Here is a 483,576-nt window from a genome sequence, read left to right as displayed (position 1 = left end):
GACATTTCAAAATCATTGATAGAACGTGAGGAGATATTTACCACAATGGCTTCTGTTGTTTTGTCACAGTCCTTTGCGGTTGAGTGCGGCTACTTATTAGTTTCATTCTTCCTCCTTCGGTGCCAGTGTTGTCCGCCCCGCCGGGATCTTTTGCATTGGTCCGGTCCTGGCCTAAAAAAGAGTCTCCAGAGTTCATATTTGCTCCATCGGTATCAGTGTCTGCAGAGGTCGTATTTCTTGTGGAAGCCCGTCTTTTCTTCCTAGGGTTTTCCTTCTTGGAAGCGGCTGTTGTATTAGACTGCCAATTGTAGATCCTGCCCGTCCTGTAGTCCTCTTCATCCCTAGACCATTTAGATCTCTTTGTTTGTTCCTGCTCCAATTTCAGGCGTGTCAATCTGTCTGTGGTAGTTTCCAAAAAATTTTTTAGATCGGTTGGATTAAGTGATTCCTTAAGCGAATTCTCCAACGTGGATGTCTTGTCTTGCAGCTTTTTAATCTCTTGTTGTAAAAATTCTATATTTAATAAGATTAAGTCCATCGAGTACTTGTTAGCAATGTGCATGAACTTGGTACAAAAGTTGGGGTCCTGTGAGAAAAGGTTAGGGCGTACGTTGGATCTCATCCCTCTGGGGATTCTTTTGCTTTTAAAGTATTCCCCCAGGGTGACCATATGTAATTGTAAAGACATAGTCCGTTTGGATGAAAATTCATATTTACGTTTTACTTCTTCCACAGTTGGGACATTGAGGAATGCTGTATCGCCTTGGACCTCTTGTAAAATTCGTTCCTGGTCCTCGCTTGTATATGTGAAAGTATGGAATAAATCACCCGGTGACGTATCCATTGTAGATCTTGTAGGGAAAAAGAGAAGTTTATAAAGAATCCAGAACAACAGCGTGCAGGTCTCTGATGCCGGTTAGATAAAAAGTAGAAGATCCAGAGCAGCACAGCTAGCCGTGGGTGCAGAAGCCGGTGATCCCTTGGCCAGGGTCTCCAATATAGGTTCAGTAAAGAGGCAGCACTCCTTGTAGTAGTGAAAGGGGTGAAGCTTTATTCCATAAAAAGCGACGTTTCGGTGTACTGTTACACCTTTATCAAGCATAGTGTGAGTAACAAACAGCCAACTATTTAAGGACCAACAGACCTGCTGATTGGTCAATGGTAAGTGACAGTAATTCAGTGTACATCATACAGAAAAGTGACAAACTGTATGATGTACACTGAATTACTGTCACTTACCATTGACCAATCAGCAGGTCTGTTGGTCCTTAAATAGTTGGCTGTTTGTTACTCACACTATGCTTGATAAAGGTGTAACAGTACACCGAAACGCCGCTTTTTATGGAATAAAGCTTCACCCCTTTCACTACTACAAGGAGTGCTGCCTCTTTACTGAACCTATATTGGAGACCCTGGCCAAGGGATCACCGGCTTCTGCACCCACCGCTAGCTGTGCTGCTCTGGATCTTCTACTTTTTATGTATGTATCTATCTATGTATCTATCTATGTATCTATCTATCTATCTAAAGATAGGAGAAAGTAGGCAGCACTCCAAAACGTCCAATTGGTGGTATTAAAGGTGAGTTCTTTATTCCATGTTGACAGGTACAATAAAGTGCAACGTTTCGGCTCAACTTGGAGCCTTTTTCAAGCCAAGTAACAAGGGTGAACATTACATATATATAGCAAACATAAGTGATCACATGATACAAATAGTCCCTCCCCCTCATTAACATGTTGTTTGTCAAAGTGACATAATCGAGTGTATTACAAGTAAAATAATGACATTCAATGCATCAATATATCTCAGAGTAAAGTGCAAGTGCATATACAGTACAAACAGTAAGTATTAATCGACATTGAAAGTGCTTGTGGCGATAAAGTGCTGTGTGTAGGTGATTATCATAAGCAACGTGAGGTAGCATTACATTAAGTACATCTTCAAGTATCTATCTATCTATGTATCTTTCTCATATCTATCTATCTATCTATCTATCTATCTATCTATCTATCTCATACCTATCTCATATCTATCTATCTATCTATCTATCTATGTATCTATCTATCTATCTATCTAAAAAAAAAAAGGAAAAAAAGCAGCACAGTCTTTGAGAGAAAAAAAAGAGTTGATGGGTGCTATCCTCACTCTCACCAGTAAGAGTGTAGTAGATATCTAGCGAAATGAAAACAGGCAGCACTCCAAAATAGTGAAAAAACAAGGGTGTTTATTCCACCTCCCGCAACGTTTCGGCTGTAGTCTCAGCCTTTGTCAAGCAGTGAGTGTCAGGAAGTTCACAGATATATATAGTCACCGTGTGATGACATCATACAAAAAGGTAAACAGTGCATATACATAGAATATATACAATTGTGTGCATCAACAGTCAAATATACAATGTACAATAGTGTGTAGATGATACATGGATACAGCATCAAGTAAAGCATTTACAACTTAGTGTAAAAAAAGTGCAAAAGTGTATAGATAAGCATATGAGTAAGATTCACCTGTAAAGGATCCACCTCCTGGCTCAAAACAAAACAAAACGGCGTCTCCTGGAGGCTACTGCGCATGTCTGTAGGTTGTAACGGTAAGCAGATCCACATGTGTGCATATTGCGCGTGCGCCTAAATTGGCGCATGCGCCTAAATTGGCACATCGCGCGTGCGCATAAATTATGCGCGTGCGCATAAATTATCGATGCGACTCGCGCATGCTCCTGAGTTATTTGGCGCATCGCGCGTGCGCCTAAATAATCGGCGCTTGATCACGCGCCAATTGAAAGAGGGGGGTTACCTGGAAAGTAGTATAGTGCGCATCTAGCGCCTGCGTGTAGAGAATGGCTGCTCTGCTAAATGAAATAAGCTATCGTATATTCATTTGAATAGATCCTATGGCAGTATAAACTGGTGTGGACAGAGGTCTATAGAGACATAGTGCAGACGACAAGTTTAGTCTCCATTTCTAACACCCTGGATAGTCAATGCAAAACGTGACTGGTACAACAGTGTAGGTACCAAGCTTACTTTATAGCCAAGCTTTGTAGTTAGCCACACATCATGGGCTAACTACATCAAAGAGTCTAGTGTCACACAATATGTGGGTAACGTCACATGATATGCTCCTTACGGTGCAATTCATGTACGTAAGGAAAGTCCCCAAGACCCTGCAGGGAAAATGTAAACATCTCCCCCACCAGGTCGGGTGTATCCCCCCACTGGTAGACAAATATCAAACACAGCCCTAGTGGTAAGTATGTAGCCAAAAACAGCCAATGGCGGCCAGGGAAAGACTATGAATTGCGTAAAGCAACTTAAGGACCCATACACTACACCAGTCTAGAATGCACAGTGAAGTATCGCAGCTAGATGAAAGAGTAGATACAATGTGTCCAGGGACAGCCTAAGATCTGCTACACCAATACATGACATACCAAAAAATGAATAAAGTTGCAGTTTTTATTTAATGTGTCAAGACATCCAAATCAAAAAAGACAATTCCTAGAGCCAAAGAAGGGGTCCACAGGTGATGTCCACTAGAGTGTAGTGGTGACTGGGTGCAATGGTGCTAGTGATCTAAAAGAGAAGAGAAGAATACAATTAGTATCATAGGTATACACCATAACCCACACGAAGAATTATAATCACTGAGGAACAGAGCAGCGAATAAGGCAAGACAGCATTCAAAAGAGCCCACTCGTCTTAAAATCAACATTTAGCCCATTCGGTTTGAGGGTATTAAGCTTGAAAATCCATTCAAGTTCACATTTTTTTAGGAGTTTCATCCTATCACCGCCTCTCCTCAGAGGCGGGATTCTATCGATCAGGCGGAATCTAAGTTGGCCCTCTCTGTGTTGGCATTCATGAAAATGCTTAGGGACTGGGAGATCTTTTCTTCCAGCCCTGATCGTATACCTGTGCTGATTCATCCGAGTTTTGAAGTCCAGAGTGGTCTCTCCAATATACCATAGGTCACAGGGACATTGTAGCAAATAAATGACATGGTCAGAGTCACACGTGAGGTAGTGCTTGATGTCATAGGTAGTGTGGGACACTGGATGTGTAAATTTGTCACCTTTGATCATCAGTTTACAGTTTATACAACGTCTACAAGGGAAGCTACCCTTCTTTTGGGGGGCAAGAAAAGTCTGTCTCTCCTTTTTCTTAGAGCCAACATCAGCCCTAACCAGTTTATCCTTCAAACTTGGAGTACGTCTAAAGGACATGAGGGGTGGGACATTGAATTCTGCGATGGTAGGGAAAGCATCAGTGAGGATGTGCCAGTTTCTCCTAATAGTTTTACCTATCTCAGGACTGGCTTCTGTGTATGTGGAAACAAAAGGTATACGTTTATGTTCCAAACGCTTGGTTTTAGGTCGTAGGAGCTCCTGTCTTTGTGTATTTAGGACTCGGTCCCTATGTTCGGCTATGAGGGGTCTAGGATAACCTCGATCCCTAAATTTGCCTGATAAGATATCAAAATTCTTTTGAAGGTGGAGTTCACTAGAGACAATCCGACGAACCCTTAAGAATTGGCTGTAAGGGAGTGACCTCAACATTTGTTTTGGGTGATTGCTTTTAAAATACAACAGATTGTTTTTGTCAGTGGGTTTGACAAATAAATCAGTTTGTAAAGTATCATTATCCAGCAAAACCTGTACATCCAGAAATTGGACCGACTCGGTGGACCACACTAGTGTGAACTGCACGTTATTGTCTGCTCCATTTAGGAAATCCTTAAAGAGAAACAGTTCATCAGGTGTACCTTTCCATATGAGGAAGATGTCGTCTATGTATCTCCACCACCTCAGTACATTCCTGAAGTGGTGGGACACATAGACCGACATCTCCTCAAAGTCACACATAAAAATGTTGGTATATGTGGGGGCTACATTTGCCCCCATTGCCGTACCCCTCAATTGTACATAAAACGTGTCCTGGAAGAGAAAGTAGTTACAGGTAAGTACCAACTCTAAAAGCTCCATGATAAATGTAGTCACAGTATCACTGTAATCAGAGTTAAGCAATTTTCTCCTAACGGCTGCCAGGCCCTTTTCATGACATATGAAAGTGTAAAGACTCACCACATCGAATGAGGCTAGAATGACATTACCAACCAATATGTCCGTTGTCTCCAGCTTTTGTAAAAAGCCCGACGTGTCTCTAATATAAGACTGGGTATTGATAGCGAAAGGTCTTAAAATTTTATCCAAAAAGATGGCAATAGTGTTGAGGATTGAACCCATACCTGCCACTATGGGTCTCCCCGGTGGATTAGTGAGGCATTTGTGGATCTTGGGCAATAAATACAGCACCGGTGTAACCGGATGATCCACAGTCAAATAATTATATAATGCTTCATCAATGAGGTTGCATTCACGGGCTCTATCAAGAACACATTTGATTTTTCTCCCAAATTCAAACTTAGGGTCACTATTTACTTTTTTATACACTGTGACATCCATTAATTGCCTGTCCACTTCTTGTAAATACATCTGTGTGTCCATGACGACGACCGCACCCCCCTTATCAGCGGGTTTAATTGTGAGGTCGCCGTCATGGACAAGATCTTGCAGTGCACGCCACTCCTGGCTAGTGATGTTAGGATTTTTTAACAGACCTGAGACTTTATCCGCCCTCAATTTCTTAATACCCATATTAACACTTTGTATAAAGGAATCAACCGCAGTGTTTGAGACATTAGGGGTAAAATTGCTTTTAACATATAAATCAAAATCTTTCAATTTTAGTACAGGTGACACAGGTACAGTACTCACATTCGAAGGTGCCGGTCTTTCAGCAAACCAAACTTTCAGTTTGATAGATCTGAAAAAGTTCTGTAAGTCCTTTTTTTTTTTGTATATCATACCATTGATAGCTGTGCACGTCAATATGGCTGATAACCCAGTTGTTCCACCCCATACTTTTTCCTTCACGGAGGAGGAAATCACGAGGATCATGAGCGGCGTTGGAGGAGATGCCGGCTTCTTAAAGAAACCATCAGGAAACAAGCTCAAAAGAAGGTTTGAAAATTACTCTAAAAGAGCGTTGAACTTGAAGCTACATCTGATCACAATGAATGAATATTACAAAGCTGGCCGTATACCTAAGGGGATGCGCTCTAATATAAGACCAAATTTGTTTCTGATGAATGCATCCTTCTGCCAACGTTTTGAGGACTTATCAAATAAATATGCATCAGATTTTTTACTTTTAAACTTGGAATTTCTACAACTGGAATTAAAAGAAATTTCTATAAAAATTCAGGAGACTGAAAATGAACTCAAAACTACCTTGACAGATGAGGACTTTACTAAATTCAAGGAAAAAGTGAATATCTATTTATCTAAACTACAGGCTGAACTGGAAACCACCAAAAGGCAGAAATGGAACCGAGATGCTGAAGACTACCAGAGAGGAGCCATCTACCCTTGGCAAAATGACCCGTTTAACCAAGGTCCATCACGACAGAGGGAATATCCACGTCGTCATAAGGGTAAAGCGACTGCCCCAAAGGAGCAAGAAGTTGCACACACCACTTCGGATTCTTTTTTAGATGTAGGAGGCAATACAGAGCCCCTAGGGACAAACCCACAAGGAGAGGGGGGATCAGACACTGGCGATGGAGGAAAAGCAAAGCAGCAGAGGGAGAAACCAGCCCCAACCAAGGTGATGACCAGACGGAAGGACAAACACTTGTTGTAAACATTTCGTCCAAAATTCTCTCCCCAGCACAGACCACTCTACTGAATAAGGGACTGTCGTTCTGTCCATCGGCTCCGATGGATTGGTTTAATGTTGAAGTTGATTTACAGAACTTTTTCAGATCTATCAAACTGAAAGTTTGGTTTGCTGAAAGACCGGCACCTTCGAATGTGAGTACTGTACCTGTGTCACCTGTACTAAAATTGAAAGATTTTGATTTATATGTTAAAAGCAATTTTACTCCTAATGTCTCAAACACTGCGGTTGATTCCTTTATACAAAGTGTTAATATGGGTATTAAGAAATTGAGGGCGGATAAAGTCTCAGGTCTGTTAAAAAATCCTAACATCACTAGCCAGGAGTGGCGTGCACTGCAAGATCTTGTCCATGACGGCGACCTCACAATTAAACCCGCTAATAAGGGGGGTGCGGTCGTCGTCATGGACACACAGATGTATTTACAAGAAGTGGACAGGCAATTAATGGATGTCACAGTGTATAAAAAAGTAAATAGTGACCCTAAGTTTGAATTTGGGAGAAAAATCAAATGTGTTCTTGATAGAGCCCGTGAATGCAACCTCATTGATGAAGCATTATATAATTATTTGACTGTGGATCATCCGGTTACACCGGTGCTGTATTTATTGCCCAAGATCCACAAATGCCTCACTAATCCACCGGGGAGACCCATAGTGGCAGGTATGGGTTCAATCCTCAACACTATTGCCATCTTTTTGGATAAAATTTTAAGACCTTTCGCTATCAATACCCAGTCTTATATTAGAGACACGTCGGACTTTTTATAAAAGCTGGAGACAACGGACATATTGGTTGGTAATGTCATCCTAGCCTCATTCGATGTGGTGAGTCTTTACACTTCCATATGTCATGAAAAGGGCCTGGCAGCCGTTAGGAGAAAATTGCTTAACTCTGATTACAGTGATACTGTGACTACATTTATCATGGAGCTTTTAGAGTTGGTACTTACCTGTAACTACTTTCTCTTCCAGGACACGTTTTACGTACAATTGAGGGGTACGGCAATGGGGGCAAATGTAGCCCCCACATATGCCAACATTTTTATGTGTGACTTTGAGGAGATGTCGGTCTATGTGTCCCACCACTTCAGGAATGTACTGAGGTGGTGGAGATACATAGACGACATCTTCCTCATATGGAAAGGTACACCTGATGAACTGTTTCTCTTTAAGGATTTCCTGAATGGAGCAGACAATAACGTGCAGTTCACACTAGTGTGGTCCACCGAGTCGGTCCAATTTCTGGATGTACAGGTTTTGCTGGATAATGATACTTTACAAACTGATTTATTCGTCAAACCCACTGACAAAAACAATCTGTTGTATTTTAAAAGCAATCACCCAAAACAAATGTTGAGGTCACTCCCTTACAGCCAATTCTTAAGGGTTCGTCGGATTGTCTCTAGTGAACTCCACCTTCAAAAGAATTTTGATATCTTATCAGGCAAATTTAGGGATCGAGGTTATCCTAGACCCCTCATAGCTGAACTTAGGGACCGAGTCCTAAATACACAAAGACAGGAGCTCCTACGACCTAAAACCAAGCGTTTGGAACATAAACGTATACCTTTTGTTTCCACATACACAGAAGCCAGTCCTGAGATAGGTAAAACTATTAGGAGAAACTGGCACATCCTCACTGATGCTTTCCCTACCATCGCAGAATTCAATGTCCCACCCCTCATGTCCTTTAGACGTACTCCAAGTTTGAAGGATAAACTGGTTAGGGCTGATGTTGACTCTAAGAAAAAGGAGAGACAGACTTTTCTTGCCCCCCAAAAGAAGGGTAGCTTCCCTTGTAGACGTTGTATAAACTGTAAACTGATGATCAAAGGTGACAAATTTACACATCCAGTGTCCCACACTACCTATGACATCAAGCACTACCTCACGTGTGACTCTGACCATGTCATTTATTTGCTACAATGTCCCTGTGACCTATGGTATATTGGAGAGACCACTCTGGACTTCAAAACTCGGATGAATCAGCACAGGTATACGATAAGGGCTGGAAGAAAAGATCTCCCAGTCCCTAAGCATTTTCATGAATGCCAACACAGAGAGGGCCAACTTAGATTCCGCCTGATCGATAGAATCCCGCCTCTGAGGAGAGGCGGTGATAGGATGAAACTCCTAAAAAAACGTGAACTTGAATGGATTTTCAAGCTTAATACCCTCAAACTGAATGGGCTAAATGTTGATTTTAAGACGAGTGGGCTCTTTTGAATGCTGTCTTGCCTTATTCGCTGCTCTGTTCCTCAGTGATTATAATTCGTCGTGTGGGTTATGGTGTATACCTATGATACTAATTGTATTCTTCTCTTTTAGATCACTAGCACCATTGCACCCAGTCACCACTACACTCTAGTGGACATCACCTGTGGATCCCTTCTTTGGCTCTAGGAATTGTCTTTTTTGATTTGGATGTCTTGACACATTAAATAAAAACTGCAACTTTATTCATTTTTTGGTATGTCATGTATTGGTGTAGCAGATCTTAGGCTGTCCCTGGACACATTGTATCTACTCTTTCATCTAGCTGCGATACTTCACTCTGCATTCTAGACTGGTGTAGTGTATGGGTCCTTAAGTTGCTTTACGCAATTCATAGTCTCTCCCTGGCCGCCATTGGCTGTTTTTGGCTACATACTTACCACTAGGGCTGTGTTTGATATTTGTCTACCAGTGGGGCGATACACCCGACCTGGTGGGGGAGATGTTTACATTTTCACCGCAGGGTCTTGGGGACTTTCCTTACGTACATGAATTGCACCGTAAGGAGCATATCATGTGACGTTACCCACATATTGTGTGACACTAGACTCTTTGATGTAGTTAGCCCATGATGTGTGGTGATATTATAGTAAGATTGGTACCTATACTGTTGTACCAGTCACGTTTTGCATTGACTATCCAGGGTGTTAGAAATGGAGACTAAACTTGTCGTCTGCACTATGTCTCTATAGACCTCTGTCCACACCAGTTTATACTGCCATAGGATCTATTCAAATGAATATACGATAGCTTATTTCATTTAGCAGAGCAGCCATTCTCTACACGCAGGCGCTAGATGCGCACTATACTACTTTCCAGGTAACCCCCCTCTTTCAATTGGCGCGTGATCAAGCGCCGATTATTTAGGCGCACGCACGATGCGCCAAATAACTCAGGAGCATGCGCGAGTCACATCGATAATTTATGTGCACGCGCATAATTTATGCGCACGAGCGATGCGCCAATTTAGGCGCACGCGCAATATGCACACATGTGGATCTGCTTACCATTACAACCTACAGACATGCGCAGTAGCGTCCAGGAGACGCCGTTTTGTTTTGTTTTGAGCCAGGAGGTGGATCCTTTACAGGTGAATCTTACTCATATGCTTATCTATACACTTTTGCACTTTTTTTACACTAAGTTGTAAATGCTTTACTTGATGCTGTATCCATGTATCATCTACACACTATTGTACATTGTATATTTGACTGTTGATGCACACAATTGTATATATTCTATGTATATGCACTGTTTACCTTTTTGTATGATGTCATCACACGGTGACTATATATATCTGTGAACTTCCTGACACTCACTGCTTGACAAAGGCTGAGACTACAGCCGAAACGTTGCGGGAGGTGGAATAAACACCCTTGTTTTTTCACTATTTTGGAGTGCTGCCTGTTTTCATTTCGCTGGATATCTATCTATCTATCTATCTATCTATCTATCTATCTATCTATCTATCTATCTATCTCTCTCATATCTATCTATCTCATATCTATCTCCTATCTATCTATCTATCTATCTATCTATCTATCTATCTATCTATCTCATATCTATCTCTCTTTCTCTCTCATATCTATGTATCTAGAAAAATGATATAGAAAAATGATATATCTATCTATCTCAAATCTATCACATATCTATCTATCTATCTATCTATCAGGGCCCACTGGTGTCTTGTTACGCCACTGGGATTGGGGTCACGTATAAAGGTCAGCAGACCCCACTGGGATTGGAGTCACGTATAAAGGTCAGCAGACCCCATATGACATCGCTATAAATAAAATACATCAATATTAAAATGGGGCAATTCTATCTATAATGCTAGTTATCAGCTGCAGGTGTACTTGAGCTCTGCCCCCAATCCTTCCCCTGAACAGTATACAACAGTTTTAGGCGAGCAGCGGACAGCAGCAGTACACTGCCAGGATTTTCTAACGTTTATTACAGAAGTCCCTATATTAAACACCTATGTTTTGGCACTTTGCTATAAGTAAGTTGGGTTTGAGTTGCATTTTGGGCACTCGGCCTCAAAAAGGTTCGCCATCACTGCTATAGAGAAATACTGTGCTCACAGTTGGCTGCTGCCTATGTGTCCATCCAATGTCAGGTTTGACCGGGGATTCCTGGCAGTCATCGCTGACGTTCTACTGCCACGGCTGCTGTGGGGAACTGGGGGCGTAGGAGCAGTAGCTGCTTCATCAGCAGCAGCTTAAGTCTGGATTCCTTATTGAGCAACTTCCTTAACCCGCCTAATAAGGAGGGTAGCCGCCACCAGCAGCAGCAGGACATGGAGCAGACCCTGCACCAGAAGTTGGTGGCCTACTTGGACAGCACTTTAGCACCTCAAGTAGAGGATCCCATGGACTACTGGGCAGCCAAACTTGATGTGTGGCCGCAACTTGCGGAGAAGCTGTCCTGCCCGGCCAGTAGTGTGGCAGCAGAGTGGGTGTTCAGTGCGGCGGGGGCCATCGTTACCGGAGAAACCGCTTGTCCACCTGTAATGTGGAGAGACTGACCTTTGTTACGATGAATCAGGCTTGGATCGTCCAGGATTTCAACTCACCAATGCCTTATGCATCAGATTAGATCAGCCATGGCGCCTCCCCCAAACTTTGAGAAATATGTCTGGGTTATAATTACCTGCCACTATTCTGATGCTGGCACCCGCCTGATGCCACACATCTGCTGCCAGTTGCTCCATCTGTCTCCTACCATCTTTACCAGGTACTGGAATTGTCCGCCACCTCTACAATATATCATTGTGCCACTCTGTGGGCTCCTGCTGATGCCAACTTCACACTATATCAATGTGCCACTCAGTAGGCTCCTGCTGGTGCTGACACGACTGCCACATTGTATCATTGTGCCACTCTGTGGGCTCCTGCTGCTCCTGCTGTTGACGCCACCTCCACACTATATCATTGTGCCACTCTGTGTGCTCCTGCTCCTGTTGCTGTTGAAGCCACCTCAACACTATATCATTGTGCCTCTCTGTGGGCTCCTGCTGCTGCTGACGCCAATTCCATACTATATTATTGTGCCATTCTGTGGGTTCCTGCAGCTGCAGTCGCCACCTCCACGCTGTAACATTGTGCCACTACCATGTTGCTGCCACCGCCGCACCTCTGACCTCATGCTGATGCTGCTGGTGTCATCTTTGCAGTTCTTTTTTGTCAAAGACCTGATATTTTCAGAAAAACTGTAATGTATTATGGATGTGCCACCTTTGCGGTTCTTTTTTGGCAAAGACCTGATATTTTCAGGAAAACTGTAATGTGGCGTGTCTCTAATCTTCAAATTTAAATGGAAAATTTGAACTTCAAATTCATTTCAATTCATTTGTCATTGTGCCACAATGTGGCCTCCTCTGCTGTGGGCTCCTGCTACTGCTGCTGCCGCCACCTCCATACTCTATCATTGTGCCACTCTGTGGCTTTCCCTGTTTCTGCCACCATGTTGCTGCCACCTGTGGGCTCCTGCTGCTGCTTCGGCTGCCGCCACAGCCACACACTGTTATCATTGGGCCACTTTGTTGCCTCCTGCTGCTGCTGCCACCTCCACGCTCTGTCATTGTGCCATTCTGTGGCCTATCATGTTTCCGCCACCTCCATAATTTGTCATTGTGCCACTCTGTGGCCTACTCATGCTGCTGCCAACTGTCTCCCTGGAACACCCTGTGATTTTCATAATGCTGTTTTCACCTTCTATCGCTCTATGACATTGCCACTATGTTTAGTATCCCCCTTCATTTCATCTGTCAGAAGGAATGAAAAGCCTCAGGATTGATAGCCAAAAGCATGAGTGGATACAGAAACCAGAGGAAATGCAAATATCCCATTTACTGGTCATCTCTGTTTTGAATCCACTCCTGTTTGTTTTTGGCTTTAGCAATACTGATGATGGATTATTAACCGAATGAAAGCGTACACTGACGGACGAAATGAAGGACAAAATGATCAGTGACGTCAATGCAGAATTACTGCCGACACCTTCTGCACTCTATTGGGGGGCTTTCTACATTTCTATGGAATCATCTGATATCAGTGTAAAAAGAGTGCACTCTTTAATGTTATAGTGGGATCTTGGCCCTCATCTCAGTCCTTTTGAGCTGGTACAGACGTTACCTTGTCAGGCTGCGTTCCCGCTTCGCTTATTTGGTGAAGTTGGCCTCTGTAAGTACACATGGAATTGAAAAGTGAAGCATTTCTAAGAGCGGCGGCTGTCATGTGCGTGTCATACACAGCATTGTTTGAGGACCAAAGCACGCTCCCTAAGCATGGCACAACATTCTCCAGCACCCTAAAGGCTCTCTGTAGTCAGGAAATACCTGTTTTTTAACATGATATGTCACAAATTTTAACAAATTCGCCGATCTCTAGTGGTTACTGTTACAGTCGAAGAGGTTTGATCCTATATTCTTTATTTTGATGCAAAAAAATGTCACCCTTAATTATGTGGTAACAGTTAATACGTGTTCTGCAAGGGAAACTCCCAGTGCGTTTCCCAACTGAATACTATATATCTTTATGGTCTGTCTGACATGACAATGTTGGCATATTGGGGGCCATATTGGGCCATTGCCACACCTCTCAATTGTATAAGGAAATCACTGCCAAAGAGGAAGTAGTTGGTAAAGAGTATGAGTTTTAATCCATCACTAATTGTCACTCTTTTGGGATGGTAATCTGATCCATCTAATTTTCTCTCTATAGTTGGTATGATGGTCAATCAATGTATCAATTGAGGCCAGCCAGAGGGAGCTCTGTGTCTCCAATTTTATTTCACCCAGCTTCATCAGAAAATCTGAAGTGTCTTGGATATAGGAGTCTTTAACAACAACTTCCTCTTTGGTAGTGATTTCTTTATACAATTGAGAGGTGTGGCGATGGGGGCCAATATGGCCCTCACATATGCCAACATTGTCATGTCAGACTTGGAGGAGAGGTTCATCTCTGTGTCCCACCACTTCCATCATGTATGGAGGTTCTGGCGATACATAGATGATACCATGCTCCTCAGAACCTTGCAAGATGAGGAACTATGCGATTCCCATACATACCTCAACACGATTGACCAGGACATCAAGTTCAAAATGGTGAAATCACAAGAGAGTATATAATTCCTGGATGTTACAGTGAGGGTGACTGAAGAAGAAGACCTCTCTGTATACAAAATCCATAGACAAAAACAATATCTTCAGCTTTAAGGGTCAAGAGGATCTCGAGCAATGAAAGACCAGGGACCTAAATAATATGGAGAACAATTTTAAAAATGGAAAATTGCTAAGAGAATTCCATTTGTTACCACATTTAACGACATGAGTCAAGAAGTCAATAAAATTTTAAAGAAACATTGGTCGATTTTGAAAATCCAGGATTATTCCGATCCCAGAATTTGATAATCCTCCACTCATTTCATATAGACGGGCTAGAAACATTAAAGATATGGTGGTCAAAGCAGATGTGAGTCCTCTCAAGACACATACTCAGTTGGAACTGTGGGGCAGGAAACGCACTGGGAGTTTCCCTTGCAAAACATGTATTAACTGTTCCCACATGTTTATGGGTGAAATTTTTTCGCATCAAAGATCAAACACCTCCCTGACTCTAAGAGTAATCACGTAATATATATGTTGCCAGGTCCATGTAATCTGGCATATATAGGTGAAACTAAATGTGATTTTTACCCCTTACTGACGCGCACCCTAATAGTACAGCGCATGTAGGTAACACCCGTGATATCGGTGCTAGGCGGCGGCTTAAAAGAAATGACGGCACATTGGCCACCATCTTGCCGAGGATCGTCGCTCCCCTGATGTCATCAGGGAGCAGCGATCCGTCTCCATGATATCCTTGGGTCTTCCGAAGATTGCACATTGTAATGAATGAGGAGGAGAATCCCCATATACTACCATACTGTAGCATGGCAGTATATGGTAGGATCAATCAGACAATCTAAAGTTAAAGTACCCTAGGGAGTCTGAAAAATAGTAAAAAAAAAACATAAAATGGTGAATTAGTACTCACCGGTAATTTGAGAGGTTAAAGGCCTCCCACCCACATCCTCTCGCCAGTGTCTACACTGGTGGAAGATACAACACAATTTATTTAGTATGTTCAAGTCACATACATATTATAGAAAACAACAACAAAACAAGGGATGGAATATATATATATACACCTGTCCAACTGCTCGTTAACACTTAATTTCTAATCAGCCAATCACATGGCGGCAACTCAGTGCATTTAGGCATGTAGACATCAAGATAATCTCCTGCAGTTCAAACCGAGCATCAGTATGGGGAAGAAAGGTGATTTGAGTGCCTTTGAACGTGGCATAGTTGTTGGTGCCAGAAGGGCTGGTCTGAGTATTTCAGAAACTGCTGATCTACTGGGATTTTCACGCACAACATCTCTAAGGTTTACAGAGAATGGTCAGAAAAAGAAAAAACATTCAGTGAGCGGCAGTTCTGTGGGCGGAAATGCCTTGTTGATGCCAGAGGTCAGAGGAGAATGGGCAGACTGGTTTGAGCTGATAGAAGGGCAACAGTGACTCAAATCGCCACCCGTTACAACCAAGGTAGACAGAAGAGAATCTCTGAACGCACAGTACGTCGAACTTAGAGGCAGAGGGGCTACAGCAGCAGAAGACCACACCGGGTGCCACTCCTTTCAGCTAAGAACAGGAAACTGAGGCTACAATTTGCACAAGCTCATCGAAATTGGACAGTAGAAGATTGGAAAAACGTTGCCTGGTCTGATGAGTCTCGATTTCTGCTGCGACATTCGGATGGTAGGGTCAGAATTTGGCGTCAACAACATGAAAGCATGGATCCATCCTGCCTTGTATCAACGGTTCAGGCTGGTGGTGGTGGTGTCATGGTGTGGGGAATATTTTCTTGGCACTCTTTGGGCCCCTTGGTACCAATTGAGCATCGTTGCAACGCCACAGCCTACCTGAGTATTGTTGCTGACCATGTCCATCCCTTTATGACCACAATGTACCCAACATCTGAATGCTACTTTTAGCAGGATAATGCGCCATGTCATAAAGCTGGAATCATCTCAGACTGGTTTCTTGAACATGACAATGAGTTCACTGTACTCAAATGGCCTCCACAGTCACCAGATCTCAATCCAATAGAGCATCTTTGGGATGTGGTGGAACGGGAGATTCGCATCATGGATGTGCAGCCGACAAATCTGCGGCAACTGTGTGATGCCATCATGTCAATATGGACCAAAATCTCTGAGGAATGCTTCCAGCACCTTGTTGAATCTATGCCACGAAGAATTGAGTCAGTTCTGAAGGCAAAAGGGGGTCCAACCCGTTACTAGCATGGTGTACCTAATAAAGTGGCTGGTGAGTGTATATATATATATATATATACCTACATACCTACATTGGAGTGCTGCCCGCTTTCTTCACATTATATATATATATATATATATATATATATATATAATGTGAAGAAAGCGGGCAGCACTCCAATGTAGGTAAAAATTGCAAAGGTGTCTTTATTCCATAGTGAGTAACAATTACAGCGACGTTTCGGCTCTGCAAGAGCCTTTTTCAAGCCATTCAAACAGTGAAATGGTGGCCATATATATATATACAACAAGTGATCACATGACTGATTGGGATACTCCCACCATTTTTGTATAACTGTGATATAATACATATTACATAATAAAAATGCATATAGTGAATAATAGGTATGGTGCACATTAAACAATACTTTTATACATGTGTAATCGACTTTAAAAATATGTAGCAATCCTCTTTATTGATGACACAGTTCGATCTGCCCACCGACCTCGTCTGTGTAAAAGTGCTCAAGTGCTTCTGTGCTGGAAGTCTAAGCTCCCGACAATGCTTCCCAGTTGTTTCCACGTGTCGACCATCCCTGATCGGTTGAAATTATCTCCGATGTAGACTGAAAGAAAACACTGTGGTGAAACGCACGGTGGAACGCACGCTCTGCGCATGATTGTGCGCATGCGCGGTATAACCCGGCAGTCACGTCTGATGCTATGGCAACCAAAGGACAACCAAAGGACAAATACAATTAGCGATAGAACATTGGTAAGTATCATTCCGATACAAGAGTAGCAAAAACTGAGACTGCTAATAACGTGTCACGATACAGATAGAAGATCCACGGAGTGTCAGCCATAAATCAGGACCAATTGGCTGTGATGACAGCCGTATTAAACACAAGGTGATCTCGAATTAACCACCCATTAGAAGACACGCGGATATAAGGGACGACCTTGCTGAATATACCCCTAGTAATAAACAGGGCAAACGGCATAGTCAATCCCCTCCATATTTGTCTGTACATATATAAATGACAGCATGGTCTCTGGCTAGACACTCCATCTGTAGATTATTATTTGATAACGATGCACATAATGTGGGTAGAAAAAACAAAAACAATGATGGTTGAAGAAATAATGAAATAAAAAATGATAATAAGGTTGCCATAACACTCGACGATTATATGGAGCGGCACACCGAAATACGTTCATAAAAAACTCTATTAAGCAGGAAATGTTTTGTCTGTAGGGGGAGGCTTCCACGGGGAGACATCTGGGATAGGCTCATGTTCTGAAAAAAACAAAAGACATATAATGTCAAAATTATTAGGGGGGCGTACCCGGAAGCTGATGTGAGCGGACGTGCAGAGAGTGAGCTCCGCATCACCATAGCTGCTTAAGCGCTAAATAAGCGGACCCGACTCACCTCGCAATGTGGAACCGGAGGGGATCTTCGACGGGGAGGTCCAGGAGTGACGAGAGGCCGCCGCCAACCCAGCCAGCGGGAAAAAAAAGAAGCGCGGAAGTGCCAGTGGGGAATGGCAAGATGGCGCTGGCCCGAGCCAGCCACGAGGCGCCACTTGCCTGTGGAACAGCGCACACAAGGAGCCGCAGAGCCTGTGTGATGTGCCCGAGCCTCTACCCCAGCACCGGAGTGATGACGGGAAGATAAGGGAAAAATCCAGCCCCCTTACTGGACCCGGAGAAGGGTCAGAGGTAGCTCCCCGGCACCCTAGCTACATATGTAGTCAACAGAAGGCCTCCCCTCCACAGCCTGGCTCCCCAGCTGCATCATTAACCCCTCCAACACCGGGGTACCAGCTTCCATTGAGTGATGGAGACAGCCATTCACCGGCCCCTGACCTGGGACCACAAATCCTGCACCCCTCACTGCCTCCCTCCCCTGCCCTACAGCAAACACTGTGTTCCCCAGATGTCTCAAGTATCATATGCTGCTGCACTGCGAAAAAGCACATTTTATGCCACTCAAGCTCAATTGCGCTCTCCAGTTGGAGATAGATGTATACAGCAAGCACAGGAATCCCTGACCTCTCCACCGGCCTCCCCGCATCTGTATTCTTCGGTCCCTTCACAAATCTCTCCACCCTTGCATGACCCGTTATGGCTTTATATCCAACAAATGCCCACCAAGCAAGATTTCAGGGAGCTGATAGAGGAAGTGAAGAAGACTTGCCGGCAAGAAATTGCAACAGTCCATAAAGAAGTTCAACAAGTGGCGCAGAGAGTGGATGTACTTGAAGACGATCACAACCTGGCTAGAACAGCGGTTTCCACTCTACAACAGCAGGTGTCAGCGCAAGACTCCATTATTAGAGACCTAAGAAGGCACATAGAAGACTTAAATAATAGAGGTCGCCGACACAACATTAGAGTCCGCTGTATTCCAGAACAACAGGGAGAGGAGAATGTTCAAGGCTACTTACAACATCTCTTCAACACTATCCTTGACAGACCGCTAGACACCCCCATTAAGATGGACAGAGCTCACAGGGCATTGCGCCTTAAGACGGCAGGTCCTCCCCGGGATGTTATTTGCCATTTGACTTTATGTCAAAAGAGGAAATAATGAAGCGGTCCCACTTGATGAAATCCATCTCTTTTTTTGGGGCTAAGCTCCAACTATACCAAGATCTCTCCTGGATTACGCTACAACAGCGCAGAGCCCTGAAACCGCTCTTGGACCTTCTAAGAGAACAAGGCATATTTTACCACTGGGGCTTTCCATTTAGCCTGACAGCAAGGAAGGTCTTGCGATACTCAGAAGATCTCAAAAATTTTTGTGACACTTTCCAGCTCACCCCTCCGGATCTCCCGGACTGGCCTCAACATCCATCCCCAGTGGATCTCCCTCGTACGTGGCAACAGGTCCGACCGTCAAAGAAGAGACAGAGGGCTCTGGACAATGGGAGTGGACAGTCCACTGGACGATAAGTATCGACAAAATATTGTCATTCTCCTCCTGATGTATATTGATATATGCTCGGGTTAATCGTAATCCTTATATGTTAAATCTATTCGGCTTTACCTCTCTAGTTCTTGTACCTATAGTCTTTACTAATGCATAGGTTAATTACCATAAAGGTTACCATAGCTTAACTACACGTCGGTGTCCTGCATAAGGGCTCAGAGATGCGGGTTCATTCAGATGTTATTGTTCCGTTATCTGGCATTCCGGTGTACGTTTTCCTCCCCTAGGGTAAATCTTCCCAGAGAGGTTTGCTCCCGGTGACTGACAATGTCAGCCCCGGAGAAACGCGGGACTACACTTTGGAAGATTTACGTCGAGACCTGCCGTAGGCTACCCTCGCCTTTGCAATTTGTATATGTTGATGTTGTTTTATTTTGTTTTTGGTTTTACTTCATGTGTTGGTCCATAAGTCTCTATGCAAGTTGTCTCCCGATCCACCCAACCGTGTGACGGAAACAGAACCCGGCCGAGCTCCCCCAACCCGCGATTCCGTCACCTACAAAAATTTTCCGTATAGCTGACAGGCTAACTTACACAGATTATGGTTAAAATACTTTCCCTAAACACTAAAGGCCTCAATTCAGATGTGAAGAGGCGGCTTCTTCTGAAAGAATTACGGCAGGCCAAATTCCTCAAAGAAACACATTTCACATCCATGAGTTCCTTTCATTTTGCCAACCACTGGTATCCCGTGTCTTTCATGGCTAATGCTCCCACTAAGAAGCCAGGTGTAGCTATCCTTATTTCTAGGCATTGCTCTTTTCAGCTAACGGAAACCGTAGCAGATCCCCATGGCAGATACATCATAATTAAGGGATCATTCATGAACATATTTTTGCTCCAAACTCCAGCCAGCTCCCCTTTCTCAATAAGGTCCTTTCTGGATTAGCATCTGATCAACACAAGCTTTTATTGGTGGGTGGTGATTTCAACGTTGTGTTCTCGGACAGTGTGGATCGCCTATCAGTCCCAGCCCGCCCGACACCTCAGGGGACGAAAACGTTAGCTACAGGGTTCTGCCGTTTGATCCGTAAAAGCTCTCTGTATGACCTATGGAGAGTGAACAATCCGACGGCCAGGAACTTTACATTTTACTCCCCCCCACATAGGACTCATACGCGAATAGACTATTTTTTTGGCAACTACCCGACATTATGAGTCCTAGGGGATGCTAAAATTGGCCAAATAACATGGTCGGACCATGCACCGATCTCCCTGGACCTGAGGTTAGAAGACACCCCACTTAGATCCCCCCCATTGGCGTCTTAATGAAACCCTCCTTTCTTCCCCACTCTCCAGAGAATCCCTGAGGACGGTTTTGACTAATTATTTTAAAGAAAACACCCTGACGGCGCCATTCGTCCCAATTCTATGGGAGGCCCACAAAACAGTTTTTAGAGGTGAGGCTATATCCATAGCCACTAAGATAAAAAGAGATAGATTAATTAATTACTCTAGATATAAACAGAATCTTAGACAGGCTGAAAGGGATCTAGCCACCTCCCCTACACCTTCCCTACTACGATGAATCCAGGTTCTACGTTCCAAACTTAGGGAGCTAGACCTTTTAGATGTGGAGCGCATGATAAAATACTCTAAACTAAAATTCTACGAATTCGGTAATTAGGCTCACACACTACTGGCCCGTCAGCTTAGACATAAATCATCCTCTCAAGCCCCCTTCGCCATAAGAGATAAAAAGGGTATTATGCACTACCATCCCTCCAAAATAGCCGAACTATTCCACACCTATTACTCCGCTCTTTACTCTCTAGACTCCCCTTCGCCATCTTCATCTTTAGAGCAAAACGCTACACTAGACCACTACCTGTCTCAATGCCCTCTTCCCCAGCTGTCGTCTGAGGCGCTGACTCACCCGAATCAAGCCATCACGGCAGAGGAAATAGAGGATACAATAAAGAATTTGCCCGGGTGTAAGGCCCCTGGCCCAGACGGATTTACATACCTATATTATAAGACGTTCCTCCCTCTCTTGCTCCCTAATATGACTGAACTCTTCAATGGTTTTCTCCAGGGCGAGCCAGTCCCTCAGACGATGCTTTCCTCACATATCACAGTAATCCCCAAACAGGGAAAAGACCCATCTGAGTGCTCTAGCTATAGGCCCATTAGTTTGCTCAATGCCGACCTCAAAATTTTCACCAAACTACTGGCTAACAGACGATTGGCTCCCGAATTTGGTGCATAAAGACCAAGTCGGGTTCGTTAAATTAAGACAAGCAGGGGATAACACCCGTTGCACTATCGATTTGATAGATGTGGTCCAAAAAACAAAATCTGAGGCTTTGCTCCTTAGTCTAGACGCAGAAAAAGCCTCTGATCGTTTAAATTGGCAGTTCATGTTCAGAACCCTTGCTCGTTTTGGTTTCCGAGGACCATTCCTAAAGGCGCTACATGGTTTGTATGCCTCACCTACGGCGCAAGTTAGGCTTACTCATGCCCATTCTCCTCCCCTACCTATTCGAAACGGGACACGCCAGGGCTGCCCCTTATCCCCCTTGTTGTATGTCCTGAGTATTGAACCCTTAGCAGCACTTATTCGTAACTGCCCCGATATTAAGGGTATTCAAGTAAGGGATAAGCAGTTTAAAATTGCTCTGTTCGCAGACGACATTTTGCTTACCATCACAGATCCCCTGATATCACTACCAAATTTGCACTCTATTATTACAGAATATAGTGTGATGTCAGGATATAAAATAAACCATGTGAAGTCTGAAGCCCTGCCTCTGAACTTGTCTGCCTCACTACTGCAGTCCCTACAGGATAATCTTCACTACTCCTGGTGTAGCTCTTCTCTTAAATACTTGGGGACAAAACTTGCGCCATCAGTATCCTCCCTGTATAAAGAAAATTTTCCCCCTTTAATAATTCCCCCTTTAGGATGTTAGGAAACAACTTCAGAGCTGGCGCCCCTTATACTTATCCTTGCTAGGTAAAATAGCGGCGATTAAGATGTCTGTCCTGCCCAGGTTTCTCTATTTATTTGAGACCCTTCCAGTTAGGGTTCCAGTAGCTGCCTTACGCACAATCCAAACACTGTTTTTGGACTTCTTGTGGAACTCCAAGAGGCATAGAATTCCTAAAACAGTGCTGGTAGCGCCGAAGTCTAAAGGTGGATTAGGTCTATCGGACATAACCTTGTACTACTATGCAACCCATCTACGCCATATTTCCTCTTGGACTTCCCTGCATGCCTTTAACAGGTGAACAGAGATTGAGAAGCTTTGGATAGCCCCAAAACATCCTAGCGCCTTAGTTTGGGGACCACCTATAGAGATTTCATCTAAATCTCTGCTGGCCCCAATGACCTTTACTAGAGAGATATGGCGTAGATGTCGCATTAGATACTCCTTGGCTACATCTAAGTCACCTTTGACCCCCTTTCTATATACGCCAAACCTACCTCAGAGCCTAAGGTCCGATTTCGTAGAATTCGGGAAACCCATGCAGGCCTTTCGCATTAAAGATGTAGCCCACCCGACGACAAAACAGCTACTTACCCTCACAGATCTTTGCGCGGCGTCCAACCAGTTTAGCCAAGTAACAGACTCCTACCCTCTAATTTACCGATTTTGCTCCCGGACATTAGGCTCCACTATAGTACCACCCCTTACAGACTTTGAGAGGATTTGTCTTAGGAGCTCCTCATCTAAGGGTTTGATTTCTGATCTTTATGCCCTACTACTGACCCAGACGTACTCAGAACCGATTCAACATGCCTATATGCAGAGGTGGGAAGACTGGCTGGGGAGACGGTTACCGGAGCCCATTTGGAAAGCTATATGGGACAGGGCCCCTAAAGGTTACTTGTCAGCATTATACAAGGAAAACCAGTATAAAATCCTTATGCAGTGGTATCACACCCCAGCACTGCTTCATAAGCTAAATCCACAAATACCAGATGTTTGTTGGAGGTGTGATGCACATGGAGCCTTCATGTTCCATATTTTCTGGGACTGCTCCCATATACAACCCTTTTGGAGCGAGGTCCAAAATGTGTTGGAAAAAACTCTTGGAGTCACAATTGAGAAAGACCCTGTCGCTTTCCTTTTAGGCCTCCCTCCTAACAATCTGGGAAAATCTCACTCTAAATTGTTTCTACATATACTTAGTGCCGCGAAGACCCTGATCTCTGCTTACTGGAAGCGAGTCGCTCCTCCTTCACAAATGGATCTATGTGCCCGCATGCGCCATATGCGGACATTGGAAACCTCACCCTACAGGAAAGGTCGGATCACTTTCTTAAAGTCTGGTCCCCTTGGGATGCGATTGGTGACAACTTCCCCTATTAAACTACATTTTTAACCACTTAGAGGCTCATGGACCCATGGAAAAGTTATTTTTAAAATTTTTCTTTCCTAAGGTCTGTGTTTATCTCTGTGCTATTTATGTTTGTAATATTGTATGTAAACTTGATTAACAGGCACTACTGCAAGTAGCGGGCTCTTGTTCTCCTGTCATAGATCACGATCTCTGAGTGGTGGCAAGACCCCCCTTCTTTCTTCTTTTTCTCAGAACAGATGTATCTGATCTACGATCCTTTAGCTTAAAGAATCTTGATGGGTCCTGCGCGACCCGGAAGTGATTACTTGCTTTATATTACTAGATATGTCTTTGTTCCCCCCACAATGTTTTTATTATTCTTGGTTAAATAATAACCAAGAATGACAATCACAAAAAAGGATCACAAATGGACTAACAGGATTAAAGAGTCCAAAGTTTAAAATCTACATTGAGTCCCTTGGGTCTCAGTGTCCAATGTAACTCACGCTTTTTTAAAGCACCCACCCTATCACCACCTCGTCTGAGGGGTGGCACGTGGTCAATAAGACGAAAGTTGAGATGTTTCTCTGAGTGTCCAGCTTCTGAGAAATGTTTTGGTACGGGGAGATCTTTACGGTTAGAGCGTATGGTGTATCTGTGTTGGTTTAGGCGCGTTTTAAATTTGAGTGTTTTTTCACCCACATATATTAACCCACACGGGCAGCTTAATATATAGATAACAAAAGCGCTGTCACATGTCAGGTAATGTTTGATATCATATTGTTTGCTATTGTGTTCAAAGGAAGAACCTTTGATCATGTATTTACAATTGATGCATTTACAACACGGAAAACATCCTTTTTTAAGTTGACCCAATATGCCTGGTTGTCTACTGCTTCTACGCGGACCAATGTCCGCTCTTACTATTCTGTCTTTGACTTTTTGAGAATTTCTATAGGACATCAGTGGTGGAACCTGAAATTCAGGCGCAATCTTACTGCAGCCCGTTAATTTAGACCAATGTTTGTGGATTATTTTGGCAATGTTATGACTCTGGGAATTGAATGTGGTGACAAAGGGTATTCTGTCCTGTCGTTTTTGTGTATTACTTGTGGAGAGTAGCTCACCCCTGCTCCTGGCATTTGCTTTGTGTAAATTCATCTCAATGATGTGCCTGGGATAACCACGTTTCCTGAACTTATCCGTCATTGTCCGTAAATTCGTCTGGAGTTTTTGTGGTTCACTGGTGATTCTTTTTACCCTTAATAGTTGACTGTAAGGTAACGAATTAATAGTCGTACGAGGATGGCTGCTTTCGTAGCGGACAAGGGTGTTCCTGTCTGTTGGCTTTGAAAATATGTCAGTCTCGAATTTACTGTTGTCGATAGATACTGTGACATCTAAAAACTGTAATTGAGTTTCTGAAGAAACCACAGTGAATTTAATTGAATCATCAATTGTATTCAAAAAATCATGAAACAATGCAAGTTGCTGTCTAGTGCCAGTCCATAAGAGGAAGATGTCGTCTATAAACCTCCACCACCTTAAACAAAATTTGAAAAGTGGGGAGGGATAGACGACATCTTCCTCCAACACCCTCATAACAATATTTGCATAGCTGGGCGCCATGTTAGCGCCCATGGCAACCCCCATGCGTTGTACAAAAAAATCATCGCCAAAAAGGAAATAATTATTTGTAAGAACAAATTCCAACAATCTGAGGACAAAGCTTTGTGCATTAGAAGAAAACATCTTAGTTTTAAGCATTTTACTGACTGCATTCAAACCTCTCTGGTGGTCAATAGAAGTATATAAAGATACCCGGTGGATATAATAATTCCTTATGTATTTTAGGTAAAATATACAGCACAGGCGTGACAAGGTTTTCCATCAACAAAAATCTGTACATGTCCTCATCGATAATCTGGTGTGCTAGAGCTTCATCAAGGATAAGCTTAAGTTTCTTCAAAAGAGTAAATTTAGGGTCACACGGAATTTTGTTATATACATTGAAATCAGCTAATTGTCGGTTGATCTCCGCCACGTATGCACTGGTGTCCATGATGACGACAGCACCGCCCTTATCCGCCGACTTGATGGTGATGTCGCCGTCACGGGCCAGTCCACACAAAGCAGAGACCTCCCCACTGGTTAAATTGGGATGACTAAGTGGCATGTCTTTAGTGGTGTCACGTAATGCCGCTATATCCATTTTGACTGCAGAGGCAAAAACCTCGATGTGTGGCATTTCAATATCTGGGATAAATGTACTCTTATTGCGTAACTGGAACTGTCTCAGCTTGATAGTACGAATGAATTTCTGTATGTCAACCTCGATCTGAAACCAATCAGGGTACGATGTTATACAATATGACAATCCCTTAGATAGTACACTCATTTGATCATTAGTTAAGGTTTTAGAAGAAATATTTACCACCAGTTCAGTTAAGTCCTTTTGCGTGGTAAATATTTCTTCTAAAACCTTAACTAATGATCAAATGAGTGTACTATCTAAGGCAGTGATGGCGAACCTATGACACGCGTGTCAGCACTGACACGCGTAGTCATTTTTGGTGACGCGCGGCCGCCCAGCGCCCGCTGTCCCCCCCCTCCCTGTGTAATGTGCTACCCCTATGTTAATGTCCCGCCCCCGTCCTTGTGTTTCTGTCCCTGTGCAATGTGCTCCCCCTGTGTTAATGTCCCTGTGTAATGTGCTGCCCCTGTGGTAATGTCCCGCCCCTGTCCCTGTGTTTCTGCCCCCTGCTTACCTGTCCGGCACCGCGTTGGTCCACCCACCTTCTGCAACTCCTCCAGCTCCTCCAGGCTGCAATGCGCGCTGCTCGTCACGTGACTGAGGCGACCTGACGTCAGGTCACGTCAGTCACGTGACCCGAGGCGCGCGGTGCAACCTGGAGGAGCCGAGCCGCCTGCAGTAAAGCTACAGGGAAGAAGACATCACTGGGTAAGTATGTAAGTTTATTATTATATTATATTTAAAGGGAGGGCGCTAGGGGTATTTTAGTAGTAAAGGGAGGGTGCTAGGGGTAATTTAGTAGTAAAGGGAGGGTGCTAGGGGTATTTTAGTAGTAAAGGGAGGCCGCTAGGGGTATTTAATAGTAAAGGGAGGCCGCTAGGGGTATTTTAGTAGTAAAGGGAGGCCGCTAGGGGTATTTTAGTAGTAAAGGAAGGCTGCTAGGGGTATTTTAGTAGTAAAGGGAGGCCGCTAGGGGTATTTTAGTAGTAAAGGGAGGCCGCTAGGGGTATTTTAGTAGTAAAAGGAGGCCGCTAGGGGTATTTTAGTAGTAAAGGGAGGCTGCTAGGGGTATTTTAGTAGTAAAGGGAGGACGCTAGGGGTATTGTAGTAGTAAAGGGAGGCCGCTAGGGGTATTTTAGTAGTAAAGGGAGGCCGCTAGGGGTATTTTAGTAGTAAAGGGAGGCCGCTAGGGGTATTTTAGTAGTAAAGGGGTATTTTAGTAGTAAAGGGAGGCTGCTAGGGGTATTTTAGTAGTAAAGGGAGGCCGCTAGGGGTATTTTAGTAGTAAAAGGAAGCCGCTAGGGGTATTTTAGTAGTAAAGGGAAGCCGCTAGGGGTATTTTAGTAGTAAAGGGAGGCCGCTAGGGGTATTGTAGTAGTAAAGGGAGGCCGCTAGGGGTATTTTAGTAGTAAAGGGAGGCAGCTAGGGGTATTTTAGTAGTAAAGGGAGGCCGCTAGGGGTATTTTAGTAGTAAAGGGAGGCCGCTAGGGGTATTTTAGTAGTAAAGGGAGGCTGCTAGGGGTATTTTAGTAGTAAAGGGAGGCCGCTAGGGGTATTTTAGTAGTAAAGGGAGGCTGCTAGGAGTATTTTAGTAGTAAAGGGAGGCCGCTGCTGGACATGTTATTAATAAGGGGAGGCCGCTGCTGGACATGTTATTACAAAATTAGGTTTTTCCTAAAGGTGACACAGCACCCGAGTTATGCTCGTTTTTTTTGGCGAATTTTGACACACCTAGCTCAAAAGGTTGCCCATCACTGATCTAAGGGATTGTCATATTGTATAACATCGTACCCTGATTGGTTTCAGATCGAGGTTGACATACAGAAATTCATTCGTACTATCAAGCTGAAACACTTTTTCCATACACAAACTTTTACACCGGGGCGGAGCTTGTCTGAATTTAACCTGAGACAGTTTCAGTTATGCAATAAGAGTACATTTATCCCGGATATTGAAATGCCACACATCGAGGCTTTTGCCTCTGCAGTCAAAATGGATATAGCGGCATTACGTGACACCACTAAAGACATGCCACTTAGTCATCCCAATTTAACCAGTGGGGAGTACTCTGCTTTGTGTGGACTGGCCCGTGACGGCAACATCACCATCAAGTCGGCGGATAAGGGCGGTGCTGTCGTCGTCATGGACACCAGTGCATACGTGGCGGAGATCAACCGACAATTAGCTGATTTCAATGTATATAACAAAATTCCGTGTGACCCTAAATTTACTCTTTTGAAGAAACTTAAGCTTATCCTTGATGAAGCTCTAGCACACCAGATTATCGATGAGGACATGTACAGATTTTTGTTGATGGAAAACCCTGTCACGCCTGTGCTGTATATTTTACCAAAAATGCATAAGGATTTATTACATCCACCGGGTAGACCGATTGTTTCCGGCACCAATTCCATTTTCTCTAATATAGCTACATTTCTTGACAGGACACTCAATGATCTATCAACTTCAGGGACTTCCTATATATGTGATACAACCGGTTTTATTAACAAACTTAATAATGTCAATGTTACTTCTATCCTTCGATGTAGTATCTTTATATACTTCTATTGACCACCAGAGAGGTTTGAATGCAGTCAGTAAAATGATTAAAACTAAGATGTTTTCTTCTAATGCACAAAGCTTTGTCCTCAGATTGTTGGAATTTGTTCTTACAAATAATTATTTCCTTTTTGGCGATGATTTTTTTGTACAACGCATGGGGGTTGCCATGGGCGCTAACATGGCGCCCACCTATGCAAATATTGTTATGAGGGTGTTGGAGGAAGATGTCGTCTATCCCTCCCCACTTTTCAAATTTTGTTTAAGGTGGTGGAGGTTTATAGACGACATCTTCCTCTGGCATCTTCGACTGGCACTAGACAGCAACTTGCATTGATTCATAATTTTTTGAATACAATTGATGATTCAATTAAATTCACTGTGGTTTCTTCAGAAACTCAATTACAGTGTTTAGATGTCACAGTATCTATCGACAACAGTAAATTCGAGACTGACATATTTTCGAAGCCAACAGACAGGAACACCCTTGTCCGCTACGAAAGCAGCCATCCTCGTACGACTATTAACTCGTTACCTTACAGTCAACTATTAAGGGTAAAAAGAATCACCAGTGAACCACAAAAACTCCAGACGAATTTACGGACAATGATGGATAAGTTCAGGAAACGTGGTTATCCCAGGCACATCATTGAGATGAATTTACACAAAGCAAATGCCAGGAGCAGGGGTGAGCTACTCTCCACAAGTAATACACAAAAACGACAGGACAGAATACCCTTTGTCACCACATTCAATTCCCAGAGTCATAACATTGCCAAAATAATCCACAAATATTGGTCTAAATTAACAGGCTGCAGTAAGATTGCGCCTGAATTTCAGGTTCCATCACTGATGTCCTATAGAAATTCTCAAAAAGTCAAAGACAGAATAGTAAGAGCAGACATTGGTCCGCGTAGAAGCAGTAGACAACCAGGCATATTGGGTCAACTTAAAAAAGGATGTTTTCTGTGTTGTAAATGCATCAATTGTAAATACATGATCAAAGGTTCTTCCTTTGAACACAATAGCAAAAGATATGATATCAAACATTACCTGACATGTGACAGCGCTTTTGTTATCTATATACAGGCAGTCCCCGGGTTACATACAAGATAGGGTCTGGAGGTTTGTTCTTAAGTTGAATTTGTATGTAAGTCGAAACTGTATATTTTATAATGGAAGTTCTAGACAATTTTTTTTCTTTTGCCCCAGTGACAATTGGAGTTTCAAAATTTTTGGTGTAATTGGACCAAGAATTATCCATAAAGCTTCATTACAGACACCTTACAGCTGATCATTGCAGTCTGGGACTATAGTAAAGTATCCAGAGAGCTTCACCAGAGGTCACATGGGGCAGAGGGGTCCGTCTGTAACTATGGGTTGTCTGTAAGTCGGGTGTCCTTAAGTAGGGGACCGCCTGTATTAAGCTGCCCGTGTGAGTTAATATATGTGGGTGAAACAACACTCGAATTTAAAACGTGCCTAAACCAACACAGATACACCATACACTCTAACCGTAAAGATCTGCTCCATATAATCATCGAGTGTTATGGTAACCTTATTATCATTTTTTATTTCATTATTTCTTCAACCATCATTGTTTTTGTTTTTTCTACCCACATTATGTGCATCGTTATCAAATAATAATCTACAGATGAAGTGTCTAGCCAGGGACCATGCTGTCATTTATATATGTGCAGACAAATATGGAGGGGATTGACTATGCCGATTGCCCCATTTATTACTAGGGGTATATTCAGCAAGGTCGTCCCTTATATCCGTGTGTCTTCTAATGGGTGGTTAATTCGAGATCACCTTGTGTTTAATACGGCTGTCATCACAGCCAATTGGTCCTGATATATGGCTGACACTCCGTGGATCTTCTATCTGTATCGTGACACGTTATTGGCAGTCTCAGTTTTTGCTACTCTTGTATCGTAATGATACTTACCAATGTTCTATCGCTAATTGTATTTGTCCTTTGGTTGTCCTTTGTTGTCCTTTGGTTGCCATAGCATCAGACGTGACTGGCGGGTTATACCGCGCATGCGCACAATCATGCGCAGAGCATGCGTTCCACCGTGCGTTCCACCACAGTGTTTTCTTTCAGTCTACATCGGAGATAATTTCAACCGATCAGGGATGGTCGACACGTGGAAACAACTGGGAAGCATTGTCGGAAGCTTAGACTTCCAGCACAGAAGCACTTGAGCACTTTTACACAGACGAGGTCAGTGGGCAGATCGAACTGTGTCACCAACAAAGAGGATTACACATGTATAAAAGTATTGTTTAGAGTGCACCATACCTATTATTCACTATATGCAATTTTATTATGTAATATGTATTATATATCAGCTCGCTCAGTTTTGGCTTGTGATTCCAAGTGGCTAGTGAGTTTAAGTGGAGTTGAAAAAAGCGGAGTTTTGTGTGTGATAAGAGTGAATCTGTTGTTTGGGTGATTGTGGACTGAGTATATAAGTAATAGCAAGGCACTTTTCTTAGTGTCACAATTTTAATAGATTTTTTTTTCCTTTCTTTGCCTGGTCTGCTAATTGGGAGGAGGGATTAGTGTTCACACCTGATAAATTAAGGTCTAGCAACTCACTTTTGAGCTCGCTCAGTTTTGGCTTGTGATTCCAAGTGGCTAGTGAGTTTAAGTGGAGTTGAAAAAAGCGGAGTTTTGTGTGTGATAAGAGTGAATCTGTTGTTTGGGTGATTGTGGACTGAGTATATAAGTAATAGCAAGGCACTTTTCTTAGTGTCACAATTTAAATAGATTTTTTTTTCCTTTCTTTGCCTGGTCTGCTAATTGGGAGGAGGGATTAGTGTTCACACCTGATAAATTAAGGTCTAGCAACTCACTTTTGAGCTCGCTCAGTTTTGGCTTGTGATTCCAAGTGGCTAGTGAGTTTAAGTGGAGTTGAAAAAAAGCAGAGTTTTGTGTGTGATAAGAGTTAATCTGTTGTTTGGGTGATTGTGGACTGAGTATATAAGTAATAGCAAGGCACTTTTCTTAGTGTCACAATTTAAATAGATTTTTTTTTCCTTTCTTTGCCTGGTCTGCTAATTGGGAGGAGGGATTAGTGTTCACATCTGATAAATTAAGGTCTAGCAACTCACTTTTGAGCTCACTCAGTTTTGGCTTGTGATTCCAAGTGGCTAGTGAGTTTAACCCCTTCCCGACATTTGACGTACTATTACTGCATGGCGGGAGGTGCGTTTCCGCAAAATGCAGTAATAGTATGTCATGCTTCTGGCGCCGGCTCCAGAACGGAGCCCGTGCCTACACCCGCCTCTAACACCCGCGATCGGAAATTTCTAGCGGCGTGCTAGGGGCATTTGAGAAGAATCGGATCCCCCCGCGGCGCTTACCGGGGGGGGGGTCCGCTGCTCCGATCGCAGCCCCGGGACTGCCGGTGCCCGGGGCTGCGTGATCCTCTTCTGTGAGCCGGGTCCGTGCCTTCTGGCAGGACCCGGCTGTAACACTCTGAGCATGCGCAGCATGCTCAGTGTGTTACATTACACAGTGTAATACATCTGTATTACACTGTGTAATGTGAAGAAGAGCTTGAACAAGTGATCAGTGGATCACTTGTTCAAGCTAACCTGTAAAAGTTAATAAAAAATTTTAAAAACATTAAATAAAATCATTTTTTAATAAAAAGAATTAATTAAATAAAGTTAAAGTCCTCTAAACACAAATATTCCCTATACGCATGCAATAAAGTGAAAAAAACACAAATTCGCCAAAAAAACCCACATATTTGGTATCGCCGCATCCGTAACAATCCGTACAATAACTCAGAAACATTATTGGACCCGCTCGGTGAACGCCGTAAAAACAAAACCCGTAAAACACGCCAAAAATGTTCATTTTTCATAAAATCTCTACACAAAAATGTTCTAAAAAGTGATCAAGAAAAGTTATGTGCGCCAAAATGGTATCACTGAAAATAACAACTCAACTCGTAAAAAATAAGCCCAAAACTAGCTCTGTCAACCAAAAAGTATTAAAGTTAAGTCTCGGAAAAGATGGCGATGCAAAAACAAATGAGATTTCCTCTATATTAGTTTTTATCCAGTAAAATTGTAAATATAAATGAAAAACTGTATAAATGAGGTATCACCATAATCGTAATCACCTATAGAATAAAGATAATATAGTATTTTTAGTGAATGGTGTACGACCCCCAAAAAATACGAAAAGAAAGTAAACCAAAATTGACAATTTTCTTTTCACCCATACATTCAAGAGTTAATAAAATCTCATCAATACGCTAATGACCTACAAAAATGAATTATTTGTAAAGTGCATCTCATGTCGCAAAAAATAAGCCCTTATATGTCCAAATTGCCAAAAAAATAAAAATTGTATAGCCAATAAAAAGTGATAATGCACAATCTGCTCTGAATGGCGCAGCTCCCTTTGATGCCCTGGCGTGTGCCCATACAGCAGGTTACCACCACATATAGGGTATTGTTATACATGGGAGAAGTCCACAGAACTGTAAGTAATCTACATATCTCTTGATTTATATACTTATCACTGTTTTGTTACTAGGATATGGCTAGCAAGATTGGTGGTATGCTCCAGTGCACATTCTGTCGCATGTATTCACTGCTGGAGCAGGAGTTCCAGGGTGAATACCGCTGTGACAGATGTGCCCATATTTTTCTACTGGAAGCTCGTGTTAGAGATCTGGAGGAAGATATTGCACGGCTGCGAGCAATTGACAATCTTGAGAGGAGTATGCTGCTCACTGAGCAAGCAATAAGCGGGGTAGAAGTGGAGGATGGAGAGGTAAGCCAGCAGGACCAGGTGGGTAGCTGGGTTACTGTAAATAGAGGGGGTAGGAAGGGGTCAAAGAAAAGGAAGGCCAACTCTGACTCTGAACATCCAAGCAAAATTGCAAAATTGTGCAATGATGTAAGGACGCCAGTGTCAGAAATGGCAGCCCTAGCGGATCCTGCTCTCCCTCACAGCCGGGGGAGCAGACCAGCTAGTAGTAGGGTGGATGGGAGTGCAGGTAAGCCAAGACAGCTAGTGGTTGTAGGGGACTCTATAATCAGGAAGACGGATAGAATAATTTGTCGCCAAGACCGCCTCAATCGAATGGTTTGCTGTCTCCCTGGTGCCAGGGTTTGGCATGTGGTGGAAAGGGTGGATAAATTACTGGGAGGGGCTGGGGATGACCCAGCTGTCGTGGTCCATGTTGGTACCAATGACAGAATAGATGGTAGGTGGAGGAGCCTGAAGAATAATTTTAAAGAACTAGGTTCAAAGCTTAAGGAAAGGACCTCCAAGGTAGTATTCTCCGGAATTCTACCTGTGCCATGCGCTACACAGAGCAGACAGCGGGAGCTCAGGGAGTTAAATGCATGGCTCAGATCCTGGTGTAGAGCAGAGGGATTTGGATTCCTAGAGCACTGGGCTGACTTTTCATTGGGGTACAAGCTGTTTTCCGCAGATAACTTGCACCTAAATGGAAGGGGGCTGCTGTGCTGGGGGAGAAGATCCTAGCAGGGGTGGCGGAGTATTTAAACTAGGATCGGGGGAGGATGAAAATGAAGACACTAAAGAGGTAGACAGGTCAGAGAGGGGGCAGGTTATGTTGGTGGGTGGTGAGGTGGGCGGTGTATGGGGGCCTAAGGCAGTGGATAAGGAGATCCACAAGTTACAGAACGGTGGTGAGGATATGTGTACCAGTAAATAACTGTGGAAAATTAAATTGTATGTTCACAAATGCCAGAAGTATCACAGGCAAAATGGGTGAGCTTGAGGCTCCATAACTTTTTCATTTTTACGTGTACAGACCTGTGTGAGGGCTTATTTTGTGCGTAACAAATTTTACTTTCCCATAATGTTATTTATTTTAACATGCCGTGTAAATGTGGAAAAATTGAAAAAAAACGCACGTGCGTCACGTTCTTGTGGGCTCAGTTTTTACGACTTTCACTCTTCTCTCCAAATAACACAATACCAAATTTATATAGGTTTTTTTAAATTTGATACCAAATTTATATAGGTTTTATTGTGTTTTAATACATTTTCAAAAATTAAACGAATGTGTACAAAAAAGAAAAAAAATTTTTTGCCATCTTCTGACGCTAATAACTTTTTCATACTTTGGCGCACGGAGATGTGTGAGGGGTCATTTTTTGCTAAATGAGGCAACGTTTTCATTGCTACCATTTTGAGGTCTGTGCGACATTTTGATCATTTTTTATTTCATTTTTTATGTTATGTAAAAAGGTGTAAAAGTCGCATTTCAGACATTTGGGCGCCATTTCCCGCCTCGAGGTCACCGCCTCTCGTAACCGTTTTTATATTTTGATAGATCGGGCATTTTGGGACGCGGCGATACCTAATATGTTTGTGATTTTTACTGTTTATTATGTTTTATATCCGTTCTAGGGAAAGGGGGGTGATTTGAACTTTTAATATTTTTTTTTTTTTTTTTTTTTTTTCACTATTTTTTAGACCATCTAGGGTACATTAACCCTAGATAGTCAGATCGCTCCTACCATATACTGCAATACTTCTGTATTGCAATATATGGCATTTTTGCAGCACATTCATTACAATGAGCTACTGGCTCATTGTAACGAATCTGCAGATGCCAGATAGTCTCGGGTCAAACGTTCGGGGGCGCGGCGATCGTAAAAAGGGTTAATAGCTGCGATCGGTGCAAGCACCGACCGCGGTTATTAGCGGTGGGGGTTTGCTGCAATATGCAACAACTCCCACCTCTGTATGAATAGGACTCAGCCCATGAGCCCTCTTCATACATCCCTTATACCTCTGCGCCGTAGAGCTACGGCGCAGAGCGTTAAAGGGTTAATGTATTTATTAATGATATAGAGGTAGGAATTAATAGCACTGTGTCTATTTTTGCAGATGACACCAAACTGTGTAGTGCAATACAGTCTTTGGAGGATGTTCATAGGCTGCAGGGTGACTTGGACAAACTGAATGTTTGGTCATCCACTTGGCAAATGAGGTTTAATGTGGATAAATGTAAGGTTATGCACCTGGGGGCCAATAATCCAAAGGCAAAATATGTACTTGGGGGAGTAAATCTGGGAGAGTCCCTTGTTGAGAAGGACCTGGGGGTACTAGTAGATCAAAAATTGAATAACAGCATGCAATGTCAAGCAGCTGCCTCTAAAGCTAGTAGGATCTTGTCATGTATCAAAAGTGGTATGGACTCTCGTGATAGGGATATAATATTACCACTATACACGGCATTGGTTTGGCCTCACCTGGAATATGCTGTCCAGTTGTGGGCACCGGTTCATAAAAAGGATGCCCTGGAGCTGGAGAGGGTTCAACGTAGAGCCACAAAAATGATAAGGGGTATGGAGAGTCTTAGTTATGAGGAAAGCTTAAAACAACTTGTCTGGTACAGAGCCACATCTCCTGTTCAATATGCAGCCTGGTTGGTATATATAGCTATTTTGCACAATGCACTTTATTTTGTCTTGTTTGGTTTATATGACCTCCTACCAGGTTCCATGTTATTTAGATTAGGTTTATGTTATAACCTCTTGTTTTACACTTATATTATATTGACTGACTTGTGTGTTACATTGAAACCTTATGTTTACACTTGTAATGTATTGACTGACTGTGGTTTACAATGTGATTGTACAGGATTGGCGGTGTACTTTTAGTCCACCAGGGATTGATTTTATGGGTTGTTTTTATTGCAGTGATCATATGTGTATTATTATTTTGTTCAATAAAATTCGGTGTCTTCCATATTATGGTATTCATGCATATATTTTGTATACTTTGTTGTACAAGGCCTGTATATAGGTACATATAACTAGATTTATTTAGTCTGGAAAAGAGACAACTACGAGGGGACATGATTAATTTATTTAAATATATGAATGGTCCATACAAAAAATATGTTGGTAAGTTGTTTCAGATTAAATCAAATCAAAAGACGAGGGGGCACTGTCTCCGTTTGGAGAAATCAAGGTTTAATCACCGGGGACGACAGGGCTTTTTTACTATGAGAACGGTCAATCTGTGGAATAGCCTGCCTCAGGAGCTGGTCACAGCAGGGACAGTAGAGAGCTTCAAGAAGGGTCTAGATGCCTTTTTAAACCTAAATAACATTGATGGTTATGTTATATAGAATTGTTTCCCCTAAATCCCTTCCTCATCCAATCCCTTCCCTTCCTTGGTTGAACTTGATGGACAAGTGTCTTTTTTCAACCATATAAACTATATCACAGTTATACAAAAATGGTGGGAGTATCCCAATCAGTCATGTGATCACTTGTTGTATATATATATATGGCCACCATTTCACTGTTTGAATGGCTTGAAAAAGGCTCTTGCAGAGCCGAAACATCGCTGTCATTGTTACTCACTATGGAATAAAGACACCTTTGCAATTTTTACCTACATTGGAGTGCTGCCCGCTCTCTTCACATTATAACTAGAGGACTTATGGCCCAGTCCTGGGATGCCTGCACCCATTTCCCTCTCCTAAGGTTTGTGCTGCTTGGACTTTCCTTTTAGTATATATATATAGGCCGTCATGAGGACAAGATGGAAACCGAATTACCGGTGAGTACTAATTCACCATTTCCATGACGTATGCCATGACAGCCCACTTGGAGATCTACAAAATAAGTAGAGTGTTAGGGTGGGACCACAGCCTGAAGGACTTTCCTTCCGAAGGAAAGGTTCTGAGAACCGGATAAGTCCAAATGATAATGCTTGGTGAATGTAGAAGGGGAAGCCCATGTACAGTATTTTTCGGACTATAAGGCTCACCGGATTATAAGGCACAGCATCAATAAATGTCTGCTAAAACATCTAGGTTCATATATAAGGCGCACCATATTATAAGGGGCACCTGATTATACGGAGGAATGACCAACAGGTGGCAAACCTGTGCACAGTTGAAGTTGTAAGTACGGCTCATATATAAGGTGCACTGGACTATAAGGTGCGCCTTTGATTTCTGAGAAAATCAAAGGATTTTTTGTGCTCCTTATAGTCCGAAAAATACGGTAGCTGCTTTGCATATTTGTTCCAGGGAGGTGCCTCTTTTTTATGCCCAAGAAGCTGATATGGCCCGAGTCGAATGGGCCTTCAGATTTGTAGGAACCTCTTTCCCTTGCTCCAGTGGCCATAGCAGTTATTGCTGTTGATGTTTTGGACGCCTTCTGCCCTTTATTCTTCCCCTGAAACTGAATAAATAGATTATGCTCTATACGCCAAGAGTCTGTGGCCTGTAGATAGGCTAAGACAGCACGCCTTACATCTAGAGAATGCTACGAGGATTCCTTGTCTGAAGAGGGGTTCTCCCAGAAGGACGGAAGGGTGATCTCCTGGTCCTTGTGGAACTTGGGCACCACTTTGGGGGTGAAACTTGGATCTAAGGTGAGAATGATCTGATCAGGCAGTATTCACATGTAGGGTTCTCTAATGCAGATAGCTTGAAGCTCCCCCAATCTTCTAGCTCAAGTCACAGCTATCAGGAGTGAAGTCTTTAGAGTTAGATTTTTAATACTAGCGGGTTCAAAGGGAGACTTGGAGAGGCCGTCTAGTACTAAGGTGAAACTCCAGGATGGAACCCGCTTGAGGATCTGAAGTCGGATCCTAGATGCGGCCACGATAAACCTTTTGACCCACCTGTGATCCGCGAGACGATGCTCGAAAAAGGCGCTTAGTGCAACAACCTGGACCTTCAGGGTGCTGGTAGATAATCTGAGTTCCAGGCCTTTCTGTAGGAAGTCCAGAACCTGAAAGATATTGGGGTTAGCCTGAGATGGGGGGTTAGCCCCACAAAAGGTCACAAACCTTTTCCATATCTTATGGTATATGGCAAAGGTAACCTTTTTCCTACTTGCCTTTAGAGTAGAGACTACTGCGCTGGATAGACCCTGAGATTTCAGGAATTCGGACTCAGGATCCACTCTGACAGTCGAACTTTCCCCAGGTCTGGATGAAGGATGGGACCCTGGTACAGTAGGTCCGTCAGGAAGGGGAGAATTATTGTCTGCTGCAGAGACAAAGATGTTAGCAGGGGATACCAGCTCTTCTTTTGCCAGTTTGGACAGATTAGAATCACTCTTTCCCGATCAAGAAGGATCTTCTTAAGGACCCTCCTGATCAAGGGAATAGGGGGAAAAGCTCTTTCCATGGGTGACTGAAAGCATCCAGGTGTTCTCTGGTCTCAAGGAGGAATCTAACACAAGTCTGGGCTTTTTCTGAGAGGGTATCTCTTTGCGTGGCAGAGGCGACAGAAGAGACCACCTTTTCCTCAATAAAGGACTTTAGCTCGTCCATAAAGGATGTCTTCTCCTCCTGCATGAAGTTCTCGAAACAAGACCTGCAGATAGGTTTCTTATACGAGTGCGGCATGGAATGGAGATAGCAGTGGCCTTCTTTTCAGACTTGCTAGATTTCATGGATCTATCTTCTATACCTTTCCCTTTAGATTCTTGTTCCTTCTCCTAGGGGGGGTGGGGGATGGTAAAGGAGATACTAACTTGGGGGGGACAGAAACAACAGGAGGAGTCACAGGAGCCTGCTGCTGGGAGGCAATAATCCGCAGGGTGGCAGCGAGTTTGTCCAAGAGTTCTTTTTGCGCAGCAATCTCTTGGGACTGCTGGGCAATAGTGCTGGGAAGGTCACCCAGAAGCTGGTACGGATCCTTGACATTGTCTATGGCTTTGGTAGAGATCATGACCTTGGCGGAGTCCATGGCCAGATCTTACTGTCTCAATCTCAGGGGAATAGACAGTCGTCTCCCTGGACCACCACAGCCGTGGCAAGCTGCGTAGTCTGGGGAGCCACTGGAGCAGCCGTGGCAAGCTGCGGAGTCAGGGGCGCCACTGGAGAAGCCGTGGCAAGCTGCAAAGTCAGGGGCGCCACTGGAGCAGCTGCGGGAAGCTGCAGAGCCACTGGAGCAGATGCGAGAAGCTGTGGAGCCACTGGAGCAGCTCCGGGAAGCTGCGGAGCCACGGGAGGAGGCTTGGGCACCGCAGGGACAGCTCTGGGAAGCTGTGGAGGCTGAGGCGCCGCTGGAGCAGCTCTGGGAAGCTGCGGAGGCTGAGGCACCGCTGGAGCAGCTCTGGGAAGCTGCTGAAAAACATGGCTGGGGGATAGAAACAATAGGAGGAGTCCCAGGAGCCTGCTGCTGGGAGGCAATAATCCGCAGGGTGGCAGCGAGTTTGTCCAAGAGTTCTTTTTGCGCAGCAATCTCTTAGGACTGCTGGGCAATAGTGCTGGGAAGGTCACCCAGAAGCTGGTACGGATCCTTGACACTGTCCATGGCTTTGGCAGAGATCATGACCTTGGCGGAGTCCATGGCCGGAACTTACTGTCACAGTCTTAGGGGAATAGACGGTGGACTCCCTTGACCACTGCAGGGAATAACAACCTTAGCCGCAACCCAGGAGCGGAGTCTAAGTGAACTCCTGGTCTTCGCAGGCAGGACCTCAGGATGGCAGGCAGGACCTCGGGATGGCAGGCAGGACCTCGGATGGCAGGCAGGACCGCCACAGGACACCAGGACCGCCACAGGACACCAGGACCACCACAGGACACCAGGACCACCACATGACACCAGGAACACGAGAACACCACGGAACATCACAGAGCAGGGAATCATCATAGGAACACGGAAACACAGGGGCGTCTGGAAATGCTCAGGAAGGCTTTCTCTCCAGTAGAATCACCTGAAGATCCGGCAGGGGATGCTGGGAGTGGCCAGGCTATATAGCTGAGCCAGGAATGCCAGAGCCAATAAGGAGGACGCTGGTCCTTTAAGGCTGGGAGAAGTCCGCACGCGCCCCCCCCCCCTAGTGGCAGGAGCGCATGACTGCAGGGAAAAAGCATGCGGCCTACATGCTGGGAGCCAGAGTGCAGGCCGGAGCCAGGAGAGGTAAGTGAGGGCTGGGGGAGCCGGGACCGCGGCAGCAGGCACGGGTACACCCTCAATCGGTACCGAGGATCGTGGGTGTGACAGTACTAAAAATAAAAGAACTGAAAACGTCACCAAAAGTCTCCGAAAATGACACCACCCACAGCTCCATGCAATGAAGTATGAAAAAGTTATTGGTGCCAGAAGATGGCAACATCAAAAAAAAAATGTTTTTGTACAGTAGGTTTTAATTTTTTTTAAATGCATGAAAACATTATAAAACCTGTACAAATTTGGTATCCCTGTGATCAAATGCATTTTTCCACCACTTTCACTGCATTTGGAATTTTTCTCCCACCTCCCTGTACACGGTATAAACAAAAAGAAAACCAAAAAGACAACAAGGGACGACGGCGCCTCGTTTAATATGTTTATGTAAAGGGTCAGGTGAGTGGCAGAAAGATGCTCACCTGGTACACACTTGTGTAGTTGCAACAAACAACGGGGTGATGTTTCTTCGATGGTCCAGTATATGTCATTGGTAGAGAAAGCAGCTCCCAAGCACTCCAAGACCGGTGTCCAATGGAACCGTAAAGATAGAAGACAAAATGGGGCTTAATGGGTGCGCTAATAACTATCTCATAGGACAGACTAGCTATAGGAAAAGATAGATAACCTGATCTGCTTCTATGAAGAGGTGAGCAGGTGCCTGGATGGAGGAGCAGCTGTGGATATTGTGTTCTTGGACTTTGCAAAGGCAATGGTCACCAGTTAGGAGTGGTGTACCCCAGGCTTCTGTGCTTGGCCCATTACTATTTAATATATTTATTAATAATATAGAGGTAAGAATTAATAGCACTGTGTCTATTTTTGCAGAGGACACCAAATTGTGTAGTGTAATACAGTCTAAGGAGGATGTTCATAGGCTGCAGGGTGACTTGGACATACTGAATGTTTGGTCATCCACTTGGCAAATGAGGTTTAATGTGGATAAATGTAAGGTTATGCACCTGGGGGCCAATAATCCAAAGGCAAAATATGTCTTTAGGGGAGTAAATCTGGGAGAGTCCCTTGTTGAGAAGGACCTAGGGGTACTAGTAGATCAAAAATTGAATAACAGCATGCAATGTCAATCAGTTGCCTCTAAAGCCAGTAAGATCTTGTCATGTATGAAAAGTGGTATGGACTCATGATAGGGATGTAATATTACCACTATACAAGGCATTGGTTCGGCCTCAGCTGGAATATGCTGTCCAGTTCTGGGCACCGGTCCATAAATAGGATGCCCTGGAGCTGGAGAGGGTTAAACATAGAGCCACAAAAATGATAAGGGTTATGGAGGGTCTGAGTTATGAGGAAAGATTAAAACAACTAGATTTATTAAGCCTGGAAAAGAGACGACTACGAGGGGACATGATTAATTTATTTAAATATATGAATGGTCCATACAAAAAATATGGGGGTAAGTTGTTTCAGATTAAATCAAATCAAAATATGAGGGGGCACTGTCTCTGTTTGGAGAAATCAAGGTTTCATCACCGGAGGCGACAGGGCTTTTTTACTATGAGAACTGTCAATCTGTGGAATAGCCTGCCTCAGGCGCTGGACAGCAGAGAGCTTCAAGAAGGGTCTAGATGCCTTTTTACATCTAAATAACATTGATGGTTATGTTATATAGAATTGTTTCCCCTAAATCCCTTCCTCATCCAATCCCTTCCCTTCCTTGGTTGAACTTGAAGGACAAGTGTCTTTTTTCAACCATATAAACTATGATACTATGATATTTATTTAGTTTAAACAACAAAGGTCACCCAATCGGTAACGCGTTTCAGGTATAGTACCCTTCGTCAGACTGAACTATAACATGATAATTAGAGATGAGCGAGCACTAAAATGCTCGGGTACTCGTTATTCGAGACAAACTTTTCCCGATGCTCGAGTGCTCGTCTCGAATAACGAACCCCATTGAAGTCAATGGGAGACTCGAGCATTTTTCAAGGGGACCAAGGGTCTGCACAGGGAAGCTTGGCCAAACACCCGGGAACCTCAGAAAAGGATCGAAACACCACGGAAATGGACAGGAAACAGCAGGGGCAGCATGCATGGATGCCTCTGAGACTGCTTAATCGCACCATTATGCCAAAATAATGGGCAACACGTTGGCCATGACAGAGTGAACGAATGAGGCTAGATAGCATCTAAAACATCCAATAATTGACCCTGACACTATAGGGGACGGCATGCAGAGGCAGCGGCAGCAGGCTAGAGAGTGTCATGGCGACATACCCTAAATGGACTCAGGTTTCACCAAAGGAGGTGAAATGATTTCCTATGTGAACAAAAGGTTGACGGTATATTTAGTCGATAACACAGCATGGTGGCGACATAGTGACCAAGTTTCATAACGTATCTGGTGAAACACCCGAAAAATGAGCCTGACACAGCTCTTTTGATAAGGGGGCGACATGTGGAGGCAGCCATGGAGACGACTTCCATGATTAAGAGCGACAGTATGGGGCATTCATATTGCGCTGCTATGATTGCAACTTCAGGTCTCCAGCATGGCGGCGACAGATGGGCCGAGTTCCACTATGTATCTGGTGAAACACCTGAAAATTCTGCCTGACACAGCTCGTTTGATAAGGGGACCATGTATGGAGGCAGTGAACTAGTAGTAGATTAAAGGTGCTGCAGTTAAAACTATGTTAGTTGGATCTTGGGATGGAGCTGGCGCTCTGCTGCCAGGCGAGCTTTCGCCAATCCAAGCCCCTGTCTCTAGGCTACTCCCCAAACAGCACTTCTAAGAACCTTTTGTATAAGATCAAGTGTAGTAGCGTTCTTATAAGTTTGGGATATGGCGGGTGTGGGGAATGTAAACAGATGCGCAAGAAGCGCTGAAATAATATCGGTAAATGATAAAAGTTTGCCAGTATATTTTGTGGATTACACAGCAGGGTGGCGACAAAGTTAACAAGTTTGATGTGGAATCCATGAAAACAACCCAAAATTCTGCCTGACACAGCTTGTTTGATAAGGGGACCATGTATGGAGGCAGTGAACTAGTAGTAGTTTAAAGGTGCTGCAGTTAAAACTATGTTAGTTGGATCTTGGGATGGAGCTGGCGCTCCGCTGCCAGGCGAGCTTTCGCCAATCCAAGCCCCTGTCTCTAGGCTACTCCCCAAACAGCACTTCTAAGAAACTTTTGTATAAGATCAAGTGTAGTAGCGTTCTTATAAGTTTGGGATATGGCTTGAGGAAACGCTGAACTATGAGATTTAACACATGGGCCAGGCATGGCACATGTGTCAGTCTGCCGAGTTGCAGAGCCGCCACCAGGTTACGGCCGTTGTCACACACAACCATGCCTGGCTTCAGGTTCAGCGGTGCCAGCCACAGATCGGTCTGCGCCGTGATGCCCTGTAATAGCTCTTGGGCGGTGTGCCTTTTATCGCCTAGGCTCAGCAGTTTGAGCACCGCCTGCTGTCGCTTAGCGACGGCACTGCTGCTGTGCCTAGAGCTACCGACTGATGGCGCCATGCCCACGGATGGTAATTCGGAGGATCTTGGGATGGAGCTGGCGCTCCGCTGCCAGGCGAGCTTTCGCCAATCCAAGCCCCTGTCTCTAGGCTACTCCCCAAACAGCACTTCTAAGAACCTTTTGTATAAGATCAAGTGTAGTAGCGTTCTTATAAGTTTGGGATATGGCGGGTGAGGGGAATGTAAACAGATGCGCAAGAAGCGCTGAAATAATATCGGTAAATGATAAAAGTTTGCCAGTATATTTTGTGGATTACACAGCAGGGTGGCGACAAAGTTAACAAGTTTGTTGTGGAATCCATGAAAACAACCCAAAATTCTGCCTGACACAGCTCGTTTGATAAGGGGACCATGTATGCAGGCAACTATATGGACGACTTTGGCAGTCCAAAAAAGTTTTCAAACCAGAGCAGCAGGTAGGTGGTCCGCCAGAAAAATTAAATAGATGGAGTGCCTGTATGTGGCAGTCGAAAAAAGTTTTCAAACCAGAGGAGCAGGTAGGTGGTCCTCCAGAAAAATTAAATAAATTGAGTGCCTGTATGTGGCAGTCCAAAAAAGTTTTCAAACCAGAGGAGCAGGTAGGTGGTCCTCCAGAAAAATTAAATAGATTGAGTGCCTGTATGTGGCACTCCCAAAAATTGCTTAAAACAGAGGACCGGGTAGGTGGCCCTCCAGAAAAATTAAATACATAGAGTACTATAGCTAGAGCCAGTTGGCCCTGGCAAAAAATAGCCAGTTTCCTATGCTTTAGTGTACAAAGAGGAGGAGAAGGAGGACAATGAGGAGGAGGAGTGCATACATTATTCAGGTTGAGCTTCTTTCACCTGGTGGAGAATGAAAATCCTGAGAAATCCAGGCTTTATTCATCTTGATAAGCGTCAGCCTGTCAGCGCTGTCAGTCGACAGGCGTGTACGCTTATCGGTGATGATGCCACCAGCTGCACTGAAAACCCGCTCGGACAACACGCTAGCGGCAGGGCAGGAAAGAACCTCCAAGGCGTACAGCGCCAGTTCGTGCCACATGTCCAGCTTTGAAACCCAGTAGTTGTAGGGAGCTGTGTGATCATTTAGGACGATGGTATGGTCAGCTACGTACTCCCTCACCATCTTTCTGTAAAGATCAGCCCTACTCTGCCGAGACTGGGGACAGGTGACAGTGTCTTGCTGGGGTGACATAAAACTGGCAAAGGCCTTGTAAAGCGTACCCCTGCCAGTGCTGGACAAGCTGCCTGGTCGCCTACTCTCCCTCGCTACTTGTCCCGCAGAAGTATGCCCTCTGCCGCTAGCGCTGTCAGAAGGGAAATACTGTTTCAGCTTGTGCACCAGGGCCTGCTGGTATTCATGCATTCTCACACTCCTTTCCTCTCCAGGGATGAGAGTGGAAAGATTTTGCTTGTACCGTGGGTCCAGGAGAGTGAATACCCAGTAATCGGTGCTGGAATAAATTCTTTGAACGCGAGGGTCACGGGATAGGCAGCTTAGCATGAAATCTGCCATATGCGCCAGAGTCCCAACGCGCAAGAATTCACTCCCCTCACTGGCCTGACTGTCCATTTCCTCCTCCTCCAACTCCTCTTCTTCTGCCCATACACGCTGAACAGTGAAGGACTGAACAATGGTCCCCTCTTCTGTCTCGCCAACATTCTCCTCCTCATCCTCCTCCACCTCCTCCGATATGCGCTGAGAAACAGACCTAAGGGTGCTTTGGCTATCAACAAGGGAATCTTCTTCCCCCGTCTCTTGTGACGAGCGCAAAGCTTCCGACTTCATGCTGACCAGAGAGTTTTTCAACAGGCCAAGCAGCGGGATGGTGGGGCTGATGATGGCGGCATCACCACTGACCATCTGTGTTGACTCCTCAAAGTTACTCAGCACCTGACAGATATCAGACATCCACGTCCACTCCTCATTGTAGACTTGAGGAAGCTGACTGACCTGACTACCAGTTCTGGTGGAAGTTGACATCTGGCAGTCTACAATCGCTCTGCGCTGCTGGTAAACTCTGGATAACATGGTTAGTGTTGAATTCCACCTCGTGGGCACGTTGCACAACAGTCGGTGAGCGGGCAGTTGGAGGCGGCGCTGCGCTGCCTTGAGAGTGGCAGCATCTGTGCTGGACTTCCTGAAATGCGCACAGATGCGGCGCACCTTCGTGAGCAAATCAGACAGATTGGGGTATATCTTGAGGAAACGCTGAACTATGAGATTTAACACATGGGCCAGGCATGGCACATGTGTCAGTCTGCCGAGTTGCAGAGCTGCCACCAGGTTACGGCCGTTGTCACACACAACCATGCCTGGCTTCAGGTTCAGCTGTGCCAGCCACAGATCAGTCTGCGCCGTGATGCCCTGTAATAACTCTTGGGCGGTGTGCCTTTTATCGCCTAGGCTCAGCAGTTTGAGCACCGCCTGCTGTCGCTTAGCGATGGCACTGCTGCTGTGCCTAGAGCTACCGACTGATGGCGTCATGCACACGGATGATAATTCAGAGGAGGAGGTGGAGGAGGGGTGGGAGGAGGCATAGTAGGCCTTTGAGACCCAGGTCTCAAAGGCCTACTATGCCTCCTCCCACCCCTCCTCCACCTCCTCCTCTGAATAGGCCCCGAGGTAGGCCCCGCAATCCTCGGCGTCGGCAGTATATGACCAGCCCCAGGGTCAGACTCGGTCCCAGCCTCCACCAAGTTAACCCAATGCGCCGTGAGCGATATATAGTGGCCCTGCCCAGCAGCACTCGTCCACGTGTCCGTGGTCAGGTGGACCTTGTCAGAAACGGCGTTGGTCAGGGCACGGAGGATGTTCTCTGACACGTGCTTGTGCAGGGCTGGGACAGCACATTGGGAAAAGTAGTGGCGGCTGGGGACCGAATACCGAGGGGCGGTCGCCGCCATGAGGTTTCGAAAGGCCTCGGTCTCTACCAGCCTATAGGGCAGCATCTCCAGGCTAAGCAACTTGGAGATGTGGACGTTGAGGGCTTGGGCGTGTGGGTGGGTTGCGCTATACCTCCTTTTGCGCTCCAGCGTCTGGGGTATGGAGACCTGAACGCTGGTGGATGCTGTGGAGGATCGCGGAGGCGAAGATGGGGTTTTCGCACGGGAGCTGTTTGGGCCGGGGTCCTGGGCAGGGGGCTGACTAGCAGATGACACAGGGGAAGGAGCAGTGGTGTGCCCGGCCGGAGGTGAACGGGCTTGGTGCCATTGAGTGGGGTGTTTAGCATTCAGATGCCTGCGCATACTGGTGGTAGTTAAGCTAGTAGTGGTTGAACCCCTGCTGATCCTGGTTTGGCAAAGGTTGCACACCACAGTCCGTCGGTCATCCGGTGTTTCTTTAAAGAACCTCCAGACTTCTGAAAATCTAGCCCTCGCCACGGGAGCTTGACTACGGGCAACATTTGGCGCTGATGCACCAGCTCTGGCCCTGCCTCTCCGTCTGGCCCCACCACTGCCTCTTCCAACCTGTTCTGCTATAGGACTCGCCTCCGTCTCAGAAGCACTGTGTTCACCCGGCCTATCAACCCAGCTTGGGTCTGTCACCTCATCATCCTCCGATCCCTCAGTCTGCTCCCCCCTCGGACTTCCTGCCCTGACAACAACTTCACCACTGTCTGACAACCGTGTCTCCTCATCGTCCGACACCTCTTTACACACTTCTTCCACTACGTGAATAATGTCATCATCACCCACAGACTGCGACTGTTGGAAAACCTGGGCATCGGAAAATAGCTCAGCAGCAGCAGGACAAGTGGTTTGTGACTGTGGGAAGGGTCCAGAAAACAGTTCCTCAGAGTATGCCGGTTCAAATGCCAAATTTTGGTGGGAGGGGGCAGACTGGGGGGAAGGAGGCTGAGGTGGAGGAGCTGGAGGAGTGCCGATTTCGGTGACATGGGTGGACTGCGTGGAAGACTGACTGGTGGACAAATGGCTAGAAGCATTGTCCGCAATCCACGACATCACCTCTTCGCACTGTTCTGGCCTCAACAGTGCTCTACCACGAGTCCCAGTAACTTGAGACATGATGAACCTAGGGAGTGTACCTCTGCGGCGTTCCCTTGCTCCCACATCAGCAGGTGGTGTCTCACCCCGCCCAGGACCACGGCCTCTGACCCCTGCAGTAGTTGGACGCCCACGTCCACGCCCTCGTCCTCTACTCCTAGCCCTCGGGTTAAACATTTTCCAAATTAAAGTGTAAACTTGGCTAGTTTCTAACCTACACTGACAGCACACAACTGGATTTTGTGCTTTGCAAGATGAGTTTGAGCTATAAAATGAAATACAGCTAAAAAAAAAAAAATCAGCAGACTCTGCCTAATTCTACTCAAACCCCTAATAAATTGTCCCACTTCGGTAATTGAGGTGGATATGCGTGTCACTAAGAGCTAAACACAACAGTCGCAGGTCTCCCAGCAAATTCCTCACAGTATGGTACTAGCTGCACTACTAGTGCCAGCAAGCCCAGCCACAAGCAAACAAAAAAAAGGAAAATATAACGCTATTGTAGGCCTAAGTAAGCCGTTGGGGTTCTCCTATGGTTATTTTGTAGCCTACAATGAGTGAACACTGCTTTGCAAGATGAGTTTGAGCTATAAAATGAAATACAGCTAAAAAAAAAAAAACTGCAGACTCTGCCTAATTCTACTCAAACCCCTAATAAATTGTCCCACTTCGGTGTTTGAGGTGGATATGCGTGTCACTAAGAGCTAAACACAACGGTAGCAAGTCCCCCTGCAAATTCCTCACAATATGGTACTAGCTGCACTACTAGTGCCAGCAAGCCCAGCCACAAGCAAATAAAAAAAAGGAAAATATAACGCTATTGTAGGCCTAAGTAAGCCGTTGGGGTTCTCCTATGGCTATTTTGTAGCCTACAATGAGAGCACACTGCTTTGCAAGATGAGTTTGAGCTATAAAATGAAATACAGTTAAAAAAAAAAAAAATCAGCAGACTCTGCCTAATTCTACTCAAACCCCTAATAAATTGTCCCACTTCGGTGTTTGAGGTGGATATGCGTGTCACTAAGAGCTAAACACAACGGTCGCAGGTCTCCCAGCAAATTCCTCACAGTATGGTACTAGCTGCACTACTAGTGCCAGCAAGCCCAGCCACAAGCAAACAAAAAAAAGGAAAATATAACGCTATTGTAGGCCTAAGTAAGCCGTTGGGGTTCTCCTATGGCTATTTTGTAGCCTACAATGAGAGCACACTGCTTTGCAAGATGAGTTTGAGCTATAAAATGAAATACAGCTAAAAAAAAATAAACAGCAGACTCTGCCTAATTCTACTCAAACCCCTAATAAATTGTCCCACTTTGGTGTTTGAGGTGGATATGCGTGTCACTAAGAGCTAAACACAACGGTCGCAGGTCTCCCAGCAAATTCCTCACAGTATGGTACTAGCTGCACTACTAGTGCCAGCAAGCCCAGCCACAAGCAAACAAAAAAAAGGAAAATATAACGCTATTGTAGGTCTAAGTAAGCCGTTGGGGTTCTCCTATGGCTATTTTGTAGCCTACAATGAGAGCACACTGCTTTGCAAGATGAGTTTGAGCTATAAAATGAAATACAGCTAAAAAAAAAAAAAATCAGCAGACTCTGCCTAATTCTACTCAAACCCCTAATAAATTGTCCCACTTTGGTGTTTGAGGTGGATATGTGTGTCACTAAGAGCTAAACACAACGGTAGCAAGTCCCCCTGCAAATTCCTCACAATATGGTACTAGCTGCACTACTAGTGCCAGCAAGCCCAGCACAAAAAAGAAAAAAAGTATAACGTTATTGTAGCCCTAAGAAGGGCTGTTGGGTTCTTGTAGAATCACTCCTGCCTAACACTATTCTAATAGAACACCCTAACGCTTTCCCTGACCAGCAGCAGCTCTCTCCCTAGCGGCATCCAGACACAGAATGATCCGAGCAGCGCGGGCAGGGGCTAGTCTATTCCAGGGTCACCTGATCTGGCCAGCCAACCACTGCTATCGACGTGTAAGGGTACCACGTCATGCTGGGTGGAGTGCAGAGTCTTCTGGCTTGTGATTGGCTCTGTTTCTGGCCGCCAAAAAGCAAAACGGCGGGAGCTGCCATTTTCTCGAGCGGGCGAAGTATTCGTCCGAGCAACGAGCAGTTTCGAGTACGCTAATGCTCGAACGAGCATGAAGCTCGGACGAGTATGTTCGCTCATCTCTAATGATAATCATACAAGAGGAAGCATAATTAGGTAACACTCAGTTACAATTAAAATAGAAATTAAATTAAAACGTAGTATAGTGATAGTACAATTGGGAGTGTATATATACAAGACGGAATCTATATGGTCAGAATAAAGTGTTATGCGATATCATCGACTAGATATATAGTTCTTAATCTTAGAAATGTGATACATTAAACCCATAGATGCATAGATAAAATGGTAATACCAGTATTTAAATAAATGGCTTGTATGTATATAAATAAATAATTAAATGCATAGGGCAAAAATGAATTAAATAAACCAATAAATCTGACAAGTTTTGTCCTTGTTCACACAACCTCAGATTCTCTAATAACTGATAACAGTCACAGGTGAGTTCAGGAGAAGAATTCAGACCAAACAATGTATGGTATAATATCTTAACCTCTGCGAACTGCTAGGCAGATGTGTCTACTTTATTCACGTCACAAAGGTTTTTACAAAAACCCTCAGTGGGCTGGACCTGGGGTGGTTAGCCAAAGATAAGAAGTAATGTCCATAGTTCATTGGTTAGTAAATTATAATATGATAATCGCAGAAACTAAGGCTGTTTCTTCGTGTAGTAGGCAGTATCGTTAATCAGCCGAGGCCACATTCTTTTACTGCACAGTTATCAATCTTCATCCAAAGTCTGGCCTCATCTTAGTTTTCAGCATTTAGCAAGTATATGAAAAATAAAAACATTTTCATTAATCATATAACAATACTTCACAGTCCGCTCTAAAATGTTTTTTTTTATCTCTCCCTCACTTAAGTTAATCCCTTAGGAGTTAGTCAGCAGTGGGGAAGGGGATAGGATTTCTTCACCAGTTTGAGACGGGCTGAGCCTTAGACTCCTCCTATTCTTTCCCTTTCGAGATATCCTTATAAACCACTTGGGTTTTAAGTCAGGGGACTGAGATTCCAATGTCCCCACTGGTTTCCCTTCTCCGACAGGGCTCACGACTTCAATGGCCTTAGACATTAACCTCTTCACACAACCGCCCAACATGACCAAAATGCAATAGAAAACAGAATAATAGAAGGGCTAATAAGGACACACAAAGAAATAATCCTAGTTGTTTTAAGGGCTGACAACCAATCACTTACCCCATGAAATTTAAGAGTCCCATGGGTGATCAATACTAGAGTTTATTTGCTTCCCTAAGAAGTTTATTAGTCCCTATCAATACTTTTATGAGGCATAAAAGTAACAAACTTGACTTCAGTGAATCCACTTAGGACTTCCTTTTGGCTGTACTGGAGCACTTGTCTGCAGAACCTGGAAGGCATCATCATCTCCAGGCTCATCTCTCATCCTCACATGGCTCTTAATCACCAACCGATCTCCAGGTTGAAGCTAATTAAAGAGAAAACTCAAAAACATACTTTAGTACAGAGTATGTGTGAGCAACTGTGAATAATAATATCCTAATCTAGGAACCAAACCAAATTAAATCTCGTAGGGACTCAATCCTGTCTTTTTGCTTGCCTATATCTTTCTGAAAGGGCTAATGGTAGACCCTCGGTCCGTTGTTCCTGGTCTCCACCATTGCCTTTTGGATCTTTAGTTTTAGAGTCCCCAATCAATCTCTCAACCTTCCTGCTACTTTGTGGATGGGGTTGGATGCAACTACCTAATCAATCCCTAAATCTTCCCTTCAGAAGTGGGTACCTTTGAGCAGAGCCGGATTAAGATTGGTGGGGGCCCCTGGGCGCAAAACCCGGTGGGGGCCCCTCTACAGAATATTGCCCAGACAGGGTACACAGACAGGGTAAACGGGGAGGCAAAAAAAGAAAGAACAAACTAAACAAAAATAACAAGAAAGAGACTACAGTAAAAATTTTTAACCTAACAGATTATACCTAGAGATGAGCGAACATACTCGTCCGAGCTTGATGCTCGTTCGAGCATTAGCGTACTCGAAACTGCTTGTTGCTCGGACGAATACTTCGCCCACTCGAGAAAATGGCAGCTCCCGCCGTTTTGCTTTTTGGCGGCCAGAAACAGAGCCAATCACAAGCCAGGAGACTCTGCACTCCACCCAGCATGACGTGGTACCCTTACACGTCGATAGCAGTGGTTGGCTGGCCAGATCAGGTGACCCTGGGATAGACTAGCCGCTGCCCGCGCTGCTCGGATCATTCTGTGTCTGGATGCCGCTAGGGAGAGAGCTGCTGCTGGTCAGGGAAAGCGTTAGGGTGTTCTATTAGAATAGTGTTAGGCAGGAGTGATTCAACAAGAACCCAACAGCCCTTCTTAGGGCTACAATAACGTTATACTTTTTTTTTTTGTTTGCTTGTGGCTGGGCTTGCTGGCACTAGTAGTGCAGCTAGTACCATATTGTGAGGAATTTGCAGGGGGACTTGCTACCGTTGTGTTTAGCTCTTAGTGACACACATATCCACCTCAAACACCAAAGTGGGAAAATTTATTAGGGGTTTGATTTCAATTAGGCACAGTCTGCCATTTACTTTTTATTTTACGTTTATTTTTTTAATAACTCAGCGTCATCTCATCAGTGTGCTTTCATACTTGGCTAGAAAATAGCCATAGGAGAATCCAAACGGCTTACTTACGCCTACAGTAGCGTTATATATATTTGATTTCTGGTTGATCTGCTGGTGGCTGTCCTTGCTGCAGTGCATCTACTAGCAAATTGTGAGCAATTTGTAGTGAGAGTTGCGACCGCTGTGTTTTGCGCTTAGTGACGCACATATCCATCGCAAAGACCGAAGTGGGAAAATTTATTAGGGGTTGGATTTCAATTAGGCACAGTCTGCCATTTCCTTTTTTATTTTACGTTTATTTTTTTAATAACTCAGCGTCATCTCATCTGGCATAGCAGTGTGCTTTCATACTTGGCTAGAAAATAGCCATAGGAGAATCCAAACGGCTTACTTACGCCTACAGTAGCGTTATATATATTTGATTTCTGGTTGATCTGCTGGTGGCTGTCCTTGCTGCAGTGCATCTACTAGCAAATTGTGAGCAATTTGTAGTGAGAGTTGCGACCGCTGTGTTTTGCGCTTAGTGACGCACATATCCATCGCAAAGACCGAAGTGGGAAAATTTATTAGGGGTTTGATTTCAATTAGGCACAGTCTGCCATTTACTTTTTATTTTACGTTTATTTTTTCATAACTCAGCGTCATCTCATCTGGCATAGCAGTGTGCTTTCATACTTGGCTAGAAAATAGCCATAGGAGAATCCAAACGGCTTACTTACGCCTACAGTAGCGTTATATATATTTGATTTCTGGTTGATCTGCTGGTGGCTGTCCTTGCTGCAGTGCATCTACTAGCAAATTGTGAGCAATTTGTAGTGAGACTTGCGACCGCTGTGTTTTGCGCTTAGTGACGCACATATCCATCGCAAAGACCGAAGTGGGAAAATTTATTAGGGGTTGGATTTCAATTAGGCACAGTCTGCCATTTCCTTTTTTATTTTACGTTTATTTTTTTAATAACTCAGCGTCATCTCATCTGGCATAGCAGTGTGCTTTCATACTTGGCTAGAAAATAGCCATAGCAATAGGATAGCATCGTTTGGTTTTAAAAACTAAAAAACACAAAAAAAAACAAAAAACACAAAAAAAAGTTAAAAAAAAATTAAAATTATAACTCTCATTTTCAAAATGTTTAACCCGAGGGCTAGGGGTAGAGGACGAGGGCGGGGACGTGGGCGTCCAACTACTGCAGGGGTCAGAGGCCGTGGTCCTGGGCGGGGTGAGACACCACCTGCTTATGAGGGAGCAGGGGAACGTCGCAGAGCTACACTCCCTAGGTTCATGTCTGAAGTTACTGGGACTCGTGGTAGAGCACTGTTGAGGCCAGAACAGTGCGAACAGGTGATGTCGTGGATTGCCGACAATGCTTCGAGCAATTTGTCCACCAGTCAGTCTTCCACGCAGTCCACCCATGTCACCGAAATCGGCACTCCTCCAGCTCCTGCACCTCAGCCTCCTCCCCCCTAGTCTGCCCCCTCCCAGGAAAATTTGGCATTTGAACCGGCATACTCTGAGGAACTGTTTTCTGGACCCTTCCCACAGTCACAAACCACTTGTCCTGCTGCTGCTGAGCTATTTTCCGATGCCCAGGTTTTCCAACAGTCGCAGTCTGTGGGTGATGATGACATTATTCACGTAGTGGAAGAAGTGTGTAAAGAGGTGTCGGACGATGAGGAGACACGGTTGTCAGACAGTGGTGAAGTTGTTGTCAGGGCAGGAAGTCCGAGGGGGGAGCAGACTGAGGGATCGGAGGATGATGAGGTGACAGACCCAAGCTGGGTTGATAGGCCGGGTGAACACAGTGGGGGTCATTTACTAAGGGCCCGATTCGCGTTTTCCCGACGTGTTACCCGAATATTTCCGATTTGCGACGATTGTACCTGAATTGCCCCGGGTTTTTGGCGCACGCGATCGGATTGTGGCGCATCGGCGCCGGCTTGCGCGCGACGGAAATCGGGGGGCGTGGCCGAACGAAAACCCGACGTATTCGGAAAAACCGCCGCATTTAAAAACCGAAAAAGTGTCGCTCGGGAACCGCTTACCTTCACCTGGTCCGAGGTGGTGCATTCCGGTGCGTTGAGATGATTTTCAGCGCAGCAGCGCCACCTGGTGGACGGCGGAGGAACTACCTTCACAAATCCCGGCCGGACCCGAATCCTGTGCAGAGAATGCGCCGCTGGATCGCGAACGGACCGGGTAAGTAAATGTGCCCCAGTGCTTCTGAGACGGAGGAGAGTCCTCGACCAGAACAGGTTGGAAGAGGCAGTGGTGGGGCCAGACGGAGAGGCAGGGCCAGACCTGGTGCATCAGCGCCAAATGTGTCAACTAGTGAAGCTCCCGTGGCGAGGGCTCCTGCGGCGAGGGCTAGATTTTCAGAAGTCTGGAGGTTCTTTAAAGAAACACCGGATGACCGACGGACTGTGGTGTGCAACATTTGCCAAACCAGGATCAGCAGGGGTTCCACCACTAATAGCTTAACTACCACCAGTATGCGCAGGCATATGAATGCTAAACACCCCACTCAGTGGCAACAAGCCCGTTCACCTCCGGCCGTGCACACCACTGCTCCTTCCCCTGTGTCAGCTGATAGTCAGCCCCCTGCCCAGGACCCTGCCACAAAAACCCCATTGTCGCCTCCACGATCCTCCACAGCATCCACCAGCGTTCAGCTCTCCATACCCCAGACGCTGGAGCGGAAACGCAAATATAGTGCAACCCATCCGCACGCCCAAGCCCTTAATGTCCACATCTCCAGATTGCTCAGCCTGGAGATGCTGCCCTATAGGCTAGTAGAGACCGAGGCCTTTCGCAACCTCATGGCAGCGGCCGCCCCTCGGTATTCGGTCCCCAGCCGCCACTACTTTTCCCGATGTGCCGTCCCAGCCCTGCACCAGCACGTGTCAGACAACATCATCCGTGCCCTGACCAACGCCGTTTCTGACAAGGTCCACCTGACCACGGACACATGGACGAGTGCTGCCTGGCAGGGCCACTATATATCGCTGACGGCACATTGGGTTAACTTGGTGGAGGCTGGGACCGAGTCTGACCCTGTGGCTGGTCATATACTGCCGACGCCAAGGATTGCGGGGTCTACCTCGGTCCAGGTGTTTCAGGCCTACTATGCCTCCTCCTCCTCCCACCCCTCCTCCACCTCCTCCTCCGAACTACCATCCGTGGGCATGGCGCCATCAGTCGGTAGCTCTAGGCACAGCAGCAGTGCCGTCGCTAAGCGACAGCAGGCGGTGCTCAAACTGCTGAGCCTAGGCGATAAAAGGCACACCGCCCAAGAACTATTACAGGGCATCACGGCGCAGACTGATCTGTGGCTGGCACCGCTGAACCTGAAGCCAGGCATGGTTGTGTGTGACAACGGCCGTAACCTGGTGGCGGCTCTGCAACTCGGCAGACTGACACATGCCTGGCCCATGTGTTAAATCAGATAGTTCAGCATTTCCTCAAGACATACCACAATCTGTGCACATTTCAGGAAGTCCAGCACAGATGCTGCTACTCTCAGGGCAGCGCAGCGCCGCCTCCAACTGCCCGCTCACTGACTGTTGTGCGACGTGCCCACGAGGTGGAATTCGACACTGACCATGTTATCCAGAGTTTACCAGCAGCGCCGAGCGATTGTAGACTGCCAGATGTCAACTTCCACCAGAACTGGTAGTCAGGTCAGTCAGCTTCCTCAAGTCTACAATGAGGAGTGGACGTGGATGTCTGATATCTGTCAGGTGCTGAGTAACTTTGAGGAGTCAACACAGATGGTCAGTGGCGATGCCGCCATCATCAGCCTCACCATCCCGCTGCTTGGCCTGTTGAAAAAATCTCTGATCAGCATGAAGTCGGAAGCTTTGCGCTCGTCACAAGAGACGGGGGAAGAAGATTCCCTTGTTGATAGCCAAAGCACCCTTAGGTCTGTTTCTCAGCGCATATCGGAGGAGGTGGAGGTGGAGGAGGATGAGGAGGAAGAGGAGGAGAATGTTGGCGAGACACAAGAGGGGACCATTGTTGAGTCCTTCACTGTTCAGCGTGTATGGGCAGAAGAAGAGGAGTTGGAGGAGTTGGAGGAGGAGGAAATGGACAGTCAGGCCAGTGAGGGGAGTGAATTCTTACGCGTTGGTACTCTGGCGCATATGGCAGATTTCATGCTAGGCTGCCTATCCCGTGACCCTCGCGTTCAAAGAATTTATTCCAGCACCGATTACTGGGTGTTCACTCTCCTGGACCCACGGTACAAGCAAAATCTTTCCACTCTCATCCCTGGAGAGGAAAGGAGTGTGAGAATGCATGAATACCAGCAGGCCCTGGTGCACAAGCTGAAACAGTATTTCCCTTCTGACAGCGCTAGCGGCAGAGTGCGTAGTTCTGCGGGACAAGTAGCGAGGGAGAGTAGGCGAGCAGGCAGCTTGTCCAGCACTGGCAAGGGTACGCTTTACAAGGCTTTTGCCAGCTTTATGTCACCCCAGCAAGACACTGTCACCTGTCCCCAGTCTCGGGAGAGTAGGGCTGATCTTTACAGAAAGATGGTGAGGGAGTACGTAGCTGACCATACCATCGTCCTAAATGATCACACAGCTCCCTACAATTACTGGGTTTCAAAGCTGGACATGTGGCACGAACTGGCGCTGTACGCCTTGGAGGTTCTTGCCTGCCCTGCCGCTAGCGGCTTGTCCGAGCGGGTTTTCAGTGCAGCTGGTGGCATCATCACCGATAAGCGTACACGCCTGTCGACTGACAGCGCTGACAGGCTGACGCTTATTAAGATGAATAAAGCCTGAATTTCTCATAATTTCCAATCTCCACCAGGTGAAGGAAGCTCAACCTGAATAATTTATCCACTCCTCCTCCTCCTCATTTTCCTCCTTCTCCTCCTCTTTGTACAGTAAAGCAGAGGAAACTGGCTATTTTTTGACAGGGCCCACTGGCTCTAGCTATAGTACTTTATGCATTTAATTTTTCTGGAGGGCCACCGACCCGGTCCTCTGTTTTAAACAATTTTTGGGAGTGCCACATACAGGCACTCAATCTATTCAATTTTTCTGGAGGGCCACCTACCTGCTCCTCTGGTTTGAAAACTTTTTTGGACTGCCACATACAGGCACTCAATCTATTCCATTTTTCTGGAGGGCCACCTACCTGCTCCTCTGGTTTGAAAACTTTTTTGGACTGCCACATACAGGCACTCAATCTATTCCATTTTTCTGGAGGGCCACCTACCTGCTCCTCTGGTTTGAAAACTTTTTTGGACTGCCACATACAGGCACTCAATCTATTCCATTTTTCTGGAGGGCCACCTACCTGCTCCTCTGGTTTGAAAACTTTTTTGGACTGCCACATACAGGCACTCAATCTATTCCATTTTTCTGGAGGGCCACCTACCTGCTCCTCTGGTTTGAAAACTTTTTTGGACTGCCACATACAGGCACTCAATCTATTCCATTTTTCTGGAGGGCCACCTACCTGCTCCTCTGGTTTGAAAACTTTTTTGGACTGCCACATACAGGCACTATCCAAATTAAATTGTCTCCATAGCAGCCTCCACACGTTGTCTCCATTGCTACCTCCAAAAGTCGTCCATATAGCTGCCTCCATACATCGTCCCTTTATCAAACGAGGTGTGTCAGGCAGAAATTTGGGTTGTTTTCATGGATTCCACATGAAAGTTGTTAACTTTGTCGCCACCCAGCTGTGTTATCCACAAAATATACTGGCAAACTTTTATCATTTACCAATATTATTTCAGCGCTTCTTGCGCTTCTGTTTACATTCCCCTCACCCGCCATATCCTAAACTTATAAGAACGCTACTACACTTGATCTTATACAAAAGGTTCTTAGAAGTGCTGTTTGGGGAGTAGCCTAGAGACACGGGCTTGGATTGGCGAAAGCTCGCCTGGCAGCGGAGCGCCAGCTCCATGCCAAGATCCAACTAACATAGTTTTAACTGCAGCACCTTTAATCTACTACTAGTTCACTGCCTCCATACATGGTCCCCTTATCAAACGAGCTTTGTCAGGCAGAATTTTGGGTTGTTTTCATGGCTTCCACAACAAACTTGTTAACTTTGTCGCCAACCTGCTGTGTTATCCACAAAATATACTGGCAAACTTTTATCATTTACCAATATTATTTCAGCGCTTCTTGCGCATCTGTTTACATTCCCCTCACCCGCCATATCCCAAACTTATAAGAACGCTACTACACTTAACTTGGTGCACGCTGGGACCGAGTCTGACCCTGGGGCTGGTGATATACTGCTGACGCAGAGGATTGCGGGGCCTACCTCGGTCCAGGTCTCAAAGGCCTACTATACCTCCTCCTCCTCCCACCCCTCCTCCACCTCCTCCTCCTCCGAATTACCATCCGTGGCCATGGCGCCATCAGTCGGTAGCTCTAGGCACAGCAGCAGTGCCGTCGCTAAGCGACAGCAGGCGGTGCTCAAACTGCTGAGCCTAGGCGATAAAAGGCACACCGCCCAAGAGCTATTACAGGGCATTCCACATCAAACTTGTTAACTTTCTCGCCACCCTGCTGTGTAATCCACAAAAGATACTGGCAAACTTTTATCATTTACCGATATTATTTCAGCGCTTCTTGCGCATCTGTTTACATTCCCCTCTCTCGCCATATCCCAAACTTATAAGAGCGCTACTACACTTGATCTTATACAAAAGGTTCTTAGAAGTGCTGTTTGGGGAGTAGCCTAGAGACAGGGGCTTGGATTGGCGAAAGCTCGCCTGGAAGCGGAGCGCCAGCTCCATCCCAAGATACAACTAACATAGTTTTAAGTGCAGCACCTTTAATCTACTACTAGTTCACTGCCTCCATAATAATAATAATAATAATCTTTATTTATATAGCGCCATCATATTCCGTAGCGCTTTACAAATCATAGGAAACAAATACAAATGTAATGTAACAGAGCACAACATTTGTATGGAACAACAGGAGTGAGGTCCCTGCTCGCCAGAGCTTACGGTTTATGAAGATGATGGGGTAACACGAGGTAAAAGAATTTTTAATGGTCAAGCCATTCTTCTTAGGGAATAGAACAAAATATAATAAATGGAATTGCTGTCGCTTGAACCACTCAGCCGTCACCAGGTCCAGGGTGAATGGGACTGCATAGAAGTCTGGTGCCTGTTGGTTGCTGGATAACAGATGGGAGGACGGCACAGGACGGGTTAGTAGAAGAGTTAAAACTTCATGCAGTTAATGAGTGTTATAGGCTTGCCTAAAGAAATGGGTTTTAAGAGCACGTTTGAAACTTTGGAGGTTAGGTATTAGTCTGATAGTCCGGGGCAGAGCATTCCATAGAATTGGTGCAGCTCTAGAGAAGTCTTGGAGACGCGAGTGGGAGGTCCGCACTAGGGTAGAGGTTGATCTAAGATCACTGGCGGATCTAAGAGCACGGGTTGGGCGATAGACTGAGATAAGAGAGGAGAGGTAGGGGGGTGCAGCATTATACAGAGCTTTATGGATGAGGGTTATTATTTTAAACTGTATTCGAAAGGAGACTGGCAGCCAGAGCAGCGACTGGCATGAACTGTAGGCATACATGGTCCCCTTATCAAACGAGCTGTGTCAGGCAGAATTTTGGGTTGTTTTCATGGCTTCCACAACAAACTTGTTAACTTTGTCGCCACCCTGCTGTGTAATCCACAAAATATACTGGCAAACTTTTATCATTTACCAATATTATTTCAGCGCTTCTTGCGCATCTGTTTCCATTCCCCTCACCCGCCATATCATAAACTTATAAGAACGCTATTACACTTGATCTTATACAAAAGGTTCTTAGAAGTGCTGTTTGGGGAGTAGCCTAGAGACAGGGGCTTGGATTGGCGAAAGCTCGCCTGGCAGCGGAGCGCCAGCTCCATGCCAAGATCCAACTAACATAGTTTTAACTGCAGCACCTTTAATCTACTACTAGTTCACTGCCTCCATACATGGTCCCCTTATCAAACGAGCTGTGTCAGGCAGAATTTTGGGTTGTTTTCATGGCTTCCATGTTAACTTTGTCGCCACCCTGCTGTGTAATCCACAAAATATACTGGCAAACTTTTTTTTTTTTTTTTTTTTTTTTTTTAAATTTTTTTGGCAAACTTTTATCATGTACCGATATTATTTGAGCGCTTCTTGCTCACCTCCTTTGGTTCCTCTCTGCCACCCATTGGTTTGAAGCCTGAGTCCATTTAGGGTATGTCGCCATGCCACTCTCTAGCCTGCCGCTGCTGCCGCTGCCTCTGCATGCCGTCCCCTATAGTGTCAGGGTCAATTATTGGATGTTTTAGATGCTATCTAGCTTCATTCTGTCACTCTGTCATGGCCATGCTGTTGCCCATAATTTTGGCATAATGGTGCGATTAAGCAGCCTCAGAGGCATCCATGCATGCTGCCCCTGCTGTTTCCTGTCCATTTCCGTGGTGTTTCCATCCTTTTCTGAGGTTCCCAGGTGTTTGGCCAAGCTTCCCTGTGCAGAGCCTTGGTCCCCTTGAAAAATGCTCGAGTCTCCCATTGACTTCAATGGGGCTCATTATTCGAGACGAGCACTCGAGCATCGGGAAAAGTTCGTCTCGAATAACGAGTACCCGAGCATTTTAGTGCTCGCTCATCTCTAATTATACCCTAAAACCTGAAGAAAAATCACTGTTAGAAAAAGGACTGTCATTTTGTCCTGACTCCAAACCGGATGATTTTGGATTATTCCTAGATTTAAACCAATATGTCAGAAAATTAACACTAAAGAGATATTTTACAAAAAAAGAAAAAGACAGTACCTCAATAAAACTGGAAAAACATGAAACACAGAATATAAGTATAGTAAAGAACAAATCAAAATTCTATCCAATCAGAGAACAGAGTCATAACATCAAAACATTCTATCAATTAGTTTTAGAAGATTTCAATAAACTCACAAGAACCTCGAAAAACAATAAAGGTCACAAAAAACAAAAAAACAATCTCACAAAAAAAGAAAGGGAAGCTCTAAAGCGACTACAAGAAAATGAGAATCTGGTAATCCGAGGAGCAGACAACGGAGGTGGAATAGTTATCCTCACATATGAAGCTTATCATCAAGAAGTCCTCCGTATCCTAGATGATAGAAAATATTACAAAAAAATTGCAGACGATCCCACTGTAAAAATACAAAAGAAACTAAAGGAATTTCTCAATAATGCATATGAAAAGGGCCTCATTACAAAAGAGGAAAAATCATTTTTATATACAGGCGGTCCCCTACTTAAGGACACCCGACTTACAGACAACCCATAGTTACAGACAGCCCCTCTGACCTCTGGTGATGCTCTCTGGATGCTTTATTATAGTCCAAGGCTGCAATATTCAGCTGTAAGGTGTCTGTAATGAAGCTTTATTGATAATCCTTGGTCCCATTACAGCAAAAAATGTTTAAACTCCAATTGTTACTGGGGCAAAATTTTTTTTGTCTGAATCTACAATTATAAAATATACAGTTTCGACTTACATACAAATTCAACTTGAGAACAAACCTCCAGACCCTATCTTGTACGTAACCCGGGGACTGCCTGTATTCTGTTTCCATCCACAGCGTATTTCTATTTTCTCCCCAAAGTCCATAAAGATGCCTCTAACCCCCCAGGGAGACCAATCATCTCGGGCATCGGGTCCATCACCAGCAATATATCACAATACCTGGACATTATCCTACAAGCATTTGTCACAAATCTCCCCAGTTATCTTAAAGACTCTGATCAGCTCATCCGAGAGCTACATGAAATTAAATGGGATAAGAACATTCACCTTATCACCTTAGACGTCAACTCCCTATATTCTAATATAGATCACTTAAAAGGGATAGAAAGTGTCAAACTGTTCTTGGATAGAGATGTCAATCTCTCCAAAGAAAAGAAAACATTCCTACTTGACTGTTTACGTATTGTTCTACAGAACAATTATTTCTTACATGACACCAATACATACCACCAAGAATTAGGAACGGCAATGGGCACACGGGTAGCCCCCACCTTTGCTAATTTATTTATGGGGGCTTTTGAAGAAGAATTCATACAAAATAGCAATAACCCCTTTTTACCACATATCATAAAATATAAAAGATACATAGATCATCTGTTCCTTCTATGGTCAGGACCAAAAAATCTGATAAAAGAATTTCATGATTATCTCAATAAAAACCATTGGGCATCTCTTTCACCCTCGAAACCAGCAACGAGAATATCGCATTCCTCGACTTACAAATATACCATGAAGAAGGTCTTTTCAGAACCAAAACACACTTCAAAAAAGTTGATTCAAACAACTATTTGGAATACTCCAGCTCACATTACAAGAAATGGATAAAGAACGTGCCTTACTCCCAATATAAAAGAATAAGGAAAAACTGCACAAATACACATTCCTTTGATGAACAGGCAAAAACGCTACAAAAACTATTCACAGAAAAAGGATACCCACAATATCTCCTAAAAAATGCATACCAACGAGTAAGACCCTTGAAACAGATAGAATGTGTAACAAACAAAGATGTGACTGTGAAGGAAAACAACTCCTGTCACGAAATGAATTTCATTACAAGATTTAACGATAAATCAAACGATATTAAAAGCATTATGCAAAAACATTGGCATATATTACAGAGTGATACGTATCTAAGGGATCTACTTCCCAAACAGCCGAATATAACATATAGAAAATCCGCCAACATCAAAAATATACTAGCCCCCAGTATCCTAAGACAACACAGAAGAAAAAAGACACATAAAGAAAGAGGATACGTAAACAAATGTGGAAAATCTAAATGTTTATGCTGCCAGTCCATCAGAACAGGCTCTGTTTTCACATGCACCAACACAGGAGAAGAATTCCCTATTAAAAACAAAATGTCTTGTAACAGTAGATATGTAATTTACCTGATAAAATGCAACATATGCCAACTACAATATGTGGGCAGAACAGTCCAAACCCTACGGAACCGTCTAAACAAACACCGTGAAAACATTAAGAAAAACTTCCTCCTACAAGGAGTATCCAAACACTGTGCTCTACACCACCCTAAAGCATCATTTCCCATCACCATTATGCCAATAGATCACGTCCCTAACACAATTCCTAACCGCTTTCAGATGCTATGCAAACGAGAAGTATATTGGATTTTTAAACTAAACACATTAATGCCCGATGGGCTCAACGAAGTAAGTAAAACCATCTTATAACAAGACAGGCATTACCACTTTCTCACTTTCTCACTATCTAATTTAATCTACCTTATTCCTCTACCTTTAAAACATTCATCAGACACTATATACAATCAGTGCCCATCCTCGAAAAGAACTATCTACGGTGGTTTTTTCGATACAAATTAAATACATAGTGAGACAATACAATACAAAACTTTGCACACAAAACAAGCCTAAGAGCTCTTACAACAAAACAAGGCACAACTCTGAACAGCCTTATAGATCTTCTCTTAAACCATTAGTTCCCCAGATCGCCGCGGACCTTCCATTCATCTCTTGAACACATTACCTTTTTGACACTTATCGGCATCCGTACTTGTAGTTCCGAGCATCAAGCCTCCTTTTTGTCCCTCCACCACTTCCTTACTTGTAGTTCCAAACCTGTCAAAAACAAGCTACTACCTAAAACACCGTTATGGTAAATTATTACATCATATTCCCTTACACATTCCCTACATTGTATCCATTTCCAAGGACTACTTATCAATAATAATATTCTTCAAGTATTTTGAAATGAACAAAATGACAGGTGATCGCACTACACCTGACAACCGGAAGTGGTCACCTGTGAAGATGATCATCTACCAGACACTATAAATCTGACACTCATCCCATACACAATTTATAAACCAGAGGAAGCGCTCAGTTCGAGCGCGAAACGAGTAGTTCTATTTATTTATTTATTTTATTCTATTCTATTTAATTTTTAAATTGTTACAACTATGTACCAATAAATTATATATATCTTTTAAACTGAGCAATTATAGCTTCCTAGCGCCTACAAACGCTCATTATGCATCATAGATGCACAAACCGCAACATTTTCTGAACCTTGGAGTTTTTCCCATGGAAAAAGAATAAACCCCAGGAGCGTGGCTGCAAGGAGACGCTAACGGAAAAAAACACTAAACGCTGTTCAGAGTTGTGCCTGTCAGCACAACTCGACAAGGTTAGTAGCCTTACCATTATCTATTTTGAAACCAACCTGAGGATACTACACCATAGGAGCGCCCCTTCTTCCTTACTATTGTTTCAGGGTACACATTTAGCATGTAATAGGTAGGGTCCCCCCTTAGTCAGTAATCCATGTAAGACAGGTTTCCCTCTTAGGCATCATGCACAAAAATGTAAATGGGTCCATGATCGCACAATTTGACATAGATGTCTACAGCCCCCAGTAATTCATACATTTACAGCCCCCATTTGTAATTCATAAATGTACATTCCATAGTAATTATTAAATACATTCCCCCAGTAATTAATAGATATACAGTCCCTGGTAATAATATATACATCCCCCAGTAATAGATATAAAGCCCCCAGTAATTAATAGATACAACCCAGAGTAATTCATAAACATACATCACTCAGTACTTATATACCGTCCCGCAGTTATATATATAGCCCGCTGTTATTTATACAGCCCTCTGGTGATATATAAAGCCCCCACAGTTATAATTACAGCCACCCAGTTATACATACACATCCCCCAGATGTATATACAGCTCCCCAGTAATATACAGTAGCCCCCCATGAATATACAGCCCCCCATTTATACATACACCCCCCAATAATATACAGCAGCCTCCCATGAATATACAGCATCACCCAATGAATATACAGCCCCCCAGTTATACATACAGACCTCCAATAGTATACAGCAGCCCCCTATGAATATACAGCCCCCAGTTATACCTACAGCCCCCCAGTAATATACAGCAGCCCCCCATGAACATAGAGCCCCTCAGTTATACATAAACCCCCAATAATATACAGCAGCCCCCATGAATGTACAGACCCCCATTATCAATATAGCCCAACCATCAATATACAGTAACCTCCAATGAATATACAGCATCCCCCTTTGAATAAACAGCCCTACAGTTACACATACAACCCCCGAATAATATACAGCAGCCCCCTATGAATATACAGTAGCCTCCCATGAATATACAGCCCCCCAGTTATACATACAGCCCCCCCAATAATATACAGCAGCCCCCTATGAATAAACAGTAGCCACCTATGACTATACAGCAACCCCCCATGAATATACAGCCCCCCCCCAGGAATATACAGCCCCCCTACAGTTACACATACAACCCCCGAATAATATACAGCAGCCCCCTATGAATATGCAGTAGCCTCCCATGAATATACAGCCCCCCAGTTATACATACAGCCACCCCAATAATATACAGCAGCCCCCTATGAATAAACAGTAGCCACCTATGACTATACAGCAACCCCCCATGAATATACAGCCCCCCCCAGGAATATACAGCCCCCCCCTGTTATACATATAGCCCCCCCATGAATATACAGTAGCCTCCCATGAATATACAGCCCACCAGTTATACATACAGCACCCCCAGGTGTGTATACAGCCCCCCATAATTCATAACATGTCCCCAGTAAAATAATAAATATGTACTCACCTCCCGTTCCCACCATGCACGGCGACCCCGTGTGCCCTGTCTTTAATTCGGTTCTGCCTTTGAACACTTCTGGTCACCCATACCTGTAGACCATTTTGAACATAATCAATACGCTTCTCTCTAGGAAAAATACAAAAAATATTGGGTGTGTCCTGGGTTGCACTTTCACAGTCTGTAGCACAGAGGCCACTACACCAATTACTGGAACACCTGAATGTTTTAAACTGGTGGATATAATTGTAAGTCACCTGGGTCACAATAGGTTGTAAAGAGTCCATTGTCCACAGATCAGACTGGCACCTTCTTCTTAATGCATCTTCTGTTCTTCTTTCGCCACTTGTCTCTGCAGGACCTGTAGCATGTTAGGACTTACCAAGGTAGTGGTTTCCTCAGCTGGCAAAACAGTCATGGTGGCGACTAAGGGTACAGACGTCTATCTGCTGAGTCATTCCCTTGTGTTTATGTACACATTAAACTGTGCCTTACTCTTAGCAGTAGCTACTATTGTAAGCTCTAGTAGCCTCTCCATAAGTATCTTAATCAGGTCTGCACTTTTCACTAGGCGCCTGCTGGTGGTGTGATGAACACTCTGGCTTTCCACATAGGGCTGTTAACATGAGCTGTTCCAGACATACATTGAATCTGTGTACATGCTATCTGTCTTACCCTAAGCTAAGGGACATATTTTTATCCATACTTTCAGTTCTGTTCCACTTCTAGAGCTAATATATGTTGGCAGTGCTTCTGTTTCTTATACCTGGTTCCTTGTTGGGTTGTGCAATGACAGCATATAACATGTTAATAACATTTACCTTCATAATAATACCTAGAACCATCCACAAAGAGTACAAGGTCTGGGTACTGAATCTTTGACGTGAGAAAATCCCACCGTCTCTTGGGCCATATGGGCAACCCCTCATGGTCTTCCGTGAGAGGAAGAAAGTTAATTAAATCTAGCTAAATACCTGGTTCTTCTCCCCCTTGCTCCAAAGGCAGTATGTCAACTGGATGCATATAAAAGTACACCACCTGCTCAGAAATAAAAAGAAAACATATTGTAAACATAAGTACCAGGCTGATCAAGTGTTTGGGCTTCACTCATGAACACACAGATAAAATATTATAATATAACTGTAAACTGTAATTTGCTAACAATCAGAGAGGTTCTAACCAAGAAATAAAAATTTTAATAATGAACAAACTGCTACTATCTGCTCAAACACTAGAGGGTCCCATCTAACTAAATAATGAACCATGAGTCGATATCTATTTTCCTCTGTTGTCCTTGGCTTCGAGCCAGTACTTCTCAATGCTAGTGAAGGTGACTGGTCTTTTTGGAATTACCCATATGGAGTTCTATGGGCATTGCTGATCAAGTAGATATACATTGCTTAAGGGAAAAATCACTGGTTATACATAAATTTAGAGCCTTGATCTTGAAGTTGTACAACCGCTCTCTGGGCTAAAAAACACAAAAGGGAGAATACAAGTTCAGAATGAGATAAACGTGATAAAGGTCATAAACATATTAAAAAAACATAACATCTAGAGCTCTGTGAAAACAAATAAAAATCTAGAGGCAAGAATACAAAAATGTACAGAATTTGAGCCAACAAGTGTGTGTGACACTGGCTGCTTGCTCTATAATAATGGGACCAAGTCTGGTGTCTTCACAAAAAGAATATTCATCAAGTATTTGGATCATGTCTAACTAACTTAAGTCTGTTAACTTAGCCCAAAAACATGACCATCAAGCGTACCACTTGTAGTGGCAGGTTTCTGATGGAAATACCGGGCACCAGCTCAGGGTGAGCTGGTGCCGGAGCTTATTTTCGTTAGTGTTTTAAACCGCGGTATCGCGGTTTAAAACACTTTTTAAACTTTATAGCCGGCGCAGGCAGGTACGCGCTTGGCGCTTACCATGCGCGCGGCTCTCATTCCCTTCCTATGTAGCCGCGCGCACTAACGAAAATAAGCTCCGGCACCAGCTCACCCTGAGCTGGTGCCCGGTATTTCCATCAGAAACCTGCCACTACAAGTGGTAGGTTTCCTTTAAGCAGTCTATATATGTTGAAACGGGTATTAATCACTAACTGTTAAAGCAAAGGTATTAAAAGTTGATCATTGAACATTGGATATAGTGTCAAGAGATACGGACAGAATTGGATCAGTTATAAGCAAATATTACGTTAATTGGCAAGTTATACAGGCGTGTAATGAATTAATACAGTTATTCCTGTTGACTGTTAGCGTCTGTATGTGTAAGGGGTATAATTTGGTTTATTTTGCAATACTAAGCGTTTAGTTTAAAAAGGCCTTACACTCTCTGCCCAGGGTCAGGGGGCTGTTTTATATATTATACGGTAAGCAAACTAATTTTATGTGGATTATTACTAAGAAAATTGGCTCACAGATCATCTGGACAAACTAACTAGCAAAAAGCCCAATAATGCTTCCTTAGTTAGCCCCCATATGGTAATTAACCTTATAACTATTGGAAAAGTCGTTTATATATATACTAACTATAAGGTTCAAACCGAAAGCTCCCTCCGGGTAGAGGTAAACTGATGAATTAGAGTAACAGATAAAAGGGGGGATTTCCTTTAGGTACACACCTACGTTAATAAATACCGGACTTAAAATATAGAAACGGAGACTGTGGATGGGATGTATGGCCAGGGAAGGACTACCAGGATTAGGAAATCACAGATAAAAAAAGCAACACCCCCCAAAATTAAAGATTTCATGGCACGTAGACCAGGAATGCAACAAAAAAACATTCCAGATAAATCTGAAATAATGGAAGAAACAAAAGCGACAGAAATAACACAGAAAGAAATTGTAGAGGAGGTAGTTAAAAACTAAAAAAATAGGAAATATACAGCCCCAAACATTTACACAAAAGACACACGGCCCCGGAGCAGAAAAAGACGGGGAGATGGTGGAGGAAGAAAGGGTAGAAATGAAAGAAAGGGAGAGTAATAACACTCAATTAACAAAGGAAACATAGGAACACAAACTGATGATTACATAACGAAAAACATGAAGGAAATGTTTGAGACATACCATAAGTCTCTGGTAGCAGAATTTAGGTCAACCTTTGGGGTACTAAGGAAAGAAGTAGATGACCTGGGGACCAGAACAGACGTGCTTGAAAAAAAAGCAGAAGAAAGTGCCAAAGCACACAACAGCTTAGTAGAGGCACACCACAGACTGGAGAGTGAAATGTCCATGATGAAAGATAAACTGGGGGATATTGAAGATAGATCCCGTATAAATAACATTAGAATTAGAGGTATACCCAAAACGGTAGTTGATAAAGAGTTGGAGGGATTTGTAAATAAGATGTTGGCGGCAGTAATCCCAGAGGAAGTAAATATGGACAAGACAATTGATAGAATACACAGACTACCTAAACCCAAAACTGTAAAACCTGAGCTGCCCAGGGATACAATTGTGAGATTCCATATGTATAAAATGAAAGAAAAACTGATGCAGGCAGGAAAACAAATGCCTAAATTCCCATAGCCATTTCAAAATGTTGAAATCTTTGGAGATCTATCAGTAAATACCTTAAGAAGAAGAAGAGAGTTTGGAGAAAATACAAAAGTGTTAAGGAAAAATAATATAGATTACAAATGGGGATTTCCAATTAAATTACTGGTTTGGGTCAGCAATATACCTGTAATAAGCAAAAGGAACTGGAGTCTCTCCTTGAAATTGGGGCCTGAAACAAAGTGCAGGGACAGGACAAAACCAGTTGGAAAAAATGCAGACAGATTGGACACGAGTGGCGAAGAAATAGTAGGAAAGGGGTATGAGAGTAACACATCTAATAGAAGCAGACGGCCAAAATTAAAATGGGCATAGGGGAAAAAAAAAAAAAGAGTACTTCCAATGACCTATACAACCCAGAGATGGTTGGAGGTGCTTCCCCCAATAACAATTGGTGTTGAAACCGAAAAGGAGTATATGTGGGATAACTTGTTCCATGTTTATATATGTCTATGTTTATGGTTATGTGTGGTGTGGAATTGGCACCGGCAGTGTCAATCTTGGAAAAGGAATAAATCCCTGTTTCATTGCAATAAATGTCGTTGAAAATGTTATCTATAAATGCGCGAGGTTTGAACTCCCCTTACAAAAGAAAGGCCCTGTGGACAGAAGTAGAGGAATCTAGGTGTGATATCGCATGTATCCAAGAATCACATTTATTAACCAAAGATTTATTTAGATTATCACATAAGGAGTTTAAAACAGGGTTTCATTCAAATTCCCCAAGTAAAAAAGAAGGAGTTAGTTCGAAATTCACAGAAGACTTTATAAAAATACTAACAGAGTGGGTGAAAGATACAGAAAGGCGTTATGTGATTGGTGGGATAAATGGTATTCAATATACACTGGCCACACTGTATGCACCAAACACAGTTCAATGTGGGTTCTTGTGGTTAATACTAAAAAAAATTAATAAAGTTAAACAAGGAAGATTAGTGATCTGTGGAGATTTTAATGCACCCCAATAAGAGGTACAGGATTGCACTACAATGGGTGGCAGAAAGGAAACAGGGAGTAATATCCGGGAGTGGGACCTGCACTATATTTGGAGATATCAGCATGTAAACAAAAAGGATTACACATACTTTTCGCCTAGACATGGATCCTACTCTAGGATAGATTACTTCTTGATAGATAGAGAAACCCTCCCATATTGCACTAGCACATCGATCGGAGACATAACATGGTCAGACCACGCCACCACAGTACTAAAACTACAGAACGGCCCAAAACGAAACATTAATATAGGATGGAGACTACAAACACATCTGTTAAGATCCCCGGACTACCAATCCCGGGTGAAACAGGAGACAAATGAATTCTTTAAAATAAATGACAATCTGGAAGTAAGTGAGGAAATATTATGGTCCACTTCCAAAATGTTCATAAGAGAGTTATACAAGAAAATTGGGGCAGAAGCCAAAAGACAGAGAAAAAGCAACTTAGATAAGTTAGTTTCAGATTTAAAAAAGATAGAGGAGAGAAATAAAGCTGCCCCTTGTCCAGAAGGCACAAAAGAGTTGACAGAAATCAGGTTGCAGCTACGCACACTACTTCTTCAAACATATTCCCAAGATATGCGGAAATGTAAAATAAAGTTTTATTCAATGGGGGATAATGCGAGTAAATTATTGGCAAAAAGAGTTAAAATGAACTATGCTAGGAATAAAATAGAAACCCTACAATACCCTGCGAATAAATTTAGTAAAAATCCAATTGAGATGGTGGAAGCTTTCCAAACATATTACGCCAAATTATACAATCTAAAAGAGGAAAAGACAGAGACCCAACAACTGCAACGACGGTGAAAAATTTTTTAAAAACCAGAGACCCCCTCGCGCGGGATCTCCTCTCCCGCGGCATATCTCGGTGCTCGAACGCCATCTCTGCAGAGTTGGCGTCCGAAGATGGCTCGCTCGGGTAGCGGTGAGGCCCTTTGACTCGCTGCTGAAGGCAGCAGTCGGCACTTTCAGCAGTGGGCATAGTAGGAGGTCGGAGGCGCGTGTAGGCAGCCGCTGTGGATGCTGCGCTGCTCTTGTTGGCAGCGCTGGAGACGGGCAGAGACCAGAGCTGCCCACATGGAAGGGAGACGCCGGGTGGCAGGCGGCGGATCCCGCTGCATCGACAGCCCAGGATAAACGAGCAACAAAGCGGTGTGGAACCGAGTCTGGAACACCAGCAGCCATACATGGATTGGGTGAGAAGCAGTCAATCTGCATGCTGTGTGACAGCCAGTTGCTTCATTCCCATAATTTTCTCCATACTGCTGCATATTGTTGCTACGCTGCTACTGCTATATGATTATGATTATGATGATTATATGATTATAACTGACTAACACAAGATCTGTGCTTTGGCTACCTCTGGAACATTGATCTCCCTATTGCCCACCATTACTGATGATGCCATCTTCAGCTGTCCAGTGCTCTTTACTTAACCTACACCTATAATCTACCGGTTGTTTACGGCACTGAAGGCAGGCAGAGATCTGAGCCGCTCATGTGGAGAGGAGACACTGAGTGGCAGTCGGCGAAACCCGCTACAGTGCCAGCCTAAGTAGAGTGGTAAAAGTGGTGTGGATCTGAAACTCGAACACTGGTGGACATATATGAAGTGGGTGAGAAGCAGTTAACCCACATACTATGGGACAGCCAGCTGCTTTATTTCCATTTTTTTTCTTTTTTCCCTTTTTTTCTTGCTGCTTAATGCCGTTATGCTGCTATATTTCACCGCTACTCTACATGACTACAGCTGACTAATACAAGTACTGTGTTCTATTATAACTGACTAACACAAGAACTGTGCTTTGGCTACCTCTGCTACCGCTGGCAACCCCTTTTACTGCTGGCTCCCTACCTATTTATGGGTAAATAGTTGGTATATGTGGAACATTGATTTTCCTATTTGCCCACCGTCACTGATGATGCCATTTTCAGCCGTCCAGTACTCTTTACCTAACATACACCTATAATCTACCGTTTGTTTTCGGCACTGAAGGCAGGCAGAGATTTGAGCCGTTCATGTGGAGAGAAGACGCTGAGTGGCAGTCGGTGAACCCCGCTACAGTGCCAGCCTAAGTAGAGTGGCAAAAGTGGTGTGGATCTGAAACTTGAATATTGGTGGACATATATGAAGTGGGTGAGAAGCAGTTAACCCACATACTATGGGACAGCCAGCTTCTTTATTTCCATATTTTTTCTTTTTTTCTTTTTTACTTGCTGCTTAATGCCGTTATGCTGCTATATTTCACCGCTACTCTACATGACTACAGCCGACTAATACAAGTACTGTGTTTTGCCTATCCTTGCTGTTGCTTGCAACTTTTTGCTATTGTTGGCTCCTTATCCATTTTTTTGGACAATAGTCGGCCTATGTGGAATATTAATTTACCCACTGCTCATCGCTATCATGGACGCTGTTTTCAGTAATTTATTGCTTTCAATTTAATTTATACTAAATCAGTGGGCCCCTAAACTTCCAACTGATTACGCTGCTGCTTACTTTATATATACCAACTTTCCCTACCTCAACTTGAAGAATTTCAGTATATTAACAATTAACCATTCAGTGCTCGGCCTGGATAGGGAATTCAAAATCCCGGCTGAGTTTTTCTTTACATGTTGATAGTAGGATATGATGCTGATTTACTTTATATGATACCAGCGGAAGGAAATTCGGCCAACGATTTATGCCACCTCATATTGGTCTATTTCTAGCCGTTGTCCCCGCTAAATTGCGTATTCATGTATTTCTTGTGATATTATTTTTTGGTATTTGATTATTATTTTTACATCTTTTTGGTACTGTTTTTGCTAACTCATTTAACACCTATTTGTACTTGATTATTATTCCTGTTTATTGGTGTGTTATCGCCTTTGTAGGATACCCTAGTCTTTGAGTCTACTTTCGGGAAACTGAGGGTATGGAGATATAGACCTGTATGTTAAGCCAAAGCAAGAATTGGTGAATTTAAAACTGAGAGTTCTTCCTATTGTATTCTTGCTTGGTATTAAGAAAGGGAGGGTGATACTGTTAAGATCCTAAACAGGTAGCAAGTTTACATCTCGGTACGGAGATAGGTCTCCACTTACTAGGTATGCCTCCTAAAAATTCTTCCCGCAAATCCACTGGCTTGGATAAAATGTGGAAGACCTTGCCAGTTAAATCACAGAGTACAGGTAAAGATCCCCCCATGGAATCTCGGGAAGGAGAAACAGCTCAATCTGAATCTGGGTCTAGATATGTTGCCCTACAGGTAGACGATATAACGCAGGAACAGCGTACAATGCTGGCGGAAATACTAGCGACAGTGCAGGACACTATGTCTACAGTGGACTCACTGAACTCTCAAATGGAGGGGGTCCGCTTAGATATAGCGTCAATTAGAGAAGAAGTGGGTAAATTAAAGGATAGATATAAAGATGCAGAAAAAAAACATGAGATACTGGAGAAAGAAGTAAAACAGATTAAAAGTGAGCTAAGGAAAATTAAAAAAGATAATACCCAACTGAAGGACTTGGAGAACCGCTCAAGAAGAGCAAATATTAGGATTATAGGCTTTCCTGAAGGAGACAAGGCTGGGGACATCTCCAGTAAAGTTCAGGATTGGTTGATGGAGGTATGCGGTAAGGAGAAGCTTTCCCCTTTTTACAAGATAGAAAAGGCACATAGGGTACCTTTTAAAAAAACCCCTCCAGGCGCACCTCCAAGAGCCATACTGGCAAAGCTGCTTTGCACACAGGATAGAGATGTAATCTTGCAAAGTTGTAGAGAAAAAGCCCCTATTATGCATAATGGGTCTCGAATATCTGTATTCCCTGATTTTTCCAGAGAGACGCAGAAAATAAGAGCAAACTTTAAGGAAGTAAAGAAGCGATTAAGAGAAGCGGACCTCCCATATTCTACGCTCTTTCCATCCAGGCTTAGGATTATTTACAAGGATAATTCAAAAGAAGCCTCGGCCTGGCTGGAAGGGAAGGGAATTAAATAGGGGGGCTTAGGAACGACCTACAGGGCGAAACATATAATGTAATGCATAATATAATTGAGAGAATAAGAGGCCCACGCATGGAAAGAAAGGTGGGCCAGATTCGAGGGGGGAACCTCCACTGGGGACTCAATTTTTTTTTTTTTTTGTGTGTGTGTGTCTTTTGCCCCTGTTAGAGAATGACAGCAAGAATTGTTACCTGGAATATCCGGGGCTTAAGTGATAAAGTTAAAAGATGTGCTATCTTTAACTTGATAAATAGACATCTTCCAGCTATTATCTGTTTGTTAGAAACCTATTTAATAAAAGAAACCCTGGGTAGAGTTAAGAGACGATGGGTCGGAGAGGAGTATCACTCTTGTGGGAGTTTATACTCCAGAGGAGTTTCAGTTTTGATACACAGAGCGATAAACTACTCCACAATTAGCCATAAAGTAGATCAGAAAGGCCGATTTGTGTTCCTGTTTGGCAAACTAGACAGGGAATTGGTAGTGTTAGAATTTATATATAATCCGCAATCCCTTTTCTTCAGCTATTATTGGGCAATTACTGTCCTTTCTAAAAAACAAAGATCACTGTCCTATTCTAGTAATGGGAGATTTTAACAGTACTATGGAGCCAGGGATGGACAGAATGAGTCTGGAAGGCAAGAAGTATGAGACCACTAGCAGGAGGGTTTACTCTTGTATGAGTCGAACATATAAATCCCTGTCTAGGATAGACTTATGTTTTTCTAACTTGGCTATGCTACCCAGAGTCCTAAAAATGATCTATGAACCGATAGTTCTGTCTGATCATGCACCGGTGGTAGTCACTATAGGAGTCAGAGAAAAGATTAAAAGACCATTTAGGCTTAATCCACACTGGCTGTCTATCCTTGAACCAACATTGAATATGAAAAAAGAAATTGAGTCTTACTGGCTAGCGAATAAGAACACAGCTAGTCCTCTGGTAGTTTGGGACTCTCTGAAGGGTCACATTAGAGGAGTATTATACAAAATGCCAAATCTAAGTATTTTCAACGCGAAGATTATCTTAAAAAGAAATTAGCAGAGGCGGAACGTTGCCTAAGTAGTAATCCGACTGAGGAAAAAAGGATGCTAGCAGTAGAGGCACAAAAAGAGTATAGAGAGTACTTGGATACAAAAATCCAACATAAGACTTTTTTTCAGGGGTACCGTTCTTTTGTGGAAGGCGGTAGGATGGGGAAAAATTTAGCCAATAAGATTCAGAACCCACAAAGGAATTGCAGCAATTAGAGGTAAGGATGGACAGGTTAAAAAGGAACAAGTACAGATGGAACAACAATTTGCAACCTTCTATGAGGAACTATATAGATCTTCAATGAAGGGGTCGGATCCAGATCTGTGGGAATATCTTTCAAAGATCCACTTCCCTAAACTTAAAATAGACCAGATAGAGTATCTTGAAAGTCCCATCCTGATAGAAGAATTAAAAGAGACGATACTCGCCTGCAATAAAGATACTTCCCCAGGCCCGGATGGCCTACCATTTGCCTTTTATAGGGAGAATTTAGAGGCAATCCTTCCTTATATGTATGAAACAATCAATGAAATCTTTATGTTAGGCAAAGTATCTGACTCTATGGCAGAGGCCAATATTTGCCTTATCCTTAAAAAGGACAAGGACCCAATGGATATGGGTTCATATAGGCCCATCTCTCTTTTAAATACCGATATTAAAATTTTGGCAAAATTATTAGTTAATCGCTTGCAAAGAGTAATATTAGATATAATACATACGGACCAAAATGTTTTTTTACTAGGAAGGAAAGCAAGTGATTGTATGCAGCGTTTGTACGCAGCAATAGAGATGGGTGAAGGAGGGCTCCGCTCCATCCTGTCACTGGATACTGTTAAGGCATTCGACAGGGTGGAGTGGAGGTTCCTCTGGGGAACATTGAGGAGATTTGGTCCTCGGTTTATACATTGGGTACAATGCCTATACAGCGCTCCTAAGGCAAGGGTCATAGTCAATAACCGGGCATCTACCCAGTTCAATCTTTTTAGAGGGACTAGGCAGGGTTGTCCGCTGTCTCCATTGCTCTTCGCACTATTTATCGTGCCTCTGGCGATATTAATACGAGAAGATCCAAGAATTGAGAGATGTGGGTGTGGAGGTATAGGAGACAAACTTTGCCTATACGCAGATGATTTGATCCTTTACTTACGGGAAACACTGAGGTCAGTGCGTGGGGTGATGGAGACGGTGGAGAAATTTGGCCATTGGTCAGGATTAAGCATCAATTGGAGTAAATCTCAGCTTTTGCCTCTAGAAACGGTAACGGATTGGGACTTGGGGGGGGGTTAATATAGACATTTGTAAAACTCAATTTAAATACTTAGGGATCTTAGTATCGGCCAGAACTGAATAATATATTAATTTAAACCTATCCCCTTTAATTACCAGGATAAGACATAAGACGAGAAGTTGGTGCAAACTACCGTTGACTCGATCAGACAGGATCGGATTGGTGAAAATGGTGGATTCCTGATTCCTTTTTTAAATTAATAGAGGCAATAATGAACGATCTTATATGGGGTCGCAAAAAAGTAAGGATGAAAATCTCACATATGTATAAAAAGACTGGAGAAGGAGGGTTGGGACTACCATTTTTTTTGGTTATTTTGTTAGCTCACAAGTGAGTAGATTAATTATGTGGATGCGAAATATAGTTCTAAACACATTAGTAGGACATACGAATACGAACACAATTTTTGCGTGTTTGGAAGGGGGAGTTTTTTTGGAAAATAGATTCAAGGGGATGGTAGTGTGTAAAGCTATTCACATCAAGAATCAGAGAAAAAAGTAGTGTGTCACTGACATGATTTGATTCAAAAAACATAACAAATTTTATTAATATTCAACACTGAACACAAACATGCATATAAAATCAATTAAAACTGTACCAAAGTACATACAATTGTCTACCATGTAATGCACTATGGTCGGTGCAAAAACAAGACACCGCCTGAATGGGTGGTATCCACCCAAAACCACCCCTAAACAAAACTACCCCTGAGGAAGTCTCCAGTTGGAGACGTAACGCGTGGGGAGCCCTCCACCTCCTGATCATTCCACCACCCCGCCTGCATGTGCTACTTCTCTGGTTTGTTTGCCAGGTCACTTGTTATATGTACTAGGGTTTGCCTCCATTACCTTTATCGACTTTTTACCATGTTTACATTGTAGGCATTAATTCACTTAACCCTTACTTCCATGGCAGCTTGACAGATGCACTTGCACTTTATATGTGTCTTTTCATTGTTTAGGGGTGGTTTTGGGTGGATACCACCCATTCAGGAGGTGTCTTGTTTTTGCACCGACCATAGTGCATTACATGGTAGACAATAGTATGTACTTTGGTACAGTTTTAATTGATTTTATATGCATGTTTGTGTTCAGTGTTGAATATTAATAAAATTTGTTATGTTTTTTTAATCAAATCATGTCAGTGACACACTACTTTTTTCTCTGATTCTTGATTTGCTCGTTTTGAGTGTGTCGACTATTACCTCTACTTGGTGCAGTATTCTGCTGTGCAAGGTTCCATTTTCTATTGACTAAAGCTATTCACATGGCATGGTGGAAATTGAAACAGTTACTGCACATAGGAGGGATGTTATATGATACCCCACTTTGGGATAATTTTTGCCTCCCAGAGCTACTGTCCATCCCTGATGTCCCCTTTTGGCGGGCCCAGGGTATAGAGTACATGTCACAAGTTTTAGAGGAAGGTAAAATGTTAAGTTTTGATGTAATGAAAAGTAAATATGGATTAAGAGCGGGAGATTTTTTAAGATACTTGCAACTTTCACACGCGATTAAAATAAGTAAAAAGAAGAATAATTTTTCAATAAGTTCACATGAATGTATTGAGTTTCTGCACAACTGCACAAACACTGGTAAAGTAATAGCAAAAGTATATAAGTTTGTGTTGGCTGGACATATGGCCAACTGGAAACACGGGTCATGAATGAAATGGGAAAATGAGGTTGGAACAATATCGGACCACACATGGCTGCGGGTATATAAAAACATTAAAAATTGTTCCTTTAATTGGAACCATAGAGTTATTCAACACAATTTTATTTTTAGACTTCAGTAGATCTTATAAAAATGGGATTTCGAGGTAACATTGGATGCAAAAAATGTGGAGTAGTGACAGCTGGCTATCTCCATATGATATGGGAATGCCCCAAGATAGCAGAATTTTGGGAAAGTGTGTATGGTGAAACGTCAAGAATACTAAATATAGGACTGAGACCTTCTGTTCTACTTTTAATATTTGGGCTGACAGAGGATCAACATCTGGACCCAAAATATGACATCCTGCTTATCAAAATCATGCATCTAGCTTGCGTCTGTATTCTTTATAACAGACATTGTTAGTAATATAAGATGAATTTAAGCATGTGTAATTAGACGAGATACTGATAATTCTATATGTAATTATTATATAACATGTCTTTAAAAACTTTTTTTTACTGTCTTAAGTGAAAATTTTACGGTTGTGAAACTGGTTTACCAAAGAATTATTTTTTATGTAAATCTGAAGGTACGAAATAAAGAGATTTTGGGGAAAAAAAAAGAACTAAATCTGGAGGGGCCCACTGTATCAGAAGGAGGAAAAAAATGGAAGGGTCAACTACGTGTAAAATTCAAATTGCCTGTTTTGGTGGAGTGCATTATATTTGAATAAATAACTTTTTTTGTGGGACTCTAAAAAAAAAAAAAAAACATTAACCTACCAAGTCTCTCAGAAGAACAAATAGAGAATTTAAACAGCCCACTTACAAGAGGAGAAATTGAGGGAATAGTTAAGACACTAAAACTAAATAGGTCCCCGGGTCCAGACGGGTTACCGAATGAACACTATAAACAGTTTGCAACGCAAATCTCACCATACTTAGAAAGACTATATAAGTTTTAGCAAGAAAAGGGAAAGATCTCATCTGAAAACTTAGCAGCAACAATAATCACATTACCAAAACCAGGGAAACCGGCTAATAAACCAGAGAATTTTCGACCAATATCATTACTGAACAGTGACATGAAAATATACTCCAAAATCCTGGCCATTAGATTGAATAAGGTACTACCAACGGTTATATCAACAGATCAGGTGGGATTCGTGTCTGGAAGACAAGCTAGGGATGGCACAAGAAGAGTAATAGACTTATTGCAGGTAGCTGAAAAGTCCCTGACCCCCAGTGTGTTCTTATCCTTAGATGCTGAAAAAGCATTTGATAGAATACACTGGGGGTACATGGAGGCCACCTTACAGAAATTTGGTCTGAGAGGAGCAATCCTAAGTGCAATAATGGCCCTATACTCAAATCCCAATGGGAGGGTCTCCCTGTCGGGTTTTTTGTCAACCGGGTTTAAAATATCTAACGGTACCAGACAGGGATGTCCCCTATCAGTAATATTGAGTCATGATTAAGAGCACTTGTATGTGCTAGAAACGCGTTGACGATTATACCATGCCACCTGTATTTTATCTGATGGATGCCCTGAAAATCGAATAAAGGCGATTTTAATCTGCACCTAGCTGGATCCGGAAATTTCTTTTTTGTGGACTACATTGCCCAGCAGCGGGGTGGATCCGTGCTAGCGGACTAAGTTGCCGCATGATCCAGGTGAGCTGGAGGACTTTTTGTCCGGACAGACTAGCGCAGACTAGCGCATAATGCAGAAGGAAACTCTCACTTGTGCTGGAAAGGATGTCAAGAAAAAGGTACAGCGATCCATGTGTGGTGGGAGTGCCCAAGGCTTCAGACGTTTTGGTCAGAGGTTTTTGGATTAATCTCCACCATGACAGGTGAAGCTGCAGAATTATCCCCCTTACAAGCAGTTTTACATATAGGGGTTAATAAATTCCCCCCGCAATACAGAGGAGAAATAACACATATATTAATAGCAGCGAGACTGTGTATAGCTAGGAAATGGAAATCTATAGAAATTCCAAATATCATAGAAGTTAAGGAAAGAGTCAATGCGCAGATGCACTATGTAGCTAGGGCTACTAGCTAACAGATCAAAACAATGGAATACTAGGAAAAAGATCTGGTCCCCATGGGAAACGAGGACAGATGCTACTCTTATTATTGAGTAAACAGGGGGGAAGGGAAGTAAAGCAATGATCAAGGATTAAGGAATTCCAGGATTAGACATGATACGCTGCCGGTTCTACACCACGAGTGAGTGTACCTGTTATATGTAAATGTATTGTTGTATATTTGAAAGTCATGTTAGATGTAAGTTTTTCTAAGTTAGTATAAATAAATAAATAATAATTAAAAAAAAAAAATAATTATATATATATATATATATATATATATATATATATATATATAATGGGACACCACTTCTGCAAACAGAAAATCCTCAATGTTATTGGATAAACTTTTTTGGGGCAATGAATTTTTTACTTCTGCAGATAAATCTGGAATTGTCCTACATTTGTAGATAAGACATAACTCTACAGAACCTTATATTAGGAAAGAATAAACCACAAGCTATTGATACTCAACACTTCCTCACAAAGTAAACCAAATGAACTTTTCACAAGTCAACTGAAATAGTTTATAAAGTCCTTGGTTACCAATTCTAATTATTATTAACTTGAGAAAAATGTAAAGAGATTTTCTCTCAGTTTTCTCTTCACTGCTGTTAGGGAAAAAAGGGGGGGGGAGTCTTCCCCTTTTGACTTTGTATCCGACAACACAATACAACACTGTGCTATGAGCTGAAATGTTGGCGTTCTTGTGTTATCTCTGCAGGTGTTTCTAGTGTCTCCCACTGTTGGACATCAAGTCTCAGAAGCAATACAAAGTAATATATTTTTTTTAAATTACTTCTTCTACCGCCCACTGCCGTGTCTGAATAATTTTACCAACCACAGGGGGTTTCCATAATCATCAGAATCAAATGCTTTAACTGGACCATAAACAAAACAGCTCTATCCATTCCCAGAATTCTCTCCATTACACCTGAACACAGTTCTTTCTATGCAACTGCTTTCACACCAAATTGCTACCAGCCTTCATATTCCATCATGTCATCTTTGCACTTCATCATTCTACATATATCTTACATCAACATCACTGACATTTCCTACTCTTGAATTTCAACAACATACAGAAGGAGTCTCTACCAGCATGGCAGTGAACATATAAAACTCATAAACTTTAATTCATTTGGTTAAAAATGTCATCCATCCGCGAGTGATGAATCAAACAACCTGGAAAAAATACATATTCAGACACCTATGTATAATGGTGTCCTGTATCCGTGATAAATGCACAGAGGAAAAGAAAAAACACACAAACCAGGTAGACTAAGATCCACCAACAGGAAAGGTCATGTGGTCTATACACTGGCAATATGAAACGTGCTATGGTCTTACCCACTCAGCCGCTTTGTACCAGTTGATGGAAATGTTTCCCGCTGGTCCGACCATTATGCTGTGTGGTCACCTGTACGTAGAAGGCCGGGAGCCCCAGGATAGGTCCAAGCACATACCTGAGTGTAGCAGGAGGAACAGTAGGATGATGAACAACACCTACCACTGTCCCTCTCACCCCAGGCGTGCAAGCTCCCGCCCTTACAAGGGCAGTACCAAACTGTACCCTGTTCAGATCACCCAGCATCCCCCCTCCTGACGCGCTTGCACCTTACTAGGATTCATCAGAGGGATTTCTGGCAGAAATGCTTTTTTGGATATAATAACAACAGGACAAGCTCTAGTGACAAGATGTCCCTTGCGTGTAATACAGTGGGTATACCCAAGTGTAGGGTAACCCTCCCGGTGTCCAGTACGGAGACCCGTACTAATGATCCCTAGCTGGTCTAATGGGGATACAGACCGCTGTGCCGTGCCAGGATTTAAACAAATGGGTAATACACACCCCCTATCGTCACCTACCAATGAAGGACCTGGTACCGGGTTGCCCGATAACGAGAACAGCTGCGTCTCATTAGAACCATGCGCGCGGCAACCAGAAGCCGACGGCGCTTCCGGTCACGTGATTAAGTCATGTGGCAGCACTTCCGGTCATGTGATCAGGTCATGTGCCAGCACTTCCGGTCATGTGATCAGGACATGTGACAGCACTTCCGGTCACGTGATCGGTTCATGTGACAGTTTAGGGGAGGGTGTAATGTGGCTAATTGTCATGGAAACATGACACTATCAGTGCGGATAACAGTGGTCAGCCGCTTAACCCATTCACGACCCGTGACGTAATAGCACGTCACGGGTCGGCCGCTGGTGCATGGAGAGGGCTCACGCACTGAGCCCTCTCCATAGCCGGTAAGTCTTTGCTGCATATTGCAGCAAAGGCTTACCGGTAACACCCGCAATCGGTGCTAGCACTGATCGCGGGTGTTTTCACCTTGATCGCCGCCAGCAATGCTGTGACGTCATCGGGGAGCGGCGATCTGTCGCCATGGTAACCTGGGGTCTCACGAAGACCCGAGGCTACTTCGGGTTAACCCATGCATTACAATGTGCACAATGTAATGTATGACTAGTAAAATCCTGTAGTATGGCAGTATATGATAGGATCGTGCAGACACCCTAGGGTTAAAGTACCCTAGGGAGTCTGAAAAGTACTAAATATAAAAATTAAAAAAAGTTAAAAAAAAAAATTATAATAAAAAACCCTAAAAACTCAAATCACCCCCCTTTCCCTAGAACTGATATAAATATAAATAAACAGTACAAATCATAAACACATTAGGTATCGCCGCGTCCGAAAATGCCCGATCTATCAAAATATGATAACGGTATTTCACTGCATTTAATCCTGTAACGGAAAATCGCGCCCAAAGTCGAAAATGGCACTTTTTTTGTCATTTAAAAAAATAAAAAAATTCTATAAAAAGTGATCACAAGGTCGAACAGTCCTAAAATTGATAACTTTGTAAACTTCATCAAAATCCGCAAAAAACGACACCACCCACAGCTCAGTACACCAAAGTGTAAAAAAGTTATTAGCGCCAGAAGATGGCAAAATCCCCCAAAAAATTTTTGTACAGGAGGTTTTAATTTTTTTAAATGTATGAAAACATTATAAAACCTATACAAATTTGGTATTCCCGTAATCGCACAGACCCAAAGAATAAATTAGACATGTCATTTGGGGCGCACAGTGAAATCCGTAAGATCCAAGCCCACAAGAATACGGCACAAATGCGTTTTTTTACCAATTTCACTGCATTTGGAATTTTTTTCCCGCTTCCTGGTACACGGCATGGAATATTCAACACCATCTCTATGAAGTGCAATTTGTTACGCAGAAAATAAGCCATCACACAGCTCTGTACATGGAAAAATAAAAAAGTTATGGATTTTTGATCATGGGGAGTAAAAAATGAAAAAACAAAAAAGGGCCAGGTCCTGAAAGGGTTAAGGTAGCCGGCGGCTTGTATGAATGGCCAAAACAACGGCCCGCAATGGGGTAAACAGCAGTTTAAACAAATGGACCATATCGTTGCTTAATCATACAGTAACAATTATTTGTCAGAGAAAGCCTAGTGCCGATTGGTCTGATTGAAAGTGCCTTGTTGCGAGAGCAGGGGTTTGGGAAAAACAGAGTATGATGATAGCAGGATTGCATAGTCTTCTAGTATCGAGATGATATAGGTGCATTAGAATACCCCAACAAAACCGCCTATAGCGAGACAGATGTGGTTAAATCTATATCCGTATACAGTGGCGTAACTACCCCCGTAGCAGCCGTAGCGGTTGCTACGGGGCCCGTGAGGTTCAGGGGCCCGGGGATGCACGCTCCCTGCAGTGCTTTGCCACGGCCTGGGGTAAGTGGTCCGGGGCTGCAGTGCCGGATCGTGCCCCCGGGCCCCTCCCTCTCTGTGTATCTACACGTCTCCTGAGCCCGCCCGCCTCTTTCCGGGATCCCTGCCTGCTCATATCCTTGACCCGCCCCCCAGCCACCTCTCTGACCCGCCCCCCTCATCTCCCTGACCTGCCCGCTCATCAGCCTGCAGGGCGGCACAGTTGATTCTCCGCCCCCCCCTTCCCCCGCTCGGCCCCCCCCTTCCCCCGCTCGCCCCCCCCCGCTCGCGCCCCCCCCTCCGCTCGGCCCCCCCTTCCCCCGCTCGCCCCCCCCCGCTCGCGCCCCCCCCTTCCCCCGCTCGCGCCCCCCCTTCCCCCGCTCGGCCCCCCCCCCCGCGCCGTCTGAATGCATCTGGACACCTGCCTGAACACCCATACAGCCCCCAAACTTCCTAAAAGGTAAGTATATACAGATGTATTTATCTGTATGTATATATGTATTTATCTGTATGTATATATGTATTTATATGCATATACTGTGTACATAGTAGTGTGTATATGTGTATATATTGTATATATACTGTGTATGTGTGTATATACTGTGTATATGTGTATATATTGTATATATACTGTGTATATGTGTGTATATACTGTGTATGTGTGTATATACTGTGTATGTGTGTATATACTGTGTATATGTGTATATATTGTATATATACTGTGTATATGTGTATATATTGTCTATATACTGTGTATATGTGTATATACTGTGTATGTGTGTATATACTGTGTATATGTGTATATATTGTATATATACTGTGTATATGTGTGTATATACTGTGTATGTGTGTATATACTGTGTATATGTGTATATATTGTATATATACTGTGTATATGTGTATATATTGTATATATACTGTGTATATGTGTATATATTGTATATATACTGTGTATATGTGTATATATTGTATATATACTGTGTATATGTGTATATATTGCATATATACTGTGTATATGTGTGTATATGTGTATATATTGTATATATACTGTGTATATGTGTGTATATGTGTATATATTGTATATATACTGTGTATATGTGTGTATATACTGTGTATATGTGTGTATATACTGTGTATGTGTGTATATATTGTATATATACTGTGTATATGTGTGTATATACTGTGTATATACTGTGTATATGTGTGTATATACTGTGTATATGTGTATATATTGTATATATACTGTGTATATGTGTGTATATACTGTGTATATGTGTATATATTGTATATATACTGTGAATATGTGTGTATATACTGTGTATATGTGTATATATTGTATATATACTGTGTATACATAAATATATATATATATATATATATATATATATATATATATATATATATAAATCCTATGTATATGTATATATGCATCTACTATGTATACATGTATATACTGTGTATAAATGCATTGAAGCAAATACTGTATTTTTACATGCATGTATTTATATTAGCATATATATATATGATGTGTGTTTTTGTATGTGGTAAGTATGTATGCTGTATATACTGAATGTATGTTTATATTCTGTATGTATAGCAGCATGTGTGTATATGGTGTTTTTATCCTGCATGTATGTGTATATATGGTCAGTGTATACTGTATTTGTGTATGTATGTATATATATATATATTTGTGTGTGTATTGTAAATGTATTATATGTATATAATGTGTATATTGTATGAGTTTGTATATACTCTGTGTATTAGTGTATAAATGTATATGAGTGTATAAATGTGTGTATAAGTGAATGCTTGTATGTATAAGGGTGTGAGTATACGAGAGTAGAACTTTATGTGTGTATATAAAGGTGTGTATATATCAGTGTATAAATGTGTGTAATTGTATAAACATGTCTGTATAGGGGTACCTTTCCAAGAACATATGGGGGACGTATATCTGGCCGCAGATTTGCTGCCGGATATACTTCCCCCATAAGCTTCTATACGCCAGGGCTCGGCACGGTGAGCACAACGAGTACTCACTGTTTTGAGCAAAAGAGATAGAGCGTGCTCTATCTATGGCCGTAAGAACGGCCATGCGGCTCTATTCTCTATGGAGAGGGGAGGGGTGAGCCGCGCTCACCTCTCCTCCTCTCCAGCGCGCCCGACGTGTGCCTGCCATATATATATATTTTAAGGGGTAGGGGGGCCCCATGCAGAAATCTGCTATGGGGCCCAGCCTCTCCTAGTTACGCCCCTGTCCGTATATGTAAAGAATGTATCAACAGTAAATAAGGCAGTGTGTACTATAGGTTAGGAAGGGACCCTGTCATGAAAGACAACCGTAAGCCCCACCTGGTGTGCACTCGGACTATAAAAAGCAGGTAAATTGCAGTTGTTCATTTAGTCCGCCAGGTGACACAGTACCCAGCCTATATATCCATTTCGTTTCAGCCTGCAGGATTCTTTGATTCCAGTCCCCGTCTCTCATTGGATATGGTATCATGTCAATACCTACAAAACGTAGCTGTTTGTAATTACCCCCATGATGCTGTTGGATATGTCTCGCCAATGGTGTATCCCTTGCGTGTCTGATATCCCCTAGATGATTCCCCACCTATCTTTGAAATTCTCTATATGTTTTACCTACATATTCCAATCCACACTCACATGTGGCTTTGTAGATGACCCCTGCTGTCCGACAGTTAATAAAGCCATGGATCTTAAAGACTTTGCCTGTTACATTACTGCATACCAATTTCGTGTTAGAAATGTCCCTACAGGCGACACAATTCTTCCCACATTTAAAACAGCCAATGGGGCTGCGATCCAACCAGGTGCCTTCTGGTTTGTCTGGGATAAAGTGGCTGTGGACCACCCTGTCCCTGATAGATCGTCCCCTCCTATAGGTGACCAGAGGTCTAGGGCCAACCATCTCCCTTATATCATCATCCAACATCAGCACCGGCCAATGACGTTCTAGTATTGATTTGACTCTTTCCGCACAATTATCATATATGTCATCATCATCACTTTTTGCAGTACTTTCAAAGAGCTCAGTCTAAAGAAAGCGTGAGGCATGCTGGAATGCTGTACGGAGGACCCTATCAGGGTGCCCTCTTTCCTTAAATCTTCTCCTCAGCTCATCTGCCTGATGTTTGAACTCTCTGTCAGTACTACAATTTCTCCTCATGCGTAGGTACTGCCCCTTAGGTATCCCCCTACAAAGGGGAAGAGGGTGGTGGCTCTCCCAAGAGGGAATTAGTTGCCGTTGTTTTGCGAAAAATCGAAGTCTCTAATGTCCCCTCTACAGTTCGTGATAGGAGTACATCCAGAAAGGGTAGACTATCCTTACTAGTCTCATACGTGAAACATAGTCCGATTTCATTACTATTGAGACTCTCCACAAAATCGACAAAGCTTGTTTTATCCCCTCTCCACATATCGTCGAGGTAACGAAGAAAGATCTCTGCCTTCTCTATACCTGGATAGGGGATATCACCAAACAGGACTGTGTTCTCCCACCAACCCAGGAGCAAGTTGGCATACGTGGGGGCACTTGGGCTCCCCATTGTCGTGCCCCTGAGTTGGTGGTAGATCCTGTCATTAAACAAGAAGAAATTGTGTCTAAGGGAGAAATCGAGTAAACTGATTATGATTGCAATACTGTATCCTTCGACTTGATAAGAAGAAGGAGACCACTTCAGTGCCTTTATCGTGGGGTATCGATGAGTATAGGGCCTCCACATCTATACTCGCTAGTAGACAATCATCATACACAGTAATGTCCTCTACATGTTTGAGGAGGTCCGTGGTATCCCTTATATATGTCGGGAGTGAGAGCACAAAAGGTCTCAAGACCTTGTCAACATAAACGCCAATGTTCTGGCAAAGTGATCCCACTCCCGACACTATGGGACGACCTTTGAGTGGACTGAGGCCCTTATGCACCTTGGGTAGAGCATAAAAGGTGCTACACACTGGGAACTTAGGGTACAGAAAGTCAAATTCGGCATCCAAGATGAGTTCATCCCTTCTAGCCGCAGATAAAATTTGTTTTAACTCTAACAAAAAACGTTCAGTGGGGTTCTTTATCAAGATATCGTAACATGTTCTGTCCTCCAGCAGATCTAAACACATCTTTTTGTATTGGTGGGTATCCAATACCACTATGTTGCCCCCTTTGTCTGAAGGCTTTATAGTCAGATTCTTATCACTCTCAAGATACCGTAGTGCCCCTATCTCTGCTTCAGACATATTAAAGTCTCTATTTGGGCGTGTTTTAGCTGGGTTCTCAATGTCCTTGGAGACCAAGTCGACAAAGACATCCGCACATGACACTTCCCCTTTTGGTGGCATTTTAGTGCTGTTCAACCTTCGGTCGGTAAATGGCCCCTTACCCTCAATGTTATTTGTATCACCCAGTTGGAACAGTAACCTCACATCCTCTAGCATTTCCAGAGGAATACCTAGATCCCGGCTCTCCTTGGTATCTACACGTTTAAAGTGTTTACGCCAATGAATGCGTCTCGCAAAGAGGTGTAGGTCCTTAATCCATTCAAAGGCATTAAAGTCTGATGTTGGTACAAAGGACAGGCCCTTCTCCAGCACCCCTTGCTCAACCTGGGAGAGTGTCTTATTTGAGAGATTTATGATCTGGGGGGGTGTGCTTTTTGTGTTGGGTTTCGACTTCTCAAGGGGTAATTGTACTCTAAAAAAGGCTGTGGTGGGGTTGATGTTGAAGATCCACTACCCCTCCCTCTGCCTCTTGTACCACCTCATCCCCTTGTCCCACGTAACACGAAATTGTTTTGCAGTAATGTAACAGGCAAAGTCTTTAAGATCAATGGCTTTATTAACTGTCGGACAGCAGGGGTCATCTACAAAGCCACATGTGAGTGTGGATTGGAATATGTAGGTAAAACCTATAGAGAGTTTCAAAGACGGGTGGGGGATCATCTAGGTGATATCAGACACGCAAGGGATATACCATTGGCGAGACATATCCAACAGCATCATGGGGGTAAATACAAACAGCTACGTTTTGTAGGTATTGACATGATACCATATCCAATGAGAGGCGGGGACTGGAATCAAAGAATCCTGCAGGCTGAAACTAAATGGATATATAGGCTGGGTACTGTGTCACCTGGCGGACTAAATGAACAACTGCAATTTACCTGCTTTTTATAGTCCGAGTGCACACCAGGTGGGGCTTACGGTTGTCTTTCAGGACAGGGTCCCTTCCTAACCTATAGTACACACTGCCTTCTTTACTGTTGATACATTCTTTACATATACGGATATAAATTTAACCACATCTGTCTCGTTATAGGCGGTTTTGTTGGGGTATTCTAATGCACCTATATCATCTTGATACTAGGAGACTATGCAATCCTGCTATCATCATACTCTGTTTTTCCCAAACCCCTGCTCTCGCAACAAGGCACTTTCAATCAGACCAATCGGCACTAGGCTTTCTCTGACAAATAATTGTTACTGTATGATTAAGCAACGATATGGTCCATTTGTTTAAACTGCTGTTTACCCCATTGCGGGCCGTTGTTTTGGCCATCCACACAAGCCGACGGCTACCTTAAGCGGCTGACCACTGTTATCCACACTGGTAGTGTCATGTTTCCTAGCCACATTACACCCTCCCCTAAACCGTCACATGACCCGATCACGTGACCGGAAGTGCTGTCACATGACCTGATCACATGACCGGAAGTGCTGGCACATGACCTGATCACATGACCGGAAGTGCTGTCACATGACTTAATCACATGACCGGAAGCGCTGTCGGCTTCTGGTTGCCGCGCGCATGGTTCTAATGAGACGCAGCTGTTCTCGTTGACGGGCAAACCGGTACCGGGTCCTTCATTGGTAGGTGACAATAGGGGGTGTATATTACCCATTTGTTTAAATCCTGGCACGGCAGGTCTGTATCCCCATTAGACCAGCTAGGGATCATTAGTACGGGTCTCCGTACTGGACACCGGGAGGGTTACCCTACACTTGGGTATACCCACTGTATTACACATCTTGTCACTAGAGCTTGTTGTTATTATTTCCAAAAAAGCATTTCTGCCAGAAATCCCTCTGATGAATCCTAGTAAGGAGGAAACGCGTCAGGAGGGGGGATGCTGGGTGATTTGAACAGGGTACAGTTTGGTACTGCCCTTGTAAGGGCGGGAGCTTGCACGACTGGGGTGAGAGGGACAGTGGTAGGTGTTGTTCATCATCCTACTGTTCCTCCTGCTACACTCAGGTATGTGCTCGGACCTATCCTGGGGCTACCGGCCTTCTACGTACAGGTGACCACACAACATAACGGTTGGACCAGCGGGAAACATTTCCATCAACTGGTACAAAGTGGGTAAGACCATAGCACGTTTCATATTGCCAGTGTATAGACCACATGACCTTTCCTGCTGGTGGATCTTTAGTCTACCTGGTTTGTGTGTTTTTTCTTTTCCTCTGTGCATTTATCAAGGATACAGGACACCATTATACATATGTGTCTGAATATGTATTTTTTCCAGGTTGTTTGATTCGTCACTAGCGGATGGTTGACATTTTTAACCAAATTAATTAAAGTTTATGAGTTTTATATGTTCACTGCCATGCTGGTAGAGATTTTGAATTTTCAGTGAACCTTGGATACACATCCTTGAGTTGGTTTAAAAATGTTCTTGCTTTTCTCTTTTTAACATACAGAAGGAGGTCCCAGTGTTTTTTAAGAATATTCCTGATCCGACTGCCATCATTGAGTATGTGGTGATGAAGTTAATATTAAAATCATTTTTGGGAATTATGTTTTGTTCAGTTTTTGGTTTGAGGCAGTCGGCTTCACTAATGTCTCCTGCTCTAGTGTCCTCCTGCATGACCCCTATCTTAAGAACACTGTCCGCATTCCCCCCTGGTTACTTTCAAGAGGTCCCATACCCTGAAGAATGTACTAGCCCCAAGTCGTTTACGTGCCCCCAAGCCCGACACACAAAGCATATCTTTTTTCCCAAAAATACTAGGTAGTTTTAAATGTGGACACAACCTATGTAAGTGTTGTGAATAGAGATGAGCGAACATACTCGTCCGAGCTTGATGCTCGTTCGAGCATTAGCGTACTCGAAACTGCTCGTTGCTCGGACGAATACTTCGCCCGCTCGAGAAAATGGCAGCTCCCGCCGTTTTGCTTTTTGGCGGCCAGAAACAGAGCCAATCACAAGCCAGGAGACTCTGCACTCCACCCAGCATGACGTGGTACCCTTACACGTCGATAGCAGTGGTTGGCTGGCCAGATCAGGTGACCCTGGGATAGACTAGCCGCTGCCCGCGCTGCTCGGATCATTCTGTGTCTGGATGTCGCTAGGGAGAGAGCTGCTGCTGGTCAGGGAAAGCGTTAGGGTGTTCTATTAGAATAGTGTTAGGCAGGAGTGATTCAACAAGAACCCAACAGCCCTTCTTAGGGCTACAATAACGTTATACTTTTTTTTTTTTATTTGCAGCTAGTACCATATTGTGAGGAATTTGCAGGGGGACTTGCTACCGTTGTGTTTAGCTCTTAGTGACACACATATCCACCTCAAACACCAAAGTGGGAAAATTTATTAGGGGTTTGATTTCAATTAGGCACAGTCTGGCAGTTTCTTTTTATTTTACGTTTATTTTTTCATAGCTCAGCGTCATCTCATCAGTGTGCTTTCATACTTGGCTAGAAAATAGCCAAAGGAGAATCCAAACGGCTTACTTACGCCTACAATAGCGTTATATATATTTTATTTCTGGTTGATCTGCTGGTGGCTGTCCTTGCTGCAGTGCATATACTAGCCAATTGTCAGGAATTTGGAGTGAGACTTGCGACCGCTGTGTTTAGCGCTTAGTGACGCACATATCCATCGCAAAGACCGAAGTGGGAAAATTTATTAGGGGTTGGATTTCAATTAGGCACAGTCTGGCAGTTTCTTTTTATTTTACGTTTATTTTTTCATAACTCAGCGTCATCTCATCAGTGTGCTTTCCTACTTGGCTAGAAAATAGCCAAAGGAGAATCCAAACGGCTTACTTACGCCTACAATAGCGTTATATATATTTTATTTCTGGTTGATCTGCTGGTGGCTGTCCTTGCTGCAGTGCATATACTAGCCAATTGTCAGGAATTTGGAGTGAGACTTGCGACCGCTGTGTTTAGCGCTTAGTGACGCACATATCCATCGCAAAGACCGAAGTGGGAAAATTTATTAGGGGTTGGATTTCAATTAGGCACAGTCTGCCATTTCCTTTTTATTTTACGTTTATTTTTTCATAACTCAGCGTCATCTCATCTGGCATAGCAGTGTGCTTTCATACTTGGCTAGAAAATAGCCAAAGCAATAGGATAGCATTGTTTGGCTTTAAAAACTAAAAAACACAAAAAAAACCTAAAAAACACAAAAAAACACAAAAAAAAGTTAAAAAAAAATTAAAGTTATAACTTTCATTTTCAAAATGTTTAACCCGAGGGCTAGGGGTAGAGGACGAGGGCGGGGACGTGGGCGTCCAACTACTGCAGGGGTCAGAGGCCGTGGTCCTGGGCGGGGTGAGACACCACCTGCTGATGAGGGAGCAGGGGAACGCCGCAGAGCTACACTCCCTAGGTTCATGTCTGAAGTTACTGGGACTCGTGGTAGAGCACTGTTGAGGCCAGGACAGTGCGAACAGGTGATGTCGTGGATTGCCGACAATGCTTCGAGCAATTTGTCCACCAGTCAGTCTTCCACGCAGTCCACCCATGTCACCGAAATCGGCACTCCTCCAGCTCCTGCACCTCAGCCTCCTCCCCCCCAGTCTGCCCCCTCCAAGGAAAATTTGGCATTTGAACCGGCATACTCTGAGGAACTGTTTTCTGGACCCTTCCCACAGTCACAAACCACTTGTCCGGTTGCTGCTGAGCAATTTTCCGATGCCCAGGTTTTCCACCAGTCGCAGTCTGTGGGTGATGATGACCTTCTTGACGTAGTGGAAGAAGTGTGTAAAGAGGTGTCGGACGATGAGGAGACACGGTTGTCAGACAGTGGTGAAGTTGTTGTCAGGGCAGGAAGTCCGAGGGGGGAGCAGACTGAGGGATCGGAGGATGATGAGGTGACAGACCCAAGCTGGGTTGAGAGGCCGGGTGAACACAGTGCTTCTGAGACGGAGGAGAGTCCTCAACCAGAACAGGTTGGAAGAGGCAGTGGTGGGGCCAGACGGAGAGGCAGGGCCAGAGCAGGTGCATCAGCGCCAAATGTGTCACGTAGTGAAGCTCCCGTGGCGAGGGCTCCCGCGGCGAGGGCTAGATTTTCAGAAGTCTGGAGGTTCTTTAAGGAAACACCGGATGACCGACGGACTGTGGTGTGCAACCTTTGCCAAACCAGGATCAGCAGGGGTTCCACCACTACTAGCTTAACTACCACCAGTATGCGCAGGCATATGAATGCTAAACACCCCACTCAGTGGCACTAAGCCCATTCACCTCCGGCCGTGCACACCACTGCTCCTTCCCCTGTTTCAGCTGATAGTCAGCCCCCTTCCCAGGACCCTGGCACAAAAACCCCATCGTCGCCTCCACGATCCTCCACAGCATCCACCAGCATTCAGCTCTCCATACCCCAGACGCTGGAGCGGAAACGGAAATATAGTGCAACCCACCCGCACGCCCAAGCCCTTAATGTCCACATCTCCAGATTGCTTAGCCTGGAGATGCTGCCCTATAGGCTAGTAGAGACCGAGGCCTTTCGCAACCTCATGGCGGCGGCCGCCCCTCGGTATTCGGTCCCCAGCCGCCACTACTTTTCCCGATGTGCCGTCCCAGCCCTGCACCAGCATGTGTCAGACAACATCATCCGTGCCCTGACCAACGCCGTTTCTGACAAGGTCCACCTGACCACAGACACGTGGATGAGTGCTGCCGGGCAGGGCCACTATATATCGCTGACGGCACATTGGGTTAACTTGGTGGAGGCTGGGACCGAGTCTGACCCTGCGGCTGGTCATATACTGCCGACGCCGAGGATTGCGGGGCCTACCTCGGTCCAGGTCTTTCAGGCCTACTATGCCTCCTCCTCCTCCCACCCCTCCACCTCCTCCTCCGAACTACCATCCGTGGGCATGCCGCCATCAGTCGGTAGCTCTAGGCACAGCAGCAGTGCCGTCGCTAAGCGACAGCAGGCGGTGCTCAAACTGCTGAGCCTAGGTGATAAAAGGCACACCGCCCAAGAGCTATTACAGGGCATCACGGCGCAGACTGATCTGTGGCTGGCACCGCTGAACCTGAAGCCAGGCATGGTTGTGTGTGACAACGGCCGTAACCTGGTGGCGGCTCTGCAACTCGGCAGACTGACACATGTGCCATGCCTGGCCCATGTGTTAAATCTCATACTTCAGCGTTTCCTCAAGACATACCCCAATCTGTCTGATTTGCTCACGAAGGTGCGCCGCATCTGTGCGCATTTCAGGAAGTCCAGCATAGATGCTGCCACTCTCAGGGCAGCGCAGCGCCGCCTCCAACTGCCCGCTAATAGACTGTTGTGCGACGTGCCCACGAGGTGGAATTCAACATTAACCATGTTATCCAGAGTTTACCAGCAGCGCAGAGCAATTGTAGACTGCCAGATGTCAACTTCCACCAGAACTGGTAGTCAGGTCAGTCAGCTTCCTCAAGTCTACAATGAGGAGTGGACGTGGATGTCTGATATCTGTCAGGTGCTGAGTAACTTCGAGGAGTCAACACAGATGGTCAGTGGCGATGCCGCCATCATCAGCCTCACCATCCCGCTGCTTGGCCTGTTGAAAAACTCTCTGATCAGCATGAAGTCGGAAGCTTTGCGCTCGTCACAAGAGACGGGGGAAGAAGATTCCCTTGTTGATAGCCAAAGCACCCTTAGGTCTGTTTCTCAGCGCATATCGGAGGAGGTGGAGGTGGAGGTGGAGGAGGATGAGGAGGAAGAGGAGGAGAATGTTGGCGAGACACAAGAGGGGACCATTGTTGAGTCCTCCACTGTTCAGCGTGTATGGGCAGAAGAAGAGGAGTTGGAGGAGGAGAAAATGGACAGTCAGGCCAGTGAGGGGAGTGAATTCTTACGCGTTGGTACTCTGGCGCATATGGCAGATTTCATGCTAGGCTGCCTATCCCGTGACCCTCGCGTTCAAAGAATTTATTCCAGCACCGATTACTGGGTATTCACTCTCCTGGACCCACGGTACAAGCAAAATCTTTCCACTCTCATCCCTGGAAAGGAAAGGAGTGTGAGAATGCATGAATACCAGCAGGCCCTGGTGCACAAGCTGAAACAGTATTTCCCTTCTGACAGCGCTAGCGGCAGAGGGCGTAGTTCTGCGGGACAAGTAGCGAGGGAGAGTAGGCGAGCAGGCAGCTTGTCCAGCACTGGTAAGGGTACGCTTTACAAGGCTTTTGCCAGCTTTATGTCACCCCAGCAAGACACTGTCACCTGTCCCCAGTCTCGGCAGAGTAGGGCTGATCTTTACAGAAAGATGGTGAGGGAGTACATAGCTGACCATACCATCGTCCTAAATGATCACACAGCTCCCTACAACTACTGGGTTTCAAAGCTGGACATGTGGCACGAACTGGCGCTGTACGCCTTGGAGGTTCTTGCCTGCCCTGCCGCTAGCGTCTTGTCCGAGCGGGTTTTCAGTGCAGCTGGTGGCATCATCACCGATAAGCGTACACGCCTGTCGACTGACAGCGCTGACAGGCTGACGCTTATTAAGATGAATAAAGCCTGGATTTCTCATAATTTCCAATCTCCACCAGGTGAAGGATGCTCAACCTGAATAATTTATCCACTCCTCCTCATTTTCCTCCTTCTCCTCCTCTTTGTACACTAAAGCAGAGGAAACAGGCTATTTTTTGACTGGGCCCACTGGCTCTAGCTATAGTACTTTATGCATTTAATTTTTCTGGAGGGCCACCTACCCGGTCCTCTGTTTTAAACAATTTTTGGGAGTGCCACATACAGGCACTCAATCTATTTCATTTTTCTGGAGGGCCACCTACCTGCTCCTCTGGTTTGAAGACTTTTTTGGACTGCCACATACAGGCACTATCCAAATTAAATTGTCTCCATAGCAGCCTCCACACGTTGTCTCCATTGCTACCTCCAAAAGTCGTCCATATAGCTGCCTCCATACATCGTCCCCTTATCAAACGAGGTGTGTCAGGCAGAAATTTGGGTTGTTTTCATGGATTCCACATCAAAGTTGTTAACTTTGTCGCCACCCTGCTGTGTTATCCACAAAATATACTGGCAAACTTTTATCATTTACCAATATTATTTCAGCGCTTCTTGCGCAGTTGTTTACATTCCCCTCACCCGCCATATCCTAAACTTATAAGAACGCTACTACACTTGATCTTATACAAAAGGTTCTCTTAGAAGTGCTGTTTGGGGAGTAGCCTAGAGACAGGGGCTTGGATTGGCGAAAGCTCGCCTGGCAGCGGAGCGCCAGCTCCATGCGCATCATGCGCTTCTTGCGCATCTGTTTACATTCCCCTCACCCGCCATATCCCAAACTTATAAGAACGCTACTACACTTGATCTTATACAAAAGGTTCTTAGAAGTGCTGTTTGGGGAGTAGCCTAGAGACAGGGGCTTGGATTGGCGAAAGCTCGCCTGGCAGCGGAGCGCCAGCTCCATGCGCATCATGCGCTTCTTGCGCATCTGTTTACATTCCCCTCACCCGCCATATCCCAAACTTATAAGAACGCTACTACACTTGATCTTATACAAAAGGTTCTTAGAAGTGCTGTTTGGGGAGTAGCCTAGAGACAGGGACTTGGATTGGCGAAAGCTCGCCTGGCAGCGGAGCGCCAGCTCCATGCCAAGATCCAACTAACATAGTTTTAACTGCAGCACCTTTAATCTACTACTAGTTCACTGCCTCCATACATGGTCCCCTTATCAAACGAGCTGTGTCAGGCAGAATTTTGGGTTGTTTTCATGGCTTCCATGTTAACTTTGTCGCCACCCTGCTGTGTAATCCACAAAATATACTGGCAAACTTTTATCATGTACCGATATTATTTGAGCGCTTCTTGCTCACCTCCTTTGGTTCCTCTCTGCCACCCATTGGTTTGAAGCCTGAGTCCATTTAGGGTATGTCGCCATGCCACTCTCTAGCCTGCTGCCGCTGCCGCTGCCTCTGCATGCCGTCCCCTATAGTGTCAGGGTCAATTATTGGATGTTTTAGATGCTATCTAGCCTCATTCTGTCACTCTGTCATGCTGTTGCCCATAATTTTGGCATAATGGTGTGATTAAGCAGCCTCAGAGGCATCCATGCATGCTGCCCCTGCTGTTTCCTGTCCATTTCCGTGGTGTTTCCATCCTTTTCTGAGGTTCCCAGGTGTTTGGCCAAGCTTCCCTGTGCAGAGCCTTGGTCCCCTTGAAAAATGCTCGAGTCTCCCATTGACTTCAATGGGGCTCGTTATTCGAGACGAGCACTCGAGCATCGGGAAAAGTTCGTCTCGAATAACGAGTATCCGAGCATTTTAGTGCTCGCTCATCTCTAGTTGTGAATCAATCTCTCACAGGAAATCTAACTTTAAATCTAATACTGCAGGAGAAACTTTGAAATAAAAAGTTTCCTTAACTGCAGCTCCAGCTACGTTATTTATGTGGTTGAATATAGCTGCAGTTTGCAATAGGGTGGTAGAACAATACAGCCCCTCAGCGAGATGTATTGGATTGATAAATTACACTGGGGGTCATTTACTAAGGGCCCGATTCGCGTTTTCCCGACGTGTTACCCAAATATTTCCGATTTGCGCCGATTTTTCCTGAATTGCCCAGGGATTTTGGTACACTCGATCGGATTGTGGCGCATCGGCGCCGGCATGCACGCGACGGAAATCGGGGCAAACCGACGCATTTTTTTAAAAAAAGGTCTCTCAACACGGGCCTACCTTCACCCACGATAGGGCGGTGAACCTCAGTGCACTCCGACGGTCTTCAGTGCAGCAGCGACACCTGGTGGACGTCGGAGGAACTGCCTTAGTGAATCCCGGCCGGACCTGAATCCACCGCAGAGAACGTGCCGCTGTATCGCGAACGGACCGGGTAAGTAAATATGCCCCACTGTTTGATACCAGCTGGTCTTAATGAATCTTTAGAAATTTTTTTATTTTATCCTATTGCATCCTCTATATTCACTTTTATTCCCGCTATTTTATGATCTTATTACACTCATTATGCTATTTTTATATTATATATTTCATTTATCAAGTACTCCACACCTTTAATTTTTACTGAATTTTTACAGAAGTTTTAGTTATCTTTACATCTCTTAATCCCCATAAACATTATTATACATGTGTTATCGTTACCGTGCTCATTTTTATGCATCAAACATTGGTTTATTCATGTATTCATTTATTTAATTATTTATTTAATTTTCTATTCATCTATTTAACTAATAATTTAATTGTTTATTTGTTTATATATTTATTCATTTTTATTTATACTCTTTTTACACTCCATTATGTAAATCATGATCATTTCAGTATTTGATTGTTATGCTATCCGTATTTATCATCTAATTATGCCCATTAATTCACCCATCTATTCTTCAAGCATTCATAATTCATCTAACTCCTTCAATTCATCCCATATTGTCCACTTAATCATTATTTAGTCTTCTACCAGCTTTAATTCTACTTATCCTTTCATGTGCCATAACATCACAGCGCTATACCCCTCATACTGAGAATTTACAAGTGGCGCTTTGCTGTATAAGGCTCTCCTGGCATATGCCTTGTTACACAGTTATTGCCGGCATCGGCGCGTACTCCGTACTGCGCAGGCGCCGTCAACCCAGTCACTCTGCGCAGGCCCCTGCGTCCGCGCCTTTAACTGCAGCCGGCTTACCGGGCGCAAGCATAGCAACAGTGTCTACTGCACCTGCTGTGCTCGTGCCCACCTCATCCTTGGAGTAAGTATCTCCCTCCCATCCCCTTACCTGGGAACCTTTATATTTTATATTAATCCATGGTTATACACCATAGTAATTTACTATAGTAATCCATGGTGATACACTATAATAATTAATTAATTAATTATCTGTATTGATCTATGCAATTCATTATTTATTTATCTATATACACCACTTTATGATATATAAGTTATTCATTTATCTATTAATATTTGTTTAATTGATTTATTGGTTTATTTAATTCATTTTTGTCCTATGCATTTAATTATTTATTTATATACATACAAGCCATTTATTTATTTATTGGTATTACCTTTTTATCTATGCATCTATGGGTTTAATGTATCACATTTCTAAGATTAAGAACTATATATCAAAAGTCCATCCATATCCCATAACACTTTATTCTGACCATATAGATTCCATCTTGTATACAGTATATACACTCCCAATTGTACTATCACTATACCACGTTTTAATTTAATTTCTATTTTAATTGTAACTGAGTGTTACCTAATTATGCTTCCTCTTATATGATTATCAGTTAATCCATCTTTTCTTACGAGTTGGTTATTAACGCACCCGTTAAGCCCCATTTTGTCTTCTACCTATACAGTACATGGCATGGAAGTGTATGAAGTGCAATTTGTTCCACAGAAAACAAGCCATGACAGAGCTCCTTATGTGTAAAAATAAAAAAGTTATAGATTTTTGAAGGTGGGGAGTGAAAAATGAAAAAAACTTTTTAGTTTTTTTTCATTTTTCACTCCCCACCTTCAAAGGGCCAGGTCGTTAAGGGGTTAAAACCCGGGTTTTTTTTTTATATCGGACGCAGCGCTGATGCTGATTCAGCTCAAGATATGAGCTGAACCGGGATCGGAATACACGGAGTGCCGGCTGTAACTAATAGCCGACACCCCAGTGTAACACCCGCGGTCGGAGTGGGCTCCGATCGTGGGTGTTTAACCCGTTAAATGCCACAGTCAGCATTTGGAGGGTGGGAAACTTTCCCCCATGAGCGTCAACTTCCGGCCACCCCCGCCCCAACCCCCACCCCCGCGCACCGCCTTCGGGGGCTATGGCAGACCTGAAGTTTGATCAGGACCCTAGGGCTACGTGGAAGCAGTGCCTGAAAGAAGGTGTCAGTGATGTTGTCTTAAAGGCACAGTGTCAGCCTATGCATGTGCATAGGCTGACACCGCTAATACCCTGCAATACATCAGTATTGCAGGATTTTATCATGAACAAGCAATCAGATGATTGCATGTTCATGTCCCATGGTGGAAAATGTAAAAAAGTAAAAAAAAAATGTTATTCAATAAAAAATAAAATCAATAAAAATGCCCATAATCCCCATAACAAGCTCCATAGCCAAAAAAGTAAAAATGTTATGCCACTTGAAAGACGGCAATGCAAAAATATCAGGGGCCTTAAAGACCCTCATTCCATACAGTTGTTGTTACACCAAAGTAAATATTTATTGTGCTTTCATATGTAATTATGAACTGTGTTGTGAGAGAATATTGCACTTTTATACATCAAAGCATTGTTGTCAGAGAATTATTTGCTTTGAAATATACTTCATAACAGTATTTTCAGCGAATACGGCACGCTCATTTCATATGTACTTCAGAACATTGTTGTCAGCAAATATTTCGCTTTTATACAAATTTCAGCACAGTGTTTTAAGGTAACAAAGCACATTCCACTTTCATACATGCTTCTTAACAGTGTTATCAGAAAATATTTTGCTTTCATATGTACTTCATAATGGTGTTGGCTGAGAATATTAGTTTTTTACACATAATTCAGTTGTCATGGAAAATAGTTTTTTTCATACTACTTTAGAAGAGAGTTGTGAGAGAATAGTGCTGCCATTCGTAATTCAATTGTCAGAAATTATTGCGCTTTAAAAAATAATTCGGAACCATGTTGTCAGATAATTTTGCCCTTTCATTCATATTTCAGAATAGAATATTAAGATATATTACAAAATTCAGAGTACTGGTTGGTAGTATTAATAAAAAAACGATAAATGTCAGAAAATATTGTGTTACCTACGTACTTTAGAACAGTGTTAACCAATATTGCCCTTTAATACTAAACTCAGAACAGTGTTGTCAGAGATTATTGTGCTCTCATACTTAATTCAGTTGTCAGAAAATATTGCACTTTCACAGGTTCTTCAGAAGAGGGTTCAAAGAGTGCATTGTGGTTTTATACATAATTCAGATATCAAAAGATATTGAACTTTCAATCATGTTGTCAGAGATTATATCGCTTTCATATATACTTTAGAGCAGTGTTGTCATAGATTATTGCACTTTCGAATGTACTTTCGAAGAGTTTTCGTAGAGAATACTGTGCTTTTCATACATACTTCAAAACAGTGTTGTCAGAGAATTTAACGTTTCATACGTTCTTCAGAACAGTGTTGTCAACGAATGTTTTGCTTTCATACGTAATTCAGAACTGTGTTGTTAGAGAATATTGCACTTTTATTCTTACTTCACAACAGTGTTGTCAAAGAATATTGTACATCTAAACATACTTCAGATAGTGCTATCAGAAAATTTTGCGTTTCTTATGTACTTCAGTCAGAACAGTGTTATCAAATTGTAAGAAGAGTGGCAATGGGTACAGAAGGACAGTGAACCTCCTTGTCTCGGGTCGTGGGTTCACCCGTTCCCCTCTCAATGCTCCTGCCTGACTCCCGGTGGTCTGACTCACCTGTCCTCAGTGTGGCGCAACCTTTTAGTGTCACGCCGCAGCAAGTCCAACATGCTTTGCGGCGGGCTCTGGTGAAAACCAGATACCACTTAGACTCCAAAACAAGGTTTCGGCTTACATCATCCACCACAGTGGTCCAGTGGTTCCACCGGTGCCTGTTGTCTAACAGTAAGATCCTACCAAGGTCACACTACCTGACCTGGCTGATCTTACCACAATTGTGGTCCAGCAGTTCCAGCAGATTGCAACGCAAGGTCAGCAACTTGGACAAGTCACAAACATGTTGCAGTAATTGATGGCTACTCAGCTGCAGCTTCAAGTTCGCTCCTCCTGCTACTCTGGTTCGTCTATCATCTGCAGAACCCAAGCTGAGACTCTCTATGCCATCTAAGTATGATGGGGACCCCAAGTTGTGCAGAGGCTTTATCACTCAGTGCTCCCTCCATGTTGAACTTATGCCAACACAGTTCATCACGGAAAAAGTCAAAGTGGCTTCCATCATCAGCCTCCTCTCCGGGAAGACCATGGCATGGGCTACCCCCCTCAGGGACAGAAAAGACCTGATCACAGCTGAAATTTCCTACTTCTTTGCCAAATTACGGTCTTTCTTTAAGGAACCTGCACGGAAGTCTTCCGCTGCTGAAACTGCGTCAAGGGGACTCATCTGTCTGTGAGTATGCGATTTGGTTCCGTACCCTGGCTTCAGAGTTAACCTGGAATGAAGCAGCTCTGCTCGCAACCTTTAAAAAGGGACTTTCAGAACAGGTTAAATACGCACTGTCTGCACGTGACCTGCGTCTACTCTGAGTGGTCTCATCTCTCTGGCCATTCAGATTAACATCCAGTTTATGGAGCACTCTGAGAAGCAACATCTTAAACAAGTGCAAGTCATGGCCCGACGATTGCCCCGCCTGGCGCCTGCCTTCCAAAGACCGCTTCAGCCACCTGCCGTGACAGCTGCAGAGGCACCGATGCAGGTGGATAGAGCTCGGCTGTTTCCCCAGGAGCTTCCTTCAAACCTGTTCCATCCGTCCTCAGTGTCTGGGAAATGCACGCACCTATGGTTCTTGGGAGAAGAGTCCCTAGGTGAGAACAAAGAACAAAGCTTCTCCATGTCTAAATATACCTGTCTTACTCAGCTTTGGGACGGTAATCAATTTTAAGCTTCTGCCTTTCTGGATTCTGGTTCTACAGGAAACTTCATAGATGCCGCCCTGGTTTCTCAGTATCGTCTTCCTGTGGTCCAGGCGCTGTTCATTTCGTCAGTCAGTGGGCAGATTTTCCATGATCCGATCCAGTACGGCAATGAACCCGTATGCCTGCAAGTGGGGGTCTTGCACAAGGAGAGACTTTTAAGTGCTAACGTGGTCCACGTCTTCAATTCTCCTAGACCTTCCGAATCATCCAAATCCGCAAAGGCAATGAGTGGAAGACCGCCTTCAATACTCATAATGGACACTTTGAGTATCTTGTCATGCCGTTTGGTCTCTGTAATGCTCCAGCAGTCTTTCAGGAGTTTGTCAGCAATATTTTCAGAGACTTGCTATATACCTGTGTCGTGATCTACCTCAATGACATCCTGGTGTTCTCTACGGACCATGTACAGCAAGTCCTCAGATGTTTAAGGGCCAATCGGCAGTACGCCACATTAGAGAAGTACAAATTGCACCAGAAGAGCCTTCCGTTCCTTGGGTACATCATCTCTGACAAGGGCCTACAAATGGATTCCAACTAAGTTGTCAGTGGTTCTCCAGTGGCCTCGCCCAGTACGACTTTGTGCTATACAGAGTTTCCTCTTCTTCTCTTGTTTCAATTTCCTGACCAATTCCATCCAGCAGAAAAGAACTTCAATGCTGATGCCCTCTCTCGGGCCTCTGATGTTATTGGGGAAGCGACTGGATGTTGCCACTCCAGTGGACCTTCAGCAACTTCCTTCTGGCAAGACCTACGTCCGACCTGCGATTCGGAGGAGGATGCTCACTTGGGGACATTACTCACGTGTGGCTGGACACCCAAGGTGCAACACTCCATCGCCCTCATTTCCTGTTTCTATTGGTGGCTTGACCTGGTCCAAGATGTACGGGACTTTGTGGTTTCCTGCGCTTCTTGTGCCCATAATAAGCCATCTCATCTCAAACCTGCTGTTTATCTTCTGCCGATACCCAGCTGCCGTGGATGTGGCTATGGATTTTATCATGGACCCCTCGCCTTCCTTTGGCAATACCATCATCTGGGTGGTAACTGACCAGTTTTCCAAAATGTCCCACTTTGGTCCTCTGCTAGGTCTGCCGTCTGCTCCACACCTTCCCAGTCTGTTCTTTCTTCATATTTTCCAGCTTCATGGACTTCCTCAGCACTTTGTTGTTGTGGACTGAGTGACAAAGTGTGGCTATTCTCCAAGTATGTCTCTAGCTACAAACTTGCAAAATACAACAAAAACAAATAGCGTCCAGTTCACCCACAAAGCTCTTGGTTTCGTCTGGATTTTTATGTGGATGAAGTAAAGCTACTATTTTATACAGATTCCCATCCATGTGCTGTAGTTTTTTTCCTTTTGTAGCTACAAATTTGGTCCACGTTTTCTGGGTCCTTTCGAGGTGCTGAGGTGCATCAATCCTGTGGCCAATGAGCTGCGCCTTCCTCCCACCAAGCGAATCCCGAACACCTTCCACGTATATATATCTCCTTAAGCCAGTGATCCTGAACCACTTCTTCAGGCAAGTTCCTCTTCCTGCTCCTGAAGCTGACTCCACCGAAATCTTTGAGGTAAAGGAGGTTCTGGACATGAAAACGGTGAGAGGTAAGCGGTTCTTTCTGTTTGACTGGAAGGTGTTTGGGCCTGAGGAGAGGTCCTTGGACCCCAAGGACAATATCTTGGATCATGGTTTCCTCCAGATCAAGAATAAGGGGAGGCCGAAGGGAGTGGGGGTGGGGTATTGTCTCGGGTAGCGGGCTCACCCGTGCCCCTCTTCGTACTCCTGGCTCTCAGCAATCCAACTCACGTCATCGTCTGCGGTGGTCCAGTGGGTCCACTACCCCTAGTGCCTGACACTCCTAAGCTGTCACCGGTCTACTTACTGGCCTCCCTAAGGCACAGAGGAGAAACTAAACAAAACTGACAAAAAAAACAACACAAAAAGAGAGGTCAGGGGTCCGGATCACAACGAGATAGCAAGTACAGTGCAGAATTGGAGTCCAAAGGGGGTAGTTGATAGTACAAAGCTGAGATCAGAAAACCAGAGTAAGCAATAGAATACAATAGCACCAATGAGAAACAAATCCGAGAGAGATATAGTATATATAGTACAGAGGGTCTGATGGGACTGAGCAGGCATGTAAAGCACATCAAGGAAACACCTGCAGCAGCTGCTGTCCAGCAGGTCAGTATCCCTTGCTGGACAGAGGTAAATTGCAGAGAGTAGGGTGTAGCTCAATAAACCCAAAGTACAACAAGGCTAAGTCGCAGTTCACACACAGGAAACACTATGGGAATTAACGCTGCCTAAATCAGCCAACTGCTGATAGAGGGACTATTTAGCATGAACCTTACACAAATATAGCACTTTCATGTACACTTCAGAACAGTGTTTTCAAGGAATATTGCACTTTTATAAGTAACTTAGTTTTCAGTTAACATGGCACTTTCAAAAGTACTTCAGAAAAGTTGTGTCAAAGAGTTTTGCACTGCCATTTGTAATTCAGTTGTGAGAAAATATTGTGCTTTTATACATACAGAACAGTGTAATCAAAGAATATGGCAGTTTCATACATAGTTCAGAACAGCCTTATCAAGAATATTGTGCTCTCATACGTAATTTAGATCCTTGTTATCAGAAAATATTGTACTTTCATATGTACCATATATACTCGAGTATAAAAAATGTGCTGAAAAACTTTAACTCGACTTATACTTGAGACAAGGAAAAAACAAAAAGTGAACTCGCCTACTGACGCTCCACGGCATCCATCGCTGCTCCGTCATTGGGTCCTGGTCCGTCACAGTCTTCGTGACGTCAGCCGCATCGGCACACACTATGATGTCAGCTTGCGGCTGACATCATGGTGCCTGCGACGGTCCGGGAGGGGCTGGCAGGTTATATACTCGAGGGGCCAGGCAGGCAAGCTATATACTCAAGGGGGCAGGCAGGCAGGCTATATACTTGAGGGGGCAGGCAGGCAGCCTATATACTCCATGGGGCTGGCAGGCTATATACTTGATGGGGCTGGCTGGCTATATACTACAGGGGCTGGCCGGCTAAATACTCCAGGGAGCTGGCTGACTATATACTCCAGGGGGCTGGCTATATACTGGGGGGGCTGTGACCAATGCATTTCCCACCCTCGGCTTATACTCACGTTAATAGGTTTTTCCCGTTTTTTGTGTCAAAATTTGCTTTTGCTCGGGTCGGCTAATACTCGAGTATATACGGTAATTCAGTTATCAGGAAATATTGCTCTTTCATACATGGATCATAATAGTCTAGTTATCATGAATACCTTGATTGTAAAGGTGCTATCACAGTATTGTGCTATCACAGGTCTTTTAAAATGAGGAAGGTAAGAATTAAGAAACATGGCCGTGGAGATGATGTGTTCCATGCTCCAATTTCCTCTGGAGCAAGAAGGCGCCTGGGTGTGTGGCATGTACTGGTACGACATTATAGGCCACATAAAGTTAAGGAATTGGTCATTTATATGGCAGGCATTGCATAAACATTATCATCCTCAATTGGTAGTTCAGAGCTCTCCAACCCCACATCTTCAAAGTGGCAAAGCCGTTTCAGCCACAAGTCTTGGAGCAGTCGATAACTCTGTATGATGACTCTCCTAGCTGGGAATCGTGGCCCATCCACCTACACCTGTCCCAGACATAGAGTTGCAAGATTCCTAGGAACTTTTATTGGAGGATGAGGGTATGGGCAGTGGACCATCAAAAAAGACATGATGATGATGAAATAAAACAGCCAATGGCTTTGGCTTCCTACAATGTGCAGAGAAGGTGGGCAGCGATGAGGTCTTGGAGATGAAAGAAGCAAGGGGTAATGATGAGGTCCTAAAAATTACAGACCTCTCAATTATTTTTGGTAGGAAACACTTCCAAAAATCTGCCATGTATCAAATACTTATTATTACCGCTTATATAGGGAGAAACATCATTCTTTGTTCCTTTCATACACATCCTATCCCTTTCCCTGAATTTACACGTTTAGGCCTCATTCACATGACCGTGAGGGGGACAGTGATCTGATCGCATGATTTGCAACCAGAACACAGACCCCCATAGACTTATATTACTCCTGGTAGTGATGCGGTGAGCAAACAGTGTCTCACCACATCTTGACCAGACCAGATGGCCGCATCGCAAAATATAGAACATGTCCTATTTATGGACACACCCTTTCACACCCTTTATGGATCTTTTCACACCCTTGCTCTCACTTTCACACCCTTTATACATCTTTGCACACACTTGCAAACTCTTTCACAGCCTTTTCACACCCCATGCACACTCTTTCATACACTTGCACACCCTTTGAACTTACGTTTCACAGGCTCTGGCTCGGCACACTCTTCAGACACTCTGCTGACAGCTGAGAGCACTGCTGAGGTCACGTTCTGCAGCGGTCACGTGATCGCGGCAACCCACAGCATAGCGAACGGCCGCATGCGGTGGATATCTTCTGGCACCGTAAGCAGACCCGATATTTTACAACGAACATGTCTCCCTCCCCATTGGCAATGAGCATGCCCCCTTGGCATCAAGCCCTTTTTTTGTGTGTATGTTATTTTTTTTTGTCTTCCAGGACCGTGTATGCTGTGGACTACTTCAGATTTGTAGGATTGCATTGATGACTGCCATTATTTTTACAAATAAAATGGTCAACGAGGTTGTGTCCGCATTTTTGTTTTCAATAAAACTTTCTTTTCGTTATTAAAAGTGTGGGGGTTTTTTCTTCGCAAGACTGTATAATTTGCCATAGTAGTGGTGCTGTCTAGTTGATGGCGCTCATTACTAAGGGCTAGCCATTTTTTTTAGCAAATTTTCACTAATGCCGATACCATTACCCTGGTACCCACCGCCACCAGGGGTGCCGGGAAGAGCCAGGTACAAACCAGTACCTGACCATCTATAGATGGTCAGGTAGTGGGTCGGCTGCAGGCTGTTATTGTTGCGCTGGAATAGCCCCCTAACAGAGGGCTATCCCAGTTCAGTAATGACAGGTTCTGCTGTTTTTTTGTAGCTGGCTGATTTGGACAATACTGAGCTGGGATAACCCACTGTTAGGGGGCTATTCCAGCTCAACAATAACAGCCTGCAGCCGCCCCACTACCTGACCATCTATAGACGGTCAGGTACTGGTTTGTACCCAGCTCTACCCGGCACGCTGGGTGGCGGTGGGTACCAGGGTAATGGTATGAGCGTTAGTGTGAATTTGCAAAAAAAAAAAAAAGATGGCAAACACTAAGGCCAGCCCTTAATAATTAACACTATCAACTAGACAGAACCACTATTATGGCTGATTATAGAGTCTCGTGAAAAAAATAAAAAACACTTTTAATTACAAAAAGAAAGTTTTATTGAAAGAAAATGCGGACACACCCTCGTTGACCAATTTATTTTTTTTAAAATGCCAGTCATCGATGGAATCCTACGAATCCAAAGTAGTCCACAGCATGCACGGTCCTGGAAGACAAAAAATACAAACACACACACAAAAAAGGGCTTGATGCCAAGGGGGGAGGCGGACATGCTCGTTGCCAAGGGGGGACATGCTCATTGTCTAGGGGGGACACGCTCGTTGCCAAGGGGAGTGGGGACATGCTCATTGCCAAGGGGGGACATGCTCATTGTCTAGGGGGGACACGCTCGTCAAGGGGAGTGAGGACCATGCTCGTTGCCAAGGGTGGACATGCTCGTTGCCAAGGGGAGTGGGGACCATGCTTGTTGCCAAGGGGGGACATGCTCATTGTCAAGGGGGGACATGCTCATTGTCTAGGGGGGACACGCTCGTTGCCAAGGGGAGTGAGGACCATGCTCATTGCCAAGGGGGGACATGCTCGTTGTCTAGGGGGGAATGGGGACATGCCGTTGCCAAGGGGGGACATGCTCGTTGTCTAGGGGGAATGGGTACATGCCCGTTGCCAAGTGAGATGGGGACACAGTACTACTACTCCTATCCCATATATATGGGGTGGTAGTACGGTGTGTACTACCACTCCAATCCTGTATATATGGGGGCCCACAGTACTACTACTCCTATGCTGTATAACTGCAAATATGCATGTATAGATGATACAAGCATGTACATCTATATATCCAGTTATATATTCCACAATAGAATCTAACCTCACTCTCAGTAAAGAGAAAATGGAGTCTGGGCTTGTCAGGTGATCAAATTTGGGCTTGGCCAAATTAGTGACATCATTTACAAGCCCACTGTATTTTTTACAGAATACTGTGAAAATACGGGTTACATACAGATGTCATAAAGCCTGAATTTGCGACCAGAATACAGCTGTAAATACAGGACAGAAAATGCATACGACCGTGTAAAATACAAAATAAAAAACAAGCCCCTCTTCTGGTCATACGGAACCTGTGTTTTCTAAAACTTCACATGAATACAAGGTCAACTCTTAGAAAATTATAAACTGGGTCTGAAACCAAAGTTTCAATATTTCTTTATTAAGGAGACCTGTTACAAAATAACAAAGACAAAACAATATTTTCACACAAACATTAAACATTTTGAGATGAGTAGGAAAGCATAGCTACCTTCCAATAATCTCACCACAGTTATTTTCAAAAAACACTGAGACAAAGACAATACACATGCATATTTGAGTGTACCCTGCTGGGTACATTTTTCTTGAAAGTTATGGCTTTTATATCATAACAAATTATTATACAGACAGCACAAGACACAAAAAGATTCAACCTTAGGGTGAGGGTAAAGGACAAAATATATTGCACGGATCCAAAAACAGCTGTTGTTTACATGACAACACTCAGACAAATACGAAGTTGAAAAAAAAATTGACCCATCCATTTTCAATGTGTCATATACGTGTGTATATATATATATATATATATATATATATATATATATATATATATATACACACACACACACACATATATTATTATTTGTTCTTTAATTTCCTCTTGTCATGCATATATTCAAAAATATAAACTAAAAATTATAAATTCCTACATGAATCCAAAAACTAATTTTTAGAACCTTTATGCTCATCAAACTTATCCTATGAGATCAAAAGGCTATTTGCACACTTGTCAACAGTGGCTCTGTTTTTTAAGACCATAAACATATAACATAAGATATAGCAAGTGGCTGGGTGGCACATAATTATAATTCATTAATTCATACAAATTACTTTTTGCAGACTTGAATGAAGCAGTAGATGTAATTAGTAACAAGGAAATGTGTAAATAGCCTTATTGTTAACCTGTTTACACCACCACAAATCCATTCTCAGCCTATAAATGTTCAGCATATACAATAAGGTTACATGTTTTTCTATACTCTATAAGATCATAATTAATACCTTATGGCAGTAAAACAGGTGAAAAAAAAATCAGTAAATATTTGGTCTCAATAGCACACACCTATGTCCCATGCATTTGTGTTTAAAGTGTTACATGCATACTATGTACAATATATCAAACATACACCAACTCCTAAAACTTCTGAACATAAAGGATGTAATGAATGTGTCAGCATTCAACATGCATATTATAGGTGCTTTCTGTCTTGCCTTCTTTCTTTTCTACCCTGTAGTACTAAAGGATCTTTCATTTAATTTTTTATATACAGTAATCTTTCATTTGCATTACATAAACATTACGTATGTTTAATTTTTATTAAACTCTTGAGATTATTTACTATAGTGTGTGTAATCATTTAATTTAAGTTCCTTAAATAACTGACTCAAACACTTAAAATGCACTAGTACATAAATGTTATTTAAACTGAAAAACATCATTTGATTCCATAAGTTTGCACATACAAAAATATTGTTAGCATTGAATAAAGGAATCATTAAAGCTGTTTTTTTTTTACTAATGAAAAACTTGTAACATTTATTACTTATATGCAAGGCAGCAATATTGCAAGCAATCCTTAATATATGTGCTAACAAAACTAAACTTGTCAGCTTAAAGAAAAATATCCGCAAAAAAAGGATTGTAACAGAGGCTTAATTTATTAATTGCCTTTCAAATATCAGTCAAATAGTGTCAATACTACCACCCAAATCTCCATCAGAAATGCACTGTGGTTCCCAATACATGTTTATTATTTCTGTACCTTATGCCTTTTATGAAAAAAATCATATCATATGCTAATATTGCCTCATATTTCCCACAAGATCAATCTCCTCATTTAACTGACTTGAGGAAAGAGATCCAGGCAGGAATACCTGAGCTCAGGGAGTTAATATAGGTTATAGCTATGCAAATTCTACCTTACTGCTTGCAATTTATATTTGTTAACCCCTCAAGGACACAGCCAGTTTGCACTAAGGCTCAGCCTGTTTTTTTTAAGTCGTAATAACTTGTAATTGTTTTCTCATGACACATTGAAGTTTATATTCGTAGAGTAATTTTGCTGATTAGTTGGGATTTTGGGGGGTAAAAAAAAATAATTTTTTAGGAAAAAATGGGGAAAAAATTCCTAACTTTTAAATTTTTGACAAAAAATCAAACCACTAATTTTATTTTAGTCTTCTGGGTGTGGTGAGTTACCATCTTGCGTGCTGCTGGATGTTGAGAGCTCACCAAGAATGAACCAAGCACAAGCATACACTCCATTATCAGGCTGTAATCTGTTATATTTAGTCTTGCAAGCACCATCTTCATTTACTTAGCCAGCCAGGAGTAACTGTATCTATACATGCTTTTGTGGTCTAGATTATCTAGCTTCTTTTTACTGGAAGGAGGGATTTTCAGCAACACACCAGCGAGGGTACCAAACACTACTGCCCATGTCAGCGCTTCGTGGATTGTTTCACAATATTATTTGGTGACAAATATTTTTATTTTAAAAGGCAGTGACACTTTAAAGCCATAACTAATGTACTCAACTTTTTTTTGTCATATGGCTACGAGGGCACAGAGTGAATATGCTTCAGAAATGCAGATTTGAGGCATTACATTGAAAGTATTGAAATCTGAAAGTCAGATATGTAGCAGAAAAGCTCTTTCCCACGAACGTAATGTGAACCGATATCCGGCCACACCATTTGCAGTGGGATATCTGTCCCCATCAGGGCCGCATCTGCCCTGAGGTGGGAGGGCAGATTACGGTCCCCTTTGGGGTCAGTGGAACGTCGCTGGTAGTAAGGACTTGCCAAACGCTGGAAAGTCTGTTTACCTGAAAAATCTATTACATTAGCGCCTTTAAGGCGCCGATGTAATTGATAGGCAGAGCAGTAAAGCACTCTGCAGGATTCAGGCTGGCATGCGTGATGTCATCATCACGCACTCCAGCCTGTGTCACAACACACAATGTTTCAGCCACCTGGAGAAGAAGATGTGGAGCAGCAGGGGAGCACTGGGGCTGGAGGTAAGTACTATTGGGGGGGGGGGCTGTGTATACTGGGGGAGCAGGCTGAGAGGGGAAGGCTGCATATTCTGAGGGGTGGGGGTCAGTATACTGTGGGACAGGCCGTATAATAATGTGGCGGCAGGATGTATAATAGTGGGGGGGGGATGTGTATACTAGGGGATTGTTTAGTACTTGGCTTGGTGCAGCTCGATATACTGTCTATAGCAGTGGTTCTCAACCTGTGGGTCGGGACCCCAGCGGGGGTCGAACGACCAAAACCGGGGGTCGCCTAAAGCCATCGGAGCCGAAATTTTACTGTGTTTTTACTGCAAGTTGCATGGTTTGGGGTCACCACAGCATGAGGAACTGTATTGCGGGGTCACAGCAGTAGAAAGGTTGAGAACCACTGGTCTATAGGGATGTGTACATAGGGAATAGATTTTAATTAATATAAATCGGGTCTGTATATAAATTAGCTGGGTGCTGTAGGTCAGGGGGCCTGTTGTATATAATAAATTTAAGTGCTGTAGATACTATAAATTATTTGTGGAAATATATAAAGGATGTTTTATGTGGGGAATAGTGTGTTCAGTTGTGTATTTAGGAGCACGCTCGATTATAATTTAAGTGACAGTGTTGCATGGAGTTGAAGACATTTGACTGTGATAAACCATGGCCTAGGAGAAATTTTCCTTTACCTATACTAGATGTCACTAATGTTTCTCCTACTAGTGTGTGAGGTAGCATCATTGGGCAATGTGGGGTGGGGGCAGCATTTTCAATTTTCACCTCAGGCGGCAAAAATGCTACGATCGGCCCTCGTCCCCATTGAGCACACGTTGTCTGTGACTGACTGTGCAAGGTAAAATATAGGACATGTCCTATATTTTGCTGTGTTACAGCTCCAGCCCCACGCTCTTCAATGGACAGGATAGGGGAGAGCAGTGCAGAGAGCAGCGTTCCGATGTATGCCTGCAGGGCCATAAATAAATCTAAATGCAGCACGTTAAATGCATTTAAAATCTAAGTTCTAGACTGGTAAGTTCTAGACTGGACTTTGGGGGAGGCTGTAATGTTTTTTTATCTAGACTTTTTAAGGTTTTTGATACAGTATAATGCAAAATGCGCAATTACATATAATGGATAAACAATCAGCTTAAAGACATAAAACAGAGGGTCATCATCGAAGAAAATCTACGATCAAAAAGCATGATAAAGCAGGGGTATTAAAATCAACTTTATAATCAATGCTACTGAGGCAGAAGGGCTCTGGGGGTGTTTCCAGAGTCCATTCATGCTGCAGTTTAACAGGCTGCAGTGAACAGTGTAATCACTGTTGAGAAAAACTTTCCTCTCACTATACTTGATGTAATCTTACATAGCAGGAAGGGGGAAGTGCTCCTGCACTGTTTAATGGCCTTAAGTAAGGGCATTGTTACTTGGGCCAAGGGGAAGATATTGCACTCTTGTTAAGAGTCACTGAGCAAACAATGAGCAGGATAGAAGTGGATGGTGGAGAAGAAAGCCTGGAGGACCGGGTAGATAGTTGGGTTTCCATAGATAGAGGGGGTAGAAAGGTGTCAAAGAAAAGGAAGGCCAATTCTGACTCCTACTCTGAACTGAATTTTGCAATGATGTTAGGATGTCAATGTCAGAAATGGAAGCCCTAGTGAATCCTGCTCTCCCTAACAGCTTGGGAAACAACCCAGCTAGTAGTAGGGAGAATGGTAGTACAGGTACAAGACAAGAGAGCTATTGGTTGTAGGGGACTCTGTAATCAGGAAGACAGACAAAATAATTTGTTGCCAAGACCACCTCAACCAAATGGTTTGCCGTCTCCAGGGTTCGGCATTTGGCTGAAAGGGTGGATAAATTACTGGGCGGGGCTGGGGATGACCCAGCTTTCATGGTCCGTGTTGGAACCAATTAAAATATAGATGGTAGGTGGAGGAGCTTTAATGAATTAGGTTCAATGCATAAGAGAAGGACGTCCAAGGTATTATTCTCTGGAATGCTACCTGTGCTATGCGCTACACAGAGAAAACAGGGAGTTAAATGCATGGCTCAGATCCTGGTGTAGAGACGAGGGATATGGGACCCTAGAGCACTGGGCTAACTCTTCATTGGGGTACAAGCCATTGAACCTAAATGGAAGGGAGGCTGCTGTGCTGGGGGAAAAGATCCTAGCAGGGGTGGTGAAGTATTTAAACTAGGATTGGGGAAAGAGGAAAAGGAAGAAGCTAGGTCAAAGAGTAGACAGGTCAAAGAGGGGGCAGACTATTTTTTATGGGTGTTGAAGTGGGCAGTGAATGGTGGAGTAAAGCAGTGGATAGGGAGATGTGGATGTGGATATCCTCAAAACAATAGTGAACAATATATGTGCCAGTAAAATTATTATAAATCACATAAATAACTGGAAAATTAAAGTGTATGTTCACAAATGCAAGAAGAATTGCAAGGAAAATGGGGGAGCTTGAGGCTTTGGTCTTAGAGGAACAGTTGGATGTAGTTTGTGTAGCGGAGACATGGCTAGATGCATCACACGATTGGAGTGTTAATATTCAAGGTTTTACACTCTTTCAGAATGTCAAGGAAAATAAGAGAGGATGTGGTATATGTCTATATGTCAGAAGAGAATTAAAAGCGATTGTGAATGAGACAGTGGTCAATGAAGAGTGTGAGGCGGCTGAAGCTTTGTGGGTTGAAATTCAAAGTCAGGAGAGCTTTGAGAAAATTATTTTTGGTTTAATTTATCCCCCCCCCCAATATCTCTAAGGAAATAGAGTGTCACCTATACAAACAAATGGAGCGGGCTGCACAGGAGGGCACAATAGTGATCATGGGAGACTTTAACTTTCCAAATATAAATTGTGGTCAGGGCTCTTCTTCATCTGTGAAGGAGAGACATTTTTTGAACATTCTGTAGAATCATATTATGGTACAACTTGTAGAAGGTGCCACAAGAGGTGATGCTTTGTTGGACCTTGTTATTTCAAACAATACGGAAATTGTCCAAAATGTCACTGTTTGGGAAAAGCAACCATATTATGTTCCTCTTATTTTCCTCTTAAACTATAAAAAGCGGAAGCAAGTAGGAAAATCGAAAACATTGAATTTCAAGAAGTCTAATTTCCCGAAATTCAGCACTGCACTACAGGATATAGACTGGGATCGGATACTGTCACATGATGATACTGATGTTCAATGGGCGACATTCAAATCTATACCGGGTCAGATACTTATAAATTTATTCCTATAGGTAACAAGTACTATTACATTGCTGGCTAGATTACACCCTACGTGGCTTACAGCTATAAGGGCAATTAATGATAAAAAGAGGGCATTCAATAATTACAAAACACTTACCAAAATCTGTAAGGAGGAAATAAAATCAGCCAAAATACAAAATGAAAGACAGGTGGGTAGCATGATACCTCCGGTAACGCTATCAAACACTGCGGCGGCGTACAATGTAATTGTCGGACAGCTAGGGGCGGGGTTGGGGCGTGGCTAGGGGCGGTGACTGCCGCCTAGCGCGCAGCAGTGACTGCCGGCCTATGGGGCGAGCAGGGCGGTCCGGGGAAGAGGCAGCGCCTCGGACCGCCCCCTCATGAATACATACATGCAAGCTGTCCGATGATTACACTGTACCCCGCCGCAGTGTTTGATAGCGTTACTGGAGGTTTCCGGTAACGCTATCACTCTAACACTGCGGCGTTTGATCAAGCACTAGGAGCTCCTTACTTTAGTAAGCAGCTCCTAGTGCCGAAAATTTAGGTGACAGGTCCTCTTTAATTATCATACTGATTCATCTGTGATATTGCATATTAGCTCTAGCAGATTTAGAACCAGATACATTCTGTGGGTATTACAGGAGAGAGGGACAAATGAACCATTGTGTTATTTGCACAAAGCTATATGGCTGCTTATATAACCACTGCTTATATTGCACAGATATTTATGGTTACTCTGTAAATGAATTTGCACATGTTGGTGCTTTTAAATGTTTTTAACCTGTCTGTTTGTATTGTAGTGTGTATTTAATAAAGATATATGACATTTTTTCCACACTACTTGATATTAAGTCAGTACCTATAACATGTCACACTGTTTGTTTGTATAACATACTGTATGTCTTTTCTGACATGTGGTACTTATATCGGCCATTTTCAGCATATATAATACATACAGGAGTATGTGACATTAAAGGGGTATTCCGGGAATATGAACGTCTGACACAAAAACCCATGATGATATAAATAAATGAATACAACAATACTCAATGTCATTAGTCACAAAACGGAGCTAAAATAATATGATTTTATGATTTACAAAATTTATGGCCTCTCTAAAGTAGGTGGAGTTATCACTAAGATGGCCGCCACTGGAAACTACAAGTTCCATGATCCTTTAGTTCTCAGTAACTCCTCCTACCTCTTATGCTCTGCTCCCAGTGATGATCTTACAGGTTTTCTTGCTCTGTTACCATAGTAATGATGTGTAACTGCCCTCACCACAACACTGGCCATACTGGATGCACTGCAACCAACTGACTACAGCCAAATGTAGTGGTGATCACATGACCCTGCCCAGGCAGGTACAGGACATGTGATGTGGACATGTGACCAGCGGCCATCTTCTTTTCTGCGACGGACCGCGCGGAGGAAATTAACGGACTGATTAAAGGGCCGGTAGCATTTTAATTCTTCATTACAGTCTATGTCATCAGCATTTTCTGCTAAGGGGAGCAACATTTTAAATAACAACTAATTACACATTAGCTTATATTTTGAGTGCCCACTTGTATATGAATTATGCTGATTCCTGGAATACCCCTTTAAATATGTGACATTAAGTATGTGACATTAAATTAAGTGATAGCCAACATGGGTTTAGTAAGGATATAAGTTGTCAGACTAACTTCATCTGCTTCTATGGAGAGGTGAGCAGATGCCTGGACAGAGGAGCTGCTGTGGATATTGTGTTCTTGGACTTGGCAAAGGCATTTGACACTGTCCCTCATAGACTCCTGATGGGTAAAATAAGGTCTTGTGGTTTGGAAGAAATCATTTGCAATTGGATTGAAAACTGGCTGAAGGATCATATCCAGACAGTTTTTCTACTCAGAATGATCACCAGTTATACGTGGTGTACCCCAGAATTCTGTGCTTGACCCACTACTATTAATTTTTTTATGAATGATACAGAGGTAGGAATTAATGTGTAAGGTAATATAGTCTATGGAAGATGTTCATAGACTGCAGGCAGATCCACTTGGCAAATGAGGTTCAATGTGGTCCCTTGTTGAGAAGGACCTGGGTGTACTATATTACTATACTATACTGTATTATAAATTAAATAACACAGTGCAATGCCAATCAGCTGCCTCTAAAGCCAGCAACATCTTGTCATGTATCAAAAGTGGTATGGAGTCTTGGGATAGGGATGTAATATTACCACTGTACAAGGCATTGGTTTGGCTTCACCTGGTATATGCTGTCAAGTTCTGGGTATAACCAAGAGAGGGTATAACAAAGAGCCATAAAAATCATAAGGGGTATGGAGGGTCTCATTTATGATAAAAGATTAAAACAACTAGATTTATATAGTCTGAAAAAGAGACAGCATTACATTCATAAATTTATATAAATTAATAATGTCCCCTCTTAGACATTATTAATTTATATAAATTTATGAATGGTCCATGGAAAAATATGGTGGAAAGTTGTTCCAGATTAAATCAAATCAAAAGACGGCACGGTCTCTGTTTGGAGAAATCAAGGTTTAATCACCAGAGGCGACATGGCTTTACAATGACAACTGTCATAGCCTGCCTCAGGCGCTGGTCACAGTTAGGATAGCAGAGAGCTTCAAGAAGGCGTTAGATGCATTTTTACACCTAAATAACATTGATGGTTAAGTTGTATAGAATTGTTTCCCCTAAATCCCTTCCTCATCCAATCCCTTCCCTTCCTTGGTTGAACTTGATGGACATTTTTTTCAACCGTTTAAACTATGATACTATGTTATAATGTACAAATCCTTGAATGTCAAGGGGCATGATGTAACCCTAGGGAAAAAAGTTTCGCCATTGTAATAAAAAGGGATTATTTACTGGAAGAGCAGTGGGATTATGTAACTTACATGTTGTGAAGGTTTAAGTCATGTTATCCCCTATCTAGTTTATAAAACATAACAATCTGATTGTGAGGCCCCCACCAATAACATGAACTGTGGGACACCTCTCACTAATGAATAGATTGGCAGATCAAGCAACTGTCCTGTCTCTCTATTCACTTCAGTTATCTCCATCAACGAATACATGTGTGCCAGAGATACCCGAGTGCAGTGTTCTGCAATTTCTGATTTATGGAGAGGCTGGAAACATGCTTGTATAGGCTAAATCCAACAAAGATGGTAATCTTTTTTATTTGCCATCTAATCCCTTCTATTTCCCCATATATATATATATGGGATTAGATGGCAAATAAAATCTAACTTTTATTGTTACTTGTTAAAATATACACAAATTAAAAATTATCAATATAGACCTATAGGGCAAAAAATGGAGGTATAATCCTCCTTCATGCAGATGTAGACCCCTGTTTATTATTCTGCATGTGTCCCCTTAAATTGAGGGGATGTTGGAGGGTAGGATATGTAGGTTTCAACCATTAAGCTGCAACTATGTCTCTTTTGTTGGATCAGATTTTGGTTATTTTTCCGTTTGTGCGATGTGTTGAATACAGATTTTCATTTATTAATGCTTTATTTACACATTCTGCATCTGTTGAAACATTACTAAAAATAGTTCCACATTGCTTTTAATTTGTGTGTGCACACTGTCCTAATGCAGCTCTCGCCAGGGGAAATAGTTGTATTCAGTGTTTTAGCTGAAATCTGCAGGGCTGTGTCCCAGTTTCTAAGTTATGAATCAGACACAGTTCTTAGATTAATATGCTACTACACACAGGCTGTGTTCCGGTTTCTTAAGGTAAACCAGACACAGTCAATAGATAGAACTGGCTGCTGTACACAGGCTGCGTTCTAGACATCGCAAGCCTCTGTAGGAAGCGTGTAAGTCACCATAATCGGTGTTTCGTTACGTTGCTTATTTTCTGTATTCATACATCAAATCACAAGGCTACTGGTGGTCTGATCTCCATCTTTCCCTCCTAGCATTGGTTATGGTCTTCCCCAATGTACCCCTATGGCCGTTTCGCCGCCATAACACAGCTTCCTCTGCGGGTTTAATGGCTGAAACCTAAATTTCCTACCCTCCCACATCCCCTCAATTTAAGGGAACACATGCAGAAAAATAAATAAGGGGTCTACATCTGTATAAAGAAGGATTATACCTCCAGTATTTGCCCTATAAGTTTATATTCATAATTTTTAATAACATGTGTATATTTTAACATGTAACAATAAAAGTTAGATGATATCTGCCACTATCCCTTCTACTACATCTTTTCCTATTTATAAAGGACCAGAAACATGCTTGACCTGCATTCCTTCAATGAGTTAGAACAAGAACTGTTATAGCAGATGATCTCCTATCCCTATCTCTACAATGAAACTTCTTACGTTGCAACAATATTCTCAAGTTAAGACACTGATCTGGGGTTTTATCTGCTGTAATAAAGAAGCACCAGTATGATTTCAAGGTATTAACACTGTAGTATTATGGGTTGAACTTTATTTATTCATCTTTATTCAACATAATCTACTATGATCATGTCTCTAGTTATTGTATTTGGTTGCATATCATAGCTGCTTAATACTTATGTATATAAAAAAAATTAAAAACATTTTAGCTACACTAAGCAAGCCTTAAAACACATCTTAGATGCTAAAATGCTTGTAGTTCCATTTACGGAAGTTCCATTAAGGAAAAATAATTAGATATTGCTAACCAAAGCAAAAGGTAGGTAATCAATATCAATAACCAATATTAATAACCCTTTGATAATGTGCAGCCAGTGGACCACATCATTTAGACCGATTTCAGACAATATATATGAGAATATATAGAACAGTGGTTCTCAACCTGTGGTATCCGGTAATTTAACCATGCTTTTTCCATGCTAATATAGACAATATACACTTTGTCCTCAATATGTTCATTTACTATACACACTGCTGACATGGCATGAATAAAGAAAGTAACTGAACATCAGTCTGCTGCAAGCTTTAAAGGGGTATTCCCATCTGGGAATTTACATTTATTTTAATTCATATGTCATTTGTAAACATTTCTTCAATAGGATGTTATTAAAAAAAGTGTTCCTGTGTGAAAATAATTTCTCATACATGTAGCCATGTTGTCCCTTAGAAACAAGATAGCTTCCTCGGATACGATCACCTCACATTTTGGCAGCAGTAGCTAGACATGACCTATTGAGTCCTACCGGACCACCTGGGTTCAGCAATCATTACCACAGGACGGCTGTAGGACGTGCAGTAACTCCCAGAAAATTCATATACAAACCCCATTTGTGTCTTTATGCAATCACCCCAGCAGAGGTGGCCGAATCCAAGGGGTCAGTCTTGTTTCTAAGGGACCATATCACTACATTTATGAGAAATTATCTTCACTCAGGTAATTTTTTTTTAATAACATCTAATTGAAGAAATGTATATATTTGGCAGATTAATGAAATTGAATGTAAATGCCAAGCCGAGAATACCCCTTTAACTATTAGCTTCAGAGAAACTGAAAGAGTTTCATGCAGCATAATGCAGCATTGCTAAGCTGTTCTTGACAGTAGTGTCATGTTGCAAAAGTTTACAATACAATTTGCTACAAAAATGTGTTGCAAACGTGCCCTCATAACATCAAGTGCCAGCCACAGGTACTTCTATTAGATCACAATCGAAGATCCAAAAGCTACCCTTATAAGAGTGTTCCAGCCACAGGTATTCTGTAGCAATATTTGCTAGCCACAGTTGCTCATATATATGTGTGGAATCCACAACTGTCCCTATAGGAGTATATGTCAACTATAGATTTTCCTAATACATTATTTCCCCAATAATGTTCTGTATCTGTGCAACTTTTGCCTTCACAATAACTATTAAAACAAGGCATTTAGAGGTTTACAACACATACATGGCTCCTATTTTATCATCTTCAGGACCAGCAGGTGCCAACAGTAACTAACCAGTTTTTCATGAAAATCCATTAGCTAGAAATTTTTTCCCCTCTTATTGGCCAGAAAAATGGGTAGCAAATATTGGCTTTCCCTGTCTGGAGTGTAGTCCATATTTCATTAACTGAATAAATAAAAAAAAATGTTACCATACATTGTTATAGACTGAGAATATATACTGTGCTCAGTCTTTATTTTGTTCTGTGTGAAAACAGGAAAAATAGAAGCAAAACTGAGGAAACGGTTATGTACAGTTATTCTTTCCTGAGCAGTTGCCTAATAAATACTGAAAAACTACTACAATTAAATTAATCATTACCTTAAATATTGACAAATAATACATGCAATAAACTCTTCTTCTAGTTTTCATACACACAGCTCACAACAGAAACATAAAAGAACTATGTCTGCCCAGATATTCTGTTTATGCTAACCGAAGATCATTTAAAAAAAAATATTTAGCATAGAAAACATTGTGTGAGTAAACTATAAAATCATTGTTCTACATTAATAATTCTTCTTTACTTTTGGTGTTACTTTTTTGGATGATAAAATGGACAGACTTTCAAGTAATTACCTGGGCGTATGAAACCCAATATTTGCATGAAAATAAGTCTAGTCGAAAGCCTACATAGCTGTATTACTGCTATACTCTGCCCATTTAAGAAATAATGTTATTTCTGAGTTCATCAAAAAAATCTCATTAAACTGTAATAATGGTGAAATAGAAAAAATAATTTTATATAAATAAATACATATTAAAGTAAAGCAATAAACAATATTTGCAACATATTTCTTTTTCTCCTTTTTATCTTTCTACAAAAACTCACACTTACAAGAAAGTGTGGCTATGATTTTAATTATAAATTCTCAAAACCCAATTTCATTTTCTCTACAAGTTTGCTCTGCTTTTGCCACATCCATTGACTACAACTAACTGTTTTCGTCAAATTTTCAAAAAGCATCTGTTGCCTGGTAATATGAATTGTTATTTTTTCACCATTATAATTACTTTTTCTACCAAGTATTGTGATTTAATGGCAATGCTGATCTCCATTAGCAATATTATATAAATGAGCATTCACTGTACTTAAATATGTCTTTGAAAAGACATTAGCTTTATAAAATATGGAAGACTTTTCAATGCAGCTAGCAGGATTAAATGATCATGGATATTCAGCAAAATATAGAACAATTATATTTTGAGGTTAATTTTGTTGTAGTGACCTCTTGGTTACAGAGAATGACATGTACACATACTTCAATAAATATGAGCAGAAATATGAATCTCACATCTAACATAAGGCATAAGAAAATGTCTCATCTGTTAAGCTAAACACATATGAACTGTTTCTCAATCCTAGCCAAATTCTTATAAAAAGATATTAAATATATTTATATATTTTTAAAATATTTATTAATGCAGATGTTATTTATTTTAGAGTATTTACTGTGTCAATGGTGAAATGATTGTACTATTTCAACACTTATTATTGGAAGACTAATACATGACACAGTTTTTCTTCATCTACCTTATGAGAATAATATAAAATTCCCTAGAACACATAAAATGGTGAATTGTAACCAAAGTACTTTTCTGTATGCCTTTGAACTTAAAGAAACTTCAAAACATAAACATGGAAACTGCCAAACTGCCTTCTTTACTGTTGACACTTCTTTATGTGTTCATTAAGTCTTAGTTGCGGTGTTGTAGGGAAAGCCTGTGGGTTAACAGAAGGTGCTTGTAGTCTGCATAGCAGAGTGTAAGGGTCAAATGTAAGGAATAAGACGCGTATGAAAGACTTATTACTTTTTGGACCCCAGAGCAAGGTCCACCTCTTCTTCTGGCTTGAGTGGATGCCACTGAGCAATGGGACGTCTTGGATTGGCCAGCATATCAGACCAATGACGAAGCTCAGTTCCTGTGGCACTGCATCCAACAAAAATCTTGCCAATTGCTTCATTCTTTCCCAGCTTGTCATAGTCCAAAACTGTAATTACCACTTGCACTTTCTGTGGAAATATAATAAGTAAAATTATGATGTAAAGGAAAACTGTATACAAAAAAAGTGGAAACAGAAAACGGTGCTTCTTTTTTGCACTATGATTCTATTATTTTTTTACTTTTAGCACAAAGCCGTATGACCGTAAAGATTACCTATCATCAAAATCTACTATGGTATTGTATTGTATTCTATTTGTAAGTGTCCTGTTTTACCATGCCTGATTTTGATGGTAAAAAATAATAGAATTCTATTGAATAGTAATACAATTACTGTCATAATATTCTCTTATTTGTTATCCGTGGCCTTTCCCCCCCCCTAAAAATCAGCATTTAATGCAAATTATTATGCAAATTAACCAAAAAAGTTATTTGGTTATATCGTGTATCTATCTGTAAACAGTCTGTCTGTCATTAATTGAAAATGGTTCATGACCAAGTTCTGTATTTTCTATGATGCCTGTGTGCCTACAAAACAGGAGACTTCAATCATGGCATAATTCTAAATGTCTGCAGTTCCAGTGTCTGCAGACACTAGCCGCTAGGGAGAAGGAGAAGCGGTTTATTACTGCTTCTTCCTTGCATGCTCCCCACAGCATCAGGCTGATGCATAGAGTGGGTGGCAGTCACGTGACCACCAAGTCTAAAGGGGTTGATCAGAGCAGCTAGGTCTAATCAGCATCAGCCCTCACAGGGGGTCGTTTTCCTCTGTAACTAAGGCTCTTATAGATGCCCCAGTTACAGGGGAATACTTATAAAAAAAAAAAATGAAAAAAAAAATTTAAATGTTCCCCAGGGGTCTTTTATCACCTATTGTGGGACATATAAAGTAAAAACACACATACACAAAAAATATGAATAAATAGTCAAAAATATATTCACATTTTCCCCATATAATAAAAAAAAATCCCCAGCTACACTGCCATATACTGCCGATATACGTCACCGTACCGCTCTGTACTCCATGAAAAAATAGGACATGTCCTATTTTTTCACGGCGTACGGCGCCTTGCGCCATGTATCCCTATGGAGAGGGAGCAGTGCTCTCCCCCCTTTCCTCTCCCCGCGCGCTGCAACGGGGGCAACGTTAGTGTGAATGCAGCCTAAGGCCGGAAAAAGATGCAAGTCCATCAAGTCCAATCTTTAAGAATTAAATAAACTTTTTATCCCAATAACCCATGATTTTTTTTCTCTCCAGAAAGTCATCCAGGCCTCTCTTGAACACGTACATGGAGTCCGCCATAACAACCTCCTGCGGCAGAGAGGTCCATAGTCTCACTGCTCTTACAGTATAGAACCTTTGTCTATGTTGATGGTAAAATCGCCTCTCCTCTAGGCGTAGAGGATGCCCCCTTGTCATGGTCACAGGTCTAGGTAAAAAAAGATCTTTGGATAGATCCTTGTACTGTCCATTCAGGTATTTGTACATTGTAATGAGGCCTCCATGTCTTTTTTCTAAAATCAATAATCCCACATTTTGTAATCTGTCATTGTATTCTAGTCCCCCCATTCCCCTAATAATCTTGGTTGCTCTTCTCTGCACCCGTTCCAGCTTAACTATGTCCTTTTTATACACTGGTTCCCAAAACTGTACACAATATTCCATGTGTGGTCTGACCAGGGATTTGTATAAGGGCAAAACTATGTCTTTATAATGAGAATCTATTCCTCTCTTGATACACCTCATATTTTTATTTTGTTTAGCAGCAGCGGTCTGGCTCTGTCACTGAAATTAAGTTTACCATCCACCAATACCCCCAAGTCCTTTTCAGCTCCAGTTTTACCAAGTAATTGACTGTTTAGAACATAATTATACTTTTTGTTTTCATGGCCCAGGTGCATAACTTTACATTTATCTACATTAAACCTCATCAACCATTTCTCTGCCCACTCCTAAAGCTTCCTCAGTATTTATTACTTTACACAGCTTAGTATCATCTGCAAAAATTGAAACTTGACTGTACTGTCGTCCTGTTTGCCCAAGACTATACATATTATATATTAAAACGACTGAAGCAAAATAGAGAATTCATTAATAATTCTCATTTTGAGTTAATTTGAAAATAAAAAATATGTACTATAAATTACAAAAATTTTAAGGTAGCAGGCAAAAAAAAAGTTCACTATAGCCTTTTCAGGCTGCGTCACTATGGGGTTAAACCCTTAATGACTTCCCTATTAACTTTCTACATCAGCGCATCAGAAGAAGACTGCAGGACATCGAATCTCGCTGGTGATGGTGTTGGGCTGTGACATCAAATCCCAGACCTGGTACTAACACCCAGGATCGGAAAAACACTGATCATGGGTGCTCAACATGTGTCCCTCATGGATCGGACCCGTATTCGATCCATCCTGCAGCAGCCCCTGGTACGGCGTATTCTCCGAGGCTGCCGGCTTCTCTTCAGACCAGGTTCCACCTCCTTGCAGGACACGGCTGTAAGTGTCTGAGCAGCTCAGAAGGATTCCATCCCAGCATTTATCTAGTCAGTTCATACATTAATCATTGTAAAATCATCTTTTCTTTATTATGTAAATGAGGCTAGTCACATGGTCAGAGGCAGTGATGTCACCCCTGTTACCCCTCCTCTCTCCTCCCCCTGCTCATGTCTGTCTGTAATGTATAGTAAAACATTGCTAGTGTCTGAGCTTTATCTGCTGACATGCTCCCTCCTAATACACATGTGTGAGACACAGGCATCAGCTACATATGTACCTGACATGTTCTGCCATAACATGGCTGCCTGGAGCTGTTGTATCTCTCCTATATACAAACAGGCTGAAGGGGGTGTGGCTGCCAGCACCAGGAAGCACATGGAGGAGCCATTACACCATTATACCTCACACCAATATACAGGCTGTCAGTCAAGCACTGGATGTGTGTGGCTGTGCCTCCCACTCCTGAATAAGCTGGACAGCTTGAATATGATAATAACTCATTGGACATCTCACAGCTCATTTGCATACAACTTTAAGTTTACAGGCATGTAGAGGGACAATGAATGGATAGAGGCATTGCTTTCTAATGGCAGTTTATGGAAATATATTTAGTTTAGAGGGTTATTTTGCCTGACAGGGTCTCTTTGAAAAAAAAAAAAATTAAAACACAACAAACTTCCCATAATGTACAATTTTTAATCAAATACCCTCAAAAAATGTTCTAAAAAGAACATTTATATAGTTTTTCTACTAAAAACTATATAATTTAGGTATCACCGTAATTGTAGTGAACCACAAAATAAAGATAAAATATTATTTTTATATTATGTATATTATCTATACATTGTATCTCACTCTGCAAATAAGCACTCATTTGATTACATTATAAAAAATTTGAATTTTATAGCCTGTACATTGTGACAATACAAATCTGCTGTTGCGCTGCTTCCATTCCATGCCCAGCCATATACCCACTCGGGAGAAATTGGGCATCAAACTTTGCAGAGCATTTCATCATTTTATTAATTATGATTTTATTTATTATTTTCCAAAAAAATTCTAAAGTTTCTAAATCGCACTGCCATTTTGTTTTAACCCATGTGAAACACTTAAAGGGATTATTGACTTAATATAACTTGTTTTACATACTTTTAGGGGTGTAGTTTCTATAGTGGGGTAATTTATGGGGTTTTGCTATTCTTTAGGCCTTTCAAAGTCACTTGAAAGCCGAGTTGTCCCTCAAAATGTGGGTTTTGGCGATTTTCATGAAAATTTGAAAAATCGCACCTAAAGTTCTAAGCCTCAAAACATCCTAGAAAAAGGATCCTAGAAAAAAGATAATTACAACATAAAGCAGACATCCCGTAAATGTTAGTTAAACTACCTAAATTACCTAACTGGAAAGCAGCCTGGAAAGCAGAACATTTCAAACTTTAAAAAGAAAGAATTTAAATTTTTTTTCATAATAAAACGCAAAAGTTATCAGTTAAATTTCACAACTAACATGAAGTACACTGTGTCTCAAGAAAACAATCTCAAAATCACCTGAATATGTTGAAGTATTCCGAAGCTCTAATTATTTATCGTGACACATGTCAGATTAGAAAAATCAAATTCAGTTAACATAAAGGCCAACGCCATGTGGATACAAACACCATGCAGATGTGAACTCAAATGCAACGTAAATGCCACTTAAACGCAAATGTTACATGAACATGAAGCAAAGGCCACATAAGTGCAAATACAACATATTTTACGCCACGCCATTTTAGGCCATGTAAAATGCAAATGTGATGTAAATGCAGAGTAAGGCACAAACTTATGTAAACGCAAATGTTTGACGAAGATGCCACATAAATAATGAAAAGCGATGCAAATGAGACACAAACCCAAATGCCTTATAAATGTAAACATAAACATGATGCAAACATTACATAAACACAAACATCACTTTAACGTAACTGTAAACTAGACATAAACGCAAGCACCACATAAGCCTAATCGCAAAGCAAACAAAAATAAATGCAAATGACATGTAAATTAAGTGCACATGCAAAATAAACATCACATGTGTAAATGCGATGCAAATGCAACATAAATGTGAATGCCATGTAAACGTAAGTGTAAATGTGACAAAAAATGTGACTGTAAGAGATATATTCCTCTACAGATGCCATTTTAGACCAAGCGGACGCTATCTTAGTCTTAGCCAGGGGTCATGATGACCACTGTCCAGCCTTGAAAATGGAGAGGTAGGACAGCAATCCTTCTTTTATGTAGATAAATTTGTGGTGGTGCCCGCAGCCAAAGTTTCTGATGCCGGAAACCAGGAGTCAACAATCTTGAAGGAGGGAGCCACAGCACCAAAGGTCAAAATCCAAAAGGTTTATTTACATGTGCATACAAACATGATGAGCGCGACGTTTCGATTCACAATGAATCTTTATCAAGCATAAAAAATGGCCACGCCAGTACATATACAAAACATACTCAGTGATGTCATTTCCTTTGTGACGTGATACGTGGTTAATTAGGTATACAATTCATACACAATACGTTAAAACAGGGGAGTACTGTACTCCATATGTGGATATTAATAGCAGTAAATGTTGTGGATTTCACAATCAATAAAAAACAACAATAGGGAACAATCCTTAATATCCATTAGTGATTAAATACAGGTGTATATCCCCGTCATGTGTGCGTTGATGATAGTTGGTGAGGTTGTCATGGTGATTCTAGTCACCTGATCAGTGCCGATATCCACAGCATTTGTTCCGATCATGTGATGTATCCTGTTCATGGAGCGCACAGGAGGTAAATGTAGTAAAAGAAATACTCATAATAATAAGAACAGTATCGGTATCACATAATCATTAGTTTAAGCACTAAGCGGCAAAGCAAGCATTATACGGCAACAGTATACTAAAGAGATATCTAGGAAGACACCCTATAAAAAAGAATCAAGTTATATTCGAGGGTCATGCATTAATCTAAAGCATCCATAATAAGCCTCCAGAGGTACATGGGGTTGGCTAAGACGAGTCATCAAGTGTCCACACGGGACCAAGTCACGACCAGCACAGAAAAGCCCCAATTTTAGTACCTATACATGGGCCATATAGGACTAGACGTAAAGGGTTGTATCTGGAGGCATCCGTCCGTATACACAGACTGGCTCTACACATCAGTAATTATACCCACGTATTTGTCCCATTAGTGCTATAGATATAGCTGGTTAATCTAGGATCCCGATAACGGGAAACATCATAAGCGTATAAGTAACAAATCTCATCATGCAACTACATACATACACCCCCAAGCTACAGAAAAAAAGGGGTATCCAGATAGATATATCATAACCATACCTGCCAAAACGGGAAGGGAATAGATCCTCATGATCGAAAAGGAGACATGCATCCGCGGGGGATAAAGCTTATACACAGTGAAGTGACAAAATCACAATCTGTGAAAAAATGAATGGGACTCAAAATGAGTACCGTATGAACTTATCTCCAAATAGGGGATCACAGTAAACCTAAGTCACTGGGTACAAAACTTAGAAATCATAGTACAGTACAGACAGTGAATGCAGTCATATCAGTTGGAAACCTAGATGACACCACCCATCTTGAACTCTCTGTTTAGCCCATGCGGTTCCAGAGTATTAAGTTCATATATCCATTGGAGTTCAAGGTGTTTTAATGCCCTTTCCCTATCACCTCCCCTACGATGTCTCTGGACCCCATCTAAAATGATCTGGAAGGGGTAAGTCAGTTTTGCATGCAAAACTGACTTACCCCTTCCAGATCATTTTACGAGAAACCAACACCATATCTCACAACTCCGATTTCGTATCATAGATGGGGTCCAGAGACATCGTAGGGGAGGTGATAGGGAAAGGGCATTAAAACGCCTTGAACTCCAATGGATATATGAACTTAATACTCTAGAACCGCATGGGCTAAACAGAGAGTTCAAGATGGGTGGTGTCATCTAGGTTTCCAACTGATATGACTGCATTCACTGCATTCACTGTACTATGATTTCTAAGTTTTGTACCCAGTGACTTAGGTTTACTGTGATCCCCTATTTGGGGATAAGTTCATACGGTACTCATTTTGAGTCCCATTCAATAACTTTTTATTAACAAGACTGTCCTAAGACAGAATGGAGCCTTATTGGTCAGGCCTAAAACATAACTTTTATTTTATCTATAAAAGATTAAATCATAAAGTTTTGACACACTTTGTTAAAAACCACAAGTGTGAGGCTGTAAACTGTCCTACTCTAATAAGTAATGCTGGGTGTGAACTCAGCCTATAGGTATATATCTGGGTCCCTGCAGCGACCCGTTAATTAGACAGCCTCAGACTAAGCACGTTAAAAGCCAGACAATAGCCCCCCCGACATGTTTCGCCGGAGAACCAGCGTCATCAGGGGATCGGGGCTAGTGAGTTGTGGGAGGAGCTAGGGTAGGTATTTATAAATTTTAGGGCGGTTCCTATCAAGTATGGACACCAATGCCAGCAATTTGTTGTTGATGTTACTTAGCAACGTTTGACTGACCCCATGGTTGGCCAATCGTCTCTTAGCCTTATATTGGGAGTAACAACCCCTCTGTGGAGCTATAACGCCATTGGTTCCAGTCATTGGTGATTAGTGCAGGCTAATTGGTCCATTTTGTGGCGGAATCTATTGGATGCCGCCAATTATGAGGCCATCAGTAGGTGACGTCCGATATTGATGATGTCACTAGGTCTTGCGCGCATGCGCCACAATTCTGTCGCAACCCTTCAGGAAACTCGCGCATGCACGGGAACTTAGTGTGTTGCGCGACAGACCTAACATTGTGGCGCACGGCACATCAGATGTTGCGCTAATGCGCCAAAAGTTGCCGCAATGGTTCCAAAAGTTCGCGCGGGGACTTAGTGCAGTGCGTGTTATAGAACCTTCGCGCATGTGCAAGGAGATAGAAAGATTCTTGCCATGCGATCATCGTTTACAGATGGAGTATGTGTCGTGATGGCTTGGTCAGGTAGGGGAACCGTATAAAGCAACATGCTATGTCACTCAATCCAGCAGGAATACATACTTGCAACATTAATGAGTGTTGCAGTCTTTGATAAACAACTGCAGATATGCGTTGCAATTTTTAATAATGTGTCAACTCATTAAGTGACACTTCTGGGTTGCATTAGATGTATCCTCAATACCAATTGCTGGGTCATTCAGGTGACAAGGGCAAAGCGTGGTCGAACATTGTCCTGTCATTGGTGTACAAGTGACCAACCTACCGTTAGCTCTGATTGTGTGTAGTCGATTATTATTGGTGTATTGAAGTATACAGATTTGTCCAACAGAATATGAATTATATTTCTTAAAGAAATGCAGAATAGGAAAAACCCTCATTTAATCCTTGCGGGCTCAAAGAGTTGAGTTGGTATATCCATCTAGCTTCGACTTGAAGAAGTTTCCGATCTAGATCGCCACCTCTTGGGCCCAATGTCACTTTGCAGAGGCCCCAAAATCTCAATAGGCTAGGGTCGCCATGATGGTGCTCGTGCATATGCCTGGCGATTGGGACCTCTGCGTTAGTTCGTATGGAACTCAGGTGTTGCGAGATCCGACGTCTGAATTGTTGTGTAGTTTTCCCTACATATAGTTTGGGACACGGGCATGAAGCAATATATATGATGTTACTACTCTTGCAGTTTATGAACTGTCTGATAGTATATTCACGGCCGTCACATGGATTCCGAAAGGCCTTGACCTTTGGTACTTGAGAACAAAAGCTACAGTTTCCACATGGGAAGGATCCCTTTATATAAGATTGGAGCCAGGTGGATTGTGCAGCATCAGTGGGTAAGTGACTCTTGACCAGATAGTCCCTTAAATTCTGGCTGCGTCGATATGTGACGCTCGGATTCTTAGTCAATACCTGACAGAGATCTGGATCGGATCTTAGTATCTGCCAATGTTTTTTAAGAATGCGTGTGACTTTGGACGCATATCCATCATACGTGCCTATAAATCGGATAACTCTCTGAGAAGGTTCTTTTGGGTAAGTATCCCTTAGTAGACTTTCACGAGAGGTGTGTGTAGCTCTAAGGTAAGCCTTTTGTAGGGGTTTCTTTGGGTATCCTCGTCTCCGAAATTTAAGATAGAGGTTATCGCACTCCCTCTGAAAACGGGCTTCGGTGGAACAATTCCGTCTGGCCCTTAGATATTGCCCTATGGGTATACTCCTCTTTAATGGCATTGGGTGCCAGGTGTCCCAATAAAGCAAGCTGTTCGTTGCTGTAGGTTTTCTGTATATTTCTGTGTTTACACGGCCATCAGGGTCCAGGGAGTTGGTCAGATCTAAAAAGTGTAGACGATTAGGGTGTATTTCGTGAGTGAATTTCATGCCCACCTCATTGTGATTGAGGTGGGCTACAAATTCTTCAAATAAGGCAACATCACCCTCCCAGAAGATCAATATATCGTCGATATATCGCCCCCAGAAGGGGATGTGCTTGGTGTACCGGTCATTGTTGTCGGTGAAAACATATTGTGCTTCCCACCACCCTAAAAATAAATTAGCATAATTTGGTGCACAGGATGTGCCCATCGCTGTGCCCTTGGTCTGTAAATAATAAGTCCCATCAAACAAAAAATAATTGTGCATCAAAACAAACCTCAAAAGTGTCAAAACAAAGTCGTTGTGTGCGTGAAACTGATTGCTCTTGGTAGAGAGAAAATATTGGACTGCCTTGAGCCCTAACGTGTGCTCTATGTTTGTGTATAACGCCTCTACGTCGAGGCTAGCAATCATAGTAATTGCTGAGAAGACCATATCCTGGACCCTGGTGACCGTGTCTTTCGTGTCACGCAGGTAAGAGGGCAGGGCTTCTACAAAGGGGGCCAGTATAGTATCTACATAGATACTTGGGTTCTGTGTCAAGTTATTGTTCCCCGATATGATGGGTCTACCGGGTATGGGGGACACTTTCTTGTGTACCTTGGGTAAGGCATACATCGTGGCTACTGTGGGGGTCTTGTTCAAGAGAAACTTTTTCTCATCTACTGAGACGAGATCATGAGCTAAGGCTCTAGCTAGTATATCTTCAAGTTCCTTAAGGTATACTTTTGTGGGATTGTCTTGGAGTATTCTATATGTTTTTTTTATCATTGAGTAATCTCAAAACCATGTTTTTATAGTCATCCCTGTTCATCACAACGGTGTTGCCACCTTTGTCAGATGGTTTAATTATGGTCTGACTGTAGTTACGTAATGCATCCAGTGCCTCTGTTTCCTCACTGGTGAGGTTAGAGCTGATTCGATGTTTAGATGGATGAATCTTCCTTATATCCTGAGTGACCATCTCAACAAAGGTTCCTATGGCGTGATATTGTGTAAGTGATGGTGTCATTTGAGATTTGGGTCTCAATGATGTGAACGGGGCTGATTGTAGGAGTGTAATGCCCTCATTCTCTAACAATAACTCCTCTAAAATGTTTTCCACAGACGATTGGCCAACCATGGGGTCAGTCAACCGTTGCTAAGTAATGTGAGGGAACATAATCCATTTTCTATTGTGTTCTCCCTCTATATGTCTTTTTCTTTGGCTCTATTGATAGAAAAGACCCCTATGCACCATCCCCCGTGTACACAGATCATCTTTCAGTTACATTCTCTTGAAGGCTATTGGAATGTGGGTATGGTCAGTAGGCTCCTTTGTCTCAAGAACCTATAAAAACTGTCTGCAACCTAAATAAATTGGAATTCTCTCAAACATGTGAAGGTCTGAGTGATTCACCGAGCAGCTCGTACTATACAATGATTTGGAACCACACATCACATCGAGATAAAGGGATATTTTCCTGACAAAACATGGCGCCCGAACAGGGACATGGGTTTGCATGACGCCTACCGGACAACTCAGGGATCATCCTTTCAGGACAGACAGACCATGCAGCTGCACAAAAAGGTAAGAAGTTTTTTTCTTACAAATTGCTCTGTCTCTCCTTGATTAGATTGTTCCACGTCCGGTGAGTTGCATGCCTATATTGCCCAGTCCAAAGAATTTTGTTAGTTTATTTGAAAACTCCATGTGATGTGTGGTAGTGTATATGGGTATTGTGTAAGTTTGAAAATGTGTGTTTGATAGCGCTATTGTGATACTGTACTGTACTGGTTTTAAGAACGGAACATTCTAGGAATTGCCCCCTACCTAAAGAGTCTCCTAGACTAGCTACTTTTTGGAACGTAATTCGCTTGAGACAAAGTTTATAAATTTATTTTGTGTGGTAGGTTCCAGAGCTGCTTCAAGGAAGGGGACTGCAGTCATTTCTTGACGGGCAAACGGTTTAAAAAAGAAAAAAAAATATTTTAGAATTAGAAGTGGTTAAAACTGCCCTATGGAAGAGTGAGTGACTGCGAGTGTGTGCCGGCACTAGAGATATATATAGAAAATTATGGGAAAAATTTGCTAGGTAGGATGAGAGGCAATTCAGAGGGAAAACCAGACGTACGGATCTTGAATGAGAGAAGGGCTGTAAAAGGATGTCAGAGAATGTGGAAAAGGACAAGTATATCAAAAGATGGTTGTTTGTTTGTTGGTAAATGGAAAGGTTCTTAAAAAGAACAAAGGCTGGTTGCATGATAATGATATGATGGAAATTGCAAGTGGATAGAAGAAAGTTACAGAGGAAGTGACCAGAGGAGGTTATAAAGAAACAGCCATAGGAAATTGTGTGTTGTATGAGTGTTATGATGATGACGGACAAAAACGTTGGACAGACATAGACAACATTCAGAAAAGGTTTGGCCTCCACCCTAAAATGGTGGATGAATTGATGTATGGAAACAAAGAAAAAGACATATAGAGGGAGAACACAATAGAAAATGGATTATGTTCCCTCACAATTCCTCCCTTTTTGTGAATAATTTCAGGTACTGCTCAGGTGGTACATTGACATGTGCTAGTCACACATCCAGGACTTATCTAACCCTTCACCTGCTTCCCTCCTGAGCATCCTGAACATTATATCACAACACAATTCATGTAAATCCACTGTAAAGGGTAGAATCTCTACATCCTATTGGTGTATATCCTTATACATGTCACCCTACCAACCCCTGAGTACTATTAGACATGGCATGCGGCGCACACACTGTAGTAGGAGTGGTAGGAGTGGTAATGTCCATAGCAGCATCAAGCTATACAGATTCATGTTCAACAGTCTCTGGGTCCTGCTCTCTTCTTCAGCTGTCGCTGTCTCGTTGTAGTTTCTATACGTTGATGTGTCAGTACTTGGGATGACCCTTCAAAAGACTCTCAGGTGTCACATCAGGACCATCTCATCACCTGGGTGCAGGTCCTCTGCTCTAGCTACTTTAGGTTCTGGAACTGAAACAGATACTTGGTTATGCACCTAAGAAAAAATGTTTCTGCAGGTTTTGGACACCCCACCAGTTCATAACTAGAAACCTCGGTTATAATGTGCCCTCTTTATTACATTGAATCCAGCTCCACTACTTTCGCTAGATTCAAAGGTAATTTCGCTAGATTCAAAGGTAATTTCGCTAGATTCAAAGGTGACTAGCACATGTCAATGTACCACCTGAGCAGTACGTGAAATTATTCACAAAAAAGGAGGAATTGTGAGGGAACATAATCCATTTTCTATTGTGTTCTCCCTCTATATGTCTTTTTCTTTGGCTCTATTGATAGAAAAGACCCCTATGCACCATCCCCCGTGTACACAGATCATCTTTCAGTTACATCCTTTTGAAGGCTATTGGAATGTGGGTATGGTCAGTAGGCTCCTTTGTCTCAAGAACCTATAAAAACTGTCTGCAACCTTAATAAATTGGAATTCTCTCAAACATGTGAAGGTCTGAGTGATTCACCGAGCAGCTCGTACTATACAATGATTTGGAACCACACATCACATTGAGATAAAGGGATATTTTCCTGACAGTAACATCAACAACAAATTGCTGGCATTGGTGTCCATACTTGATAGGAACCGCCCTAAAATTTATAAATACCTACCCTAGCTCCTCCCACAACTCACTAGCCCCGATCCCCTGATGACGCTGGTTCTCCGGCGAAACATGTCGGGGGGGCTATTGTCTGGCTTTTAACGTGCTTAGTCTGAGGCTGTCTAATTAACGGGTCGCTGCAGGGACCCAGATATATACCTATAGGCTGAGTTCACACCCAGCATTACTTATTAGAGTAGGACAGTTTACAGCCTCACACTTGCGGTTTTTAACAAAGTGTGTCAAAACTTTATGATTTAATCTTTTATAGATAAAATAAAAGTTATGTTTTAGGCCTGACCAATAAGGCTCCATTCTGTCTTAGGACAGTCTTGTTAATAAATTATTATTGCCTTGGCAGTCCTAAAATGGCTCCTTTTTGTAAATAGTTTAATTTGAGGTTATTGCCTTGCTGTAATTAGCCCTATTCCCACAAATAGGGGCCAGCCTCCCTCTGCCACAACCAAACAGAGTGATGGCTGTTTTTTTGTCCAACACATACAATTTCGAACAATTTTCATCTGAAATTAATCAGGTCTTTTCTAAAAACGATATCCCATTCCACCAAGTGGATATCGATACAGCATTTAAGGAATTGCAGAAGACATACAAACAGCAGATTAGAGCCTGGTGGGAAATAGCCAGCCTAGAAACATACTTGCAAAAAAAGCTTATTTTTAGAGGACTTAGGATCAACTCGCATCAGGAGAACCCCGAATTTATAAGAGGGTGGGAAATCATTCTGACAGACTGTTCCCTTCGTATGATCAACTATCTCCTCGAATACAAGCAAAAACACTTTGAGATAGTTAGTCGCAAACTTGAGAAAGAGATCGCAGATGTACAACATTTTTCAAAAACCACAGGTTTTACTGAGTGGGAGACTAAGCTACAACGGAACATTGAGTCTTTGGCTAGGGATATCAAAGATAAAAAACATAGAAAATACATCAGAGATTCCAAGGATTTTGAGTCTGGCCAAATCTACAACTGGAAAAATCATAGACCCATCAATACGAGGTATACTGACATCTCCGAATCAGAACAATCAGAGTCCGACAGTAGTAGCACTGTACACAGTCAAAGAGCTGGTACCAAAAGGAAAAATCCGTATCGCAAACCATACCAAAAGAGCAAGACTGCAAATATACACAAATCTGATCCAATAAGGGATCAAACCCTAAGGAAGATCACTACTGATACGAAATCCACAAATACTCGTTCTTATTCTCCCTCATCTTCCACTGGTTATGCAGCTATGCTGACGGCACCAACGCAACTCAGTACTGTAACCAATACGATCAATACTTTGAACACGCACATACCCAGTCTGACCCCAATAAATGCCACCACCACAATAGGGGCAAATGTCTATTCCACCAACCCGATTTCTCTATACCCGCCTTTTTTAGGCCTACAGGGCCAGACACCTCGGGGCCCCAAAATGTAACACATAAACCTTTACCGCAAACTGAGGATGACTCCAATAGTGATATGCAAATCATTAATTTGTCCAACTGTACACTAACCGAAGCACAGACAAATCTTCTGAAAAAAGGTCTCTCGTTCTCCCCAGTACCTCCATTCAACGCATTTGAATGGACTAAAGACGTAAATCTGTTCGCACGAAAATTAGCCTTACACAAATATCACCTTAAAAGGGAGTCTGATACCAACACTAATATGATCAGAGACCAGACTGTGGAAAACATTTTAGAGGAGTTATTGTTAGAGAATGAGGGCATTACACTCCTACAATCAGCCCCGTTCACATCATTGAGACCCAAATCTCAAATGACACCATCACTTACACAATATCACGCCATAGGAACCTTTGTTGAGATGGTCACTCAGGGTATAAGGAAGATTCATCCATCTAAACATCGAATCAGCTCTAACCTCACCAGTGAGGAAACAGAGGCACTGGATGCATTACGTAACAACAGTCAGACCATAATTAAACCATCTGACAAAGGTGGCAACACCGTTGTGATGAACAGGGATGACTATAAAAACATGGTTTTGAGATTACGCAATGATAAAAAAAACATATAGAATACTCCAAGACAATCCCACAAAAGTATACCTTAAGGAACTTGAAGATATACTAGCTAGAGCCTTAGCTCATGATCTCGTCTCAGTAGATGAGAAAAAGTTTCTCTTGAACAAGACCCCCACAGTAGCCACGATGTATGCCTTACCCAAGGTACACAAGAAAGTGTCCCCCATACCCGGTAGACCCATCATATCGGGGAACAATAACTTGACACAGAACCCAAGTATCTATGTAGATACTATACTGGCCCCCTTTGTAGAAGCCCTGCCCTCTTACCTGCGTGACACCAAAGACACGGTCACCAGGGTCCAGGATATGGTCTTCTCAGCAAATACTATGATTGCTAGCCTCGACGTAGAGGCGTTATACACAAACATAGAGCACACGTTAGGGCTCAAGGCAGTCCAATATTTTCTCTCTACCAAGAGCAATCAGTTTCATGCACACAATGACTTTGTTTTGACACTTTTGAGGTTTGTTTTGATGCACAATTATTTTTTGTTTGATGGGACTTATTATTTACAGACCAAGGGCACAGCGATGGGCACATCCTGTGCACCAAATTATGCTAATTTATTTTTAGGGTGGTGGGAAGCACAATATGTTTTCACCGACAACAATGACCGGTACACCAAGCACATCCCCTTCTGGGGGCGATATATCGACGATATATTGATCTTCTGGGAGGGTGATGTTGCCTTATTTGAAGAATTTGTAGCCCACCTCAATCACAATGAGGTGGGCATGAAATTCACTCACGAAATACACCCTAATCGTCTACACTTTTTAGATCTGACCATCTCCCTGGACCTTGATGGCCGTGTAAACACAGAAATATACAGAAAACCTACAGCAACGAACAGCTTGCTTCATTGGGACACCTGGCACCCAATGCCATTAAAGAGGAGTATACCCATAGGGCAATATCTAAGGGCCAGACGGAATTGTTCCACCGAAGCCCGTTTTCAGAGGGAGTGCGATAACCTCTATCTTAAATTTCGGAGACGAGGATACCCAAAGAAACCCCTACAAAAGGCTTACCGTAGAGCTACACACACCTCTCGTGAAAGTCTACTAAGGGATACTTACCCAAAAGAACCTTCTCAGAGAGTTATCCGATGTATAGGCACCTATGATGGATATGCGTCCGAAGTCACACGCATTCTTAAAAAACATTGGCAGATACTAAGATCCGATTCAGATCTCTGTCCTGATGCTGCACAATCCACCTGGCTCCAATCTGATATAAAGGGATCCTTCCCATGTGGAAACTGTAGCTTTTGTTTTCAAGTACCAAAGGTCAAGGCCTTTCGGAATCCATGTGACGGCCGTGAATATACGATCAGACAGTTCATAAACTGCAAGAGTAGTAACATCATGTATATTGCTTCATGCCCGTGTCCCAAACTATATGTAGGGAAAACTACACAACAATTCAGACGTCGGATCTCGCAACACCTGAGTTCCATACGAACTAACGCAGAGGTCCCAATCGCCAGGCATATGCACGAGCACCATCATGGCGACCCTAGCCTATTGAGATTTTGGGGCCTCTGCAAAGTGACATTGGGCCCAAGAGGTGGCGATCTAGATCGGAAACTTCTTCAAGTCGAAGCTAGATGGATATACCAACTCAACTCTTTGAGCCCGCAAGGATTAAATGAGGGTTTTTCCTATTCTGCATTTCTTTAAGAAATATAATTCATATTCTGTTGGACAAATCTGTATACTTCAATACACCAATAATAATCGACTACACACAGAGCTAACGGTAGGTTGGTCACTTGTACACCAATGACAGGACAATGTTCGACCACGCTTTGCCCTTGTCACCTGAATGACCCAGCAATTGGTATCGAGGATACATCTAATGCAACCCAGAAGTGTCACTTAATGAGTTGACACATTATTAATAATTGCAACGCATATCTGCAGTTGTTTATCAAAGACTGCAACACTCATTAATGTTGCAAGTATGTATTCCTGCTGGATTGAGTGACATAGCATGTTGCTTTATACGGTTCCCCTACCTGACCAAGCCATCACGACACATACTCCATCTGTAAACGATGATCGCATGGCAAGAATCTTTCTATCTCCTTGCACATGCGCGAAGGTTCTATAACACGCACTGCACTAAGTCCGCGCATGCACGAACTTTTGGAACCATTGCGGCAACTTTTGGCGCATTAGCGCAACATCTGATGTGCCGTGCGCCACAATGCTAGGTCTGTCGCGCAACACACTAAGTTCCTGCGCATGCGCGAGTTTCCTGAAGGGTTGCGACAGAATTGTTGCGCATGCGCGCAAGACCTAGTGACATCATCAATATCGGACGTCCCCTACTGATGGCCTCATAATTGGCGGCATCCAATAGAATTCGCCGCAAAATGGACCAATTAGCCTGCACTAATCACCAATGACTGGAACCAATGGCATTATAGCTCCACAGAGGGGTTGTTACTCCCAATATAAGGCTAAGAGACGACTGGCCAACCATGGGGTCAGTCAAACGTTGTTAAGTAACATCAACAACAAATTGCTGGCATTGGTGTCCATACTTGATAGGAACCGCCCTAAAATTTATAAATACCTACCCTAGCTCCTCCCACAACTCACTAGCCCCGATCCACTGATGACACCGGTTCGCCGGCGAAACATGTCGGGGGGGCTATTGTCTGGCTTTTAACGTGCTTAGTCTGAGGCTGTCTAATTAACGGGTCGCTGCAGGGACCCAGATATATACCTATAGGCTAAGTTCACACCCACCATTACTTATTAGAGTAGCACAGTTTACAGCCTCACACTTGCGGTTTTTAACAAAGTGTTTCAAAACTTTATGATTTAATCTTTTATAGATAAAATAAAAGTTATGTTTTAGGCCTGACCAATAAGGCTCCATTCTGTCTTAGGACAGTCTTGTTAATAAATTGTTATTGCCTTGGCAGTCCTAAAAGGGCTCCTTTTTGTAAATAGTACTATTCAATAACTTCTTTTATTTTTTCACAGATTGTGATTTTGTCACTTCACTATGTATAAGCTTTATCCCCCGCGGATGCATGTCTCCTTTTCGATCATGAGGATCTATTCCCTTCCCGTTTTGGCAGGTATGGTTATGATATATCTATCTGGATACCCCTTTTTTTCTGTAGCTTGGGGGTGTATGTATGTAGTTGCATGATGAGATTTGTTACTTATACGCTTTATGATGTTTCCCGTTATCGGGATCCTAGATTAACCAGCTATATCTATAGCACTAATGGGACAAATACGTGGGTATAATTACTGATGTGCAGAGCCAGTCTGTGTATACGGACGGATGCCACCAGATACAACCCTTTACGTCTAGTCCTATATGGCCCATGTATAGGTACTAAAATTGGGGCTTTTCTGTGCTGGTCGTGACTTTTTCCCGTGTGGACACTTGATGACTCGTCCTAGCCAACCCCATGTACCTCTGGAGGCTTATTATGGATGCTTTAGATGAATGCATGACCCTCGAATATAACTTGATTCTTTTTTATAGGGTGTCCTCCTAGATATCTCTTTAGTATACTGTTGCCGTATAATTGAAGGCACTTGCTTTGCCGCTTAGTGCTTAAACTAATGATTATGTGATACCGATACTGTTCATATTATTATTATGAGTACTTCTTTTACTACATTTACCTCCTGTGCGCTCCATGAACAGGATACATCATATGATCGGAACAAATGCTGTGGATATCGGCACTGATCAGGTGACTAGAATCACCATGACAACCTCACCAACTACGTATGCGCGGTTGCAGCGCGCTCGGACTAGTCCCATGGAGACGCATCCTATCAACGCACACATGACGGGCATATACACCTGTATTTAATCACTAATGGATATTAAGGATTGTTCCCTATTGTTGCTTTTTATTGATTGTGAAATCCACAACATTTACTGCTATTAATATCCACATATGGAGTACAGTACTCCCCTGTTTTAACGTATTGTGTATGAATTGTATACCTAATTAACCACGTATCACGTCACAAAGGAAATGACATCACTGAGTATGTTTTGTATATATATGTACTGGCGTTGGCCATTTTTTATGCTTGATAAAGATGCACATGTAAATAAACCTTTTGGATTTTGACCTTTGGTGCTGTGGCTCCCTCCTTCAACACTGTCCAGCCTTGTCACGATTCAAACTGCATTTTGTGTGAACTGTTTAGAAATTACTGTGTCATCGCTATTGCTACCTTATCTTTTCTGCAGCTTCTCTGTTGTGACTTATACAAAGCTAACACAAGGACTTTTAGTAAAAACATCCTTTTTCCCTGGAGATAGTGCTCTGTTTGAGAAATAATATGTAATAACATCTGCATGTTTTGGGAAAGTGAATTTATGGGGAGATGTTCGATATGGCCAATAGCATTGCAGTATTCTATCACCTTTTCACGCCCCTATGAAGCTGATTTGAACGTTTTATATATGTGGCAGGGCGCTAATAAACATTGGAATTCTGCATTTTCTAAGAGACTGGAGTGCCTTACTGTGTGCGCTCATCCCGATACCGGAAGCCATGAAAGGGTTAATATGAAAGTCACCTTGCAACTGCAGAGGGGTTTGAGCCCCAGATAAAAATCTCTTACAGTGACGCAAAGGGAAATGCCATGTAAGCGTAAACACAACGCAAACGCCATTTAAGCAAAATTGTGATTGTGACTCAAATACAACGCAAATGGAACACAATGTAAATGAGACACAAACTTCTGTAGGGGTTAAACTTTACAGAAGCGCCAGACAGCAGTCTTTCAGGTGAACAGAACAGGTGTTTTTATTTTGGACAAAAAAATTAAAAAGGAAAAAAGGTCTTGCTCCATCCGGCAAAACAAAATGCATAGTCCATATGACAAATCTCAGTCCATAATGCTTTTGGTTGTGGTTGTCACAGGTGCTCCCACGAACAATCTCCCGGGTCGCGGGTGGAACCGTGCTCCTCTCCACTGCCCGCTGATCTGGCCATGGATCCCACCGAAGTTCCGCCTCCCAGTTGGCAGCAAGTCACTGCCATGCTGCAACAGCTGCTAGCCACCAAGCATCAGCAACAGGTTCCTGAGGCTGCTCCTGTGACTCCTGCTACCCTGGCTTGTCTTCCTGCCGCTGAACCCAGGCTACGTCTATCAATGCCGGACAAGTATGACTGGGATCTCAAGCTGTGCCTGGGTGTTATAACCCAGTGCTCTTAGAACCCATGGAACATAGAACCCATGCCGTTGCCATCTGTCTCGGAGCGATTCAAGGTGGCATTTATCCTCAGCCTCCTCTCTGGGAAAGCCCTGGCCGGGGACAGAGACGACCCGGTCACGGTTACTCTAACGGCATTTCTGGCGGAGTTCCGGTCTATCTTTGAAGAACCTGCACGGGCCTCCTCTGCTGAGACTGCATTGTTGAACCTGCGCCAAAGCAACTTGTCTGTGGGAGAGAATGCCGTTCAGTTCCGTAGCCTGGCCTCGGAGCTCTCCTGGAATGAGGTGGCCCTGTCCGCAGCTTTCAAAAAAGGACTCTCATGTTAAGGCCGCTCTGGCCGCTCGTGATTTGCCGTCTACTCTGAATGGTCTAATCACCCGGGCCATCCGGATTGACGTGCGGTTTAAAGAGCGTGTCGAAGAGTCGAGCAACCCCAAGTCAGTCCAAGCTGCCTTCTTCGTCTGGCTCCTGCTTTCCAAAGGCCACTCCAGTCTCCGGTCGTACCATCTGCAGAAGAGCCTATGGAGGTGGACAGAGCCAGACTCTCTTCACAGGAATGCAACAGAAGATGTCAACGAGACCTCTACTTTTATTGTGCCAGTCCAGAGCACTTCATCGGGAAGTGTCCTGTTCGTCCCCAACGTTCGGGAAACGCCAGCACCTAGGCTTCTTGGGAGAAGCGTCCCTAGGTGTGTGCAAAGCTTCTCCATGTCTGGTCATTCCCATGCTCCTCAGTGTTGTTCCAGTTGTTCCAGAGCCAGTTCCAAGTTTGTGGCTTCCTGGTCTGCAGGAAACTTTCTAGATGCTGCCCTGGTCTCGCAGCATCACATCCCAGTGATCCACCTCTAGAAGCCCCTTGTCATCTCTTCAGTCAGTGGCCAGATTCTCTCTGATCCAGCCCAGTATCGCACTGAACCACTGTGTTTACAAGTTGGTGCCTTGCATAATCCAACGCCCCCCATTGGACTTCCCCGCCCCACTTCCTACGTCCTATTGGGACTTCCATGGTTGCAGCAACATGCACCTCTTCTAAACTGGCAGACTGGGGAGTTTCTCCAATGGGTTCCTGAATGCCAGTCTTGCTGTCTCATGGCTCTCCATCCAGTCTCTACTATGCCCTCCTCCTCGTCTCTCAAGTCTCTCGAGGGTCTTACCTGGACTATGCTGATGTCTTCTCTGAAAAGCAAGCGGAGACCTACCACAAGTTTACCCATTGTCCGTACCTGAAACTGTGGCCCTTTCGGCCTACATCAAGGAGAATGTGCAGAAGGGGCTCATCCGCAAATCCTCTTCTCCCGACGGTGCCGGTTTCTTCTTTGTGGCCAAGAAAGGTGTATCTCTCCGCCCCTGCATTGACTAGAGGGGACTCAATAAGGTGACGGTGAAGAACCGATATCCGCTGCCCTTGATCACAGAACTCTTTGACCGCCTCCATGGTGCTAAGGTCTTCTCTTAATTGGACCTTCGAGGGGCATATAATCTTATCCTCATCCAAGAGGGCGATGAGTGGAAGACCGCCTTTAACACCCGAGAAGGGCACTTTGAGTACCTGGTCATGCCCTTTGGTCTATGCAATGCGCCTGCAATCTTTCAGGAATTTGTTAATGATATCTTCAGAGACCTGCTATACACCTGCTGATCTGGAGTCTCATCAAGTCCACGTACGGCAAGTTCTTAGGCGCCTAAGAGGCAATCATCTCTATGCCAGTTCCATCAGAAGAGCCTTCCGTTTCTCGGATTCATGATCTCTGATAAAGGCCTACAGATGGATCCAACCAAGTTGTCTGCTGTACTTCAGTGGCCTCGCCCAGTAGGACTTTGTGCCATACAGAGATTCCTGGGCTTTGCAAATTATTACTGGCAATTCATTACTCAATTCTCTTCCCTCGTATCTCCAATTGGAAGCATTCTCAAAACTGAAGTCTGCCTTTGCCTCTGCTCCTGTACTGATGCAGCCAGATTTAGAGAAACCATTCCAACTTGAGGTGGACACCTCCTCGGTAGGTGTTTGAGCTGTGCTAACTCTGAAAGGGCCCAAAGGCTGAATGCTTCTTTTCCAAAACCTTCACTGCGGCTGAGAGGAATTACTCCATAGGAGATCGGGAACTCCTGGCTATTAAACCTGTCTTGGAAAAGTGGCACTATTTTCTGGAAGGAGCTCATCACCCGGTCAGTGTACATTCTGACCACAAGAATCTCCTGTACCTCCAGACTGCTTAGTGTCTCAATCCATGACAAGCCCACTGGTCCCTTTTCTTTTCATGTTTTAATTTATTGATCCATTTTCGTCCAGCTGAGAAGAAAGTTAAGGCAGATGCTCTCTCTCATGCCTCTGATGTTATTGGGGAAGAACCTGCTCCTTGGCATATCATCCCTCCGGCTGGTTGTGGCTGCTCCAGTGGACCTCCAGCAGCTCCACCTGGCAAGACTTATGTCCAACCTTCCCTTGGGAAGAAGATTTTGACTTGTGGACATAGCTCTCGTGTGGCTGGGCATCCTTGGGTGCAGCCCTCATTTCCCGCTACTATTGGTGGCCGGATCTGGTCCAAGATGTGCAGGATTTTGTGAGTTCCTGCACCTCCTGTGCTCGTAATAAGTCATTACTCAAATCCGCTGGTCTCCTGATGCCATTGCCGATACCCAGCTGCCCGTGGACTCACGTGGCCATGGACTTTGTCAAGGATCTTCCCTGTTCCTCTGGGAATACTGTCATCTGGGTAACTGACCGGTTATCCAAAATTTTGTATCTGCTCCTCACCTTGCCAGCCTGTTCTTCACTCACATCTTCCGGCTTCATGGTCTCCCCCTGCATATAGTATCTGACCGTAGGGTCCAGTTTGTTTTCCCGGTACTTCATCCATTCTTACAAATCCAAGAATGGCCTCCCCCAACATAGCCTGATATGCGATGTTTCCACCCATTGGAATTCCAGCCTCCATATGTTAGACCACCTGTATGAACAGAGAAAAGCCATTAATGATTTTGTGATGATGCAAGCCGACAGGAGTAATCCCCTGTGTAACTTTGATGTCAGCCACTGGCAGCTCATGCGTGACACCTGACGTTTGCTCAGGCCCTTTGAAGAGGCCACTTTATTTGTCAGTCGCCAGCACTACTGGATGAATAATGTCATTCCACTGCTTCATGTTCTGGAACAGATGCTGCAAATCTGTCAGGGCACTGGAGAAGTGTCGACTACATCTCATTACCACATGAGTCCAGTGGGGGCTAAACTAGAGGAGGACATTGGACCACAAGCAGAGTCTGGTGAAATTAGTGTCTTTTCTACCCAGGTGACAGGAGAGAAGGACCAGGAGCATCCGGAGGTAGAGGTAAAAGACGAGGCAGATGACACAGAAGCACTGTAGCAGTATACAGTGGTGATGGAGGCCGGGAGTCGCTTAGAGTCACTTGCGCAGATGGCCCGCCGCATGCTGCTTTGCATGCGGCTAACTAGTGACAGCCGAAAAGTCAAAATCCGGCATAGGGATGACTTTTGGCCCTCCACCCTCTTGGATCCTCACTACTGGTCCAAAATGGGTACCTTTTTTCCAGCTGCCGAGAGGGAGGAACAACTGAAATACTATAGAGAAATACTCTGCAACAGTTGGCCGCTGCCTATGTGTGCCATTGTCCATCCTCTGTTAGGTCTGACCAGAGGATTCCTGGCAGTCATCGCTCACGTAGTACTGCCACGGCTGCTGTGGGGAGATGGAGGGGTAGGAGCAGTAGCAGCTCCATAAGCAGCAGCTTAAGTATGGAGTCCTTAATGAACAGCTTTCTTCACCCACCTAGTGAGGAAGGTAGCCGCCACCAGCAGCAGGACATGGAGAAGATCCTGCACTAGCAAGTGGTGGCCTACTTTGACAGCCCTCTACCACCACAGGTAGAGTATCCCCTGGACTACGGGGCAAGCTCTCCTGCCCAGCCAGTAGTGTGGCATCAGAGCGGGTGTTCAGTACGGCGGTACCATCGTTACCCCAAGGAGAACCCGCTTGTCCATCCGTAATGTGGAGAGACTGACCTTTGTGAAGATGAATCAGGCCTGGATCAGCCAGGATTTCAACCAAACAATTCTTATGCATCAGATTAGATCAGCCATGACAACTTCACCAAATGTTGAGAAATGAGTCTGGATTCTAACTACCTGCCTCAGCCACTATTCTGATTTTGCCAACTGCCGATGCCACACATCTGCTACCAGTTTCTCCATCTGCCTCCCACCATCTTTACCAGGGACTGGAATTGTCACCCACCTCCACACTTGTGCCCCTTTCTGACCTCCTGCTGCTGCCGCCACCACCACGCTCATTGTCATTGTGTCCCTCTGTGGCCTACCATGTTGCTGCTGCCACCAGAATTTGTCGTTGTGTCACTCAGCGGCCTATTCATGCTGCTTACAACTGACCGCTGTCTCCCTGGAACACCCTGTTATTTCCATAATACTGTTTTCACCCTCCACCACTCTAAGAAGTTGCCACTATGTTTGGTTTTCCCCTTCATTTCATCTGTCAGAAGGAACGAAAAGCTTCCGGATTGATAGGCAAAAGCAGGAGTGGATAGAGAACACAGAGGACATGCAAATATCCCATTTACTGGTCATCTCTGTTTTGGATCAACTCATGTTTGTTTTTGGCTTTAGCACTACTGATGGATTATTGACCATTTGAAAGCGGACGGATGAAAAGAAAGGCAAAATGATCAGTGACGTCAATGTGAAATTACTGCCGACGCCCTCTCCACTCTTTTGGAGGGATTATACATGTATCAACATGGATTCGCCAAGAAAATGGGTCCTGGGAAAATAATGCTACCAACATCTGAAACCATGAATCAAAATAATACAGATAGAAAGACAGATGTTATGCCAAAGAAATAAATTTTATTTAATGAAATAACACATAGAGGTAAAAACAATTAAAATTCCCAAAACTAGGGAAGTACAAATGATCCCCCAGTTACCAGCCCCAATATAGGATACAATAATAGCGTGACTAAGGATAAACCATAGGTATAAAGCGTAGATGTAAAGTGCTTGACAAACAGTGCTGAATAGAGATAAATGAAGTCACATTACCAAAGGTAGAGTGCCGGGCTGGAGAAACCGGGGGGGTCACAGGTGCCCCACGCGTATCGCCCGTCAAGCGGGCTTCCTCAGGGGATAATAGGTGAGAATGACTCCCCTCCTTAAATACAAAACGGCTCTGTCGGAGCACGGAACGCTGGTTTGAAAACACACCCACTTCCGGGTACGTAACCGGAAGTGAGGTCAGTGGAATGCACTATGCACTGCGTGAAACGCAGCATGCGTTCCAATTGATCATGTGTGCGTGTCACACTTGATAGGGATCTATTCGCCTGATAAAAGAGGTAAGATGTACAAGAGTAGCTTGCCGCTGCTCAAAACGAATGTGCCAGCACATGTATAAATAAAGAAAGGAAAATGTATTACTGAAGCATTTTGGACTTGTCTGTTCATAAAAGTCAATAGTAGATGACGGTCACATATTCAATATATCGAACCGGTGTAAATATTCAGAAATTGATGCAATGTATTCATACACAAACATCAATCATAAATACAAAATAATAGAGTTGTGCAAAAAGTGCAAGTGCATATGTCAAACATTGGCGAAGTTATTTATAAGTGTAGTGAAAATCAATCATGAAAATGGCCCTATGCTGGTATATGTAATACACCAGCAAACATATATACCAAGAGAGAAACAATTGCCTGGATGCTCATCATATATATGTCAAGGATGAATGCGGCGCATAAAAAGTATGGATCGAGTTGCATTGATCCGTAAAAAACTGAGGGTGCAATATATCATGCAAGGTCAAAAAAAGGGGAAAAATCATATTGAGTCCCAGAAAAGACTAGACTGAACGCAGTGTACAAAGGACGGATATTGACAAATTCATGCAATAAATAGTTTTGATGAAGCAAGGAGGACGACGAAAACTGTAAAAGGACACATAGACAACATTCTCCTCCCACCATCCTAAAAACAGGTTCGCATAGGACGGGGCACATTTAGCGCCCATGGCTGTTTGTAGTATGTGCGGTCGAACACAAAATAATTCTTGCATCAGAATTATTTTGTGTTCGACCGCACATACTACAAACAGGTCTCAGGGACAGCCATGGGCGCTAAATGTGCATTCTCCTCCTGGACTGGTTCAAGGAAAGAATGTGAGGATTTTATCCTTCACCTCAACACCAACCCTTGGCACATCAGACTCACCTCCAATATCTCAGAAACTGCAGTTGATTTCTTGGACATCACTATTTCTTACGACCACCCCACTCTCTCCACTTCATTATTTTGGAAAACAACTGCCACTAACACTCTCCTACATTTTTCCAGTTTTCACCCACAACATTTGAAGAATGGAATTCCAACAGGACAATTTCTGATATTGAAACGCAACTGCAGCGCTGAGTCTGACTTTAAACTCCATGCCAGAGACTTGACTTCCCGTTTCAGAGACTGAGGATATCCGAAAAAAATCATCTCAGGAGCCTTTACACGTGCAAAAAATAGCAACCGCAATGATCTACTCCAACCTAAGATCCGTCAGGCCGATTCCAAACCAAGGTTAGTTACCATTTTCAACAACCAGTGGAGCGATCTATACAACATTTTACAGCGTAATTGGGGAATTCTAAAAAGTGATGAAAGACTCATCCCTTTTCTTTCAGAGAAACCACAACTCACTGCACGGCGTGCAAGAAATGTAAAAGATGTCCTGACTAACAGCCATTTCCAACGTCCCCCGGTTTCCTTGGGCAGAGGAACTCGTTTACTTGGTTCTTCCCCTTGCGGCAACTGCTCTATCTGTCCTAACATGATCCGGGCTACAGAATTTGATGATCCAACCCTCCATGGCAGGTTTAGAATCAGAGAGTACATTCATTGTAGAACAAAGGTAGTAATTTACGTTTTCCTTTGCCCTTGTCCAAAGTTATATGTGGGTCAAACCACTCAAGAGCTACGTAGAAGATGCCAAAAGCACCTATCGACTATCAATACCGCGGCTGCCGACTTGCAAAAGGGCAAAACTATCACATCAGTAGCTTCCCACTTCTTACGACACCATAAAAGTCGCACCCAGGACCTTCGTATCATTGGTCTGGAGAAGGTACGACAAAATTTTCGAGGTGGTAACATCATCCCCCAACTCCTGAGGAACGAATCAAGGTGGATCTATACTTTTTGGACACGGTGGCCCCAAAAGGCCTGAATGAGGAACTACTATTCACAGGTCATTATAAAAAATAAGTAATATGCACATCTTCCCATTCACATATACATCTGTGGGCACTTCTTGCGTCTTCACCCACACTATCTGCACGTCATTAGAAGCACTATGTGTTCTTGATTTCATCCTGTATCCCTTCACCACCAGACTCTCTTTGTTGTTCTTATATCTGGGCGTTCCAATACATTCACTCAATTTTGTGAGCTCACAATACTCCAGCCCCTGTCTTTCCTCACTACACCTGGTCCTCATAGATATTTCATCACCTATGGACCCCCTACGGTGCATTTCTACTGGGTCCCTTATTACATTTTTGTGTGTTTTTCACATTAACTAACATGCTTTGTTTTCCCCTCTTTTTCCTTTTTTTATTTTTCACTTAGGATCTAGGTGCTATGCCACATCTATTCACTAACCTGTTGTTCTTCTTGAAGATGCCTTTTCCTCATGTGCTGAATCGATCCAGTGGACTATCGCTTGACCTGGACTTCGTACTTACCAATTATCCAAGTGTACCCTATGGTTTTCTCTATATTTCCACCCATGTTTGCAATAGGCATGTATTCCTCCCTCTTTCCCCCCCTCCCTTCCCCCCAATCTCCCCTCTTTTCCCTCCTGCTTTGCCTCATGTGCCTCTACTTCCTAATTCCAAGTTCCCCCTTTGTTTGGATTTTCCATCAGACGATACCTCTTTCCTGATATCCAGTCTGGGTTCTGCCACTGTCTTTAAACAATTGCATATTTTTATATTATGAAATGTATTTATAGACCATTAATTCAAGATCCTTTTTGATATACGTAGACATATTTATTGCAGTATTTTATTTATTCATCACTTTATAGGTTCGTTTCACTTATTCGGCTCTGTCGGGGCACGTTCGCCTTCTTTTCGCCAGCCCTTTACAATTCTGACTTGTCTGCAGCTACATCAGCGTTGGTCTGTTACATTGTCACATTGTTACTCACTTATTAGCTTGCGCATTATATGCCTTGTCCTGGAAAATATTAGTTCTGGGGGCTTCGGCCCACACTTATTGCATCCTTTTACAGTTTTCGTCGTCCTCCTTGCTTCATCAAAGAGGCATTAACTATTTATTGCATGAATTTGTCAATATCCGTCCTTTGTACACTGCGTTCAGTCTAGTCTTTTCTGGGACTCAATATGATTTTTCCCCTTTTTTTGACCTTGCATGATATATTGCACCCTCAGTTTTTTACGGATCAATGCAACTCGATCCATACTTTTTATGCGCCGCATTCATCCTTGACATATGACATATTGACATATTCATTGACATATTCATGCAATATGATGAGCATCCAGGCAATTGTTTCTCTCTTGGTATATATGTTTGCTGGTGTATTACATATACCAGTATAGGGCCATTTTCATGATTGATTTTCACTACACTTCTAAATAACGTCGCCAATGTTTGACATATGCACTTGCACTTTTTGCACAACTCTATTATTTTGTATTTATGATTGATGTTTGTGTATGAATACATTGCTTCAATTTCTGAATATTTGTCCTTTGTTCTGTGTTTACTGGGTCTAGATCAGTCTTCTCTGGGATTTAATATGACGTCAGAACGACTTACTGTATTTATCACTCGGCATTGTAACTTGTCTCACATTGTATATCATGCGTCGTTTTTATGCTTGATATTTATGTATCTCCGATACCTATAATTCTTTGTGATTGACTTCCATCACTCTTATAAGTGACACTGTTTGTGTCCGACACATGCACCTGTACGTTTTGTACTACTCTAATCCTATAGTCTGTTGTTTGATATATTAAATATGTGTCCGTCATCTACTGTTGACTTTTATGAACAGACAAGTCCAAAATGCTTCAGTAATACATTTTCCTTTCTTTATTTATACATGTGCTGGCACATTCGTTTTGAGCAGCGGCAAGCTACTCTTGTACATCTTACCTCTTTTATCAGGCGAATCGATCCCTATCAAGTGTGACATGCACACATGATCAATTGGAACGCATGCTGCGTTTCACGCAGTGCATAGTGCGTTCCACTGACCTCACTTCCGGTTACGTACCCGGAAGTGGGTGTGTTTTCAAACCAGCGTTCCGTGCTCCGACAGAGCCGTTTTGTATTTAAGGAGGAGAGTCATTCTCACCTATTATCCCCTGAGGAAGCCCGCTTGACGGGCGATACGCGTGGGGCACCTGGTTTCTCCAGCCCGGCACTCTACCTTTGGTAATGTGACTTCACTTATCTCTATTCAGCACTGTTTGTCAAGCACTTTACATCTACGCTTTATACCTGTGGTTTATCCTTAGTCACGCTATTATTGTATCCTATAGAACAGGAACAGGTTCCGTCGTAATCCATGGAATTATCTGATGTTAGTGTAAAAAGAGTGCACTCTTTGATGTCATAGTGGGATCTTGACCCTCAGCTCAGTCCTTTTGAGCTGGCACAGACATTACCTTGTCAGGCTGCGTTCCCGCTTCACTTATTTGGTCAAGTTGGCCCCTGTAAGTGCTCATAGAATTGAAGAGTGAAGTGATTCTAAGACACAGTCATGCTCACAGTTTGAGCCCTCTTCATACTTACTGGGTGCATGCTTTGGTGAGCACCGATCGCGGGTGTTAACCCTTTGATCACAGCCGCCAAAGCTGCGGGCGACATTAACGAGCCGGTGGTGTGTGGGCGCCACCATATTGGCTTCGATCGTTGCTCATGACGTCATAAGGGAGGGGCGATCCGTTGCCATGACAGCCTCGGGTCACACAAAGATCCGAGGCTATCATGTTTTAGGCTATCTATTACATAGTATGGCAGTATATGGTAGGATCAATCAGACAACCTAAAGTTAAAGTACCCTAGGGAGGCTGAAAAATAGGAAAAATAAATAAAAGTAGAAAAAAAAATAATATTAAAAAAACCTAAAAATTTAAATCATCCCCCCTTTTCCTAGAAGTCATATAAATATAAATAAATAGTAAAAATCATAAACACATTAGATATCGCTGCATCCCAAAACGCCCGATGTATTAAAATATAATAACGGCTTTTCACTGCGTTTTTTGCCATTTTGAAAAATATAAAAAAAATTTTAAAAAATTGATCAAAAGGCCGTACAGTCCTAAAAATAGAAGCATTGAAAACGTAATTAAAAGATGAAAAAAAAATGACACCACCCACAGCTCCGTACAAGTATGAAAAGGTTTTTAGCGCCTGAATACGGCAAAACAAGATTTTTTTTTTGTATAGGAGGTTTTATTTTTTGTAAATGTATGAAAACATTATAAAACCTATACAAATTTGGTATCCCCATGATCGTACCGAACCAAAGAATAAAGTAGACATGTCATTTGGGGTGCACAGTGAAAGCCATAAAATCCAAGCCCACAAGAAATGGCGCAAATGTGTTTTTTCATAATTTTCACTGCATTCATAATTTTTTTCCCACTTCCCAGTATACATAGAATATGAAATACCTCCACTGTGAAGTGCAATTTGTTACGCAGAAAACAAGCCCATACACAGCTCTTTACATGGAAAAACAAAAAAGTTAATAGATTTTTGAAGGTGGCGAGTGAAAAATAAAGACGCTAAAAACAAAATAGGGCATGGTCCTTAAGGGGTTAAACATATAGGTGTGCTTGTACACACACACACACACATCCTGCTGTGCTGGGGATCAGTAAGTACAGGGACTATTTGAACACAGCAGGTAGAAAAAGACTCTAAATGCAGTGATGTAGTATTGAGGTGAGGCCAATGAGTTGTGGAATAACTGCCTCTGTCAGTACTGTGCATGTGCCCAGCTAGGCCCCTCCCACATCTGCTTCTGTGTGGAACAGCACAGAAGATTAACAAGCAACACAATAACAAATAAAAATGTATTTTTAATTCCAAGTAACTATTACAAATACGATTAAACCATCTAGTGTTAAAGTACCCCAGAGGGTCTAAAAAATAGTAAAAAAAGAATATTTAAAAAATAATTTAAAAAAATTCAAATCAACTCCATTTCCCTAGAACTTATAAAAAACATAATAAACAGTAAAAATGTCCAATCAGAATATAAAAATGGTTATTGCCGGCGGTGAACCCCATAAAGGTAAATACGCCAAATATTTGAAACACTACATTTTACATCACATAAATGTAATAAAAAGTGATCATGGTTCTCAAAATAGTAGCAATGAAAATGTCAGCTTATTTTGCAAAATATGACACCTCATACTGCTCCCTACAGTTTATATAAAAATGTTATTGGTGTCAGAAGATGGCAAAACAATCAGAATCTAGCCCGCATTTCCTCACAGAGGTGAGATCCAAGATGGCGACGAAAGTCTCGGAGCAGTTGGAAGTAGCGGGAGATAGGGAGACAGAGAGCCACGCTCACCTAATCAGTTCTCAATAGCATCATCACTGTCTCTGTCAGTACTGTGCATGTGCCTAGCTAGGCCTCTCCCACATCTTCTTCTGTGTGGAACAGCATAGAAGATGAACAAGCATTACAATAACAAATAATAATGTTTTTTTAATTCCAAGCAACCATTACAAATACGATTAGACCATCTAGTGTTAAGGCTCTGGAAGGAAAAAGGAAGAGAGGACAGCAATCCAAAGTTTCAAATGTGATTAGGTGGTGCTCGCAGCTGGAGATCCGGTGCTCAGAATCCCAAAAACAGCATAAGAGATGAAGACAGCCACAGCACCAGGTACGTTAAGGCTGCATTCACAGGACTGGTGCCCGCCGTACCGTAGCACGGCGGGCACACGGCAGCGTGCGGGGAGAGGAGGAGGGGGAGAGCGCTGCTCACCCCCGCCCCTCTCCATAGGGATATATGGCGCACAGCGCCGTATGCCCTGAAAAAATAGGACATGTCCTATTTTTTCACGGGGCACGGAGCAGTACGGTGCCGCACGCCCATTGCCGTCTATGAGGGACGTATATCGGCCGTATATGGGCTGCGGACTCACTGCCAGCAGTCATTACCCAGGTATTTACCACCTTACTAGGAGTGTACAGCGTTATAGCAGTAGTAATTGAGATAGTACACTGTGCTTTCAAGCCAAAACCATCAGCAATTGAACCCCCCAGAGAAGTGGTTTGCAGCCTGCTAAGTTTCAGGGAGACTGCTGTGATCTTATCCAATAGAAAGGGGCGTAAAGATGGTGTTGTTAAAAATAATTGAGAAATTAGATGTTTACTGTTATTCATCATGCATTGAACAGGACGCTAAAATGCTGAAGCAATAATTATTTGCAATAATAAAAATTATTTGCAATAATAATTCAATACATAAAATTATTCCATATCATTCCTCTCTCTGTGTACAATATGTGATTATCGTAATTACGTAATATCAGTATTATCTCTTAATAGGCCCCTTAGGCATTTGCAGAAACATCCTCACTGTGATCATCCAATACATTGAGGACATGCAGGAGCAGCAGCCCTGCATGGCCACGTCTTGATCCATTTTATAGGTCTCAGAAATAAATAATAAAATATCCGGGAAAGATGGAAAATGTAACATACAAAATATGGAGGAGCCACTAATACGGCATACTCCCGTATACGCCATGAAGTCACAGAGTCAAAGATATAAAATTAGTGCTCTACTCCTTATACTGTTTGCCAAATGGCGAGAGCCTCTCACCACCTCTTCATGGACTGGAAATAAAAGATATGCCCGACTCCTTGCATCGCCAATCGTCCTCCTTTAGTGGGTTGAAACACAATCCTCGTCTCGTTACCGTGTCCGCGATCCTACATCAGGAGGTATGCAAAAGGATAGTGCAGATTGCCAGGTTCAAAAGGGTATTTATTGTATATACTCACACATTCCAATATAAAAGGTGCACATATAGTAAAACCATAAGACGCCTAAACCACCTTGCCCGACCCAGGTGTCACCTATTCAGGCTTCTTCCAGGGCATGGTGTTTGGCATCATCTCCAGTGTTTTTATACAAAACTCACATACACCGACACAAAACCACTTCCCCCCCTAACTCAGGGAGACAAAGACCTTCCATCCGCATAAACATGATGTCATGTATTGCCATACAAACCGATGTTAATTTGCATATAAAAATACAAAAATGCACAAAAGCTTACTTACATGTAAACAAATTTAAAAAAACTAATTTAAAAAACGTTAAATGTTCGTTCAATATTCGTGCTTTACATATTAAGATCGCCTCCTTCATTCCTATATCAGCATTGAATCATTATACAGTCTCGCTGGTTGATAGTAGTAACTATTACCAAGCCGGGACTGCATGGTCCAATCAGCTTTTGCGTTCGATACACACCCTTCACCCACCTCTCCTCATAAACAGAAACACAGATGCAAAAATTATAACAAACATCATTGCAAAAAAAGGGTATATGTAGATGGAGGAGGGGGATATATTTTTATAATAAAAGGTATTATTATTTGGGTGATTACTAAAATAATTATACAAGAAAACTTTTTAGTTCAAAATCTATATTAAGGCCATATGGTTGGAGGGTGTTCAGGTGGTAAATCCAAAAACCTTCCCTGACATTCAATTTCTTGTTTAGGTCTTCTCCCCTTCAGTGTGCCTCAACCCTTTCCAGACCAAAAAAAAATTAATCTTTAGGGTTCTGGTTATGCTTCTCCCGAAAGTGGGCAGACAAACTGTGTGTCTTTAAACCCTTTTTTATGTTTCTAACATGCTCGCCGATTCTAATTTTTAGCTTTCTCCCCGTCCTCCCAACATACTTGCGTCCACATGGGCAAACAATCAAATAAATAATGGCGCAAGTATCGCAATTTATAAAATCTTTTATCTTGTATGTGGGTGAGTTCCTGTCTGTATTGAATTCCTTTACTACCCCTTTATCCACCCAACTTCTATACTTGCATCCCTGACATTTTTTGCAACTATAGAATCCTTGCATCCCTTGATCCTTTGTGGTTCCCTCTCTCACAAATATTATGTGCTCTTTTAAAGACAGTCTTAGGTCTAGTGGTGACCACTTCACTTAACACCGGATCCCTTGTTATGAGATGCCAATGTTTCTCTATTATTTTTTTGACATCCAATGCCTCCCTGCAATAGTTCGTAACACTTTTATCTTTCTTTTCCTCAAAAATTCTTTGTCTGTTGTTAGATACCTCTTCATATGCCCTCCCCAGAATATCGCTGGTGTAGTTCCTTTCCTTTAACCTATTTAAGATGATTTCAGCCTGTGCGGAAAAATCCTCCTGTTTACTACAATTCCTTTGAATCCTTTTTAGTTGGCCTTTTGGTATGTTGTTTATCCAGGGGCGATGATGGCAACTATTAAATTCAATGAAACTATTTACATCAGTGGCTTTAAAATGATTTCTAGTTAGAATCTTATGATTTTCTATGTATATTTCTAGGTCCAAAAAATAGATTTTTTTGGGATCAATTTCGTAGGTAAAATTTAGATTAAAATTGTTTGTATTGAGGTACTTAATAAATCTTTCAAACTCAATAGAAGTACCCAGCCACACAATGATGCAATCATCAATATACCTCCTGTACACTTGTATACAGTATATTGTTCAAAAGGGTTCGTAGTGGAGTAAATAAACTCCTCCTCAAATATCTCAATATACAAATTCACGAAACTGGGTGCGAATTTCGCACCCATAGCCGTTCCGGTTGTTTGGTTAAAAAAATTTCCCCCATACCAAAAGTAATTTCTTTTCAAGCAGTAAACAATAGCTTTTATGATCAATTTCTTATGTTCCAATGTTAATTCCTTATCATTTTCAAGGCATTTTTTAATTGCCTCTACCCCCAGATCTTGTGGGATAGAGGTATATAGGGATGTAACATCACAGCTACACAAGAAAGGTGTACCACCGCCCAGTTCTATATTTAAAAAAAAAAAATATATAGCTTGCTGGGAGTCTTTTAGAAATGATTTAATTTTAGTGAAATGTCTCTGCAAGTAAAAATCAATATATTCGGAGAGCCAGCTGGTAAGGGAATTTATACCCGAGACGATAGGTCGTCCCGGGGGTTTCTCTACATTCTTATGCACTTTTGGAAGATAATATATCACTGGAATCCTAGGGAATTTGATTGATAGATAATTATATTATTTTTGATTAATAATATTATTTTTTCGAGCTTCCTGTAATAGCGGATATAATTCTTTTTTGTATCTCTCAGTAGGGTTGTAGGTGAGTTTTTGGTATGTGTTTAAATCCCCCAATAGTCTATTCATCTCCAAATCATAATCATCCTTATTAAGTATAACCACCCCCCCCCCCCCCATTTATCCGCTAGGTTTTAAAATAATAACATCCTTAGTTAACCCCTAGGGGACACAGCCTATTTTGGCCTTAAGGACGCGGCCCCATTCTTCAAATCTGACCTGTGTCACTATAAGTGGTTATAGTTTTGGAACGCTATGAGATATCCAGGGGATTTTGAGATTGTTTTCTCGTGACACATTGTACTTCAAATTAGTTTAAAAATTTGGATGATATCTTTTGTGTTTAGTTATGAAAAAAAACTAAATTTGGCAAAAATTTGGAAAAATTCTTTATTTTCAACGTTCTAAATTCTCTACTTTTGATGCAGATAGTCATAGCTCCCAAATAAATTCATAACTTACATTTCCCAAATGTCTGCTTTATGTTGGCATGGTTTTTTAAGATTCCACATATTTTACTAGAATGTTATGAGGCTCAGAATTTAGGTATCATTTTTCAAATTTTTTGTAAAATCACCAAAACCTGTATTTAGATGGACCTGCTCAACTTCTAATTGACACTGAGAGGCCTAAATAATAGTGGGACTCGTAAAATACCCCATTGTGGAAACTACACACCTCAACGTATGAAAAACCACTTTTAAGAAGTTTGTTAACGCTTTACGTGTTTTATAGGGGTTAAAACAAAATGGAGGTGCAGTCTGCAAATTGTAATATTTTTTCACAATACACTCATTTTGGGTGGAAAATTAAACATTTACAATGGATTAAATGAATAAAGGCTCCACAAAGTTTGTTACCCAATTTCTCCCGAGTACACGGATACTCTATATGTGGTGGTAACCTGCTGTATGGGCGCACGGCCGGGCATAGAAGGGAAGGAGGCGCCATCCAGATCAGATTTGCTATGTCACATTGTACAGGCTATAATTTTTTTCTTTTTTTAATGTGGACCTATAGGGGCTTATTTCTTTTGCCACATGAGATGCACTTTTCTGGTACGTAATTTGGGGGAATCTATAGGCTAATTGGTGAGATTTTATTAACTCTTTGTTGGTGGAGGAAATGAAAATCATCACTTTTCAGGAAGATTTTTATGGGGTTTTTTTTTTTGGCTGTTTACCATACCATAAAAATAGTATATTACTTTTATTCTATGGGTCGCCACGATTACAAAAAGACCTCATTTATATAGATTTTTTATTTTTTTCCCATTTTTAGTGCATAAAAAGTAATTTGGCAAAAATGTTGTTACTTTTAGCATCACCGTCCTTCATATGCATAACTTTTTTATTTTTCGCCTCACAAATCTGTTTAGGGGCTTATTTTTTGCGAGAAGGATTGTTCTTTTTAGTGGTCTTATTTTAGCGTGCATAACATTTTTTAAATCCCTTTTTAGAGCATTTTTATAGGGTATTAATTGAAAATGATCTTTTTTCTGGAGCTTTTTTTTGTTTTGTTTTTTACGGGGTTAACTTTGCGGATCTAATAACGATTCTGTTTTATTATGCAGATTGTTACGGACGCAGGGATACCAAATATGTGGGGGTTTTGTGTATTTTATTCAATTGTACTGAATAAAAACCGATTTGGAGAAAATCTTGTTCATTTTAGCATCATCATCTTTTCATATGCATAACTTTTTTATTTTTCGGCTGACAAATCTAGTTAGGGGCTTATTTTTTGCGAGAAGAGTTGTTCTTTTTAGTGGGCTTATTTTGGAGTGCATAACATTTTTTAAATTACTTTTTAGAGCATTTTTTATAGGGTATTAATTAAAAATTATCTTTTTTCGGAACATTTTTGCGTTTTTTTTTCTACGGCGTGTACCGTGCGGGTCCAGTAACGATTCTGTTTTATTATACAGATTGTTACGGACGCGTCAATACCAAATATGCAGGGTTTTTTGTGTTTTTGTGTTTTTTATACTTTATTAAGTGTTTTTATGGGAAAGTGACATTTTAGGGGCTTATATTTTTATGTATTTATTTTTTATTTATTATAATGTGTAGTGTTAAGTGTTTTTGCATATTTTTACTTATACATACTTGAACTTGAACCAGTGATGCTCTGATCACTGGTTTAAGTTCAATACACTGCTCTACATATACTATTTTATTGTAGAGCAGTGTAAACTGTCTGAGCAAGCTTGCGCATGCTCAGACAGTTTACAGTCAGACCCGGAAGGGGTCTGACTGCCATGGAGACCGGGCAGCTCCGGGGCACATGCCAGTCCTCGGAGCTGCCCAGAAGTGGATCGGATCCCCCGGTAAGCGGCACGGGGGATCCGATCCACAGCGCAAACACCCTTACACGCCGCGGTCATGTTTGACCGCGGCGTGTAAGGGGTTAACACCCGCGATCGGAGCCGACTTGTACTAGACAGCTGACAGCCGCTGCTTCTGGTACCGGCTCCGTTCGTGAGCCGGTGCCAGAAGCAGGACGTTATAGAACGTCCCCGTGCGCTAAGCATCTAGCCCCGGGGACGTACTATAACGTCCTGGTGTGCCTAGGGGTTAAATTGTCACCAGTGCGGTAAACCTTCATTTTGTTTAAATCCTTGAGTACTACTCTTTTAAACGCATCTATGCACTCATTGGCAGGATTTTTCTTTTAATCCGGAATCTAGAGTTTGGTTACTTTCAGTGCTAGGTAGCAGTGAAGTGGTTGTTTTCAAACGGATTGGTTGTGAAGTGGTTGTTTAGTTAAGAAATTTTTTTTTAAATTAATGTTTCTAACAAACTTGTGAATATCAATATACGTTTGAAATGTATTAAATTTTGGTTTGGGTGCAAACTTAAAACCTTTATTCAAAACACTAATCTGTGCATCACTTAACTCAGTATTGCTTAGATTGTGTTTCTGAGGAGAGGTGGATGAGGGGTGTGTACCGAGCTCAAAAGCTGATTGGACAATGCAGTCCCGGCTTGGTAATAGTTACTACTATCAACCAGCGAGACTGTATAATGCTGATATAGGAATGAAGAAGGTGATCTTAATATGTAAAGCACGAATATTGAACGAACATTTAAAGTTTTTTAAATTCGTTTTTTAAAATTTGTTTACATGTAAGTAAGCTTTTGTGTATTTTTGTATTTTTATATGCAAATTAACATCCGTTTGTATGGCAATACATGATATCATGTTTATGCGGATGGAAGGTCTTTGTCTCCCTGAATTAGGGGGGAAGTGGTTTTGTGTCGGTGTATGTGATTTTTGTATAAAAACACGGGAGATGATGACAAATACCATGCCCTGGAAGAAGCCTGAATATGCGAAAACGGGGTCGGGAGAGGTGGTTTAGGCGTCTTATGGTTTTACCATATGCACGCTTTTATATTGGAATGTGTGAGTATATACAATAAATACTATTTCCCTTTTGCATACCTCCTGATGTAGGATCGGGAACACACCGCGGACGAGACGAGGATTGTGTTTCAACCCACTAAAGGAGGATGATTGGCGATGCAAGGAGTCGGGGATATCTTTTATTTCCAGTCCATGAAGAGGTGGTGAGAGGCTCTCGCCATTTGACAGACAGTATAAGGAGTAGAGCACTAATTTTATAGTTCTGACTATAAGCTAAAGCACTATACAGATCAAACAAATCTTCAAGAATAAATGCCCTACTCCAATGATCCATTCTCAAATACCTTGAAAACCAACCTTATATAATCAATTTTTTTTTCTTGTCTACAAAATCTGGGATATGGCTTCCTGAACATGTACCCCGCATCAACATAGTTAAATTAGGCCGGTTCATCATTTGACACAAGGATTGGCCCGCCGTGATATAATCTAGATCAGTGATGGCGAACCTTTTAGCGGCCGAGTGCCCAAACTGCAACTCAAACCCCACTTATTTATCGCGAGGTGCCAACCAAAAATTAAAGCAGTAACTTATTGCTCCCTGTTCTTCAACAACTTTCAATCATATTGGCCTCCTGGGGACAGCAATGTAGTAGAAAGCTGGAAATTTTTCATCATTTCAGCTTCTTTCTAGTGTCCCTCTGTACACAGAGAATTGTGGGGCCAGCAGGAGGTCCTCCAAAGAGAATTCGGCCCTGTCTACTCATTCTCCCTCTTCCTACTGTCCCTAGTAACGAAGTAAGTATCAAAATATGACTGAAAGCAGCATCTTTTAAGTTGCTTGGAACTGCAGGAAGATCCTTGTGTGCTGGGGCGATGGCCCGGGTGCCCACAGAAAGGGCTCTGAGTGCCGCCTCTGGCACCCGTGCCATAGGTTCGCCACCACTGATCTAGATCATTCTTATTTTGGTCTAAGACTTTAAAATCTGATTTGATTGTTCTGTATGCTATTCAAATATCCAAATATCATTAGTGACATATTAAACAGTTCTGACAGAGCTGAGAAAGTGTACTAGATGAAAATACAATGGGGCTTATGTACTAAGGGTCCGCGGTTGCACTTTCGTCTGACTTTCTGATGTTTTCGGGTTTTGCACGCCTGTGACAGGATTGTGTCACACTCGATCAAATTTTGGCGCAGCTGCGCTGGTTTTATGCGAAATTGGGGAGCATGCCATATGACGATCTGACTGATTCGGACTGAGCGCGGGATTTAACTTTCAAATTGTGTTGCAAGATCAAGCACTTATATGCACCAGGAAGGAGAAGGTGAACTCTGTCAGACCTGAGTGGGGAAGAGACAGATGCAGGATATCAAGCGCACAAATGTGCCTCAATGTGTGCACTCTGTAGGGATTGGTAAAAATAATTTATTTATATAGCGCCAATAGATTACATAGCGCTGCACAAAGCATACCAAATTGGTCCCGGCTTGTTGTCAGAACTAGCACAGTTGCAACATATAACAGTGAACCCAGAAGCTATAGTAGATTGTATAACTATAGAAATATCTTGTGTGACTACCAGGGCGGATTCTAGCCTTTCTGCTGCCTGAGGCGAAAATTCAAATGCTTCCCCCCTCCCCAACGCTGTATACACATGCCTATGTTAATTTAATTTAAATGTTAATTTCCACACTCTTTGTATACAGAGTGCAGCACAGCCACCATCACCCTACAACCCCATCTTCTCTGACCTGACCCGCAGTAATCTCCTGCATTAATATGGAGGGGGAGAAAGGCTCTGAAAAGAGTATGAACAGGGACAGAATAAGTTGCAGCTATTTTTCCTCACTTTTCCCCAGTGGCCTGATCTGTAGAGTATAAAGGAGCCTTCTCATCTGTCTTTACCCAGGAAAATCCCCTTGTGAATGACACAATGCGGAATGATGTAAATTCTCTTTGGAATGTCAGTAGTTTAACCCAGGAAGAGGTACGGCACAGCCTTACAACCACTAAGATAGACAAATCACTGGGCCCAGATGGCATACACCCCCGGGTTCTGTATGAACTATGTACCATGATAGACAGACTGTTATTTTTAATATTTGAAGTTCTCTGAGGACTGGTTATGTTCCACAGGACTGGTGCATAGCAAATGTGGTACCAATATACAACAAAGGATCAAAAAGCGATCCTGGAAACTAGAGACCTAACTTCTGTTGTGGGGAAAATATTTGAGGGGCATGTTAGAGATGTTATCCTGAAGTATCTTACTGTACATAACCTTATTGCCGGGCATCAGCATGGGTTTATGAGAGATCAGTCCTGTCAGACTAATCTGATTGGCTTCTATGAGGAATTAGTTCCAGACTGGATCTGGGGGATGCTGTGGATGTTGTATATCTGGACTTTTCAAAGGCATTTGACACAGTGCCGCATAGAAGGTTGGTACATAAAATGAGACTGCTGGGACCAGCGGAAAATCTGTGTATTTGGGTAGTAATCAATAACAGTATTTAATAATAATAGTAGTAGTAGTAATTGGTACTAAGTAATTGGCATAGTGACAGAAAACATAGGTTTGTTATTAACATTCTCAGATTGGGTTGATGTTACCAGGGGAGTGCCACCATGGTCAGTATTGGGGCCACTTCTTTTTAATAATGACCTTGTTTATCTAGAGGATATCGACTGCAAAATGTTAAACTTTTTTGGACATGGAGGAGTAGAAAAGCATAAATTATATCATTGATTTTTTTTAATTTTTTTTAACCGTATAGCCTAATAAACATCTTATTATTCCATGGGTCAATACAATTACATGAATACCCTAATTTAGATATTTTTTCTTACGTTTTACTAAATTTCTCAAAATAAAACCTTATATGGGGAAAAATCTATAGTTTTTGACTACAGACCTGGTTGATGGCTTATTTTTACAGGGCATGTAGTACTGTGCACCAATATCATTCTGGAATAGTTATTTTTTCTGATAATTTTTTATTGTATTTTTTGTAGGATGAAATAGGTAAAAATCATAATTTTTGGCAGGTTTTTAAAAGTTTTGTTTTACAGCTTTCATTGTGCAGGTTCAATAATTAATATTTTTGGGGCGTGGCCTGCCTGTGTTCCAAGAAGGATGCTTGCTGCTAAGCTCTGTCTGAGAACCTCTCCAGCTTTAAATCTTAGCGCATCCAGCAAGTCAGTTCACCTTCTGAACTGCTCCTAAACATAGAAGGATGGTCTCTAAACTCATGGACTTCTAGAGGTCCCAAGATGGTGGCTCCCTGCACTGCACAGGATATACATCCTCTTATGCAGCGGACCGCAGGAATGATGATAACTTACCTTCAAAAGCCTTGGGCGATGCTCCGGACAGAGAAGCGGCGTAGCTGATGACAGGAAGCAAGAGGCTGGGGAGAACCCTGGTATAGACCCAGACCACAGCCTCAGCAAGTCCGGAGAAACAGAGGACCCATCTGGATTCCAGCAGAGTGAGTCCCCAGAGTGCGGCAAATATACCCATTTCTGGGCAACCTGCCCCCGAAATCTTTGTAAAAGAAATGCTGATAGCGCTAAAAAGCTTGATACATAAGGACATGGCGTACTTAGCAAATAAAAGATATGGATCTGTAGAAGAGCTGGGGGGCAGAGTAGACACTCTTGAACCCAAAATGGGAAAAATCACGCAATCTCATAATGAACTCATAGACTCACATTATCACTTAGAGGAAGAAGTATGAGCAATTACAAACGAGCTGGCTAACTAAGAGGACAGAAAAAGAAGGAACAATGTGAAATTCCGCGGAATCTCTGAAAATGTTCCTCAGTCAGAGTTAAAATCATATATTACCGCCATTATCAAGTCTCTCCTGCCAGACACCTCTCCTCGAGAGCTCATTATCGACAGGGTCCACAGATTGCCTAGACCAAAGAACTTACTGGAAGAAGTTACAAGAGATGCCAATATAAGAATATGTACATATGAGGATGTACAGATCTACGCAGACCTTTCACAGGCCACACTACAGGCAAGGCAATGATTCTCACAGGTAACATCTGCCTTGAGGAATGCAGGGATAGACTATAAATGGGGCTTTCCCATGAAGCTTCTCATTCAGAAAGATGGCAGTACCGATATCGTCTGCAGGCCAGAAGAAGGCCCAACTCTCCTGCAAACATTTGGGATCAAGATTCCTATGGACATAATTGCCACTGTGGTGAAAGGTCCTCAGACAGAGGATGAAGGTTAGTGATCTGACCCTTTGATGCTCCTCCACTGACGATGTGAGGTCAAGGAGAACATCCAGGTAAACTTTACCCTGTGATAAATCAGGTAGCTAGACTCTACAGGTTAACGTTAGTAGTCTACCATCCTTTGTGAAGGGCCTTTCCCCTTACCCTATTTGGTTTGTGTTTCCTTTGTACCCCACATTGCTGTAGAGGTTTGGTTTTTGTTTACCCTTTGTTCATTGTTAGGTAACCGGACACTCTCCATAATCATCTGCTTCCCTGAACTGTCCATAGCAGTGCAACCGCACACTCCATCGACAGCCAAGATATAGGCACAGGGGAAGTCAAACTCACCGCCTGTATAGGGGATTGAAGTAACAGTGTATATAGCCCCAGATGGTGTCTTGGATGTCAGCAGTGTCACAATAGATCCCAGACCAACGCTCAATGCTCGGATAGATTCTGAGCATCTATTTGACGTGTTCAGATGCATGAATGCATCGTCTAGGGATATACTCGAGTATAAGCCGAGACCCCTAATTTTACCACCAAAAACTGGGAAAACCTATTTACTCGAGTATAAGCTGTGGGTGGGAAATGCATTGGTCACAGACCCCCCCCAGTATAAAGCCAGCAAGCCCCCAGTAGTATACAGCCAGCCCAGCCTGCCCCCTGTAATATACAGCCAGCCCAGCCTGCACCCAGTAGTATACAGGCAGCCCAGCCTGCCCCCTGTAGTATACAGCCAGCCCAGCCTGCCCCCTGTAGTATACAGCCAGCCCAGCCTGCCCCCTGTAGTATACAGCCAGCCCAGCCTGCCCCCTGTAGTATACAGCCAGCCCAGCCTGCCCCCTGTAGTATACAGCCAGCCCAGCCTGCCCCCTGTAGTATACAGCCAGCCCAGCCTGCCCCCTGTAGTATACAGCCAGCCCAGCCTGCCCCCAGTAGTATACAGCCAGCCCAGCCTGCCCCCAGTAGTATACAGCCAACCCAGCCTGCCCCCTGTAGTATACAGCCACCCCAGCACGTCCCCAGTAGTATACAGCCAGCCCAGCCTGCCCCCTGTAGTATACAGCCAGCCCAACACTAAAAAAATAAACTTATATACTCACCCTCCGGTGGCCCCGATGCACAGCGCAGCTCCCCGATGTCAGAGAGGCTAATCTACTGGCTTCCAGGTCGGTCTTCTTTTGTCGGTAATATCCTGCAGGGCGCGGCCATATTTTCTCCCAGCAGGCGCATAGTATGACATCAGTAGCTCCTGCCGGTCGAGAGGAAACATGGCCGCGCCCTGCAGGCTGTTACCGAAGAAATAAGACAGGCGCGAAAGCCAGAAGAGGAGCCACGCTGACATCGGGGAGCCACGCTGTGCATCGGGGCCGCCAGAGGGTGAGTATAAAAGTAAATTTTTTTTAAAGTGCTGTATTGCTGTATTGACTCGTGTATAAGCCGAGGTGAGGATTTTCAGCACATTTTTTGTGCTGAAAAACTCGGCTTATACACGAGTATATACGGTAAGTCCTTTTCTAGGATAGATCTTTTCCTAGCAGAGAATCACTATATAGGACCAGAGCCTCTTCAGTGGGGACGGCAATGCAGTCTGATCATGTGCCGATCACACTGGATCGGAAACTGACACACCAAGATGCCCCGCCTAGGATAAGACGTAACAATGAATCTCTCTTCTTACAAGTCTGCTGTTGCTAAAGCTGTACAAGAATATTTCAAACTTAATGATATGATATGGCACAGAAGCATTTAATCTTTGGTTAGCACACAAGGCAGTAATTAGGGGGGTTATGATAGAACTTAATTCCAGACACCATAAAAATAGGGAACTTAAGACCAACTAAATATTTTCTAAAATTGCAGACACTGAGAAAGATATGGGAGGGACATTCCCAGTCAGCACATGACCAACTCTTCTAGCTGAGACATCAGCTAAGGGCATTACTGATAGAAGACTTTGATATATATTTCACTTCCCTCAAAACCACCCAGTGCATATCTCACAACAAGCCATCAAAGCTTATAGCTAACAAGGTGAGAAATCCCCTGCCTACTCTCCCAAGGGGAAATACAGTCCAAAATAATGTACCCGACTAAGATAGCAAACAAGATTGGCTCCTTTTACTCTAAATTATATAATTTGCAGGAGGACAGGAACACCCAGGTCCCGAATCAAAAATTAATAGACCACTACCCAAAAAAATTACACCTGTCGACTCTCACAGAGGAGCAGATTACATTACTCAATTCTCCCTTCAAGAGGTAATTAAATCCTCAAAGAAAGAAAAAAAACCCAGGCCCTGATGGCTGAATACTATCAAATATTTGCCAAACTGCTGGTACCATGTTTGGTCCACACATTCACAAAGGCCGCTGAGGAGCGAAATCTCCCTGAAGAGATGCTACAGGCGACGGCGGTCACCATACCCAAACCGGGCAAATTAAATTATAACCCAGCCAATTTTTGCACAATCTCTTTATTAAATTGTAATAGCAAACTCTTCGCCAAACTTCTAGCACAACGCCTCCTCACAATTCTACCCACATTAGTTCACAATGACCAGGTTGGCTTCACTAAAGGCAGGCAATCCTCAGATGGCACACGTAAAATGGTTTTGTTGATGTCTGCCATCGATTAGTAGCGATTAGGTCTAGCCCAAACATCTCGAGAGTAAGTGCAGGGCTACGACAACATAAAAGTGGTTTATATGTGGATGACACTATCCTCCTGATAACTAAGCCCCCGCAGTCACTAAGAGAAATTAATCACCAGATAAAAGCTTTTGGGGAGGTTTCATACTATAAAATAAATGAGAGTAAATCATCAATCCTGGGCTTTAATATGTCTGCTTCACTGAAAGCTGACATAGCTTGAGAGTTCCCCTTCCTATGGAAAGATTCTTTAATCCCATACTTGGGCATTAAATTGGTATCTCCAATTCACAAAATGGCTGAGGTAAACATCACATCGCTAATAGCAACAGTTCAAGAGGACTTTGAGAAAATAGTCAAAATAGAACTTTCTTGGGTGGGAAGAATAATGATGTACAAGATGTTCGTGCTACCAAAGGTAATATACCGGTTTTGGACATTGGCGGTCCCAATATCCTTTTCCTTACTCAATAAACTACAAAATTAAATGTTACATTTCATCTGGAAAGGATCTAAGCCCAGGAATGCTGCCTCAATACTGTACCAGCCAAAAGACAAAAGAGGGATGGGGGTCCCAAACTTAATTTGGTACTACCACTTTTCATATCTCCCAGATCAAAGCATGGTGACAGTACTCCCCAGCCTTCAGTTAGCCAGAAATTACCCCTTATACATATGCTTTTGGCTCACTCCATACCCAAGAACCCTTCCCTTTCACAGACCCCGACCATCAAGGCAGGAATTGCTAGTTGGAGGTTCCTACTCTCTAGACCTAGGCAGAAAGCAAACATTACCCCCTTAAACCTCCCGATCCAGACCTTGGCACATTTCTCATCCATTCTCTCCATACAAAAAGTGAGGGACAAATGTATCATGGTTGTAGGCAACCTGGCAGTAGCCGGACAGGTCAAGAGCTCTGCAGACATCATGAAAGAGTATGACAACCGCCCCCCCCCCCCCACAATGATCATTCAAATAGCACAATTAAGAGAGTTAGTTGCAACCCACAACATGCAAAATACCACCATCCCAACAGATATGTCTTCACATCTTTTTGACGAGAAGTTTAGGGGCTTTAATAGCAAAAGAGAAATCTATGTAGTATTGTCTGGGGAGAAGGAGATCTCCAAAGGAGCTCATATGTTGAATTGTTGAAGACCTCCAGATGTGCAAATTTGACTGAAGTCCAGTCCAAAGTCCCCACCCGATGGTATTAATTCCCTCCTTTCTAGCAAGAATTTCCCCAGGGTCATCAGATTTGTTTTCTGACTTTTTATTCTACGAGTTGTTACGGATGCAGTGATACTATATGTGTGGGATTATGTAATGATTTTAACTTTAGTTCACATTAAGGGGCATATTTACTTACCATATTTTTGGACTATACTATAGGATGCACCCCAGATTTAGACTTCCAAAAAGGGAAAATATATTAAATTAAAATATCCCTGTTGGTCACACTAAAGCACAGCACACACAGCTCTGCTTCATCCATACAGGTACACACACAGCTCTGCTTCATTCATACAGGTAAACACACAGCTCTGCTTCATTCATACAGTTACACACACAGCTTTACATCATCCATACATTTACACACACAGATCAGCTTTACACAAATAAGCATACCTCCTAACTTTTTCAGATGAGAAAGAGGGACAAGAAGCGCGCCGCGGCGATTTTTCCCTGTAAGCCACACCCTAATCACGCCCCTAACCTCACCCTGGCCACGCCCCAAATCTGCTGGGGTTCAGTCGGCAGTCAGGGAGTCCTTACACAGCACCTCAGGATGAGGAGGTCAGTAATAAGCACCTACCATCAATAATTCTGATGGTAGATGTCCTCTAACCCCTTACTGCAGCATAACATTCCCCAACGTCATGGTACAGCAGCCAGTGTATGATGCATAATGCAGCAAACACCTATGATCAGTATTGGCACCGATTGCAGGTGTTAACCCTTTACAAGCCACAGCCAAAGCTGCTGGTGGCATGTAACAGCTGGGGTGCATGATGTCATCATGGAGCAATGGGGGTCTTTAGACTGAAGAGCTGTAATTTCTGAAGATCTGTTACAATGAGCCAGTTGCCACTGTAGTATAGCAGAATGTGGTAGGATCAACCAGTCAACCTAAAGTTTAAGTGCCACAGGGGTCTAGAAAATTGATATAAATCAGAAAACATGTTAGGTATCGCCACCTCTTAGTAGTCCCGATCTATCAATATTAAGAGCGCCCAAATGTTTCAAACACCATCTGTTTTCCCCGGTCTCAGGCGAACTTCAGTGAGGAGCAGGAGGAGGTGGGGGCAGGGAGCTGCTGCTGCTTCTGCACGGAGGGGATGATGTAGCAGAGCTGGAGAGCTCCTGCCTGCACCGAGGCTGATGATCCCCTGGGGCTGCTGTGCAGGGGCAGTGCAGAGCATATCACACTCTGCACTGCTTCTTCATCCATCCACGTGGGGAGACACTGGAGCTCGGCACAGGATGCAGCCACATGGTAGCACTGACCTGTGGGGGCCATGTCAGCCTGAGGAGAGGAAGGGCTCTGCCTCCCAGGGGAGGGGATGGGGGAGGTGCGGGCCCTGCAGCAGACAGCCCAGGAGCTGGAGAGGAGGAGAACGCTGCACCCCGCCCCCTGGCTTCACTGTATCCCAACCAGGACGGAGGCGGGACTCGGGGGTGGGACAAGCCAGAACAATCCGTGACACTGCAGTCATAACCGGGACAATCTCTTACCAGCCCGTGGGGGCGGGGCAGGGGTTAAAAAAAACGGGACTGTCCCGCCCTAAACAGGACGGTTGGGAGGTATGAAATAAGGAACACTCTGGGAACTACTGTACACATGAATACATACACAGCTCTACTATACACAAATAAGGAACACACTGGGAACTACTCTACACACAGAACCAAGCCCCACCCCATTCCCCCTGTTCGCCCCTTTTCTCTTCTTCTTAACCTGTCCCAGCGCAGCATGTCCCCATTCTCTGCAGCATCAGGACCTGTGGTGATGTAGGAAGCATGTGATCAGTCATATGATTATGACATCACTGCAGGTCCTGTTGGCAGAGGGAGAGAGCAGTGCGGAGGCTTTCCTCTCTTGGAGATCGGATGAAACGCTATATCAGGACATCATCCGATCTCCATTACAGCAGTCAGGAGGGTCTTGCAGTGCTGGATCCTCCTGACCTTTGGTCTTTATCAAAATATGTTGGACTATAGATCTGCATAGGCATTTACTTTCTGAAATGGGTAGAAAAGAGAAGGAAATTAATATAAAACTGTTAAAAACAGTTAAAGACAACTTTATAATACTATTCAATATGCTTTGAAGCATCTGTTACCATACCTGGATTTGTTCAAAAGGGATTTCAAAACTAAAAGACTCATTGAAGTAAGGGTTCAGGGTCTTCTTCTTCACTGTAGTTTTCTTCTTTTTGAGTCTTTTCCCATTTTGCATGAGGTGAATCTTTACATATGGATCTAAAATTTAAAAAGAGAAACATGGTTAGGGGTAAGGGGTATGGGGTCCAGAGCTCATTTCTGCCTGCTCTTGGCCAAGGTTCAGCAAAATACATTTTATATACATATTGCTGGGTTATAACTACACACCATATTTATATTGCATTACTATTAACATGCAGTTACTGTTTTTTCTTATGTTAGAGGTATAGCAGCTATACAGCAGATATATTTTTTTCTTGCATTCTAAAAGCTTTGATGCTTTCCCTCCCTTCGTCCACCTCTTGATGAAATACTGAATGCTTGTGAATACTGAGCGCTACCTATGCTGGATTAAAAAGGCTACTCAACTGTTACCCACTGCAATCTCCCACCTGTGAGAGAGGGGAGCTCTTGAGATTGTAGGGCTGCTTGTTACTGGAGCGTCGGCGTGTCAGAAGAAGTACCCTTAAAGGGGTATTCCCATCTGGGCATTCACATTTAATTTAATTAATTTGCCATATGTAAACATGTTTAAAATGTCCCTGTGTGATTTCTCATAAATGTAGAAATGTGGTCCCTTAGAAATTAGATTCCTCGGATACGACCCCCTAACATTTTAGCAGTGGGGGCCAGACTTGTGCTATTGAGCCCTGCCTGACCACCAGGATTCAAGGTGCATTAGCCCAGGACGGCTGTGGGACATGAAGTAACTCCAGGACATTTCATATCCAAACATCAGATCACAACCATATTTAATCACAAGCCTTTGTGTCTTTGTGCAATCACTCCAGCAGAGGTGGCCGTATCCAAGGACACATATGACTATATTTATGGGAAATTATCTTCACACAGGAACATTTATTTTAATAACATCTAATTGAAGAAATGTATGGCAGATTAATAAAATTGAATGTGAATAGCCAGATGAGAATACCCCTTTAATGGTCGCTGTAAAAACCTGATACGGCGGTCATTAAGGGGTTAATATATTTACAATGATCAATACAAAAAGATAGAACCTTTTGTGCTATGATTACTGGACGCTAGATGTCGCTGTTGCCTTGTATGGTGTGAAAGAGTCTGTTACAAACACTAATCATGGTGCTTATAAAAGACTCTTTCACACGATACAAGGCAACAACGACATCTAGCGTCCAGTAGTGGTATGGTGTACAGACCACACTAGAGAGGCAATAATGTGATGGTGAAACACATAGTAGCAATTTTGAGATTGCAAAGTACACTGATAGAGTTCACTTGATCTGCACTATGGTATAAAATCCCTGAAAAACACATAGGTGTCTTAATTATAATACAAGGTGGAATAATTACAGGATACAGAACACTACTATATCAAGGTGTCACCACAATGCCAAATGAGAAACTTTGATACGAAATTGACATTCCTATGGAGTTGCATGATTTTTAATGTAGATACGTAAATAACAATGCCACACAAAATATAAAAGAATTGTTTTAATAAAATTAATAAAAGTGATGTTTAATGACCAATGTGTTCCAGCGAGGTCATAAAAAACCTTTATTGAAAATAATTGATCCCCAGAATTGTTTAGACTTCTAATCCCTACATGATCCTCAGGTCAGAAGAAGATCGTGGGACAATACCCGGCACTAACATCCAGGGTGTTTAACCCCTTACACGCCACGGTTAAGCATGACTGCATACTGGAAGGATCCGTGGCTGCCGGCTCTTCTTCACGCTGGGTTCTGCCTCCTGGCAGGACCAGCTGTGACTAACTGAGCATGCGTCGTACATTGTACATTGCAATGCAAGTGTATTGCAATGTAAGGGCTTGAACAAGCAATCGCATAAAAAATGTAAAAAAAAACCCAGTAAAAATTATTTTTTACATTTTATAATTAAATAGATTAAATAAAAGTATCACCCTAGTTACATATAAAATCCAAATAAATGCATATAAAACACAAAATCACGTATATATTTGGTATCATAGCGCCCATATAAATCTGTACAATAAATCTAATTCAATATCGAACCTGTTCAGTGAATGACGAAAAACACGAAAAATTTCTCGTAATAAAAATTTTTAATCAAATACCCACACAAAAATTTTTCTAAAAAGTGATCAAAAAAGTTACGCATCCTAATATCATATTACTGAAAAGAACAACTCTTTTCACAAAAAATAAGCCCTCAAGCAGAAGATATGCCCATGAAAAGTTGTCGATAGTAAAAACAATGTGATTTTCTAAAATATTGGTTTTGCTCAGTAGAAGTAACAAAGATAAGAAAAACGATATAAATGAGGTATCGCTGTAATCGTAGTGAACCAGAGAATAAAGATAAAATATTATTTGTATGTTATGGTGAGCGGGGAAAAAAGGGCTTAAATAAAAATTGATGGTTTTGTTTGTGCCCCCATTGAAATAGTTATTAAAATTTTGTGAATAAGCTATAGACCCCCCAAATTAATTATTTAGACATTGTATCTCACCCTGCAAGTCGATGCAAGGCAGAGGGGTTGTTGCGAATACGTCCCAATATGTAGCTTGCAACCTGTGTGGAGTCTGATCAGCCCCACAGCAGGTCACTGCACAACACGGGGAACACTGCAGCGGTAGATCCTGCCTGGTAAGTTGTTTAATGTGATGTTAATTGTTTAATGTGATGTCATTCCATCGGCCAATCACATCTGTTAACTTATTGTATTGTAAGCTGGGATGCCATTGGAGGAGTAACCACCACCTGACCAGTGGGAGTAATAAAACCTCTGGTCAGGAAAGTTCTAGAGAGCAGTCAGTCTGAGCAGTTAATCAGACCAGTCTGACAAGAGTCAGTCTAGTGAGGAGAGTCAGTGAGACCAGGCAGTCAGAGAGTGCAGTCAGACAAAGTAGAGAGCTCAGCTCACTGCCTGAGCAGCTCTGAGGAGTTAGTGAGAGTAAAGGGGTTTCATCCTACCTTCAAGGGTGATATCTGAAGTAACCCAGAACAAGCTGAAGCATCCTACTAGGACACAGCTATCTCCCAGCCTGCCCTTGCATCCAGGCTGGTGATCAATTCCGGTGGTTCCCTCTCCAAGTGCACCCCCAGCCTGCTACCATTGTCAAGATTCGTTTGGCACGTTATCCACTGTTCCTGTTGGTTCCAATAAAGAACTGTAAGTTACTTTTGTATAAAGTCTGCCTCCGTCTGATCCCTGCTACTACGGCTGTCACCATCACAGGTACCCTATCCACAACACAGGGACTCATACTCCAGACCCAAAAGGGTTGCCCCAGGGAGAACTACTATACCAGCCTCTCCCTCATCATTTCTTGCCAACACCACCTTCTGGAGACCTGCCAGGCTGTAGGACAGCTCTTCGGTCCCCATACCAAGCACCGTGACACTAGTGTGCCTAGGCCGCAACCCCCAGCCACTCCGGTATTCCGGGCCCCGACTGTCTCCAGGCCCCAAGAGAAAAAGGCTAGGCCCCGGTGGGGGTTGTTGCACATGACACATGTCAGATTCTCAAAATCAAGTGTGGTCACTAAACTGAAAACAAGCATTGTAAAAGGGGTTAATCTCTATTAGTATTTGGATCACACATGTATTTGGTAGTTCATATAATAATAATTGGCTAATTTTACCCAGAATCTCTCAGGTATAGCAAATCACACTTCCTTACCCTGACTACATCTGTGTCGCTTAACTTAATAGACTACTGTGGTATCTCTCTCACATTCCCAAGGATTCCTCACTAAAAAGTATATTCACACACTACAACCCCCAACATGTTTTGCCCCCTCAGCAAAGTCCTCCCTGGTGCCGGGGCTAAAGTGTGAAATTTCCTGTCCGAACATAGGCTAATAAGACCTCCGTATGTGATGTCATCACCACCAATCGCCTTGTTTGTAACATATAGCCAATCGTCGTATGTAAGGATTGGTCAGTTGTTATTGGTCACTCAAAACAAGGAGATCACTCAAAACAAAGGTGCCGTACAAGACTCCTTACACATCATTAGTGATGTAGTGTCTGTTATGGTCAATCACCCCATTTACACTGGCATAATCGAGCGTAGCTGCGCACGTACCGAGCTGGCCGTGCATATGTGTGAAACTTAGTATTCCTGTGGAGGAATACTACCTAATACAATCTACTACCTTCCTAGTTAGTTTAAAATACCCATGCAACACCCTTGCAGATGCAAAGGTTTAGGTAGGTGTTGCGAAAAAGAGAAGAGCGAGAGAGAGCCAAGGGGCGCTCCAGTTACTCCAGTACCAGAATACGAATCTGCTGTTAACATTTTAGGCCTGTTGCCTGCTACCTGTTGTTCAATAAAGAACTGTGAGTTGATTTGCACAACGTTGCCTCTGTCTGATGGATACGGCTGTCTACTACCACGGGCTTCCCCATCCATTACTCAAGTACCTATCTTACAGACACTCAGAGGGAGTAACAGGGGGAAACAAGTACTTCAGCCTCTCCCAACTTATTTCTTGCACACACCACCTGCTGGAGACCTGCCATGCTTTAGGACATACCAAGCCAAGCACCATGACATCAGCGAGCCCTAGGTTGCAATCGCCAGCCACTTCGCTATTCTGGGCTCTGGCTGCCTCTAGACCCCAAAAAAAGGCTAGGCCGCGGTGGGGGGTGTGCACCTATAATCAACATCCCTTACAAGTGGTAGGTAATAGTACATTATAATGTATTTATAAGGGCACCTGTGTGCATACATTGTCCTATCATAAAGCCTCATTAGCATATACATTTTATAAAAGAATGCAAGGAAATAGATCAACAAAGGGCTGCAATAAATGGGCGGGTAGAGTGAATTTGAGTGTTTCAACTCATACCGTCTATTTTTTATTTTTCCATGTGTTTCTTTAGGACAGTAAATTTAATTAAAAAAAAAATGCATCCTGGGAGATAACAAATTCTTTACCACTTGTAATACCTTAATTTTAATATTAATATTCTAAAGTCAATTCAGATTCCACTAATTTTACCCATAGGTGGTTTTTTTGATAGGTCAACACTCAATATTTTTATATTTATTAATGTGATCCATAATCATAGTATGTGGATGAGTACATAGGGCATATTTAAGAGAGGCTGAAAAAGTAAAAGCGGTCAATCCAGTGGGCTTCCAATTGAAGGAGACGTTTGAGGGCATAACCCTTTCGGGGGCCTAATTTGATCTGGTCTATTGCCCAGAATTGAAGAGGGTTCTTATTTCCATTTCCACCATGTCTAAATTTCACATGTTTGGCCAGAGATGTGTCTTTATCGGCATGGACAGTACTTAGATAAGATGAGATTCGTCTCCTTAGTTCCTCAACTCTTTTCCCTGCATAATTTTTCGCGCATTCGCATTGTGTGATGTAGATGACACATGTGCTTTTACAGTTTTACAGGAAATTTCGAATGGTGCATGTTTTTACATTTAATGTGTATTGTTTCGCTTTTGGCATTTATTTGCAGAAGCTACAATGCCCTACATGGGAATGATACTATTATTGGTGAAGACAGCCGGTTTTCTTTCTTGTGACTCAGCCTGTAACAAAGGCCATTATTTTCTGACAATATTAAGTACATCATTCGCTTGGGAATCATATGTCCAATACACTTTACAGATTTATTTGTTTCCCTTCTTTTCACTGAATCTGTAATTAGAGTGTCTTGATTGGCAAATTTTGTATTTTTTATGCACACTTCAACTTTTTTTTTGGGTGACTTTTTCCAAAAAGTGATTGTTCATTAACTTGCATTCCTTTTCAAAAGCCTCTTATGTTGAGCAGTTGCATTCTGCACCAGGATTCCTCTCCTAAGGGCCTGCGGGTTCCAACTGTTCCAATTTAACAAACTGTTGGTGGATGTAGTTTTTCGGTATACTGTAGTGCCCACATCACCTGATTCTCCTATATTTATTGTTAGATCTAGGAAATTAATCTGAGGTGGGTGGATCTCTGAAGTAAATTTCATTCTTCCAAAATCATTTCTGTTCAAAATATTTACCAGCTGAAAGAAGACATCCTCATCCGCCTCCCAGAGGATGAGGATTTCGTGAATATATCTTCCCCAGAATAATATGTGATCAGTGTAGTATGTGTTCTCTTTCGTAGTATCATAGTGTTGAATATTAGAGTACAAAACTCTCAACACCCAGACTTGCCTAAAAAGTCTTGGGGGGTACTCTGATATCCTGTAGCTTATTGATCAAGTCTTTCTTATCCCTCAAATCCGAGGTATTGACAAACTGACGTAGAATTAAATCTACATGTTCGCTTTTTCCTAGTGTCAAGTTATTTGTCCTCAATAGTATTGAGCATCCAGGAATCAGAGTAACCTCCTTGTGAACTTTAGGAAGGGCATAAAATGTGGAGATGGAAGGTTTTTTATTCAGGATGTACTTTTACTCACTTTTGGTGATGAGATTATTTCAAGACCGTCATCTAGAATTTCCAAGACAAACCCTTATAGGTATCTCTACCACTCAATAGACGCTTGACCATCTCCACATATTGGTCAAAGTCAAGTATTACTATATTTCCCACTTTGTCTAAAGGTTTTAATACTACATTGTTGTTCTCTTATGAGTTAAGAAGGCCAAGTTGAGTCAACAAAGAGAAGCATAGAGAGACCTGCATAGATAATACCAATAGCCTGAGACAGTGGTGGCAAACCTATGGCACGGGTGCCAAAGTTGGCACTCGGAGATCTATTTATGGGCACCCAAGCCATCAACATAGCACTCGACATAGAACTCAAAGAATCATCCAGCAATCCAAAACGACTCAAGAAAAGCTGCTCTCAGTGCTATTTTAAAGCAACACTTTCTTGCTTGGGGCTGCAGGAAGAAGTAGAACATGTGGATTATCTTTAGAGCTCCTGTAGGCCCCACATTTGTTCCTGTACAGAGGGATCACGGTGAGATGCTACAACAGTTGTCCAAATTTGCCCTTCTTTCAACTGTTTTATTGTCCTCAAGAGGCCGATATAATTGAAAGTTGTGGTAGAACAGGTATCAATAAATTACTACTTAAATTGCCGTGCTGGCACTTTGCTATAAATAAGTATGTTTTGGTTGTAGTTTGGGCACCCGGTCTCTAAAAGGTTTGCCAACACTGGCCTAAGACATAGTTAGGGCAGTCAGTTGATCTACCATTAATTATGATTATTCTGGGCATCTTTTCTTGATATTGGGAGGACATACATTGTTTTTAATGAATGTTCCTGTTTGTTGCTACATGAGTAGCATTGTGATTAATAAAGTCTGTCATGTTCCATTTACATGGTGTACATTTGTTTTTTCTTGAGTCCAAGATTTTGGTATATTGTACTTTAGCTTGGTTGGGGATTAAGTTTGTTTTCAGCTTAGTGCCCATATGCCCAGCTGTCCATCTTTTTTATGGTTACTTTACTGCATATTGCAGCAAAGGCTAACCGGTAACACCAGCAATCGGTTCTAGCACAGATCGTGGGTGTTAACTTGCTGATCTCGGCTGGTAAATTCTTTTTTTAAAAAAAAGGATTGTTGCTCCCGGTGGCGTGGCATCATCGGGGAGCGGAAATCGGTCGCCATGACAGCCTCGGTTCTTCTGAAGACCTGAGCTGTCTTGTTTTAACACTTTCGATCAGCACATTGTAATAAATGAGGAGGAAAATCCCCATTAACTGCCATCCTGTAGTGTGGCATTATATGATAGGATCGATCAGACAACCTGGAGTTAGAGTACCCTAGAAAGTCTGAAAAATAGTACAAATAAAAAAAAAAATTAAATAAAAATTATAATAACCCCCCCCCCTAAAAATGCAAACCCCCCCTCTTTCCCTAGAACTGATATACACAGTAAAAATCATAAACACGTTAGGTATTGCTGCGTCCGAAAATGCCCGATCTATCAAAATATAATAAAGTTTTTTCACTGCGTTTAAACTCATAACGGAAAATAGCACTCAAAGTCGAAAATTGCACTTTTTTGCAATTTAAAAAATATAAAAAAATTCAATACAAAGTGATTAAAAGGTTGTAAGTCCTAAAAATGGTAGCACTAAAAACTCAGTCAAAAGTTGCAAAAAATAACCCCATCCACAGCTTCATACACTGAAAAATAAAAATGTAATTAGTGCCAGACAATGGCAATTTTTTTTTTTTTTTTTGAACAGGAGGTTTTAATTCTTATAAAAGTATGAGAAAATTCAGTGTCCCCAATATCGTACAGACCCAAAGAATAAAGTAGACATGTCATTTGGGGCGCAGATTGAAATACGTAAAAAACAAACCCCACAAGAAAATGGCGCAAATGCATTTTTTCAACAATTTCACTGCATTTGGAATTTCTTTCCTGCTTCCCAGTACACGGCATGGAATATTAAATACCATCACTAGGAAGTGCATTTTGTTTTGCAGAAAACACACAGCTCTGTACATGGACAAATAAAAAAGTGATAGATTTTTAACCCCTTAACGCTCTGCGCCGTAACTCTACGGCGCAGAGGTATAAGGAGTGTATGAAGAGGGCTCACGGGCTGAGTCCTCTTCATACAAAGGTGGGGGTTTTTGCATATTGCATATTTCGGCTATTAACCCCTCCATTGCCGCTGGCAAAGTCGCCGGCGGCATTTAAAAGACGGCAGTGCGCGGGCGACGCCATCTTTGTTACGATCGCTGCGCCCCCGAATGTCATCGGGGGGCAGCGATCGGTTGCCATGGTAGCCTCGGGTCTTCGTTTGACCCGAAGCTATCTGGCTTCTGCAGATTCGTTACAATGAGCCAGTGGCTCATTGTAATGAATGTGCTGCAAAAATGCCATATATTGCAATACAGAAGTATTGCAGTATATGGTAGCAGCGATCTGACCATCTAAGGTTAATGTACCCTAGATGGTCTAAAAAAATAGTGAAAAAAAAAAGTTTAAAAAATAAAAAAAAATTATAAAATATAAAAAATTCAAATCACCCCCCTTTCCGTAGAACTGATATAAAACATAATAAACAGTAAAAATCACAGACACATTAAGTATCGCCATGTCCCAAAATGCCCGATCTATCAAAATATAAAAAACGGTTACGGCCGGCGGTGTCGCACAGACTTCAAAATGGTAGCAATAAAAACGTCGGCTCATTTCGCAAAAAATGACCCCTCACACAGCTCCGTGCGCCAAAGTATGAAAAAGTTATTAGCTTCAGAAGATTGCAAAAAATGTTTTTTTCTTTTTTGTACACATTCGTTTAATTTTTGAAAATGTATTAAAACACAATAAAACCTATATAAATTTGGTATCACCGCGATCGCACCGAACCAAAGAATAAAGCTGAAGTGTTATTTTGAGTGCACAGTCAAAGTCGTAAAAACTGAGCCCACAAGAACGTGACGTTCGTTTTTTTTTAAATTTTTCCACATTTGGAATTTTTTTCCAGCTTCGCAGTACACGGCATGTTAAAATAAATAACATTGCGGGAAAGTAAAATTTGTTACGGATTTTTGAAGGTGGAGACCGAGAAATGAGCGAAAAAATTCTGCGTCCTTAAGGGGTTAAAGGTGGGGGAAAAAAAAATAAAAACACAAAAACGAAAAAGGGTCCCCTGCGGGAAGGTCCCCTGCGAGTGTCGACAGGAAGAAATGTATGTAGCTAATGATTGTAACATAGTGCAGCCCTGAACTGCAGACAGAGGCTGTAGTACCACAACTAGCATTAGAACACATAATTCTCAATGATTACCCTAAGAGGTTACAGTGCATCGGGAAATCAGTGGATTACCACTTTACTGCCTGTTTTACATCTCAGCAAGTGAACACTATGAGGCACATTTACTTACCCGTCCCGTCACGATCCCCCGAAGTGCGTTGTCCGACGAGGATTAGGAGCTGCCGTTATTCACTAAGATCGTGCTTCCAATTTCCTGCATGTGTTGGTTCCCCGCTCAGGTCCCCCCGGAGTTCACCATCTTCTTCCTGGTGTATGTAAGTGCATGGCTTGCAACACAATTTTGAATGTGAAATCCCGCAAGGAGCCGTCGAATCGTCTGCCAGCCCGCCCCCCCCTATTTCTGTTGCATGAAAGTCGACGCCAAAATCCAATTGTGTGCGCCATAAACCCCTTCTAAATGCGGCGCACATCGGAAATCGCAGGATATTCTGACAATAGTGCGGACCGCGGTCCCTTAGTAAATGAGCCCCTTTGTGAAGTGATAGTTTTAGGCCCCTTGCGTTGCCCCTTGCGTTGCAGATGACAACAGAGTTTGATCAGGGTACGATCAAGGTTTGGTCAGTGAAAAACTGACAATTTGCATCAGAGTTCAATCAGTTTTCAGCCAGAGTTTGTTCAGTGACTCAGGACTGAGGTCTGTCTTTTCTATTGCAATTGATGGATGAAAAACGCATTGCACTTGCATTGAGCTTGCATGTGTCTCAGAGTGTAATGCGTTTTTGATGCATCTCCATAGACTTGTATGGTGCGTTTGCTGAGATTTAAACGTGCATTAAAAAAAAAGCGCATGTGTGCGTGAAATAATATGCAAGTCTGAAAAAGCCCATTGACTACAATGGGCCACAGTGTAATGCAAGTTCTGCACGTCAAAAGCATGCGCAGAACACGCATGTGAAAAACGCAAGTGTAGAAGGGGCCTTATAGACAACTCTTTATTTAGTTGTTTTTGGAAAGCATTTATTTGCAGTAATATTGCTTCTGTAAACACCAACAGGAAAGGAGGGGATGTGATCAGTGGGCCGCTGATCACAAATCACCCAGAGAAACAACTCACATACTGAAATGGCCAGAAAGAAGAAATTTTTGAGAGACAACCTTGTGGTAAAAAATTCATTACATTTTATTATTATTATACACATATATTAAATGACAAACAGAAATAGGGCAACACACAGAAAAGAAGATTGCACAAAACCCAGTAGTAAACTATAGTATATAGCAGCAAGGGTTCCCTAACATGCCAGAATAAGGCAGATACTGATAATACAAAGGTGCTTAGTAAAAATTACAAAGGTATATATTGCACTAAGTAAGGGGAAAACCCACATAGTATGCATACAGGTAAATGAATCACATACAGACCGTTTGGCAGTGTGCAAAGACCCCGACACGTGTTTCGCCCGGAAACGGCTTCGTCTGGGGGAATACTAGGCAAGGGGAAGGTGGAGCTTAAAAACCTAAGCCGTCCTATCAAAGATTAGACTTAAAATTGTGTAGTGGCCAACACCTGTGTTGTAAAGGAATGCCTGAGAAAAGCACTCAGCACATCGCTGGTGCAACTAATGATGAAATGATATCGCGAGATTTGGCCGGGTAATCACGTGTGATCACGTGACACGTGACATCACCGAAATACCGGATCACGTTAATATTGCTTCTGTGTCAAAAGCTGCCACTGGCAATTATAGTTTGCAAGGAATGAGATGTTAAACACTGAAAATATTCAGCCTATTAGTAGCAACATTGGGGCAGATTTACATACCCGGTCCGTTCGCGATCCAGCGGCGCGTTCTCTGCGGTGGATTCGGGTCCGGCCGGGATTCATCAAGGTAGTTCCTCCGCCGTCCACCAGGTGGCACTGCTGTGCTGAAAAGCATCTGAACGCACTGGAATACACCGAGCCGGACCAAGTGAAGGTAAGCGCGTCCCAAGCGACACTTTTATTGTTTTAAATGCGGCGGTTTTTCCGAATCCGTCGGGTTTTCGCTCGGCCACGCCCCCCCGATTTCCGTCGAGTGCATGCCGGTGCCAATGCGACACAATCCGATCGCGTGCGCCAAAATCCCGGGGCAATACAGGGAAAATCGGCGCAAATCGGAAATATTCGGGTAACACGTCGGGAAAACACGAATCGGGCCCTTAGTAAATGACCCCCAGTGTCTTTGTTGCACAAGTAATATGCAGCTAAATTAGTAACAATTAAGAGTGTTTGATATATTCAATTTGTATTTACACATGGAGTCTTTATTTAAAGTTTGAACCTTTATATATAGATCCTTAAGTGGTTGCGAAACAACATTACTTTTGACATCTCTGACACTTGTAATTTTTTTTTTAAAATCAGATTGATCTTTATTGATTTTCCATTTTTAAAGGCCATACAAACAATCCCCCTTTAGGGAGAAACATCATTTCTCACCCAGCCTCCCAGACTCACTAATGTACATAGACGGGATCGCCTCCAGTATATCCTCTTATTGGTCATCCGTAATAGCATCTGCGTCCCTGACCCTAAGGGGTTGATCGCCCAAAGATTTGTCTAGTTGGTACATCAACTTAATCAGTCCAGGTAGATGGGTCACATTGGATACACACCTCATATGTGGTTCTGTTTTGGTTTCTAAAGGAGTCAGTCGTTTTTGTGCATCAAATGCATGACACACTTGCAAGTATCTGTAGAAGCTACTGTGTGGCAGCGATAGCTTCTCCTGCAGCTGTTGAAATGATTTTGTACTCCCTTTATCGCTTAGCTTCGCCAGTTTAACCAAGCTCACAGAATTCCAATACGCACTATCCTTTATCTTTGCAAATACCCCAAGAGCCACGTTGTAAATCCCACAATCCCCCGGAACTGCTACATAGGGTATGAATAATTTTCCTCGTTGGGAGCTAGTCAGATTCCCGGTGGAAGCCCCCCCCCCTCATCCAAGGTCATAAGTAGCTTAGTGGTACCTAAATAGTAGCTAACCATTCCTGCTGACTTCACTACCATTCTGTCAGCCACCCATCCCCGTTGATGTTGGAGCTGTGCTGCAAAGTTATAGCGCCACGGATTGGGGAGTGCCAGTCCCCCATTCATCTTTGAGTGTTGTTATGTTTCCAGCTTGATGCGGGGGTGTTTCCGACCCCACACCAAGTCCCTGAAGAGGGCATTGATCCTGTAGAATCTCTTTAGGGGCAAACAGGTTGGGGCATGATGTAGTGCATAAATGCATAGAATGCTATTTTGTTATATAACTGGCCATATCGGAACCCTTCAATATCCGGAGAGAGCATCCTGACTCAGGAGATGAATCTTGGGCCGAAGCAGATCGCCTACATGACTTTCCAGAGGTATGACGATCAAATGGCTTAGTGGCAACTAGCGATAAAACTGCTCTCTGGCCAGCATTATCCACGAGAATCTGTAAACTGAGGAATATTATGGAGGTTGTTTTCGCGGGCATGAAGCCTGTCTGGTCTGAATGAATAATGGATGAAATGGCATGCGTTAATCAAGGACAGGGCCTTTGCTAATATCTTCACGTCAGTGGACAGTAAAGAATTGGGCCTATATGACTCAGGCATCTGGGGGTTCTTCCCTTCCTTGGGTAATACCACAATAATGGCTTCTTGCATCGACCTGGGTAGGTTCCCCTTCACAAAGGACTCCTCAAAGAACTTTAGTAACTTAAGTAAATGTCACGGGTGGTCCCGCGACCCATATCACTCACCCGTCCTTACCTGTCCCGGCTCCTGTCTCGGCTTCCTTTGCCGTGCGCGCATTCCTGACTCCTATGGCAAGCACCCGCCGGCTTCTCTAGATTTAAAGTGCCAGTGCTGCTCCAGTTAGCTTGTTTGCCGCTGAACCTATGCTACGGCTATCTATATATATCTATATATGTATGATGGGGCCCCCAAGCTATGCAGGGACTTTATTACCCAGTGCGCCCTGCACATTGAACTCATGCTACGTCTCAAATTTGTCACGGAGCGATCCAAGGTGGCATTTATCATCAGCCTCCTCTCAGGGAAGGCCCTGGCCTGGTCTAACACTCTTTGGGACAGAGACGATCCTGTCATGGCTACTCACACAGCATTCCTGGCGGAATTTCAGTTCGTGTTGCTGAATCTGAGCCAGGGGAACTCGTCTGTGGGAGAATATGCTGTCCAGTTCAGTACCCTGGCTTCGGAACTCTCCTGGAACGATGCGGCCCTTTCCGCAACATTCAAACTTTTCCTCTCACATTAAGGCCTCCTCCGTGATTTCCAAGTCTTTGGAAGGCTTTCCATCGTGTTACTGGGACTTTGCTGCCGTGTACTCCAAGAAGCAGGCACAGACCTCGCTGCCACATCGTCTGTACGACTGCCCTATAGAGCTGATGCCGGGTACCTCTCCTCCCTGGGGTCAGGTGTACCCTCTCTCCGTACCTGAGACCGCTGCCATGTTGGAGTATGTTAAGGAGAACCTGCAGAGAGTGTTTATAAGTAAGTCCTCCTCTCCAGCTGGTGCAGGGTTCTTTTTCGTGACAAAGAAGGATGGCTCCCTTTGTCCTTGCATTGATTATCACGGACTGAGATCATGGTTAAGAACCGCTACCCTCTGCTGTTGATCACAGAGCTGTTTGACCACCTGCACAGCTCTAATATTTTCTCCAAGCTGAACCTACGTGGGGCCTATAACCTCATCCAGATCCGCGAGGGTGACGAATGGAAGACAGCATTTAACACCCGAGATGAACATTTTGAGTACCTTGTGATGCAATTTGGACTTTGTAATGCTCCAGCTGTCTTCCAGGAATTCGTCAATGACATCTTCAGAGATCTGCTGTATATGTGTGGCGTGGTCTATCTAGATGACATTTTGGTGTTCTCCCCAAATGAGACCCACCAGTTTCACGTAAGGCAAGTTCTTGTCCACCTACGGCTAATAGTCTCTACGCCAAGTTCGAGAAGTGTCTGTTCCAACAACAAAGCATTCCTTTCCTAGGTTACATAATCTCTGACAAAGGTCTCCAGATGGATCCTGCTAAACTGTCTGCAGTTCTGCAGTGGCCGCATACAGAAGGTCTACGAGCCATTCAGAGGTTCCTCAGCTTCACAAACTATTACCGGCAGTGAACCAGACTCTGGGTGCTATCATCGTCATTTTTTTCTCCCCGTCAAGACGACTAGTCCACTCTGTTGCCATTGGTGGAGTTTTCCTATATATATATATATAACGATAGAAACTTGGTCCACGTTTCCTGGGTCCTTTCGAGGTGCTGACTCGCATCAATGCGGTGTCCTGCAAGCTGCGCCTTCCACCCACCATGTGCATCCCGAAGTCCTTCCATGTCTCCTTGCTCAAACCTGTCATCTTGAACCGTTTCTCCTGGCAAGTACCCCCTGGTACCCTTGCGGCTGACTCCTTCTACATTTATGAGGTAAAGGAGATCCTTGATATGAAGACGGTGAGGGATAAGCGGTTCTCCTTGGTTGACTGGAAGGGGTTTGGGCCGGAGGAGAGATCTTGGAAGCCCGAGGACAATATCCGCGGTGGTTCAGAGGATCCACTACCCCCAATCCTGACAGTAATAGGATTCCCCCAAATGACACTCGTTATTTTAAGTCTTTTTCTCTTTTTTTGCAAAAGAAACATAGCGTTTAATTTAATTATTACTAATAAAATGTAAGTCTTAATACAAGTACGGAAATGAGCCTCTACTTGTTTGCCTTTGGCAATTTATGAACATTATTTTCAGACAAAAGTCTCCCTTTAGCAACAGACTCAACTGTCTCATTTACAGTGGGTACAGAAAGTATTCAGCATCAGCATTCAGCAAGTAGTTTACATTTTTCACTCTTTGTTTCATTGCAGCCAATTGGTGAGATTAAAAGATTTTCAATTTTTCAATTCAATGTACTCCCTGCCCCATCTTGACAGAAAAAACAGCTTATTTATCACAATGGTCATAAGTATTTAGACCCTTTGCTGTGACAATTATATTTACTGCTGTCCATTTCCTTCTGATCCTCCTTGAGATGGTTCCTGCTTGGGCGCGCAAGTTTAAATACTATTAGTTCTATTGTACCACCCATGCGTGCCAATTCTGCACATGTGCCCTAGGGGGTGAGTATATTAAAGGAGCTGTGTACAATATGCACAGTGTCCAGTTTGTCACGTTCTGAGGGAAAGAAATGTGAGATGGAGATGAATCACATGCCAAGATATTTTCCAATATTCAAGGGATAAATATGGAATTACTCGGTCTTAGTGGTAGCTGGGTGGGCGTCAACAGGAATACAAAATAAGGAACGATAGATATATTAAACATATGAAGCAGGTGGATAATGAAAAGGTGGATATCAATCAAGTAGTAATATAGGAAAACCATATTATACCTTTCATTCAAGCTGTAAGGTCACATTGGGGCAGATTTATCAAGCAGTCTGAAAGTCAGAATATTTCCAATTGACCATGGCAACCAATCACAGCTCCCCTTTAAAATATTCATGAGCACTGGTGAAATGAAAGCTGAGCTGTGATTGGTTGCCATGGGCAACTGGAAATATTCTGACTTTCAGACTGCTTGATAAATCTGCCCCATTGTGTTTAACTTAAATATCCAGAAATTTTCCCTCTTGATGAGCTGGGTTAATCTATCTGGATGATGTTTGGGAATCTGTTCAATGGAAATTAGAGATAACTTATCTTTGTTATTATGAGAATAATAATGAAGTTAGAAGCCATTCTTGATTTTTACATCGCTGTGTATTTATTCTCTCCCTTAAGGTTTGAGCACCCGCCGGTTTCTCTAGATTTAAAGGGCCAGTGCTGCTCCAGTTAGCTTGTTTGCCGCTGAACCTATGCTATGGCTATCTATATATATCTATATATGTATGATGGGGCCCCCAAGCTATGCAGGGACTTTATTACCCAGTGCTCCCTGCACATTGAACTCATGCTACGTCTCAAATTTGTCACGGAGCGATACAAGGTGGCATTAATCATCAGCCTCCTCTCAGGGAAGGCCCTGGCCTGGTCTAACACTCTTTGGGACAGAGACGATCCTGTCATGGCTACTCACACAGCATTCCTGGCGGAATTTCAGTTCGTGTTGCTGAATCTGCGCCAGGGGAACTCGTCTGTGGGAGAATATGCTGTCCAGTTCAGTACCCTGGCTTCGGAACTCTCCTGGAACGATGCGGCCCTTTCCGCAACATTCAAACTTCTCCTCTCACATTAAGGCCTCCTCCGTGATTTCCAAGTCTTTGGAAGGCTTTCCATCGTGTTACTGGGACTTTGCTGCCGTGTACTCCAAGAAGCAGGCACAGACCTTGCTGCCACATCGTCTGTACGACTGCCCTATAGAGGTCCTTTCTACATACTGTAGGGGATATGGGCATTGGAATAGGTATATCACTTAATCTGATGCACAGTTAATGAATGAGTTAATGTTTAATTGTTCACCTGTACCAATTGATTGAAACTGTTGTGTCCTATGTATGATCATTTTAACACATTAGGCACCTTGCTCTATTACATCTAAAGCTACCTGTAAGATTGGGAAAGAGGGAGACCCTAGTAATATTTGAACTTTAAGCATTTTGTTGGACTTTAGTGGGAGGCAACAGGGTTTTTAATGTAGGGGCTCTTCAAAATGTAATGCTTGCTTTAGCTGGTTGTACTCTTTTAAAGTAGTGGTCTTTGAGTGGGACAGACCAGTACTTCGACAAGATGCACTTAATGGTCCTGTGGTTTGACCTGTAGGTTGTGATAAAATTCAGGCCCATGCTTGTCGTTGGTTCTGTTTCCTTCTTATGTGCTAGATCCTCTTTCTGGGAAAGTTGTTTTGCTCTTTTGGTATGCATCCTTCAGGATATTCTCCGGGTAGCCTTTTTTACAGAAGCGTTTATGTAGGACCTGTGATTTTTTTATGAAAGGTATGTTTTTTTTTCTTGCTCTTTTGAATTGGCTATAAGGTACTTTGGTTAGCCAGATTTTAGAGTGTTCACTTTTAAAATCCAGGAAGCTATTTACATCTATGGATTTAAAGAAAGTGCGTGAAGATGAGCCATTATTGGAGTTGACTATGATGAGGAGATCTAAAAATATGATCTGTGTTGATGAAAGGTTCAAGGTTGGATTATGCCCCAGGTGTTTGTATTGATCTTCTGGACAAAATCCATGGCCTCCGTCTTGGTGTCATTCCAGATGAGGAAGAGGTCATTAATGTACCTCTTAACCCCTTACCAACAAAGCCACTTTTCACCTTTCTGACACTACCCATTTTTTCAAATCTGACATGTGTCACTATAAATGGTTATAACTTTTGAACACTTCAATACAGGGCCGGATTATAGGCGGGGCTCCCGTGGCTCGAGCCCCGAGACCCCCACCATCTTGCCCCCCAGGGGGCCCCCACCTGATCGCACCCCCCCGCGCCTCCCCTCCTGAGCCGCCCGCCCCTCGACACAGGTGACTGATACCCGCCCCCTGACACAGGTGACTGATACCCGCCCCCTGACACAGGTGACTGATAACCTCCCCCCACGAGCCTAACAACCCTGCATGCCCGAGCCACCAACCCCCCACCCGAGCAAGCAACCCTGCTCGTACTCCGCCGCCCCCCACGCGAACAAGCACCCTCCCTCCGCAACTCCCCCCAGCCGGGAAAAGGATCCGCCCGAACATCGGCTCCCAGACCTCCCCCCCTCCCCAGCCTTACAAGCAACCCAGCTTGTACTCCCACTGCCTGCCCCCCGAAAAAGCAGCCGCCCACCGCAACTCCCCCACAGCTGAAAAACGCACCCGTCCGATCACTGCCCCCCCTACACCCCCCCCACCTCCCCGGCCGAACAAGTGCCCCCCCCCCCGCCCGTGCAAGCAACTGACCGAAAAAGCACCCGCAAGACCCCCCACCCGCCCAAACACCTGCCAGATGCCACGGCTGGTCACCCTAAAAGGTAAGTATATAAATGTGTATTTGTGTGTATATATGATGTATATTCTGGGTATATGTATATACAGTGTATATACAGTGTATATGTGTGTATATACAGTGTATATGTGTGTATATAACTTTAATCCGGCCCTGCTTCAACATATCAAAGTGATTGTCAGGATTCAGGGTCAGTGGATCCGGTAGACCACCACGGGAGGTGATACTAGCCGACACCTGGGACCGGAATCTAAGTGGCACCTGGTCTTCACCAGAGCCCTTCTCAAGGCAGGATGGTCTTGCTGTGGCAGGGTACCACCAGGTCGTTCCTCAGGTGCGACTTGCCCGCGGTGGCAGCTTAGATCGAGGTACCTTAGCGGAAGACAATCTCGTGGTCAGGTTCAGAGACAGGGTCAGGCAGGTGGCAGAGATTCTAGGTCAAGTCCAATGCAGCAACGGGAGCAACGGTCAGCAATGTAAGGTCCAGGCAGATGAGCACATAAAAACACATAAAAAACACAAACTAACTCTATTGAGGGACTTGCTCAGGTCTCAAGTCACTTTGAGAGGCCTAAATAATCGTAAAACCCCATAAATTACTCCATTATACAAACTACACCCTTCAGAGTATGTAAAACAACTTTTATGAAGTCTGTTAACCCTTTAATTGTTTTACAGGGGTTAAAACAAAATCGTGTGCAATTTTGAAATTTCTATTCTTTTTGCTAAATGAATTTACACACCTCCCCAGTATAACAATACCCCATATGTGATGTAACAGCTGTATGGGCACATGCCAGGGCATCAAAGGGAAGCTGAGACATTCAGAGCAGATTTGCATTGACACTTTTTAAGGGATACACAATCTTTATTTTTTGGGCAATTTGGACATATAAGGGCTTGTTTTCTGTAACATGAGATTCACAATTACTTGATTTTAGTATGAGATTTTATTAACTCTTGAATGTATGGAGGAAAAGAAAAGCGTCAATTTTGGTCTCCTTTCTTTTTCTACTTTTTGGGGGCATATACCGTACACTAAAAATTCTATATTAACTTTATTCTATAGATTACTATGATTATGGTGATACCTCATTTATATATTTTTACTGAAGAAAAAACTAAAAAAGAGAAAATCTCATTAATTTTCGTATTGCCATCTTTTTGGAGACATAACTTATATTTTTCTTTGACAGAGCTGTTTTAGGGCTTATTTTTTATGTGTTGAGTTGTCCTTTTGAGTGGTACCATTTTGGCACACAACTTTTTTTGTTCACCCATTGGAAAATTTTTGTGAAGGGATTTTATAAAAAATTTTTAGTTTTTAGAGTATTGTTTTTACGGCGTTCTTCGAGCAAGTCCACTAAGGTTACTAATTTATTGTACAGATTGTTACGGAAGCGGTAATACCAAATATGTGGGTTTTTTTCATAATTTGTGTTTTTTGTACTTCATTAGGTATGTATAGGGAATGTTGGTGTTTAGCGGGACTTTCACTTTATTTAATTAATTCTTTTTATTAAAAAATGTTTTTACTAAGTGTTTTAAACTTTTTTTTATCTTTTTACCTTTACAAGATGTCTTGAACAATCAATGCTCTGATCGCTTTTTCAAGCTCTTGTTCCTATAACACATTGTAATACAGATGTATTACACTGTGTTATGTAACACACTGAGCATGTGCAGCCTGTTACAGATGGGTCTTCCTAGGAGGCAGCCCCGAGTCACTGGCAGACCCTTGGGCTGCCGTCTGTGGTAAGCGCAGCGGGTGGGGGGTCCAAACTGGTACACATTGCCCTTACATGCCGTGGCCTGTAAAAGGGTTAACACACACGATTGGAGGAATGTCCAATCGTGGGTGTATGCTATTATATACAGCCGACATCCACTGTCGAAATCCGACAAGCAGGACGTAGTACTACATCACTGTGATGTAGAACTATGTCCAATGTCGGTAAGGGGTTAAATATCATAATTTTGTCCCAAGAATGGTAACTTGCATTCTGACTGGAAATGTAATGGAGATCTTTTCTTGGCAATTTAATAAATTTTGATATTTTGACTTCAGTACAGTGTTTTTACCTTATCACTTCTTCATTCAACTGCCATGTGATTTATTTTGTGTATCTGTTTATTTTGCTCTATTTCCCTCATTTCAAGCAATGGTTACATTGGACATACTGGGGCTCATTTACTAAGGGTTCCCCAACGATTTCCGTTTTACACCGAATTGCCCCGGGATTTTGGCGCACGCGATCGGATTTTGGTGCATCGGCGCCGGCTTGCAGGCGACAGAAATCGTGGGGCGGGCCATCGGACAACGCGCAGGATTTAACATTTAGAATTGTGTCGCATGACACACACTTATAAGCACCGGGAAGAAGCAGGTGAACTCCGGCGGACCTCGGCGCAGAAGCAACGGATGCAGGAACTTGGGCGCACGAGCTTATTGGTGCATGCTTTGATGGGGAGCATTTGATAGTCTAAAAAGTCTAGAACTGGACTTTCTAGTTCCAGACTTTTTAGACTATAGAAAGCTCCCCATCAAAGCATGCACCAATAAGAGTTTTGAAAAATGAGGCAACAATTTAACACTTAACATCTTAAAATTACAAGTCCAGAGCCAGAGGTAAACTTACTGACTTGTTTTTGAGACACTTGTCAGTGCCAGTAAACAAAAGGAAGTAAAATGGAAGCAAGGATCAAGAAAAAGATCTCAAAACTCACCTGACAAACCACCCACATCCATCTTTTTCAGATTTTTGGCTTCTAAAATGCACACAGTCAGTTTTCCAGCAGTTGGAACATATCGTAGGGAAATGCAGATATCTCCAAGTTTTTCAGGCTGGAGGAAAAAATGAAAAAATATTTCATAAGGCACATAACACAAGTAGTGGTTTTCCATATAATACATTTTATGTTGCCTCTACATTTGTTTTGAATTACTTATATTTTTATTCATAAGTTGTCTGTTTTCAGGTGTTTAAAAATGTACATTAGAATCACATTGCACTGTGCAATGCAGATTGTTAAAGGGCATCTATCTTTACAATTTGCCCACAATGCCCACACATCAACCATACATTTGTTTTTATTTACCAGCTACTTCTTCCATACTAAAACTTAATTATGAGAATTGCAGAAGTGCCATTGTTAATCAATCACATTACTCCAGTGTCAGGAAGATTTGTAAAGTTTTACCTGCAGATAAAGAGAGACACTGGTCTCTGAAATTTTTATTGTGCATGGTCAACAGATTTAATTTATTTTTGATGCTAAAAAGGTTATTGCTGGGTTGTAGAAACTAGTGTCAAATATATCAGCACACTTGGTCTGAAGTCTGAAAGAATTTATGTGCCTGCATTATTTTTTTAATATTTGTCCATTTTCAACTCTACCATTCATATAACTATATTGTAAATGATTTCTTGGAAAACAAAAAAAGGTATAAAGAGTAATTTTCCTAAGCCTTGATCATGAACCCACTTAAATTAACAGTCTGGTTGTTCATTATCAACTAGGTATTGAAAGTGCTCAGGGTGCGGTCACACATCATGTTTAATGCATGTGTTTAAAAACGCATTGCAACAGCTGCAGAGAGTTTTGCATAATTAAACAGCTGTTGTTAACACGTGTGTTTACAAAACGCAACTGTTAACACATGCATTCGTTAACACAATGTATGTAAATGCATGAGTATTGCAGAGTATTATCATGAACAAGCAATCAGTTCCTTGTTCATGTCCCATGGTGAAATAAGTAAAAAAGTTATAAAAAACTATGTTTTTCAATAAAAAATACGTTTATAAATCACTAAAAATGCCCATAAGCCCCAAAACACATAAAGAGACATATAACGCTCAAAAAAGTCTAAATCATAACACAAACCCCACATATATAGTATCACTGCGTCTGTAAAAATCCATAGAATAAAATTAAATAAGTATTGAACGCCGTAAAAAAAAAACTTTAAAGACCCGCCAAAAATTACGGTTTTTACCTATTGAACCCTACAAAAAATGCAATAAAAAGTGATCAACAAAAAATATGTACTCCAGAATGATACTGTTGCAAAGTACAACATGTCCCGCAAAAAACAAACCATCAAACAGCTCCGTAGCCAAAAAGTAAAAATGTTATGGCACTTGGAAGACAGCGATGCAAAAACAATAGATTTCCCCCCACATTAGGGTTTTAATAGGCCCATAGAATAAAGATAACATGATTATTGGGCTATACGATGAACACGAAAAAAAAAAAAGTTAAAAATCCAGTACAGAATTGATGCTTTTTTACTCGTGACCTCAAAAAAAAAAATCCTAAATTTTCAACAATAGAGGATACCAACCCCAAAATGGTAACAATGGAAAAAGCATCTCTTCCTGCAAAAAAAATTCCGTCACATGGCCCCAATAACAAAAACCTAAAATTTTATAGCCTACAAATGGGGCCAATGAGGAAACTAAAATCCTGACAGCTGCAAGTCCCTCCTTCCTTTCTGCGCCTCTCCGTGCGCCCATAAAACAATTAACGGCCATATGTCTGAAATCGGGAGACATTTCATAACAAATTGTATGGTGGGTTTTCTCTTTTTATCTTTTGGAAATGTGTAAATTTTAGGGCTAAATGAACGTATAACCAACAAAATTTGCCCTTTCTAAATTTGAAAATGGGTTGATTATATAGGGGGTTTTAATGCTAAATATGCTAATTTTTTTTATTCATTTAAAACTGTATTTATCCCCAAAATAGTAAATTCTGAAAATACAGAAAATCGATAATCTATTTGTAAGCAGCGTGACATCAAAATAAATTATCCAGACATTTCAAAACTGATGAAAATGTAAAGTAAACATATGGGAAATGTTATTCAGAAAGTTATTTAGGTGGTGAATCTATCTGCCTGAAAAGGCGATGATTTCGAATTTCAACAATGGCAAATTTTTCAAAAAGTTCATCATTTTTCTTTTTTTTTTGTAAATAAACGCAAAACTTATCAGCCAAAATTTACCACTAAAATGAAGTACAACATGTGGGGAAAAAACAATCTCAGAATCATTTAGATAAGTAACAGTGTTCAAAAGTTATAACCATATAAAGCGACGCAAGTCAGAATCCAAAAAATGGGACTGAGCCTTAAGCTACAAAATGGCTGCGTCCTTAAGGGGTTAAATGCATGCATTAAGCGTGATGTGTGGCTGCACCCTCTTGGGTATAAAGCTGACATCTCTGAGCGTATTACTGAGTGAGTACATCTCTGGTGTATCTTGTTAGCTCATTGGGGCTCACTTACTAAGGGCCCCGCGGACTGCACTTTCGTCGGACATCCGGGCAATTTCCATTTAAATAAGGATTTAAAAGCCTTTTTTGTTGCATCCGATCGGATTTTGGCGCAATCAAGTCGGCTTTCATGTGACACAAACCAGTTGGCGGGCCGTCAGACAAGCCGACGGATTCGGACAAACCGCAGGATTTAACTTCAAAATTGTGTCGCAAGCCAAGCACTTACATGCACCGAGAGGTAGATGGTTAACTCCGGCGGACCTGAGCGGGGAAGCGACACATGCAGGAAATCGGGCGCACGATCTAAGTGCATTCCAGACGGACAATGCACTTTCGGGAACTCCGAGGGAATGAGTAAGTAAATGTGTCCCATTATCTCTGTGTGTAACTGTGTGATTCTGTGTGTGCTGCTGCTCCTGAGCTCCAGGAAAGAACCACCTCCACCTGGGGCCTGCTCTCTCCTCTCCAGGGGAAGGAGTGAGTTTCCAAGCAAAGGCCTGGGCAGCAAGTCCCAGTCTCATGCTTCACGAACTAGGCAGCAGGGGTAGCCATTTGCCGGCTAGCACTGTGGAAGTCTTGGGGGAGAGAAGATCCACCAGGAACAACAGCAATGCTGCTGGAGGAGGAAAGGTCGGTACCATACCCCCCTGCAGGACAAGCGGCCATGTCATCTAGCTGTGGTTCTGCCGACCTGGGTGAGGACAGTGACAGCGCAGAGGGAGGGGTGCTGATGGCCGAGATCAGACGGCTCGAGTTCCCCGTGCACCTCCAGAACTTTTCCTTTGGTGCTGATCTGCCAGAGGTTGCGCCTGGGGCAGCAAATCACAAAAGAAGAAGACCAAATCCGGGGAAGTGGTGAGTCTTGTGTAACACCCGGGTCAGCCGCAGTGTCAACTCACTCTGCAAGCCCCGTTACCCAGTCCAGCACAGGTCCTGCTGTGGATCAATGAGATTACAGGTGTGAAATCTAATGTGGCAATGGGTTTCGTATGTGGTGACAGTGGGGGACCAAGGGAGGCACCGGCTGAAAGGATGGACAGTGAGGGCAGCCCTGCGGAGGCTATTCCTTCAAAATCCAGTGCTGTGTGTCCCAGTGGGCGCCTCTTCATGCCGTTGCCGCTGATCATTTAGGTGGGGGACAGAGGCAGTGTGGAGGGGATGCTGACACTTCGGGCCCCCAATCTCCCACATTGATAAATGCGGACATTAAAACCAAAGTACTCTTTTGTGTCGGTGTTGGCGATGACCTAAATGAAAATAGTGAAGTTCAGCGGCACCGAATTCCAGCCAAAGGATCAACGGTTATTATTAACTAATCCCAAGAAAAGTATGTTAACATCTACTACTGATGATGCAGAGGGCACAAGTGTGACAAGAGTTGGGTTACCTTCTGGTCAATGCCGTAAACGGGGACCCTCGTCCATTGTTCCTGAAGATGCGGAGGTGGTCATGTCTGCTATGTAAAGCCATTACCAGCTATGGGAGTGAGTGATGTCAGTAATGTTCTGGTTGTTAGTGAGACTGTTGCAAAATGATTACCAGCTATAAGAGTGAGTGAATGAAGGAGTGACTGGTGGTATGGGTGGCGAGGTTAACATGTATGTGGGTAATGTTAATGTGGTGGTTACAGGGTTTGGTCCGGTTGCTCCCCCAGTAGCGGCCCCAGTTAAGAGCTATGCCAGTGTTGCTGCTGGGGAAGTGGCAATCCTACCATTCATTGATCCTGCATGCTTGTCTTTGTAGTGTTTCGATATGCCTGATAAATTACATGTACTTGTGATTGTATTAGGATTAGCACCCGTAATATGTCCGCTAATCCGATCTTTTAGCTTGCGGACAGTGTCCCCCCCCCATATTGCAGAGAGCATTTAGAACATTGTATTAGATACACTACATAAATTGATTTGCAACTGATATATGTTCTAATGCTATATATTGTGTTGGTGACTAGAGAGGAAAAAGAAGGGGATTTTTTGTGCATATATTAACATATGTTGCAGCAGGCGCCCCCGTAGTAATAGCTACCTTTAATTTACAGCCACGTTTTTTTGGGCTTATTGTTCATAAATGTTCATAAAATGTCTCCAAGAGTTCTGGCTCTAGTGGATAGGAGACCCCATTGGATAAAATGTTTTTTAAGGTAGGTTCGTGATTCAGTATCGGTAAGTGTTTCATTATTGAGTGCTAAATGTCAGCTTGGGTCTTTCCTGTGCGGCTCCATTTTTGGGTAACAGGTAAGCCGTGCAGGGTTTGCTGTTAACTATGTTAACAGCCCTTCTGCATGAATTTTTTGTACAACCTCTAGATTTCAGTCTCTGAGTGATGGTGAAACATTCCTGTTTAAATTTTGTATCTGATGTACCTAAATAACATTGATGGTTATGTTATATAGAATTGTTTCCCCCAAATCCCTTCCTCAAGCAATCCCTTCCCTTTCTTGTTTGAAATTGATGGACAAGTATCTTTTTTCAACCATATAAACTATGATACTAAACTATGATCCTGAACTATGATACTATGATGATGTGCAGGCTCTTTTGGCCCTTACAAACTCCCTGATAGGGAGATTTTTGATGGTGTGTGAAGCATGGCAGCTAGAAGAGTGTAATAAGGCAGTGATTTTCAACCTTTTTTGAGCCGCGGCACACTTTTTATACTTAGAAAATCCTGGGGCACACCGCCAACCAAAATAGCACAAAATGTCACTAAAACAGTAATATTATACATATAGCTAATGATATACACTCACCGGCCACTTTATTAGGTACACCATGCTAGTAACGGGTTGGACCCCCTTTTGCCTTCAGAACTGCCTCAATTCTTCGTGGCATAGATTCAACAAGGTGCTGGAAGCATTCCTCAGAGATTTTGGTCCATATTGACATGATGGCATCACACAGTTGCCGCAGATTTGTCGGCTGCACATCCGTTCCACCACATCCCAAAGATGCTCTATTGGATTGAGATCTGGTGACTGTGGAGGCCATTTGAGTACAGTGAAGTCATTGTCATGTTCAAGAAACCAGTCTGAGATGATTCCAGCTTTATGACATGGCGCATTATCCTGCTGAAAGTAGCCATCAGATGTTGGGTACATTGTGGTCATAAAGGGATGGACATGGTCAGCAACAATACTCAGGTAGGCTGTGGCGTTGCAACGATGCTCAATTGGTACCAAGGGAACCAAAGAGTGCCAATAAAATATTCCCCACACCATGACACCACCACCACCAGCCTGAACTGTTGATACAAGGCAGGATGGATCTATGCTTTCATGTTGTTGATGCCAAATTCTGACCCTACCATCCGAATGTCGCAGCAGAAATCGAGACTCATCAGACCAGGCAACGTTTTTCCAATCTTCTACTGTCCAATTTCGATGAGCTTGTGAAAATTGTAGCCTCAGTTTCCTGTTCTTAGCTGAAAGGAGTGGCACCCGGTGTGGTCTTCTGCTGCTGTAGCCCATCTGCCTCAAAGTTCGACGTACTGTGCGTTCAGAGATGCTCTTCTGCCTACCTTGGTTGTAACGGGTGGCGATTTGAGTCACTGTTGCCTTTCTATCAGCTCGAACCAGTCTGCCCATTCTCCTCTGACCTCTGGCATCAACAAGGCATTTCCGCCCACAGAACTGCCGCTCACTGGATGTTTTTTCTTTTTCGGACCATTCTCTGTAAATGCTAGAGATGGTTGTGTGTGAAAATCCCAGTAGATCAGCAGTTTCTGAAATACTCAGATCAGCCCTTCTGGCACCAACAACCATGCCACGTACAAAGGCACTCAAATCACCTTTCTTCCCCATACTGATGCTCGGTTTGAGTTGCCGCCATGTGATTGGCTGATTAGAAATTAAGTGTTAACGAGCAGTTGGACAGGTGTACCTAATAAAGTGGCCGGTGAGTGTAGATTCTAAATTCTTTTTACTTACTCAGTGTGAAACCTGGGCCTGTTTCGATAAACACAAAAGGGATATCCTGGCAGAAATGGTGGAAAGACACACACGAAGCTCTTCAACAGTTCTCAGTTTCTCCCTGTTTTTAGTATATGGTGCTGATTATTATGTGGCTCATATACTGCAAAATAAAGGGGTACAATGAGAAGTACTATGGCCATGAGGCCAGAGTACAAGTGCCAGCTCATATACTCAGCATATGAGCTGGTACTTGTAGTACTCCAGCCTTATGACTATAGTATTTCTCATTTTACATTTCTCATGGTTATATGCAGTATACTGCTGGAGTACTAAAAGTACCAGCTCATATGCTGAGTATTCTGCCAACAGTTCATATACTCAGGCAAAAGCTCATAGAGTCAGCATTATTGGTGGGCATTACCTTGGCGGTGGGCAAATGCAAGAGTCTCTCCGCTCTCAGGATGATGCGCCGGCCTCGGTGACGTCATTTTGTCGCGCGAGGTTCAAAGCTTGCGCATGTGTTATTGTACACGTCTCCTACATTGTAAGAAGCCGTGACTGTGCATCGCTGCGCATTGCCGGGAAACAAAACACAGGAGGCACCATAGTTTGGGGAACTTTCCCCGCGGCACACCCAACCATATGTTGCGGCACACTAGGGTGTCACGGCACACTGGTTGAAAATCACTGTAATAAGGTATAACCAGAGGTTTTTTTTTTTCGGAAAAGAAAAGTTTGTACTTTATTATTGTCAGTATCACCAACTAGTGCGATGTCCAAGAAACAAATCTCTTTTTTTTATACTTGTAAGTGAATTTAAGATTGAATGGGTTGGTATTTATGTAATCAACAAAGTGACCGTCTCCTGGCCTGAAACCCATACAGTCGTCTGTGTACCTTCAATACCATGCTATGTTCTGTATGTAAGTATTCCGTGGAGTGTAGAGGTACTGTTCTTCCCATAGGGCCATGTAGAGGTTGGCCAGAGACGGAAAAGCTGGCCTCCATCGGAAATCCTAACTCCTGAATATAGAATTTAGAGTAAAACCTAACCTGTTAGATAACAAAAAAGTGAGAACCATAATGATATAGTCCTGGCAGATTTCTGGCCGTGTTTAAACCTAAAAGGGAATGGAAACATGGATCTTCATATTGGTCTCTTGAGGCCAAGCCGTATAGCAGAGTGGCGGTCCTGTTTACCGCATCGGTAGAATTCTGACAGGTTATTGAGTTAGAAATGGAAAGGTGACTGATCCCAGGTGTCCTCATGAAGGGCCAAGAACTTCACCCTGTTGACATCAATGGTCCCCAGTCCAAGTGGGACTGGAAGTGTCTCTTTATGAGAACCAAGCCCAACCTGTTTTTCTTTTTAAACTACGTTTATATTGAGTTTTTCAAATATAAAGTATTACAAATACAAATTTAAGGTATTACAAGTACAAATTGTTAGACTCTCTCAATTGTAAATCTCTCAAATGTTAGTCAATGTCCATGCTTATTATGCTACACATCTTACCATGGTTGAATTCCATATTATATTTGCTTAACTTTCGCCAAGCCACAAATACATTATAGCATGAGAAGTAAGTAAAATAACAGAAGAACAAACAAAAACCAATAGAACCAGTCACAGGATTTCGGGTCATCTAGGCCTAGGGTCTGTGTTTAATATTGTTGTCATCTCGAAGAGTCTCCACTATTAATATTTTCGCACTGAGATAGTTCTTGAATGGCTATGGGTGGGGAGGTAAATCATAGTATAACTGGTTTTAAGAAACCAGATGATAATGCTTTTTTAAAGTTATGCGTCTTGGATATCGTCTCTTCTATTTCCTTTATTGTGGGGCATTTGGGAGTCTTCCAGTGTCTAGCTATTAATTCTGAGTTATAGTGCAAATCTTTACTATCAGTAATATCTGACTATGGGGTATACCTTCTAGGACAAGACTCAACAGGGCTTGCGCTGGGCCCTTGTTGGGAATGGGTCCCGTCATTTTCCCCATTAGATCATATACTTTATCCCAGATGTGTTCTATCACTGGACACTCCCATAGGGTATGAATCAGATTTCCCCTTGTCCCACAGCCTCCCCAGCACAGGGGGGAAGATGAGGGATAGGCTCTATCCAGGGGTGTAATACCATCTTGGCAGTACCTTAAGTGCATTTTCTATATGAGCTGTGCATTTTAGGGCCTTACATGTTGTGTTTGACGCTTTTCCCCATTCCGCTGGAGATATGGATCTTTCTCCTAATTCTTTATTGTGTGAATCTTTTGAAATTGCATACAATAAGTCATTTTATAATATATATATATATATATATATATATATATATATATACACAGAGGTCGCATTAACGCCTCACCATGCGTCTTAGACGCGTGATGAGGCGCCATTACCCTCCAAAATAATTGCCATGCGTAAAGATACGCTTGGCAATTATTCCGTGTAGCGCTCAAGCTGAGCGGCCCGGCGCGCACTGCATAGGAGGGGAATGGCAGTAGCGTGATCGCATCGTGCGCGGGACCACTCAGCAGGATGCAGCGATCTCTGGAATCTGTGAACGCCGGCTCCGGGGGAGACATGTGAGCCGCGATGCTGCTGCTCCTTGTCCTGCTCCAATTCTCTCTGCCCGCAGCAGCGGCCAGCAGTTATGTGATCCCGGGTGAGTGTGATCCGCGGCCGGGGGACACTGCACTCTGCGAGTGTGTGCTGTGCGAGTGTGTGCTGTGCGAGTGTGTGCTGTGCCGCCAGTGTGTGCTGTGCCACCAGTGTATGCTGTGCCACCAGTGTGTGCTGTGCCAGTGTGTGCTGTGCCGTGCGTGAGTGTGTGCTGTGCCGTGCGTGAGTGTGTGCTGTGCCAGTGCGTGAGTGTGTGCTGTGCCAGTGCGTGAGTGTGTGCTGTGCCAGTGCGTGAGTGTGTGCCGTGCCAGTGCGTGAGTGTGGCACGTGCCAGTGTGGGCCGTGCCGTGCCAGTGTGGGCCGTGCCAGTGCATGCTGTGCGAGTGTGTGCTGTGTACTGTGCGCAGTGAGCAGACAGATGATTTTTTTTGGTATAAATAGGGTGTGTTAACATTATAAACGGCTAAAAATACTCCTCAAAAATAGTAAGAGAAGTATTATTACCCTTCGGTAATAATAAAGGATCAGTTTTGAATTACGATCATGCCTGCGGCGCCCTGCCAGAGGTACTGCGCTTGTCACATTCAAAACTGATCCTTGGGTAAGCGATCGATCGCTACTATATATGTACATATTTAGCACTGTTGCACTTTATGATATCACTTTATTGTATGAATTAAACCTATATTTAATTGGAATTGTGTATACTTACTGAGATTTTGTGAATCACATGATTTGTTCACTATGATGTCATTTCCTATGTATTTGATATAAATTGTCACTTTGTTATGTACACCTCACTTGAAGAAGACTCCAGGTCTGAGGAGCCGAAACGTAGTGTTTGGACACGTGTGAATAAACTAGTACGCTTTTTTCACATTGAAGACTCGGTGTGCTGCCATTTTTCTTTTACTTATATCATATATAACATATATATATAACAAATTTAGTCCCTTTTTTTGGAGTACACCAATCTTTTTAACTGAGTATCGTGTCTCTGTGGGTTTCTCAGTTTCTCCTCTAAAAAATGTTTCAGACGCAAATATGTGAATTTTTCTGAACTGGAGATCTGATATTTACTCCTGATGTCTGTGAAGGGGAGCACAGTATTCCCTGACATTATCTGAGACAAAATCTTAATTCCCGCTTCCTCCCATTTCTTCAATTTAAATCAGTTGTGATGCACTCAATCGGGTCTAGATGCAATTCAGAAATTTGCGATTTTATTGTGTGACTATTCTCATTTTTGTGAGCGGCTGTCCATACTCCTATAAGATTGTGTGTCAATGGTAACATATGCTTGTTTTGTATATGTCCGTATAGACTAGATTCAAGTAAGGAAAAAAAGGATCGACTAAAAAGATGCATATAAACAATAAATCTTTATTAATAACATATAATGCTCAGAGTTAAAAATGCGTAGGATTACAAGTGATGAAACACAACAAGGAAGGAAGACGGGCCCAACCCGGACAGGGCAAAGTTATGAAAAATACCTGATGATATGGTAAGAGGCTGGACCAGTGAAGGCTAAACACCTTTGCTATTGGTCTGCAGTAATTAAAGTTTTTGTCCACAGAGTGGTGATGGTATTAACCTCTGTGATGCATGTAAGCTATAATAAATGCTCTGCCCTATGCCCAAGTGTGTTAACCTGTGGCTATTAGGGAAGGAGATGTAAGCTCTTACCCGAGGGTGGAGTTGTAAAATTTTGCTGCTGTCCGGGAGGGTCCGCGTCCCCGACGTACGTTTCGGCTCCAAATGACGAAGACGAAGGCTCATTTGGAGCCGAAACGTACGTCGGGGACGCGGACCCTCCCGGACAGCAGCAAAATTTTACAACTCCACCCTCGGGTAAGAGTTTACACCTCCTTCCCTAATAGCCACAGGCACACTTGGGCATAGGGCAGAGCATTTATTATAGCTTACATGCATCACAGAGGTTAATACCATCACCACTCTGTGGACAAAAACTTTAATTACTGCAGACTAATAGAAAAGGTGTTTAGCCTTCACTGGTCCAGCCTCTTACCATATCATCAGGTATTTTTCATAACTTTGCCCTGTCCGGGTTGGGTCCGTCTTCCTTCCTTGTTGTGTTTCATCACTTGTAATCCTATGCATTTTTAACTCTGAGCATTATATGTTATTAATAAAGATTTATTGTTTATATGCATCTTTTTAGTCGATCCTTTTTTTCCTCTCAGTTGAGAGGTAACCTTTGTATATATTATTGTGGATCAATAGTTGACTAAATGTGATACTTTTCAGGGGGGGCCGAATATTGAGCCATATACCAGGCTCCGGTTTACTCTTTGAGGTTATGGTTTTAAACCTCCTCATTACCCCATTACCTGTATCCATCTGCTTGTTTAAACTAGCTTCAAGTAAGGTAGCTTTTGAGGAGATGGATTCTACTCTCTCCTCCATTTCCATCCATGGGAGTTTGGTAGTGGTGTTAAAGAGGACATGTCACCCTGGAAAACCCACCCACCAAATGTGCCCCCCATAATCCTCCCCCCAGCCCCTTTCTCCCTAGCCATTTTTTAAAAAATTTATGTGCAGTAAATTCATTTAAACCAATCCAACCTCTTACCAAATAAGAGGTCGGATCGTGTATCTGGTGTGCTGGCAGTCAGCAGTATTCATTAGGGGATGTGCCGACACACCCCCAGCACACCCCTGCCAGTGGTCACATTGTAGGAGAAGCCGGCAGCATCGCATCGCTGTTAGTGCGGTGCGGCCGCACCGCGGAGAGCCGGCATCGATGCGATGCTGCCAGCTTCTCCTACAATGTGACCGCTGGCAGGCGCGTCCTGGGGGTATGTATGAATAAGGCCGACTGCCAGCACACCAGATGCAAGATCCGACCTCTTATTTAGTAAGAGGTTGGATCGGTTTAAATGAATTTACTGCACATAATTTTTTTAAAAAAATGGCTAGGGAGAAAGGGGCTGGAGGGAGGATTATGGGGGGCACATTTGGTGGGTGGGTTTTCCGGGGTGACAGTTCCGCTTTAAGCCAATGTGATGCTTCTTGTAGGACAATGGCCTGATAATACTCCTTTAAAGGACACCTGTCATCAGGTCTGTGTCACTTGTCCTGTCACTACCTGTTGGAGCAGCTCACAAGGATCCCATCCCAGCCTTTATCTAGTTATTTCAAACATTATTCATTGTAAAATCATCTATTTTTTATCATGTAAATGAGGCTAGTCACATGGTCAGAGGCAGTGATGTCACCGCTGTTACCCCTCCCCTCTCCTCCCCCTGCTCATGTCTGTGTGTAATGTATAGTAAAGCATGGCTAGTGTGTGTGCTGCATCTGCTGACATGTGAGAGACACAGACATCAGCTACACATGAATCTGACATGTTCTGCTGTAACATGGCTGCCTGGAGCTGCTGTATCTCTCCTAAACACACACACATGCACACACAGGCTGCAGGGGGCGTGACCACCAGCACCAGGAAGCACATCATTATACAGCCTCACATCATTATACAGGCTGTCAGTCATGCATTGGGGGTGTGGATGTGCCTCCCACTCATGAATAAGGTGGACACCTTGAATATGCTAATGACTCATTGGACATTTCACAGGTCATTTGCATACAGCTTTAGGACCTCATTGCTTATATATTGCTTATATATATTGAGTATATTTTTGTATCTATGTTTAAGAGCGAAATTGGTCTAAATTTTAAGGCTCATTATCTGGTTTGGGCAGAGTGATTATCAAGGCCTCCTGGTTTTCTTCTGGCATTGTTCCTTTAACTATAGCTTGGTTAAGCATGGTGGTTAAATGTGGCAATAATACTTCTAGATGGGCTTTGTAAGTCCATCTGGACCTGGTGCTTTGTGGGGGAGGGGAGAGGGGACCATCCACCGTGGGGTCTGGGGTGATATTTAAATCTCCCCCTATTATATTACCTTGTGCATGCTTCTTAACTATTAGTATTTTGCTAGCAAAGTGTATTTGTCTCTTGTTAGGGGCATATATCGTGCCCAGAGTATAGGTTTCATTATTAATCGTACATATCAGTAGCACATAATGGCCCATGGGATCTTGTATTACTTTAGTCTCCTGAAATGCCCAGGTTCCTTTAATTTCCAATAGCACCCCTCTGCTTTTTGTTTTATAGTGCACTTGATATACTTTAGGATAAGCGGGGTGTCGCATGCATGGTGCATCTACTTCTTTAAAGTGTGTTTCTTGCACATATAATATGTCGCAAGACATGTAGCAAGATGCCAAGCATGCATCCTGACACACTTGAGCCCTCTTGTATGGGCTGTTTAGCCCTTTGGCATTAATAGAGAGTAGTCTTACAATCACATTATCCCAATTTAACTGTAATGCTTACTTGAATCCTCTTTTTCCTAACTTTTGCCCTCAAGGATGACCATGAACAGTTGCCATGAGACATCTTTGTGCCAAACCTGTGACAGTAAATACAGAAACTTATAACAAACAATAAACATATTTGATGCAGCCTAGGCTGCATGCAGTGAAAATTTGTAGTGAGTCAACTCAACTGCCTAATGGGGGTAAATTAACAGTTCCGGCAAAGGATACCAGAATTTTAAGGTATCTGAGACCTCCATTCGGACCCGCTGATTGCCTCAGCTCTCATCTGTGGTGTGTACCCTTGGATCCAACGATTTTCCAGTCCGATTCCATTCTAGACAGGCTCTTGTTGCTTGTCGGCTGTAACTGCGGTAGCGGGATACCCCATCTTTTTAACATCTGCATGCCTTCCTCCGGATTTCTAATCAATATTTTAACACCGTTTCTTGCTACTATCAATTTAGTGAGAAAACCCCATTTGTATGGGATCTGCTTTTCTTGCAAGCATGATGTTATCGGAATGAGTTGCCCCCTTAGCCTTAAAGGGGTATTCCCATCTGGCATTTAAATTTAATTAAATTCATTTGCCATCTGTAAACATTTCTTCAATTGGATGTTATTAAAAAAATGTTCCTGTGTGAAGATAATTTCTCATAAATGTAGTCATGTTGTCCCTTAGAAACAAGATGGCTTCCTCGGATACGACCACCCCACACTATGGCAGCTGTGGCCAGACATGCGCTATTGATACCTGCTTCAGCAATCATTACCACAGGACGGCTGTGGTAACTCCAGTAACTCCCAGACATGGGCTTGATTAACCCTTTACTATAACTTATCATCACCCAGTGATTTCTCTTGGCATAACTCCACCCACCTTCAGGCAATCTCCAATCGGAGCATGCGTTCCACCTACATCAAGTGGAACGCAAACGATGATGCACTTCCAGATCAGACCGGAACTTACGTGTTCAAACCGGGAGTCACGTGTATGGACGTGTCCATTTTATCATTTAAATCCCTCCAATGCTCACCAGCACTAGCGCTTCTGATCAAAATAGAGCGGTTAAGCCGCCAATTCTCCAGCGCTGAACCTGCATAGCAGCCATGCATCTTCTGTACTTTTGCAAACTGGTAAGCCTTATTTTTTGCTTTTTCCACAGGACTATCATTCCGTACAGCTTTTACTGCAATACACCTCGCCTACTCCGTGTAGCTGTTCTACAAACTTAACCTCTGTGATCTGTATCCATCAATCCATGGGATTGGGTCCCTATCCAGAGCACCTGAATACACAAAGCCACTGGTGTGCGGTACGACTCCTGGACATTACATATACAAAAACCTTTTGTTTCTTTATGCAATCCCTCCAGCAGAGGTGGCCTCCAGCATCTATGGACACAAGTCTTGTTTCTAAGGGACCATATCACTACATTTATGAGAAATTATCTTCTCACAGGAACATTTTTTTAATGACATCTTTTTGAAGAAATGTTTATATATGGCAGATTAATTAATCTGGATGTGAATGCCCAGACGAGAATACCCCTTTAAGGTAGTCGCTGACAGGTCTGCGTATATGGAAACATCTTCATATGGAGCAGAAAGAGTCGCTTTTTTCCTGGATATTTCCATTATTTTCTCTTTGGTGGTGTAAAAGTGTATCCTAGCCAGGACTTCTCTTGGTAGTGATTCTTCTAGGTGTTTTGGTCTCGGTAGCCGGTGCGCCCGACCTATAATTAGATCCTGGTCTGTGCAAGCCAGTAGCAAGACCCAAATCCTCCACAGTGAACGTGCCACTGGATCGCGAATGAACCGGGTAAGTAAATCTGCCCCATTGTGGGAAGGGAACATCTCCCCCATTTTGTGCTCCACATGATGTACATGCTCTCCCAGGGATTGTAGTTCTATCTTCACTGGCTTAAGCATATTAGAAATATCACTTCGAAAAAATTGGCGCCAGACTGCCATCATGCGTTTCATAGTTGCTTCTGTTAGTCCCTTATCAGTAGTGGGAAGCAGATCAAATGGGTCCCTAAGTGTGGGTTCTGCTTCACTTGTGTAGCCATTCTCCATGGAAGGCCCGCTGTTTTCTATAGACAGTCTTGGTCTCTGCTTAGCTGGACTCTGTGACTGAGTTAGCGGCGGCCATGTTGAGGAATTACTACGCCTCATGGCTGCCTCGTGTGTGGCTGGTGCAAGCCCCGGGGATCGCTCACCTGAACCATGACGGCTGTCAGAGTTTGGAGAGGATGGCACCGAACAGGATCTCTGACTGGCAGGTGAGCTTATATTACAGCTGATGGCTGAGCAGGCTCACAATGCGACTGTTCCACTCGGCCACGCCCCCCCCCAAGCACCACCTTTTAACAAGTTGGTAGGTGGTCTTTGGAGGCCCCAAGATAGGGGAGGTTCCATAGACAAGCTGACTTATGAAAGCGTTACCCTTAACGCTCGCCTGGTGGATGTTCACATCCGGCACACCGCAGACCATGCAGGGTTCACCTATTATAGGGGTAGCTTTAGGTCTAGAATAGACAGGTTTTATTTAAAGGAAGACGCCATTTCTTCACCAGTTTCTGTTGTTGAGGTGGAGTTCTCTGGCTACTGTCTAATTTTGCTTTCTTTGGATGTTACAGAGACCCCCGGATAGGAAGAGGCTACTGGAAGCCCAATTCAACTCTTCTAGAAGAAGCAGAGGTAAGACAATCCTTTGAGGACTTTCTTCAGAGCCAGGTATCATTGCTGGGCCTTCGTAGCAGTAATTCAGAGTGGAGGGAGATGTTCAAGAAAAGGGTGTTGAGATTCTTCTGCCAGCTCTCGAGCCTCAGGAGCCTAGACAGGTACCGCCTGTATCAGGGCCTGATGAGGAAACTCAAGCATCTCTCCTCGACTGGAGGTAGCCGCGAGGACATCTCCAGAGTGAAATCTTTTCTTAAGAGGTGACAGTATGATAGACACGCATCTTTGGTTTTTGAGAGGGATTACAGGAAATACTGCTCGTCGACTCTACCACTCACTGACATCTTGCAGTTTCTGTAAAAGTTGACAGTACGGGAATCCTGAAAAGGTCCAGATCAAGGATCCTGGAAGTCGTCAGATCCTTCTACTCACACCACTTGGGCAGAAGGATCTAGATCGGGATGTGATGTCGGCTTTCCTGGCTGAAACTGTTCTTGAGCCAAGAGTAGACCCTTCTCTTAATGTTTTGACTGAAACGATCAGGGAAGAGGAAGTCAGCCTGGCACTTGATGGGATTACCCTTAAGAAATCGCCAAGACCCCTTGGTTCCCCTCTTGATTGAGGTATTTGCCTTTCCTTGGGTGCTCTGCCAAAGTCAATGAGGAGGTAAGCCATGAACATCCTGGCAAACAGGTAAGGACCAATCTTGTATGGAGAACTGGTGGCCCATATCATTTCTCAATGCGGACAGAAAGGTTTTGGCAAAGGCAGTTTTGCCGCAGCTTCTTTCAGGGGCCCAGCACTGCTCTATTCCAGGTCGCAGTACATTTAGAGCTGTGCTTTGTGTCCTCGAGGCAGTAGAGCAGGGTAGGGCTGGTAACTGGAAGGGGTACATGCTGTGCAGGATATGCGGCTATGCCGCTGGATGCAGGTGAACTAATGGGCGCATTCACTATAGCGATGGTATCCACTTTTCCTCTCCTGCCTGCATCCAGCGGCACAGCTGCATATACTTTGCAAACACTGTTCCTCATGCAATCTGTGTCTGAAGAAGATCCATGTCGCCTATATCCTTGGAGATCTCCGCTTGCCATCACCACCATCAGGAGCTCTGTGAAGAACAAGGGGATTGCTGGGCCATTGCCTTCTGAGGAGGTGAGTCTCTTGACAGGGGCAGTTCTACTTACCCGATCCATTCGCGATCCAGCGGCGTTTTTTTTTTCGGTGGATAGGGGTTCGGCCGGGATTCATTAAGGCAGTTCCTCCGACGTCCACCAGGTGGCGCTGCTGCGCTGAAGAGCATCGGAACGCACTCAAGTTCACCGGCCTATTCCTAGTGAAGGTAAGTGCAAGCTCCGCGACACCTTTTTTTTAAAAATGCGGCGGTTTTTCCGAATCCGTTGGGTTTTCGTTCGGCCACGCCCCCGATTTCCGTTGCGTGCATGCCAGCGCGATGCGCCACAATCCGATCGCGTGCGCCAAAATCCCAGGGCAATTCAGGGGAAATCGCCGAAAATCGGAAATATTCGGGTAACACGGCGGGAAAACGCAAACCGGGCCCTTAGTAAATGACCCCCATAGAGTTCACATCACTTCGCATCGTGACAGTACCCTCAGGCCATGGACCCCGCTAGTCAAATTGGCCCTGCCGTACATGATGTACTAGGGAAGTGATGGCGAATCTTTAAGAGAAAGAGTGCCCCAACTGCAAACCAAAGCTGACGTTTCTATTGCAAGGTGCCAACACAGCAATAGTGCCACAATACCACTATACAAGAGACAAATAACACTTTGACTTCATGACGCCACCATTACAACCACATAAATAGCATAATTCTGGTTTTAAAGACCACTATAGAAAGGCCAACATTACCAATAATAACACTATACTAGAAACTAATATAGTGATGAATACTGTATTACCGTCATATACTGATTAATATTACCCCCATACAGTGACAGAAGTCCTGAGTAGAGGAAGGGACGGGAGGACTATAAGTTAGCCTGCTTATGGACCAAATATTGCCATCTTAACCCCTTTTTTGTTTTTGCATTTTAATTTTTCACTCCCCACTTTCAAAAATCTAACTTTATTTTTCTATATAAAGAGCTTTGTGAGAGCTTGTTTTCTGCATAATGAAGCAAAATTGGTGAAAAAGGCTTGGATTTTACAGTTTTCACTGTGCACCACAAATGACATGTCTCATATATTCTTTAGGTCAGTGCAATCACGGGGATACTAAACTTATATATGTTTGAAACCACCTGTACAAAAAGAAAATAATTTATTTTGCCATTTTTGGCGCCAAGTTCTTCATACTTCAGTGTACGGAGCTGTGTGTAGTTTAATTATTTCCAAGATGACCTGATGTTTTTAATGCTACCATTTTGAGGACCGTACAGACTTTTGATCACTTTTTTTTACATGCTAAAAAGTGGTATTTTGATCTTTTGGCGCTATTTTTAGTTATGGGGTTAAGGTATAGGGAATCCAATTTGGCAGGGGATCTGTAGGGCAAAGTGGTGGTTGTTGTGGGGTGGAAGGTGTGGGCACAGGTGGATTTGGGATCACACGTATGACAGCTGTCTGTGGCCACATACATACTTGCCTCATCACATGCACCGTGCGGCCAGTGATGCAGCATAGCACCCGGTTATATTGTGCATGCGCTGCCTGCTGTGAAGCTATGCTGGCTTCATTGGCCGCCTGATGCAAGTGATAAGCGCTTCAGACACAGACCAGTACATATGTGCCAACAGACAGCTGTGATACTGGGCGATTTGGGACACTAAATCACAATTATCTATAGTTGGTTTAATGTCCCAAAGACAGAACCTCTGAAGGCATTTGCAGCTCTAAAACTGAACTGCTGATGTGAAAAGCACACACAGCAGCCCCAGCAGCACCTGACCTCTTATCTTCTTCTCTGATGCTGCATGCTTTCTTCTGTGGACTCTCACTCCTCGTTCTGTACTTGTCTTCCTGGGCTGAAGAGGAGGAGGGGCGGGCACTGAGCGGCTGCTACTGTCTCACTAAGGCATCACTAGTGAGAGCAGAGCCGACCAGCTTCAGGCTGCAATGGATAGATCCTGGCCGGAGCTCCGACTTTGATGAGACTGGGGAGATGGTACGCGTGCCTGCAGAGAGGGCTATGCGAGCCCTCTCTGGCACGCGTGCCATAGGTTCGCCACCACTGTACTAGGGGAACTAAAACGTCAGAGTGAACGTCAGGATGTATTGATCCAACACATGCATTCTATTTCTGACCGGAGGCCCTCTCCCCATCTGCACCTGCAAGTGCCCACTCCTACACCTGCAGACTTTGCTGCTGTAAATCCTGAGTCAACTACTGCTGGTGTGGTGCTTCTGCTACCCCCGCGCTATATTGGTGATCCAAAAGGTTGTCATGGTTTCCTTAATCAATGCCTAATCCATTTTGAGCTACATGGGATGAAAGGAGGATTGCCTTCATTGTGTCTTTCCTGTCTGCAGAGGCCCTTGCGTGGGCTAATCCTATCTGGAAACGTCAAAGTCCAGAGACCTCTAACATACAGCCTTTCCTGTCTTTGAAGAACCAGGTTGCACAGCTTTAGCATCCTCCTCACTGCTACGCTTACGTCAAGGTCCCATGACAGTGGGTTAGTAAGCTATCCAATTTCGTACCTTGGCTGCGGAGCTTCTTTGGAATGATGATGTGTAATTGGCTGTGTTCCGGGAGGGACTCTCTGACCAGATCAAAGATTAATTGGCTGGTCATGATCGCCCTTCCACACTAAATGACCTGATATCTTTAGCCACAAGAATTGATATGCACTTCAGGGAGCGGTCTGAAGAGGTTGTCCGCAATAGAAGACTGACTCGCTTTATGGCACAGAGGTTTCACATACCTTGCATCGTGACAGAGAGTATCCGGAAGGAAATCAGTGTAGATATTAAAAGAACAGAAGATGAGGTTGCTCTGTAAACATGTTACGGAATGTTGTAGAAGCCAGATATGTTTTGGATGTTGAGAAATGGGAAGTTCTAATGAGAACAAAGAAGCTGATTGCACTGAAATGATTTATTAACCCCTTAAGGATGCAGCCCGTTAAGGCTCAGTCTTTTATTTTAAATTTGACCAGTGTCTCTTCCTGTGGTAGTAAACTTTTCAATGCTTTTAGATATCCCTGTGATTTTGAGACAATATTTTTTGTAGAAACCTTTTTCCATTGGTCTTCTTTTTGTTTCCATAATTTGTTTTACGTTTCCTTTTTTTTTTTTTTTTGGCATGTGAGAAGGTTTCAAGTCTTAGTAGCCATAGGTGGCAATAATCTGCAGGATGGCGACATGGCAGGGCTCAAAAGGGAATAACTTGCATTTGGATCACAGGCATTGTACAATTTTTTTTCTTTTTGGCATTATGAAGCATTTGTAGATGCCAATAGGGACCAATACAGTAGAAACTCCTAAGAACTGACCCTATTTTATAAACTACACCACTCCATGAATTAAACTAGGGGTATAGTTAGAATTTTTTTTTTTTAGAAATATTTTTATTGGTTTTTCACATAACATAACAACACGTAGGCGAGTTAGCCTACAATATTTAGAACATAGTAGGTTACATAGTACATATCACAGATAGACATTCTATACCTTTCGGAGTTCGTAGTACATATAAGATTTACTTTATATAAGCATGCTTGCATACTGTATATTTGATAAGTCCAACCTTGATGCAGGAGGGGGCATAGAATCTCCAATCGGTTTATATCTTCTCTTTGATGTAGCAGTCTAGTGTGTAGCCAAAGAACGTTGTATGTTGATAAGTAACCGTATATAACAGTTTTAGCATATATAACAATATACATAGCATTTTAACAATATACATAACCTTCTAACAGTTTGTCTGGTTTGGATAGTAGCAACTTATCTTAGCTATTTCGCTCATCATATGCCCAATTTTTCTGAAATGCAGCGACCCTGTGGGAGTTCATATGCATAAGTAGTATTCATAATGTTGATTACTTCAGAAAATGAGGGGCATTTGGCCTGCTTCCAATGTCGGGTGATTACTAGCTTGGTGGCAATCAATAAGTGGCCTATCACTGCCCTTTGGTTTGGTTTAAGTGATCTTAATCCCATCAGTAAAAGAGCTGATTTAGGCGCCAAAACGTATGGTCTGAGAAGTACGGAGGAGATCAGTGACCCTGTTTGAGCCCACAGGGGGGAGATACTTTTACATTTCTACTATATATCGAGGAGTGAACGCAGATGATTGCATTCTCTCCAAAATTTAGGTGATGAGGATGGGAATACTAGATGCAAACGGGATGGGGTGTAATACCAAATCAGAATGGTTTTAATAGCAGCCTCTTGGAGTTGAGTGCATCGAAAGATGTCGTATATGTCTTTAAGGGCGTTCCTCCACTTTATGTCTGAAATTTGTGTGTTGAGATCCCTGCTCCGGCTGTTGCCGGTGATTCTTACATGTCCCTAACTGAAAGGGGCATTGAGGGGTTGTGTCGGCCGGCCCTCTCATGAATACAGCCGACTGCTAGGGGACCTGTACGTCGATCCGACCTCTTAAGGTCGGATCGATTAAAACTAAGTTTGCAGACACACATTTTAATAAACATTTAATAAATATAATGTGGCTGTGGACATGATTAGGGGGAACATATTTGGTAGTGGTATTTTTCAGGGGGTGAAAGGTCCTCTTTAAGCTGTTGTATTTCTATCTTGCGATAGTCTGGTTTTATGTCATAGAGGATATTCCTTTAGCTTTCCACTGTTTTAGATTTAGATCACTGATGTGTTCTTCAAGAAAGACTTTTGGACTTATACACCGCCCAGCTTTTGTCTGAGGCCTGTAACAAGTGTAAGTCTGTTTGAAGTGGTTTCAGGTTCCACAGACCCGATATTAGTCTATGCTTTAATGATGTGGTATTGGAAAGGGAAAGTTCCAGCCGGACCCAAGCCTTGTCTGTGTTTGCGTTCCACGAATGTGATAATTGATCTATTATGCAAGCAGTGTGATAGTCCTCTAGGCTGGGGACTCCCAGACCTCCCCCCAATCTGTGTTTTGTCAAAATACATGCAGCTGTTCTCAGCTTCCTTCCCTGCCACAAAAATTTAGATAGTTGTTTATTGGTTTGAGTGAAAAAAGGTAAGATGATTGGCAGAGTGCAAAGAGGTACAGGTATTTAGGTAAGAGCATCATTTTATATAATGTGAGGTAATGTGGTCAGAGGTCGCACTAACATTTTTCCAGAAGGGTAAAAATACTCCTCTCACCATTTTTGAGGAGTATTTTTACCCGAGGAGGAGTATGAAATTTTCGGTAATACACTGCACACATAGCACACTCACACAGCACACACACTACACTCACACAGAACACAGCGTGCACACAATCACACAGCACACACACTACACTCACACAGAACACAGCGTGCACACAATCACACAGCACACACACTACACTCACACAGAACACAGCGTGCACACAATCACACAGCACACACACTACACTCACACAGAACACAGCGTGCACACAATCACACAGCACACACACTACACTCACACAGAACACAGCGTGCACACAATCACACAGCACACACACTACACTCACACAGAACACAGCGTGCACACAATCACACAGCACACACACACACTACACTCACACAGAACACAGCGTGCACACAATCACACAGCACACACACTACACTCACACAGAACACAGCGTGCACACAATCACACAGTACACACACTACACTCACACAGAACACAGCGTGCACACAATCACACAGCACACACACTACACTCACACAGAACACAGCGTGCACACAATCACACAGCACACACACTACACTCACACAGAACACAGCGTGCACACAATCACACAGCACACACACTACACTCACACAGAACACAGCGTGCACACAATCACACAGCACACACACTACACTCACACAGAACACAGCGTGCACACAATCACACAGCACACACACACTACACTCACACAGAACACAGCGTGCACACAATCACACAGCACACACACACTACACTCACACAGAACACAGCGTGCACACAATCACACAGCACACACACACACTACACTCACACAGAACACAGCGTGCACACAATCACACAGCACACACACACTACACTCACACAGAACACAGCGTGCACACAATCACACAGCACACACACTACACTCACACAGAACACAGCGTGCACACAATCACACAGCACACACACTACACTCACACAGAACACAGCGTGCACACAATCACACAGCACACACACTACACTCACACAGAACACAGCGTGCACACAATCACACAGCATACACACACTACACTCACACAGAACACAGCGTGCACACAATCACACAGGACACACACACTACACTCACACAGAACACAGCGTGCACACAATCACACAGCACACACACACACTACACTCACACAGAACACAGCGTGCACACAATCACACAGCACACACACACACTACACTCACACAGAACACAGCGTGCACACAATCACACAGGACACACACTACACTCACACAGAACACAGCGTGCACACAATCACACAGGACACACACTACACTCACACAGAACACAGCGTGCACACAATCACACAGGACACACACTACACTCACACAGAACACAGCGTGCACACAATCACACAGCACACACACTACACTCACACAGAACACAGCGTGCACACAATCACACAGCACACACTACACTCACAGAACACAGCGTGCACACAATCACACAGGACACACACTACACTCACACAGAACACAGCGTGCACACAATCACACAGCACACACACTACACTCACAGAACACAGCGTGCACACAATCACACAGGACACACACTACACTCACAGAACACAGCACACACTACACTCACTACACTCCTCCGGCCGGGATCACATAAACGCAGGCAGCTGCGGGCAGGTAGAGATGGAGCAGGACAGGGAGCAGCAGCCCCGCTGTCCACAGGTCTCCCAGGGCCGGCGCTCTCACTCCGGGTCTCTCCCCCTGACACTGATCACTGTGTCACGTGTCCCGCTGAGCGGCCCGGCGCGCGCTGCGATCGCGCTACTGACATTTACCTCTTTTGCAGCGCGCGCTGAACCGCTCAGCCTGCGCGCTACAGGGAATAATTGCCAAGCGTAACTTTACGCATGGCAATTATTTTGGGGGGTAATGGCGCCTCATCACGCGTCTATGACGCGTGGTGAGGCGTTAATGCGACCTCTGAATGTGGTAATGTTGCATATTTGTCTATCTCTTTAGCTGTTTTTGTTAGGAGTTCTTGGAAGTTGTGTTTAAAAAGATTTGTAGTGGGATATGCCAATTTGACACCTAGATAGTCTATAGTGTTAGTCCGCCAGTCTAAGTCAAATTTTAGTTGTAGCAAGGTATTGTCTGCCATCGGCATGGAAATGGGAAGAACCTGCATTTTTGAAGAGTTGAGTTTATAAAAGGAGATTGCTCCGAATTTTTTTAGAAGATTTAGTGAGTGTGTCAGGGATGACGTGGAGTTTGTGTGGATTAAGATCACGTCATCTGCAAATAGGGCAAGTTTGTGTTTTTCCTTTCCTACCTCTATGCCCTCTATGTTCACTAGCCCTTGAACATTAGGATTTGAATAAAGCGCCTTTATAGCCGAGTAGATTTACTGGCAAAACCAAATTTGCCAAGGGTCGAGAAGGTGTAGGACCAGTTCACTCAGTCAAACGCCTTCTCTGCATCAATCGTTACAAACACTGATGGTATCTGCTTCATTTCACAATGTTGCATCAAGGAGATCACTCTCAAGTGTTGTCGGGGGGCTTGTCTCCCCTGTCTGATCGTCTTTAATGATATCTGGGGTGACCTTCATCAGTTTAATATCTCCATTTAAGAGCGAAATGGGTCTATAATTAGAAATTCCCTCAGGATTTTTACCTGGTTTGGGGATGGTCGTGATTGTGGCTCTTAGCATATCTAATGAAAAACTACCTTCCCTGATAGCCTTATTAAAAATGGTCTCCAAGTGTGGGGCCAGAATATTTGCATATTTTTGGTAGTACTTGTTGGTAAAACCGTCAGGCTCTGGTGCCTTATGCTTAGGCAGTTTTTTGATCGTCAGGATGATTTCTGAAACCTTAATGGGGTCATTTAACCCCATTAATCTGTAGTTGTGAAGGAGACAACTTAGGTAAGTCAACTCCACTAAGGAAGGCCTCAATGTCTTCCTAGGAGGGAACTGGTGTATCAGGATTCTTCTCCAGATTATACAAGGAGCTATAGAAGACTTGAAAGGCATTTGCTATCCCTCTTGGTGAGAGGATTTTTTCTCTTGTTGTGGGGTGAGATATACATTGGATTTTGCTTTTTTGTACTATCTTTTTCACTCTAGAGGCTAATAATTTTCCCGCCTTATTGTCTTCAGAGTAGTATTGTAGTTTTTTAAGATTTCTCTCGTATTTATACAGCAATAGATTGCGAAGATGATCCCTTTCTCTTTTTAAACGTTCCGCTGTGGCTGAGTTAAATGTTTTCTTGTTTTTCAAATGTACGGATGGTTTCCATAGTCTTATCTATTTGTCGTTTTATCCTACCACTTAGGTCTGAGATGAGGCCTCTGACATACACTTTGTGGGCTGACCACAGAGTAAAGTCATCCAGTTCCTTTGTCGAATTGAGAAGACAGTAGTCGTTTATATACTGTTAAATGGTGTTAGCGTGTTGTTCGTTGGCCAAGAGGGATGTATCAAGTCTCGCTATGTTTGGGATATTTGTTGGTTATAGTTATGGACGTCGGAGCATGGTCAGACCATGTAATCTCACCTATGGATGCGTCCTCTATTCTGTCCAGTAAGTCCTTGTCAGTCATAAACAGATCGATTCTGTGATTGGTGGCGGTATAGGAAGTCTTTCTCATTCGCGTGATACACTCTCCAGACATCAAACATTGAATTTTCTGAGATGATCTGAGCTAACCTGATATTTGTGTTAGGATTCTGTGATGTTGTGTCAGGTGTTGTGGGGGCATTAAAATCTCTGCATACTAGTAGATTACATCTTTGCGCTTTCCTCGCTACTTTCATCACTTTCCGGATAAATCTCAGCTGATGTTTGTTAGGAGCATAGATATTAACTAGAGTAAGATCCGTGTTATTGATTGTGCATGTTACAATAATAAATCTACTGTAGATCTTTTATTTGGGAGTGGATTCTAAGGTATCTCTAAAGGCTATCAGTACCCCTCTTTTCTTCTAAATAAAGGTAGATGTGATAATCATTGGGAAGTGTTTATGGTATATTTGCGTCTTTTTTTCGATGTTATGTGCGTCTCTTGGGCGCATAACACATCATATTTCTGCGTGATTGCGTAATGTGGGCTATTTAAGCCTCATACATTCAAGGACACTAATTTGTATCCCACGGTGAAGCTTATGAAGTCTGGTTGTAGCTTCTGGGGATTATGTGTTATCTCCTAAGCTTTAAACTGTTGGGGTGCCCTACACTGTTACACCTGGGTATTGAATACTTCTTTATTATATAGTAAGTTCACCAGACAAACAAGTAAACAACAATAGAACTGAGTTAGTCAGTTTTTAAGTACAATATACGTACTCTAATAGTGTGGGCTTGAGTGGTAATAACATCAACCAGCCCTTTTGTCACTGAGCAGCAATTATTACATAGCTAATGTATGACCAACCTATCAATGAAGGTTTTAGTATAATCAAGCAATATTAGAGTTTAAAACAGCAGTACAAATAATACCGCAACTGTAACGTATTGAATATAAAAACCAGTCGCTGGTTAGAGAACGATGTGAAACATAAGTTCCAGGCGTTTAGCAACTGGAGACCATCTTCTGGGGAATGCACCACATGGATTTTATTTCGATAGTTGATCAGTAGCTTGATCGAGAATCCCCATCTGTAAGGGATCGCAAACTTGCGCAGGAGCGTGGTCAGTGGTTGAAATCCTCTTCTGGCTTGTAATGTGGCTGCTGATAACACGGTCAAGCTCTATGCAGACCTTGACCATGTTATATGGAGTTGGGAGATTTGGATGTTTCCTTGAGAATGCCAGCAGTTCCTCTTCGGTACAATAGAAGCAGTAACGTGCCATCACGTCTCTGGGTGTTGTAACCGGCACATTCTTTGGCTTGGGGACTCTGTGAGCCCTGTCGATATAGTCATATAGTTCATAGTCCAGCAGTTTAGGTAGACAGCTTTTTGTTAGTTGTGTCACATATTCTCTCAGTTGAGGACCCATGACAGATTCAGGGATCCCTCTAAATTTAATATTATTCCGTCTATTACGGTCCTCATAATTCATTAACTTCGCTTGCATTTGGGATACCTTTCCTTCTAGTGCTTGGTGCCCGTCAGCTAGGATGTTGAACTTAGAAGCATGTGCTTGTGGCTTTAGCTGCAGCCTCTGGCACTGCTTTGCTGGCCTCCCTGTTGGTGTCTGGGAAGAAGACAGGCCTACCTCAGCCCCTCTTGAGGTCTTGGAGCCCTTTGAGGGTCGCTTTCGCAGGGCGGGAGTTCTTGCCATGTTTCAGAGTTCCGGACACCATTTTACCGCTGTGGGAGATGGTGTGTCCGACCACCTAGTAGGTACCTCAAAATCAGAGTCTCTGGGCACCATAGGGACCTCTCCTACCTTGGTCGGTGTCTGAATGTTCTTTTGTGCATTGTTGTCTCTACGAAGTCAGGTCTGCCTTCCGGCTTGTCTGCTCCCTTCACTATTTTGCACCGGTGCCATATTTGCTGTGGCTGGCGGTAGCTGGAAAATATAGCTGGATGCGTCTGGTGGACAGGTTGGTGCCTTCACCCCTCTTTCCCATATTCTCAAGAGGTTAAGCGGAAAACTTACGGGGTGCTTTGAGTCGCTGCCAAGTGGTGAGAGGGGTAAAATGCTGCTCAGCTAACGGAGCTAATGCTTCACGCAGCCATCATTACTGGCACCTATAGTTAGAATTTTAACCCCACAGATAACCCCCCAAAAAATGCATAAAGGATAGGCATAGTAAAAAAATATCCATTATGTCATCTTGTGCCCAGCTCCTGTCACAGGAGAGACAAACACCCTAAAAATCATGATGTGTGTTTTCCCGGGTACAGCAATACCCCATATGGGGCAGTAATCTACAGGCTGGGCACATGGCAGGGCTTAGAAGGGAAGGTGTGGCATGCGGCATGATGTATAAGCTGTGCATAGTACATTAGGGTACATTAGATTATAGCACAGATAGAAATATTTATTTTGTCTATATCATGCATAGTGGTACCAGATGAGTGAAAAGTCCAGCAGACAGTTGAGGAGATTGTCCTTTGCAGTCATGTACCTGGGAAAACTTGTGACGTAGGTTTAAGAACATCAGCTATGTACAAGTAACATAGAGGAATGCAAAAAGTTATAAATACACTTTGTATGGTGTGTTAAAATGCTTTAGCAATCCATGTAGGATGATGGATTGACCTTGGATGTTACAATGGTGTCTTATTTTCCTTTGTTATCCTGGCATGCTGAGAGACTTAGTACTACAAGCAGTATAGGCAGAAGGGATCCGTCCCCCCTTGTTAAGGACTTAGTAAACATAGGAAGGGGGAGATGACAAAAGATGCAATAAAAAAAGGGACAATGGAAAAGTGTGTTCATTAGTTAAAAGAACCGATAATACTGCTGGCCCAAATTAAAGCAGATTTTGGGTTGATTACCTGCATCTGTATCCAAAATTGTTTAACCAGGAACAAAAACTTCCCAGGATCATACACTATTAGACCTGTACAGCTGGCTGTGATTGACATAATTATTAGGAGCTTTTAAAGTGTAACCGTCATTCTGAGCAAAAAAAAACTAAAATACATAATTCTGCTCCAGGTGTCCCTGGGAATCATTCCTCAAAGTATTTTGCCTCTCGGTCCTCATTTAGTACCTCTTTTGGCCCATAGCAACCATGGTTTCCAGCTCTCAAAAAACCTACAATCAGCAAGATGGAGGGGCGGGACCTGCCTCCTGTCACCTCATCACAAGCCGTGCTGCTGACCAATGACACCGTATGCATCCATCTCATATCTATCTACTTAGCCCATATCTATCTATGTATCTCATATTTATCATCTATCCGTCTATCTATCCATCTATCCATTTCATATATCTATCTATCTCATATCTATCTCTTTATGTATGTGTCTATATCTATCTATCTCCTATCCATATATCTATCTATCTCATATCTATCTGTGTATATCCTATCTCTCATATTTATCTATGTATCTATATCTATGTATCTATCATCTATGTATCTATCTAGTTACCTACCTATCTATGTAACACTCCAGCACAGCACATGAGAGCACAGCACATGAGGACACAGCTTGCAGACTTGGAGATTGTCTCCTGCCACTTCCTTGTGTGAGGTGATGGGCGGAGGGGGGCTGCAGTTTCTGTCTGTGTGGATTAAGTGTTTATACACAAGTGTAGGGAAAGCTGAGGAGAGATAGGTTTAGGTGTTTGGTCACTACATTAGTGAGGGATTCTCCCTGCACATGACTGAGTGCTGGGGCAGTGAGACATGAGGTAATCAGCTGACTGGAGGGAAAGAGATGGGGGCGTGTCTCTCCCTCTGTAGTCTCAGCTTCTTTCTGAAGATGGGATGAGCTTAGCAACAGACATATGTGAGATTGCTGACATCTAGGGGAAGTCAGCAGAATACAAGAGAAAGGAGCAAGATTCGGGTAACTAATCCAATTGCAAAAGGGCTTAAAATTACCTGTCCTACAACATATCAAAAGTTTTTTGAAATGACGGTTACACTTTAAAGCAGAAGCTATAAATTCCCCAGTAGCCATCTATTCCACTGGTTTAAGAGATGCTTCTGCTCAGCAGTGCACCACCCTATGAGAATAATAATAATAATCTTTATTTAACTGAAAATTTTATTCTTTGAGTGTACTGCATTTTTTATGTAAACGAAATTGTTCCTTTAATAAGTCTTTGCTTGTAGCCTTAAAGAATCTGAGTCTCTGAAGGGAATTACATTACCAGAGGTCATTTTTAGCATAGTCCATGTAGTAAGCGATTGCATGTTCTGTTTGAATGTATCATTGTAAAATTGTATAAGTAGTGAGTGCATGTGCTGTGTAATCATCAGGGTGCATTGTCCGTGTGGCTGAGGTGCCTACGGTCTTCTTGACGTAAGTAACTCGTGGGTGGTGGCAGTGTGGACTGGGTGCCGAGATTGCATGGAGTAAATTTAGCGCTAGGACGCCATTTTGTGGAAGTGGGCGGAGCTTAAGGGCTAAATTCTGGGACTCCATAGAGTAGGTATCCCCGCGTGATAACTCCAGTGAGTTGGGTTCTTGACAGATTGGTGGCATAGCTGTGGGATAGTGAATAATTTTTTTTTTATTACACTGTTAAGGCTTTAAGTGTTTGGTTTAAGCAATTAACCCTTTCACTTAAGGGCTGGAGTATTCATAATGCTACAGTACTTATGTACTGTAGCATTATGAATACTCCAGCCCTTAAGTAAGAGACTCAGTTCACTTAAAACTTGTCAGTCAATATACATATGTGCAAAATAGTTCCCCTCCCCCTCTTTTCTTTTCTAACTTGTGTTTTCTTAGTGAAACCACCGCTACGATGGCAGAGGTGTGCAGAAACAGATCCAAGGCTGGTCTGCTGGCTCTCTGTGCGGAGAGAGGGCTAATAACAACGGGCCAGAACAAGGTGGAGATAATTCAAACACTGGTGGCGTTTGATGGGCAGTCCCATCCTTCTGCGGAACCTAACCAGGGACCTCCAGCCTCAGAGGAACCGACAGGAGATGTCTCTCAGATGTCTCTCCAGTAGATCAGTGACGGTGATTCTAGCCTTAGGATACAGCTGTATATGCAAGAACAGGAGAGACAGGCAGCCCGAGAAGCTGCCAAAGCGGAGCGTGAGTTTGCTGAACAACAACACAAAGCAGAGCGAGAGCATGAGCAACATATGGCCCAGATACAGCTCCTACAACAGCAAAGAGCTTCTCCATCAGCAAAGAGTGAGTCCATGGACAGTGTTTCTTTTAGGCCCTGCCTGGATCGTTTATCTGTCCTGGAGAATGATGGGGACCTGGATATCTTTTTGCAAGGATTTGAGAGGGTCTGCAGGCAATTTCAACTGCCGCCTGTTGAATGGGCCCGATACCTTACCCCTGGTCTTGAAGGCAAAGCACTGGAGGCGTTTGTAGCCTTACCTGCCTCTGTGGAGCACGATTATGAGGCTATCAAAAGGGCTCTGATACAGCGTTTTAACCTCACTCCAGAGGTATACAGAGAGTGTTTCCGTACTGTCAGGCGGACAGATACGGATAGTCATGCAGAGTTTGCTGGGAAATTGCTAAAGCTGGTGAAACAGTGGTCCAGAGTATGGGGTGTGACTACTCTAGAGGAGATGGATGACCTGATCGCCATGGACCAATTTATTCACACCTCTACTGCGGAGGTACGACAGTTCATACGAGGAAAGGGAGCAAAAATCCTTGGAAAAGGCTGCCTAGATGGCAGATGTGTTTACTGCCAGCAGAGTGCCTGAGGCATGGAAGCCTGCAGCTGCAGGATGGAAGGGGGGTAAGCCCCCTGTCAACTCTTCTACTGTTGTTCACAAAGCTTCTGAGGTGACACCTTCTACCTCACACAAGCCAGCGGGAGATCAGCGCAGATGTTTTGTGTGCAATCAAGTGGGGCATATCAGCATTACATGCCCAGAAAAGAGGAAGACCACCCCTTTGCCCACACCAACGGTTTCTTCACCTTCTGTTTTGTTTGTGGGTGGGAATAAGAGGGTAGCTGGTGACAACCTACAGGAGGTTACTGTGGGTGACAATGTCCCAGTGGGTTTGAGGGATAGCGGTGCACAGATGACCCTCGTGCACCCGTCACCCAATCCACGTTTGTACCTGGATTGGGCGGCGGGAAGAGGGATGATGGACGTGGGAGTAACGGATAACCTTCCCACCAAAGTTTTGTTGCGGACTGATTTGTGCCCATGGATGCCAAGGAGGACCCCGGCACACTTGGTGCCACACGTGAGTTGGGTACTGTGGTACCTGACATGGAGACTATGCCTACCAACATGGACTGTGATAGTTATAGGTCCAATGATGTAAAAGAACTGTCTACCGATTATCTGCATAATCCTAGCGTAAATGTATTACATGCTGTGTTAGATGATGTTTGCATGCATAGTCTGTCTGTCTGTCTAGCAGTAATGTGGGAGCCAGTGACTGTCTAGCATCAGAAAATTTAATTAATGAATACCAGGATTGTGGTACATGCACACCCACAGCTCTGCCCCCCGATGGAGAGTGTGGGTTGTCCATTTCCTCTGTAACCAACAGCCAGACTGTCCCTGAACCCACCCGGTCTGTGAGGCTGGAGCCTTCTGCTGCTGTGGTACAGATGAAAAAGAGGGGACTGACAGCTGGTCACCAGAGGTCAGTCCTGATGTATTGTCATTAACCACTGTAGAGTCAGGACATCGCCTCAGGAGCCCTGCACTCTGGGGATAACTTGACAGTCATGGTCCCGGGAGAAATGACACACAAACCAGCAGACCTGCAGGGGTGGTCGGATCACATGGTCAGGGATAGATAAGGGGAGGCCGTGTCTAATGTTGTGGTGTCAGCAAAGGAGTAGGTGGCCTATGCCACAACAATGACAGTATGTCTGGCCATTCTGTGAGCCTTGCTGAAACTGCAGCTGCTGAGATGTGCTGGATGATTTCAACATCCAGCACAAGGATAGCTTGGGATATTAATTATAATACCAAAATCCCATGCCATATCTCTGGAGGGAGGTGTGATAATATTACCACTCTACATTTGTTAGTTTTTTTTTTTTGTTTTTTTTTTCTTTCTTTTGTGTTGCTTCAATCATGTCCTGAGGCTCCATTTGCTTTTTACAACTAGCCAGGAAGAGAAGCCTGGCAGTGTGTCTGTAACACCAAAGGGAGTCTCTGTTTGATCAATGCTCTTCCCTAAGTGTGGAAATCAACACCTTAGGCCAGATAGGTTCAGGAAGGGGGGGGGGGGGGTGAAAGAACCAGCAGACTTTGGTTTTCCCTCCAAAACTTAGACAATGGGAATGTCTTAGCTGTCCGTAACTGGGGCACAATTCATAATTATGGGTCCCCAGTTACACAGGACAGTTATTGGGTCTAGACACACTCCTGGAGCGAGAATCGAAATGTTATCTACAGGGGAAGTCAGCCAATAGCAGAACACCCCTGATATTAGGCTAAGACACCCTGAGTTTGGTATGGGAATAACGTACCCGTTTGGTTGTGCCATCTTCCAATCAAAAGTTAATGGGTTTTAATAAAACTCCAGACCCAGAAAGTACCTCACCAATGGGAGGGGGATAGAAAAACTCCCCCACACAATGACATCACAGCCTGGGTTGTGGGTCAAAATTCCCCTGGGTTTAAATTGGTACAGCAGCCACATGGCTTTGTTCAGTTTGGGGGACTCTATCACACTATAAGACTGGATCGCTGTCTATGCCCTGTCCTCGGGCCAAAGAATTTCTTACTATTTCACTAGCAAGAGTTTTTTGTTTCCTTTTCCTAACTGTTTGTAAGTACCGAATGTGTATTGTTTTTATCTTTTTCATTTTATCTGACAATTTTATTCTTTGAGTGTACTGCATTTTTTATGTAAATTAAATTGTTCCTTTAATAAGTCTCTGCTTATAGCCTTAAAGAATCTGAGTCTGTGAAGGGAATTACGTTACCAGAGGTCATTTTTAGCATAGTCCATGAAGTAAGCGATTGCATGTTCTGTTTGAATGTATCATTGTAAAATTGTATAAGTAATGAGTGCATGTGCTGTGTAATCATCATCATCAATCATCAATGTGCCTACGGCCTTCTTTGCGTAACTAGTGGGTGGTGGCAGTGTGGACTGGGTGCCAAGATTGCGTGGAGTAAATTTAGCTCTAGGATGCCATTTTGTGGAAGTGGATGGAGCTTAAGGGCTAAATTCTGGGACTCCATAGAGCAGGTTTCCACGTGTGTGAATTCCGGTGAGTCGTGTTTGTGCCAGATGGGTTTTAAGAGCATGTTTGAAACTCTGGAGGGAGTTGGTGCAGCTCAGGAAAAGTCCTGAAGACGTGCATGAGAGATTCGAATTAAGGTAGAGATTAATCTAATATCACTGGCAGATCGAAGAGCACGGGTTGGGCGATAGACTGAGATAAGAGAAGAGAGGTAGGGAGGTTCAGCATTATGCAGAGCTTTGGGGATGAGGGTAATTATTTTAAACTGAATTTGGAAAGAAGGACACAGGCAGCCAGTATAGTGACTGGCACAGACTGGAGTCTTCTATTCTGTGGCCTGCAAGCCCATCTATGGACTGTGATTATGTGAGGTAAAACCCACAACTTTATCGGAGTAGTCTGGGAAGACTATGTATAGTTAGCGCTCAGCCAAGCAGGTATTATTTTGTTTTAGCCTGAAGTTTAAGGCTTTGTGTTGTATTTTAAGATTTTTCTTGCAATTAAGGAAACAAGACAAAGCCTGTATACAACTAAAGCCTTTGTATCACTCTCTCCTACTGCATCATAGTCTAGTTTTTGCTGCGGCTACCAAGCTACCCCCTCACTAATTACTGACAGGTGTCCGTTAACCAGAGCACCTATTAAATAATAATAATTCTTTTATTTATATAGCACAGATTACCCAGCGCTGCACAAAGCTTGCCAAATCGGTCATACTTAGCCTTTCTTTCAAAGAGTACCTCGATATTGGGCAGAGGTACCAATGGACTTTGAAAGTGTACCATGGGAGCAAGCAATTGACCTTCAGGGTGCCAAGGTCAGGGGTAGTACACCCACTGAACCACCATGAGCCCACACCTGGGAGTGGAGTCTAAGTGGCAACCGATTCTCACCAGAGCCTGCCCCAAAGCGGGTCAGACTTGCTGCAGCAGGATACCACCAGGTCACTTCACAGGCGTGACTTTACTCGCGGTGGTGGCCAATGCAAGGTAAATGATCGTAAGGCAGAGACACAGTTGTGGTCAGGCAGGAGATCAGGACAGGCAACATGGGATCAAGGAATGACCAGAAGCAATCAGCGGTGCGCTGGCCAATTAAGTTGAAGGGAGACATTGCTGGACGCTACCGTGTCCCGGCAGGGGGACATAGAGTTGTGCACGGGAGCGCCTACGACCCGGGACACGGGTCGCAGGAGCAGCCTTGACACAGGGCAGGTTTCACAAAATGTATTTACCTTGTGGTACACACCTGGCCATTTGAGATGCTACAGGACGCGTTCCAGCATTTTTGTGATGTCCTCCTATAACACGCTTATGTGCTAATTACAGGAACATTTAGCAAGAAGGCTGGGATACCATTAATTGTTCATAGCTCTTACTGTGTGCCCTATCAGCTTGGTACAATAACTCCTGGTTAACAACAATGTAGGGAAATAACTTATCAGGGCCTGGATGCTGAGGTACCCCATTCATATATACCACATTTTCCCTGCCCTGTCCTCTAGGTGTGACAACAGTGGTCCTATCACTACCTCCTCAGCTTCCCCTGCCATTACATCTAGGTGAAATGACAAACTACCAATCTCTTCTATGGTGATCACCCTTATGACAGGAACTTGGGCTCAGATTCTGGGACCTGACAAGGTGACATGGAGATTACTTGTGGAGAATGAATCCCCATCCCTTGCTTTCCTTGCGGAAGCATGGGGAAATCCTGACCCAAGATAGGGTCATGGAGCAAGTTTATGACAACCTAGCTCATGTTGCGTCTCTCCACAAGGAAACTGAAGGTTAACGATTTTGGTTGTGTAGTCCTTATGTCCCCATGGATGCACAGGACTCCAATTGTGTGCCCTGTGTCTCGGGGACTGTGAGGCACCCATTAGGGCCAGTAGCCGCATAGGCCGCAGCAGCATAGAGGAACACCCTTTGGGCAGAATTGCATTCCATGGGCTCCAAGGGAATGGGCCACAATATGACCTGGCTCTTGGCAGGACAAACAGGTGGGAGCCTTCCACGACCTCCTTCCCTGGGGTACCTCCCGAATATGGGGAGTTGCACTGCCCAGAAAAGTTATGGGTGCCATGGCACTCTGTTCCTTAGGAGCTACCCTGGTATGAGGGGTGTCCTTTTTGGGGACTAGGTAGCAGAGTATCTAGCCACCAAGCCCACCAGTGCATTGGAATCAAATGGGACCTTGGAATCAAATGGGCCCTCGCCCTCAGGAACCGATCCAGAACAATTTCTGGGATGGGGTTGATGTTTCTGGCTGGAGCAATTGCGGACTAGATGGACAAGTTGGTGCATCTGTGGAAACACCTTCAAGTAATTCTAGCTATGCACTCTTTGATCAAGTAGATGCAGATCAACTCCTAGTCAGGCCGAGATCTCTGCCTTTATGATGGAGTAGTCTTGGGGACCCTGTGTCAGGCCTCTGGGGTAGTGAAACCCCTGGACCACCAAGGAAGATGACACAAGCAGACACCTGGAACCGGAATCTAAGTGGCAACTGGTTGTCACCAAAGCCCGCTGCAAAGCGGTCTGCTAATTGGGAGAAGGGATTAGTGCTCTCACTTGATAAATTAGGTGAGAGTCACTTAGATTTGAGCTTGCTGAATTTTGGCTTCTGGTACTAAGTGGCTTGTGAGCATAAGTGGAGTTGAAAAAAGCTGAGTATGAAAAAGAGAAGTCCACAGATCTGTAAGTAATCTACATTTTATATGTCTTGATTTATATACTCATCATAGTTTTGTAACTAGGATATGGCTAGCAAGATTGGTATTATGCTCCAGTGCACACTCTGCTGTATGTATACACTGCTGGAGCAGGAGTTCCAGGGTAAATACCACTGCGACAGATGTGCCTATATTTTTCTAGTGTAAGCTTGTGTTAGAGATCTGGAGGAAGATAATGCACGGCTGCGAGCAATCGACAATCTTGAGTGGAGTATGCTGCTCACTGAGCAAGCAATAAGCGGGGTAGAAGTAGAGGGTGGAGAGGTAAGCCAGCAGGGCCAGGTGGGTAGCAGAGTTACTGTTAATAGAGGGGGTAAAAAGGGGTCAAAGAAAAGGAAGGCCTATTCCGACTCTGAACATCTAAGCAAAATTGCTAAATTGTGCAATGATGTAAGGATGTCAATGTCAGAAGTGGCAGCCCTAGCGGATCCTGCTCTCCCTAACAGCCGGGGGAGCAACCCAGCTAGTAGTAGGGTGGATGGGAATGCAGAAATGCCAAGGCAGCTTGTGGTTGTAGGGGACTCTATATAATCAGGAAGATGGATAGAATAACTTGTCGCCAAGACCGCCTCAACCGAATAGTTTGTTGTCTCCCTGCATGTGGTGGATAAAGGTGGATAAATCACCGGGGGGGGGCTGGGGATGACCCAACTATCGTGGTCCATGTTGGTACCAATGACAGAATAGACGGTAGTTGGAGGACCCTGAAGAAAAATTTTAAAGAATTAGGTTCAAAGCTTAAGGAAAGGAACTCCAGGGAAGTTTTCTCCGGAATTCTACCTGTGCCATGCGCTACATAGAGCAGACAGCGGGAGCTCAGGGAGTTAAATGCATGGCTCAGATCCTGGTGTAGAGCAGAGGGATTTGGGTTCCTAGAGCACTGGGCTGACTTTTCATTGGGGTACAAGCTGTTTTCTGCAGATAACTTGCACCTAAATGGAAGGGGGGCTGCTGTGCTTGGGGAGAAGATCCTAGCAGGGGTGGCAGAGTATTTAAACTAGGATCGGGGGAGGAGGAAAAGGAATACAATAAATGGGTAGACAGGTCAGAGAGGGGACAGGTTATGTTGGTGGGTGGTGAGGTGGGCGGTGTATGGGGGACTAAGTAGTGGATAAGGAGTTCCACAAGTAGAAAAACAATAGTGAGGATATATGTGCTGGTAAAATTACTTTAAATCAGATAAATAACTGTGGTAAATTAAAGTGTATGTTCACAAATGCCAGAAGTGTCATAGGTAAAATGGGTGAGCATGAGGCTTTGGTATTAGAGGAACAGTTAGATGTTGTTGGTGTAGGGAAGACATGGCTCGATGCATCACAAGATTGGGGTGTTAATATTCAAAGTTTTACACTCTTTCGGAAAGACAGGGCAAATAGGAGGGGAGGTGGTGTATGTCTTTATGTCAGAATAGACTTAAAAGCGATTGTGAATGAGACAGTGGTCTCAGAAGAGTGTGAGGAGGCTGAAACCTTGTGGGTTGAAATTCAAAGTCAGAAGAACTTTGAGAAAATAATTTTTGGTGTAATTTATAGACCCCCTAACACCTCTGAGGAAATATAGGGTCACCTATAAAAACAGATGGAGCGGGCTACACAGGAGGGGACCGTAGTGACAATGGGAGACTTTAACTTTCCAAATATAAATTAGGGTCAGGGCTCTTCTTCATCTGTGAAGGGGAGACATTTTATCAACTTTCTGCAGGATAATTTTATGTTGCAGCTTGTAGAAGATCCCACAAGAGGTGATGCATTGTTGGACCTCGTGATTTCTAACAATGCAGAGATTGTCCAAAATGTCAGTGTCCGGGAAACCCTTGGGAACAGCGGTCATAATATAATTATTTTCCTCTTAAACTGTAAAAAGCTGAAATAGGCAGGAAAATCTAAAACTTAGAATTTTAAGAGGGCTAATTTCCAGACATTCAGGGCTGCACTACAGGATATAGACTGGGATCAAATACTGGGATCAAATGATACTAATGTTAAATGGGAGCAATTCAAATCTATCCTGGGTCATCATACTTCTAAATTTATTCCAATAGGTAACAAGTATAGACGGGCTAGATTACACCCCGTGTGGCTTACAGCTACAGTTAAAAGGGGAATTAATGAGAAAAAGAGGCAATTCAAAAAACTTTCAATGCTTACAAAAAACTTTCCAAAATCTGTAAAAAGGAAATCAAATCAGCCAAAATACAAAATGAAAGACAGGTGGCTAAAGAAAGCAAAACAAATCCCAAGAAATTTTTTAAGTATATCAATGCAAAAAAATGGGTCAGAACAGGTTTACACCTTTATTCTGAAAATAGGGCATCGGTGACTAGAGACCAAGAGACTTGGCGATACTTAATGGGTTTTTTAGCTCCATTTATACGATAGAAGAAAGAACTTCTGATATACTAGACTGGCTGAATGTAGACATGATTCAATCTAATCTCAATAAAATTAATGTGTACAAGGCTCCTGGACCAGATGGGTTCCACCCAAAAGTTATTAAAGAACTCAGTTCTGTTATTGCTATACTGCTGTGTAAAATCTTCAGGGATTCCGTAATGTCTGGTGTGGTGCCAAGTGACATGCGCAAGGCAATTGTGGTGCCAAAATATAAAAAAGGCTCTAGAAATTTGCCAGGCAATTACAGGCCTGTAAGCTTATCTTCTATTGTTTAGTAAAAGACTATAAACTGGAGTGTGTGACATCAAATAGTATAATTGTCAGGCTTGCAGGTAGTGGATCCACTGGACCACTGCAGACGATGACTCAAGCCACTACCTGGGACCGGAGTCTAAGTGGTACCCGGTTTTCACTAGAGCCCGCCGCAAAGCGGAATAGACAAGCTGCGGCGTGGTACCACCAGGTCGTTCCTCAGGCGTGACTTGTCTGCAGTGGCGGCCAAGGTTGAGGTACAAGAACGGCAATCAATCTCGTGGTCAAAGTCCAGGCACAGGGTCAGGGCAGGCGGCAGAGATGCAATGTCAGAATCCAAACCGGGGTCAGCAACAGGAGGTCCAAGCAGAAGGGTACGGGAACACAGAACTCACGACAGCAATACGGAGGGACACTGGTACACGGGAACACGGAGGTAGTCTGGCACGCAGGAGACACAGGAACGCAGGAGACACTGGAACGCAGGCAAATCGCATCAGAGCTTTCTCTAAGGCTGTGAGGCACAAAGATCCGGCAAGAGTGTGAGGAAGGTGCAGGGTTTTTAAAGGGGAAGTGATCAGCCAGTGCACCAATTAGCGGTGCACTGGCCCTTTAAATTTCCTGAAGATACCGCGCGCGCGCCCCCTAGGAGGCGGGAACGCGCGCGGCCGGAACCTGGCAGCGATTCCGGAGCGGGGAGAGGTGAGTTGCGTCGGCACTGCGCCTGCGAGGCTCGGGGGGCACGGGTGAGCCCGGGACCTGCGATATGGGTCGCGGGACCACCCGTGACAATAATAAGTGACAGCCAGCATGGGTTTACTAAGAATAGAAGTTGTCAAACTAACCTGATCTGCTTCTATGAAGAGGTGAGCAGATGCCTGGATGTAGGAGCTGCTGTGTATATTGTGTTCTTGGACTTTGTAAAGGCATTTGACACTGTCCCTCATAGACGCCTGATGGGTAAAATAAGGTCTATGGTTTGGCAGAAATCATTCGCAATTGGACTGAGAACTGGCTGAAGGATCATATCCAGAGAGTTGTGGTCAATGATTCCTAATTGGAATGGTCACCAGTTATGAGTGGTGTAACCTATTGTTCTGTGCTTGGCCCACTACTATTTAATATATTTCTTAATGGTATAGCGGTAGGAATTAATAGCACTGTGTCTATTTTTGCAGATGACACCAAAATGTGTAGTCTATGGAGGATGTTCACAGGCTGCAGGGTGACTTGGAAAAACTGAATGTTTGGTCATTCACTTGGCAAATGAGGTTCATTGTGGATAAATTTAAGGTTATGCAACTGGGAGCTAATAATCCAAAGGTAGAATATGTCCTTGAGGGAGTAAATCTGGGAGGGTCCCTTGTTGAGCTGGACCTGGGGGTACTAGTAGATCATAAATTGAATAACAGCATGCAATGTCAATCAGCTGCCTCTAAAGCCAGTAAGATCTAGTCATTTATCAAAAGTGGTATGAACTCTCGTGATAGGGATGTAATATTACCACTGAACAAGGCATTGGTTCACCTCACCTGACATATGCTGTCCAGTTCTGGGCACTGGCCCATAAAAAAGATGCCCTGGAGCTCGAGAGGGTTCAACGTAGAGCCACAAAAATGATAAGGGGTATGGAAGATCTTAGTTATGAGGAAAGATTAAAACAACTAGATTTATTTAGTCAGGAAAAGAGACGACTACGAGGGGACATGATTAACTTATATAAATATATGAATGGTCCATACAAAAAATATGGTGGTAAGTTGTTTAAGATTACATCAAATCAAAAGGCGAGGGGGCACTGTCTCCGTCTGGAGAAATCAAGGTTTAATCACCAGAGGCGACAGGGCTTTTTTACAAAGAGAACTGTCAATCTGTGGAATAGCCTGTCTCAGGCGCTGGTCACAGCAGGGACAGCAGAGAGCTTCAAGAAGGGTCTAGATTAGAGATGAGCGAACATACTCGTCCGAGCTTGATGCTCGATCGAGCATTAGCGTACTCGTAACTGCTCGTTGCTCGGACGAGTATTTCGCCCGCTCGAGAAAATGGCAGCTCCCGCCGTTTTGCTTTTTGGCGGCCAGAAACAGAGCCAATCACAAGCCAGGAGACTCTGCACTCCACCCAGCATGACGTGGTACCCTTACACGTCGATAGCAGTGGTTGGCTGGCCAGATCAGGTGACCCTGGGATAGACTAGCCGCTGCCCGCGCTGCTCGGATCATTCTCTGTCTGGATGCCGCTAGGGAGAGAGCTGCTGCTGCTCAGGGAAAGCGTTAGGGTGTTCTATTAGCTTACTGTTAGGCAGGAGTGATTCTAAAAGAACCCAACAGCCCTTCTTAGGGCTACAATAACGTTATAATTTTTTTTTTTTTTTATTTGCAGCTAGTACCATATTGTGAGGAATTAGCAGGGGGACTTGCTACCGTTGTGTTTAGCTCTTAGTGACACACATATCCACCTCAAACACCAAAGTGGGAAAATTTATTAGGGGTTTGAGTAGAATTAGGCACAGTCTGCCAGTTTCTTTTTATTTTACGTTTATTTTTTTCATAACTCAGCGTCATCTCATCTGGCATAGTAGTGTGCTGTAATACTTGGCTAGAAAATAGCCATAGGAGAATACAAACGTCTTAATTACGCCTACAGTAGCGTTATATATATTTGATTTCTGGTTGATCTGCTGGTGGCTGTACTTGCTGCAGTGCATCTACTATCAAATTGGGAGCAATTTGGAGTCAGACTTGCGACCACTGTGTTTTAGTGACGCACATATCCATCGCAAAGACCGAAGTGGGAAAATTTATTAGGGCCCGGGGTTGTATTTCAATTAGGCACAGTCTGCCAGTTTCTTTTTATTTTACGTTTATTTTTTTCATAACTCAGCGTCATCTCATCTGGCATAGTAGTGTGCTGTAATACTTGGCTAGAAAATAGCCATAGGAGAATACAAACGTCTTAATTACGCCTACAGTAGCGTTATATATATTTGATTTCTGGTTGATCTGCTGGTGGCTGTACTTGCTGCAGTGCATCTACTATCAAATTGGGAGCAATTTGGAGTCAGACTTGCGACCACTGTGTTTTAGTGACGCACATATCCATCGCAAAGACCGAAGTGGGAAAATTTATTAGGGCCCGGGGTTGTATTTCAATTAGGCACAGTCTGCCATTTCCTTTTTTATTTTACGTTTATTTTTTTCATAACTCAGCGTCATCTCATCTGGCATAGTAGTGTGCTGTAATACTTGGCTAGAAAATAGCCATAGCAATAGGATAGCATCGTTTGGTTTTAAAAACTAAAAAACACAAAAAAAAAACAAAAAAAAAAAAAAGTTAAAAAAAAAATACAAGTTATAACTCTCATTTTCAAAATGTTTAACCCGAGGGCTAGGGGTAGAGGACGAGGGCGGGGACGTGGGCGTCCAACTACTGCAGGGGTCAGAGGCCGTGGTCCTGGGCGGGGTGAGACACCACCTGCTTATGAGGGAGCAGGGGAACGCCGCAGAGCTACACTCCCTAGGTTCATGTCTGAAGTTACTGGGAATCGTGGTAGAGCACTGTTGAGGCCAGAACAGTGCGAACAGGTGATGTCGTGGATTGCCGACAATGCTTCGAGCAATTTGTCCACCAGTCAGTCTTCCACGCAGTCCACCCATGTCACCGAAATCGGCACTCCTCCAGCTCCTGCACCTCAGCCTCCTCCCCCCCAGTCTGCCCCCTCCCAGCAAAATTTGCCATTTGAACCGGCATACTCTGAGGAACTGTTTTCTGGACCCTTCCCACAGTCACAAACCACTTGTCCGGTTGCTGATGAGCAATTTTCCGATGCCCAGGTTTTCCACCAGTCGCAGTCTGTGGGTGATGATGACCTTGTTGACGTACTGGAAGAAGTGTGTAAAGAGGTGTCCGACGATGAGGAGACACGGTTGTCAGACAGTGGGGAAGTTGTTGTCAGGGCAGGAAGTCCGAGGGGGGAGCAGACTGAGGGATCGGAGGATGATGAGGTGACAGACCCAAGCTGGGTTGAGAGGCCGGGTGAACACAGTGCTTCTGAGACGGAGGAGAGTCCTCGACCAGAACAGGTTGGAAGAGGCAGTGGTGGGGCCAGACGGAGAGGCAGGGCCAGAGCTGGTGCATCAGCGCCAAATGTGTCAACTAGTGAAGCTCCCGTGGCGAGGGCTCCTGCGGCGAGGGCTAGATTTTCAGAAGTCTGGAGGTTCTTTAAGGAAACACCGGATGACCGACGGACTGTGGTGTGCCACATTTGCCAAACCAGGATCAGCAGGGGTTCCACCACTACTAGCTTAACTACCACCAGTATGCGCAGGCATATGAATGCTAAACACCCCACTCAGTGGCAACAAGCGCGTTCACCTCCGGCCGTGCACACCACTGCTCCTTCCCCTGTGTCAGCTGATAGTCAGCCCCCTGCCCAGGACCCTGCCACAAAAACCCCATCGTCACCTCCACGATCCTCCACAGCATCCACCAGCGTTCAGCTCTCCATACCCCAGACGCTGGAGCGGAAACGCAAATATAGTGCAACCCACCCGCACGCCCAAGCCCTTAATGTGCACATCTCCAGATTGCTAAGCCTGGAGATGCTGCCCTATAGGCTAGTAGAGACCGAGGCCTTTCGCAGCCTCATGGCGGCGGCCGCCCCTCGGTATTCGGTCCCCAGCCGCCACTACTTTTCCCGATGTGCCGTCCCAGCCCTGCACCAGCACGTGTCAGACAACATAATCCGTGCCCTGACCAACGCCGTTTCTGACAAGGTCCACCTGACCACGGACACGTGGACGAGTGCTGCCGGGCAGGGCCACTATATATCTCTGACGGCACATTGGGTTAACTTGGTGGAGGCTGGGACCGAGTGTGACCCTGCGGCTGGTCATATACTGCCGACGCCGAGGATTGCGGGGCCTACCTCGGTCCAGGTGTTTGAGGCCTACTATGCCTCCTCCTCCTCCCACCCCTCCTCCACCTCCTCCTCCGAACGACCATCCGTGGGCATGGCGCCATCAGTCGGTAGCTCTAGGCACAGCAGCAGTGCCGTCGCTAAGCGACAGCAGGCGGTGCTCAAACTGCTGAGCCTAGGCGATAAAAGGCACACCGCCCAAGAACTATTACAGGGCATCACGTCGCAGACTGATCTGTGGCTGGCACCGCTGAACCTGAAGCCAGGCATGGTTGTGTGTGACAACGGCCGTAACCTGGTGGCGGCTCTGCAACTCGGCAGACTGACACATGTGCCATGCCTGGCCCATGTGTTAAATCTGATAGTTCAGCGTTTCCTCAAGACATACCCCAATCTGTCTGATTTGCTCACGAAGGTGCGCCACATCTGTGCGCATTTCAGGAAGTCCAGCACAGATGCTGCCACTCTCAGGGCAGCGCAGCGCCGCCTCCAACTGCCCGCTCACCGACTGTTGTGCGACGTGCCCACGAGGTGGAATTCAACACTGACCATGTTATCCAGAGTTTACCAGCAGCGCCGAGCGATTGTAGACTGCCAGATGTCAACTTCCACCAGAACTGGTAGTCAGGTCAGTCAGCTTCCTCAAGTCTACAATGAGGAGTGGACGTGGATGTCTGATATCTGTCAGGTGCTGAGTAACTTTGAGGAGTCAACACAGATGGTCAGTGGCGATGCCGCCATCATCAGCCTCACCATCCCGCTGCTTGGCCTGTTGAAAAACTCTCTGGTCAGCATGAAGTCGGAAGCTTTGCGCTCCTCACAAGAGACAGGGGAAGAAGATTCCCTTGTTGATAGCCAAAGCACCCTTAGGTCTGTTTCTCAGCGCATATCGGAGGAGGTGGAGGTGGAGGAGGATGAGGAGGAAGAGGAGGAGAATGTTGGCGAGATACAAGAGGGGACCATTGTCCTACACTGTTGAGCGTGTATGGGCAGAAGAAGAGGAGTTGGAGGAGTTGGAGGAGGAGGAAATGGACAGTCAGGCCAGTGAGGGGAGTGAATTCTTACGCGTTGGTACTCTGGCGCATATGGCAGATTTCATGCTAGGCTGCCTATCCCGTGACCCTCGCGTTCAAAGAATTTATTCCAGCACCGATTACTGGGTGTTCACTCTCCTGGACCCACGGTACAAGCAAAATCTTTCCACTCTCATCCCTGGAGAGGAAAGGAGTGTGAGAATGCATGAATACCAGCAGGCCCTGGTGCACAAGCTGAAACAGTATTTCCCTTCTGACAGCGCTAGCGGCAGAGTGCGTAGTTCTGCGGGACAAGTAGCGAGGGAGAGTAGGCGAGCAGGCAGCTTGTCCAGCACTGGCAAGGGTACGCTTTACAAGGCTTTTGCCAGCTTTATGTCACCCCAGCAAGACACTGTCACCTGTCCCCAGTCTCGGCAGAGTAGGGCTGATCTTTACAGAAAGATGGTGAGGGAGTACGTAGCTGACCATACCATCGTCCTAAATGATCACACAGCTCCCTACAACTACTGGGTTTCAAAGCTGGACATGTGGCACGAACTGGCGCTCTACGCCTTGGAGGTTCTTGCCTGCCCTGCCGCTAGCGTCTTGTCAGAGCGGGTTTTCAGTGCAGCTGGTGGCATCATCACCGATAAGCGTACACGCCTGTCGACTGACAGCGCTGACAGGCTGACGCTTATCAAGATGAATAAAGCATGGATTTCTCCTAATTTCAAATCTCCAGCAGGTGAAGGAAGCTCAACCTGAATAATTTATCCACTCCTCCTCCTCCTCATTTTCCTCCTTCTCCTCCTCTTTCTACAGTAAAGCAGAGGAAACTGGCTGTTTTTTGACAGGGCCCACTGGCTCTAGGTATAGTACTTTATGCATTTAATTTTTCTGGAGGGCCACCGACACGGTCCTCTGTTTTAAACAATTTTTGGGAGTGCCACATACAGGCACTCAATCTATTCAATTTTTCTGGAGGGCCACCTTTCCGGTCCTCTGTTTTAAACAATTTTTTGGGACTGCCACATACAGGCACTCAATCTATTCCATTTTTCTGGAGGGCCACCTACCAGCTCCTCTGGTTTAAAAACTTTTTTGGACTGCCACATACAGGCACTCAATCTATTCCATTTTTCTGGAGGGCCACCTACCTGCTCCTCTGGTTTGAAAAATTTTTTGGACTGCCACATACAGGCACTCAATCTATTCCATTTTTCTGGAGGGCCACCTACCTGCTCCTCTGGTTTGAAAACTTTTTTGGACTGCCACATACAGGCACTATCCAAATTGAATTGTCTCCATAGCAGCCTCCACACGTTGTCTCCATTGCTACCTCCAAAAGTCGTCCATATAGCTGCCTCCATACATCGTCCCTTTATCAAACGAGGTTTGTCAGGCCGAAATTTGGGTTGTTTTCATGGATTCCACATCAAAGTTGTTAACTTTGTCGCCACCCTGCTGTGTTATCCACAAAATACACTGGCAAACTTTTACCATTTACGGATATTATTTCAGCGCTTCTTGCGCATCTGTTTACATTCCCCTCACCCGCCATATCCTAAACTTATAAGAACGCTACTACACTTGATCTTATACAAAAGGTTCTTAGAAGTGCTGTTTGGGGAGTAGCCTAGAGACAGGGGCTTGGATTGGCGAAAGCTCGCCTGGCAGCGGAGCGCCAGCTCCATGCGCATCATGCGCTTCTTGCGCATCTGTTTACATTCCCCTCACCCGCCATATCCCAAACTTATAAGAACGCTACTACACTTAACTTGGTGCAGGCTGGGACCGAGTCTGACCCTGGGGCTGGTCATATACTGCCGACGCAGAGGATTGCGGGGCCTACCTCGGTCCAGGTCTCAAAGGCCTACTATACCTCCAAATCCTCCCACCCCTCCTCCACCTCCTCCTCCTCCGAATTACCATCCGTGGGCATGGCGCCATCAGTCGGTAGCTCTAGGCACAGCAGCAGTGCCGTTGCTAAGCGACAGCAGGCGGTGCTCAAACTGCTGAGCCTAGGTGATAAAAGGCACACCGCCCAAGAGCTATTGCAGGGCATTCCACATCAAACTTGTTAACTTTGTCGCCACCCTGCTGTGTAAGCCACAAAATATACTGGAAAACTTTTTTCATTTACGGATATTATTTCAGCGCTTCTTGCGCAGATGTTTACATTCCCCTCACCCGCCATATCCCAAACTTATAAGAACGCTACTACACTTGATCTTATCCGAAAGGTTCTTAGAAGTGCTGTTTGGGGAGTAGCCTAGAGACAGGGGCTTGGATTGGCGAAAGCTCGCCTGGCAGCGGAGCGCCAGCTCCATGCCAAGAACCAACTAACATAGTTTTAACTGCAGCACCTTTAATCTACTACTAGTTCACTGCCTCCATACATCGTCCCCTTATCAAACGAGCTGTGTCAGGCAGAATTTTGGATTGTTTTCATGGCTTCCATGTTAACTTTGTCGCCACCCTGCTGTGTAATCCACAAAATATACTGGCAAACTTTTATCATGTACCAATATTATTTGAGCGCTTCTTGCTCACCTTCTTTGGTTCCTCTCTGCTACCCATTGGTTTGAAGCCTGAGTCCATTTAGGGTATGTCGCCATGCCACTCTCTAGCCTTCCGCTGCTGCCGCTGCCTCTGCATGCCGTCCCCTATAGTGTCAGGGTCAATTATTGGATGTTTTAGATGCTATCTAGCTTCATTCTGTCACTCTGTCATGGCCATGCTGTTGCCCATAATTTTGGCATAATGGTGCGATTAAGCAGCCTCAGAGGCATCCATGCATGCTGCCCCTGCTGTTTCCTGTCCATTTCCGTGGTGTTTCCATCCTTTTCTGAGGTTCCCAGGTGTTTGGCCAAGCTTCCCTGTGCAGAGCCTTGGTCCCCTTGAAAAATGCTCGAGTCTCCCATTGACTTCAATGGGGCTCGTTACTCGAAACGAGCACTCGAGCATCGGGAAAAGTTCATCTCGAATAACGAGTACCCGAGCATTTTAGTGCTCGCTCATCTCTAGTCTAGATGCCTTTTTACACCTTAATAACATTGATGGTTATGTTATATAGAATTGTTTCCCCTAAATCCCTTCCTCATGCAATCCCTTCCCTTCCTTTGTTGAACTTGATGGATAAATGTCTTTTTTCAACCGTATAAACTATGATACTATGACTTGCTACAGCATGGTACCACCAGGTTGTTCCACAGATGGCAGCCAAGGCGATGTATAGAGTCGTCAGGCAAGTTCGTGGTCTGGGACAGGCAGGAGGGCAAGACAGGTGGCAAAGTTTCAGGGTTAAAGGCAGAGCAGAAGGTCAAGGCAAGCAGTGGAGGAGCATCCACAGGAACAGGTCCGGGGTCACAACGGGGAATCCAATCACAGACACAAGACAAAGCTTTCTGGACGGCAAAGAGCATAAAGATCCGGACGGGAAAGCTGGAAGAGGCCGGCTTTTAACAGAATCCGGGAAGTGGCCAGCGCCAATCAGCGGTTGTTCTTTAAATTTACCGGGACACGCGCACTGGGAAGCCGGGACAGGAGCATGAGCGTGGAGAGGTGAATGAGGCTGCTGGGAGTAGCGGCCACAACGGAGGGTGGTACGGGTACGCCCGCAATCCGAGATGTGGGTCGCGGGAGCACCCATGACATCCTGCATCTGGTTGAAGTATGCCTGCTGGGATTCAGTAACAAGAAACAGTGCCAACATCTTTGCCCAGTGTTGCTGAGGTAACCTCCCCTGGGCGGCCACCCTCTCAAACCCCATCGAGTAAGCCTACAACATAATCGTCCGCTGTCATTTTGGTTGGGGCTTTGCGGACCTCTTTTCTTGCATCATGATCGGGCATGCTGAGCAGCTGCCAGGGCTGTCACCTGCTAGAGTTGCTGTTGGTTTGTTTCCTGTTGCTGCAAGTAGGACTTGACAAGCTTCTTTATTTACTCCTCTATGTATGTGGCTTGAAGCTTCAGTGCTGTCAACATATAGGACATCCAGGCAAATAGTATATACTTCACTGCACTTTGCCCGCTCCAATCCACCATGTGTTGTGAATCACTCTGGCACACACAAGGTAGTAGTGCAGGATGCAGGGACAGATGCAGGTTATAGTCCAAATCAAATGCTTTATTTGCACACTTTAGTCAAAACAACATAAATTCAACCTTATCAAAGGCCCAAATAAAACAAACCCTGCCTGACTGGGCACTGACTAAAACAATAGCAGACCCAAACTATTTGTTTACCTGTCTGCCAGACACCCGCTTTCATTCAACAGGATATGGAGGCAATCCGTTACCTTTACCTGTTTGCAAAACAGTCCATCATTCAGATTCCCAAGTGGTGCCTCACCTAGTGATTCTGACCTGAGGTATATACCAGGCTCTAAGAAGACCTGTGACCAGCACTTATGGGCTATACAAAAAATCCAGGACCGAAGCCCTGATGAAGTATGAGTCCCACTCCCAGTCTACCTCTAATTCCCTAATAAGCAGACCTAGTACAGACTTTAGCAAAAAATATCTATGCTGGCTAGGCCAACATGGCCAAAACAGTCTACTCCTACTTACTACTTGTTTATGCTAACCCTTAGGTTACTGCAGACAAATCCAGGGCTTTTTACTAAACACCCTTTATCTAACAGGTATCTGACATATAGATAAATTCTGTTCAAAAGTATAATTGGGTGTATAATTGGCTTCAAATGAAGTTGAAGTTAACCCCTTATCACCGACACTAGTTTTAAGCTCAATGACCAGACTCGATTTTTCAAATCTGCCCTGTCTCACGATAATTGGTTATAACTTCGGAACGCTTTAACATATCTGGGTGATTTTGAGAATGTTTTCTCGTGACACATTGTACTTCATGTTAGTTATAAAAATTAAGTGATAAGTTTTGCGTTTCGTTCTGAAAAAAAGTGAAAATTTGGCAAAAGTTTGTAAAAATTCTTCATTTTCCAAGTTTGAAATGTTCTGGTTTCCAGACAAGATGTAAAACTACCAAAAAAGTTTGATAATTAACATTTACAGAATATCTGATTTATGTTGTGATGATATTTTATGCTTCCAGTCATTTTTCTAGGATGTTATGAGGCGCAGAACTTTAGGTGCGATTTTTCTCATTTTCATGAAAATTGCCAAAACTCACATTTTGAGGGAAAACTCAGCTTTCAAGTGACTTTGAGAGGCCTAAATAATAGTAAAACCCACTATAGAAAGTTCACCCCTCAACATATGTAAAACAACTTCTATTAAGTCTATTAACCCTTTAAGTGTTTCACATGGGTTAAAAAATATGGACCTGCGATTTAGAAACTATAGAATTTTTTTGGAAAATACATTCATTTAGGCCAAAACTGACATTTTCAGAATAAATTAAATGATGAAATGCACTGCAACGCTTCATGCCCAATTCCTCCCGAGTGTACTGATACCCCATATGTGGTGGTGACTGCTGTACGGGCGCACGGCCGAGTATAGAATGAATGGAGGTGCCATTTACAGCAGATTTGTATTGTCACATTGTACGACCTATAAATTTTTATTTTTTTTGGTAATGCGAACATATGAGGGCTTATTTTTATGGGATGAGATACAATGTATAGATAATTTATTTTGGGAGTCTAAAGCTTATTCTTGAGATTTTATTAACTATTTCAAGGGGGACACAAAATCATCAATTTTTATTTTGGATTGTTAGCATTTTTTTTCCCCCGCTCACCGTAATGTAAAAATAATATTTTATCTTTATTCTCTGGTTGACTATGATTGCGGTGATACCTCATTTATATAGTTTTTCTTATTTTTGCTTAATTTTCCTGAGCAAAACCAATATTGGAGAAAATCGCATTGTTTTTACTATTGACAACTTTTCAGGGCCATAACTTCTGTATTTTTCTATTGTCAGATATGGTTGGGGGCTTATTTTTTGCGAAAACAGTTGTTCTTTTCAGTCGTATCATAGTAGGGAACGTAACTTTTTTTGATCACTTTTTAGAACATTTTTTGTGATGGTGTTTGATGAAAACACCATTGAAGTTTTTGGAGTTTTTTTTTTACGTAGTTCACCGAGCGGGTTCAATATTGATTTAGATTTATTGTACAGATTAATACGGACGCGGTGATACCAAATATGTATGTGTTTTTGTGTTTTATTTACTTTATTTGCATTTTATGTGTTACTGGGGAGATTATGGGACTTTTATTTTATTTATTTATTTAATTATATTATAAAAGATTTAACTTTTTTACATTTTCTACTTCTTGGCTTGAATAAGCGATCATCCGATCGCTTATTCAAGTTTTTACACTGCAATACACTTGTATTGCAGTGTATAGTGTAAGTAACTGAGCATGCCGCGCATGCTCAGTTACTTACAGCCGGGTCCTGCCAGGAGGCGGAACCCGGCACAGAGAGGAGCCGACAGCCTCGGGTCACTCGTTGGGACCCGGGGCAGTGGCAGGAGGGATCGGATCCCACAGCAAGCTTGACCGCGGCGTGTAAGGGGTTAAACACCCGGGATCAGAGTTTTTCCGCACCCGGGTGTTAGTGCCGGGTCTGGGCTGTGATATCACAGCCTGACACCGGCACCAGCGAGACCCGGTGTCCCGAAATCTTCTTCTGACGCGCCGCCATAGAAAGGAGTCGCATCAGAAGAAGTACCCTTAATGACCGCCGTAGTACGGTGGTCATTAAGGGGTTAAAGAAAATCTTCCATCAAAATAAAGCATGTTAAACCAGGGGCACTTACTCATAGATCCTGGAACTGCGACTGTGGTAATCTTCTAATTTGTTATCCATGGCCTCCTGCCTTCTAAAATATCTTTAAAATTATACTAATGAGTGTGAATATAAATTATTTTTATGGTACGGTGTACGGCACCCAAAAAAATACAAAAAGAAAGGAAACCAAAATTGACAATTTTCTTTTCCTCCATACATTCAAGAGTTAATAAAATATCATCAATAAACTAAGGACCCACTAAAATGAAGTATTTGTATAGTACATCTAATGTCACAGAAAATAAGCTCTTATATTTCCCAATTGCCAAAAAAAGTTAAAAAAAAAAATCAAAATTATGTTGGCATTAAAAAGTGACAATGCAAATCTGCTTTGAATAGCGCATCTTCCCTTTAATACCATGGCCTGTTATACTCGGGAGAGGTTGGGTATCAAACTTTGTGGAGTGTTTTGGTATTTAATCCACTGAGAATGTGTACATCATTTTAAAATTACCTTCATTTAGCCAAAAAAAAAAATACAATTTCAAAATTACACCTGATTTTGTTTTAAAACAATTAAAGGGATAACAAACTTCATAAAAGTTGTTTTACATACATTGAGGGTGTAGTTTCTATAATAAGGTAATTTATAGGGTTTTACTATTATTTAGGCCTCTCAAAGTGACTTTAATCCCTTCCCGACATTTGACGTAATAGTACTGCATCGCGGGAGGTGCGTTCCCGCAAAATGCAGTACTATTACGTCAAACTTCCGTTTAGGAGCCGGGGCCAGAAGCTGCGGATGCCGGCTATATATTAAAGCCGACACCTGCCTCTAACACCAGCGATCGGAGACATCTGTATTAAACTGTGTAATGTGAAGAAGAGCTTGAACAAGCGATCAGTGGATCGCTTGTTCAAGCTAACCTGTAAAAGTAAATTAAAAAAAGTTAAAAACATTATATAAAAACATTTTTTAATAAAAAAAATTTAAGGAAACCTACCATTTCAAATGGTAGGGGTAAGCTGTAAATACCGAGCACCAGCTCAGGGTGAGCTGGTGCCGGTGCTTACTTTCGTTAGTGTTATTAACCGCTGTATCGCGGTTTTAACACTTTTTTAAGTTTATAGCAGAAGCTGCTTCGGCACTGCGCGCGACCATGTTGAAACCTGAGCAGGTCCCTCAATAGCAGGATTTTGCGTTTTTTATGAAAATGTGAAAAATCGCGCCTAACGTTCAAAGCCCCATAACATCCTACAAAAATAAGACTATGTATAAAAAACCATGTCCACATAAAGAAGACATTTAGTGAATGTTAGTTATTAAGTATTTTTGCGGTTATGACTATGTATGGAAAAAGTAGAACATTTTGAAGTTCGAAAATCAAGAATTTTTCCAAATTTTCACCAAATATCTGATTTTCTCATAAATAAATGCAAAACATACCACCAAAATTTTTCAATTAACATGAAGTACAAAGTGTCACGAGAAAACAATTTTAAAATCACTTGGATATGTTAAAGCGTTCCGAAGTTATAACAAGTTATAGTGACACAGGGCAGATTTGAAAAAATGGGCCGTGTCAGGAAGGTGAAAAGTGGCTTCTGCGTTAAGGGGTTAAATCTGAGCAGGTCCCTCAAAAATATGAATTTGTGTTTTTTAGGAAAATGTGAAAATTGCACCTAAAGTTCAAAGCCCCATAAAATACTACAAAAATGAGAGAATGAATAAAAAGCCATGTCAACATAAAGCACATTTCACAGTGTAATACATCTGTATTAAACTGTGTAATGTGAAGAAGAACTTGAACAAGCGATCAGTGGATTTTTTTAATTTTTTAATAAAAAATTTTTTATAAAAAAGGTTAAAGGAAACCTACCATTTTAAATGGTAGGGGTAAGCTGTAAATACCGAGCACCAGCTCAGGGTGAGATGGTGCCGGTGCTTACTTTCGTTAGTGTTATTAACCGCTGTATCGCGGTTTTAACACTTTTTAAGTTTATAGCAGAAGCTGCTTCGGCACTGCGCGCGACCATGTTGAAACCTGAGCAGGTCCCTCAATAGCAGGATTTTGCGTTTTTTATGAAAATGTGAAAAATCGCACCTAACGTTCAAAGCCCCATAACATCCTACAAAAATAAGACTATGTATAAAAAACCATGTCCACATAAAGAAGACATTTAGTGAATGTTAGTTATTAAGTATTTTTGCGGTTATGACTATGTATGGAAAAAGTAGAACATTTTGAAGTTCGAAAATCAAGAATTTTTCCAAATTTTCACCAAATATCTGATTTTCTCATAAATAAATGCAAAACATACCACCAAAATTTTTCAACTAACATGAAGTACAAAGTGTCACGAGAAAACAATTTTAAAATCACTTGGATATGTTAAAGCGTTCCAAAGTTATAACAACTTATAGTGACACAGGGCAGATTTGAAAAAATGGGCCGTGTCAGGAAGGTGAAAAGTGGCTTCAGTGTTAAGGGGTTAAATCTGAGCAGGTCCCTCAAAAATATGAATTTGTGTTTTTTAGGAAAATGTGAAAATTGCACCTAAAGTTCAAAGCCCCATAAAATACTACAAAAATGAGAGAATGAATAAAAAGCCATGTCAACATAAAGCAGACATTCGGTAAATGTAAGTTATCAAGTTTTTTGGGTGTTATGATAATGTGTTTAAAAAGTAGAACATTTTGAATTTTGAAAATCGAGATTTTTTTTTAATTTTCACCAAATATGAGATATTTTTCATAAACACAAAACATACCACAGATATTTTTCAACTAACATGAATTACAAAGTGTCACGAGAACACTTGGATATGTTAAAGCGTTCCAAAGTTATAACCACTTATAGTGACACAGGGCAGATTTGGAAACATGGACTGTGTCAGGAAGGTGAAAAGTGACTTTGGCAGTAAGTGGCTGAGATAGGTCAATGCCCACTGAAACAAGTAGAGTATAAATGTTTAGTTGTTTTAAAGGTATTCACATGCTTAGAATTTGGTATGTAGTAGTGTTTACTTTGTAATATGAGAAAGTATTTAATGATATTAACAGCCACCAGGTAGAGAAATGGATGGAGAAGTCTTCGCTGTAAGAACTTTATAAGCGAAATTCCTTTACAAAGATCTTTGGAACTGTTCAAGAAAATATCATGCCTTTTAAATTTTAATTCTATTATTCCGATACCTAGGCTTTTAAGAAAATTGTACTGTTTTTAGAAACTCATATTTTATCTGCTTTAAGAAAATATCATATTTAAAAATACCTTCATTTAGCCCCCCCCAAAAAAATTACAATTTCAAAATTGCAGCTGATTTTGTTCTAACTCCTGTAAAACAATTAAAGGGATAACAAACTCGATAAAAGTTGTTTTACATACGTTGAGGGGTGTAGTTTCTATAATAAGGTAACTTATAGGGTTTTACTATTATTTAGGCCTCTCAAAGTGACTTTAAATTTGAGCAGGTCCCTCAAAAATATGATTTTGTGTTTTTTATGAAAATGTGAAAATCGCACCTAAAGCCCCATAAAATACTACAAAAATGAGAGAATGAATAAAAAGCCATGTCAACATTAAACAAACATATAAGCAGACATATCCAAAGTCCTTTACAAAGATCTTTGGAACCGTTGAAGGAAATATCATGCCTTTTGAATTTTAATTTTTCTATTATTCCGATACCTAGGCTTTTGAGAAAATTGTACTGCTTTTAGAAACTCATATTTTATCTGCTTTAAAGAGAACCCGTCAGGCAAAATAACCCCCTAAACTAAATATATTTTCATAAACTGCCATTAGAGAGCATTGCTTCTATCCCTTCATTGTCCCACTACATGCCTGTAATCTTAAAGGGAACCTGTCACCAGGAGACCCATTTTTAGCACTCCCCCAGTCCCCACAGAGCATAGTACATACACTACCAAAGTGTTTTTGTATAAAAAAAATATAACTCCCCTCACTTGGGATTGGCTGTAGAGGAGCAGGGGGCGTCGCTAAGCCCAGTGATGGTGATGGGTGTTTTCATATATTTGAAAAGGTCACATGGAGTAGCTTGTCCCCAAGGGTGGGGGGGGGACTGCTCCTTTCCAGCCCCTCCCATTTGGCAACTGCCTAGTCACACAGCACATGCTAATGAAAGGTACAATATAACATATCTTTTTTTCTGTAAAACCTATTTTTTATACAAAAACACTTGGCAGTGTATGTACTATGCTCTGTGGGGACTGGGGGAGTGCTAAAAATGGGTCTCCTGGTGACAGGTTCCCTTTAAGCAATGAGGTCCTAAAGCTGTATGCAAATGACCAGTGAAATGTCCAACGAGTCATTGCCATATTCAAGCTATCCAGCTTATTCATGAGTGGGAGGTACAGCCACAGCTCCAGTGCTTGACTGACAGCCTGTATAATGGTGTAATGGCTCCTCCATGTGCTTCCTAATGCTGGTGCCCCCTGCAGCCTGTGTGTGTATAGGAGAGATACAACAGCTCCAGATAGCCATGTTATAGCAGAACATGTCAGGTACTTGTGTAGCCGATGTCTGATGTCACATATGTATGGGAGGATGCAGCATGTCAGCAGATACACACAGACTGGAGCAGGGGGAGGAGAGGGGAGGGATAACAGGGGTAACATCCCTGTCTTTGACCATGTGACCAGCCTCATTTAAATAATAAAGATGATTTTACAATAATTAATGTATGAATAAAGGCTTGGATGGATCCTTGTGAGCTGCTCCAACAAGAAGTGGTGACAGTGGTGACAGAAATAGTGACAGAGACCTGATGACAGGTGTCCTTTAAGAAAATATCATATGTTATTATATATTTCGATATTGATTACTGTTGAAATATTACCCGTAATTAAGGAGTATCCTTTTATGCATGTGGACTGATTTTGATTGGCTGATATTGGGTGTGGCAAATGCTGTTATGGATAATTAAGTTCCTCTTATTATTTATGCTCTGCAGTAGGAGAGTTCAGAACTTCAGTTCTGGAAACTAGAATAAACAGGATCTAGCAGTAAATGTCTAATTTTCACTGTTTTAACTATACAAGCTAAGAATAGTTCAAGAAAATAGTCCAGGCCTCTCAAAACCATTGAAGTATTTGCTACTCCAGGGGGAATACAGAGGCTGCGGACACACATTCCGCTAGAGTTGCGTTGCTAGCATTGCGTTGCGGGGGAGTGGAGCTTCGCCTGAAAGTATATACACGTTTCCAATGAAGCGATACAAGACATCAGGTGCTGGTTGCCAATTGCATGTATTTCACTGGAAACATTATGCTAGCAGAATGAGTGACCGTATCCAGAGGGTAACAAACTGTAGAGCAGAGAACTAGAAAGTGGATACAAAGCAAGTTCTTGGAATGCAGTTGTTAAATGACTGATGTATGCAAGAAAAGCAGAAATGTTATGAGAAAAAGTCATGGCATTGGATGTAGGAAAATCATTGTTCTAGTTCTCAAGAAATCCCCCAGACTGATTATGTTGTTGGCATTGAAACCTGCCACCCTGTAAAACTATTGTTTGGTATAAAGTTGCATGTGCATGGTGGGTTTTTTGAGATTTGAGTAAATGTCTGAACAGTTGAGCAGGCCAGGGGGCATGGCAAATATGTTGGGAGCCATGATATAGTGTTGACATAAACCTATACTTTTATGCTCTCCTATTAATGGACATGCAGTACTGTTTGATGTGTATAGAGATTATTGTGTTTGTCTCCTAATCCCCTGGAATTTTAGTTGTTTCAGAGTGTAAGAAATCTACAATTCTGTTCAGGGATTTCTAAATTGATTTTATAAGGAACTTTATTAATTTTTTTTTTTTTAATTAGTTCCCTTCTTAAATATTTAGGTGTGCTGTGATTTATACATAACCCCCTCTCTGATGCCAGAACAGCTACTGTATATATATATATATATATATATATATATATATATTGTGTAATTGAGAAAGTTTATAGATACTAAGTAAAATACAGTCGACTGAAAAAATCTTTTACATGTTTTTGGAAACACATGCTTTTTTACATGTTACCATATGTTTGGCTGGTTTAAAAGCGATTTTCTTAATTGCTGGAAGTGTAAGCAGCTGTGTTAACATTTTCACGGCTGAAATACCATCCTCCTCTTGCTTCCGGTGCTCCATCTTATGGTCCCGGCGCGCTGCTGGCACCCACATTATGAATGTGCTGACACAAGTGGAGGCCCTGGCAGGGCACACAGAATGAGGTCAGCAGGCTGGCTATGTACTAGGGGACTGTCTAACTGTGGGGAGGCTGTGACCAATTTATTTCCCACACTTTATACTTGAGTCAATTGGTTTTCCCAGCTTTTTGTGTTAAAATTAGGTACCTTGGCTTATACTTGAGAATATTCGGTAAATGCTTTCAAACTAGCCAAACACATATTAACACATATTAACATGTAGACATGCGTTTCTGGGATGCATTTAAAATACACCAAAAAACGCCACATATGAATGCACCCGCATGGTACATATATGTGGTCTGGTAACAATGCCACTCATAAGTGACCAAGGACTTACCAACACCCAACACATTTACACATGAAAAGACGATCAGAGATGGAAGGATTCAAACTTCAAATCACAGTGTCCTAAAAATAGCAGTGGGAGGGGGCCCGAGTAAGGGAATCATATCCTGTATTTATTCTAGATTATTGGAAGAATACCTGACACTCAATGGGATGTAGTTTTGGAGAGTATACCATCATTGTCTCCGCCAGAGGCCCAAAGATTATCACAAATCTATATTCTGCTTAGGGTGTATAAGACGCCAAGCATGTTACATAAAATAGGAATTCGGTCTGACTCTTGTTGCCCTAGATCAGTGATGGCGAACCTTTTCGAGAGCGAGTGCCCAAATGACAACAAAAAGGCACTTATTTATTTCACAGTGCCAACGTGGCAATTTAAGCAATAACTAATTGCTTACTGCTTTTTCAAAGCGTATTGGCGTCCTGAGGACATCAATACAGTAGAAAGAGGAGAAATTCTGATTATTTTGTAGCTTCGCTCCAAGGTCCCCTGTACAGGAAGAATGCAGAGCCCATGTCAGGAGCTCAAATTATAATCCAGCACTGGCCATATCTTCTCACTTCTCCTGCAGTCCCAGCGTGCAGCCACTTCTCCTGCAGCAAAGGATGTGTTGCTTTAAAATAGTGCTCAGTGCACAATGTCCTAAGTGGCCTGGGACTGCAGGAGGAGGCCATGGGTCCTGTCTTATGAACTCTATGCTGAGGACCTGGGTGCCCACAGAGAGGGCTCTGAGTGCCACCTCTGGCACCCGTGCCATAGGTTCACCACCACTGCCCTAGATGTTCAACTCCAAATGCTAAACTGGTTCACATGATGTGGGAGTGTAGGGAGTTGGGGGAATTCTGGAAGCAGGTTCTTCATTTAATCCGGAAAGTATTGTCGGTGGACCTAGAACCGGACCTGAGGGCTTGTTATAATGTTGTATTACTTTGGTCTTTTGTGTCATAGACTGTATGTTACACAAACTTGTAAAAAACCACAATAAAAATGTTTTGATCAAAAAAAAAAAACAACACATTTACACATCCCCCATCCTGCCATAAACTGACTCCCTACATTTACTGTACATCACCATGCCATTGCCCCCTTCTCCCTCCCGACTTATATATCCCCCTCACTCATTTCTGGGCACATAATGTTGTAAAAACAGTTAGTAGTTACAGCTTCTGACCACATTTTGTATTAACCTCTAGCTGTCAATGTTTCTGGTAATTGTTCCTCAATTTTCGTTCCTCAAATTGAAAAATCCAACTTCTTTTTCTATGTACAGGGCTGTATGAGGTCTTGCTATCTGCATAGCAAATTGTCCTGCCTAGTGAAGCTAATTCCATGCCCTGCTGGGGGCTTTCATAGTGTTTTGTAAATGACACCCCACCTTTAGTCTCTGGGTTGGTATAAACATAGAGATGCTAAATTTTAAAATTTAGTTTTGAAGGATTTTTTTAAAAATGTAAACTTTTTGTCCAAAAAACATCTTCATTTTGTTATATTCTGGCACTAATAACCTTTTCATACTTGTGTACAGAGTTGTTTAAGGTGTTAACTTTTGAGAGGGTCCCCATTAGATTTGTGTCCAGGTGCTCCCACAAACCAAAATCTGGCATTGGTTTCAAACCTAATTAAATTAATTGCAGAAACATGCATGAATAACATATAGATTTGTGATTTGCGGTTATTGTCTACAAAATTTACTCTGTACAGAGTCTGAAGACAATTCTTTATACACATACTAGGATTTCCCAAGTGAATATTCCCAATCTGCTATTGGTTAATGTTAGTCCGAATACCACCTGAGTATGATATATGATCTCATTCTGTTTCATAATTTAAGGTACCACTATTTATTTAATCCAGGACAAAGGGATAAGGAGAAGAGCCTTACCCCCTGTGCAGAGCCATCGCTGCTTGGCAGAGCAGCAGTCAGCAGGGGTCTGTGTGTTCTGCTGCCTCATGAACATTGTAAAACACATTGTTTGGTGACCAGGGGATGTATGACCAGGGACCTTCACTAATGTTTTATAAATAATAAGGGCATTCGCAGCTTTGTGTGCCGCTCCTATACTAACATAACTTGTGAAAGGCAAACCAGGGATACTTTCTTTTGGCCAGTCGAGATGGGGCCGGGGGAGGGGAACAACAAAAGCAGCCGGAAGAAAGAACAGCTGAGTACAGTATGCTGCTGATAAATGCTTCCTGTTTGTTAGTTTCACAGCTGTTTGACCACCACTTTTCAGATTATTGCCCACTATCTAGTGGATAAGGGATCACATTATAGCATTTTACAACCCCTTAAATGTTGACTTTTTATAAATTAAAAGTAAAGGTAGACATTCACTATCTATTGATAATTTAACAAACCTCTTCCTTTTCTGCACTCTGCAAGTCTCTCCACTCTTCAATTGGCTGTCCAAGGTCCACTGTGTTCATAGGGACCTTCACTTCTCCAATGATATCATGCTTAGAAAACCGATCAAAGTCATATATGGACATACATAGGGTCTTTCCACCAAGTTCTTGATATGGAATCTAAAGGACAATAAAATTAAGTGTAGATGTAAGATTCAAGCAGACAAACAATTCAAGTAATAATAACAATTTCTAGAAAATGTAGGAGTAGAAAAATGAGATTGAATATGGACTACAAGATGGCTTACAACCAGCCTACTGTTGTTTTGAAATACTAGGGTCATAAGTTTCAGTGAGATTAATCTTCTCAGGTCAAGTCTCTTTGTATGTTTTTTCACGACATAAATAAATCATGAAAATTACAATGTGTAAATGAAATTTACATAAAAGAGATACAGGCCTTCTACTGTGCAAGGAACTTTATCACACAACTTTATCAAGTCTTGTACGCTAGCTCAGTTCTTTGTATGTTAGACACCTCTTTAAAGTTGTATGTAAACCAGCTATACTCAATGTGGAGTTATTATACTCCAGTTATATCCTGTGATCAGAGGTAAATACTGTAAACCTTGCTGCAGCATACTTCTTCATAGCCTGTAGAAAAGATTGAATATTAACTCAAAAGCAGTTGACCTAGATAACCATGTCCACTGTGTATAGAAACCCTGCAAAACATGACCCTGTTGTATGAACCCTGGACTTTGAACTCTGACCCTTAGAATAACCTACTTATTTTGACCCATTCATCAGTAGTTTTTGATCACATAACAGCCTCCACAGAAGCAATTTATCTAAATATAATGACGCCTATGCTGATTGCTTTTAAATTATCAAAAAACTTATTCATAAAAATTCACTCAGTTGCATCATATACTGTCAACTTAATCCACTTGCAAAAAATGGGTGAATTCTTTCCCACCCTAACACATCTTACACGCTGGTAGATTTTCCTAACAATGGATGTATCGAGAGAGGAATAGATTCTCATGATAAGGATATAGTTTTGCCCTTATACAAATCACTGGTCAGACCGCACATGGAATATTGTGGAAAGTTTTGGGCACCAGTGTATAAAAAGGACATAGTAGAACAGGAACAGGAGTAAGGGAGAGCAACCAAGACCAAGACTAAGACCGTTTGTGATATAATAACTGTCACTTCTTACTTACCTTTCCGCATTCCTGTCTGTGCTCAGGCGGTCAGGCGCACGCGTCTACTCCCAAAAATTTCAAGGGCCAGCGCACCATTGATTGGCACTGGCCTTACCAGAACACTTCATAAGACAGCCTCTCCCTGCACAGCCCGCCAGATCTTTGTGCCTCACAGCCCTAGAGAAAGCTTGTCTGATGCCCTTTGCCCGTTGTGCACTCTGACCCTGAATGAGCGGCTGGATCATAGCATTATCATGTAGCTGCATCCCTTCCCATCCGGAGGCAACAGAGTTAGAAGACTGGACGAGGCAAGAGGTGAGTACATGATCTTTGTTTTGCTTTTGCGACTGGGAGAGGGGGCCCTGTATATAAAATCCATGGGAGGGGCAGTGTATATAATTAATGATGGGGAAAGGATATAAAATTCATGGGAGGGGCAATGTATATAATGAAGGGGCCAATTCTTAAAATTCATGAATTGTGGGCAGTATATAAAACTTTTGGGGAGGGGGCTGTATATACAATTCATAGAGGGGGCAGTGTGTTTAATGAGGGGACCCAGTTTGTAAATTCATGAGGATGGGCAATATATAAAACTCATGGGGCAGCAGTGTATACAATTCATGGGGGTGGGCAGTGTGTATAATAAGGGAGCCTAGTATATAAAATTGATTGGGACAGTGCATATAATGAAAGGGCCTATTATTTAAATTCATGAAGGAGGCAGTACATAAAACTCATGGGGGGGGTGTATATAATTAATGAGGGGGCACAGTATATACATTTCATGAAGGGGACAGTGCATATAATGAGGAAGCCCAGTATAAAAAATTCATAGGGAGGGATTAGTATTTAAAATTCATGAAGGGGGCAGTATATGAGGGGGCCTAGTATGTAAAATGAATCGTGGCAATATATATATATATATATATATATATATATATTCAGTATATAAAATTCATGGGGAGCAATGTATATAATTAATGAAGGGGTACAGTATATAAAATTCATGGGGAGAAGGGCATTGTATATCATTATTAGGGAGGGCAGAGTGTATAATTTATTGAGGGGCTCAGTGTATATAATCCATGAGGGTGCTCAGTGTCTATAATTCATTAGATGGCATGTCTTGGGCTTGTGTACCAAATATTTGGGGCCCCAGTTTAAATTTTGCCCAGGGCCCCACTTTGCCTAAAACCAGCCATGGTACTAAGGATCGGTTACATTAATATATTCCAGAGTCCTCATCCATTATTACTTTTATTTGAATTATCTACTATATCACTATATCTACTAGGGCTTGCACTCTGTGTCTGTTTTATGTCTTTGCTATTTTTAGGTCACTGTGACGGTTCGGTCCAGTGCACATTCCAAGAACTACATTAGCATCTTCTCAGTGCAAGACATATGAAAGCCTGCATTCAGCTTCCAAAAAAACACAGAAAGGACTCCCTAACTATGAGAAATAAGATTCTTTGGTCTGATGAGATAAAGATGGAACTTTTTGGTGTTAATTCTAAGCGGTATATGTGAAGAAAACCAGGCACTGCTCATCACCCGCCAAATGTAACAGTGAAACATGGTGGTGGTAGTAGCATCATGCTATGGGGGTGTTTTTCAGCTGCAGGGACAGAACGACAGGTTGCAATTGAAGGAAATATAAGTGCGGCTAAGTGCAGAGAAATCCTGGATGAAAACCTCTTTTAGAGTTCTATGGACCTCAAACTGGGCCAAAGTTTCACCTTCCAACAAGACAATGACCCTAAGCACACAGCTAAAAAACAAAGAGGTGGCTTCAGAACAACAGTCACCCTGTGTATGAAATTGCGCACCCTCCGGAACAAGCCCATGGGCAGAGGAGGCGCATAACGCACTGATAGAGCATAAGTCAGGTAGGAGGGTGGCGAATACCATTGCTGTGGCTAAATACACCATCACTCTTCATAAAGAATATATGATACAACTATCAAGTGCTAGTCAGGGAAACTCAATTACCTGTATGCATCTCTGATGAACTTCCAAGAAGTGGAATTACTAAAAATAATGTTTTCAATATTTGAGTCAAGCATATAATAAATTGAAAACTTTGAGGAGCGAAATAGCTGAATTTTTATAGTCTATGTTTTTTATTAAACTGTAATTATCATTTGAATTCAAGGTCATATTGTATTTATAAAATCGTGTATACAATTGAAAATAATTAAACTATTTTACACCATTTTATCTTCTGCAATGTTCTTTCAATCCATCTCTCCAATAAACACATGGAAAAAAGAAACATGTAAACTAAAAATGTCCTTTTCATTAGACCAATGGAAATTAGCCTAGGACTGAGCATATACAGGTCACAATGAAACTTATTTGAAACTCTTTAGCTCATGGCTACAGTGAGTCAAATATTTGTGCAATTTATAAAAAACACTACCCTTCATTCATTGTTCACAACTGTAATTCCAGTTTGTTCCTTGTTTATTTACATGATACTCTCAAGATACAGGCGGTCCCCTACCTACAGACAACCCCTCTGCCCCCTGTGATCTCTGGTGAAGCTCTCTGGATGCTTTTATTTAGTCCCAGACTGCAATGATCAGCTGTAAGGTGTCTGTAATGATAAATAAAATGTAAAACTCCAATTGTTACTGGGGCAAAACATTTTTTGTCTAGATCTACAATTATAAACTATACAGTTTCGACTTGCATACAAATTCAACTTAAGAACAAACCTGTGGACCCTATCTTGTATGTAACCCAGGCACTGCCTGTAAATCATATCTCCGCACCCTGTATGGATATATACGGCAGCCCTCATGTAAACCATAAATGTGATTGGAGAGTGTAATCTTAAATCCACATATCTGATCATTTAATGGATCATGTGATATAGGGGGTCAAGAGGTGTTTAACAAGAGAGCATGGTTGACCACATGACTGCGGCATGTATAAGAATATTTAAAATATAAACCGTATAGAAAAAAGATCAAATATTTTAATATTTTCACTAAGCAAAATAATCCATAAAAATATACAATATAAGTCAATATACAATTGGTTTCTGACACATATATGATTTTATAAACATACTAGATGTCAAACCTTTTCAGCAGTAAATTGGTTGAAGTGCCAGCAGTGTGTCCTTCAGGGAGGTCATAGACAGCCGAGTGTCACAGCCATCGAACCAGGGACCATTTGCAGCGCTCCCTGTCCGGTGATCGCTATGATTGGTCTGTGACGTCACACTGACCAATCATAGCTGTATACTGTGAGAGGAGGCTGGAATACAGCTCTGATGTCATTTCAGTCAGAGTTGTGGATGAGATATGAGCTGTGTCTGCTGAGCCTTCTCTCAGAACGAAACATTGTTACAGTATGCCCCTTAGTGTGCCCCCTCATATTCCCAGACTGATCTTGTCACTGAATAACATTTTGATTTCTCCTGTCAGTAATAACATTAGTGTCCATTGATACCGTGATTGCTCCTGTCAGTGACCAGCATCCGTAGAGTGTCCAATAATACCGTGATTGCTCCTGTTAGTGACCAGCATCCATATAGTGTCAAGTGATACCGTGATTGCTCCTTTCAAGGACCAGTGTCTGTATAGTTTCCAGTCATACCGTGATTACTCCTGTTAGTGACCAGCCTCCATATAGTGTCCAGTAATACAGTGAATGCTGCTGTCAGTTCCAACATCCACATAGTGTCCAGTAATAATGTGATTGCTCCTGTCACTAAATAACATCCAGTAGTACAGTGATTGCTGTCACTGAAAAACATTCAACGTTTGTATAGTGTCGTCATACCGTGATTGCTCCTGTTAGTGACCAGACTCAATATAGTGTCCAGTTATACAGTGAATGCTGCTGTCAGTGACCAGCATCCACATCGTGTCCAGTAATACTGTGATTGCTCCTGTCACTGAATAACATCCAGTAATGCCGTGATTGCTTTTGTCAGTGACCTGCGTCCATACAGTTTCCATTCATACCGTGATTGCTCCTGTCAGGGACCAGCGTCCACGTAGTGTCCAGTAATACTGTGATTGCTCCTGTCACTGAATAACATCCAGTAATGCCGTGATTGCTTTTGTCAGTGAATATTAGTTACAAGTTGTCGTTTGTTACCTAAAAGAAAAAAAAGCTTTAAAAAATCCCCCAAAAAACCATTACAAAAATAAGCATTTAGCCTTAGAACATAGGTAGCACTAGTTTGGATTTGGAGGTTAAAAAAAAAAAAAAAAATCTAAAAAAATTTAAAATAAAATAAAATATAAATTTTTTTATAGCTATACAGTTGTAGTTATACTTTCTAGTTCTAGGTATATAAATACACTTTTTAAATATGTCTCAGAAAATGGCTCAGCGGATGTTTACTGCAGAGAAAGCCTAGTGAGACTGATGATAAACTTTTCGTTCATTCCCTTCTAGTGACAGCGATCAGCCTGTAGCAAGGCGCTCCAGGCTGAGCGAAAGTCAGCCAAGTACCAGCAGTAATGACCCAGACTGGCTGTCTGCAGAATCATATGCCCCACAAATTCCAGATTTTGTTTCTGTGCCCAGCGTTAAGATGGGCACCACAGCTAATTGTGAGGCAGATTTTTTTAAGTTCTACTTTTTGGAAGACTTAATAAATCTAATAGTACAATAAACAAACTTGTACACTGGTCAAATTTTGGCTACACAATCACTTTATGAATCACTTTATGTTCGTGATAACATGTGGAAGCCAGTTGAGCAGGCAGAAATGCTGATATTTGGGGCCTTCTTTTGAATATGAGCCTTGTAAAAAAAGCCAACATTCACTGGTCAACCGATGTATTGTACGACACCCCTATGTATCGGGACGTGATGCCGCGCAAGTGCTTTGAGGCTATAATGCGCTTCATTCATTACAGTGACAACTCATCGGGGTACATTTACTTACCCGGTCCTGTTGCTATCCCCGCTGTGCATTGTCCGATGATCATGGACTCAGGCACGATTCACTAAGATCGTGCGCCCCGTTTCCTGCATGTGTCACTTGAAAGTTTATAAAGTCTGTGAAAGCAACAGTTGCTTTACCGACCATTTTCAGGTATACGAGGGAAAAGATTCAAAAATTAACCCTCCTGAATGTACCCCCAACCTTAATGTTAGCTGCCGAATAGTTTGGGACCTAATTCACCCGCTGTTGGACAATGGGTATCACTTGTTTGTTTATAAATTTTATACAAGTGTGCCCTTGTTTGGAGCCCTTTTTAAAAAAAAAAACTGTGGCTTGTGGCACCATCAGGAGAACGCAAAAAGGCCTTCCAAAGGCACTGATCAATTTTAAATTAAAACCCGGGGAATGCAAAGCTCTTTGCAAATATCATATATTGCTAGTAAAATACAGAAATAAAAAGGATGTGCATGTGCTAACCACCATTCATGCTACTGAGAACAGCCCTGTTCCTGTCCGTGGGAGAAATGTCAACACTTCAAATCCTCTCGGCATACAGTAATATAATAAGAACATGGGAGGGATAGACCTTGCAGATCAAATGCTGCAGCCCTACAGTGCAGTTAGGAAGTCCAGGGTTTGGTACAAAAAACTGGCTATTAACCCATTGCAAATGGCCCTGTATAATTAATTTGTCATTTACAAAAAGACCGACCACCAGGGATTTTACCTGGACTACCAGGAAAAAGTAATAAAATTTTATTTATGGACACCAGGGTGGCGAAGCAAGGGCTACAACATCAAGTGATGCCAGCAGGATAGTCCATCCCAAGTCCCACCAACTGCACAAAAAGGCCCGTCCTAAAAAAAGATGCCGTGTCTGCTATAGAAATGGAATTAGGAAGGACACTGGTTATCAGTGCATGAGATGCCATGACCAACCAGGGCTATACATTCATGAATGTTTCCGCAAATACCATACCTCACTAGCATATTATTATTTTTTTGGTATTTAGTCACTATTTTATTTATGCTCTTTCAGAAATGTCCACATATTTATGCCGTGCCCCCAGTTCACATTCATTGGCCACTTCAAAATTAAAATTCCCATTATACCTCCAGATCACCGGTAGGGAACCTATGGCTCTGGATCCATATGTGGCTCTTTTGATGGCAGCATCTGGCTCTCAGACAAATCATTTATTAATAGCGATGGGCAGTGTGTACATCTAAGACACACACAGCGATGATGACTGGATGCAGGCAGGGATGCTACCACTGCCTGTGTACTTTGTGTGACCAAGGTGCCATCACCACACCATTGCTTAGGTGACAGCGCCTGTATCATAGAGTAGAGCAGCATCCACTGTTCCCTATGACCTAGGCGCCATTGCCTAAGCAATGATTGCAGCGGCGCCTGTGGCTAGCTATCTATTGGGGAACCTGTGCTGTTACTACCTATCTATTGGGGAGCCTGTGCTGTGGCTACCCATCTACTGGGGAGCCTGTGCTGTGGCTACCCATCTACTGGGGAGCCTGTACTGTGACTACCTAACTACTGGGGAGCATGTGCTGTGACTACCTAACTACTGGGGAGCATGTGCTGTGACTACCTATCTACTAGGGGGTCATGTGCTGTGGGTAACTATCTACTGGGGGAATGTGCTATGACTACCTATCTAATGGGGGGCATGTGCTGTGGCTACCTCTTTACTAGCAGGCATGTGATGGTGCTACCTATCTACTGTTGGGCATATTCTGTGGCTACCTATCTACTTGGGGGCATGTACTGGAGCTATCTGTCTATTTGGGTGCATGTGTTGTGGCTACATATGTACTGGGGGCATGTGGTGGGGCTAGCTATCTGGGGGGGGGCATGTACTGGGGCTGCCTATCTACTAGGGGCACATGTGCTGTGGCTACCTATTTACTGGGGGTCATGTGATGTGGCTACCTATCTACTGGGGGCATGTACTGGGGCTACCTATCTACTGCGGGGTATGTACGGTGGCTACCTAGTTACTGGGGGCCACGTGATGTGGCTACCTATCTACTGGGGGTTCCTACTGTGGCTACCTATCTACTGGAAGCATGTTCTGTGGCTATCTATTTACTGGGGGGCATGTCCAGGACCACCTATCTACTGGGGGTATGTGCTGTGGCTACATATTTACTGGGGGCCATGTACTGGGGCTACCTAACTACTGGGGACGCATGTGCTGTGGCTACCTATTTACTGGGGGTCATGTGATGTGGTTACCTATCTACTGGGGGCACGTACTGGGGCTACCTATCTACTGCGGGGTATGTATGGTGGCTACCTAGATACTGGGGGCCATGTGATGTGGCTGCCTATCTACTAGGGGCACATGTGCTGTGGCTACCTATTTACTGGGGGTCATGTGATGTGGCTACCTATCTACTGGGGGCATGTACTGGGGCTACCTATCTACTGCGGGGTATGTACGGTGGCTACCTAGTTACTGGGGGCCACGTGATGTGGCTACCTATCTACTGGGGGTTCCTACTGTGGCTACCTATCTACTGGAAGCATGTTCTGTGGCTATCTATTTACTGGGGGGCATGTCCAGGGCCACCTATCTACTGGGGGGCATGTGCAGGGGCTAGCTATTTACTGGGGGGCATGTACTGGGGCTACCTATCTACTGGGGACGCATGTGCTGTGGCTACCTATTTACTGGGGGTCATGTGATGTGGTTACCTATCTACTGGGGGCACGTACTGGGGCTACCTATCTACTGCGGGGTATGTATGGTGGCTACCTAGATACTGGGGGCCATGTGATGTGGCTACCTATCTACTGGGGTACCTACTGTGGCTACCTATCTACTGGCAGCATGTTCAGTGGCTACCTATTTACTGGGGGGCATGTCCTGGGGCCACCTATCTACTGGGAGGCATGTGCTGTGGCTACATATTTACTGGGGGCCATGTACTGGGGCTTTTATCTACTGGGGGGGGCATATGCCGTGGCTACTTATCTACTGGAAGGCATGTGCATATTGTATGGCTCTCACAGAATTACATTTTAAAATATGTGGTATTCATGGCTCTCTCAGCCAAAAAGGTTCCCGACCCCTGCTCTAGATGAATATTATGCAGATTGTACAAGTTGGGTTCCATTTCCTCAGTTTCCCTTAATCAAAGCTCACAAAAGTAACAAGGTTGGGAATATAAGGTTTCCACACTGATGTGACTTCTGAACGGATTCTATAATTCACTTGCTCACTTCCTCTGCCAGGAAGTAATTCATTAAAGCCTGAATTGTGGCCAGAAAAGCTAAAATTCACTCCCTCCATTGTAAAAAAAAAAGCGGATAATGGCAATGTTGGCTGCATTTTTCATCATGGAAGACACTAAAATATTAAATCTAGGATCCATTTTGGTCATTCTCTATTTTAAGCCCAAAAAACTGTCCCAAAAGCGAGATATCGCTGAAAATAATGAAAATTTAAAATGTTCATTGCAAAGCAAAAGCTTTGCAATGATTCTGAAAAAAGTGGTAAGGTCTAAATACATGATAATCCAACATATATGGACGAAAAAGAGTGTAGTTTATAAAATGGGATCACTTTTGGGGAATTTCTGTGATCTTTGCATCATTGCCAAATTTCTCTTCTAATGGTGGATAGGGTCAAGAATTGGTAGCAGCCTGAACTTTGGCTAGAAAAAACATAATGCACTCCATCCACTGTAGGCCCTGCCAATTGTCCAAAAAGCGGATAATGGTCACTGAAGACCATTTTCAGTTTCCTTTACTCCATGTGACATATTGGTGCACATTTACTTAGCCGGTCCAGTTGGGATCCCGCAGCGCGTTGTCCGACGCTAATTCGGGTCTGCCGGGATTCACTAAGGCCGTACACCCGATATCCAGCAGGTGATTCTGCTGCCCCGAAGTCTGCCGGAGTTCACCTTCTTCTTCCCGATGCATGTAAGTGCTGATCACAATTGCGACACAATTCTTTTTTTTAAATCCTGCAGTTTTTCTGAATCCGTCGGGTTGTCCGACGGCCACAGCCCCCAATTTCTGTCACGTGGAAGCTGATGCGACACAATCCGATCACGTGCGCCAAAATCCTGGGGCAATTCCGCGCAAATCGGAAATATTTGGGAAACCCGATGAACGTGTGGCGTTTGGACCCTTAGTAAATGAGCCCCATTGTGATTAATAATAGGAGAAAATTGCATTTTTAACCAAAAATTGCCAATTTTTGCCAGTTTTAAAAAATAAAGATACATCATATGAATTTAATTTTATCACTAAAAGATAAATCAACATGTTACAAAAAAAACCCCCATTAGAATGACTTGGATATGTTAAGCTATTGCAGAGTTATTCCATAAAGTATCCACATACTCCAGATTTTGAAAATCTTGCAAGGTCCTTAAAGAGAACCCGTCATGCAAAATAACCACCCTAAACTAAATATATTTTCATAAACTGCCATTAGAGAGCATTGCCTCTATCCCTTCATTGTCCCTCTACATGCCTGTAAACCTAAGCAATGAGGTCCTAAAGCTGTATGCAAATGACCTGTGAAATGTCCAATGAAGCATTAGCATATTCAAGCTGTCCACTCTATTCATGAGTGGGAGGCACAGCCACACCCCCAGTGCATGACTGACAGCCTGTATAATGATGTGCTTCCTGGTGCTGGTGGTCACGCCCCCTGCAGCCTGTGTGTGTGTGTGTGTTTAGGAGAGATACAGCAGCTCCAGGCAGCCATGTTACAGCAGAACATGTCAGATTCATGTGTAGCTGATGTCTGTGTCTCTCACCTGTATATTAGGAGGATGCAGCATGTCAGCAGATACAGCACAGACACTAGCCATGCTTTACTATACATTACACACAGACATGAGCAGGGGGGGGAAAGGGGAGGGCTAACAGGGGTGACATCACTGCCTCTGACCATGTGACCAGCCTCATTTACATAATAAAGAATAGATGATTTTACAATGATTAATGTATGAAATAACTAGATAAAGCCTGGGATGGATCCTTGTGAGCTGCTCCAACAGGTAGAGGTGACAGGACTAGTGGCAGAGACCTGATGACAGGTGTCCTTTAAGGTGCAATCACCATAGGTCCTTAAGGGATTAACAGGCTTTTTACTTCTGTTTATACAAAAGAAAAGAGAACTGTAGTATACAGGCAGTCCCCGGGTTACATACAAGATAGGGTCTGGAGGTTTGTTCTTAAGTTGAATTTGTATGTAAGTCGAAACTGTATATTTTATAATGGAAGTTCTAGACAATTTTTTTTCTTTTGCCCCAGTGACAATTGGAGTTTCAAAATTTTGGTGTAATTGGACCAAGGATTATCAATAAAGCTTCATTACAGACACCTTACAGCTGATCATTGCAGTCTGGGACTATAGTAACATCCAGAGAGCTTCACCAGAGGTCACAGTGGGCAGAGGGGTCCGTCTGTAACTATGGGTTGTCTGTAAGTCGGGTGTCCTTAAGTAGGGGACCGCCTGTAATAGTATACTAGACTGGCTGAATGTAGACATGAGCCAATCTAAGCTCAATATAAATGTGCACAGACCAGATGGGCCATAACTTAGAATTCTTGAAGAACCCAGTTATGTTATTGCTGTGCTCCTGTTCAAAATTTTGGTTTGCAAGTGGATTAAAAATTGACCAAAGGATCGTATCCAGAGAGTTGTGGTCAGCAATTCCTACTCATAATTGTCACCAGTTATAAGTGGTGTAAACCAAACTAAGTGTTTGGTCATCCACTTGGCAAATGAAGTTTAATGTGGAAAAATGTAAATTTATGCATCCAGGGACTAATAATCCACAGGCAACATGGGTCCTTGGTGGAATAAAGCTGGGCAAGTCCTTTTTTAGAAGGAAATGGGTGTACTAGTAGATCATAGATTAAATAAAAGCATGCAATGTCAATCAGCTGCCTCTAAAGCCAGCGGGATCTTGTAATGTATCCAAAGAGATATGGAGTCTCTGGATAGGGTCATAATAATACCACTGTACAAGATATTAGTTCAGGCTCACTTGGACAATGAAGATTATTTCTGGGCACCAGTCCATAAAAGGGTAACCAGGAGTTTGGGAGGTTACAATAAAGAATCACAAAAATAATTAGGGTTATGGAGGGTTTAGATTTTTAGCCAGGATAGTCCCTGGTTTATCTCTCTGGGAGAAAAATCAATATTGTGACCAGTTGAGTCTCCTTTCTGCAGAGGAAGTTAGGCACAGGTTCAGCTCATTTCTTGCTGTCACTATCTCATTTTTTAGATAGGTAGTGTTGCACTTATGCCTATGGATGCTACATACGCATTGTCTTTATTCTGCAATAAAGTGCCAGTCTGTTTTTTATATCTCAATGCCATTTCAATAAGTTGCCTGCTACTACAAATTTTATGTGTTTCCCAATGAGAAGCGAAAGAAGTGCCGTCCGTTTTTCACAGTCACAGCATTCTTTAAACATTGTGTGATTGGTCATCACAGACTGATTTATTACCCAAAGGAATTGTGGGGATCTAATCCACAGAGGGTTCAGGGACACCATAACAGGGTCATGATCAGACAATGGGACCGGATCCAGTATCCAGTATGATCAGTGTTTTGGTTATGGCAGTTACACATCATTACTATGGTAGCAGAGAAAGAAAACCTGTTACATCATCACTGGGAGCAGAGCAGAAGAGGCAGGAGGAGTTACTGAGAACTAAAGGATCATGAGACTTGTATTTTCAAGTGGCGGCCATCTTGGTGATAACTCCACCTACTTTATAGAGGACATAAAATGTTGTGAATCATAAAATCAAACTATTTAAGCCCTGTTTTGTGACTAATGACATTGAGTATTTTTGTATTCATTTACTTATATCATCATGGGTTTTTGTGTCAGACATTCATATTCCCGGAATACCCCTTTAAGCTCCTTTTGCTGCAGGACTTGTAATAGAGGTTTGAATGATCGACGACGCTGAATAGTAAGTGGAGCTAAATCAGAGAACACTTGAATGTCAGATCCATTTAGTAGCAGGGGGTCCATATTATGCAATGCACTTTTTCTTTTACAGAGTAGGAATAGGGTTTTACAGCAATACCTCTGTGGAGCCCATCTGCTCATGGCACACTCTCTTAATATCACAATAAGTAGGTCGGGACCGAGAAGGCATTCGGTTGGGCAGGCCATGTAAATTTGAGATGGTGTGTGGTTTACGGACCAGAACTGCCAGTCAAAACTCTACAGTGGGTGGTCCGGAACCAGTTTAAAAGACTTAAAGTATTAAACAACATATCTAATGTTAAAACTGAGAGAATATACTAACTTTAACATTGTAAAGTATTAATTTCTGTTTTCACCTTCTTTGTTATTTGTATGCTTTTATTTTAATAATTTAAATATGTATGCACCTTAAAAGTGAAGGTCTCATTGAAAATTGGATTAAGCGTCTTGCGGTGAACTTTAGTCTCATACTTCTTCTTCTTATCTGGCAAAAAGAAAACCTTTACATAAGGATCTGAAGTCCCTCCCATGTCCAATGCAGGTAGTTCAGTAGCCTGTATTACACCAACTTGAATCTGTAAAATTGAAAAAAAAAAGAAAAAAAGTTACAGTTTAAATGAACTATATGCAAGACATATATTGGTAGAACAAACGAAATTCAAAATGTAAAGTACAACGTTTATGTAATTTCTCATGCATGTGATACACGTCACTACACTTGGGTATATGGTGCTCAGGTAGGGTACCACCCCAATCTTTGCAATACAAAAAATAACCTGACACTCCAAGGTATATAGAAATAGATATTCCAAACAATAACCTGACACTCCAAGGTATATAGAAATAGATATTCCAATTTATTGAGATATATGGCAATCCAAAAACAATCGGTCTATCTGATCTTCATCAGAAACACGGATTGCTAAAGCGCGATGAAGAGTAAGGAATAAAAGACCAGCCCCTGGTCTCATCTGGATAAAGTGTATGTAGTATATGCGGCTTCTTTCATATATCTGTAAAATATACTCTGGGGTGTGGTTCCCAGGGAACAAGTGCCTAGTCACAGAGAACATGGCATTGAAAGGTACTATATAACTTTTTTTTTTTCTGTAAAACCTATTTTTTATAAAATACTCTTGAGCATTGTATTTACTATGCTGTGTGGGGACTGGGGCAGTGGTAATAGTGGCTCTCCTGGTGACAGGTTCCCTTTAAATATATACTATAAACTCAGGATCAGGGGCATAATGATCTTGGTATCAGGGGGTGCGACCGCAATCGGGCCCCAGAAAGGGAATGGCCCGAGCCACGGCAGTCAGATGCGCAACCCGGGCCCTCGTGTAAAACATATCAATATACCAAGATGCCTCTGATCCTGAGTTTATAGTCAGCCGGTGGCAATAGCCCAAGTGATTGCAGCGGGGGGTGGGGGTAGCCGCCGGCAATAGCCCAAGTGATTGCAGCGGGGGTGGGAGTGTTGCACTGGTGAGAGCTGATGCAGCAGGGGGGCAATTATACCCAGAAGCATGTGTGTTGAGCAGTCAGGACCGCTCAGCAGGACACGTGATGCAGCGTGCATCTGTGGGAGCACCATGATTACTGGCCCAGGGCGAGACACGCGGGACTGCTGCTCCTCTTCCTGCTCCAGTGTGCTGTGTGCTATGTGTAGTGAGTGTGCTGTGTGTAGTGAGTGTGGTGTGTGTAGTGAGTGTGCTGTGTGTAATGAGGGTGCTATGTGTAGTGAGGGTGCTATGTGTAGTGAGTGTGCCGTGTGTAGTGAGTGTGCCGTGTGTAGTGAGTGTGCCGTGTGTAGTGAGTGTGCCTGTAGTGAGTGCGCCTGCGGAACGACCTGGTGGTACCACGCCGCAGCAAGTCCAACCCGCTTTGTGGCGGGCTCTGGTGAAAACCAGGTAACACTTAGGCTCCGGTCCCAGGTGTCAGCTTATGTCATTGTCCGCGGTGGTCCAGAGGATCCACTACCTCTGATAGCAGCAAAAACAGAAATAAAACTGAGTAAAATTGTAAAGTAACGGGGTTAAAAATTATCTTTATTGTGTAAACTAGGGGATTAAAATTTGAGAACTTTCTTTTAATTTCTTTAACCCCATTAAGTAATGCTGCTGTTCCACTTTCATGATATGTAAATTGAAGCCTCCTGTCTTTTACCTCATCAGCCAGACATTCCTGTCCACAAATGGAGGGCTATGTGATCACTATCTGTCCATGAACAATCACACTGCCAGAACCTTAACCCCTTAACGACTTGGCTCTTTTTAATTTTTGTGTTTCTATTTATTGCTCCCCACCTTCAAAAAAATCTGTGCACAGCTGTGTGAGAGCTGGTTCTGTGTAAAAAGTGCACTTCATAGTGAAGGTATTTTCATGTTGTGTACCGAGAAGCGGGAAAAAAACAGGGATGTATCGATCGCGGTCACAGGGGGTGCTATAGCCAGCCGGTGGGAGGGGGTGCGATATCCAGCCAGTGGGTGGGGCGCAGGTGCCGGCGATAGTTGATGGGTGGGAGGTGCGGCGATAGCTGGTGGGTGGAGTGGGCGCCGGCCATAGCTGGTGGGTGGGTTGCAGGGGCGTACCGGTTGAAAAATTAAAAACAAATCTACTCACCTCTCCGATGCTCCCCCGCAGCTCCGCTGATGCAGTCTGTCCGGCAGTGACAGCTCCGTGCACGCCAGGGGCTGCTGGCTGTATACAGGAAAGGGGGGGTGGCGGCTGTATACTGGGGGGGGGGGCAGGAAGGCTGGCTGGCTGTATACAGGTGGGGGGTACTGCTGCAGAGTAAAAATTGCATTGTTTTCTCAAATGTGCCATTGAAGTGACAAATGAAATCAGCCCAACTCATGCCATCGGGGACAAAGACCCCAAAAATCTTTCTGCGGCTTATTCCGGGTATGGCAATATCCCATATGTGGGAATAATCTGCAGGATGGAGACACGGCAGAGCTCAAAAGATAATAACTGGAATTTGGTCATCATAAAGCATTTGTAGATGCCAATAGGGACTAGTACAGTAAAAAAAAAACCTAAGCATTTTAAAAATGCATAATGGATAGTGCATAGTAAAAAATATCCATTATGTCATATTGTGCCCAGCTATTGCCACAGGAAACAAGCACCCCAAAAATCATGATGAGTGTTCTCCCTGGTGCAGCAATACGACATATGGGGCAATAATCTACAGGGTGGGCAGATGGCAGGGCTTAGAAGGGAAGGTGTAGCATGCAGCATTATATATAAGCTGTGCATAATACATCAGGGTAAAATCTACATCTACATCTAAAGGGAGCACACTCTGCAGCTTTTTCATGTCCTTCCCTTCTTGGCAGTTTGGCACTACACCTGGAAAGTGCTGCCCTGGTACAAAACATGCTGTGGCCTCGCTTCCAGAAGTGCTGGCACTCCCCCCTTCCTGGTCTCCAAAAAGAAAATACTAAATAAGACCTCTTGAAATTCCAGGAAAAATTCCTGCACATGGATATAACACGTAAGAATTATATAGTGCTATCTGCATTATGCGCACAACCAGCTTCTTATACCACACCCTCGACTTCCGCATGGCGTTGTATGGCTGAAGAACCTGGTCCGACAAGTCAACCCCTCCCATGTACTTGTTTAATCCAGTATGTAGTCAGGTTTGAGGGTTTCTGTACTGGTACCTCATACTGGGACAGGGGTTCTGGTGTCCCTGTATTTTTGTTAAAGGGCACCTACCACCCTGATTCTACCTATAAAGGTAGAAGGGGTGGTAGGTGGATGGATGGGACGTGGGGATAGCCCTTTTTTGGGCTAATCCTCACGTCCTGGGTGTCTTTTAGCCCCTACGGGACTCAGCCTCTTTTGGCCTTAAGGACGCGGCCCCATTCTTCAAATCTGACCTGTGTCACTATAAGTGGTTATAGTTTTGGAACGCTATGAGATATCCAGGGGATTTTGAGATTGTTTTCTCGTGACACATTGTACTTCAAATTAGTTTAAAAATTTGGATGAAATCTTTTGCGTTTAGTTATGAAAAAAAACAAAATTTGGAAAAATTCTTTATTTTCAACATTCTAAATTCTCTACTTTTGATGCAGATAGTCATAGCTCCACAATAAATTCATAACTTACATTTCCCAAATGTCTGCTTTATGTTGGCATGGTTTTTTAAGATTCCACATATTTTACTAGAATGTTATGAGGCTCAGAATTTAGGTATCATTTTTCACATTTTTTGTAAAATCACCAAAACCTGTATTAGATGAACCTGCTCAACTTCTTCAACCTCAACGTGTGAAAAACCACTTTTAAGAAGTTTGTTAACCCTTTACGTGTTTTATAGGGGTTAAAACAAAATGGAGGTGCAGTCTGCAAATTGTAATATTTTTTCACAATACACCCATTTTGGGTGGAAAATTAAACATTTACAATGGATTAAATGAATAAAGGCTCCACAAAGTTTGTTACCCAATCTCTCCCGAGTACAGTGATACCCCACATGTGGTGGTAACCTGCTGTATGGGCGCACGGCCGGGCATAGAAGGGAAGGAGGCGCCATCCAGATCAGATTTGCTATGTCACATTGTACAGGCTATAATTTTTTTCTTTTTTTTAATGTGGACCTATAGGGGCTTATTTCTTTTGCCACATGAGATGCACTTTTCTGGTACGTAATTTGGGGGAATCTATAGGCTAATTGGTGAGATTTTATTAACTCTTTGTTGGTGGAGGAAATGAAAATCATCACTTTTCAGGAAGATTTTTATGGGTTTTTTTTTGGCTGTTTACTATACCATAAAAATAGTATATTATTTTTATTCTATGGGTCGCCACGATTACAAAAAGACCTCATTTATATAGATTTTTTATTTTTTTCCCATTTTTACTGAATAAAAAGTAATTTGGCAAAAATGTTGTTCATTTTTGCATCACCGTCTTTCATATGCATAACTTTTTTATTTTTCGCCTCACAAATCTGTTTAAGGGCTTATTTTTTGCGAGAAGGATTGTTCTTTTTAGTGGTCTTATTTTAGAGTGCATAACATTTTTTAAATCCCTTTTTAGAGCATTTTTATAGGGTATTAATTGAAAATGATCTTTTTTCTGGAGCTTTTTTTTGTTTTGTTTTTTACGGGGTTCACTTAGCGGATCTAATAACGATTCTGTTTTATTATGCAGATTGTTACGGACGCAGCGATACCAAATATGTGGGGGTTTTGTGTATTTTATTCAATTGTACTGAATAAAAACCAATTTGGAGAAAATCTTGTTCATTTTAGCATCACCATCTTTTCATATGCATAACTTTAATAATAATATTTTTTGGCTGACAAATCTGGTTAGGGGCTTATTTTTTGCGAAAAGAGTTGTTCTTTTTAGTGGGCTTATTTTGGAGTGCATAACATTTTTTAAATTACTTTTTAGAGCATTTCTTTTATAGGGTATTAATTAAAAACGATCTTTTTTTCGGAACATTTTTGCGTTTTTTTTCTACGGCGTGTACCGTGCGGGTCCAGTAACGATTCTGTTTTATTATACAGATTGTTACGGACGCGGCAATACCATATATGCGGGGGTTTTTTGTGTTTTTTATACTTTATTAAGTGTTTTTATAGGAAAGTGACATTTTAGGGGCTTATATTTTAATGCATTTATTTTTTTATTTATTCTAATGTATTAACTTTAGTGTTTTTGACTTTTTTTAATTATACATACTTGAACTTGAACCAGTGATGCTCTGATCACTGGTTTAAGTTCAATACACTGCTCTACAATACTATTTTATTGTAGAGCAGTGTAAACTGTCTGAGCAAGCTTGCGCATGCTCAGACAGTTTACAGTCAGACCCGGAAGGGGTCTGACTGCCATGGAGACCGGGCAGCTCCGCGGCACATGCCAGTCCTCGAAGCTGCCAAGAAGTGGATCGGATCCCCCGGTAAGCGGCACGGGGGATACGATCCACAGCGCAAAAACCCTTACACGCCGCGGTCATGTTTGACCGTGGCGTGTAAGGGGTTAACACCCGCGATAGGAGCCGGCTCCGATCCCGGGTGCTAGCGCAGGCTGTCAGCTGTACTAGACAGCTGACAGCCGCTGCTTCTGGTACCAGCTCCGTTCGTGAGCCGGTGCCAGAAGCAGGACGTTATAGAACGTCCCCGTGCGCTAAGCATCTAGCCCCGGGGACGTACTATAACGTCCTGGTGCGCCTAGGGGTTAGAAAACTTTATAGCAGGTATATGTAAATTTTTTTTATGCGGCTACTGTGGCGTGGAGTAGCCGGACATGAAGCTACTAGATGCGGCTACTCCACGCCCCAGTAGCCACGTTACTCTGCCTACCAGGTAATCTTCGCCGCGCAGCTCCTGGTAGCTGCGCGCCCTCGTCCGAGTCCCCCGGCTACTGCGCATGCGCAGTAGTTCCGGCCTCGGAGCCGCGGCCACGCAGCCGAAGGCCTGCGCATGCGCAGAACGCAGGGGACCCGGACGAGGGCGCGCAGCTCCTGGTAGAATACCTGGTAGGCGGAGTAACGTGGCTACTGGGGCGTGGAGTAGCCGAGACTAGTAGCCTCATGTCCGGCTACTCCACGCCCCAGTAGCCGCATAAAAAAATTTGCATATACCTGCTATAAAGTTTTCTAAAAGACACCCGGGACGTGAGGATTAGCCCAAAAAAGGGCTATCCTCACGTCCCATCCATCCACCTACCACCCCTTCTACCTTTATAGGTAGAATCGGGGTGGTAGGTTCCCTCTAAGTACAAGGACAAGCGAGAGGTCCTTGTATTAACACATAATACAGAGTCACTGCACTAGTCCTGCTCTTGTGCCTTCTAACTTTTTGCCCAAGCAGCCACTTAGGGAGATCACGCTGATTTCTGCATACAGTACCGCATGCCACAGTATTTCTGGAAACAAGGCACTTAAATAGTGTAGTGCTGGTGTAGGAATTGTCCAGGTAGAGGTGGTAGCCCAGGTCCAGCAGTGGGTTCACCAAACACTACCTTTGCAGTAATACCCAGGAAGGGTGGGAATTCTGAGGGAACTATAGTGAAGTCCTTCCTTTCATATACTTTGAACTTGTAGGTATACCCTGATGTACTTTCGCACAGCTTATATGTCTTCACGCCATATCTTGACCTCTTATTGGACAGGTACAGGAGGAATTGAAGTCTCCCTTTAAAATGTACCAGGGACTCGTCAATTGTCATCTGTTTTGCAAGGGTATATGTCTGGGAAAACTTGGCACTAAAATACTGATGTACCTGACCTTAAACAAACATGATCACAACTGGGGTCATCTGTGGGAAGGCACTGTGTGTTATCGTGTAATGCAAAAAACTTATGGATGGCTTCAAAGACCATCCTGTTTATCGCCATGCAGAACATCGGGTGTGCTCCAGTAGTCCCTGATTGATGGCCTCTTTACAAGTCCCATAAGAAGTATTAAGCCCCAATACTTCTCCATGTCTGCTGCAGTGACAGGGGCCCACCTGTGGGGTTATGCATAAAATGAATTGGAGTTTTGGGCAATATGCCGTACAACATAGAGATTTTTCTGGACTACAATTAAAGTCAATAGCTTCTCAAAAAAATATGTTAAAAAGTCCACAGCTCTAAGCCCTGCCATGTCAAATGGCCCAAGAAGTCTGGGACTTAAGGGGTATAATTATCTGTGGTATCCCAGACACTATTCCCCTAGAAGACCCAGGTACGTCTCACGCACAAGTCCCAGGCACTTCACCAGCATAAACCCTACGGTGCCTTCTCGGGGGCTCTTCCAGGTCATTGGAAGATGAGGATGAGGAAGAGGAGAGGTAGAAGGGACACCATCCCCACTAGCTGACTATGTGTCAGAGGCCAGCATGTTGTATGCCCCCAACACGGTGTACGTCTTCTGAGACATTGTACACAGAAAAATAAGATAATGTGCACCAGAAACATTAGATACAGTACACCAGAAAAATTAGATAATGTGCACCCAACTACACAGTAAAACCGCACAGCCGGCACACAGAAAAAATTAGATAATACGCACCAAACTACACGGACATGTGACACGCAATTCATCGGGTGCGCTGGCGCTGAGTGCAAATTGTGGGAGCCCACACCATTATAGTACAGTGCTGGATTTGTTTTCTCATTTTGTCTCACACATCTGATGTCAATTACAGGCCATATGTTTTCAGAGGGAGAACTTGCACAATTGGTGGCATAATCAGAAATTCTGAGAATAATAGAAAGGAAGAAAAAATGCAGAACAAAAAATGTCCAACCTACACCCATTGTGGAACATTTTTATTAGAAACATCATTGCAGTGTGAAAGATCTTACAGGATGGGCAATGCAACATATTTCATTGGACATCAGAAGGGGAGATCTGGATATTAGATTATTATAGTAAAACTGTAGTACAACCTCAAAACCCACAGACCAAAGGGACTTAAAGGGGTTTTCTCATCAAAGAAAATTCTCAAATTTTAATCTCCTAGTGAAGTTAACACAATATAGATCATTTTTTACCCTTTACTTTACAATTTTACTCAGTTTTATTGCTGTTTTAGCTCATTTCACTCCCTAGACTAGTCAGTGCAAAATTCCAGGGTGTGGGAAGGGATTCTCTAAGCGGACACGCTATGATCCATTTAGTTCTAGGAGCTGAAAATGTGGTTTGATTATCAGGGTACAGGGTTTATATACACTTTCATTTACTTTCTAAACATTCACTAGTATCAACATAGTGTCAACATAGAATGAGAGATGTGACAGATCAGAGAGACAGATGATCCATGAGATGCCTACTCCACACAATGACACAGTCTGCTCTCCTACATCTCTGCTATTTCACTACACACTGCTAGATCTGCTGTGCCTTCCTCCCCCTCCCCAGATAAAGAATTTATCTGCCTGTACACTCCACACCCTGTTGTCGGCGGGAACTTAGTGTATGTGTATCAGTGTGAGAGCTCCTTTCCGAAATGCAAGGCAGAGAGCAGAGAGAGAGGCAGAAATCTCAGCTATACAGCCATCAGACAGAACTGCAAGATGGCTCCCCCAACCCTAAATCAGAAGTTACAGGATGGTGTATGAAATTGTGTACACCAGGGCTGATAGAGACAGGTTGGACTTATATCTGTGAAATGCTGTATTTTTGTAAATAACAGTGAATAAGAAAATGTGTTATTTTGTTATCCTGAGTACATTTAAGAAACTTGTGTTCGTGGGAATATCCCTTTAAGGCCTTTTTTTAATTTTGGCTGTTTTTATTCTAATTACAGATCTGCCTTTTCTTATACTGACCATATTATGCAAGAATTTTATTGCACCCTTAACTTTTCTATCTCTTCCCCCTTATCCTACTTTTTGGTTTGTTTATAGCCCTTACAGTGGTGCATACCAATGGTGCTCCTAAGAGGATGTACTAACGGTTTATATAGTTCATATTTGAGAATTACATAATGAAGGAATTACCCACACCTGCACATGAAGAAACCTTTAACATATTGAAAAGAAATTTTAGAAAGAGCTGCAAGACCCATATCCTTTATCCAATTATTCTCAAATGAAAGCTGAAAGTCTGGACTTCATGTCCATGTCTGTTATAAAACTAAATAACTATAACTTGATTGGTATTACCTGGTTATTTTGAAAGTCATAGTCCAAGGAGAATTGTAACTTTCCAAGCTTCTCTTCTTCCTTTTCCTCATCCTCCTTGTCTTCTCCTTCTGTTAAACCAGTTTCTGCATCATCATCATCATCATCCTAAAAATTCTGAAAAACAAGATGTGTAACTTATTTTGCACTGTAGAAAAGAGTACTTGAAAAGACATCAAAACATTTCTCCTGCATGCAAATATTGTCAGAAAAATCATTTAGGTTTTTGTGAACTCATTCTTGATCGCCCTCTGTCTTTCAATGTTGCTGCAGCTTCTCAAGCTCACGCACTGATGGTGGAAGCAAGACAAGGTCTGCATCTGACGGACACAGTCAGAGACCCTAGGGAGGGGGCAGAAGTGGTAATGCAGTACTGAGTGAGTGCAGGAGCCAGGACTATAGAAGCAGCAGTCAAATGATTGCCGGATTTAAAAGAGTTGAAGAGAACCTGTCACCAGGTTTTACTCCACTAAACTACTAGCCCCTGCAAGTAGCGTATGAAATGTCCTTTCTAGAAATATGACTCTTCTTACCTCTTTTTCACATGAGATGAGTCAAGTTTAGTAGTTCCAGTGGGAATATTAATTCAGAAGCCACTATCTTCTTTTGCAACTAGAAACATGGATCTCATCCTTCAGATCACACCATGCTTATAACTCTATGAGCTAGAGAACCAGAGATACAGGCAGCTAAAACATCATTGCAGATAAAGATCCAGTGCCTGCATATTTTTAACTTCCTGTATATCTAGTTATGTAGCTCACAGAACAATAAGCTTAATTGAATCTAAAGCTCATGTGAAAATGAGATGAGAAGAATAATTTTGCTTGATCTAGTTATAGGCAAACAGGGGAGATTTCACATAGAAGAGGGGATTCTAGAAAGGACATTTCATTCCCTACCTGAGGGTACTAGAAGTTTAGTTAAATAAATCCAGGTGACAGGTCCCCTTTAAGGTAGCAGTTCACAACCTTCAAGGCGCGACCGCGGTAGGGGTTTAACGACCAAAACACAGGTGTCATCTGAAGCCATCAGAGCCACGATTTAATTGCGTTTTTGCTGTGAATCGTGGCAAAAAAAGCAATGAAACAATTGTGCATTATGCACACATTAGTTGCTGCGGGACCTCGAATGACATCATTTAAGGTCTCGCTGCAGGGGTTGCTATAGAACAGGGGTAGGGAACCTATGGCTCGGGAGCCATATGTGGCTCTTTTGATGGCTGCATCTGGCTCTCAGACAAATCATTGTTAAATAGCGATTGGCAGTGTGTACATCTAAGACACACAGTGCTGATCTCTGGATGCAGGCAGGGATGTTTCCACTCCATGCGTCCTTTCAGTGACCAAGGTGCCATTGCCGCACCATTGCTTAGGTGACAGCACCTGTGTCATAGAGTAGAGCCGCATCCACTCTTCTCTATGACCCAGGTGCCATTGCCTAAGCAAAAATGGCAGTGGCGTCTGGGTCATAGAGAAGAGCGTGGAGTTATGAGAAGATGCTGAAGGGAAAGCAGGTAGGTGAGTATTCCCTTTTTTTTTTTTTTGCTGTGACTACCTATCTAATGGGGGCGTGTGCTGGAGCTACCTATCTACTGGGAGCAATTATGTGCTGGCACTAGATATCTACTGGGGAAGCATGTGCTGTGGCTACCCATCTACTGGGAGGCATGTGCTGTGACTACCTATCTACTGGGGCCTGGGGGCATGTGATGGGGTTACCTGTCTACTGGGAGGTATTTGCTCTGGCTACCTATCTACTGGGGGCATGTGCTATGACTACCTTTCTACCTTGGGCATGTGCTGTGGATACCTATCTATTGCGGAGCATGTGCTGTGGCTACCTATCTACTGGGGAGCATGTGCTGTGACTACCAATCTACTGGGGGGCATGTGCTGGGGCTAGCTGTCTATTTGGGTGCATGTGCTGTGGCAACCTATCTACTGAGAGACATGTGCCGTGGCTACCTATCTACTTGGATGCATGTGCATATTGTATGGCTCTCGCAGAATTACATTTTAAAATATGTGGCGTTCATGGCTCTCTCAGCCAAAAAGGTTCCTGACCCCTGCTATAGAAGCTGTATTTCTATACAGAAATACAGCTCCTACATCCTGGTGGCTAAAGGACCTGTGATGATGTAATCATCACATGACCCTCCGGCTTTCTCAATCACATACAGAAGGGCTGCTGACAGTGAAAAGGGGGATGAGGATGGAGGACTAGACCTGTGTGAATCCTGTGTAAGATCTGGGGAGGGGATTTTTTGTTGTAGAGGGGAGGGGATTCTTTGTTGTAGAGGGGGGGGGTCAGATTTTGGGGGGATTGGTTCTGTGAAGGGGGGGGCATGTCTGGAAGGGTAGCAGTGTTATAGTAATTATATTGTTTTAAATATGGGGCAGTAATATAGTAGTTATATTCTTGTACATAGGGAGCAGTATTATAGTAGTTATGGAAGAAAAAACATGCGGAACCATCGGCATCAGGCAATGAGAAGTTAAAAAAGAAAAAAAGTTTATTGAGACATGGTTAAAAATATGATCACATAGCGAAAAAAATGGGGTGACGCGTTTCGGACCTCACAGACCTGGGTCCTTATTCATACCTACACCACCAGGGTATAAGCAATGCACAAAGGAAAAGTATTTGGAAAACACAATGTTAGTACATGTACCTGTGAAAAAAAGGTGAAAACACCAAGAGAATACAAAGAAGCAAAATAAATAAATGTTACAATGATCAGTATATGTAATTCAGATCGCTTCTAAAATTCAGACCAAGCAGGTGACGTGTATTGAGTGACAGGATCCACTGAGCTTCCTTGACATGCAGCATTTTAACCCTGTCACCTCCTCTCCTGTTAAACGGTATGTGATTGATGGCAATGACTTTGAGAGAAGACATATTGCCTTTATGTTCGTCGCGAAAGTGTTTAGAGAGACCGGTTATGTTACATGTGCTTGATACAGTACGAGGGTTGGCATCGGTAATGTGTTCAGATAAACGGTCCTTAAGTTTTCTAAAGGTGCACCCCACGTACTGTAGACGGCACAGGGTACATTCGGCCAGATATATTACGTGGGTGGTAATGTATGTAATGTATCTGAATATGTTATATGTTCAAAGGTTAACAGTAGAGGAAAAAGAGTTTGTTTTGATCATGTATTTGCAAATGTTGCATCTACTTCCACCGCAGCAATAGCTGCCCTTGTAGTTGAGCCATGTGGGTGTGTGATCCACCTGTACAAACACATTAGGGGACAGTGATTTGGCCAAGGTAGGTGCCCGGCGGGACACACACATGATGCCCTGAGATAAAATGTTTTTTAAGGTATTATCGCATTCCAAAATAGGCAGATGTTTTTTGATAATATTGGCGACCTGAGTGTATTGTTGTGAAAATTGAGTACTAATGGTCTGTCTAGAAGCTGCCTGAGAAGGTTGAATGCATTTGTCTGTTAAATAGTGCGAAAGTGGTTTAGAGTTGACTATGCGTTTAGCACATTCTCATGAAGTAGAAGTGTAATCTCTTTGTTTGAGGCGAGTAGTTATGTTAATACTTTCTGCTGCGTATTGAGCCTCAGTGGATGAGGCAGGTTTGGCTCGTATGAACTCGCCGATTGGTAGGTTACGGATAGTGTGTTTTGGGTGACAGCTTTCAGCTCTTAAAATTGTATTGCCGGCAGTGGGTTTGCGGTACAGACCAGTGTGAACGATCCCCGGGGTCACCCCTTAGAAAAACATCCAAGAATGAAATGGACGAACCACCGTATTCATAAAAGAAAGATAAGAATTATAGTAGTTATATTATTGTACATAGGGAGCAGTATTATAGTAGTTATATTCCTGTACATAGGGGCAGTATTATAGTAGTTATATTACTGTAAATAGGGGGTAGTATTATAGTAGTTATATTCTTGTACATAGGAGACAGTATTATAGTAGTTATATTCTTGCATATAGGGGGCAGTATTATAGTAGTTATATTCTTGTACATAGGGGGCAATATTATAGTAGTTATATTTTTGCACATAGGGAGCAGTATTATAGTAGTTATATTCCTGTACATAGGGGCAGTATTATAGTAGTTATATTACTGTACATAGGGGGTAGTATTATAGTAGTTATATTCTTGTACATAGGGGACAGTATTATAGTAGTTATATTCTTGCACATAGGGGGCAGTATTATAGTAGTTATATTCTTGAACATAGGGGACAATATTATAGTAGTTATATTATTGTACATAGGGGTGGCATTATAGTAGTTATATTCTTGTACATAGGGGGCAGAATATGTATAAAAATGTAAATTTAACACCTAAAAACACAATTCTGGTGACATATTATAGAAAATTCCCCTACAGCAGTGACGGCTAACCTTTTAGAGCCTGAGTGCCCAAACTTCAACCAAAAGCCACTTATTTATTGCAAAGTGCCAGCACAGCAATTTAAGCAGTAATTTATTTCTCCTTGTTCATTGACAACTTTCAATCCTTCAGTCTCCTATGGACACCAACACAGTTGAAAGGAGGAGCGTAAATTCGTCTATGATTGTAGGAAGATTCTGCAGGTAGATTCTTTGAGTCCTGTCTGGTGAACTTCATTCTGGGGTGATGGCCTGGGTGCCCACAGAAAGCGCTTCGAGTGCCGCCTCTGGCAGCCGTGCCATAGGTTTGCCACCACTGCCCTTTAGTATCAGGATTGTGTTTCTAAGTGAAACCGAATCAGAGATATTCACTTTAAAGTTGTAATAAAAAATGTAATTTTTGTAAATACAGATATTAGTTCCCGGCTGTAATTGTAGATTTCTCAGGTTTTGTTTCTCCTAGAAACACAATCCTGATATTATATTAACCCCTTCCCGATGCGCGATGTATCAATCACCGTATCTGCAGACACGGTGATCGCGGCAAGATGGCGGCTGTCCCTGACAGCCAGCCACCTTGCCTCGTGGACCAGAGGGGTTTCGTCACACCCCCCGGTTCACGATCGATGCTATCGGCTGGTCAGTTCAGACCAGCCGATAGCGATGGAATGGTGTATATCACGGCTATTACCGATCGCCGTGTCTAGAGACACAGCGATCAGGACAAGATGGCCCCTGACAGCCGACATCTTGCCTCGTGGTATAGAGGGGTTTCGCCCCCCCCCCCCCCCGCTTCCACGATCACTGCTATTGGCTTGTCGATGCGACCAACCAATAGCAGCAGTATACGTCACCAGGGGGTCATGCAGGTTAACACAGGATGATGATCATTAGGGGGCATGTCTGGTGGCATCTCTGATGCCACCTCCCATAGACAACCGATTGGCCAATCTGTACACATCTGTACAGATCGGCCAATCGGATTTCAGGTGGGAAGTTCAAATTAGTGATCACTGTTCTGCACGTCTCATTCTAGCGTGAGACAGCGTGCAGAACAGTGTATATCACCCCCCTGTGTTGCTGGACCCTCTAGAATTGCTGGCTGGCACCTTTCTGGGCACCACCAGTGTGATCCTCAATTGCTGCTGTGACTGCTACAGTAAGATCTCACTTCTGTGTGATCTTATTTTTTTTTTTTTTTGTGTGATCCCTCATTTCCCTATCTCAATCCCTGTTCCTGATCCCTTCCACCCCTTCCCTGTGTGCGTCCTACGACGCCGAATATGTGTGCTCATTTTTTGGTCGCAGTTTTTTTTTTTTTCTCGTATTTTCCCCTGCACCACCTTCGTGGTTGCATCCTGTAAGCTGGGCAGTGATCAGTGACTTGCATCACTGATCAGCTTTAGCTTCAGCTTTTTTTTATACAGGAGGGGTTTTTTTTGTTTTTTGCTCAGTTTTGTGTGTCCTGTGACCGCCAAGTGCAGATCGGTGACACACATCACTGGTTGGCACTTGTGCTTGCTTTTTTTTTAATAGTTTTTGTACACACAATCCATCTTGTGAGTGCGCTGCGACAACCGAGCGCTGATCAGTAGCATCTTACTGTTCTGCAATTACTCCTTTTTTGTCGCTTTTTTTGGTTGTAAAAAGAGAGGGATTCTTTTAAACAATTTTTGTGCACACAATCCATCTTGTGAGTGCGCTGCGACAACCGAGCGCTGATCAGTAGCATCTTACTGTTCAGCACTTGCTCCTTTTTTTGTCGCTTTTTTTGGTTGTAAAAAAGAGGTGTTTTTTTTAAAAATAATTTTTGTGCACACAATCCATCTTGTGAGTGCGCTGGGACAACTGAGCGCTGATCAGTAGCATCTTACTGTTCAGCACTTGCTCCTTTTTTTGTCGCTTTTTTTGGTTGTAAAAAAGGTGTTTTTTTAAAATAATTTTTGCGCACACAATCCATCTTATGAGTGCGCTGCGACAACCGAGCGCTGATCAGTAGCATCTTACTGTTCAGCACTTGCTCCTCTTTTTGTCGCTATTTTGGTTGTAAAAAAGAGGTGTTTTTTTTTTAATACTTTTTGCGCACACAATCCATCTTGTGAGTGTGCTGCGGCAACCGAGCGCTAATCAGTAGCATCTTACTGTTCAGCACTTGCTCCTTTTTTGTTCTAGTTACGGTTACGGTCTATTCTTTCATCGCCCCACACGTGTTGAAGCACAACATACACACCCCCTTGAATAAAGTTTACACGTGTTAAAAGGGCAACATTTATACACGCCCCCACCCAATACATCCCATAGATCTTTTTCAGCAATGGAGGCTTATGCCTTCCTTGCCGAGGCTGATTCAGAAGGGGAGGATGCCCCATTTCTTTATTTTTCATCCTCCTCCTCCTACTGCCCTTCCTCTTCCTCTGGTGAGGAGGGGCCCTCAAGAAGGCGCCCCAGGACCACCGCCGAGCATGTTCCCCAGCCCGCAAGTGATTCATCATGGAACCCACCCCCTGAAAATTATGTGCCCCAAATTCCTGAGTTTGTGGGCAGCTCAGGAATTCATTTTGACACTGATGGCCTCACTGAAATTGATTTTTTCAAATTCTTTTTCTCCGAGGATCTCCTAAATCTCATGGTGTCACAGACAAAATTATATGCCCAACAATTTTTTGCACAAAACCCCACTTCATCATTTTCTAGGTGGACCCCTGTAGATGCAGTAGAGATGATGAAGTTTTGGGGTCTTGTGCTCCACATGAGCATTGTTAAAAAACCAGAGGTTAGGCAGTAATGGAGTACACCGTAATGACACGGCCACGCTTTGAGGCAATTCTTAAATTTTTGCATTACAACGATAATGCACAATGTCCACCTCAAAGTGACCCATCATTTGAACGTTTATATAAATTTTGGCCAATCCTCGACCATTTTGGCACAAAGTTTGCCGAGGCATACACCCCTTTACAAACATCTGTGTAGACGAGTCACTGGTACATTTCAAAGGCAGGTTAAAATTCCGCCAGTACCTGTCCAGCAAGAGGGCCAGGTACGGAATTAAAATGTACAAGTTGTGTGAGAGTACCACAGGGTACACCCACAGGTTTAGGATTTATGAGGGAAAGACACCCGAATTAGCCCTCCAGAATGCAGGATCTGGTGCACCCACTTCTGGATAAAGGTTACAACCTCTACGTGGATAACTTTTATACCAGCATTCCACTTTTCCAATCCCTAAACTCCAGAGGTATTGTAGCGTCCGGCACTGTACACAAAAACCAGAGAGGCCTCTCGGGATCCCTTGATAGGCAGCCACTTAGAAAGGGGGACATAAATGCACTCTGCAATCAGAACATGATGTTGGTAAAGTATAAGGACAAAAGGGATGTTCTTGTTCTGACCACCAATCATGGGAACTCCAGCACCCTCACCCCTGTACGAGGTACCACCACCACTACCCCTAAACCAGACTGCATCCTGGCTTACAATAAATACATGGGTGGGGTTGATCTGTCAGATCAAACGAAGATATGGTACAAAAAGCTGGCTGTGTACATTGTACAGATGGCACTGTACAACTCTTACGTGCTGTTCCAATGTGCAGGCCATGCTGTATCATTCCTCCATTTTCAAGAGGTGGTGATTAAGGGATTAATAATTGGACAGGAAGGACAGGTCCCCAGTACCTCTGGATTAGATGTCGCCCGTGTTGTGCCAGGGCAACATTTTCCCGGTGAGTGCCCCAGACTGCATCTAAAGGAAGGACTCAGAAAAAATGCAGGGTCTGTTCCAAAAGAGGGGTTAGGAAAGACATTATATACCATTGCGAGACCTGCCCTGAGAAACCTGGCCTCTGCATGAAGGAGTGTTTCAGGATATACCATACAACTCCTGAGTAATAAAATTTTAATAACAATTCCAAAATTTCCAATTTCCATCTTGGGCATCCATAGCACATTATATTGGGAAAACCACCTGTATGTTCAAAATGCTCACTACACCACTTGTATATCACTACACCACATATTACACCTTGCTCAATTCTTCAAGGGGTCACTTTTTAGGTTTTACTCTGTTTTGTACCACTAGGGCTCTCCAAATGCATCCTGACACATGTAAAGGATTTCTGGGTTCTAAAAGAAAAACATCACTCTTTTCCTCTACTGTGCACCCAAATCACATTTGATATGCACATGTGGGGAAATTCTATATTTGGGAGAAATAGTCTTACAAATGTTGGGGTATTGTTTCATCTTTTATCCCTTGTAGCTTTATCCCTTTTTTTGGGAAAATTTTCACCTTTTTCTTTTTGGGGTCTAATGGGTCATACACCATTAGGGGTACATACACATATTACACCTTGAAAAATTTTCCAAGGGTGTACTTTCCAAAATTGGGGTCACTTGTTGGGGTTCTCTTATGTTTTGGTAACACTAGGGCTCTCCAAATGCACTGTGAACCATGTATAAGATTTCTGGGTTCTAAAAGACACACATCCCCCATTCCCTCTACATCATACCCATACCTTTTATCTGCATCTGTGTGGCGATTCTATATCCAGGAGAAATATGGTTACACATTTTGTGGGGTTGTTTCATCTTCTGACACTTGTGGCTTAGAATAATTTGGGGTAAAAGTGACATTTTTGGGAAAACTTTCACCTTTTTCCTTTTGGGGTCTAATTGGATCATACACCTTTAGGGGTACATAAACATATTACACCTTGAAAAATTTTCCAAGGGTGTACTTTCCAAAATTGGGGTCACTTGTTGGGGTTTCTCTTCTGTTTTATACCACTAGGGCTCTCCAAATGCACCCTAACCCATGTATAAGATTTCTGTCAAATTTGGCTTCTAAAAGACACACATCCCTCTTTCCCTTCTGAGCCCTACTGTGTACCCATACAACATGTTATCTGCACATGTGGGGCAATTCTACATCCAGGAGAAATAGTTGTACACATTTTGTGGGATTGTTTCATATTTTGACACTTTTGGCTTAGAATAATTTGGGGTAAAATTGACTTTTAGGGGAAAATGTCCACCTTTTTCCTTTTTGGGGTCTGATTGGATCATACACCTTTAGGGGTACATACACATATTACACCTTGCTAAATTCTCCAAGGGGTGTACTTTCCAAAATGGTGTCACTTGTTGGGGTTCCCTTCTGTTTTGTACCACTAGGGCTCTCCAAATGCACCCTAACCCATGTATAAGATTTCTGTCAAATTTGGCTTCTAAAAGACACACATCCCTCTTTCCCTTCTGAGCCCTACTGTGTACCCATGCAACATGTTATCTGCACATGTGGGGCAATTCTACATCCAGGAGAAATAGTTGTACACATTTTGTGGGATTGTTTCATATTTTGACACTTGTGGCTTAGAATAATTTGGGGTAAAAGTGACTTTTTGGGGAAAATTTTCACCTTTTTCCTTTTTGGGGTCTGATTGGATCATACACCTTTAGGGGTACATACACATATTACACCTTGCTAAATTCTTCAAGGGGTGTACTTTCCAAAATGCTGTCACTTGTTGGGGTTCCCCTCTGTTTTATACCACTAGGGCTCTCCAAATTCACCCTAACCCATGCATAAGATTTCTGTCAAATTTGCCGTCTAAAAGACACACTTCCCTCTTTCCCTTCTGAGCCCTACTGTGTACCCATAAAACATGTTATCTGCACATGTGGGGCAATTCCACATCCAAAAGAAATAGTTGTACACATTTTGTGGGATTGTTTCATATTTTGACACTTTTGGCTTAGAATAATTTGGGGTAAAATTGACTTTTAGGGGAAAATGTCCACCTTTTTCCTTTTTGGGGTCTGATTGGATCATACACCTTTAGGGGTACATACACATATTACACCTTGCTAAATTCTCCAAGGGGTGTACTTTCCAAAATGGTGTCACTTGTTGGGGTTCCCTTCTGTTTTGTACCACTAGGGCTCTCCAAATGCACCCTAACCCATGTATAAGATTTCTGTCAAATTTGCTGTCTAAAAGACACACTTCCCTCTTTCCCTTCTGAGCCCTACTGTGTACCCATACAACATGTTATCTGCACATGTGGGGCAATTCCACATCCAAAAGAAATAGTTGTACACATTTTGTGGGATTGTTTCATCTTTTGACACTTGTGGCTTAGAATAGTTTGGGGTAAAAGTGACTTTTTTGGGAAAATTTTCACCTTTTTCCTTTTAGGGTCTAATTGGATCATACACCTTTAGGGGTAAATACACATATTACACCTTGAAAATTTTTCCAAGGGTGTACTTTCCAAAATTGGGGTCACTTGTTGGGGTTCCCTTTTGTTTTATACCACTAGGGCTCTCCAAATGGACCCTAACCCATGTATAAGATTTCCATCAAATTTGGCTTCTAAAAGACACACATCCCCCTTTCCATTCTGAGACCTACTGTGTACCCATACAACATGTTATCTGCACATGTGGGGCAATTCCACATCAGAGAAATAGTTGTACACATTTTGTGGGATTCTTTCATCTTTTGACACTTTTGGCTTAGAATAATTTGGGGTAAAAGTGACTTTTTGGGGAAAATTTTCACCTTTTTCCTTTTTGGGGTCTGATTGGATCATACACCTTTAGGGGTACATACACATATTACACCTTGCTAAATTCTTCAATGGGTGTACTTTCCAAAATGGTGTCACTTGTTGGGGTTCCCCTCTGTTTTGTACCACTAGGGCTCGCCAAATGCACCCTAACCCATGTATAAGATTTCTGTCAAATTTGGCTTCTAAAAGACACACATCCCTCTTTCCCTTCTGAGCCCTACTGTGTACCCATACAACATGTTATCTGCACATGTGGGGCAATTCCACATCCAAAAGAAATAGTTGTACACATTTTGTGGGATTGTTTCATATTTTGACACTTTTGGCTTAGAATAACTTGGGGTAAAACTGACTTTTTTGGGAAAATTTTCACCTTTTTCCTTTTTGGGGTCTGATTGGATCATACACCTTGCTAAATTCTCCAAGGGGTGTACTTTCCAAAATTGTGTCACTTGTTGGGGTTCCCTTCTGTTTTGTACCACTAGGGCTCTCCAATTGTATCCTGACACATGGAAAGTATTTCAACAAAATTTGTCCTCTAAAAACTGAACAGCGCTGTGCCACCCTGTGCCCGTACAGCAGTGTATATTGACACAGTGGGTATTGGAATACACAGGAGGAATTGCACCAAACATTTTGAGATGCATTTTCCTTTTTAACCCCTTGTGAAGGCGCAAAATTTAGTGTTCAATGAATATATTGTTTAAAAAAATTAGATTTCCGTAATTTCACGTTTATTTATTTTTCACGCTCGTGAAATGCTCAAAGGGATTACTAACTTTCCAAAGGTTGTTTTGAATATTTTGAGGGGTGCAGTTTCTAAAATGGTATCATTTGTGGGGGGAGTACTATCATAAAGTACTATGCAAAAATAGGTTTTGACGATTTTTGTGAAAATTTGAAAAATAGCACCTAATGTTATAAGCCTCCTCACATCCAAAAAAAAGGAAATAATGTTTGAAAATGATGCCAAGTTATAGTAGATATATGGAAAATGTTAGTTATCAAGTTATTTTGGTGATATGACTAACTTTCCAAAAAGTGTAAATTTTTGAATTTGAAAAACATCATTTTTTTCTAAAAATTTTGACCAAATTTCCATTCATAAATAAATACTAAACATATTGCCTTAATTTATCCACTTACATGAAGTACAATGTGTCACGAAAAAAAACAATCTCAAAATCACCCAGATATATTAAAATGTTCCAATGTTATTACCACATAAACGGACACATGTCAGATTTTATAAAAAGGGCCGTGTCAGGAAGGTGCAAAATGGCCAAGTCGTTAAGGGATTAAAGGGGCGATTCTTCTCTTTAATTGGACCAAAATTGTGATTCTAGGTTCTAGAGTTCGGAAGATATGACTGCTTGAAGTGCGCCACCCCCAAGCTGTGAAGTGAATGCAAAAAGCACAAGGAGCTGCAGTAGACATTTTTCAAAAGTACATTCACCCTTAGCCTATTTAACCGGTTAAGGAACGGGCCCTTTCCTGTTTTTTTTCATTTCCATTTTTCACTCCCCACCTTCAAAAATCTATAACTTTTTTATTTTTACATGTAAAGAGCTGTGTGATGGCTTGTTTTCTACGTAACAAATTGCACTTCATAGATATGGTATTGAATATTCCATGCCATGTACTGGGAAGCGGGAAAAAAACTCCAAATGCAGTGAAAATGGTGAAAAAACGCATTTGCGCCATTTTCTTGTGAGCTTGGATATTACGGCTTTCACTAAACGCCCTAAATGACATGTCTACTTTATTCTTTAGGTTGGTACGATTTTGGGGATACCAAATTTGTATAGGTATTGTAATGTTTTCATACATTTACAAAAATTAAAACCTCCTGTACAAAATGTTTTATTTTTTTATTTTTGCCATCTTCTGGCGCTAATAACTTTTTTATACTTTGTTGTACGGAGCTGTGGGTGGGTCATTTTTTGCGACATTTGATAATATTTTCAATTATATCATTTTTAGGACTATACGACCTTTTGATCACTTTTTATAGATTTTTTTATATTTTTCAAAATTGCAAAAAAGTGCCATTTTTCGACTCTGGGCGCTATTTTCTGTTACGAGGTTAAACGCATTGAAAAACCGTTAATATATTTTGATAGATTGGGCATTTTCGGACACGTCAATACCTAATATGTTTATGATTTTTACTGTTTATTTATATTTATGTGAGTTCTAGGGAAAGGGGGGTGATTTGAATTTTTATTTTTTTTTATCATAATTTTTCTAAAAACTTTTTTTTATTTTTATTTTTATTATTTTTCAGACGCCCTAGGGTACTTTAACCCTAGGTTGTCCGATCGATCCTATCATATACTGCCATACTACAGTATGGCAGCATATGGGGATTTTCCTCCTCATTTATTACAATGTGCTATCAGTAACCCCTTGTAATGAAGGGGTTAAAACTAATTAGCCTCTGGTCTTCAGAAGACACGAGGCTACTATGGAGACGGATCGCCGCTCCCCGATGACGTGAACCAGTTAAAATAATAGTGATGGATCGACATTTTACACGTTTATAACATATTTTGGTAATAGTTTATAAAATTTTAGCTCTTTTTAAAAAAAATGTTAATGGAAAAGATGACAAGTATATTTTTAACATTTTAGTTAGTCTGCTAATTACATAAGAATTCAGAAAATAGAATTATTTTATCACTTTAAAGAGGACCTGTCACCAGATTTAAAGTACCCTGACTAGCAATGCCTACTGATAAAGGGTTACAAGTCCTCCACATAATCTCTAAAATTAGCTGCCAGTGAGGAACTGTACCTTACTTATTATCTTTTGTGACTTATGTCTGATATCTGTGACTCTTTTCTCTCCCAGGCTACCAGTGAACCACACCCCATTATTAGTATCATAGTTTATACAGCTGAAAAAAGACACGTTTCCATCAAGTTCAACCAAGGAAGGGATTGCGTGAAGAAGGGATTTAGGGGAAACAATTCTATACAACTTAACCATGAATGTTATTTAGGTGTAAAAAGGCATTTAGACCCTTCTCGTAGCTCTCTGCTATCCCTGCTGTGACCAGCGCGTGAGGCAGGCTATTCCACAGATTGACAGTTCTCATAGTAAAAAAGCCCTATCGCCTTGATTTCTCCAGACGGAGACCGTGCCCCCTCGTCTTTGGATTTGATTTAATCTGAAACAACTTACCACCATATTTTTTGTATGGACCATTCATATATTTATATAAATTAATCATGTCCCCTCGTAGTCGTCTCTTATCCAGACTAAATAAATCTAGTTGTTTTAATCTTTCCTCATAACTAAGACCCTCCATACTCCTTATCATTTTTGTGGCTCTTCGTTGAACCCTCTCCAGCTCCAGGGCATACTTTTTATGGACAGGTGCCCAGAACTGGACAGCATATTCCAGGTGAGGCCGAACCAATGCCTTGTATAGTGGTAATATTACATCCCTATCACGAGAGTCCTACACACCAAACCTTTAGGGGGTGGATGAACTTTCCCGACATTAAAAGGCACAATCATGCAGTGTTATTGAGACACATCATCGACTGGATACATGCTTTTCCAATGTTAGACTAGAACAGGCGTTACTACAGAAATGCGGACTCCATTTGCCATACACAAAACTCCCAAAGATAGCAAAGCACTCGGTTCTCTTAAGAGGCACAATAGCAACATGGAAGGTGATTCGGAAACAATTTGGACTATCATTCCAGCTCTCTAAACACCTCACTCTGTGGGATAATCCAGAATTTGAAGCAGGTAAAACAAGTAGGCTGTTTTTGCCGTGGAAGGGATCACACGGATGCGACACCTGATACATCAAATCGAACCGAGACTTAAAACGTTGAAAGAACTCTCAGAAGAATACTCCCTACCAGATATACAAGAATTCTCCTATGCCCAGGTTACGGCATTCTGTACTTCCAGATTACGTAACCTGGCGGGGGAAATGACCACAAATACATTCGATGAACTACTTGGAGGTCCAGGAGGTAGACGGTCATTAGCGATACTGTATGTCATACTAGGCAGGAAAGGGGAGTCTGTAGAACAATTGCTTGATTTCCCATACTGAGAAAGACAGCTACATGCGACTCATGTATCATCTCTCATATTACACAGCTGGGCTGGGGTGCGCAGACATATTTTGAGCGAACGCTGGCGAGATACCTTCTATAAACTGATGCACGCAGCAATATATGCCTTCAACTTCCAGAGTCTGAATCCCACCCTGACAGAATAACTAGATGCCCTAAATGTGAGACACCACTGGTAGACCTCTATCACGCTATCTGGACTTGCCCTAACCTACAGTCATATTGGAAAGAAATCTGTGACCAAATAGACAGGGCATACTCAATTATGCTCCCACTTAATGCATTAGGTATCTTATTTCATTCTGTGATCCCAGAAAGGGGAGGAAGGGGACAGGGGAGACCCGCTACCACCAATTGTACACATAACACTTTTGGTAGCCAAAAGATTTCTATTAAATCACTGGCTGGAGAGCTCCATACCTGACAGGGCGGAGGTGCTGGCCCAAAAAAAAATTTATCTAGAGGAGGATAGAATAGAAACAGAGCGCTTAGGGAATAAAAGCACTAAATCATTCTTCCGGAAATGGCAGACATTCATTATCACGTATCTCACTGGGTGAGTAGAAGTCCCACTACCAGCCTACCCCTACTCCATAATAAGCAGGCCCAGTACGGACATTACCAATGTGTATATGATGGCTAGGCCAAAATGGACCAAACAGACTATTCCTGCTTACTATATCTCTGTATTAACCCTTGGGTTACTGCAGACAAATCCAGAGCTTTTACCACCTGCATTTTATCTGCCTGTAAGACAGATAGCGGTTTTCCCACACAACACCTCTCACTTTCTCACTGTGTCTATAGATTACACCAAAAATAATTTTATCAAAGCTCTCCTGGCTTGGAATTTCAACCCACAAAGTTTCAGCCTTCTCACACTCTTCTGAGACCACTGTTTCATTCACAATCGCTTTTAAGTCTCTTCTGACGTACAGACATACACCACCTCCGCTCCTATTTGCCCTGTCTTTCCGAAAGAGTGTAAAACCTTGAATATTAACACCCCAATCATGTGATGCATCGAGCCATGTCTCCTCTACACCAACAACATCTAACTGTTCCTCTAATACCAAAGCCTCAAGCTCACCCATATTGCCTGTGATACTTCTGGCATTTGTGAACATAAACTTTAATTTTCCACAGTTATTTATCTGATTTAAAGTAATTTTACCAGCACATATATCCTCACTATTGTTTTGTAACTTGTGGATCTCCTTATCCACTACCTTAGTCCTGTGGCTTTTTTCAACTCTGTTTATGCTCACAAGCCAAAATTGAGCAAGCTAAAAACTGAGTTACTCCCACTTAATTTATCAGGTGAGAGCACTAATCCTTCCTCCCAATTAGCAGACCAGGCTAAGAAAAAAAAGCTATTTAAATTGTGACACTAAGAAAAAGTGCCTCGCTATTACTTATATACTCAATCCACAATCACCCAAACCACAGATTCACTCTTAGGACACACAAAAATTTGATTTTTTTCAACTCCACTTATGCTCACGAGCCATTTAGAACCACAAGCCAAAATTGTGACTGACAGCTCTTTGTCTCTTCAAATCACTGCCCTGTCTCCTTGTACTTAGCGACCATTTGCTAATATTCAACTACAGACATATAAAGCTCTATGTACAGATGGAAAATATTGTATCCATTTTTTTATACGGTGCCTTGTGTTACATTCATGACATGTGGCCAGTGACATCATCGCAGGTACTTTAGCCTTCTAAGAATAGCAAACTGTTCACCATGTATGTGATAATATGAAATCACGCAGCACAGGAGGATGGAGAGTAGTAGAGGTCCATGGAGGCTGCTGTGACTTCATGTTGTCAGAAACATGTACTGTTTGCTATTATTAACAGGATAAACTACCTTAGATGACACATGCATGAGCTGTGACCAGTAAGGAGGCATAAGGCATGGGGTGGATTAGATAGGAGGGGCTGGCCTATCAGGACACACCCCCCTCTGATGCCAGGTAATATACGATAAAAGGTGATTTATTTGGATATAAGCAAAAAACTATTTTAAGCTAAAAGAAGGTGTCAGCAAGTGAGAAGGTGTCATGGGTGATCTCACGACCCACGTCTCAGGTCACAGGCTCATGTCCCTCTCTGTGCTCCTGCACCCTGGGGGTTCGATTTACCTGTCCTTGTTCCTGCTCCGGTGGTGGGCTGCACGCATCCCTGACTCCTAGTGCGCACGCTCGCCGACTCCCGTAGATTTAAAGGGCTAGCACACCATTGATTGGTGCTGGCCATTCCCGAAATCACTGATAAGCCAGCCTCTTCCTGCACACCCTGCCGGATCTTTGTTCCTCATAGCCATTGAGAAAGCTTGTTATCCATGCCCCTCTATACTGCGATTTCCTGTTGTGACCTCGTTTCTGTTATTGACTTCCATCCCGTGCTGCCTATCCTGACCTACCGCTATGTCCCCGACTCTGATCCTGTGCTGCCTGTCTTGACCTCCTGCCTGTCCCTGACCACGGTTTTGCCTTATGATTCTGTACTACGCCTTGGCTGCCACTGTGGACAAAGTCACGCCTGTGGAGCGACCTGGTGGTACCATGCCGCAAAAAGTCCAACACACTTTGCGGTGGGCTCTGCTGAAAACCGGGTACCCCTAAGACTCCGCTCCCAGGTGTCGGCTTACGTCATTATCCGCGGTGGCCCAGTGGGTACCCTACGCCTGGTGCCTGATAATAGGGCTCTATAGGAACCTGTCATTGGCTGTATATATGCAAATATGGTGACAGGTTCCCTTTAAAGTCTCACATGCCATGAAAAAAACTAAATAAATATTATTTTATGTAAAGCTGTTCAAAAGATAACATCATTTAAAGAACCCGGACATTCAGGCACCAATGACCCTTGGTCATGAAGGGGTAAACACATATTTTCAAATAAACATGAATATTTTCCAAATTTTAAAACAAACATATGTACACTATAAAAAACATTGCCATTTCCAAAAAGCCCACTTTTGTGGCGTTATACCCCCCAAGAAATAAAATCTAAACATGTATTTAATTTTAACAAGCCCCAAGTGTCACAAACAAATGCTGTAAAAATGTTTAAGGTATTTTATAATTTTTTTTTGTGATTCTTTATCATTCTTGCTTTATTGAATTAGAGCAAAACAGATAACATCCTATTTGCAGTTTATATGACACAGTTCACAATTACAAGTTATACATTGTTTGTATTTCGTATATTGTGGGAAGATGGTGATGAGATAGTGAGAACATTGTCTTGGATGCTGTAACATATACACTCACCGGCCACTTTATTAGGTACACCATGCTAGTAACGGGTTGGACCCCCTTTTGCCTTCAGAACTGCCTCAATTCTTCGTGGCATAGATTCAACAAGGTGCTGGAAGCATTCCTCAGAGATTTTGGTCCATATTGACATGATGGCATCACACAGTTGCCACAGATTTGTCGGCTGCACATCCATGATGCGAATCTCCCGTTCCACCACATCCCAAAGATGCTCTATTGGATTGAGATCTGGTGACTGTGGAGGCCATTTGAGTACAGTGAACTCATTGTCATGTTCAAGAAACCAGTCTGAGATGATTCCAGCTTTATGACATGGCGCATTATCCTGCTGAAAGTAGCCATCAGATGTTGGGTACATTGTGGTCATAAAGGGATGGACATGGTCAGCAACAATATTCAGGTAGGCTGTGGCGTTGCAACGATGCTCAATTGGTACCAAGGGGCCCAAAGAGTGCCAAGAAAATATTCCCCACACCATGACACCACCACCACCAGCCTGAACCGTTGATACAAGGCAGGATGGATCCATGCTTTCATGTTGTTGACGCCAAATTCTGACCCTACCATCCGAATGTCGCAACAGAAATCGAGACTCATCAGACCAGGCAACGTTTTTCCAATCTTCTACTGTCCAATTTCGATGAGCTTGTGCAAATTGTAGCCTCAGTTTCCTGTTCTTAGCTGAAAGGAGTGGCACCCGGTGTGGTCTTCTGCTGCTGTAGCCCATCTGCCTCAAAGTTCGACGTACTGTGCGTTCAGAGATGCTCTTCTGCCTACCTTGGTTGTAACGGGTGGCGATTTGAATCACCGCTGCCTTTCTATCAGCTCGAACCAGTCTGCCCATTCTCCTCTGACCTCTGGCATCAACAAGGCATTTCCGCCCACAGAACTGCCCCTCACTGGATGTTTTTTCTTTTTCGGACCATTCTCTGTAAACCCTAGAGATGGTTGTGCATGAAAATCCCAGTAGATCAGCAGTTTCTGAAATACTCAGACCAGCCCTTCTGGCACCAACAACCATGCCACGTTCAAAGGCACTCAAATCACCTTTCTTCCCCATACTGATGCTCGGTTTGAACTGCAGGAGATTGTCTTGACCATGTCTACATGCCTAAATGCAGCCATGCCGCCATGTGATTGGCTGATTAGAAATTAAGTGTTAACGAGCAGTTGGACAGGTGTACCTAATAAAGTGGCCGGTGAGTGTATATCAAAATACTATTAACCTTGATAAAATTTTCGGTAAAGGTTATGAAAGATGTTACAATAAGTGAGAGGTAGCAGGGGAGTTGGGAGATTGGGAGGGAAAGTTGGGTAAGGTTGGGGGTGGGGGAAGACTGGTCCGAGCTATTTGGTCATCTTGATAGTTATGTTATAGAATGGTTTTTAATTCTTGACTATTCTGCTATACAAAGGTATGTTGGAGACAATTTGAAAGTGTAAAAAATAAAAGGACATGAATGAGGGAGAAGTTAAAGGGGTTGGTCACTTTATGTTAATTTTGCATGATATGTTCTAGACATGATATTAAACAACTTAGCGATATATATATTCAGATAAAGCACTGCACCTATTTAAAGGGGTTTGCCCATGAAATAAATAATAAAGATCATTTTAACCCCTTAAAAAAAAAATGTTTAAGGTATCACACAAATTGAATGTATGGCCCTAAGACCAATACATACGTAAATTCTATAAAAATGCCTAGTAATTAAAGCATTTTTAGGCCTGTTCATCAAGGGGTTAAGGAGATGGCTTTTTGGCATTTGAGAACAAAGCCCTTATTTTTAGTTTTTTTCCATGCTACATTTCTACAAGACATAACTTTATTATTTTTCATCTAATATACTCATATGAGGGCTTTTTTTAAAGAAATGAGCTGTATTTTACAATGGTTACCTCACCTCGCACCAGTAATAGCTCCGGCGGTCCAGCGCACGCGTCCCCTCCTCCTAGGCGCTGGCATCCAAAGATTTAAAGGGCCAGTGCACGGCTAAATGGCGCTGGCCACCTGGTAATCTGATAAATAGCCAGCCTCTTCCCACATACCCTGCCGGAACTTTGTGCCTCTTGTTATTGAGAAAGATTGTTCCTGTATGCTTTTTGCAAGATTTCCTGTTGTAACCTCTGTTCCTTTCCTGACTACGTTCCTCTGCTGCTCCTGTGGACCTACGGCAGCTTCCTACTTGCAAGACTTATGTCCGACCTGCTCTTCGGAAGAAGATATTGGGGACATTGCTCTTGTGTGGCTGGGCAACCTGGGGTGCAAAGCTCTGTTGCTTTTTCATTTCTAGCTGTATTTTACTTCTGCATATCATCCACAATCTAATGGACAAGTGGAGAGAGTCAATCCTACTCTGGGCTGCTACCTACAGCACTTTGTCTCCACTCCACAAGACAACTGGTGTACTCTTCTATCTTGGGTGGAATTCTCATATAATTCCTTGGACTCTAAGTCTCCTGAGGTTGACCCCTTCTTTATTGTCTATGGATGAATCCCATGCCCACCTTTCCCTCTGTCTGTTCCTGAGTTAATCAGACTCTGCGCTGCTATATTCGCCATTTTGTCTCAGCCCGACAGGACGACTGGTCCACCCTGATACCTTAGTTGGAATTTTCCTACAATTCCTTGAACTCTTAATCTGCTGGCTATGCTCCTTTCTTTATTGTCTATGGACAAAATCGACACCCACCTCTTCCTCTTTCGGTGCCCTCTAATGTTCCTGCAGTGCAAGATTTGATTCAAGATCTCAAATCAGTCTGGGAGCAGACACATCAGGCTCTACTTCAGGCGTCTGCCTGCATCAAGATCCAAGGTGATAAGAAATGAAAGCCTCCTCCAATTTTTTCTTCAGGTGATGAAGTGTGGCTGTCTTCCAGATGCGCGCAGCTGAAGATTCCCAGCTATAAACTCAGTCCTCATTTCTTGGGTCCTTTTGAGGTGCTGAAGCGCATCAATTATGTGGCCTATAGGCTTTGTCTTCCACCCACCATGAGCATCCTAAACTCCTTCCATGTCCCACTCCTGAAGCCAGTCACCCTGAACCACTTTTCCCACTAAGTTCCTCCTCCTAGGGCTGATTACACTATCATCTTTGAGATCAAAGAGGTCCTGGACATGAATTTGGTGAGAGGCAGCAAATGACACAGGGGAAGGAGCAGTGGTGCGCCCGGCCAGAGGTGAACGGCCTTGGTTCCATTGAGTGGGGTGTTTAGCATTCATATGCCTGCGCATACTGGTGGTGGTTAAGCTAGTAGTGGTGGAACCCCTGCTGATCCTGGTGTGGCACAGGTTGCACACCACAGTCCGTCGGTCATCCGCTGTTTCTTTAAAAAACCTTCAGACCTGAGAACATCTAGCCCTCGCCACGGGAGCTTCACTACGTGAAACATTTGGCGTTGATGCACCAGCTCTGGCCCTGCCTCTCCGTTTGGCCCCACCACTGCCTCTTTCAACCTGTTCTGGTATAGGACCCACCCGGCCTATCAACCCTGCTTGGGTCTGTCACCTCATCATCCTCCGATCCCTCAGTCTGCTCCCCCCTCGGACTTCCTGCCCTGACAACAACTTCACCACTGTCTGACAACCCTGTCTCCTCATCGTCCGACACCTCTTAACACACTTCTTCCACTACGTCAACAATGTCATCATCACCCACAGACTGCGACCCGACCGTTGGAAAACCTGGGCATCGGGAAAGAGCTCAGCAGCAACCTGAGAAGTGTTTTGTGACTCTGGGAAGGGTCCAGAAAACAGTTGCTCAGAATATGCCGGATCAAATCCAAATTTTCCTGGGAGGGGGCAGACTGGGAGGAAGGAGGTTGAGGTGGAGGAGCTGGAGGAATGCTCACTTGGGTAACATGGGTGTACTGTGTGGAAGACTGACTGGTGGACAAATGACTTGAAGCATTGTCCGCAATCCACGACATCACCTGTTCGCACTGTTGTGGCCTCAACAGTACTCTACCACGAGTCCCAGTAAGTTGAGATATGAAGCTAAGGAGTGTGGCTCTGCGGCGTTCCCCTGCTCCCTCATCAGCAGGTAGTGTCTCACCCCGTCCAGGACCCAGGCCTCTGCCCTGCAGCAGTTGGATGCCCACGCCCTCGTCCTCTACCCTTAGCTCTAGGGGTTCAACATTTTCCAAATAAAAGTCTATATTATAGACAAAAGAGAAATATAAACTGTAAATTTTTTTTTTTTTTTTAATGTTTGTTGTTTTTTTTATTTATAGAAGAACAACACGTGCAGAAGAAATCAGACAGCAACCTCAGAAGATGATTGCTATGGCTAGTTTCTAACCAACACAGACAATTTTTTTTAATGTCCCGGTATTCATGTGAACAAAAGACCGTATTTGATTACGCCACATGTGATGTACAGTACGCTTCACCGGCAGAGAAAATGTGTATTGGGATTTCTGAAGACTAGCTTGCTAAACAGTAGCAGGCACAACCGTTCAACTACAGTAGACAAAATTTGATCGCTATAACGGAGATTTCCCACCCCAAAAAAAAAAATTAAAAGAGAAAAATGTATTTATTTATTTATTTATTTTGTTTTTATAACTTTTTTTTTTTTTATTTCTTCATGAACGAAACACGCAGAAGAAATCAGAAAGCTAACTGAAATGCGGATTGCTGAATGTCCCGGTACTAATGTGAACAAAAAAAGTATTAGATTACGCCACACGTGACGTACAGTTCGCTTCACCAGCAGAGAGAATGTGGATTGGGATTTCTGGAGACTATCTTGCTAAACAGTAGCAGGCAGACTAAGCTAGATGAAATAGCATTTGCACCACTGACAGCACACAAAAGGATTTTGTGCTGTGACTTTCACTTTCACAAAAAAAAAAAAAAAAACGCAGACTGTGCCTAATTCAATCAAACCCCCAATAAATGGTCCCACTTAGCTGTTTGAAATGGATATGTGTGTCACTAAGAGCCAAAAATAACGTTCGCAAGTCTCCCTGCAAATTCATCACAATATGGTAGTAGCTGCACTACTAGTGCCACCAAGCCCAGCCACAAGCAAATAATTAAAAAAAAAAAACGCTATTGTAGCCCTAACAAGGGCTGTTGGGTTCTTGTAGAATCACTCCTGCCTAACACTAATCTAACAGAACACCCTAACGCTATCCCTGACCAGCAGCAGCTCTATCCCTAACTGCATCCAGGCAGAGAATGATCCAAGTACGGCGGGCAGTGGCTAGTATATTCCAGGGTCACATGATCAGGCCAGCCAACCACTGCTATCGACATGTAAGTGTACCACGTGATGCTGGGTGTACTGCAGAGTCTCCTGGCTTGTGATTGGCTCTGTTTCTGGCGGCCAAAAATCAAAACGCCGGGATATACCATTTTCTCGAGCTGGCGAAATATTTTCCAGAGCAACGAGCAGTTGTTACACTAATGCTCGAACGAGCATCAAGCTTGGACGAGTATGTTTGCTCATCTCTATGTAGTATTCATGACAATTACTTGTTACAAAGTCAATAAAGTGGTGTTTCCAAAGAACAGAATGGTGGAGTCTTATAAGAGAACTAGTCAGAACCAAGGCTTGGTTCCGCTTATTGCGGTCCAAACATTTAGCATAATTCTACTGTCAGCAATTATCTCTTGTTAGTTATCCTCTCATTTTCCTTTCACCCGTGATTTCTACCCTAATCAACCTTGTAAGATTAAGTTCAAAGGCTGCTCAATTTTATTATATCTGTTGAGGTAATAGCTGTGGAGTTCTAATTCAGTCAGATTATGTAGTGCAGTTTCATTGCCAGCCTAAATCGTCAAATAGAGTAGTTTGTATCACTAGAAAATATAAGTGGTGAATAAAATATAACTTCTAATGTATATAGTTAAAATACATCAGTAAAACTCACGTGTGAATGCAAAAATGGTTAGAAAACACTCCTAGACATGTATCTGCCTAAAAATGGAACCTAAACCTATGTTTCGCCTTACATCAGGCTCATCAGGGGACATTCAGAAAAAATACAATAAACCCGGGCGGGGGTGGATCAAACTCAAGTGGATGAGGACCCAAAAATAATCACTTATGAGGAGTGAAAAACAATTTACAATCAGTGATTTACAAATACTTTCTTTTATTAGTCAAGTTAAACCAAAACAGGGGTAAAGCTTTGGGAATCTTTTTTTAAAGCAGATGAAGGCCTCTGCACTGGAGGTCAGTCTGTAAAGAGAAAAGTGATCGTATGAGAGTCAAATAGTGGTGACCTCATGATAATCTGGTAACATAAATGTAATATCAGAGGCTCACCTTGTTAAATATTCGTTCATCTCAAGGATCGTAGTTAAAGGAACTCTATAAGCCTACTGGAGGAAATACCCAAGAGTGTTCACCTTAGCCTTTTGTGACTGTCAAGATAGTCAAATGCGGTCTTAGGTGAAAAAGGTAAAGATCCAAGTGCTTTAGAGTTTAAGAGAGGGGGTGACTAATAGATATCGGTCCATCTGGGCTTGAGTCTTAGTGACAAAAACGTCATGTAAATCCCTATATAAGCCCTATTTAGGACATCGACTATTGCACCCTTGTAACCTAGCCTCGGGACTATGGTCCTATGTGAACACAGTCCCGACAGGAACCTGTCCCTGCGATAACTGGCCCTATTAAAGACCTATTCAGCAGGGATATTCCAGTAATTTTTGAAGCCTTTCGGCGTCATATATTGTCATAAGTAAGGGTCGAGAGAAAATGTCATAGGTTTTTGAGAGAGAACCCCAATCCCGACAAGGCTTGTTTCGCCCTATTGGGCTCATCAGGGGAACGCTGGGTTCTTCTATGAACGCCCTTAGTATCGTAGGGGGTGACAGGAAAGTGGAATAAAGCCAGGTAATGTTTCAGCCGTAGCCCACTGGTTGAGACGGCTGCTAACAGGAGCTACACTGTCTCCTACGGCTGAAACATTACCTGGCTTTATTCCACTTTCCTGTCACCCCCTACGATACTAAGGGCATTCATAGAAGAACCCAGCGTTCCCCTGATGAGCCCAATAGGGCGAAACAAGCCTTGTCGGGATTGGGGTTCTCTCTCAAAAACCTATGACATTTTCTCTCGACCCTTACTTATGACAATATATGACGCCGAAAGGCTTCAAAAATTACTGGAATATCCCTGCTGAATAGGTCTTTAATAGGGCCAGTTATCGCAGGGACAGGTTCCTGTCGGGACTGTGTTCACATAGGACCATAGTCCCGAGGCTAGGTTACAAGGGTGCAATAGTCGATGTCCTAAATAGGGCTTATATAGGGATTTACATGACGTTTTTGTCACTAAGACTCAAGCCCAGATGGACCGATATCTATTAGTCACCCCCTCTCTTAAACTCTAAAGCACTTGGATCTTTACCTTTTTCACCTAAGACCGCATTTGACTATCTTGACAGTCACAAAAGGCTAAGGTGAACACTCTTGGGTATTTCCTCCAGTAGGCTTATAGAGTTCCTTTAACTACGATCCTTGAGATGAACGAATATTTAACAAGGTGAGCCTCTGATATTACATTTATGTTACCAGATTATCATGAGGTCACCACTATTTGACTCTCATACGATCACTTTTCTTTTTACAGACTGACCTCCAGTGCAGAGGCCTTCATCTGCTTTAAAAAAAGATTCCCAAAGCTTTACCCCTGTTTTGGTTTAACTTGACTAATAAAAGAAAGTATTTGTAAATCACTGATTGTAAATTGTTCATCAGGGGACATTGAATAAATCTCGTAGCCACCTGACAATAACACAAAACAAGAAAGGAAAAAATTACCTTTTGTAGAAGGATTGGGAAAGAGACTAACATATGAAAGTGTCGTTTCTCTTACCTTGATAGATGACAAAGGTGCTATTTCAAAAGTAGGATATCCCGTGTATGGCAGAATAATCCGTCCCAAACGAGTATATCCTGTAAGCGGTGCTCACAGTGAGGAGCGCCCGTTACCATGGGTGAACCAGTGGGTCCCTCACGGATGTAAAAGTGTCTGAACTATTTAAAGGAGTGCATAGTGGCGTCTACCAGAAGTGCCCGCCCCTTCCTGGGACTCCAGTGAAGTCAGTGCGATGTTCCTGATGCCGGCGTGTGGGCTCATGCACTACGCATGACCGTAGTATTGCAATGCTTCGTCCGGGATAGGGAAAAAAAAACCTCAAGCATGCGCGTTGAGTGTGCCGCGTCGTGCCGGCAGGTCAGGAAGGATGTTATTGAAGCCTAGCTGCAGCAGGTGTGGTTGTATTATGCAAATAAGACCTGCTGGTTCATATGCTCCCTCACATTACATCGAGTTCTTAGGTGAGGGACAGGGGTGGGACTAGAGGCAGGATAACGTATGGTAGAGCCGTTCCCCTGTGCCTGGCAATTCTACATTTAAAATGTAGAATCATAGGGGCCGTATAAATGCCGTAATAGATACTTAACGCTCAGGCTAAAATATGCGGATACCCATATAAAAGAGATTTAAGGCTGGTGACTGGACCCATCAAGGGTAGACAAAAAGGACACGGTTTGGGATCCCCAAAAGAGACATAAGAACACGTGTTATATGGACAATATAGGGTCAGAGAAAACATGCAAAACTAAGTTGTTCATTTAGGCCCCGTGGAGTAACTGTTTTTAGCCTAAAGATCCATTTTGCTTCCCACTGTCTTACGACCCGATCCCAGTCCCCTCCTCTGTGTGGGGGTTTTACTAGGTCGATTCTAATAAAAGTTAACCCTCTCATGTTACCATTGTGTTCATTCTGTATGTGTTTAGCTAGAGTTTTGTCACGGTTGTGTCATATGTCACCAAGGTGTTCCCCAACCTGGCGACGGAATTCCTGGTAAGTTTTACCCACATATTGTTTCTGACAGATACAGGTTGCCAGGTAAATGACTCCCATGGAACGACAGTTAATGAAACTGTTAATGGTGTACGTGATGCCCGTAGAGCTGCTAGTAAATTCTTTACTGCTCACTATGACACTACATGCCACACAGCCACTGCATCTGTAACAGCCGTGGATCTCTTGTTGAAGCCATGTACCAGCTACCTTAGGTCTTGTATAGTGACTGCGTATCACGTGATCGAGAATGTTTTGGTCTCTTCTGTAAGTTATACTGGGATAGTCCGCAATGACTGGTGACAAATCAGGGTCCATTTGTAAAATGTTCCAATATGTAGAGAGGATGCTGCGTATTGTAGGGGCTGCACCATCGTATGTTCCGATAAGTCTGATCTGTGGAGTTTCAGCTGATTTGGGGACCAGTAACGTGGTTCTATTCTCCATTGTGCACGTTGATATGCTGTGCGGAGGAGCCTCTGGTAGCTTGGTAGCCTCTGGCCTTGAAACATGCACGTAGATCTCTAGCTTGGATCATGAATTCACTTGTTGATGAGCAATTCCTTCTTAGTCGGAGATATTGACCGAAGGGAATGCCCCTCTTGAGAGCAGGTGGGTGGTGGGAATCCCATCTCAACAAAGAGTTTGTTGAGGTGGGTTTTCTGTAAATAGTGGTTTCCAATTCCCCCTGTTATCCTTTTGAATTATTATATCAAGGATTTTGTCAATATAAATTCCCAAATTCTGACATAGTGATTGGACTCCGGAGACTATAGGTCTGCCTTTTAAGGGAGATGTCCCTTTATGCAGTTTGGGAAGACCGTAAAAGGTAGCCAGTCTCGGATGCGTGGGAAAAAGGAAATCATGTTCTTCCTGTGAGATAAGTCCTTGTGTGAGTGCTGTAGATAGGATCGTCCCTAGTTCTCTACGGTACTCAACTGTGGGGTTGTCTTTGAGAATGGCATAACCTTCTGGATCCTTTAAAAGTTCTTTGCACATCGTGGAGTAGACAGTGGCTTGCATTACTACAATGTTGCCGCCTTTATCTGATTGTTTAATTACTATGTTGTCATGTCTTTCTAATGCAACAAGGGCCAGTCTTTCTTCCTTACTGCAGTTGACCCAGGTAGAAGGGAAATCAGTGTTCTCCAAGTCATCCAAGACTAGTTTGGCAAAGATATCTATACTCGAGATATTGCCAATTGGAGGAAATTTCTTACAGCAGTTATTAAGGTCAGTGAAAGGGCCTAGTCCTGCTGAGGGTTCTCCCAAACTAGTAAGTAGACGTACATCTGAAAGTATGTTGGGAGGTATCCCTAGTTCATGGCATTCTTTACGTTCTTTAATTTTAAAATATTTATGCCAACGCAATTTGCGCAGAAAAAGTTGCATGTCTTTGAACCAATTAAAAACATCACATTTGTTAGTGGGTACAAAGGATAGCCCCTTACTTAAGACGCAGACTTCTGACTCGGTAGAGTTGTTTAACCCCTTAATGACCGCCCTATCGGGATTCTACGGCGGTCATTAAGGGTACTTCTTCTGACGCGACGCCTTTCTACGGCGCCGCGTCAGAAGAAGATTTCGGGACATCGGGTCAGTATAGTGCCGGTGTCGGGCTGTGATATCACAGCCCAGACCCGGCACTAACACCCGGGATCGGAAAAACTTTGATCCCGGGTGTTTAACCCCTTACACGCCGCGGTCAAGCATGACCGTGTCCCCGTGGATCGGACCCCCCCCCCCGGTGTGCTTACCGGGGGATCCGATCCCTCCTGCCGCTGCCCCGGGTCCCGACGAGTGACCCGAGGCTGTCGGTTCCTCTTCTCGCCGGGTCCTGCCTTCCTGGCAGGACCCGGCTGTAAGTAACTGAGCATGCGCAGCATGCTCAGTTACTAACACTATACACTGCAATACAAGTGTATTGCAGTGTAAAGGCTTGAATAAGCGATCGGATGATCGCTTATTCAAGCCAAGAAGTAGAAAATGTAAAAAAGTAAAAAAAAAAAATTAAAACTTTTTATAATATAATTAAATAAATAAATAAAATAAAAGTCCCATAATCTCCCCAGTAACACATAAAATGCATATACAGTAAATAAAACACAAAAACATACATATTTGGTATCACCGCGTCCGTATTAATCTGTACAATAAATCTAAATCAATATTGAACCCGCTCGGTGAACTACGTAAAAAAAAAAACTCGGAAAACTTCCCATAATATACAATTTTTCATCAAACACCATCACAAAAAATGTTCTAAAAAGTGATCAAAAAAAGTTACGTTCCCTAATATGATACGACTGAAAAGAACAACTGTTTTCGCAAAAAATAAGCCCTCAACCAGATCTGACAACAGAAAAATACAGAAGTTATGGCCCTGAAAAGTTGTCAATAGTAAAAACAATGCGATTTTCTCCAATATTGGTTTTGCTCAGGAAAATTAAGCAAAAATAAGAAAAACTATATAAATGAGGTATCACCGCAATCGTAGTGAACCAGAGAATAAAGATAAAATATTATTTTTTACATTACGGTGAGCGGGGGGGAAAAAATGCTAACAATCCAAAATAAAAATTGATGATTTTGTTTGTGTCCCCCTTGAAATAGTTAATAAAATCTCAAGAATACGCTTTAGACTCCCAAAATAAATTATCTATACATTGTATCTCATCCCATAAAAAATAAGCCCTCATATGTTTGTATTACAAAAAAAAATAAAAATTTATAGGTCGTACAATGTGACAATACAAATCTGCTGTGAATGGCGCCTCCTTATAATAATAATAATAATAATAATTCTTTATTTATATAGCGCACACAGATTACGCAGCGCTGACTCCTTTCATTCTATTCTCGGCCGTGCGCCCGTACAGCCGTTTACCACCACATATGGGGTATCAGTACACTTGGAAGGAATTGGGCATCAAGCGTTGCAGTGCGTTTCATCATTTAATTTATTCTGAAAATTTCAGTTTTGGCCTAAATGAATTTTTTTTTCCAAAAAAATTCAATAGTTTCTAAATCACAGGTCCATATTTTTTAACCCATGTGAAACACTTAAAGGGTTAATAGACTTAGTAGAAGTTGTTTTACATACGTTGAGGGGTGCAGTTTCTATAGTGGGGTAATTTATGGGGTTTTACTATTATTTAGGCCTCTCAAAGTCACTTGAAAGCCGAGTTGTCCCTCAAAATGTGAGTTTTGGCAATTTTCATGAAAATAAGAAAAATCGCACCTAAAGTTCTGCGCCTCATAACATCCTAGAAAAATGACCGGAAGCATAAATTATCATCCCAACATAAAGCAGATATTCTGTAAATGTTAATTATCAAACTTTTTGGGTAGTTTTACATCTTGTCTGGAAACCAGAACATTTCAAACTTTGAAAATGAAGAATTTTTAAAAACTTTTGCCAAATTTTCACTTTTTTTCAGAACGAAATGCAAAACTTATCACTTAAATTTTATAACTAACATGAAGTACAATGTGTCACGAGAAAACATTCTCAAAATCACCGGGATATGTTAAAGCATTCCGAAGTTATAACCAATTATCGTGAGACTTGTCAGATTTGAAAAATCGAGACTGGTCATTGAGCTAAAAACTAGTGTCGGTGATAAGGGGTTAAGGTTAACAATTAGGGAGCCTTCGTGCGTCCCCTGGGGTTCCTGTTCCGTAACGGGTAAACCGGTGCGGCCCCTAAAAAAGGTCGTGAGGAGGTGGAGGAGGACGATGCCGATGGATTTGATGTGGGTCCTCGGGATGGGGATACTTGTTTCTGTGTTTCCCCCCATGTCTGGTTAGGGTGGCCTCTACCTCGTCCCCTTTTAGTCCGTCCCTTACCTCTGTTACTCTGTCCTTTTGTTGTATGTTCTGTGTCAGAGATGTCGGTATCTGTTAATAGGTCAGTCTCCCCTGATGTAGTCTTAACGTTGGTAAAAGAGTAGGCTTTGTTTTCTTTAAAGTCACAAAGGTCCCTGTTGAACTGTTTGTGTTTACAGTCTTTCAAGTGAATTTGAAACCTCTCCAGACTATTTTGTAGGTGTTTTTCACTATTTGCAAAGTCACTGTCAGCTGAAAATTTATTGGTTACTTCTATTTGTTCTTGAAGTATAGTGGTAAGACTTTCAAGGCGTGCTTTTTCTTCTTGTAAAAGCAATTGCATGAGGCGAATTGAGCAATTAGTGGCCTATTTCTCCCACCTCCCAATGAATCTTGGTGCTTGGTATCGTGGGGGTCAATGGTATTCGAAGGCCTCTAGGGACAATGTTATTTTTGATGTAATTTTCAAGTCCCTGGACCTCCTACCAGGAACTGATGTGGTCTTTGTAGACCAGTGTCAGCTCTTTAAATGCCCCTTTGATTGTTGGAGTATACTTTTTCTGTGTAAGTGTTTTTTCGGAAAAAAACTCGCCAGCCTTTGTCAGCCACTGTGAGGCACTTGGCTTCAACAACGGCTGTTACAGATGCAGTGGCTGTGTGGCATGTAGTGTCATAGTGAGCAGTAAAGAATTTACTAGCAGCTCTACGGGCATCACGTACACCATTAACAGTTTCATTAACTGTTGTTCCATGGGAGTCATTTACCTGGCAACCTGTATCTGTCAGAAACAATATGTGGGTAAAACTTACCATGAATTTCGTTGCCGGGTTGGGGACCACCTTGGTGACATAAGACAAAACTCTAGCTAAACACATACAGAATGAACACAATGGTAACATGAGAGGGTTAACTTTTATTGGAATCGACCTAGTAAAACCCCCACACAGAGGAGGGGACTGGGATCGGGTCCTAAGACAGTGGGAAGCAAAATGGATCTTTAGGCTAAAACAGTCACTCCACGGGGCCTAAATGAACAACTTAGTTTTGCATGTTTTCTCTGACCCTATATTGTCCACATAACACGTGTTCTTATGTCTCTTTTGGGGATCCCAACCCGTTTCCTTTTTTTCTACCCTTGATGGGTCCAGTCACCAGCCTTAAATCCCTTTTATATGGGTATCCGCATATTTTAGCCTGAGCGTTAAGTATCTATTACGGCATATATACGGCCCCTATGATTCTACATTTTAAATGTAGAATTGCCAGGCGCAGGGGAACGGCTCTACCATAGGTTATCCCGCCTCTAGTCCCACCCCTGTCCCTCACCTAAGAAATTGATGTAATGTGAAGGAGCATATGCACCAGCAGGTCACACCTGCTGCATCTAGGCTCCAATAACATTCTTCCTGACCTGCCGGCACGACGCGGCACACTCAACGAGCATGTGCGAGTTTTTTCTCCCTATCCCGGACGAAGCATCGCGATACTACGGTCATGCATAGTGCACACGCAGACTGGGCATGCGCAATGCATGAGCCTGCACGTCGGCATCAGGAACATTGCACTGACTTCACTGGAGTCCTAGGAAGGGGCGGGCACTTCCGGTAGGGGCCACTATGCACTCCTTTAAATAGTTCAGACACTTTTACATCCGTGAGGGACCCACTGGTTCACCCATGGTAACGGGCGCTCCTCACTGTGAGCACCGCTTACAGGATATACTCGTTTGGGACGGATTATTCTGCCATACACGGGATATCCTACTTTTGAAATAGCACCTTTGTCATCTATCAAGGTAAGAGAAACGACACTTTCATATGTTAGTCTCTTTTCCAATCCTTCTACAAAAGGTAATTTTTTCCTTTCTCGTTTTGTGTTATTGTCAGGTGGCTACGAGATTTATTCAATGTCCCCTGATGAGCCTGGTGTAAGGCGAAACATGGCATGTAGGGACATACTCCACCGGACACTTTTATGAGAAAAGTTACTTTTCCCTGGACCAGTAGGTTTTTAACAGGGCCAGTGTTTTATAGGGAAAGGTTCTGGTCGGGGTGGCAGCTTTTTAGGGCTGCGGCTCCGAGGTTAGGATACACAGGGTATACTAGTCCACTGTCTGATTAGGGAGTAATAGGGATAGTACTGTATCCACATCTACCCTCCTTTTTCTCTGACAGTTACACTGTACCCTGTGTTCCTCCACCCACCTGTACGGTTCCTCCTCTATATCATCCATGGACTGCTCATAGAGTTGCCAACTACTACAGTCCTTATTGAGGCGTACAGACTGGGAGATGGTGCTTCCTTTTTCAAATCTACTGCAACCTTCCTATTGGTGAGTCCTGACTTTTCAGGGACCAGATTTTTTCATGTCACGTGTTTATTTTGTGTTATTACGGTTATCTGGTATCTATGAATTCCCTATAATCGCATAGGACCCATAGGTTTAGGTTCCACTTTTAGGCAGATACATGTCTAGGAGTGTTTTCTCACCATTTTACTGATGCATTTTAACTATATACATTAAAAGTTATATTTTATGCACCACTTATATTTTCTTTCTATATATACAAGGTGAAATTACACAATAACATAAAAACCTGATTATTAATTCCATATAGTGTGTATCACTAGACTCGCCAGGCTCCCCATATTTCTTCAAATTTATCTGGATGTTTCCAGTGTTTGTACACCAGTTTCTCATATGGTATCATTTGATTAATTTGTGACTTCCAAAGCGACAGATTTAGGGTGTTGGTATCGTACCATTTTAGGGTAATGCACTTACGGGCCATAAATAGAGTTTCCCTTAGGAATATGATTTGTTAAAGAGACCAATCTTCTTCAGAAAGAAGACCCAAAAGGCAACTAATGTGCCAAAAGTCTGCTCCCAGCTCCCCACAGCGAGGACAGGCAGTCGTTGTGCCCCTGCCCATTCTTGCCAGGCGGACTGACATTAAATAGGCCTGATGGGTATAATACAGTTGGATCATCTTATTGTATATTAATGTGGCAAGTAAGTCCTCTATAGAATCTTCCTCAAGTGATGGTTTACATGCCATCCATTTATCTATCGCTGGCAGCCTACTACTCATAAGTTTCTTTTGGGTAAGGTGGGTGAATAATGCAGATATCAGACCTTGCATCTTGCAGATGCCTATCAGGGGATTGGAGGAGATAGGTGACCTGGGGGATGGAAACTGTGTATCTAAGGCATCTCGTAGTTGTAAAAATCTATAGAAGAAAGACCTGTCAAGCTCAAACTTCTGTTGTAGTTCCTGAAAAGAACATAATACATTTGCTTCATAAAGATCTGCGAAGGTACGTAGCCCCTTGTTACTCCATAGGGATCCTCCCTCTAGCATTAAAATGTGCGACAAGGAAGGGTTATTCCACAGTGGGGTTTCTGCTAAAGTGTCTGAGAATGCTGTGATTCTTGTCGCTGCCTGTCAAACTTGCCTGCGCAAGTTTATGTATGGGTAGGAGAGGAAGAGCAATGTTAGGGGTAGGTACAACTACAGGCCATAAACTTGGGATTCTCAAACTATGGCGGAGGTGATGTTCCGCATTTGGTAATTCTTGTTCTGTGACCCAATATCTGATGTATTTAAGTTGTCCCGCTATGTAATAATGGTAAAAGTCTGGCAAGGCCATTCCCGCATTCTCTTTAGGGCACTGCAGTGTCGTGAGAATTAGTTTAGCTCTGCATGAGCTCCAGAAAAATATGCCTGTTATGCCTCTTTGGGAGAGGGGTCGCTGCATGTTGCAGGGTATACAGACATTTGGGGAGAATAATGAGTTTTACTAGATTAATTCTCCCTGCTACTGAAAGGAGGAGTGATTTCCATATTTTCACAGTGTTCAGTCTGGTACCTAATATTCTGGTAAGTATTTTATAGTCAGTATTAAGTAGTGCTATAGGGCGGTAAGAACCACAGTCCGTAGGCTCCTCATCAGGTTTGAGGATTAAGACTACCATAGGTTTATAAAGAGAGTGGGGCAGGGTTCTAGTTTAAAAGGAGGCATTGTACATCTCCAAAAGGCACGGCAACAGGACATTTTTGTATTTATTGTAAATTTCACTGGACCCAGTGATTTGTTATTATTTAAAAGATCCAGCACCTCCTCCACTTCTTCTAGAGAAATAGGCCTTTCTAATTGGGATGCTTGCTCAGGGGTTAGTGAAGGGAATTGCAGGTCACTGACATATGTACTGATGTCTTCCTCCGTCTTGTTTAATCTGGTGTTGTACAAGTAAGTGTAAAATTCACCCCTCGTATTAAAGCATAAGTGCGTCCCCCATTGAACCCACTGTTTGTGTAGGGTCTGTGTCTGGCGTTCCATAGTAATTGTTTAGGATTACTTTGTAGCTTTAACATGTCAATCTTAATAAAGTCAGAGCAATGCTATCAAGTATTATGCGAATGTAAAAGGATGTAACATAGTCTCATGAGTGCGGACTAACTGACTTAGCACGGAGGGGATCTTATGCGCTGCTCAAGCCACTTGTAGTCAGCCTTTTGTTTTGAGGCCTCAGCTTCTGTTTTTAGGTATTGACTGTTCTGTGGACATTAGCTGTGCGGTCTTCAATGTGCGATATCCACTCCTCTGCATTATGTACACAGTCTCTCAGATTTTGTAAATCTTGGTGGAGTAGGCCAACATCTACTCGCACTTCATCCAATTTCCCAGTCAAGGAACTTTTACATAAGTCTACTACCGCCAAGACCTGTTTCAGGGTGGGTTCTTCTTGGTCTTCTCTACACTCAGGGGGGGAGGGCACCCGAACCTTGTTTGCCCCTGGTCTGGACGGAGCGTTGCGGTTGTGGGGTGCGTGATGTCTCTCCTTGATCAGTACGGGCAAATTCTTTCAATCATTCAGCCTCATTAGCCTTTGGAGGACTCATGGTGATTGTTAATTATATCAGGATTAAACAATATTCTCCAGTTGCGATATGTGTAAATAGTTTGTTAATTATATGAGAATTAAACAATGCTCTTCAGCGGCAATGTGGGACAATTGGTTGTTAATTATATATATAGTCATAGTTTCATAGTTTGTACGGTTAAAAAAAGACACTTGTCCATTAAGTTCAACCAAGGAAGGGAAGGTTTCCATGAGGAAAGGATTTAAGGGAAACAATTCTACATAACATAGCCATCGATATTATTTAGGTGTAAAAAGGCATCTAGACCCTTCTTGAAGCTCTCTGCTGTTCCTGCTGTGACCAGCGCCTGAGGCAGGCTATTCCACAGATTGACAGTTCTCATAGTAAAAAAGCCCTGTCGCCTCTGGTGATTAAACCTTGATTTCTCCAAATGGTGGCAGTGCCCTCTTGTCTTTTGATTTGATTTAATCTGAAACACATTCATATATTTAAATAGATTAATCATGTCCCTTCGTAGTCGTCTCTTTTCCATACTAAATAAATCTAGTTGTTTTAATCTTTCCTCATAACTGAGACCCTCCATACCCCTTATCATTTTTGAGGCTCTACGTTGAACCCTCTCCAGGGCATCCTTTTTATGGACAGGTGCCCAGAACTGGACAGCTTATTCCAGGTGAGGCCGAACCAATGCCTTGTACAGTGGTAATATTACATCCTTATCCCGAGAGTCCATACCACTTTTCATACATGACAAGATCCTACTGGCTTTAGAGGCAGCTGATTGACATTGCATGCTCTTATTCAATTTATGATCAACTAGTACCCCTGGTCCTTCTCAACAAGGGACTCTCCCAGATTTACTCCCTCAAGGACATATCTTGCTTTTGGATTATTAGCCCCCAGGTGCATATATAACAGTATTCTTCAGTAGTAACGTGGGCAAATTGGTTGTTAATTATATGAGAGTTCGACAATCTTCTCCAACGGCCACTAGGTGTTAATCATGAGATTAGGCAGAATATTCTGGTACCTACAAATGTCTTCCTGCAGTCCTTCAAGATTAACAGGTAATTTGTAACAGAGTTGGATCTATTCATGGCTTAGCTCCCTTTGAGGTTTGGCTAGTTGGTATATCACAGTGCCCTGCTATTGTACCTGTGCAGCCTCTGTGTAGGTCCTTCGTTCCACTCCTGGTGCAGCAGTGGTAATCTGGGACAGACAATTTTTTAATTGCCAACTTATCATGTAAAATATTAATTGCCCTTCCGGTCAACACACCTACAGCCTCTGCTACTTCACACACTTTTGTTCATCGATCAGCGAGTATCATGTCGTGGACTTTTTAAATGATTTCCTCGGTAACCACGTCTGGCGGGTGTCCTGGTCGCTCCTTATCAAAAACAGATGTTCGCCCATGTTTAAATTCGTTGAACCAATATTTAACTGTGGTCATAGATGGGGATGTGTCCCCATAAACAGCATCCAACTTTGCTATTATCTCCTTGCATTTATTCTCATCCAAAAACAAAAAGTGAATTTACCGAACGATGCTGCTTTTTTTCCATCTTACCAAAAATCACGAAACACGTCTTACTCAAATGGCTGCCAAATCCAAACTAACCCATCAATCAGTCTGCAATTTGTTTTGCTGTTGTGTGATAGATGGCAGCTCACGATGATAACACTTCCCTCAGGAACTCCCTCTGTCGTCAAACACAGGTACTTACTTAACCACCCTCGTACTTCTCCCTTTCTTAATTGACAGTCTCTGTAAGAGGGACTAGATCTCCTCCTTGACGTCCTCCCACCAGTCAGCCATGTTGTTGTAAAAGTCCACTCTTTCCGGTTGATGTTGAAAGAAAGAATATTGCTGGACCGAGTTTTCTTCTAGTAGACTAGGATTCAGTCTCCATAGTCCGCTACCTGCCTCAGGATACTTAGAGGCACCCAAACAAAAGTATAAGGCAAAGTGATCTTAATATGGGACATTTATTTCCGTTCTCTCGCTTCAGTAGGACTCACTATAGCAAGATCTATCATACTGCTGCGTCCTGCACAGGTGTTAGTGAGCTCTGGACTCCTACCACCAGACATCAGACAGGCCAGCCTGCTGAATAATATTATTACGGACCTTACAGTCTCTGGTAAGGGGTCTATTTTTCCTGTCCCAGGTGGCATTAAAGTCCCCAGCCATGATGAATGGAATAGATGTGAACAGATAAGGCTTCACTTCATTAAAAAGCTGAGTCCTTTCGGTCACTGTCTGTGGGCCATAGATGTTAATGAGCCGGAGTCTTCTACCTCTGATGGTGATCTCTAGCAGCAGGCACTGTCCCTGAATCTATGGACTATGACATCATGAGTGTTAAACAAGATAGAGACTCCGGCATAAGGCTCCACAGCCAGTGGCCAAAAGGATGGACCAGATTGCCAATCTCTCTCCGCCTCTCGTATGAGACCTAAGGTGTTCAATTGTGTCTCCTGCAAGAAAAACACATCGGCCTTGAGATACTTCAAATACTCATAAACAACATATCTAGTCCTTCTAGCTCTAATACTGTTCACATTACTGGCGACCACTGTAAGGAGAAAAAGTAGAAAAACCATCCCCATCATCATAAGTTAGAGACAGACTCATCTTCCTGACTACCAGTTTCCATATCCCAAACTGACTGAGACTCATTATGAGGGGGGTCTCCTTTTTGTGAAAGGATCTAGCCCTGGGTCATGATAATATTCTTCCATCATGCGTTCTCCCTCTATCTCCTCCTCCCCATCTGACTCGGACAGTACACTGTACCTATTAGAAGTCACAGTAACATCAGCCTGACTCTCCACTCTCATTTTAGAGGGTTTTTGGATGGTGGTCCACGCACTCTTCTTCCTCTTATTAACACTATGATTTTCCCTAGTGGTGGGTGTCGGTTCAAGGGATGGGGTGCTGGCTGCTCTACAGACTGCTCCACTACCTCCAAGACCCCCTCAGTGTTACCTATCCCTGGATGGTCCTGGATGGACCCTGATAATAGTGCCTCCTCCTCCTGCTCTTCATCTGCTACATCTGCCCCTTCCATCAGGTCTTCTTTAGGGACGTGGGTGTAACTGCAGCAGTAGCAGACGTAGCAGCGGCCTGGCAGGACCAGGGGCCCATATTTGCCTGTGTGTCCTGCTCCCTCTTTCCTGCTGGCTGTAGTTACACCCCTCTATGTAATGAGCAGTGCAGCGGTTCGGTGCTGTTGAGACGCAGGGCTGAGGTTAGGGGCGGGCACCATCCTCTTGTTCCTTGTAGCAAGCTCCATGCAGGCTATCAGGAGGGAGAGAGAAGGAGGGGAGGAGACTGCCTGTCTGCAGCCAATCGCCGCTCTGCATGTCAACAGCACAGGAAGCTTTATACAGAGAATAGGGAGTATGTCAGTACCTGAAGAGAAGCAGCAGCTTCCTTTGTAGCAGCCAGCCAGGAATCATCCAGAGATAAGTTCTCCCTCCCCCAGTGTCTTCATGTCACACTCTGCCTTAACCCCTTAGTGTCCTGTGTGCAGGAGCAGCTTTGAAGCTCTCCACAGTGTCCCTAAAACACATACAGACCCCTCAGCATCATCCCCACATATCTATGCATACATCCCCAAACTGCATTTCTGCATTAATATGAGGTTCTGCAGCAGCTCACATATGTATCTAGGATCCAGGACACAATTGTGGCGCAAGTCAGTAATAAATGTGGGGCATGTTCAGACTAAGCAATAACAGCCCCTTTAGTGCACATTTTTCTGTCTTCTCGGACACAAAACTGGCGCAGACACTTCATAAATGTTGTCTCTGAGTTGTGTATTATAATGTTCTGCAACAGCTTAAAGGGAACCTGTCACCAGGAGAGCCATTTTTAGCACTCCCCAGTCCCCACAGAGCATAGTACATACACTGCCAAAGTGTTTTTGTATTAAAAATAGGTTTTACAGAAAAAAAGATATGTTACATTGTACCTTTCATTAGCATCTGTTGTGTGACTAGGCAGTTGCCTTTTGGGAGGAGCAGGAAAGGAGCAGTTCCCCCCCACCCTTGGGGAACAGCTGCTCCATGTGACCTTTTCAAATATATGAAAACACCCATCACTGGGCTTAGCGACGCCCCCTGCTCCTCTACAGCCAATCCTGAGTGTGGGGAGTTATTCATATATTTGAAAAGGTCACATGTTTCCCAAGGGTGGGGGGGAACTGCTCCTTTCCAGCCCCTCCTAATTGGCAACTGCCTAGTCACACAGCTGATGAAAGGTACAATATAACATATCTTTTTTTCTGTAAAACCTATTTTTTATACAAAAACACTTTGGTAGTGTATGTGCCATGCTCTGTGGGGACTGGGGGAGTGCTAAAAATGGGTCTCCTGGTGACAGGTTCCCTTTAAGTGTGAATAGTAGGGAGGTTCAGCAGCTGTTGGCGCATGTATTGGGGGGTTCTGCAGCAGTTTGCGTGTGTATTGGGGGGTTCTGCAGCAGCTGGCGTGTGTATTGTGAGGTTCTGCAGCAGCTGGCGCGTGTATTGAGAGGTTCTGCAGCGGTTGGCACTTGTATTGAGAGGGTCTGCAGCGTTGGCACATGTGTTGTGGGGTTCTGTAGCGGTTGCCGCATGTATTGGCAGATTCTGCTGCGGTTGGCGCATGTATTGGAAGGTTCTGCTGCTCCTGTTCCTGCTTATTAGTGACTTTAGTAAAATGAAGCAAGAAGTCCAGAGATTCAACTCTTACCCTGCTTTCTTCCAGCTAATGGCTATTCAGACAAGCAGTGTAAGGGTTAAACCTCCTGACTAGTCAGTGATGAGGACCATACACTGGTACTGAGCAGGAGCAGCCATAATTGCCCTCCTTGTAGGATTCTCACCATCATCATCATCAAGGGTTTCAATTATCTTCTTCCATTATGGAGAATAGCAGAGACCAGCAGTAAATAGAAGCCTCTTCCCGACTGCCATAATTCTACCGTTACTTATAACAGAAAAACATGTTCAGCAATCCACATTATTTTAACAGCTATAAATACGGTAGACAGGATATAAGGAAACCTTCTGCAGAGCTTCCATCTTCTGCTGGTCTCTGTTAATCTCCTCCATAATAGAAAAAGATAATGAAAACCCCTATGTAAAATTGAGGACCTATTGTTGGAGGGGGCCCCAGCCAAAACTTTGCTATGGGGCCCACTCATTCCTAGTTATGCCACTGATCAGGGACGTCCCTACAGATGCTGTGCCAAGCTTCAGGACAGTCCCTATGGTTGTGACCGATCTGACCACAAAGGTTACAACTTATGGTCTGGCAGTTGGCGCTCACATGGCAAAGTCTCCACACAGGGTTCACTTCACTACGGTGCAGTTACTTGCCACATGACCAGGTCTCCCACACCTAAAGCATAGCCTGGGCTGACCAGCATAGAAACACACACACTTCTCTCTACCCATAAAAAAAGATATTGGGGAGGTGATGGGTGATGTTCTGGTTCTGATGTAATCTAACCACAACCCTTCATCTCCAGTCCAGATTCCATCCTCATCCCTGGTTTTGGTCATGCCTGACATGAGGGTGCAATGTCTTCTGAGACATATAATGATGTCCTGAGGGGGGACAGACTCATTCCAGATCATGATGGTGACAATTGCTGTATCTGGCTTGGAGATGAGAATGAAACTGAACTTATTCCACCCTTCCGTATCTCTGTACCGGGGGTATTGAGCCCAGAAGCGGTCCAGATTAGACATTAGCTTTAAGCTTATAACATATCACTGTCTATCTGGAAGGTTTATTACTGCCAGGATGTCGGCTGGCTTGAAACCCATCTGGTCACATAACATGTCCATCACCACATGCCTCCAGTCAGGTAGATCTTCCTTAGCTCCCCTATTTCTAAACCTGACAACATTTCTCCTTTTGAATGCCTGACCGATGTAACTACCGTTAGAGGAGAATAATGTAGAAACCTGACTCCAAGCATTGCCTGATGTCTGACACCTCTCCCACTGTGGGAGATGTGTGGGCTGTGGACCATCAGGGCCGGCGCTATGGGTAGGCAAAGGTGGCAATTGCCCAGGGCCCCCTGAAAGGAGAGCGTCTCTTCTTTCAAATGAATCTTGAATTTTGTTTCTAGGTGCTATGGATCCAGAGATATTCAGGTTTAAAGTGGGAATATCAGGTGCCATTTTTATATATAAAAATCACTCCCGACGGCAGTTCAACAGTTATTATCTCCATTTTCCTAGAAACACAAATTTAGATTCATATAACAGAGGAGACTCTCTTCTTTCATAGGAAAAAAGAAGTAAGGTTCTATTTGTCACAGTGCCATAGATACAGCCCTCTGAAGTATGCACCCCCCTCCAGATTCTTAGCCATCAGGCTGCAGGGAAAATTTGCTGCACACAGGAGCTGCTGCACCTCACAGATAATGGAAATATTCACTTTATATGTTACTACATTTTGAGAAGGGATAATATCAACTAATATTCATGTTTTTAACCCTTCTCTATGCAGAACTATCTAAGAACACACTTTCTCTCTTTTCTTATTTTGTGATAGTTTTTTTTGTTGGGAAATTTGACTGATACGATGAACATTCAATCCTCTTCGCCTAATGTCCCTACATATTAACACTGCGACCTAGAACATGTCCATAAAGTTATATGTAACAGCAAAAACACACACATGTTCGGAAATAAAGTTTTTATTTCACACCATCCTCCATTATTTACACCTATGTTATGACGTTCTCACTCTCATTCTTATGAAGGGCGGAGGGTTCTGTTATTGTGCGGCTAATACAATGGCGACATCTAAAAGTGACTTTATTATCTCATTAGAGGGGTTAATGGATATATAGTTATTAATTGGGTGACCATTGTGTAAGGAACATACAATGATAGATCTGTGAGAATTTTCTACAGTTCCATTTGCTGCATATTTTGGTGAATACTGTATATTGGTGTGGGTTATGTATGCCCTCCTCACATCTTACTGTTTTAGGAAAGTATATTTTGTTTATATAAGTATTCTGGATTTGTACATATTTTAGAGGAAATTTTGAATGTTAATTGCCAAATGCATCGCCTGTTGTCTGCTTTCAAAATTCTATAGGTTTTATGGCGCCTTTACTTTTTATTCTGTTTTATTGCTATATTTTGCAGGTTGTGACTGTGTAAAAATTTCTAGCTGAAAAGCAGATATCTAGTTATTAGATATTATGTGGATTTATTTATGTGAACATATCAATATGGGACATTTGTGAACTCTACACATGTCCATCTATTACATTTAGGAGGTGTGAAGGTAAATATTTTCTGTTTGGAGCACATTTTTTGCCATCAAAGTAAAATTTTAAGGGTTTTTTTGTAAAATGTTTCAGTTCAAATCAAAGTTGTATGAAGGTGCCTATGTCTATAAACTCTTTGATGCAATTTTGAAAATGGGGCAAGTGTCTGCTTTCAGAAAATATCGGTCACTCTCCCCAATGGGCCTCACAGTCTAATCAACCTCCCAGTAATTTTTTGGAGTGTGGGAGGAAACCGGAGTACCTGGAGGAAACCCACACAGACACAGAGAGAACATACAAACTCTTTGCAGATGTTGACCAGCGCTGCAAGGCTGTAGTGCTAACCACTGAGCCACCATGCTGCCCATCAATCTCCCTATCATCTATCTATCTCCTATAAAATTCTCCAAAATTACAATTTGTTTTACCATACTAAAGGGAGCCTCTTGCTGACTGTAACTGGTCATAAAATAGTTTTATTCTGGGGCCCCACTTTTAGTTTTGCCCAGGGCCCCACTTTGTCTAGAACCGGCCCTGTGGACCATCATGACTCGGGGGCTGCTGACCACCCAAACCATGGGGCTGCTGATCACTTAGACCAGTGGTGGCGAACCTATGGCACGGGTGCCAGAGGTGGCACTCAAAGCCATTTCTGTGAGCACTCAGACCATTGCCCAGGACAGAGTTCACCAAATAGGACCAAATCCACCAAAACTTTCTGCAGTCCCAGGAAGAGATGCTGCTCTCAGCACTATTTTAAAGCGACACTCCATTGTCTGTTTGGAACTGCAGGAAAAGTGCTGAGAGACTCTGCAGAGAAGCTACAATGATAGTCTGAATTTGCCTCAGGGGGCCGATACGATTGAAAGATGTGGAAGAATAGGTAGCAATAAGTTACTGCTTCAAATGCCATGTTGGCACTTCACGGTAGATAAGTGGATTTTGGTTGTAGTTTGGGCACTCTGTCTCCAAAAGGTTTGCCATCTCTGACTTAGACCATGGGGCTCTGATGTCTGGAGGGGGGGGGGGACTCCTCAGCTGTAGATTGTCCCTCACCCTCCACAACAACATCAGGGCTCTCTGTGTCACCAGCCATAGACTGTACCTGAGATTACTGCTCAGCTAGGACATTATTAGCCACAGAGACATCAGCAATTTCACACATATCAGCAACATCATCAACAGCATTATCCTTCTGCAGATCACTGTCCTGAATATCCTGCTCATACATACCCCTCACAACACAGTCCTGTGTAGATACACCCTGAGGTGCGACAGAGTTACCTTCTGGTGTGAATCCAGATGATGTGTCAGCTCACTGCAAAAAATCTCACCCTCCCTGCAAGGAGAGGATGCAGTAGGGAAGGATGCACAGAGGGACAGAGTGTCTGAAATTCGACACAGGGGTGTGATAAATAGGACCTGGGGAAGCCTTAGGCCCCTTCCACACTAGCGAGTGTGATGCGATGAACTCGCATCACACTCGCAACGCAAGCTGCCGGGAACGCACGGCCCGAACGCTGCACCGCGGGAGTGAACTCAGCATGTCAGTTCACTCCCGCGGTGCAGGGTTCGGGCCGTGCGTTCCCGGCAGCTTGCGTTGCGAGTGTGATGCGAGTTCATCGCATCACACTCGCTAGTGTGGAAGGGGCCTTATACTACTAAAATACCTTGCTAGTGTTACCTAACACAGCAGATGTCCAGGCTTCAAAATATCTCGCCGCATTGTCTCTAAAGGCTTTAGCTGATTTTCCCTCCAATTTTCAAACATGAGACAAAGGGGGACATGTATCATTATTTCTGCTGGTCAAATTGTCTCATTTTTGCGACTTATGTCATATTTGCGACTTTTCACCTGTCGTATTTCAAGTACACCTTGGTCTGCACCTTGTGCATCTTATGTATCCTAGTTTCCCAGATGTTCCGGGGCCCTTTTCACTTATGTATCACTATTTTTGCGACTTTTTAGGCGCAAATCTGCACCTGGTCCTGGTTTCTTCATGGACCTAATTTTAACATGTAAATTGTAATTATTTCACATGCTTTAACTGTTTAACATTTGGCACAGTAACCTCTTTTGTCAAAATTCTTACATTTTTGCATTTTGTTTTTTATTGGTTACTTCTAAGGGTGAGGTTACATGTAGAGGTTTAATTGCGTTATTAATGCATTTTGAAACTAATTACAGAATCTAAGGAGAGGTGATTTGCCTTATTTCATTACTGTTAATATTGTTTATATTGTGTTTATTTATTTGTGTTTCATATTGTGACCTCAGGGCCCTTTGCACTTCCGGTTCAGCAGCCGCACAAGGCATCTACTCTTGCAGGTGAGGTTCTTTTCTTTGATTGGGGACCCCCACTGCACATATGCATTTAAACGCCACATGGACTCACACCTCTCAAACTTTTGCCCTGATGAAGTCACCTTGTGAGACGTAACGCGTGGGATAAATTCTCACACCTCCTGGCTGAGTTGGGTGTTCATTACCCCTCGCGCATTCCTTGGTCTGTTTATTGACTGACACACCTTGCGAACCTTTTCATCTGACAGGTTGTATAGAGAGGTTTTTAGTATATACCTATCTATCCTATTCACTTGTGATGTATCTCATCTGTTTACATTATTGTTTACAAAAATTGTTTACATAAACACCGCAAAGTGTATACCAGTACACTTTTTAAGTGTTTTTTATCTGTTTTTTGGTCTCTTGTTCTGTGTATGTATTCTAATAAAGATTGTTAAAGATTGTTCTTCTTGTTCTTGCTACATTTGTGTTTATAAAACGCAATATAAACGCAGCATTAACGCATGTGTTAACATTGTGTTTACTATGCGTTTTGTAAATTCAAATGTTAAAAGTAATGAAATAATGCAAATCACTTCTCCTGGGCTGTTGTAATTAGTTTCAAATGCATTAAAAATTAAACATGTTAAATCCCAAATTTCCAGTAGTGTCCACTCCTGTATATAACCCCCTGACATGGCTTTTGTGCACTCCTGCATATAACCCCCTGACATGGCTTGTGTCCTCTCCTGTATATAACCCCCTCACATGGCTTGTGTCCTCTCCTGTATATAACCCCCTAACATGGTTTGTATCTTCTCCTGTATATAACCCCCTCACACGGCTTGTATCCTCTCCTGTATATAAGCCCCTCACATGGCTTATGTCCTCTCCTGTATATACCCCCTCACATGGCTTGTGTCCACTCCTGTATATAACCCCCTCACATGGCTTTTATCTTCTCCTGTATATAACCCCCTCCCATGGCTTGTATCCTCTCCTGTATATAACCCCCTCCCATGGTTTGTATCCTCTCCTGTATATAACCCCCTGACATGGCTTGTGTCCTCTCCTGTATATAACCCCTCACATGGCTTCTATCCTCACCTGTATATAAGCCCCTCACGTGGCTTGTGTCCTCTCCTGTATATAACCCCCTCATATGGCTTGTGTCCTCTCCTGTATATAACCCCCTCACATGGCTTGTATCCACTCCTGTATATAACCCCCTCACATGGCTTGTATCCACTCCTGTATATAACCCCCTCACATGGCTTGTATCCTCTCCTGTATATAACCCCCTCACATGGCTTGTGTCCACTCCTGTATATAACCTCCTCACATGGCTTGTATCCTCTCCTGTATATAACCCCCTCACATGGCTTGTATCCTCTCCTGTATATAACCCCCTCACATGGCTTGTGTCCATGTGGATTTGAGACATTTGAAACAAAAAGTCTCAAAAAGAAGACAAAATTTGCGCCTGCCAGGATAGGAAAAACTGAACATGTATCACAAGTAAAAAGACATGATCATACATAAGGTGCAAAAAAGAGCCGCCAAATGTCTCTAAAATTCACCTCAGAGAGACCAAACTATGATACATGGGCCCCAAAGAGTAATAAAAACTCTTAAACCAATAAGTTGATTAGGGACAGTTATGGAGTCATGGTCCATCTCAGCCCAAAGGCAACTATAGTTTTTGGATTTTTTATTGTCAGAAAATCACAGTGGCCCAATTCCCGAGGCTCTAGCATCTTTGGGTCCAGAGATATAAATTGGTATCAATGCGATCCAAGGATTTAGCCGGATACAATGATACCAGAACCATGACTATACGTCTTCCCTTTGAGAGGCTATGACTTCTCTAGGGTCTGGGACGTAATACCAGGTAGGAGGGACCCTTGACCCCTCCTAGGGGTGGACAGAGGTGTGTCTGCACCTGATATATTCAAACACCTTGTCTTTTTCTGGGAACCCATTTAACATCAAGAGCAGAGGAAGATCTTAAGGTGTGGACTGACAGGTTACATTAGACCCACACACAAGGTAACCAACTTACTGAACTGCTGATACTTGTAGCGCTACCTGTGTACTTTGTAATCTGCTTAACTGTATATATATCTATTGTGTGTACTGTTGATCTAGTGTGCCCTCAAAGCAATTAAAAATAAAATGTAACCTGCGTTGCTTTTTTTATCTCGATCCACAAATCCCACATCCAAGTCTCGCTTATATACATGCTACCAGGTTGGTTCCTCATCCTATATAATCCCGTTATAGACAGAGCTTATATTAAAGGAGAACAGGTCATAGCTCCTTGGGTTGATAATATTCTGTTTCACTAAAGCTAGTGAAAGAAGTCTTATAGCCATTCAGGGCTGTAATTTATTGTTGTGCCTTATCCATAAGTTGCGTGGACAACTTTAAATCACTTCCTGCGCCTCCCAGAACCCATGCATTCTGGGAGTGTCTATAAAAGGATAACTAAGTGACCTTGCGTACCCATTAGGGGTCCAAAACGCCACAGTTTCCTTCGCAAGGGGAGAGGGCCAGTTTCAAGGAGTGCAGTAAATATATTATACAGAAGTTGTCATTTGAAATTTTTCTTACAGGTTAGGAGCCATGTAAAAATTCACAAACCTAATTTCAAACGCCACATAACACATACATGTTTTTTAAACATATTTGGCACATATAGTACTATGTCCACAGCAACCTGTGCCTTGATAAAAATAGCACTCTGGTGACCTTTTAAATCTGATCTGCAACAGTGAACACAGGCAGAATAACATTTGCACATATTGGCTAGCAAACACATAAGTGGTACTACAGTACACATGATAACAGAATAATGATTATTATTATTTATTACAATTGTTGTGTTATTATGTAAAGTGTTGTAAATACCGGTCATGCAAATTCACTTACCAACATGAGGTATCACGATGCGGCAAAGGTGGGGACATATAATCATCAGTTGATGACAGTAGAAAGACAAGTAAGCAAGGGAAAACAGGAAAAGAAGGTGCAATTAGTTTTTGTCTGGGAGATGAATGATATTGTTGTATAGATATTAGGATCACAGTAATTTTAGAATGGTCAAAATAATCTTGGCTTAAAAAAATATTAAGACAAAATGCTAGAAGATTACTTTACACACAAATTCAATGGTAAGTGTGGTCCCTTTAAGTAGGCCCTTTTTAATTTTTGCTGTTTTTCACTTCCCACCTTTCAAATGCAATACTTTATTTTAATGTTTATACAGACGTATAACATATGTGAGACAATTCATATTATAAAGCATCACTATTTAATTTTTCAATTTAATTTAATGTCCTGCAGCTCATGCCCCCCCAGTATTAAGCCTGCAGCCCCTGACTCTCAGTATATAGCCGGCAACCCCTGCCACCACTAAATATCCAGCAGACCATGCCCTCACAAGATTATAGACAGCAGCCCATGTCCCCCAGTATATAACCTGCAGCCTCTGCCCCCCAGTGTATAGCCAGTAGCCCCTGCCCCCCCATTATATAACCTGCAGCCACTGCCCCCCCCTCTCTCCCCAGTATATAGCCTATAAGAAAAAAAAAAAGTGTACTCACCTTCTGACGTTCCCCCGCAGGTCACCTTCTTTCCATCTATGTCCAGCATCAGTTCCGTGTCCGCGCGAACCATCGTATCAGCCTCTCTCTGACACCATAGCATGTTCCGATGGCGCCGCACACACTATAATGTCAACAACAAACCGTGCGGGGACACGAAACTGAACTAATGCTGGAGATCGATGGAAAGAATAGCGCCTGTCAGGGGGCATCAAAAGGTGAATACAAATTTAGGTTTTTTTTTATATATACTAGGGTATAAGGCGAGTAAGGATTTTTCTTTTTTTTTTTTTAAACTGGGCCTATATACCCTATTTATATTGATTTAACAAATGAAAGCATGAAATCCAGTACACTTAGTAAGCACATAGTATACTTGCACACATCTTAAATCACAAGATTAAATATCTGACGCCATATGTTCGCATATAATAGCTATACATATATACGTGCTATCTCTAAAAGTTGCTAGTCCATTTAAAATTATATATTCAAATGAAAAAATAAATAAAAAATAGAAAAATAAATAATAACAAAAATAAGAAACACTTGCAGGGGATGACTCTTCCAGATTGAGTCCGGAAATACGAAATTCTTACATACCAAAGTAGGGGGGTCTATTTATTATAATTCCACAGCCCAAGCGGAAGACATCCAGGGCTGCCATATTTTGAAGGGATTATGGGATTTGAGGAAACTGTATGCCAAAGCCGCTTCATATGAATATATCTGATTAATCTTAGTTATAAGATCTTCTAATGTAGGAATAGAAGATTTCGATCTCCTTGTTATCAGGATCTTAGCAATTGTAAGAATTTTAGTTGCCAGCATTTTGTTGCTATAGCGTAATGGCAAAACTATTAACAGCATTAACCCATTTAGGGTTTTCAAAAAGTCTGCATTGAAATAGTTCACTTAATAATTGGAATACTCTGTGCCAAAAGTGAGACCCAAACTCTGGAATTCTAAATAGACCATAACTAAGTGATAGGAGCCAAAACAGCAAATAAAACTGAGTAGAATTGTAAAGTAAAGGGTTAAAATAATATTGTATACACATCACTAGGGGATTGAAATTTGAACATTTTCTTTTATGGGCAAACCTGGAGGCCCAGATAGCCCAGGACATGACACATTTATGGGTTTTCATTTAATAATAATAATATAATAATAAAAATATTTGGGGTCTCCAGTGCTGGGCTGCCCTTCGTGGCGAGCCGGTGGCCATACGGCTCCTGCAGGGGTCCGCAACGGCCGGCACATTGTACGCCGATTGTACGCCGATTGTACGCGTGATGCCCCACTTCCGGTGACCGGAAGTTACGTCACGGAGACCTCGGCGCAGGAAGTGGGGCAGCCTGGGAGACGGGCTGCCCCTGATGACGTCAGACACCGGAAGGTGAGTATTTTAGACGCCCCTTCCAAGCCAAATTTGTAATGCGAAATTAGATGCCTCATGTAAGAAAAGCCTGTGTAAGGAATGCTTAGACAGGATCCTTAAGGAAGAGAAGCCCTCTTTTTTGTATGAGTTAAGGACCATTATGAGGGAAGAAATTAAAGCCTCTAAGGGTCCCCCCCTGAAAAGACCCCGAATTAGTCCCAAATATGTAGACCCGGATGATGAACAACCTTCATGCTCATACGAGATAGAGTCAGAGGACCAGGATGTTTTTTCACAACCTCAGGTGGTTAATGACCCAAAATTTTTGTTTGCCAATGAAGATTTGGATAGCTTAATAAAGGCCCTAAGGCAGTGATGGCGAACCTATGGCACGGGTGCCAGAGGCGGCACTCAGAGCCCTTTTTGTGGGCACCCGGGACATCGCCCCAGCACACCAGACAGGGCTCAAAGAATCTTCCTGCAGTTCCAAGCAACTTAAAAGATGCGTTTTTCAGTCATATTTTGATACTTCCTTCGCTACTTGGGACTGTAGGAATAGGGAGAATGAATAGACAGGGCTGAATTATCTTTGGAGGACCTACAGCTGTAAATTTTTCATCTTTCTACTGTGTTGCTGTCCTCAGGAGGCCAATATGATTGAAAGTTGTTGAACAGGGAGCAATAAGTTACTGCTCTAATTTTTAGTTGGCACCCCGTGATAAATAAGGGGGGTTTGGGGTTCAGTTTGGGCACTTGGCCGCTAAAAGGTTCGCCATCACTGCCCTAAGGGATACCTTAAGAATTGAGGATAAAGTAGAAGAAAAATCCATGGTAGTTGAATTATTTGGGGGACTGAGACAGAAGAAAACAAGGGTGTTTCCTGTTATAGAAAATGTTGTTGACGAGTGGAGAGAGCCAGAGAAACGGTTAAATGTCCCTAAAGACTTTAAAAATCGCTTACTGTTTGACCCAGAAGAGACCAAATTGCGGGAGAACGTACCCAAAGTAGACATTCCTATTACCAAGGTTGTAAAAAAGACGGATTTGCCGTTTGAGGACTCCACGCAACTTAAAGATGCAATTGACAGGAAATCGAATTGTCTACTTTGGGAGTCTTCTATGACTACAATTAAAACAAACATTGCTGCAACCTCAGTATCCCGCACTCTCCTCTTCTGGTTAGGGGTTTAGAAGACCATCTCAGGGAAGGCACCCCTAGAGAAGAAATTTTGGATTCACTGCCATTACTTAAATCTGCCACTGCCTTTTTAGCTGATGCCTCAGCAGAGTCAATTTGCTTTGCCTCAAGAGATGCCGCCCTCTCGAATGCTACCAGAAGGGCGCTCTGGTTAAAACAATGGTCGGGGGCCATTCTTTCTAAAGCAAAACTTTGCAGCCTTCCTTTTTCAGGTGAATTCTTGTTTGGATCTGAGCTAGATGAGATTCTTGACAAAGCTGCGGATAAGAAGAAAGGTTTTTCTGAACCTAAACCTACACCAAAAATGCTGTTTTTTTGTGGCTTTAGAGCAAACAAGGACCAGCCAAAGAATAAAGGGAGATCTTCCTGGAAACAGGGCTTCTGGAATAGCTCCAGGGGAGGAAAGAATAAGCCATTCCTATTCAGTTCCTCGAACAAACAAGAAAAGAAGCAATGACGCCAGGGTGGGGGGGGGAGCTTAAAGAACTTTCTCCTCCAGTGGAAGAACAAAACAAACAATAGGTGGGTGACTTCCATTATATCGTATAGAATTTATGTCTTCTCCTCCTCATCGTTTTTTTCTGTCCAGGCAATCCTCAGGAAGTCTGACACATCATCTTTGGCAGCAAGTGTCTACCCTGCAGAATCTGGATGTGGTTTGTCCAGTCCCTCCATATGAGAAAGGTACGGGTCACTACTCCCCCCTTTTCCTAATAAAGAAGCAAAATGGGTCTTACAGGTTAATCATAAATTTAAAATTCTTAAACAAATGGGTGACATATGCCAAGTTCAAAATGGAGTCCATAAAATCTACCACCCCCTTAATAAACCGCAATGCATTTTTGTGTACTCTGGATCTCAAAGATGGATACTATCATATTCCCATTCATGCAGATTCTCAGAAGTTTTTGCGTTTTGCAGTGGTTTCTCCCTTACAGCCTTACCATTTGGTCTTTCTTCAGCTCCCCGAGTCTTTACCAAAGTCATGGCGGAAGTGGTCAAATACTTGAGGACCAAAGAAGTCCTAGTGGTCCCACACCTAGACGATTTCTTACTAGTGGGAGACTCGGTAAACCATCTAGAAAAACAAAAGAAGGTGACAATAGAAGTTCTTCAGGAGTTGGGCTGGATTATAAATTTGGAAAAATCCGATCTTGTTCCCAATCCCATAAAATAATTTTTGGGAGTATCCTTAAATTCATTAACCCAAACTTCTTATCTTTCGCAGGAGAAAGTAGACAGATTACTTCTGAAAATCAAGGACTTCCAGAAGAGGAAATACATCTCGATACGAGCAGCGATGAGTCTTATGCGGTCCATGACCTCCTGAATACAATGTGTAGCCTGGTGCCAGAACCATACAAGACCTCTACAGTCCTGGATCCTGTCAAAATGGGACTAAGATTACCATCACCTGAACTTACGGCTAAAGATTCCTTCAGCAGTAAAAAAAATCCTTAGACTGGTGGAAGGATCTCGATCACCTTCAAAGAGGTGTGAACTGGGTTCTCTGGCCAATAATCCAGATCCAGACAGATGTCAGCACCTCAGGTTGGGGAGCTCTTCTTCCAGGTAAGTATGTTTAGGGCATCTGGTCCCATTCAATGTCTCGTGCATCCTCAAACGAAAGGGAACTGAAAGCCGTCCTAAAAACCCTGGAAGCCTGTACCAAGGATCTAAAAGGGAAGCACCTAAAGATCTTCTCCGACAATACAACTACGGTTGCATATTAAAAGAGACAGGGCGGAACAAGGAAGCTTCAGAACATTTCCCAGAAAATATTTTCTTGGACAGAAGAAAATGTTCTTTCAGTTTCAGCAGTCCATCTGAGAGGCTCAGAGAGGTATCAGACTATCTCAGCAGGACACCTATTCTCCCTCACGAATGGAGTCTGAAATCCGAAGTCTTCCAGGAGATTGTCCTCAGATGGGGAAATCCTTCCATCGATCTCTTCGCATCCAGGACAAATTCGAAAGTCGAGAAATTCTATTCCCTAAATCCGAAGGAAGTTCCTTGGGGTCTGGATGCCTTCTCCCAGCCTTGGGATCAGGACCTCCTCTATGCATTCCCTCCAGTTCCTCTGATCAACAAAGTTCTCCAGAAGTTACTATCCAGCCCGGCCAAGCTGATTCTAGTAGTTCCATTTTGGACGAAGAAAAGCTGGTTTCCGCTTCTGGAAAAGCTGGCTCTAGACCTTCCTTTCATCCTTCCCAAGATTCCAGACCTCTTGCACCAGAGACCAGTCTTACACCAGAACCCAGGGTTCCTGAATCTATCAGCCTGGATCCTGAAAGCGCCTTCCTGAACACAAAATGACTCTCCTTTAAGGTAATAAAGACTTTGAGGAATTGTAGGAAGCCTGTGACCCATGCTATCTATCTTAAGATATGGAATAAATTCTGTGCCTGGTCAAAAGACCAACCTAACCAAGATTCTCCTAATATCTGCCAGGTTCTTGATTTCCTGCAGGAGGGTTTCGACAAGGGATTACGGCCTAGTACCCTGAAAGTCCAGGTGTCAGCTTAAGCGCATATTTTGATACAGCACTTGCGGAAGACAGGTGGGTAAAGACAGGGCCGGCACTATGGGTAGGCAAAAATGGCAATTGCCCCCTGAAAGTGGAGAATCTCTTCTTTCAAATGGATCTTGAATTTTGTTTCTAGGTGCCAGGGATCCAGAGATATTCAGGTTTAAAGTGAGAGTATCAGGTGCCATTTTTATATATAACAATCACTCCCAACGGCAAATTAACAGTTAATATCTCTGTTTTCCTTACACTTAGAAACACAAATTTGGATTCATATAAAAGAGGAGACTCTCTTCTTAGGAAAAAAGAAGTGATGTTCTGTGTCACAAAGCCAAAGATACAGCCCCCTGAAGTCCCCCCCCCCCCTCTCACCAGATTCTTAGCCATCAGGCTGCAGGGAGAATTTGCTGCACACAGGAGCTGCTGCTCCTCAAAGATAATGGAATTTCTAGTTGAAAAGCAGATATCTAGTTATTACAGTTTTAGTGATATTGTGAATTACATTTAGGAGATGTGAAGGTAAATATTTTCTGTTTGGAGAACATTTTTTGCCATCAAAGTCAAATTTTAACTATTTAGTTTTTATAAAATGTTTGAATCAAAATTGCATGAAGGCGCCTATGTCTATAAACTCTTTAATGCAATTTTGAAAATGGGGCAAGTGTCTGCCCTCCGAAAATATGTGGTTTGTTGGGTTACTTTAATTTTTTTTGCTGTTATTTTGAGTTGAATTTTAAACGCCAAAATTGTAAAAACTGCTCAGGTCAATAATGTGACAAAATATCCAGAAATACCTGACTGTTGAATTCCCGGGTGAAGATGCTTATCATCTCTGTCCTGTCTATATATCTATCTCCTATAATCTGAACATTTATATATCTCGCTTTTTCTCTATTTATCAATCAATCTATTTCTGTTCTAGTGTATTTCTCTCATATCCATCTACTGTATATATCATCTACTTTATAGTTCTGCATCTAGAAATCTCTATCAGCTTTCATATTTATCTTCTATCATAATAATTAATAATTCTTTATATAGCGCACACAGATTACACAGCGCTTGCCAAATCAGTCCCTGTCCCCATGGGGCTCACAATCTTTTCAACCAACCAGTAATTTTTTGGAGTGTGGGAGAAAACCGGAGGACCCAGAGGAAAACCACACAAACATACAAACTCTTTGCCGATGATGACCAGCGCTGCAAGGCTGTAGTGCTAACCACGGAACCACTGTGCTGCCTATCATCAATCTGTTTATCGCCTTCCATATTACAGTTTGTTTTACCATACTAAAGGGAGCCACTTACTGACTTGTCATAAAATTGTTTTATTTTGGGGCTCCACTTTTAGTTTTGCCCAGGGCCTCAATTTGTCTAGAACTGGCCCTGGGTAAAGAGATTCTTTCAGGCCTGTACCCGCTTAAGACCTACTGTAAAGGAATCTTCCCCCCCAGTGGGACCTTTCCTTGGTCTTAGATGCATTAAGCTCAGACCCCTTTGAACCCAATGATTCAAATAATATACGTTTTTAACGCTTAAAACAGCATTTCTAGTTGCCATCATATCCGCTAGAAGGAAAGGGGAACTTCAGGCCTTATCGATTTGTGAACCTTCACAGGAGTCAGGAGATCATATTGCCAACCTTATGTCGTCAGCCAAAGAATGCTACGGAAGAGTAGTGGCATCTCCTAGATGTAAGGCGCTCAGTACTTAGATACTTAGAGGTCTCAAATCCCTGGAGAAAGGACTCAAACCTTTTTGTTCAATTTGCAGGGAAAAATAAGGGAAGAAAAGCCTCTAAATCAACTATTAGCCAGTGGATTACAAATGCGATCAGGGAATGCTACGGTCTTAAAGGTGTTCCTATTCCTATGAAGTTAAGGGCTCACTCTACCCGAGCAGTCTCCACATCTTGGGCTGAGAGAGGGGGAGCCTCCATTGATGAAATTTGCAAAGCAGCCACTTGGAGCTCAAATTCCACCTTTGTTAACCATTACCGACTGAATATAGCCATGGCAAAAGATCTGGCCTTCGGCCGTAAAGTCCTACAAGCTGTGGTCCCTCCCTAACTGGGGATAATTTGGTATGTCTCCAGGGGGCCGTCACGGGCAACGAAATGGAAAAAAGGAATTAGTCCTCACTGGTAATTCGGTTTCCATAAGTCCACCATGACGGCCCTATTATTTCCCTCCCTTGTTGTTTTTTTTTTTTTGATCAACTCTTTATTTATTTTTGTTTTATCTTTAACAATCACAGACAAAAACATCTGCCCAAACATGGGCTATATACATGTCCAATGAAAGGAGCATTAGATGATAGATGTTATTAGCCTTAAAACCACAGAAGAGACATATGGGGAGAAACAAAACAAAACAACAATCCTGTCACATTAGCTACACACGTTTAGGAGATCATGCGGAGAAGTCAGAGCAGACGGCCTATGAGCCTTGACTATTAGTCATACAGTGAATGTCCCATGGAGACCAAACTGATTCAAATCGATCCAATTTGTTGTTCAATTGAGCAGTCAGTTGTTCCATTGACCTCATATCCTTGATACGGGCATACAGATCTGTCGAAGAGGGTGGGGCCATTCTTTTCCAAAACAGGGAAATCAAACATTTGGCTGTCGACATGAAGGAGCAGCCTGGCTTTTGGACCCTTGATGTTAGTGGGAGGTAAATTCAGTAAATATACTGTCGGATCTAAGGGGACACTAGTTCCCAGGATCTCCTGCAAGAGGGTTTCAATCATATTCCAGTAGTTTACTATAACTGGGCATGACCAGAAAATGTGGTATACAGAACCCACCTCCCTGTCACATCGCCAACAGGTACTTGAGATAAGTGGGTTAAGCCTGTGTAGCAGTTCAGGGGTATGGTACCAAAGAATGAGGAGTTTCACTTGGTTCTCTTTATAAAGAGAGTTTATGGAGGCCTTTTTAGCGTTCGACCAGATAATCTGCCATTGTTCCATAGAAAATTTCCTATTCAACCATGTTTCCCATTACGCCATATACTTATGTGTGGGCTGAGTGGGTCCCACCGGAGAGTTTAAAATGCTGTAGATGTTGGAAATTAAACCCTTGGAAGAGGGCTCTGAGGCACAGATAAGCTCAAATGGAGAAGGGGCGTGGGATCTCCCCCGGACCCATATGAGATGATATATAATGTTTAATTTGTCCGTACTGCAAGATTTGGCCCCCTGCAAGAGTCGGAAACCTCTCTACCAAGGTGGCGAAGGGAAGAATCAGTCTGGTGTGTGCGTCCGTATAGTCCTTAATCTGGAATAACTTGGCCTCTATCCAGGGTTTAAAACCTCCTGAAGTCACACTGTCTGGGAGGTGTGGAGTAAAAAGTACCGGGGAGAGTGGCGACCTATGGGTGGCTAGTTGGAAACGCACTCTGCATTTAAACCATATATCCCTCCCTTGTTGTTTTGATGGTTTCTTCTTGTAAATACTGTATGTGAATATAACATGCTAAATAATACTTTTAATACTCTCAATTTCCTGTCCCTACAGAGGAAGGGGAAGCAACCTCCAGGGGGCCGTCATGGTGGACTTATGGAAACCGAATTAACGGTGAGGACTAATTCCTTTTATCTCTGGTGTTATTTATTATTCCATGCCGTGTACTGGGAAGCTAGAAAAAAATTCCAAATGTGGATAAAATGGAAAAAAAATGTTTGCGCAAACGTTCTTGTGGGCTCAGTTATTACGACTTTCACTATGCTCTTCAAATAACACCTCTGCTTTATTCTTTGGTTCGGTATGGTGTGTTTTAATACATTTTTCAAAAATGAATTTAATGTATACAAAAAAGACGCTAATTACTTTTTCATACTTTTGTATACGGAGCAGTGTTAGGTGTCACTTTTTGTAAAATGAGCCAACGTTTTCATTGCTATCAATTTGAGCTCTGTGTGACATTTTGATCACTTTTTATTAAAATTTTTTATGTGATGTAAAATGGTGTAAAAGTCGTGTTTCAGACATTTGGGCTCTATTTTCCGTTATGTGGTTTACCACAGGCAATAACCGGTTTTATATTTTGATAGATTGGGCATTTTGAGACGCGGTGATACCTATTGTGTCTGTGACTTTTACTGTTTATTACGTTTTATATCAGTTCTAGGAAAATGGGGGTGATTTGTACTTTTAGGTTTTAACCTTTTTTTAAAATTTATTTTTAAAACTTTTTTAAAACTTTTTTTAAACTATTTTTTATACCCTCTGGGGATATTAACCCTAGATGGTCTAATATTCCTACCAAATACTGCAATACTACTGTATTGCAGTATATGGCATTTTAGCACAGTTTGTAATGAAACTGCAGAAACCAGAAAGCCTCGGGTCTGATGAAGATCCGAGGCTGTCATGGCAACCGATCGCCACCCACAACCCCCCCCCCTGCAATATGCAACAAACCCCACCTGTGTATGAAGAGGTCTCAGCCCTCAGCATCAGGTCTACCTAAGATTGCAGGAAGGTGTGGACAGTAAGATTATCATTGGAGCCATTGGAGTTCCTGCTCTTGGCCCCATGTTTAGGGGGTTGTCAAGGGAAGCTCCAGTGGCAATCCAAATTTTCCTTCCTTCTGTAAACGATATTTGTGTCCTCAGGACCGTTCAAAGCTGTTGGTATATCATGGAGCAAGAAGATTGCAAGATACTGCTTAATTTGCAGTGTTGGCACTTTGCAATAAATAAGTGGGTCTGGGTTGCAGTTTGGGCACTCGGTCTCCATTAGGGAGTATGACTGACATAGGCAAATGCTAATGGGATGAAGTCCAATAAAATCTCACATGTCAGGAAGCATCTCACAGGTCCCTTAACACATTGATGACATCATAGTGTGTGCATGGGCTCAAGAAATGCCAGAGGTAAGTACAGAGTTGTTGTTTTTTTTAATATAACTGGGGATGCTGCTGGGCATATCATTAGTGAAGAGGGGTGTTTCGATAGTGAGGGGAGGCTGTTACCAATCCATTAACCAACATAGGCTTATACTCAACTTAATAAGTCTTCCCAGTTTAATGGTAAAATTAGCTGCTTTGGCTTACAATCTGATCCGTATATAAGTATATACACTTACTGCTCTTAGCTATAAGAAAATAGAATGAGTTAACAAATATTTTGCACAAAAAAAAATCACGACTCCTGTATCCACCCATGTTCAGTCTACCTTTCCTATTAGATGGCTTCCCTAAAGTGGAGTATTGAGTGATGTATACTCCAGCATGTCTACATGTTAGCCCCCCCCCCCCCAGTTATGCCAGGAATGTGCACTGTCAGTCCTCACTGTAGTTCTGGTATTCTATTCAGTCACTGTCTTCTCCTTATCCATTAAACAGAAAATAATCCTGGCACTCCAAAGGTTGCTTGCTTAAGTGATGTTTTTATTGTGACAAAAACATGTAACATTTCGACCTCCATGAGGCCTTGTCAAACATTGATTGCTGCTTGCAGAAGAGGAAGAGCATGAAGAGCGTAAGTGTTCTGAACTGTTGTGACTGGGAAGGCTATAGGTTGCTGTTGGACTACAATGATATTATATAAAGCACAAATACAGTTAGTAGCTACTAAACTATAAACCAACTATTTTCTTAGATAAAGCATGGTATCATGTCCTGTAATCCACTCTTTGCACAAAGACCTCAGAGATCTTTGATACAGATTGCTGTCTGTAAATCCCCACTACTGGCACGTATCTGGCCTACCCTGCACTTGTATTCTATGCATTACATGATTGCACGCCATACATGAGAGGGCATTTCCCTAGCCTTCAGGAGAAGTGTTTTTCTGCAGCATTTTTCGGGAGTTGTGAGCATGTAGCTCCTCGTGAAAAAAATTCAATTCGGCAACCAAAACGTTTTAATTCATCAATTTGATTATTCCATAGAATAGCAAGATTTTCATCATAAAAAACAATTCTTCATGTACCGACCAGTTATATTCATAAATTGTTACAGTATTTTTCGGACTATAAGGCACACCGGAGTATAAGGGGCACCATCAATAAATGCCTGCTAAAACGTCTAGGTTCATATATAAGGCGCACCGGAGTATAAGGCGCATCTCATTATAAGGATGAATGACCAGCAGTTGGCAGACCTGTGCACACTTCAAGGCAGCTGTTGTTTGTAAGTACGGTTCATATATAAAGCGCACTGGACTATAAGGCGCACTTCTTATAGTCCGAAAAATAAGGTACTGTAAATGTGCTGAAAATCCTCAACTCGGCTTAAACAATACACGAACCTAGCACTTAAAAAAACCCCAAAAACTTATATACTCACCCTCCGGCAACCCCGATGCGCAGCGCGGCTCACTGATTTCAGCGCGGCTCCTCTTCTGTCTTCCGCTCCTGTCTTCTTTCTACTGTAACAGCTTGCAGGGCGCAGCCATGTTTCTTCCTGGGAGGAATCATGGCCGCTCCCTGCAGGCTGTTACAGAAGAAAGAAGACAGGCGGGGAAGACAGAAGAGGAGCCACGTTGACATCGGGGAGCCGCGCCGGGGTTGCCGGAGGGTGAGTATATAAGTTTTTTGGGTTTTTTTAATGCTGGGCTGGCTGTATACTACTGGGGCAGGCTGGGCTGGCTGTATACTACTGGAAGCTGGCTGTATACTACTGGGGGCTGGCTGGGCTGGCTGTATACCACAGGGTGCAGGCTGGGCTGGCTGTATACTACAGGGGGCTGGCTGTATACCACAGGGGGCAGGCTGTTTACTACAGGGAGCAGGCTGGGCTGGCTGTATACTAAAGGGGGCTGGCTATATACTACTGGGGGCTTGCTGGCTATATACTGGGGGGGTCTGTGACCAATGCATTTCCCACCCTCGGCTTATACTCAAGTAAATAGGTTTTCTCAGTTTTTGGTGGTAAAATTAGGGGTCTCAGCTTAAAACCGGGTCGGCTTATACTCGAGTATATACATCGTGTGTATCTATATCCCGAGGAGATAGTGTTATATTTATCATGCCCAACAGGGGTCCTAAGTATCCACTTGGATTGAGCTATATTAACTCTTAGGCAACTGTAATTCTCCCCTTCATTCACAAGATGTCCCAAGCACACCCATATTAATTCTTATGCGGATGTAATATATATTTCTTTAACAGGGTGTCCTCAGTGTACCTACATTAGTTTATGTATGAGTTTAGTGTTTGAATTTATACACAAGATGTCCTCGGTGTGCATTTTATTTCCTTTACAAATGTAATGGTTATTGCAGTTTTACACTTGTTCCACAAGATGGCATATTGTTTTTTTCTTGTTTTTATTATGCCTGCTCCTTTTTTCAAACTACGGAAGCGGGTTCAAAAACGTTACCATATTTTGTCTAGCTTGCTGGATGCCGATGATGCATAGGCTTAACTCTAGGTAAGGAGAAAATAACTAACAAGAGGTGCCAATCCAATAGGTAGAATTTAGGATTTTTATTGGTAAAAACCAGGGGTACTGTAAAAGGCAAGGGTAACGCATTTCGGGGCATATCATATAGTTAAGAAAACATTTGAGAAGATTATATGAATAAGCCAGTATAAAATATAACACTTAAGTGTGCAAAAAATGTATTAAAAGCTGCAGGGTAAAGTGCATCAGACAGCGCAAATAATAAGATTGTCTATGTACGTAAAGGTAAAAACATACAATGCAGGTAAATCTCTTTCTCTCTCTTTCCGAAGACGATCAGCGATCGGCACATTGTAATGAATGAGGAGGAAAATCCCCATATACTGAAAAATAGTAAAAATAAAAAAAAGTAAAAAAAATAATAATTTTAAATCGAAAAATTCAAATCAACCCCCCTTTCCCTAGAACTGATTTAAATATAAATAAACAGAAAAAAATCATAAACACATTAGGTATTGCAGTGTCCGAAAATGCCCAATCTATCAAAATATAATAATGTAACAGAAAATAGCGCCCAAAGTTGAAAATGGCACTTTTTTGCCATTTTAAAACATATTAAACATTTTATAAAAAGTGATCAAAAGGTCGTAAAGTCCTAAAAAGCGAAGCATTGAAAACGTCATCAACGTCATCAAAAGCCGCAAAAAAATTACACCACCCACAGCTCAGTACACCAAAAGAAGATGGCAAAATATTTTTATTTTTTATTGTACAGGAAGTTTTAATTTTTGTAAATGTATGAAAACCAGGCTTGGACTGGCCTGCCGGGATACCGGTCAAAACCCCAGTGGGCCCTTATCATAAGTCACCATCTCCTGCCTGTGTCTGTGCAGGCACATTCAGCTGAGGCTGGAGGAGGGGGGTAGCAGGGGGGACTATGACGTCCTGCAGGAGGGAGAGACAGGTTCTCTGCTCTTCCCATAGCAGCGCTGGGGCAGTGAGTAAGACATTTCCTCCTCACTGCACTGAGCACCCCAGCCCCTGCGTCACTGCAGGAGAACATGGCCCCTGATTCACTGGAGGAGCAGACAGTGAGCTGTCACTAATTACAGACCAGAGGACGTGGGCCCCCTAGTAGTCACAGTGGGCCCCCTTCCTCCTGGTCATGCTGGAGTGTCCTCCCCCTAGCACAGCACAGGCTGCCCTTATGTGCAGGAGCTCAGGATGGATGAGGAGCTGCTGCTCTCCCCATGATGGCTTCCAGCACAAGAAAAAGGTACAAAATAAAAGTGCATCACATTTACACACACACAGTGCACCTCATTACATCCCTGCAATGTGTACATACGTATAGAATAACAGTGCACTCAAGAACTACAACTCCCAGCAGTTGAATGAGATGATGAAAGTTGTAGTTCTTCAATTGACTGTATTAAGTATTGATGTAGAATAAGGATTGATGTCACACGTAACGCTGACTCTGTTTAGAAATGGAATTAAAGTGCACAGGGGCAGGATGCGCTTCTATGCAGACGCATGTGATCGGTAACTCGCACCCAGTGTCTTGTATTGTCCAAATGCTGAAGGAATCCAAGCGTTACATGTGACCCCGTGTTACGTGTGACCGCAGCCTCAGTATTACCAGCATATCCCTTGTTACGTGTGACCGCAGCCTCGGTATAACCAGCATACCCTGCGTTACGTGTGACTGCAGCCTCAGTATTACCAGCATATCCCGTGTTACGTGTGACCGCAGCCTCTGTATTACCAGCATACCCTGCGTTACGTGTGACCGCAGCCTCTGTATTACCAGCATACCCCGCGTTACGTGTGACCGCAGCCTCTGTATTACCAGCATATCTCGCGTTACATGTGACCGCAGCCTCAGTATTACCAGCATACCCCGCGTTACGGGTGACCCCAGGCTCAGTATTACCAGCATACCCCACGTTACGGGTGACCCCAGGCTCAGTATTACCAGCATACCCCGCATTACGGGTGACCTCAGGCTCAGTATTACCAGCATACCCCGCGTTACGTGTGACCGCAGCCTCAGTATTACCAACGAAACCCCCCCACCCATCATGGTGTCCAAAATGCAGATTCATCACCATTTCAATGCACACAAAGATTTGAATAAAAAGTGATGAAAAGCTTTTTCACTTCACATATCACTGAAAATGTCAGCTTCTCCAGCTCAGTACATCAAAGTTTAAAAAAAAGTAAGAGGTGTGTGAAAGATGTAAAACTGAGCCTGTAATAAAAATAATGCAACCTTTTTGTCATTTATACCACATTTGGAATTTTTCTCCAGCTTCCTAGTACACTGCACGTAAAATTAACCCTTCAAGGGTTAAAGGCCAGACCATTTTCATCTTTGATTTTCCATTTTTACCTCCCGGTGTTATTTCCATGTACAGAGCTGTATGAGGCTTGTTTTCTGCATAACAAATTGTACTTCTTAGTGATGGTATTTTATATTCTATGTCACGGACTGGAAAGCAGGAAAAAATCCCAATGCGGTAAAATTAACAAAAAAAAAACCCACTTATGCCATTTTCTTGTGGGCTAAGTATGTTTGGCTTTCACTGTATGCTCCAAATCATACCTCCCCTTAATTCCTTGGGTACGTGTGATCACGAGGACACCGAAGTCATAAAGCTTTTATTCAGTTTTTATATAAAAAATGAAAACCTTTGGTACAAAAAAAAAAAAAAAATGTCTTAAAGGGGTTTTCCCACGAAGACGGGATAGGGCCTAACTTACTGATCAGTGGGGTCTCAGTGCTGAGGGGTCCGACCGACCTTTTTTTACTGTATTTTTAGACCGTAAGGGTTTCTCGTTCCTACCATTTACTGCAATATAACTGCATTGCAATATGTGACCACCAGGATGAAAGCCTGTATGCAAATGAGCCTGAGGGGCTCCAGGCTCCTCCACAAGTGTTATTGGAGCCTGGAGCCCCTCAGGCTTATTTGCTTACAGCCCTTCATCCTGGTGGTAGATGTCCTTTTACTGCTCACAGTGGCATTTTGTAGGTTAATACCTGTGATTGGTACCAGCAATCCATTTAGGGGGATATTCATCGGCCATGCCCCCATGTGTTGCCGGATACCTGGAGAGACTTGGGGTGTTGTCACACGTTGTCACATCGGAATCACAACCATAAGATGTGAGAGCGCCCTGAGGCCTCTTGATGTAACTGCTGTAAAAAGCAGCCGCCCGGCAAAACCATACCAGGTCCATCCTGGTATAATTTTGTGTAAAAACAGCAAACAAAAGTTTGCGGGTTTTTCAAAATAATTCAGGCATGCCCCGCGCATCAGCCTACACCCCTTCACGACCACATGTCATGGAGGTGGCGTAGTTGCTTTTATAATCGCAAATTCTTCATACAACCCCCTGGTGTATATGAAGAGGACTCAGCCTGTGAACCTTCTTCATATACAGGCAGTCCTTGGGTTATTTACAAGATAGGTTCCTTAGGTTTGTACTTAAGTTGAATTTGTATGTAAGTCGGAATTGTATATTTTATAATTGTAGATCCAGACAAAATTTTTTTGTCCCAGTGACAATTAGATTTTCTAAATTCTTTGCTGTAATGAAACCAAGGATTAATATCAATCAATAAAGCTTCATTACAGACACCTTACAGCTGATCATCTAGGACTATAGTAACATCCAGAGACTTCACCATAGGTCACAGTGGGCAGATGGGTCCATCTGTAACTAGGGGTTGTCTGTAAGTCGGGTGTCCTTAAGTAGGGGACCGCCTGTACCTGAAACCTGTTAAGGACATACATGTACCATGTGCAGTCCTTAAAGGACATCTATCACCAGATCAAGGATTGTAAACCAAGCACAATGACATACTCATGTGTGCCCCCTCTGGCAGGATCTGCTCTTCTTTTAGCTTCCTATTCCCTTGTTTTTACAAAAAAAAAGTTTTTAAATTATGCAAATGAGCCTGAAGGCTCAGGCTTCATAGGCCTTAATGGAACCTAGAGCCCCTCAGACTAATTTGCATAATTTTGAAAGCCCTTTTTTCTTAAAAACAAGGGCATAACAACCTTAAAGAAGAGCAGATCCTCTGCCAGAGGGGGCACACACCAGTATGTCTGTATGTTTGGTTTACAATCCTTGATCTGCTGATAGATCACACTTTGCAGTTCTTGATCTGTTTCAATTCCATTTAAAAACGCAACTGGGAGGGGCTCATTCCAGAACAAAAGCGTTTCAGTAGAAAGACATGTGTTCTGGCAAAGCCCCTCCCTTTTGCGGTTTCCAATGCAGTTAAAAACTCATCAAAAACAAAAAGTGTGCACGGGGCCTGAGGCTTGTTTTCTGCAGGACTGTTGTACACGTCCCCATTCACTTCTATGGGCTCATGCACATGGCTGTGAATTTCACAGCCCTGTTTATGAGCCGACTGCCTGAGCTGCAAATGACAGAGCAGGTCCTAATAATGTTTGCGATTCAGGCTATTATTATGTACTTACATCCAGATGACAAGCCACCCTCAAACAATGTTCCATGGGACCATTGTTTCCATCCCAAGAACTGCACAAGTGTAGTGTGCAGAAAGCCTGAGGCTGCGTTCACACATTACGTTTTTTTTGTTGCAGAAATTTAAAGTTTGTCTGCTGAATGGACATGCATTCAAATGGAAGAGGAACAGATCGTCTTTCCAAAGCATTGAATATGCAACAAAAAACGCAATGTGTGAACATGGCCACAGGCTCCATTCACGCAATGAAAATTTATATAAAAATACATGGGGGTGTATTTATAAAATACATGGGGGTGGCTAGCACGTATCAATGAAGCAGCTGGTGGGCCCCCAGAATTAATTTCACTGGTGGGCCCTTGGCACCCCAGTCCGACCCTGATCAAAACATTATAAAACCTATACAAATTTGGTATTTGGTATGTAATAAAGTAGACATGTCATTTGGGGCGTACAGTAAAATCCGCAAAATCCAAGCCCACAAGAAAATGGCACAAATGCTTTTTTTTAACAAATTGCATTGCATTTGGAATTTTTTTCCTGCTACCCAGTACATGGCATGGGATATTAAATACCACCATTTTGAAGTGCAATTTGTTACACAGAAAACAAGCCATCACACAGCTCTGTATATAGAAAAATAAAAAAGTTATAGATTGGGGAGTGAAAAATGAAAACGCAAAACCGAAAAAGGGCTACGGCGGGAAGGGTTTAAATCAGATTTGTATAATTGAGAAGAGTTATGAGGCGGGAGCGTGGCTAGTGAGTGGACGCATTGCAGGAGAGCTCTGCGATCTCACCCACAGAAGCGACCATAAGCACTCAGTATGTTACTGATCAAAATGCAGGGGAACCCGTTCCATAAAGCACCAGGGCCCACTGGAGACATCTGGTGACATGGGAAAGCCCAGGAGAAATGGTACGGCACCAGTAAAGCTGAGCTCCATGTTCCTGGCGCGCAGCCAAGATGGCGCCGATTCACCTCCACGCGACTCCCTGCTCCATATAAGCACAGTTGCCTTTCAATTCAGCCCCTCTATGCCATATTTGGGAGACAATTGAAACGTACCACCTCAGCGACTTCCTAATTGACTACTTTGTTGCCCTTATTCCAGAAGCAGAATAAAAGACCTTTTAATAGATAGGGCACACAGAATCCCTAAAACTAAAAGTGTGCCTGTCTCTGCACCAAGAGACGTCATCACAAGAATCCATTTCTTCCAATTCAAAGAAGCGATAGCTAAAGCCACAAGCAGCAAGAAAGATTTACCAAAACACGTAAAAAAAAAAATATCATAGTATTTTCTGACCTATCTGCAGCAACATTAAGCAGTCGAAGAGAATTCACCACAGCCACTATAGCAATGAAAGAACACAACATCGCCTACAAATGTGGATACCCAGTAACCCAGTAAAGCTGCTAATCTTCAGGAATGGAATCAACTACACTCTCAACTCCCCTAGAGAAGCCACCATCATTCTTCAAGAAGAAGACGACCTTGGGGAAGACTGCTACTCTGGAAAAGGAATGGAGCAGCGGTGCCTGAGAGGACCACTCTAATACTTCGCAATATCAGCGGAGTTAAGGAAAATCTCGCTCTATCCCCTTCGTACTACAAACTCTGTGATTCTTTTCACCTACGAATTTCTCCCTGGCACAACTTACTGTATAATGTTACCTGTTAATCCTGTTATATTCTACATGTGTAAAATTGTTTGTTTTCTGTATTTGCGACACAAATTTAGCTATTCAATAATGTATCTTGTATAGATGAAGCGTCACTGTCAGCATCTATTAACTCCATCCAAAATTACTTTTAACCTAACAACTATAAATACCAAAGGGTTAAATAGTCCCATGAAAAGACCTTTATTTTGGAAAGAGGCACTAGCCTTAAAAAGCGACATGATATGCACTCAAGAAACCCATCTCAATCCAGACGATACCGTTAGACTTAAACATAAAATATTCCTTCCTGTCTTTTCCGCTCCAACAGAAAATAAAAAAAGAGGGATCTCGATAGCCTTTAAAGACACTGTGGCCTTTCATCTTACAAAATCTGAAATAGATGCTGACGGACGCTATATCTTTATATGCTCCCAACAAAAAACAATACCCCTTTATCATAATAGATATTCATAAGATATTAACTTTACCAGGTATACCAAACCCAACTAGAATTAAATATAAGAAGAAGTGGAGCTAAGTATTACTGGCAGGGGAACAGAGCAGGCAAACTCCTTGCAAATAAAATAAAAAATAGACGCTTAACACAAAAAATACCTTACATTTTAGACCCAAACAACAAAAAAATCATTAACCCACAAGCAATTGCGAACGTCTTCAGCAACTACTATAATGCCATATACAACTTAAAAGATGATACCTCTACCCCACAACCATCAGAAACCCTACTCAAGGATTTCTTTGCACAAATACCACTGCCCCAAATCACAGAACAGCTGCAAATATTATATCGTCCCATTAACAGTGAGGAACTTGACTATGTAATAAAAAATGCGAAGAATAACAAAAACACCAGGCCCAGACGGGTTATCCAATAAAATACTTCAAGACATTCCATAACACCTTAAAACCCTATTTTCTCAAGACACTAAAGTCTATAGTAGAAAGAAAAGTGATCCCAGAAGAAATGCTGCAATCACTAATAATCACACTCCCAAAATCGGCAAATCCCCAGACCGTCCTATGAACTTTCGACCAATATCACTTCTCAACGCAGACTTAAAAATTTATGCCAAAATCATTGCTGATAGATTATCCGACATAATTCCACAACTTATCAATAAAGTACAGGGTTCATAAAGGGCAGGCAAAGTCTAGACAGCACCAGAAGAATGCTGGACATAATTCAAATCCAAATTCTCTGCTCATCTCTTTGGATGCTGAAAAGGCATTCGACCAGATCTATTGGAAATTCCTAAACGCAACTGAGGAAGGCAACATCTTGAACAGTATACACTTTTATACTCCAAACCAACAGCCCAGATCTACATGTCAGGTTTCCTCTCAGAGAAAATCAAAATTACAAACTTCACAAGACAGGGTTGTCCCCTTTCCCCTCTAATTTTCACATTGACCATAAAGCCCCCTGCTGAAATGATTAGGAAATCCCCACTAATTTCACTAATGAAAATAGGAGACACTGATCACTAAATAGGCCTCTTTGAAGATGATACAATTTTGATTCTCTCAAATTCCCTTCAATCCCTACCGGCAGCAATGCAAATCATAAACAATTACAGCCAGGTTTCTTAATACAAACTAAACACATCTAAATGCCAAGTACTAAATTCCTCTTTCACTTGTTAAACTATTAAAAATCGCATACAAATTTCACTGTGAAACTTCCATTATCACATACTGACATTTCCCTTTAAAGAAACCTCTAATATCAACTACAAACATATTTTAAGCAAAATTAAACAGGAACTTATAATTATTTTTTTTTTACCTGCATTATAAGTTTTTACCTTTACGTACATAGAGAATCTAATTATTTGCGCTGTCTGATGCACTTTACCCTGCAGCTTTCAATACATTTTTTGAACACTAAAGTGTTATATTTTATACAAATTTGCTTATTTATATAATCTTCTCTAATGTTTTCTAAACTATATGATGTGCAAACCTTTAGGGTCTGGAGAAGAGGGAGGTCCTTCCTCGAAATGCTTTACCCGTGGCTTTTCCACCACCCCTGGTTTTTGCCAATAAAAATCCTAAATTCCACCAATTGGATTGGCGCCTCGCGTCTGTTTTTTGCTCCTCATTGATGATCTACTACACTGGGCTTTCCATTTCCAGAATCTAGGACGCTGTGCTGCCTCCATTAATACAGGCTTTATTTAAGCCTGCCTCCGGTAACCTCCTTATCTCAGGGGACGAGTACTAGTGGGCCAACCTATATTTACTGTGTGATTACTACTCTATGGGAGTGCAATCTCGTTTTTATTTTTCTTATATAACTTTAGGTAATTATTGAATATTTCTTGTTAGATGGTATGTTTATCTATCACAATGGAAGAGGACTAGAACATTCAAAGTGAGAGGGATTGCTTTATCTAGAGAATTTTGAGTAATTTTTAGATGTAGCCATACACTTATTTTAATATTGTTTCTGATAGTACGCCAAGTTCCCCTGGGTTTCAAGTTCCTAATTTATAGATCTAATAGATCTCCCTTTTCGTCAGAGCTCTGAACCTATTATGGATATGTTTATTTATCTGATCGATCGGAGTGACTTTTATTCCCCGATCTGTGGGATCATGTTTTAGAGTGCAATGTGGCGTTGGCCGCGATTGAGTTTTTTATGAATGATATTATACCTATGTTGGTTCATTCAAAATGTATGAACCTTGAACTGTCTGCCTACATACTGCTTCCCACAGTTACATTGGATGAGGTAAATTACATAGTTACATTGGCAATTTAGATTTTGTTTTATTATGTACTTTTCTCCTGTGGTGTTGAACAGAAAGGTTTTTATATTACTTCCAAACCGTACCTATTGATTTCTCTACACCTTGTTTAAAATCTCTCCATACTGATTTATTTGGGGCCCAAGGAGAAGAAGGGTTACTGCGGCCTCCCTATACACTTCCAAGATGCACGTTGGCTTGGGGGTACCAAATATACTCAAATATTATTATGCCTCTAGGCTAGTGACTTTAGTAATGCTAAATAAGAAAAAGGCTTTAACCCAATGGGCCCTAATCAAGCAATATGCCTGCCCACAAGTGCCTCTGGACACTTTATTCTGGCTCCAAAGTTAGATCTGTGATCTTATGTCTACTCCTCTCTTCTCTACAAAGTTAGACCGTTGATCTTATGCCCACCCCTCTCTTCTCTGCAAAGTTAGACCAGTGATCTTATGCCCAATCCTTTCTGCTCTGCTTTATTATGGGATAGAAGTAAAAACAACCACAGCTTAAAATCTTCACTACTTCCCTTGTGGCTAGGCTTTTCAATAATCCAAGATTTCTTCTAGGACTCCAACCTCAGCAATTTCATTGGTGGATAGACAAGGGTCTATATCACATTGGTGACTTCTGCGATCAGCTGGGACTTAGATACTGTGAGTTTTTAAAATCCATGTATGCATTGCAAGACGCTGAAGTGTTTTAGTTCCACCAGATACATCACTACACAAAGAGCCTCAAAAACTCCTTCCCAGACATTACACTGCATACACCATTTGAAGGCCTTTGTTTAAACTCAACTGACACTGCCCATGCCCAGAGGGATCTGGGAACTTCTTGCTCACTGAGAAGTTTCTTTTAATATGACCTTGGTGGAAGCTAATTTTTTTTCACAATAAAGAATTTTTATTACTTACAATTACAAACTACATTACTAAAACAAAATTCCCATACAAACGCATTAATACCTTTAATAAACCGCAACACCTACCTCCTCCCCCTCCCTAATGCAAAGTCAGGGAGAAAAAAAAGTTTTAATCCTCTAATAACCATCTCTTCTGCCATACTGCCATCAACTTTTCCCATCTCTAAATATTTAATTTTTTCATCATTTTTAATTCACTCCAATCCATTCTCCCAATCCTTTATAGTAGAGGCTAAATCAGATTTCCATCTACAAACCAACAAATATGTAGGTCCTTATATCAACAGTGTTACCCAATATTAATACATCAGGAGAAGGGGTAATGTCAATCCGAATAATAGTATATTTCTTATTGTGTATTTCTTCCTAAAATTGGAGGACCTTTTTACAGTTCCATAGCATATGCAAATTATCAACATTTTCTTTACATTTCATACACTTAACATCTTTACCCTGGTTAAATATAGAGTTTTGGTCCATCTCAGGCGATGGACAAATACATTTTTGGAATCGGGGGAAGCCAGGGGATCATAGTGCCTAGTCTCCCTAGTTTCTAGCATGCCTGGACACAAAGATATAAATATCTTGGGATGGGACCATAGCAAATGGGTCAGGTTTGGATTCACCCGGATCAAATGATACCAGAACCCTGACCCTTTAGAAGCTATGACTTCTCCAAGGTTCTGGATTTAATACCAAGTAGAAGGGTCCTCAAAGCCCTCATGGGGGTGGGCAGTGGTGTATCTGCACCTAATATAAGCACAACACCACAGATGCCCATGGTCTTTGGCTTAGGTAACAATTCACTATCACAAAGCACAGGAAAAATCAGTGGCCTATCAGTTTCTATTAGGTCCACACAAGGTAACTAACATACTGAATTGCTAATGCTTATAGTCCTACCCTTGTATTGTACTCTGATAACTGTATAAATATCTATTGTGTGTACTGTTTGTGTAGTGTGCCCTTAAGACAATAAAATTTAAAGTTTAACCTTTCTTGCTGTTTTATCTCGATCCACGAATCCCCACCTCTGTGTCTAGGTTAAATGTATGCTGCCGGGTTGGTTCCTCACCCTATATAATCCCGCTAACGACCGGGCTTTTATTAAAGGAGGCAGCTTATTGGATTGATAAGATTCTTTTTCACTGAGGCTAATGAAAGGGGTCTTATAGCCATTCAGGGTTGTGATTTATTGTTGTGCCATATCCAGAGGTTGTGTGGGGAACTGGAAATCACTTCTCTCGCCTTCCAGATCCTGTGTGTTGTGGGAGTGTCTATAAAAGACAATTACTTGACCTTACGTACCCTTCAGGTAATTAAGGTAATTACATTTCTGTCCTAATCAGAGTGAATAACAAATAATCAGCATAGAACATCATTTTATCTCTCAAACCACTACATCCACAACCTTTAATGTCCTCAGTATGTCCTTTTATTCCTAAACATCCTATTTTTATAAGTTGCTCCTAGAATAGAGCAAATTATTTTAAAACTCTTAGACAGCCACTCAAGACACCACTCTAATCCTTGCTCTTGGATCTGGAAAGAACAATTGAATATTCTTTATAAAAGATACCCCCAAACCCCAAGATCTATTGACAGGAAGGGAGCGGGTCTCCCCCCAACCCAACTGTATTCCTGCAAACACCCTTCTCAAAATACTTTGAAGCATGTCTATTGAGAACAAAACCAGATTGATCTATGTGAATCAATTCTGTAATAACTGGTCTTAATCTCAGTGCCAATACCTGATTGTTTTTATTCTTTTTAAAAATTAATGAAATAACCACATCTATATGGTAAAGATTTATTTGAAGCGTCAACCAAAATTGGTAAAAGAATACTTTCAAACCTCCTATATATTTCAAATGCAAGCTATCTAATCCCGGAGCTGTATTACGAGAGACACTCTAAGTTCTTCCTCCCTAATGGGTTTATCCAGATTCTCCCTCTGTTTCACTGATAAACTTGGGTGCTCGATATTCGCCAAATATTCCCTAATTTTATTAACACAGATTCTTGCTGCATATTAACAAATCTTCCATAATTTCTGATTTCTCAGTAATAACTACACCCATAGCATTTTTAATGTAGTCAATTCCTGATTTTACATCTTGGCACTGAATAATGTTGGATAAAAGCTTACCGGGTTTACCCCCTTCAATAAATTTCTTATAACCCAAAAATTAGGCTGCATGTTGGGTCTAATCCATCAAAAAGCTATTATACTCCTCGTGTGCCCTTTTAAGTCCCCAAAGATCATACCTCTTGGATCTTTACTATATGCTTCTCTATTTTTCTATATATCATTTCTGAGGACTTCCTCTTGATTCGCCTTTGTTTTTTAGCCCAATGAATTTTATTATATAAACATCCCTGTATAAACTCTTCAGCTGCATCCCATGGAATTCTGTTATCCATATTTCCTTTATTACAAAGCCAAAAATGTTCTATTTCTGCCAATATTTTCTTATATTCATTTAATATTGTCAAACAATGTGATTTCATTCTAAATTGTATCTTAAACCTCTCTATTTCCCTTCTGTTTTTCAAATCTACCACCACAAAATAATGATCTGAGATAGAATATCCTTATAATCAGCAAGGTCTATCCTAGTGTATCCTTTATGTGTGTTAATAAATCATGAAAAGGCTTTTTTTCCTTAAATATTTCACCCTCCAAATAACACAAACATATTTTTGAAGTGGAGATTCCCCCACCATGTTACTTCTTTGATTAATACTTATTCTATTATGATTCAAATAGCATCCCATTATTAAATCTATTACACAGCTGCAGTCTCCACAAGATAATAATCTGGGCATTTATCCATAAAAAACTAATAAACGTCTCCTAACCTCATGAGAATATGAAGGTGGTATATGGTCTATTTTATGGTGAACCAACACATTAACTCCCCTGGATGTTGATGTGAAGTAGGTGTAAAACTCTTTTCCAGTTCACTTTTCCAGTCCATTTATCTTGATAGATCACTCACTTTTCCTTTTTATCTGTGTGGCTTTTGAAAAATCCAGGAAACACATAATTTTAGAGCCACTGAATAGGATTTCGGGTTTTCCTCCCATAGCCCTAAGAATCGAATCTCTATCTTTGGAGCATATCAACTTGACTAAGAGATGTCTTTTGGGCTCCCTGGTGGGAGGGGCTTGCTGAGTAATAATAATAATAATTCTTTATTTATATAGCGCACACAGATTACGCAGCGCTGCGCAGGCATGTCAAATTGGTCCCTGTCCCCATGGGGCTCACAATCTAAACAACCTAACAGTATGTTTTGAAGTGTGGGAGGAAACCGGAGTACCCGGAGGAAACCCACGCAAACACGGAGAGAACATACAAACTCTTTGCAGATGTTGACCTGGGTGGGATTCGAACCCAGGACCCCAGTGCTGCAAGGCAGATGTGCCACCGTGCCGCCCTACAACCCCCTGGACCACCGCGGACGATCACACAAGCTGACGCCTGGGACCGGAGTCTAAGTGGTGCACTGTCTTCACCAGCGTGCAAGACCACCAGGTCGTTCCACAGGTGCGACTTGCCCGTGGCAGCAGGTAAGGTCAAGGTACAGGAACGCTAGGCAGTCTTGAGGTCGGGAACAGGCAGATAGTCAGGGCAGGTTGCAACAGTGCAGAAACAGGATTTGAGCTGGAGGTCAAGGCTGGTAGAGGAGAAGCAAGGTCAGGGTCAGGTCTGTGGTCACAACAGGAGACCTGGAAACAAGGGATGCACATCGGAAGCTTTCTCAAAGGCTAGGAGCGCAAAGATCCGGCAGGGGTAGCTGGGAGAAGTCAGCTTTTAAGGAAACCTGGAAGCGGCCAGTGCCAATCAGCGGCATGCTGGCCCTTTGAATCTGCATGCGCAGGAATGAGGAGAGGTGCGGGAGCAGGAATGAGGATAGGTGAGTTCAGTGGTAAAGGGGTGCCGCCACGGAGAGGAGCGCGGGTGTGGATCGCAGGGGCACCCTCGACACTGGGTACTGAAAGTGCCCATTGAACAGGAAATACAGATAACAGATGCTCTTTTCCCATCTGATCCAACAACCATGATTTAAGAAAAGTCAGCAATTATTACAGTTATTACAGTTTTAATGCTTTTTTATCAACAGTTACCCTCATGTCACTATCATATACCACCAGAAACTTCAACTTTCAAATTAGCAAATCGAGATGCTTCACTACCTAGGCCCACCATATTGGCCTAAGCAATCCCCTGTAAGTCCCCTACTAATGTTTTGCGTACTTCAGTCTATTTTTTCAAGGGATTGCCACATTTTCTCCAATTTATTTTGCGCTCTATTTGCTGTTTTATCTATAGGTGATACACCGCCCTGTGATTTTCTCTTATCTGCCTTATCCGATTTAAGTGCCAGTTTGCAGTTCAATATATCACACTGATCCTGCCTTTGTTTCTCTTTTCACCCCAAACACTTCTGTAGATATAATCCTATCCCACTGCTAGGGGATGGTGACCAAAGGGTTAAACATGCAATTCAGCCATTTTGCCACACAGATATAAAGAATTCAAGCAAATGTCCCAGGGTCAACATCTGCAAAGAGTTTGTATGTGCTCTCCGTGTTTGCGAGGCTTTCCTCCGGGTTCTCTCCCACACTCCAAAACATACTGGTCGGTTGATTAGATTGTGAGCCCATTGGGGACAGGGACCGATTTGGCAAGCTCTGTGCAGCGCTGCGTAATCTGTGTACGCTATATAAATAAAGGAATTATTATTAGAATTATTATCAAGCAAAGAAAATATCCATACATAGATCCAAAATATAGTTACATCAATACCCCAAGTTTGTTTTTTTGATGACTCCCATGCAGATTGACAGATTCATAAGCCCCTAGTACCCTTCCTCCAACCACAGAGGAGAAAAAAGATAAGCTGTGACTCTAGTGGTGTGCAGCCTGGCCTGTGAGAACTCCAACAGCTGACATCTTTAGGCAGATCTTCATCCAGCTTGGCGTGCTGCAGGGGTCATGCAGCGAGGCTCCATGGACGGGGGAGAAGCAGTGAGCTGTACAACTACGTCAGGTTGAAGCTAACTATAAAGTTTTATTGCGGTGGTACATGGTCCCAGTATGAATAGCACAAGCTGTCTCTACATATTCTCCACAAAGCTTTAGAGGCTGTGGGGGTGATCAAAAAGGACGTACAGTCCTTAAAATGGTAGCATTCAAAACGTCATCAAAACTTGCAAAAAATGACACCACCCACAGCTCCATACACTGAAGTATGAAAAAGGTATTAGTGCAAGAAGATGGCAAAATGAAGAATTTTTTTGTACAGGTTTTAATTTTTCTAATTGTATGAAGAAAATATAAAACTTATATAAATTTTGGTATCCCTGTGATTGCAAATACCCAAGGAATGAAGGAGACATATCATTTGGGGCACACAGTGAAAGCATTAAAATCGTGACTGGATTTTTTTCCACCAATTTTACTGCATTTGGAATTTTTTTCCCGCTTCCCAGTATACATCATGGAATATTAAATACTGTCACTATGAAGTGCAATTTGTTACACAGAGTTAACAAGTTATCACACAGCTCTTCACATGGAAAAATAAAAAAAGTAATAGATTTTTGTAGGTGGGGAGTGAATAATGGAAACGCAAAAATCTGACACTGTGGGGCACACTTACTCCGTCCCAGGATTTCACGAAAGTGCATTGTCCAACGATAATGCACTGCCGCGCTTTTCACTAAGCCTGATATCTTGCTAAGCCTGATATCCCAGCTCCTTCAGCTTCCTGGTGCATGTAAGTGCTTGATCTTGCGAAACAATTTAAAAGTTAAATCCCGCACTCAGTCGGATCGTCCGGCGGCCCGCCCCCGATTTCTGCCGAATGAAGGCCAGTGCCACAATCTACCCGCCCCAATCCCCAGTTAAATACCTGTCCCAGCGGCGGAAATCGCGAAAATTTCAGAAGAACTGACAAAAGTGCGTCCACGGACCCTTAGTAAATAAGCCCCTTGTGTGTGTGCAGCTGAGATTTAGAAGTACTTAGAATTTTATATGCATCTCATGCTCATCATCTCTGATCTGTCTCATCTCTCTTTAGTGAATGTTGCAGGGCTAAATGATGTTTATATAAACCCTGAACCCTGATAATCTAACCACATTCTCAGCACACAGTATCTCGGCACTAGAGAAATCATAATGTGCCTGCTTGGAGAGTCCCCGTCCACATTTAGAATTTTAAAATTGCTCAGACAGCAATAAAACTGAGTCAAATTGTAAAGTAAGGGTTTAAAAATGATCTTTAATGTGTAAACATCACTAGGGTATTGAAATTTGAGAATTTTTTCATGGCCAAACGTCTTTAACTTTGGGCAGGCAAAAATTTCATCTTAGGCAAAAGATTGTCAATGTGGCCACCAAATTTTTTTTTTTGCAAAGAAGTAGAAAAGTAGAAAATGCACCCAACGATTTGTTATGCAATTTTTCCTGTACATGGAGAATGTGGAAAACCTGGTCAGAATGTGGTAGGAAACTGTTGTAGGAGCTTGGAGGCTATTTTTCTACAAATACACGGTTTTAGTAATCAGTATACTGTATCCAGATTGTGCCACTATGAAAAGCCAATGTTCTACTTATTATGTCGCAACCCGGGAGCGGAGTCTAATTGGCCCACTGGTATTCGCTAGAGTCCGCCGCAAAGCGGGATTGTCTTGCTGCATCCCACTTGACGGGTGCGACTGGTCACTCGACGGGTGCGACTAGGCCCACAGTGGCAGCCAAGGTAGGGACACAGGTAGGCAGGACCACGGGAAGGCAGGACCACGGGAAGGCAGGACCTCGGGATTGCCACGGGATACAGGACCACCACAGGAACACAGGACCGCCACAGGAACACAGGACCGCCACAGGAACACAAGACCGCCTCAGGAACACAAGACCGCCTGAGGAACACAAGACTTCCCCAGGAACACAGGACCGCCACAGGAACACGGGAAACACAGAGGCGTCTGGAAACGCACAGGAACACGGAGGTGTCTGGAAATGCTCAGGAAACATGGAGGGCTTTCTCTTCAGCAGAATGCCACCGGATTATACAGCAGAGCCGAGAATGCGAGTGCAAATTAGGAGGACGCTGGCCTGGACAGGACCACGACAGAGCCATCAGGAGCCGGGAGAGGTAAGTACCGACCTGGGGGAGCGGGGACAGCGGCAGCAGGCACGGGTGCACCCGCGATCCGTACCGAGGATCGCGGATGGAACCGTGACAGTACCCCCCCTTACGGCCCCTCTTCTCTATTTTTCTTCAGCCTTCTCTTCTTCCTTCGCTTCCTCCAATTCTTTCTGGTGATAAGACACCTGAGGAGGAGAGCAGGAACCGTGGCGACTGGACAAACCATGTGGCGCTTGAACCTGACATGGAACAGGCCGAGGGCATCTTGAGGACGTCTTGAACGTCTTTTGGCCGGAGGCTGGAGTGTCTCTTAGGAAACCGCAGGCTGGGTCAACTCTTGGGGAGCCGCTGGAGTGGCACTGGGAAGCTGCAGAGGCTGGGGCGACTCTTGGGGAGGCGCTGGCGCAGCACTGGGAAGCTGCTGAGGCTGTGGCGCCGCTGAAGCAGCACTGAGAAGCTGCGGAGGCCGGGGCGCTGCTGGAGCAGCACTGGCAAGCTGCGGAGCCGCTGGAGCAGCACTGGAAAGCTGGGGAGCCACTGGAGCAGCACTCGGAAGCTGCGGAGCCCCTGGAGCAGCACTGGGAAGCTGCGGAGCCAGTGGAGCCGCACTGGGAAGCTGCAGAGCCGCTGGAGCAGCACTGGGAAGCTGCGGAGCTGCTGGAGCAGCACCGGGAAGCTGTGGTGCTGCTGGAGCAGCACTGGGAAGATGCGGAGGACGGGGCGCCTCTTGGGGAGCCGCTGGAGCAGCACTGAGAAGCTGCAAAGGCTCTTGCCACACCGGAGACTGGAGTGGCTCTTGGCACACCGGAGCGGCCTCTGGGAAGGCCGGAGGAGACTCCGGAGCGGCCTCTGGGAAGGCCAAAGGAGATTCTGGAGCAGCCTCTGGAAAGACCGGAAGAGCTCTGGGAAGCTGAGGAGACACTGGGGACACTGGGGCCAAGCAGGACAGGTGTGGAAGCCGGACTTGTGGTTGTTCAAACCTGGACTGAATTTTTTTTCAGAAACGCGGTATAGGTAGCCATGTCTGGATCACCACTATCCCACAAAGGGGTAGCCCAGGTCAGGGCCTCTCCAGAGAGCAAAGAGAAAACAAATGCCAGCTTAGTGCGTTCGGTGGCGAACTGGGAGGACATCAGTTTAATGTGCAGCAAGCACTGGGCAACAAAGCTCCTGCAAAAATTGGGGTTGCCATCAAATTTGTTAGGCATAAAAAAATTTGGGTCCAGACTCTGCTGACGGAAAACATGGGGGGAGTGACTGGAGCTTACAGGAGGAGTCGCGGAGCCTGTTGCTGGGAGGTCGATGGGTGGCAGCGAGTTTGTCCAGGAGTTCTTTTTGGGCAGCATTCTCTTAGGCTGCTTGGCGATAGTGCTGGGAAGGTCAGCCAGTAGCTGGAGTGGGTTCTTAGCACAGTCCATGGCTTTAGCAGGATACAAGACCTTGGCAGAGTCCATGGCCGGATCTTACTGTCACGCGAGAGTCTGTGTATTCCCAGTTCACGGTTATCCCGAGATAACGATACTAGCCGCAACCCACGAGCGGAATCTAAGTGGACCCCTGGTCCTTACCAGAGCCCGCCGCAAAGCGCGGTGGTCTTGCTGCGGCAGGGTGCCACCAGCTCACTCCACGGGTGCGACTAGGCCCACGTTGGAAGCCAAGGTAGGGACAAAGGGTAGGCAGGACCACTTGAAGGCAGGACCATGGGAAGGCAGGACTGCGGGATGGCAGAACCTTGGGATGGCCACCGGGATACAGGACCACCGCAGGAACACAGGACCACCACAGGAACACAGGACCGCCACAGAAACACGGGAAACACAGAGGCTTCTGGAAACGCACAGGAACACGGAGGCGTCTGGAAATGCTCAGGAAACAAGGAGGGCTTTCTCTTCAGCAGAATGACCTGAAGATCCGTCCAGGGATGCTGGGAGCCGCCGCAGAGCAGAGCCGAGAATGCCAGCGCCAATTAGGAGGACGCTGGCCCTTTAAATTCTTGGAGAGTCGACGCGCTTGCCCTAGCAGCGGGTGCGTGCGGCCTAACCAGGAAGCAGACCCGCGGCCTGGGCGGGATCAGGAGCCAGGTGAGGTAAGTACAAACCTGGGGGAGCGGGGACAGCGGCAGCAGGCATGGGTGCATGTAATCGTGACATTCATTATATCCTGCCTCCTAAAATCAACTTGTAATATTATGCCAATGAGCCAGAAGTGCTACATGAGGTTGTTACATGAGCGACCCCAAGCTCTGTGGTAGGGAAATTAAGACTGGCATTCCAAATGCTTAAATTAATAGATTCCTATTGTTAAGTTTTTCCACTGATTTTCACTTTTTTCACATTATATATAGTTGTATGTAAAGGGGACATTTGAAGGAGTTATTTTTTATTATTGAATGTTTTTTTTAACAACCCTTTAGACCTTATATCAGCCTTAAACAAGGTATCTTGTTCCCACTTAAAAAAAATACACTGCAAGACAATTGTAAGTATATGCTGGCAGCAGCATCTAAAAGAGGTTTCCTGGAAAGGTAAGGGTTATTATACTTATAACACTTACCTTTGTGGGGAACCTCCTTTAGATGCGGTGGTTGCTTTGAACACTGCATCTAAAGAGTTAGTCACGGGCTTTAGTCTCCTAACTGGCTCCATGTATACTGCAACTACTGTACTAATAGAGGGAGAAGATTTGGGATTATGGGGTATATCATGGTATGGATTATCACATTCTAATAAAAACTGTGACATCTAATAAAAAGGTGAAAAAGCAGAGTGGTGGAACCAAGTGATTTATGAATCTCAAGTCATTCACTTTATGATAAAACACAACTTCACAATCTCAAAATAGTTGCTTAAAGAGAGCCTGCCACTGAAATTAACTCACCCAAAATAAATACTTAAAAAAACCTTTGATTAACTACTTGGCCCTTTTTTGTGGGTGGTGTCATTTTGTGCAACTTTCAATGACGTTTTCAGTGCTACCATTTTTAGGATTGTACGACCTTTTGATCACTTTATAATATTTTTCAAAATGGCAAAAAAAGTGTCATTTTTGACTTTGGGTGCTATTTTCCATTACGGGATTGAACGCAGTGAAAAACTGTTATTACGTTTTGATAGAACGGGCATTTTCGGAGGCGGCGATACCTAATGTGTTTAGGATTTTTACTGTTTATTTATATTTATGTCAGGATGATTTGGATTTTCCGAACAGGTTTACTTCATTAATCTCATATCTTCTCTATCTCACAACCCCAGACAATTATTTTCTACCTTTAATTCCCTTCTACATCCTCCTGCACTCCCCCCAACCTCTCTCATTTCAGATGAGGAATTTGCTACACACTTTAAAAACAAAACAGACAGCATAAGGGAAAGTTTCAACATTCATCCCCTGCAACCCACCTAAGATATCCAATCCCCGTCCCTGTTAACTAACTTCTCTTCCTTTACTGACGAGAAAGTTTCCTCCATGCTGTCAAGCTCACATTTCACTACTTGACTTGCACTTGACCCAATTCTGTCACATCAAATCCCCAACCTTACCACTGTGCTCAATCTATACTCATCTATTTAACCTTTCTGTATCCACTGGTATAGTTCTATTTTCCTTTGAACATGCAACTATCAAACCCATCCTAAAGAAGGCATCTTTGGACCCATCTACTCTTCTGAATTGTCTCCCTTTTTCAGTACTTCCATTTGCTTAAAATCTCCTGGAACAACATGTCCACCATGAACTATCTTACTACCTCTGGTCCAACTTGCTCCTTGACAAACTACAATCTAGTTTTCGACCCAATCACTCCACTAAGACTGCCCTGACCAAAGTCTTTAATGACCTGCTGTCAGCCAAGGGAGAACATCACTACTCTGTTCACCACCTCCTTGATCTGTCCTTTGACACAGTTGACCTTTCTCTTGTGCTGCAGACTCTATGTTCTCTTGGTATCACTGACCTGGCCCTCCAGGATCTTCTCATACCTCTCCAACCGGACGTTCAAAGTCTACCACTCCCATACCACCTCTTCACCTTGCCCCCTCTCTGTTGTGTCCCCCAAAATTCTGTTCCTGGGACCCCTACTCTTCATCCTCCACATCTCTGGCCCGGGACATCTAATTAGGTCCCATGGCTTCCAATACCATTCTAATGCAAATGACACACAGATCTATATTTCCAGATATCTCCTCTCTTCTAGCCAAAAAGTGTCTATCAGCTATATCCTTCATTTACCTTCCTGTTTTCTAAAACTTAACATGGACAAAATAGTTCTCATAGGGGCTTATTTACTAAGCGTCTGCAGACTGCACGACGGATATTCCGTCGATTTCTGTTTTGCGCCGCATTTAGCAGTGGTTTTCGGCGCATGCGACACAAAACGGGGGCGTGCCGTCGGACGATCCGACTGATTCAGACTAAGCACGGGATTTAACATTTAAATTGTGTCGCAAGTTATGCACTTACATGCACCGGGAAGAAGATGGTGAACTTCGACAGACTCCAGCGGGGAAGTGACACATGCAGGAAATCGGGCGCACAATCTCAGTGAATTGCGTCAGCTGTGCATTCTTGTCGGGGAACGCACCTCGGGAATGCATGGATGAGTAAGTAAATGTGCCCTATGGGGCACATTTACTTACTCATCCACCTAACACTTTTCTCCCACCAGACCTAACTGTCACAATTCATGGCTCCAAGTTCTTCCCAGTGCCTAAAGTGAAAGCCTTGGAGTCATCTTTGACTCTGCCTTATCCATTAAACCTCACATACAGGCCTACAACCTGCTGCCTCCATCTCAAGAACATAACTCGCATTTGAACCTTTCTCAATCCAGAGTTTACAAAATTACTAGTCCATGCCATTATCATCTCCTGCTTGGACTATTGCAACATTCTTCTCTATGGTCTCCCAGCTAACTCTCTAACGTCCCTTTAATCCATTCTATTTTTTACATACATACGTCCGCCCTAGGCGGCGCAAGGTTACCCATATCTGAACAACTAGCGTGATTCTAAAACGTAACTTTTATTAGTATAATTATTTAAAAATGGTAGTAGTGTGACTACTGACTGCTCAATCTGAGAAAAGGAAAATGTTAAAACCACAGGTGCCTCAGGTTAAAGAACAGTGAAGGGGAACCACTAATGTTTGTGGTATCCTAAAGCTGTAGCTATGGGCCCTTACTCCGACGGCCAGTAAGTCAGGACTGCAGGGTATGAGACCTGATGGTTGTCTGATGGGAGATATTCCCAAATAGGTGACCTGATGGGATGTATCACGTCAGTTAACAGGGATAAGAATCAAGGAGTCTATACAGGCGGAGTGACTGTATAATATCAACAAAGTGTAATGCAGAGGGTTATTATCATCTAAACCCAATGCATTGGGTACTGTGATCAGAGATCAGGCACAATCCCAATTGCACACAGTCCCTGTCACTCTGCTCGTAATATAGATAGGTACGTACCCATTATGTTATTACCTTTAGGTGATACAAGCAGCCGTGAGCTGGGTAGTGTTAGATGTTGTCAGGGAGCACAGGGTTGATCACTTACATAGTAATGGGTGCGTACCTATCTATATTACGAGCAGAGTGACAGGGACTGTGTACAATTGGGATCGTGCCTGATCTCTGATCACAGTACCAATGCGCAGTACAATGCATTGGTTTTAGATGATAATAACCCTCTGCATTACACTTTGTTGATATTATACAGTCACTCTGCCTGTATAGACTCCTTGATTCTTATCCCTGCTCCCTGACGTGAAACATCCCATCAGGTGACCTATTTGTCTGGGAATATCTCCTATCAGACAGCCATCAGGTCTCATACCCTGCAGTCCTGACTCACTGGCCGTCGGAGTAAGGGCCCATAGCTACAGCTTTAGGATACCACAAACATTAATGGTTCCCCTTCACTGTTCTTTAACCTGAGGCACCTGTGGTTTTAACATTTTCCTTTTCTCAGATTGAGCAGTCAGTAGTCACACTACTACCATTTTTAAATAATTATACTAATAAAAGTGACGTTTTAGAATCACGCAAGTTGTCCGCATATGGGTAACCTTGCGCAGCCTAGGGCGGACGTATGTATGTAAAAAGTTGTTATTAAATCCCTGCTGTAACAATAGGTCCATTGTTTAGAATAATTTAATCCATTCTAAACTCTGCTGCCGAGCTAATCCGTCAACTTGTTTCTCCCCTGCCTCTCCATGACTAACCATGGCATACAAAGCCGTCCACAACCTTTGCCCTCTTTATATCTCTGAACTCATCAGCCAATACTGTCACACGCATAATCTCCATTCCTCACAGGACCTTCAGCTTCACTATTACCATTCACTCTTCTCACAACCGTAATCAGGACTTCTCCCGTGCTCCCATACACAGGAACTCTCTACAAAAATGTGCCAGACTGCCCCCCACTTTCCAAACCTTCAAACATAATCTGAAAACCCACCTGTTCAGGATTGCCTTCAATGTGCAATAACTGCTCTGCTCCATCAACTTGTGTCTCTATCTTCCATCCCATATAGATTGTGAGCCCTCACGGGCAGGATCCTCCTTCCACTTGTCTCCAGATCACTGCAGTTTTTTTTGTATTTGTACTTGCATTTGTTTTAATATAATATAAGTAAACTCCTTACTGATTGTACAACACCATGGAATTATTTAAATAAATAATAATATAAGAGGACCTTAGATGACATCACTCTGGTCACATGACAAGAATCGCTGAATACTTAGAAGATACATGGGGCATGGGGAGGAGTTAATAGGAGGGCCCACTGTGCAGGACAACCCCCTCTGATGCCAGGGAATATAAGAAGTTGATTTGTAGAGATGTAAAGGAAACAATTTTTAGCCAAATTTTAGCATCAGTTAGTTAAAAGGCCTCTATGAGAGCCTGTCACTAGCTGTATTTGTGAAAATGTGGTGACAGGTTCCCTTTAAACATGGGGTAAAATGGAAGTGACAAGCAAGGGGACAGTAAATTTGAAGGGGGCACTAAAGTGGAGACGCAACCTAAGGCCCCTGTACATGAACATTGTTTTAGGAAGTGTTCTAGGAATTTTCCCCAGGGACCTGAGGAACCTAGTTATGACACTGACCTTTTTCATTATATTAAAAAGGTGCCCTCTTTACTTCATGTTTTTTGTATTTTGTGTGTATTAGCGTGCGGGAAGGTTATTAGATAATTTACTAACATATCAAAAGTTCTGCACCTCATCAAATTCCGATCCTGTCCTTAAAGGGCACCTACCACCACAAATCTACCTATAAAGGTAGATTGGGTGGTAGGTGGATCAATGGGACGTGAGGATAGCCCTTTTAAGGGCTAATCCTCACGTCCCCACACTTTTTTGATAACTTTTATTACACATATATTCAAATTTACTTATGCGGCTACTAGGGCGTGGAGTAGCCGCATCTGAGGTTACACGAGGCGGCTACTCCACGCCCCGGTAGCCACTTTACCCCTCCTACTCACCCATCTTCGGCGCGCAGCTCCGCGTAGCTGCGCGCCCTCGTCCTGCGATCCTGCCGCGCCTGTTTCGGAGCAGTGACCGCGCAGGCGCGGGCCTGCTCTTTTGCGCATGCGCAGACGGCAGGATCGCAGGACGAGGGCGTGCAGCTACGCGGAGCTGCGCGCCGAAGATGGGTGAGTAGGAGGGGTAAAGTGGCTACCGGGGCGTGGAGTAGCCGCCTCGTGTAACCTCAGATGCGGCTACTCCATGCCCCAGTAGCCGCATAAGTAAATTTGAATATATGTGTAATAAAAGTTATCGAAAAAGTGTGGGGACGTGAGGATTAGCCCTTAAAAGGGCTATCCTCACGTCCCATTGATCCACCTACCACCCAATCTACCTTTATAGGTAGATTTGTGGTGGTAGGTTTCCTTTAAATTGGTGGATGATTGAGGGTCCTGTGATCTGTAACTGTTCATGACCAATTTATCTTCCAGGATCTTATGACAGTATTCGTGAATACAAGTTTAAAGGGAACAGGTCACCAGATATCCACTAATAAACATTGTGGGGCTCATTTACTAAGGGTCCGCGGAGTGCATTTTCATCGGGTTTCCCGACAATTTAGGTTGTGCGCCGCATTTAACAGGGGTTTTGGCGCATCAGCGCCAACTTGCACGCAACAGAAATCGGGGGCGGGCCGTCGGACAACCCAACAGATTCGGACAACGCGCAAGATTTAACATTTAGAATTGTGTCGCAAGACAAGAACTTACTAGCACTGGGTAGAAGAAGGTGAACTCCGGTGGAACTCGGCAGGGAAACGATGGATGCAGGAACTCGGGCGCACAATCTTCATGAACCGCACCAGACTTCATCCTCGTAGGACCGTCCAAATCGGGGATCGCGACTGGACCAGGTGAGTAAATTTGCACCAATATTCTAAATATTGCCCACGCTGTTTTTATTTGACTCGTCTGAGACTCTAGACGTCAGACGGGCTCAGGTCCCAAGTCTGCAGTGACGTCTTTAGCCGTGGGATCAGGACCCAGTCTCTGGGTGTGAGAGAAGGGAGATGTGCTTTATTACTGCTTCTCCGCTCCACACAGCATTGCACTGAATGAGCGTGATCAATAGAGGAATAGAGCCGGCTCTATAGACTCACATGAACGCTGGGTCTTGAGGAGTTAACCAGAGCTGCTGGGTCTAATTAGACGGGTGGTGGTTTTACTCTGTAATTGGGGCTTTGATAGATGCCCCAGTTACAGGGGAATGCTTGTAAAAAAAATAAATTAACGCCGAAGCCACTTTTCACCTTCCTTACAGGGTCCATTTTTTTCAAATTTGCCCTGTGTCACTTTAAATGGTTAGAACTTTGAAACGCTTTAACCGGTTAAGGACCGGGCCCTTTCCCGTTTTTTCATTTCCATTTTTCACTCCCCACCTTCAAAAATCTATAACTTTTTCATTTTTTCACGTAAAAAGCTATAAGATGGCTCGTTTTTTGCGTAACAAATTGCACTTCATAGTGATCGCATTGAATATTCCATGCCATGTACTGGGAAGCGGGAAATAAATTCCAAATGCAGTGAAAATGGTGAAAAAACGCATTTGTGTCGTATTCTTGTGGGCTTGGGTATTACGGCTTTCACTTCACGCCACAAATGACGCATCTAATTTATTCTTTGGGTCAGTACGATTACAGGGATACCAAATTTGTATAGGTTTTATAATGTTTTCATACATTTACAAAAATTAAAACCTCATGAACAAAATTTTTTTTTTTTTTTGCCGTCTTCTTGTGCTTATAACTTTTCCATACTTCGTTGTATGGAGTTGAGGGTGGTGTCATCTTTTGCGACTTTTGATGATGTTTTCAATGATATTATTTTTAGGACTGTACGACCTTTTGATCACTTTTTATAGAATTTTAAATTTTTTTTTAAATGGCAAAAAAGTGCCAGTTTTGACTTTGGACGCGATTTTCCGTTACGGGGTTAAACGCAGTGAAAAACCGTTATTATATTTTGATAGATCAGGCATTTTCGGACGCGGCGATACCTAATGTGTTTATGATTTTTACTGTTTATTTATATTTATATCAGTTCTATGGAAAGAGGGGTGATTAGAATTTTTAGGTTTTTTTATTATAATCTTTTTTTTAACTTTTTTTTTTTTTACTATTTTTCAGACTCCCTAGGGTACTTTAACCCTAGGTTGTCTGATCGATCCTACCATATACTGCCATAGTATGGCAGTATATGGGGATTTTACTCCTCATACATTACAATGTGCTGATAGCACATTGTAATGAATGGGTTAACCCGAAGTAGCTTCGGGTCTTCGTGAGACCCGAAGCTACCATGGCGACGGATCCTCGCCCATGCGCCGCCATCTGTTTGAAGCCACCGGCAGCTTTGCCGGCGGCGATCAGCAATATGCAGCAGAGACTTACCGGCTATGGAGAGGGCTCGGCCCGCGAGCCCTTTCCATGCATCGGAACGCGACCGCCGCCGTGAATAGACGGCGGGCGGTCGCGAACCGGTTAACATATGCAAGTGATTTTAAAATTGTTTTGTCGTGACACTTTGTACTTCATACCAAATTTTCATGGTATGTTTTGCATTTATTTATGAGAAAATCAGATATTTGGTGAAAATTTGGAAAAATTCTTGATTTTCGAACTTCAAAATGTTCTACTTTTTCCATACATAGTCATAACCGCAAAAATACTTAATAACTAACATTCACTAAGTCTCTTCTATATGTGGACATGGAATTTTATGCATACTCTTATTTTTGTAGGATGTTATGGGGCTTTGAACGTTTGCAATTTTTCACATTTTCATAAAAAAACCAAAATCCTGCTATTGAGTGACCTGCTCAGGTTTCAAATCACTTTGAGAGGCCTAAATAAAAGTAAAACCCCATAAAAAATTTTTGACTAAATTAATGTGTGTACAAATTCTCAGTGGATGAAATACCAAAACGCTCCACAAAATTTGATACCCAATCCCTCCCGCGTATAACAGTACACCACATGTGGTGGTAACCTGCTGTATGGGCACACGCCAGGGCATCAAAGGGAAGCTGCGCCATTCAGAGCAGATTATGCATTGTCACTTTTTATTGGCTATACAATCTTTATTTTTTTGGCAATTTGGACATGTAAGGGCTTATTTTTTGCGTCATGAGATGCACTTTACAAATACTTCATTTTAGTGGGTCATTAGCTTATTGATGACATTTTATTAACTCTTGAATGTATGGTTGAAAAGAAAATTGTAAATTTTGGTTTACTTTCTTTTCGTATTTTTTGGTGGTCGTACACCGTACACTAAAAATACTATATTATCTTTATTCTATAGGTCACTACAATTCCGGTGATGCCTCATTTATAAAGTTTTTCATTTATTTTTACAATTTTACTGGATAAAAACTAACAGGAAATCTCATTTGTTTTTGCATCGCCATCTTTTCGGAGACGTAACTTTAATATTTTTTGGTTGCAGAGCTAGTTTAGGGCTTATTTTTTACGTGTTGAGTTGTTCTTTTCAGTGGTACCATTTTGGCACACATAACTTTTTGATCGCTTTTTGATCGGGTTTTGCTTTTACGGCGTTCACCAAGCTGGCCCAATAATGTTTCTGAGTTATTGTACGGATTGTTACGGACGCGGCGATACCAAATATGTGGGGGGTTTTGGCGATTTTGTGGCTTTTTTCACTATATTGCATGTGTATAGGGAATGTTTGTGTTTATGGGACTTTTACTTTATTTAACCCCTTAAGGACGCAGCCATTTTACAGCTTAAAGGAAACCTACCACTTAAAGTGGCAGGTTTCCGATGGCAATACCGAGCACCAGCTCAGGGAGAGCTGGTGCCGGAGCTTATTTTAGTTAGTGTTTTAAACCGCGGTATCGCGGTTTAAAACACTTTTTAAACTTTATAGCCGGCGCAGGCAGGTACGCGCTCGGCGCTTACCGTGCGCACGGCTACATAGGAAGTGAATGAGAGCCGCGCGCATGGTAAGCGCAGAGCATGTACCTCCATGCGCCGGCTATAAAGTTTAAAAAGTGTTTTAAACCGCGATACCGCGGTTTAAAACACTAACTAAAATAAGCTCCGGCACCAGCTCACCCTGAGCTGGTGCTCGGTATTGCCATCGGAAACCTGCCACTTCAAGTGGTAGGTTTCCTTTAAGGCTCAGTCCCATTTTTTGGATTCTGACCTGCGTCTCTTTATATGGTTATAACTTTTGAACACTGTTACTTATCAAAGCGATTCTGAGATTGTTTTTTCCCCACATGTTGTACTTCATTTTAGTGGTAAATTTTGGCTGATAAGTTTTGCGTTTATTTACAAAAAAAAAGAAAAAAATGATGAATTTTTAGAAAAATTTGCCATTTTCGAAATTCAAAATCACAGCGTTTTCAGGCAGATCGATTTACCACCTAAATAACTTGCCGAATAACATTTCCCATTTGTCTACTTTACATTTTCATAATTTTTGAAATGTTTGGATAATTTATTTTGACGTCACGCGGCCTACAAATCGAATAGCGATTTTTCGTATTTTCAGAATTGACTATTTTGGGGATAAATACTGTTTGAAATTAAATTTTACATATTTAGCATCAAAAAACCCCTATATAATCTACCCATTTTCAAATCTGCACCCCTCAAACTATCAGAAACAGCATTTACAAAGATTGTTCACTCTCTTCATAGTAATTGAATCAAAATGGCGGTGAAATTTAGAATGGTCAAATTTTGTCAGTTACACGTTCATTTAGCCCTAAAATTTACACATTTACAAAAGATAAAAAGAGAAAACCCACCATAAAATTTGTTCTACAATTTCTCCTGAGTGCAGCAACCCCCCACATGTGGACATTACTTGTGTTATTGGGGCACACGAGGCGCAGAAGGGAAGGAGCACCCTGCAGCCGCCAGGATTTTAGTTTTCTCGTTGCCCCATTTTGAAGGCTATAAAATTTTCGCTTTTCCGTTATTTGGCCCATGTGACGGCATTTTTTTTGCGTGATGAGATGCTTTTTCCAGTGTTACCATTTTGGGGTTGGTATCACCTATTGTTGAAAATTTAGGAACTTTTTTTGAGGTCATGAGTAGAAAAGCATCAATTCTGTACTGGATTTTTTACTTTTTTTTTGTGTTTACCGTATATCCTAATAATCCTGTTATCTTTATTCTATGGGTCGATACGATTACGTGGATACCACACATGAATATTTTTTCTTATGTTTTACTAAATTTGCCAAATAAAACCCTAATGTGGGGAAAAATCTATCATTTTTGCATCGCCGTCTTCCAAGAGGCATAGCATTGATACATTTTTGGCTACAGAGCTGGCTGATGACTTGTTTTTTGCGGGACATGTTGTTCTTTGCAACAGTATCATTCTGGAGTACATATGTTTTGTTGATCACTTTTTATTGCAATTTTAGTGGGATATAATAGGTAAAAATCATAATTTTTGGCGGTTTTTTAACTTTTTATTTTTACAGCGTTCATCATATGGATTCAATAGTTATTTAGTTTTATTCTATGGATTGTTACGGATGCGGTGATACTATATATGTGGGGTTTGTGTTATGATTTAGACTTTTTTGAGCGTTATATGTCTCTTTATATGTTTTGGGGCTTATGGGCATTTTTAGTGATTTATAAAGTTATTTTTTATTGAAAAACATTTTTTTTTTACATTTTTTATTTGATCCACCATGGGATATGAACAAGCAATCATCTGATTGCTTGTTCATGATAATACTCTGCAATACTGATGTATTGCAGGGTATTAGCAGTGCCAGCCTATGCAGATGCATAGGCTGACACTTTGCCTTTAAGATGACGTCACAGACGCCATCTTAAAGGCACTGCCTTCAGGCTTCTCTGGGGTCCCGATCGGACCCCAGAGGTGCCTTAGCAGCGATCGGCCCCCCCGAAAACGGCGCGGGGGGGGTGGGCCATCGTGGGGTAAAGACCCCCGGAAGGCATGTGAAATGCTGCGGTCGCGTTGACCGCGGCATTTAACGGTTTAACCCGCCCGCGATCGGAGCCCACTCCGACCGCGGGTGTTAGCCGGGGATGTCAGCGGTAGATTACCGTTGAAATCCCGTGGCTAACGATGCCGGTTCGGGTGCTGTGCAGCGCTGAATCAGCATCGGCTCTGCGCAGTAGCTGTACTGCGCTGAGCGCTATTCGCGGGACTCAGCGCAGTACAGCTACGGCGCAGAGCGCTAAGGGGTTAATTAATTCTTTTTATTAAAAATGTTTTTATTTAATGTTTTTAACTTTTTTTATTTACTTTTACAGGTTAGCTTGAACAAGCGATCAACTGATCACTTGTTCAAGCTATTCTTCACCTTACACAGTGTAATACAGGTGTATTACACTGTGTAATGTAACACACTGAGCACGCTGTACAGCGTACAGCCGGGTCCTGCGACCGCGGCGTGTTAGGGGTTAACACCCGCGATCGGAGAAATAGCTTGAAGCTTGACGTAATAGTACTACATTTTGCGTGAACACACCTCTCGCAATGCAGTACGTCAAATGTCGGTAAGGGGTTAATAAACAAAATTTTCAAAAAAGTGAAAATGTGCCCCAGGGGTCTTTTATGACCTCATGGGGGGGCATATAAAGTAAAAACACTTACACAAAAAAATATTCATAAACATTCAGATAAATACATAGACATTTCCCCATATAATAAAAATCCCCCGCTACACTACAAAAAACATAGTCTCCCCATTTGCCTGAGACTATACATATTGGGGCAGATTTACTTTTCCTGCCGCGATCCAGCGGCGCGCTCTGTGTGGAGGATTCGGGTCTTCCGGCGATTCACTAAGGCAGTTCCTCCTACGTCCACCAGGTGTCTCTGCTGCGCTGAAGTTCATCGGATTGCACTGAACTTCACCAAGCCAGGCCGAGTGCAGGTAAGCGCGTGGCCAGCGACACTTTTTTTTTTTTTAAATGCGGCGGTTTCTCCGAATCCGTCTGTTTTTTGTTCGGCCACGGCCCCGATTTCCGTCACGTGCACGCCGGCGCCGATACGCCACAATCCAATCGCGTGTGCCAAAAACCCAGGGCAATTCAGGGAAAAATCTACGCAAAACGGAAAAATTTGGGTAACCTGGGAATAGGGAATTCATTAATAATGTTCATTTTGAGTTGATTTGCAAATTTAAAAAACTATGTACCATAAATTACAAAAAAGCTCCTTTTTTCCCACTTTTAACCACAAATAAAAATGAAAAGAAATGTTTACATTTTATCCTCTTTTTAACCAGCTCTATGTGTCCTGAAAAAAAACACTGCAACAAATTTCAAGGTAGTATGCAAAAAAGTTATGGCCCTTAAACCGGCGCTTATGAAAATTGGTTAAAAATTCCCAGTCACTAGAGCTTTTTCAGGCCACGTCACTAAGGGGTTAAAGAATGAATACTCCCGGTCATTGAGTCACTGTGCATTACTTGGCACATGTCTCTGACATCTCTCTCATTTCCTCTTTGACTGATGTCACCTTCTGCTCTGCCAAAGGGAGGGGGAAGAGGGAGATGGCAGAGACATGGGCTGAATCAGAGAGTGACTCACATGAATAACAAATGCCCCTTGTGACTCGCTGCTCTTTAAGGCAGGGTGCCAGGTAGGCTTACAAAGTTCATTTTCTGGAGATAGGTAGTATGCCCTTCTTAGCTAAAATCAATGTGGGCAATAGTTAGCATAGTGCTATGGGAACTTATTATCAGGTTAATGAGGGAAAAACCGGTGACAGGTTCCCTTTGGGGTTCTAGAACGTAGACTGGTCATGGAGAGTTAGGATCACTGGATAGAAATGACTTACAGGTGGTGTTAAATCCATTTTAGAAACAAGCTTTACTTTACATTTCAAGAAAGCAATGTAAAACATTTAATAAGTGTATAATGGTGAATTACCTAATAGACCTGCCCCCATACATTCCAAAAACTTGATTTAAAGTGAAAAATTCCTTTAGGGTGCAATCACACTTCTAGCACTGCGTTTACAAACAATGCAAGGCAGCGGTTTCTGGTTACCATATGCAATAGGGCCGAGGCCTGCCCCTGTACACTAATGCCAGAAGATTAAGGCCCCTTTCACACTTGCGTTGCAGATCATGTCAGAGTTTGTTCAGTCTCAGTTTTTAAAGCTTTTTTTTTATGGTATTTTCATGATTGTGGTCTATCTTTTGTATGGCAATTGATCAGTGAAAAAAGCATTGCACTTGCATGTGTCTCAGAGTGCAATGCGTTTTTGACGCATCTCCATAGAGTTGCATGGCGCTTTTTTCATGCACGTGTATCCGTGAAAAAAAAAGTGTGACAACACCCATTGAGTACAATGGGGCAGATTTACTTACCCGGTCCTGTTGCGATCCCCGAGGTGCGTTCTCTGACGAGGATGAAGTCCGGCGCGATTCTTCAAGATTGTGCGTCCACTTTCCAGCATCTGTTGCTTCCACGCTGAGGTCCGCCGGAGTTTACCTTCTTCTTCCTGGTGTATGTGAGTGCATTGTCTTGCGACACATTTTGAATTGTAAATCCCGCGCTTAGTCTGAATCAGTCGGGTTGTCCATCGGCCACGCTCCCTGATTTATGTCGAATGCAAGTCGGCGCAATTGCGCCAAAATATGATCGCATGCGCCAAAAACCCCATTTAAATGGGCGCAAATAGTGGGGAAGCCCGACGAAAATGCGCCGTGCGGACCCTTAGTAAATGTGCCCCAATGGGTCAGAGTGCAATGCAATTTCTGCAAAAACCCAAGTGTAAAAGGGGCCTCGGGCTTTCAGTGTGACATCGCTTCAATTACATTCAATTACATTCAATTACAATGACTACATTCAATTACAAAATGACTACAATACAAGTACTTAAATTACTACTTCATTTGTTTCAATTCAATTTCATGGATGAGGGTGCTGTCACACAGTGCATTCTTGGACAGTTCTAGGTGTGTTTTAACCCCTTCACGTTCTGCAAAGGATATATCCGCCGCAGAGCTAAGAAGGGCGTTTGAAGAGGGCTCACAGGCTGAGCCCTGTTCATACAGAGATGGGCTTTGCTGCATATTGAAACAAAGACCCACCGCTATCACTCGCGGTCGGTGCTTGCACTGATCGCAGGTGTTAACCTCTTCCTTCCCGCCGTCAAAGTCGTCGGCAGCACTGAAAGCATGGCGGCGCATGGGCTTTGCCATCTTCCTTCAGATCGTCATCGGGGGGCGGCGATCGGTTGCCATGACAGACTCACTAGCCCCACATCACTTAGAGAAGGGGCAGGGGACTGTAGGGGGGTGGAGATTTAATTTTAAAAAGTGCTCTTGCAGCGATTGGCCCCCTCTTCAAGGGGAGGTTTGGGCGGGCCTATGGGGGCCCGCCCCGGTGGTTTATAAGTTATGTGGGCACGTGGAGGGGGCCTCTTTCCTTCTACCCTCAACCCAGAGAGTGTGAAGTCTGAGACCCCCTCCTAGCTTACCTCCACCCTTGAAGATGTCCTCACTCGAGACCCAGGTGCTCGAGCGCGTTGCCTCTGAGGGTTCTGCATGGCTCCAGGAGTTATTACAGCGGGGCGCAGCTGCATCGGATGCCCAGCAGCAGCGTGCGCCTGAAGCTTCCACTCCCGACGTCATCAATAGCTGGCCCGCTACCCTGTCTCTTCCTCCAGCCCAGAGCTCCTCACAGACACCTGTTCCTGCCACTGGAACATCGGGGGAGCTGCTGGCCAGCGAGCGCGGGAGGCCCGCGCGAAGAACAAGGCCTCCGCTTCGTCTCAGCCCCGGGTCCCCATCTGCAAGCAGGCGGCGCGGCTCGGCTTTGAAGAAAAGAGCATCGGCGCCACGTGCGGGAGCTGCCTCCCGCTACCGACAAGAACAGCGTGGGACAGATCCTGACGCTCCTCAAGGTAAGCAGCGCTGCCATGCGCTTCAATCCCCCCTCCCCCGCACCCCCCCCCCCCCGCGCGACCCCCCCGCTCCCCCCCCTAAGTCCAGATCCACTGCCCTCCCACCCCTACCCCTAGTATCCACCAGGTCACTGTCCCATAGCCATCAGGCAGCAGCTCACCTTTCTCCTTCGGTGCTCTCCCCTCATGCTGCGCAGCCACCTCCTGCTATGAGCTCTCTCTCCCCTCATGTGTCGCAGCCTCCTCCTGCTACGAGCTCTATCTCCCCCTATGTGCCGCATAATGTGTCGCTTCCTCCTCCTGCAGTGAGCTCTGTCTCCCCCTATGTGTCGCATAATGTGTCGCAGCCTCCTTCTGCAATGAGCTCTTTCAGAGGGAGCAGATCCCCCTCCCCCCATACATCTCTCAATGTAACACTCCAAACTATTGATGTTACCCCAGTACTACCTAGGGAGCCTAGGGCCACCCCCACTTCACATACTCATCGCCATGGCAGCAAAAAGTACCCTCGAAGGCCGTACCGCGACTATACCGTTGATACTGGCTCCGAGTTTTCCTCTTCAGGTCACAGCCGTAGGAAGCATCATTACCGCCACGACCGTTATTCAAGCTCCTCTTCTGGTTCAAGCGGCCGTAATGCGGCGCGCTTCCACGATCGCATGCATGGCAGCCGCGAAAGCGAACCTTCACGCTACCGCTCAAAACGCTCCAGAAGGTCCAGATCTCCATCTCATCGATCTGCTACTAGCAATCGTCACCAAGCATCACCAGCGTCTGCATCCTCTCATCCGGCAAGCTCACGCTACGAAAGACCAACATCATCCGCCCCTCATCCATCAATTTCCCGCAATGAAAGGCAAGCATCAGCAGCCAATCACCAGTCATCCGACCGTGGCCAGGGAACATCGCCTACACCTTCGCATCATTCTCCGCAGATCAACCCGTCGGCCCAGCCAGCACAGTTGACAGCATCGGGTGAGTCCAGTGGCCTTCCTTCTTGGTCGGCCATTACCTCCACACACGGGAACAACACAGACATGATTTCAGCAGTAAAATCTTTTTTAGCACATCTCGAGGGTAGTCAGGAACAACCTAGGGGTCCCACGGGTAGTCAGGAACACCCTAGGGGTCCCACGGGAGTACAAATTCTAGATAATCCAGGGTCGGGATCGACTTTTAAAAAACACAATGTTTTGCGCAGTATCCCCCCTAGGTACGCACGTGTCCGAGGAAGTTAAAGAAAAAATAAAGAAGGGTGATTTCGTAGATATTTGGGCACTTTTAAATGTCGATCATGTGACGGTTGATAAGGAGAGAGTTTTTGAAAAGGGATCGGAAAAGAAGGTTAAAGTGTCCAAAACCTTCAATAATTGGCTGCAGGCATTTGCTGTTATGGGACACATCATAACACAGAAGTCTCCAGCCACAGCCCCCGATCTTTTCGTTTACCTGGACACAATTATTAGTGCATTTAAGATACACGGGGGAACAGCCTGGTGGCGGTATGACGAGGAATTTCGTCGCTGCCTCTCAAACAATCAGAGTATAGGTTGGGCTTCTAGAGCCACAGATATTTGGCTTCAACTTATTTTGGCGCAGCGCTCTCAACGCCCCTTTCTTGGGACCCCCACAGGGACATCGCAGCAGCCGGCTCCCTCCTCTCACAAGTCAACCGGCGCATGCTGGTTATACAACGAGGGCCACTGCAGGTTCTATTCTTCGTGCAAATTTAGGCACGAATGTTCGATCTGCGGGGGCAATCATCCAGCCCTGCGCTGTTTCCGCCGAAATAAGCAAAACCCTGTCCCCCAACCCGAGAACGCCAGTGAACGTCCTCAGATTAAGCCCATGGCTAAGTCTGTACCCAAAGAAACGGGAGGCAAACCTTCTTGAAGAAGGTTTCCGTTTCGGTTTTTATATCCCGCACCATCCCACTACGGCGGTTTTCAAATGTAGCAATTTAGTGTCGGTGCGGGAGAACCCGTCTTTAGCCCTTGAGAAAGTTCTTAAGGAAGTTAGTTTAGGCCGAATGGCTGGCCCCTTTTCAGAACCACCCTTTGCAAACCTTAGAATTTCTCCTCTTGGCCTAGTCCCCAAAAAAGAACCCGGAAAATTTAGGCTGATTCAACATCTCTCTTTCCCGAAGGGATCCTCTGTCAACGACGCCATATCAAAGGAGGAGGCATCTGTCTCTTACGTCTCCTTTGATAGGGCGGTTAACTTGGTCAGACAGGCTGGCCCAGGAGCGTCCTTGGCTAAATCAGACATTGAATCAGCTTTCAGGTTATTGCCTGTTCACCCTACCTGTTATCATCTCTTGGGGTGCTGCCTCGAGGACCGTTTTTTCTATGATATGTGTCTTCCCATGGGTTGCTCCATTTCGTGCTACTACTTTGAGGTTTTCAGCACGTTTTTGGAATGGCTCCTGGGGTATGAGACGGGTATCTATTCCACCACTCACTACTTGGACGACTTCTTGTTTGTCGGTCAACGGGACACCAACACTTGTTCCCGTTTGTTGGAAACCTTCACAATTTTAATGAGGTTTGTCGGTGTCCCCTTGTCCGCCGACAAGACGGTCGGCCCGGTTTCCAAATTGTCTTTCCTAGGTATCGAGCTTGATACGGAAAATATGACTTTTAGATTACCAGAAGAAAAAGTGTACAGACTCCGCCAAGAGATTGAGTCACTTATTGGGAAGAAAAAAGCCACTTTGCATCAGTTCCAGGTCCTCCTGGGACTGCTAAATTTCGCCTGTAGAGTTATTCCCATGGGGCGAGCTTTCTCTCGCCGCCTCTCTTTAGCTACAAAAGGCACTTGTAATCCAAACCATTTTATCAGGGTTACTAATCCCCTGAGGGAGGACTTGTCAGTCTGGCAGGTTTTTCTCCAGGATTTTAATGGTACGGGCATACTCCAAGAGGCTGAGAAGGATAACTCCTCACTAAACCTTTTCACGGCTTGTTCCCTCTCTCACGGTTTCGCCTCTATTTATGGCTCAAATTGGTGCAGGAGTGATTGGCCCTCCATGTGGTTAAACACGGGTCTGACAAATAATTTAACCCTTTTGCATTTATTCCCATTGGTGGTAGCGATTGAACTTTGGGGCCCCCTCTTGGCGGATAATAGGATAAGGTTTTGGTCAGACAATATTTCAGTGGTTCAGGCCCTTAATAGCCTCTCTTCCTCCTCCTACCCGGTCCTTGCGCTGCTTCGACACTTGGTGCTACGCTGCCTTCAGTCAAACATTTGGCTGAGGGCACGATACGTTACTGATCCTGCGAACGGCATGGCTAATGCCTTGTCTCGTTCCCAGTTTCAGGTATTCAAAGAGCTCCACGGGTCAGCGGACGTGGCGGGGACGGAATGCCCGCAGTGCTTATGGAACCTGGTCGTGAGCAGTTGCAACAGCTAATAAGAAGTTCACTGTCTGAATCCACTTGGCAAAAATATACAGCAGCGTGGAAGCAATGGCTTATTGTCTCTGGCGGTTACTTACCCGTGGAGAAACCTGCTATCCTCAAATTTACCCTAGATTTTCTAGTCTCATTGAAACACCAAGAGGCATCCTTTCACAAGGCAAAGGCTAGTTTAGCAGGAATAGCGTTTATGTTAAAATTACATGATCGGCCGGATGTCACAAAGACGTTTGTGATAAAACAATTATTAAAAGGGTGGAAGCGCCAGCGTCACACGCAGGATTCCCGGCGGCCGGTTTCCCTTCCTCTGCTGAAGCGGATTCGTGAAGTCGTGGACAGCATCTGTAGCTCAAATTTTGAGGCATATTTATTTAAAGCGGCTTTTTCCGTTGCCTTTTTTGGTGCTCTCCGCATCGGCGAGTTAGTCCCTTTTAGCCGGAAAAAACAAGGGGGTTTGCTGCGTTCCGACGTTATCCTTGCCCATTCTTCGGTCAAAATTCGGATTCGTTATTCAAAAAACGATACCTTTGGACGAGGCACTTGGATATCCATCTTACCAATGGGATCTGTCCCCTGCCCCGTTACTCACGTTTGTAATTACGCTCGTTGCAGGCCAGAGGGTTTTGATAATTTCTTTATACATGAATCAGGTTCTCCTCTCACACGTTTTCAATTTAGTTCCGTATTTAAAAGAACCCTTCTTTATCTTGGGCTTAACCCTACAGAATTTGGGACCCACTCTTTCCGCATCGGTGCGGCTACCACTGCCCACTCTTGCGGTATGAGTACTGAAGCTATAAAGCATCTGGGTCGGTGGAAATCCGAGTGCTTTAAATCCTATATTCGCCCAGACCTTAACCCCTTATTTTAATTTTCACCCTCTTATAGTAGATTTAATCATATTATATATAAATTAATAAAATATAAAAAAAAAAAAAAAAAAAAAAAAATAATAATAATTTTGTATTCCTTAGTCTAACTGTTATATTTGCAGGTCCCATCAACCATATCTGGATAGTGGGCCATTCTTTCGTGCACTGGGCTGAGCGGAGAGCGGCGGTTCGGCCATGCGGTCAGGATTTAGGAATTCCAAACGCACGCGTGCACTGGCGCGGGTCCCGCGGGATGAGGTGGTCTAAAGTCCTTGCCGAGGTGGTGCAGATTAGTCAGGTCTGTCGGGAGCCGGCGGTCTTGATTATTCATGCAGGTGGAAATGACTTGGGGCAGGTCAAGTTAGGGGAACTTGTTTCACTTATGAAGCAAGACCTGTCCCGTTTTCCTTCCTTTTTTAATTCGGTGGTGCTTGCTTGGTCGGAAATAATTCCCCGATGTTTTTGGAGGGGTGCCAGAGACTATGTGGCAATTGAGAGGGCTCGCAAGAGCTTAAATATAAGAATTTCCAAGCATGTAGCAACGCTTGGAGGAGTTTCTTTCCGGCACAAGGATCTGGAAGGGGACAACCGTCACCTGCTGATAGGGGACGGTGTTCACCTTAACCCAATTGGCACAGATATTTTTTTGTTAGGTCTCCAGGAATTAGCCGAAAAAGCTATTGCCTTGGGCCGTGTGGGGGGTCGCAGCCGGGTTTAGTATTTTCTAAAGAGGGCTGCTCCGTGGCGGTCTGTCACATGCCCGAAGGCAAAACGGAGGTGCCCTCATGATGTCTGCCGGCCAGCAGCCGCCATTCGGGCGAAGGTTTTGTTTCAGAAGAAACGTAGGGCCCGTATGGGCAGAAATTTTTGTGTTTTTTGGTCGTTGGTTTTGAAGTTTATACTGTTATTTATTAAATTCAAGGTTAATTATAAAATAAAGCTGTGGCCTACCCACATACCCACAACAAGCACGGTGTGGTTTCCCTTAATGTTCGGTTTGGTGAAAATGGCGTTTTTTCCTGTGGAAACGCTGGGTCAAGAGCGGAGATTTTAACATCATGGTTTATTTTGCTAAGTCCCTACAGTCTCACTAGCCCCACATCACTTAGAGAAGGGGCAGGGGACTGTAGGGGGGTGGAGATTTAATTTTAAAAAGTGCTCTTGCAGCGATTGGCCCCCTCTTCAAGGGGAGGTTTGGGCGGGCCTATGGGGGCCCGCCCCGGTGGTTTATAAGTTATGTGGGCACGTGGAGGGGGCCTCTTTCCTTCTACCCTCAACCCAGAGAGTGTGAAGTCTCCCACCCACCCTGCCCTCCGGTTTAAAATTTTCTTTCAGGTATTTTTCTCGTCAATTCCTTTTTTCTGCCGGTTGTTTCTGTTTCTTTTACAGAAGTCACAGCTTTGGCGGTCTGTCACATGCCCGAAGGCAAAACGGAGGTGCCCTCATGATGTCTGCCGGCCAGCAGCCGCCATTCGGGCGAAGGTTTTGTTTCAGAAGAAACGTAGGGCCCGTATGGGCAGAAATTTTTGTGTTTTTTGGTCGTTGGTTTTGAAGTTTATACTGTTATTTATTAAATTCAAGGTTAATTATAAAATAAAGCTGTGGCCTACCCACATACCCACAACAAGCACGGTGTGGTTTCCCTTAATGTTCGGTTTGGTGAAAATGGCGTTTTTTCCTGTGGAAACGCTGGGTCAAGAGCGGAGATTTTAACATCATGGTTTATTTTGCTAAGTCCCTACAGTCCCGAGGCTGCATGGTTACCGCAGATTTGTTACAATGAATCATAAGCAAAAATGCCATATACTGCAATATAGTTGTATTGCAGCATATGGTAGGAACGATCTGACCATCTAGGGTTAATGTACCCTAGGGGGTCTAAGAAATAGTAAATAAAGAGAAAAAAAAAGTTTCAAAAATGTAAAAAATATCAAAATATAACAACGGTTATTGCCGGCAGTGATCTCCAAAACGGAAAATGGCGCCCTAATGTCCAAAATGCGACTTTTACACCTTTTTACATGACATAAAAAATCTAATAAAAAGTGATCAAAATGTCACACAGTCCTCAAAATGGTAGCAATGAAAAGGTTGATTAATTAAAGTTATTAGCGTCATAAGATGGCAATTTTTTTTTCTTTTTTCTACACATTTGTTTCTTTTTTGAAAATGTATTAAAACTAAAAAAAACCTGTATAAATTTGGTATCACCGTGATCGTACCGAACCAAGGAATAAAGTAGAGGTGTTATTTGGAGCACAGAGTGAAAGTCGTAAAAACTGAGCCCACAAGAAAGCACATGCCCTTTTTTTCAATTTTTCCACATTCGGAATTTTTTTCCCTCACACCGCTCTGTACACGTAAAAATGAAAAAGTTATGGATTTTTGAAGGTGGAGTGCAAGAAATGAGCTGAAAAACCCTGCCTTCTTAAGGGGTTAATACGTATGCATTTTTGCATGTAATGCATGTGTTTGGCTGGTTTGAATTAGTGTTTCTTCAATTCTGGAAGTGTACACAGCAGTGAAAATGTTAACACAGCTGCTTTCATTACCAGAAATGAAGAAAACTGTTTCAAACCAACCAAACATGCAAAAACGTTCAAAACACCTCAAGAACGGTCCAAGAACGCACCATGTGACCACACCCTCAAGTTTTTAGTGGACATTATGGTTAAGCCATATATAAAGTAACTTGTTACCTGCCCGCCAGATCCCTTCATATCCTTCATGTTCAGTGCATTTTTCATCCCTTTTCCTTTTTCTTTCTTCCCTTTCTTTTTTTTGCAGCAGCATTTCTTACATATACAGAAGCAGCAAGTGATGATCAATAACCCAGCTACCACCGCTATAGCTATAATGGCCCATGGAGGCACTGTAAGTAAAAAAGTTATGGTGAAAACAAAATCAGAATTTGTAGTCATATTAGCCAAATAAAACAGTTTTTTACATGAATCAATGACTGATTTCATTAATTTATCATATCACTCTTCACAGGCAGATTTACCAAAAGTGCTTTAAAGAGAAATCTACCATGAAAATAAAGCATGATAAACAAGGAACACATACCGGTACTCATATATATAGACCTTATGACTATGTAAAGTCAAGCAATGTAGAGCAGCACTGTGTGCATAAGAAGTCGGGTGCAGGTCTTCTTAACAACAGTTTGATGGTGGAATAAATCACTTTTTTTTATCATTACGGAGTGCTGCTTCATCGCTTGCTACAGCCCTATGACTATGGTAATCTTATATTTGTTATCCTTCCTTCTAAAGTCAACTTTTATAATTATTTTAATGAGCCGTAGATGTGCGTTCTTCTGGCCGTTATAAAAGTCATCACTCAAGATTCTGTTAAAAAAGGCTCATATTTATTTGAGCAAAAATAAATAAAACAGACAAGAACAAAATCCTGAAAATGCAGGGGTCATTCAGGTTGTAGCTACCTTTGAACAAGCAGTTCAGTTCAGTATGGTCACTTCAGACTCAACTCATAGTTTAGCGTTACAAAGTGATTTGTGGAAGCTTGAGGAGTGGGTAGAGAAATGGTTGATGAGGTTTAATGTAGATACATCTAAAGTTATGCACTTGGGCCATGGAAACATAAAGGTACAATTATGTTCAGCCAATTTCTTGGTAAAACTGCAGCTGAAAAAGACTTGGGGGTATTGGTGGATGGTGAAATTAATTTTAGTGACCAGAGCTAGGCATCTGCTGCTAAAGCCAATAAAATTATGGGATGTATCAAAAGAGGAATGGATTCTCATGATAAGGACATGGTTTTGCCCCTACAAATCACTGGTCAGACCACACATGGAATATTGTGGCACATTTACTTACCCCATCCCTGTTCGATCCCCGATCCGGACTGTCCGACAAGGCTGAACTCTGACGCGATTCATGAAGATCGTGCGCCCGATATCCTGCATGTGTAGCTTCCCCGATCAAGTCCACTGGAGTTCTCCTTCTTCTTCCCAGTGTATGTAAGTGCATGGCTTGCAACACAATTTTTAAGTTAAATCCTGCAGTTTGTCCAAATCCGTCAGATCGTCCGACAGCCCGACCCCCGATTTGTGTTGCATGAAAGCCGGGGCAATTGCTCCAAAATCCAAAAACCCCTTTTAAATCCCTGTCCCAGCTGTGCAAAATGGAAATTGTCGGGATGTCCGACGAAAGTGCAGTCCACAGGGCCATTAGTAAATGAGCCCCATTGTGTACAGTTTTGGGCACCAGTATATAAAAAGGACATAGTAGAACTGGAACGAGTGCAGAAGAGAGCAAACAAGATTATAAGGGGAATTGGGGACTAAACTAAATATACAGATTACAAAATTTGGGGTTTTTCAGTTTAGAAAAAAGACATCTGAGGGGAGACCTCATTACAATGTACAAATACCGGAACGGGCAGTACAAGGATTTCTACAAAGATCTTTTTATACCTAGGCCAGTGACCAGGACAAGGGGGCATCCTCTTAAGCCTAGAGGAGAGGTAGTTCTACCATTGCCATAGACGAGGAATCTTTACTGTAAAAGCTGTGAGAATATGGAACACCACAGGAGGTTGTTATAGCAAACTCTATGTAAATGTTCAAAGGCCTAGAAGTCTTTCTGGAGAGCAAAGATATCATGGGTTATGGGAAAAAAACATTTGTTTAATTCTTAAAGGTTGGACATGATAGACTTGTGTCTTTTTCCAGCCTTATATACTATGATACTATAAAAATAATTACCACACCTAAAATATATTTCATACATAATAAAGGAGAGGCCTGGAATAAGGGAATGGTAGCTAATGATAGTTCCAGTGGAACAGCATCAATCTATGAGTCATACTCCAAGTATAAGACGTAGTTTAATCAAACTACATATTTTGAAGCCAAAGGAATCCACCAGGGCTCCCTATGTCCTAGGTAAGATATGTAGACAGAGGGCCTCTGACTTATCCATGTTTACCTCTAGCCCCGAAACAGTATTAAAGTTATTAATGAAATGCAGAAGGTTCGGAAGGAGCGTATGGGGACTAGTGAGTGACAGGAGCAAATTGTCTGCAAAAAGGCTGTCCCTATAGGTGTCGTGGGTAGTGGAATAGCCCTGGATATCATGGTTAACCTGTATCGCTGCGTCTAAGGCTTCCATAGCTAAAACGCTGGTGACAGGAGGCAGCCCTGCATGCATTGGGCATGCATTGGGCTAAGAAGGAGGTTAATAGCTTTAAGTCCAAATTTAATAGAGAGATGGTTCTATAATTACTGGTTTGGAGAGGGTCTTTATTTGTCTTTGAAATTATCATTACATACGCTAAGTAAAAATGTTGGGGCATTTGTTTGCTCCAGAGAAGAGAGTTGCAGTAAAATCGAATATTTGAGAGGAAAACGTGGAGGAATTTTTTTTATAGTAAGCGGCTGAGACGCTGTCAGGGCCTGTGGATTTGCCCAGTGTAAGATATTTTACCTTCTGTATAATTTTTTCATCAGTGATTGTTGTCAAGAGAGTCTCTTCTGCTGCTGCTGTTGATGGGAGTGATGGTACGTTAATTAAGTGAAGAAAGCTTTCTATGTTAGAGTGGTTGGGCTGGGCAAATGAGGCATAGAGTGATAAAGAAGATGTCAGCTTCCTCCAAGATATGCTGGATATAAAAAATATTTCTTTTTAAGTGCTTCTAATGGTGCCTGGCTGCGTGCAAAACACCCTGACTCTTTGAAATTTCACTAGCTAAAGTAGCCATGTGTTAAAATTAGAAAAGGTGTGTAAAATAGCAAATATACACTATGTAAAGTATGCATTAAGAACTGATCAGTAACCTATCAAATGTATGAAACTCTTGTATTAAAAGTTGGATTGAAAAGTAACCAGAGGTGTTATTTTAATAGCCAAGCATAAGCTATTGCGCAAAGATAACATAAGACATTACACCCTGCTTAAACAAGTATAAATTCCCATTTTGGGGGGCGTGGCCACACTAGAGCCTCTCCTGCCCGAACCCCACTTTAGCACCGCTATCCAAACCAATCCGGTGGGACAGTTAATTTCAGATGGGAGCAAAGAGAAAGGGGGGTACTCGGACCCCAGCGGTACCCCTGAATCGCGCCGCGGCGCGAGGCATCAGTCGGTTTTTAACCGACATGGCGGCGGTGTGCGCCACGCGGCCACCTACCCCGTCCAACGATCCGACCCTGCGGCAGGAACCGCAGCTAGCCCCGCAGAAAACAGACAGGCCGATGGCGAGACTCCTCTGAAGCCCCGGGATGGCACCGATTCCGCGCCGGTAGCGGAGGAACAGGCCGCGTTGCCCCAGCGACACGCAGCCAAGATGGCGGAGGCCCGCATGGCGGGGACTTCCGCAGCACAAGCGGGCTTCCCGCCGCCACCCTCCACAGACGCCGGTCTCCAGGAGGAAGTCGCTTCGGGACCCGATGCACAGAGTCACAGTCCTGACAAGACGGAGAAGGATGCGCCAGCGGAGGGGACCTCCGCTTCAAGCATCCACCCACCGCAGCAGGGGGCAAAGATGGAGGTCAGCCGCATCTCCCCAGGTACTGAGGGGCCCACGCCAGGGATCCACCGGGCTTGCACCCTATATGTGGAGGCCCAGGTTCATGCTGTTCCACGGGTCCCAGTGAAGGGGCCACAGCGGAAGGTTTACCAGCACCAACCTCTTGGGCCAAGTGTGGCCTTGTACCTTTCTCCCCCGGTGCACACCCCTGGGCTAGTGGAGGTCCCTGGGGAGTTCTCGGGGTCAGCTCAGCGGCCCCTGCATGAGCCTTCTTCCCCCTGTACAGCTGGGCCATTGTGGGCTGAGGAAGAGGAGCTCCAGCTGGGGAGGAATAAGGGTCAGGATGATCCACAGTGGCTGGAGGTAGGGGAGGCGATGCCATCTGCGCCCCACTCCCCCGTTCTTTGGTCGGACACCGGGGAAGAATGGTCGGTGACACCTGTTGTGCACACTCCATGTCCCTCCCCCATGTCATCAGCGGTTTTCCCCTCGGGGCAATCGGGGCAATACCGCGCGAAGGCTTCTGTTGGCCATTCTGCATCTAATATGCCCTTTTCCCAGGATAGAGTGTCTGAGCCTCAACGGGTCACACGGTCCCAGGATTTTGGTGCCCTGGCTGAATTACGTGCCCTCAGCTCCCATCTTCATACCTTTCCCACTAGGGATGACATGGAAAGCTATGTAGCCAGGTTGGAACCGTCTTTCACCGCTGAAATACATGCGGTTTGGGAGGAAGTCCAGCAGCTTGACTCGCGAGTAACGGCCACTGAAGTGTCCCAAAATGATCTTAGCACCCGTCTTGAGGCACAGGCTGCTACCATTGCCTCTCATTCCCTACAGCTCCACCTACTGACCGACCAAATGGACGATGCAGAGAATAGGGGGAGGCGCAACAATATTAGAGTTCGAGATCTGTCCGAATTGGTGGAAACCTCTGATCTCCATAGCACTCTACGTCAGCTGTTTAACTCCATACTGGAAGTTCCAGCAGATACGCCTGTAGAATTAGACAGGGCTCATCGGTCACTACAACCCAAACCGGCTGCAACTGAGCAGCCAAGAGACGTCATATGCAGGGTGCACCGGTATCAATTGAAGGAGGCAATTATGTCTAAGGCGAGATCAGCTGGAGATATTACATTCCAAAGATCCCGTATCCAGCTTTTACCTGATTTGTCTAGGTTGACCTTACTAAAACGTAGGGCGCTGAAGCCCTTTCTAGAAGAGCTGCGGCTCCGAAACATACTCTACTCCTGGGGGTTTCCTTTTCGCCCCCAGATCCGCCAGGCGGATCGCAGATTTGTCATCAGACATCCCGGGGAGATTCCTGCCGTGGCTGCAGCATTAAATATCCCTCCTCCCGCTATCCCGGAGTGGCTGGGCCTCCCTGTTCCTCCACAGCAGGGGGCCGTTCCTCAACATGGGAGACCCCCCCAGACGCCGTGCCAGGCGAGGACCGGGCCGGAGGGGGGGGCAAGGGCGGGCCATGACATTGGTAGGGTAGGTGTTTGGTTCCTTCTCTTCATTTAGACCTTCTCGGGGGGGGAGAATGATGGCATGTATCGTATCTTGATGCACTGCAGGGGCCCCCAGGAGGGTCAACCAGGAGTGCCATAATGCTATTTGTGTACCATGCCAGGGATAGACCCCCTCTGGGCTTTTAAGACAGTTGAAAGGCTCACAGTTCCTATAGCAGAATAGATTTTTTTATCCTGAGCCACAACGCACCGTCACTGCCCATGGAGGTGGAGATTGAACGACAATCTCCTCAGGGACTCTGTTTGCACGGAAGAGATCAGGGAGTGCATTGCCTCCGCTACCGGTGACCAGGGGGGGGACGGGTCGGCACACATTCCTCAGAGCTAGGAACGCCTCAAGGGGAATCTGCGGGATATCTTTGTCCGCCATGGCACTCGCCTTAAGTCAGAAAACAATGTACGGATTGTGGCCCTTACCACGCAGATCCAACAGTTGGAACTGCGCCACAAATCCTCCCTAACAGCTGCCGACTTGGCAGAGTTGTCAGGGGCCAGGGAATCCCTGCGGTCCCTCCTGGACCAAAAATATCTCCAACATAGGGCTAGGTTCCAGAGCTATTTGTACGATCACGCGGACAAATGCGGTAGACCATTGTCCCGTTTGTTACACCCCCGCGCCCAGACCTCTTATATCCCCAAAATTAAAGGCCCCAAGGGCACGGATGTTTTTCATCCAGACGAGATGTGCGATAGCGTCGCATCTTTTTACACCTCCCTGTATGACATTAGGGGCACTGAGGCACACGCTCCAGACTCTCTCCACACAGCTCAGATTGATTTGTACGTGTCTGAGACGGGCCTGCCCACCCTGCCCCCAGAAGTCAGTGAATCTTTGGAACAGGAGATTGAAGCAGCAGAAGTTTCTGCAGTGATTAAGGATACCCCCGCAGGTAAAAGCCTCGGCCCTGATGGGTTTACCCCTGCCTTTTTCAAACAATATAGGGAACTCCTATTCCCGCTGCTAGCTAAGGTCTTCGACGCTGTGTCCTCGGTCTCCGGTTTTCCTCACAGTAGCCTGGAGGCCCACATAAGTGTAGTGCTCAAACCGGGTAAAGACCCATTGCTGCCGGGCAGCTATAGGCCTATTTCCCTTATCAACGTGGACGTCAAATTGTTTTCTAAGGTCCTGGCAGAGATATTCGGCAGTGATACACACTGATCATGTCGGGTTCATACCTGGCCGGGAGGCTCGGGACAACTTGAATAAAACCATCCTTCTGATGTCCCATGCACAGGCACGATCCATCCCCTCCTGTCTGGTATCCATTGACGCGGAAAAGGCCTTTGACCGGGTCCACTGGAGCTTCATGGCGGCGGCTCTAAGGCAGATTGGAATAAGACGCAGGTTTATGGGAAAAGTTATGGCTCTGTACTCCAGCCCCACCGCCAGGGTAAGGATCAATGGAAACCTTTCCAGGTCCTTCCCGATCAAAAATGGTACCAGGCAGGGGTGCCCACTCTCACCCTTATTCTATGTTATAGTTATGGAGCATTTGGCAACTGCCATTCGAAATAACCCTAACATTCACGGGATTTCAATGGGCTCCAGACATTGCAAGGCTGCCTTATATGACAACTTGTTATTATATGTATCCCAACCTAGGATCTCCCTCCCTTCGCTCATTCAGGAACTCAAAAAGTACAGCGAGGTTAGTGACTTTAAAATCAACTACTCCAAGACCGAGGCCCTCAACATCTCTCTTCCAATTTCAGAAGTACAGCACATTAAAGATAACTTCCCCTTCCAGTGGGGGCGGGCTTCTCTCGGATATCTGGGAGTCACGATTCCGACTGATTTGACAAAGTTATACGCCCTAAACTACACACCCTTGTTGGAGCGTACATTAAAGGACCTCCAAACATATGACCTCATGGTTCAGGAGGATCAACGCCTTAAAAATGGATGTACTTCCCCGCTTCTTGTATATTTTTCAGGGTGTGCCAATCCTTCCACCCCTGGGCTTTTTTCGCACTCTATGATGCAATTTATTTGGGGATCCAAGCGACCGAGGATAGCCTGGAAGACTTTGATCAGACCTAAGACAATGGGGAGGGTGGGCCTCCCTGATCTCAGACTGTACCATCAAGCCTCCATACTCCTTAGACTGCTAGACTGGACATATAACTCGGTATCCAAGCAATGGGTTGCGCTGGAGCAGACGTGCTCCTCGGCACTCCTCAAACTTTTGCCGTGGGTCCCGTCGGGGACCTTCCCTGCCCCTGCACCTCAGGCGACCTTGCTTAAGGATGCTTTGCGCTTGTGGAGATCGTTGATAGTCCCTGTCTCATGAAAATAGCCCACTCACCCCGATTTTCCGTAACCCGGCGCTCCAGTCGGGAATGGCCAGGTTGTCTTTCTTAGGCTGGGGGGTTCTTGAGGATCCACGGATGTATGACCTCCTGCAGGGCTCCCCTCTGCCTCTTCATGGAGACTTCAATCCGCGCCAGGGTCACACGGGTAGCTCCTGGTTTGAGTACTCGCAACTGCGGTCCTTCATAGTTAGGGCCGGGGATGAAGCAGCCTTCGCTAGTTCTCTCACAGCTTTTAAGGGGTTGTTCCGATTAGAGTCAGCTCCTCCACATGCCATTTCACAAATTTACTCCATCCTGACGAATGACTCTAAGACTCCACTGACACAGGAAGACTGGGACAAATCTTTCATTTTCATACATAAGATGTCCTCGGCCTGCTCAGCCCAGGAAAAGGGTTATAAGATTGTGTCGCGATGGTACCGGGTTCCGACTGTACTGCATTTAGCCTTTCCCTCCGTTTCAGATGCATGCTGGCGCTGCGGAACCAGCAAGGGAGACATGTTACATGTGTGGTGGAGCTGTGAAGCACTGAAACCTTTCTGGCACCAGGTGCTCGAAGCGTACCAACGAATCTCAGGCAAACAAGTGAATGATAGCCCAGATGTCGTCCCTTTTGTCGATGCTCCCTGGCCAGATTGGAGCGCAAAAAAGAGACATTCTGCGCTTTTATTTAATCGTAGCCAGGGCGGTAATCCCACGCCATTGGCGCTCCTCTACTTGCCCCTCCATGGCCGAATGGGCCCAGGAAATGTCCCACGTCTTTCGCATAGAGGAATTGGCCGTAATATCTCCAGAAGCTCACGAAAGGTTCCTTCGTGTGTGGTCTCCTTGGATGAGCTTTAGAGAGTCTCAGGACTTTAGGTCACTCTTTGAAACTCAGGCCACGTGATGCTCGTTACTATTTTTCCCCTAATGGCACAGATAGCCTAGCTACAGGGGACCGGGAATATCTGCACTCACCGTTCCCCCATGACCCGAGTGGTTATTCCTGATAAGATTTCTTCCCTGCGTGTCCTTCCCTGAGTGTTTTTGTCTAACGTCTTGTTTTGTCTTGTTTCGTATTTTAGTATTCTTATTTGTTTCATAGTTACGCTCCAGGCAAACAGCTCATAACCGCCTTCTGACTCCTCCTTGGCCCCTTTCAGGTTCGGAAGAGGGGAATATGCCTCGGTGGGTAGGGAGAGGATCACTATTCCCTATATACCTGTTTAGGGTTTAATTATCTTATATGTATTCCGCCTTGCCCGAGAGGCTACCTCACTAAGATAGAGCCGTAGCAACGTGCTTGTCCTGGATAATTGTATTTATACTTTGTACTCCTTGATATTTGCTTTGTTTCATTAGCTTTATTGAGTGCATTGTAACACATGTTTGTTTTTTTTCTTGCACTGTTCGTTGTTCAATAAACTGATTCAACATAAATTCCCGTTTTGTAAAACCGTATTAATGTCTTCTTTCTGTTGCAAGTGTTATGCCATCATGTATTTGTAAAATAACGCTTGTGTCCATTTTAGTCCTCTCTCTGCGAGAAGAGCTTTTAACTGCAGTTTGGTGTCATACATTTATTAAGGTGTAGGGTGGGTTGGAGCTGGTTTGCCAGTTCCAGCCTGTGTGGCTGATTTTCTAGTTCGAGCTGTGTGCGCTCTCTCCTATGTTTCGCTGAAAACTTTTGTATGGCATTTGAAATAAACTGCCCAACCAGCAGCTATTCACCGGTTGATTAGTGGATAAGAAGGAGTTAAGTTTGGCCTCTATTTGTGAGTGGATATTAGGGTCTACTAATAGGGCTTAGTTTAGCCACCAACGGTAAAAGATGGATATCTGGAGGCAGATAATATCAGGGTGGTGGTTCATGGCCCTGCGATGTTTGGAGGGGGAATTAAGTTCCCCCCACATTATGGGATAACAGTCTACTCAATGGGGTCATTTACTAAGGGTCCGAATTGCGCACTTTCCGATTTCCGATTTGCCCTGAATTGCCCCGGGATTTTGGCGCATGGGATCGGATTTTGGCGCATCGGCGCCGGCTTTCACGCAACAGAAATCAGAAAGCGTGGCCGTCGGACAACCCGACGGATTCAGAAAAACCGCGGAATTTAAAAAATAATTTGTGTCGCAAGATCAGCACTTACATGCAGCAAGGAGAAGAAGGTGAACTCCGGCGAACCTCGGCGCAGCAGCGACACCTGGTGGACATCGGCCGCACGGACCTTAGTGAACCTAGGCAGAACCCGAATCCTCGTCGGAGAACGCGCCGCTGGATCGAAACTGGACCGGGTAAGTAAATGAGCCCCAATGTGGAAAAGAGCCAAAGAGCACACAAGGACTAAACATTATCAGGTTAGACATATATATGCAATCTTGTAGTGACTAATAAGTGTTAGGATTCGGGATCAGTGGATCCTCTGGACCTCCGTGGGAGGGGGTACTAGCCAACAACGGGGACCGGAATCTAAGTGGCACCTGGTCTTCAGCAGAGCCTGCTGCAAAGCAGGATGGTCTTGCTGCGTACCACCAGGGGTACCACCAGGTCGCTCCACAGGTGCGACTAGCCCGCAGTGGCAGCCAATGTCGAGGTACCTTTGCAGGAGACAGTCTCATGGTCAAGTTCAGGCACAGGGTCAGGGCAGGCGGCAGAGATGCAAGGTCAAGTCCAATACGGGGTCAGCAACGGGAGGTCCAGGCAGAAGGGAAACAGGAACAGACAGGAACACACATGAGCACGGGAACAGGAACACAGGTACAGGAACATGGGAACAGGAATCCAGGAACACACAAAGGAACGCAGGAATACTCAGGGATAATGCAGGGGACCTTACTCTATGGCATAAGCTCAACGATCCGGTAGGGGACACAGGAAGGGGTTGGAATTCATCAGGGAAGAAAGCTGGCCAGGCGTCATTTATTGGCGTGCTGGCCCTTTAAACTTTTCCAGATCCGGAGCATGCGCGCCCTAGGGGACGGGAGCGCGTGGACCAGGACAGGCAAGCTGGCTGGCTGGCAGGCAGGATCCGGCAGTGTAATGCACACGCGTGCGTCTGCAACCCGGGATATGGGTCGTAGGGGCACCCGTACCCGTGACAGTACCCCCTCCGGCCTCTCCCTCTTCTTGGACTGGAGGAACCTGTTAAGAAGTGCACAATCCAGGATGTTCTCCTCAGGTTCCCAGGACCTCTCCTCTGGGCCGAACCCCTTCCAGTCGACAAGATAGAATTGTCTCCCTCTGACGATCTTCATATCAAGGACCTCTTTCACCTCGAAGACATCAGAAGAATCACCTTTAGGATCAGGAGGAGGTACTTGCTGGGAAAATCGATTCAGGATGACAGGTATCAGCAGGGAGACGTGGAAAGAATTCGGGATGCGCATGGTAAGAGGAAGGTGGAGCCTATACGCCACTGGATTAATGCACTGTAACACCTCGAACGGTCCCAGGAAACGTGGACCCAGTTGTAACTGAGGATCTTCAACCGAACATATCTGGAGGACAGCCACACTATATCTCCTGGAGAGAAGATGGGAGGAGACCTCCGTTTCTTATCAGCCTGAGTTTTGGTGCGGGCGGACGCCCGAAGCAGAGACTGACGAGTCTGTTCAAAGATGGATTTAAGGTCTTCTACCAACTCTTCCACAGCAGGAACATCAGCAGACACGGAGAGAAGTAGGTGTGGACATGGATGTCTCCCATACACAACAAGGAAAGGGGCGCCATCAGCAGAGTACAGGGAGTTGTAGGAGAACTCTGGAGCGTAGATGCGTGTTCATACCCACGATGTGCACCACCAAAGGATTAAAGTATATATGAAGGGGGGTTTTTGGCGAAGAGGGAAAAGTTGTGAGTGTATCACCTTAAAATGTAACTTTTATTTGTTCTTATATTAAAATAACCAAGACTGGTGTGCATCTACATACACCATGAGGTTCCAGTGTGGCAATACAAACCACATTTAATCAATGTCACCGTGGCTATATACTGTAAGCCTGGGACTGTAATACAGGAGGAGGTCCCCTTAGTTTGAACAGTCCTCCTGTAATCCAATGCCATGTCCTCTTAATAATTTTTTATAAGAGGACAAGAGGAGAGTGGTATATCGTTTTGATCATCCAGCGGCAGGTGCCAGTATTCTGTAGGCCGCCTGAGAGCACAATGCCTCTATGTGTGAATCAAGAAACAGTGGAGCGCTGTGTCAGATTCCTTGCTGGCATCGATGCGCTGCGCCGCATGTGTCTAGACCAGTGATTTTCAACCTTTTTTGAGCCGCGGCACACTTTTTATACTTAGAAAATCCTGGGGCACACCACCAACCAAAATAGCACAAAATTACACTAAAACAGTCATAAAAGGCCTCCCTTTACTAATAAAAAACCCCTAGCGGCCTCCCTTTACTAATAAAAACCTCTAGCGGCCTCCCTTTACTAATTAAAAGACCTTAGCAGCCTCCCTTTACTAATTAAGAGCCCCTAGCGGCCTCCCTTTACTAATTAAGAGCCCCTAGCGGCCTCCCTTTACTAATTAGAGCCCCTAGCGGCCTCCCTTTACTAATAAAAAGTCCCTAGCTGCCTCACTTTACTAATAAATTGCCCCTAGCAGCCTCCCTTTACTAATAAAAAGTCCCTAGCGGCCTCCCTTTACTAATAAAAAGGCCCTAGCTGCCTCCCTTTACTAATAAAAAGGCCCTAGCGGCCTCCCTTTACTAATTAAAAGACCCTAGCGGCCTCCCTTTACTAATTAAAAGACCCTAGCGGCCTCCCTTTACAAATTAAGAGCCCCTAGAGGCCTCCCTTTACAAATTAAGAGCCTGTAGCGGCCTCCCTTTACTAGTTAAAAGGCCCTAGAGCCCCCCCTTTACTAATTAAAAGGCCCCAGAGGCCACCCTTTTCTAATTAAAAGGCCCTAAAGGCCTCCCTTAACAAATAAAAAGCCCCAGCCTACCTTTACTAATTAAAAAAAGACCCTAGCTGCCTTCCCTATACAAATAATAACCCTATATACTTACCCTTGATGTCTTCTTCCACGTACCTTCACTCCTAATGGCGATCCGCCTACCTTCTGTAGCTCCTGCACCACGCGCGTCAGTCACGTGACAAGGGCCGCGCAGTGCAGGAGCTACAGAAGACGGGCGGATCGCCGACGCGGGGCTTGGAGGTAAGTATGGGCGCAGAAATACGGGGCAGCTCTACACAGGGGCAGCGTAGTTCGGGGAACTTTCCCCGCGGCACACTCAACCGCGGCACACAGGTTGAAAATCACTGGTCTAGACACAGTGCAACAGCAGCTTGCTGTAGCTAGTCTCCGCGCACTCACACGTGCTATGAATTGTATCAGCTGCAGGAACCTAGCGCTGACTGGCTCACTATTGGTATGTATGCTAACACTGTCCCTCAGTTAATTGTCCCTATTCTGTGAACATTGATTAGTGATAAGTGTCCCGACAAGTGTTTCGCCATGTCACCCCGGCTTCTTCTAGGGGCCTGCCCGTGGGAGCAGAGTGGACTAGTGGTCCTGTCGGGCGGAGACAAAATGACGGATATAATAGCCTAGGATCTGATTAACCCTCTCGAGTTGTCCATTAGACTGACGGTGATATGCTGAAGAAAAGTCCAATTTCACCTAGAGTTAGCTGCACAAAGAAAGCCAGAACCGGGAAACAAACTGCACCCCATGGTCAGATACAATAGGGGGAGACCATGAAGCTGGAAGATGTGAGTGAAGAATAGGCTGGCAAGGCGAGGAGCACACGGCAGACCTGGCAGCGGGACAAAATAAGACATTTTGGAGAACCAGTCGGTTAGTCCGGTGAGTCCACAGGAAGCTGGGTATTGGCAACACCATCAGGAGACCAGTGGGTTTGAGGCATGATGGCTTATTACAAGCACAGGAGGTGCAGGAACCCACAAAATCCAGTACATCTTGTACCAGATCCAGCCACCAATAGTAGTGGGAAATGAGGGCTACAGAGCGCTGCACCCCAGGCTGCTCAGCCACACGAGAGCAATGTCTCCAAGTCAAAATGTTCTTCCAAAGGGCAGGTCAGACAGGTGGGAGCTGCTGATATGCCCCTACTGGAGCGGCCACAACCAGCCGTTCCAGAGGGATGATATGCTGAGGACGCGGTTCTTCCCCAATAACATCAGAGGCACGAGAGAGAGCATCTGCCTTGACTTTTTTATTGACAGGAATGTGAAAAGAAAAGGGACCAGCAGGCTTGTCGTGGATTGAGACACTGAGCAGTCTGGAGGTACAGGAGATTCTTGTGGTCAGAATGTACACTGACCGAGTGATGAGCTCCTTCCAGAAGATAGTGCCACTTTTCCAAGACTGGTTTAATAGCCAGGAGTTCCCGATCACCTATGGAGTAATTCCTCTAAGCCGCAGAGAAGGTTTTAGAAAAAAAACACAGGTAAGCGTTCGGCCTTTGTGCCCTTTCTGACTGAGCACAGCTCCAGCACCTACCAAGAAGGCATCAACCTCAAGCTGGAACAGTTTCTCTAAATCTGGCCGAGTCAGTACAGGAGCAGAAGCAAAGGTAGTTTTGAGAATGCTTCCTCAGTCTCCGGAGGCCAGAAACTGGGATCAGCACCTTTTCTAGTTAAGGACACAATGGGAGATATGAGGGAAGAGAAGTGAGGAATGAATTGCCGGTATTAATTTGCAAAGCCCAGGAATTGCTGTATGGCACAAAGTCCTACTGGGCGAGGCCACTGAAGTACCACAGACAACTTGGTTGGATCCATCTGCAGGCCTTTATCGGAGATGATGTATTCGAGAAACAGAAGGCTCTACTGATGGAACTGGCACTTCTCCAGTTTGGCATATAGACGATTGACCCTTAGGCACCTAAGAACTTTTCGTACGTGGACTTGATGAGACTCCAGATCAGCAGAGAACACCAAGATGTCATCTAAGTAGACTACGACACAGGTGTATAGTAGGTCTCTTAAAATATCATTAACAAATTTCTGAAATACTGCAGGCACATTGGACAGTCCAAAGGGGTCTACTACTCATCGTCCTCCTGGATGTGGATGAGATGATATGCCCCTAAGATGAGCGACCACAGCAACACAGGAACATGGGACACAGGAATGCAGGAACACAGGGACTCAGGAGCAGGTACACACAGGAATGCAGGAATACTCAGGGATATCGCAGGGGAGCTTTCTCTATGGCATATGCTCAAAGATCCAGCAGGGGACACAGGAATGGGCTGGAATTTATCAGGGAAGGAAGCTGGCCAGGAGCCAATTATTGGCGTGGTGGTCCTTTAAATTTTACAGAGCGAGGACAGAGGACATCGCGGGGACCGCCGCTGGAGTTGAGACAGGTGAGTTGGCTGGCAGGCAGGCTCCGAGGGCAGTGTAAGGCACACGGGTGCGCCTGCGACCCGGAATATGGGTCGCATGGGCAACCTTGGCAGTGACAATAAGCCACCATGTGTGCATTTCAACCTTAGGAAAAATAGGGAGGGAAGGGAGAGGAGAAAAGGGGTAAATAGTCATGTTTGACTCATTCAATATGTATAACCATACAAATTACAATTACCCTTTAGATATCCAAAACCTTGGATATTTTTATAAAAACATAGAAAATAAAACAAGAGAAAAATAAAATGTAATATGCTATGTTGGTTATGAGTAGACAATAGACATTATAGATAGTGAAATGCCATAATTAGGCACAACAACCTCGATTTGAGGCAAAAAATCTGTGTCCAGACATGGGGCCACATTTATCACTTTTGTGCGCCTAAGTGTAGTAGTTGCACCTAAATTCTGGTGCTCTGTTTTGCCAGAATTATCACAAGCTACAACCATCCGTAATAAGTATATTTTCTGCCTCTTATTAATCACTTTACTTTAAAGCAGTTTAGGCGCAATGTTAGATTCAGGCACTTACATGTGATCCTGTTACAAGCTCCTCTCTGCTTCTCCCACATCCCAGAATTAAGATAACACTCACAGCAGCATCCAGGTGTGTGACACCCTGCACCCAGTGACCTTCTCAGCAGTGGCTTCTCCTGGTCTACTGCTGCACCCCTGTAACTCTGCACAGTATCCTCCTCAGAAACACTGGTGTCTGAGGGGGATTCTGTGCAGAATTAGGGCTCATTCACACGGCCGTCTGCGGGGACGTACATGCGGCCGCAAATTTGCGGCCGCATGTACGTCCCCATAGACGGCAATAGCGGCACGGCGGGGATCCGGTGCCACACATGTGTGGCACCGATCCGGGCCGCACACTGCAAAAAGATAGAGCATGCTCTATCTTTTGGCGTGTGTGCGGCCGTGCGCCGCTATTCTCTATGGAGGGAGGAGGGGTCACCTCCTCCTCTCCAGCACACGGCGGTATGTCCGCACGGCGGGCATACCGCTGTGTGAATGTACCCTTACATGGGGGACACTTGTATGTCGTATGTGCAACATTCTCCAAACTTGTGCAAACTTCTTAGCTCTCTTGCTGTGAGCTCAGCGTTTTGCAGAATGTTTTGTAAATAGAAGGTGATGAACTGTAAATAGAGTCTGCAGCTCCTGTCTGCAGTGTATGTAATGTATCTATTATCTGTCCTAGTGTCTGGCTGAGCTCTGCTGCTAGAAATGAGCTGTTCTGCAAAGGGGCTCAGTGCTTTCTTCTCAGATAACGCCACCTTCGGGTTGGAGTGTTTTTGCGCCCGTTTTTGCGCCTAAATGAAAACGTTGCAAGTGATGAATATCATTAGGCGCAGCAAAACATCTGGATTGGTAAGATAGATAAGGGAAAGCTGGTTATTTTTGCTGCGCGGCTAGTTTGGCGTTTAATCGCAAGAATGGTGCAAAAACTGTGCGCCTGAATGAAAAGGCGCAAAAACAACAGAAAAAACGAGTGATACATGTGGCCCATGGTACTCTAAAATGTCCAGGCACAGTCATATATAGAAACACATCCAAAGTGTAGAATGGAAAATAAAGTTTACTATATATTCCACTATTGTCCAGAGCAAAATAAAACGGTAAAATGTGCTATATACCGTGACTAATATGTGGCAAGTTTAAAACTCACCAAAAACTCACAAAAACATGTTTTATACGACCCCCATTTTTCTTCTGGCATTGTTGTGTAGAGTCTTGTGCTGGGTTCTACCGGAACCTTATATAGATAGAAGTTACTGCACATGCATATTGCTTGTTTGTGGCACACCACTGGTCACAGAAGACCAAATTCACAGAAGTCCTTCCAGCAAGTTTGTTACTGGTTTGTGGCGCGCGTGTCATTGATTTGTTGCGCGGTTTGTGACGCACATGTTGTTAATTTGTTGTTAGTAGTGCGGTTAGTGGCGCACCACTGATCCCAGGAGTATGATTCAGCGACAGAACACAAAGGGCCACATTTACTTACCCGATCCTGCGCGATCCCCGATCCGGAATGTCCGCCAGAATGCACACCTGCCACGATTCAAGAAGATTGTGTGCCTGATTTCCTGCTTGTGTTGCTTCCCCGATCAGGTCAGCCGGAGTTCACCATCTTCTTCACGGAGTATGTAAGTGCATTGGATGCGACACAAATGTAAATGTTATATCACGCACTTAGTCCGAATCGGATCGTCCGACGGCCCACCCCCGATTTCGCTTGAAAGCCGGTACCGATGCGTCAAAATCCGATCACGTGCGACACAATCCACGGCGCGATCCCTGATAAGTTGGGAAACCCGGAGAAAATGCGGCCGTGGGACCCTTAGTAAATAAGCCCCAATGTCTGCAGTAGTGAAGACCGATATAGTATTTAATCCAATTGCGAGTATAAATGCTGCATTCACCACATCTTCAATTTGTATAAAATTGTGGACCCGACGGTCCTTATAGTGTGTAGAAGGTATATTATCGCTAGACGCTTTTCCAACTTCTTCCTCAGTAGCATATGCTACTGAGCGTGTTTGTGGTGCGTTTTGTGGCACACTTGTTGTTAGTTTGTGGCGAGTTAATAGCGAGGTTAATGGAGCACCACTGATCCAATTGTTTCGTAGTTTGGGTACCGGCTATTTAAGTCTGTTGCACAGTAAACTTATACCAAATCTAGGTAGGATTATGCATGGGTTGTCCTTTTCCAATTATTAGTTTATAAATATGAAACACTTTCATATTTAGTTTTTATTAGTTATACAGTTGACATCCAGGCTCATAATATTATGTCCATTACACTGACACTGGGGCACATTTACTTACCCAGTCCCTGCGCAATCCCCAAACCGGACTGTCTGACGAGGATGAACACTGCCGTGATTCATGAAGATCGGGCGCCCGATATCCTGCATGTGTCGCTTCCCCGATCAGGTCCGCCGGACCTGAAAACTTACTGCAGCTATTAAGAACCACTGGTTTGAGGAGAGAAACATGGAAGAATTTAGGCATTTTGTGGTTTGGGGAAGGCGGAGCTTGTAGGTTACTGGGTTAATTTGTTGCAGTACTTCAAACAGTCCAAGGAATCTAAGGGCAAACTTATAGGAAGGCACCTTCAGAGGGGTGTTTCTTGAGGATAACCAGACCTTTGTTCAGGGAGAAAGCTGAGGAGGTATATCGCTTTCTATCAGCATTTTTCTTCATGCGAGCTATCGCCTTTAAGATGGAAAATTTAGTTTGCTGCCAGATAGGCAGGAATGAACCATAAGCCTAATTAGCTGCAGAAACCTCAGAGTTACTAGTAGAGGAAGAGGCACATGAGGATGGTGGCTACATACAATGAAGAATGAGGATGCAGTAGTAGATTCACTTGTATGGTTGTACGAGAATTCCACCTGTAGAGCAGAAATGAAGTGTTGGAGGTATCCCTCAAGGATCTAATTGACACATTCAACTTGGCATTGGATTGCAGGTGGTATGCAGAGGAGAGATCGAAGATTACACAGAGCTGTCCAGAACTTTGATGTGAACTGAACACCACAGTCAGAGACTAACAGGAGACACACTTTTTCTAAAACATGAGGCTCAAAGATCCGGCAGGGGACACAGGAAGGGGCTGGCAATTTAACAGGGAAGAAAAGCCAGTCAGTGCCAATCATCGGCGCGCTGGCCCATTAAATCTTAGAGAGTGTGGGAAGAAACTTCCACTTTCCATGTGCTGCTTATGATATTTTACTCTACTTGCAAGTTCTTAAAAAAAAAAATCACAGACACTGCTGCAAGATTCAGTAAAGTGCCATGCAATCCTTTAATTACATTTTAAAACTGGGTGTAGACAAGTTGAGGGATATTTAACATACGCCAGCAGGCTCGGACTGGCCGGAATACTGGTCAAAACCCCAGTGGGCCCTTATCATAAGTCATCATCTCCTGCCTGTGTCTGTGCAGGCACATTCAGCTGAGGCTGGAGAAGGGGGGTAGCAGGGGAGACTATGACGTCCTGCAAGAGGGAGAGACAGGTTCTCTGCTCTTCTCACAGCAGCGCTGGGGTAGGGAGTAAGACATTTCCTCCTCACTGCACTGAGCACCCCAGCCCCTGCGTCGCTGCAGGAGAACATGGCCCCTGATTCACTGGAGGAGCAGACAGTGAGCTGTCACTAATTACAGACCAGAGGACGTGGGCCCCATAGTAGTCACAGTGGGCCCCCTTCCTCCTGGTCATGCTGGAGTGTCCTCCCCCTGGCACAGCACAGGCTGCCCTTGTGTGCAGGAGCTCAGGATGGATGATGAGCTGCTGCTCTCCCCATGATGGCATCCAGCACAAGAGAAAGGTACAAAATAAAAGTGCATCACATTTACACACACACAGTGCACCTCATTACATCCCTGCAATGTGTACATACATATAGAATAACAGTGCACTCAAGAACTACAACTCCCAGCAGTTGAATGAGATGATGAAAGTTGTAGTTCTTCAATTGACTGTATTAAGTATTGATGTAGAATAAGGATTGATGTCACACGTAACGCTGACTCTGTTTAGAAATGGAATTAAAGCGCACAGGGGCAGGATGCGCTTCTATGCAGACGCATGTGATCGGTAACTCGCACCCAGTGTCTTGTATTGTCCAAATGCTGAAGGAATCCAAGCGTTACATGTGACCCCGTGTTACGTGTGACCGCAGCCTCAGTATTACCAGCATATCCCGTGTTATGTGTGACCGCAACCTCGGTATAACCAGCATACCCTGCGTTACGTGTGACTGCAGCCTCAGTATTACCAGCATATCCCGTGTTACGTGTGACCGCAGCCTCTGTATTACCAGCATACCCTGTGTTACGTGTGACCGCAGCCTCTGTATTACCAGCATACCCCGCGTTACGTGTGACCGCAGCCTCTGTATTACCAGCATATCTCGCGTTACATGTGACCGCAGCCTCTGTATTACCAGCATATCTCGCGTTACGTGTGACCGCAGCCTCAGTATTACCAGCATACCCCGCGTTACGGGTGACCCCACGCTCAGTATTACCAGCATACCCCGCGTTACGGGTGACCCCAGGCTCAGTATTACCAGCATACCCCGCGTTACGTGTGACCGCAGCCTCAGTATTAACAACGAAACCCCCCACCTGTCATGGTGTCCAAAATGCAGATTCATCACCATTTAAATGCACACAAAAATTTGAATAAAAAGTGATGAAAAGCTTCTTCACTTCACATATCACTGAAAATGTCAGCTTCTCCAGCTCCGTACATCAAAGTTGAAAAAAAAGTAAGAGGTGTGTGAAAGATGTAAAACTGAGCCTGTAATAAAAATAATGCAACTTTTTTTGTCATTTATACCACATTTGGAATTTTTCTCCAGCTTCCTAGTACACTGCACGTAAAATTAACCCTTCAAGGGTTAAAGGCCAGACCATTTTCATCTTTGATTTTCCATTTTTACCTCCCCGTCTTTAAATATCCATAACGGTGTTATTTCCATGTACAGAGCTGTATGAGGCTTGTTTTCTGCATAGCAAATTGTACTTCTTAGTGATGGTATTTTATATTCTATGTCACGGACTGGAAAGCAGGAAAAAATCCCAATGCGGTAAAATTAACAAAAAAAACCCCACTTATGCCATTTTCTTGTGGGCTAAGTATGTATGGCTTTCACTGTATGTTCCAAATCATACCTCCCCTTAATTCCTTGGGTAAGTGTGATCACGAGGACACCGAAGTCATAAAGCTTTTATTCAGTTTTTATATAAAAAATGAAAACCTTTGGTACAGAAAAAAAAATGTCTTAAAGGGGTTTTCCCACGAAGACGGGATAGGGCCTAACTTACTGATCAGTGGGGTCTCAGTGCTGAGGGGTCCGACCGACCTTTTTTTACTGTATTTTTAGACCGTAAGGGTTTCTCGTTCCTACCATTTACTGCAATATAACTGCTTTGCAATATGTGGCCACCAGGATGAAAGCCTGTATGCAAATGAGCCTGAGAGCTCAGGCTTATTTGCTAACAGCCCTTCATCCTGGTGGTAGATGTCCTTTTACTGCGTTTTGTAGGTTAATACCTGTGATTGGTACCAGCAATCCATTTAGGGGGATATTCATCGGCCATGCCCCCATGTGTTGCCGGATATCTGGAGAGACTTGGGGTGTTGTCACACGTTGTCACATCGGAATCACAACCATAAGATGTGAGAGCGCCCTGAGGCCTCTTGATGTATCTGCTGGCAAAAGCAGCCGCCCGGCAAAACCATACCAGGTCCATCCTGGTATAATTTTGTTTAAAAACAGCAAACAAAAGTTTGCAGGTTTTTCAAAATAATTCAGGCATGCCCCGCGCCCAGCCTACACCCCTTCACGCCCACATGTCATGGAGGTGGCGTAGTTGCTTTTATAATCGCAAATTTTTCATACAACCCCCTGGTGTATATGAAGAGGACTCAGCCTGTGAACCTTCTTCATATACAGGCAGTCCTTGGGTTATTTACAAGATAGGTTCCTTAGGTTTGTACTTAAGTTGAATTTGTATGTAAGTCGGAATTGTATATTTTATAATTGTAGATCCAGACAAAATTTTTTTGTCCCAGTGACAATTAGATTTTCTAAATTCTTTGCTGTAATGAAACCAAGGATTAATATCAATCAATAAAGCTTCATTACAGACACCTTACAGCTGATCATCTAGGACTATAGTAACATCCAGAGACTTCACCATAGGTCACAGTGGGCAGATGGGTCCGTCTGTAAATAGGGGTTGTCTGTAAGTCGGGTGTCCTTAAGTAGGGGACCGCCTGTACCTGAAACCTGTTAAGGACATACATGTACCATGTGCAGTCCTTAAATGACATCTATCACCAGATCAAGGATTGTAAACCAAGCACAATGACATACTCATGTGTGCCCCCTCTGGCAGGATCTGCACTTCTTTTAGCTTCTTATTCCCATGTTTTTACAAAAAAAAAGGTTTTTTAAATTATGCAAATGAGCCCCTCAGGCTAATTTGCATACTTTTGAAAGCCCTTTTTTCTTAAAAACAAGGGCATAACAACCTTAAAAAAGAGCAGATCCTGCCAGAGGGGGCACACACCAGTATGTCTGTATGTTTGGTTTACAATCCTTGATCTGCTGATAGATGTCCTTTAAGAGGTTAAATACTGATTCCAGGAAGTTAAACTAGCCTCAGCCCCCATTCACACGGTGCAGTTCTTGATCTGTTTTAATTCCATTTAAAAACGCAACAGGGAGGGGCTCAGAACAAAAGCGTTTCAGTAGAAAGACATGTGTTCTGGCAAAGCCCCTCCCTTTTGCGGTTTCCAATGCAGTTAAAACTCATCAAAAAAAAAAAAAGTGTGCACGGGGCCTGAGGCTTGTTTTCTGCAGGACTGTTGTACACGTCCCCATTCACTTCTATGGGCTCATGCACATGGCTGTGAATTTCACAGCCCTGTTTATGAGCTGACTGCCTGAGCTGCAAATGACAGAGCAGGTCCTAACCATGTTTGCGGTTCAGGCTATTATTATGTACTTACATCCAGATGACAAGCCACCCTCAAACAATGTTCCATGGGACCATTGTTTCCATCCCAAGAACTGCACAAGTGTAGTGTGCAGAAAGCCTGAGGCTGCGTTCACACATTACGTTTTTTTTGTTGCAGAAATTTAAAGTTTGTCTGCTGAATGGATATGCATTCAAATGGAAGAGGAACAGATTGGGGCACATTTACTTACCCGGCCCATTCGCGATCCAGCGGCGCATTCTCTGCACAGGATTCGGGTCCGGCCGGGATTTGTGAAGGTAGTTCCTCCGCCGTCCACCAGGTGGCGCTGCTGCGTTGAAAATCATCTCAACGCGCCGGAATGCACCACCTCGGACCAGGTGAAGGTAAGCGCTTCCCGAGCGACACTTTTTCGGTTTTTAAATGCAGCGGTTTTTCCGAATACGTCGGGTTTTCGTTCGACCACGCCCCCCCGATTTCCGTCGCGCGCATGCCGGCGCCGATGCGTCATAATCCGATCGCGTGCGCCAAAAACCCGGGGCAATTCAGGTACAATCGGTGCAAATCGGAAATATTCGGGTAACACGTCGGGAAAACGCGAATCGGGCCCTTAGTAAATGACCCCCATTGTCTTTCCAAAGCATTGAATATGCAACAAAAAACGCAATGTGTGAACATGACCACAGGCTCCATTCACACCTTGCATTTGCTGCATTTGCAGCACGTTCAGAAACGCAATGAAAATATACATGGGGGTGGCTAGCACGTATCAATGAAGCAGCTGGTGGGCCCCCAGAATTAATTTCACTGGTGGGCCCTTGGCACACCAGTCCGACCCTGTACGCCAGTGCTTGATTTTTGCAGTGTGATACATCATCAGCCGGCCCCACCACTTCCCACCCTACTGGCGTGAAGGTGGCAGAATAGGGCAATTTCCAGCAATAAGCTTTGCGATTATTTTATGTAATCCATTTTAGCCAGGAAGCCTTTCCCGCAGGAACGATCCACATAGAGGGTGGTAGATCAAAAGTGGACTCAAGAAATAAGATAGATTTATATAAAGACTTTATCCCAAATGTCCCTCTACCATCTGTGTTTCCACTGTCACATGAATAGCACATGTTTATTAATGCAGACTTTCTGTAACCAAATGCCATGTGTGTGCCAAGTCCATTAAAATGGTTGTTAAGACGCTAGTGTGTAGTAGGACTCAGGCAGTAAACTTGCAGGAGTGCCTGCATGTAGAGGTAACTGGGATTGGTTGATTCTGGAGGGTGCCTATTGGTTGCAGCAGAAGGTGGATCATATTTTTTTTTGAAGAATATGCCTTCTCTTACCTATAATAGTACATAAGGTCTGAAAAATGTGCGACTCCATCAAATGTTTTTTTTCCCATTACCCGTGATGTTTTTTCTCTCCAGAAAGCCATCCAGGCCTCTCTTGAACATGAACAAAGAGTCCGCCATAACAACCTCCTGCGGCAGAGAGTTCCATAGTCTCACTGCTCTTACAGTAAAGAATACCCATCTATGGTGGTGGTAGAATCGTTTCTTTTCTATTTTGATGTCCCCTTGTCCTGGCCGTCGGAGTCAGGCAGGTGCAGGACATGTGATATGGACATATGACCAGCAGCCATCTTCTGTCCTGTGTCTGCTTCACGCAGGAAATCAACGGACAGATTAAAGTACCAGTACCATTTTAATTTTCCATTACACTTTATGTCAACAGCATTTTCTGGTAAGGGGAGCAATATTTCAAATAACAGCTAAATACTAATTGACTTATACATACCTCACCGGACTCAGTGGGACAGTCCCGGTTTTTGGACTCTGTCCCGCCTTCACGGGTGACTGGGAAAATGTCCTACGCCCCCCCCCCCCCTCCCCTGCATTGTGCCCCTGTTACCTCCTCAAAGGATGTCTGCACGAATCATGTGAGGAGGTAGCCCCTCCCCTCGCCTGTCCCCGCCCCCTCCACAACTCAGAGTGTGGGAGAAGAAGTCACTGCAGCGGGGGAATGAGGTAAGGTAAGAAACAGGGTTTTAATACCAGGGGACAGGGGGCCAATAAGAGGAGGTCAAGAGGAGGATAGAGGACAGGGGGGGCATGAGGCTACAGGAGGAGGCTGCTAGAGGACAGGAGGAGGCTGGGGGACAGAATGAGGATAGAGGACAAGGGAGGCTGGAGTAAAGGAGGCTGGAGTACAGGAGGAGGATAGAGGACAGGAGGGACTGGAGGACAGGAGGCTGGAAGACAGAAGCAGGATAGAGTGCTGGAGGACAGGAGAAGGATAGAGGACGAGGGGGGCTGGAGGACAGAAGGAGGATGCTGGGGGACAGGAGGAGGATAAAGGACAGGGGGGCTGGAGTTTAGGAGGAGGCTGGGAGACAGGAGGAGGATGCTGGAGGACAGGAGGAGGCTGGAAGAAAGGAGGAGGATGTTGGAGGAAGAGAAGGCTGGAGTACAGGAGAAGGATAGAGGACTGGGGGGATGAATGAGAGGAGGAAACTTGAGGACACGAGGAGAAGGCCGGAGGACAGAAGAATGCTGGAAGAGGCTCGGGGACAGGAGAAAGACAGGGGGCTGAAAGGTAGGAGGCTGGGGGACAGGAGGAGGAGGCTGGAGGACAGGAGGATGCTGGGGGACAGGAGGCTGGAGGGCAGGAGGAGGCTGGAGGACAGGAAAAGGATAGTGGACAGTGTGGCTGATTGACAGGAGGAGGCTGGGGGACAGGAGGAAGGAGCTGGAGAAGGTGGAGGCTGGAGGACAAAAGGAGGATAAAGAACAGGGGTGCTGGAGGACAGGAGGCTGGGGAACAAGATGGAGGACAGGAGGATGCTGGAGCAGGCTGAGGGACAGGAGTAGAATGCCAGAGGAGGAGGACAGGAGGATGCTGGAGGAGACTCGAAAACAGGAGGATGCTGGAGGACAGGAGGAGGGTAGAGGACAGGGGGCTGGAGGACAGGAGGAGGAGGCTGGAAGACAGGAGGATGCTGGAGCAGGCCAGAGGACAGGATGAGGATGCTGGAGGAGGCTGGGGGACAGGAGGAGGAGACTGAGGGATAGGAAGATGCTGGGGGAGGAGAAGTATGCTGGAGGACAGGAGGAGGATAGAGGACAGGGGGCTGGTGGACAGGAGGATGCTAGAGCAGGCATGAGGGACAGGAGGAGGATGCTGGAGGAGGACAGGAGGAGGCTGGGGTACAGGAGGCTGGAGGGCAGGAGGAGGCTGGAGGACAGGAAAAGGATAGAGGACAGGGGGGCTGGAAGGTAGGAGGCTAGGGGAAGGGAACATGCTTGGGGACAGGGGGAGGATGCTGGAGGACAGGAGGCTGGAGAAGGATAGAGGACAGTGTGGCTGAATGACAGGAGGAGGCTTGAGGACAGGAGGAGGCTGGGGGACAGGAGGCTGGAGGGCAGGAGGAGGTTGGAGGACAGGAAAAGGATAGAGGACAGTGTGGCTGAATGACAGGAGGCGGCTGGAGGACAGGAGGAGGCTAGGGGACAGGAGAAGGATAGAGGACAGGGGGTCTGGAAGGTAGGAGGCTAGGGGAAGGGAACATGCTTGGGGACAGGAGGAGGATGCTGGAGGAGGCTGGAGGACAGGAGGAGGCTGGGCGACAGGAGGCTGGAGGGCAGGAGAAGGGTAGAGGACAGGGGGCTGGAGGACAGGAGGAGGAGGCTGGAAGACAGGAGGATGCTGGAGCAGGCTGGGGGACAGGAGGAGGATGCTGGAGGAGGCTAGGGCACAGGAGGAGGAGACTGGGGGAAAGGAGGATGCTGGGGGAAGAGAAGGATGCTGGAGGACAGGAAGAGGATGGAGGACAGGGGGCTGAAGAACAGGAGGATGCTAGAGCAGGCATAGGGGACAGGAGGAGGATGCTGGAGGACAGGAGGAGGCTGGGGGACAAGAGGTGGAGGCTGGAGGGCAGGAAGAGGAGGCTAGAGGACATGGGCCACAGGAGGAGGCTAGAGGACAGGAGGTCAAAAGAGGAGGAGGCTAGGGTACAGGAGGAGACTAGAGGACATGGGCCACAGGAGACAGCTAGAGGACAGGAGGCCACAGGATGAGGAGACTGGAGGAAAGGGGGGCTACTGAAGTAGGCAGTAGGACATAGGGCCACAGGAGGAGGCTGGAGGACAGGAGCTACAGGTGTAGGATAGAGGGCAGTAGGCCACAGAATGAGGCTGGAGGAGGATAGTGGACAGGAGGGCTACAAGAGGAGGCTGGAGGACAGGAGCTACAGGAGGAGGATGGAGGACAGGAGCAATGGGAGGAGGCTGGAGGACGGGAGACCACATAATGAGGAGGATAGAGGACAGGGACCACACCATGTGAGAAGGGGTGGGGGTAGGAATACAGATCGTATTGTGTATGTTTGGGGAGATAAATAAAAGTGGAAAACCAAATGTAAAGGATGAATAAAATTAAAGATGGGTTTTATAAATTGCAGAGTTGCATTAAGGGGTATTATATGGGTCCGTGGTAGGGGTTGGCAAAAGTAAGGGGCATTGTACCATGTACCATCAAGAGCATTATTATAGTATGCTTTTGGGTGGGACAACGTGCGTGGTTTAAAAAGGGGGAGGGGCTTTGTCTCTCTTTCTCGCCCAAAAGTTTGGAGGTATGGCTTATATTGTAAGTACCCATTTGTATATGAATTATGCTGATTCTTGGAATACCACTTTAAGGAATGATACCTTTATTGACTATCCAGAAAAATTAGATTTGCTGCAAGCTTTCAAAGCACAAAGGACCTCTTCAACAGGCAAGGTTACAATGTTTTCTTAGCCAACATGGTACTTCTCATATATATATATATATATATATATATATATATATATATATATATACATACACTCACCGGCCACTTTATTAGGTACACCTGTCCAACTGCTCATTAACACTTAATTTCTAATCAGCCAATCACATGGCGGCAACTCAGTGCATTTAGGCATGTAGACATGGTCAAGGCAATCTCCTGCAGTTCAAACTGAGCATCAGTATGGGGAAGAAAGGTGATTTCAGTGCCTTTGAACGTGGCATAGTTGTTGGTGCCAGAAGGGCTGGTCTGAGTATAGAAAGGTGATTTCAGTGCCTTTGAACGTGGCATGGTTGTTGGTGCCAGAAGGGCTGATAGAAAGGCAACAGTGACTCAAATCGCCACCCGTTACAACCAAGGTAGGCAGAAGAGCATCTCTGAACGCACAGTACGTCAAACTTTGAGGCAGATGGGCTACAGCAGCAGAAGACCACACCGGGTGCCACTCCTTTCAGCTAAGAACAGGAAACTAAGGCTACAATTTGCACAAGCTCATCAAAATTTGACAGTAGAAGATTGGAAAAACGTTGCCTGGTCTGATGAGTCTCGATTTCTGCTGCGACATTCTGATGGTAGGGTCAGAATTTGGCGTGAACAACATGAAAGCATGGATCCATCCTGCCTTGTATCAACAGTTCAGGCTGGTGGTGGTGGTGTCATGGTGTGGGGAATATTTTCTTGGCACTCTTTGGGCCCCTTGGTACCAATTGAGCATCGTTGCAACGCTGAGTATTGTTGCTGACCATGTCCATCCTTTTATGACCACAATGTACCCAACATCTGATGGCTACTTTCAGCAGGATAATGCGCCGTGTCATAAAGCTGGAATCATCTCAGACTGGTTTCTTGAACATGACAATGAGTTCACTGTACTCAAATGGCCTCCACAGTCACCAGATCTCAATCCAATAGAGCATCTTTGGGATGTGGTGGAACGGGAGATTCGCATCATGGATGTGCAGCCGACAAATCTGCGGCAACTGTGTGATGCCATCATGTCAATATGGACCAAAATCTCTGAGGAATGCTTCCAGCACTTTGTTGAATCTATGCCACAAAGAATTGAGGCAGTTCTGAAGGCAAAAGGGGGTCCAACCCGTTACTAGCATGGTGTACCTAATAAAGTGGCCGGTGAGTGTATATATATAGTAAGGCAGTGGCTAAAAAGGTCATCAAGTGCGTGTTCGTTATGCGCCTGTACAAGTTGAACTTGTAACCACAACTGACAATAGAGACTGGAAGTCGAACCAGTGTTTGGAACTAAAAGTCGGACTGGCCATTGTACCCACTTTGGTCCAGGCGCCTCCCTCCCTAAAATTTTTAAGATAATCTATTGTACCTGCATCGTACAGGTACTATTAATTAGTGCATAGACGTCATTGTGCGAACTGTGTCGCGTGGAGGATCGCTGACAAGTACCACGTCAGCTGTAAGGTCTCTGGGCCACGTCAGCTTGCTTGGTATGAGAGGCGCGGAGTAGTGACGTCACTGTTCTGCGTCTCTACTACAAACTACTGAAGACTGAGGACAGGAAGAAACATCCCCAGAGGGAGAAGAGGTGAGTATTATGATTTTTTTTTTTTTTAATTATAGAGTGGAGGCATTATATGTATGAATGGGGAAGTCATGGCATAAATAAGACAGGCTGGGGACATTAATTCTATATCTGGCACAGGCTAGGAGCATTCACTTTATGGCTGTGAGCATTCATTTTACTGCTGGGGTAGGCTGGGGCCATTAATTCTATTTCTGGGGTAGGCTGGGGCCATTAATTATATTTCTGCGGCTGGCTGGGGGCATTAATCCTATGTTTGGGGCGGACTGGGGGCATTATCCTGTGTCTGGGGCAATTAATTCTCTGTCTTTGACGGGCTGGGGCCATTAATTCTATGTCTGGGGAAGGCAGGGAGCATTAATTGTATGAGTGGGCTGCAGCCATTAATTCTATGTCTGGGACGTGCTGGGGCCAGACATGGAATTAATATTCCATGTCTGGGGCGTGCTGGGGCCAGACATGGAATTAATATTCCATGTCTGGGGCAGGCTGGGGCCATTAATTCCATGTCTGGGGCGGGCTGGGGCCATTAATTCCATGTCTGGGGCGGGCTGGGGCCATTAATTCCATGTCTGGGGCGGGCTGGGGCCATTAATTCCATGTCTGGTGCGGGCTGGGGCCATTAATTCCATGTCTGGTGCGGGCTGGGGCCATTAATTCCATGTCTGGTGCGGGCTGGGGCCATTAATTCCATGTCTGGTGCGGGCTGGGGCCATTAATTCCATGTCTGGTGCGGGCTGGGGCCATTAATTCCATGTCTGGGGCGGGCTGTGAGCCTTCATTTTATGACTGGGGAAGGCTGGGGCCATAATTATTAAGCCTGGGTTATAGTAGGAGCTCTATCAATACTGGGGTAGGGGGTTAGAGGAGAGAAAGAAGAAATAAATTATCCTTACCATTACAGTATGTTACATTATGGGGCACTATTTGTGTGGTACTAATATTTCAGTGTCAGGCTTAGAGGTTGTGGATCCTCTGAACCACTGCGGACGATGGCACAAGCCACTACCTGGGACCGGAGTCTAAGTGGCACCCGGTTTTCACCAGAGCCCGCCGCAAAGCGGGTTGGACTTGCTGCGGCGTGGTACCACCAGGTCGTTCCACAGGCGTGACTTGTCCGCAGTGGCAGCCAAGGTCGAGGTACAGAATCGGCAGGCAATCTCGTAGTCGGGGTCAGGCAGGAGGTCAGGACGGGCAGCACAGGTTCGTAGTCAGAGTCGTAGCAACAGGTCAGGACAGGCGGCAAAGGAGCGTAGTCAGAAACGGAACTGGGGTCACAACAGGAAATCTCAAGAACAGCACAAGGCATCAAAATACAGCTTTCTCTAGGGCGCAAGGCACAAAGATCCGGCAAGGGTAACAGGAAGAGGCAGGGTTAAATAATTAAAGGGAAAAGGCCAGCGCCAATTAGTGGCGCGCTGGCCCTTTAAATTTACAGAACTTGCCGCGCGCGCGCCCTAGCTGTCGGGGACGCGCGCGCACAGCCGAAGGGGACAAGGAAGCTGCGGACAGAGCCGACGCCGGAGGGGCAGGAGCCGGGACCCGTGAGTAGCGCTTGCGGTGCGCTGGCGGGGGACCGACGGCACGGGTGAGCCCGCGATCCGTGACGGGGATCGCGGGACCACCCGTGACAGTACCCACCCCCTTCGGCCTCCCCCTCTTTCTGGGCTGGAGGAATCTCTGCAGGAGATCCTGGTCCAGGATATTGTCCTCGGGCTCCCAGGATCTCTCCTCAGGCCCGAACCCCTTCCAGTCAACCAAGAAGAACCGCTTACCTCTTACAGTCTTAGCATCAAGGATCTCCTTTACCTCATAGATGTCAGAGGAGTCGGCCACTGGAGCAGGAGGAGACAGCTGTCGGGAGAAGCGGTTCAAGATGACAGGCTTGAGCAGGGATACATGGAAGGAGTTCGGGATGCGCATGGTAGGAGGAAGGCGCAGCTTATATGAGACTGGATTGATGCGATGCATCACCTCGAAGGGACCCAGGAAACGAGGACCGAGCTTGTAGCCAGGAATTTTAAGCCGGACATATTTGGAGGACAGCCAAACCTTGTCACCAGGAGAGAAGACGGGGGAAGGTCTGCGTCTTTTATCGGCTTGAATCTTAGTTTGCGTCGAAGCCTGTAATAAGGAAAGGCGGGTCTGCTCCCAGATGGTTTTTAAGTCCTGTACCAACTCCTCAACAGCAGGAACATCAGAAGCCACGGGTAGAGGTAGAGGCGGGCGAGGATGGAGTCCATAGTTGACAAAAAATGGAGCGGAACCCGCTGATGCAGAGTCCAAGGAGTTATAGGAGAACTCCGCCCAAGGCAACAATTGGGACCAATCGTCCTGATGGGCAGAAACAAAGTGGCGTAGATAGCAGCCCAAAGTCTGGTTAACTCTCTCCACCTGCCCGTTCGACTGGGGATGATAGGCAGAAGAGAAGTCCAACTTCACCTGTAGTTGGTTACAGAGAGAACGCCAAAATTTCGAGACAAACTGTACTCCACGGTCAGAGACTATGTGTCGTGGAAGTCCATGGAGTCGGAAGATGTGGTGAAAGAACTGTTCGGCAAGACATGGAGCAGCTGGCAAACCTGGCAGAGGAATAAAATGGGCCATCTTAGAGAACCGGTCAGTCACCACCCAGATGACAGTATTGCCTGAAGAAGATGGTAGATCCGTGATGAAATCCATAGCAATATGAGTCCATGGACAGCTGGGTATTGGCAACGGCAGAAGAAGACCAGCAGGCTTAAGACGTGAAGGCTTATTCCGGGCACAGGAAGTACAGGCACCCACAAAATCCCGGACATCTCTGGCCAGGTCTGGCCACCAGTAGAATCGGGTAATGAGGGCGATAGAACGCTGCACCCCAGGATGCCCAGCCACACGGGAGCAATGTCCCCAAGACAGAATTCTCCTCCGTAGCGCAGGTCGTACGTATGTCTTGCCAGGAGGTAATAGACGAAGATCCACTGGCGCGGCCAGTACAAGTCGGTCAGGAGAAATAACATGACGAGGAACCGGTTCTTCCCCAACGACATCCGAAGCACGAGAAAGGGCGTCTGCCTCGATGTTCTTCTCGGCCGGACGAAAATGAATGAGAAAATCGAACCGGGCGAAGAAGAGTGACCAACGAGCTTGGCGTGGGTTGAGTCGCTGAGCAGTCTGGAGATAGAGGAGGTTTTTGTGGTCTGTATAGATGCTGACCGGAAACCGAGCTCCCTCCAGGAGATAACGCCACTCTTCTAGGGCAAGCTTGATCGCCAATAATTCTCGATCTCCTATCCCGTAATTCCTCTCCGCGGAGAAAAAAGACTTGGAGAAGAATCCACAGGTGACTGTGCGGCCTTTGGGACCCTTCTGCGTGAGCACTGCTCCGGCCCCTACAGAGGAGGCATCCACTTCCAGATGAAAAGGCTTTTCAACGTCGGGACGCACCAGGACTGGAGCCGAGGCAAACAAAGATTTTAAGTTCTTAAAGGCCTCCTCAGCTGCCGAAGGCCAGAGTCGGGGATTGGCACCCTTCTTGGTAAGTGCCACAATTGGAGACACCAGAGAGGAAAAACGTGGAATGAACTGGCGGTAATAATTCGCAAAGCCCAGAAATCGCTGTATAGCGCGCAGTCCCACTGGGCGGGGCCACTGAAGAACCGCCGACAGCTTGGCAGGATCCATACGAAGGCCTTTGTCCGAGATGACATAGCCGAGAAATGGAATACTCTGCTGATGGAACAGACACTTTTCCAGCTTGGCATAGAGACGATTGGTCCTTAATCGACTGAGTACTTGCCGTACTTGGACTTGGTGGGTCTCAAGGTCCGGAGAAAACACGAGGATATCGTCCAGATAGACCACCACACAGACATAAAGCAAGTCTCTAAAGATGTCATTCACGAACTCCTGAAAGACGGCTGGTGCATTACAGAGTCCGAACGGCATCACCAGATATTCGAAGTGTCCATCTCGGGTATTAAAAGCGGTCTTCCATTCATCCCCTTGGCGGATACGAATGAGGTTGTAAGCCCCACGAAGATCCAACTTGGAGAAGACCTTGGCTCCACGAAGGCAGTCAAACAACTCAGTGACCAATGGCAACGGATAACGGTTCTTAACCGTGATTTTGTTAAGACCGCGATAGTCTATGCATGGTCGGAGTGACCCGTCCTTTTTGGTCACAAAGAAAAAACCTGCACCAGCCGGGGAGGAAGACTTGCGTATAAATCCCCTCTGCAGATTTTCTCGGATATAGTCCGACATGGCTGAGGTTTCTGGTACAGAAAGCGGATACACACGACCCCGTGGGGGAGAAGTGCCCGGCAACAGATCCACAGGACAATCGTAGGGACGGTGAGGTGGCAACGTCTCAGCTTGCTTATTTGAGAAGACATCACGAAAGTCCTTATAACATGCCGGCAGGCAGGTGCAGGACATGTGATATGGACATATGACCAGCAGCCATCTTCTGTCCTGTGTCTGCTTCACGCAGGAAATCAACGGACAGATTAAAGTACCAGTACCATTTTAATTTTCCATTACACTTTATGTCAACAGCATTTTCTGGTAAGGGGAGCAATATTTCAAATAACAGCTAAATACTAATTGACTTATACATACCTCACCGGACTCAGTGGGACAGTCCCGGTTTTTGGACTCTGTCCCGCCTTCACGGGTGACTGGGAAAATGTCCTACGCCCCCCCCCCCTCCCCTGCATTGTGCCCCTGTTACCTCCTCAAAGGATGTCTGCACGAATCATGTGAGGAGGTAGCCCCTCCCCTCGCCTGTCCCCGCCCCCTCCACAACTCAGAGTGTGGGAGAAGAAGTCACTGCAGCGGGGGAATGAGGTAAGGTAAGAAACAGGGTTTTAATACCAGGGGACAGGGGGCCAATAAGAGGAGGTCAAGAGGAGGATAGAGGACAGGGGGGGCATGAGGCTACAGGAGGAGGCTGCTAGAGGACAGGAGGAGGCTGGGGGACAGAATGAGGATAGAGGACAAGGGAGGCTGGAGTAAAGGAGGCTGGAGTACAGGAGGAGGATAGAGGACAGGAGGGACTGGAGGACAGGAGGCTGGAAGACAGAAGCAGGATAGAGTGCTGGAGGACAGGAGAAGGATAGAGGACGAGGGGGGCTGGAGGACAGAAGGAGGATGCTGGGGGACAGGAGGAGGATAAAGGACAGGGGGGCTGGAGTTTAGGAGGAGGCTGGGAGACAGGAGGAGGATGCTGGAGGACAGGAGGAGGCTGGAAGAAAGGAGGAGGATGTTGGAGGAAGAGAAGGCTGGAGTACAGGAGAAGGATAGAGGACTGGGGGGATGAATGAGAGGAGGAAACTTGAGGACACGAGGAGAAGGCCGGAGGACAGAAGAATGCTGGAAGAGGCTCGGGGACAGGAGAAAGACAGGGGGCTGAAAGGTAGGAGGCTGGGGGACAGGAGGAGGAGGCTGGAGGACAGGAGGATGCTGGGGGACAGGAGGCTGGAGGGCAGGAGGAGGCTGGAGGACAGGAAAAGGATAGTGGACAGTGTGGCTGATTGACAGGAGGAGGCTGGGGGACAGGAGGAAGGAGCTGGAGAAGGTGGAGGCTGGAGGACAAAAGGAGGATAAAGAACAGGGGTGCTGGAGGACAGGAGGCTGGGGAACAAGATGGAGGACAGGAGGATGCTGGAGCAGGCTGAGGGACAGGAGTAGAATGCCAGAGGAGGAGGACAGGAGGATGCTGGAGGAGACTCGAAAACAGGAGGATGCTGGAGGACAGGAGGAGGGTAGAGGACAGGGGGCTGGAGGACAGGAGGAGGAGGCTGGAAGACAGGAGGATGCTGGAGCAGGCCAGAGGACAGGATGAGGATGCTGGAGGAGGCTGGGGGACAGGAGGAGGAGACTGAGGGATAGGAAGATGCTGGGGGAGGAGAAGTATGCTGGAGGACAGGAGGAGGATAGAGGACAGGGGGCTGGTGGACAGGAGGATGCTAGAGCAGGCATGAGGGACAGGAGGAGGATGCTGGAGGAGGACAGGAGGAGGCTGGGGTACAGGAGGCTGGAGGGCAGGAGGAGGCTGGAGGACAGGAAAAGGATAGAGGACAGGGGGGCTGGAAGGTAGGAGGCTAGGGGAAGGGAACATGCTTGGGGACAGGGGGAGGATGCTGGAGGACAGGAGGCTGGAGAAGGATAGAGGACAGTGTGGCTGAATGACAGGAGGAGGCTTGAGGACAGGAGGAGGCTGGGGGACAGGAGGCTGGAGGGCAGGAGGAGGTTGGAGGACAGGAAAAGGATAGAGGACAGTGTGGCTGAATGACAGGAGGCGGCTGGAGGACAGGAGGAGGCTAGGGGACAGGAGAAGGATAGAGGACAGGGGGTCTGGAAGGTAGGAGGCTAGGGGAAGGGAACATGCTTGGGGACAGGAGGAGGATGCTGGAGGAGGCTGGAGGACAGGAGGAGGCTGGGCGACAGGAGGCTGGAGGGCAGGAGAAGGGTAGAGGACAGGGGGCTGGAGGACAGGAGGAGGAGGCTGGAAGACAGGAGGATGCTGGAGCAGGCTGGGGGACAGGAGGAGGATGCTGGAGGAGGCTAGGGCACAGGAGGAGGAGACTGGGGGAAAGGAGGATGCTGGGGGAAGAGAAGGATGCTGGAGGACAGGAAGAGGATGGAGGACAGGGGGCTGAAGAACAGGAGGATGCTAGAGCAGGCATAGGGGACAGGAGGAGGATGCTGGAGGACAGGAGGAGGCTGGGGGACAAGAGGTGGAGGCTGGAGGGCAGGAAGAGGAGGCTAGAGGACATGGGCCACAGGAGGAGGCTAGAGGACAGGAGGTCAAAAGAGGAGGAGGCTAGGGTACAGGAGGAGACTAGAGGACATGGGCCACAGGAGACAGCTAGAGGACAGGAGGCCACAGGATGAGGAGACTGGAGGAAAGGGGGGCTACTGAAGTAGGCAGTAGGACATAGGGCCACAGGAGGAGGCTGGAGGACAGGAGCTACAGGTGTAGGATAGAGGGCAGTAGGCCACAGAATGAGGCTGGAGGAGGATAGTGGACAGGAGGGCTACAAGAGGAGGCTGGAGGACAGGAGCTACAGGAGGAGGATGGAGGACAGGAGCAATGGGAGGAGGCTGGAGGACGGGAGACCACATAATGAGGAGGATAGAGGACAGGGACCACACCATGTGAGAAGGGGTGGGGGTAGGAATACAGATCGTATTGTGTATGTTTGGGGAGATAAATAAAAGTGGAAAACCAAATGTAAAGGATGAATAAAATTAAAGATGGGTTTTATAAATTGCAGAGTTGCATTAAGGGGTATTATATGGGTCCGTGGTAGGGGTTGGCAAAAGTAAGGGGCATTGTACCATGTACCATCAAGAGCATTATTATAGTATGCTTTTGGGTGGGACAACGTGCGTGGTTTAAAAAGGGGGAGGGGCTTTGTCTCTCTTTCTCGCCCAAAAGTTTGGAGGTATGGCTTATATTGTAAGTACCCATTTGTATATGAATTATGCTGATTCTTGGAATACCACTTTAAGGAATGATACCTTTATTGACTATCCAGAAAAATTAGATTTGCTGCAAGCTTTCAAAGCACAAAGGACCTCTTCAACAGGCAAGGTTACAATGTTTTCTTAGCCAACATGGTACTTCTCATATATATATATATATATATATATATATATATATATATATATATACATACACTCACCGGCCACTTTATTAGGTACACCTGTCCAACTGCTCATTAACACTTAATTTCTAATCAGCCAATCACATGGCGGCAACTCAGTGCATTTAGGCATGTAGACATGGTCAAGGCAATCTCCTGCAGTTCAAACTGAGCATCAGTATGGGGAAGAAAGGTGATTTCAGTGCCTTTGAACGTGGCATAGTTGTTGGTGCCAGAAGGGCTGGTCTGAGTATAGAAAGGTGATTTCAGTGCCTTTGAACGTGGCATGGTTGTTGGTGCCAGAAGGGCTGATAGAAAGGCAACAGTGACTCAAATCGCCACCCGTTACAACCAAGGTAGGCAGAAGAGCATCTCTGAACGCACAGTACGTCAAACTTTGAGGCAGATGGGCTACAGCAGCAGAAGACCACACCGGGTGCCACTCCTTTCAGCTAAGAACAGGAAACTAAGGCTACAATTTGCACAAGCTCATCAAAATTTGACAGTAGAAGATTGGAAAAACGTTGCCTGGTCTGATGAGTCTCGATTTCTGCTGCGACATTCTGATGGTAGGGTCAGAATTTGGCGTGAACAACATGAAAGCATGGATCCATCCTGCCTTGTATCAACAGTTCAGGCTGGTGGTGGTGGTGTCATGGTGTGGGGAATATTTTCTTGGCACTCTTTGGGCCCCTTGGTACCAATTGAGCATCGTTGCAACGCTGAGTATTGTTGCTGACCATGTCCATCCTTTTATGACCACAATGTACCCAACATCTGATGGCTACTTTCAGCAGGATAATGCGCCGTGTCATAAAGCTGGAATCATCTCAGACTGGTTTCTTGAACATGACAATGAGTTCACTGTACTCAAATGGCCTCCACAGTCACCAGATCTCAATCCAATAGAGCATCTTTGGGATGTGGTGGAACGGGAGATTCGCATCATGGATGTGCAGCCGACAAATCTGCGGCAACTGTGTGATGCCATCATGTCAATATGGACCAAAATCTCTGAGGAATGCTTCCAGCACTTTGTTGAATCTATGCCACAAAGAATTGAGGCAGTTCTGAAGGCAAAAGGGGGTCCAACCCGTTACTAGCATGGTGTACCTAATAAAGTGGCCGGTGAGTGTATATATATAGTAAGGCAGTGGCTAAAAAGGTCATCAAGTGCGTGTTCGTTATGCGCCTGTACAAGTTGAACTTGTAACCACAACTGACAATAGAGACTGGAAGTCGAACCAGTGTTTGGAACTAAAAGTCGGACTGGCCATTGTACCCACTTTGGTCCAGGCGCCTCCCTCCCTAAAATTTTTAAGATAATCTATTGTACCTGCATCGTACAGGTACTATTAATTAGTGCATAGACGTCATTGTGCGAACTGTGTCGCGTGGAGGATCGCTGACAAGTACCACGTCAGCTGTAAGGTCTCTGGGCCACGTCAGCTTGCTTGGTATGAGAGGCGCGGAGTAGTGACGTCACTGTTCTGCGTCTCTACTACAAACTACTGAAGACTGAGGACAGGAAGAAACATCCCCAGAGGGAGAAGAGGTGAGTATTATGATTTTTTTTTTTTTTAATTATAGAGTGGAGGCATTATATGTATGAATGGGGAAGTCATGGCATAAATAAGACAGGCTGGGGACATTAATTCTATATCTGGCACAGGCTAGGAGCATTCACTTTATGGCTGTGAGCATTCATTTTACTGCTGGGGTAGGCTGGGGCCATTAATTCTATTTCTGGGGTAGGCTGGGGCCATTAATTATATTTCTGCGGCTGGCTGGGGGCATTAATCCTATGTTTGGGGCGGACTGGGGGCATTATCCTGTGTCTGGGGCAATTAATTCTCTGTCTTTGACGGGCTGGGGCCATTAATTCTATGTCTGGGGAAGGCAGGGAGCATTAATTGTATGAGTGGGCTGCAGCCATTAATTCTATGTCTGGGACGTGCTGGGGCCAGACATGGAATTAATATTCCATGTCTGGGGCGTGCTGGGGCCAGACATGGAATTAATATTCCATGTCTGGGGCAGGCTGGGGCCATTAATTCCATGTCTGGGGCGGGCTGGGGCCATTAATTCCATGTCTGGGGCGGGCTGGGGCCATTAATTCCATGTCTGGGGCGGGCTGGGGCCATTAATTCCATGTCTGGTGCGGGCTGGGGCCATTAATTCCATGTCTGGTGCGGGCTGGGGCCATTAATTCCATGTCTGGTGCGGGCTGGGGCCATTAATTCCATGTCTGGTGCGGGCTGGGGCCATTAATTCCATGTCTGGTGCGGGCTGGGGCCATTAATTCCATGTCTGGGGCGGGCTGTGAGCCTTCATTTTATGACTGGGGAAGGCTGGGGCCATAATTATTAAGCCTGGGTTATAGTAGGAGCTCTATCAATACTGGGGTAGGGGGTTAGAGGAGAGAAAGAAGAAATAAATTATCCTTACCATTACAGTATGTTACATTATGGGGCACTATTTGTGTGGTACTAATATTTCAGTGTCAGGCTTAGAGGTTGTGGATCCTCTGAACCACTGCGGACGATGGCACAAGCCACTACCTGGGACCGGAGTCTAAGTGGCACCCGGTTTTCACCAGAGCCCGCCGCAAAGCGGGTTGGACTTGCTGCGGCGTGGTACCACCAGGTCGTTCCACAGGCGTGACTTGTCCGCAGTGGCAGCCAAGGTCGAGGTACAGAATCGGCAGGCAATCTCGTAGTCGGGGTCAGGCAGGAGGTCAGGACGGGCAGCACAGGTTCGTAGTCAGAGTCGTAGCAACAGGTCAGGACAGGCGGCAAAGGAGCGTAGTCAGAAACGGAACTGGGGTCACAACAGGAAATCTCAAGAACAGCACAAGGCATCAAAATACAGCTTTCTCTAGGGCGCAAGGCACAAAGATCCGGCAAGGGTAACAGGAAGAGGCAGGGTTAAATAATTAAAGGGAAAAGGCCAGCGCCAATTAGTGGCGCGCTGGCCCTTTAAATTTACAGAACTTGCCGCGCGCGCGCCCTAGCTGTCGGGGACGCGCGCGCACAGCCGAAGGGGACAAGGAAGCTGCGGACAGAGCCGACGCCGGAGGGGCAGGAGCCGGGACCCGTGAGTAGCGCTTGCGGTGCGCTGGCGGGGGACCGACGGCACGGGTGAGCCCGCGATCCGTGACGGGGATCGCGGGACCACCCGTGACAGTACCCACCCCCTTCGGCCTCCCCCTCTTTCTGGGCTGGAGGAATCTCTGCAGGAGATCCTGGTCCAGGATATTGTCCTCGGGCTCCCAGGATCTCTCCTCAGGCCCGAACCCCTTCCAGTCAACCAAGAAGAACCGCTTACCTCTTACAGTCTTAGCATCAAGGATCTCCTTTACCTCATAGATGTCAGAGGAGTCGGCCACTGGAGCAGGAGGAGACAGCTGTCGGGAGAAGCGGTTCAAGATGACAGGCTTGAGCAGGGATACATGGAAGGAGTTCGGGATGCGCATGGTAGGAGGAAGGCGCAGCTTATATGAGACTGGATTGATGCGATGCATCACCTCGAAGGGACCCAGGAAACGAGGACCGAGCTTGTAGCCAGGAATTTTAAGCCGGACATATTTGGAGGACAGCCAAACCTTGTCACCAGGAGAGAAGACGGGGGAAGGTCTGCGTCTTTTATCGGCTTGAATCTTAGTTTGCGTCGAAGCCTGTAATAAGGAAAGGCGGGTCTGCTCCCAGATGGTTTTTAAGTCCTGTACCAACTCCTCAACAGCAGGAACATCAGAAGCCACGGGTAGAGGTAGAGGCGGGCGAGGATGGAGTCCATAGTTGACAAAAAATGGAGCGGAACCCGCTGATGCAGAGTCCAAGGAGTTATAGGAGAACTCCGCCCAAGGCAACAATTGGGACCAATCGTCCTGATGGGCAGAAACAAAGTGGCGTAGATAGCAGCCCAAAGTCTGGTTAACTCTCTCCACCTGCCCGTTCGACTGGGGATGATAGGCAGAAGAGAAGTCCAACTTCACCTGTAGTTGGTTACAGAGAGAACGCCAAAATTTCGAGACAAACTGTACTCCACGGTCAGAGACTATGTGTCGTGGAAGTCCATGGAGTCGGAAGATGTGGTGAAAGAACTGTTCGGCAAGACATGGAGCAGCTGGCAAACCTGGCAGAGGAATAAAATGGGCCATCTTAGAGAACCGGTCAGTCACCACCCAGATGACAGTATTGCCTGAAGAAGATGGTAGATCCGTGATGAAATCCATAGCAATATGAGTCCATGGACAGCTGGGTATTGGCAACGGCAGAAGAAGACCAGCAGGCTTAAGACGTGAAGGCTTATTCCGGGCACAGGAAGTACAGGCACCCACAAAATCCCGGACATCTCTGGCCAGGTCTGGCCACCAGTAGAATCGGGTAATGAGGGCGATAGAACGCTGCACCCCAGGATGCCCAGCCACACGGGAGCAATGTCCCCAAGACAGAATTCTCCTCCGTAGCGCAGGTCGTACGTATGTCTTGCCAGGAGGTAATAGACGAAGATCCACTGGCGCGGCCAGTACAAGTCGGTCAGGAGAAATAACATGACGAGGAACCGGTTCTTCCCCAACGACATCCGAAGCACGAGAAAGGGCGTCTGCCTCGATGTTCTTCTCGGCCGGACGAAAATGAATGAGAAAATCGAACCGGGCGAAGAAGAGTGACCAACGAGCTTGGCGTGGGTTGAGTCGCTGAGCAGTCTGGAGATAGAGGAGGTTTTTGTGGTCTGTATAGATGCTGACCGGAAACCGAGCTCCCTCCAGGAGATAACGCCACTCTTCTAGGGCAAGCTTGATCGCCAATAATTCTCGATCTCCTATCCCGTAATTCCTCTCCGCGGAGAAAAAAGACTTGGAGAAGAATCCACAGGTGACTGTGCGGCCTTTGGGACCCTTCTGCGTGAGCACTGCTCCGGCCCCTACAGAGGAGGCATCCACTTCCAGATGAAAAGGCTTTTCAACGTCGGGACGCACCAGGACTGGAGCCGAGGCAAACAAAGATTTTAAGTTCTTAAAGGCCTCCTCAGCTGCCGAAGGCCAGAGTCGGGGATTGGCACCCTTCTTGGTAAGTGCCACAATTGGAGACACCAGAGAGGAAAAACGTGGAATGAACTGGCGGTAATAATTCGCAAAGCCCAGAAATCGCTGTATAGCGCGCAGTCCCACTGGGCGGGGCCACTGAAGAACCGCCGACAGCTTGGCAGGATCCATACGAAGGCCTTTGTCCGAGATGACATAGCCGAGAAATGGAATACTCTGCTGATGGAACAGACACTTTTCCAGCTTGGCATAGAGACGATTGGTCCTTAATCGACTGAGTACTTGCCGTACTTGGACTTGGTGGGTCTCAAGGTCCGGAGAAAACACGAGGATATCGTCCAGATAGACCACCACACAGACATAAAGCAAGTCTCTAAAGATGTCATTCACGAACTCCTGAAAGACGGCTGGTGCATTACAGAGTCCGAACGGCATCACCAGATATTCGAAGTGTCCATCTCGGGTATTAAAAGCGGTCTTCCATTCATCCCCTTGGCGGATACGAATGAGGTTGTAAGCCCCACGAAGATCCAACTTGGAGAAGACCTTGGCTCCACGAAGGCAGTCAAACAACTCAGTGACCAATGGCAACGGATAACGGTTCTTAACCGTGATTTTGTTAAGACCGCGATAGTCTATGCATGGTCGGAGTGACCCGTCCTTTTTGGTCACAAAGAAAAAACCTGCACCAGCCGGGGAGGAAGACTTGCGTATAAATCCCCTCTGCAGATTTTCTCGGATATAGTCCGACATGGCTGAGGTTTCTGGTACAGAAAGCGGATACACACGACCCCGTGGGGGAGAAGTGCCCGGCAACAGATCCACAGGACAATCGTAGGGACGGTGAGGTGGCAACGTCTCAGCTTGCTTATTTGAGAAGACATCACGAAAGTCCTTATAACATGCCGGAAGACCCTCCAGGGCCTTAAGGGACACAGAAGAGACCAGAACTGGCACAGGACGAGGCAAATCCACACAACGAGATTGGCAGTCGGGTCCCCACCGAAGGATCTCCCCCGTCTTCCAGTCAAGAACGGGTGCGTGGAACTGCAACCAAGGTAGACCCAACAGGATGGAGGATGTGGAACGTGGAAGCACATAAAAGGACAGGTTCTCCTTGTGCAGCACACCGACTTGCATAGACAGTGGCTTGGTGCGGTAGTGGACCGGGTCAGAAAGGATTTGTCCACTGACGGAGGAGATGACCAACGGCCTTTCAAGACGGACCACAGGAAGGTGATGCCGGGAGACCAAGGCGGCATCCACGAAGTTCCCCGCGGAGCCTGAGTCCAAGAAGGCAGAGACCTGGATCTGGGTGCCGGTGCCCACGCTGAGAAGCACCGGTATCATCAAACGTGGAGAAGCTTTGCTCACACCTAGGGACGCTTCTCCCAAGAACCCTAGGTGCTGGCGTTTCCCGAGGGTTGGGGACGGATTGGGCAAGACCCCAGGAAGTGTCCAGGACTGGCACAGTAGAAGCAGAGGTTTCCCTGACGCCTTCTGATACGCTCCTGGGGAGAGAGTCTGAGCCTGTCCACCTCCATAGGCTCCCCCACGGGTGGTACATCAGGGGGTTGGAGCGGTCTTTGAAAAGCTGGAGCCAGGCGAGGAAATCGTCGTGGGCGAACTTGCGGTTGCTCTAGGCGTAATTCCTCAGCACGTTCTCTAAATCGCACATCAATCCGGGTGGCTAAGGTGATAAGACCACCCAGGGTAGACGGCAGATCCCGAGCGGCCAGAGCGTCTTTAATATGAGGGGCAAGTCCCTTCTTAAAGGCTGCGGACAGAGCCGCATCGTTCCAGGAGAGTTCCGTGGCCAAGGTACGGAACTGGACCGCATATTCTCCCACGGATGAGCCCCCCTGGCGGAGATTCAACAGCGCAGTCTCGGCAGAAGAGGCCCGTGCAGGTTCCTCAAAAACGGACCGGAACTCCGCCAGAAATGCAGTGAGATTGTCTGTGACCGGGTCGTCTCTGTCCCAGAGAGGAGTAGCCCAGGCCAGGGCCTTACCAGAGAGAAGGCTGACGATGAAGGCCACCTTGGAACGTTCCGTGGAGAATTGAGACGGCATCAACTCAAAATGCAGGGAGCACTGGGTTATGAAGCCCCTGCAAGACTTGGGATCACCATCATACTTCCCGGGCATAGACAGCCGTAGCCTCGGTTCAGCGGCGGGAAGAGAAGCCGGGATAGCGGGAGCCACTGGAGCGGCCTCAGGAACCTGTTGTTGCTGCTGGGTGGCCAGCAGCTGCTGCAGCATGGCGGTAACCTGTTCCAGCTGTTGGCGTTGAGCGGCAATCTCTCGGGATTGTTGACCCACGATGGCAGCCAGAGTCGGCCGAGTAGGAAGCGGCACCTCAGCGGGATCCATGGCCGGATCTTACTGTCAGGCTTAGAGGTTGTGGATCCTCTGAACCACTGCGGACGATGGCACAAGCCACTACCTGGGACCGGAGTCTAAGTGGCACCCGGTTTTCACCAGAGCCCGCCGCAAAGCGGGTTGGACTTGCTGCGGCGTGGTACCACCAGGTCGTTCCACAGGCGTGACTTGTCCGCAGTGGCAGCCAAGGTCGAGGTACAGAATCGGCAGGCAATCTCGTAGTCGGGGTCAGGCAGGAGGTCAGGACGGGCAGCACAGGTTCGTAGTCAGAGTCGTAGCAACAGGTCAGGACAGGCGGCAAAGGAGCGTAGTCAGAAACGGAACTGGGGTCACAACAGGAAATCTCAAGAACAGCACAAGGCATCAAAATACAGCTTTCTCTAGGGCGCAAGGCACAAAGATCCGGCAAGGGTAACAGGAAGAGGCAGGGTTAAATAATTAAAGGGAAAAGGCCAGCGCCAATTAGTGGCGCGCTGGCCCTTTAAATTTACAGAACTTGCCGCGCGCGCGCCCTAGCTGTCGGGGACGCGCGCGCACAGCCGAAGGGGACGAGGAAGCTGCGGACGGAGCCGACGCCGGAGGGGCAGGAGCCGGGACCCGTGAGTAGCGCTTGCGGTGCGCTGGCTGGGGACCGACGGCACGGATGAGCCCGCGATCCGTGACGGGGATCGCGGGACCACCCGTGACATTCAGGGGCTCTATTACAGTATTTGGGGCAAAGTATTGGTGGTAGCAGAAGAAGGGACAGTTAAGGGACAATGGGAAAGTGCAGAACATAAGATGTCTGTGTGGTAAACTTTGCAGGAATGGGGTGTACCTGGAGGAAGAAACAAGGTGATCGTGGAACTAATGGACAAAGTAAGGAACAAGTAAAATCTGAGGATACGTCACCTGAGGTCACTGGATGCAATAGGTATGGATCTCTCATGTGTTTTCTGTAGCTGTATACGATAGTAGTTATATTCTTGTACATAGGGAGTAGTATTTTAGTAGTTATATTCTTGTACATAGGGGGCAGTATTATAGTAGTTATATTCCTGTACAATGGAGCAATATTATATTAGTTATATTCTTGTACATAGGGTAGTATTATAGTAGTTATATTCCTGTACTTAGGGGGCAGTATTACAGTAGTTATATTCTTGTACATAGGGGGCAGTATTATAGTAGTTATATTCTTGTACATAGTAGCAGTATTATAGTAGTTATATTATTGTACATAGGGGACAGTATTATAGTAGGTATCTTCTTGTACATAGGGGGCAGTATTATTTTAGTTTTATAGTAGTTGTATTCATTTACATAGGGGGCAGTTTTATAGTAGTTTTATTCTTGTACATAGGGGCCAGTTTTATAGTAGTTGTATTCTTGTACATAGGGGCCAGTTTTATAGTAGTTGTATTCATTTACATAGGGGCCAGTTTTATAGTAGTTGTATTCTTGTACATAGGGGTCAGTTTTATAGTAGTTGTATTCTTGTACATAGGGGCCAGTTTTATAGTAGTTGTATTCTTGTACATAGGGGCCAGTTTTATAGTAGTTGTATTCTTGTACATAGGGGCCAGTTTTATAGTAGTTGTATTCTTGTACATAGGGGCCAGTTTTATAGTAGTTATATTGTCCATAGGAGAGGATAGACATGTGTGTGAGCTTCCTTCAGGGTGGAGGCATGGCCTCTGACCCTGGTGGAGGAGAGGGTAGCTGGGTTGACGATCCTGGGAAAGCCCAGAGGTGCAGCATGGAGATCAAGGAGGAGCTTTTATGGTGGTTGGTGAGTCAAGTAAAGTTTTTGGACTGAGCTCATGTGTTTCTAAGAAGTATGTATTTAAAATGGAGATGCATAAAAGCAGATTTACAGAGAATATTAAGAATGCGACGGACCCAAAAGAAAAGTTGATAAAATGTGAACGCTTGGAAAACCTTACACGTGAATTGACTTTGAATACTTTGAATACAATACATTGACTTTGAATACATTGAATACAAAGCCTGTACCTAAAGTAGAGAGTTGGGCAATAGAGAAGCAGAGAGCGTCCAGAACTCATGTAGGGTGAAGGAGTGGCTAAAGATGGACACTGCATGTGATCCTGGTAATACAGGGTTAACTCCAGCAGACTCTGTGTGCACTATGGCTGAGGGGAATGGATTTCCTATTTGTGACCCTGAGAGTTCCCCTTGTACAGACTTTGTTAGTGAAACAGCCATCTTCACAGACTGCAGCGAACACTGTACCAAACCCTCAGCTGTGCACAGCTCCAGTGAGTAGAGAGCAGGTGGCACAGCAGTCAGAAACAGACACTGTAGAGAACCCTCAGCTGTGCACAGCGTCAGTGAGTGGGGAGCAGGCTGCACAGCAATCAGGACCTGCACCAGGTGTCTCTGCAGCACAATCATCTGAGGAGAGGTCCAGCACTGAGGGTGCGGTCACACGTTGCAGTTAAAACTGCATCGCAATTAGTTTTGGGGTGGTTTTAGGTGGTATTACTTATTTTAACAAGTGATAGACATCAAATCAACAGGTGAATGACATTTGTGGAACAGCTTTCTCCTTCAGAATCAAATTCACCCATTCAGTTCATGTCTTTCACCTGTGAAATTGACAAAACTGCACCTAAAACCACCTCAAAGCTGATTGCGATGCAGTTTTAACTGCAACGTGTGACTGCACCCTGATCCATCAGCTGAGCAGCCTCCCCCCCCACCCGGCCACAGAGGAAGAACGCTGTGAGGATTAGATACACTGGCCCTCAACAGGACATCCCCTCCAGACTCTACATTGGAAGAGATCTACTGAAGGACTTTATCGGGTTTGATGCGTCTGAGATCTATGCCCTGATCCATGTTCCCTCCAGCAGGATATTTGATATCAGCTTAAGACTTGAGTACAATCTGGACTTGTTCTGGGGTGTTTATAACGACACCAAAAATTAGATCTGGGAACATCTGCAGGTGATCACACTGTCCAAACCAGAGGTGATAACGGCCACCATCTTCTTCCAGTCTGAGGTGGTGGCTCTGGCTGATCTAGAGTTCTGGAAGAGTAGACAGTGTATGGTGAGGAGTAACCCAGTCAAGCTCTATGATGATGAGGATCTCTGGAATGGAGGCTACACTGTAAGGATCACTCTGCTGCGCCACAATGGTGTTACTAGAGATCTGCTTAAGGGGGATATGCTTCTACCATGGGCAGCCAAGTCTGTGCCATAAATGTGGAGGCAGACACCTCGCTATAAACTGTTCCCGTATGAAGTGCTCCTTATGTGGACAACTGGGACATGTGAAGGAGGAATGTACCAGGCAGGTCGTCTGTAACCTGTGCTTCCAATCTGGGCACACATTCCGTGAGTGTCCACAGGCTCAACACAATAAAGAGTCTTCAGAGACCGGTGAGGAGGCAAAGGCTGAACCAAGAACCAGTGACACCAGTGCAGGTCTCAGCCAACAGTCTAGTGATCCTGCAGGAGACTGATGTATCATCTATAATTACTGCACCACAAGTCTCGCCAGCCGCTGAATAGACTCCTCGTGCCGATCAGAAAATGTCCAAAACTGATGCTGTAAAGGGTAGAGTACCATTAGTGGAGGTGGCACAACAAGTACCAGCAATCACAGAAATGGCATCCAGTGATAAAAGCAAAGTGCCCAGAACCTTTGCAACAGAGACTGATATCTCATCTGTAGAGGCTGCACCACAGGTACCAGCAATCACTGGAAAGTCAGCTCCTACCACAACTAAAAGATCTAAGTCCTCTCTCTGTGTGGGATTCTAGCAGCTGCCCACCACCTCTACTTACACCGCTGATCCTGGGGAAGGAACCAGTGTGCATGAGGAAGTCTTCCAGGCTGTGAAGAGGAAGAATACCGTTGCCCATCCCTCAAGGAAAGTCACCACACTGGATAAACCAGTAGAGGTGCCAGTGCTGGCCATAACATCCGGGCGTTATAGTGCACTGGGAGAGGAAGAAGAGACTGCAGCGATGGATCAAACCCCTCCACTCATCTCTGATGAGGAACTTGCGGAAGGTGAACCTGACCCCCCTAATTTCCACCAAAAGATGTGGAACTAATGATCACAGCAGCAGGGGGAAGAGAGGGGGGGTCTGGAGAAAAAGCCTGAAAACACTTAAGTGACCTGAGTGATATTAATGTGAACAGTGTAAGGACCAGTAGCTGGCGGCAGGCCATCTACCAGATCTTCTTCTTCTTACAGTAGACTTGTCTGAAGAGTAGTGTCCAGGTGTATACAGCCAAGAGAGACTGGAGACATGGGTCATCCTTCTTGTTCTTTGGACTAGAAAGGAATGATGTGTGGGAGTTCTCTTCACTGACATGGACATTCAGTTGGAGCGAGTCCTGGAGATCTGCCCTGGCCGTTGCCTAATGCTCGACTTTACCTTGGACACTGTACATTATAGAGTTGTGAATGTATATTCTCCTCAGACTAGGAAGGATAGAAGGGAGTTATTAAGAGTATCAAGCTTTACATCTACAGTGTTTATGATTTGTGGTGACTTAAATAGTGTGTCCTGTAGCTTAGATCGCTCCAGTAGTAACAAGAGCTTGAGATATGATGAGACCTTCCTTAATAACATAATCCAGCAGGCTCATTTAGTGGACCCTTATATTCAACATGAGAACCTTGCAGTATAATATCACCCCCATAGTATGACCATTGTATGGTAAGTGTGTCCCTGGAGCTGAACACTGCTGTGGTTTGTGGTAGGGGCTACTGGAAGGCTAACAGTTCGCTCTTCCAGGACCTGGAGTTTAAGGAGTAATTTACCACCTTCTATGATGACTGAAAGACCAACCAGTGTATGTTTGATGGTACGGCAGAATGGTGGGAGTGTATGAAAGGTGACATCAAACAGTTTATTCTTTAGTAATGTTCAGTACATGAGATACTCAGCCCTCAGAATACAACTCAGCCGCCTGTACAGCAAGATGAATAGTGAGGAGATCGTGGACAGTGAGTTTGTCCATCAGGTGAAGCAGAGGATGAGACTGCTGCAGTACAATCGCATCAAATCCCTCAAAGCAGAAAGTCAATTTGATAATTGGGGGCTCAAAACCCAGACCCTTTTATTGCCTGTAAAAACAGGGTCAGTAAGAAGCTGATGATGGCCTTATTAGATGAGAATGGGCTGGAGCACTCTGAGCAGAGCAGTCTTCAGAAGATCAATGGAGACTATTATGAAGATCTCTTCAGAGGTTGTCAGATGAGCAGTTATAACTTCCAGAGCTATCTGAATAGTGTGACTCTGTGAAAACTAGACCCAGTGCAGGCCGATAGTATGGCCGAGGCAATAACAGAGGATGAGGTGAAGAGGAGCATTGACTCAAAAGCCAAGAAGAGTCCGGGGTTGGATGGTCTCACTAGTGAATTCTACAAAGAGTTCAGGGACTTACTGGCTGACGCAGGTCTATAATGACTGTCTGTGTGCTGGGAAGCTTCTTCCCTCCCAGTATAATTCTGTATTTGTTCTCTTGGCAAGAGAACTCTTGGAGTCTTGGAGACCTGAAAGACTTAAAGAACTGACTGCCATTGTCTCTGCTTAATAGAGATTATAAAATCCTGGCTAAGATCTTATTTTTCAGGCTGAGTGAGGTAGCGGCTGAGCTGATCATTGACAACCAGACATGTGGTGTGAGAGGTTGGACTATAGAGGACTCATTACTGCTGTTGAGAGAAGCGGTGGCCTATGTCAAGCAGTATCATGTTGGGGCATACATTGTCCGCCTAGACTAGAGTAAAGCCTTTGATAGAGTCCAACATGGCTACTTGTACCAAGTGCAGTTGGACTATGGCCTTCCTCCACATTTTGTCCAATGGCTACAGGTCCTCTATAAGGAGGCAATGAGAATGGAAACCCTTTCCGGATTGTGTCGGGTGTGAGAAAAGGCTGCTCCCTCAGCTCATTGCTATATGTCTTTAGTTTAGAACCCTTTTAAAAAAAATTGCTTGGCAATAAGGATTTTACAGGAAGCGTCATTTGCAGAATAAAGTTGAGACGGTAAAGTTCTGTAGATGAAGGGAAAGTAAACTGGGATGAGAAGCTCGCCGTGTATGAGCAGAAGGTGCATAGCTGGGGGCACTGGAAGCTGACGTACCGAGAGAAGGTCAGCCTGGTGAGAACTTTCCTACTCCCCATCTTCTTGTATGTCAGTGTGGTGTTTCCTGTGCCAGACAATGTAATTCCCAAACTGACCAACGTCTTCTTCCACTTTTTATGGGGTAGTAGAGTCAATGTGGTCAGGAGGAACTTGTTTATCTTCCTCATAAAGAGCGTGGTCTCTCCATGCCATATCCGGAGCTTTTCTATAATCTTATGTTTTTCATGAAAAATTTTTCATTTTGCAAGAGCTCAGAGGTAAAGCCGTGGGGCAGTCTGTTTAAGAGCCAGATCTAGAAGTTTGTGTCTGTGTGGTTGGTCGGGGACCTGATAAAGAGGGTGACAGCCCCTGTTAAGCCTAACGTTTCCTGGTATGGGGTCCATATCATTGGTAAGATCATTACATGGAAGATCTTGTATGAGGATGTTAGACAGCTCTCCAGGAAGCAGTTATACAATGATCTGCTAAGGTCTAAGTTTGGTGTCCAAATACAATTATGTGGAGCTCAGACACTGGATGTGAAACAGGCTGCAAAAACCCTGGAGGACCCCAGAGTCCCCCCTCATATGAGGGATGTGGCTTAGCTGTCATTTCACAGGAAAATGTTTGTTAGAGCAAACCTTGAGTGCAGGAATGTGCCAGATAGATCCTGTCCTGGGGAAGAGTGCAAGCAGGACCTGGAGACCATGCAACATCATCTACTGGAGTGTTGTTTCAGTGTGGGAGGTTATGTCCCAGTCCTTACAGTCATGGCCATAAGTCTGAGAATGACACAAATATAATATTTTCACATGATCAGTTGCCCTCTGGTTTTAATGTGTGTTTGTCAGATGTTTTTATCACATACAGAAATACAAATATTTGCAGTGTTGACCCTTCTTCTTCAGGACCTCTGCATTTCTCTCTGGAATTCTCTGGCATCAACTTCTGGACCCAATCCTCACTGATAGCAGTCCATTCTTGCACAATTAATGCTTGCATTTTGTCACAATTTGTTGGTTTTTGTTTGTCCACCCGTCTATTGATGATTGACCACAAGTTTTCAATGGGATTAAGATCTGGGGAGTTTCCAGGCCATGGACCCAAAATCTCTATGTTTTGTTCCCTGAGCCATTTAGTTATCGCCTTTACTTTATGGCAAGGTGCTCCATCATGCTGGAAAAGGCATTGTTGATCACCAAACTGCTCTTGGAGGGTTGGGAGAGGTTGCTCTTGGAGGACATTCTGGTACCATTCTTTATTCATGGATGTGTTTTTAGGCAAGACTGTGAGAGAGCCAATTCCCTTGGCTGAGAAGCAACCCCACACATGAATAGTTGCAGGATGCTTTACAGTTGGCATGAGACAAGACTGGTGGTATCGCTCACCTTGTCTTCTCTGAACAAGCTGTTTTCCAGATGTTCCAAACAATCGGAAAGGGGATTCAACAGAGAAAATCAGTTTACTCCAATCCTCAGCAGTCCACTCCCTGTACCTTTTGCAGAATATCAGTCTGTCCCTGATGTTTTTTCTGGAGAGAAGTGACTTCTTTGATGCCATCCTTGACCCAGGCCTTGCTCCAAGAGTCTCCGCCTCACAGTGCGTGCAGATGCACTCACACCTGCCTGCTCCCATTCTTGAGCAAGCTCTGCACTGCTGGTAGCCCGATCCCAAAGCTGAAACACTTTTAAGAGATGGTCCTAACACTTGATGGTCCTTCTTGGGCGCCCTGGAGCCTTTTTGGCAACAATGGAACCTCTCTCCTTGAATTCCTTGATGATGCAATAGATTGTTGACTGAGGTGCAATTTTTCTAGCTGCGATACTCTTCCCTGTTAGTTTTGTGCAGTGCAATGATGACTGCACTTGTTTTAGAGATAACCATGGTTGACAGAAGAGAAACAATGATGCCAAGCACCAGCCTGCTTTTAAAATGTCCAGTGGTGTGATTCTTACTTAATCATGAAAGATTGATGTCCAGCCCTGTCCTCATCAACACCCACACCTGTGTTAATGGAGCAATCACTGAAACGATGTTAGCTGCTCCTTTTAAGGCAGCCTGCAATGAAGTTGAAATGTGTTTTGGGGGAAAAAGTTCATTTTCTAGGCAAATATTGACTTTGCAATTAATTGCTGTTAAGCTGATCACTCTTTATAACATTCTGGAGTACAGGCAGTCCCCGGGTTACATACAAAATAGAGTCTGTAGGTTTGTTCTTAAATTGGATTTGTATGTAAGTCGAACTGTATATTTTATCATTGTAATCCCAGCCAGAACTTTTTTGGTCTCTGCGACAATTGGATTTTAAAAATGTTGGGTTGTCATAAGAATCAATATTAACACTAAATCTTCATTACAGACACCTGTTCTAACTGTTACAGCTGTTTATTGTAGCCTAGGACTAAAGTACAATAAATTACCAATATCGAGAGGTCCGTTTGTAACTATGGGTCGTATGTAAGTCGAGTGTTCTTAAGTAGGGGACCGCCTGTATATGCAAATTGACACTATAAAACCTGATGCAGTAGACTTTGTAAAAATTAACAATTGTATCCTTCTCAAAACTTGTGGCCATGACTGTACATCTACCACATCTGCTGCATGGTCATTTCCAGCCAGAACTCAGCAGATACAGTAAGAGCACCCTGCATATAATAAATGTGGTGACCATCTCACATCTAAGGTGTGCCCGCTGCTGTCTGATCATCAGTAAGGAAGTCCTGACCCTGAATACAGCAACACGTAACATCATAGAGATTCTAAGGAGCGTCTATAGGAAAGACATGACAACCAACCCCAGTAATAAGTACTGGAGGAACATCCATATGTCAGCAATTGTGTTATGTCTGTTTTATTATTCATGTGACATTACCTTCTACTTGCATTCCATGATTTTATTGTAATATTTGATGCAAGTTTTTAAATAAAAGATCATTATAGTAGTTACATTCTTGTACATAGGGAGCAGTATTATAGTAGTTATATTCTTGTACATAGGGGGGAGTATTATAGTAGTTATATTCTTGAACATAGGGGGCAGTATTATAGTAGTTATATCCTTGTACATAGGGGGCAGTATTATAGTAGTTAGCTTTTATATGGGAGAAGGTATTGTAGTAGTTTTATTTTGTATATAGAAGGCAAGATTGAATGTGTTATTCTAAATGTGGCATTATTCCTGTACATAGTAGGCAGTATCAATCTACTCTTTCTCTGAATTGTACATGTATGGCACAAGGGAAAGGTATTTAAGGCTTACCGGGGCGTGTGTTTGCATCATTTACTGATCGACAGGTCACATTCTTTGCACATTAGACTCAATTACTAGTAAAAGACGTTCTTGTTTTGCATTAAGGCCATCTACCAACTATTTGTCATAACTCCACCCACATTATCTGACCATACCCACTTGCTTTGACTCGGCCCATAAGATGGGGCCACTTTTACAGTTTTTTCCAGGGCCATTTTAAATTCCCAGTTTGCCCTTGATTGTCAATGTCTTCATTTAGAAGAAATCAGAGTATAAAATAGAGCTGATTCCATGGATGTTTGCTCCTCTGGGAAGTATATTTTTTCTTCACGGCAATCCATTTTTAAAAACAATAACAATTAACTGGGAGAGGGGTCTCATTGGGAGGTCTAACTTACCTGTCAAAGTTGGTTTCTTATTTGTACAACAAAAAGAAAGATCCATCCCTGTAACAACCATTAAGGACTGAAAAAAGTGAACCATAAAAAAATACCCCTTGTGACTAATTTCAGAACTCTTTGTAAGGGGCATATGGTCTCATCTGCATCAGGAAGATGCTGAATGAAAGACCATTGTCACTATGAATATCTTTTAATGCCCTTTGGCCTCTGCCATGCGCATATTTGGGCACATTTACTTACAAATTCACACAGTTCACTTAAAGTTTACCATCTTTTCTGTGGTGCACCTTTAACATAGGGCGTGCAATACAATTTGGAAGTTAAATAAGGCCCTCGGTCTGAATCTGTCGGACCGTCAGATGGGACTCCCCCTAATTTGTGACGCATGGAAGTCAGCGCAGCTGTGCCACAAAAGGGTTGCGTGCAACACAATCTCAGCGCAGACACTTCTTAAATAGTTAAGATATTAGTTTAATGTAAGCCACAATAATATTATATGGTACACTTACATGGAATCTTATTTATTTGATTCATAAGTTCCTGTTGAATTTTTCTGAAGGTGTCAGCACTTTTATCCCCTGATCCAGCAACCGCAGTGGTGTTCTCTTGTGAGACAATAGGTGCTTCTGTAGTGCTTGCCATTGTATGAGCTTCAGGTGGAGGTTCAGCTTTCTTGAACAAATTGAAATGCATGATGGCTGCAAATAAAATCATAAAGGAGATTAAATATGAAATATTTACTAATTCCGAAATTCATTCTGAAACCTTAAAGATGGTTATCTGGGATAAGAATGGGAAATGATAGAAAAGGTATTACCAAAATAATGCAGTGGGTACAAAAAGTATTCAGACCCCTTTAAATTTTTTACTTTTTGTTTCATTACAGCAAATTGAAGAGACTCCTATTCAACTCACGAGCTGTTCATTTCCTTCTTTTAACCTCCTTGAGGTGGATCGATTCCTTCATTGCGGAGTCCATTCAACTGATTGGACTTTATTAGGAAAGGCACACAGCTGTCTGTATAAGACCTCTCAGTGCATGTCATAGCACATGAAAATCATGAGGAAGGAGCTGAGAGAGAGAATTGTGGAAAGACACAGATCTGGCCAAAGTCACAAAACATTTCTGCAGCACTCAAGGTTCCTAAGAGCACAGAGGTCTTCATAATCCTTAAATGGAAGAAGTTTGGGACAACCACAACTCTTCGATAGAGAGGAGCCGGCAAAGGAGAAACACAAGATCAAAGTTCCAGAAAGTCAACTATCATTGTAGCCCTCTACCAATGACATATGAAAGACATATGAAGGCAAAACACAGACTCCTAGACTAGGAGAAATAAGATTCTCTGGTCTGATGAGATGAAGATTCAACTTTTTGGTAATTCTAAGCGGTATGTGTGGAGGAAAACCAGGCATTGCTCATCACCTGCAAAATACAATCCTAACAGTGAAACATGGTGGTTGCAGCATCATGCTATAGGGGGGTTTTTAAGCTGCAGGAACAGGTTTCGATTGAAAAAAAGATTAATTTGGCCAAGTGCAGAGATAACCTGGATGAGAACCTCTTCCTGAGGTGCTCTGGACCTCAGACTGGTTCACCTTCCTACAAGACAATGACCCTAGGCACAAAGCTAATATAACCTAAACCCAATTGAGCATATATGGAGAGACTTGAAAATGGCTGTCCACCAACGTTGCATAGGCTGACAGTTCTAATACCCTACAATACATAAATATTGTAGAGTATTATAAAGGACAAGCAATCAAATGATTGCTTGTTCATGTCTCATAGTGGAACAAATAAAAAAGTTTTAAAAAGTTTAAAAAAATGTTTTTAAATAAAAATAAACTAATAAAGTAATAAAAATGCCCACAAAGCCACTTTACATATAAAAATGACATATAAGATAAAAAAAAGTGAAATTCACCATACACACCCCAATTATATGGCACTACTGCATCTGTAATGACTACATCATTACTAAAACTGCACAAAGAATGACGTTAAAAAAATATTTTTTTCTGATGTTGTCTCATGTAAAACGCAAAAAAAAGTGATAAAAAATCATAGCCATACCAAAATGGTACTATTATAAACTCCAACATGTCCTGTGAAAAAAAGCTCTATAGACCAAAATAAAAGTGTTATGGTGAAAAGGAGTGTTTTTTCCCATTAGGTTTTATTCTATAAAATTTGAAAAACATAACATAACAAAAATATTTAAATTTTCAATAATCATAATGACCTATAGAGAACCTAGCCTCTCTGCTGCCTGAGGCAAACTACAGAGAGACAGCCCAATCCCCCTTTCCTGGGGTACATTATTTATATATTCAGTTTTGCAGCATGTTTTTCGTGACACATTGGTCTAGTTAAAAATTAGAAAAAGTTTAATTAGAAAAAATAAGCAGGTAGGCTGGGGAGGCCTTTTTAAAAAAATAAAGCTTTACTCGCCTCCTCCGGCGCTCTATGTGTCACCCACCATGGTCAGGGCCGTAGTTAGGTTTAATGCTGCTCTAGGCACTCTAAGTGCTTACGTCCCCTATTGGTGCCGTCAAGCTAATGCCTCGGCCAATAACCCGTGGCACAAGAACCAGGACAAAGTATTTTGGTGCCTTAGGCAGAAAAGACTTTGGCGACCCCCACCTCCATAAATATTTGCTCCATAATAATACCACCTTAGCCAGCCTACAATTACGTTTTGTATAATGAAGCACATATCTAATATTACTACCAGACAGAGCATATATATTATTACTAGCAGGCAGAATGTATATATAACCAGCTGTAGATCTGCCCAGGATAGGAAATAACTGCCCTTAGCTATAACAAAATAGAATGGCTTAACAAAAAAATATTTCTATGTATCTATTTCTCTCTGACTGTCACTGACCGTTTCTGCCTCTGACCTTCTCTGCCTCTGATCGCCTCTTTGTGACTCTCTCTGACCCTATCTTTGAGTGACTGTCTCTGACCATCTCTTTGAGTGACTGTCTCTGACCTTCTCTGTCTCTGACCATCTCTTTGAGTGACTGTCTCTGACCTTCTCTGTCTCTGACCGTATCTTTGAGTAACTGTCTCTGACCCTCTCTGTCTCAGACGTTCTCTGACCGTCTCTTTCAGTGACTGTCTCTGACCGTCCAACATTCTCTGTCTCTCTAATTGACAGTCTCTGACAATTTTTTTTTTTTTTTGATCAAAACATTTTTATTAACAGTTTTATATTTTGTAACATTGAGTTGCACGCAGACAGCACATACAGTTACACCATTGGTACACAAGGACAAGAGACAATAAGCCAGCAGAACATCTGGCGTGACAGATACAACGTAACCCATGATTCCCCCCTCCCAGCCAGCTATCTCCCCAATCCCCCTCCCAACCTCCAGTCCAGTGTATTTCTCACCCGCCCCTTACAGGCGTTATAGGGTTAACCAGTACCCAGGCCCTATATGATGATGTCCCTTGTATTATTAGTTTCTTAAGAGACCCTACTATTCGCACTAGCTAATAGGTACGATAACCCTTGCCTAATAGATAATAACAATGCTCCCGACGGAAGGCCTGGGTGGTCTAACCATTGACCCCATATACTTTCAAATTTTTTATTGCCTTTCCTTTTAGATAAACCCCATACTCCAAGCGAATAATATTGTTCATCCTATTTTTATATTCCCTAAGGGTGGGTGGTATGTGCCTGATCCAATGAAACAATATCTCCTTGGGTGCCGGGTATTATGCCCTTTAAACCCCTATTATTGCAGAAGTGTCCTGCATTTGTTCAGGTAATATGCCCAAAAGGCACATTTTAGGGTCGGGCGCTATCTGAATTTGGAACACCTGATGTAACAAGTCTAAAACCCCTTTCCAATAGTCCTCCAGTTCTCCACATTCCCACAGCATGTGTAACAGATGTGCATCAGACTGTTGACATCTTGGACAGTCAGCTCTTACCCCGTATTTATGCAGTATGAACGGAGTTCTGTAGACTCTATAAATCATAAACAGTTGAGACATGCGTTGCCCCTCACTGGGAGATAACAGGGGGACCACTTCCAAGGCGTTCCACAATTCATTGTCATCTATGGGGCCCACATCCACCTCCCATTTACCGCGAGAGCCATACGGGAAGCGGTCCAGATATTTTCCCACCAGCCAAGAATATACGAATGAGATCATACCAGCTGTATCTTCCCTCTCTAGTATATATGTCATCAGTATGCTAGATCGGATAGGGATTTCTTCATCCCCAAATTGCGCATGTAACGCGTGGCTTAACTGCAAGTATTGGTAGAAATGCCTATTTGTAATACTAAAATCCTCACCTATTTTCTCAAAGGATTTAAGTTTTCCCTCCTGCAATACTTGTGATATCGATACTATCCCATGTCTCTCCCATGGAGAAAAGCCCTCTAATCGGAAAGTTTCCGGCAGGTTAGGATAACGCCATAAAGGACTGTATTTTGTCAAGCCACTGAGTTGCGTGAGGTCTTTAAAGGCTTTTTCCATACCTTGTTCATTAGTTGCAGTGTAGGGAATGTTGTATTATGTATCTTTTGGAAACACGTCTCCAGAGCCATCGCCGGAACTGGGTATCTAGACCATTGGCAGATCAACTTGCCCGTAACTCCCCAGCCTTCATGTTTCCCCCATCCCTTAAAGTGCTGTAGCTGGGAGCTTATGAAGTACATCCAGGGGTTTGGTAAAGCCAGTCCCCCTGCATATTTTGTTCTCTGGAGGTACTCGTAATGTATACAGGCAGATTTTTGTTTCTACACTAAGGCTCTAAAGATCGACAGAATATTTTGAAAGTATCGCTGTGGTATCCAAATTGGAGTATTATGTATAGGACCTGAGGCATAAAAATCATCTTAATTAAGTTCCCCTTGCAGTGACTGTCTTTGACTGTCTCTTTCAGTGACTGCCTCTGACTATCACTTTGTCTGGGGAGATTGATTAGACGTGTCAGAGCAGAACTGCTCTACCTGGCCATGGCAACCAATCAGAGCTTTAGTTACATTTTTGCACAGCTGTTTATAAGATTACGGCTGATCTCTGATTGGTTTCAATGGGAAACTGGAACAGTTTTACCTCCAACATTTCTGATAAATCTCCCCCCATCTCTGTATCCCTATCCATGTTACCTCACACATAAGTTGTTTTATACTCATTGCCTATAGTAACCAATCAAAGATCAGAGCTCATATTAATGACCTGTGGCAGAATAGCAACCAATTAGACAGTAGATTTTATACTAAAACTATTAAGTACAGTGCATATATTACATCGCAATCAGTCAGAGTGCACATAATACATCAATATCAGGCAGTGCGCAAATAGTACATTGCGATCAGGCCGAGCGCAAATAATACATTGCGATCAAGTTGAGCGCACATAGTACATCGCTACCAGGCAGAGCACATATTACATCCCTATCAGGAAGAGTGAAAATAGTACATCGCTATCAAGAAGAGCGCACATATTACATCGCTATCAAGAAGAGCGCACATATTACATCACTATCAGGCAGAGCAAATATATAATCTTACTAGCAGGCAGAATGTATATATAATGGTAGATTTAAGCAGAGCACATATATAATAAAACTAATCAAGCAGAGTGCATATATTACATTGCTATCAGACAGAGTGCATATGCGCATGGCCACCTCTCCCTCCCCACCCACAGAGGGAGAAGAAGTCACAGTTCCCTCAGCATCGTAAATGGGGCAGAAAATCACAGCTTGTACACCTGTTTTCAGGCATACAGGCTGTGATAAAATTACCCCGTATGTATGTTCTTCTGGACTTACAACTCACACACTTCCCACTAAAAAACACTAAATCTTGTCAAAAACACCCCCCCTCCCTTCACACACCCTACAAACACCCTTTTTCATCCTGGAAACACACACTCTCCATACCCTGCCCAAGCACACTGACAACCCTACAATTACCTCAGCTTATCCATGTCTCCTTACCTCAAGCTCTCTGCAGTAAGCAGACATGCTGTAGGGGCAGAGTTTCATGTTGTACTGAACCAGCTGTAAAGAAACATGGTGGAAGATCAGGGCTAGATTATAGGGAAGGCACCCAGGGCATACGCCCCAGGGCCCCCACTACGCCCCGTACGCCCCAGAGCCGAACGTGGGCAATTCAGGCGATCGCATGACCACCCAAATCACCCACAGTATATTTGGGTCCTGCTCCCCGAGTGGGGATCTCCATACACTTCAGTCAATGGCAGAGCTCTTCAATAACTGATCGGAGGTGTACCAAGATTACATCACACACTGCGCCACCAGTGCAAGTATGCTGTTGACACCGCAAAGGAAGATGAGTTCAGCATGGAGGATAGTGAGCACAATACTATATAGTTATTATAGGGGGTATTTATATAGTTATTAAGGGAGGCTGTATATAGTTATAATAGAGGGACAGTATATAGTTATTATGGGGGTATATGTAGTTATAGGAGGCTGTATATAGTTATTATAGGGGACTGTACATAATTATTATAGGGGAACTGTAAATAGTTATAGTGAGGCTGTATATAATTATTATATGGGGGCTTTATATAGTTATAATAGGGAGCTGTATATAGTTATAATAGGAGGCTGTATATAGTTATTATAGGGGGACTGTATATATAATTATTATGGGGGGTGTATATAGTTATTATAGGGGAACTGTATATAGTTATTATGGGGGGACTGTATATATTTATTATGGGGGGGTATATAGTTATAAAGGGGGGGCAGGGGCGGATACGCAACTAAGCGGACGTAATCCAGGAGAGCTCCACGGACTCCAAGTCATTAGCAGCTACAAGAAGTCATCACTTACCGACAAAACAGCAAGAAAACCCTTTGCGAGAATGGGGGAGCCCAGAAGGAAGGAAGTGGCACCAGTAAGACTCGGCTTACTATTCCTGGCATGAAACCAAAATGGCGCTGACTACTCTCCCCCACGAGGCCCCCTGACATAAACTGGGCACAAAAGAAGAGTGGGACTCCGCTCAGACGCCGGCAACATCACATCTTTTCAGTTCAGCCCCACAATGCCTTACCCAGGGGCGCCAGGAAATGGCCAAGCTACCTTGCAATAACCCACAAGCTCTCCTACACAGAGCACTACATTGTGCAACAATGCACTGAGCACTCCCTTCAGCCAAAGCCATAACATCTACTCCTGCTTCCTCCATCCCAGTATCAGAAGACACAATGAGACACGTGCTGGCAGACATGTTGGGTGCTCTGAGGCAATCACTGCAAAAAATATATATATAATGCATTAAATGTTTTGCAAAATGAAAAAACATACATTGGAGACAGAACCTCTCATCTATAGGATAAGATGGAAAAATTCACTAAAACCCACACATCCGTAGTGGACGCTTATCACAAGTCAAATGATAAAATATCAACTATGAAGCTAAAGCTCGCAGATCGTGAGGGCAGGGCTTAATATTTAGAAGGGTTGCTGAAACCATAGACACGGACCACCTCCATTACTTCCTTATTGACTACTTTGTCGCTCTTATCCTAGAAGCAGAAAAAAGAGATCTGGTGATCTCATAGAATTCCAAAACCTAAAAGCGTGCCTGCCTCTACTCCAAGAGACGTCATCACCAGAATCCCCTTCTTTCAATTCAAAGAAGCAAAAGCTAAAGCCGTGAGCAGCAAAAAAGACCTACCAGGACGCTGCAAAGTTATCACAGTATTTTCCATCCTATCTGCAGCAACACTAAGCAGACAAAGAGTATTCACAGCCACCAAAGAACTGAGAGAACACAACATCAGTTACAAGTAGGGATACTCAGTAAAGCTACTCATTTTCAGAAATGGGTTTAACTTTACTCAATAACGGTAAAGAAGCCGTCACTCTCTTTCAAAAATGGAGTATCATCTCCAGTAAAGAAAAAAAGCAGCACTACTAGACAAAGAATGGAGCACCGCTACCTGAGAGAACTATCCTAAAATTCATCAAGCATAACGGTTCTTATTTAATATATCTTGTAATGTTAATAGCCTACCAAGCCCAGGGTTACCTTCACACATCACATCCAAGCATCACTTCAATTAAAAGGGATCTACAGAGCCAAGGAAAAACTCTAAGGAAAGAAATTGTTGTATCCGGCATCAGGGTAATTGGGGAAGTTCCTTGACACATTATTCTGCCCGAGTAATTGGCTGTTGCCGCTCCTGTGGATCTAAGGCAGTTTCCTCCTGCCAAGACCTATGTCCGACCAGCTCTTTGGAAGAGGATACTAACTTGGGGACATTGCTCTTGTATGGCTGGGCACCCAGGGGTGCAGAAATCTGTAACTCTCATATCTCGTTTCTACTTCTGGCCAGATCTGGTCAAGGATATACATGATTTTATGAATTCCTGCACTTCCTGTGCCCATAACAAATCATGCTCCCTCAAGCCAGCAGGTCCGCTTCTTTTATTGCCCGTCGACTCACATCGGCATGGACTTTGTTATGGATCTTCCATAATCTTACAGGAATACTGTTATCTGGATGGTCACAGTTCGGTTTTCTAAGATGTCCCACTTCATCCCTCTGCCTGGTCTACCGTCATCCCCTCGACTTCCCAGCTTGTTCTTCCTCCCCATCTTCCGGCTTCATGGTCTCCTTCTGCACATTGTCTCGTACCAAGGCGTCCAGTTTGTTTCCCGGTTCTGGTGTTCCCTGTGCAGCCAACTTCAAGTAAAGTTGGATTTTCCTCTGCGTACCATCTGCAGTCTAATGGACAAGTGGATAAATATTTATCAAAACCGCCAGTGCCCAGGTATGTATTAAACAAAAAATAGATAATGTTCTCTGTGTATGATTAAATTTATGCCTGAGGAAGGTTCCAGTATAAAACCGAAAAGCATGTTTTTAAATAATAAATAGATACAGTAAGTTTGATACCGGACTTCTCATATCTTTCCTGCCGAAGTGGTTTCTCTTTGGGTTTATCTTATTGCATCTTGCTCATCCTGATAATAAATAACCAAAGTATACAGTATGCACAGATAATCGGTAATTACGTTGTCAACAAAGTAAGGATCACCAGAGGATCTAGGGACCAGGTGGATATGCAGGGCTGTAAAGGGAATAATAAGAGATTCTGAACAGAGGCCGGCTGAGGGAACAGAGAAGAGCAATTGAGATGTGTGTGTGCCTGCGTCTAGTTTAACAGTACTCAGGGGATGTAGCGCATTTCAAAGAGATAGGAAACCACAATATATTGGGAGTTTGATGCGCTGGACCGGCTAGGTGCGTCTATGGTTACCAAGTGCGCTCTAGTGGTTAATAGAGTATATAGCGCATGCGTGTGTGCTATCAGTACTAGATGTGAGTGGAATAAAATATATTTGAGGATAGGATAGAATATGTTTGGCAGTGGATGGCGTGTACGTCGAAGGCTAAGAATGTTGATGTGTAGTATGTATGATACTGTGTGTAGAACATATTGGGGCACATTTACTAAGGGCTTTGCGCCATGCTATAGTCGCACTGTTCTTCATGGCTAAACAGCTTGCACAGGTATTTAAGAAGAGTCTGCGCTGCTATTATGTCGCACAAAACCCTTTTTGTGGCGCAGCTGCACTGGCAACACAAATTAGGGGTCGTGCCGTTGGTTGGTCCAACTGATTCGGAATGAGCGCCGTATTTAACTTTGAAATTGTGTCGCACACCCTATGTTAAAGATGCACCACAAAAAAGATGGTGAACTCTGTTGGACCAGTGGAGGGAAGCAACACATTCATGATTTCAGGAGCAAGATCTTAGTGAATCTCCGCACATAGCATCATACACAGACAATGCACATAAAGTGAACTCCAGTGACATTGAAAGTAAATATGCCCGATTGAGAATCTAGTATGTGTCATTATTGTGTGAGGATGAAGGAAATGAATAAAATGAAAAATTAAGAAAAGATTTTGAAATTTGTAAAATATTAAAAAATTGGAGATGTAAAGGTTTATAGTGAACAAAAATAATATTAAGAAAAATGTTAAATAAATGAAATGAGGGGAAAGTAAATAAAATTAAATCCCTTAACCGGTTCGCGACCGCCCGCCGTGTATTCATGGCGGCGGTCGCGTTCCGATGCATGGAGAAGGCTCGCGGGCCGAGCCCTCTCCATAGCCAGTAAGTCTCTGCTGCATATTGCAGCAAAGGCTTACCGGTAACACCCGCGATCGGTGCCGGCACCGATCGCGGGTGATTTCTAGCTGATCGCCGCCGGCAAAGCTGCCGGCGGTTTCCAACATCTTTCCGAGGATCGCCGCTCCCCGTGACATCATCGGGGAGCGGCGATCCGTCGCCATGGTAGCTTCGGGTCTCACGAAGACCCGAAGCTACTTCGGGTTAACCCATTCATTACAATGTGCTATCAGCACATTGTAATGTATGAGGAGTAAAATCCCCATATACTGCCATACTGTAGTATGGCAGTATATGGTAGGATCGATCAGACAACCTAGGGTTAAAGTACCCTAGGGAGTCTGAATAATAGTAAAAATAAAAAAAAGTAAAAAAAATAAAAATTATAATAAAAAAACCTAAAAATTCAAATCACCCTCCTTTCCCTAGAACTGATATAAATAAACAGTAAAAATCATAAACACATTAGGTATCGCCGCGTCCGAAAATGCCTGATCTATCAAAATATAATAACGGTTTTTCACTGCGTTTAACCCTGTAACGGAAAATAATATCATTGAAAACATCATCAAAAGTCGCAAAAGATGACACCACCCTCAACTCCATACACCAAAGTATGGAAAAGTTATAAGCACAAGAAGACGGCAAAATAAAAATAAATTTTTTGTTCATGAGGTTTTCATTTTTGTAAATGTATGAAAACATTATAAAACCTATACAAATTTGGTATCCCTGTAATCGTACTGACCCAAAGAATAAATTAGATGCGTCATTTGTGGCGTGAAGTGAAAGCCATAATATCCAAGCCCACAAGAATACGACACAAATGCGGTTTTTCACCATTTTCACTGCATTTGGAATTTTTTTCCCGCTTCCCAGTACATGGCATGGAATATTCAATGTGATCACTATGAAGTGCAATTTGTTACGCAAAAAACGAGCCATCACATAGCTTTTTACGTGTAAAAATAAAAAAGTTATAGATTTTTGAAGGTGGGGAGTGAAAAATGGAAATGAAAAAACGGGAAAGGGCCCGGTCCTTAACCGGTTAAAGACCTGGCCCTTTTTTGTTTTTTTTATTTCCATTTTTCACTCCCCACTTTCAAAAATCTATAACTTTTTATTTTTCCATGTAGAGAGCTGAGCTTGTTTTCTGCGTAACAAATTGCACTTAATAGCGACGGTATTTAGTATTCCATGCTGTGTACTGGGAATCAGGACAAAAATTCCAAATGCAGTGAAATTGGTAAAAAAAAAACACATTTGCAGCGTTTTCATGTGAGCTTGGATTTTACAGCTTTCACTGTGCACCCCAAATGACATTTCTATTCTTTTGAATGGTGCGATTATGGGGATACCAAATTTGTATAGGTTTTATAATGTTTTCATACATTTACAAAAAAAATGTATTTTGCCATCACCCGACACTAATAACTTTGTCATACTTCGGTGTACGGAGCTGTGGGTGGTGTCATTTTTTGCAACTATTGAAGTTTTCATTGCTTCTATTTTGTTGTAGAGTTGTATGGCCTTTTGATCACTTTTTATAGGTTTTTAAAATATTTTTCAAAATGGCAAAAAAGTGAAATTTTCAGTTATTATATTTTGATAGATCGAGTATTTTGGGATGCCGCAATACCTAACATGTTTATGATTTTTACTGTTTATTTATATTTATATCAGTTCTAGAGAAAGGGAGTGATTTGAATTTTTAGGCTTTTTAATATAGTTTTTTTTTTTTTCTTTTCTACAATTTTTCACACTCCCTAACCCTAGGTTGCCTACCATATACTGCTATACTACAGTATGGCAGTATATGGGGATGTTCCTCCTCATTTATTACAATGTGCAAATCACATATTGTAATGAATAGGTTAAAACCAGACAGGCTGTCATGGCAACCGTTCAACGTCCCCCAACAATCTTCACTAAGATGGGCAAATCTGCCGGCCGCGATGGATTTTTTAACAACCATGATTGGTGCTAGCACTGATCGCAGGTGTTACCGGTAAGTATTTGCTGCATCTGCTGCATTTGCAGAAAACACTAACCGGCTATGGAGAGGGCTCAGCCCGTTAGCCCTCTCCATTCACCCGCAGGCAAAGCATGACGTACTACTATGTCACAAGTCATTAAGGGGCTAAGAGTGAAAGAGAAGGAAGAGCCTGCATGTTCTTACCAACCCCCCAAGGTGAAGAGATCACTGGTATGGAGGTTTAGTGGATCTGGGGGATAAAATGACATTGGTTTTTAAAATACAACAATCAGAAAACAATAAGTGCAGTACGTATCAGCCTAAAGTTCTATAAGAAACTTGAGGTATCATAATCACGATTCAGTACATGACGTTCCAAGCTCTGAAGCGTATGGATCCAGAAGGATTCTCTTTTCTTCAGGAGTTTAATCCGGTTACCACCCTTTTTGGTCAGGGAACATCTGTGATTATTTGGTACCTCATTGTGGTAGATTGGGATTGTATTGACTAAAATGATTGGGGACAGGTAGCAATTAATTGTTGGTTCTGATGGTGGACTTGTGTTGTCCTATCCTGGAACTTACCAATTGTGTGGTTTCCCCTTTGTAGATAAGCCCACATGGGCACTTAATCAAATAGACCACAAATGTGGTCAGACAAGTGTAGTGGTCCTTGATGGAAACTATTTACTCGTATCTCTCTATATACATCGACATAATATATTTGATCCTGGGGAGAATTACTTTCTCTTCCAGGACCAATTCTACATTCAGAAGAAAGGAACAGCAATGGGCTCTAATGTTGCCCCCTATGAAAATTGCTATATGGACTCCATTGAAAGAAAGTTTATCTACCCACATCCCCTCTTTCAACAACAGAAAAATGTACATAGATGCCATTTTTTGGGAGGGCACAGAGTCTACATTGAACCAGCTCCACCACTTTGTTAACAGCATCTATCCAGAAATTGACTTCACTGTACATCATGATCCCCATTAAATCAATTTGAATGGATACCTCTAATCATCAAAGACAACAACAGTAATGTATCCCCTGAGATTTACAGAAAAGACAATAACAGTAACAGTCTACTAGACTACACAAGCTGTCATCCACCATCAACAATAAACCCAATTCCCCTTTCACAGTTTCCCGTTTAGGCGCCTGGTAAGTAATCCAAATATCCAGGCAACCATAATTGAAGAAATGGCAGAACACGTCTATGAACGTGGATACCTGAGACAGTTCATCAATGAGAATCTCCAATACTAGGGTCAGAGATCCCATTAGAGATAAAAAAAAACCTTGCATTGGAACATTTTTACCCAAACTTACCCTACTAAACAGTGTTCCAAATTCCCCCACTAGCATGCACTAGACGCCCCAAAAATCTGAGGGATTCTCTCATTAGGACGGACATTGGATCAAACTCATGTATCCCTCGCCAACAATTTCTACAAACCCTGCGTAAAATATGACAAAGCCCAAAAATGCTATGATCCCCATACGGGTCAATCCTTTATTATTATAAAATTTTCTTTTATTGATACAAAACATTTATTCCCCACTCCTCTCCCCTGCCCCCGCTCCTCTTCCCAGGTACCCCATCACCCTATTAACTGTCCACTCCCACCTTATACCAGGACAGAAGCTTCTTCCCTACTGAAGTTTTTATTTATCCAGAAATGCCATGTATGCCTAAATCTATCATAACTTCTTTTGCTACCCTTTTTCTTCATTGTTGCCTCGGCAAAAATAGTGTTATTGCCCGCTCTCTTCCACATCATAACGTTAGGCGGGTCTTTTGCCATCCACTTTTTAACTATGCAAAATCTTGCGAGAGATAGTAATTTTTTTATAACAAAGCCCCTACTGTGTGAGGGTTCATTCTCCAAAAGACCGAGGACACACTCATGGAATGGCTGGACCATTATACAACCTTTTGTGTCAACACCCTCATCCTCATAGTCTGTAAGCTCTTGTGAGCAGGGCCCTCACTCCTATTGTTCCATATGACTGTTTTTTCTTTGTAATGTATTATAGCTGTATATGTCCCCTGATGGCGCTATATAAATAAAGATGATTATTATTTATTATTATAATGTATTTGACAACTCCACCTCCGTATATTTTTTAATCTCGTCAACTACCAATCCCCAGAACCTATTTGTTTGTTTATAAAACCATAAGATGTGGATATCATCCGTTTCCGGCATACTGCACTTATTACAACTGAATATCTTTAAGCCGAATCTGGACAGCTGTTTAGGCGTGTAATATATTCTGTGCAAAATAAATAGGCATGACAGCCGTTGTGCGGGTATCTTGCATATCTTATTTATATCCCCTAACACTTCAGTCCACTTAGATTCGTTCAATACCCCTACCACCTCTACCCATTTATCCATGATTCTTATTTTATTATTTTTATTATCAGGTACTGGCCACAGTCGGAACAGGTTTTTACTTTTAAACCTGGTCCCCATCATGGCTTTCAGGGTCACTAAAATAGGGGGTAGTGGTGACATTCTCCTTTGCGAATCCTCCACTGTATGCCACCAGTGGTAGATCTGTAAATAGGTATATACACATATATTATCCAAACCGTACTTCTCCTGTAGATCACTGAAGCTTCTAAGTATACCCTTATCCAAGATCTGGCGCATATATTTAATATCTTTCTCTATCCATTTTGTATAGTTGACCACTGGAACTCCCCATTTCCTATTTTCCCATAGAGGAGTAAATTGGGTATATCCCTTCAACTCTGTTATTTTCTGGAGTTCTTTCCAGATATGGCGCATTAATTTGAATGTATGGTTTACCCAGCTCACTTTAGCAAGCATCCACTTCTAGTGTTTCCCAAGCATCGTACCTTAAGTACGGTTGTCCTATTTTACGAGACATATTAAGGGGGTTGGAATCCCAGAGCGCAAGATATTTAAGTTGCGCAATCATATAATGAATCCTTAAATCCGGAACCCCAAAACCCCCTTTTGCAGTAGGAAGCATTAATCTTTCCATCTTTAGGCAGGGATGTTTACCTCTCCAAACCAGATCCGTAAACAAACTCTCTATAATCTTAAAAATCTTTTCTGGTATAATTATCGGGGTTGCAGAAAGCACATAGAGTAACTTAGGGAGCAATATCATATTAATAAGGGCAACTCTGCCTAGCATGTTAATCGGGAGCTTTTTCCACAGTTGAACCTTTTTCCTCAACTCACCTAAGATCGGTATGACATTTCTTTCTATATATTCAAAAATATCTTCTGAGATATGTATCCCAAGATATTTAGTGATTTCCCCCTTACCAATAACGACCACTTTTTTAGGGGTGTAAGTACCTGCCTTCTCTAACGGAAGCCAGACAGACTTGTGCCAGTTTATGCACAGGCCAGAAAACTGGCCAAAGTTCTCAAATACCCGGAATACTTTATCAATTGAACCATGAGAGCCTAAGTAGAGGAGAACGTCATCTGCATACAGTGAGATTTTCTCATGGGTCTCTCCCTGCATAAAGCCTATGATGTCCCTACCCTGTTGAATTTTACAGGCCAAAGGTTCTATAGCAATGGCAAATAATAGAGGGGAGAGCGGGCAGCCCTGTCTAGATCCTCTTCAGAGCCTAATTGACCTTGACATCTCCCCATTAACTAGGATTCTTGCCAAGGGATCAGCATAGAGAAGTTTCACCCATGTAATCAATCTAGGCCCACACCCCATTTTTTCCAAGGTATACCACAGGAAGGACCATTCTAGGGTATCAAAGGCCCGGGAGGCGTCCAGGAAAAGCAGGGATCTATGACCGGGGTTGGATGGCTTATGTTGCATGTTTAAAAACAGTCTACGTAAGTTGTCAAATGTTGAACCTCCGGGCATAAAGCCCTCTAGGTCCATATGGACAATTACTCTAATTATTTTTTTACCAATACTTTGGCTAATAATTTATTATCTACATTAATTAATGAAATAGGACGATATGCATCTACTTTTTTCTTGTCTTTATCGTTCTTATAAATTATTAATGCCTCCCTCATTGACGATGGGAGGGTTCCTCTATGATATGAATAGTTCCATATACTTATTAGATGGTCTATGATCTCATCCTTATAGAGCATATAGAACTCAAATGAAATGCCATCCAACCCTGGTGCACTTCCTCCGGCCGATCGAGATAACACCTCCAGAACCTCCGACCTTTTTATATCCTGGTCAAGAATCTCTTTCCCCATTTCTGAGATTAGGGGGATTGAAGTGTCCCCAAAATACCTCTCAAGCTCCTCCTGAGATTTAGTACTTTTAGATGTATCCAGATCCTCATAATATTTAGTAAAGATCTCCAAAATCTCAGCAGGGTCATCAGTCTCCCCTCCTTCAAGTCTCTCAATAGTGCAAATATGCTCCTTTTCCTTATCAGCCTTAACTAACTTTGCAAGCATTTTGCCTGATACATTTGCTTCCAAGTACCATCTTCTGGCCTGTGCAGAAACCCCTCGATCCGCCTGTAGTTTAGTCAGATCCACATAACACATCTGAGCTTCCTCCCAAGCCTGCCTGTTGACTTCTGAGGGGGACTTAATAAAGAGACCTTCTAAAGCTTCCACCTGGGATTCCAACTCCCGCATAGCTTTATTCTCCTTTTTTTTTTTATAATAACACACTTGAGATTTGTATTCCCCTCTTATAAACGCCTTAGCCGAATCCCAAACCACCTCATCACTAACTGTGCCTTTATTACAACTAAAAAATGTATTTATTTCATTAACCAAGCGTTCCTGCTTCCCTATCAAATTTAACCAAAAAGGTGCTATCCTAATAGTTCTAATACTTCGGTGCTTGTTTCTTTCTAATGTTAGCACTAAGGGGGAGTGATCTGAAACCCCTCTCTTCCCATATACCACCTTCCTGACAAAGTGTATTGCCTTATTATTCAAAAAGGCCATGTCCAAACGTGAAAATACCATATGTGACTTTGAAAAACATGAATATACACGTTTATTAGGGTTAAACACCCTCCATACATCCAACCATTTAAATTTTGCAGCATACCATCCAATTTTGAGTTCCTATGTGAAGATATATTACCCTGTGCAACCTGAAATGTGTCTAGGTGAAAATCCAAGACAGTGTTAAAATCCCCTATCATCATAATGTAGGGATCCCCCCATGCCGAGCTGAAAGTGTAAAATTGTGTAAAATTATCAGTGGGGAATAAGGTGGAGGAATATACAAATTTGCTATAGCCCATTTATTTCCTTCTAGTGTTCCATACCAAAATATTTATCTACCATCAGTGTCAATTATAACTTTTTCTTTTTGCACTTGAAGATCCTTATGAAACAAAAGTGAGACCCCTCTAGAATATAAGGAGCAAGAGGAGTGATAACCCTTCCCTAACCAACTTTTTTTTTAAACATCCACCTTATCCTGTACTAAATGCGTTTCCTGAAGTGCTATAACATCGGGGCGGTGAAAATGTATTAAATCCCAAACTGCTAATCGCTTTTGCGGGGTTCCCAATCCCCTAACATTCCATGACAAAATTTTCATAAACTACAATTTACTCTAGTAAAAGTGTTAAGTAGAATCTTTGTACCTACTAGGACCAGAGAAAGGGAGTACTAGGAATTTCAAGGGAGGACCCATGTGTGGGTGTAGACCCGGTAGGAGTAGCGCAAGACCAGAGAAGGGAGAGAGAGGAAGAGGAGAAAAAAAAAAGAAAAAAACCATTTTCTAGATCTGTCATTTTCTTTTTCTGTTCCTCAACTCCATATTTTAGTGCCTTCAATTCCTCACATACTTTACTATACCCATCCTCCAAATCCGAAATTCTAGTTTCTGCCTTAGCTAACCGTTCCATTTGCTTTTGGGCCATTGATCTAATTTGTGTTAGGTCTTCCTTGAATTGCCCCACTTCAGTAGTGAGTGATTTTATAGCACCATTACATTGCATGATCGCCTCAAAAATTTCAGTAAGGGTTGGGGTTCCCCCACTACTGTTTTCCTTCTCAGCTGAGTCTTTTGAAGATGTCAAGGGTACAGCCTCTGTAACTGGGCCATTTCCACCAATGTTGCCAGCTTGACTAATTTTCCCCTCAGCGGATTGTATTAACCCTTCTTCACCTGACCCCCTTGTTTGGCCCATTACTTTGCCTGATGTCACGGGATCCATATTCCTATTGGGCTCTATAACCTCCTGCCTCTGGTTGTTTAATTTCCTTTCTATAGGACGAGGAGAGAGGGAGAACTTATCCAGCTTCTTCATGGCATTTTCCCTTACTTTCTCTATTTTATTTTGTCATTTAGGTGTTTTAATCGGGGAGGTTATCGGGGTAACATTAGCCCCTTTCTTTTCATTCCTGGGCGTGTCATCTTGGTGTACCGGACACCCCAAGAGATGACCGTCCACACTGACTATACTAGTCCACAGGATACTAGTGAAACCAGGAAAGACAATGTAACACTTCCCCCGACTGTCTGGATAAATATCAATACAAACAAAGATGGTTAAGCACAAAATAGGTCTGAACCAATATTAAATTGTGAAACAAACCACACGATAGCAGTAACATGACTCGGTAACACCGGACAATCATTAGATTACAAAGTAGAATACTGATGATAGCGGGAAAGTCTGTTGTTAGTGGACGAGCTCCAAACCAGGGATTAAGAGTCAATGATAACAGCAAAGTCTGTTGTTAGTAGAGTAGCTCCCAGCAGCTGTTAGAGTAACGGGCCACACAAAAGGCTGAGTCGGTTATTAATAAGGGAAGACCTAGCAGTTCTTTAGTATTTCATAAATGAATGGTAAGTCTTTGATGAAAAAACAAAACGCCATGCAAATGTTATAATGGACTTGAAAGAACCAATTATAGCAGCAACAAACATTGGAGGAGAGTATCGATGGAAGCAAGAGAGTTAGTTGTTAATTATTATTAGGCTAGCTCCATATAGATACACAAATGCAGGTAAGTATGAATGAGAGAAGAAGTTTTGCATAGAAGAGCGTCAAAACGTGACTAGTGCCATATCAAACAGAGCAGTGTCCTGCTGAGCAGATTTATACGACTTGTAACACCAACGAAATCCAGGCTCCACTTCCCCACAGCTTCGAGGGTTCCAGGCGTAACGGAACACGAGCCCACCAGCGGTCCTCGAATCTCCTCTTCAGGACGCTGACGACCACTGCAGCCCAATGACCAGAAACTGATGGAACCACTTTACGCTGATAAGATGGTGACTCGGGGCAGAGCAATCAAACCTTGGTTAGCGTTGGTCGGACGGATCAATCCTTATTGATAACCATTTCGGTTATCTTCATTTCTAGCAATACGGGTCAATCCTTTACCATCAAGGACCATTACACCGTCCAGACCACATTTGTGGTCTACTTGATTGTGCCCATGCAGGCTCATCTATGTAGCAGAAACCACACAATCAGTAAGTTCCAGGATAGGACAACCATCAGAACAAACAATTTACTGCTACCTGTCCACCATCATTTTCGTCAATACAATCACAATCTATCACAATCACTGTATCAAATAATTATACATATTATAACCAAGAAGGAGTGGTAACCGGATAAAACTCCTGAAGTAAAAAGAATCCTTCTGGATCCTTGAACTTCAGAGCTTGGAACCTCATGGACTAAATCGTGATACTTCAAGTTTCTTATAGAACTTTAGGCTGATACGTATTGCACTTATTGTTTTCTGATCATTATGTTTTGGACTACCATGATTGATGCATTGATTTTCATTAACCCCACTTATTTAAAAAAAATCTCCATAAAGTGGGCTGCATGCCCTGTTTTTATGCCGAAGCCTGTGCGGGATAATCTTTACCTTCACGGGTACCAGCTTTCCCAGCATAAGGGCTGTAACCCTTAAAAGGTACTCTTTTCATTGTAAATAGGACTACGCTATTCCTTTGCTATCCCAGTTGGGCTGAGCCCATAATACCCATTACTTTATTGAGCCACAAACTATCCTGGGACTCATTCACCCTAATTAGTTCATAAACCAGAGATATTCCTGGACTTATCCCCTGTTGTGCTAGAAAGCAGGAGGACTGGGCCCCTCATCGAAGACGAGATTCTATCCTTTTTCCCCTTTCTCACAGACTGTGCCCATAGAAAGAACTCTAACGCAGCGGAGCCCTCTGAGAGACTCATAGTCATTATATGATATTCTTCAAGAAAATTTAATTTTTTGTGATTGCGATTGTGATCTTTCAAGAAATGGACATTACTACTTCTTCTACTACTGTACAAGTAGCCATATTTATAAGTCATGTACCCATTGTGCTACTTTATGCCAATGCGGTGTTTGCAAAGATAGTATATATTACTATCTGTTACTTTGCACTAACCCCTTTTATAGGCTTTGCAGCTAAGTGGACCAATTTGACATGCTTTGTGCAGCGCTACGTAATCTGTGTGCACTATATAAATAAAGAATTATTATTATTATAAGTGTCAAGACTGTATCAGACCATCTCTTCATCTGTATTTCATGTAATGCCACCTTGGTAATGTGTATTCGGGCAAATTTCAGGCATTGGTGCAAGGAGTGAAATACAGGACATGACACCATGCCTTACCTAAGTAAAGGTTGGTAGGGCAACCAACTGTATTATGCTCATGTAATGCATTTAGTCTGATACCAACCCTGGTGCCGTCAACAACATTGTATATGTTCTGCCCCTGCAGATGCAAAAGGTATGTAGGTATTGCAAAAGTGTCCCTCTCCATGTCAGGAGCTGTCTAGTAAGCCTGAGCACCTCAATAGGAGGTCTCCAGCATGAAAATCTTGAAATGCAGCTGTAAGCCTCTGCCTGGGAGGCAAGGAGTTAATGTTATTATCCAATTGAACACTGTGTAATTACTAAAAGGAAGGAGTGAATTGGTTAGACAGTGTGCTTGCTACCACACAAGGGGAGTTTACAAAATCCCTTGAGGGTGGGAGCACATGGTCAGAGTATTCCAAAATCTAGTTCAGTGTGCAGCTCAGTCAGAGCTTCATAGTCAGTGTTCCAGATCGACACCTTGGGGCAGTCGGGAGACTAAGCCCAGAGCAGAGGTTCACCTTCTAGACTTGGCTCCATCTCTATTAGCCCAGCCTGAAGCTATTAACTAGGCTGTGAGCAACCACCTTTCTGAGGACCTGTACTCTGACCAGCTATCTCCTTCCAGCTGAAATTGTGCAGCCATTAAGGCCATTGCCTGCCATTTGCTTTTCCAATAACTTTAAGTTATTCTGCACTAACCTGCCTCTGAGTGATCCCTTGATCCACCATCACCACCAAGGGTTTCCCCATCCACCATCACCAGGGATGCCTTCTACATACAGGGGTTGCCCCAAGTAGAAACCTACTCTGTCAGCCTCTCCCTCCATTTTCTTGCACACAGCACCTGCTGGAGACCTGCCAGGCTATGGATGATTCCTCCGCTCCTGATACCAACCCCCTTGATCATCGTTGTGCGCTGGGCTACACTAGCCAGTGGGTCCAGTATTCAGAACCCCAGCTTCCTCCAGCCATTGAAAAAGGTCAGGCCCCGGTGGGGGATGTTGCAGGTGCACATAGGATCTTCCCTGCATGTCTCTCACTATATACAGGGACATGCCTCTCACTGTATATAGGGGTTGCTGTGACAGGGAACTGATAATATCGCCCCCCTGTCACTGTGCAAGTTCGGGCTGTCACATAGACAGCTCAATCCTGTTGACAATCGAACACGCCCACTGGAAAGAGATGAGCTCCTCTCCACTCTTGAGGAAGTCACAGGCGGTGATTAAGGGTTCACCTCCCCTAATCCTGCATTCCTCCACTCGTCATCAACCTTTCATTTTCCTTTCCAACCACTTCGAATCTGGTATTGTATGCATATACTTGTTGTAAGAGCGGATCGTGTTCTTATTGGATATGTGGTTGGTGCTTATATATATAATTGTTACTCTATTTATATTACTAATTGGCAGGATTTAGGGGGGGTTTTCTGGGGCACTGCATTGTTCCTTATTGTGCCTCTGCTTGGTGCAACTTGGTTAGTGCACCTTAAGTGTTTTTATCTTTTGTGTGTTGTGTGCTATTGTAGCATTTAATAATAATAACATTTTGTATTGATTGTTTCATACATTTTTGGTCATTTCTTGCATTTTTTTTTCTCTTAAGTGCACGATCGCACACAGCCTTTGGAAGGAGCAGAGTTTCTCACTGTTCCAGTCCAATTGCCATTGTAGAACGTCATTTGAATGAGCAACTGAGCTCCGGTCACATGACTTTCTATCAAAGCTGCGGGCTGGCCTGGCGAGGGAGGAGGGGCAGCTGTAAAGAAGTGTCTTAGTCTGGCAGCTGGAAGTTACGGCTGCAGAATCTGTAGCACTGTCCACCAATAACAAAGATCCTTACACGTTTGTTTTTAAGGAGCTTTGTTATTCGTTGTGTTGTCACAGGTACTGCTAAATGGTGCCAACGTGTTCTGCGATCATGCAAAGAAAATTTCTCTTATGCAGGATCGCAGCGAGTACCAACCACCGCTCGGAGCCAGCAGCACACATTTAAAAAAGAATATCACCAAGCATATTTATATGCATAGCATTTTATTGTGGGAGTAAATCAGTCTATACAAGTGCCATAGATGCTTGTAGAGGCGTAAGCGCGACTTCTGTTCTAAATAGACAATAACTTTGTAAAACTGCAGCAGTTAAAGACTTGGAGTTATTGGGGGATGGTAAACTTAATCTAAGTGACCAGAGCCAGGCAGTTGCTAATAAAGCAAAAAAAAATGATGAGGGGGGAAGAATAGATTCTAATGAGAAAGACATGGGGGCACATTTGCGCACGGTGCACATTTGTCGGACCGTGTGCGTTCTTCATGGCATAAACGGCTTGCACAGGTATTTAAGAAGTGTCTAGGCTGAGATTGTGTTGCATGCGACCCTTTGTGACACAGCTGCGCTAGCTTCCATGCAACACGAATTAAGGGCGTCTGGTCGACGGTCCAACTGATTCGGACTGAGCGCTGTATTTACTTCTCAAATTGTGTTGCAAGCCTTATATTAAAGATGCACCACAAAAAAGATGGTGAACTCTATTGGACCAATGCGGGGAAGCGTCAGATTAATGATTTCTGGCTCATGGTCTTGGTGAATTGCAGCACGCAGCATTGTAGACACAGAGCACACTTTTAGTGAAAGTCTGCATTTGTAAGTAAATGTGTCCCATAGTTTTCCCTTTATGAAATTCACTGGCCAGACTACATATTGAATATTGTTTCATCCAAATTATTATTTTTTTCACAATTTCATCCCAATGGAGCAACACTGTCCCGAGACCACACCAAAAAATAAACTAAAAAATGGTTACTGAGTTTTTAGACCAAAATTTAAGTTTTTTTATTTATGGAGAAACAATTTTTTATTGAATGCTCCTTTTTAAAAAAAAACAAAAAAAAAAAAAACATAAGGGAGTAGAGAATAAAGTGGGTTTTTACACACAAGGATAAAAACAAACAACAAGTAGATTCCTGGGATATTTTTATAGTTGTTTTCACTTTTTATCCGTTCTTTCTCTACAGATAAAGAGATGTTTTTTTTATATTGATTAACTATAGTATATCTATTGCACTAGTCCCTATCATTATTATTGCACTGTCCCTTTGAGGTGGTTACCTCAAAAACGTCATATATTTCTTATATTTGTATATTTTAGCAGCACTTAGTGGTCAGGCAAAAGAGGAAAAGAAGGGGACTAGCTTTTACAGGAGAACCCGGGCATCCACCGAACACCCCTGACACTTGTTTAGCATTTAGCTTTGTCAGGAGGAGTGGAATATTGGGGCACATTTACTTACCCGGTCCATTCGCGTTCCAGCGGCGGTTTCTCTGACGAGCGTTCGGGTCTTCCGGCGATTCATGAAGGTCCTGCGCCTGATGTCCACCAGGTGTCGCTGCTGCGCTGAAGTCCGCCGAGGTGCCCCGGAGTTCATCGTCTTCATCGCGGTGCATGTGAGTATGGCCTGTGTGACCAATTTTTTTTTTAAATGCGTCGGTTTTTCCGAATCCGTCGGGTTACCGTTTGGCCACGCCCCCCAATTTCCGTTGCGTACATGCCAGCGCCGTTGCGCCACAAACCAATCGCGTGCGCTAAAATCCCGGGGCAATTCAGGGAAAATCGGCGCAAATCGGAAATATTCGGGTAACACGTCGGGAAAACGCGAATCGGGCCCTTAATAAATGACCCCCATTGTGTACAGTTTTGAGCTCCAGTGTAGGTACGGGTGCACAGAAGAGCAAATTTATTAAAGGACACCTGTCATCAGGTCTCTGCCACTTGTCCTGTCACCACTACCTGTTGGAGCAGCTCACAAGGATCCCATCCCAGCCTTTATCTAGTTATTTCATACATTATTCATTGTAAAATCATCTATTCTTTATTATGTAAATGAGGCTGGTCACATGGTCAGAGGCAGTGATGTCATCCCTGTTACCCCTCCCCTCTCCTCCCCCTGCTCATGTCTGTGTGTAATGTATAGTAAAGCATGGCTAGTGTGTGTGCTGCATCTGCTGACATCCTGCATCCTCCTAATATACAGGTGAGAGACACAGACATCAGCTACACATGTGCCTGACATGTTCTGCTGTAACATTGCTGCCTGGAGCTGCTGTATCTCTCCTACACACACACACATGCACACACAGGCTGCAGGGGGGCGTGGCTACCAGCACCAGGAAGCACATCATTATACAGCCTCACATCATTATACAGGCTGTCAGTCATGCACTAGGGGTGTGGCTGTGCCTCCCACTCATGAATAAAGTGGACAGCTTGAATATGCTAATGCTTCATTGGACATTTCACAGGTCATTTGCATACAGCTTTAGGACCTCATTGCTTAGGTTTACAGGCATGTAGGGGGACAATGAAGGGATAGAGGCAATGCTCTCTAATGGCAGTTTATGAAAATATATTTAGTTTTGGGGGGTTATTTTGCATGACGGGTTCTCTTTAAGGGAATGGGAGGACAGATTAAAAAACGGGTTTATTCAGATTAGAAAAAAAGATAGCCAAGGGGAGACCTCATAGACAGGGATTATTTACTGTAAGGGCAATAGAAGTTTATGCTGCAAGAGGTTGTTTTGGCGAATACTTTGTAAATGTTCAAGAGAGCCCTGGATCTCTTTCTTGAAAACGAAAATATCATGTGTTATTGGAAGAAAACATTTATTTTCTTGGATCTTAAGTCTGTTTCCAACTTTATCAACTATGAAAGTCCTGGGAAAAACACATAATACTATGTGAAGAACTATAATAGAAACAACATAAAAATCTATGTAAATAACGAATATGGTAAGGTGAACAATAAGTAATAAAGTTAAAGGGGGGCATTTATCAGGGCTTGTACGCAGGGGTGTAACCATCATGGTCACAGAGGGTGTGACTGGGCCCAATGGAAGGTAAGGCTAATTGGAAGATAAAGGGGTATTCCCACAAAGACATGTTTCTTATATGAACTCAGAATAACAAAATAACACAATCTATAATTCACTGTTATTAACAAAAATGCAGCATTTCACAATTTCAGTTTCCCCTTGACATGACCCTGTAACTTCTGACTAAGGGTCGGGTGGTGGCCCTTTTGGATTTTTGTGCGAGATTGTGCAGATGAGATTTCTGTCTGTCTATGCCTGTAGCCACGCTACCTGCCCAGAGCTCACAGACACTCACTGATCACTTCCTGCCAGCACATGGTGAGCAGAGAGAGAGGCTGCAAACTACAAGGAGATAAGTGATCCGGGGGAAGAGGGAGGCAGGCACATGTCTGTGAGATGTAGAAGAGCTCACAGTGTAACAGTGTAATGGTCTGTCAGCCTGTGTCTATTAGCCTATGTGTATTTATCCCATGCTTCTCTAATATGTCTCATCTCTCCTTCTATATATCAGTGTGTCAGTACAATGTCAGAAGCCAGATGAAAGTGTATACACCTGTACCCTGATAATGTAACCACATTGTCACCCCACAGAACTAGATAGATAATAAAGTAATGTGTCTGCTTAGTGAGGCGCCGTTCACACCTTCACTGAGCAGCATAGAGAATGATAGGAGTTAAAACAGCAATAAATCTGAGTACATTATAATGTACTCAGATTTATTGCGGTTTTAACTCCTATCATTATAAGTAAGTATATTATAAGTAAGGGGTTAAAATGATCTTTATGGTGTAAACATCACTAGGGGATTGAGATGTGAGAATTTTCTTTTGTGGGAAAACCTCTTTAATAACCAAGGCTAAGGGGTGTTAATATTCAAGGTTTTACACTCTTTTGGAAAGATAAAGCAAATAGGAGGGGAGGTGGTGTATGTCTGTATGTCAGAAGAGACTTAAAGAAAATCTGTCATGCAAATTAACCCCCTAAACTAAATATATTTTCATAAACTGCCATTAGAAAGCACTGCCTCTTTCCCTTCATTGTCTCTCTACATGCCTGTAAATTTAAGCAATGAGGTCCTAAAGCTGTATGCAAATGACCTGTGAGATGTCCAATGAGTCATTTTCATATTCAAGCTGTTCAGCTTATTCATGAGTGGGAGGCACAGCCACACCCCCCAGTGCTTGACTGACTGTATGATGATGTGAGGTATAATGGTGTAATGTCTCCTCCATGTGCTTCCTGGTGCTGGCGGCCACACCCCCTGCAGCCTGTGAGTATATAGGAGATATACAACAGCTCCAGGCAGCCTTGTTATAGCAGAACATGTCAGGTACATGTGTAGCTGATGTCTGTGTCTCACACATGTGTATTAGAAGGGAGAGCATATGAGCAGATAAAGCACAGACACTAGCAATGCTTTACTAAACATTTCACACAGACATGAGCAGGAGGAGGAAAGGGGAGGGGGAACAGGGGTGAAATCACTGCTTCTGACCAGGAGACCAGCCTCATTTACATAAAAAAAAAGAAAAGATGATTTTACAATGATTAATGTATGAATTTACTAGTTAAAGGCTGGTGACAGAAATAGTGAAATAGAGACCTGGTGACAGGTATCCTTTAAAAGAGATTGTTAATGAGACAGTGGTATATGAAGAGTGTGAGGAGGCTGAAACTTTGTGGGTTGAAACTTAAAGCCAGGAGAGCTTTGAGAAAATTATTGTTGTAATTTATAGACCCCCCAATATGTCTGAGGAAATAGAGGGTCACCTATATAAACAGATGGAGCGGCTAAACAGGAGGGGACCGTAGTGATCATGGGAGACTTTAACTTTCCAAATATAAACTGGGGTCAGGGATCTTCTACATCTGTGAAGCGGAGACATTTTATCAACTTTCTCCAGGATAATTTTATGGTGCAGCTTGTAGAACATCCCACAAGAGGTGAAGCTTTGTTGGACCTTGTGAGTTCAAACAATGTGGAAATTGTCGAAAATGTCACAGTCCGGGAAACCCTTGGGAACAACAGTCATAACACAAATATTTGATGTGAGAAAATCGAAAACATAGAATTTTAAGAAGGCTAATTTTCCGAAATTCAGGGGTGCACTACAGGATATAGACATAATGATGCTAAAGTTAAATGGGAAATATTCAAATATATCCGTTGTCATTATACTTCTAAATTTATTCCTATAGGTAACAAGTATGGACGGGCTAGATTACACCCCGTGTGGCTTACAGCTACTGTTAAAAGGGCAATTCATGATAAAAAGAAGGCATTCAAAAAATATAAATCTGACAGGTCACCTGAGGCTTTCAATACTTACAAAACACCTACCAAAATCTGTAAGAATGAAAGGAAATCAGCCAAAATACAAAAAAAAAGCGCCGCTGTAAATAAGCCCGGCCCGGCCACAGCCACTGTGAATAAGCCAGTCCGCAGCTGGTGTTAGTGCGGCAGGGCCGCACCGCGGAGAGCCGGCAGCGTTGCGATGCTGCCGGCTTCTCGTACAATGTGTTCGCTGGCTGGGGCGTGCTGGGGGTGTGTCGACACCCCCCCTAATGAATAAGCCCGACTGGCCGCACACCAGATACACGATCCGACCTCTTATTTAGTAAGAGGTTGGATTGGTTTAAATAAATTTACTGCACATAAATTTAAAATGAAAATGGCTAGGGAGAAAGGGGCTGGGGGGAGGATTATGGGGGGCACATTTGGTGGGTGGGTTTTCCAGGGTGACAGGTACTCTTTAGAAAAGGCTCCAGAACTTCACCAGGCAATTACAGGCCTTTAAGCTAAACTTTCATTGTGGCGAAAACACTGGAATGGTTAGTAAAAAACTACATACAGGAGCATGGGTTTACCAAGAATAGTAGTGAGACTAACCTGATCTGCTTCTATCAAGAGGTGAGCAGATCCCTGGATGGAGGAGCTGCTCTGGATATTGTGTTCTTGTATTTTGCAAAGGCATTTGACACTGTCCCTCATAGACTCCTGATGGGTAAAATAAGGTCTTGTGGTTTGGCAGGAATCATTTTCAATTGGAATGAAAACTGGCTGAAGGATCGTATCCAGAGAGTTGTCATCAATGATTCCTACTCAGAATGGTCACCAGTTATAATGGTCACCAGGGTTCTGTGCTTGGCCCACGTATATACTCGAGTATAAGTCGACCCGAGTATAAGCCGAGACCCCTAGTTTTACCACCAAAAACTGGGAAAACTTATTGACTCAAGTATAAGCTGAGGGTGTAGTATACAGCCAGCCCCAAGTAGTATACAGCCACCCAGCCCCAAGTGGTATACAGCCAGCCCCAAGTGGTATACAGCCAGCCAGCCCCATATAGTATCCAGCCAGCCCCCTTATGTACACAGCCAGCCTGCCCCTGTATGTTAAGCACATTAAAAAAATAAACTTAACATCACCCCCTGTGGATGAGCTTTCTCAAGCACTATGGCTCACAACACCCCAGGGGCTTAACCCCCATGCACCCGTCTGGACAACTCAGCAGCTGGCCCTTGGGCACCCACAGTTAGGCCGTCCTGGCCCCTCATCACAGGGGATGCACCCCACTCCTGTTCCGGAACGACAGGCTGAATATGTTGAGGATATATTGCATCAGACATCATCAGCGCACATGTATTATGCTAAAACTTCTCTAGATGGTGAAGTGTTATCTGACCTAAGAGCATTGCGGGCACATATTCGCACTATCGCTACCAGGGATGATATGGAGTCTTATATCTCCAGATTGGAACAATCTTACCGGTCTGAAATGTCTGCTCTCAGGGACGAAGTACATCAAGGGGAGGGAAGGGTGTCAACAGTGGAGACCTCTCAACGTTCTGTTCATGAACAGTTAGCCGCTCACTCCTCACAGTTGGCCTCGCAATCTTCTCAGTTACGAGCCCTATCTGACCACCTGGATGATTTAGAAAATAGGGGTAGGAGGAACAACATTAGAGTTCGGGGCGTCCCTGAATCTGTAGAAACTTCTGCCATACACTCGACACTTCAAGAGCTCTTCAATATAATTTTGGATGTCCCTGTTGATACCCCTCTGGAACTTGACCGTGCTCATAGGTCCTTGGGTCCCAAACCTCCAGACCCGAGTAGGTCACGGGACATAATATGTAGAGTACATCGGTTCCAGATGAAGGAGGCAATTATGAATAGTGCCAGAAACATGGGAGACGTTAGATTCAAGGGCTACCAATTGCAACTCCTTCCGGATCTCTCCAGACTGACCCTGCTGAAGCGCAAGGCATTGCGTCCTCTACTAGAAGCTCTCAAGCGAAAAGACCTCCAGTACTCGTGGGGGTTCCCATTTAAACTTCAAGTGCGCCACAACGGTCGGTTGCACATCCTGCGACACCCTGGTGATTTGAGTGCATTTACAGAATCACTTGGCCTCTCCCCGGTTACCCTACCGGAATGGCCTTCCTTTCTGGCGGAAGCTGCAGGAGGGCCACCTCCCAGACTTCAAAGGCATCCCCGTCGCAGACAGCGGAGACGCTCCTTCGACCATCGCAACCCAGAGCAGGCAGCACCTGAGCGCCCACAACGAGCAGCTCCTGATCCACGCCAGGGTCAGATTGCTCCAGATTTGCAGCATCCAGGATAAGCACCCGCCTGCATCTCCTATTCCTCGATAAACAGGTCGACTAGATGTCATCTTCTGGAATTGGACGTTGTGAGTTAGTTCAACATTATATTGTATATTGTGATTGTTCCCCATTTTAGTGGGATTTCAGGTTAAGAGCAGGTTTATTTCAGGTTAAAGATTTATATGTGTCTGGGTTGGATCTCCCCGGGGACCCGGGGGCACCTTCCCTGGCAATTCTATGTTCCTCAGGGGTGCTGCGTTCAGCTGGTCTGTTTGCAGCTTTAAAAGTACATACCCCACTGTTCTGAGCGGGGGCTCAGATTTATTTACCGTATTATTTTAAGTGCACTAATTCCAACCCTTCCCTTGTGTAGTTATCCCTTGCCTAACCTCCCCCTCATGATTTCCCTTTGTGTTTCTGTCCACTGTCTTAGGTTACCCTGTCTTCTGGTACTACCTCTCGCTTTGGAGGGTTTGGTATCATGGCAACCCTTAAACTGGGATCCTTTAATGTAAGAGGCTTTAACATCCCGCAAAAAAGATCCCAGATTACTTATGGGATGCATAAACAGAAAGTGCAAATCCTCCTCCTTCAGGAAACACACTTTAAAACAGGACACGTGCCACTCTTACGGGACCGCCATTACACTACATGGTTCCACAGCACCAATCCCGATTCACGCTCAAAGGGGGTCTCCATAGGAATACACAGATCACTGCAACACTCTGTCCTAGAAACTAAAATGGATCCCCTGGGGAGGTACTTGTTCCTTAAATTGAGAATTAATACCACTGTGTATACAATTGCTAACTGGTATCTGCCCAACTCACGCCCGGTTCCTGCTTGCCGAACTATTCTGAGAGCTCTGACGGAGTTTGCGGAGGGCATGCTCATCATAGGGGGAGATCTCAATTTTACAATGAATCCTCAGATTGATAGCACCTCAGGTAACGTTGCTACCTCCGCGCGCTTAATGCGTCTCCTGCATCGGGACTTACACGCCCTGCGTTTAACAGATATCTGGAGGGTTCTTCATCCGTTGGGTAGGGACTACTCTTATTTCTCGCCTGCCCACCAAACTTATAGCAGAATAGATGCCTTTTGGGTGAGCCACAAACTGTTGGGATAGCACCCCACCGCCACGATTGGGAATATGGTCCTTTCAGACCATGCCCCGGTTTTTATAACATTTTCACCCCCAGACTCTTTACACAGGCAATGGGCATGGAGGCTTAATGACAATCTTCTAAAAGATCCCTTATGTGCGGCAGAGTTGCAGACCTCTGCAGAGCGCTTTTTGCAAGAGCACTCTGATGACTCCACACCCCTCCCCCTCCTGTGGGAAACCCTCAAGGGAGACTTCAGGGGAGTTCTCCAGATACCTTTATGACCATGCTGATAAATGTGGCCGTTCTCTGGCCCGACTTTTGCACCCACGTAGTATGGCAACTTTTATCCCCAAAATTCAAACACGGGGGGGGACCCTTACACATAACCCTCTTGAGATTCTAGATGTATTCCGTTCATACTACGCTGACTTGTATAACATCCGCACTCGATTTGCAGACATGGAGGAACATCAGCAAAAGGAGAGAATAAATGCTTATATTAGTAACACTGCGCTACCGGCACTTTCAGGGGACACAATTGAATTCCTTGAACAACCATTAAGCGAAAGCGAGATACATCATGCTATTAAAGAGACCCCAGTAGGAAAGTGCCCTGGTCCTGATGGGTTCACACCCGCTTTTTACAAATTTGCACGGGAAATATTGACTCCCTTTCTCACAAAAGTATTTAATGCCGTCACCAATGATGTCCCTTTTGCCCCCCAATCCTTAGCGGCCACAATTAGTGTTATACCTTAGCCTGGTAAGGACCCTACGACACCGGGTAGCTACAGGCCAATATCGCTAATTAATGTAGACATAAAGTTATACTCAAAGATCTTAGCGAACAGACTGGGTCAGCTCCTTCCCTCTGTGATACATAGCGACCAGGTAGGATTTGTGCATTGGGGGTTCATGCAGACCGCCCTTAAGCAGCTGGGAATGGGTGAGGGGTTTGTGAGTAAGATTGCGGCTTTATATTCTAAACCTTCGGCGCAGGTCAGGATAAATGGTGCCTTGTCTTCCCCCCTACATATCCAGAATGGGACGCGGCAGGGTTGCCCGCTGTCTCCCTTGCTGTACGCCATTGTCATGGAACACCTGGCTGTGGCGATAAGAAAAAACCCAAATATACATGGAGTGAGAGTGGGAGACATGCATTGCAAGATACCATTGTATGCTGACGACCTTTTGGTGTATGTTTCTCAGCCTCAGATTACGCTACCATCCTTACTCCAAGAGTTTGAGCGGTATAGTGTTGTTAGTAATTTTAAGATTAATTATACGAAATCCGAAGCTTTGAACATTTCTCTACCTCAGACGGAGGTTTTACATACTATGGCACACTTTCCATTTCAGTGGCGTACAGACTCCATTAAATACTTGGGCCTACGCACCCCGGCTGATTTGAGTTTACGTTATTCTCTTAATTATACCCCATTGCTTGAGCGCACGCTGGTGGACCTTTCCACATATGATAAAAAACGGCTCTCCTGGTTTGGACGCATTAACGTCCTTAAGATGGACGAGCTGCCGCGATTTTTATACCTTTTTCAGGGAATACCTCTCCTCCCCCCTCCTCCTTTCTTTAAAAAACTTCGATCAGTGATGCTACGTTTTGTGTGGGGGTCCTCAAGACCTAGGGTGGGATGGAAAATCTTAACCAGACCCAAGTCTTCCGGGGGGGCAGGATTGCCTGACCTACAGGTTTATCACTGGGCGACTGTAGTAATGCGCTTTGTGGACTGGACGTATAACTCTACCTCTAAACAATGGGTACTCTTAGAACAGAATATTACACCCCTACCCCTGAAAACTGTGCCTTGGATTCAGGGGGATATGGCACAATCATTAGTGGGTTACACACCTCATGCTCGGGCCACATTGGTGCTATGGAGAAGGTTACTCCGCCGGGGTCTTCTATCCCGCCCTTTAGGGCCCCTAACTCCGTTGTTCAAGAATCCGATGTTTCCCCCAGGTCTGGGACGAGATTCGTTTTTGATATGGCGTCTATCTGATGACCCACGCATGCATTTGGTCGTCAAGGACGGATCCCTACCCTCCTTTAACGATCTAAGTGCCCAAGTCCCTGACACTCAGCTTTCTTGGTTGGAATATTCCCAACTGCAATCCTTCATACGCACACAGGGAGATAAGGCAACTTTTGGAGCTAATCTGACTGCATTTGAGGAAATGCTCAAATCCTCCACTCCACCTATGCATGTTATTTCTCAAATTTACGCTATCCTAAAGGACGAGTTACATCCAGGAGACCCGGCATTTGTAGAATGTTGGGAGCAGGAGCTGGGCGTTGAGTTTGGGCCACGGGAAAAACAGAAAATATTTATCTTTACCCACAAATTATCTTCTGCATGCTCCGCACAGGAGAAAAATTACAAAATTTTGACAAGATGGTACCGGGTTCCAACAGCCCTACACAAATTTTACCCTACAGTGTCTGACAGGTGTTGGCGGTGTCATAACTCCAGAGGAACAATGCTGCATGTCTGGTGGGATTGTACCGCTCTCGAACCTTTCTGGGACAGAGTGTTTGCTACCTACAAAAAGGTCACAGGCTGCTCAGTGGAGACCCAAGCTCAGATTGGCCTTCTGTCCATTCTCCCGGGTACAATAGGGTCACAGAAAAAGGGCCTATTGAGGTTTTTCCTCACAGCTGCTCGCACAGTCATCCCCGCCATTGGAGATCCCCCACCCCTCCTCCCTTCCTCGAGTGGATTCATGAGTTCTCTAATATCTGTCGCATGGAGGAGCTTTCGGCAGAGGTAAATCAAACCATGGAGAAATTCACTAGAATCTGGCAACCATGGTTCCTGTTTAAAGGCACACCAGAGTATGTAGCTCTATTCGCCTGAGCCGTCTGCGAGTGACAGTTGTACTGTGTCCCTATTCCATCATGTTGTCTTCCCTACTCTTGACCCCTTTCGGGTTCCCCCTGTTTCCCCCTTCCTCACCGCCCCCCCCCCCCCCCACTTAGCTTCCTTTCCCTTTACTTTTAGTTCACCTACCCTTATTATTAGTTCTATGAGGACTGTGTAGTCGGTCCTGCATTATATGTTATGAACATATTAACACGTATTACTTCTGACTCTATAGTTGTACTTTTATTCTTATTCATCGTTTGTCTTAATTGGTCTATGGAGTCAGTTTTTTCTGTGTAGGTTCGGCGTGTTACCACCCCGCTGCAGTATGTCTGCGGCGTGCGGAGGCTCCCGATTCACATTTGTCGTTATTGGGACCTGCGTGTCCCACTGCTGTTATGATGCATACTGTCATTTGTACCAAAAATGTTTTACATTGTTTCTTGAACTGTATGCTAACACTTTTCAACTCAATAAACCGTATTGAATATAAAAAAATAAACTTAATACTCATGTTCCGCCGATACTCACCCCCGATTCTCGGCGGCGGTTCCCGATCCCCGGCAGCAGCTCCCGGCAGCGTCTGTCTTCTTTCTTCTTGTGGATTTTGTGTTATTGTATTTTGCAAAGTCATTCGACACTGTCCCTCATAGACTCCAGATGGGTAAAATAAGGTCTTGTGGTTTGGCAGGAATAATTTTCAATTGGAATGAAAACTGGCTGAAGGATCATATCCAGAGAGTTGTGATCAATGATTCCTACTCAGAATGGTCACCAGTTATAAGTGGTGTGCCCCAGGGTTCTGTGCTTGGCCCACTACCCGAGTCTAAGCCTACCCGAGTATAAGCCAAGACCCCTAATTTTACCACCAAAAACTGGGAAAACCTATTGACTCCAGAATAAGCTGAGGGTGTGCTATACAGCCAGCCCCAAGTGGTATACAGCCGGCCAGCCCCAAGTGGTATACAGCCGGCCAGCCCCAAGTGGTATACAGCCGGCCCCCTTATGGATACAGCCAGCCTGCCTCCTGTATGTTAAGTACATTAAAAATATAAACGTAATACTCACCTTCCGGCGATTCTCACCCCCGATTCTTGGTGGCGGCACCCTACACAGCCGCATCATAGTGAGGGCCGGCAGGGAAATCGCGTGGACGCGACTCCGCCGGCAAGAGAAGAAAGAAGCTGCCGCCGGGGATCGAAAGCCACCGCCGAGGATTGGGGGACGGGGCCAAGGATCGGTGGTGAGTATCGCCGCAAGGTGAGTATTGTTTATTTTTTTGATGTGCTTAACATCGGGTTCGTGATCGGGAGCCGCCGCCAGGGATCGGGAGCCACCGCCGGGGATCTGGGCACCGGAGGGCGAGTATTACATTTTTTTTAAATTGACTCATGTATAAGCCGAGGTCAGGTTTTTCAGCACATTTTTTGTGCTGAAAAACCCGGCTTATACATGAGTATATACAGTATTTTATATATTTATTAATGATATAGGGGTAGGAATTAATAGCACTGTGTCTATTTTGCAGATCACACAATGCTGTGCAGTTTAATACAGTCTATGGAGGATGTTCATAGGCTGCAAGGTGACTTGGACAAACTGAGTGTTTGGTCATCCACTTGGCAAATGAGGTTCAAATGAGACGACAGGGCTTTTTTTTACTATCTATGAGAACTGTCAATCTGTGGAATAGCCTGCCTCAGGCGCTGGTCCCAGCAGGAACAGCAGAAATCTTCAAGAAGAGTCTAGATGCCTTTTTACTCCTAAATAACATTGATGTTATATAACAATTATGTTATATAGAATTGTTTCCACTAAATGTGTCTTTTTTCAACCGTATAAACTATCATACTTTGATACTATGATTATCAGCCCTCCAGAGGCAGCACATGCTGACGCTTTCTATCTCCTTGTGTGCTTTCAACTGTATTGATTCCCTATGATACCTGTAGAAAGGCATAGATGACATGTAGTATGACGTATGGTGGCTAAAGAGGCAGAGTTTATTAAGTATGGAAGGATTCAGGGAGCCTGCTTGCTGCTGCTGAGTGGAGCCTGCCAGCCATTTTACTGAGTGGAGGCTTCCAGTCATTTTACTGAGTGCAAGCTGGTGGTCATGAACACAAGACTCTATACACACACCAGTATAACCAATAATTTATCACATATAAACTCCATTTATTGATGATCTTTACCGCCATATTGTTATATACCACCCTGCAAAGGACATTATCACTAATGACACCTCTGTACAAGGCCAAATAATAAGATTACATCATGATTATTACCACTACATAATGAGTGAATTATACTGCAATACTAAATGATAACACACAGACCAGTATCTACCAACATATTGTGACCATATATTAGTAGATACCAGTCCTGTACATAGGCCGCAGTGTGATCTAATGACTTACTGATGACATATGTTCCCATGTGTATGATCTTCCAGGCGACTTCTTGCAGTCATTACTCATCTCTGTGGGTTTATAAAACAGAGATATGGCATCATCATATATACAACTCACACGTGATCCTCACATACACAACAACCACACTGTGCCCCCACATGTATACCCCTCACACCTTACCTGATCACATTGTGCCCCCACACATATCATGTACACCTCTCACACCCACCTGATGACACTGTGCCCCCACATACATCATGTATACCTCTAACACCACAATTGAACACACTGTGCCTCCAGATATATCATAAATATACTCACACCCTAACTGACCACAGTGTGCCCCCAAAAAATATCATATATACCTCTTACACCACAACTGACCACACTGTGCCCCCACATATATCATATATACCTCTCACACCACAACTGACCACACTGTGCCCCACATATATCATATATACCCCTCAGACCCCAAATGACCACACTGTTCCCCCACATATATGATGCATGCCCCTCACACAACTGACTACACTGTTCCACCACATATATAATACATGCCCCTCACACTACAACTGACTACACCAGTGATGGCGAACCTATGACACGCGTGTCAGCACTGACACGCGTAGTCATTTTTGCTGACACGCGGCCGCCCAGCGCCCGCCGTCCGCCCCCCTCCCTGTGTAATGTGCTGCCCCAGTGTAATGTGCTACCCCTATGTTAATGTCCCGCCCCCGTCCTTGTGTTTCTGTCCCTGTGCAATGTGCTCCCCCTGTGTTAATGTCCCTGTGTAATGTGCTGCCCCTGTGGTAATGTCCCGCCCCCGTCCCTGTGTTTCTGCCCCCTGCTTACCTGTCCAGCGCCGCGCTGGTCCGCCCACCTTCTGCAACTCCTCCGGCTCCTCCAGGCTGCAATGCGCGCTGCTCGTCACGTGACTGAGGCGACCTGACGTCAGGTCACGTCAGTCACGTGACCCGAGGCGCGCGGTGCAACCTGGAGGAGCCGCCTGCAGTAAAGCTACAGGGAAGAAGACATCACTGGGTAAGTATGTAAGTTTATTATTATATTATATTTAAAGGGAGGGTGCTAGGGGTATTTTAGTCGTAAAGGGAGGGCGCTAGGGGTAATTTAGTAGTAAAGGGAGGGCGCTAGGTGTATTTTAGTAGTAAAGGGAGGGCGCTAGGGGTATTTTAATAGTAAAGGGAGGCCGCTAGGGGTATTTTAGTAGTAAAGGGAGGGCGCTAGGGGTATTTTAATAGTAAAGGGAGGGCGCTAGGGGTATTTTAATAGTAAAGGGAGGCCGCTAGGGGTATTTTAGTAGTAAAGGGAGGCCGCTAGGGGTATTTTAGTAGTAAAGGGAGGCCGCTAGGGGTATTTTAGTAGTAAAGGGTGGCCGCTAGGGGTATTTTAGTAGTAAAGGGAGGCCGCTAGGGGTATTTTAGCAGTAAAGGGAGGCCGCTAGGGGTATTTTAGTAGTAAAGGGAGGCCGCTGCTGGACATGTTATTAATAAGGGGAAACCGCTGCTGGACATGTTATTAATAAGGGGAGGCCGCTGCTGGACATGTTATTAATAAGGGGAGGCCGCTGCTGGACATGTTATTAATAAGGGGAGGCCGCTGCTGGACATGTTATTACAAAATTAGGTTTTTCCTAAAGGTGACACAGCACACGAGTTATGCTCGTTTTTTTGGCGAATTTTGACACACCAAGCTCAAAAGGTTGCCCATCACTGGACTACACTGTTCCCCCACATATATCATGTATACCCCCTCACACTACAAATGACCACACTGTGCACCTACATATATCATATATACAATTCACACCACAACTGACCACACTGTGCCCCCTACATATACCTCTCACACCACAACTGACCACACTGTGCCCCACATATATCATATATACCCCTCAGACCCCAAATGACCACACTGTTCCCCCACATATATAATACATGCCCCTCACACTACAACTGACTACACTGTTCCCCCACATATATAATACATGCCCCTCAAACTACAACTGACTACACTGTTCCCCCACATATATCATGTATACCCCCTCACACTACAAATGGCCACACTGTGCACCTACATATATCAAATATACAATTCACACCACAACTGACCACACTGTGCCCCCTACATATATTATATATATGTCCCTCACACCACACCTGGCCACACTGTGCCTCCACTCATATCACATATAACCCATAAATCATTAGGGAGGCCCTCCCCTTAGGAATTCATAAGACACAGGGGTTTATACACAAACAGTGATGTCACAGCACAGGGAGTCAATACACACATATGCACACAGCAATAGCACAGGTGCTTATTACACACACAGTGATGTAAAAGCACAAGGGTCTGATAAACACACAGTGATGTCCCAACAGTACACACGCAATACACAATACAATACACACACACAGTAATGTCACAGCACAGGAGGTTAACACACACAGTGATGTCACAGCACAGGGGGTTGATACAAACACACACTGATGCCACAGCACAGGGGGTTAATACACACACATATTGATGTCACAGAGCAGGGGTTCATACACACAGTGAAGTCACAGAGCCAGCGTTATCAATGTGAACATGCTGCAAACCATAACAATAACTGATGACAATACACCACACCAAAATGCTGACTCACAATGGCCACTATGAATGTCTAACAATAGAAGGTTAGTCCGTGAATACAATACTAATCTGACACAGGCAGAAGTGGCACCTAGTACCTCACAGGTGACATGTCTTCTCCTTCAGGGCCAGAATCGACGTGACATATGGCTGAAAAATTTTCCACCAGATGTTTTCTGCTCCTGGCAGCATATGCCCCACACTGTGCAACTAAAATACCACAGTTACTCACAGTATAATGTCACCTGGATAACAGAAATAAGAAAACCAACCAGCCCAGGCTGCCCCCAGTGGTATACAGCCAGCCCAGGCTGCCCCCAGTGGTATACAGCCAGCCCAGGCTGCCCCCACTAGTATACAGCCAGCTGAGCCTGCTCCCAGTATTATACAGCCAGCCGAGCCTGCTCCCAGTATTATACAGCCAGCCCAGCCTGCCCCCAGTAGTATACAGCCAGCCCAGCCTGCCCCGTGTAGTATACAGCCTGCCCCGTGTAGTATACAGCCTGCCCCGTGTAGTATACAGCCTGCCCCCTGTAGTATACAGCCAGCCCAGCCTGCCCCCTGTAGTATACAGCCAGCCCAGCCTGCCCCCTGTAGTATACAGCCAGCCCAGCCTGCCCCCTGTAGTAGTATACAGCCAGCCCAGCCTGCCCCCTGTAGTAGTATACAGCCAGCCCAGCCTGCCCCCTGTAGTATACAGCCAGCCCAGCCGGCCCCCTGTAGTATACAGCCAGCCCAGGATGTTAGCGAAGAAAGAAGACAGAAGAGGACTCACGCTGACATTGGGGGAGCAGCGCTAGGCATCGGGGCCGCTGGAGGGTGAGTATATAAGTTTTTTTTTTAAGTGCTGGGCTGGCTGTACTCGTGTATAAGCTGAGTTAAGGATTTTCAGCACATTTATTGTGCTGAAAAACTCGGCTTATACATGAGTATATACGGTAATTTACATATTTATTGCCCTTTCTAATATGCTGGGGTGCTCCATGAATTTTAGATGCTGGCCCCCTCAAGTAATTATTTAATGTACTGCCCCCCTCAATGAATTATTAAATGTATTGCCCTGTGAACTATTTTGTATACTGGACCTCACACCGATAAATTATTTAATATACTGGGTCCCTCTGTAAATTATCTAATATACTGCGGCCCCCCCATTAATTATTTAATATACTGCGCCCCCCGTTGCATTTTGTATACGCTCTTTGGTAATTTTCTTGTTGGATCAATTTTTACGGCTTTCAATGTGCACTCAAAATAACACTTCACTCTTTGGTTCAGTATGATCACACTTCATTCATTCATACTTTTCCATACTTCGGTGTACATACTTGTAAGGTGTAATTTATTTTAGGGTTGAGCTGACGTTTTCTTTGCTACTATTTTCAGTACTGTATGACCTTTTGATCACTTTTTGTTGCAAAATAGCAAAAAAGTGGGTTTTCAGACATTTGGCCGCTATTTTCCCTTATGGGGTTCAACATCGAGAGTAACTATTATATTTTGACAGACTGGACATGATTTCTAAGCCAATACAGCTGACTCGCCAAATACATCAGGAGGCCAGTGCACTTCGGGATTTGATCATACACCTGAATTACAGCACCAGTGTATGATAAATGTACCCAAATATGTTTAACCTACTAAAAGGTAGCGTTAAGTAAATTCCAGATCAGAGAAAAAAATAATTTAGTAAAAAAGAAAAAAAATATATATATATAGGCAACGAAAATATAGACAAAGAAATATTGCCAAGGAAAGTAAAAATAATCCAAAATTATTTTTCAAATATATCTAATAAGAAACTAAAAACTGAAGATCAAGTAACAATCTTTTTTCTGACAGCTGCAGTTAGTGTAAGACCACTTGGTATAGCAACAGCAAACCCTTCAGCTGCTAACTTCTGATAAGTATAACCCCTTAGGAAAAATTTTTTTGTGTTCCCGTTTTTCACTCCACTTCTTCCACAGACCATATCTTTTTTATTTTTCCATTTACAAAGCATATGAGTGTCTGTTATCTGCTAGAAAATAAATTCCAAATGTGGTGGAATTGCCAAAAAACCATATTCAGATGTTTTTAAAGGATTTTCCCATGAAACAAAGTTCTGAAATGTTATGCCATAGTGATCATTTTTAACCCCTTAATTTACAATTTTACTCATAATTATTGTAAAATTCCAGAGTGTGGTCAGGGACTCTCTAAGCAGACACTTTAAGATCCCTCTAGTGCTGTGAGATGCTATGTGCTGACAATGGGCCACATTTATCACTTTTGTGCGCCTAAGTATAGTAGTTGCGCCTAAATTCTGGCGCACTGTTTTGCCAGAATTATCACAAGCTACAACCATCTGTGATAAGTATATTTTCTGCCTCTTATTAATCACTTTACTTTAACAGTTTAGTCACAATTTTGGCGCAGTTTAGGCGCAATGATAGATTCAGGCACTTACATGTGATCCTGCTACAAGCTCCTCTCTGCTTCTCCCACATCCCAGAATGAAGATAACACTCACAGCAGCACCCAAGTGTGTGACACCCTGCACCCAGTGACCTCCTCAGCAGGGGCTTCTCCTGGAGGGGATCCCCCAGTGCTGGTCTCCTGCTGCACCCCTGTAATTCTGCACAGTATCCCCCTCAGAAACACTGGTGTCTGAGGGGGATTCTGTGCAGAATTACATGAGGGACACTTGTATGTCGTATGTGCAACATTCTGCAAACTTGTGCAAAGTTCTCTTCTCTCTTGCTTTGAGCTCAGCGTTTTGCAGAATATTTTGTAAATAGAAGGTGATGAAATGTAAATAGAGTCTGCAGCTCCTGTCTGCAGAGTATCTCATGTATCTATTATCTGTTCTAATGTCTGGCTGAGCTTTGCTGCTAGAAACGAGCTGTTCTACAAAGGGGCTCAGTGCTTTCTTCTCAGTTAACGCCACCTTCGGGCTGGAGTGTTTTTGCACCCGTTTTTGCACCTAAATGAAAACGTTGCAAGTGATGAATATCATTAGGCGCAGCAAAACATCTGGATTGGTAAGATAGATAAGGGAAAGCTGTTTATTTTTGCTGCGCGGCTAGTTTAATCGCAAAAATGGCGCAAAAACGGTGCGCCTGAATGAAAAGGCGCAAAAACAACAGAAAAAACGAGTGCTACATGTGCTTAAATTATAAGGGTACATGTTTATCTAGAATTTTATTTAGCTTCTGAACATTCACAAGTATCTGAAACATACAAAAAGAGAGAAGAGACAGATCAGAGATGAGAGATGATGAGATCCATGTGATGGATATAACACACAATGACACTCTCAGTTCTGCTACATATCTGCTATATCTCAGAAACACACAGTCAGCTCTGCCATAAAATTTACGGTCCGATCCCAAGGCAACCAAAATAGTATACACCAAGACTAATAGAGACAGGTTGGAATTATAACTGTGAAATGCTGTCGTTTTGTTAAGAACAGTGAATTAGAGAATGTGTTATTTTGATACCCTGAGTATATTTAAAGGGGTTTTCCCATGAAAGAAATCACATTTCACTTCCTATGCTGCTCAGTGTAAAATACCAGGGTGTGGGAGGGGACTCTCTAACCAGACACATTACGGTAATATCCATCTAGTACTGTGGGGTGCCAATGTGGTTACATTATCAAGGTACAGGGTTTTAATGCACTTTCATCTGGCTTCTGACATTGTACTAACACAGTGACACACAGAAAGAGTGATAAGACAGATCAGAGATGCATGAGATGATTACACAGAGGCTGATATACCATTACAATGTTACACTATGGGCTCTTCTACATCTTACAGACATGTGCCTGCCCCCCCCCCCTTCCCCTGAATCATTTATTTCTTTGTAGCCTCTCTCTCTCCTCAGGATCTCCTGGATGTGATCAGTGTGAGCTCCATGCAGTGGGTGTGGCTACAGTGCAGAGACAGACAGTAATCTCAGCTCCATGATCGCACACAAAAATCCAAGATGGCGGCCCGACCCTAAGTCAGAAGTTACAGGGTCATGTCTAGCTGAAATTGTGTACAGCAGGACTGATAGAGACAGGTTAGACTTATATCTGTGAAATACTTCATTTTTGTTAATGACAGTGAATTAGAGAATGTGTTATTTTGTAATACCCCTGTAGGACATGTCGATATGCATTTCAACATGCATATGCATTTTGAAAACTTTTTTACGTTTTTTTAATTATTTTTTTCAAGCTGGTATCAAACCCTAGGGCAGTGGTGGCGAACCTATGGCACGGGTGCCAGATGTGGCACTCAGGGTTCTCTCAGTGGGCACTCAGGCCATTGCCCCAATTTCACCAAACAGGACCAAATCCACCAAATCTTCCTGCACTCCCAAGCAACTTAAAAGATGCTGCTCTCAGCGCAATTTTAAAGTGACACTTCATTGGCTGTTTGGAACTGCAGGAAAAGTGAGAAAGTGTTGACAGAACTGCATTGTCTTGGAGGTCCTCCTGCTGGACCCACCATTCTTCCTGTAGAAAAGCTACAATGATGGTGTGAATTTGCCTTCCTTCTTTTAACTGTATTGGATGCCTCAGGGGGGCCAATACAATTGAATGATGTTGAAGAACAGGTAGCAACAAGTTACTACTTGAAATGCCATGCTGGCACTTCATGGTAAATAAGTGGATTCTGGTTGTAGTTTGGGCACTTGGTCTGCAAAAGGTTCGCCATCACTGCCCTAGGGGTCTGATCACTAATATTAATATAATAATATTAATATAGTGCTATATAATGCAGTATACTGTGAATATACAGCTTCTCTGTTGGAGGCAAGCTGTAACAGAGAATGCCAAATTACTGCTGTCATGGCAACCAATCATCACCATCCGAGTACAGCACAAGGGCGCTGTTCGGCCATCCAAGATGCCGGCACCAATGTTGTGCGGCAATGATAGGTGCCCTGGTTTGTCCTGTCCATGAGCTCTTTCCATACTTTACTTCACCACCAACCAGCAGAATTTTTCATTGGCTGATCTTGAAAGTGTTAAGGTAATACTTTAAAAATCAAAGGAGCTAATTTACAAAACATTGCTACTTTAGGGCACATTTACTAAGGGCCATGCACCAGTTTTCTGTCGGACTTCTGGACGTTTCTGCATGTTCTTTCCAGTGCAAACTACTTGCACATCTATTTAAGAAATGCCTGCACCACATTTATGTTGCGTGCAACCCTTTTGTGTCGCAGCTGCACTATCCTTCATGCAACACAAATTTCTAAAGAGGGGCATTCCAGTCCCAGTCGGACCGTACGCCATAATTATCATGCAAAGTCTGAGAGAAATGTGTTGCACACCCCATGTTAAAGGTGCACCAAAAAAGAAAAGTGGTGCACTCTGTCGGCGCAGTGCAGAGAGCGCCAAATTCATGAAGACAGAGTGCCATAGTGCAGTTTGCACTGTTATCAGTAAATGTGCCTCACTGTGTTGATAAATTCTGGTGCAGGATAATAAGACTGTTGGTATCTACTTTAGACCTAGTTTTACTTGGGAATTTCTACTGACCATGCCCCTTTTCAGCAAAGCCATGCCCATTTTACAAGCCCATGTCCTCTTAGTCAGACAATTTGGAAAAGTGACAAAAAAGGTCTAAGAGCCTTGATAAATGTGACGCAAGGCAATTTTAAGCCGTCTTATGCCACAAAACCGCAAAGTGCATTATTAAATTCCCCCTATTTAGGGTAGACTTCAGAATCTTCCCAGGCGTAAATGCTGAACACGTATAATAACATGCAGCGTACCAAATGGGAACAGGGCTGATGACTAACAGAATGGTGACAATCTATATGCACAGCTGCTTTGCTAACCCTATATAAGAATCATAAATAAAGAAGAACATTGTAATATACGTTTCTGCCTTTAGGTGGTAAAAAGAACAGAATTACCTTCCCTTCTGTATAGCTGTTAAAGAATTTTGTAAACATAGGGCAGTACTTTTCATTTAGGCAATGGTTTGGAAAACCTGGCACCTTTACTACAGAGGGAAGTCAAAATATAGTGCTAGTGATGCTAACAAACCTTTTAGAAGTAAGAATGAGTGTGGGGTTCCTATAACGCACTGCTTCCAATAGTCCTCAGCTCCTTTCACTCAATAATGATATGTGGTCCTTTGTGGTTACAGCCCACACTACTTAAGGGTCAGTCCCAGTAATAAACCCTCCCCCATTAAGCAAAACCAATATGCACCCATTTTAGGAGCACAAGCAATATCTAGGTTAAGGCTTCCAATTATAACATAAGCTATGATGCTTTGCTGGATTGAAAATGTGATGGATCCTGAGGTACCTATAGGACCCAACTGATGTACAATAGAGTAATCAGTAAAAAAAAAAATCCATAGCATGTCAAGTTATGAGGTGTTTTTCACAAAGGAACCTTTGTAACAAATGAATCCTGCAGCAAATTTGTAACAATTCTACAAAAAACCTGCAAGACATGAAGGACAACTACCACCAGGATGAAGGATTGTAAACCAAGCACACTGACATACTGATGTGTGCCCCCTCTGGCACGATCTGCTCTTCTTTAAAGGGCACCTACCACCAGGATGAAGGACTTATGCAAATGAGCCTGGCTCCAGGCTCCATAGGTGTTAATGGAGCCTGGAGCCCCTCAGGCTCATTTACATACAGTCTTTGATCCCGGTAGTAGATCTCCTTTAAGCTTCTTATGCCCTGGTTTTTACAAAAAAATATGCTTTTAAGATTATGCAAATGAGCCTAAGGGGCTCATGGCTCCATATGTGCTAATAGAGCCTGGAGCCCCTTAGGCTCATTTGCATAATTAAAGCCTTTTTTTTTTTCTTAAAAACAAAGGCATTGGAAGATTAAAGAACAGCAGATCCTGTGTCCCCTCAGTGTGATTGGTATACAATCATTCATTCTGTTGGTAGATGTCCCTTAAGTTCTCCCCAGACATTCCACAACATAAACAGTATGTCCTATCTGGACATGCCATGAAACTATGGTAAAAATGGAATATGTCTGTGATAGGTTTGTATACCATACTAAGTGCCTTATTCTGTAGCACTGGAGACAAAGTCATATCTCAGTACAGGAATCTTGTACTAGTAGTTAATATGTCCCCAAAATATGCCCCAGCAATTTATGAATAAATATGCCATCAAGCACACGCAGGAATATTGCAGTAAATGGTTATCATAAACAGGAAACAGCTACAACCTTGAACTTCTATATATTAACCCTTCAACGATTTTCTGCATCAATCCTGCGTCTGATGATGGCTATACGTGTGTACCAGTGACTATACACCCGCAGTATTCCCACCTATGCAGAAAACTGCTGAGCAATGCTTTCCCCATCCTGGTCCTCAAAAGCTCCACAATCAATCTGCTAAGTTACAGCCAATCAGCAAAGTCACCCCCAGACTCCTAAGTCAATGGGGCAGTTCCATTTCATGCTGCAAAACCCAGCAGTACGGCATTTTCTCCCCTGGAACAGTACAGCCCGGCTCTACATCTTATTCTTTATATAGATACTGCGGTGTTTCAGGTTTGAGGCAATTAAGTTTCCTCAGACAAGGCGTCTTTCCACTCTGCACTCCAGTAAATTACCATACATTGGACAAATAGGGCGGGCGGGGGAGGGTAGAGCGCTGATGCTGCAGAATCTGAGCCGATCAAAAACTAGGAGTCTAGTAGGGATGTTTAACCGCAGAGCTAGCACACCTAGTGAATAAACCCATCACTGGCAAATCTGCCGTAAGGATCCGTAACTAACCTAGGCACCGACACAATGACATGCACCGTCCAGCTACATTCAAACGGCTCCATTTGAGCTACCCTTTTCTTTATGTTTACCTGCTCCTGTAGTTGTACGTCCTGTTCTCTGCCGGCTATCTGCAACTCTGCCTGCAGTACTACAGAAACACGCGTGCTCCTTCAGTGTCCCCTCCCTCTCCCTTCTCCTGATTCTTATTCCTGACACGTCCTCCTGCATCCGAGACCGGATTGGTCCATATCGGTTCCCTAATATGCAAACTCAGGGTCCCATTGGGACAATTACTCCCCCAGATGGTAGCAGCAGTAAATTATTGACTATTTTTGACTATTTTTTTTCTGTCTACGCGATCAAATTGATCTCTTGAAAAAATAACAGCATATTCATAGATTCTAAACTCTTGCGATAGGGGCCCTCATTCCTATTGCCCTATCTGACCATAATAATGTAGTGTAATGTTTTACATTTATTTGTATATCATGAACTGTAAAGCACTGTGTAACTATTTACATAATTGTATTAAACTTATTATTTATATTATTAGTATTTTAATATCATTTCTCTAAAGCATTTGTAATTCTGCCATCCACAAGGACACATCCAAAAAGACAACACTCAGTAACAGAGTTGATGTTTTCAAGATCAAGCTGGTTTAACCTGAATGGGTCCCTTCTTCCCCTTAAAAAATATACATATTTGTACACTCAGGTTCAAACAATCACACACATTTCTACACTAATACACACATTTAGATACACATGTATACACACATACATTTCTACACTCATACACACATTTCTACACTCATGTGCACACATTTCTACACTTATGTGCACACATTTCTACACTTATGTGCACACATTTATGCACATATACACTTTATATATTTGTACACATACAGTATACACATCATATATATATATATATATATAGTATTAACACAACATATGCACAACAAATACAGCATATACACACATACATACAAAACCATATAGAGACATACAACATATATACACACATACAATAAATACACACATACATACAAAACCATATACAGACATAAAACATATATAGACACATACAATATACAGATCCATACAACATATACATATCACATACACCAGCAAAAAAAAAACACAAAGAAAAAATCACTCTAGAGAAGCTGTGAAAGCAAGATGCTGAGTCCCTGACTAGTTTTTGGAGATTTGTCCCTTGAGTCAGGTCCGTTTAAGTTTGCACTCTAGTTGGGACTTTCTACTTGCTGTGGTGCTCCATTACAGTATTTATTTGTTTTTCTACAGATATACAGTGTGTATGTATTTTTTTTCACACATACAGTATATACACACCTTACACCATATAAACAAATATACAACACATATACATACACTTCATATACACACCATCTATATGATATACACGCCATATTCACACCATATACTCATTGCATACACACTTCGAGAATATACAAAAATACAGTACCATATATAGACATATAGCATATATACAGTGTATACACAACAAACACAAGGGGTTCATACACAGACACTGATGTGACAGCACGTGGGGTCAATAAAGAGTGATGGTACAACAGCGGGAGTGAATACACTGTAATATTGCAGCACAGGGGGTTTAGATATATTTATGTCACAGCAAATGGGGGTTTAGATACACTGATGTCAAAGAACAGGGCATCAAAACACTGTGATGTCACAGCACCGGGGGTTAGTACACAGTGATATCACTGCACAGGAGGGTTATAGAGGACCTTTCACTACTTCACTTATAT

At 43.6% G+C, this 483,576-nt stretch overlaps 2 protein-coding genes and 1 long non-coding RNA gene across 3 annotated transcripts; 2 read left to right on the top strand and 1 right to left on the bottom strand.

Moving 5' to 3' along the window:
* Positions 1 to 109,982: 109,982 nt before the first annotated feature.
* On the bottom strand, positions 109,983 to 481,974 carry SYT2 (synaptotagmin 2). The gene is made up of 9 exons (XM_072137239.1): positions 481,868 to 481,974; positions 435,290 to 435,478; positions 381,085 to 381,257; positions 278,109 to 278,234; positions 268,894 to 269,061; positions 255,367 to 255,534; positions 194,236 to 194,353; positions 172,830 to 172,963; positions 109,983 to 124,049 (listed from the first exon to the last, which is right to left on the bottom strand). Exons 2-9 carry the CDS (start codon positions 435,471 to 435,473, stop codon positions 123,843 to 123,845), a joined length of 1,278 nt encoding a protein of 425 aa, XP_071993340.1. The 5' UTR covers positions 435,474 to 435,478; positions 481,868 to 481,974; the 3' UTR covers positions 109,983 to 123,842.
* On the top strand, positions 322,949 to 347,915 carry LOC140118859 (uncharacterized). Its single transcript, XR_011853271.1, has 3 exons — positions 322,949 to 323,621; positions 335,814 to 335,873; positions 345,271 to 347,915. It is a non-coding gene; the product is annotated as an uncharacterized lncRNA (long non-coding RNA).
* Positions 374,381 to 380,064, top strand: LOC140118858 (uncharacterized). The gene is made up of 2 exons (XM_072137241.1): positions 374,381 to 375,069; positions 378,508 to 380,064. The coding sequence occupies exons 1-2, from the start codon at positions 374,454 to 374,456 to the stop codon at positions 379,101 to 379,103; spliced, it is 1,212 nt and encodes a 403-aa protein (XP_071993342.1). The 5' UTR covers positions 374,381 to 374,453; the 3' UTR covers positions 379,104 to 380,064.
* Positions 481,975 to 483,576: the final 1,602 nt, after the last annotated feature.

Source organism: Engystomops pustulosus, chromosome 2 (assembly GCF_040894005.1).
Source record: "Engystomops pustulosus chromosome 2, aEngPut4.maternal, whole genome shotgun sequence".
In the NCBI taxonomy this organism is placed as follows: domain Eukaryota; kingdom Metazoa; phylum Chordata; class Amphibia; order Anura; family Leptodactylidae; genus Engystomops; species Engystomops pustulosus.
The sequence above is the reverse complement of the archived record's forward strand: the minus strand, read 5'-3'. Positions and strand labels throughout refer to the sequence as shown.

Coding starts and splice junctions, on each gene's coding strand:
- LOC140118858 (XM_072137241.1), top strand. CDS start 374,454: ATGAGCTCTTTCAGAGGGAGCAGATCCCCCTCCCCCCATACATCTCTC. Junction 375,070..378,507: donor AGCACAGTTGACAGCATCGG/GTGAGTCCAGTG, acceptor TTATATTTGCAG/GTCCCATCAACCATATCTGG.
- SYT2 (XM_072137239.1), bottom strand. CDS start 435,473: ATGCATTTCAATTTGTTCAAGAAAGCTGAACCTCCACCTGAAGCTCAT. Junction 381,258..435,289: donor TCAAATAAATAAGATTCCAT/GTAAGTGTACCA, acceptor TTTTACTTACAG/TGCCTCCATGGGCCATTATA. Junction 269,062..278,108: donor ATGACTTTCAAAATAACCAG/GTAATACCAATC, acceptor TCAATTTTACAG/ATTCAAGTTGGTGTAATACA.